This window comes from Manacus candei, unplaced genomic scaffold, assembly GCF_025592945.1.
Source record: "Manacus candei isolate 608988 ecotype Guabito, Panama unplaced genomic scaffold, ASM2559294v1 h1tg000034l, whole genome shotgun sequence".
In the NCBI taxonomy this organism is placed as follows: domain Eukaryota; kingdom Metazoa; phylum Chordata; class Aves; order Passeriformes; family Pipridae; genus Manacus; species Manacus candei.
The window spans coordinates 692,015-1,268,730 of NW_026138082.1; the positions used below are offsets into that span (position 1 = coordinate 692,015).

Sequence of the window (576,716 nt, forward strand, 5' to 3'; positions counted from 1 at the left end):
TGGTGGAAAGCACACAAAAGTTGCCAGTTACATGAAAAAATGTGCAGATAGCAAAAGATGCAATCACCTCTCTTTATTTATGCACATATTCCATCCTGCCAGTCTCTAACACACTCATTTTAGGATTAATTTAAAGAACTGTAAGATCTGAACTTTTTTTCCTAAAGAAAGAGGGAGAAATAAGTACTTGGCAATGATTCCACCTAAATTCAGAAAGCTGTAGCACTATGTAGGCTTAGCCCCAATTCTACCAAATACAGTCCCTCTAAAATGACTGGAACAGAATATGATGTTACAAAAATAAAGAAATTACATTTCTTTAGAACACTTGAATGTGTGTTAATTAAGTATATTTCCACTCTTCTCAAATAATGGGTTTAGTTCAAATACCATTTATTGATTTTACATTACAGGACGGTCATTAGCAAACACTAACTGAGTCAAGTTTAGCAGGAAGTTCTGATGGTAAGAGCTTTTCTCCAGGAATTATTTATACACTAACAGGAAAACTACATCTTTCTTCTCTGGCATCTTAAGTCTCCTAATGCAAACAGAAGAAGTTTCAGTTGTTGTATGTTGTATATATCTTTCTGTCAAAATAAAAAAACGGGGTCTGTGAATTGAAATGGTAGTACAATGAAAATGCTACCGTATTTCTAAATCGATTTCTGCTCTCAAGTATACTAATTTAAATGCAGAGTTATACTCCTCAGTGTGATGGAATTATTCTAGCTTTTCTAACACTGTATGTAAGCTGGGGACAGGGAGGTGAGGTCAATGAGCTAAAGTGGGGATCTGGCTGCGGGGGTCAGGGTCAGTTGCAAACAGGCTGCTGGAGGGGCAGCCACAGCCAAGACCAACCTCATCCCATGAGATATGCCTTCATTTCACATTCTGCTGCAGGGCCTGGCCAGAGCTGCAGCTCCACTGCATTGCTGCCCTGCATGTCCCTGGCCATGGGCTGCTGGTCCAGAACACCCAGCCCTGCCCGCTGCCCTGGCTGGGGGCAGCAGGATGGGACCTTTGTCAGCAAAGATGACCACTGCCTGTCTTGTTAGCATGCTCAGATCCTGGCTTCCGTTGCCAATCTCTCAAAACAAATGTGGATAGAGACGTAATTGGAAATAGATCTTCAAAATAAGTCAAGATGTTCAGAAGAAAAAAAAAAGAGAAAAACATAAGACAGGAGACAGAAAAGAAAATAACATAAATATTAGAAAGTGTGAAGATGTAAGAGTCTGATAAACATACTGAAGGAAAGCTATATATAGACAGAGAGGACGACCTCTAATTATCAGATTCCTTCCTAAAGCCACCACAGATGGAACACCCAGCATCTTAATCTCCCTCCCATACCTGACTGAAACATCAGAGAAATGTTACAACAGTGTTGTTTTTAACAAATGAAGCATATTTGAAAGCACATGGGGGTGTTTTTGATCTAGAGGACTTTCAGAAAAAGAATTAAACTAGATTATTGCTATCTTAAACAAATATAAGACACAGACAGAGTTTTATATTTTATTTATCTTAACATACCAAGAACAGCTCACATCACCATGGACGAAAAAGGAAGAGACTAAAATCCTTGGGAAACTGATATCGATGGAAAACAGCTAAAAGAACAGGCTGAGTCAAATTTTGACCATGAGGGAGAATCACACTGTGAAATAACAAACATGGGAATCCAGAATCAAGAAGGTACCAAAGCACAAGGAAAAGGCAGGCTGGAATACAAACCCCATGACTATCAATATTGTGGAGGATTGTATGGCTGGCCGTGAGGAAAAATATGTAGAAAAAAAGGTTAAAGGGGAAAATTAAAAACCTTGTGTAACTGATTATAACCGAAAAATCTTTAGGTAAAAATAGTAAGATGTAAACTAAAATATAAATGAAGTGGAAAAGGATAGATATATTTATATATGTACAGCTAAAAGCAGGGAACAGAAAAAGAAAGGAGGGTTAAGTATGTGTATAATATGGGAGAGATATGAAATTTTCCTTTCAGCATTCCTTCCCACCTTGTAACCAATGTGTGACAAATTCAGTAATGTGCCAGAAGTTTTCTGAAGTAGCCATTAACAACCCTCCCAGATGGAGATCATTATTCAGTGGAATAATGAGGAATAATCATGAAGAAATAATGAGGAATAATCCCATCGGGAAGGGATAACATCCTATTCCATCAACAAGTTACAGCGCACTTCCACATTCAGGGAGCAAGAGGAAAGAGTAAAAAGTATGAGAACAATGAGAACTGCTTAAGAATCCAGGGAGAGGAGAGATGAGTAAATAAAGGTAGTGAAGGAAGTTAAGACTGTTTTCAGACTAGCTGGGACTTCAGTAATGAAAATGTTAGGGCTTCAAAAGAAAGATACTGAAGGACTACAAAGGTAACCCAAATAATTAGGAAAAGTAATTTGAATATAGCCTTATAACACTTCAAGGAAGTTCTTATCAATATTAAAATCATTTTATGAATAATTGTGTGTTAGTGTCAAAAAGTACAAACAAAAGTTAAATTATCTTACCACTCCTGACTCTAAAAAATGATAGAGAATATATTTATAAAAGAGGATGTAGATATTCTCATGAATAATCTGTAAATAAATATAACAACAAGACCAGATGGATTTATAGTTAAATGTTGTAAGGCTCTAAAAGGAATTTTAATTTTTATAAGAGACTTATTTGATATTATCATGCAAGGAAAAGACATCCTTTCCTTTTGGAAGAAACAAGGATAGTTTTAAAATCTAAAGAGAAGTGGTATTTGACCAGCTGCTCATGCTTTTGAGGTGCTGAGGTAAATAGGAAAAGTTACTCTGCCTTCAATACATCCTGTAAAGGAATTCCTCTCTGGAAACTACCAAATGCATGTAGCTCTACTGGAGTGAGGGTAGGTGGCCCCCACCCTCTGAGATGCAGAGATGAAATCTCATATAGAAATCTGCCAAAATCATAAAGGAGTAAAGGTTGTCCCTTTCCAGCATCTTTTACTTTGACTGCTTTAACCAAAAAACATTTCCTTTAGAGGCTTTCATTTGACTGCTTACTCTTTTCAATCAATTGATGTATTTGGATGAAAGAGAAAAGGGGTCAATTTTTTAACTATGGGCAACTTTTACAAGGACCATGATAGATACATACAAATGACATGTTTAAAGGAGAGACTGGGGAAATCTGATGCAATAGCAAATTATATAGAAAAGATATTATTCATTCTGCACTGAGGAAATTTACAGAGAGTAGATGTCTTCAGCCAGGATCCCATAAACATGTCAGTGGTAACACAACACACTAGGGAGGCTGCTGACGAAGAAATTATTATTTTCCCTTTCAGGATGTGCCTGCACAGAGGTGCAGGAGGGACCAGAATGACCATATTTTGATGAGTAACCACACTGTTTTAGATCCACCGTTTACTTGATGAACACTCCTTGCAAAGGTGCTCTCCTTGTACAGAAGGAAAATAACAACACCCCCATCGTTGTTACTGTCTGCTCCATGGCTCTGTGCGGAAAGGATTTTTTTCATCCACGATGGAAAATTTCATAGCCTAAGTGTAGGATGCCCTTTTGATGGAGAAACAATCCCAGCAGGACTCATAGAACTGGTAAATTCTTTGAAATACGGATGCCATTTTGAAGAAGATAAAAACAGCTGCAGGTGAAACCTGACCATATGATGAAACTGATGTTTTTCAAAATTGAAAAATGCAAGGTTGGAAAGAGGTTGTAAACTGTAACACAGAACATACATGCAGAAATTTACAAAAGTAGCGGTACAAACATCTGTAAAGTGGCTATACTTGCACTAAAATGTTGCTTCTGTACAAAGAAAATATGGATGCTTTTAGAAAAGCAGAATAGGGACTTCTTTCATTTTTAAGTGTTAGAGCCATTCTCAAAATCTTCTGTCTGGAATAAAGTACCTTACCTCCAAAGGTATCTTCTTTTTTGAAAAAAAATCAGGCAGTAACAATAAACCAGTTTTAAAGTCTGAGACAGCAGATTTTCTTAAATATCTCTCATTCATTTCTAGCCTTAATCTACTTGTCTTTACACTAAAGAATCAGGATAGAACAAGTTCCCAGAACTTCTGATGAGCTGCAAGTAAAGGAGTATATTGACAGAGATTGTAAAACCTGCTCCACAACATTATGTACACGGAAGAATTTAGAAAGGTAATGACAAATAACCTCAGGGCCATTCTTCTAAACTTGGAGAACCAGATGCAAGATGGAAAGTGGACCTGAATACATACTTGACAAGGTTGAAAGTTTTTGCAGGTTTTTTAATTAAAAAAGTAATAATCTGAGCATATAACTTACTTTAGTGCAAATAATATAGTACATGAGATCTACTAACTGTAATGAGGATATTAAAAACAGGTAGACCCTAGAGATGGCACACCCACATCACCTGATGAAAACTACCTGTTTATGAGCTACATTTATTTTTAGAAATGAGTCTCTAGTAACAACTAGTTTTCAGAAACCAATTGTAAGTTCATAGCTTATAAAAGATATTGAAACCAGTTTTAACTGCTACTTCCCTTAAATGAATAAAAAATTATTTTTTTTAGTAGCAATGAACATACATATTTTTGGTCACATATCAAATTGTAAAAGTATTTCTTTTCTAAAAACAATGTTTTATTGATCTATAATTTAGCTCTGATTCTAGGAGTTATGGGCAGCAAAATAACCTTGTACTCCCTTCCCCCTGGGTCATTAGACTTGGCCTTCCGATGATGATGATGATGATTTTCTCTGACTGTAATCTCTTAAAAGGATGACTGCTTTGATATCAATACATGTCATCAAACAGTTTTTCAATGAAAATAAAATACAGTAAAATTAGGCACCATGTGGAGAGTAGCTTAACTCTTAGCTATTCAGAACTCCGAATTCTAAGAAGCTATATTAAAAAGGTACCATACCTAAAAATCTAAAAACAAAGTTCCTCTTCTTGTTCTGTTTAAAACATAAACCAAGGCAGTTGAATCAAGTGTTTCACGTACCGAAGGCTGAAACTACTCTATCAAAACTGCATCACTAATGTCATATTTTAGTGGGTGTTTTGCCATAAAACTTCTTCTTTGTGTATCTAATATGAGCTCTGGGAAATGCTGTGATACAAATCTTTCCAAACAAAACCAAAAACAACTAAATTCAGAATATGGTTTCATTGTTTAGGGTAGTTGCACTGGAAAGTGCAAATACAGAGAAGTTACTTACAAACGTGCAGGAATACTATTTTCCTCAGTTCATCTTATAGCAAACAGCACGTTCTCCAGCCAAACAAAATGAATTGTCATTGAGAAGCCACTGAAAAGATTTCATATTTTTATCTCAGTAGATGCTAAGTCTGGCCTGATGGGCACCAGTAAAGTTCTGAAGAGCAGATTCCTCCCTGGCCTGGAGGTTTTCAAGGGGCTGATTGAAGCGGGGAAGGGAGGTCCCACAGCCAAACACAGAAACATTGTACTGGGACTCTCTGAGGCAAAGATGCTTTGTCCACAGATCTTGGGAGTTAGAAATTAATTTGCTACACGTCATGTAATTTTTATTATTTCTGCTCAGTCTTTGAACTAGCACAAAGCAAGCAGGTAAGTTTATGGTACAGGAGTTGGAAATGTGACCCAACAATCTGATTTCCAAAATATTTTCCTTAACAGCTTCAGTGATGCTATACTCTATGCTATACAGGGAAGAGCCTGGCAGATTCCCTGAATCACTGTAAGAAGTAAAGGCACTTGGAACCCAAGCACCTGCTGATAAGTGATTAAAAAACCTCTTCTGAATAACTAATGGAATTGCAATATGCAATTTAGCTGTGGAGGAAAGTTTACAATCATTTTACTTGCAGAAATACTGATGTGACAACAACTCCAAGTAAGTGACCTACAATGCTAAATTGGCCTATATAGGTTTATAAAATCGTAATAATTGGATATAATATAAAAAAGTTATTTCTGTAGTGTAGGCTATTTTGAGAAATTTTAACTGAATATATGATCAGTCTGTGTGGTTTCATCATTAGTATAACTTCGGGTTGCAAAGCTTGATAATGGTACATTTCTGGGAAGATCCTTTTGTTATTTTAACTATAGGCTAACATATAGGTGATTTTCAGAACTTTGGTTGGCAGCAAAAGCATATACTGTGTATTTCAAAAACAAGGAAGATGAATGTCTGCCTTAAGTTCCAAACGTAACTACTTTATGAGGCAGAAAGGATGAGGTGCTTAAGGGAAGTAGAGCAGTCAGCAACAGCAATCTGGAACGAGAAAAATTGGAAGAGTTGTGAAGGAAAGTGAAGTGGAAAAAGGGAAGAAACATAAACTAAAAATGAGAGGATGTGTCTAAGTATGAAGTAGTGGACTGTCAACTCATCAGGATTTAAATCAGATCAGGTACTCAAAAGGGTCAAGCAGGAGACCATGGTGTTCATTAGATTCTCTCCAGAAGCCACAGTTCAGAGGGAACTTTGTTACTGTACCACAGCAAAAGCATAGATCTACCTGAGTGACCTGACTGCTGCCTTCCAGTACCTGAATGGAGCCTACAAGAAAGATGGAGGGAGTCTATTTACAAGGGCATGTAGTGACAGTACAAGGGGGAATGGTTTCAAACTGAAAGAGGACAGGTTTAGATTAGATATAAAGAAGAAATATTTTACTGTAAGGGTGGTGAGGCACCGGAACAGACTGCCCAGAAAAACTGTGGATGCCCCATCCCTGGAAGTGTTCAAGGGCAGGCTGGATGGGGCTTTGAGCAATCTGGTCTAGTGGAAGGTGTCCCTGCCCATGGCAGGGGGGGGGGAACTAGTTGATCTTTCAGGTCCCTTTCAAACCAAACCTTCTAGGATTCTACACAGAGAAACAAAGAGAAACTGTGAAAACATGGCCAAGAGAGACACATAGAGCAAGAGGTCTGGCTGTGGAGATAAGTGAGCTCTTGTCTATTCTTCCTTGCAAGGCTGATGTACAGAGTTATTATCCAGGCCACTTCTTGTGTGTTGCTGCATAAGGTACCAATGGTGGAAGGAGGAAGCATACAGAAGAAGGCAACCACTTATAGGTGGGCCTATGTGTCAAAATAAGCAATTCTTCACCAGCTACCAGCAGAACCTGCACTGGTGATGATCCCATGTGCCCTGAGCCCATGGAAGTGATTCTTCCCCTATACTGGTGATGTACTTGAAACCTTGAGTCCTGGGCCCCTCAATTCAAGAAGGCCACTGAGGTGCTGGAGTGAATCTAGAAAAGGGCAACGAAGCTGGTGAAGGGTCTGGAGCACAAGTCTGAGGGACTTGGCTGAGGGATTTGGGGTTGTTTAGCCTGGAGGAGGCTCAGGGGTGACCTTATCACTCTCTACAACTACCTGAAAGGAAGTTGTAGCCAGGTGGGGCTCGGGCTCTTCTCCCAGACAACTAGTGACAGGATGAGAGGACATAGTCTCAAGCTGTCCCAGGGGAGGTTTACGTTGTACATCAGGAGGAATTTCTTCACTGAAAGCGTGATTAAACATTGGAATGGGCTGCCCAGGGAGGTGGTGGAGTCACTGTCCCTGAAGATATTTAAGTAAAGCCTATACATGGCACTTAATGCTGTGGTCTACTTGACAGAGTGGTGTTTGGTCACGGGTTGGACTCGATGATTTTTCCAACCTTATTGATTCTGTGATTCTGTGAAGCCGTCTGGCACCGCCTCAGCCTCTCACACGGCCCACTGAGCCGCGCCGGACAGGGAGGGCCACGACGGCGGGGCAGCCGAGCATCCCCGGATGTACCGGGCAGCTGCCTCGCGGGCCCGTGCAGTCCTGGCCGAGCCAGGGTGCGAGACGCCGCCGCACCGGGGAACGCGGGGTTTCCCCGCCGCGGAGGCCGAGCGCGGACCCACCGCCCTCCGCCGCACCACAGGGGGCGCTGCCGCGCACGGCCAGGCCGCGGGGCGGGGCCGCCACCCCCATCGCCCCCCGCACGGCGGGCAGCGCCGATGCCGTCGGCGGCGCGGGGCGGGGCGGGGGCGGGAGCAGCGCCGTTGGCCCCTCTGCGCGCTCGCCCCGCCCCCGGGCCCGGCGCTTCCGCCGCCGCCGCCGGCGCGGAGGGGGCGGGGTGCCCGCGGCGCTGGGCGCTCCCCGCGCCGCCCTGTGCGCAGGCGCGGGGGAGGGCGCGCAGGCGCGCGGTCGCGTGGGCGGGTGGCGGGTGGCGGGGGAAGGTGCGAGCGAGCCGCCCGCGCGCGGCCGCCGGCGGCGCGTGTGTCCCGTGTGTCCCCCCTGCTCCCCGCCCCGCAGCCCCCCCGCCGGCGCCGCCGCCGCCCCGGGTGCGGATGGTCCGCGGCGCTGAAAGATGGAGGGGCTGACGCTGAGCGAGGCGGAGCAGCGTTACTACTGCGAGCTCTTCTCCTACTGCGACACCGAGAGCACCAAGAAGGTGGCGTCCAACGGGCGCGTCCTGGAGCTCTTCCGCGCCGCGCAGCTGCCCAACGACGTGGTCATGCAGGTACGGCCGCCGCCTCGGGGCCCCGGGGGGCGGCGGGCCCGGGCACCGCCCCGCCGTGCCGAGGCGGCCCCGGCGTGGCCCGCGCCCCCTGCCCGCCCCGCAGCCCTCGGGCCGGGGTCGTCTCGCCGGTGGAGGCGGGCCGGGGCGGGACCCGGCGGGGAACTCAGGAATCACAGAATCGTTGGAGTTGGAAGGGACCTCTGGGGATCATCCAGTCAAACCCCGCTGGCAAGGCAGGTCACCTAGAGCAGGTGACACAGGAACGCGTCCAGGTGGGTTTTGAATGTCTCCAAAGAGGAGATTCCATGACCACCCTGGGCAGCCTCTTCCAGTGCTCTGCCACCCTCAACGTAAGGAAGTTCTTCCTGGTATTGAGGTGGAACTTCTTGTGTTTTAGTTTCTGGCCACTGCTCCCTGTCCTGTCACTGGGCACCTTTGAAGAGTCTGGCACCGTCCTCGTGGCACCTGCCTCTGAGATATTTATGTGCATCGATTAGATCCCCTGTTAGGTTTCTCTTCTCTAGACTGAACGGGCCCGGCTCCCTCAGTCTCTCCTCATATGAGAGATGCTCCAGACCCCTGTCATCTTCGTGGCACTCCACTGGACCCTCTCCAGCAGCTCCTTGTCGTTCTTGTACTGAGGAGCCCAGATCTGGACACAGTAGAGCTCCCTGCACAGAGTAGGGAGCTGTTGTCTGGCCTGGAGCCGGCCACCTGAGTCCCTCCGGTGGTGAGGGAGGGGCAGGGGGTGCAGCAAGTGCTGCACTGAGCAGCCTGTGGTGGCTCCCCCTCTCCTTGTACCTGCGGGGGCTGGGAAGGGGCTGGTGGCTGCTGGCAGCGTCCGACAGCTGGCAGGAAACTGTCTTGTTTGTTCCATGCCGGCAGAGGCCATTCAAAAAATGGGACTCCCGAAGCATTTTAGGGAGATGGGTGAGATTCATCCCACAATCTGCTGGTGAAGAGCAACACAGAAGGAAATTTGGGTTTGTGTCACTGGGAGCTGCTGATGCTGATCCACTTCACCTAAGCCATGCAGTGTTTTGTGGACATCACTTGCTGGCAGGAATTAACTTACCTGTAGTCATCAAAGCATTTCTAAAAACGAAAAATTCAGTGTTAAAACTGATGCGGGCCCATACTTGTAGTCTGTGTGTGCGTGGTTTTAGCACTTACTTCCTTGGCCAGGTTGCATCCAAAAGGTGTAGCAGTATTGCAGAGCTATCGGCACGGGAAAGGGAAAGTCTGCTTTGGCGTGTGTAATTATTTGAGGAACATATTCCCAGTGAACCATTCTTATGAACGGCTACTTGTAATAATTTGCTGCTTCTGCAGTTCCCTCTGTCACTGTTCAGTACTTTAAAGTTCATGTATAGTCTTTTGAGCTGCTGTGGGTAAAGCCATATTTACAAAGCCGTGCCGCCTTTTATGTGGTTTCATCCTCAGCCTAGTGAGATAAGCAGCCTTTTTAACAAAAGTATTAAACTTACTGTTGCTGGAAGCAGAGTGCAGAAACTTCAACATTCTGTAATTTAGTACCAGGAGAACACTTACAGATTAGGGTTACTGTTGATGTGTTTTGGGCCTCCCAAGGGCAACTTGGTTTGCTGAAACGAGTTTGAGACACAATGAAGTGGAAGAGGGCTGAATAAGAAGTGGTTCTTACTGGTAAAACTAGTAATCTCTTATTTTATGACTTGCTAGACTGGACTTAAGAGAGTCTGCATGCTCAGTATTATGAGTGAGGTTTCTCAGGGGCCACCCACTGTTGCTTTTGAGTGTGGCCAACCAGTTTCAGAAAAATCATCCTAGGAAAGTGAATGTTTAAATGTTTGCTGTATTTAAAATTTCTTTTACATAAAACTTGTCTGGATCAGTGTATAAATGAAGTCAGCTAGTGCTGGAGGTTGTTTTATGCAGGAATTTAGTGCAAGAACTTGGAAAGACTTGGAATTTTGAATATAAGTGGATACAGATTATATCCTTATCTTTTGCAGAGGAGGTCAGATTTTTCTGCAAAGTAGATTGCATCTGGAGAAGAGAGACTACTCGGGCGTCATTCTGTGGGTCCTAAATAAATTAACTCAAGAAGCAGACCTGGCTTATCACTGTAGTAATCTCAAGGAAAACTTTGCAGTTAAAATGGCAAACAAGATATTAGATTACCTGAGGAATGAGACTGTAAATAATGAAAAGAAAGTCAAAATGCCCTTAGCAGTTCGACCTGTTACGAATGTCTTGTGCAGTCACTGTTGGTCACCTGTAAACTACCATATATTTTAAAAAGAATTTAGTTGTCTAGTCATTTTATGTTCCTCTTAAAACATGGCTCTACCTCGGGTTAACACAGGCGTAAATACGTTGGATTGGGGTTCTTCGAAGGAAAGTCGCATTTGATGTTTTCAAAGCTGAGACTTTGTAACTTAAACCTCCAGCTAATATAGCTTAAGAAATAAAGAAACCCTGTGAAGGAGATGGAATTTTCTTTTGACGACATGGTGGCTGTGTTCTTACCTGTTCATTTGAAGCACCTGATGCTTGTGGGGAAAGGAACTTGATTCAGTTACCCAATACTTATATAATCCTGGAATGCAAGTGCAGTACTAGTCACATGAATGCTAAGTACCTTTGTAGGTGTGCAAAACAAAGTATGAAATTGTTGCTCTTCAAACTCAAGGGGACCAAGTAGTCATGAAGAACTACCTCAAAGTTTTTCCTTTTCAGCTGTACAGGTTTGTACTGCACAGTTCAGAACTGATTCTTTTGGAAATGAAAATGTGCAATGGTTGCATTTTTAGACTCATAACTTGTTTCGCTTGAAAATCTGTTGTCTAAAGTCTGGATATACGTGCAACCTTTGTTGCAAAGAGTTATGTCTATGTGACAGATCTGTCTTGCAGAAGGAAAAGTTATTATGTGTGGCTCATTGTTCCTAATCATTTTCATTTCTGCCTCTAAGGGACACTGTCAGCTGCCTATTAAATAGGAATAAATGAACATGTAGAAAACTGAAACAATTATGGTTGTTGTACGCAAAACTACAACATCCTGGAAAACAAAAGCTATATGTCTACTTAATACACATACACAAAAGGACAGCCTTATTCCCAGAACAAAAATACCACACCAGCGTGAGAACACCAGCCCCTCTTAACCCGTATTTCTTTCTGTTTATGCACATCCCTGAAATGAGCATTAAGGTAGAAGACTTGCATAAAATAGTGAATAAAAGTACGTGTGTTGGGATAACAAGTCCAACTACTTCTCCATAGTTATATGAGTCTTCAGGTTGCTCTCAAGGGTGTGGTTTCACACTGCAGCTGACCCAATCTGTTGGTGAGTTTCCACTGAAGGAGGTGGTTCAGTCTTCCCCCAGCCATGTGTTCCTGCTTCTCCTTGCAAAGACATTAGTGCCTGTCCAGTGCTGTCGTATGCTGGCGTCAGGGGCTAGGCAGGCAGAAAATTAATCACAACTCTTTGTTGATAATAACTCTTTATCAGGTAGCAGTGGAGTTGAATGAATGACAGTGCTGGTACAAGAAAGGAGACATGAAAACTGCTGACAGAGGGGGAAGTGGAGAACTTTCCTTTTTCTAGAGCAATTGGGTATTTCAGTTGTGACCTAGCATGGGTTTCGTGGTAGCTTAAACTACTGGAAGCTGGAGCAGCCTCATGCTGGCTCTGACTTCCTTTCAACAGACAGTGAGCTGGTTCCGGGAGTATATTCAGCCAAAAGTTAGAAGGTTTTGTCAAAGTTGTTTTTCACTTGCCTCAGCTCATGGCTCAGTTGCATGTGCATTGGTGTTTGTATTAGCGTGTAGTATGACACAACATAAGTTATGCTGAGGAGCTGTCATCTGCTCTGTTTATGTATTTCAGAAGCTTTCTTTTGGTAAAGCTCCTGTACACTGATAAAACTTTATCAAAGTTCCTGGTCCTGTACACTGAATGTTAGCTGGGATTCATTATGTGCCATCCTAGGGTATATCTTCTAGGTTAGCTTCGTACAAAAGGAATGTAGTTGCCCATTCTGGAGTGGCTGCACAGAGGAGTGAGTGTGATCAGGAAATTGGCTTGAAAGGCATGTTCCACATCTGACCTAAAATGCTTATGTAGGTGTGCTAATAAAATCAGTTCTTGGTGTCTCTGGACCAGTGGTGAAATTGCTTGTAAAAGCTACAGTCAGCCAAAAAAGGAGTTGTGAAGTTCATTACTTGTGCATGGTGTGAATATGATAGCTGTTCCATTTGTTAGATTTGTAGAATTCTTATTTAGGTGAGTTAATCACAAAATGTTTTATGAACTTGTACCCTTGATTATGAATCATAGAAACTTCGCAAGACAAAGCATATCAGTTGTGCACGATACTCATCTGAAATGAATGAGTTAAGTCATCTTGCTTTAAAATACAATATTACTAGAAAACAACAAATATGTGAGAATTAGCATGTATTTTCTCTAAAATTAATGAATTGTCATCTTCAGTGCTGGGATTGTAAAGTTACCTGACTTCTAATTTACTGTTAGAAAGTCTTTGAGATGACAGATGACTTGTACAATTGTGACCAGTTTCTTCAATTACAGCATGCTTGCATTAGTTCAGTAAAAACCCAGTGTAAAGCCTATTATTGGCTCGTTAGCCAATTTCAAGCTGTTTGTTTGTTTTTATGGAGTCTTTACAGGCAGATTAGTTTTGATTGTTCTTGTATCATTGATGGAAAAAAATTACCGTCTCTTGTTGACTACCTCAGCTCTCTGTCAGAGTTTCCTGCCTCATCAAAAGTTGTAAGAAAATACATACCCATGACGGAGCTGCTGTGGAGAGAAGTCCAGACTCTGAGCACAGAACCATAAGCTTAGTTTTTGCGCTGTGCAGGAAAATAGCTTAGGTGTGGGCATATGCTGCCTTGTGTTGTTGTTGGGATGGTAGTTTTTGGCAAGCATAGGGAACAGAACATGCAGTGGTAGTTTTCTCAGATGCCAGAGCTCATCTGCTGACAGGCAGCACAATTATAAATGGAATTATAATCCACAGGCAGGACATGGCAAAATGAAACTGCAGGTTCTTGATTTAAAAAATTGGCTTCTGTGTTGGAAAACGGATGTAGAGAGAAAGGGATCTAGGGAAATAAAAGCTTGTTCACGATGATTTTATTGTTTCAGTGAATTTTCCTACAGAAAGACTACAGTAGAGTCTACCAAATGCCAGCTTTAAATGGAAGCTGGACCAGGGCATGCTTAGGATTACCTGTGTGGTAGAGACATGCAGAAGACAAACTCATTCTGGTTAATTTGCAGAATTTGTTATTCTTTCAGAACTGATGAGGTAAGAAGTTAGCATTCTTTATGCATAGCAAATTCCATGCCTTCCTTTCAGTGATATGGATTTGGAGTATATTTAAAAGTAGGAGTACTTTCAGGTCTTTAAAAAAATGTGTGCTGTGTGAAAAGCTTTCCTCTCCTCATACTGACCTTTAACTAGTCTTCAACAAGCCCAAATTTAAAAAGAAAAAAAAAATCACTTAATTGAATCCAACCCATGCATTTTGGGGTTTTTATTATTATTTTAAAACTTAAATCTTTTCTATGTGATATTTTAAAAGAAAATTGGTTCAGATTTATTCTGAGACAATATTCGCAACAGGTCGTTATGAAGGTGTTCTTCCAGTGTAGAAACCTCTAAGTTATAGCAATTTTCTTACTAATCTGTCATATATTTTGTTAGCCTGAACACCATAAAGTTGATGAGTCTGTAACCTTTTGTGATTATAATCTTCCATAATTTATATATAATATATATATATAAAGGATGTTTGTACATGCATTATGCTGTATCCCAGTCCTCATTTAGGAAATGAGAGTTGTTAGAAATCTGTTGTAAATAGAAACAGTGCCTTGATCTGCAAGGCACCAAGAATATTCGATTTGTGAATTACCTATTTTTTCTCTTCAAATGTCACCATAATAAAGTATTTTGTTTTTAACAGAGTAGTAGGTTAGCTTTGTTTCCGTTTATTGGTGAGATATATAAGCGGTCTGCTTTCTTTTGGTGGCAGAAATGGCTTTTAGTCTGCTATGTATGCTGCGAATTGTGCTTTGAGTTTCTGCAGAATTCTGGTAAAGAAATGTTTACTTTAGTGATGTTGCTTTCACAGAGACTATAGTGGACTGCAAATTAATTTCTTTTTACATTTAATTAGTTTGAGTAGTCTCATATCTCAGCAGCATTTAGAGAACAGTTATTGTTTTGTAAATAAAAGGCAGAAAGTTAATGGCAAAACTTTAGGAGTATAGATTGTCTATTAGACTTATATTTGTTTTCAGTGGATTTCTTGGTGTAATTGTTTTTGCGCCTTTGAAATTGACTGGCTTTCATACTGTATACAGTGACATACATAGTAAATAATTCCTTCATAATTCTGTATGCCAGCACAGCACTCAGATAATGTCAAATATCGACTCAACTTTGTTTGAAAACAGTTTATTTTTTTCTTTTTAAATGTGCTGTCAGATGGCAGCAGGAATGATTATTATCCTTTCTGACATGTCTAGATAGAATTCTAAAATCAAATATCAGGGCCTTTGGCAAATGCAGCTGTCTTAGAATCAAGTTAGCTCTGCAAAATTATTGATGGCAAACCTGGTCTTTTTCCCATAAAGATGATTCTTTTGTATTAGAAGTTTTAAGTACTTTACTGACTGTGAAAAATGGCAAACATGCCTTCATCTTAGTCTAATCTTCAATAAATGTTCTGCAGGTACTGTGAAATTATGGGACTTTGCTGGCAGTCTTTATGACTTTTCAATTGTACTTGCTAGCTTTCAGAAATATTAGTCCTTGCAGACAAGTTTCAGACCTATCAGGTCATAAATATTTGCTGTTTAGGTTAGTCTTTCTTGTGGAATTCCTAGACTTTAAACTGGAGTTCTGCTCTTTGCTTAAATGAGTTTGAGGTCAGAAGTGAATGTGGGAGAAATATATTGACTATCAGATTTTTGTCAGTGGAGTTCCAATAATGATTAAGGTAAGAATATATTCCTCACTTTCTATCCTTTAGTATTTCTGTAGACCATAAGCATATTCTTAAGGCAACACTGTCATTCTTTCTAAACTAATGTACTGAGTTGGCAATCGTGTTCATGACTTGCTTGTTTATCCACCTGGGACTAGTGTCTGAAGAGTAAAACTATCCCTACACTTGTTATACAAAAAGTACACTATAACTTAGGCATGTCTGTCTGTGTATAGGGACTGTGTTTTGATAGGTTAAAGGACTTGGAAAAGATGACAATCTGACCTGAATTTCTGGAATGGTTGACTTCTGACATCTAAAATGCTTCTTAAGTATGGTAGTAGAGCAATGAGTAGGCTCAGTTTTGACGATATTGAAAGATATTTCAACTTCAGTAATCCCAGAAAAGGATGACCAAGACTGAACTGTGTAAAATTTAGCATTTGGTGCTAACTATACTCTTGCTGCAGACTAGTAGTCGGGAATTTTGTAGAAAAGCCTGTTATCACTACAATAGTGTGTGCGTGATTTGCTTTTTTCTGAGTTGAAGCTTCTTAAATCATTTAAGACCTAGTTTTAACAGCTGAGTCTCAAGTGTAGCTCTACAAACATGCAGCACGCTGTTTTTAGAACTTTAACAGAGTTTGTTTAAACTTTGATAGATGCATTGTTAAGGCTTGTTGGCCGCAGTGGGAGAAGGAGAGCAGTGCAAAGCTAAGTAACTAATTAACACTGCTCATATTGATGCTCAGAGGAAAAAAAGATTGAGATGGAAAGCAGCTTAAAGTAATGGGCACAGTAGCTTCAGGTAAACTTAGATGGATGTGCTCAGGAATGACTGGAACGGTCCTATTTGATCAGGCCGCAGCACAACCACTAATTCTGGGATGAGAGAATGTGTTAATCTTCATCTTACATTAGCAAAAAGCCAGAAGCTTGTGTTCATTCTTTGAGGTTTTCCTGTGTTACATTTGTTCTGGTACAGTATTGAAAGGTAATGTGTGGAGAAAATGTTAAAACTGAAAAAGAAAGAAAATAATTATTAGCAGGGAATATCAATCACTGGAATGCTTCAATTATAAAGAAGGTCTGAAAAGAATCAAAATGTCGATATAAATGCTGCTCTCTTCAGTACTTAGCATTAGGAAAAATAGGAAAAATATTCAACCTAATGCTGCATGGCAGGAGCATCCGCAGTTGGAATATCTGTAAAATATCTCTCCAGTGCCTGCTAAAGCTAGATGCTTTCTCACTACTTATATGCAAATAGTTCTGTCCATTTGCTTACGTTTTAGGAAATTACATTTTGAAGATCAACAAAGCTTCAAAAGTTGTTTACTTAAAAAAACTGCAACCATGAGCTCAAGCAAGCAATACATAAAGGACAAACTTGGTTAGTTTTCATAAGTATTCAGCTGGATTTTTAATTATTGCAAAAATAAGATGAAGTGCCTCAGAAGATTACAAATGAAGAGTATCATTCCGCGTGTGCCAACTGGGGCTTGTTTGCCATTTCTACCTCAGAGTTTGTTGTCAGAAACATAAACTGCAACCATAAAAACATATACTAGACATCTGATGTTGACCAGTGAGAGATGTGTACTATACAAATTAATTGCAGTTTGTTCACAAAAACTTGTACTTTTTCTGTTATAAATAAAGGTTGTGAGGAAATAACTTCTGAAGCTCTGCTGAGGTGTTTGTTGGTTGTACAGTAGACAGATTCAGTTTAATAAAAGAGCAAATAACTAACACAGTAACTTTTTGTTGGCTGACTGAGTGAAGGAATCATACTGTGTGACCAGATAGATGAGCAACAGGTAGTGCTCAGGAATGGGGAACTGTGCAGCTGAGAGCAGAGGAGGGAGGAGCTATTTAGATTAAGCAGTATTGAAGAATTACATGGTGGGAGAAGACAGGCATGTGAAATATCTCATTTTAACTTCTCTTTATGCATCAAAAATTAGAAATGGTTCTTATAGGTCCTCAGAATGTATCTTACTGCTTCAGCTTTTTTTTTTTATTTCCAGTTCTTCTGGCTGCTTTATTACCATTTCTGCTCGTAAAGTGCTTTTCTCATGAACACCTACTCTGCCAGAAAAACAGCAGTAGAGAGAATCTTAATATAAGCAAAGAGCAATTGCCTTGAGGTCTTCTAGGTGTGGCTTGTTACTTGGGAGGATAGTAGTTGTTTTCTAAGCGAGTGTTCATCTGGCTGTCTGGATTTTCCTTTGTTGGTGCTATTGAACATACCAGAAAGGCACACAATTCTTCATTCTGCCCTCTTTTATTTGGCGATAATTTAAGTTACAGTCAAGTAGGACGGTCTATGGCTAGATATTTGGAAAAGTGATCCCTCTAAGTCAGTATCTTGAACTCTTTTGTAGTTGCATGTAGGGGTGCATCTGCTTATCTTTGTGAATTGATTGATTGATTGATTGATTGATGGTGTTCGCCATGTACTACCAAATCAAGAAGGGAACTGCTGACCTCTGGAGAGCCATGGAGCTCTGCATGAGAGACTCTGCAGGTAAGACTCATGTGTAGAGCTTGTAACAGCTTTTGCAGGAGCTGTTAGCAAGATCACAAACTTTGGTTGCAAATGGAAAAATCAAAACTACTGCATTGAGGCATGAAAGCCTCTTTCATAAATGAGGCTAATCCACCATGAACTTTTATGCTACCAGGAACAACAAGAGGTGTCACAGACCACTTTTGCAACAGGTTGAGGTCAGGAATGACCTAAAATATAACTGGTTCAAAAAGGACCACAGTAGTGAAAGTTCTGTGAGGTTTTTTGTGTGTGTGTGGTGTTCAGCATATTCACTTGTTAAGAATTTATCTGCTTCTGTCATGAATCGGGGTTTTAAATTTCCAGTGCGTTTTGCTGCTTTTCTATTACACTATTATCAGAGTGTAAGCATGACTCCAAATCTGCCAGCCCTTAGTCTGGGAGTGGACATGCTTGTAAAACAGAGGCAGAATAATTTGAGGCTTAAAATACTGGATCATTTTTTTAAAAATTAATTTTTATTTCTGATGTGATTAATTTTGAAATTTCATTTAATTGAAACAGAAGTGTGTTTGAACCTGAAATGACTGTGGAACGGGGAGTTTAGTTCGAAGTATCTACAGAGAATTAATTGTCCAAGCTGATGAGTAGCTTGTTCTCCCTGATGGTATTTTAGCAGTCTGCTTCCACTGTGGATATGTGCAGTGTGAAAATCAAGGGCGGAGAAGTATTAGGAGAAGCTCAGACAGACAGTAAGAGACTCTAAATAGTTCATTGTCAGAGAGCGTGTGTCGTCTTGGAAGTCCTCCAATACTATTTGGTTTATTTCTTCCAAGGACTGTGTTCTGAAGCCAGGTTTGTGGCATTGACTGAGATCCATCTTCATGGAACAATAAGTAAGACTTAAAAGGAAGACGTTACTATTTGTTATGCAACAAAATACAGCAATGTCCTAAATATACTCTGTGCCTTGGAATTCTTAGTATCAGCTAATTAACTCTATTTACTATTATGCTTTGAAAGTACCTAATAAGATAAATGATATATTAGAGGTAATTTTATACTTGCTGTTCAGTGCATGAATATTTCCTGCTTCACACTTACTGAATACCAAATATAGCATTATTTGTTATCATTCACAGATGCATTTTGCAAATGATCTTTGAATAGGTGTAAGACTATTTAAATGTTTGTCATGTGCTGAAACATAGAATTCAGAGCAATACTTGAACTGTTTCTTTTAGTGGCATGTTTTTGTTCTATCTACAATTGTGGTTTTTTTTCTTGTGCTCCACCATGTGCCAAGGTTTGTGGAGCGATGCAGAGAACTGGGTCAGAGACTTGACTTGGTTTAAAAATAACTCATCAAAAGAAGGATCTTTGTCAGTTCTCTGTCTTGTTCCTGCTGCGCAGTGCTGTCAACAACTGTTGCATCTGAGAAGCTGTCAAGTGAGGTTTTTTGAAGAGAAGTTAAAAAAGCTGACTAATATTCACAAACTAATCAATATTGCTTTATCCAGTTGACAATAGGTGAGAGACTGAGGTTAAAAAACTGTGCCAGGCTGTGGTCTGCAAGTAGTGAGGCAGGTTGATATAAGTGAAGTGAAAGGAATTGATCTAACAGTGGTTGCAGAATAACAAGATTAGGAGGTAAGGAATTGTGAGGAAAGAAATGTATTTAATCTGGGAAAAAAATGAGTGAAGGAGTTTTTCATAGTACTTTGGTGTGTAGTGATGGTCAGGGTTTTTTTTCTCTGCTTGTCCTAGTTAGGACAGCTGAGATCAGTTCATCATGGTGGGTGTAACCCAAAACTGTATTCTATAGCCTTCCATGTCATTTCCCAGAAACTAGACTATTGTTGTCAATAGACTATTCGCACCCTCTACCCATAGAGCCTGACTCCTCAGGCTATAAACTAGGTGTTAAGAGGCCTGTGAGATAGAAGGATGTTTCTGTCCTCACACCCTTTGTGAACTCCCCGCCCTGAGGGGAGTACCAAGCATTCCTGCCTGAACTGGAGGATATATAATCTTGGAGTTTTGGAACATTTTTTCAACCCACTCGTGGGATCCAGAGGACGGCTGCATCTCATCGCTCTCAACCAGACTTAGACCACCACTGGACTGCGATCACCAGTTCTGGCCAGACTGCAGCAGCTCTCCCACCAGCAGGTTCTTCCCCTCTCCCTTTACTTTGGACTCAAACAGGGCCCAAGGAACACCACTTTGTTCAGGCCCCAGGGTACTGGGTTATACATTTGGGTTTTTGTGGGTTGAGACCAATTGTTTGTTTGTATTATTGTACTTACTGTATTATTTTAATAAATTGTTATTCTGACTTATAATCTCTCCTTTGAGTTGGGTTCATTCCCCCTGCTGGTTAACTTTTAAACCAGCACATTTTGGCGCCCAAACGTCGGGCAGAGAGAGAGAAGTCAGAATCACAATTTCATTTGAAGCATTTGTCTATTTGAATATAGAAACTCCCTGATCACCATGTTGTTTGATGCACTCACATGGATGTTGTATTTGAGCCTGTTCATATTTCCACAGATGGCGTATTATTTGCCTGTTTTGATGCTCTCTTTAAGACCAGGGAGAGGGATCCAAATTGTTTTATTAATATATTATGTTTATGTCATTCTAACATCAGAAGCAATGAGTTTCATTGTAAATGTGTATTCAGTCCTGTTTGCCTGTCCTGGTTTGGGTTGCTACCTCTGGGGCCTCATTAAAAATCGTACCCAGCTTTTTGGGGGAACAGGGGTGGATGGTTTCCAGCCTCCCACCTCCTTCTTCCCCTTCAGACCTGCTAAAACAGTTTTTGAAAATATTGAGTTCCCTTTTGATGTTAAGGACAGCATAATGTTATTGTTAGTGTTGCTCTGTCTGCTCTGTACTGTGTACACCATGTTTAGGGTCAGAAAAGTGCCTTTTAGGGAGGTTGGTTGGACACCTGCCCTGGGAGCAGATAATGCTGAATGGCACGGGAAGTGGGAGGCCATCAGCCAGTATTTGGAAAAGTTTTCTCCTCCAATGACCTGGAAATTCACCCCTGAACAACTGCAGGATCCTGTTAGCATGATAAGACTGGTGAAGGAAAAATGCTCTGGCAGCTCCAGAGATGGCCAGCTCACAGCAACCTGCTGGGCCCTGGCCACTGCCTACCGGGCACTGCTTGACATGATACAGCACTGTCAGGGCGAGGAGAGAAGGACCAAATCCGCAGACACCACGTCCACCCAAACCACAGCTGAGTCAGAGGGAGAAAGAAATGAACCAACCAGCACCGTGTCCACACAAACCATCGAGGAGCCAGAAGAACAAGCAAAACCAATAGCAGTCGCCCCTGTCCAGAAAAGGAAATCAAAGACTAAATCAGTTCGCATAGCAAATGATGACGAAGAGGCGGGACCTTCACATCCACCGGAGGAGACAGAGCCAGAAATAATCACTCGGTCCCTATCCCTGGGTGAGCTACGTGAGCTCCGGAGAGAGTTCACACGACAGGCGAACGAGTCCATTCTGACCTGGCTGCTCCGAATCTGGGATGCCGCAGCTAACGATACGATCCTAGATGGGAGTGAAGCCAGACAGCTGGGATCCCTGTCTCGAGATGTAGTCATTGATCAGGGGATTGGAAGGAGGCAGGAAACTCTCAGCCTCTGGCGGCGACTGTTGTCCAGTGTGAGGGAGAGATACCTTTGCAAGGAGGACCTCCACGTACAGCAAGGACAGTGGAACACGATGGAACAAGGTATCCGGTGCTTAAGGGAGTTAGCTGTACTGGAGATAATCTTTTCAGAGGATGAAAGATTCCCTAAGAGTCCAGATGGCGTACAGTGCACCTCCCAAATGTGGTTAAAGTTTGCACGACTCGGGCCAGAAATGTATTCCCGCTACTTAGCAACGCTGCAATGGAGGGAGGGAGAGGACAAGGTGGGAGCATTGGTTAGCAAACTCAGGATTTATGAAGACACTGTCACCGCCCCATTACGAGCCCACGTCTCATCTGTGGAAACCAAACTGGCTGAACACGTCCGAAACCTGGAAGAGAAAATTGAAGAGGGACACCAGAAGCTAAGAGAAGAGATTAAGGAAGGGATTTTCCATATCTCGCCAGGACGAACAAGAGTCTCTGCTATCAGGAGCCAGCGTCCCCCAGCTAAGGAGAGAAGGTACACTCCACGTGGCGATCTATGGTTTTACCTCCGTGAGCATGGAGAAGATATGAGGAAGTGGGATGGGAAACCCACCTCTTCCTTAGCAGCCCGGGTACGTGAACTGAAAAGAGGAACAAATACCATAAAGAACTCTTCAAGGGTAAACGTTGCTCCAGTCTCTCGTGGGCAAGACTCCAGACGGTACAGGAATGATGATACGTCTGATCCTCTTGAAGGGACCTCCAGGTCATACCCACAAGAAGAGCACAATGAGTACCATGACCAGGACTAGGGGTGCCCTGCCTCTAGCCAGGTAGAGGAGAGGGACAATCGAGTCTATTGGACTGTGTGGATTCGGTGGCCTGGCACATCAGAGCCACAAAGATATAAGGCTTTAGTGGACACTGGCGCACAATGTACATTAATGCCATCAAGATACGTAGGGGCAGAATCCATCTCCATTTCTGGGGTGACAGGGGGATCCCAACAGCTGACTGTACTGGAAGCTGAAGTGAGCCTGACTGGGAAGGAATGGCACAGACACCCCATCGTGACTGGTCCAGAGGCCCCGTGTATCCTTGGCATAGATTACCTGAGGAGTGGGTATTTCAAAGACCCAAAAGGACTTCGTTGGGCTTTTGGCATAGCTGCTGTGGAGACGGAGGAAATTAGACAGTTGAACACCTTGCCTGGTCTCTCAGAGGACCCCTCTGCTGTGGGACTGCTGAAGGTTGAAGAACAATTGGTACCGATAGCCACAGCAACAGTGCACCGTCGGCAATACCGCACCGACCGAGACTCTGTGACCCCTATACATAAGATGATCCGCGAACTGGAGACCCAGGAGGTGGTCAGCAAGACTCGCTCACCCTTTAATAGCCCTATATGGCCAGTGCGTAAGTCCAGCGGAGAGTGGAGGCTGACGGTGGATTACCGTGGACTCAATGAAGTCACACCACCCCTGAGTGCTGCTGTGCCGGACATGCTGGAGCTCCAGTATGAGCTGGAGTCCAAGGAAGCCAAGTGGTATGCCACCATTGACATAGCCAATGCCTTTTTCTCCATTCCTTTGGCAGCGGAGTGCAGACCACAATTTGCTTTCACTTGGAGAGGTGTGCAGTACACCTGGAATCGACTGCCTCAGGGGTGGAAACACAGTCCCAGCATTTGCCATGGACTGATCCAGACTGCACTGGAAAAGGGTGAGGCTCCAGAGCACCTACAGTACATTGATGACATCATTGTATGGGGGAACACAGCGGGCGAAGTCTTCGAGAAAGGAGAGAAGATAATCCAGATTCTCCTAAGAGCCGGTTTTGCCATTAAACGGAGTAAGGTCAAGGGACCTGCTCAGGAAATTCAGTTCCTAGGAGTGAAGTGGCAAGATGGACGCCGCCTAATTCCAATGGAGGTGATTAACAAAATAGCAGCCATGTCCCCACCAACCAGCAAGAAGGAAACACAGGCTTTCCTAGGCGCTGTGGGCTTTTGGAGGATGCATATCCCCGAGTATAGTCAGATTGTAAGCCCTCTCTACCTTGTGACACGGAAGAAAAATGATTTCCAGTGGGGCCCCGAACAACAACAAGCCTTTGAACAAATTAAACAGGAGATTGCCCATGCAGTAGCCCTTGGGCCAGTAAGGACAGGACAGGACGTGAAGAACGTGCTCTACACCGCAGCCGGGGAGAATGGCCCTTCTTGGAGCCTCTGGCAGAAAGTGCCTGGGGAGACCCGAGGACGACCGCTGGGATTCTGGAGTCGGGGATACAAAGGATCTGAAGCCAGCTATACACCAACTGAGAAAGAGATCCTGGCTGCCTATGAAGGAGTTCGAGCTGCCTCAGAAGTAATCGGCACCGAAGCGCAGCTCCTCCTGGCACCCCGACTACCAGTGCTGGGCTGGATGTTCAAGGGAAGAGTTCCTTCCACACATCATGCCACCGATGCCACATGGAGTAAGTGGATGGCTCTGATCACGCAGCGAACCCGGATAGGGAATCCTAATCGCCCTGGGATTCTGGAAATTATCACCAATTGGCCCGAAGGTGAGAGTTTCGGACTATCCTCTGAAGAAGAGGAGGAGAAGGTGACACGTGCTGAGGAGGCCCCACCATATGACAAGCTACCAGCAGATGAAAGGCGATATGTGCTCTTCACGGATGGCTCCTGCCGCATTGTAGGGACAAACCGAAAATGGAAGGCAGCTGTATGGAGTCCCACACGGCGAGTTGCAGAAGCGACCGAAGGACAAGGTGGGTCAAGTCAGTTTGCAGAGCTTAAAGCCGTTCAGTTGGCTTTGGATATAGCTGAACGAGAGAAGTGGCCAAGACTCTATCTCTACACTGACTCATGGATGGTGGCCAATGCTCTGTGGGGATGGCTGGAGCGATGGAAAAAGGCTAACTGGCAGCGCCAAGGGAAACCCATCTGGGCGGCGGAGATGTGGCGGGACATCGCTGGCCGGGTAGAGAAGCTGAGTGTGAAGGTCCGTCACGTAGACGCTCATGTAGGCAAGAAACGGGCTAATGAGGAGCATCATAACAACGAGCAGGCGGACCGAGCTGCCAGGATTAAAGTCTCTCAGGTAGATCTGGATTGGCAGCACAAAGGAGAATTATTTCTGGCTCGATGGGCCCATGACGCCTCCGGTCACCAGGGGAGAGATGCAACATACAGATGGGCTCGTGACCGAGGGGTGGACTTAACCAAGGACATTGTCTCACAGGTCATCCATGACTGTGAGACATGTGCTGCCATCAAGCAGGCCAAGCGGGTGAAGCCTCTATGGTATGGTGGACGGTGGTCAAAGTACAGGTATGGGGAAGCCTGGCAAGTTGACTACATCACACTCCCCAAAACCCGCCAAGGCAAGCACTACGTACTGACCATGGTAGAAGGAAGCACTGGATGGTTGGAGACATACCCCGTGCCTCATGCCACTGCCCGGAATACCATCCTGGGCCTTGAAAAACAAGTCCTGTGGCGACACGGCACCCCGGAGAGAATTGAGTCTGATAATGGGACCCATTTCAAGAATGGCCTTGTAGACACCTGGGCCAAAGAGCACGGCATTGAGTGGGTGTATCATATCCCCTACCATGCACCAGCTGCTGGAAAAGTTGAGCGGTGCAACGGACTGCTGAAAACCACTCTGAAGGCACTGTGTGGGGAGACTCTCAAACACTGGGAGCTGCATTTAGCAAAGGCCACCTGGTTGGTCAACACCCGAGGTTCCATCAATCGAGCTGGCCCTGCCCAATCAGAACTTTTGCATACTGTAGATGGAGATAAAGTCCCCATGGTACATATGAGAGGAATGTTAGGGAAGACTGTTTGGATTAGTCCCACCTCAAGCAAAGGCAAACCCATCCGAGGGATTGTTTTTGCTCAGGGACCTGGTTCCACGTGGTGGGTAATGCAAAAAGATGGGGAGACACGTTGTGTACCACAAGGGGACCTAATTTTGAGTGAGAATGGTCTGTAATGTTTCATTGTATATATATAGATAGATAGATAGATAGATAGATAGATAGATGTATATAGTTTTAAAGGGATATAGTTTTTAAAGAGGGTTAATTTGGGCATGACATGGATGGCATAGAATAAGGGGTGGATAATGTCCTAGTTAGGACAGCTGAGATCAGTTCATCATGGTGGGTGTAACCCAAAACTGTATTCTATAGCCTTCCATGTCATTTCCCAGAAACTAGACTATTGTTGTCAATAGACTATTCGCACCCTCTACCCATAGAGCCTGACTCCTCAGGCTATAAACTAGGTGTTAAGAGGCCTGTGAGATAGAAGGATGTTTCTGTCCTCACACCCTTTGTGAACTCCCCGCCCTGAGGGGAGTACCAAGCATTCCTGCCTGAACTGGAGGATATATAATCTTGGAGTTTTGGAACATTTTTTCAACCCACTCGTGGGATCCAGAGGACGGCTGCATCTCATCGCTCTCAACCAGACTTAGACCACCACTGGACTGCGATCACCAGTTCTGGCCAGACTGCAGCAGCTCTCCCACCAGCAGGTTCTTCCCCTCTCCCTTTACTTTGGACTCAAACAGGGCCCAAGGAACACCACTTTGTTCAGGCCCCAGGGTACTGGGTTATACATTTGGGTTTTTGTGGGTTGAGACCAATTGTTTGTTTGTATTATTGTACTTACTGTATTATTTTAATAAATTGTTATTCTGACTTATAATCTCTCCTTTGAGTTGGGTTCATTCCCCCTGCTGGTTAACTTTTAAACCAGCACACTGCTACAACAGCAATGATTAGGAAACATTTTTTCAACTTGTTATACATCCCTGAATTACATTCCACTGTAGATATATTGTTAATTTTTGTTGTAGCCAAGGTGAGTGGATTACATGACTTCAGAAGGGTGCCTGTGTAGGACAGTGCATTCTAGTACCCAATTTGAGGTTGTATTCCACTAAACTTTTAAATTGGAATCATTCTGTCATACCAGTTTAATGGTTAAGTTTGCCAAGAGCTTTAGAATTCTCATCAATGAATTGCTGCATATGACATACAGAAATAATGTCGATATGATAATTTTTTAAATTTTAAACTGTGAATTAACATCAATCCGTGATCAGTTACATTTATATTAACTAACAAAACTGAAGCAGGTTATTCTATTTAATTTTTTATCTTTCTCTGAAGTAAAAAGTAATTTTTAATCTTTATCTGAAGTAAAAAATTAGCTTTTTTTAATTAGCACGGTTTTTTAACTTAAAGGTTATTGTTAATGTGTACAGTAAAACTCAAAATCGTATTCTAGATATTGAAGCACAGGTATATTCATAAATCTGGTTTAATTCAAGTGTGTATCAATGTAGAAAGCTGTTTTGTATTTCTGGTGCATGGTTTACATGATATTGTTCAAGGTGATTGTTTCATTTAAGCATAAAAGAAGCTTTCTTACTGTAAAGGTGATCAAACACTGGAAGAGGTTGCCTGGAGAGGTTGTAGAGTCTCCCTACTTGGATATACTTAAAATCCTAACTCAGTACAATCCAAAGCAACCTGCTGTAGCTGAGCCTCCTCTGAGCAGGGAGAGTGGAACAAATGATGTCCAGAGGGCCTTTCCAAGCTCAGCTATGCTGTGATTCTATGTAGGAATTCTTCATGTTTATTAACATTAAAAAAAGAAGTCTTACACCAACAATACAAACATGAAAATCGTTAATGTCCTTTTCAGATGAGATGATACAAAAGGTCCTCTTCTGAGTTTGTTCACTCCCCCCTCTCATCAGCACACACCATGTGTGTTGTAGTTTCCTGCCCACAGAAGTTGTCTCCACGTCTTGCCTCTTACCACCCTCTGGTATGGAACAGTAGGTATTTCAGTAACTCTCTCCAAGCAGATGAAATATTTTTATCTTTACTGTGTAGGTGCATACACGTTGCTAAATTTATTGTTTTGCCATTGAAGTCATCCCTGTTTAAGTACTGTTGTACTTTTGCGTGAATAATGTTTACAGATAATGGGCTTGATTTGCCTTATAGAAGAACCTGAGGGCAGGGAGGCTGTGATATTCTGGAAGACTCTCCCAGGGAGGCTTTCTGAGTTCTGGAAAGTGCATTTCTCGCATTTGATAGAGATGTGATTTGTTCCACTTCACCTGGAATTTGTAAAGGTTCTCAAGTCTCAAGTTTTTTCAGTTCACAAACCTTTCCAAGTTCAAGGGCCTCTTGTTGGAAACCTGTTAGAGTTGTAGAAGGTACATACTTGAAACGGTGCCTTTGACATTATATACTACTTCTTATACATGTCTGATTTGCTCTGGCCTCCAATCGGGAGGCCTGGAGACACACTATCTTTAACGCTGCTGATGCTTTTGAGAACACGCACAGGATCACTCTCGAGGAGAAAAGACAACGCAGAAAGAATCATGCCTTGCAGAATATACCATCTAAGGAGTCTTTCTGCTGTGCCTTTTGCAACCGGACATGTCTATCTCGTATTGGCCTTTTTAGCCACCAACGCACTTATAACAAACGTGGGTAGAGCCCTTCCCAAATCTTCATTCACAAAACCTAGCCATGAACACGTCTGATTTGCACCAAGTCATCATATTGCTGATGCTGCTGTTACTTCTTTGCAGTATGATGACCGAGTGTGCAATTTCATAATTTCCAGCTACTGCACTGAGGGGGTTTTTTTTGGTGTGTTTTTAGTTTTGTGAGTTTGGTGTTTTGTGGTTCATTGGGTTTGTTTGGTTGGTTGGGTTTTGTTTATTTTTTTGTATCAACGTCTTCCAACAGTTCTGGAGCTTCACAGAGTTGTTGGCCTTGTTAATTGAAGTTGTGTGACCTCAAGATCTTCATATCTAAGGAGATTAAAACAGTTGTGAAGCATTTTGTCTTGAAAATGGCTCTGCAGCCCTTGAAGAGTTAAAGAGAGTTGCTTATCCTCTCTCTTCCTAAGAAGGTGAAAGCCCTAAACCTAAATCTCGGAGAAGCAATCCCTTGATTATTTTTTAGTATTATTCTCCCCTTCAGAATAGCTTATTACCTGTGGAATGTTTAAATCCTCCTTCAAGGAGATTATAGGTATGCTGTTTTGAGTATGTTCAAGCATACAGTCAGCAGAGGAATCTCCACAAGATGTTTGCATTTAATGATTTTACTCAACCTTCAGTCATGTTTCTGATTGGGATATGTCCTGTATTTGAAATATAGCTATGGTTGGATTTGACACCTACTTGTTCAGCAGCAGCAGAACATTCTTTCTTTGTTGATTTTTTGTTGCTGGGGTTGGTTTTTTTTGGTCTGTTAGTTTGTTTTGTAGTGGGTTTTTGTTTTCTAATCCTTAGCTTTTTCCTTTTCTTGATGCTTATATCTGGTGTATTTTCTGTATTTATATCTATTTACTTTTAATTGATGCTTGCTTTTCCTTTCTAATACTTATCTGTCGTGGTAGCTTAATTATTAATTTGGGGTTTAGCTGAAGTTTTTTTTCAATCTGTTGGTACTCACTAGTTGCAAACAAGGTAATTTGTAGCTCAGTAGTGGCTTTGAAATTGAACAAAGCCATTACTGCCTAATGATTCCATAGGCTCAAAATGCCTGCATCATTGCTTCTTTTCATAAGACATTAGAGTCTGGTTAATTCGTTTGTTGATGCTAGGCCACCGAATCCACAGGCTTTTTCTGTTTTGGTTGTAGTCAAGTATGTGGATGTTCCCTCATTCTTCCAGCATACAGTGCTTTAAAAAAATGGGTTGCTTTTACTGTTGCGCTGGTTTCGATTGCCAGCTGTCTCTTGAATTTCCACTGCTTTAGCTCTGCTGGTTACTTAAACTTAGTGTAATTATTTTTGGCATTAGGTTGAGTACAGGCAATTTATTTTAGATGTTGATGCCTCAGAAGTTTTATTTGATTTGTCATCTGTCAATTTACACTGTCACTTCTTTCCTGGTGGCACTTTTTGTAGTCCAACCAACCTGTTGAAACTACTGTATTGTATTCAACTATATTGAATTATTTTCTTTCATTTATTGGTTTTTAGAGAATGTCCTGTTATCCCCTTATGTCTCACCAGACATCACACTGCAGAAATACTACAACGGGAAAATACAAATATGTAGGAGCTGTAGGACAATGTGTGAGTTGTGATGCAGACATAGCCAAGTGATTTAATGCAGCTTGTTTCCGTCCAGCAGGATTTGAGTTGTATGTATAGCCCTAGGCATGCTGATCCTCTTGGGACTTCTTTGAAACTAAGTGTTTGTCAACATCCCACACCTTGCTGTGACAAGTTTTACAGCAGCTTATTTTCATGAAGTCCTAGAATCCTGGTACATGGCAAGGAGATACCCACCCAACCACCTTTTTGTTGAGCCACATCTAGTTCAGCTGTAGTTGATAAACCCAGCTGATTCATTGTATGGAGTTATTGAAGTGGTGCTGAAGCACAAAGGCTAACTGCTTGTGGATCACGTCGTTCAGTTGTTGCTGTGTGAAAATGTAGTTCACTTTTTCAGTTGGAACTTGCCTAACTCCTAGTAGTCAGGAAATGAGCAGATGTGACAAGAGACCAGGTTTGCCAAAAAGAGAACATGACTGAGCTCCAGTGGGAAGCGTGAGGACAGAAATTAATGCCCATGGATTTAGATTCTTTGTGCCTTCTTTGCATTGATATTCACAGGCAAAGTCTCATAGACTTTTGTGCCTGGGGATGAAATTGAAGGAAGAGAGAAACTAATAATACTATGAAGAGATGATAGATCGATCTCTAGAGAAATACCACCTTCACGGGATTAGATGGGATCCTTCTGAGCGTGTTGAGAGACCTAGCTAATGTCGTTGCAAGCCATTTTTCTCTGAATAGCTGTGGAGATCGGAGGTGGGTCTCAATGACTGGAGTAAGGCATGTTGCAGTCGTCTTTGAAATGGGAAGGAAGGTTAATTTGGGGAACTGCGGGCTGGTCAGCTGCAGTTTGGTCGCTGAGGAATTGTGGAGCAAGTCTGCTTGGAAGCCTTTTCTAGGCATATGAAGGTGATAACAGTAGGATTACTAAGGGTACTTGTGAACCAGATTATCTGGTGTGATGGAAAGACTACAACTGGTTGAGGAGAGAGAAGTGGTGGTGCCACCTAGACTGACTTCAATTAGTATTCCACTGTGGTGTTCCAAGAGCATCCTCATGTCTCATTTGGAAAATATTGCAGTCTAGGTAAGACTACCAAGTATATAAAAAGGCAGTTTGGGTCATTTAACTCTGAGAGTCTGATTTGGGATGTGTCATTCTTAGTATCTTATTAGTGACCTGGCACAAACAGGGATGCACCTTGAGTAAGATTGCAGATCTTAAGTGTGAAGAGGGGTGCAAGTCAATATGTTTGTATACCTGGCATGCTACTCTGAAATGTACGAAATCACTTCTGTAAAGCAGTTGTGTTTAAAGTTTCTTTCTACTAGTAACTCTGTTTCATTTCAGATTACGGAGCTCTGTGGTGCAACAAGACTTGGCTATTTTGGAAGAAGTCAGTTTTACATAGCTTTGAAACTTGTTGCTGTGGCCCAATCTGGTCTCCCTGTGAGAATGGAAAGCTTAAATACAGGTAAATCATAGGATCGGGTATGGGGATTGAGTTGCTAAGTGGAATTGGCTCACAGATTGTTATACAGTAACCCTGTAAATTGGTGTGGTATGTCTTTTCATACATGTCGCTAACTTAAAAAATGTAGAGGGACTACGAGAGAGTGTTTTCTTACCGTGCAGTAAATACGAGGTGAAATATCTTACTAATTGAATAAGTATTGCATTCATCATGAAGTGGATGAACTACTTGTACCTATTGTGCAGGTACAAGTTAACTCTATAGGTGACTGATGTGAAAACTTGTGTGCTGTATCCTCTAATTGAAGTACTAATAAGAGCAATGTAAACTGGAATGAAAAGAATGCAGCATTTGCAGGCTTTTGTAGTTGCTGGGTTTACGAAGCCTTGATTGTGACAAACAAAAGGTTATCTTTTCTGAAGTTACATTTCTTGTCACTTGGTTTGACAGTTTTTTCCCTTCTTAAGTGCAAATATGAAGATTGGTTTAAGATTTTTTTCTAGTGAAAAACCTGACCTGTGAAAGATCTTTGAAGTCTGTTATCAGCTGAATCACCTGTTATCCTACTTTTCGAAGGTCAGCTCTGGTGTGGGTGGGTGATGAAATAGGAACATGAGAAAGACTTAGTCTAGGAAGATGATTCAGAACAGCAGGAAGAGCTTTGATATGAGGCTCTATTGTAGCCTTCTGAATGAGGTAAGTGAATCTGTGTCCTTGTTGCTCTGTAAGATGAAAAGAGACTTAGGAAGTTGAAGTAGTGAGTTTTAAGTCACTGTAGCCCTTGCAGTGTAGTACACAACTCACAGGTTAAAAATATCTTTGGAGCACAGCTTTGCGTTAAGACAATTTCCTTAGTAGATTTTATGTCTGCAGAATACATGATATGATATGATTTTTATATGCTAGTAGTTAAAAGAAATCTTATGAGATTTTTGCATCTAAAGGTTATAGATTAAACAGAGTAGTTAAGGAGACTATATTAAAAACAATCTGGTATAACTGAAGTATTTGACAAAACTATAAAAAAGAAAGAAATCACTGCATATACGTTTACAGCTGTGTTTATTCTAGGCTCATACAGGCTGTATATACTGCTTTCATGAATTTTTGTAGCTTTTTGGAAAAGCACGTTGTTTTAGTCAACATTTTGGTAGTATTCAAGTTCCTTTCTGCTCATAAGTCACCGTATGTTTATAAACCATTTCCCTAGTTTTCCTTGTGAGTGTTCCCAAATATAAAGCTTTAGCAAGTTGTAGCAGAATGCCCTAGAATCAGAAAGTTGGAAAAAGAACCTTTGACTCTTAATATCTGATAGAAGTGGAACTTGATAAAACAATTGTGGGATTTCTCATCAAATGCCTGTTGAAGAAGTCAAAGACAAATCTGTATGTAGCTTTTTTCAGGGTTTTTATAAGCTTGGTTTTATTTTAATGCAAGATACCTTAACCAGAAGGAGCTTTTCTATTAAAAAAAAAAAAGAAAAATCACAAGAAATATGAGGGAAAGAATTGACGTAAAGATACAGGGTTAATTCAAAAATATAAAATGTGTTGCTGTAAAATGAGCAGCCATTGGAACTGTTATAATGACATACATTTCCTTGATTCATGACAATACTAGAAATACTTGTAATGATTTCTGGATTTCTAGGAACAATTTTATGTAAGTGGTTCCAAACCTACTAAAATACACCAAGTACAGTAGACAGAACATTTATTTTTACACTAACTGTTTTTAGCTATGGTCTGTTGCCTTGGTTGCAGTGGTTCCAGTCCTATCAATGAATTTCCTGCTTCTAGAATGATTCAAGTGTCTTTGTAACAGCTAAAATGCAGCAGGCTGAAGAATCATAAAATGATTCTGAACTTGGGTTACCTTCCTTTGAAAACTGGCTGCTCACCACAGTCCATTTCCAAGATGTCTTGAAGAGAAACTGTTAGAGCCATCTGAAACTAAACTGTATACTCTTTCTCTCTTCAAAGTAAAATATTTTAAATTAGTTAAAGCTTATATTTACAGACACCTACTTTTTAGCTCTCTATTTTATGCATGTTTCATTGATTTTCCTCATTTTATTCATTCTTTTATCTTGGAATTTTTATTTCCCCTTCTCTTCGTGTCTTTTTTGCTCTTTGGTGTGTGTCTCTTCAGTGGACGGGAAGCTTGCTTTATCTGAGTTGCTGAATGGAAACTCAGTCAAATTTTTAATCCTAAGTCCAACATAAGTGTGGTCCAATTAATTCTTAAATGCGTGCTTTTTTGATTACTCAGATATGCAGTAGTATAAGAATAGTTATTATACTACAAACCTCTAAAGCTGTTGTTCCTTTGCTGTCCCAGAAAATTTTCCTTCCTAGGAAGCTAAAAATTGAGACATGAGTGAGCAATGTCTATTTCAAAGTAATATTTATTTTCTAAGTATGGAATTCTGGTTTTGGTGGAAGAAAATGTTAGAAACGATGTGGGCATAAAAAGTATTGAGAACTTTTTAATTTATTCATTATCAAGAGTTAGTTCCATTCATAACAGCTATCACATATATAATTGAGGGATTTCTGAAGAGTAACAAATGCAGTAGTGTTGAAATGAGGTTTTTCTGCTGTTAGGAGGAAAAGTCAGAGTAGATTAGCATATAGGAACTTAGTACAGCTAAACAAACTTATATTTATCTAGTCATGTTTTTAAAGAAGACAATAGAGTATTTTGTGTTTCTTCTGAGTCCTCTTTTTTTTGTGAAATTGTGCTAGAGAACTCACACCAAAGTCTCGTTTTGGAACGGCTTATTGCATAGACTTCTCCTATGTCAGTTGGATCATTTAGTATATGTATTATTCCTTGTTTTGAGAACATAAAATTTTCACTTGTACACAATGACTTTTTCACTTTTTGGCTGGCTGTGATTCACTGTTTAGTTACATGTTTTGTAGGTGCTAGAAATAGTAGATAAATTTTGAAAATTACACTTCAGTAATGAAATGTTGGCAACACTAAATAAAAATGAACTAAATCCAGATTTTCTAATTGCTACTGCATTTAATGCACAGTTGTGCAAAACTGTTGCGGAGCTATGTGAAGTCATCTTTGTATACCAAAGCCAGAACTTGGGTAACAGGGTCATGAAGTATAATGCACAATAAGTATTTGAATTTTTCCAACTGCCAGGTGTTGGCTTGACTAGAGCAGTCTCCGTGTGTAAGGAGTTGGTTCACATGTGAAACTTTACCTTCAAGATAGAACTGCATTTTTATTTTTAAGCATCATACTTATATATAGTAAATGGCCTGCTGTATTTTTTTTAACAGTAAAGGACCTCCCTCTTCCCAGATTTGTTGCGTCAAAGAATGAACAAGAATCAAGACACACAGCCTTGTATTCTTCAGATGCTGATAACTCAGCTTCATATTCAGGTGTGATTCCTCCTCCTCCACCTGGCAGAATACAAGTCAAAAAAGGCTCTGTGAGCCATGATGCAGTTCAGCAGCGTACATCAACTGATCAACAGGTAAATTATCTTAAAAGATTAAATGGGACTCTTAATCAGTGCTTTGCTGTGTTCATGTCAATTTGATAGGGATTTTAAGCTTTGTTGCTTTCAATATATAGTTTCTTTTAAAAAAAAAGTACTGCTATATATTATATATGAAGACTATATATGCCTCTGAAATACTTGCATGTAGGAGACATTTTTACTGAAGGCTTATAATCTGTGTTTAAAATATTGAGGGTAATGGACATAGAATGTAGACAGAAAAGAAAATCAGTGTGTTAAGCTATGATGGCAAATATCAAGTTGTAATCATTATGATACTAGTAGTTCATTTATTAAGTAGTTCCTGTCAGTTTCCTGGTCATTGGAACAGTGGTACTGAGTCCCATGGAAGACTAAATTCTAGTCCTTCAACATTCTCCAATACATATAAATCTGAAATACTTTATTTAGAATTATTTTTTTTAAATTTTCACAGTTGCTTTTCTCTGCCTTACATTTTATTGTCGAGCTGTTTAATTGTTAAGTAGAGACAACGAGAACCAGAAATAACAGAAGTTTTCTACTGTGTTTTAATAATAAGAAAACTGATTTCTTTTCATTCACTGGTTCTTTCATCCTCAACTGCAAGATGTCTGAATAAATGAAAACTGTAAGGGCTTACAACTCTGTGCAACCTCATACATAATTCCTTGGGTTTACAGTCTTTATGCTCTTTTTCCATGGGGAAACACCTTCTGATTGTCTTTTCTACAAGCAAGAAGAGTACAAATGCTAAATTTTGCTGTGTGCGTTGAATGACCTGTTTTCTTCCCTGTGGTATGCTTTTTTCTGGGTTTGTTTTGTAATGAACTGAGGATTGCAAATGTCCCTTAGTCTCTCTGTGAATCAAGGAATCACTTATAAACATTTATTAGTCTCTATGGAAATAACCCAGACTGATCCAATATAAAGAAAAAGTAAATTATTAAAGGAAATCCATAAATTTCCAAATTTATCCATAAATTTCCAAATTTATCCATAAATTTTCCAAATCAGTATTTGGCTGTCACTTCCTTTCTTCCAAAGGGGAGATGACTATAATGAAAGAGAGCTGGCAGTAGGTTTGAAGATACCTTTTTGTTGTCTAATTCTGGGAGGTATGTTTGAGAGAGCTCTGAAGCACTTCATGAAGAAATCAGGAATCACAGATTTCTGTTATGTGATGGTGGGGATGAAATTGGTTTGGTTGAAATTGTGTTTTGTATGCTTCCATCATGATGTTGAGTTTATTTAGTGAACAGCTGTAATTTGATACAGGAATCCGTAGTGTGTAATTTTAAAATAACAACAACAAAAATCTGATATTTGAGATCTTCAAGTTCAGGATAAAAGAGCCACGTATTTACAAAGATGTATGAGCATCCAAATTTCATTTCTCTGTCTTGGCTGGTAGAAGCAATTTGGTATCTCTTTCACACAAGTCTGTGTGGGATCGTAGGAATAAAGAAACTGTGTGTATAAGTCCTTTGAGAGATCTGGCCCAGAAAACAGAACTTGGAACAAATGTAACAGACAACACAGCATTGAGTAGAGCAGTTTTAAGTTGTATTTATGGTCTAGAACATCAGGAAAGTATTGTCTGATTTTACACTGTGTTTTAAAACTACATGTTCTGTGGCTGATGCTACATGTCTGACTGTACAATGAACTCATTCAATCAGCCTTATTGTCCCAATTATACTTATTGATTTAGACACCATGTTAGAAACAAGCTGAGAAAGGAGCTTGAGCCCAGGTTTCTCATTTAACCATGTAAATGCTCTAATATGGTTATTTTCCAAAAGATAGGCACAACTTTATCCATGTTTTTATGGAAATTGATGATTCAGTTGTCTTCACCTGGAGATAGCACTCAGATTTATAAAACGTAGGAAGAGTTTCAGATTCTGAATTCTCTTGCCACCTTTTTTAGCAGTGAGGATGAAAAGAGCTGAAGTCTGAGAAGTAAATAACAAGGTATCATTTTCCTAGGGTTACCACCTAAGGAGTCTGCCACCTAAGGAGTCTTTCTGCTGTGCCTTTTGCAACTGGACTTGTCTATCTCGTATTGGCCTTTTTAGCCACCAGTGTGCTTGTAGCAAATGTGGGTAGAGCTTCTCCCAAATCTTCGTTTCTGAAGCCTAGCCATGATCATGATTTTCCTAGGGATAACTGTGCTTTCTGGGGGAATATGCCAGTTTAGCTTGAATATTTCACTTTTGGAGCTTATCATGTAGCTGTTAGATACTTTGTTAGGGAGTTTGGGGTTTTGTTTTTTCTTAAACTGTTTACCGGCTTTGATAATATGCCTGACACTTCAAAATACATTGATTTCTTAAAATACTGTGGCTGAAATATTATTTGTATGAAATTGTAAGGTATCTTGACCTTCATCTTTAAAAACAAGGTTCATTTATGTCTAGCTTCCTATATTAGTGAGATTTGTCATACGTAGTATATCATCTCATAATTGTAAATAGTTTATGTAGAAGAATTTTGCTTAGTATATTGTGTACTGAAATATCCCAGCTAAAACTATTTCTTAATGCATTATTTTGGCAGTTCCCTTCAATGAACTTCACTTGGAGGCAGGGCATCAGGAAATGGTAGTCAGGTTGTTTTTCAAAGAGTTGCTATAAATTAGGTCATCACAAATACCTTTTTCTATCTCTAAGCATTTTTGTGGTAGTGGTTTCAGTTTATAACGGATAAGTATTATGCAAATATAACACTGGCCAGAAGTTTATATCTTTTCAATATTGTTAGTGTTATCAGAAGATGACTGAAGTCACACCCAGGTGTCATGGAAGCTGCAGAACTGATTCTAGGAGTCAAGCTGAATAATGAAAGATACTTTCCCTCACTGGATGGCATGTTGACTGCACATCCTAGTGAAGATAAACAGTGAATGTAAATTTTTTTTTTTTCTTCTGGCAGAATTTCTTCTTCCTAAAAAATAAAGACTGAGTAGATTTGAGCACTTCTGGTGACAATCTATAAAAGTACTTTTGGTGATGTGAATGTGTTACCACAGTGTGTATACATATCTCTATACCTTAATAGTAGCAGCTATGCTACTAAAAATGTTAAAGTACTGCAGATTTTCTTAGAAGGAGCAGCAGTGTTGAGATTAGGAAGAATTTTCTGTCGTCTTAAAGTAGCTTACAAGTGACTGAATATTCTCAATATTGGGGATGTTTTATGTTTTGTTGTTAAAGCTAAAAAGCAAATACTTTTTCCAGTGTCATTAAGTATGATCCAGATGTTGATCAGGTACTGTTTTAGGATACTTTTACCTGTTTTCCAGGAAAGGGGAGTATCTAGCTTCTATAGATACTGATACTTCAACACTGAAAAGCATGTATCTGGCAAATGCTCATAGGCTGAACCTTGCTATGTCCAGGTGAAAATAAAAGGTAAAGCTGAAGGTACTCATCTACCTATGTGTGCATTAAGCATATTACTGGCACTCCAGGTCATATTGATTTATTGCCATATCAGTGCAGCCTTAGGAGGAGACAGCTCAAATTTGGCACCTGTAGCAGTCAGAATTTGATCATTTCAACATTTTTAGCTATATGAAAAGTAGTGTGACTTTTTTTTAAGGTTTTTCCAGTAGTCCATTTCTGTTCACTTCTGTGTCGTAGATTGAACAGGTAATACCAGATAAAATATATCTGGTATTAAATAAATTGTTTAGGAGCACAGAACTGGAAAAGACCTCATATGTAATTTAGTCTAACCCTCCATTATTATGATAAACTGTATTGGATAATGAGTTTTTAAAAAAATCAGTGTTCTCTCTTGAAATCACAACCTTTTATCCACACTGGCCATGTTGGAGAAAACTATTCCAGAGCCTTAGTGGGAATATAGTGGAATATTCGTGGGAATATTGTGGGAATTCCCAATTAACTTAGCTCTACCTGTTCTTTTAACAGCTTTGTCATTAGTACTTGCTGCAGAATTCCACCAGTATTTGCTAGAAAACTATTGCATTCCACTTCAGCTTTGTTTCACTTGACAAGACAAAACAATCCATTGTCTCAGTTTCATCTCATAGTTACCAGTAATCCTCATAATCCTTCTCTGCCTGTGATCCAGTTTGAATTTTTACTTATTGAAAATATTTTACTACACTTGAATTTCTTGTTCCAAATGATATTTCACCAGTATTAATACTATTTTGTAGTGTTCTTCCCTACTTCTTGATATATCTTACCTCATATACCTTGGCATCTGTGAATAAAACAAATATGTCATACTTTACATATTGTAGGGGTATGATAGTTGACCTATGCATCCAGTCTTCTCCTTATGCCCTTTGGTATTAATTTTCATAATGCAAGAAACTGTTTTACATTTTAAAATTTGGTAGCTTATTGTTACTTACGTCCTGAAAGGGATCCATCCATCTGCCACCTTACATTTGCTGTCAGAATGCATCAGCATGCTATTTAGTGTGCATAATCAGTTACCTAAAGTATCAAAAATTAGTTTGTTGCCTGAATCAGTCATTCAGGAGCATTATGAGAAACATCTCTTCAGTCTCATAGTTCCTGTTCTAATACAGTCCAGTGTTGTTCCTTCTGTAGCCTCCTGTTCTTTTACACCTTAGATTCTTGTATTAATCTCCATATTGTTGTAACTATCTTGTATGACACCCCACTGAGGTATGCTGAGCTTCAGGTTAAATGTAGTGCAATTCCTTTTTCTAGAAAGTCACAAAAATATCAGCCAATTTAAGTAACATTTTTCATACTGTGATCCCTTTTTCATTTGTCTCTGTTGTAATTATTATTTTCCTCAAAAATCTAATCTAAATCCTTTCAAACTGCTGAGGTCAGACCACCAAGTTTGTAACTGGCTGAACCACACACCCTCTCTTGAAAGAATGTGTAGTGCTGCATGTAGAGTTCTTGCTGAACCTTGGGCTGTTTTGTTCTTCAGAATGAATGCTAGTTGATTACAGAACATGGGTTCTGTGATGCAATTACCATCACTAGCATAAATCTATCTTCATAAAGGATATGTTCCCTAACTCTTATGCAGGCTGTGTCGTATCAGGACCTGGATCACAATACCCTTAGAGCTCCCCTTTGGATACCATGTCTGACTTCAGTGTCTCTGGAATTCTCCTTAGGAACATTTCTATCTGGCCTGAGATGTGAGATCCAGGAAAAGGTTTATAATCTCATTTGACTCATGTATGCTTGTAACGGCCTTGTGAGGTTGACATCCCTCCGGACAGTATAGTCCCTTTAGCACATTATTGTGTTGCCTCATGCCAGTTTGTTTGACTTATCTTCACTGAGGTTCTTCTTTTAGAACCATAATTAACATGCTATTTTAGTAAATGCTTGTCAGTTCAAAAATATCCAAGTTCCAAGTACTTCATAGTGTCTTGGTTTTTTAATTCCAGTTTGACAAAAATAATGCTTTTATACAATATTTCTAAATGTGATTTTTTTTCCCCTAAATTAAGATGTGGTACTTGATTTTTACCTGGTAGCTGTAACTTTATTTTTTGATTAGTTATTGACAAGGATATTCTCACTAGTTTGATTTAACGTGAAAATGTTAACCATTTATGTCAACATGCTTTTATATAGATATTTTCTGGAATAAAGAAAACCAAATGTTGGACAGAGGCTTACTAGGTAGTCACAGTTGTCAGCTTCATTGGGGAAAGGTTACTTGATGAGCACTGTGTGTCAAGTTATAATGTTCACATGCAGTTACTAGAAGTAGTGAGTAGTTTCCTTTAGGTAGACTGTCATGCTTTTGTTTGCCTCATGTTTTCTTCTGTGTCTTTCTGGACCATCCATTTTGTAAGAGTACTGGAGTAAACGAATAATATCTGTATCCAAGCATAGCTTTTCCTAGGTTTACTCCATGATGTTTTGTCTAAAAAATTCAAACATCCTTCAAATCTTGTTTGATAAAAGATGGCTCATGAAAACCAGTGGAAGAGGGAGCTTTTTATTGATTTAAGCGATGCATTGTCTGGGTTTTCCTAGCACCTCTTGCACAGTGCTAAGCACAGTAACCATTCAACCTTGATTCTAGCTTCCAGCCTGCAAGTGGCACCTTAGATACCCTGACTCCTTCCCCTCTTGCCCCCATGTTCCTTTAAGTGTAAAAATGTACTGCCATCTAAAATAAATTTCTTGTCAAGCAAATGCAACGAAGAGTAATCTTCAGGCAAATTTCAGAAAGGCATGTAGCTGCAACAAAAAAAAATTCTTGAACTGGTGGAGGTACTGTGGAAGAACAGTGATTTAGACTATGCAGTCAGCTGATCCCTGAATTAAAAGTTGAACTGAATTAGTGCTACTCCCAGCCACTTTGTAATTGTCTTTGCCAGTACATATGGGCATCATTGAAATACTTTGAATGGAAAGTTTGAAATCTTGTGGCCTAGAAACTTATTTAAGGAAATCTGACTCAATGGTCATAACTTACAGAAAATACCTTAGTTGCAGAATTAACCAGGCTGGCCATGTTTCCCAGGAAGTATGAAAATCAGAGGGCAACAAAAGGTAAAAGTTTACATCAACACATTAGAAAGTAACCAATCATTGTGGCCCTAAAACTCTTTTGTTAGGATGCGTATGGTTTTAGAATGTACCTTGCTTGGAGAAAAGCTTGTTTATGGAACTTTGTTGCTGACTTTTAGACTCTTGCAGATGTAATTTTATTTAAAAAGCATAATGGTCTTAGGATATTCGGCAGAGTTAAGCTAGTTCACTTTGGGGCATCGTGTGGAAGCCTGTGATCAGTCTGTCTGTTGGTACTTGATAATATGTTAACAGTTGTTAACATAGAGTAGCAAACTTTTTGTCTGCTGCTGAAACAGTATTGAGATTTTTAGCTTTGTTTTTACTTCTCAGGATATTCAGAGTTCAAGTTTGGCTTTCTTGTTGTTTTCACTAGCACAGTTTAGCTCAAACTGGGAGAACTGGCAAACAAGAATTTCAAAAGATCTAGGTATAAGGAAGAAATTACTTTCTACTATATAAATACTTTACTTTGTACAATATAAATCATTTTTCTTTTGTATTTTATTTGAAATGGAATAATTTGGTAATCTGAGTGTCTCATGAGAACTGATTCCAGGTAGAAACTGCACGTGTGATTCCCTGTTTTCCTACCTGTTCAGGAAGAATATAGTACAATATGGGATTAAAGAGAAGCATGATCCTTAATATCAGGGCAAAATTACCTTGTAATTTGTAGAGCAGAGAAGTATATCCTAGATAGCATCATTGGTTTAAAAAAATTACATCAATGTTTTTGCATATTAAAAAAACAAGTGGCCTGTCTGGTGATTTTATTTTTTTCCCCGATGCTTAATTCTGGTTTATTTTTTAAATGAGAGTAACTGATTGTGAATTGCTTGATGAACATTAGGTACGATAATACATTGTACAGTAAGTAATTTTTTTCTTTTGAGACCTGGTTTTAGATGTAACTTTTATCACAAGTGAAAGTGAGTCTTATAATCTAATTTACTTTGTAGCTAAGTGATTTAACTTGGCACTGCTGTTGTCTTAAGAATGCCAAGTTAGAAATACGTTAGATGACACTGTTTGAAGTGAACATGTCCAGTCCCAGTCATACTGTACCTGACTTCTCCTGTTCTCTCATTTTAATGAGTACTAAAATTTTCACTCTCTGAAATGAGAGTTTAACTGAAGTGATGATTGTTTCTAGAAATAATGGTTTTAGATAGGCTTTTATGTATTTAGTGATTTAGAAAAAACTTAAAAGATTCCTTTGTTTTTTTAGGAGTCCACATCTCCAGTTGTTTCACCACAGCAATCCCCACCGACCTCTCCACATACATGGAGGAAGCACAACCGCCATCCCAGTGGAGGGAATAATGAACGACCTCTTGCTGGACCTGGGCCTTTTTGGGCTCCATTTAGTGAAGTACAACCAGGTATAAACATCTTCTGTTATGCTTCAGCTGTAACCCAAAATTATGGAATTCTTAATATAATAAATGAGTGTAGGGCAGTTTATCATTGTATTTTCCAATCCTGAAAACTTTCTTGCAGATTCAAGTGTTCGTGTTGATGGCAGCACTGTGGAATCTGGGATCATGAATATGGCAGATCCATTTCTTACTGTCACATGGGAAATGTGAAGTGTTTGGAGGGAGGGAAATAGAGTATGCAAGTTTTCCAGTAGAAAGTTTTTGATACAAGACTGATAATCCTGTTGAAATTGTGTAGGAACTATCGTTACACTTGAAAACACAGGGAACTCAAAGGAAGGCAGCAGATGATGTATTGTTTGTTCGAATTATGTTTCTGGTAGATTAATTTGCTTAATAAATTTGGGAACAGTGGAGCAATTGTAGTTCAGGTTCTAATGCTAAATGATATCTTGGATTTTGTAGGCCGTGGTTTGAGACTGAACTGTGGTTGCTTGACTTATTTCAGTTATGATATTCCAAAATTGGTCTGATGACTTTCAGTTTAACTGTCATTCTGTAGTTGCAAGCATCCGTGGAGGACCAGGGATTCTGTTCTTAGAAACAGATAAGAAAATAAAACTTTCAAAATTAAATGGGTTGTATGCACAGATTTGTACCAGTGTCCTGAATGTTGTTTGCTAGTAAGTGCCAGTCAATTTAGAATTAAAAAAAAATATATTATTAGTGTGGGCTTTGCATATATAATCACTTCTAAGGGTTCAGTCCAAGCATTGTTATTTTTCAGCACTCAATTTCTCAACTTTTTTTCTTCCATAGTTTAGTTAATTTGTGTTTCTTGGAAGCTGAAATACAAATATGTCTAGTGGCTGATTTCTAATTTGCAAAGTTTTTTAACTTACAGTCAAGGACTGCAGGACAGTATACAAACTCTTCCTAGCGTTGAAGAGTTCAGTACTGACCTCTTAAAACTAAAGCTGTAATACCATGTTAATGTTTTGGTTTGGCAGTGCTTTTCATGTGATGTTTAATAGATAAGTTTTTCACTGGTAGTCTGAAAATATTTCTGAACTAGCTCAGTATTTCCTCATTTTATATTCCATACTGAAACAGATTCATAGTGTGTTTAAAGTAATTTGAAGATACTGTTATAGAAGGATCATCTGTTCTGCCAATGCTAAGGATAAGGCAAATTTTCACATATTAGTTTAGCAAAAATTGTCATCCTAATTTATTGTGGGCGATTCTTTTGCACTGCAGATGATTAATTTTTATTTTGAATTTCAGCTGTTGTAGGCAGTTCATAATTTTTTTACTTCTCTTGAGGGAAGAGGACATTTTAAAGACAGTGTTTGTAGAAAAATCATGTTCTGATGACATTTAGATAGAACCAGATAGACTGTTGGTTACTTTTCTTACAGTCAGTGCTGCAAGCTCATCTTGATTCCAATGCAGGATGCTTTTGAGAAATCAGATAAATTGCAGGTGTGTGGTATCATTACGCCTTTTCACTTGTGATCCAAGAAAAATAAGAACCCAGGTCTCTCTGATTGTATTTCACTGTATTCTCAAACACTGTTTCATATAACGGGGTTGTCAACTGAAATAATGTGAAAATGTTTCTTTTTATCATAGTAAAGCTAAATTAAAAAGAAAAAATCATTTGATGAAATTCTCCTGCAAATATTACTTTTTACTCAATGTAATGCAAGATTAAATGTGTTCTGTACAGTTATGACTATTGTATGTAGGAGAAGAGCATAGATAAACCGATTCTAAGCATTTTTCTTATTACTTTTTATATATGGAATGAATGAGTTATTGCATATTGCCAGATATTAAATAGAAATATTATACAGATTATTATGTTACTTCATTTAATGTATTTCAAGAGAAAGCATTTAATTGTGCAAGAAGAGTAGATTAATCAGTTTCATGACTGTTTAGATTTAAGGAGTTCATAATTTCTTTTAGGAATCGAAGAGTAGAATGGGATTCTACTAGACTTATTCTAAATGGTTCCTTTTTTCTCTTATCAGAGTTCCTTAAATTTTTTATCTGCAACTGCAGTTTACGATATTTTTGATAGTTTTGTACATAGAGCAGTGGATGGCCAAATCTTTCTGTAGATGCTTCATTGTTATTTTAATATTAAGTCATTGAACATTGACAGTACTTCAGATGTAGATTATAGCAAGGCACTGGTTAAATCTCAGTTGTTGTGTTCCAGATAATTAATACTTAGCAGATGTCAGCATTCTATATGGATATCTTTTATTATTCTCAGCCTGTTTTTAAGCAACTGAGTTAAATTAATCTAGAAATTATGTAGAAAAAAAATTATCTGTGCCAAAAAGGATGATTCTTAAAAAGAATTTCCAAGGCTTTGTTCCTTGAATGGCAAGCTAAAACCTAAAAAAAAAGTTCCATAATAATGATAATGAAGTTGAATGCTAATATCATATTCCACTTTTAAATAGTATTTGTCCATACAAGTGTTGCTTATTTCAATTAAATGAAAATGTGAAGTGTTAATTAACTGATTCAAAACCAATTAAATGGGTAAAATCCTATTTCTATTTTTTGCATGTTGCTGTAAGTTCATTCGTTAGTTCTGTCTTTTTAGTGCAGATTGAAGCTGACCTAATGCAAAAATCTACAGGAGTGAGTTGTCAGGAGGCAAACTTTGTCACCTTGGTGTAATTTGGTTTTTCTTTTTTTTCATCATTCTAGGGTATATCCATATCCACAGTTCTTTCTTAGTTTCCAAGGTTGTCTTTTTGAAAAGGAAATGTTTCTTCTACTTTCAGGCTCATCTACTTCTAGTGATCCCATATGGTCTGGCCATTCACCACCACCCCATCAAGAAAATTGGGTCAGTTTTGCAGATACCCCACCAACCAGTGCTCTTTTAGCCATGCATCCTGCTTCTGTCCAGGTGTGACACTTTATTGGTATTTGATTTGCTTCATTCAGATTGATGTTGCAATCCTTTTTTTTTTCCTTATTTTTCTTCATAATTGTCATTGCAGATGTTTACTGTCTATCTGTGCTATAGTCTATTCAGTGCTATTTGCCCAACAGATACTTGTTTCATTGAGCTGACTTCATTTGGTATGGTTAAGTAAAAGCTACTAATTTTTAAAATGTCAACAATTATGACTTTAAAACATTTGTATTTAGCTTTTCATACATATGTGCCATACTTTTTTTCTGCTTACATACCTGCAGTCATTCCATATGTATCGGTGTGCAAAAATACCCTGTCATTATCCTGTAGATGCAATCTGCCAGTGGTTTCCTGCAGTTTTTAAACTACTGCGAGATTTAACTATGCTTTATTTTTTGAAGGCAAGAAGTTGAGGATTTGTAGAAGCATTTTAGGTAGATAATACTGAGGAAAAATATTTCATTTCAGGACCAGACAACAGTACGAACTGTAGCATCAGCTACAACAACAAATGAAATTCGTAGGCAATCAAGTAGTTATGATGACCCCTGGAAAATAACTGATGAACAAAGGCAGTATTATGTTAATCAGTTTAAAACCATTCAACCTGATCTAAATGGATTTATACCAGGTAAGTTACTCTTTAAAAATATAATTGTGAGTGCATTGGTTCTATTATAAAGATTTTGTTTTGTACTTAGGTTTGCATACTGTTTTGAAGGAAGTTCTGCGTTTTGTTGATAACGTTCTAGTGTAATTCAAGAAAGACTAGAAACTAATTTGCCTCTTCCCTTTGTTTAACCCTAGTAATTAGTGCCATTTTCCCCAAAACCTTTGCTAAATAACACATCATCTTTACAACAAGTCTAAGTCTTTGAATGATTTAACTTGCCTTAAATAGTAAAAATGGTTGTTGCCATTTTTCAGGATCTGCAGCTAAAGAATTTTTCACTAAGTCAAAACTACCTATTCCTGAACTTTCTCATATTTGGTAAGTGTGATAATTAGTTAAAATAATTATTCATAATAGTTATTTAGAAAGATGACAGCTCTCTGGTAGACACCTAATAATCTACATGCTATAAAGTGTTATTAAGTACAATTTCACTAGTACCCTAGTATGTTCAGTCCTACTCATATTTATGCCAGTATTACTTTAGTGGGCTTTAATTGGTGTAGGGTGACACTATTTACAAGGCACTTTGAGTAAATTTGAAACTCTTCAGAGTTAGAAGTAATTTATTTGAGGTTGTGTTGTTAAAAATTCATTTAATTTTAGATAATTCCTTATCTATATTGATTTATTTATTTCTAAGTAAGTTTAAATTAAATGTACACATGCAAATGTTTTTAAATGTACTTTGTGGAACGTGATGACAAATTTAGCTTTGACTTGGTGCAAGCCTTCTATTTCATTGTATTCTGGAATTTGTACTGCATCATTGCATGCTATCATTAAATGGCTTACACTGGCAGATGTTATCTTCCTTTCAGTGTAATGATTTCTATTTCAAGTATTTTTCCATTTAAAATAAAATACATTGCCTCAGCACTGTAATTTGGGTAGTATACTTTGCCAAAAATGCTTTGGGGCCAATAATACTGTGTAGTAGTGTCTTAAATGAGTTTAAAATCTGGAGAGATAAAAGTGGTTTTAAATGATCTGTATGCTGTTATTAATAAAAGCTCATCATCTTTGAAGAGTAAAGAATGTAGCACTAATATGGATGTTTAATAGGGTAAAGTGAACTATAAACTGTATTCTTTGATCTTCTAAACAGCAAACCAGAGATATGTTTTTTGAAAACAAAATAACCTTAAGAAATTTTATTTATACCAAGTTTTTCTTCTCAGGGAACTGTCAGATTTTGATAAAGATGGTGCACTGACATTGGATGAATTCTGTGCTGCATTTCACCTGGTAGTTGCTAGGAAGAATGGGTATGATTTGCCGGAAAAATTACCGGAAAGTTTAATGCCCAAGCTGATTGATTTGGAAGACTCAACAGGTAAGATATGGTTCAACACAAATTTCACTATTTTTAAATTATGCTATAATTTTTATAGTGTATCAACAGATATTTGTATGAGGATAAAGCATTAGTCAGTGTGAAGTAAAGCAGTGTGAATTTTTAGAAGTCTTACTAAATGCTCAGAGCTAATTTGAGCATGTATGTATTTCTGTACAGGGAAGTTATTTAGGAACAGTACACATTCATTATTACATTCAGAAATACTGACTGGCCTTTAAAGGTTAAGGAAAATAAAGTTGTCACAGTATGGTTTTTATTCATGACCAGCTATTGTATTCCAAATTCCCAGTCCAGGTATACTTCAGATTTGCTTTCAAATGAATATGCTTTTTGTTCATCTTCATTTGTGAAAATATGGCATGACTATTGAAGGTACTTAGCAAATATTCCCAGATTCAATGCTAGAGGTAGGACAGTAGTTGAAAAGTACAGGATCAGTAGCACAGTCTTTTTTTTTTTTTTTTAATTCAACTCCTGACTTGACAGCAGGTTTATCCTACCTTGTGTTGGCACCTTGTCTTTCTGTGCAGTCCTTTACCTTTGGGTGCTCCCAGATAAACCATTGAATATGTGAGTTCTGGTTGTTAATATGTACCAAAACATCAGTCCCATAACTGAAAAACAAACTACTGTTACATGTTAAAGTGGTGTTTAAAAACAGGATGTTTGTGGCCATCTTTTTCTATTTTAAAATAGATAAAGGAAACTGAATATTTTAAAAATACTTTAGATTACTTCTTAACAAGCAGTCTTTGCTTGGAAAGTCAGGTAATATTGTGGGTGCACGGTTACTAGAATTTACTAGAATTTAATTTCTTTTTACTAAATATTCCAAAGGGAGTCTCTTCATACTGTGTAGGTTGTCAAAGATTAATCTCACAATTAGTGATGATTTCTTAAACTGGATACTGTGGCTCTTATTATGTATGCTTTAATAATGAAGCCAATTTTTATCAGAGTAGATTGGCTTTTCAAAGAGCTGGCACTGAAAGGTTTTCAGTATGAGTAAGAATTTTGCTATGATGAAGACATTCATAAGAAATATCTACAGTTAATTGGGTGAATACCTAGCAAATGTCTAAAACCTCCCTGTTCTGTCTATTTGTGTGTTAAGGTGAAGGCCAAGCAAAAATCTTGATAGGAAATGAAGTAACAGTTGTTTGTATAAACCGTTTTTCTTGGGGGGGGAAACAAGCCACAAAACAATTATATTTGTACCTCATCTTCTATTGCCTTTATTGGTAGTAGATTTCAACTGAAGTTGTCTGGAAACTTTATACATGAGGCATTCAAACAAAAAGTGTATGTTTATTGTTCTTATTTTACAGGCAATTTTGCTAATATAATTCTTCTCACTTATTTTCATGAGGTACAAAGTGGTCTTTATATTTGAGGAAAAACTACTTTTGAAAGTTTTTCCCTCTGGTATTAAAAGGAAGTTACCCTGTTCTATTGAATGTTAAAAGGTTACCTTGCTATATAAACTGTGCTTAAAAAAAAAGTCTGTTTGATACTTGATTCTGTGGTTATTGTAGCTACAATGAAAAGTGATAGTTTTTGCAAACTTGTGGGATTTTATCCAATTAACTAGATTTTTTAAATCATTTTGTTTTTTAGTTGGGCCCACAGTGTTGGAAATACTAATCTTATATAGCTTATACATGATTTATCAACAGAACTTCTGTGTTGAATAAAATACTTCAGAAGAAGTTACTGATGTGGCTGTGATTTTACTCGTAGTTACAACAGTTCAAATCTCCAGTATACATTTACTATCTTAAAAGGTACTGATAGGTCTATGTGTAGACTAATACACAGGCTAAATTGTGTGAGTTCTTATGGACTGTAAATCAGCCTAGAAAGATCAACCAGTTAAGTTTTGGTAATAATTTTTTAATTTGGGTTCCCATAGAAGTTTTATTTCAATAAAGGTTACTTCCAACAGTCATCTTAGAAATAGAAACTATGAAGTGTGGCACCAGAGTGTCTTTCTGAGTGCACTTTTTTCCTGGGTTAAAACTTTCTCAAAGAAAGAAATTGTTAATGATCTTCTGCTGATGTGGCTCAGTGTGAATAATGTACAGTCAAACTGTTTAAGAAGATGAATTGCTTGAATACCTTGTAAACCAATGCGTAAGATGGGAAACTTCAAAGTGTTAACAGTACTGTTATTGATTCCATTCTTTTCGTTGGAAACTTTCCCACTGATCTTCCACACTTCTGCTTTGCACTTGAAACTTGCTGTCTCTTTCCATTTTGACTTTTGAACTAGTGGTCAGCAGAAAGAAGAGTAAAAAAGAGCTCCCTGCATCCTGTGTCTGTCTTTAGATAGAGGGAAGGAAGAACTCTCCTGGTCTGCTCTGGCAGCCTGTCCTTCGTCAGCCCCTGTGAATCCAGTCTGACCCATTGCAGGTGTTCTGAACCCGTTTAAGATACAGCCTTGTCTTACATCTGGTTTCATGACCAGGGATATGTACTTCTCTTACATGACACAGATCTGTTGGATAGTCAGCCATTTTTCTGGTATAGCAGTATATCTCTATAGAATTTTAATTCCTTCAAACTCAATTTTCTCAGTTAGTAAAAGCTAGCAACCCTTTACAAAACTTGAAAAGCAAGTTTTGATTTTCTGTTAATTTGGTTTTTGTTTGAGTTGCTGACACAGTGCCATTTCATTGTAGGAAAGATCTGCCATGCTTTGTGTCTTACACAATGTGATTACTTTAATGCCTGAAGTTTTCCATAGAATGTCTTATGCACGTTTCATGTAGGTGTTCGCAATATTCCTTGAATTACATGTAACTGTGTAGTCTATCCACTACAGTTTTCAGCCTTATGTTTTTGACTTTGTGTTTAACACTGGAAGTTAGTTATCCACCATTGAAATGAGAATTTTGGGTTTTTCCCACTTACAAAAAAATTTCTATTCCTGTTGCACTTCATATGAACTGATACGCAGTATGTATTCACCAGACAGTGCCACTGGCATATTTTGAACTTAGTGTATTATTTTGTGTACAGTGACTGCAGCACATCAGCTTGGCTACTTGGTGACGTCATGACACCTTGATTTAACCTACTTTTTATTGCTAGATGCTTTCTGGCTGAAGTAAGCTGTATTAGATGCTGTTCCTGCCTGAAATAATTTATGATGCCGTTTTCCCTAAAGGACAGTAGTACAAGATGCTAAGTGCTGGGTACAGTTTTGGAAACATCGAATCTCAACCTGATGTCTGGCTATTTACAGGAAGTTTACATGACCTTTGAAATTTTGATGAGTTATTGGGTTTTGTGTGTGGCTTTTTTCATGTTAGTACCTCACTTGCCCTTGACCTCAAGATAGCACAATTAATTTCTTTTTGTAGTTCATTGTTTTGGCTGTGCCTCTTGCTGTCCCTAGTGTCACTTTGGAGACAATAATGGGTTGTTAGTTTTCAAAGATGCAATTGGTCACTGTTGACTATTCAAGTGTTTTCAGTTCAATTTGACACTGGATTTGTTATTAGTTTCTTCTGAACGAAGATCAGCAGGCAGAATATTGAACTGTCGTAGCAGAAGAGCAGGCTGCAGAGTTTAACTCTTCAGGAACCTAAAACCAGCCTGTTTTACAAATTTCCATCTGTTTTTGCATTTCACATCCTCTTGTGGCAGTCTTCTTCAATCACACACCCATCAAGCAGTCCTTTTAAATGGTAATTTAATTTAACCATCTTTTCTGTTGTATAGAATTTTGTCTTGCTCAGAGTTTTTAATTCTGTGGACTACTGATATCATGTTAATATGTCTAGGTATCTATCAGTCACTCTTTCAGCTGTTCCTGTTATTTACATTGTACAGTTGTAATTGGAACTTCCAGGTTTTTTGAGGCTTTCAGTGCCTTGCTTTAGCTTTCATTGTGGTATCTAGCAGAATAGGAGACATCATAAGCAAGATTTTACTGTGTTAGGCAGAATGCTTAATCTACTGTTCATATATTTACTTTGTCCAATTCTTTTATGGTTTGAACAGAACAAAAATAAGTGTACTGCATCATGAAAACTGGTACAGCTCTGAATGAGTATTTCTGCAAGGAACTGTACTTGCTGAAAATTCGGAGAAAACTAAAGAATACTGGTGGATATTTGCAATGTGTCAGCTGCTAGACTTGTTCAGTTTGCAAAATGTAGTGAACAGAAATGCCATTGTTTTAGTAAGGAGGCTTGAAACTAATGTTCTTTGGGGAATAATCTAAGGGAATGGTTTTCTTAATCTATTTTCATATTTTTATTTTGTGTTTGCATTGATATACTGGTTTTGATTTGACATTTCATATAAGGAAGTATTTTATTCTGGAAGTTGAATTTCTCAGTGCAGGATTTGATGTAGTAAACGTTAGTGCGAAGTTATTCTCTCACATTGTAAGAAAAAATGCGTTTAATTCTATATGTAATCACAATCTAAAAAATCTAGATAAGGCCTAAGTACAGGGAGAGAGTATGATACAGAGTACTCTGCAAAGTCTAATTTTCAGAAAAATCCTTAAAATAAGAGTAGGATGTGATAAACAGTGTATTTGACTTAATTGACTTAATGAGCAGCGGTTAAGTATATGTCTGCTGTTAAGTATTTACTTGCAAAAGAAAACAAAGGGTACTTTGCACTTGCCATGAGATGTGAGAAACTCTTCTAAAAATAAACTGAATGCGGTTTATGATTTTGGTTTATAGTGATTCCTGTCTTTTCAGAAGTTGGGGAACAGACTGGTGAGGTAGGTTACTCCAGCTCTCCAGCCGAAGCACCTCCAAGCAAGTCTCCATCAATGCCATCCCTAAACCAGACCTGGCCAGAATTGAATCAGAGCAGCGAGGTTAGTGCTTTTATTTAAGAATTATTTCATTGTCAGTCAATAACTAAATTGTGTTTGCATCCATAATTTCTCATAAGTGGATTGTTCATCACAAACTGTGAAAAAGTTAGCAGGACAATGGACACAGGAAGGTTCTGCACGTGTAAAATTGTAAAAAAGGTAATGTTTTCCTTCTGATTTTTCTCTCTCATTGTGAGATGAGCTACTATTTAAAATGTTGTCATTAATGGTAATTAAGCTTTATAATAATCACAAAATTATTTCATAGTATTTATTGGAAAAATTGAATTAATTCCTGATTTTTTCATTTAGGGCATGTTGGGGGTTTTTTTTTGTTACCTCTGAAGAACTTTTATAGCAAACATTTTTGCAAAACTACAGAATTCATTTCTGACAGATCTGGACATTAAGAGTTATTTCTGGAATTGATTTTAGCCTGAAATATGCAATATCTCACCAGTAACACAGAAGAGTCATAGCCCTGGGTTTGTTTCAAAAGCGAAGACTCAAAGTTCAATCTGAAATCAGCTATTGGCCAGATTTATTTAAATCGTAAATTTTTACCTCTGCTTTATCATCCTTAACCATACATATTTGTTATATAAGCAGTCTTATGTAGTAGAGCTGTATTTTGTCCGAATTTCAAACTGAAGTTGGCAAACAGTATTTTTTCTTTCCTCCACAAAATGTCCATTGTTTAAAAGGCCTGTAAGGGATTGATTCCTAGGTTTTTCTTATTGCTCTGTTTTAACAGTTTTTTGCCTCTGACTTAGAATAAACCAATGTTTTATTTTAAGAGCTACTTCAGAGTCTCAAACGAGTTTCTGATGGGAGCCATATATAAAGATAGTATAGGCTTGTTTTTCATTATTAAGGGAAAAAAAGGAAAAAATAACAAAATTATATTTGGAAAACTATTTTTTATTATTTGAGACTTAAGAATTGAAAATTTGTTTCAGCATCTAAGACATTTCTGTTGGTAGCCAAGTATTACCTTCTTCTCTCACAGAAAGAGCTTTTTGTGGCTTTTTTTACTTTCTTCATTAGACTTCAAGTGAATAAAACACTGGTAATAAAAGATTTAAACAAACCAAAGGAAAGTCAGCATGGAGCAGAAAATAAGCAAATTTTTAGGATTGAAGTTAGGAGTAGAGGAAAGTTTCTTTCTTTCTTTCTTTCTTGAGAGGGAAGGACTTTATACAGTCTGCTCTTCTTCTTAAGCACAAATGCCAGGTTGGAAATTATTTAGTGGTTCTTCGTTGTTCTGTTTGACAGAGTTAACTCTTAGACTGCTGGTAGGAAGCTATGTTTTAGGAAGGAGGTGGAGCAGATATTCAGTTGTTGCTAAAAACCTGTAAATGTCTGCATCTGTATTATAATTTACGTAGATACATTCCCTTGTGTTGTCAATAAATATTTAATAACCTAATCATTTGGTAAGCTGCATCATAATTTAACAGATTTCTTCAGTGTCTAATGCAACTTGAACCAACTGAATAGAGTAATTGCACTAGTGGAAAAGAATGAATTACAATTTTGTCAGGCAAAATCTTGTCTTATATAGATAACGTGGTATTTTCTTTCTGAAAATCTACTAAAATTTAAGAGGTTTGGAAAAGTTCTCACACTAGCTATACTACTGGATACTAACTATACTAAAATAAGAGTTGAACATTTACTAAATATTAAGAGTTTTTTGTTCTAACACAAAGGAATTTCTGATTTTTCAGCTGTGTTGCTGTGCATGCTTCTTGCTCCTCAGCATTTTGTTTTCAGCATGAGTCAGATCAAAGTCTTCAAGGTTTTAATTCCATGGAAAAAATTCTGGTATTACTGTAGGCACCAATCAAATTATTTCTTCTTTGAACCTCTTATAATTGTCATCAACAAATCAATTGGTTGTAAAAGCTCTGCATCTTTGGATCATCTGCCATTCCAGGCAGTTTCATCCTGTTAGTTTCAAAACTGTTGGTTACTCTGTTCTTTGTAGCTCATAGTTGATTTATAGACTCCAGTTGCCAGGCTCAGTTACTGTAAGCTCCCAAGTATAGACCAAGGCATTGATCTCTAACTTCAGAATACGGAGCACCATGAAAATCTACCTAACTTCAGGTACTACGTGTTTCACGTTTTCATCTTTTCACTCATCACTTCTTTCTCACTTCAGACATCTTTTCCATCCAAGTCTCAAGGCTGAACACTTGGTTCTGGAAGCTTAAAAAATTGAAAAGCCTATTAATTTTTTGTTGAAAGCTGTCTCGGTCATATGGTCATATTAGCTTTAACACAGATAGGGAGATTTGCTTTTAATTTCACAATTGTTACACCTTGTTTTGAATGTCTTGGTGTACTCTTAGTACTTGGTTCAGGTTGCTGTGAATTTTAGTTTCTAGTAATTAACCTTTTGAAAGTCTTTTTAAAACATTTTTGCAATTCTAGAAGACAAGTATTTTAGGTTTAGCTAGTATGAGTTTTATCCTGTCAGTACTCTTAAATTTTGCACAGAGTTTGAGATGCAGTCCAGTAGATCCTTAATATATTTAGCTTTCTGTTAACCAGGGAATTAGCAATAGCCAGCCTCTGGTAGTATGTCAGGGTGGAGCACAACAGCACTTTTCTTACAGTGGTCAGGAGGTGTCGATGTTCATTTGTCTGTGTCCAGCTTGGGAGCCTGTGGACAAGTAATAAATGTACCTGCAATTTGGCTTCAGAGCAGTAGAGCATCATCTGTAACAAATTATATTTTATCATTTATCTCAGCTATAACATAGAAGCTGTATACCCTATGGAAGTTTTGAAACATTAAGAAACAATATTTACGTGATCAAATGGTGTGTTTGCCAGTCTCACTAGTAACTTTGAAGCCACTGGCCAAATTAAATTTAAAATGGTAGTGGTAGCCCTAAAACAAATATTAATACATTTGATGAAAATGAGCAGCTATGTAAATGTAAGAGGCCAAATCAGGGGAAAGGCTGGCAGAACTTGGCCATTAACTTTCTGAGTTAGTAAAAACTGGCTCACTCAATTGGTTTGTATAGCTCCAGACTACATGCAATGCTGCCTTTTCATGAAAGGGATGGAGTGACACAGAGATGAACTGTTTAATATAGGGAGTATTAAACAGGGACAGAGCAGTTGGGAAGCCTTACTAAAAAGGTTTTCTTAGATTCTATCCATGAAAGAGGATAGTTTTTTGTGTTAAAAACAAATACAAACAAACTAAAACCTCAAACCAACAACAAATAATCACAACAACAAAAAATGACCAGAAAAAATACTCACCTCTGTGAAAATCCCATATGCATAGAATTCCATAATGTTTGCTAATTTAAAGTTTGAAATGACGAGATAAGGCTCTGTCTCTATGAGAAGTGTCACCACATGTGACAGCGATTACAAATTTAGTTAGTCTTTCTGAATTTCATTTCATCTGATTGAAAACAGTTATTCAGGGATTTCTTTATGAAGTTATTTCTGAAGTACCTCTTTTAGACTCGGTTCACATACAGGCCATACACTGAATATAGTTTGGAGCACATATAGAGGAGCACATGAGATTAGGTTGACTAACACCGTATAGTTTGTCCTCTATCTTCTGGAATCATTTGCATTGATTTGCCTATAGAGATGGTACAAGAATATTGATTTGTTTTCAGAACTATACTGACATAATTTTTGCCAAATTTTCTGAGCACTAAAAATTTTGTATTTGTAATTTCTGAATCTTGTAGTGTTTAAAACTTGCTTAATATTTACTTGTTATTTTACCAAAATATAACAAGTTTAGCATTCCTGTTGTGATTTGAAATTTGGTTTCCGGATCACAGACTAATTTTTTGTACTTCTGTACTTTGCTGAACCGCTTGTGGCTGTAACTTGACTCAGTTTGCATGAGGACTCTTGACAGCCATGCCTATATCTTATAAAATTGTTCAGAGATTGACTTATTTGCTTTTACCAATCAACAATATGTTTGAATTTAATTCTTTGCCTTATCAGTGATTTAGACTTGTAAAAATGCTCTATTACAGCGTAGAATCACTTCTCAGGGGTTGCACTGGCAAGCTGAACTGGTGTAATTGGAGTACTCTGCTCAATGTTCCTATGTGTGGATTTTGTAAGAAAATCAGCATTTACTAAATATGTTTAAAACTTGGCAGCTATAACGCTGAGGAACCTTTCTGTGGATTTTATGGCTACAAATCCACACCATATGTGTCCCTGATTTTTATCTTTACAGTATTTGAATGGCTTAACCAGCTTTTTTACTTGGATGATTTTCATTGGCAAACATGAACTCTGAAGGTACTTCTGGACTAACTGTGCACCTGTATCTTCATTACAAAATGTGAATTTAAAGATTAATATTGACAGATAACAAGCTTGCTTCCACGACAATATCAGGCTGAAATAGAAATACTTAATATGTATTTGTGCGCTTTCCAAGTACTTTTCCAAGTACTGTCCAGTGCAAATATAGTACTTTCCAGTACAACCTCTGAACTACTATGCTAAATCTCCTCAGTGATCTTTTACTCCCATCTTCCTTATCATGCTGACTTCTCTCCTCTGTCTGTTCAGCAGTGGGAGACATTTAGCGAACGCTCTTCAAGCTCACAAACTCTGACCCAATTTGATTCTAACATTGCACCAGCTGATCCTGTAAGTCAATCACTTAGCTTGCTTGTTTGAAATTAATTTTATTAACACTGAATTTCCATTCATTGTATTTATCTGTTATGCATGATTCCATGGACTGCTTTTTGGGGAATGGTGGCAGGTTTCTTAACTTTTTTGCTTATTTTAGGAATATAAATTTTCTTGTACTGCTCATGTTTAATCTCTGATTGCAAAGAATGCTTTTTTTCCTGTTGATTTTGACCTAATACAACGCTGCTGTCAAAACCTATCGTACCTGAAGTATTAAAGCATAATGTGTTTTTGAAAAGTTTTGTAAGTCGATGCAAGGGCTACTCCCAGTGATAAACCAATCCTGGTTTAGATTTTGTCTTCGGTGGTTTTGTTTTTTTCAAGTTGCAGAGCCTGATTTGCACGAACTCTTAGGAGCTGACAGTATTAACTTCACTGAAAAAAAAAAAACTGGTGGACTTTAATGGGTGTGGTATTTCATATTCCAAATGTTTGCAACAAGTTACTTATTAACAAGGCTTTTAGTATTTCTACAGCTAAACCTGTGGTGTTCTAATGCTTTACTCAGTGAGGAGTGCTGTGAAGGATTATGTAGTTAAATATCTTGCCAAGTTTAGGAGCCAGAAATACAGTACAGTGTTTCAAGTTCTGCTGGTTTTAAGCTTCACAGCATGTGACATTAAAGCAGTTTTGAGATGCTGGGTTTTAGCTGCTGCTTTCATCCTGTTTTTCTTACAGACTTAATTACCACTGGGTGTCCATTTTAATTTAATTAATTACAGGTTTGGTGTCCATTTGATTCTGTAACAAAATATAATAGGTGTACATAATACACATTTAACTGCTTTTAGTATTAAACATGTAAGTTCTGAAAAGATATATGTAAGTATACATGTATTTTAAATATGTCACAGCTCTGATCTCAGAGTTAACACTGATATTTATGCAGAAATAGCATTTCTAGATGCTAGAAGCTAGAATTCAAACTGCACTGTTCCCCATGCTCAGAATTACTCTTGGTATACATTCAAAACAAATGAAAATGTCCTACTTAAAGTGAAAACCAGCCCTTATTCATCTGAGATAGTTCTAGTTTTAAATGTACTGTATTTTTATGTTTTAATAAAGTAAACATGATGTAAATCAGTTCGTAGTTGTTTCTTACTATGTATAATTGCTTGACAGTAAAGAGCTATCATTGTCGTGTTTCCACAATAAGTTAGTAATTTATTTTTACACATAATTAACAAGTGAGAGAAATTTGAAGTTTGATTTTTTTCTCATGTGTTAATAATCAAAAAAGTAGAACAGTGATACTATATGGAAAACTTATATAGCCGTGTATGTATACATGTACACTCTTATATAGCCCTGTGTGTATATAAACAGAAATTCACTAGAAATATAAAAATTATACTGGGCAATCACTTTCTTGAGTCATTTTCTTGAAATGCTTATAGTTTAGAAAAAAATAGTGAGCATCTTTGATACTTGCTAAGGTAAAAAAGGCTTTGGGGAAAGAGTCTTTGTTTTCCATATTTAAAATAAGAACAAATGACAAATTTTCAGTAGCATTGTGCAGACTTCTTGTTTTAGCAGTCTCAACAGTGATGCGTAGGACTGATTTATTGAGCAACTCCTGCTTTTCCAGGGGAGAGAAAATCAGCTTTCTCAAGCAGTTGTTAGTAACTGTGTAAAGTGTAAATTCATAGAGCAGTTCTTTTCTCTTTTTGTTGAAAAAGTAGCTGCTTTGGTGGTAAAAGATAAGTGGAAAGAGTAAAACAGTGCATTCATCCCTTAGTATGGGAGCATAATTGGCCTTTTGTAAGTGAAAGTTGGTACCATGTTAAATTGTTTTATGTAAAATTAGATTAATGATGTGAATTAATGCATTATTTAAAAATCCATTTAACTATTCCAGACATGATTTTTTGACTAGCTGCACATTAGATTACAGCAGAGGTATGAAGTAGCTCCAACAACAGTGATCTTTTCATGATAATCCCATTATGGGGATGATGGGAAGCAGTATATTTTAAACTGTTAACTATTCCTAAAAGCCTTGTGCAACAGGCTTGAGCTGTGACTAGAAAGTGGTTTTAAAAGTTTATATTTGCAACCAGAGTACTGAAAGTTGTTGAAACAGTTTCAGAAATTAGTAGTGTAAATGTATTATGCCTGGTGAAGTTGATCTGCTTGAGTAGTCAGAACAGATGACATTTCTGATATAAAGGTAGTGTTTAATTTTCTTGTTATTTCTAGGATAGAATGTAATCTCGGGGCAGTTTTGTTCTGTCACTGTCCCACCCATTCTTATATTCTAAGTAAAAAAACTCAGACAGCTATGTCCATATTTTTAGGTTGCTTCTTTAGGAGCAAGCATAAAAGTTGTGAGATTTATTTTTTTTTTAAGCTATCTGAACTCAATCTCCAAACCAAATTGAAAGGGCTGTCTATAAAGTACTTTCAGTGGAGCCCCTTGTCTGAACTACAAAGAGAATGCTTAAGTGTAAGGTCAATGCCTATCTAGAGGTGTATTCTGTAGTGTTTACTATACTGAAACTAAGAATTCGCTATTTTGAGGACTCCAGAAACTATCTTAAGTTAGTAAAAAGTAACTATTTCATAGAGCATTGCTCATACTATGTAAAGAGGCCATAACTTTGAGGCATCATAAGTAAAGCTGAGGAGTCAGCTTTTGAACTGTAATTGGGTTTTTTTTTGAAGATGTGTTCAGGATAACAGATGTCTGATATACCAGAATTCAGGTCCTATTTACAGCACAGTTATCTATAGAAACATTCTAGTACCCTTTTAAAGTAGCTAAGTTACTTCTTATAAATCATGAGAAAGACTACAGCTTTTAGAGCTTTGGTTTTATGGGTATATTCAATTCCCTGGAACTGTGTAAATAAACTAAGTTTATGACATTTTGTTTAGAACAATTTAAAACTAGATTAACATAACTTAACTCTGATGTCCTCCACAGGACACTGCAATCGTGCACCCAGTTCCCATAAGAATGACTCCAAGCAAAATCCACATGCAGGAAATGGAGCTTAAAAGAACTGGAAGTGGTAAGATATTTTCTCCTGCTAATAAGAGAAGTTTTATACAATTAGAGTTGGCTTTACTTCCTTGAACATACTGACTTTTTTTCTGGAGTTGTAGATACTATAATTAATGAAGTGCTCTGAGTTAAGAATTGAAATGCTGTTCAGATAAGTGTAGAGTTTGGTTTGGCCATTTGCTACAGTGAAGATTTCACCATCTACAGGATATTATTGCTTGGAGAGTGGTTCAGGAGCATCGTGATATCGATTCGATTCAGGCCTCCAGGCCAATGCTCAGGTTTCCTTATTGAATACTGAAGGAGACAGTGAAGATGGAGATCATAGCCTGCATTGATAAAGCTTGTTCTACTGTGCTCAGAAATACTGAGTTTATTATTTTGAAACCTGACAGCATTTAGGAGTATTGGCAGGCATTTTTTTTAATACTCTAGTCAATAATAAGCAAAGTGGTTTGATAAATTTTCTTGAGGAATAGTGGAGTCTTCATTGACAGTTGTGTGCCCATATTTCCTAAAGTCAAGGAACTCATGCTGAGCTCTTATGCATGAAGGCTGCATGTGCAGTATCTTCAGCATATGAGAACAAACAAGTATGGAAAACACATTTACTAAAAATTTCCTTGACCTTGTAAATAGGTGAAGATTCACAGCTCTTAATGCTGAGAAACAGAAATAACACTGTTACAATGTAAAACTTCAGAGTTAAAATACATCAATTTGGTCTTGAGTGCAGCACTTTGATAAGGGCAGAAAACTAATATAAAGCTTTGGCATCAGAAGTAAGGGCTAGTTTGACTTCATTTATTTATTTAGATTTGTTTTTCCATCTAGATCATGCTAACCCTACTAGCCCACTACTTGTGAAACCATCAGATCTCCCAGAAGAAAATAAAATGAGTTCATCTGTAAAATTTACATCTGGAAATACAGTTAGTAAGTATCAAAGTGCTTTCTGGTCTCATTTCTTACACATCACAAAACATAGACCTTCAGTGAATGAAAAGTTGCTCTAAAATTAGATAAACTTATCCTAAGAATAGGAGCATTTCTGATATGAAGTATATATTAGAAAGAGTAATTAAGAAAGTTTTACTGATGTCACTGCACTTGTTTTCCTACCATTTGTGTTCAAGAATGTTCATTTTTGTCAGCTCTTTTCCATCTTCCTGTTTTCTCTCTTAATCTTAAGAGGATAAATTTAATGTATAGAAAGTGGGATTGACTAAGTACCATTTGATTCTACTTCCTCAGAACCACGTAACAACATGTTTTCTAAAGAGTGAAAATGTGTTGACCACAAAATTTTCAGGCAATTCTTATATGGTTTAGCTACTAAGAAAATGCAATAGAATTCTAGAGTTTGTTTTAGGTACAGCTTTACAGCTGTTTATTTGCTTCTAATAGCCTTTTTAATTTTCAGTATTTCCTGTTTCCAAAACATGTTGCATTATTTTGATTTGATTAGTCCACTTGTCTAGTATTGAGGGAGGCCTATGTAGCTTGAATGAATCTCTGGAGACTTTCTGAGACTTTTTTTGTTTTCTTCAAGCCGGGAACTTTTCTTCAGTGAAAATCAAGTTTGAAGAACTCATTACTTTAAGTCCTTTGCATTACTAAGATCAGAAGTATTTTGGTTGGTGTGCTGGTTTCAGCTGGGGCAGAGTTAATGTCCCTCACAGTGGCTGGTGCAGGGCTGTGTTTTGGATTTGTGCTGAACATAGTGTTGATAATCTAGAGATGTTTTTGTTATTGCTGAGCAGTGCTCAGACAGAGCCAAGGCCTTTTCTGCTTTTCGTACTGCCACGCTGGCAAGGAAATCAGGAGTGCATGGGATACAGGAGGAATTTAGAAAGTACCTTTTTGCAATGTGTTTTGCTTTCCTCATAAAAACTGTTTGTGGCACTGTTCATTCTGACCAATGTCTTGCCCATGTCTTTAGTTGTACTTTTCAAGCAGAGTTTTTTTGCTAGGTAGTTTTCTGATGCAAAAAAAAAGAATGAGCCAACATGGTCTTTTAATAGGGAACTACTGCTATATGCAGAAGCTAAGTTCAGAGCCTTTCTCTACTCCCTTTTCCTTATCCAAGCATGGCTTAATCTTTGATAAAGGGGGACTGTAGTTATACCAAGTATTCTTCCCTAGAGGAAGAACGAAGTGAAATAAAACAAACCACATTGCAGTATAACATATAGCCACCCTGTAGTTTTAAGGAAAAAAAAATACAAAAAAAGTGACAGGTAAGAATGTGCCTTGCTGATCATGAGTGTCATCTCTGCAGGATTTTCATCTATGGGGCCTGGTTAATGTGTCTTAACACTTTTGAAAACTTTGGTGTCCTAGGAGGTTAAAGTAATCCTTTGAGACTAGATAATTGAGAAAAATCTTAATGTTTTTGAGTAGAATTTTCCTCTTCACTTATAACAAAACAACTGAGTCTCATTGCTCCAGTGACTTTCCACCTTAAATTTTGCTTTACCTGGCACTTTAGAATAATCCCTTGTGGTAAATTATCCTGAGATCTTATTTTCTGTCTACATTTATTCCATACAAATCTTGTGATTTTCATGAGACTCCTCATTTCCTGGGGAAAAAATCCTCAAGCTTTGCAGAGGTTCTAAGGGTAAGGGTATACTTGCAGAAACTATCTATGTGATGCTATAATAGCACCTTTCATTTTTGTAGGTTGCCTTAACAAAAAGCTGAAAGTTTTTAAAAAGATTTAGTCCAAAACAAAGCTGACCACTTACCTTGAAGGTACAGAAGTTACAGTCGTAGCAAAACCACTGAGTTTATCTGGGTATTGTACCTATCTTTTCCTTTTCCTGATTTCCAAGGTTGATGATAATCCTTCAGCACTTCTAAAATCAGGCATATCCTACTCTTTGCTTTTTTTCCTTGAATGTCCCTTACTCTTGTTCACCAGATTGTTGAAGTGATGGAATGTCAAGTGTTAAAAAATTATTGTTTTTGAAAACTTATGTTTTGTATTTAAATACAATATTATTGTCATTTTTTATTCTTCAGCACATTCCAGTAGTAATGAACACCTGATAGTATTGAGTGGAGTTGGCTTGTATTGGATCCTTCAGTTTTTCAGACTCAAGGATTTTGAATCCTGACCAGATACCTGACAGGGAAGCAATAGAAGGACATAAACTTTACAATGCAAATTGGATATTTGAAATTATTTGTTACTTCTATCTCTCAGGGCATGCTAATTATGCAAAGCAAATATTAAACTATACTTTCTTTTCCCAGCAGATGGTTACAGCAGTTCGGACTCCTATACTTCAGATCCAGAGCAAATTGGAAACGCTGTAACACGGCAACGGTCAGTAGAGTAGCAGCTGAAAAAAAGGAAGTGAAAGATGTTTAAAGAAGCCTGTTCCAGGCTTCTGGTTATTTGACAACTAGCTTGTAAAATTATGGCAAAATAGATTCCTAACTTTAACACTGGAGACAGTCTGTTTTCTAATGCATTAACAATGTATGTTGCTTCTGTTAATGTAAAGTGAAAATTTAAAAAAAAAAAGTTGTCTAAAAAAGAGATTGGCCAATCAAATGAAGCTCCACATTCAGTCAGAAATTTTAAAGACTTTCTCCTTAGACACATGGGGATGTAAGCACAGGAGATCATGCTATTGCTTGAAACCAATTTTTTGTATTTTTAAAAATATCTGTTAGACATTATTGGAGAAGAACCTTGTGACACTGTAGCATAAAAAAAAGAATAAAACACAAATTAGGAATGCCATGGAAGTAACTCAATCTCTTTTAATAATGGACTTATAAAATAAAGGGCAGTCATAGGTCCAGCATAATTTAAGGGATTGGAGGAAGCTATGAAAGCACATAACCAACAACTGCATCATTTGACATAAGAGAATGTGCTGTACTAGCTGGTGCTAATTGTTCCCATTAAATCTGCCTGAATAGGATTAAAAACCAGCTACGCCATTAACCATCTTACAATCAGTTTCAGAGGTAAGTTTCAAAACAAAAATAATTAGGGTGATGACTTCAATAGCCAGGAAAGATTTGCAATTGCCACTCAGTACAGCAGCTTGAAAAACTGTTTCTTCCATTGTTACCTAATGGCAAAGTTGATTCTGTCCTTCTTCTGTGTGTTTTTGCACTATCAGTGTGATGGTTTCAACATGTTCTTTTCATCTCTCATTTCGGATTGGGTCATCTTGCTGAACTTTTGTAAATGAGTGAAGCTTTCTGATGAGTTGCTATGTTATGGCACAGGTAGCTTCTGTCTAGACCTGGCAGTTCTGGCAGTATCCACCCAGGAAATTTTTTATCTCACTTACTCTTTTACTTCTTTCCACTGGTACCTCATCTACCAATTGCAACTTTTTATAGAGATTACATTGTCCTTAGTCCAACAAGGCTATGTCAGATAATGATACTTCAGGAATGTCCTTAAACCACTTTCTCCCATTTTTAATTCTACTTGTGCCTTTTATACTAGACTAGCTAGAGGTATGACCCAAGGAATGAGTGTAATTAGATTAGAATTTCATCAGCTGGAGAGTTACACAGTGTTACAGAAGCGTCTTCATAGAGTATGTTAAGAAAATAAACTTTTCTATTATGATAATTCAGTTTTCTGTCTGGACTTACACATTTGGGAATTCCGGGTTTTGTGTGAAACTTGGGTACCTTTACCTCTCCTAGTTTTATATCTTAGGTTAAAGAAGAATGTTGCAGAAATCAGTCATAGAAAATATTTTATCACTTAAGAGTTGAATAAAAGATTAGCTGTATTCATCTCAGTGTTTCAGTAAATCTGTCCTGCTCGAACTGGACTAGTTAGGAAGTTTCTGCAAACTGTTTTTAAGTGGAAGCTGTACAAAAATTCGGTATACAAGAAATCCCACTTAATTGGCACTTAGTGCTGTACTTCATCCTTCTATCCTTTCTGCATGTGTTCTCTATGAACTTACAGCAGGTATCCACTAGATGGTGATCCTATCTAAGAACGAGTTAAAATTTCTGAAGATTCTGCCAAGTATATAGATTTGGAAAAATTTAGGCAGAGGATTCAATTGCTATCTCTTACACTGAGATGCTCCTTGAGCTTGATATACATGGAGGCAGGTCCAACAGAAACTTAATATTCTTCTTTATGATGTTGAACTTACCCCATTTAAAACCTAAACAGGATGTTGACTGCATCTTAAAAATTATAGTGACTACCATCTGGATGGAATTACCATATTTAGCATTCTCTGTTCCTGAACTATCATTGTTTGGGATGTGTGTCTAGCTGTTGGTTTCCCAAAGATAAATTCCTTGTGGTAATATAAGAATAATCTGGATAAGGGAGATTTAAGTAAATGGAAATATAAAAACAGTGGTTAAATTGAAGCAGAAGTTTAAAACTGATTTGATAATCTTCAAAACAATGGCAATCAGGTTTCTTTAGCTCTGTCAAACTTCATTTTTTAATTGCATGCTTTGAAGAACTTTTGGATTTTAGTACTGTTGTAGCTGTCTAAAATCACTACAGAAGCTTATGTGTTTTGCAGATCACATTCAGGAACCTCTCCAGATAACACTGCGCCGCCTCCACCCCCTCCAAGGCCTCATGCTTCTCATTCTCGATCATCATCTTTAGATATGAATAGATCCTTTTCAGTTACCCCAGGTAGATATTCTGTGTTCTTAGTGTATATTATTTTTCAGTACATACATTCCTGAAGCAGACAGTTTTTTTTCCTCTGAAGAAAGATTTAGGGTGTGGTTTTTAAAACACCTCTTATGCATAAAAAAAGCTGAAAATGTCGTCACTCTTACTGTTCATATTAAAACTTATATGGCATTTTGCTTAAACTGCTAATTTAGAATTAATTCTGAATTCTGGCATTGTAGTCCTTTGGATGAATGTGGGAAGCAAGTCAGGAAGTAATATTTTGGTTGTGCAGCAAATGCAACAAATTGCATCTGCCAATAAATTTTCAAGGAGAGTTCTTTTGGTATCAGGTGTATTTGAGATGGGTGTTAAGTATTTGACTTCAGAGGAAATGATTAAATGTCACTTCTGCTTAAGGGGCTTTATTGGACTTCTGATTTGTCAGTACATTTCAATTCAGGATCACAAAGTATGAGAAAATGTTAAGAGCCTATAATGAGGGTAGAAAAAAAAAGTACTAAGATACTAAGACTAGAAAAGTATGACCATGTCTGGGCTTTGAGCTGAAACAAAGGACATGATCCATGTTCAGATTATTCCAGTTTAAAAGGAGGTGACACTACAATTATGAGCCGCAGTGTGACAGGTCAATATGTAGGCAAAATGCAGCATTTCTTCATGTTGACAATTAAGAAAATTTGAGAGCACTCTAATGTGCAGAGTAACAATCTTAGCCAAATGTGATGCCTCTTTTACAGGACAGCAACAGGCTGGAGTTGTTGCCTATCCCCCTGCAGTGCCTCCAAGACCACAGCCTTCACAGGTGATGTCACTTTTTAGAAATCATATTCTAACTCGGTGCATTATTTTTATCTAACTGAATTTTAATTTACCTGTGAAATGAGTATCATTGCTTGATATATTTTTGAAACCACCAGGATGTGAATGATGCCAAAACCTAGACTATAGCTGAATGTTAGCCTTTCCTGACTAAAAAATGCTTCTGGTAGAACCACAGATAAGGATTAAAGTTAATATTGAGGAGGAATGAGTGGCTCTAGAGCTCTGAATTGTAGGAAAGAGCTCATTTCACATTTCTTGTCCTATCCCTGTATAGCACATAGGCCATAACAGAGACTGCAAGAGCAGCCTTTCAAAAATTTGCAAAGTAAGGGTTTGTCTTCCATTTGTCTGGCACAGCGTACAGTTTTATGTAACATGCCTGCTCCCAAGAGGAGCGATCCCACTTCTTCCTTTGTCATAGACTTGGTGATCTTTGCAGTCTTAGTCTGAGTGATTTCAGTTAGTGATTTGGTAGAAAACAAATCCTGAAAAAGTTGTTTTTTCTTTTATCTCACCCACATAAATCCTTCAACTGCTATGCAGATCTGACACGGGACAGTTAAAATTACTTTTCAGGTTTTCTTTCACCAGCAGCTACTTGTTAGAATCTGAGTTACCAACTGAAGTCAGTCAGTGATTCAGAAATTATATGCAAGGATTCAAAATTTACCTGCAAAGGAGGAGGGTACAATGACAGACATATTCCATACAGTATGATCACATAAGCATGTTTCCCTATGGAACTAAACTCAAAATCTGTATCAAGCCCACCTAGCTAACCTGGCTCTGTCACAGCAGAAACATCTACTGTTCAGTGAGTCTAGCTAGTGCTACATTGCATCCATCTTTGGTCTTATTCCCTAGATAGTAACATATCTGAACTTCCTTTTCTCTTAAATATTTCCATGTGTATTTCTTGGATGAGATGCACTTTGTCCTACTGACAAGGCATAAATTTTTGTCCACTGAAAAGGAAAATAATCTTTAATGCTCTCTCTATATATTTTTGTTATTTTATTGCAGGGTGCAGGTCCTCATGTGCATCGCCCAGTAGATGCTGAAGGCCTAATAGCTCATACCAGTACCTCACCTCAACAAATACCAGAACAGCCAAATTTTGCAGACTTCAGCCAGTTTGAGGCATTTGCTGTTTCAGGCGTAAACAAAGAAGAAGAAGATGAAATTGAAACACACTCAGAAGTCTTGCAGGTGAGCAGAAATGAAGACCTTGTCAATTGTTTAATACTACTAACAGTTAGGAAACTTTGTTAAAACCTACTTCTGCTGTTTTCTGTCAGTGGTTTGCTGTTTGTTAGGGTTTTTTGTTTTGTGTTTTGATGGTGCCCCAATCCATTGCTAGAAAGCAATTACATTGCACACTGCTGCACTTACTTGGTAATTGCCAAACACCTAGGAAAAAGAATTCTTTTTATCTCAGTTCTTGATTGTAATTAAGAAGATTTTGTACTTATTAGCATATATATGTGCACAAACAATTGTGTTGGTTCATTTAAGACTTAGCACAGGCAAAACCTTTCTTCTGCTCATTCTTGCCAGCATTCAAAATGATCTACTACATGTATTAATAGAGGAGATGACTGTCAAAGTGTTGTAAACATTGCTAAAATTTCATTAATTTGCATTTGTTCAAAGCCACTGGACAAACAGCTAAACTGAATAGAGCTCTGGCATCCTTTTATAGTAGTAGATGGTTAGAGATGTTTACAAAACCTTATTTCCTACTACAAACATAGGACTTAAAAGTTTGAAAGCCTCAGGATTTATTCCTATTAATGTCATAATAGCCAACTGCTATTACAGGAATTACTTCATGTTTTCCTTTCATAATTTGTAGCTTTCATCCAGATTGTAAGTAAGTTCTTTGGGGCACTTCTGCATCCTCAGTTGCAGAAGTACTTGTGTTGCTTTAAAGTTCTTCCAACCATCAGCAGCATGTTCTTGCTTCCCTTGTTCAGGAAGGTCAATGACATAGAACCATTTGAGCACTCTCCATGTACCTCATTGCAAAACCAGCTATGTTAGCTTAAGCTGCCACTGAAAACTGCTTAATTTAAGCTTGCCGATTGTTTTGCATTGAGGTGGATGGGGAACAGTCACATTGTGTTCCATTGGAGGGATTAACCTTTGGCAGTAACAAATAGAATAATGGTGGTACTGTAATAGCAGAAACAGCTGTAGCAGCTTGTCATCAGGCCACAGCCTCTTTTGTACTGTACAGGGCCTCATAACATTGGACTTGTACTTCTAAAGAAGAGTTGAACTGGAATTTTTGGGTGTTAACTGTATTCATGTATCGGGAAACACAGCATACTTGTATTTATTCCAGTTGTTGAAAACGAAATATTTGTTAAGAAGTAGGTTTTTTTAGGCAACATTCTAAATACAGTTTATATCCCTTTAGGTTGAGAAGCCCTCTGATTCTGCAGGTTCTCTTAGAGTTGCCAAAGCAGATGGAAGAGTTGAAGACAAAGCACCAGCTAATGTCCCCACTAGTGTGGTATGCAAAGTACACATTTAAGGAGAGTGCAGTTGTCTGATGTATGTGAAATTATACGTCTGTTTTGATTTGCAACAGCAACTTTATATGCTTCCACTTGAACCCAGTTTTCTTAGGTCCGATACATGCTTGAAATAGGCACGTAAGTGTTCAAATTTTTGAAACAGATCAAAACGTGTAGTACAGAACTTGATTAACAGTAGCTTTTTTCTGGTTGCAGACACATAATTACTGGGGGGAAAGTGTGCTCTGAGTTGTGTATTTGCAGTACTCTGTTGTACCATGGTGTTCCTGCTTGCGCAGTTCTTTGTCAGTGTGTAGCAACTTACTGCCCTTTCACCAGGGGGTAGAATTTAGTACTTTTTTTCAGACCGTGTTGAGAATGTAGCTAATGTCCATCAGAAAATATCTGATGGGAAATATAGTTTGAGAGAATTAATAGGCTGTGTTTTCCTCTCCAGGGTAAAGGCACTACCCCACTTGCTCCACCACCGAAGCCTATTCGTAGAAGATTAAAATCAGAAGATGAGCTAAGACCTGAAGCTGAGGAACATACACAGAAAACAGGTGTCATAGCTGCTGTTCTTGCTTCACAGCCATCTATTCCTAGGTAACCCAAGAAGTGTATAAATACATCTGTTACTGGAAAGTTTACATTTAAACAGCATACACGCTTTCTGTTCCAGGAATTGCAAACAATTTCTGTGTGTTTAATTTAGATTAATTGAACAATTTTAAAAGTTCTTGGTTTTTAAAGAAGATCACAAAGCCTCTTCTAGTGGGAGACCATTTAGAGATCTTGAGTTTTGGAGTGGGAACTCTAACTTCTGCAAGTATGTCATAGTTAAGTGGTGAAAGTATTAATATGGAATGTTTAATTCTAAATGGTTGCTATGAACACTCCAAAATGTGCAGTCTCTATGTCTTAGCATGAAAGTAGTCTATTACATTAGTCACTTTGAGGTAAATGAATGTGGTACAGTGTGTTGGGACTTCAAAAAGTCGATTATGACAAGTTTTTAAAATGTGCTGCTTGTTCTTTGATTGAAACCAACTGTGTGTGCATATATGAAACACATATATCTGTGTTTCCATGCAAACAAACATGAGTAATCAAGCGAGGCAGAAGATGGAAAATTTAACAATGTAACAAGTAAAAAAACTTTGAAAAGGTGATTCCGCTCACTTAAAGAAGGGCGACAATAAATGAGATATTTAGCTAAGTGGCAAAATGACTTACTAAAATACTTCTAATATATTCTCAGATCAGTGGGGAAAGACAAGAAGGCAATTCAGGCATCAATCAGACGTAACAAAGAAACCAACACTGTTTTGGCCAGATTGAATAGTGAACTACAGCAGCAGCTAAAGGTAATTCCTTAATCTTTGTCTGCTTAAGAGAAGAGCCTCAGAGAGCAAGATGTTAGTGACGCACAGTAACAGGCATCTCTACGAACCACTGATATACAGGATAGATGATATTGACATGAAATATTTAGCTCTTTTTGTAGGTCATCAAATATACCTAATGGTGACAAGCTTTGTGAAATTACAAAGGATGCTTTTCCTACTACAAAGCACATTTTTCAATGCATTGATTTGCTTTCAGCTCCGCTAAAATTTTGCCTCAAATTCTTAATACTAAACTATGTCTTGTGGTCATCACATACTTTAAAAGCAGTACTGAGACGAGCACCTGAAGTGGTTTGTGTTCTTTTCAAGGAAAAAGCAAACCTTAAACTCTTAAAAAAATTATAAATATTTTTAAACAAATGTAGTAATCTGAAATACAAAACTTTCAGCTCAGTAATTAGTACAATAATAATAATCTGTTTATCTAGGTCAGCTGTCATTATTTTGGAGCTATCTGTAGGTACCATCCTTATGTCCTTCTCTTGCCATCTTTCCTACCTTAAGATATCTAATTTTAACTATCAAGGTAATTTAAAAAAATCTTAAATGTAAAAATGTTAACCTGTCTAGAATGGAAGTTAGGCCATTTTAAAAACTCACCAAGCCTGAATTTCAGTTGTTACTGCTTATGAGAGTCAAGGGGTATAAATTTCACATAAGAGGAAAAACTCGGGGGAAAAAAAATTGTGAGTTTCCAATCCACTGAATCAGATGAGAGCTTACCCCCTTAATATTTTAGACTTCATTTGAAAATGTTATAGCTGGGTTTGCATCTGATTACAGCTGTATGGGTTTGGGTGATTTGAAAGAAATTTAAAAGTTCTAAATGGCATCACCTTGGAGCAAAGTATCGATTTTCAATGATAAGTAATTACTAGACAGCCAATCTATTCAGATTGTGGGAGGAGTTACCAGATTCTAGAAAATGCATTAATTCTCAAAACTGAAGCTGATATTTACCAGTTTTAATCTTTCGAAGAAATTTCTAATACTCCATTCTCCGTGGACAGTCAGTAGAAAATCTTTCTTTTGTAGGATGTTCTTGAAGAGAGAATCTCCCTGGAAGTTCAACTGGAACAACTTCGACCCTTCTCTCACCTCTAAGCCTACTGCCGTTAACTGTGAATTTACTAATTTTGAAAGGGGTATTGGTTTCAAGGCCTATTTAAATATCCATGCATCTAGCTCAGTGCGCTCTGTTCTACATTAAATGTTGTGGTTCTGTTTTGTCAGTTTGTCCACTTTTGTATTTAAGTATTTTAATTTCAGTACAGAGAGAAAAAAAAAACTTTTTCCTTGAATGTGACACTGCCTCTCACATCATTTTCTGTGGGCATCTGTGATCTTTGTTGGACTTGAGTTTGCAGAGTTTGTCGCCAAAATTTCCAACTGGAATTTTTTAGTGGTTTCTTTTTTCCTGTTGAAACATCTTTGCCAGAAGAGGGTTGCTAATCAGTTGTCTTTAAGCACATAAACTCTTCTTTCACTATGGCATTTATTTTATTGTGCCAGGAAAGAGACAAACTAGTGATCTGTCATCAGCCAGTGTTACTTCCCAAGCTACCTTTCGCAATTGGAAAGTTGTTTGCAATTCTAGAAAGCCTGCCTCTTTGCAATTCACCAACTTATTCAGGTTGGGAGAGTTCTTGCAGGCTGTTTGCCATATCAACTGGATTGGATTTTGTGATTTTCATTGCATACATTATAGAGTATGTAACCACAGATTGCCAGGTGTTCACGTTTCATCCATTCATGATCCTGATCCAGCCGCATGCATATAAACATTTATGGCACAACTGGTAGTCTGCCAAACAGATCCTTTTAAGTTCTCCCTTTTGTGAAGAGTTGGGTGCAGATCCCAAACATTAATTACACATTACCTAAGCACCACCTGTAATTGCATGTCTCACATGTTACCTTTTAATAACAGATCACATCCACGAGTCTTCACTATAACAAATTATATTGTCAAGTAATGTGTCAATACCTCTATAAACTTCTAATTCCCAGAAAAAAAATAAAAAACAAAAAATGAACAGTTTGCTTCTTAGGAATTCTGGGTACATTCTGTCATCTTGTTTCCAGGCCTTATTTCTCTGCCATATAGACAGGCTTCACTATTAACAGAGTTCCTTGAGTGTATCCTGCTATTCAGGTTGATGTACTGTATTGGGATTTGTTGTATATTGTACGATACACACCTTTTGATCTCATATGTAAATTTGCATTAATTGCTGACTAACAGCAGATATTCTATTTAATGGCTTCTTCTGGCTGTGGGATCATAGATGTTTAACTGCATGGATGTATCTCTGCAGAATCAGAACTAGCAATTGTGTGATTTTTACACCAATAAAACAGCACAATATTTTAATTTTGTTGATTCATCTTTACCTGGGAATTGAAACTCATTCAAATAAGGGGGAGGGTTTTATTACAGGCCTTCAGGGGATTTTTTTGTAATTTTGTGTCATGTACAAGAAGTGGTTGATCATAATCCCTTGACCATTTTCTTCCCTGTCAGAAGTGATCAAATTATCTTGGTAATCTGTGGCTATACACCTTTTGTATCCTCCTATAAGCAAATTTAATACACATGTAATTTTAAAAAAGTAAATGCTAATACTGACTTGGGTCAAAGAAATTTATAGTTCTTTAATCTTCATTTCTGGTTTGATTTCCTTGAGAGTACCTTTAAAAATTAAAGATAAATGATCTCCTGTTGGCAGTCCTTAACTTCACTGTCTCACTTCTGTGCTTAAATGAAATTCTCTTAACATCTACTTCCCTTCCAAAAGGATTGTTCAAGTCAGATTTTTCTACTGGTTAAGGCTGTTACACTGAAAAACAAATATTTCTCTTTTTCTCTTCCACAGAAAAGTGGATACACACACTCTCTGTGTATTCATCATACACAGACTGGATAATTGTGAATTTTTACCACTATAACTACTCCAACATTTTTTCAAATGTCATGGAAGTGTTGCAGATGGCTTAGGTATATAATTCAAAGCAAAATTCCCTGGAATGAAAGAATGTCATGGTTGCATGAAAGTTGGTACTTTCTATTTGCACATAAAGGCATTAAGAAATTATAGCTAAATGAACACGAGGGTTCATATCAATTACCTATAAAGCTGTCTTCAAAAAACTATATAAATAGGGAAATAAAAAAAAAAAACAAGAAAACAAGTGAAAAACCCCCTAAAACTAAACTAAAAAACTTTAAAGTTGATGGACCGATCACTTCTATTTCAACTGACAAGGAGCAGGAACAGAGTGGGAAAAAGTTTTCCCCTTTTTTAAGAAGTGGGAAAAGTGAGTCACTGCAGTTAAAGAATGTTGATCTTTTGAACCAACTATATCTTGACCATAGTTTATTTTAAAGTTTAAAATACATTTTTAAAATAGCACTATTTTCATATTAATATTTAAGTATTAAGCGTATGTTAATAGCAACAGGATTCTTAAATCAGAATTTAACATTTTAAACTTAAATGTAAAAAGCCTTTTACATTCAAATGTTACATGTACATATGAATTTCTCTAACATCCATATCTTTCTAGTAGAATGACAGATTAGTGTCTCAAGTGAAGAATTTAGGCAATCTGAGCATTTTTGTGTCTTGCCAACAAGTCTATTTTTAAGAATTTTGGTTGATTACTTTTAATACATCATTCTGTACATTTTAAACTAGTTTTTCATGATCAGAAGAGCTTCTAACTGAAAAACAACTTATGTCTTAAGGACATCACTGCCAATGATGTTCAGAAGTTACCTCACTTAGTAATGTAACCCAGTTTTAATCCCTTATAAAATTATCTTCCTGTCTTCTCTATTTGTTTGACCTTGATCCAGCTACTTGATGCATTCTTTTTTATGAACTTAGATTGTAAGCTCTTCGGGGCAAGGAATTATGTACAGCACAAGAGAGGTGCTCTCTCTCTTGCAACTATAAATGTAGACTACTAAATAGTGTGGAGTGTGATTCATGTACCCAGCTGGGATGGATGGACAGCAGCATGCATTTCTGAAACATCTGCAAAATGTTTTTCTTTGGACTTTGTGATTGGAGGAGTCTCTTTTCTCATTCAATTTGCGTTTCCTTTGTTTCTCTTAATAATGTGCCTCTTTGTTCCATCTGCTCTGGAGTTGCTTTTTTCTCCATTCGTTGCCTCTCTTTGGACTGCAGAGAATATTTCCAAAATGCAAAGGTAAAAAGCTGAAAAGCCACTTTGTTTTGAGCAGTATTTTAAGTCTATCCAATGTAAGCTAGTATCTACATTTTTTTTTGTACTTCACATGCACCTCATTTTACTTGCAATTGTATAGTGTATGAACTAGAAGAACTCATATTACTGAATATGTCTTATGTGGGATAAACAGAGTTGAGGTTATAAAAACTTAAAACTAAAGAAAATAAATTTGCAGCTTTGTTTCTTGTGTGATGTCTCTGTCCCTTATGGATGGGGTGTGCTGTGTTTCCACTCTGTGTTTAGGGTGGAGTTGTGAATTACTCTTCTGGTTTCAGCTATGTAAACAGTTTGTCTCCCAGTGTCACTTGATGGGTGACCTAGACTTAATCACTTTTTCCTAAACGGTAAAAAATAATAAATCACTGTCTCCTGATTCCTGACTCGTTCTAGTCTTAGTTTCTAGTAGAATGTAGTTTCATGAAATCATAATATGATGCAAAATCATGTTACTTCCAAGTGCGTAATAACAATGCCATTCTTACTCTGTGTCGAAGATCGAAAAATGACTTGTGTATTTTAAACATATTTGCATGCTTATGTTACTTAAATACTTTACAAATCAGGCTGTGTGCAGTTGAGTTCATTTATACCTCCCAGAGTTCCATTTTTGGAGACATAAAATTTAATTTCATAAGCAGAAGTGCAGCTTGCCTTACCAAGGATATCGATGTGTAATCATTTATAATGCAGCTCTCTAGAAGAAAACACATGAAAACCAAGGACTTTATTACCTAGTAACAAAAAAAAAAATAATGTTATGTTCTCTTAATAGTCTTTGAAAACAATGAAATAGGGGTTATATAGGAAAAATGGTGATAATGTCTATATACTAGTAACCAAATGAGACTATACAGGATCGTCGAAATAATTAGTGCACAAGCAAAATATAAACTTCACAGGAGTATTTGAATTAGTTGCTTGTGTTTTGGAGTTGAATGTAATTTCCTTTCAGTAATATTACTTTAAATTGGCAAAATGGCCTTAAAGGTACAATTTCTGCTTTAAAGGTAGATTGTAAATTATTTTTACCTAAAGTGTATACTTATTGTACCTGGTTGTACATTATTAGTGTGTTCCAAAGAGATTTTACAGTACTTTTTTCCAGCTTACTGGTATATAGGTATTAAATATCTTGCATTTAACTTATTGTCCAAAACAGCTTTCGTTTAGTTATGGTAATAAAAAATTCAGAATTGTGACTCTATGACATACAAAGTTTGTGATCCTACAGCTTAGATCCAAAGTTTTAAGAAGGCTGTCAGTACTATTTATCACACTTTAACAGCATACTTGAGCACAGAAAGCTAGATGAATTCTCTTTCATCTCTGGTAGAATATGTTTTTGACACTTTCACTCTTAAAGATATAAAGAATGCATCTAATCTGAACGCAGCTGAAATTAGTCATTTGAGGCCTAGGAAATTAACAAAGCATCATAAACAGTAACAGCAATTTCAACTGACGTTCAGTGGTACATTGATGAAAAGCCAGATTTTGGCAATACTGTTGAACCATCTGTGACTGGAGTAGTTGTTTCCCAGTCTCAGAGGAGCTGACAGAGGTTGGAGGTACATCCTACTCCACAGTGGATGTGAACTCTTGGTACATCCCATCCCATAAAGCAGCAGTGGTGGCTTTTGCTTTCTGTCATCTAACTTCAGCAGTCTGACTGTATTTCTGTCTTCGGCTCAAGAAACACTGCATTTGAACTGACAGAGTGGCCTGTGGAGTGGAACATGTTAATTGTAAGAAACTGCACTTTGAATCAGGAATGTCTTCTGCAAGGACCCTGTGGTCTTAGTATTCATTCAAAAGGCAAGTAAGAATGATTAGCATCTGAAAGAACAGTTGCATATTGAGCAGATAAATTGATTACTTATTGAAAATCAGTTATTTTCATGATATTTAGTTGGGGGAGCAGGGAGTGGAGCAAGCATTACAACAGTTGCTGTGAAGACTTGCCTAAGGGTTTCTGAAGGTCTAGCATACATGACTGGCTATGTCAGACATAGCAAAAAAGGTAGGTACAGGAGGTAGCTTCAGCAATATATGATTTGTCTGCAGAAGGCAAAGGAAAGATTTTGGGAACCCGTCTGGTATCTTAGAAGTGGGTTTAATTAAACTGCTGTGAAATTCAGTAAGTGCTGTTGTGCCTTAATTTGCTTATCTTGAACTAATGCAAGGCTCGAGTTTAGTCTAAGTATGGAAATACAGTGTGTAGTTCAAGAAAAAGATGAAAGGAGTTTATAGGAAGTTGTCATTCAATGCATACTATCAGAAAATGGAGAAGTGACATGCCACAAACTTGAACTTGTTTTTTCTGTTATGTATCCTGCCTTTGGAAGAAGAGTGCGATCATAGAAGAGTCAAGAGGTCCCTTTGCTGTAGAAGGGTACCTAAAAGGAACATATTCCATAGTTTGCTCTGCACATTGTTTTTGGGGATAAAGTAGTATTGAAGCAAGAAAATTCCTGTGGAGAAGCAGAATTAATTCATGTAATTTTTTCAAAATTAGAAGGCTAGTAGTTTTAATGGATTCTGTGGTCTCACCAAGTTGCTTCTATAGGTGGATTCACTAACCAAGAAACGTGCTAAAGTTGATAATGTCTTAAAACACGTTCACGAAACTGGTACTTTTGACATGAAAAGTTCTATCCTTTTTTCCTGTAGCCTTTTTGCAACATTGCAGTTGAAGTTTTCTGAACTTTCGAAGTTTTAAAACTTCCTTTTTGCAAGTATCTGTTCACATAGAACAGTAGAAAAAAAATTTTTTTTCACTTGTGAAGAATTTTACCTATTAAGTGGGGTTGCATTTCAACTGTCAGGTCAAGACTGTCCTGATCTGAAATAAATTGAAGTGAGTACTGTCTAAAACAGAAAGTAGATGTGATGTTGATTCCAAGCTAGGATTTTAGATTTAAAATTTTTATGAAGATGGCATTAGGATGTATTATTTTACCTATTACTTTGTATTTCTCTCCTCACACTTTAAACCAACAGTAAGGATAAGAGGAGAGCGTTGGCAAATAGAGTGAATGCTGGATCCAAAGGAAGCTTGCAACTGCGTGTAGTGGTGTCAGTAAGATGCAGTGGTGTTGTCCAGCTCATGTTGGGCAAATACTATGTGTTTATTTTTAAGTCTGAATACCTATTTAGCTGGTCTGTTTAAACTAAGGAAGAATAGGGTTGAAATTTGCAGTTTTTATGCTTCATCCATGTGTTTGGATGATGAAGCTGGTAACTTCAAAATGAACTTACTGGATGAGGCTTTTGCTAAATTATGTGTATTTCTGTGTACTTCTCACTTGGGCATATAAATTTCCCAGTAGATGGGAAATTGTGCATGTATGTAGCCTTCTTTCCAAACAAGTCTGTATTTTAAGTGCGTTCCTGAAACCTGGAAGTACAGCCTGGTGCAAACTCATAGTAGTTGCCATGAAGTTGCATAAATAGTCTTGATACAAAATTCATTCTTGTTTCATGTGGATTTACAATTTACTTGTAGTTGTCTTGGAAATTTCAGTCCCAACATGGGATCTTGTGGAAGCAAACCTTCATTCATACTAACTCTTCTATCAAACAAGCTGTGAGAAATTCCCGTTTGTGTCCAGCATGATAAATGTGGATTTGTCGATCTCAACTTTACCCTGCAAACTACTGAGCCTGCAGAATAAAGCATGTTGCTGAAGAAGTTTGTCTGTGTTTGAAGGGGTAGACTGAACTTAGTAATTTGTTTATGGTCTGGGCTGACTTTGCTCTTGACATGTTTTTGTCAGAATATCTAAAATCTGCCTAGGTTTCAAATGAGAACAAAGGAAACTGTTATCCTGTAAAATATAAGCCAAGTTAGTTGGGCTTTTAAAACTTTTTAAAACTAATTTTACTACTAAATTAATTTCCAGCCTATTCTTTCTGAACTACTGTTTAGTATGTTTGTAGTATTAAGGCTTATTACTCCTTTTCATTTTTAAGAGGTAACCCAGTGCAAGGTTTTGTTGTTAAGATCCTCAGGATCTCTGAATTCAAGACCTTATAAATGTACAGCTTTTATCTCAGACCTTGTTGGCTTTGGTAGCCTATTCAGCCCTGTACTACTGCTCTGAAAGTACTAAGGTACTTATAACTTTTAGCCTATTGAAAGTAAGAAAAGGGCATTTTCTCAGTTAGGGTGCTTATTCTTTCCTGTAAAAACAATGAAAGTTGAAGTAGGTCTGCCATGGTTACATATTGAACCAGCTGAATTGCCAGCTTAAAACTAAAAGAAATACTTACTTTTTTCTTGTAGTTTCTGTGACGTTTATTTTACAGTAAATTAGATTGAAAATCCTGACAGAAATGAAACAATATTTATTTGTTGCAGTCATAGCCTGAATGGTTTTAACCTGGAAGGCTGGATTTTTATTCTAACGCACATCCATTCTCTTTCACACGTGCATTGCAATTTTTAGGGTTCCATATAAATGTTTCTTCTATTGGCACATGCTTAACTGTTAGACTGTGTTTGTTCAAGTATTTTGTAATTTTCAGTCTTTTCAGCATTTTGGCCTTTGGCTTGATGCTGCAATATATCACATTGATCAGTGTGGCCAGATTATTTGCAAACTACTCTTTTATTCGCTCTGGTCACAGCCTTCCAGTTTGTGAAGAAACCTTAGTTTGTTCTTGGTTATTTCATGTTCTGTTTTTTGTTGTTTCAATACAATTAAAGAGCTGTAAATTGGAGGTCTCATACTGATCTTGCTATTTCTAAATAGGAGGGGGGAAATTGTGGTCTATTACAATGGTTAACTTTTAAAGATTTAAAATTTTGATCTAGAGTCAACCCTTAAAAATATATAGATTTTTTTTTTTTAGCTTAAGATAGAGGGATTTACAGCTCTTGAGGAAGGGTGCCACAAGTCTCTTTGTAAAGCTTTATTTCAGCAAAGTTCAGTGCTAATATGGAAATCTGCCCTGCCTGGCCTAATTGCAGAATCGGTCCTTCCTGAGAGGTACACCCCTTAATTCCTGTGACGTACTTCCCTGGTGTTTCCCTGTTGGCTTCTGTTACCAGAAGGCTCCCTGGGTAGCCTCTGTAAGACTGGAAGTGTGCTCCAGTGTGGCCAGCACAGTTCAGAGTAAGGGGCAGAGAGCCCTGACTACCACCCCATCCCTCTAAACTTTGCATCTCTCATCTCCCAGCTTACCAGGGACAAGCCTAGTAGTGTGTCCCTCCCCCATCACATCTAGTTTAAAGCTCTGCCAATAAGCCCCACTAGTTCCTGAGCAAAGACTCTCCTCCCTCACTGAGAAAGGTCAGTCCTATCTGATGCCAGCATGCTGCGTAGGCCATTCCATTGCAAAAAAATCCAAATTTTGGCTTTGACTCCAGCCATGAAGCCATGTATTAAGAGATGCGATGCTTTCCTAAATCCATGACTGTAAATTTAAATCAGATCTGCTGCAGCAGATTCATGAGCTTCCAAGAACAGTTTTTTCAGGACAATCTAGAACTTTGAAAGACACTGCTTTGCCTTAGAAACCAAGTCTCCTGATGCTTTTCCTGATATTAAAGACAGAATATAGAGTGCATCTGCTGCCAGTGCTTCTTTGGAGAAGACAACATCAGAAGGCAAAGATGTGCCAGGTACTTAATTAGGATGAAGAGAGAAGTTGAGCTCCTCAATCAAGGTGTTTTTGCACCAAAAAACAAATCGCATTGAGCCCAGATACTTGCATTTCTGTTGCTGTTTCTTGTGTGCAGTATACTCTGTTATCCTTACCAATCGCTGCATTCCAAGACTTACTTTATATTTTGTGTTGAATTTATCTTTAAACATCCAGAGCGTTAACTTTTAAGATGAGTGATACAATCAGTTTCTCTGGTGCTGTATTAAAAAAGGTATATCTTTTGTTTCTTCAAAGTTGAAAGGGTGATGTTTGGAGCAGTACTTTTTTCCTGCAAGCTTTTTAACCATTTTAAAGAAATTATAAGATGTGGTATAGGAGTAAGTAGCATGTTCTCAAGAGCAAAGAAGCAAACATGCAACTAATTAAAATATGCCAGCTGATCTGCAGCCCGTTTGCATTCACTGTAACAATTGGTGGTCTCTCATAAGTCCTGAGAGCCAGCTGAGGCTTGAACTGTGTTTAGATTGTTCTGCTTTCTTGATACAGGTCTAATAAAAATATCTTCTCTCATTTCCAGTGCAGTGGTTACATGGGGCCTGCTCTGATGTCTTTCCACTATCAGATGTTTTATGCTGCATGCTGGTTGGTAATTCTGGGCAGTCAGTCGAGGATTTGGTATGTGCTTATTCCTGTTAACTGTTCTGGGGTTTATAGTGAGAGAAGAGGGCTGTGCAAAAATCCATGTTTTGTGATGACAGTAGTGAGATGCTGAAGGCATAGATCACTAACAGTGAATGTAATTGTACCTTAAAAGGAATGAATTTCTAGTATTGCTGGCTAAAACACATTCTGTGTTAGCAGTCCCCAGCAGTGCGTGAACTCAGAACTAAGTGTTTGCACTTGGACAGAACTGATTCATGTTTGTGACAGGTGGCATGAAGTGCCAGATTCAATCACATGGGGAGTGATGAAATGCAGGTGTATTCAGAAGAAACAACTCTGACATGTTGTAAGCCTGCTTGCATCTTCCTGTGCTGTGGTATAGCCTTGGCCAAATTCAGCTGCCATCAGCAATTTCAAGAAATGAGCTCTGTGCCCAGCTTCCCTATGATAGATAATTTCCTTTATAGGAAAAAAGTACTCTCAGAGCACCTGTGACACCTGCAGTAGTTGCTATCTACAGAAATTATCCACATGAAAACAGGAGGTTTGGTTTCTCATAAGAAGCTTGAGATTCTATGTGCACAAAGCATTCCTGCATCTGCTCCTGTCCCAGGGCAAGAGTTGTGTTTTGTTGCCTTTTATGGGAAATGTGACATTTCCTTAAATTTTTTTTATGTGTAAGATTAGAGCATAATTTGTGCAAAAATCGTGAACCTGTATTTGAGGAAATAAAAGACATACTCAATTTTCTATCTGCTTTGGGATAGAGAGGAGTGTGGCAGCATTTTTAAATTTCTACAATGAAGAGAACTAAAAGTAAAAATACATAGTGTTTCAAGAGTTAAAGCATATGAAAAATGTTAAGTATCCTACACTGATGCTGCAGAATTCCTGTATACATTCGGTTAATTAAGGGGTAATACTTTGAATTGCAAGGTAACAGTGGTGAACTGGGATCAGTGGGGATTCTGAATAGGCATTAACAATCAATAGCCAATATAAAATACAATGTTGTAGCTCTGAAGTCTCAATATGTTGTGTGTAGTTTAACATGCCACTGAACTCCATAGTAAATACTTCCAATTTCTTATTGATTGAACTAAATTTACAGGTCATGATGCAGACTTAAGGAGGCTTTTATTTGTTAACTCTTTTATTTGGTAACTTAATATCAAGACATAACTCAGCATGGGTATGTTAGTGTTTGTGTGCATCTACTACTTTAAAACACAGAGGGGAAAAAATACCAGTCCTTTCCTATTTATGTTGAAACTTATTTTAAGAGTTCAGTATATTTTCTAAATAAAAGACATCTGCCTTAATAATTTCTCTTGCTGTTTTTGAAAAATGAGGCAGTTAATTTAATACCACTGACTCTCACCTCCTCCAAATCCTTTTCTCCTAGGTACTTTTCTGTTAGTTTTTCTTCCTGATTTTTATTTTCTCTTTTAGTTCATTGAGGTTCCACAGATGTCTCTTGGAGCGAGGTAACCTAGACCAGGGATGCAGCAAAGAGCATCTTCTTTCAAACACCATACCCATTTATCAGTGTGAGTTTAAACCAAAACACTGACCTAAACTCACACTGATAAATATATTAAACATTTAATGTTAATACACTTTTATCTCCATAACCGGTTCTTCAGGAAACAAGATAACAGAAAAGGCACTTATTTTCTGCAGCTTCTTACACACTTTTGTAATTACAAGACTGTCCATGAATATATTACAGTGGATTTTTTTTCTTTTCCTGCAGGAGCCTAGGAATGAGATTAGTTCATTACCAGATAAGAGTTCAGTCTCAAAGATCTTGGTGCAGAATTTTCTTGTATGAATCCAAAAGTTAGCAAGCTTACACCATTAATGGATTGCATAGAAGCCACAAATTTGTATCCAGGAGGAGGTAAGGGAATAATAATTTCTTAATTATTTGCAATTAATGCATTCTTTGTCTTGTGATTGCCTGTGGCCTTAAGGTGATCAAAGAAAAAGGGGTTAATTCTTGTATAATCTAAACAGCTGCTTGAGAAAGCTATTTGGTTTTGTCTGTATTTCAGATTATACTTATGTGCTCTGTACTTGCATAAACTGTTACAGAAACAAGAGATCAAGACATCCAACATGTTTATAAGTGATTTGAAATGTGTTTGAAGTTATAAGGCCAAGCAGAGTTAGATGACAGAGCCCAAAAATGGAAAAGAATTGCCTCTATTGTAGAATACTTAAACTCTGAGGTTAAAAGAGTGGTTTGGGACCACTGTGTGTTACAATGCTGCAATACACTGCACTCACTGGCACTAAGCTGCTAGTGAGCACATAGCTCTGCTCCTGCATCCAAGTGAGCTCCAAGTACGTCATTTTGTTTGTATAAATGCAGCTCTGCCAGTGACTTTTGCCACCATCACTGGCCTTACACTTTTGCACACCTTTAGTGATGCCTGAGGCTAAAAAATGGTGCTTTTTTGCTTGATGTTCAGAAGTCTGCCCAGAAACAAAGCCATAGTGCTGACAATGAGAAGATACTGTACAGAAAAGGATAATTGCTCAATTATTGGTTAAAGACAGGGGAAAAAAAAACCCAAAACAACAAACATCAATCTTTGCTCTACTTTGTGAGAAGCTTGTTGTGTTCTAGTTCTCTTAAGCTGACTTTGGATTTCACAGCACAGGTACATACCCAGCTGCAGGTGAGGACTCCGAGGTACTTTTACCAGCAAAACTCCTAAAGAATCTCAACAGTGATAAATTGTGTAAAGAACAAGAACATCCTTAGGGGACAACAAGTGGGATCCCTGCTGGTTCGTTAATCACTGAGATTTGCCTGATAGGTAAGGCAGGGAATAACAATGTTTAAGGCTGAATCTGTAGCCAGAGAACCCTGTGGTTTTTAAATGATCCTTCTGTCCCCAGCTGCATGATGCAGGCTTGGCACTACACGTGATTCAGATCAGAGCCAGAGATAACAGAATCCAAAACTACATCTTGTGGCTGAAGAAGCATCTTCTCCAAAGATGCTGAACAAAAGGCATTTTTTGTTCCCTGACCACATGTCTACATCGGGCTGATGAAAGCTCTGTGCTAAAGTAGAAGGATAAAGATTTCATCCCTTGTTTAGTAAGCATATACGATATAGAATCTGAATGTATTACCTAAAAACTGAATATAAAGTAAATCTAGAACCAAAGGCATAGTTTGATGGACCGGGATAGAAATTTTGGATCTAAAACAAGCCTGATTTTACACTACTAAAGAATTTTTTTCTCTGACTGTGAGCAGAAAGATGATACCAATTAATACCAGACTATTTACAACATAGAAATAACTACAATATTGCATATACTGGATTTATTGAACAATAACTGTTTACCCAATTTTGGAATTTCACAGTACTTAAATTATGTGGACTGCTAGCATGCATGCTAGTTCTTAATTTAGTGACATCTTACAATTATTCACAGTAATGGAAAAAAGTAAACTCTGCAAACATTTGGACAATGCCAGAACTCATCTTCTTAACACAGCTGAACCGACAGCAGCTTCTCTAAATGAAACATCATATATTTAAAATTTTTCACTTTATTAACAATAAATTAATCTGTGGCATCACTGATCAACAAAACACTAAAGATATAGTGTGCAGATTGTCTATGTAATGATCAGTAAGGCAACATTACCACTACCTTCTTAAAAACTAGAGAAATGTCAGTGAACTTGTATACATTTATCATTTTCAACCATGTGAACACTAAGAAGAAATGTACTTCCCCGTTTCCCCAATTTTTCTGTTAAGTAAGGCAATAATAAAAAGCACAGCATGACAATAATTTACAACTCTAGGTACTGAGCCCTGACATAATGCAGTGCTCAGAGGAATGTGCAAAATAAACACCTGAATTTGCACTTCGATTCTTCATTGTGTAAAAGAAAACAAACCAACACAAAGTCACAACTGTTCCTGATTCCATTGTCAGGAAAAACGAATGAAAAGCTTCTGTGAGAACCCAAATTGACAAAGCTGTTCTCTCAGCCCGTGGTACCATTTGGAATATCTTGAGCATCTGCTAAATGTAGTTTTTGGCTGAAGCAAACCATTAAGGAATAACACTTTCAAAGGTATAAACAAGATAACAGTGCTGTATGAAACTGTGCTTACTCTGGGGTATACACCAGTCCCAACAAATTCCATTCCAGTAAGTTCTATGCTAGTTCTCAACCAGTAGACTAATATTCCTCACTGAGACTTGAACATTGCAATACTCTCAGAATTAGTGTGCAGATCAAGGGGGACGGCAAATTATTTTTATTGCTATTATGTGATACTATCACATTCCACTTGTGCTCTTTATGAGGTCTGCCTTAAACAGCCTATGCAGGAAATGTTGATACCAGTGCAAGACCTTAAGCCCCAAACCCGAGTCTCAGCTTACTCAATGCGTGTAACAAAGTGTGTAACAATGGAAATAACGAGACTGTGGAATAAACTGAATGCAACGCCCCTCAACTGTCACCTTCGATTATCAACAGCACAGTGTTAAAGACAAGCTAAGACATTCAGTTTTATCTTCTTCTGTGTGGGCTAAGAGCACACATTTGTTCAGTTACCAAAGCTCTGCTGAAGTATCTGACCCTAGAAATAAAAAATTAGGTCAGTTTACTATCCACAGTCAGATCAGTGATAAACAACCACACATATTTCTAAAAAAACTAAAAGATAATAGGATTCATTTCTCAATGGGACAGACACTTCTGAATACTATGGGAGTATTACTGTGGATGTCTGAAAGTCTCAGCAAGGTGCATGTCAAAAGACCGTGGTGCTGATGGGCTTTGCCAGCAATGGTGAACACATTGTCTGAAGAGGTACACGGTAGCTCAGTGATTCACCACATGAAAAAAACAACCTGTAATTACAAGTGTTAAGATCCAGTCAATTATGTACTGGAAGAACCCAAGATCTATGCTGTATTACAGCATGAATTTAAAAGAAAAGGCGTCATTGAAGTGACTTGACTCCAATAAAGACACCAGTTACTGGGGAAACACACCCTAATTTGATTACAGTTAACGATAACTATAATGCAAAATAGACATTTTAGGAAAAGGATACATAGATGAATTCAGTTCTTCTAGCTGCAATATAAATGTAGAAAGTATCAGAAGTGGCACTTCTGTTAGTCAAATAAATGCAACAATTATGCTGGTATGATGAAATAAATATATTAAAACAATGAAGGAAATAACTTATAGTTTGGGCTGAAATGCATGATTTATTAGCAAAGCAAACCTACACTGAATTATGTACAAGGAGCGAAGTTCCAAATTTAAGTTGAAATCTGCTGATCTGAGGAAATTTAAAGAAATTTTTAGTAGTTTTGTTTTTTATGTAAATACACTGGAGAACAGAGAGACTGAAAGTGTAGGATATACAGATGCATATTCCCTGTCATGTGTCATCTTCCCCAGATGTAGGAGGGTAGACCACATGGAAAATGGTCGCAGTCCCCTGGTACCTGGGCTGTCTCTGAACAGGCCTACATGCTCAGGCAGCTTGCAGCTTGCCTGCTCCACTCACCAAAACAAAGCAGCCTGTAACAAATGCAAACAAGGTCCTGTGTTTCCTCAAAACCAAGATGAGGGCAGGGCTTTCATACTGGTTCATTACAGAACTACGTTCTCCTCAACTGTAAATCACTGCCCACCCAGTAGCAGTGCTTTCCTGAGCCGAATGCTGGGGGCAAAGTTCCACGTTTTCTGCCTGCCCAGTACTTACATCTGACAGCAGCCTATCCAGGTTGGAATCACTGGCTAGTTTTCTTTTATCTTCAGGCAGTTCTTCCATCTCCCCATAGAGCTCCAGGTTGAGGCGAGCAAGTTTCTCCTGCATACTCCGTACGTGCTCCATCTGCTCTATGGAACATTCATTTCCTAAAAGGAAGAGCAACAACTTTACATAAAGAAACCCAAGAGAGCAAATGAAGGTGTGAAGATGCAGCTTTTTATGTCAGAGGAGTTTAAACATCAAATTTACAAGTAAATGTCCTTTCTCAATGATTTCTCACTGTTTCACTACTGAAGTTTCTGTCATCCTGTTTGATGTTATGTTGTGCTGAACTTAACTACTAAATGTCCTCAGAGCTTTTCTATATTCCTGAATTTTAGTCTGATTTAGAAAAGCCCTGGTTTTTAGCTTTAAATATGATCACAACAGAACTTCTAATTTTGATTAATCTAGGGGTTTCTTTCTTCTAACTGGTGCTTTATATAACACAGACTTCTCAGGTTTCCTTGTAAAATCAGTGCGGAATTAACACAACACACTGACCTAACACTAAACTTGCAAAAGCACATGTGCATCTTTCTACTTAGTGCAAGGGAAAAAAGAAGCAAAAACGTGTGATGGTTTTTCTGAAACCTCCATCAACTGTGAGGCAGTAAGAATAGTAAGAAGCTAAGACAGCAGAATAAGCTGGATAAAATGCAGCTTGCACTGGATTTCATGGAAGTTGTTACCAATAGTCAAAAGTGTTAATATGCAGCAAAACTGGGTGCTAAATACAGTTACTTCTTCCTACACTGTCATAAATAAGTGGCTTTAAACTTGGTATCTTAAATTAAAATAAGCCAAGGTGCTTCCATGCTAGAAGGAACAATGAAATGGCATATGAATAATCTCAAAACAAGAACAACCTTAAAATAGGACTGTAATTTAAAAATGCACTAAGATGTATTAATTATGTTAAACGTAATTTCACATGGCAGTCTAGTGACAAACAAGCCATGCAGTTCAAGTCTGTCCATGCAGTGCACTTGTTAGCAAATGTTACTATTGTACAGCTATAAAACCCAACTATTGTACACACACAATTCATGCACTTACCAAATGCTTGAAGTTTGCCAGAGTGGAAGTCATTCAAGAGACTCAGAAGTCCCCTTTCCATTTCCTGGACATCTGATACATCTGTGAGAAAAGAATGCTGGATTGGTGCTGCCTGGGCCCCTTTTGCTTCACCTCCTGGAGGTTTGGCTTTCTCTTTTATTACACTGGAAAAAAAAATAAACTGAATATTACTTCCTGCTTTCACTTTCAGTGTGAATCTGCAGTGTAAGAAAAGTGTACATCTGGGCTTTGAAAATGAAATGGGAAATACATAATACATAATCAGTCTTTTTAAGATAAAAACTGCATTACCACCAGCTTGTCTTAAAAATAAATGACATCACTCTCCTAACAGTTTGATACTGCAAAATGAAAGATTCCAACAATCTGCTTTCCTACTAATAGTAGGAAGCATCAGTGGACCACATGTATATGATGGCCATCTTAATAATCTAAAGTGGACCATCATTACCCAGCAATGACACATGGGGCAATATCACGGAATTGTTAAGGTTGGAAAAGACCTCTAAAATCAGAAACCAACCATAAACCCAGCACTGCCATGCTGACTTATAAACCATGTCCCCAGGAGCCACATCGACATGTTTTTTGAACATTTCCATGGATGTTGATTCCACCAGTTACCCGGGCAGCCATTATCTACACAAAATCACTCAAAAAGCTTTGGCACACTCTAAGCCTGAGAGAAACCCCTCAAAAATCATATACTTCTGTTGTCGCAAACACCTACAGACTGCAACAAACATCAGATGAGCTAAAAATTCTCTACAGCCTTTCTTGCAAGAAAACATCACAATTCCTGGATCTCAAACACTTTAGACATAACATTTATTCAGAGCACCATGTGCCCATATATGCTGAAACAATCAGCAGTCCAACAATGGTATCTGGTTCAACTCAACAGCAGCACATCTCAATTCAAGTTTAACTTTAGCTAGTTGTGCTTCAATTTCAGACTTAAAAGTTTGCGTGACAGAAAGGTTGTCTGTTTTTTCCACTTGCTTCTGCTCTTTAAAAAAATGTATTGCTCCTGGAAAAGTTACTTCATTAGATTCTTGTAGATTAAATGAAAATTAATTAAATACTTCTCCTCCACTATCACAACAGCAGTTCATCCTCACATTGTTATGTCAATCACCACTCCTGCTGGGAAAGTTAAAGAAATTGTCTGTATTAGCACTGCTTGATAAGTTTAACAATTGCACAAAAATGTCCAGAAATTAAAGCAGAAAGGACATTTTTTTCTCTAGATAATCTTGTGGACTGCAAGAAAATAATTTCTAGTACATGCCAGAATAATGTTGAGACTGTATAGCCAGCTGAAGAAACCACCAACTTATGGCACACTAGTATTTACTAATATTTGCCTCAAAATATTGACACATTTTTGTCCTTCATTTCCTGCCATACTTGTCAGTTCCAACCTTGCAGTCATGTACTGTATTTGCTCCTCACAACTGTACATCTGGGGCTCTGCTATCTGGTGCCCAGATTTGACCACCCAGCTCTGTCTTTCACGTCCTCTGCTTCAGCTGAATTGTTACCAGTATGACTCTACAGCATCGTGTTACATTTTATAAAGCTTACAAGAAGAATAGCGAGCACCTTCCTTTTCTGTAAAATAACCATTATATTGCATTCAACACAGATCACTTTGGTAAAAAAAGATATGTCATCAAAAATGTTCACAAGACTGTTACAGACAGTCTAAACGTCCTTTAGCCTGTCTGAGCACTGACAAGTCTCTGGCTTTCACTTTCTCTGAGCTTGCAAGATGCGCCCCGAGCTTACCGTTTCAACTTTGGTTTCTGCACAGCAGGCTGTGGGGCAGGGTTGGAAAAGGCTGTACTCTTACTGACTGGCACTGAGCTTTTCTTGGAGTTAGCAACCTGAGCAGGGTGACTGGTAGACGATTTGGGGCTCCTCCTCTTGATCTTCCTTTCTTCCATTTCTTCCAGTTTACTGCATGTAGACTAATATCTTGTCCTTCACAGGAAAGAGAAGAAAGTAAGAAAGATCCATTAAAACTGGCATTTACAATAAAAGCAAGGGGGAGAGCAGCTCATGGAAATACAGCCCTCAAAGATAAGCAGTCACTTGTTCCTGAGAACACGAGAATCCAGTTTTCAGAAGCTGCCCAGGCCTGCAGTAATTAAGATCTTCTGCACCAGCTCCAGCTGACAGGTACCTCCACATGATCTCAAGCTTTGTGTCCCGTGGACTACTGCTGCCGTGGCTGCCAAGCCCACGCCAATCGAAACACCGAGTGACAAAGAGCCTCCCCCACAGGGAGCGGCAGTGCCCCGGCCAAACTGCCGGTGCGGGGCTGTCGCTGTTACACAGTTGCTATTGCCGGTGCCGGGCTACCGATGGGCGCTGCCCAGCCCTGCGTGTGCCGTGGGAGGTGCTGTTATCGGGCGCTACATCGCCACCTCCTCGCCGGGGAGGCGCCTGTGACACCCATTCCCCCGCAGCGCCGGCTGTAGGAACAGCCGTGACCCCCGGGCGCCACCGTGGACCCACCGCCACCTCCCGGGGAGACGACACCCCTGCCCGCTGGGGTTTTATTACCTCATTTTATTACCGCGGGGCCTCGGGACGCCGGCCGTGGCGCCGGGAACAGGAGGAAGAGGACAGACACCCCCACGGCCACGCCCCCGCCGCCGCTGCCCGGAGGCCCCGCCCCCCAGCCGGCCCCGCCCCTACCTGAAGGAAGGCCCCGCCCCCAGAGGCGCGGGCGAACCCCCACGGAAGCGGAGCCCGGCCGGGCCCAGCGCGCGGGTCACGTGACTGCTGGTCGAGGTGCATTGTGGGGCCCCGCCCCCGGCGGGCGGGGCACGGCAACTACAGCTCCCAGAACCCCCCGCGGCGCCTCACGGCCCTCACAGACCTGGGTGTCTCCCGAAATGTCCGATTTAAAACACAAGGGGAAAACCCCCGCACTGCCACCTTCTGGTCCTTTTCCCAGCTGACACCGTGCTCTCCTGCCTTTGTTTGCGCGATCTCCTACCTGTAGTTACCGGCCACGACCCGCTCGGTACTGAAAAGGTGTCAGCTGCTTTTGCTTTTCAAGACCATTAATTACCCTGAACACTGAGTGCCTCAGACGAGTGTCTTACACTGTACGGAAAAACACAGAATGACACAATTGTTGGTGTTGGAAGGTACCTCTGGAGATCATCCAGTCCAACCCCCCTGCCAAGGCAGGGTCGCCTAGAGCTGGTGACACAGGAACACGTCCAGGTGGGTTTTGAATGTCTCCAGAGAGGGAGAATTTCACGACCTCCCTGGGCAGCTTGTTCCAGTGCTCTGCCACCCTCAATATAAGGAAGTTCTTCCCCATGTTTAGGTGGAACTTCGTGCATTTGACTTTACGGAGCCCTAATCGGGGAGTTGACTCATTCGTAGCCTTCCTTACCTGTGTTTCATAGCACAAGTTTAAAGCCAATTGAACTGTGCTTATATAGGCAGCAACAGAGCCCTCCAGCAAATTATTCTCAGACAGTGTGAGGCGTCTGAATCTTCAGATGGGGTCAGCAATAGGAATTCTCTCTGAGAGGACATGCTGGAAGAGCTCAGTCCTTAAATGGAGCTATATGGGCTAGAACTTGCCACCGCCTGCTGCAAGAGAGGAGCCCTGAAGAAAAGATACAAGGGCTCCCTGAAACAACATCTCAGCCTTGGCCATATTGATCAACATAACTGGTCTACTCTGGCCTCCAATCGGGAGGCCTGGAGACACACCATCTATAACGCTGCTGCTTCCTTTAAGAACGCACGCAGGATCACTCTCGAGGAGAAAAGACAACGCAGAAAGATTCGTGTCCTGCAGAACATACCATCTAAGGAGTCTTTCTGCTGTGCCTTTTGCGATCGGACAAGTCTATCTCGTATTGGTCTCATTAGCCACCAGCATGCTTGTAACAAATGTGGATAGAGCCTTTCCCAAATCTTCGTTTGTGAAGCCTAGCCATGATATGATGGGCTAGAAATGCCACCGGTGGAACAGCAAGTTCAAGATGATGAGAGGACACGGTCTTTAGCTGCACCAGGGGAGGTTTAGGTTGGTCATTAGGAAGAATTTCTTCACCGAAAGCATGATTAGATATTGGAAGGGGCTGCCCAGGGAGGTGATGGAGTCACTGACCCTGGATGTGGCCCTCAGTGCCATGGTCTGGTTGCCAAGGAGGTGTGTTGAGTCACAGGTTGGACTCGATGATCTCAGAGGTCTTTCCCAACCTAATTGATTCTGTGACTCCGTAGCTCCGGGAGGTGAAAGCTGAGAGCGGTCGGCAGAGGGACCGTCCCCCCGCGGCACTGGGGGCCGTGCCGGTGTCCCCGCAGTGCCCCTGGCGGGGTGCGGGGAGGGACGGGCACCTCGGCAGTGCCGGTCCCCGCCCGCAGGGGGCAGCGCACCCCGCGCTCCGGAGCTCGCCGCGGCCGCTCCTTTCCCGGCTCCCGAGCTTTCCTTGTGGAAGCACCCGAGGTAAGGCACAGGTCTGATGGACCTGCCTTCATCCCCGCGACAGATGTGCCCAGGACGGCTATCGATCTTAGTTAAACGGGGGCCCTGCTGCCACGTGTAGTTGGATGCAGCTCTCTGTGTCATTTCCGACCTGGATTCCAGTCCTGAGTCGTTGGCTTGCAGGAACTTAATTTTCAAGGCAGGCAACATTATTAGCAGGGCGTGCCTACCTAGCCTTAGTGATTAACGAGTTCAGCCCCACCAAGTCTATTTCCTGGTGCTGTCGCTATTGCATTTCTGGTCATCACTTGTCTCCTCAGTGCTCCTTATCATTGATGGCTTTGTGGACTTGAATGCTCGGCACATGTTTCCTAGCTGTGGCTGGTAGCCTAAGCTGGTTTTCCCCATGTGACAGCAGTTTGCTGCCTAGAGAGATGAATGTATCAAGTATCTCTACAACTTGTCTACTTGAATTTCTTCCACCTACAACGAGATCTTAGTTTTCACTTGAGAAGTGTATTGTTCATAACTGTATGTTTTCTGATGAAGACTCTTAGACATTATTCACACACCAGCTGCAAAGGGGGCGTAATCTGCATTACCCACAGTGAAAACATCAACCAAAACTTTACTGGTGTTTGCAAGCATATGTCTCAATATGAAGCTCTCTCATGGCTTAACAGATATGCAGCTAGGATGCATGCCTATCTCTGTCTAGACCTTAGATGATACCAAGAGAATGATTCTCCAGTTGTACCCTGATCCTGAACCTTCTCATGGATCTTGAATTAGACCTAAGGGGCTATTAGATGGCAGTGCCTCATCAAGACTTGCATAGCATGTTGCAGCTGTGAGACTCAATGGCCACTTTGAGTCCAAGAATGGGAGCTGTCAAAGGGAGATTGCATTTGAAATGACTCTCAGGTGAAGGACAGGGACTGCATGTTCACTGAAGGTCACTCTGCAGTGAAAGTAATTCTATGCAACAGGACACAGTTTGGGTCTGAGGAGCTGGATCAGTTCCAATGCATTAAGATCAGTGTTGTTGAAAGATATCTGTGATAGACCAGTGGTATACTGACAGATCAGCTGTGGGAATAAACAGCCTAAGGGTGTCTGCATGTAAGTAACTGAGAAGAAAGAAATTAATCTCTAATCTATAACGCTGGAGATGCATTAAACAATAAGGTGGTGGTACAAGACTTAAGGGCAGGTAGAAAAGCCAAAACAGTTGATTCTTTACTACAAATGGCTTCTGATATCTGGTTTGGCATGCGTTACAGGGAAACAAGAGCCAGCAAAATTCACACAGACTGTAAGCCAGACACAAATTCCCAGCCACAGGCCTGCCCAAGAAGAATCCTCATTTACACGCATACATATATGTGTATACATATATATATGGAAGACTGCAAAAAGAGGAAAAAGCAAGACTTGCAGACAGAATCGTGTAGATATTTGGGAGATTTGTATGAGATAAATAGTGTTTCTGCAGAGTAACTTTGGAAATGTTTGTGTTCATTCAGCTCCATTTCTCACATGCTATATGAGCAAACAAATGTACCCACCTTGACATTGATATATAGAAGTGGGGTTTTTTTTTCCCCCTGTGATTAAAGGTGTTCTGTGCATGCAGAATAAAGCAAAGAGGTTTGACAGTTTGGATGGAAGGTGACTGGGTGTCCTTTGTTTCTAGCAAAGTGTTTGAAATACATCTGATGGTCTGCTTTTAAATTAAGGGGAAATCTTTCCATCACTAAGCAATTTTAAAATAAAATTACTTTTATATTCAGAAAGCAGTTGGATTCCACAGTTAACCCTGCTTCAGTCTAGTCTCTCACACCATTTCATTATTTTTATCATAATAACCTTTCTCACGGGACTCAAATAACCCATTAATAGACTTGAGAAAAGGCTGGGATAATATGATACTACTCTTGTGTTCCTGTTCAATAGTAGACAATGATGAATTTCATATGAGGTTTTAAAATAAATCAAAATAAATGTTAGGTGGATTCTTCATCCTTGTGCAGCCTGTTGAATTATTTTCGCAGGTACTCATCGGGTTACTCACTGTAAATGTAATGATGTTTACAATCACTCTAAGATCGGCAACATGGTGTTTACAGAATTCCATGAAAGTCAGCAAAACTCTGAACCAAAATGAAAAATAAATTCTAAAACCAAGACCAGATCAGAAGAGATATGACACATGCACAGCTGGGGAGGTATTAGTGCAGAGTATGTTTTCTGATGTATATTATGGAAATAATGTGTGGAAAGGATTGTTGGATTTTATTTAACCTAAAATTTTAACACCTGTTCCTGGCAGGCACCTGCTCTTTTCCCCTTTTAAATATTGAACAGTTTATGATTAATTTAGTACAAGATAGAACATGCAGCTCATAGCACAAAGAACCACGGAGCATCTTTTGTTTTCTGTAGCTTGTTTTTTAAACTGTTCAGTAATTTATCACAAGAGGAGAAAGACCTTGCAGGAAAAAACAAAACAAAACAGAAAACCAAACAGTCTTAAGATCACAATTGAAATAAAATACTTGCTCAATTGTTTTAATAATTTGGCTAAGGGCCTACAAAAATGGTTTTATTTTCTTTGCCAGTGTTTACACTTAATGTCAGTAGGAGGAACTACTAATCACATTCTCTCTATGAAGTGCCACTGAACAGTATTACTAGTACAGAGTAACACAGGCATGCTAGGGAAGGTCCAGTAAATAAAGTTTAACTTTAAATTTCAGCTTCACCTGTAGTGTGTACAGCACACACCTCTGAAAGTCATGGCCAAGAATCTCAATGGTGTGAAACTCTGTACAAATTCAGGGAGCAAATAAATGCAATTCCTACCACACAGACCATGCAACAAATGAATACAAGACAGAAGAGGAAAAAGAAAAAGGAAGCAATTAGATAGCCCGTGCTACATGATCCACCATCATTTTTGTCAAAGGTTCTACTGGCATCATGGGCAAGGATGAACTCATAGCTTACAGGAAAGAATTTGTAGGTGAACTTTTTTGATGGATAATTTGGCTTAAAAGAAAAGCAGGCAAACTTACAATTTTCTTGTTAAGCCACACAATATAAAACTACCTCAAATATGCTTTTTTTTGTTTGTTTTGTAATGGTAAACTCCATATGCAAAATTACAGGTCTTATTTGGAAACTTTAATTCAACTCAAGAAGATCCAGTAATTTTTCTGAGACGATCTGTGAAGATCATGCCTGCAAAGAACTGTGAAGGCAGGCAGCTAGGCTCCCTTTACTGAATGTGCTAAGAGCATGAAATATATCTCTTATATTTACAGTTACAGAAATAAAGTTATATTCTAGAAATATAACTTAGATTGTTATCATAGCAATAAAGTAGGCCTGTGAGTTATTTGCAGTCTGCAATTTTTCCTGGTCATATTTGTAGTTGGCCTCAAGTAATTTCTTTGTGTTGCTTGGGAAATTGAATTCCCTTCCCCCTCTGTAGCTTGGTGGCTGAGTACAAATACAACTGCTTCGATGTTTTAAGAGCATCGAGTGACTGTTTTTTTCCAGGCTAGAAGACATATTGCTGAGAAGTTCCACTGACTAAATGTCTGTTCTCTCAAACAGACATTGGAAAGCATGTTTGTAATTTCATACTCTGTTTTGTTAGATATATACAAATGCGGAACTAAAACCAAACAAAAATCCATTCCCTAAAGAGAATAAGTGTACACAATCTGTACAGAAAACTGTTTCCAAGCAATACAGACACTAAATGGTATTCTTAAGTTTTCTTTTTAATATCATTTTACTCCAATAACTCTAATTAGCAAAGGCAAAAATAAATACCTGAAGCATTTTTCTTTGCATTGGAAATATGAAAGAGAAACAGCAGCAAGAGGTCTCATCTCCAAAAAGGATACCTGTGACAGTGGGCACTGTATTGCTGTGGAATAAAGACAGCCTCCAGAGAAAATTGTTTAAGGTTTAAATACATGATGGAATACAGTGGGCATGCAAGCAGCACTGTTTCACTGAAGGCAATTGTATATAGACTAATAGTTAATTATAGTACAGTAGATATTAATGAGAAGGATTCTATTTGAAGCTTTCTTTAAATTAATTATAATAGAATCATGGGTTTAAATAAGGCTTCCTTTTAAAGGTATATTAAAAAACCCCCAACTATATGGAAAGAATTGTAAAAAGTTATAGACTTCAGTGGAAAACAACTGACTGTATGCATTACATGTTTTGGTTGTGGATCACTAGGATTGTGTTAGTAGTCAAAACTGCAGTTGTAACTATCATTAAATGCAAAGCACAGAAAAACTGACCCAGCAAAGAGCCAAAGCAGCATCACTGACACTGGTTTTTTGGGTTTGTTTGGCTTTTATTTCTTTTTTCTGTGTATGTACAACCAGGGACTAAATTTGCAAACTTTTGGGAGGAGATAAAAATGGAGACTCCTGGAAGGAGGCTCAAATACAGTCAACTTTTTTTTTTTCTCTTCTAGAGAAGCTATTCCTGAAAGGAAATAGGCTGAAATTCTTTATACTTTCTTTCACCCCATTTTTAAGCAAAACTAAACAGAACTTTTTTAGCTGGATTTCACTGTATTTAAAAGTTGATTCCTATGCTATTAAACAAGGAATTAATATGTTTTTTCTTGAACTAACTGAAAAATGATTTTGTGAGAAATGCTTAAAATTGGGCATGTTCATAGTCCTCTAAGGAACTTGTACTCTGCCAAGTCTGAAAACACTTGGAACAGAAAAAAGGTCTATCTTGCATACAGTGCTACATTTTTTGTACTGATTTATGAACAAGACACCAATGCTTAGCTTGTACAGTTTGTCTGATTCATGCAGTGAAATAAACACAGCTGCATTTATTACAGCGATTGTATAATCACATATTTGGTACCCACAAACTTCTGGGAATATTCAGAGAGCAGTATGTGCTAAAAATCCTAATTTCCTTTACTTTCTCTAATATCAGTCTCATTTTATATTTAATATAAGGTTTTTGTTTATGTAAGTTAGACATTTTAGTAGTAATGATTCTGCAACAACAGCAATTCAGATAATTTGCACCAGCTGTAAAGAGTGAAATTGTCATTGCACAGGTCATAGAAAATACAAAGATGCCAGTTTTCACAGGTATTGCTTTGAGCTTCCTAATTTGGAGCTGTATAGATCCACAGCTGTTACTCCATATAGTGTAGACTTTACTACTCAATGTAATTTCTAGATAGCCATAATACTGTCAGCCTTTCAAATCATTATTTTGGAATTTGAAAATATTTTCCCATACTTTTTTTATTAGCAATATGCCAGGTTTTGAGACTGACTGTGTATATAAACAAAACCACTGAGCTTTGCAGCATCAACACACTGGATCTCATCGCAACCAAGGTAGATGAAATTATGCAAAGGAAAATAAACAAGGTAGCCAGAGACCTTTAATGATCTACCACAGTTGCAAATTCTCCCCGGATGAATATTTTTAAAAGTCACCTTAAAGCCAAAAGCATTTTTTTCTGGCATCCTATAAATATCCAGAACATGGATAGTATATTATATATATTTAGAAAATATTTTGTCATTTTTTTTAATCTGAAAATGGAGGGGTGAGTTTAGGCAGTGGTGGAATATGTTGCAGATTGCTGCACACACACCCACTATAATTTCACTAGTGACTGGTTCAGCCATGGTAGAGATTCCAGTGACAAGCCATGCTCACTGACAAGGAAGAGAATGGGGAAATCTCTGCTGGTTGATAGATGGTTTATCATGCCCTGCGTTTTTTCAGTGACCAAACCCTGTGTTTTATTTATGAGGCAGGAGCTGCTGCAATGTGTCAAAACTCATTTGTGACTGACTGGCATACCATCTGTATTCATCAACTGAAACGTAACACAGTGGCATCTTTTTAAAAAAGTGTTATATATATAAATATATATAGTTTAAACAAGAATTTTGCTGTAGCTGTAGTGACTGGTGGTGGGAAGATAATACCTAAGGAGAAATTCAATTCTGCTTTAGTGACCAGCATAGTCTGTGTGTTTGGGATGCAATTAAGAGGCTTCTGTCTATTTGATGTATTGTTTGCTCTGAGTCCCAAGGCATTCATTTGAGAAGATAATCAGCCTTGTTAAAAGAATACAATTTCAAGTCTTGTTTGATGAAGTTATTTTTCAAACTGTTTTAGGGCTTTTGTTATGATATTTAGTTAATTAATCAAAATGTAAACTGTGTAATTGCTTCAAAGGAGACTGCAATATAACACAATTAGAGAAGACATAAATGTGTCTTAGATAAATAAAAAAATTATAAATAATTTACACAAAATTTCAACATGATCTGTTGTCATTAAAGCTAGGGACAGCAACAAAAGACTTGGGTCAGTACTTATGAAATCTCCATATGTTTAGTCTGATTTTCAGCCGGTAATTCCTGCAGCCTTTACTTTTCCAGATGAAAGTTTTCTTGTACAAATTAAGGCCGCCCATACTCCTGTCCTACAATAATTTGCTGTATGCATACCCGTATGCATACTCAGTAATAATGAACAGTTATATGTGACTTAGGTTGGATTTAGATATAAGGAGGAATTTTTTCACCATAAGGGTGCTGAGGCACTGGAACAAGTTGCCCAGAGAAGCTGTGGATGCCCCATCCCTGGAGGTGGTGAAGGTTGGAGTGCACGGGGCTTTGAGCAACCTGGTCTAGCGGAAAGTGTTTATGTTCACAGCAATAGGGGTGGACTAGATGGTCTTTAAACGTCCCTTTTTGACCAAACCATTCTATGGTTCTGTGATTCCATGATATTTTGCTGGCTGAAGTCCTTGTGAAGCAGAAACCTAAACACTTTATCAATTAAAAAATCGAATATATCAAAAGTTTTTCTGCCACGGAGGAAGTGGAAGTGCAGAATGTACTTTGTTAAAAGACACAGAAATGCTTCAACCAAATGAAGAAAATTAGTATGGCAACTCCAGGAATATTATTATTGATCCATTGATATAATATTTCAGTAACTTGGTTTCTCTTTGGGGAGATGCAGCTTGGGGTTGTTTCCATTTTCCAAGAACTGGAGTCCTAAAGGCATATTGGACTCCATCTCTGAGCCCAAGACCTCCATAATGATTGGCAGTCTTCTTTTTGCACTTTACTCAATTAAACACAAGGACCCAAAACCTCTGATGATAACTTTGAGCTCTTAGGGGGCTGTTATGCTATCGTTGTATTTCACAGGCTCTATAATCTCTTTCATGTTTTTATATTGAGCCTAGATTTCCCCGCCCTGTTCTGCTTCCCTGGGAATGATCCAACATACTGCTGTGCCTTGAAGTGCAGAGAGTACATTTTCCTGCCATTTTTTTACAGCACATCAGCTGCCTCTTCATGCAGCAGAGCTGTGGCAGTTCTACATTGATGATTTCAGATGCTTGCAGAACAAGCTACAGACCATGCATTTGTGAGCAGGAATGGAAGGAAGGAAGCAGGGGTGGGAGAGCTCCTCTTTTAGAGGCAAAGAGCTGTTACACCTGATTGGTGTGTTGTTGAATCATATCCTTAGGCCATCACAACTACCATTTCCTCCATGGTGTCATTCCTGCTGCAGTTAGCTTTGATTGTCCCATTGCACCACTGCTAGCGTGGCTTTTATCCAAAGACAACTATGCATAGATAGAAAAAACGAGAAAGAGTTTGAGAGATTTTAAGCTGGTAGAACACAGTGTGCTGATGCTAGCACTTGTGTAGATACGCAGAGCTCTGCAGCTCGGAAAAGCTCAGGGGCCAGCTAGCAGAACAACCCAAGGTCTAAACCACAAGCTGGACAGACTTGAAGAATAAGTTTCAGCTTAATGTTAGGATGGAGGACAGAGAGCAGGGTCAGAGAAATCACTGGGACTGGTGCAACAAACCACTAACATTTAAGACAGAGCTTAAGAAAACACTAAACTTGTTTACTATGAAAGTGTGGATACATCTGCTAAGTTCTTTGAATAATAGGGATGAAGGTGTTGGAGTTACACTGCTGCCTTTGTTTAATGGTGATGATAATGTGGTGAAGAAAATCAGCAAAAATATTACAGAACAAAATAGAAAAAGGAGCTCAGCTCCAGGCTTCAAGAAGGTGCCTGACCCAGGGATATGTCAGACAAGGAGAGCTTAGGGTTGACAAAAGTTTCAAATAATTAATGTCCAGGGAAATAGGATCCTGTAAGTAACCTGTGTCAGAGAGAAGCCTGTCATCATCAGAGAAGTTCCACTATTAGTTTTAAAAGAATATCCATAAGATTCCATTTCTGGACAAGGAAGGATTCTTTTGGGCCGTGCTAGGTATGGATTCCACTACACAAAAATACCAGTTCCTGGTATCAGTAAGCTGGAAGAAAAGTGAGGATTGAAAGTTCTGCTGCATAGTCAGGCAAAGGTGATCTGTGGCCTAATATAGTATCATAGTAATTTAAGGAAACCTAGCAAAACAGCTATAATTTTTTTAATGGTAACTAATTTTATCATTTGGTAATATTTCTATAATGTACAAAAAGTATGCAGTCATGAGGTACAGAAATAGGCAAAATTCTGGTACCATTGAACTTTCTCAGGAGTTATATCTACTCCCATTTTCTGCCTACCTGTTCTGGTTTAAAGGTAAACCGGCAGGAGAAATGAACCCAACTCCAAAGAGATTATAAATCAGAGTTACAATTTAATAAAAATAATACCATAAATACAGTTATATGGACAAACAATTGGTTTAATCCACAAAACCCAGATGTATAACTCAGCTCCCTGGGGCATGAACAGAGTGGTGTTCATTTGCCCCTGCCCCATGCCTAGCCTGTGGTCCCCCTGAGTCCAGAGTAAAAGGAGAGGGAAAACCTGTTGGTGAGAGTGCTGTCACAGTCTGGTCGAGGGTGGTGATCGCATTTCTGGGAAATGGCATGGAGGGTGTAGAATACACAGTTTGGGTTACACCCACACAGTAATGAACTGGTCCCAGCTGTTCTAACTAGGACACTACCTTATGCAGGTTTCTTTGAGAAAGGTTTTCTATTGAAGACAGAAATGAAATGCATGATGATTAGAAGAGCCCAGTGGCCCAACCAAACTGGGAGCATTCACATACTTTTGGTTAACCAAGAAAGAATAAAATGTCAGAAAACATACTTTTCTTGCAGAATTGCCTCTATTTTAAGCTTACACCAAACTTCTACAGCTCAACAGCCAAAGTAAGTCAAGAATACATAAGCTGACTACGTGCCCAGGACACTGAGCTTGCTTTCTCAATTACAAACCAGAGTTCAATAGAGCTGCTATGAGTGTGACCAAGAAATGTCCTCCTCCATCCCTTCAAGTTGTACTGTTATTATTTCTGTGTATACACTTGGTTGGGTTTTCCTAGCCTACACAGGCAAATAGCAAGCTTGAATCTGTGGGCTAAAATACAATGGATGAGCTTGATGCCTCCAGCTGAGGAAGAGCTGTCTGATGTTTCATGGTTGGCCATGTGGCTCTTGTACTACTGCTTGCTATTTGCTTCTGAGAGCCCAAAGGGATTGTAGAAGCAAGCCGAGGGAATAGCAGTGTTCATTCTGCAGTAGGTGATGAGTAAGTCCCACAAGACTTGTCTTCTGTTTCTTGAAATAGAACATGAAAGTTATTAGGTCTTTCATTTGGTAATTTACCTTGAGGCTTTAAATGCTGAAGGATGAAAGCTACAATTCAGACATAATGAACTTTCCAGTCAACTTGGACTTTCATTAAAAATTAAATCAATATTGACTTGCAATATTTAGTAAAGTCTCTGCTGTCCTTTTGTCTACCTTTCTCCTTTTCATCTCAGTTTTCTAGGCCCTGTTCCTCTTCTGAGAGGATCTCCCACTCCTGACTGAGGGTATTTGGAGGTGTGAGACCCAGAATGCTGTGTCAAAGGTCTGCCAGGCTTAGCTGCACAAGTGGAAGTGACTGCTGCACAGTGAGCTCACAGACCTCCTTCTCCAGTGGAGGCAGCTAAATGGGAAGAAGCCCCTCACTCCCACACCACGATTGACAAAAATGGTGTTGTGTGAATGTGCAGGGCTGTGAGCTGCAGGGATGGCTCACTTGAGGGCAGTGGCTTGCTGGAGAGCGGGGAGCAGCACTGGGGCTGTCACCCACTCTGGGCAGTGGTGCCCACCTTGCCTCAGAGTCCCCCTGGGCCTGTGGGAGTATTAAAAAGAATCAGGAGCATCCTTGCAGTCTGCCAGAAAAGGAAACATTTTCCAGCCATAACCACTCAGCTACCTGAGGGGGATGGGTGTCCCTAAGAAAGTCTGTATTTCTGCTGACCTTAGAAATTTTAAATGCTTCCTTTCCAACATGATGAATACTTTAAATCTCCAACTGTGTAAGTATTTAAGCTTCATTTCCTTTCCTATGTCCCTTCTTTTAGCACGGGAAGAAACAAGTTTGAGACCACTCTTTACTGGTTTCAGTCAATCGATATTTACATTTTAACACCTGTTTTTTTCTTAGTGTTCCATACAGTAACAGCCTATCCCAGAAAAACAGACCACATAAACTAATGAGGAAAAAAGTATTGTTCTGGAATAAGCATACAGACTTTGAATGTTTCAGGAGCATCTATGCATTTAAAATTCAGATTTATTTCTTAACTTGGTTTAACTGGCAGTCCTAAAAAGACCTTATTTTTTATGATACATTATTCCCACCAGAAATATTCAAGCTGTCACAGTAGTTTATTTTACAGTTTGCAAACATAAACCGGTGAAATAGGTAAAGTAGGTTTCACTAGCAGTGAAATTCCATACACAGTAGCTGAGGCTCTTTACTGAACTTAGGTGCTGTCTAAAGCTTTGATTTCTTGTTATTATTCTCTCTGTGCTCAAATCTGTTTTAAGTATTTTTTCCCACTTACAGATAAGAAAATGCAAAAATATTTGCAATATCAGGATTTGATCTGAATTTTCAGAAAAGATTTTAAACTGGCACATGTACCTTTTTGAAAATATCTATTGCTAAACTTAAAAATTAGTAATTTCCAATCAAACAAACATGCTCACAGTCTTATAATATCTGCCCTGGCAGATGTGTTGCTGTGGGTTCTTTTCAGCTGACACCTGAACTGAGCTCTTTGCTCATTTTTTTCCTACTGTGTTTGATATTGAAGTCCATCTCATACTTGGTTTCCCCATGGTACTCCTATAGTTTAAACAAAACATACAAAGAATCACTCCTCTCCATTCAATCACGCCAGTGAACAGGAATCATTTTTTATCAAAGGACTACCCCAAACAAGCATGTCTAAGAACTAATGAAGGCATTGTGTCCCAAAATAAAACCAGAAGAGTCCGATATGAAAGAATGCTGCTTTCCATCCTCTGTTAATCAATCCTGACAGCTTCCCCATTGCAAGACTATTGCTTTGGATTCCTTATATGTTTAAACCCCTGATTAAACACCATTTCGCCTGTTTGCACCATGTTCTTCTCATCAGTTTCTACAAATATTGCACATGTGCACTCGGTGGTACTGTCTGTAACAGAAAACCAGTAGTAACATTCCAAGTTGCAAAGTTATCATTTGGTAACCTGTTTGGACAGAGGTGTGAAGAAAAGTGGGTTTGTTCTTTATTTTTTTAACACTAGATGGCATTGCTTCCTCCTCCTCCTCCCCCGCCCCCCCCCCCAACCCCGCCAAGAAATACAAACTTTCCTTGATTAATGTAAGAGAGGAATTAATGACTTGCAATTTTTGCTGTGACTATCACCCCAAAACACATTTCCCATAGATCTGAACTCTCATACATGTCACCAAGCCTTTGGTTTGTATTCCACTGCCTGCAACCTTGTCCACAAACTCCTCCATGCACCAAAGAGTTCCTCAAACGCTACCGCTGGAATAGTTTTTTTTCATGTTTCCCTTAAGTAACCAAGGCTAAAAGTATGGATGATAAATACTGTGATAAAGAATATTTTGTTACATAAATTGTGTCCCCAAGATGCTAATGGAATGGCACAGTGGATATGTCCCTGGTCTTTCCTTCTCCAGCCGATTCTCTTTCTTTCATCACATAGTTTCATCAGCTGCAGCAGGAGCCGGAGCAGGTTATGAGGCAGGAAGGGACGATACAACCACTTTTCCCCAGGGCCCTTTCCCACAAGAAGAGAGGGATTGGGTTCCTCTCTTTATCATATAGCAGGAGCCAGAGCCAGTAGGGCATTGTCCAATTAAAATTAAATAGCAGCTGTTGACAGTTGCTAGTAGGCTAAATTGGTTCTGTAGGGAATAGCTCATTAGAGCCGTCATCTCCATGAAGAGCTGATTGTGTCCTACGTGGGAAAAGTGCAGGGGCTTCTAAGGCTGGAACCTGCCTTCGGTCCACACCAGCGTTACGTGCAACGTTCGGTGCAACTCGATGTCATGTTCTGCCTGAGCCGGACTTTGCTTTTCCTACCTTAATGTCAATCTTACTAAAAATTAACCACAAACAATTCGCCGTTCCCAGACAGGCTGATCTTCTTTCCCTGTCTTGGAGCAGCACCTCCGGCCTAACCCGCGGCAGGGCAAGGGGCTGGGGTGAGACCTGCCCCCTCTCCTGCTTGGCCCCTTTCGCCGAGCAGGGGAGGCTGGAGAGGCTGGCTTCGCCCTGGGGAGTCCCGCTGGCCCCAGCGCCGCGCCGCGGGGCCGCACCAGGAGGAGCTACCTTAGCTGTTGGTTGGCCGGGAAGGGTGAGACTCCAGTTTGGGAAGCCACAGGTAGGCGGCAGCCTCTTTTGCTTTTCCCAGGTTCGTGGAGGTTCCCCTCCCTCCTCTCCCTCCTCCTCTTTTTCCTGCTCTCGCTTTCCGGGTTGGGAGTTTGGTGCGTTCAGAAAAGTGCCTGCAACAGCGCGGGGTTCCCCAGGTGGGGCTGGTCCGGGCTCTTTCTCTCTCCTCCTTCTCTGTCTGGCTTTCTTCCTTAGTGGCCACATCCAGGGCGCTTCAGTCCCCCTCCCACGCTTCCTCCTCTTTCTCCCGCCCCATCCCCACTTCGGGGAGAGAAAGCCGGGCTTTTTCCTGTCTCCCGGCCGCCTCGGGCTCTCCCCGGGCCCGCCGTGCGGCAGTGCTGCGCCCCACTCCTCTCCCCCTCCTCTCCTCTCCTCTCCTCTCCCCTCCCATCCCCTCCCTCCTCCCGGGGCCGCTCCCGCCTCCGGGGGCCGCTCCCGCACATGAGCGCCGCGCGGGGCTTCCCCTCCGCCGAGGCGGCGGCGGCGGCAGCTCCCCCCCGGCCCCGAAGCGTGTAGCCCGGCCGCCCACCCGCTCCGATTCATTTGTTGTTGTTCTGCTGTTCTCCCTCCTTCCCTCCCTCTCATCTCTCTGAACTTTTGTCACCGCGGCCGCTGCGCGGATGAAGACTTTTCGTGCCGGGGACGCCTAGCTTCTCCCGCTGCCGTGCCCGGCGCTGCACCCCCTGCCCCGGCCGCGATGCCGTTCCCGCTGCGGACCCTGGAGCCGCTGAAGCTGTGCAGGTTGGAGGAGGCCGGCGGGGATGGCGCGGAGCGGGGCGGCCCGGCGCCGGGAGACCCCGCCGGGGCGGCGGAGGGGGGCGGCGGGCGCCGCCGCGGCGCGGTGCCGCTCTTCGGGACGCTGGAGCAGGTCAGCTCGTACGCGCTGGTGTCGCTGCTGATGCAGCTCTCCGACCTCTCTCGCTGTGCTGGCGACATCTTCGGCGGGATCCTCAGCGAGGCGGACTCCCTCTGCCACCGCAACGCCCGGCTCCAGCGCCGCCTCGGCGCCCTGGAGGAGCTGCTCGCCCGCCTCGACCACCGCAAAGTCAAGATCCGTGAGTACCACCCTTCCCTGGAGCTGCGAGCTCGGCCGGGACGGTGGCGGGTCGGCTCGCGGAGCGGGAGGACCGGCCGGAGGGCGCCCGCCCGGTGGCGGAGCGGTTGGTGCGGTAGGCTGGGGTTTAGTTAGTTATTTATTTAAAAAAGAAGTGAAAGAGGGGAAACTTGAGCGTCCCCGTCTCGCTTTTTCCGTGCTCAGGTGGCGGCGGCCGCTCCCGGTCCCACCGCGGCTCCTCCCGGGTCCCCCGGGCTGCAGCGCGGCGCTGCTCATCCCCCGCCCGGTGACCTGGCCCTGGGCTCCGTCCCGGCGGCTCTGGCGCTGGATGTCGCCCGCCCTGGCGGGAGGGGCGGTGTCAGCGTGCGGAGCCGGTGACTGCGGGTGTTTTCCCAGCGCTTCTGCCTGGCGGAACCCTGACTCGCTCGGGAGAACGTGTTCGCAGGGCGGGCTGGCCGGAGGAGGGGGGCCGCCAGCACTGCCAGCGCCGGGAGGTGATAGCGTGCTGATCCCGGGGGAGTTTGTTTGTGTGTTTATGCCCGGTTTGTGCTAAACTTGGGATCAGCGGAGCTTCTGACAGGTCAGCCCACATGCCTGATTAATTCTTTTGTGTGTGCATGGGAAGACCTCAGTAAATAGAAACTTGGATGTACTTTGCAGCTGATTTTGCGTCTCTCGGTTCTCCCAGGCTTCTGTTCTTTGTGTAGCACTGATCCCAAACTTGTATTTTCAACTTCATAGAAAGTACAAGCAGCAAAATCTAGGTTCAGCCTCAGACTCCTAAGTAGTGGCAGCATAGGGAGGTGGATTTAAAGCTTCTTTTATAGCCTGCAAAGTGCCCTCAGAAGTGATTAATTGTACACCTACCCAGAGTTATTGGAAGAGTGTTTGTTTTTTTCTGAGCTTGACCCAACTTTGGAGAAAGTAAGAATCGTATGTGGTACATAGGGTTTTGTTTTGCATGGCCAAGCTCCCAACAGGCAATGTGAAAGATGGCTTACAACATCAGCTTAGCTTTCTCAATGTGCTGGAAACATTCAGGAGCCCAAGGAACTGTGTTGCAACTTTTGTGGCAGCTGTATAAGGTGTAAGCCCCAGTCTACATAGGGTTGCTGCTCAGAGACCACCAATAGTTTTCTTTTGAATGGAAGTAGAAAGCTTACTTTGCGTATGAGCAAAACTGATAAGGAATGCCTTTCACTGATAAGATTCAAAGTGTATAAACCCTGTGTGGGTTTCATTGTGGAATTACTCCTTATGTATACGGTTTCTTCAAAGGAAGACACCTTCATCATCCTTACCAAATCTTATGGTTTGGCTCAAGTTTTGTGTGAGGCTAAAGTTTTGTGATAACCAGTTTTACTTTTTTGGTGCTTTGTAATTGTGTGACAAATTTAAGAAGCATTTCTTCCTCAACAAGACAGGTATTCCCTTTTCTGCCAATATAGTTATGTTCGTTTGGCATGGCATGGTGCAGTCAGACTTGAAATGAGAACATGTTATTACTAGGCATACCTGCAGTACGGTGATATATCATGTTAATGTCCTGATAGAAAGTGGTATTTATTTATCTCGATATAAATAGGGTACTAATGATTACCATACACATATGCAATGCATTTAAAGGGAAGGGTGAAATAAGGCTAGTGCTGCACTGTGCAAACCTTGAAATTCTACATGTATCAGACTCTTAGTTATTGTATCCTCTCTTAGTCATCATTTTGCACAAATTATGTATTTGCTACTTTTTGTTGTTGTTGTTACAACTCAGTTCTTTGGGCTAAGCCTGTTATTGCTTTTAATTTGATGATCTTTGTTCTTGTCATTGTAATGCCCAAAACTGGACACGGTTCTTCTGTTTGGCTTTCTCTGTTTGATTTTAAATTCTTTGCTAAGTGGCACCTCTGCTGTCAATTCAGTTTTACTTCTTGAAAGCTGCATTGCTGCTCCTAATATTTACTTTTCAAAGGGCTTATCTGTTGAAGTCGAAGATAAATAATGATTATTTCTTCCTAATATATTTTTTAGAGTTTTTTTGTTTTGGTTTGGTTTTTTGACTTTTTTGTTTGTTTGTGAAGGAAGGTTATTTTATTTGCCTATCAGTTGCCAGGAACTGATGTGTAATCTAAGCATTTTGACCTGAAGTTGCACATAAAGCCATGACAATTCTCTTCTTATGTGCTTTCTAGATATTGTAATCTGGCCAAGGAGATCAGGTAGGATGATCAGTTGTAGTTAGAATCATGAATATCTCTACAATGCAAGCTGCCAAGGCTTGTCTGCAAGTTTAACACTGTTTCTGATGTTAAAGAGAAATATATGCAAAACAAAGAGAATGGTTTAATAATGCTGTCTTTTTTTGGGAGCAATGACAAAGGGCATTTTTCCTTCCCATTTTTGAAGATACGGAAGCCTCATGGAGAAAGATGTTTGCTGGTGCAGGACTATAAGAACAATGAGGATTGTCAACAAATTTAATTACTTTCCCATTTACTAGATTCTTACTAATCATAAACCTTGTGGGGCAGATATTGTAAACTACTGTGCCTCTTGTGGTGCACATGTACATACACAGGTGCAGCATGACAGATGATTTAAGTATTTTGCTGTGGCTTTCAGGAGGAGGGGATGGGACATTGTACACCTGCTTTTCAAATCGAGGGTATTTTCTACTTGAATAAATGGCTTTTGTTCTCTTTGTGGGGCCCTGACAATACTTTCCTCTTGGAACTGAGGGTCCCAGAGTGATTTCTGTGATCCCAGCATGATGTTGTATGGGAAGGACCAGAAAAGAACTAGCAAACTTCAAATCTGGGTCACAACCACTTCTTGAGAAGTAGCTGCAGACTGGCAGCTGGTAGAAGATATGCTATGTACGTCCATGGTGCTTGGGAAAAGTACATACTTTGAAATTTTGGGGCTTTCTTATTTTTGTACTATCATAATTTTGTTTCAAAGTAAAGTTTCCATGCAGTACCCTTCAGATAACAGGGGTCCATTAGTATTTGTTCATCTCCAAGCATGGACAGGGGTGTGAGGGAGGGAAAGCAGGCACAACAAAGCTCTTTGTCTTCGGTTAGTCATTCTCTGCATTTGTTCACTGTGTTTGCTTGTCTGTCTGTACAGTGTGTCCTTGCGTGTGTGTAGGATCCATATGCTCCTAGATATAGATATTAGAGTATTAATAGGTAAATGTGTCTCAAATTATTTCTACTGATTCTTTTCTGTTATGTACTCCTTGGTATCCTGAAGTGAATGCATTAGTTCAAGGACATCCATTCATTGCTCCACACAGGAGGAACTTTGTGATGTGGCAAACTGGTTAAGGATGTGCTGTACTGCAGTAGGTGCTACACCTTTGCAACCCTTACTAGGGGTTAATGTCCCCATCTGTCAAGAGTGGCTGTAATTCTGCCATGCCATTCAACTGGGAGGCCTGCTTTCTGAGGATTTTGTATTGGCATGCCACATGTACTCCGAGAGTTTTAATTTCACATCCACTTCAGGATATTGAAGGTAGCTTTCAGATGTCTGCAGTCTTGGTGATGGTTGATTTTTTTGGGAGATCACCACTGACTCTGCTCTCTCTGGTTTAGCTATCTTAAACTTTTTGTCTAGGGTGGTAGAGAAGCTTTTCTTTATGCCTCCCAGCTGAGAAACTTGTGCTTGACTCTATTTCAATACAAGTATATTTTTAAGGTGAATTAGTAAAATGCTTTCCTGATATGTATTTATTTGAACTTTGCATGATGAACAGGATGTTGTGCCATAAGAAGGGACATCAAAATATGATGAGACATGTCCCCGTGGGCTGATGAGTGGTTTATAACTCCTGGTGGTGGGAGGCACTAATGGCTCAAGATGGTTTATAAAATTCAAGTGTAGTATACAGTATACCTTAGTTCAGCTGAGTTCAGCTCAGTGTCTAGAGAATTAATTAGATTTAATACTTTTTTCATCAGGTTTTCATTAAGCTTATGTGTGTTGCTATTTTGCATGATGTTTTGTCATATATTTCCAGCATCCAGCTGCTGTAATATGTTTTGCACCACGGGACTTGCCTAACAGCTTTTCATTTTCCAGCAGTGTGCATCAGTAGCTGTGACCTAGCATTAGGTGATGCAGTTTTTCATCACTTTCAGTCCTTAAACGTCAGGGTGCGTGAGGACAAGCACCTCTTTGAAGTGATCAGAGCTCATCAAAAGGCATATGATGGCAGCAGAGAAGTCTTGCATGAATAACAAGGCCAGCTCTTCTGAGGAAGGATGTTTTTTTCCGTTAATATTTGTCTTCTACCATCTGCCAATATTTATACAAAAATTAATACTACTGTTCTTTTCTGTGGATCCTAATGATTCGACAGTCTGAAATGCTGTCCCTTCCATCTTCTATGCTATTTATTTTAAAGTCTTTCTGAAGAGATGTTTTGAGAGAGGTGTTGGGAGGTTAACCTAATGACAACTTCTGGTTCAGTTTCTCCAGTAGTAGGATGGGGTTTGGCCAGTTGTACCTCCTGTTCTAACAAGAAGAAACAGATTCTGTGGGAGGGAGGAAATGATACCTCCTAATTAGTGTTGTTGTTTAAAATCCTTCAGTGTTTGGTTTTAAAGGCACAGTATAATCATTTGATTTTGATGCAGAATGTGTATACATATGTATGGGTTTGTTTTTGGTTTTTTTTCTCCAAGTTTAAGCACATTAATGCAAGAGAGCTTGGGGGGGTGGGGACTATGGCTTTCAATTTGTCTGCATGATGGAAGGCCAATCCAGTTTACACTTCATCTCCTGCTATTTTGTTTAGTAAGTATTTTCCACTCTTTGTGTGCAAGGCAGTACTGGGGCACATTTCCTGCTTTAGCCGAACAGGAAGCTTTATTCAGCTTATTCCTAGGGAAACCCCTCCTCCATCCCTAGCCACCAAAAGTGAGCATTATTCGAGACAGTATCAGCAGTAAGCAGGAGATGAAGGAGCTGGCTGACTTTGTATAGTTTCTGGTGTAAGGTCAGAGAATACAAGATGTTCATCATCCTGCAACAACAAGGACAAACCTTCTTTAGAAAAAGGTTTAGAAAAAAAAAAAAGCCAGACAACACCTCCCCTTCCCCCCAAAAGAAAACCAACCACATCACAACAAAAAACCCCAAACCAACCACCAAAACCATGGTGTGTGGTTGAGAAAGCTTTGGTAAGAAAAGACAGGCTCTCAGGTGAATAATTCTGTTCTAGCAATATTTGGGAGCTACAGTTCATCTGTGATACTCTGCAGATGCTTGAGATGACTCCACTGTGGTACTTCTCTCTGTTGCCATGTAATACAAAGATTCAACAGCAAAGATTTAACAGCCATGTTAAACAGTTAATTCCTAAGTTCTCCTTGGGAAAAAAAAAAAAAAGAAGGAATTTTCTCTTTTACCCTGTTGTAATTATTGAGTTTGCTGCTCAGAAGCAATATAACTCTTGTTTTATTTAGCTAGTGCAAGACTAATTATCTGTGGAAATTCAACCTGATCCAAAGGAGATTTTGTTTGAAATAAGCAGGAAGAAAGTCTGAGTTAGAAAAAGATTTCCCATGGGGATGGTGGGCCAAGTCGTTGTCCTGCTGAGTGGCAAAGCTCCAGCTGAATTCAGTTTGATGAGGGTTTGGCTTGCTGTTTTGAAAACAGTTGACACTCTTTGGCTGAAATGTAGAGCTGCTTTGTACATTGCTCAGAACCTATTATACACCACCTATGAACGTTTATTTCCGTAGATCTTATGATTGGCTTGATCATTCAGGAAAACAGTGTTTAGGAGAGGTAGTTAATGAATTAAACATACTTGTATTTAGTTGTTTTCAATTAGGGTCTATTTTGAAGGTTGCTAGATATTTTAGGATGCACTAAAATGTCCTCAGAAGTTTCTTTTCCTATTAGTATTGGCACAGTCTCAGCTTGGTTGAGTGTGAGCTAGTAACCTTGGTCTCGTGGGCTTCTCTCCTAAAGCTGCTAATACGAATCTCCTGCAGAAGAGGCATTTTTTTTTTTGGATGAACCTATTAACAAACAAAAACAACACAGTGGAAAGCCACTGAAATTCCTCAAAACCTCTGTCCTGGAATTTAAACCAGCTCTAATCAGTGGAAAGTCAGATGAGGCTTTCAAGGGGGATGGGGAGCAGATTATCCCACGTGTTGTTAATGATTCCTGCATCTTCCATTGAAGTGTTTGGTGTTGGCTGCCATCAGCCACAGGATACTGTGCTTAATGTTGCCCAGTCCAGATTCACTATGGTAGTTCCTGGCCCTTTTCCATGTTTCTGGGTGAAGGAGTGGCAATTCCCCTTTCCTCGTGTTTCTTTTTTTCCCCTTCATGCTCAAATAAATGATACAATAAATGAAGGCATGTGCTTTTGTTCCTGTTATCAGGAGCGCTAGTGCAGCACAAACAGAAAGGGAGATTGAGAAGTAGAAGGAATTAAAAAATGCACATTGAAAGCTTGGCAATTATGCAAAGCCCCAGTTTCTTTTGTAGTCCTAAACTAGCTATCAGCAGGCGAGATCAAAGCTGTCCACCCTAACAGTTAACAAGATCAATTAAAGATGCTAATTAAATGTTGTTCTTGGCTGTAGGTTGGATAGGAAACCTGCTGGTTGGATGGCAGTCTCCAGAAAGCCTGGATGACACGCCACTTAAGAGACTAGAAAAAATATCTTGCTACCTGTGGGTTTAGCACAGATTAATGTGGGTGGACTTTGCAAGTTGTTTGTGCTTATATCCTACCATGTTTTAGTTGGGCAGGGCTGCTTCTGGCTTTAGGCTGTTGTGGTTTTTTTTCTCTTCGTCATTTGTGAATTATGGTGGTTAAGTTAGGATTTATTTATTTATTTATTGGCCTCTTGTCCTTTAATCAGCATTGTGCATATGAGATTTTATTGCCCTTTAAGAACTAGGAGTAGTTAGAATATAAATGTTTAGGTCCTACTGAATGTGATTGAGCTTAGGGTGCTATGCAATCTGGAGGCAGGGTAGTTACTCCTTCAGAGAGAGGCAGCACCAAGTAATTGCCTTGTCATAACTCCTCTTGGTAATTTCCTTGTTGAAGCCACTGGACTACACAGTTTTTAGGTTAAGACCCGATTATTTTTTTAATTTCTTTCTTCTTGTTTTCTCTTCCTCATTTTCTTTAGACTTTCCACCCTACATGTTCTCTGAGCTGCCTCTCCATCTTCAGCCCCATCTGTTCTGAGGTCTGACAGTTTTAGCGTCTTCTCTGCACCTCAACACCCATGTTGTGCCTGATAAAACTGGCCTTGAGCATCTCCCTTTCCTCAAATACAACACTCTGCAGGCCTGATAGTTGGTTGGGTTAGTGGGGAAGAAGGTGAAGAGATGGATGGCAGAGACCAGGGAAGGGTGAAATTTGATGGAGCTTTTGGCTTTCTCATGATATCCCCTCTCACCCCTCTGTTTCATACCCCTTGGTGTTAGCCCCTGTGAAAGGCCTTCCTGGCTGGCATTGTGGCACAGTGGATAGCACTATAATTAGTTTTAATCCTGTTCGAGTATGTCCCTTTCTTTATTTTTATTGCTTCCTTTCCAAACATGTCTATTGCTCTGCTATAGGAGTATAAATCAAGAGCAAAACCATTTACACCATTACAATGGTGGAAGTGAGAGCATCAAGGTATTACTTGACATAAAAAAAACCCTCAAAAGAATTAACTTTAATATGTATCTGTGGCTGAGTTCTTATAACTTTTGAATTTATAGAGCATTCTAATGTTTCGGTAGATTTAATTTCCCTAATCTACAGGCGATCAGCAGTTCTGTTTTAATTTGAAATCTTGATAAGAAGTATATCTGTTAAGTTGATTGGTTGGACATTCCTTTTACTGTAATCAGGCTGTAGCCTAGCTAAGCAAATTTTGAATATTCTAAGGTTGTAATTTTTTAATTAACTTAGCTCCTACTTTTCAGAGATTAGGACTATAACAGATGCCTCCTGAAGTATATTGGAACTATGGATGCTATCTGAAGAACTGAGTCACTTTTTTTTTCTACTAGCAATAAATGTTAATCTTAATCATAATGGAAAAACGATAGAGATTTTGAGCATATTGAGTAATAGTGACAATGGTGGAAGTTTTAAAATTTTTTAAGTTTTTTTCTTTTTTTCTGGTTGAATGGCCAAATGGAAAATGAAAACAAGAGGTTTCTACACTATGCTTTATATGGTAATGGGTTGTACTTGAATGCTCTTCTTTCTCCTTGTTCCTCCCAATCTTTTTTCCTTTTAGTATCGAAATGCTGTCTACAGATGAGCTCTCATTAGCTTTTAAGGGATGGGGTAAATATTGCTGCTCACTGGCTTACATACATACTTCTGTGTCTGGTTGTTACACTGGTAAGGTTTGTCAAAATCTTGGATTGGAGTAAGAAAGCAAGCCCAGTCTTTCTCCTTGCAAATGGATATCTGTCTTTTTTTTTCTACTTTAGCAAGTTTTGGCTTTTGGCAACAGATAGAGTTGGCTTACAGGAAGATCAGCAGGACTCGAGATGAGTGCTCTGTGCATTATCTCTAGTGGCACCTTTTGTTCCTGTTGTATGGGAGGGAAGAGCTCCAAAGCAAGTGGTGTTGGCTTTCCCTTCCTATTCAGTATCTTGTTGATGGTGAGAACTGAATCTACTTGTGAGGCTTGAGAAACCAAGTGATGTTTAGCTAATGCAGTACCTTTAAATTGTAAAAAAAAAATCTCAAAATGTTGTTAGCCTTAGAGGTTGTTGTTATGTCCTTAGAGCTGCTTAAAACAATTTGAATTAGAAAAAAAGAACCCTTCTACCAGAAAATGGAAACAAGCTCTTACAAAACTTTTTGTTAACTGTGGTATTTGATTTTAAATTTAGAAACAAAGCTAGATTGATTACACAGCAAGATCCACTGCCCATTATTCTGGACATGAGGCAAATAAAATCCTTTCTATTCAAATTTTGATTTTTTTTTTTCCTCCCTCCAGTATATGTAATAGACACTGAAAAAATATTTCTTTGCAGAAGTCCAAGAATCCAAGAATTTCTGGAGATAGTCACTCTATAGGATTGAAGATACATGTCAATGTGTATATGAACAATAATGCAGTTAAGTATATGGTTATAGTCTCCTTTATACTATTTTGATTTGTAACATTGGAAACACAGAAACTATTATGTGAACTTTAATATTTTAAATATGAGAAAGAAATAGGTTTTTTCTGCATTTGTCATGAGGAAGAAAGAGAATGAAAATACAGTAATGTTCATAATATGTCTTGGTGTGTTAGTTTAGACGCAGTTTTCTAAAACTTGTTTGTTGAGCTGTTTTCTTGCTCTGTTAAAATAAAGACAGGTAGTTACTATGTGATTCCTCCTGCTAGCTTTATTTTAACAGCTTGCGTATGTGATAGAAGATTGAGTATTTTGAGGTATAAGGATACTTATCATAAAAAGTCATTCTGCATGGCTGAATGCATGCTGTAGGCAATGGGTATGGGAGGAAATGGGTGATAATGGGGTTAGAACTGAAGGGTTTTGTACCAGTTGTGTTCGGGACCTTGATGGAAAACAAGATATGGGAAACTGGTATAGCAACTGATCTCCACAGGGCCAACACCCTTCTCTGTATCTCTGGCTGCTGCCCTCGCAGTGGAGAGCGTGTGCAGTCCTGTTGGGCAGGCTGGGACAGCCTGAGCTCTGCAGGGAGCAGTCCCATGGAGAGGGGGGGCCCTGACCCCGTTGGGCTGCAGCTGGGCTCAGCCCCAGTTGTGCAACATGTGCCGAAGTGGCTCTGCCTCAGCGCTTCCCGAAATCCTGGGAAGCATCACGTAGCGTTTATCTCATCGTGGGGAGGCAAGCATGATCGTGACAGGGGTGGTTTCAGTGTAAATAATTATTGCAGTTGATTTTGAAATTACAGTTGCAGTTATATAATAATTATGAAATAAATGGAATTGTAATCTATAATCATGATCTTTACCTTCAGGAAAGATAGGAAAGCTGGAGAAAACAAGGTGAGTGTGAGCAGTTGTCTTGCCCTGCCTTGTCTTGGTGGTCAGCGGTAAGACAGGGCTGCCCTTCAACAAATCTCTGGCATGGAGAGGAGGGAGCTGTGCTCACTTATCCTGAATGAAGGTTAAACTACAGTGTTGGCCTGCTTGTGATAGCAAATTTCCTTAAAACATTAGAAAGCACTTACACAGCACAGCCACAGTATAGATTTAACTGTGAGTTATAAGACTCTTTGCCCCGAGACAGTCTAGTCTTAACACATACAAATGAACCCAGGAGATGGTAATTTAGTTGTGTGGTTTAAAAATGTCTGTTTTGAAGAACCAGAAGTTTCACAACAGTTATGGGCTTTCTTGAGGTCTAGAGGAAAAGCAGATAATTAGAAATCCATGGAGTGTTTGCCTGAGGTGAAGAATAGCACAAAAACATAGAGCTCCTGGTGCTTTTTAGTTTGTCATGTTACAAAAGTCTCTGTCTGTATCTGTTACAGAGACATCGTGTCTACTTGATGGTTATGAAGACCGAAACCATCTGCAATGCTTATTATCTTGCCTGCTCCCACTCATTGCTGAGTTTGGCTTGAATTCTGTAATTTGTGATGTGCCCCGTGAAGAGCGTGGTATGTAGCACAGGAGGGAGTGCTCTTTGAGGCGTGTTGTTTTGACCCCATTGCTCTAACTGAGCATGTTTTCCCCTCCCACCCCTTTTCCCAGCACACAAAATACAGTAGCTTTTTCCTTACAAACCATTTTGTTACTGTTAGTAACCTTGCTGGCAAATTGTGAAACTTGCTACAGTCTGGAAATAGCTTGTAAAAAGTTGGATGAAGAGTGGGTAATTTAGCGTTGTACATAGAGATAATGTGCTGCAGGTTAAGTGATTTAAATGCATTGTGTAGTGTGACTGGTAGAAAAATGAATTAGGTCATGATAGACAAAAGCTTGTCTTCATTTGAGCTCCTGTCAGCTTGGCATGTTTGTGCTCTGTTGGCTTTATCACTAGTTATATCTATGCACATATGGTATTTCTAAATTAGATTATTATTAGTGGCTGATAAAAATAAAATATGAATAAACTTAATCCTGCCAACAAATGAAAGCATGGGTGTGTTTCTACTAGAAGTTTGAGCTAATCAGGGAGAATCCCAGGATATCTCAGCTTTTAACAGAAATAGCCAATACAGAAAAGGACTGATCGACAAAAGGCAGATACCACCAAATAGCAAGCTCGGATATGAACTCTGTAGGTGAACACTGAAGTGAGCAGAGTCTTTCTCATCACTCAGCCTGAAAATTCTGCATGATCATGGTTAGCAGTAGAGCACAACCTCCATTTACAGGGTGCTATAAGAGATACTTGAACTGTGTGATGTGTGCTGCAGTACCTTTTTTTGATTTCTCCCCCCACCCTGATGGTTGTTGTTGAAGCTGAGACAGTGAGTTTGAATGGAATGAAACGTTCAAGAAAAAGTTTGAGCAGCTACCAAAGGTCATGTATTGAGAACTTTGCAACTAAAAGGGTAAACCTTATAGTGTTCCCATGGGCCCATTTCTTGAGCTTGTCCAGGTCCCCCTGGATGGCATCCCGTCCCTCAGGTGTGTCACTGCACCACTCAGCTTGGTGTCATCTGCAAACATGCTGAGGGTGCACTCAATCTCATCATCTATGTCATTGATGAAGACATTAAACAGAACTGGTCCAATACAGACTCCTGAGGAACACCATTTGGTGTCCTTCTGGACTGAGCTATTGATCACTACTCTCTGGCTGTGACCACTTAATCCAACCCCCTACTCAGAATAGGCTGAGTGTGAGCCAGGTGCTGAGGGTTGTGTGCGGCTGGGTTTTGACTATCTCCAAGGATGGAGCATCCACAGCCCTCATTAGTAAAAATGGTTTTCCGTGTGTTTAAATTGAGTTTCTTGTATTCCAGTTTGTGCTCATTGCCTCTTGTCAAAGCATTATAACCATGAACACTATTACACTCTTTTTACTGGAAGGCTGTCCAAGAGGAATGCTAATTGGACCAAAGATGGACCACCTGATCAAGAATGCTGGGGTATTCTGTGGCCTTAGGTAAATGTCTTAGCACATTTATCTGAAAAAGGATGGGTAAGGGAAGGTGTTAGTTAATTAAGTAATAAAGCTGGCAGCCAAAAATAATATTATAAAAATTACAATTAATATTTTATAGTATTTATTTTTATTTATAATTATTTATTTGAGGACTTCTGAACTTGCGGTGCTTCTTTGGAAGCGCTTTAATACTGTCAATAAAAATACCTATTGCTTCTGTTGAAAGGCAAGGTAATAAACTTAATCTCAGGAAGATGGAAACTATCTCCAGTGGAGATAGTGGAAACCACTTCCAGTGCCTCACCTTATGGATACTGTTGGCAATGTCTCTTAGGGAGTGAAAAGCATTCACTGTTTGCAGGAGGAGTCCTGAACAACCCTTCCGCATGCTCAAGAATTTCAGCAGCGGCTTCTTTTTGAAATTCTGACAAAGGTCCTTGGCTAAGTTTTTGGAAACTGTCTAGGATCTAGGTTACATATCCACAGTACCCTATTTTTTGCTTGTTGATGGCAGCTTTATTAAGCAGGATAGAAAACATACCATATAGTTCTGTTCTTCATCTTGCTTGAGGCAAGTAAGCAAACTCCAATGAGAATTACAGGAAATACCTTTTTGATCATCCACCCCAGCAGTTGATCAAATAAAGCAGTTCCTCAGTAGCCTGAGTTGCTGCTAATTAAACACATTTTCCTATCCTGCCCCTAAGTAAGCAATCTTTTAGGCTGCCTTAATTGCCAGGACTGTGCAAGCGTGACAGTGCTTTAAATGAAACTTGTGATTTAAGGGCTAAATAAAAGCTACTGGAGAGAAATAATTTTGTTTTAAAATGTTATACTGCAGGATTATCTGGTATTTTACATAACCCATAACTTACACACATGGATGGCAAACTATCATTATACATTCATTTCTTTTTCAATGCAAGTTCATAAACTCTTGCTAAAGTGTCCAAATTCACATAGAAGAAGCCAAACTGGCATTCAATAAAGCTATATTTAAAGCTCTTGGCAGGACTTTTCCCATATGAAAGATGTTATATATAGGCTCTTGGAATAAAACTCTAAGAAGTTTTGGGATGACAATTCTAACTACTGCCAGATCATCTAAAATTAAGAGATTTTTAAATACTAGGTCACAGTTTTGTGTCAGAGTTCTCTTATCTTACACTGTCTTCCTATTGTACATGTAAATTGATTTTTGTTACAGCACCTCTGGGAAATACCCACTGGATAAACTTGTAACCTCAGGTATTTGGCACCTCTGTTGCTTTTTGCTGTGGAATCTTGCAAAAATGGGGTTCACTGAAAAGTCTAGCCTTAAGTATTTGAGTGTCGTGAATGATTTTTTCCTCCCCTATTGTGTTTCTAAGGAGAATAGTTGTAATCTGTGGAATACATCCTGTTTTCTCGGCTGCAGTGAAACCCTTGATTTTTTTTTTTTCTGTAATACCTTCTATTTTTCTTCTTTGTTAAGGCTGCCCACATCTGACCCAGGACTTCTGAAAGACAAAGACTAATAGAGATGTGTTCCTTTGTTTTTTACCAGAGAGGAAAAGGTTGGAGTTTTTTAAACCAGTTAGTTTTCCCTGTGGTGCTTTCAATCAAACCTTGTGTGTCTGTGTGTATCTCTCTCTCTCTCTCTCTCTTTCTCTCTCTCTCAAAGAAAAAAAAAACAACAACCCAAAACTAAAAAACCCAACAACAACAACAAAAAAGCCAGACAGAAAAGCCCCTATCAGATGAAAACAATTGACTGACTATGCCCAAACTGTAAGAAACCCCAAAACTAAAAAGCAAACCTTAACAACAAATAAAAACAAACAGAAAAGTCTCCACCAGGTGAAAACAACTGATTGATACTGCCCAAACTGTAAGAAAGCCAAAAAAGTAAAGACCTTTTCTCCTAAATGTGCATATTTTGATTTTGGTTTTCTAATCTGTATCATTAGTAGATTAATCCACAGTAACTTTTAATTTGATTATATTCCTTGATGCACATTTTTATATAAATAGATTGTGTAGCTAAAATTTCTTTTTGCCTGTTTGTTGTTTACATTTAAGGTCAAAAAAAACATGTAGGGGTGAAAGTCTGGGTTGACTTATGATTTGCATTTTCCAGCATCAGTTTTGACCTTGAGTTGCTAAGTATGAACATGGAACAAAAGAGCTTTATAGAAGTGGTTGATGGATGGTTTGTAATATTGAAGCTTCCCTCCCCCATGTTCACATCCTCAGAGCTCAGTCTGTCGTTACACTGAAGCACTGGCTTCATAGGGAACAGTCTGCTGCTTCAGGAGTTAAAAATACTGAGGCTGGCACTTTGGGAATTTGGGAGACTTTATGATAGTGAAGATGTAGGAGATAGAGAAAAGTGAAAACTGTGTACGTAAGTTTTGGTGAGTTTTTCTGTCTTTTAATTGTTTTGGGGGGAGGATATCCCGCAGTGTTTCCTAATGAGGTAATTGTTTTAAATCAACATTTTGCCTATCTATTGCATAGGTAATGCTATTGTATTCCTTTTGTCTTCTCTCTGCAAACAGCTTGCTTTGTGTGGATTGTGGTGTGTTTTTTTTAAATTACTTTTTCATAAAAAGTGCTTTTGATCCTATCGTCTCCAGCTTTCCCCCCATTCAGTAGCTCTAGCTATTACAGGTTCATGTTTTGTCAAATTTGCTGAGATTCTTCTCACTGAAATGCTATAAAAAGAACGAGGCAGTTTTTTTGGGAGGAGAAGGAACTAGCAGCAGTGGAAGTAGCAATCTGAGTAGTGGTGTATCCAGGAATGCTCTGCAAGCCATATTTTGGAACACTGAAATTTGAAAGCAGAGTTTCTCTGAACTAAAGATTGCCCTTGAGTTTTTCATCAAGCTTTGTTAATGTCCAGTACTGAGTGTGGTGTAAGAGCAGGACTGCTGTAGAGTGGTAGTGTGGTGGGTGGTGTTGAGCTGGCACTGTGCCTCCCAGCTGAGCTTCTGCCAGCGGTCTGGGGTGTCCTAAGATCAGCAACTGGGGAAACCTGAGTGCCTGTGCTGTCATATCATAGAACCGTTTATGCTGGAAGGGACCTTAAAGCACATCTAGATGCCTCCTTTTTGTGTAATTAATTACCCTGTTTTGCTGTGGATGGAAAAGGTAAATTGATTACAAGAACAGATGGCACAAATGGAAAGGCATGGACTGAAAAGAAACAAAATTAGCACAAGGCAGGCATCAGTCCCATTGAACTAAAAAAATTCTGTCCTCTGCAGTCATCTTGCAATCAAGTTAGATTCTCATGTATGTTGTCGTACTGTTGCCGGTGGAGGGGTTGGTTTATTTGCGAAAGAAAAATAAACAGATGAAGTGGAGGGGAGTGTCACTTGTTTTGCTAGAGGGAATTTTAGGGAAAAAACAAAATGAATGTGAAAAATCAACAAAAGTTAAAATGCTGTGGATTAAATCCAATGAGTACTATAGATGCTGAGAGTGCTTATGGTTACCAGCATCCCTATGACAACAGTCTGTACTGTAAGCTGGCAAGATCTCCTTTAGTATGGTTTAAGACTTGTTTGAAGGTCTTTGCAGGTCTTGTAGAGACAGATCTTGATTTTGGAAACAGGAAGTACTGAAGTGGGTACAGAAAAATGGGCTGATGCACAAAAAACTGAGAAAGCTCTGTATGAAAATACCACTGCCACCACCATAAAAAAAAATTTAAAAAATCCTTAAGTGGAAGAACAACATCCCTTCTTTGAAGGCTGATGTTTCAAAGTGAGCCACAGTGTAGATGTGGCCATAGCTGTAGCTAAAAGACGTTCTCACTCAGAAGTGTCAGAAGGGCTTTGAGGATGGCAGAATTCCCATTGTACAGTTAAACAAAGAGAACTCAGAAAGGTCAACTGCCACATCCAAGCAAGCTATTATCAGAGCCTGCATCTCAATCCTGCTGAAACAGGAGATCCCAATGGATTAAGATGCCCTCCAGTTCATAGGTTGTACAAGCTTGGTCTAGCTGGAATTGGTTTGCCTTCTGTTGAACTGTACTTTGATCAGTTTGGCTTTGATGAATAGGACATCAGTGGCCAAATTTATCCACCAGATCTGAGGAGGCAAGGAGTAGGAATGTGGTATTTTGCAGACTTGGTCTGATTGTGATGATTAAGACGACTTTAATGATAAAGGAAAAGAATTACATTGTTTCATGTAACATTCTGTAGACATTTAAATACAAGGTACTGCTTTTTACCCCAGCATTATATGAAATTAGTTTTTTATTATCGTTTTGGTGCTCTAGGAAATCTACCACAAAAACACCTTCCCTAATGATCCGTATATTTCAGTGATCCAAAAGTGTCTTGGATTTCCTGTTCATCTGCTTGACTGTGTGCATGCCCAGAGACACATTCCACAACACTGTGGTTCATGCTTGCTCCTTCAAATCCAGCTTACCCTCTTGCTAGTCTGCTGGTTAGTGCCTGGGCTGAAATCTTTCCTTCTGCCTTAACAGTCCTGAAAAGCCTTCCTCAAAAATCCCTGCTTTGATTAATTCTAGCAACCCGTTGCAAACAAATTGAAGAATGCTTTTACCAGATAAATTGGTAAAGGATGGTAATGTACATACCAAAATTACTGTGAGAGGATTTCTGTGGAAAGAGTCAAATGATTTTTTTTTACTTAGGTTCAGTAAATTTCATTGAAGATGTGTATGTGATATCTCTTGTGATTAATTGCTCTCAAATATTTATCCCAGCTGAGTTATGTAATATGACTCTCTGAAGGATTCTGAGTAAAAAGTCTGTGAATGGTAAATGTAAATGTCTGCCGTGGCTTTTGAAATTTTAGATGTGAAGGGTGTTAATGGGAAAAATATTTTACATAGCTCCTAAGATAGGGTCTAGAATTTTTTAAGGCCTTGTGTTTAACTCCCAGTAATTTAAAATTTTGAGGCTTTGCTATAAGTTGTTCCTTATGCTTCTGCAGAACAAAAGTTGAGTGTCTTCAAAGAAATTAGACTAAGGCTGCAAAGTGAAAAACACCAAATGGAAAGGTATGTACCTAATTCCAGCTGCTGCCTGTGAAAATCTGCTATAATACACTTCAGATGGTATGATGGGGTGCTATTTCTGAGTACCTCAATAAGGATATTTTTTTTGGCAGCAGGATGATTAAGACTTTTTCTCAGTTACATGGAGTCCTAAGTTATTCAGAGTGCTTTCTGCTGGCAACCCAGAAATGGGAAATGGACAAACACTGAGCTGAACACGTAGAAGTTTTCAGTATATATAGAAAATTAAATTTCAGGGTTCACGATACCTGTACTAATACCTGAAGATCATGAGTTTTCCTTTACTTCTTTTGAAAATGGTGTTTGCCAGGGTGTAGCCTTTCTGAGGTGGTTGGAGGCAGGATGGCAACACGTCTTGTGCTGGAGTGCTGAGATCAGCATTGTCTTGGGAGTCTTGTGCTTGCTGCATGCAGAGAATGGGGAAAACCAGGAGTTTCTCTACTTGAATGTAAAGGAAGCATAGTAAAACAGCTGTTGTGGTGAAGGAAAGCATACTTGAACACATGAAAGTGTGAGATCTCCAATCCAGATAGGCAGACAGCCTGTGCTTATCTTGCCTCTGTTCACACTCACTGCCTCAAAACCAGCTTTTGATGATGAGGCTGCTGATGTGCCCACGATTTTACCTACGATGTGCACTACCACAGTCCTGTTCCCTTATGCTGGGCTTTGTCTATCGCTCGTCAGTCAACTTCTTGAGTGGTATCATGCCAGCTGTGTTTTCAGCCCTGTGTACATGGCAGTGGTGGCTTTCATTTCTTGATTGCCTGTGCCCAGCTGCGGCAGGAGGCATTTGGCCCATCCATGCTGTGTCGGTGCTAGCTCACAGCAGACCCCCACTCTCTCTAAGAAGTGGCAGTCCAAACTTGTTCAGAAGGCTACTGTTGGGACCACTCTCACTTCAGTTGCAGACTGGTTTCTTCTTGGATGCTGGGAAGATCTTGGTGTTAGTGCAAATATAAATAAAATCAGACCTAATCTGTTTGTGCTTAGCTGACTAGTGTGACCAGTGTTAAGCACAGCTGATTGATTTGCTGGTATTGTTTCCTTACAGGGCCATAGCACAGACCTTGAGATACTGGGATGCTATAGTAATGGGGCTTGAATAGTTATTAAAAACAAAAAGAAGAGTATTTTTGCTAATATAAGAATGTAGTACAGCATTTTTGTGTGTTTCATCCTGTTTCTTTAGGGATGGTCACATCTGCAGTCCATCATGCAGGGCAGCACTGCTCTTTCTGTTGCTGGGGAGGTCCTCAGTTGGTCCATGTCAGAACCTCGTGAGTAGATATGCAGGAGAGTACCAAGAAGCAAGGAGGAAAGCACCATTGGCAATGAAGTAGCAGTAGTTCCACCAGCCTCTACACTTAAATCAGGATCTTGAAACAGTTTTGGATTTCAGGGGAGCAAATGCTATACAGAATTAGTTCCTAAAGCTCTGAAAATCACGTGAGATTTTTAATGTTGAGGAAAAAGACATTAGTCTACATTTGCATTAATTTTAAAAGTCATTGACTTTGCACTCTTCTGTTTTGGTATGCATATAACAACAACAACAAGAAAAAACAGCACTGACCCAAAGTAGGTGCTCCCATGACTTCACAGAAGGATGGACACAGTCACTGGCTGGCATGGAGGCAGCATGGGGCATGCAGTGGGGCATCCTGCATCTCCTGATGAGCAAATGGGGAGAATGATTTGGGCAAGTGTGGCCAAATGGTGCCAGTTAACAGGAGTTAGAGCAGTCCCTGATTTCAGTGGTACTCAAAATAACATCAAACAGGAGCCAGCTCTGGTACTTCTTTGGCTACCCCTCCATCGCTTTATAACCACTCAGTGCTGGCAGTGCCTCTTTCTACCTCTTCAATGCCAGTGGCAACATTTTGAAAAAGTATCTGATTCCAAAATAAATGTGCACATGCAGATTTGCTGAGAATTAGAACAGTGTGAAATGAAAACAGATTTAGTTATTTTGCTGTAAGTTGGTATGTAGTTCAGCTCTCCATAACCACTCCTAAAGGATATAATAAATACTGAAGAGTTTAAATATAAGGCTTGATATTTTCTTTAGTAAATGGTTTTGAGTATGGCGTCCCGAACTATTTTTAACTCTGGAGAGCAGTTAACAGTATGAGTGTGTTTTTCAGGATTTTTCTTCAGCTTATCGGCTCATAGTCCATTGTTTAGAGGAAAAAAAAATTCCTGTTTATATATTTTTTAATTAAATACCATTACATACTCATTTATTGTTTTAATATCAGATGTATAGTGGTGATATTTTTAGGATTTCTTTTTTTTAGTTTTTTTTTTCTTTTTTAGAGCTGTCCTCACAGTCCTTAAAATAAAGCATGCTGTACTGTCTCCCAACCCCTGCCTCCCCCAAAAGAAAATATATTTCTTTCTCAAATGTAATTCAGAAATTACAGGTTGAGTTTTATTAACCCCCTTCCCATGCTCCCTGTAAGCAGGTGTGGCCTGATCTCCTATATGGAGTCATTCACATTATTGCCAGCTGAAATCTGTTCTGGGTATATAATTCCCTAAAGTAATGCTTTTTTATTTCTGAAACACTGAATGTCTCATCACTGTGTGTTTATGGCAATAGTGATATTTTCAACCATAACAGTGTTACTCTAATTCACACTTGTGGAATGACTTTTCATTTGTAATCTTTGAGGCATTTGCCTTACTCCTGCAATAATTAAAGTTCAACTGAATAATTATGAGGACTAGCCAAGCTCATCTTTATTTTATATATTATTTGCTTGTTTTTATGGTTGCAGTTTATGTATTTGACAACCAAACCCTGAAGAAGAAATGACAAACAAGCTCAAACTGACGTATTTCTAAGCTTAGCTAAGCAGCAATGAAAACTCTTGACAGCTATCTAGTAGTGGGAGTAGCAACTAAACCAGGTTAGAGTTATTTGAAGGCATTCATTGCATTCATTCATATGTGGTACTTCCTCCATATTCGTCAAGTAGTTCCATTCTTTCGTTTACATTTGGAAGATCATCAGAGCTTCAGAAGTTATTTACTCACAAGCTTTATTTGCCATAGAAAAAGTACAAGTTTTTATGAATAAACTGCAATGAATTTGTGTCACATACATCTCTCACCGCTCAACATCAGATATCTGGTACCAATTTTTTTCTTCAGCTTTAGTAAATGTAGTGAATATTCTTCAACTTTTGGCAAAGCTAATAAAGCAAGTATTTGCAATTCTTAAATTCTGGAGATGACATCTAAAAAACCTGAGTGGTCTGGGTTTGTTTTATCTCAGCACCTCCAAATCCCACTCAATATGTACTGCTTCGTACTATTTTACAGTGTGGAATGGAGGCAGAGGTTGGCTTGCTCAGCCCCGTCCCTCACTCATGGGATGAGGAGTGTACAGCTCATCTGATTGTAACTGGAAACAACTGCTGAACTTTCATCTGTTAATTACCCATTCATTGAGGACAGCACTGCTGTAGCATCTGTTAGACATTACATCTTTTTTGGAAAGAAGCTAGTAAGAAAAAATATAGGAGGGACAAAAACAATGAAGTATCAGTTTAGAGCACAGAATTGATAACAAATGTTCTATTTCTGGTTTCTTTGCTGCCATGGAAGCCTTGTACCTTTGTGCAAATAATCTAAGTGTCTTTCATCACCTGTTAAATTAAGTCTGTTCCTGCTGGATGCAGGTACTTTGATTATTTTTAGTTTATGCATGTATCCATAGAAAGCTTTGAAAATTCTTGAATTTGCTTTTTCTTTCCTCTGCCTGTGATGTCACATTTTTTTATTGTTTGGTTTTTTCTACAGCCATGGTTGTTATCAAGCTTTTCTCTTTATGGCTTTTCACTTTACTTTCTGATGCCCAGGAGCACAGGGAACCTGGAGAGGCTACACTGCTGCAGCAGCTGGAACCCTCATTGCAAGGCTGTGGGAGATAGTGCCAGCTGCTCTCAGACACAAGGCTGAGAGTTGTCACTATCCCAGTGTCAGCAGTGTCTCTTGAGCTGCCTGCAAGGATCTAACAAGTTTGTAAGATTGAGTTGGGATTTTTACAATGGTAACAAAGAGAATTTTGGGACACATTGGGATGTGGACTGGAAGAGAGATTTATATTCAAATTCTTACTGTTTTGGCCTAAAGTATAAAGGATATGGTTGCTGCTTGTTCCCAAACAGAATGCTTATTTCACACCATAATTCATGAACAGGTCTTCCCTGTCTGATAGGATGTGACAGAACCATGTGCAGTGTGTGTGCTTAGCTGTTGAAACAGTCCTCTGCATAAAGCTACAGTGCACTTCAGTCTGTGCTGATTTTTGCTTCGTACTGGCTTCTGTGTCTTTTCAGTAAGTTTTATCTGTTGGAATATCTACACTGTTCCCCAACATAACCTGCCCAGCCACACCTAAAACACCAGAAGAGCTTGGTATGGGGGCTGTGTGTGGGGGTAGCAGGAACAGGGCACCAATGAAATGTTCCAGGCCTCTTCCAAATGCATTATGACCCCAAGAGAATATAGGAGAATGGTAATGTCCCTTTTGATGGTGGCAATGAGCTGGTGGATGGGCTCAGCCTACCACACTGAGTGATGTGTGATCTTTGTAACTTCAAGTTGCTGCCACCCATTGTCCTCTCCTCTTGCTTTTGCACCAGGCTCCGTGGGCTGGATCCAGTGAAGGTGCAGTGCTAGTTCAGCCTACTGACCCAAGGGCAAACTTTCTGGCAGAAGGGGCAGCACGTGGTTTTACTATATTAGCAGTAACGTCCATTCATGCTAGAGATAGGATAATGCAGTCACTGTAACGGTGCCTTAACAGCTTCTCCTTTCTCACTGGTGTGCTAGATCAGCACCAAAGTGAACATAGAAGTAAGCCAATTTGAGGTAACTGTGAAAGAGTAAAAGAACCTGGTAGGAGCTTTTTATCTGACATTTGCTTACTATAAAACCCTACAAGAGTTACTATGCTCTTGGGAGGTTGCTGGCCCTGGCAGTCTGGACTTGCTGTCCAATAACTTAGCTTGCAGGGTAACCCTGAGTGCCTAAACTTAGTTGATACCTCTCTCCTTGGTTTGTTAATTTGGGGTTCTTTTTACTTCTTTAAGGGCAATGATGGGTACTTCTCATTTAGTAATCTCTTCAGACAGAAGGCATAGTGCCAGAGCTTCAGTCGCTGGGCTGGGATGAAATAGCAGCCCTTTCTATCTGTCCTGCTGAAGTCAAGGTCATGGGACCAGAAAAGAAGAAATTGGAAAGGAAACCCTGTAGGCTTTGTAGTCTGGAGTTAGGGCAGTTGGCTGGTTTGGATTGAAGTGGGGTTTGGTCTGCAGTCTGGGAGTTTTTCTCTGCTTTAGTCCAGCATTTTGTTTTTTTTTTCCCTATGTCTTTTATTAATAACAATACAACTATTATTAATTAAAAATTCTGTGTATCCAAATCTGTGTTCTTCATTCCATGTCATTCATAAATCTACTTCCTTTACCTAGATGACTAGGTATTTTTGGCGTGTCAAAATGGAAAGCTTTGCTTCCCATTTTTCTCATGAGTATACCTCCTCACTCTCTCACCATCTCTTGTCTTTGTCTGTAGTGACTGGAATTTTCACTTAGCTGAAATTCCTGTTTCTCTCACACACCTTGACTATTCATTAGTTTCCTCTATTGAAATTGATGCCAGACCTGTGTTGCTTGATCTACTGCTGCAATTAAATGCAAATTAAACCAGTTTTGCTCAGTGTTAGTCTGCATTACAACTCACTAATTAAAAATGCCTAATGTCTTGAAAAACCTGAGTCACTGAACTTCCCAGCCTGGTACAACAGTCTGTGACTTAGGATGCAGTGGCAGAAAGCAACTGGTTTGGAGTTCAGAGCGCAGCAGATGCCTCTCAGATGCTAAATAAGTAAAAGACAGGATATTACCCCTTCCTGTTTGGAGCTGCTTTAGTAGGAATTGGAAAAGTTTTTTTATATGATTATTCACAAATGGTGGGTTTAATTCAACCAGAAACTAGTGCTAGTGGCCAAACAGGCAGGTCTGTGCTTGTCATGTTTTTGATTTGTTCTGTTTTGCAGGAAATTCAGGGTTTTTATTCTGCCCCCATAATCCTGCTTTCCTGGGAGCCAGGGTGGGAGGACTGTTCCTTCTCCATGTTCAACCCTGCCTGCCTCATTCAGTGGTGTCTCCTTTTGCATTAAAATCAAGTTTCCTCTTCCTGTTTGATTTCTCCCCTCCCCCTTCTCCCTTGCACATTTCTACCCTGTTTTCATTTGTTCTGTACATTTGCCTTTAGTATTGATGCTTCTCAAAAAGCTCTCCTGTTAGGGCACATTAGTGTTATAACAAGCATGCCCTTTAATATTATCTCTCTTCTGTGTAAGGTGCACATGGGACCTGATTTTGAAATTCCCCTTGGGGTGGGGAGATTGTTATTGCTCAGCACACTTTCCCTTGACCGTAGGCATGGCTACATATACAGTTTAGCTGGGAACACTGTATAGGATAAGTAGTAGACACATGCTGGTAGGAGTGGGCATATTGGTGAGTAGCTATTTACTGCCCAGTGTACAATTACAGCTAAATTGCTTTTCATTAGAGTCTTTCTTTAGACTGGTTCTACTTCTATGCATGTGTTCATTTCTCAGGCTAGTCTTAAACAACTTAAGAAGCTGGTACCGCTCCACAGGCTGTATATCTGGGATGTTTTGGGTTGTTATAATTTTTTGGAACTTTGTCTCCTTACGAGAAGACCACCTGTCTCAAAGTCATCCCCAAAACACAATCAAAACACTGAAGTTTATATTTCATTTTCAGTTTCGCTGATAAAAAACTGTTTATTCAAAGGAAATGTTTAAAACTAATGGTGGTTCTTTTCCTTGTCACTGATGCCTGGCCATTCCTAGCATTGATCCTGAGTGCTCAGGTTGTAGTTTCTCAGCAATGTAGTTGAGTCAGGATTTCTTGGATTTTAGCATGGCATGGACTTCTTTTTTGATACCAGCTTCATCAATTACACTAAATCTTTTCGCATCTATTAAGCAAGTGTGAATTTAATTTGTCTGTCTAGTCTATCATTATAGTCCCAATGCCAGTGAACAAACTGATCAAATACTGCCTCTGCAAAAGCTGAGCTGATGGGCTTGCTAGCGTTATAGTTGTTTGACTATAGGCACTATTAGTGATCTGTATTGGATGTGAACCAGTGCTCCAATACTCACACATACTGTGCCCCTTGGCTTCTCTGAAATGCATTTGTTGGTCGCTTGTGAGCACTACATGGAAGGGAAGGCTGTTAGGGTTTTCACAGTGATGGTAATATTTAGTCTCAATATGTAAGTAGAGTTTTATGTATGTGAATGCAGAACAAAAAAACACAGAGAGCTCTGGTTTTTGGGACTCAGGTTTTTCTTTTAAGCTTCCCTCTGTTGCTGCAGTTTTTATCCCTCTCTGTAGCCTTTTCTGAATACAACAGAAATAAAAATGATGGACATCGTGTAAGCAGCAGAGCTACATGCCATTGAAAGCCATTTTATGCTTGCATATACAACATTGTCTAGTTGGTTGAGCACTGGAGTAGACTTGAAAGGCTTGGACTCCTAATTCTAGTTCTACCATTAATCACTGACAAAACCAGGGATGAACTCTTCCCACGTCCTTATATTTACTAGGAAGTCTAATTCAAGTGAGCTAATAGGAAGCAGTGAACAATCCAGTGAAGAGTGCATTTCTTCAGTTCTTCCTGTTGAAATCAAGGCCTCTCTCCAGTTCCTGTTTTAGTCTTGTTACCATTAATAACGACTCCTAAGCTGCTGCTGTGATTTGCATTCCTCTGCTATGGCTGAAGGTGAAGTTGGGAGGAGGAGGAGGTTGATGCATCCTCTCTGCTGGGACAGTTTCCTGCCCTGCACTTCCCTTTGCATGTCCAAGAGCAAGAATTAAATCACGGCAAGCAGGGCAGTGAGGGAGGATGGGGGCAGCCTTTTATTCAGCTTGCTAAATTCACCTGAACTTGGCACTTCAGCTGCTTCTCTTGCTGTTAGGTACTTCATCATGCCCCGAATCAGAGTTTTAAGTGTGGTACTGCAGAAGAAATAGTAAAGCTAAAACCCATGTCTTAATCACGTGTAGGCAGTACAGGAGACTGTGATCTTAAACCATGCAGGCAGGGAGGCTTGGCAGGGGGGTGTGATGGAGCAGAGGGAAGTTTGGAGGGAAGAAGGCACCAAGAGATACCGTTCAACGAAAGACAGCAGGCAAGCACTGGGGCGAGTGCAGGAAGGGTACTAGAGGGAAATGATAAAAGAAGGGGTCATATTCAAGTAGCAAGCATAAGAGAAGGAAGAGGAGAGTATTCTTGTTTGTTTGTTTATTTTTAAACAACCAAGTGGAAAAGCTGTCATGAGATGGCCTTTGTGGAGAGAAACAAACCAAAGCTTGGAGCATGGTTAAGACTGTGCAGGTGTATCAGCTACTGGCTTGCAAGCATGGGAAGTGGTGCCTGTATTCCTCTGTACAAAACCTGATACTTACAGCAAATACTGCAGAGATTTCTGGTTTAGGCTTGGAGTGAGGCATTTCAGAAAAAGCAGATGTTCTGCTGTATGAGGCTATGTTTCTCCTGCTATCAGAGTACTTTTCTGCTGCCCTTCTTGTTTCTTGTCATGCCTGAGGTTGTTTAAAATCTTGCAGAAGAAAGCAAAACCAACGTATAATCCATTCGTTATGAAATGTTTGATTCCTGACCCGTCTGAAGGACTTTTTAACTTCCAAAGATTGAAATATAATAATTATTATTTTAGCATGCCCAACATTGCTCACTGCCCTTTCCCAGTAGTGGTTGCTGTGTGTTTTGGGAGGAATAGCCATGCATTTTTTTTAAGATTTGCATGTTCATACTGAAATTTAGGTTCCATCTCTTCCACAAGATAATGAATAGGATTAGGGGAAAAAAATAATAAAAAGAAAAGGCAATCCCTGCCTTCTCCAGCACAGTGTCTGTGGAAGTATCCTCTGGCTTGTTTTTGCTGGTGGGTTTGCTTTTCTCCACTAACTTCATAAAATCACAGTAGGTCATCCCAGGGTTGGTCAAATATAGAAATTGTACTTAACTGAGTCGGCTTAAAAGCTAACAGAAATAGAACTCAGCCACAAATAATATAATGCTGCAGGAGTAATAATACACTATATCGTGGGTCTTTTTCTTTTATGCTCTTCCCCATGTACATTCCTGGTAGTTTGGTTTTGGGCATCAACCCTGTATAGCTCCAGATGAAGCATGTTCAGAAAGAGAACGATGGTTTTTACCATGAGGTTTTGACAGGGCATGCTTAAAAGATCACAAGGGTTCCTCTTCTCTCAGGTCCAAAGCTCTGGCTGGGCAAAACTGATTTGAATTCAATTCTTATCAAGGAAATCCAGAAGGAGTCAATTTTAATTTCTAGAATTCAGTTTCATTAACTACAATCAATGGAAACTTTTCCAATAAAAAGGAAGCTCATGACTGGATAGTTTTGCAATCACTGGACTAATATCAGATGTATTAAAAAAATTAAGCAAACTCATGGATAAAGATCTAACAATTAACATTAGGCACTGTCATAATGTCTCCAAGTATCTCGAGTATGCGATCATGTGAACACTGTGTGGCATGGAGGAGCATGTCTGACCATAGTGTTATTAAGGGCAGGAGATTCGGCTTTGGATAATATAGAAAGTGAATGGCTGAGTAAAACAGAGAATCCAATGCAGTGAGTCCTGTTGCTGTGTTTTATTTGTGGGTCTACCGACTTTTTATCATGGATCTGTAGTCTTGGTGTCTATTGTAAAAGGAGCTTTGCATAATGTAAGCTTCCTTTTGAAATGGGCTTGAAATACTTCTTCAGAGTGCTGTTCTCTGTCTTGGGGGATGGACTTGTGAAGAATTACAAGCAGTGGTTGAGGAGCTGCAGAATCTGGTCTCTGAGTCTTTCCTCCTATATGGAAAATAATGTTTCTGTATAGTTACTGTGTGAGCAGAGAGTAGTGGAGCAGATCTGTTGTGTCTACAGCATTGGGGGCCGGTTGACAGCTGAGAAGCTGCTGGCTGAGAGCGAGGGCTTCCCTGGTCACTGTCAAGTTGTCTCTATTTATTTACTTAATTTACTTTTTGCTTGCAGCCTGACAGTCATGAATTTTGGTAATTCACAGTGAGGAAATTTGACTGCCAAAGAAATTGGGTTCTGTGCATGATGGGATTTGAACCCTCTGTATGACATCACATTTAACAAGAGTTTGCTCATTGCAAATATGCTCGTGTATTCATTCTGTTGGGAGCAGAAAGTGAACTTGCAACTCTGCCAGGGAGGGGAGAAGGAGGGAGAGGCAGAACTCCAGGAAATGGTAAGTTCTTGCTCGAATGTAGATGCTGTTTTCTGCTGTGAACTTTTGTACCTGTAGTACTCTTGGATGCGGCTTTACCAGTGGGAGCAATCAGCTGCTGGTCAAGAAGCATGTTCATGAAAGCCAGGAGGAGATTTCTGGGGGAAAAAGCTACAAAGGCAAGGGAAACAAATGCACATTAGAAACAGATTAGGCTCTTGAATCTTAGCAAGCTGAAAAATAACAGGATAACTTAAACTTCAGAAAGCCTTCTGGAGATGAGCCAGAACTTTTCACAAACTGGAATGACCTTAGCCTTTCTTAAATTGCTGCTCTGTGTGAGACCACAGTTACAACAGGGATTAAAAATAAGCAGAGTTCATATTCCTACCTGCAAATCAGCTGATAATGGACACTTTCCATGCTTGATGGGAAAACAGTCCAAGAGTAGTATTGAGAAGACCTCAGAACAAATCAAGCATGTATGGGACAAAGAATCAGAATAATAATCTCAAATTCAGAATTGTGGTAGTAAGCAGCATGGGCATGGCATGTGGAGTGTTTGGGGGTTTTTTCAAGTTCTGTTGAAGCTTTAATTCGTAGCATGATTGTTTGTGAAATGTCAGCATTATCAATGATTGACACTACAAATCAGTCAGATTTATAACATGAATTCGAAAATGTTGAACAAAGTGTGTCCACAAAGTAGCTGTATTTTTTTAAAAAGTGTCTCTAAATTCATCCCCTTGGTGAAATTCTGTATCTCTTTCATTTGGCATTTCAGGTTTACCGACTGAAAATCTCTGTGGCTTGACTGGTTACAAATGTTTTCATGCAAGCACATTAGCTTTTAAGTTGGTACATAAGCTGCTTTTTTTTAAAGAAAGTAAATAAGTTTATAAAATAGCGTTTTAGAAACAAAAAAAGTCTTCTTTTTCATATAGACAGATCTGATTCATCAGAGAGCATCAAGATAATTGTCACGATTTTCATTTTAAAAGGAAACCAAGAAATCTTGGCACAAGTGTAAAACTTTCTGTTGCTATACTGGCCTGTTGCCTGGAGCTAAATATTTGCCTCATGAATTTTCCTTTCCCTATCAGGAACAGGAAGCAATGTTACAGATGAAATGCATTAAGGTTTGTGAGTGATGCCTGGTATTCAAAAATAGAAAGATACTTACATGTTACATGATTATCAACAAGAGAAAATTATTTTTATTCTGGCTGAAATTTGGATGATCACTTAGTTTTTGTGATCAGAGTACTTCCTAATGTGGGGATTTGTATCTGCTTGCTGCAATTCTCCTTCTGACAAACACACATATTAGACTCAGGTTTGGTTACACAATTTCAAATGCTGTTAATATGACTAGACACATTTCCCTTTATTTTTCTCTTCATTTTTCTTTTCTTTTAATGAGCTGAGCCACCAGCAAATTGGGCTCTTGCCGTTGCTTCTCAGACTTCTGTGTTTCACGCACTCGTGGTAACTCTTTGTCTTCCCTTTGGTCCCTGAAGAGGAGCAGCTGTGGCTGGCAGCAAGTGGCTGCATTTTTTCTCCTGTGTCGCTCCCACTGGCCTTGTCTGTGACAGGCTGTTACCTGGAATAAGAAGAGAGAGAAATCAATCCCGTTGAGAGACCAGGAAACCACAGTGGCCACGGAAATATGGAAAAGGCATTTTGAGGTGTTGTTCCTTTCAGGGGCTTCTGGAAATGCTCCTGCTTGTTGGGAAGGCCTCACTCTGCGGTGGCCCAGCATCCCCAGGGGTGTACCCTGCTGGCTTCCCAGCCTGGGTGCCACAGGCGTGGTCTCAGATACATTGTATATTTTGTCAGACACAATAATTATGGCAATTGGCTCACCTTTTCCTACTACCTGGGATGAGGCAGAGAGTAAGCAACTGATTCCTGCCCTTCATAAGGCAATTCAAAGCCACCCCAATACATTTATATAGCTGATAATATGGTGAATGGCTCTCTAAGGCTACAATATCAAGGTTTTTCTCCAACCTGAGGCTTTTTGAGACAATAAAGGTGATAGTGCTAACTTCAGTTGTCACTAGAGACTGATGAAGGGCTTTTTGTTGTAACTATGTATCCTACAAAATCTACTCTGTGTGTGAAAGATGTTAGTGATATTTAACAAAATAAGCCATTCAACTTGTATCTTTATTGAATCTGCCAGGGCCTCACTTTTTGCTTTATTTTTCTGCTTTTTAAGTAACAGTAGCCATCTTTACAGTATTAAAGGATAAAATTTAAATGGTGAAATAAATTAGCCAGAATATGGAGCTTCAATTCTTTTGCCACTGTTTGATTCTGTGTCACTGAAATTAGGCAAGTTGGGTTTTCCCCCATCTTTTTCCAGGGACATCATGTTATCTGATGTTTAATCATTTCCCTTTCATTACATACTGTAAAGTAAGATTTCTGATCTCCAGGAAAGACTTACATATTTTATTTGCTTTATAGGTAATTCTCAAGAGTTTTCCTTTCATTTTGCCTATTTTATGCAACTATGAAAGGCCTTCCTTCTTAGCTAAGCATACCTGGTATTAACTGTTCACTGCGTATATTGTTACTACACATTTATAGTTTGTGAGTTAAGCTAGTTTGAATGAGAGTTTGGCACACAATGGAGTTTTTCCATCTATTCTGGAAAAGCTTTGCATGGTAATAAGCCCTGCAGTCAGCTGAAGTACTCTTGTTTCCTAATGGAATCTGCTTTCTTTGGACTCTTGAGGAATTGCATGAGAGCACTGTGGTAGCCGTGGTTTGTATTTACCTGTGCATTATCACATACCCTTGTAGGAATTGGCCAGAAGAGTTCTAAGAAACCTCTGCACTGTCTTTGATGTTAACATTTTTCATTTTATAGCCTTCCAAAAATTTTAGGCACTAATGAAAATTCCAGTCCTTCAAGAGACCTATCCACTGGCCTTGCAATATATTTATTCCACTGGGCAGACATTTTTCTTTGTAAAATGTATCAAGATATGTACTTCCAGTTCCTGATGCATATTAGAAACAATTTCTTACTTTGAGGGTTTTCTATTTAACTTCTTGAGTTTTGAATTACATAAAAGCATTGAAGTATAAAATAAATTTTTGTCACTCAACTATAGTGTTTATGTGTTAAAAATTTTATATGTGTTGTGTCACTGATCTGCATAAATCTTTAGTGTGTAAGAACTGCTCTTCATTCAGATGACTGAGAGAAAATACACAAAGAGAAATTAGCACCAAACTGATACAGCTCAACCCCAAGAAATACCTGTGTCCCTCGCCAGAATTGGAGTGACTTGCATCAGAGGCTTCAAATGGAGAGCTGGAAGAGATGGGGAGGAGAAGGCAGGGCATTTAGGCAAGAGAAAGAAGATGAATAACTAAAAACACACCGAAGGAAAGATCAGGAAGTTTGGGGCTCACCCTGAATGGAGCTCAAGGTGTGTGGCATTGGGATTGTGCCCTGCGTCACTGGCTTTGAGCAACCAGCAAAGGAAGCGTCCCCTTTCTAATCCCTCATGCACACAGGGACACTGGGGGTTGCTATGAAAACTGTCAAGCTCTCATTGCAAATTCTCTCTGGCTACAGCAAATTATCACACATAGAGATTTTGACTGGCTGTTCTAATGCAAATGGACAACATTGATTCTTCTGTCACAAAAGAGTGATATTGAGCAAACCATCTGCATGGGTATTTTTCCTGGTACACACACTGGAAATATAGCTGTCTCAGTCTACTATGCTTTTATTTATACTTGATTTAAAGCTACTTTTTTTTATTTGTGCCTTTTAAATTGTGAAAACTTTGTCTCCTGTTTTGTTTCTAAAGATATTTATTAATGAGGAGCTGATGTAATTTGTTTTGGAGGCCGGGCTGTCTTATACAGAGTCGTATGAATTGAGATACAATCTCTGATAAACGTGGACAAAATGAATGGTTCTTTACCAGTGGCCAGAATTATATTTATTGTTTGCAAGTTGTTTTAACTTGTAATGATCCCTTGACAAACTAGCGGAATGGCCTGTTGTGATTTGCAGCTGCCTGTGTCACAGAATGCGCTTACTAGTGCTTTCCACCCGCTATTCAGCTTGCTGTTGCCTGCTTGTTTTCTGTTTTAAAAAGTATTTTCATTGTCAAACCACATCCAAACTATTCAGTTGAAGCAGCCCATTTGCTAGCGCTCCGAGACGCTTCGCTTTGTCCCTGCTGACACCTGATGATGGATGCAGAATATTCTGAACCAAATGGTAAATATGAGTCTTCTACTTACGTTGCTATTTTCAGATATATTGATTTTATTCAGGTCTAGCACATTTTATGACTGATTCTATGTGGATGAGGTCACGGTACTGTCCAGAGCTCTGTATACAAGCAAAAATCCCATGGATGTAAATATATAGAAAACAAACAAACTACGTAGGAAAAGAAAATCTTGTTTGTAGAACATTGCTGTGATAAAAAAGGAAGATTTTTTTTTGTCTCCAATTGTTTCTGAAATCATAAAAATCCTACAGAAATATGTAGGATCATAAGAATATTTGGTAGTAAGTAGGGGTCTTCTGTAAAAAGTAAGTAGGTGTCTTCTGTAAAATTTTAGAGGCACCACAAAGCTAAATAGCATGAACTGAGAAGGAGCTATCAAAAAGAAAGGCGTTTGGAATAGGAAAAAAATGTAGAAAAGCCTGAAATTTTGGGTACACAGTAAGTGCTGAGTTCTGGGACAAGATTGCATAAAAATCTGCAGACACAGATGAAATAGATATATGAAAGTCTGTGCACTGCATCTTTAATTCCTCGCACTTTTAATTTATTAAAGGTTTTTCTGCTTGGTTAGTGTCATATCAAATACTGAAAACTGAGATAGATAAGAGTGTTCCAAAGAAACTTGTCTGATTTTTTTCTAGAATCTTTGTTTGTATTTTAGGAATTAATGCAGTATCTGCAGGGCACAATTCTGCAGATATATACAATCTATGTTTTCTTTCACCACCTAAAGTGAACTGCTCATGTGATCAATCAAATGCATAAGCCTTTGCTGGATTAAATTTTAAATGATATAAAAATAAGTTCTCCAAAATATTTTTATGCATTTAAATGTCTTTAAGGTATATGTGTAGCTGGTGTTTTGATGTTTTATCTCAGCTATGTGTATCTGCATAATTTCTGTAGTGGAAAACCCCCACTTGTTTCTTTCTTTTTGTTTCTCTGTCTTATATATGCTCACTCTTTTTATTTTTTAACTCAGCAAACTCAAAGATACTTTTAAAAATTACACACTTCTGAAAATCTAGAGGAACTCCAATGATGTCATACTTTATAAAAAGGAGAAAAAAAAAAGAGTTTTCATTTTGATGTTGGAGAGCTTTTCTTCCTCTTCCTACCATGCAAGTGTTTATATTTTACGTTTTTAAGGAAATTAATTTTGAATGGTTTCTGATTAGTGGCTTGGCCTTGCTTCATTGTCTTGCTGATTTTCATATGGTTCTCTTAAAATATCAGCAAGGCAGACATAGCAATGAGGGAGAGCCAGCAGCCCTGGATGTTTCTGGCCACCTTAATGTGCAGAAAGCCCTTGCGGTAAAAGGTGGAACTGGGAAGCCAGGTCCTGAGGTGGGTGTCCCAGGCAGAGAGCGAGGGATGATGAGATGAGGAGGGAGGCAGTGGTCAGAGCAGCACAGGGAGGGGTTGCTGGAGAGAGGACAATAAGAATTCAATGGTTTTTTTCTCCCAAATGAGGGAAATTTAAGATCTGATTTATAGCATCACATAGTGGGCTAGAACACAAAGGGAATGTAACTGGGAGCAAAGATGCAAAATATCAGAAAAATGAGATGCTGAGGAGAAATGATGTGTTATGGCTTTGGATGCAGCCAGCAGTGCAGCCACTGGCTACAGGGGTTGCAGTTCACTGAGGAGTGAGCTTGACAGCTGTGCCAGCTCTGCACCCCAGCAGTCCTGTGCTGCGATAAATAGAGAACTGGAGTGGTGTGGTGATACCCAGGTGAGATGTTCTGTGCTGCCTGAGTCATTGCTGACTGAGGTGAGACTGTTCAGCACTGAGACCTGACCTTTAAATCGTTGCTCTCTTGTACTGAGAGGTGCGTGGTTTTCCTGCAGAATGTCCCCAATCCAGGTTATTCCCTACCAACACTGGAACCTCCCTGTTTGAGGGACTGAGATTTCTTATTGCTGCAGTTACAGCATTCATTGCTTTCATTTGTTCAGCTTGAAATAGGTTACACAGAAGTGTTCTGTAAATGGCTGGAGATGTATAAAGGACTGGAGGAGAAAGCACAAATAAAACATCATTTCCACAGCACATTTAATTTTTTGTTTGTTTACATGTGGAAGACCTAACTAAATTGAAACAACTTCAGTTATTAGAAGACGAGTTTCTTCATGGCTATACAGTCAGTAGCTCTAAATTTATTCTCCTACTGCTGCCAGGTGAATTTAAACTTGTTTAAGCAGGTGAAATTGGACTGCCTCTTTGTCACAACGAAACATGTGTTTCCTAGGAAACTGCAAATCAGAGGGTGGCGGTTTGCAGGTATTCCCTTCCATTTTTGCTTGTTATGCCTTGGCACTGCTGGATGGTAAGCGTTCTTGGAATGCAGCACGTGTCTGCCACAGCAGCACACTGCTTAACCCCATATTGGTTTTATTCGTCCTCTTAGGTTTTATAAAAACTGGTATTTTTGTTATTATCTAGTAAAGAATTGTACATGCTATGTCTCATGTTGTACCTTTGCTAAAACTGTTTTCTTTTACTGTCAGTTTTTTTATCTTGCCAGAATAAAGGAGGCTTCGGAAAACCACAGTGAAGAGTTGTTTAGTGTAAGGGAAGGCTTTAGTCATAACTTGCTTTCATTTATGACCTGCGATATATGAATCCACTCTATTTTTCTTTGCCATATTTTAAGTTGTAGGCATTGCTGTAGTTGCAGCCTTGTCCCTAATGTTAATGGTATGAAGAGCAGGATTGCAGCTCTTGGTGCTCTTGGCTGCCCAGTAGCTGCCATGGTCACTGGTGGCAGCCTTTTTGCCTTCTCTCTCTCTGGGTCAGCCTCTGCACCCGGGCTTGAGCCGGGCACGTGAACATGCACTTGGTCATAAGCAGCAGTCCCTGGGGTGGGGATGTGTCTGCAGGCACTGAGGAGGTAACCAGCGCAGAAATGAAACTTACTCTTCATTTTCACATTAGTCCTCCACCTAAGTTTTTTTTCCTGACAAAGTGACTGTACCAGTTTTTAGCTGGCAGAAATTTGTCAGCCTGGCACTTTGATCCTGAACTCAGAAATAAATTGTTATTGAATTGTGATGCTGGTCTTTCCATTTGTTGAAGCTTGCAGTAGCTGCTCAAGAGGAATACAATGCCCTGCTAACTCCACTGTGTCAATGTTGGCTTCGTCATGACACCAGAAACATCTTTTGTTCACTGCTAGTTTATAAAGCTTTTCCTGATTGTTTTTAAATTGGTGTTACCCATTGAGAGAAGTTCTAGGTGGTTATTTTTTTTGGAAGAGCATGAATGCACAAATGTGCCTCTACTCACTGTGTGTCAGCTTAAGTCTGAAAAACTCTGAGGAAGAGAACACCATTATTTGATTTTAATAAATTTGAGAGTAAACCTATTTCCCTCCCATTTTATTATGCCTTTTTTTTTTTTTTTTGCTAAAGACCAGGAATTTGTATATTACCCAGAGGTGCTGAATTTCCAGGCAATAGATGCTAGAGAAACCGGTCACTGAAAATTACATGTAAAAATGCTGCTCCTATGGTTGGAGAGATCAAGTAAACTGCAGTCACATTGTTTATGTATTTGTTGATAGACTTCTTAATTAAATAGTTTCATTATTTTTCTATGTTTTTATCTCTTCCCTGAAAAAAAAAAATGTAGGCAAAGGGAAAGCATTGTAAAATAAAGATAGTACAAAGTTAAATTGAACTACAGAGTTTTAATGGGAGGTTTTATCAATTATGTTCTTTCCATCTGTTTGTGTTTGGGATAGGACAGACCAAAGCCGAAATTTAAGACTTCCATGATCGTTTCAGGTTCTGCTAATTTGCTTATTGATAATTCAAAAGCAGTACCCCTTGAGGGCCTTGTGCCTTCTTGTGTTCCTGACCCTCTCTATGATTTATGTGAAACAATCACGCTTACCTGTGGACCAGAAATGAGTGAAGTTTTCTTTTCTGTTAGCTGGCAAATTACTTCTGTTGTTTTACTTCTTCAAAGGATTTAAAGACTTGTCGGAGGCCTAAATGAAATTGACTTTTTGGTTGTCTGAACTCTTGATTTTGTTACTGTTGCAGTGTCACCATTTTGCCAACTCTTGATTTTCCAGACTAGACAGGATCCGCATTTCTAATACAAAAATTCAGACTTTTTACACATCCAAATGGAACAAAAGTAGACAAGTTTCTTCAGAGCTATTAACCTGGCGTCTTCTCATGAATACTAAATAATTTACTCAAGACTACCAATGACATCAATTGTAGCGATTTTCCTTGAAATGTGAAATGCTGCAGTATCCACAAATTTTCAGGATTATTAATGACTCCAGTAATTTCTGAGAATTAAATTTTTGTAGCTTTAATATAAATTTTGCCTTTGTAGAGTAGATATTAGCCAAATAGAAAATATTTGCACAAGATACAAAGGCTGTTCGGGACACAGGGTCATGAGGTTAGTGAGTGAAGCATGAAGAGTAATGAAACAGGGTATTTTATTACAACATTAAAATTATTTTATGAATTACATTTGCTGGGATTTTTTTCTAATACTTCATCATATGAAAAAAAATTCAAGCTTGCTAATACATTGTCAGTATTTTCTTTTCCACTGTCTTCAACGAAATTGAAGCCCAACTCCATAATGATTTTCTTTCCCAACCTATCCTCTTTATTCCTAGTCTGTGAGAGTATAATTTGAGAAACACACCTATCCCCTGGGCAAGAACCAACAAAGTAGGACTTGTTCTACTAGATGAGCTCTTTGACCAAAATAAAATGCTCCCAAATTAGAGCTGGGGTTGGGTTGAAGAAAACAATAAATTGAAGATTGAGAGCTTGCTGATATTCACATTTCCCCATACCAAACTTAGTACTTGTCAGTTGTGTCATCATCTGTCTTGCCATCATTTATCAAAATAAATGCCAGTGTAATAAATGCCAGTTTGGTGTAAATCTTGATAAAAAAATCTTGATTATAAGTAACAATGAACATAGGAAAATTGTGGTGATGTTTTTGGTAAATGCTAAATTTTGATGTGAAATTTGCGGTAAGAGTTCTGCTAGGGCACAACTAGGATGGACAACCTTTCATGCTCGTAGTCTGTATTAAACGGCTTGGCTTGGAAAGAACAATAGAAGTTGGTTGAAGGGTAACAAATGATTTGGAACTTGGTTTTGTCCATACAGTCTTGTTTATAAGTGCCTGTTACATTTAATTGTCATGTTCACAGCTCTTGTCCAGTTAGAGGTTTCCTTCATATTTCTTTTAATCTTGGGTGATTTTCACTGTATGTGGTTAAAGCTAAAATCAAACATTAATGTTAATCCATAGCATTGTTTGAATGTTACACAAACAGATATTATTTGAGTAGATTCAAAGTGCATATTACTAAATTAGAAGCAATTCTAGCAGGAGGTGTCATGTTTGAAAGCAGTGCAACAGAACATTGGTGCTATAATAGAATATCCTTCAGAATTTAAGGTTACAATTTAAGTATGTTACCCTTCAAGTCTAAAGATGGTCCTTTTGTTAGAGATTTCCTTATGCTGAGTTGTGGATATAGCAACAAGGAGCAGTTGGCCTTAGCTTGTGCAGCTGGAACCTGTTTTGATGAGTGTGTTCATACACGTTCAGTCTTGGGTCTGTTGGACTGATTTCCTAGTGCGGTTGGCTGACTCTTGTGAGGGGAAACGATATGGAAACTGAAAACAGTGTTTCAGGGAGAGGCTACAAGTGGCAAACAATTCCACTTGCTCCCATGTTGCAATCTAGACATTTTAACTGGGCATATACCAAGGTAAACAGACTCTGGTTTCTGGGAGGAAAACTACATGTGGAAATGGACAATCTTTGTCTTGGGATAGGATGTGTGGGTGGAGATAGGAGTAACTTTACTTGTCTGACTTTTACTAACTGCTACAAATCTGTCAGAAACGTGATGTGAGTTTTGGTGTCTGAGGAAGGAACTACCAGAGAGTTTAGGGAGTTCCTGCCTTGAGCTCTCAGCTGTAGGTTAATGCCTTGACAGCAAGATTTTCCAAAGCTTATCTATTAAGTGCTGCTTTATCATGAAACTTATTTAAAAAATGTATCCTCAATCTACTTTGAGGTTTCACTATATTAGAGATGTAAATAGAGCAGAATATTTTTATGTTCATTTTATAAATTCAGGAATAGTTTACTTCTCTGTCACTTGCTCCAATTTTTACATAAATTCTTAACCAGAATTTATTATACTAAATGGCATGACAGTAAAAAATTCAAACCAGATATCATTGTGACTCTTGGAAATTTGTCCTCTCCAAAGGTATCTGTCTTCCTTAAAAGCATTAAATCTGTCCATATTTGCTATTTTCCTACTTCACAATTAACATGTGCCTAAACTTTTGCATTTCTGACTGCTTTCCTACATTGTGTAGGTGTTTAATGTATTTGCACACTTGCATTTCATAGAATTGTAGAATGGCTAGGGCTGGGAGGGACCTTAAAGGCACCATCTAGTTCCAAACTCCTGGCCATGGGCTGGGACACCTTGTACTAGACCAGGTTGCTCAGAGCCTCATCCAACCTGGCCTTGAACAATTTCAGGGATGGGGTGTCAACAACTTCTCTGGGCAACATGTTCCAGTGCCTCACCACCCTCACAGTAAAGAGTTTCTTCCTAATACCCAATCTAAACCTACCCCTTTCAGTTTAAACCCATTTTCTCTTGTCCTGTCACTACACTGACTGATAAAAAAAATCCCTCTGCTTCTGTTAAGATGAACACCCAGACAGTTTTTGGTAATTGTTTTAGAAAGAGTGAACTTTGGCTGGATAGCATTTTCCGGTTCACTGTCTACTGTGCTTTTGCCTTATATTCCCTTTTGTCTGTGCTATTTCCCTGCAGACCCTGCTGTTCAGCCGTCGGGCCAGGAGAGAGAGTTGCAGCCAACCATAGCTCCTTGCAAAACCATGCCCTTGCCACCACTGCTCTTCAGCAGTAGGCACATCAGTGTTTCCAAATATTTACTACTATCCTGTTCTTCCAGCCTTTGCTGCCTTCTGATACTCAAGTAGTTTGTCCCACTTTTGTCGGTATTGTGTATTAACTTTACTTGTCAGTGAAGCGATTGCTTCGCTGTCATCCTTGCCAGTTCTAATGTTTAGTCATTGAATGCCTTTCCCTTTTCTTTCGTGTTATATAGCATGCACGAGCTTTTGCTGAGTGATATATGCAGAATTATTCATCATTTTAATATATAAAGGCTTAATACATACCTGAGTCTAATGAGTCAGGAAATAGTTGTTTAAGTTGCAGCATTTTATTTATATCTTGTAACTCAAAATAAACAATGCAAGTCCATAGGCTCCATTCCAATTAACCATACTTATAATAGTACTGTGAAGCTGCATGTCTTCTCTATTTCCATTCCTTCTTTCCATCAACCCCACCATTTTATTTATCCTCATTTGTTTTATTTTCTCTCAAGGCTTTAAGTGACTTTGAGAAAATATTTTTTATTGTTTGTTTATACAGCTTGGGTTGGAGTCTCCTAGTGGGAGTTTTCCATGGGAGTGACACAGGTGAAAGACAGCAATTCTGGCACCAACATTAAAGTAAAGAGGTAGGGCCAGTTTTAGGATGAGCATAAGCTCCAAATTATGATCTGGATGCAAAATTGGAGTAGCCTGTTTCTCTGTTCTGCTCGAGTCTGTAGTTTCATACCAAGCTTTTACAGAGCAAAACCTCCATGAATGCTCAGTTATACCTGCACATCTCCTGGAATTTCATCTAGTAATCTCTATACCAGGCTCAATAACACATGTCTGAGCTGATCATCTCTCAAAGAAATATGTTTGAAAACTAAAAATTAATAAAAGATAAAAATATTTTTCATCAAAAAAGAGAAATGTTTTGTAAGTACACTTCAGTCTGTTCTACTTCTCTAAGAGTTTGTACTCTGCAATATATGTGAGAAATACAAACTTAAATTATTTTCAAAAGAGAAAAATAACTACAAAATATTTGAACTTGAGTAACATTTTTCTGTAGTAAGTTGGGTTGTCCTGGCATTACTTGTACAATGCCATGTCTATGGAAATGTCAAATTTGCAATTTATTTGCATCATTTCAAGATGCAATGCTAGAAGCACTTAGAGAGGCCACATACTCAGCAAAAACTTAGTGCAGAAAGAAACTCAAATGTTATCAGCTCTGAAGCTGGACATAGTGGCTTTATCCATGTGTGTCTGCCATACAGCTCTTGATCAAGCCTGTGGAGTTTGCATCCTCACTACGAGGAATTTTCTAGCACTAACACTTTTTACCAAATAGGCAGGGCTTCCAGTAAAGGTGGCACTGCATCAGCCCATGTTGTCTAAGATACAGGAAAAAATCATCTTTCTGTTACATTCCTTTTGTTCTTCAAGTGCTATAACCAGTTAATTTTGCTAGATTTACATCAAATGCATCTTTCTACAAAAGCACAGTAACTGTTCTGAACATGGTATGTGCTGTACACTTTGAGAAGTTTTCATGAGCAACAGTAGTTTCTTGTGGCCTCTGCAGTGCATTTTTGTGCTGGTGTAATTCCAGGGAGCCAAAGGTTCTCTCTCTGTTGTCAGAGCTGAAGAAAATGCAGTATTAAAAACTTATAATCTTCTTTTGGGGGCTTTTAATGAAATATTAATAGAGAAGAAAATAACTGCTAAATAGAAGTAAATGTTAATTTATTAACATGGGGAATGTAGCAGGGAGAATCGATAAAATACATTTTGTGTGAGTTTTACTACGTACACCAGTTTCCACATAAATAAACATCATTGGGATGTATTTCCAAATCTTGAGGAATTTTTTTGATCTGCATGCCACAGTATAGTGCCAGAGACCTGAAGAGCTATAGATCAAGCTTCATGAGCTCCAAGCGAACTGAAAGCTTCTGTGTGTTAGTATTAACTTTGGTTAAGATATTTATTGGAGTTGCTGTTTGGTTAAACTTTCAGGTCTGTATATATTAATTTTCCAAATTAGTAACTTATAAAAGTAAGTGGAATATGGATTACATAGGTGCATTTGGGAATCTCTGCTAATAAAAGGTATAAAATACCTTTTCTTGTCTACGTAATTGTGAGGCTTACCAGGACAGGGGGCACAAAACAAGGCCTGCTACCTTTTTTAAACTGTTTTTTTCAGCGTACGTGAGTTTTCTACATGGTTATTTTATTCTCCAAAATTTATCTGTGCAAGAATTAGTCAAACCAGTGACTCTTGCTACTTTCCTCTGCTGCATTGTTGCACACGTGATATTTACTGCACGTGAGGCTTCTTTTACATTCTGCAGAACCCTGCCACATTTTTCTGTTCTCTTTCAAAGCAGGAGTTCACATCTAAATGTTTTCTCACTCTGGTGATGGAAAAGGTCTGTTAGAGTATGCTGTAATAACTCTGCAGAAGGGTTAAAACCCAGGGGAACAGGAAGCAAGCATTTGAAAAGATCGAAAGGTATTTGTATTTTAATAGAAGTGATGAGTACTTTACTTTTCCTTGGGCATGAATGCTGTTTGCCTTACAAATGAGAATTCAGTTTCTCAAATCGAAGATAATTTAAACAGTTGTGAATGTATGAATGAAACAAAACTTAGAGATTGTGAAAGTAACGCAAGTAAATTAACAATTTTTTCTTTTTAAAAGTTGAAGTAAATTGGGTTCAGGGGATTTGAAAGTGATATGGAATAAAAAAACCTAGGCATTTAAGTGCCCTCACAACCCTGCTTATAACACAAGTGTTTCAGCAACTACATTTTTTCCTTGAATTCAAAGCTTCGTTTGAATGTCAATGTTCCATACACTGGAACACAAGAGGTTTTGGTTTTGCAAGTAAAGCTCTTCTATGTGTGTTTTCTTGCATGTGGCTGTTCAGGAGCACAGGTGACAAGCCTTGGGCGGTTACCTCTCTTGGGATGCCATGTCACAGTTTGTCCTTTTGTGACCTAAAATTGGGCTTGCAGCCTGGGTGTGCCAGACACAGGCAGTTCCTTCAGTGGGTAGCTCATATCTTACACTCTGTAGGGGACTCCCTTCTGCAGTCTAGTGACAGCAGACATCATCAGTGACAGAGAGTCAGCATCTTTGGAACATGGTGTTATTTATTAATCTCCTGAAAATGCCTGTTGCATACACAATATGATACTGCATGAGATGTAGCTTTTTCTCCAAAAAGGCTTATGTGGATAGGGTTTACTTGCTCATTTTTAAATTCCTCTGAGCCTAGATAAATCTGTCTCTGGCAGAGAGAACTGGCTTTAACTGTGTTTTTTACAAGATGAATTCATATCCCTTGTTTCAACCCCTGTGCACACCGGTTGTTCCAGCGCAGCCGTACAGCTCTCATGTGACCCAGAGCGGGGACTGGTTCTGGTTTAAAAATGCAAAAAACCCCAGCATGTTTTGTGGTTTTTGTTTTGCTCAGTGAAACCAGATCTCATTCTCAGCGTGGCTGTGTAAACAGACATGCTGGCATCGCTGTAGAGTGTGGGGCAGCAGCATTTCAGTCAGGCACTACCATGGAGGCTCTGGTGGATGAAATTATGTCATGAGCTTACAGCATGTTTGTGTGGGGGTCAGCTTGTCCTCTTGTCACTGGCACAGTCATGCTGATTATTGTTTTTTTGCCTCTGCTTCATTCAGACCTCTTCCCTTTCCTTGAGGTATGAAATAGCCTTTGATTCATTTGTAAGCTTTGGGAAAATTAGCACATTCAAATATGGATGGATTTATGCAGGCAGTCTCTCCAATTAATGGTGTTGGCACTCAGTTCCTTTTGAAGTTGTGTCTTTGAGACATTTACCTGCTTGCTGATTTTCCTTTTTTTTTTTTTTTTTTTTTCTGCTTGGAAGCTTGGCAACCCCTTTATAGCTGACTTTCTTCTTCACCAGAGAAGCAGAGGTACAAGTTGAAGAACACATCTGACAACGCTGATCAAAAATAAGCATTTTTCTACTTCTTTGCAACCCCTACCTCACCTCAAGTTAGTCTTTAAAATTTCCAGTACAGTAGTTGGCCAAAATAGTTAAATTTAAATACTTTGGAAGACACCTCCATCCTCCCTGTTCTTGACTTCAGTTTTTTCTGTGGACTGATTATACTGGTTTGTTATCTCAGTTTGCTGCTGGGGTTGGTTGCAGATACATCTCTGATGTGAGATGGTGGCAGAAGCTGCCACTGTTATTACTGGGTTTTGAATATGTTGTAGTCTGGTATTTTCCTGCTTCTAGAACTCTTTGAAGAGCCTGAGAACCAGTTGTGTGTGCTTTTTGAAGTTCTTCCTCTTGAGTGAGGCAGGAATCCCAACTAGCTGTCCCTGCTGATACATGAACCCAAGAGCTTTTCCTTAGGACTGCATCCTGAAAAATGGATGCAGTGATATAATGGATACCCTGCTTTTTATCCTTTTCCTTCATTTCTTCTGTTATTCCGAGCTCGCTGAGGAGTAGCACTTCAGTGTATGCCTAAAACCACGTAGAGGTATCTGCAGCATTGCTAGGACTGGCAGGTAAAAAAAATTGCAGGTTTCTGCATGTGTTGGGGAGGCCTTAGCTGTAAGAACTGGTATCAGTCTGATTCTTACTGCATTCAGGTTTCGATGTTTGAAACAGCTCAGTTGTATAAAATCGTACATAGTAATTTGAACAAAGCAAGAGAAGAGGAAAGGAAATGACCAAAGGGCCTTGAGCAGGCTCTTATTAAGACTGTAACCAAAATACATGTAGAATTTAGAATTAAAGACCAAGTTTGCTTTTACACTTCTCATCTCAATATTACAGTTTCAAAGGAAAGGGATTAGTCTGACTTCTCAGTTAACAGAGGAAAGAGGTGAGAGGTGGAAAAATGTCTAATTCACCAGTTAGTATGCATCCAAAATTGTCATGTTAGGCTTTGGCTCATTTTGTATATGCATGATTGCAATTTCCCCTTTGCTTAATGCATGGAGATCAAACATTTCAGGAGACCTGGCAAAAAGGATGGGTCAGGTCACATGGGAAGCATGCTCTGTGTGGGAAGCCGCTGTTGCCCCTTGCCTGCACTGTGGCCGATGCCTGCACTGGTTCATCTTCATCCTTCTTCTGGGTGGTGGGCTGTGGGACAAGCTTCGGTATGGGAGGACCATGTGTGGACATGGCCTGCTGGCTGCTCTGTGTTGATGAAATGGCTTTCAAGGCATTTAAAAAACAAGTATGTGTTTGTGATAGATCAAATGGGTATCATTGATGTAGATGGTTTGAATGTTTTAGTGGAGAGATATGAGCTGTAATTTTTCAGTGGAGGATTGTGCTGTGCTCTACTCTCACCCCCATCTCTTCCACCCTTCATGATTTCTTTTTGTTATTTTTCAAAAACACAGGTATTTGATCCTCTGGATGTTTTGAGACTGTGCTAGTGCTGCGATACATCAGGAACACAACTGCTGTGGATATTCACTTTATCCAGGCCATCATTCAACTGTCGCAACAAATTATACATAGCTTGTTATGCACACAACACAGACTTGTCCCTATAAATCACCAGCCCTCAAGTGCAGTCGAGTTCAAGTCCACACCTGAGTCTGCGCAGCTCAAGGAAGTCTGGTTTTGTCTGACAGGCAGCAGAGACATTGCATGTTGACTAACCAGATGACAAATCTTATGCCTGTTGTAACTGAGATTGTATTAATTGTACTTATGGTAGCTCTCTGCTGAATGGACTCAGCCTGCCACAAAGCAGGGTGATGTTGGTAGCTGGGCTCTGGTTAGATCCCATCCTTTCAGTGAGAGGGGAAAGCATTCCTGGCTAGGGAGAGAGCTCATGGCACAAAGCTGTGCACAGGGCTGATGGGAGCTCAGGTGATTGTAATTCAGGTGGAAGTATGGAAAAATGAAAGAAGGAGGAATGTAAACTGTGTGAAATGTGAGTGTACTGGCTCAATCATAATACTGTAAATCAAAATATAAATATTTAAAATCTTTTACTCAACCTCATTGTGTAACCACATCCATGTGCAGTCAGAACATGAATGCAACTTCATATAAATAGAGCACATGAAAGTTATGTAGAAAAGAATCCACATTTAGTCAGTTTGGTACAGTTTCTGGGTGATGTGTCACTGTCTTCCACTGCATTACCAATAGCATTGCTTTTCAGTATGCTCTGCATAGGACGGTTTTGCAGTGTTCAGTGGTTCCAAATGTGAACATCCTGTAACAGAGGCACCTCTCAGCCACTTAGTTGTCTGGCCAGATTGAATTAAGATGCTTTGAGCAGGGACTATGATCAGTAGTACTCTACAGGTAATGCAGAGTGTAGTTTGAAGAGTGAAGCAGAGAGCCCAACTTAAAACCAAGAGACAGCTCTTGGAGTGAAACTGCTGTCTAGGTTGATATTGCTGGCATTGAATATTCAGTGTTTTGAAGAAGAGATACCGGACGAATGGGTGTGTTCTGTGTGCATTATGGTATGCCAAGCTGATACGCAGAACTGGTTTACTACATGATGTTTGTCTCGTGATGGGAGGTGGAACTTGAAAACAACAGTAATTTAGTCCTGAATTTCTTCACTGGTTACTTTTCCTTTATTGCCTTTCTGCATTTTATTATAGCTGCAGACATGTACGTTCCTCTAATAGAACAGAGGACAGTGACATATATATAACTGAAGTCCCTATGCAATTACCGGTGTAATAAAAACAAGTGATTCAGTAACTTTTTATGAAAGCTGTAAATAATGAAATTAAAGATCTGCTGAAGGTGATCATTTTCCATGAGAAGATCTCATGATCTTGTGTACGTGTGTGGAAACTGCGAAGCTCTCAAGTCCTGCTTCTGGCCCTGGCAGTGACTGCTGTGGCGGTGAGCAAGTTAAATCACTTCTCCCCCGGCTTCCATGTTAAGTAGTTTCCTCTATTAACTGGCCGAATAGTTTGTTTCCTCTGGAGCACTTCATCAGGGAGCTGCCAAACCTGACGCACAGTGGATCCTGTCTTATTCTTTGACTAGTCTCATTGGGTGTGCTTGTTATGCCGTAATTAGACTTTGTTATGAGTAAGCAGCATCAGGCTAGAAACCTAATATCCTTCTGAGATGAGTGCTGCTTAAATAATAACTAACCTTCTACTTTGTCTATCCAGTCTAGTTTAAGTCCAGTAAGCTTTCAAAATGAAACACTATATTGTATGACTCTAATAATGTCCTGTAAATAGCTGCTGTTTCATACTTCATTTAGAGCTGCCTTATACTTGATGAAAATACATACGCTGACATGACCTTTCCTTACTAATGTACACTTTTTAATTCAAATATCTCTCTTTTGCTGATGAGCTCTTCCTATTCTGTCTTGGCCTCAGCATTAATTCTCATCTTGCATATTACTGTTCCTTTCAAAGCAATTATTGGTTACATGCACTGCTGTACTTGCTGTACAAACATTTTCATATGGGATATAATATAAAGTAAAATAGAGCTGGATATTTCAAACTTTGTATTAGCTAGACCTGCTTAGGGAATCCTGTTTTGCTGCTTCTTCAATTCTGTCTTCCTTTTGCTTCCCATGTTTTATCTATGGAAGCTGCTGAGTATGAATACCCTTTGCTAACCTTGTGTCTTTTCCTAGTATTTGCAAAAATTTGATAGGGTTAGGAGGTGGGTGATGGTGTTCAGTAAGACTTGGGAGTGAGAGAACATGATCCTGTTTGTAGAAATGCAGTCTGAATTATTTTAGATGAGTAAGTCAGCTATAGAAATTCCAGTTGTCAACATAGGTCCCTTGAGCTCTCTGTGCTACGTAGAGGCATGGTGATGTGGTGATAGAGCACAGGTAAATCTGCCTATATCACCATAAAGTTGTATAATTATGGTGGTTTCAAATGCATTGGCTGCCCTTCCCCTTCCACCTCCTGTCATTTCACCTGACACACTGCCTTGTACCATGGGCTGGTTGTGCCATTGCAGCTCTGTGAGCTGTGCAGCTCTGCTGTGAGCCAGAGTGTACACCGTCACAGAAAAGGAAAAAAGGAAAAAGATCAGGCTTTTTTCATCAGTGTCACATCCTTGCTGGGTATAACTAGGGGGGAAAGACATGGCAGGGATGAAGTGGTGAGGAACAGCAATTGTTCAAATAGAAGTACTGCTCTTGCTTTGAGTGTTAAGGAGATGGTGTCAGAGCACACCAGCAAGTTAAAAGTCATTGACTTACTGCCTGCTTAGATGTTACTGTGCATTGCTTCAGATGATTCCACTGTTTGTGTATGCTTCAAACAAAGTGAATGTGGTTAATTTAATGTCTATTCGTGCTGTGGTTGGGACTTATCTAGACAATGTAAGGTCAGCGACCAGCTCTCTGCTAACAGAGAGCTAACAGCTCTCTGGTAACTTTTGAAGATGCACAAGACAGAAAACATTTTCATTTCCATGCACAATCCTTGATGAGCCACCATGCCGTCTCCTCCTGGGATGGGCTCTTCCTGACCCAGGATTGGGTTTCTTTAGGAATGAAAACGGGAAGAAGTGTGTGAGGGCAGGTCTTGGTGCAATAGTTACCAAGAGGAGACAAAGCATAAGGAGGGTAGGGGCTTCCCCTGAGGCGTTCAGGCTGTGCTCATGTATCAGGCCCATCACTGCTCTTCTGCTCTGGGGGAGGCTTGCAGTACACCCCAGGAGGCACCGCAAGAAGGGAAGGGCAGGGGAGGTGTATTCTGTGTGGATTTCGACTTTCCCCTTAAGCTCTTTCTAAACAGAACAAGAGGAACAAAACCTTTCCCCCCAAATGTTTCTTCATAAAAGGTGTAAGAACAACCACAAACCCTTTAGTGTTATGCAGATAATTCAGAGGGCACCTCAAACACAACCTTCAGTTGTTTGAAGTTAGTTTTTGTTGAAGTTGTATGTGTGCCTCTAAAATTCCAAGATGCTTAGATATTTGCTTAACAAAAAAGCTTGTTTTCTTTGAGCTAAACTAAATACCCAAGATTTGAAAAGACTTCTTAGGCGAAAGAGCTACCTTCTCATCTAATTATTGAGGCTTTCTGTTTTCTCAGGAGTCTCATTCTCTTAGAATACATATTGCATTTTCAGAGCACATTTCCTCGCTTAGAATTTCACTTGTTGGGATTAGCTATTGTACTACTGTCACCTACCCCACAGGGTTGCTCCTGCTTGGCTGCACAGGGGAGAAAAGGGAGAAATTACTGCAGCTTGCAAAGATGCTTTGCCCTAACTATGATGCTTACATTGTGAAGCAATGATCCACCTCAGTGCTGACCATGGGACAGCATGCATTTGCTTTCTACTCCTGGAATTCCAGGATGAGAAATTACCTGTATTCAGATGTAAATAAAATTTCTAATTCAGCTACTCCAGGTCTAAGTTTTTCGAATTTGTTTCTGGGGTTTTTTTGCTCTTGCAAGTCTTTATGTTTTTTTAAGGAAGGAGGTGTTATTCTTTACAAGAGGAAAGGATTGAAGTTTCTTTTTATTAGGTTAAGTAAAACTAGGACATTGGTGCATGTACAGGCTACTTTTGGGCCAGTCAGAATGGCACCCACTACATGGCCTTGATTACGCAGCTAAGGGAAGAGAAGCACTCTGGTTTTTAATTTCCACAATTTAAGCACAGTAAAATGCTGTCAAATAATGTCTATCAAGATCTTGTAAGTTTGTTGAGACCCTTTTCTTCTGCTTTTCTTCCTTGCTAAGCTGCTCAGTATTCCAGCATCCTCAAAACTTCTGCATGCTGTGAAGTAACGAAGCAGAACATTAAATCTTTTAAATCCTATGAGTGCCAGCAATCTACTGAGCATTTCACAGCACTGTTGTCAGTGAAGAATGCTTGTGTGTATTCTCTACATTGTAATCCCCTGAGTGTGAAATTAGATCTGCTACCAGTTTCTTTTTCTCTTCTTTAATTCTTTTTCATATCAAATATAATATGTACTTTAATTGCCCTATCTGTTTCTGGTTATATAAAGCAAGACATTCCCCTTTTGATAAGTAGATTTCCAACTTTTTTTTTTTTTAGTAGCACAGCTTAATAGTACAATTTAGATGGAATGGATGATTGTGTGAAGAATTACAGACTTTTTTTTCCCTTTGTTTTTACATGTGGCTTCCTTTTGACTATTTACCAATGTCAGTCCTATACATCTCCTTTTTTGTTTTTAAAATCTGTTTTAATAGCATATGGTCTTTTTGTGATCAAAGTTGGGCTTATTGAGCACTTTCAAAACAATCCTTTGCTAAACATAAAGACAATATTGTATTAACTTCAAGTTTCAGAAGCATAGCACTGACAGTCTTAAATAGTTCTTATCCCTTACTGTGTTATTTTTATCACAAGTGTTAACTCAAAAGTCTTTTTCTTTTTTCCCCTCAGTTTAAAAAAGTCAGTAAACTTTTCTATATCTATATCTTCAGCTGTGAAATGAGACCAATGCTTACCTGGCACATCACTGAGTAAATGTGAAACTGGTTAGGGTTTGAGATTTAGAAAGGGGCTGGGAGAGCACTGAAAATGTGTGAATTACTGTTGTTTAGTAGCTGGTACAGATGTACAGTTATCTGCATGGATGAAAAATATATAGACGACTGTAAAGACACAAATGAGATTGAATTGGATTAGTTTGAATAAAGGAATCCAGTGGTACAGATGGTTTAAACACCGAAATGGCTCTGTGATCACCAGGATGATGAAATCCTTACTGGGATATTGGAAGCCCCTGCATAGTGAAGAATGGAGAAAGTTCAGGTTCCTTTATGGAAAACTGAGCTACTTAGGAGATGTTCCTCCAAGGAAGCAGCAGGTAATGAATTCTTTTTGTAAATGTGTTTCAAGTTAACAAATCTCTTGTGACTTTATCTGTAGAGAGAGTGGATGGGCAGGGCCATTTCTGGATGCAGGCACTTGTTGGGGAAGTAACTAATTTTGTGTCTGTGTAAAATAGATTTCTAGTCCCTGCATATTGCAGGTAGATTTAGATAGGGGGGTATATTTTTGGCATTTAGATGACTAAAGAGAAGAACGAACTTGCTTTCATGCTTGTAAAAGAACAAGTTGTCCTTGCTGTTCAGAGTAATGTTGCTTTTTCATCTGAAAATGAAGTTTGTTTAAAAGACATTGTCAAAGCATATACAATGCACAAGGTCTGGTGCTGTGGAGAAACACACGTATTTTTTTACTTTAAATGAATAAATTTATTTGCCAATTTATCTTCAATAAGGATTATAATGCAGTGAAGCTGTGAAAGACTTTGTTGTAATGAAACCCAGAATGACAGGATTCATTACACTACTTAAGACACTCAGGTAAGACTACAGAAAACTTAAATTTCCTTATACTGATAAGCTTACAGGAGCTGCAGACCAAGACTTGCACAGAATGATGGTTCTTTTTTTTAAAAAGCTGATTTGCAAAAATATTTTCATGCCTTTTAAAATAATAATTAAAAGCTTTGAATATTCTCAGATATCCTTGTTTAAGAAAAATCTAAGCTTCTGTTATTCTTGAAGTCTTCTGTAATTCTGTTCTGTGATTATGGGTAAGTCAGAAGCAGCATTTGTTGAAGTTATATGCTTTGCCTGCCCATGGCCTTGCATGATTTTAGTGAAAAGTATGAACACTTGAAATGTTGGAATTTCCTTTAAGCATCAGCATTCTGGGCTTTCGCTTCCATTCTCTTTAATCAGGGTGAATATGTCTAAACAACTATGCTGACATGGCAGTTATCATCCACATGGCAGTCATCATCCAGATATTTACATTATGCTGCAAAATAGAGGAAAGATCGTGAAAAAAATTCCATTGTTTGATATTTATATGAAATATAGGTGTGTATGGTGTGAGGATGCTGTTGCAGCCCTTGTATCCTGGAGAATCCTATGATATAATAATTGTGGCATTTTTCTTCTGTGTTAAACATGTTGCTGTTAGCTATGCTTTTTTGGCTTCCAGAGGTGTTTAATGAAGCCTTCTCTTTAAAATCCCATGAAAGATATAGCAAGATGAGAGTTGAGCAAACCTGCCTGTTTATCACTTTCCTTGCAGGGAGAGTCGTAGCTGTTGTGCTGACCTCTTCCTCACTGCTGGGTGTGGCTCACAGTGGTTGATTTGCCTGTGACCTTTCCTGGGAACGCTGTTGTACTCGTGTTGGTTTAGTACAGTTCTTGCTCACACTTATTAAAGGCAGGACTTTTGATGCTGCTGGCTTGATTCTGTATTTGAGTGCTCTTGGTTTGGTCATAGTTAAAGCATAGTGAAGTCATGCACATTTGCTTACTTTCTGCCCAAAAGGCTTGGTGAGAACTTCTGTATGCCTTTGTGTTAGGCATATCTCATACTCAGGATATATCTTTTGTTTTAAAATTGAGCAAGAAAATGTGGCGGAACCCATCATTCATGATCTTTAGGATATATTTGCTTCAGTGTGGGACACTATCTATGTAGAGCAAAATTCATAATTCCAAAAAGAAACAGGTCAGCCAGGTGCAAGACACTCTGTATGTCTGCTGTGCTTTGTTATCTAAACAATTTCATGTTAAGAACTTGATCTAAAAGACTTTGAAAAGCTTATCTTCCTCCATTTTGATGTATTCAATGATTTTTCCAGTGGATAAAGCAATAAACTTGTTGATTGGACAAATCTTCCAAATCTTTTTACAATACTATTTTAATTGGAAAATAAAGGAAAAGCTGTTATAACCAGGGGCAAGAGCAGATATGAAAGAATTTAGAATTCTCAGAGGGACTCCATCGCTTGCTGGAGTGGCCTTTGGTATGCGCTTTGGCAACACATTTAAATAATTCATATAAAAAAATTCAATATAAGTAGTAATGATTCAGTGCTTTTTCAGTAATGTTCTTTTGAAAAACAAGAGCTTTTAAAAACCTGGTAAGTTTCGAGACCAGGTTTTGAAGGCTTTAAAATGAAAATTGTTCTTAGGTAGATGTAGTTGCATATCTAGTAATATTGAGAACTCAGGAGTGCCTTCCAGTGATCACAACTGCTTTATAAACACTTAGTCTAGTCTTGCTTCTGCTAAAATTAATGAGAGTTTTGCCACAGGCTTCAGTGGAAGCAGGCTACATCTCTTTAATTATTTGAGCTTTGCTTCACTGAAGTTTGGTAGTAATTGTAAAGTTAAAGCACAGGCACAGAGTCAGAGAAACAGACATGAAATCCTGGTCCCATGGAAATGGCAGACTTCCATTGTGGGTTTCCTCACAGAGCTTTTTAATAACCTATTCATCTGAGATAACTGCTGTTGTGTAGTTTTCTCTGTTTGTAAAGTGGAGAAAATAATACCACAAATCACAAGGTGGTCGTGGGGCTTCGTGTATTAATAATCTCTAATGGAGTGTTGATTGTTTTGGTTGAAGCGTGATGTGGGTGTGTAGACAGATTATTTAGTCTCTTGTAAATAATAAAGTTGTCTCTTCCTTACATACTAATTCACTAGTGGAAATGCAGCAGAAACAAATCTCCTTTATTAAACAAAGGCATATTTATGCAGGTACCAATTAATTCTTTAAAGGTATCTGTAGCTGGATGGCTATTTCAGACAAGGGCGTCTCCTCCTTGATGATCCTGATGGTGGTTTTCTTTGTGTTTTTTTCCACCTACTGCAGGAAATTAAAGAATTGTGGCCCTGCCTACATAGCGTGTGCACCTAGTAGTATATGCTGTGTTTCTTTGTGGAAAATACCACATTGTCATACGCAAACTATGCTGACTGTGTTGCATCAGATCTCTCCTGTCAGAGAAGATGAACAGAGATGCAGAGGCATAGCACTGGTTGTCCCACCAGTGGTGCACTGTTGGGAATTCGAGGCTCAGAGGCACATGTATAACCTGCTCCTTGCACAGTGCCTGGGCCAGGAGCTCTGCTGAGCTTAAAGAACAGTCATGGGCATTTGAGTGAGCCTGCAGAGGCTGGGCTTCAGTCAGGCTTCCTTCAACCTGTGGTGAGATGCCACCCCACCCTGTGTCTCACCACAGCCTTTCTCTGTGGCTTTGAAGATGGCAGTTTGAGGGAAGTCCTGATTGATTTTTGCTGTGGAGATCTGGGATTTAGTATGCAAGCTTTCAGATCCATAGGAATCATCAGCCAATCCTTGCATCCCTTTGATGACTTGCTGTGGCATTGTGGAGCAGTGCTGTGGTGAGACCAACATATTCTGCAATCCTGAAAGACACAAGAAGTGTTTTCAATGTTGTTTACTTAGCTTTAATGTACAGTCTATGAGCAAAGGCAAAATTAAATTAGACGTATGAGTGATGTAAAGATTTGTGGCGATGCTGAGTTATATCTAAAAGAAGACAGTAGGAATTGCAGCAAAATAATCATAGAATCATAGAATCATAGAATCATAGAATCGATTGGGTTGGAAAAGACCTCTGAGATCATCGAGTCCAACCCTTGGTCCAAATCCAGTCCATTTACTAGATCATGGCACTCAGTGCCACGTCCAATCTGCGTTTAAAAATCTCCAGGGATGGTGAATCCACCACCTCTCTGGGCAGCCCATTCCAATGCCTGATTTAATGTAAGTTGTAGGTTGGCAGCAGCCTAAGAAAACCCATCTGTGAACTGAATAGTGTCTCCTCCACCACTGTGGTCTCACTCTCCCTTCTCTGCTGACCCATTTCAGTAAGCAGACAGAAACAAAACCCATGGGATGACACAACAGAAAAAAAAAAGATTATTTTCTGTTGGGTAATGGGCTCAGGAGTGGAGGGCTGGGATGCTGGCAGACAGCAATTAGATCGGCTTAAGCTGTATGAAACTGGGGCCTCGGGGCTTCCTCCTGCTTCAGTTTTTAGCTCTAACTAGCTGATCTCTGCTCCAGCTGGGGTGAGGCTTGTGGAAGGAGCTGACTGGGCTGGGGCTGGGGAGGGGGTCAGTGCCAGTGCAGCTCCGGCGAGTGCAGCAGCTGGAGCTACATCTCTTCAGTTGGTCAGTCGTATTCTTCTGTTGATGGGCTTCATCGGAAAGTGAAAAACATTTGGGGCCTGTTGAGCAGGGGCCCTGAGCAAAACCTTGACACCAACGCCCGTTGTTGTGCTCTCCTTGCGCTGGTGTGCGTGAATTTGTGATCGCACAGAGAACCAGGCAGCGGTAGAGAGGATGAAAACTTGCCCACAAAAGGTTTGATCTGATTTATTTGGCTTTGCGGGGTTATTTTTCAGCCGGATCAGCTTCTCGGGCCGGTTGTCTCCCGGCGCAGCAGCGACCTGTGCCCGGCGCGGTGAGAGATGCGGGCAGGGGCAGCTGGGGCGGCGGCTGCTGAGGCAGTGCTGCCGCCAGACGTCGGATCGCAGCTTCGGTGCGTCCCGCGCTGCGCTAATACTCTGTTTAATTTGTCTTGGCTTCCCTAGAGAAAGTAATTTGTTATGAAAACCTAAGTGTAATAACGTTGCTTGACTAATCCCTCCCTCATTAACCATATGATGTGCCGTAAGGAACTGCGCGGTTCCATTTTTCCCCAAGAATGCTGGATTTCAGTAACCTGTGAGGCTATGCTAATGCTGCTTCTCTGTTATGTAGCCTGCACTGAAGCATTTGCTGAAATTGTAAAGAAATGTTCATGTCCAGTTAAATTTTCACCTTTGAATTTTAATAAGAATACTTAAAACATTTTAAGGTGTTTTGAAGATATCTTTATGGAACAAATCTTTATTATTTGTGCCACCATGTTTCACACAATGTAAGTTGCTTTAGAAAAGTGAACATCTCCCATTATTTTTCAAGCAAATGCTTTCATTTAGTTGTGGATAAATGGTTGATATATTATTTTTTAAAAAACATAGATGAAGCAGAAAAGAGGGAAGAAATACATAAACATGTAGAGTTGCTCTGTAGTTGCTTACTACAAATGCATGTATGCCTTAGACATCAGTAAGTGAAATGCCCTCCTTTTACTAGGTACTTGTTGTTATCTGTTCACTTTGATGCAGATGAGTCAAATTAGAGTTCAGTGGTAACTATATTCATTGGAAAAATTGAGCTATATTGGTCTTAATATTTCCCTTTATAATTAAGGGAAATACATGATCTTATTTGTGGTACTGGTTGCCTGCCCATACATCTAGTAATCATAATTGTCACACAGAATTAAAACAGAAGCACATTTTTTTTCTGATGCTACATGAATTTCATTGGAGCTTGGTAACAATTGCAATGAACATTCACTTTTGAAGAAGATTAAGTAAACAAACAAAAAATGAAAGGGTTGGTTAGCAGGCTGACAACTTGCTAGAGTTTCTGCTGACTTCTCTGAGCTTCCACTGTGATTGCCTTCCTTTGAAAACAGGACAAACGGGTTCAAATTTATCTGATTGTGGTGTCTAAATTGACCACTTTTCACTGTCACAGTACATGAATTTTGATTAAAGAGATGCTTTGAGCAAAGGTGGTGACAGATTTATGCTGTGCAAAGCTATACCTGGTGACCTGAGTGTCTAGGCCTGGCATTATTCTATATTTGGAAAGGAACAATTGAATATAGCAGAAGCAACTGAGGCTTTTTATTACAACTGTGCAGCTAAAGGCCACATTTTGTTTTATGATGGATGAAAGCTTTATACTTTTTTGTTTTGCTGTGTATAAAAGTTAGGTCAGAGTCCAAGTGCACAGATTCTAACCTAAGTATGTGTCATTTTGAGGGCACAGTATGTTTTAAGTCAAGCGTAAATAACAACAGAGAATGCTGCTGAGTAAACTTAATTCACTGAATGCTTGGAAGAACCACTTAACAAAGAGAATAAAAAAAAAAGGCAAAGACTTTCAACTCCTAGCTTAAAAGCAATACTAGTGAAGTGAACCTTTACCTGGAAGACTTCAAAATTCAGATGTATAATAAAGTTAAGTGTGTCAGTGTCCTCACACTGCCTCACTCCAGATGGAGGGGATTTATAAATTGAAATATAACTAAGAACATTTTTTTAAAATGGGATTTAATATTTTATGTGTTCTAGGAGCAGCATCTCTTTTTGGATGACCTTTTTGTTAGCTTTGTATTTAGGACTTTACGTATTGGGTAGACTAGTCTACAATATATAAAACAAATGGAAAGTGTATATTTTTGTGTATTTGTATAAATACATATAAGCAGATATCTGATGGGAGTAATTTCCTGAAGAGAGAAGATGCTAACTGAATGCACTCCATTCTTGCACATTGATTTTTTTTTCTGTGTGCTTGTATGTGTTTTATAGAATAGCAAAAGCCTTAATGAAGTCATATGGCTATTGATAGCTTTCATATAACTTTAAAGTGTTAAAGAACTTATTATCAATTATAGGAACGGTGAGCTGCCAATAGTATTTTCTTTCTTAAGAAAGAAAACAGTTAAAAGCAGTTTAAGAAGCAGTTAAAACAGTTTCATTTATATTAGTAAAAATGTGCAGTTGTGAGTTCCTTAACTGCTGCCAGTAACTATTCCACTTAATATTTTTGTTTGGAGTAAATATGAGTTTTGGGGTTTACTTTGGGGTCTCAGAATGAAATATTTCTCCTCTCAGTTCTTCTGCCAGGAGATTTTCAGGTACTAGATTGTAGATTTTAGCTGGCTTAGGTCACCTTACATGCAAAGGCTATTTTAAAACAGGAAATTGCTACATTTGGGAATTTTTAAAATTTGTATTCCTTTCAGGACTAGTACAACACTCATGGGAGTTCTGATGGATATGTGGGTTACATGCTGCATGCACGGGTAAAGAAAATTATTGTGCAATTTGTCCAGGTACTGTATGCATTTGCTACCTTGGTAACACTGATATCAGTGCAGGTAGGGGTGAGAAGAGATGACAGAGATGGAAGGAAGGCAGTACAGCTGCAGTGACTCAGTCAGGGAATGTGACTTTGCCTGTGCTGCCCAGAGCTCTGCCCTGGCTGGAGGGGCAGCCAAGTTGGCCATCGTGTGGGGAGGTTGGCCTCTGCGACACTAGGAGACGCACTTGCTTCCCACCAAGAGTCCACAAGCAGATCCTGTGTTTCTACTACAGTCTGTCCAAATTTAAAAATTCTGGAGTTTCTCAAGCCCATTATTTGGTAAGAGGACAGACTATTTTCTACATGCAGTGTGTAAGGCCAATATTACACAGTCCAAGAGTATTACAAGAAAGTGTTGGTATGTGTAAAAAAACCCTAAAACATATGATTGAGTTTATATGAATGCCTTTATGTGAAAAGTTGTTTTTAAAAATGAGTTCATATTGCATCAAATCCAGGTTTAAATAACAAAGTCCAAGATTCTCCAGTTACTGATGAGTTTTGTACATGGTGCTATTGTAATTTTTGGAAGAGAAGCAGGAGTGACTTCATTTGAATGGGGTATGGCTTTTTTCCACTGTCTCCTGGAACTGGTCTGAGAGAGAAACACATGTTCTCCGTATCCTTCCCCAAAACTATTGAGAGTCTGCATTTACAAGGCTCTCATTAAAATGTGCTAGTCTTTCTCAAATAAGTAAAAATGAGAAATGAATTGCCAAGTTTATAAAACTGTATGATCTGCTCAACACTTTCTTTCTCTTTAGCACAGTAAATTAAAAAAAAAAACGCCGTCTGGTTGACAGTTTCTAGGAATATTCCAGGCCATAGTACCAGAAATCTGTTCATATTATTTACATTAACTTCTCCCAAAAGGGGAGAAATATGCAGCACAGTGCTGTGCTAACATAGCCATGCTTTCTACTACTTCTGCAGGTCACAGCAGTAATTCTTCTTCTTAAGCTCCCTGTAGAAAATTTGTTGATACCATGAGTGATCGTCTTCAGGAGAAGTAATAAATGAGAGGGAACAGCGGTGGGAGGATAGAGGAAATGGTAAGGGGATGCTGGTTTCAAGAAACAACTGGCAGGTGGTAAAATGAAGACTTGTTTGGAAGAATTTTTGAACCAGTGGCAGGGAGGCTGGTGCAAGTGAAGTTTCTGAGGGGTGGCAGGTTGAAGCATGAAGGTTGATGGACAGAGCGCAGTTGGCTTAGAGAAGTTGATAACATGTTTGGCCTCTGATGTTTTTTCTCAAGCATGTTGTTCCCTCCTTGCTGTATCAAGTGGGCTCGAGGCACATCAGCCTCAGGGGCAGTAGGTGTCTGAGAATTTCAGCTTTGGTTGCAATGGCTCTCTGTTGGAGAGCAGATTTTATCTCCACAAGAAACTTGGTTTTTAGTATTGTGTTCCTTTGCATGGACTCACATGCTTTTTCTGGAGGCCAGCCATGTTCAGGGAGCAGGCTGCTGGCTGCACTGGTGCATGAGGAGGAAGAGATTCTGACAGAATCTCTTATCACTTCAGGTCCATTTCTAGGCAAGGGCCTGTTGGCAGCTGCGGCAGGGAAATGAAACTGCAGCATCTTCCTGACAAGGACCGCTTGCATGTGTCTTGCCCTGTAAATGTGTCTCTTGGTTTCTGAGGGCAGAGACAGGGCCATACTGCTGAGAATTTAGCAAACGGAATATAATAAAAACCAGGCTGAAATGACATCATTCTTTTCTGTTTCATAAGCACGCGCTGCATGTGTGGACAGTGCACAGATGTTTCGCTTTGATAACTTGCTGTGTAAGTTTATGGCCTTGTAATGTCCATAATTAAAGAACCTGGTTTTACTTCAAACTGCATTAAATTCCTAGAAGCATGTATCAAACTTTAAATTTTTAGGATGTTTTAATCAAAATTTGACTACTTTAGTGGTTAGTACTTTAAGTATTTTATTACTATTCCTCCTCAATTTTTCAGTTGCTAATTGTTTCCAGACACTTTTCACTATGATGACCTCTGCTGATGTTTTAATTTTCTTTATTTAATTTTTTTCTTTCTTTCTATTTTCCTTTTTTTCAAGTGCAATGTGTAGGGACGTGTTTTGATTTCATCTTCTTGAGCAGTAAACTTTGAACACATGATGTTTCTTGCCATCAGGTTTTTCCTGCCACTGGTGTCTGATACCACCAAAAAAAAAAAAAAAAAGGAAGAAATCTGGAGAGTCTACTCTATTGTGTCTAAGAGCAGGATTGACATACGCTGCCTGAAACTGCTGATTGCTAGAGAACAGCTTTGCTAGATGAACATAACACATTCCATAGATTTCTCCTTTTATGGTCTCAGTTACATATATTTATTTTTTATTTTTAGTTTCAGTGTAGTTTAGTGAATGTATTTTGCTTTTAAATAGACATTCAACATGTGTGTCTGCTTTAACAAAGGGCCAGCAAGCCATATATCAGATCAAAACATCATTTTTCAGTTTGACTATATAATCCTACTAAATGGAGTATATTTTTCCTTGTATGTCTTTTCTCTTGTTTGCCAAAGTTCCTGTTCATTAATATTATCCCCAAGTTTCCTGAGAACCTCCTAATCAAATGACCAGGACCCTATTTTGGTCTTTTGTGCTGATGATTCAGAAGTGCCATAAATCGAGAAGAGGAACTTAAGCAGTAACATAAATATAGTGGAGATCGTAGCAGTTCTGCTTCAGATGTGGATTGATGCTAGCACATAGCTTGTGTTTCTTTACACATTAGTGTTTCAGAGCAGTAAAAGGGATTAATAAAATGGAAGAAATTTTTCATTTTATATCACATAATGGCTGTCCTGAGTTCTCAAAAAAAACCCAACAACAACAACAACAAAAAACCCCCAACAAACAAAAAAACCCTCCAACCCAAACCAGCAAAACCAACAAAAAAATCCCCTAACAAAACCAACCCACATCCAAATGCCCCATACGAGTAAAATCTTTGAAGGCAATGAAGCTTTAGGTCAGATGCCTTTTGTGGGTGAGGGAAATATTTCCCTCTTCCATCCCCAAATTATGGCATCTTTCCTGTTGGCAGGGGATCATCTTCATCCTTGTGATGGAAACGTCAGCTCTTGTTCTGCTGATTATCTTCTTTTTTCTTTCAAATCCCTATTAGTAAGCTCCTATGTTGTCCAGCACACTCATCATTGTCTTCCTATGCATGGCAGAAGCATGTGATGTTTTTTGTAAATGTTCTAGACTATTATTTAGTCCTAGTTCTAAAGCATTATTTGGTTTCAAGGTATTATGGTTCGTTTCGAGTAACTGGCTCTTCTGCATTACTTACCTCTTGCCAGCTGTCTGTTCATTTAATCATATCAGAAAAGTAATCTGGGTTACACCTCTTTTTTTCAAGGTAAATCTATCAATTCATGGCTTAGTTTATTAAATTTCAGTTAAAAATATTTTTACTATGATTTATCTAGTCAGTCATTAGTGCTTCTTAAAATACTGACTAATTTTCTCTAAGAAAGGACAAAAGAAAAGATCAGTCTATAGCAGATATAGGTCACTTGAGTAAATTCGTAGGCATGTTTCATCTTTAAATACAAAGTATGAAATGTTGATTTGGTCTCTTGCCTTTTCTGAGAATAAAGCAGCTTCTTCTGGAAGTCGATCTGTGAACTCAGTAGTAAGCTGTCTCTTAGAAGAAAATATGGGAATATAAACAAGAACTTTTTCAATAGGAACTTGTAGTTTACTCTTTCACATCATACAATATAAAAATAATTGGTAAGCTCATTTATTGGTGAACTGCCTTCAGTAGGTGTCAGTGATTCAATTCTCAGTCTCGTGTTTTTGTCCTAAATTCACCGCTGATGCAGGAAAAATGAAACAGGAGAGGCGTAAAATAGATGAAATATAAATCTTGTGACAGTAATTGATAGCTAGGTGGAGGCATCCATCCTGAGCTGCCAGCTCCCCTTTATACACACCCAGCTTTGTGCAATTGAGAAAGAGACTTATTTTACACAGAGGTAATTAAGAAGGGAAGGGAGGTGGACTTGCTAGTGGCGATCCCACTCTGGTCATCTCAGATGTTGCTTACTTTGTGCTTAAAAAATGAACTATGAAGTTGCTCTTTTCACAATGAAAGCTTTTAAAAGTTTGGGGGTTTTTTTTAAGTTTGAATAAAATCCAAGTGTAGTCGATGATAGTTGTTAAGAGTTGGGATCAGATTTTCAGTAAACTCTTAAAATAGGCATTGTAGGATAAGAATTTTAAGTTTAATAATTACTTTTTGAGTAAAATAATTTTAGTCACTTGTGCTTACATACAGCTGTGTGTTCTTTGGGAATGAGGGTGTGTTATTGGTTTGTACTGGCTAAAGCCTTTACATATAGAAAGCTTTCTTACTTTTCATAGACCTACTGCTTCAGTTCTTGCTTCTCTTCTAACCCTTGGGATCTTGCAGTATTTTTGTTAGTATTCTTGTTTTAGCTACTTGGAGGTGAGCAATTACTTAGCAAACTGCTGTCACTACTAAGGGTGTGCATCCAATTATCCAATATTGAAAAGCCTGTATTTTTCTTGCTTCCACCCTCATGGGGCATTAGCTTGACAGGGTGACATTAAAATTATTGTATGTAAGCATTCAGCACCCTCCCCAGAAAAGCATTCCTTATCGTGCTCTAGCTGCATTCCTCCAGTCTAACTCTTTCCATTACAGAGAATTTGGCTAAGATCTTTCCACGTGTAAAAGTGTGCTTAACCGAAGCACTCAGGATCTCGAGCTTACTCCAAAGAATAATAAAATATGAAAACAAAAAGGATTTTCGATAGCTCTTGGAGTTTGGACTTTTATGACGTTTAGGTTGTGTGAATGTCTGCATCCCTCAAGTTAAGTTTAGAAATTTGCACTTTTCTTTGAAGATAAAAGATGAGACTCTTGCCCAGATATGTGACTCCCAAGAACTGGGATGTGGGAAAAGTGGTACAAATATGATTCACCCTGAATTTTGCAGAAATCGGCAGTGCTTTGCAAGGTGTGAGGGAATGGGTGCACATGCATGGTGTTTCCACCCACGCCTTGTATGCAGAGTGGCAGTGTGACTGCTCTGTGCTGTCTTGCCTTCCTTGACTTAGTTTTCCTCTTGCACTGTCCTGGGAAGCTGTGTATGGAGAGGGAGTGTATTGGAGAAAATGTTTCGTGAGGTTAAAGATATTTTCCCATGTGTCAGTGTGTGGCTCTGACTAACAGTGTCCATGACTGAAGAAGAAAGCAGTCATTACAGAGAAGCTGTGGGATGAGAAGAGAAGGTAGAAAGGAGGCCAACCTCCCTGCAAGGAGACGGCAGACCCAGTTTTACAGGCAGAACCTGTAGGACAACTGCAGATGAACCTCTGCTGAAGACATGCAAAGGCAACAGCCCTCTCTAAGCTTAAAACTAGGTGGTAGTGCCTAAAGGATGAGTGTCTACCCAGTGGACCTGCTGCTGAAGGCAGGGAGGGTATCTCAGGATGCATCTCAAGCTGTTTTTCTGAGAAGGGGTGTGTGCATGTTACATGTTTTGGTTGAGGGGTGAGCTTCTGTCTGCACTTCAGCTGCAAGGCAGTGACATCTCCTTTCTATCAGGGCTGGAATGCCAGGGATTCCTGTCCTATCCTCCACTCACATGAATGACTTGTCATTGTGTTTTTTCCTCTCTGTGCTTGCTGCTCTAGCACAGAAATGTGTTTTTTGCCCTTGTACTGGCTTTCTACAGTATGGTCTGAAGCTGAGTTTCCATTAAAAAAAAAAAAAAAAAAAAAACAAAAAAAAACAAACTGTTGTAAGCCAAGCCAGCAGCAGGCAACAGCATTGTCAAGGAGGCCTAGAGTTAAAAATTTGTACGGGAAACAAGTTTCCTTGGAATTAACGTGGAAATACATTTCCACTTAATTTCAACAGGCTAACAAATTGTAATGTCTATAGTTGGCTGACAATGTAGAAATAACCCATAAACCAAAAGAAAAGTTTACTTCGGAAGACAGCTCTCAAATTATTTACCTTGGCTTCATCCTCTCCTGAGCTGGGGAGAACATAACTGTTTCCCTCTCTTGATCCCTGCCTTGGCTGATTGCTGAGATGCTTCTGGATACAATTCTTAGAACTTCCAACATAGCGAAACTGATTGCCAAACCCAAAAAAAAGAAAGTCTGCATCCAGTGATGACCTTCCTGTGATCCTGGATGTCATATTCTTTTTCTGCTGTCTCAATGAATTTTCCACACATTTTTATGAAGTGTGTTGAGTCTATTTTGGTGTTATAATTCACATGAATGTTCTGAGTGCTCTCTTTGCCCAGCCCTGACCTCACCCTGCTATGGAGATTTTTTTATGTTTTCCCATGTTGAAAACTGCCAAAGACTTCAGGCATCATTTTCCCACACACAGTGAAAATAAAACACTTATAAAAAAGCACCCAAAAAGCACCCCTACAAACAGATTTTTCCCCAAAAGAAGAGTTCTGTTTGGAAATCCAAGTTGGTTGGTTGTTTTGTTTTACTTTGAAGTACAAGTTGAATAGAGATCCAGAAAAGCAGTCTGCTTGGACCTTCTTCTCCTTATCAAACCCCTGAATTGTCCACCAGAGAACTGGACATTTTGCAGAAACCCTGGGCAGTTGTAGCCTTGGGGGTACAGCTGCTTAACCTGCCGCACCCTGATTTGGAAGAAATTCCCATTCCTTCAATGCTTGTGTCCACTCCTTCTCCTTCAGGTTACAGTCTCCTCGGCTGTGCTGACACAGCTGGTTTGGGGCCATAAGTTGGCTCGCTGCAGTGATTTAGATGAAATCCTAGCATTTCTGGAAGGCTGGGGTTGCAATATCACTCTGTCCAGGGCAGCGCCCAAAGCAGCTGTGCTTGCACAGGATGAGCCCTGCTGCAGTGCACCCAGAGGGCAGGGAACAACAGGAGCTTTCTTTTCTGGCTTTACTTGACAGTTAAAGAAAAGGGACTTTGTATTGCCCTCACCTGAGAGTAGATCCCATTGACTACCTGGGAGGGTCAGCTGCAAGCACTGGTAGATGTCATAAGGGTTTTCTGAGATGCGAGCAGTGAACCTCTAGAGCAGCCCAGAATTTTGGAGCCATAAAGGAACTGCACATTGTCTGTTTGGTTTCTATGTAAGTGTCTAAAAAGTGGCACACTTTTTTTCCTTTAATTTTCTTTTTTAAAGGCAAGCCATACAGGATACTAACTTGGCAATCAAAATGTCTTTTAAGATGGCCCATTCATTGCTGAAGGATGCTGGCAGGTACCATATATTTTGGCCAATATGCAATATTATTTATTTATTTTACCCCAAGTGATCTTAGAGCTGTCAGTCTGTTGGTCAATCTGTCAATTTTGCTGGTCCTAAACTAAACAGAATAACTCAGGATCCTGTAACCAGAGCAGCCCTTCATAAATGAAGGTCAATTGGGTGCAGTGCTGTAACAACAGCCTGTAGGAACAGCCTTAGACCAAGGCATCTTTTGTTAAGCAGAGGAATATTAACTACACTGGAAGTTCCTGAAAGTGGGTGGTTTCTACTGCCAAGCTCAGTAACGCTTTGTCATAATGAAAAAACAATACTGTCTGCAAGTAGGGTTTGAAAGCGTCTCCTCACATCTGTTTGTCTAAGCTTGGGAAAAGGTGCCATTGGATGAGAGTCGCAAATCCTGCTGTGACTGTGTTTGTACTTGAAGGAAGAGCTTTAAATGCCAGTGAAAGCCCAGGCAGGCATCTTTTATGAAGCTAGTTTTAATTTATTTTTAGACTTGATTAATAGTTACTGCAATATTTGCCTTGCACATTTTTTAAAGAAATGCTTAAAAAAACTCGTTTAATATGTGATCCCTTCTGTGTAATTGTGCTGTCATACAATGTCTTTGGTGAGAATGAACTAGCACAATTTTACCCAGAATTGTTTGGAAGACACCAGCGTGGAAAGCAGAGATGACTCACAGTGCCTTGGAGGAAGAAGAGCTAGCAGTTAACCACAGAACATGGTATTCTCTCTGTGCCAAAGATGGTTGAGAAAGCCAGCATATTTTCCACTTTGTTATTTCAGGGGAAAAAAAATACTGCAGAGAAATATTGGCTCTTGAAGCAATCTTGATAATCTTGTCAACTTGATGAGTTTAGAACAGGTAGCATGGGAGGCATGTGAATCAAAAGAAGGTGGTAGTTCCCATCTAGAAACTATTGTTATTTTTACTTGATGAATAAATACATATAGAATATTCTCCTTATTTTTAGTGGACTCCTCTGAGTAAATGAACTTGGTTGCATAACAAGAATGTGATATGTGATAAAGCATATGATCAGATGATAAGTATTTCTGCATAAATTTATTTTCTGTGTCTGTATTCTTATTTCTTTAGTAGTATCTACATGGCATCTGTTTCTACTGCAGGCAGTTTGCCAGATGCCTGTAAATAAGGAATATCTATTGCAAGTGAAATAATAAGTATCTCTTCTCGGTTGTTTTCTTTTTGCATTTAGCGCAGTAGTGTTCTTGTTGGTGAAGGTGGCTCAACTTTACAGACAGAATTAGGTGAAAAACACAGCAGTTAAGTCTTTGTTTTGACTTTCTTACAATAAAAATCTATCTTTTAAATTGTATGTTGACTATATTCTTTTGGGGATGTGTTTCATTTAAATTAGCTTGACATTTCTTTTTATATCTAGTGGCCCTTACTTTCTCTTACACAGAAAATACAGTAAGAAAGGAGTTAGCTTCCATTTTGAGTCCTACTTCTTTTCCTTACCCACTACCTTCTGAAAGATGCAAAGACGTATTATTGCTATTGTGGCTCACTGACCAGGGCCTGTTCTCGTGTAGATCTGCTGCTCCATTTCTTTGTATGTAAAGGTGCAAGCTTGGGGATCAAACTTGAGCCATGTTCTTTGTTTCTGCCAAGGAGAAGGTGAAAGGCCTCATGAAATACTGGATTTCGCATGTGGGCTGCCGCTTGTGCCAATTACTGTACTTTATTTAGTAAAAAGAAGAAAAAACAATGGCATAGGTAGGAGCAATATTTTGGCATTGGCCACAGGAGAAGTCATACTGAAGGATGCATCAGGATTGTTACTTGGTTTCCAAGCATCTGATAAGGAAGGCACTGAAGAACCTCTGTGACAAGGAGTTTGGAGTTGCTTTCAGGTTTGCAGGGTATTGCAAGCCTATTGTCTTGTGGACAGAAAAAAGCCCTAGGTAAAGACTAAGCCTGTGGTTTAGTCCACTGGTTAACAGTGAAATGTCTAGATGAGTTGATTTAACAATGACTATCAAGGTGTGAATCTTATTTGCCCTGATGAAACCACCTGAAACAGTGATTGGTAGTTGGCATTGGCTGTGAGAAGGTCTGCTTTCTAAACTGTTTCCTGCTAGGTGAAGTTGATTTGGGGTGTTAGTATTGTGGGAGACATCCACTGGGCTCTCAACAGATTAGTATCTGATGAACAAACATTTTTTTACACCTGTAATTTCAATAATAAGTGATTTCTCTTTCACTTTCTACTCCTCCCATCCTATATTTCAGTGAGTGGTATGCCATAAGGTGAGCTTTCTTTAGATATGTAAACAAGATGATGTGGTGCAAATTACAGAAGATTGCAAAACCTTGATTTAGTTTTCTCTCTGCTGTGAGCAAAGAGGAGAGATTTAAGAATTGACATTCGGGGTTTTTACTTCGACTAAGCAACTGTTCTGTTGAGGCTGATTATTTCACATGCCAGTGGTTGAGAGGCAGCATCAGATTATTCCTGCTGCTAGCATGAATGTCCTTATTTATCCTATCTTCTCTTCTACTGAGGATAATTTGGGCTTTAGTTTTTCCTCCTGTCCTCACCTCGTTTTGGCAGCTGATGAATAGGAACACTTTCTGTGTCTCAAATGTTTTACATAAGGTCTGCTGGGGGGACCACAGGCTCTACGGGAGTGATCCTGCATGATATTCTTTTGTATTATCGGGTCTTTTCCCACCTAGAAACTGCTATTGGTAGGGGAAAATATTAAAGTGTTTCAGGGTTGCAGAAAAAGAAACAAGAAAAATTCAAGGTTGATTCCAGGCCTTTATATGGCAGAAGGGGAAATTGCAGGGGGGGAGAAAATGTTTTTTGTTGGTCACAGTTGGTGCTCCTGCTGAATACGTGCTGAATACATATGGAGTGAGCACATGTGCAGGCACTCCATACAGAGAGAACACATACTTAGGCCATATGTTCATTATTTTATAAGTTTTGTTTTCTCTTGCATTTTCATCCAGCTTTTAACGGGGCTATTTTAATTGGGATTAAATATAACTGTGTAGGACAGTAACTAAGGTACAAATTCAGTGTTTTTCCTTCTCACCCTCTGTATGTCAGCAACATTCCTTGTGCTCATTCTCCACCAAGAAATTAGTTTCTTTTAACCTAGAGCCTGTTGTGAGGAAGAGAGGAGATTGCAGCATTCCTCCAGGCGTGGTGGGGCTGGGTTTCATTTACAAATTTTGTCCAGAGTTGCAACACACTCCTCTGTACTTAGCATGTGCCAGGCTAAGCTAGCATGCAAATTTAAAAATAAACTGAAAAAGCTCTACTGCAGTCCTATACCTGTGCACAGAATGCTGTCTTCTGAAGTTCACTATTTATGCATGGTTTACAGAAACGGCACATATTAATTTCGTTCTTAGAAGAGACTTACATACAATGTCAATAATTTTGCTGGTTTGGCTGTGAAGTAATTTTGAAATGTGTTTTAAAGATACAGGACTCAAGATAAAAAGATGTGCACATACACCATTTGTATCTATACGAAGAAATAGTTTCCTGTGGTTTGTGTGTCAAACAGTAAGACCTGGTTATAACACTCATATGAACAGTGTTTTCAGTGTTTGAATGGTTAGGTGTGCCCAAGTGTCTCACAGGGTTCTAAAGTTCCTTTTTAGCATTTTATTGTTGCAAATACCTAGTAAGATTTATTAATTTGCATATTTTGTATGTCAAAGAGTATGTAAATAAAAACAGAAAAAAAGAAAACAAAACAAACACCTTTTATATTCATGGACCTAGTAAATAAAATGAAGAATAAAGATTTCTGAGATTGCTGATGATTCTTCTCTGCTGCTGCTTTAGCTACTGTCTCCTTTCTTGTTCTTTGTGGTTCTGTTATCTACAAAAACATTTAGATTAGTGTGTTAATTAGTTTACATTAACCAGCAGAGGGCTTCCACCTCAAAGCAAACAGCCTTATCCCTTCTTCAGTTTCCTGGGTATCCTCTTAATCGGAGAAGTGGGAAATAGACATTTATTTGGTTGTCTTAGGGTACTTTCCTGCTGGCAGAATGATCCTCAATTACATCTTAATAGATTCTTTAATACAGTTTGGTTTTAGCTGACTTCCAGTTACTTTTAATACAGCTGTCAGCATTTCCACAGTAAACTTGGATGATCCAGTAGAAGTTTCTCGTGCTTCACCAAAATCTAATTTCTTAAAATTATTTTTAAGTTTCTAAATGTAACAGATATGTTGCAAAGTTTCTGTGCATATTCAGGTATTAAAAGTGTTTTGAGCCCCTTCTTAGTATGGAGAGAGCATATGCATCTCTCCAGGTTTTCTCCCAGACTCTCTAAGTGACTTCTTGTGTTGATCAGATCTGTTGTTGATTATTTCTTCTGCTGGTACAGTGAACAGATGAGGGAAAAAACCTTACCATCTTTTCTTCAGGCAGAAAACTTCTCTGTGCTCAAAAATTCCATACTTAGTTAATCTTCCCAGCCTATCAGCACTTGGGATGTCTTGGCTAACAGCTGTGAGCCAAGTACTTCCCTGGCCAAGCCTCAGCTTTGGAGGGGAGGTGACCCTATGGTTAGGAGATTTTAAAAAAGAGACTTTGTGTTACGAAAGCAAGAGCACCCCAACTCAGGAGAACTTGTGTAGGAATCCTGGCCGGTGACTACAGTCAGTGGGAGCTTTTAGCAGAGCTGTCTTAATTAGTGAGTTGTCACACCCCAATCAAACCCTACTAAAATAGTTAATTACATTTCAAGCAGAGATACTAACAGCTTCCTATAAGCGACCTGCTGAAAGCTAAATCACAACGGTGTGTCACCGTGACTGTGTCTCAGCTGCCACCCCAGGCTGTCCCCGGCCCCCCTCGGGCGATGGGAACCAGCCGGCTGGATCCCTGCTGCCACCTGCCGGCACGCGCTGCCCGCCTCCCGCACCGGCAGCTCCGCGCTGACATTCCTGCGGCTCCTGTCGTGGCGGTGCTGGTCAGGAGGGCTGCCTGGGAAATATTCAGGGATTTCCGTACGGCCCGAAGTCACCTGAGCCCTGTCACTTGTTACGTTAGATTGTACGACGGCATCAGACCTTACGTCAACACCTGCGTGCTGGGTGAGCAGAAGTTATTTTACCAGTGTATATATAAGCTGCTTCACTTGGAAAATAGTTATTGGCTGCCATGAGGAAAAACTCATCTGTGTGTAGGCAAGGCTGAAACTTAATGGAGTTCAAGCCCTTTCCTCCTGTACTCCTCAGAATATCATAGAATCATTTAAATTGGGAAGGACCTCAAAGATCATGGAGTCCCACCATTAAACAACCACTGTCAAGTTCACCACTAAACCATGTCCCCAAGTGTCACATCTTCAGGTCCTTTAAATACCTTCAGGATATCCATCATACTCCTACCCAGCAGAACTCAGTACTTGAAACTGCTCCTACCATCAGTGATTGCTCAACTCCTTGTATACTTGGAAGGAAATTTCCTCTGAAATTTGGGGTTTACATCAGTTTTGGAATTATGCTGATGAAGAAAATCAAAAGCTTGTGACTGTATTTGTACCCAGTTGAAGCAGGTAAGTGTCTTATGCACAGTTAACTTACCTGCTTTTTTGGCATCAAAGTATTTCAGAGAAAACCACTATTTTTATCTAGGCAGTTCTGATGGTTCTGCCCCTCTTGCAAATACCTTTTTTGCTAACAACCAAATTGTACAGGCACCTTGTTTGTGTTCCTTGTTTGATTCCTCTCTCATAGTAAGAGTGGTCATTATCCCTATGTGCAGCTGGTGTTGAGGGGAGAACCAGGTCCAGGTTTGCCTGGCACTTTGTGGAAACTGCCACTCTGGTTTTACAGAATTTCCTTACCAAAGTAAATGCAGCTATTAAATCAGAGAAAACATTGCCTTCCCTGATGCAGTGAATCCTTCCGGGATACAGAAGTTGAAAGAAGGGAGGGAGGCTGTGGTGCAAGGTACATCATATAGACCTGTCCAAAAACTGGTTTATCCTCTGCAGGATAAAAGATTGTCTGCAGTCTGATTCCCCCCACCCTTTTTTTTTTTTTCTTATGGACTTAATAAAGTTGGAAATGTGGATGGGATGCTTGAAGAAGTCCTATGGTGTACAACTCCCTCCTCTTTTAGGTGCTCATTTATGGTATGGTGTATTTTTGGAAAAAATAAGTTGGAGAAAAAAAACGAAAGGGTAAAACAGGTAGCAAAACAGAAATGTAATTTTCCTTTGTAATTAGGGCACTCAAGGGCTCTGTAAGGGTTGTGATAGAAACAGTTAATAGGCATTGCTTTTGTGTGAGACAGGGCCTACTTAAGTAGGTCGTAAGGCTGGTAGCCAGGAGACCTACTTTCTTTTCTTAGCTTTGCTGCTTATCCTTTCTGTGATCTTGGGCAAGTAACTTCATTTTTGATCCTTTTCTTTACTATTTTTTCCCCTCACAGGTCCATTCACACCGAGAGAGAGTTTCTCACTTATGTACTCTACACAAAAAGGGACACAGCCTTGACTGGAGGTTTGAGGCTCTGTTGTGATACCACAAAGTGGCTGCTTTGCTGTAAATAATTATGCAGGAATATGGATTCCTTTGTGGATTTCCTATGTGAGCATTTCATAGGGTACTTGTAAAACAACGGGCATGCTGTAGATAAAAACCTCCAATGGAAGACAGGTTGACAAGGTTTCAAAACTGACTGCAATTCCCATACATTTCTGCCTTGAAGATGATGAGCAGGGTTAGGGAGGTGACCATATGTAGCAGATGTGGTGGTGTTGGGGCAGTTTGTGGGATGGAGGCTTTCTTGGGGCTACTGGAGCTGTGTAGCAAAGGGTTGAGTCTGCAGGCATGGTGTTTTCAGTGAGCTTTTGACAATGCTTAATCCAAATGACTTTATGACTGGCTGGTGATGAGTTGTTACCACCTGAAGGAAAATACCCAGGAAGCCTGAGAGAGAGGTGTCCTCTCAGGTGTTGGAGCAGTTGCTGTCCCAGGAAGCTGTAATTATGAATCATCCATGTTACTGTCTCATTGAGTCATGAGAAATGATAGACTAGGAAATGCAGGAATCAAATTAACATGTGAATTCTGCCAAAAACCACAGCCCAACCAAAACCAGAGCACGTCTGCGGAGTTTTGGTGTTGGTTTTTGTCTTTTTGCTTTGTTGATTTTTTTACACTAAACCGAAACCTTTTCTGTGAAACTTTTTGTTGTTGTTGTTTTTGCTGGCCTTAGGGGAATGCAGTGGCTGTGAGCCATGTACGTGTGTTTGTTTAACAACTTTTAGAGAATTCTTTGACAATCAGGCTGTGATAGATGGTAAAAATCCTGATGGCATGTGAGGCTATGCATATTTGCTCTTGTTCACCTCTAAAAATAAGGAAAAAAAGGGAAGGCAGGAGGAACCAGTTTAGCTTTCTACTTCAAACCCTTTGTTTCTTATGCTGTGATTCCCTTATGGGTTTTTCACTGAGATGGGTTTGTATTAAGTGAAACAAAAATAATGCCTTAATCTTTACATATATAACCTCGAAAATATGAAGTCTACGTACCTGTATGATGTCTTCATAAGGGAGAAAATAGTCAGGTTGGAAAATTGGCTACGCTTATTAGAGGTGTACCTTTTTTTCTCTTAAATGGCTCTGTAGAGTGTTTTACATGATTAAATTTAATCCTCTAAAGTGTGTCAGATGCTAAAGTTTCCAACTCTGTGGCCTTGCACTTGGCTACTGATTAAGGCGTGGATTAACCTGCAGCAGTTGCTCAATATGTATTGTTTTTCAAATGGCAATTGCTGTTTTCTCTTGATCTTGGGTAATTTACTTTTGATGCACATGTACAACGATGTATACTGATATGAAGCTTATTGTCACCGACAAATAAAAAGTGTTATGTGGTAATGACAGTGTTGTGATCTATCATGATGAATCTTTTCTTGCAATCCAATGATACCAAACTCTGAGCAAAGCATTGCACTACTCTGTGTTCACAGTAACAGTGGAAATGTTATGGTCAATCACCCGCAGCAGTGTTTTCACCCTTGCATCACCAAGTTGTAACTTCGCACCATAATATAAAGGCAGAGGTTCAGATAGGTCAGGATAATTCCTAAAATTAAATTGCTCCCTAGACTCAGGGCAGCTCTCTGGGATTTACCCTGGCATTCTGAAAGGGTTTCCTTCTTGCTGCTTCCTCTAATCTTCTGATTCTAAGTAGTACAGTGAGATGACTGTGATCCTGCAGTTCCTACCAGGGTTTTTATACATCTGGCTCTGTATAATTTAGCCAGTAATAGCTGTGGGAGTTTACAGTTCTCTATACTTTTCATTTGGCAGTTCCAAATGTTTTCTCAAAAGAAATAAGTTGACTTGAAGCACGGTCTTTGATTATTTGATTTTTACATTAAATCCTGCCTATTTATACATGAACCGCCCCAAAATGGATATTCTAGTGTTTGAGTCTCTAGGGGTATGTCACTCCCCATTCTCTAAGTCTTCTTTTAAGCAAAAGGCCTAAAGAATAAAAACAAAACAAACACCCCAGCCCTACACAGGTCTCTTGTCTCATCAGGGATGGGCAGTGGTGTCTGTTAACAAAGACAAAAAACTCCAGACTAGAAGGACTTCACAACACAGCGAGAAAAGCAAATGTTAGCAGTGCGTGCTCCCATTTGTGCACCCCTGCAGTCCCCTCCACAACCCCACTACATCACCACTGACTTTGGGAAATGGTGGAAGACCCAGTATGTACATATGCATTACCTCGTCGGGCGAGGTCAATTTAAATGCAGCCTATTAAATTATTTACAGAAGACAGTTGGCCAACCCATTGTGCTGTGTTAGTGGGAGCCAAAGGTCACTTTGGTGTGCCTGGTTGATTCATAGGGTAATCTGATACAGTACTTAGCTTTTTGCCTCCCAGTCAGTGGGTTAAACCTTATCCTCTTATTATGAGTCAGAGAACCATAAGTTTCAGCAAAAGCCAGAGCCTTTGTTTTTAATGGTTTTGAAGAGGCTGTGCAGCAGAATCCAGAGGGCTGCAATAGCATCTGCCAGGGGGTTGAGGTGGGTTCTGCCACAGTGTAAATCTGACTGACAGCTTGGGAGCTGGAACACTGTACCCTTGTTTTCTTAAGCTGCTTGTCCTTTTGCTAACATAATCTGCAGCAGTTCGGATGTTAAGACATTAATGTTTATTCTTCAGATAGGTGGCGTGTTTTTGTGTTTTGGATTTGTTTTTTTTTTCCTCTGGGTTCTTCACCACCAGCATCTGCTTGAGGATTCACTGAGCTGATTTTACTGGATGTCTCACACATTCAAGTCTATTATTTTGCTGCAGATAGAAACCTGTGGGCCGTTTTGTTAACTTACATCTTGGTGACAAGTTCTGCCAAAAACCATGGGTATTGGGGTGTCTTGGTATAGCCAATTTCCATCTGCTTTTGAATGCTCCTCTTGCCTCTCCCCCATGCCTGCTTATTCCCTCCTAGGAGCAGCGTTGGTTCTGGCATGCAGGGCAAGCACTGCAGCTTTCAGCAGTGCCTGACTTTTTAAAAACTTCACGCTGTGGAGTGCTTTTCCCAGCACGTAACACAGGGAAAAACGTAACACAGCTGGGAGTGAAACCTATTTTATGAGCTGCAGTGACCCTAGGGGGAGTCTGGTCACTAAATATCTGCTCATGCACAGGTTTGTTTATGTCCATGCACTTGCATTTAGTTTGTTTTTGAATGTGCCAGATACAGGGGCACTAATGTTTTCAGCACACTGTTCAGAGTGCTTGTGGTGTGGACAAGCTCCAGATTTTATTTTCCCTCTCTCCAAGTCCACAGAGGTGCACAAGTGCTTTCCTATTTCTGCATGCAGAGTTCAGAAGTTTGCACTGCCACTGAGCTGGATGAGGAAAGGAGGAGTTTTGCTTCGGTGGTTGTGCTTTTAGAAGAGCGAGCCTATCATGTTTCACTCTAATCCTAAGCGATAGCCACGCAGTCGGTTTTATTGTTAAGAGAGCCTTCCTGGAGCTCCTTCACCCAGCTTTTCACTAAGGCAGAGCAGGGCAGCCAGAATGAAGAGGCAGAAGTGTGGTTGGTCTATTGTCCCTCATGAGCTGTGCCATGCCAGGGAGTGATCTCTGCCTGCTCTTCCCTCCTCGTGGGCTGTTTTTGATGAGCCAGAAGAGAGGACTGAATTGCATGCAAGCTCCTGGGGAGCGATGCCAGGGCGAAGAGTGGAGCTACAGTTTTTGTTCTTGAGTGGAGAATGGGGAAAACGCATGCCTTAGTGCTATATTCTGCTCAGCCGTTACATGCTTCTCTGAGCTGCTGCAAGGTGCCACTTTCTGCTGCTTTTCTCCCCTTTGTTTTCTTTGGCAGCTCCCTAAGTGCTGTATCAAAACAGCTTCAGGGGAGCTGCGCTGGCACAGTGACCTACCTCCATACTGGTGCTGGTTTAAATGCAACAAGAAGAAACCTGGACTGAAGCTGGATTGAATTTGTTTAGCCTCCAACGAAAACCACTAAGAAAGGGGACAGGAACAATTTCAGAAAAGTCTGTTTGTAACCATCGCCAGTAGCTGATTTGAAAGAAAATGAAAAAGGAGTGTGTTTCGAGATCTTTCAAACTCAAACAAAACCCAGGCTCCCTCTCACGTGCTGTCAGCTGGATAAATTTCTCCTCCTTGTCAAGGCAGACAAAGAGATTGTTTCGCAGCGATGGTGAACTCTCCTCCATGTGCCTGCAGCAGGTAGATGAGGATGACGAGAACTGGATCTACAGGAGCCAGCAGAGAAAAGGTGACTCACTTTCTCTTTAACCTTTGCAATTGCTGCCGAAGTGTCAGCCCCTGCTCCATGCTTCTCTGTCCAGCTGCTCGAGTCCCACTGGAAGCTAGGAGCTGCAGGTGGGGTAGTAGGAGGAGTGCCTTCCTCGGCAGCACAAAAGCCGAGGAGCAGCATTGCCTTGCCCGTTTTTTTGGGGGGTGGGGTGGGTTTAAAACTGTGAAAGCTTATAGTAATCAATGGGGAAAGCCTTTAATTTCCCATCTGGCCAACATAAAGGTACTGCTTGTGTGGAGCATAGGTATTTTGTTTATGTTTCTTGTAGCCAATAGTCACCAGCAACAGAGCCTTTGGGCCGGTGCTGCAAGAATCTCTCCTCAAATTGTGGAACCAAAAGCCATTTAAGACTCTACTTCTAATAGACTGGGTGGCTTTTTGGATGACTGCCTCATGGTCCTGCTGGAAAATTTTAAGTGTATTTTCTTTTATGAGGGCAGATTGAGAAGTGGTCCCAGATGCAAAATAAAAGAGAAGATGAGATAGTGATGGGAATTGCTCCACAGAGAGAAGGAGGGATATCTAGGATATGAGATAGCTCTGAATGAACCCTTGAATACTCAAACCTGGAGTATATTTTATATTAGATTTTGAAAAAGTACTTTTATTTTTTGTGTTTTCTTTTCAAATGGAGTTTGTCAGGTATTTGTTCAAACATACCTCATATTTACCACAAATCAAAATAAATTTCAGAAGTTTGCTCTTCTGAGATGGTGAGCTACAGTTAGCAGTAGCTGGCTGGCAGGCAGTGGGTTGTGTGTGTGTGGTTAAAAATACTGAATAACGCCAGTGATTTGGTTGTAATTTCTCTAGTGCTTCCAGAGAACTAGTTTGTTAGTAGAAAGTGTAAGGCTGACTCAATTTTGCTGTAAGATCACTTTTGTAAGAGCAGACAGGCTCTCCAATGGCATTTGAACTTCAAAGGGCCTTTTATTTCTTTTCATTTCTGGGAGCAGTTAGTAGCTGTTTGACCAGAATTTCACTTCTGAGTCAGAATAGACTGTGGCTTTAGTAAATGGTTTGTATGCAGGAACACTAACACAGGATGTATATGCTTGGGCTTTGCTCCCAGCATACTAGGAGACAATTTTAATCTGTGCTTTGAAGGTTGTTTTTTAACCTCTTTCGCTGCTGAAAAACTTCTAAAAAGGGAGTTTGCATTTGCAACCAGTGTCTAATTTTTACTTCTGATTTTTGGTATCTTGATATTGTAGAGCAATGTCAGATACTCTTCTAACACCTGTGGGATCTTGCATGCTGTGGATCAGAAGAACCACCCAGCTCTGCTGGTGGATGCTACATAACTTCCATAAGGTTTCTTGTGCTGCCTTCCTTAGCCCGTGTTTAAGCCACGGGGCAGAGATGGGAAAGGCAGCTTTACTGATGGATTAATGGTGTATTAATTTTTCTGAGTGATTTACATAAAGAGCCCATTGTACAGGCTTGAGGGGGAGGGAAAAATTCCTCCTGTAATTGGTCAGCAAGCTATGAAAGCCTCCCTGCCTGCCTGTAGAGGAGATGACAATATGTAATTTTTGAAGGGAAGGTGAAGGGAGGTATAGATTATGCAGGGCTTATTTCCTCTTTGCAGGGCACAGTTTGACTCGGCCTGTAAAATCTGCCTGGATCATAAATCTGTACATTTCTGTCTGATCAGGATCCTTTGCCAAACTGGCAGGGATTGCCAGGGCTGAAGGGAGCACGGAGTTTCATATACTCAGGCAGGAGAAACTTGTTACGACTGCAAGTATTTTACCCTGGGCTGCGAGTCAGGCTTGCACCGTGTTGGAGCAGTTTGAGTATCTGTACCTGGCAGAGTTGTCATCTTGGGTTTGTGTTCAAAGGCAAAACGTGTGTGAAAAATGGCTTCTTGTGTTCTTGAATTAATTTGCTCCACTGGACTGTTGCATTACTGCTTGCCAACCTTTGTAAAACTAAGGGCTCAAAACTGTATTGTCTTTGGTGCTTGAATTAACCACTTCACTTAAATTAACACAAACTAGAAAGAAATGAGAGGCACAGTAGACTGAAAGGATGGCTAGTTTTATATAGAAAACCAAACTGTCTATTTTAAGCGAGATGAAATTTTAGTAGTTTTTCAGCTATCAGAATAGGTTTTCCTCAGATTCTTCCTCAGGTAAATTGTTAAAAAGGTAAGTGTGACAAATCACTGGCTGTCCTTCAACCCTCTCCTTTGCCTGTGTGTGTAAAGGCAGGAGTGTTAACAGAAGCTGGAAATGAAGGAATTGTTGTTGTTCTTTCTGAGCTGTTTCTCTTCCTGTCTTTTTAAACCTCTTATTCTTTTGCCACTTCATTGCTCTTCCAGGCTCATATTCCATTCCCACGAGGCTGCTCGGTGACAGGCACAAGGCAGCATGTGTTGCGTGGTATTTCACCAGCAAAGTGGCTAATCTGCCTTGGCTGCAAACGGGAGCTTGCACACAGTAGCAAGCAGAGAGATTGGTTGGATTTGTCAGTTTAAAATGAGCAAGAAAAACTGAAGTAAACAGTAACTACGAACCTGGGGCACACCCTGATGTCCTGCGTGTGTGGAAGTCAGAGGCTGCTGCTGCGTTATTCATTTTTAAAATGTACACAGTAGCGCAAAGTGTTTTAGGAACTGGTAGCACCAATCATACTTCACATTTTATAAAGCTGTTAGTAAAAGAGATGGTGAAAGTTGACAGTAAAATAAAGGTTTGTTGTTTGAAACATTTCTTGCTCAGCCCTCTTCCTCCTCAGTCAGTTGAAGGCCCTTTGAAATGAGGGCAAACTGTAAGTCATGTTTCTCCTCTTTAATCAGAATTTTTAGTCCAGATTTGTAACTTTTTTGAGTAAGAGGTATTTTAAGACTGAAGCTCAGAGCAATTTTTTCCTTTAAAAAACACATTATTGAAAAAAGGCTGAGAGAGGTATTCTTTGAAACCGAAGCAAAGGCTCTTGTGTGTGTAGTAAAGGGTTTCTGAGGTGTGGAAGACTGTGACTGTCGTTCGTGTGCACCTGTGCAGCTTACCACGAGTATGACATAGCAAGTTAACTTTGAATAAAGATAACACATGAGTTAGTTCATGGCACAGGTCTCATGATATTTACTTTGATTTTGCAGAAAAGGAAATGAGTCACATTGCAGCATCAGAACTTCTTACTAAGTTTTGCTGACTTTTTTTTTTTCCTTTCATCTTTGCTATTGGTTTTGGGTGTTGGAAAAGGAGAGCTTGTGCCCACAGCTCTAGGCAGTGTTGCCTGTGTTGCCTTCATGGCTGGTGTTGGTGATCTCTCCGTTGTGCTGCTAGGGATGCAGAGAAAGATGTTTCTCTGGAACAGTTAAATACACCTGAGCTGGTGACCTTATTTCTCCTGTTATTTCCCTCCAACAGTGATCTTCTGGCCAGGTATGGGGGAAGCACAACTAGCAGTCAGGTCTGGCCACAAGTGGCAATGCATCAGAAGTGTTACCCAACAGGGAGGTTATCCCTCCTTTCCCCTCAGCTCCTGTCCCTGCTTATTGCTCTGATTTTTTACCCACTCCCTCCATTTCACTTGGTTGCTTTCCAACCTTTCTGCAGCATGAGGAAGTTAAAAGCTTTGTCTGCATTTTACTGCAGGCTATACTAACCTGGAAAATTTATCTGGAGTCATTAGTCAGAGAAACCTTGTTTCTCGGGTAACTGCTGTGTTTTAATGACCGATCCAACCCTGTTCAGAAGGTGGGAGCCACTGGCTTTCTGCTGTCTGCTGGGCAAGTCTCAGTCCTTAATATCGAAGTGTGTGGAATGCTCATTTTTTTCCTTGCCAAACCAGTCTAAATGTGAAACTTTGTTTTAATACTAAAAGTCCTTTAAATTCATAAGTAACTATTTGTGGGCTCTGCCTTCGTGTCCTTGTGGTGTGTCTGATGGAGTTAACCCTGACGTCCGGATCACAACTCTGACCAAAAACTGTCAGTTAATTTCCTAACCACCCACAGCTTATCATAGTCTGAGAACGTCACACTTACCAAGGAGTTACATTTCCATAAAATGAACAATAACTGAACTTCTGTCACAGTAGCAGTATTGGCAATCCCTTATTATGCCAGTAAAAGATGATGTTCTTTTGCTATGCCCATACTACCTGTGGTTGGTTTGAACATGTACCCCATAAGTCTAATACTATCAGATGGGTTTTTCTTCACATTCCAGAGACAGATTTGGGACTCAAGACCTTTGTTTTTTTGTAATTCTGAGGTGTTTGTATTTTCAGCGCTTCCTGTAGAAACTCAGGATAGGGATGGGTAACTCTGATGTTATCTAACTGCAGTGTCAGAGCATCATCTCAGTCTTTAGTCTAAATAATTTTTAAATTCTGTTTTTTTAAGTCCTGAATACAGTTTACGAGGAAGTTTCAGGAACAGAGCAGTAATGTCTTTTTCAGTAATGAGAGGTAAGAGTACCAAGAACTACTAAGTCCTCATAAGGAAGATTACTGAATCCAGACTTCTTGTTGCTATTCTAATGTAAAATCATTTCATAGGGCTTTTTTTTCTGTATTTTTTTGCACAAGATCTTGTGTTCATGGGGGGAAAAGTCATGTCAGTTACTACACAGATAGAGGCCCATAAACCCAAAGGGAGCTGTTAGCATTTGTAGAAGCTATAACATGATGGATTGTAGTGCTGGGGCATGTGTGTCTGTGAAAAGGATTCTTGAAGCTTTGGGCAAGTCCATAAATAATAATTTATGAAAACCTCAAAAACCATTTGTGTAAGAGACTGGAATAACTCCAAAACACATATGCTTTATATACCTTTTTGTGAAAGACTTTTTAAAATAATGTTTATTTATAGACACGCAGTTTTGTATATGTAAACACACATATAGAAATCTAAATGTTTAAAAGGAAAAAGTAATGAGAGATTTGATCCAAAGACCAATTTTCTGTCTTGTCATACCTTTTCCTTTTGCATGTTGCAGGTTCTGTGTGCAAAGATAAAATTGGATATAGTTCTATGCATTTGTAATGATTTGTCTATATGGTCAAGTTTACATTGTAATATTTGTTGTTGGAACTGTGGGATGGTGTGCTTTTATGGAAGCACAGCTGGAAGCAGAGATACTACTTACATTGCTGAGGTGTGCACTTAGCATGTTTGTATCGTGGCATAGCAGAGAGTTTTGTAAAACTTTCATGATGTACACTGGCAACCAAAAGTTTTCACGCTGGTGTAAAACAGCTGGGAACAGTCAAAAGTCATGCATTTAACTACAACTTGAAGTAGCAACTGTTGCATGTTTGTGCATAAATGCAAATTTAATAAAAACTTTGCTGCCTTTCCCATGTCTTCTGGTAATGCCAAGTGGTAAATATTGCCATAGACGGGAATCTGAAAGTGGGTTTGCTAAGCAAAAATTTGTAAGAAACATCTGTAAAAATTTGTAAGAAACAAGTTTAAGTAAGAAATTTGCTTAAACCTACATCTCTACTTTTGCTTTATCAAAAAAAACATGGATCCAGCCATATTTCTTCTATAAAATCCTTTCCAGATGCCAGTCCTTTGCTATTTTGAAAGTGCAAAAATCTTTTATAAAAAAAAAAAAGCAAATTCTTTGTTATCTGATCAAAATGCTCCAGGTAAAAATAGAAATAAGAAAAAAAATTGCTGTGGCCTTATACATTTGCTGCAGTCCTTCCTTCTTTCTCGGCTGCTATCCCCGTGTGTGTTTTTCCTCTCCAAGAAGTAGTGGCTGGTGAACTGCAGTCTGGGCTAAGGACATTTCCTGGTAGATTTTTTTTACGAAGAGTTGTGACTGGTTTCAGTGTCTACTCCAAGAGCCATAACCTCTTACTAATGTAAGTTTACTGTGTGGAAGAGTCTTAATCCCTCAGGGGACCGTGACATATTTTATGTTAGGATGAAGGAGCTGAAAGGAAGAACGGGCTCTATGGTGTTGCTGCGGGGAATCTGTGTATTAGAGCTGCTGTCTGGGAAGTGAGCTTTTGTTAGTCAAAGGGGAAGCTCACTGCTGGTGTGTGAGAGCTCCCGGGGCAGATGCCGGTTCCTCCTGGGCAGCTCTGCGTTGCTGTGAAGTGAGACCCTGACTGGTTTTACCTTCGGTAGTGCACCTTGAATTTCATGTGCTGAGTAGCTCCAGTCAGTTTTCTTGGCTGGTCACTGTAAAAGACCATAGTCTTGGGAAATGCAAAAAAATTGATAGCACCTGACTTACCTATGTGTTTCCAAAGTTACAAGGACATTGCAACCCAATTTGTCTTGCAGTTTAGCTTTACGTGCTGTTTGGATTAGCATGGTAATTCATGCAGTGCTCTGTGTAGCATTAGTATGTCCTTTGCTTGCTTCTTTGCATTCATGAAGAATTGCACAGGGTGCTGTGGTTTTCCTTCTGAGAGTGTATTGTTATGAACTTTATGAATGGTTTCCAGTTTTATTTCATGATGCATAAACTTCTATATACTTCTATACACTTTATATACTCTCTTTTGTTCCCAAGATACCCTCCAATGTCCAGCTAATCCTTAAGCTGAAAAACTTGGGGCACATGTTTCCCCTGGAGTAGGGGTCAAAATTGATGTCTCCTGACCTTCTCATTTTATTCTTAGCTAACTGTATTTTATAAAGCAGACTGGATCTTTTCCAGAGATTGTATGTAGTGTTTGAGCTGAAGCAACATGCTGTATGTGCTTTCCTATGCACTGCTCATCAAATAATGGAATACATGAAAATTTCTGTCTCTGTGCACTCATTAGCCAATGGGTTCATGAACTGTTCTCTCAAAGCGAGGGGACCTTTGTCTCCAGCATGGTCATAGCTCACCATTCTGGCAGGTCATTGCAAATATGACAGCTACTTGTTTTTCCTCCAGTCTGCTACAAATGAAAGAAAGTTAAAGGTTAAGAATGTGGTTAAATGACTAAAGTTGATGAATTTTGAAGGAGTGTATTTAGCTCCTATTACAATATTTCGAACAATTAAAAAGAGTAGATTTGACTGTTTGAGATTTAAACTGTGAAATACATTTTGGCTTGTCTTTTAGCTGCAGAATCTCAATAAAAAATAAGGAAATTAAACTCTGTGTTCTCCATTCACCAGTTTGTTTGGTTTTGCTGACATTACCTATTAACCCAATTCATCTACCAGCCTCTCTTTCCCATTTGTAAGTAGAAACCTCTGAGTTGTCTTTTTCTTTTTTTTTTTTTTTCCTGGGGAATTGGAGTGTAAACTCTGTTATAACCTTATTGTGTAGCTTGTTGTTCTAAAGCCTGAGCTGAAGCAGTCTGTTAAAAAATAAGCTTTAGGTGCTTATGATATCTATGCAAGGTGTATTTTCAGTGTGTGAGCCTGTATGTTAGACACTTAAGAGCGTGGCATATTTTCCATCCCAAAGAAAGGTAATTGATATGTGCATCCTCTGCTCCTTTCAGAGCTTCCCTTACATATGGCATGGTGGCTTCTGCTTGGCACTTTGTCTCCCTGAAGCCATGGATTCCCTGGACATTGAGTAGTGTTCCAAAGGCAATTATGAGCTGTGAATTAGGTGCATTGCAGCTGTTCCATACCCATTCACTCAAAACAAAGAGATTTGAGAATTGCATAGAAGGCTTTCTGTAAAGTTGCTCAGAAGTTGTCAAATCAAACACCTCAGCAGAGGGATTTACAGGGCTGCATTTTGCATGAGAGTAGCACACGGGGTTGTTAAATAGAAGTTATTCCTGGTCACACTTTCTCCAAGGTAACACAGGTCCGTAATGAAGGTGCGTCTGTGTATATTGGAGGGGAGAGCGGAGGCCTCTGCCCACCCCTCTTCCCAATTTTTACATTAACTCTGGGCTGTGCCTATGAACTGTAGTACAAGAAGCCATGGTTGATAGTTGGCAGGTCAGGTTTGATAGAAATGGCTCACTGAAGGAGGCAGGACTTGGCCTCCTCACTACTTTGGAGTGGTACCTGCCCTCTGGGCACCATGTGCCTGGATGCACACAGCATGTCCCCATCAGTCAGGTCCCATCAGATGTGCTCCTGTCATCTGCTGCCTCTCTTTCCTTTTGCTTGCTTGCATGTGTGAGATTTTTTTTTTTATTTCCCTGTGGCTTTGTTTTATTTTGCACATGCAGGCGTTTGCTCCCTAATGCAGCAGAGATGCTCACAGTTCATACATTGGGCTTAATACACTGAATCACAATCTTGTAGGCACCTTGCTAGTGACTACATTAATTAAAGAGGGACTTCTGGAACAAACAGGCTCTTAATTTTGGTTCTGTCATTCATGTCTAATTTCAGTGCCTGAATTAAGTATAGTAACTAATGAATAGTGGAGGCTGTTGCCTTTTAGAAACTGAAATTTGTTTGTACTTGCTTGTAATTTCCATGGAGTATTTTGTGTCTTTTTCTCTCTTGTAGTCCAGACTGCCAAAGAGCTGATGAGTAAAGGGTGACTGATTACAGCATACTGTACACTTACATGGGAACTTTCACCCAGGAGTTATTAATTTTATTAACGTTGAGTAATGCATATAATACCATATACAATGAATATAGCATTTTCATTTCAGAATGAAATGAGGTATTGTGACATCCAATGGCAGAATCAGGTATTAAATTCTATGTTTGACTCGTAGCCAGTTTGACATGGTTTTGCAAAGGGAGAAGATGTCCTGTGCTCAGCAGCACAACTCCCTTCCACCGGGGTGCCGGCTGGCTATGACAGTGGAGCTCTCAACACCAAGGGGGCTGCAGCGCTTCCACAGTCTCTGTCAGATTGTGATTCAGATGGGATTGTCAGGAAGGCAGCAAATCTATTAAATTAATCAGGTCAAATGAGGAATAACCTGTTTTGTTCTGTCTGCTCTGTGCTGACAATTCTCACACGTGTGCCGGAGTCTCAGTGAAGAAGCAGTTGTGTTTCTACCCCAGGGTTGATGGCAGAAAACATCTCAGGGCTGTCTTAGGTTTGTAGCAAGGAAAGAATCAGAACAGGTGGGAATTCAGAAATAGTTCTCATTGCAACACACATGTGAAACTGCAATAATGTACAAATGGCTCTGTCACCCTGCCCTGGTTAATGATGAGAATACTGGCTCGGTTTGCTGCCCAAGGACAGCACATGCTCAAGTGCCAATTCTTGTAATTCTTTTTCAAGGACTTGGGTGTATTTTGGCCCATAGATTTAAATCAGAACTGCTTAAAGTGCTGCAGGTTTTATCTCATTATTTCAGTGAACTATTTCTGGTCTGTTAGCTAAGCATTTTGATGGTGTGAATGGCTCCCCAGCTAGTACTGTTGGTGTGCCTACACACTTGTACTCCTTAGGTCAGAAGAGAAACTGATTTTTCTGTTTATTGCTTTGTGTTGGTCTGGGGTGTGTTTCAGCCTTGGGGAGTTTTTCTGGTAAAAGACCATTGCTCTGTATTTGGTTACAATGTGCCATAATTGTGCGTATTTTGGGAAACAACCTGTTCATTTCTCCTCCTCTTTGTGGGATGGTGCAGCTGTCTTGGATGCCAGGATGATAGTGGGGTAAGTCATGTGTCTTTTGTGCCGCTCCATCGTTTTGGTATTCCTGGTTACCCAAAGGTGGCTTCAGAGCATTCCACTCAGAGTGACTTCTTGTTAGCGGGTTAGTGAAATACTGACAACATCAATCTGAGGGAACAAGCCCTTGCCAGCCTGTGGCAATTTTCTGGAGCAATGCACAGGTGACTGGGCAAATGAAAGTGCCCATGAGGGGTATTTTTGCTTTGTTTTAATAATAAACATTATCAATAAAGCTCTGTTACATCTATTATTCAAAGCTAATTTGTCACACCACCCTTGCAAAACAGTAATCCTTCTTTTATTTAGGAGCAGGTCTTTTAGCAATAGATTGAAATTAGTGGGTTGCCTTTTGTTTTCCCAGGCTTTTTCTTCAGAATTTCTGCTCTAGCCTCACTTTAAATTTGCTACTGTCAGTCACTGTTTTCATATAATTAGTTTTCTTCTGGTCATGTGGGAAGCCTCTGGTCCTACCCGCACAACAAGGAATGCACTCTTTGTTCAAATTCTGTGGCAAAGAAATTCCTGAATGAATTTGGAGAAGTTGGTTACAGATTCCTTTCTTGACCTACAGCAGCTCTTAAAAAGTTTTTTACCCTTTCTGTGCCCTTTGTCTGAAGAGTAAGGCAAACAAAAGATAAGGCAAATTAATTCATTACTTCATTGTGTTTGTTTTCTTCCTCACTTAAGGCAGAAGACAGCCCATCCCTAAAACCATTTATTTTATTAATGTTAAGGCCAAGCATTTTGTGTCTGCACCTGCAGACACTGCTGGGTTTATTACAGAAGAAATTTTGGTTTGTAATAATCAGAAACCATAGCACAATTTCACTAATGCTGTGTGTAGTATCTCATTGAAAACTCCACCAATATAGCTATAACTACAGTAGGAATAAAAATAAAGTTGTTTCATTGAAAATCATCTTTTTATCAAAAAAACAGACACAGAGACAAAGGATTTAATTTTGGCTCCTGAATTTACATAGGACTAAAGTGGAACTGTGTCCCTCCTTCAACTGAGAGGTCATTGCTTTAGATTTAAGTCTCTAGGAAAACAATTTCAGAGGTGTTATTGGAAGAAAGTTGTTTTGTAAATCAGTTCTAGTTATGGGCATACATTTTTTACCAAAATGTTTATATTGGTTCTGTTCATCCCTGTTGCTTAGAAGTACTAAAAATTCATTTTTTTCTTCTATATTTGAATATTTGGAAAATTCTGTTTCTCATGCCAGTCTTGAAAGGTGCAACAAGGCCCTGTAGCTGCAAATCTAGGAGTGTGAGAGTAGCTCTATACTAGTTGTTCCACTGATAATTTCAGAAGATCCAATCCGTACAAGTCACCTGCCTGCATTACTTTTTGCAGGACGGGATACATCTTTTTACCACTTACTATGGTGAATACTTATTAATTTTAGTTATTTGAATTAATTATGGTGTTACTTTAATTACTCACAGTGGATTCTGCTTTAAAGGACATACTTTCTGCCTGATCATTTGAGTAAGTTACTTATTTCATTATGTTTGCTATGACTTGCCCCAAATGAGTTTCTTAATCTTAAATAATTTTTAAAATATTCCTTTCTTTCCTTATTCATGAGGAAACTCCATCCTCAGTCCTCAAGTAGAATGGGTAATATAATATGTGCTATCAACTGCAAGAGATAACAGCAAAATATTTTTCTCTTGCTTTGGAGTTACAAGAATATTTGGTTTTACTTACCCAAAAATGGTTAAGATCTTTTTCACCGGTGCTCTGTTTCCAAGTCAATGCTGCCCCTTTAAAGATACACTGGGGCTGACCTGACCTCTCTTTATCTCCCCTGTCTTATCACCAGTGGGACCATGGGGCCTGAAAGGCTCTGGGTCTGGCTTTCCTTTTTACCTAGTGCTTGAGCTGCCTGCAGACTAAATGGTGTTGGGTTGTGTCAATCCTCAAATTGAAAATTTTATTTTTACTCCAGCTGTTTTCTTTGGATAGTTTTTCAGGGTGGGTTGTGGGGTCCTTTTGTTGTTGTTTGTGTTTTATGCACAGTTGAAAAGGGAAGCATGTCAGAATGATTCAGGCTTTAGAAAAACCATAGTTGGCACCCATCCAGGGTATCAGAAACGGATTGCTTTGGTTCTAAAAGGAAATAGGGCTTAAATAGATGTCCAAACAGCCCTGCTAGCTGGCAGTCTAATTGGGATGCACTTTGCTGTGCAGCAACACATGAGGCAGGACAGAAGGAGCCTAAACCCTTGTCATTTTTCTCTGAGTTGGGCAGGTCTGATCTGCATTTTCTTCCATGCTCATTTTGATGGTGCAGTCTTTAGTATCCAAAAACTAGTGCAAGTATGTACATATTTTTATTGGACTTAGTTCCCTCCATCCTGTTGCATTTTCATATTAGGGCAGCTAAGAGAATCAGCACTAGTGATGTATGTTTCAACAAGGGGAAAATTACACTGAAGTGTTTCTTCTAGTGTGTCTCAGAGAGCTGATAGACATTTCAGTGAGTTGAGAGTAAGGGTAAGAATGAATTTTGTGGTTTGGTGTTTCAAATTTCCTGACCTCATGCGGTTAAAACATTTCTATTTAACAGATCATGACCAGTTCCTATTAAACATGGATATACATGCACAGTTCTCCATGTCAGTCACTGTCTCCTCTATGGAGACAGTCTATTTAGCATCCATTCAGTAGGAGCAGTGCCTCCCTGAGAGGTGGCAATAGCAGATGGCCTTATGGCAGCCAGGAGAGGTGCTTCTCCTTTCATGGAATAGATGTGGTGGGATATGTTCATTCACATTTGTAGCTGTCTCTTCGTATGAAAGCAACATGTAATGCTTTACAAAGTCAGTATACTGCTGAAAGATATTTCCATGTTATTTCCACAGAGTTCATCCAGGTGCAATGGGGAAATCTGGTTCCCTAATGTCACAGGCTGCAAAATGAGATGCAGGCAGTAGGAGAACCAGTTCCCTGATGGGGCTCAGAGCAGTGACCAGGTGTGACGTCCTGCAAGTGTTGCAGCTGCCAGAGAGGGGCCAGGCACTTGTTCAGTTGCTGCAAATGGCCAGGCAAAAGAAGAACTGGGGCTTAAAGCCCTGCCTTGGAAAGGTCCACTACCTTTGAGGCACTCAGTGGGGATACCAGGCCTCCTTAGTTTTGTCTTTGGAGCACTCATAGAGTCCTGACAGACTAAAAAAGGTAAAGCAGATGCTAGACTGCTTTATGACTGTCTGCGGTTTAACCATTCTGCTCCCTTCCCAAATCTGTGAATTTTTATATCACTTATTTATTAATTTTTTTAAGCAATCCCTCTTTCCCAATGAACATGAGGAAAGTGGGGATCCCTTTCAGGCTTCTTTGCTCTCCTCCTGGTGAGAGTGGGAGGGAGAACTGGTGAACAGGACAGAGTGTATCCCCTGAGGAAAATACACTTCTTCAAGGGCCCAAACCTTCCCAGAGGAGTGTGTGCCACTGGTGTTACAGCCCAGAGCAAATCAGACTTTTCAGCAATTTAATACCATGTTGTCTCTAATCTGTGTCTAATTTCTCAGACAATATTACTGTTGCATAACTGGCTTCCTCTTCCTTGTTTTATTGTCAGTTTTTCCCACTGCCTACGTGCAGAATGTACTGCTGGTTTTGTTTCTGGGTAGGGTTTTTGTTTGTTTGTTTGTTTGGGTTTTGTGTGGGTTTTTCGGTCGTTTCTGTTTGTCTGTTTTGTTTTGTTGTTTTGGTTTTTTTTCTACTTGCGTTTGTGATTCCCCTAGAATCAGTTGTGTCCTTTCTTAGTCCCCAGTGGAGTGTTGGCAGCTGCTCTCAGTCCCCGGTGATTATCACTGATGTGCTTCTTACTTCCTCTTCTAGGTAATTAATGAGTAGATTTAACAAGATTGGACCTTAAAATCCCTCTGGTATCCAAGTAACCTTCCTCCAGCTACAATATGTTTTTGTTTATTTTGCCTCCATAAACTGTTTATTTCTAGAGCCCTCTAAAGAGTTACGGTAGGAAAGAGTACATGCATCCCTGGAACACCAGAAAATGGAATTAAGGGGAAAGGCCCCTTTGCTTCTCAGAGCATAAGGAAATCTTGACATTAGTCTGTGCCCTTTCTTGCAGGATTTGACAGAGAAAAGGTGGGTTAACCTATATAAAAGCTCTCATTGGATTTCGAGCTGCTCCGATGTAATGTCTCCACTTTTCTGCCACTTAGTGAACTCTAAAACGAAGTAACTTTTCTTACATGATGACAGATACTTGAAATGTGATACTTTAATATCAAAGCCCAGCTAGTGGTACTCAGCATCTCATTAATACTGCTTCGTCTGAACTGCTGTTTTTAAGGCATCTAAACTAGTTTTTTTTTTCTGAAGCTCCACCCAAAGATAATGTGTTAGCATGTGTTCTTTATTTTCATTTGGCTTTACATGGAGGATTTTAGGATTTGTGCTTTTGGAGACAGTTGCAATTCTTGTTTGTTCAGCAAGATGGGTTCCCCTGACCCTTACCTTGTTCCCTGGTTCTTTGCTGTACAAGGCCAAACGCTATAAAAGTTAGTTAACATAACAGAGTTGAATTTAGACCCAAATACTATGGCTGAGCTCAGTGCTGGTGTTAGCTCTTTGTGACCCTTATAAAATAAAATGCTTACAAGGTTGTGTGCTTCTATTCCTGAAGGTCTCCTCTGCAGAAACAGGGCATATGTAAGAAATCTTTTTAAGTCACAACATCTCTCATGCTGAGCAGAGAAATCATAGAATGGTTTGGGTTGGATGGGACCTTACAGACCATGTAGTTCCAACCCCTCTGCTATGGGTAGGAACACCTTCCACTAGACCAGGTTGCTCAAAGCCCCATCCAACCTGGCCTTGAACACTTCCAGGGATGGGACATCCACCAGCAGCCTTAAGGCACACAGATAGGCATATACAGTATTCAAAAAATAAGCATTTTCTCTAGCTTGACTGTTCAGATACACTTATGAGATCTATATTTATAGATGAAATAGGAATCTGCACAAAACACTTTCTTAAGAGAGACCAGACATACATTCTAGGGGGAGAAAAACCTCAAAAAATCACAGAGCAGTTCAGTAATTTGTAAGGAACAGGTGAGTGGGACTGCAGTGATTTATTTCCCTAACGCTGACCCACAGATAGTCGTAAACTGAAGGCACAGCGGTGACAAATGCTGACAGATGAGCTGTATTGATCCTCCCCAGAACTGCCGGCCCGTCCTGTGAGTGGCCCCTCGTCCACACGCGTTTCCCGGCAGGCTGGGCGGTGCGGGGATGCTCGGGGGGTGCCCGGAGGGGGCGGGCCGGGTGGTGTGGGGGTGCCCGGGGGGTGTCCGGAGAGGAGGGGGCGGTGCGGGAGCCGCCGGCGGGAGGCCCGGCTCCGCCTCGCCGCTGCCCGCGCCGGCCGCAGGATGTTCTGCCTGAAAGGTGAGGGTGCTGCGCGGGAGGGGAGCGGGTGCCGTCGTTCCCAGCGGGACCTTTCGGTCTGGCGGAGAGCGCAGAGATTCGTGGTTCCTTTTGTCCCAGCGATGCGCATCGCCGCCCGGCGTGATCCTGCGGGAAGGTGCCGGACCAACCCGGCAGACAAAAGGCCGGGCGGGCGCGGAGCGGGCAGCGGGGCCGCGTCCGCAGGGGCTGCGCACACGGGGGTGGGTGGAGGGGCAGCGCTGCTTCCCAGGAACTTCTGCAGCGGCTTCCTGTGTGGAGCATCTCTGCTGGTGACGCCGCACCACGGGCGTATTTGCCTTTATTTGGTGTTTTTTTTTTTCCCCTGTATGGGTGAGATGTCATGGAGCGCCCGGAGAAGGGCAGAGAGTTGGTCGTGCTGCCTTATGCAGATGCTTGGTAGAAACACAGCTGCTCTGCCGGGTGATGCTTCCTCTCGCTTGGAGATGCTGCAACAAGAGTTTTTACGCCCCATGAGATGTTCTTATTTTATCTTTTTAATTAAACCTCTTAAGAACGTGGTTCTGAAAGTAAAAGATTAGGAAAAGCTTACTGATTTTGTTTAGCACCCATATTTCTCTTTTTTATTAAAAATTGATATTACTGCTACTTTTCTTACTCAAGTAAGATGAAAGCTGACACCAGAGAGCTGTTGTAAGGAAGGGTGTAGGAGTTGTAAAAAAACATGATTTCTTTGGGAAAGAGTAGCAGTTAATTACTTCAGTGCTTATCAATGCTTGCTCAGAGTGTTTTTCTCTCTTAAGTTAGCTAGGGACATGGTTTAGTGGTGGACTTGGCAGTGCAGGGTTAACAGTTGGACTTGATGATCTTAGAGGTGTTTTCCAACCTAAATGATTCTATGATTCTATAAAACGTTGACAACTTTTATTCTACTGCTGACTTCTATTTATGCAAAGTTCCCACTGAGGATCTTGGTAGAGTTGCCAACGATAAATTAAAAAAGATATTAAAGTTATTTTCCTGTAAATTTCAAAGAACTGATTCAGTGTTTCTAGAGAAAATCTTAATGAATTGCACAACACAATTTCCTGTGCAGTGGTTTATCTTAGTTGTTCCTGCGTACAAAAACCCTGCACTGTTTAAAGTTTTTAACTCCACAAGAGGTTTTCAATTCACAATTCATCAGATCACTGGAATTACAAAACAATAAAATATGAAACTTTTGTTGAAGCATTAACTTAGCGATACAGGACAGAAGTTGATGTTTAAGTCAAGAGTATAAATAGGTAAAAGGTCTTCAAGTCAGTTGAGTAACAGCTAAAAAGACTGAGACTTCTGTAATCTAGATTGCCTGACTGAAAATGAGCCAAGGAGTGAAGTTTTCAGAGGTTGTCCTATGTGCAGCAAATGAGCTTGTACAGAAGCAAAATATTTTTGTTGCATAATAAAATGGAATTATGATAGTGGGGGTTTTTTAAGTCTTAAATGTATAGGAAAAGAGTTCTCAAAATGTTTAGGTTTTATTTGTGAGTAGGTTGTTAGTTACAAGATACAAAAGTCCATCTAAGAGTTCATCTTAAAAGCAGTGAAGGTACTGGATAGTTGTGGTGCGTAGCAGTGTATTTTGATGTGTGCTAATTCCTTCCTGTTTGCATGCACTCTATGTCACCATGCTTTGCTCTGTTTTGTTAGTTTGGAGTAGACTTCTCCCTACCTTGAGTAGCAGGAGTTACTGTGTATTATGTTATTATGCATTGAAAATCATGATCCTGAAATAATTGGCTGGAGTGTTACCATTGATAACCTCAACATGCAAAGGAGAGATGATGTTACGCACCAGTCCTTTTACTGGCTTGATGGTAGCCTGCATAGAAGGAGGATTTACTTGTCTCTTAAACAGTGGGGCACATCTGCCGTTCAGGTGCTGGTTTGTTTGGGCTCTGAGGGCGCAGGGAGAAGCAGTGGCATTGTTCAGGCCAGCTGCCAGCAGTGTTTTCTCAGTCTGATCTCTCAAGCAGTCTTATTGGTCTGATAAATGAATCCCAGGTCTGAGTCGGTGTACTCACTGGGTGTGGATGTGCTGAGTGTGCATGAAATGGGTGATGAAATCCCCACTCTAATGAGCTCTAGGGGCCTGCTGCCTCTAATTTTTAATTTTTTTCCAGGGGAAAATAGGTGATCAGACTCAGGTGTCTCTGCCTGTGCATGGAGGGTGACCCAGAGTCTCCTTCTCACAGGCTGACCCAAGTTCTCCCGTGCTGGCCGGAGTGCCAGCCCTCCCTCGCACCGCACTCACTGCTTCAGTGCAGCCTTCCTGCTGAGCCCCATCATGGAAAACATGGCTTGTATTGGTGTTTGATCAAAACTAGGTGTCTGCAGCAGAGGCAATACTGCGTGCTAATTATTGATCTTTTGGACATAGATAAAGTACAAATGAAATATTTAAATAAATTTTCCTGTGAAAGAATTAATTTCTAGAAATGTCATCAGCCAGTTCATTGGTATATGCTGAAAAAAATGAGCTCACGTTTCTGTAGTATTTGCCTGGAGTTTGTTTCCTTCATAGCTTTCATACAATGAGAATAGTGCCAAGAAGTGCTGTAAAGCAGGCATGTGTCCTTACTGCTTGCCTGCACTTGGGAAGTATTTTCCGTCCTTGCTTGTCTTACAGCTGTGAATTTCAGAGGGCAGTCTTTTATACTAATAATAGCAAGAAGTTATGATAGAAGCTATCAGTGAAAAATCCCAGGCATGTGCTGCTTGCTCTCTGAAGAGGAGTTCCATGCTAGAAATACAGATTTTTTATTTATTTATTTATTTGTAAAAGATCACAGGAATGCTCACCAGTTATCTCATCTGTTCTGTGCATGTAAGAACATTCCTTGGATTCCTTTCTTGGCAATTTTCTCATAAAATATCCAGTGTTTGAAATCAGAAACAGATTTTCTCTGTCTTTAAACAAATGTATTTTCCAAGTTGCACTAGACAAGAAAAAAATGTGTACAGGTCGCTTTATTTTTTCTTTTTTCTGTTTGAAGTTTTACTTTTTTTTGTGTGTAGCAGCAGGCCAAAATGAGGATGGGGACTTCAAATAATCTAAATTAAGGAATCTGTCAAAGTGAAGATTCCTGGCAGAATTAAATAAGTTTAGTTTAAGCCTGGGATTGATCTTCTGGCTTTTCTTCCTTTGTCTTAATTTCATTTTTTTTTTTTATTTCTGTCAGGGTTATGTGTAATTTGGAATGGGACCCATTCTTTTTGTAGTTGCTTTTTATATCATATGCATTATTTTTTTAGGGTGAGTAACTTTGAGGACATTTCTTATCAGCAATTCTTCAAAGTACAAAGGCAGTTTGAATAAACACAGAATTGGTACAAACTGAGTTTTAAGTACCAAGCATATGACTTTAAGTTAAAAAAAAATCTACTTCTGAAAGAAGAGCTCTGCTGTTTTTCTTCATTTCTCATGTGTATTATGGAGTGACTCCTTTTGCTCTTCTTTTTCCAGTCTTGGTTTTTTGCGATTGATCTTCCTATTCTCACTCTAGTGGTTGGTTGGTTGGTTCATCTTGAGACTGCTGATTACTCTATCTGCTGAATTAAGTGTTCACAGTTACACCTGTGTGAATCCGTGGCATGCCAGGAGAGCCACAGAGAGCTCTGCCAAACACATTGTATTCATATGCTGTGGAAAAAAATCCGGTTTTCCTTTATTGCTAAAGAGATGTTACTGTTTAAGACTGTGTAGAGTCTGAAGGTTTTGTTCATTTAATGACAACTTTATTATATCACACAGAAGGAAGGAGGGGTACAGAGGTGGGGAAGGATGCATCCGTGGCTGAGCGTGGTTGACAGCATCTGGTACAGGACCAGCCTCTTTTGTCAGGCAGCAGTGAATGGGAATGGCCTCTAAGTATGGAGTGAAATTGAACATATCAAAAGGAAGATTATAGGTCTGGATAATAACATTCCTGCTGAAGTTAGTCAATGCTCATAAATACTTAAAAGTAAAAATGTATATTCAATACCATTCAAGTACTTCACCTAGCGCTACAGTCCTATTGTGTGATGTACTTCACACCAAGTAAAACACTGTTTATGCTTGGATTAATTTACAATCTAAATGCATTGGAAGAAGGCAGAATATACAAAAACCAAGTGAATTTCCAAAGGTAGTGGAGTGCCTGGGTGGCATGGTGCCTACCTGGCTTGTTCTTGACTCTGTTTGTAGCAGCGTGGGCAAATAGAAACCCCAGGGAGTACTCGTGCCATGCTGACCCATTGGAGGAGAGTGGCATACCCCAGCTCTTTTTTCTGTGATTCAGAGGATGCCCATAAATACATTCGATTGTGTGTGTTGTTTCACTCCTTGGAGCTGTTTTATTTGACTGTCTCTGAGGACACCACCAAACAGCACAGGCACAGAACCTGGTGGAATGAATGCCTATTGTTTGCGCTGGTTTTGCTTTGCTTTTTTTGGTCATAGAACAGGGTGTGGATGCCTATTTTTTCCGTTGAATTTTTAAGAAGGCCAACGGCAATGGGTGAAGCAGGGTGAACATATTCAGGCATTAGATAAAAATCTCTTCTGGCAGGTACACCAGCCTTTCCCAGGGCACATGGGTTTTTACCCTAAAGTGGTATGGCGACAAGGCAACTTAGATTCAGCTGCAAAATCACTTAGTTTTGAAGCTCTCCTTCAGTTGGTCTTTAGCTGATGATTGGAAATGTGGAGGTCACATGTGTAGACTGCTGTATGTGCCTAGCTTTCAGTACTTGAATTCAGCTTGTGCTTTTCAAACACAGCACAATATAAATACACACAGACAAAAATGCTTGATGCTTGTAGTGCGTTAGTTGACTCAGATGGTGTTCAGTCTTTAAGGCTATGGAAATTGACTCCTTTGTTGTCACAACTGTATAATTGAGGCACAACTTTTCTTTAGATTCTGTTTTTACTTCACATGTGCATTTAAGGCACACTCTGCCTTCCTGCTCCGCATCTGGGTCTTTACTGCAGACTGCAAGAGGAGCTGTTTGCACAGTTCACACAGTGCTGAAACCTGAGGAGGGCCTGTTGGTAAACGATTCATAGGTAGAGAGATCATCTGCTGTCTTCCTTGACCTGCTAATGTTTGCTTTTAAACAATATCTGTTAACCCCCACATTGTCTGGAGGGCTGCGAGTACAGTGCAGTTGGTGATCGCTGTGCAAAGCAGTAGTAGTGGGCAGTGAATTTCTGTCAAATTTCAGCAAGAAGCCAGCATTTAATTTTAAGCATGCAGGCTAGAGACCATTAAAACAGATGTCAAAGTAGCATGCACAGCTGATTGGATTCATAAGCACTGAAGGAATTTCATGTTGAAGTGGTCTCTGAGACACATACACATACTCGAAACCTATAAATATCTTCAAGCATTTTTCAGTGGTTTAAGCATACTAATGATTTCACGTTGTATAAGTATTGTGTTACTAGATTTGTGTTCTCTATGCTTGTCATTTTTCTACATTGGCTTTCTCCCCCTGCCCCACTCCCTCCCAACAGCATTTGTTCAGAAGGCTGCTGTTCCTTCCCAGGAAATGCCATAAGCCTTTGTCAAATGGGAGACCCATGCCCTGTGAAAGCACTTTGCATGGTATTAAGAAATGGAAATTTTGTTAATTCTTTTATTCAGAGTCCGGTCACAGCTGTGATCTTGCCTGTGGTTAATGGCTGTCAAAACAGTCTATTAATTACCTCAGGCATCTTTTCCTAATACTATCCCAGTCCTCTAGAGCATCCCACTTTTTTCTATCTATATTTTACAAAAATTCAGAAAGTGTTTTTGGTATTTGAAGCTCTTGTGTAACTTATCTGGACTTTGAGACTTCAGAATATTTTAAACTTAATTGCTGGTCATATGCAGAGGGATTACAAAAGTATAGCTTATTTAGTCTAGCTGGTAGCTTGTGAGGTAAATACCGCAAGGAGGGAGGAAACCTGTTGAAGTCCAGAGAGAGTATTGGCACAAGATAAATGGTTATGAATGTGTTCTGAATTAATTGAAGTCAGACATTAAAAGGTTCCAAACCATCTGAGGAGGGAAGTTGTGAAACAGACATCCAAACAGGATAATGTGGACAAAGAATGTTTTTTAGATGGTTCTTGATAAGGTTGTGGAGTGTTTAAGTCAGAATTTCTAGAACTGCTAAGGGAAGTTTGTGACAGAGGGCTATATGGAAGCTTGGGGACAGGATTGCATTTGTACTTTGCGTATGCTGTAGTCATCCCATGTTTATGTGCTTCTCTTGGTCCTCCTCCAGGAAGAAATATCCCTTTAAATATGTAATTCAGCTTCTGAAGTTTCTCTTTATTCTGTTCTGCTTCACTGGAGGCTGGCTACAAGGAAAGGCTGGATGAGGAGCCGGGTGTGCCCCAGGTCTTCATGCCATTAAACCATTTAGCAGGTGTGCCCTGCTTACCCCATTCTTTCCTTTAGACTCGGTAACAGGTGCTGCTGGGGTGGAAGTTTCCCCAAAAGCTCAGCCTGGTCAGGATTGCTGGACTTTTCCTGTTCTTTTCTAGTGGCAGGTGTGCTGCACTCTCCTTAGAAGTTTTCTCTTACAGATTTCCTGCTTTCACAGGGTCCCCAGACTTCGCTGACACCTTTTAGTTTTCTCTTGCTCTTTTCCTGTGACACACTCTTTTTAGGCATGTAGTGAGATACTGCTGTGTTTCACTGTAGGCTGCTTGTTACAAGGTCTTTCTTGGCCCATGAATCCTTCTAATTCAGAGGCATGTTGGAAATTTGCTCTTTACAGCATAGCATCCTGGCCTCTTTCTGTTTCTGACTTCTAATCCATCTCCATTTTAATTTAAACCCATCAATAGTACTGAAACAGAAAGACAAAAAAGGAATTTTAGCCATTTCCTGTAGTGAATACAAGAAGTAACACTTCTGGTGCTCAAGCAAAGGTATCTTCAGCATCAGCAGATCCTGCTCTTTAGGAGAGGAATGTGTTTTCTGTCTGCATCTCTGCCCAAGGTCTTGGATTGTTCTGTGTGTTTTTTAGCCTTAAGAGAATTGCTGCATCTTTAACATGCTTATGTGGGATAAAGAAGAATGACACTAAAGTAATGAGGAAAAGCCAGCTTTTTCCTCCCTTCGGTATTAAGGCCGATAAGTTGAAGACTGTTTCCTGAAGGTTTAATTTGCAGAGAGCCTTGTGAGAGAGAAAAGCTTTCCACCATCTGAATGCGCAAATGGACCCTTCTTCAGTCATTCAGGTTTGCTTTTTGTTGCCCCAGTTTCGTTCTCAGATGAATTCAAGATCACAAGGAGGTTTTTGTAATTTCTGGCAACCGGGAGCCATTATTTGTGCAGCACTCTGTGGATAGGTGCCCTTCCTCATGCAAGCCCTTCTGGAAAACAGCAGATCATGGGAACGCTGAGTCCTTCCTGAGGAAGAAGGATGCAAGGTTTGGTGTTAAGCTTCTCTCCTTACAGGCAGAGTGCTGGAGTAAATGTGGCTGTCAAATTAGGAGAACAGAAGAAAATGCAAAGCTATTTTTCCTGCCTAATGGATATGTGGAAGATAGTTTTTGATTCTTTTCAAAGCCTTATTTTTCTCAGTCTTCAGTGTGTCCATGTGTATCATTATGAGTCAGTGCATGCTCAGGAGCAGCGTGGCTGGCAATGGCAGTGCTCCGACCCAGGGGATTGCTGTGCTGAGAGATGTCCCAGTCTGTTGGGTCACACAGCTTGTAGCTCCAATCTAGAGATCTTTAAGGGTTTCCCATGTTGTTCTCCTGTGCAGAGGTTGCTTCTCATCTTGAAGGATTGTTTGCAAATCAGTTTAAAATAATTTTACTTTCAGGCTAAAATTTTGAAACCTGTTGTTGAATTAGCAAGCTAATTTGTGTGGCTTTACTCTCATTTGTCTTCTAAAAAGTCTTAAAAAGTCTAGTGCAAAATAAATATAAAGGCTGAGTGATTTTTTTTAAGAATCAAAATGTTTATAATGATCTGTTCAACTTCAAATTTATCTTGATTCAGTAGCCTTGGTATCATCTGTAAACTTGCTGAGGGTGCCCTTGATCCCCTCATCCAGATCATCAAAAAGGATCTTAAACACGACTGGCCTGTGGGGAACACCGCTAGTGACTGCCCACCAGCTGGATGTAATTCCATTTACCACAACTCTCTGGGCCTAGCCATCCAGCCAGGTTTCTACCCAGCAAACAGTGCACCCAGCCAAGTCATGGGCTGCCAATTTTTCCAGGAGAATACTGTGGGAAACTTTCAAAGACTTTACTAAAGTTCAAGTAGACAACATCCTCATCTTACACAGAGCTTAAAAGTTCTTTATGGGGTACTTACACTCTGACCATGTAAAACCAAAACATTTTTAGAAGTACTCACTAAAAATAGTGAATTTTCTCAATACAGATTTGAATTCTTTTTATCATTTTTGTTATTTTAATCTTGAAAGCCTTCCTGACTCTCCATGATGCACCTGACCAAAGCAGGCCTTCTTGGGAATGAACGTGTGTGTCCAGGAGGTGGCACTGTGTTTTTGACAGCAGTGATGGTGTACATGAACACAAGGAAGCCTCAGCAGAGCATTTCCTCCAGAAAGAGGAGGGATAGGAGGCTGCAGCCTTCTCACTGAAGGCTGCTTTCTGACTGTGGCTTTTGTCAAGTAGTGTAAGTTGCTTTGGTTTTTTGTATCGAAAATCCCACTGGGTGTGGACTCTTCAAGTGAGCTGGGTGTGTGGCAGAGAGGTCGCTGCTGCTCTGTATCAGGAAGGTGCTTCCCTCTTAGGGCTTTCAAATCATTAAAAAAGAATTGTGAGAGATAATAGGAGTGGGGAGATGACTTCTTTCTCTTCCTGTTACCATGGTAATGAGTTTAATGAGCAGACCTGAACTGGGTAATCCTACCCAACTCTGTCTGAATTGCTGTTTAATGTGAACTGTAAAATAAGCTGGTAGAGAATGTGACTCCTTTGCTCACAGAATGTGTGGGTGTACAAGTATTAGCAACACTGCCATCCATTGTGGCCCCAGACTGGAAACTGCTTCTCCCCTGGCTTCTGGCAGCATCATCCTTTGCTCTGTGTTTTTAGAAGGATCAGCAGATGTGTGAGATCCAACCACTAGAGTAAGGCAGAAAGAATAGCTTCTGTGTCACCCACCAGCAGTACTATCCAATTGCTTCTGTCTTGCTAAAGGCTCTGTCCTCTGCCTCAAATGTGTGTCACCCCCTTCCCGAAGGTGGTCTGGTTCACAGAATTCACTGACTGAAATACTTTGTCTGTCTTTCTGTATGTAAGCAAAGCTAAACTAGAAAGGCACAGAAAGGCTTTTCTGAGTTACCTGCTGCTTATACAGCTGGCTTTATTCGCTTTCTCATTTAAATATTCCAAAGCAGTGATCAAACATGACATTCCTTGTTGCTCTTAAGAAGGCTTTCTAATTGAAAGTAAAGATGAATAATTAGAACACAGAAGTGTATTTTAAAGTGTTACGGGACTGCCAGTAATGCAACACAAAGTGTGTTTTTCTTGTTTAGCATCTTACATATGTGCTGTATTTCAAAATACCTATTGAATTAAAATAATTACAGAGGGCTATTACATAACAGCAAAGGAAAAATTAAATTAAGATATGAAAGAGAGGATAATGGGTATGATCAGAGTTGGTGCAGCAGGGAAGTACAGGCACATAAATTTGTGACGATCTTTCTTTGGTTTGGTTATATTGTTGTTGGTTTTTGTTGTGTTTTATGGGTGCCTGCTGTATCCAATGGTTTGCAGATTCGGTGTCCCTGCAGAGGGATAAGGTTGCCTAAGGGTGACATCTTGAATGTAGGACTGGCTATGTAGGTACCAGGAATTAAGTTAGCCAAATGCCCCAGCATTCAGGGATTTGCCTCCAGTCTGTTAGGTACACAGTTGTCAGTGACACTTGCTGTAGCTTTTTACAAAGCATATTTGCTTGTTAGGACTGCTCTTAGCTGTCATGCCAGTTAAGCTCTTTAAGCCACATAGGCCTTATTACTTACATCCTTTAAAAAAAAAAGGTTAAAAGCTCAGAGATGCTATGTGACCACAAGTATATAATAAAAATGCATCCATGAAAGTAGTAGGGGATAGAGCTAATGCTTGAGAATGTGATTATGGCCAAATGGAGAGAGCTTTTTGGAACGTCATGAAGCTTTGTGTGCATCCTGGCAATGGTGCCTGCCAGCCTCACCACCTCAGGTCACTTTTATCTCCCTTGCAACCTGATGTCTGTTGGTATTTTACAAGCTCCTCAAATGCTGGGCTTGCTTTAAACGCTGTAAAGCTGATATCTCCTGATCGCTTCCTGTTCAAGAGATTCATATTGAGTTAAAAGCAAATTACAATACTGTAAGGATTTTTTTACTCTTTGTTTTGAAATTCTTTAGCTTTTGTCTGCTGCATGTGTGTTTAAGGAACATGAGTTAAGACTCCATGCGCACTAAATTAACTCACAGGAAAAAGGAAAGGTACATGCACAGTCCAGGAGACCAGGACATCCCATGTTCAATCTGGCCACTGACAGCCTACCAAAGGATGCTGAGGTGCTCCACTGTGAGGGACATGTCCTCATTCTTTCTGTGTCACAAGGTGTCTGCCTGTAAAAGGAGGATACTTTTCTGTGAGAATATTATTTTAAAGCTTAGTTAATGCTATATAGTCCAATGAAATATGTTTAATATATAAATATTTTTCCTCTTTTGTTTTAAAAATAACTATTTAAGTACAATTTAAAATGTCCAGCTGCTCATCCAAAAAGCCCAGAACACATCAAGCCATCACAGCTAAAAATAGAATCACTGTCTAATTAGGGCAAAGTTTATCCCCATGGATTTCTATGAGCTCTCTTTAATTTCCAGTTTGGCTGCTGGGCTTGCATCAGGAATTACTTCATTTTATGATTTTGTTGTGCAAGGTGTCCATAAAAGTACTGTTATTTCACTACACGGTGCATATTATCTTATATCCAGAGGATCTACAAATTGTACATAAAGACTGATGATATAATTTCTTATGTAGCCTATTTATAAACATTATCTTAATGCCATAGTAGGGCTGACATGACCATCCTTTGTGATTCCAAATCCCCTGAGTTCCCATTAGATGTATCCTATATGTTTTTTAAACTCCTTTGTGTTATAAGTCATCAGTATCATTGCCATTCTCAGAGCTCAGGAGCATATATGCTTGTCTAATAAAAGGGCTAATGTTTTCTTCACTTGGTTTTTCTTTATAGTTTTGTTTATTGTAATTCCCGAGTTAGTAACAGTTTTGGGAGTCTGTTAAACTTTTAATGATCTTTTTTCTTTAGACCAAATGTTGTTTCCAGTATAATGTAATCATTTTTCCCCCTAATTACTCAAGCTCTCTCTAACAGAGCCTGAGTATAAAGAGTTGGTTTAGCAAAAATGAAATATGCTGATAAAAATGAATATGCACATTTAACAGTCTGCTCAGAGCAGTCATACTTGGCATTACTAATAGTTCAGGTTTTAAAGGCTTGAAAAAGAATAATAAAGGAAATAAAATGTTATTTTGGGAAAAATAGCTCAAGGCTGAGAAAAATGAACAGCTTTGCTTTTGTGTATTTGGAAAAATAAAGCAGCGCTATAGCTGCAGTAGAATAAGTGAAGTTTAATCAGAAGGCTTGTGATAAAATTTTGACTTTATCAAATTAAAAGAGGTTCTTGCTCCATATAGACATAGCATAAAATAAGTTTTCTTTTTAGAGGATTTTTGGGGGGAGATCAGGAGAGGAAGAGGCAGTGTGTACACAGTGTCTTTCTCACATGAGAATGGTACATCTTCCCAACTCTTTATTTGCACTTGCTAATAGCTGAGACCATAACTGTCAGCAAATCTTTTATCGTTTATGTTACCAAGGTCTTACAGGCTTCAGGGAAGAACAGATTTATTCTTCAAGTAAAAAACTTGCAGTGACATTAATGCCTACCATATGGTAAATATACTTGTTAAACTGGATTTCAGCCATGATCCCATTATTGTTCATCAGCCTTACTTCGTGAGCATGCATTGGAAACATGGCTAAATGAGTATGTCTGTAGTCTAGAGAAGTATATGGTAAATGTCATGGGGACTTCAGGGCAATACGTTATCCTGTGTCATCTTGATAAGTGTTTGGGAGCATGGGAGTCTGCTGAGCATTGAATTTTGTCGGTGTCCCGTGCGTTCTCGCTCCTGTGTTTGCACTGCATGTTACCTGATAATACTGGCTTGGTGTCTAGATTGACACCTAACTTTTATCTCGAGTAACATGATTACGATGGAAAGACTGCGTGCGAACATCAGCCAGTATCCTTTCGAAATGTAATTTGATAATATGATTTTGAGTTGTTAAAATAAAAAAAAAAACCAACACCATAACTGAAGTCTACCCGTACTTTTATCTAAAAGATACTGTTCCTATCTGCAGGAGAAATACATGCAGGCCCTAGTGCACACTTTTATCAATAGCCTGTTGATGCTCAGAAATTTTGTGCATCACATCTATGACAATGACTCTTCCAAGACCCTGATAATCACAGGGAGTTGAAAGGGTGAGACAGCAGGCACAGTGGCTAGACAAATGGGTTGCAGGGGGGGTACTGTCCCATTAGGGAAGTGTTAATGGGGCCTCATTCTGAACTGGTTCACTAACAGCCTCTTGGGGTTTCATTCAGCCCAGGAGGACTGTCTAGACACTCATTTATTCTGGCAGATGCAAGAATATCAGTGTGGTTGATGAGTGAGTTGAGCTCTGCTAATGTTAATCACAGTTGTCTTTCTCATTGTCTGATGAGTAAATATACTTGGCTTTGTAAATTTGTATTTGCCTCAAAAGCCTGTTTGGCAGCGTTCAGTGTATGCTGGTGAGTTTCTGCTATATATCCGGACAAGCCAGCGGTACCAACAACTGTTGCCCATGCTGTTGGCACGTTTTCTCCTTTCCATTCATATTTTTGCAGATACTTTAAATTGTTGTCAAACAACTTAAAATTGTGGGCAGGGCTTGTTTCATCCCTGTTTACTGAAAGTACCTGACACGGTTCATTATAAGACCTGTTTTCATCTATTTGCAAGTTTGCTGAGATTCAACCATGCAAGATGTGTATGAAACACTTCATAATGAAAATTACTTGCTCAAATTGCTATGCAAAGTATCAGGATGTTAAAAAAAACCACCAAAAAACAACAAACTAGCCACTTTTTTGCAAACTTTCAACACTTTGCCAGCATTATTGAGTCAGTGTTGTACACAGTTTATGGTGGATAGTGCTCTGTGTTTTGTGTGTTTAAAGGCTGATGCCACGCTGGTGCAGTGCCTGTGGGCAGCTGATGTGTACACCCTGCTCCCAGGCTGCAGCTGCCAGTGCAGGTGGCAGCAGCACCAAGTCAAGCAGGAGATGCGTCTGTGTGTCGGGAGGAAGAGGAGATGTGCATCTGATCTGATCTTTGTTGTTGTTGTTAAGCAGTGATTTCTTTTTCTGTCCAAAAGTTTATTGTAGCTATCATCCAAACAGCACATAAAGCCTTTTCTAATATGTGTGAACACTTACATGATGCTGTTGTGCTCCTATATAGAGAGCAAACGCTTTTAGGAAGGGTATGGGCTGCAACCAAAGTATTTATAAACAACAGTTAAGGAAGCAGGCTAAGAATTGTTCTTTGTTATACTTTACTCAGGGTTTCGATATCTTCCCATTTTTAAAAACAAATATTTTCCTATGTAATCTTTAAAACAACATAAAGCTGCTGAAATCAGCAGTTTATGCAAGGTGCCCTTTTTATCTGACATTTTCCTTGCTGTCTCAGTCTGACTGTGCTGTTGCAGCCAATTCAAAAGCCCAGGAAGGGCATGTTTCCTGGATCCCGGAGAAAATAGTACAGGGGATGGGCGATTAGGGTTGACACTGTTACCAGCATGGAAACTTGCTTAGTAGTGCAGGATTTGGGAGAGGTGCCATGGACTAGTGACTTGAGGATGAGGCTAAAGAACTGAGAATACCTCAACTCTAATCCTGGCTTTTCCACTCTGTGGGCAGGTTACTAAATCCCTTTGAGACTATGTCTTCATCTTTAAATAGGAATAATAGCTACCCTCTAGAGGCATTGTGAGGATTTATGCGTTTATGCAGTACTGAGTGCAAGCTGATAACTGCTGATGCTTTGTATTCGGAAGCAATCTAGTTGTAGTGTAAGCTGGAAGATAGCGTCTTCTTTTGTTGACAGTCATTATCATTCTGACTTCGAACGGGAGTTTCCTTAATAAAATCCAAGTACTGAAATCGTGACACTTTGCTCTTTTTTTCTTTAGTCTGCATGTTTTTTTCCTGCTTTTGCATTCTAGAAGGGGAATGTTCTTGATCTTGGCAGGTTCCTGCCCAGTTATGGTTCTGTAGCTGCCAGTGTTACAACAATTATAGTAACTTAGCTTTAAATAAGCTTCTTGGATATGGCCATCTGTGTGTGGCCGTAGTACCTGTTGTTAAGAGAGTGGTGAATAATCAGGGATAAGGCTTAAGAGAAGCCACAGACTGGAGAGGAAGCAGAAAGGGAGTAGTCCGAGGTCTGTGGCAGGTGACTGCGTTTCCCAGCTCTCTGCAGCCCGTGTTTTCCTGCTTATGGCTGTGAGCTGGGGGCTGGCGGGAGGGCAGGGACAGGGCAGCCAGCAGCTGCAGTGAGCTGCTTAACTAGGTGCTTGATTTTTTTGTTTGTGTTTTTTTTTTTTGTTCTCTTTTAAGGACTGACGGAAACCAATTCCAAATAGTTTCCAGGATATCCAAATAGCTTAGCTTGCCTAAGTGCAGAGGAGGAGAAAATCTCTTCCTCCAGCCTTTTGAATGCATTCGTTCAAGGGTTATAAGCAGGCCACTCCCTTCTGCTCTGAACTAGCCATTGGGGACAGCAGGGACATCCTTGAGAGCAGCATCTCACAATGATCGCCTATGTGCACTGCCTGCCCGCCGACCCCATGGTCGGGTGCCTCCGCAGGAGCAAGTGGCAGCCCAGCTGCAACGATGAGGAGGAGGAGGAACTTATCCCACTGTATTCCAGCAAAATGGGGAACACTCACACCAAGCTGCCTGGCCGTCTCAAGAAAAAGTTACTGAGCAAAGATGACAGCTCCTTCTGGCCAAGTAAGATAGTTCTTATTCCTTAGCTATTTTGGTCATTTTGTATTCTGTTGTCATTATTGAGGAAATAAATAAGTAAACCAAACATAAACAAGGAAAATACTTGTATTTCTCTTTTGGAGGATGAAGGCATTGGGAACAGTTTTCTTATGAAAGTAATGTACTGCACTTCAGGGCAGTGTATGCAAGTACTGTATCCGATGGGGCTGCTAAATTGATACAGGATGACACTGTCTTTGTGCATGTGGTATGCTATGTTTGAGAGCTCCTTTTCAGCAAAATGATTGTTTTAGATGAGTGGAGCTGTTGATGTAGCACTCTAATTGAAAGCCATAGGAGCAATCAGTGGATGAAAAGGCCAGGAGTAATAAGAAAAAGGTCTAACAGAACTCAAAAGGTACTTAATGCAGTTGATGAGTACTTGGTTAAAAAAAAGCCAGTATGCTTTTGAATAACCTTTGGTCTAAGGTTATTTTCCCTCTGAATGTGAGAAGAAAGAATTCATGAATTATGATGGCTCTCTCCTTTTTTAATCTGAAGAGTTTCAAGTTTCACTGGCGAATACAGATGGGAAATAGGCAGAGAAGAGAACAGACAATGGCAATGTTCAGCTGTTTTGTTTTTAACCTTATTGCTTGTCTTCCCTTTTTTCCTGACCACCTAAGCAAAGGCACCCAGCTGTTTGTGGAATGGTTGCTCAGAAAAGTGTATTTAAGGGTGATGGGGGAGAAATTTCACAAGACAAAGAAAGCTTTTCCTGGAAAAGCCAGCTGGCTGGCTGTCTTGTGCCAGGTCGTTTTAAAAAAGAAAGAAAAAAAAGTACATATTTACATGTATTGATTTTTCTTTTCCTCATTAGTCTCACACTGATCATCTGACAATGGCTGGTTATTACCAGGAATTGAAAAATCCCCATCTTGCCACAGATTCTTACACTCATTAGTGAAACCACCTGTATTTTTTTTCCTGCATTACCATATTCTCCATTCAGTGCTAAGCAAGCTTCGTTTAGTGTCCCCTCCTGTGGGAGGAGTGTGATTTACTACATAGTTGTTTCAGGCCTTTTTCAAGAGGAAGTAATTTTTTATAATACATGGAAAGAAAATCCCTATCATCTGCTGAATTTTTTTATTTAAAAGTATAAAGTCGATTCTGGTTCATTCAGAGGGGAAAATGAAGATGCTTCTTTTATGCAAAATTACATAGTCTCTGTACTGTCAGACCTGGGGAAGCCCTGAAGAGGTTAGGAACTAGGGAGCAGCTCCAGGGCTGCTCTTAGGTAGGAGGACATGGCCCCTCTTGCCCCAGAGAGCCTGGGGCATGGGGATGTGATTTTGTCTCTCTTACTGGGTGACAGGTAAGTTCGTTCCTACAAAGTTGTGACACTGACTTTCAGAGCTAGTTCCTGTAGTGCCCTCAGAGGTGTTGCTCAGAGCATTGTGAGCAGCCTCTCCATTTGCACTTGCTTTTCTGGAGTGTGGAAATGGGACTGAGGAGGATAGGTAAGGTCTCAGAAATCTCTGCTCCCTCACTGCAGCCTACCTTCTTTTTCACTTTGTGGTGTCTATAGGGAAAGCATCTCCTCTCTAAAATGCACCTGAATTGAAATTACAAAACTTTTCAGGAGATGAGTAGATGCAGATGAATGGAGAACAGAGCAGTACTTTAGAGAATATTGATGCTACTAAGTATTAGAGAGACAGATTACATATATGCTGATGATCTTACTTCTTTGCATTTAAAAAGCTTTGAAATTGAAACACAGGGATTTTTTTCGTTGGTTATTTCTGTGTTTAAATAGCTGAGTCACTTCAAGGCACTGTCCAGTTTTTTTCTTGGATGAGAACTTATTGACATCTGCATGGAAATTATGGAATTGGGTCCGAAACTTTCTGCATTTCTGATTGCTATGCGGCAGTTCCTATATATGCAGTGTGAATGTCTCTTCTCCTTATCCAGGTGCATTCATTTTTAGTGCAATTTCTGGTCTATAGCGATAAATTTTCATATTTCAGACCAAGTTTATTGCTGTATCCTTTATCTTGAGTTTCACTGATATCTGGTATGACCCTACGCATTTTATTTGTTCTATTTGAATTACAAACCGTTGGAGTTTCAATGAAAGTTTTCCAGTGAAACAGTGAATAACAGAAATCAGTCAGCCTGCTTTCTGCCCTGACTTTTCCCAAGAGAAGCTCTAGTGCTTCAGTGCTGGTGTCCCACCACAGTGCAAGTGTATACATGTGGGACACTAGCTCTGCCTCACTGGCTCCCTTCTTACTAATTCCCTGTCCACAGAAACAAGAGAATGACAATGTAATTAAGCCATCTGTTGGTGGGACAGGTACTATTTCTCTTTGAGATAGGGAAGCTGTGTTGCTTTAAACTCTGTTAATGTTTATTTTAAGGAACAAAAGTGTTTAAGAGTGGAAGTGCTTTCTGGGACCAGGTCAAGAGATAACTGCAGAGCACAGCAGGGGATTATTGGCTGGGTTTTATCTTTGTTGATAAAGGCCTCCCTTCGGGTCCTTTTCCAGCATCATGAGAACTGCACTTGGAGAGGTTTCACAATGCTGATATACTCTATAGAAAACGGTCCTGGTAGTGTAGGGTTGTTTGAAAACATAATACAGTCAAATTATTTGAACTTCCTCATGGACTGGGGGGAGAACCTCACTAAGGGGATCTCAGTAGTCTGCAGCAGTAGTCCCTGGTGCTCCTGCTACCAAAAATCAATAATCAAAATAGTTGTGGTGTGATGTAGCAGCTGTAATAATCAGGTGATCATGTTAGGGTTTGAGGATTTTTAAGCTGTAAAGTCTGTTCTGATAAAACTCTTAAATCAGTGATATTGTGAAGTGAAGGTTCTGCATTACCAGCTCAGCCTCTTTCCAGCATTTGTGATGTTATTCTTCTGCTGTTCTTTGCTACCATACTGAGTGCAAATAGGCAATGTAGGATTGAAATCAGCCAGAATGCGGGAGTGCAGGAAGACAACAGCCTGTCTTCCTGCCAGAAGAACAGTATGATATTGTAGGTTCGTTCTGAATTACAGACAAACTCCAGTAGTGCTGACTGTTTGGTAGCTGGTTTTCCTACAGCAAAGTCTTTTCTGTAGCAAAGTTAAGCTAGGTTGGGAAGAACTGTCAAGGGCTTGGTTTGGTTTGATTTAAATGCCTGCTGAATGGGAAGCTGAGGCTCTTAGCAGTGACTGCTGCAGTGGGAGGCTGTCACCTCCTCCTGGTCAGAGCACTGCCTGCCTCTTACAGTTCCTCTTGCCGCTTCATATTTTGTCAAATTTGCAAAGTTTGAAGATGCGGTATGCTCTTGCTGGTTTTTTGTGATGATAAAGTTTTGGTAAGGATTTTGGAGGTTTTTTCTTTCTTTTACAGATGCGTGAGTGAGCCAATGGCAGCATCAGATTACTTTTAACGTTCGTTAAACAGTAGCTTCAGTTACTGGGATTTTTTCTCTGTGTTTTGTTGCTTGCTAGCTCAATGAAAGAATGCTTTCTTCTTCATTCATTACTCTTTCTAAGGACAACAACTCTGTCTTATCTGTAAGCTGAGACCTTTCTGTGTGATATGTGTTTTGTGAAAAACATACAAATTTTGAAATAATAATAACTAGATCTATTTATAAATTTATAGGATGTCGTGAACCAAGTTGGGTATTTTATTATCCACTGTTTGCTATGGCTTTTTTCCAGGTTTCTGTTCTGATAGCTATGAGATTTAAATTTCCCAATTAAAGGATGTTATATTAAAAAAAGCCAGAATCCTTGCAACTTGGGAGGATTCATTCTTTGCCTTCTCATTTAGCAGTGTGAAACAAAGGCTGAATTGCTTTCCATCTCTGCAAATTCTGGTCCATGCAGAGCACTGAGCAAGCCTTTGTGGCCTCTTGTGCCCTAAGTGACACAAGGACTCTGTGTGGTGAATGGCTGGGACTGCTACTTACAGAGCCTTATGCAAGCGATTGGCCACCCTTATTCCCGGTTTTATCTGCTGCATCCAACTTGTACCATAACAGCTGACATATCGGATTGCATCAGATAAAGCCAGGAACTGGTTTGTTTTGAAAAGAAAAAGTAAATTGGATATAATTTTTATTGCATGCCTAAAAAATGGGGGCATTTTTTTCCCCCTTTATGTGTACTTAATGGAGTCTTTTTGGAAGTTTTGTTCATTTGGTTAAAACAAGCCACTGAAATCTTGCAAAGTAAGGAAGTTCTCTATTTGTACAAAATTCAGGTCTTGGATAAATAACTCTTCTGTTGTGTGTTTCTGTATGTGTCTTGCATTTTTGACTGATTTTGCTGAGCATTCCCTGCATGTGCCATGGAAAACAAGCCTCCCTGCCTGTCCCTTTATTGACAGGCCATAGAGGCCCACCATTTGGTCTCCTGTGCTGTTGCCATACAGCTCATAAGCCCTTTCAGATGCAAAAGTGATGCAGATGAAGGGAGGGGTGAAGAAGAACTTGGAATATACTGGGTAAAAAGAGGTTAACGTTGTAAAACACTGAAGTGAGTCAGAAACATGAGTATGAAGGCCTCGCTGTTTCCAGTTTGCTAGCCTGACTCCTCACTGCTAGGTGTGAACTTGGGCTCACTGTTGCAAGGAGGTGCTGGTGGTGGATGTTTCATGCATTTCTCTCTGCCTTTGAGCAGAGGAGAAGCCAGGGGCACAAGGAAGAGGTGGTGAGGTTTTGATATGGAACTCATTAACATCACTTAAGTGCGAAAAAATAGAGGGCTGAAAAAATAGAGGGCTCAGAGACATTTTTTGTATAGTGTTTTTTGCAATTGGGACAAGGGAGTATCTGCTGTAATTAAGGAGGTGGAGCAACATAAGTGCAATCCCGATATGAAATAAGTAAGGTTGGAAGGCCTGTGGCTGAGGATAGTGGTTAATGGTAGACTGAATAGGTTCTTCAGTGCTTAATTTGATTAAACTTCTGGGGTTTAGGGATGGTGGATACAGTATGTTTACAGATTTTACTGGGAGTTGCTTTATCTAGTGCAGTGAAGCCAAGAAGTGGTTTTTGAGTGCTGTAGGAAAATTGGACTCATACCAGGTTAAAACTAAAACATGGTGAGGAGAATGTGAAACTTCACAGAAGAGGCACAAATGTTTTAAGGGAGGTCTTTATCAGCCTGGCTAATGGAGTCATACTAGCAATCAGAAACAGATTATGCAGCATTATCAAAATCCATTTTGCAATGCTGTGTTTCTTACTGCGTCCCACCCTCCCCCAGGCCAGCACTTTGAGATGAAGTGATAAAAGGTAACCAGGTTTTATAGCTGCAGTGTATTCTCTTGTGCTGGACGAGTAGAGAAGCAAATTTTCTAATTAACAAGGCAGATATTCGTGTCATCCCTTCTGGAGCCCATTTTCCAGGACCCTGCAGATTGGTGACTTCCACTTGTCTCCTGAATAGGGTTGTGTGCCTGTGCATGCTGGGTTGTGGTGATAGAGGGCTTCTGTGATGCTTGGCACATTTGCAGTGCTCCTACAGCTGAAATCCTCCTGGTTACTTGTCTTTCCTTCTTAACTGCTACTAAATGTGAAAATTTTCAAAGGCTTCCTCGACGCTACCTTATTTTTCCTGTGCCAACTGCTCCTCACAGTGTCCCTTTCCTTGTTTTTTCCCTCACGCTAGTGGAAAGCCAGCTTCAGTAATGACCCCTTGGAAAGGTGTGATGTCATGTTGCCTTGCAAATACTTTGATTTATCAAGTATTATGTTGGATGCTTTGTCTATGGCATATGCTGCTCCAATTTGAATGTAGATAACCTTCACTGCTGCTTCTGCAGAGCCTGTGGTAGGTGGTAATGCGATGAATAAAACAGTATCTTGATATTTATGTGGTGGGTTTGATAACCTTTATGTGCTCAGACGGAACATTACGGGCTGTGCAGTGTACCAACTGGTGATGGGGATGTGGACTTCTGCTGGGGGACCCCGCAGAGGCAAAGGGATCTGGATGGCAGCTGCTGTGGAGAGGTCTGATGGAAACATCGCTTGCCACCCACTCCAGCACCTCTGCCCACTCAGACATCTGGATTGTCTAGATTTGCTGGTGCTTGGAGCTGGTGCTGTGATCGTTGGCCCTCTGCTCTGCCATGGTGTAGGTTTTTTGCTCCAACTCTCAGCTTCCAAAGAGCTCAGGACTGTCTCTGAAACCACTTTTCTTCCATATAGCTCTTGCTTAGGCCAAACTAAGGCCTTTTAAAGGAAATGGCATTAAAAGTCTGATAGATTACTACAGATCTTTAGCCCTTTATTGTTTCCCTACCCTAATCTGATGAAAAGTCATTGACAAATGCACATGTTGCTTGATCCTCAGGATTTTCAAACCTTTGCTTGGATGTAATTGTAGATCAGCTCTGCTTTTGTCACCCATCCAGAGCCACTTGTTCCATACTGTGGGCTGTGGTATTTAAAATAAAAGGTGCTCCTTCTCTGATATACATCACTTCTCTCCTTACCTCTCGGTTGGCTTGAACAAACATCTTGGAGGTAAAGCAAACTTGCACTTCGCTAGCATTGCAGCTGGCAGCATATAAATCTGGGTAATTCATACTTTGTAGTGTTAGTAAAAAAAAGACACATTTAAAATAATCCTAAATGCCAATAGGCTTAGTGACATTTAAGCATGAGCGATGTTGTCAGTCCATCCACAAACAAAAGCGGTACATCTTAATTTGTCTAATTACACTCTAACATGCAGGCCAGCTGCTGCTGTGAACAAAAGCAGTTGATCGCACCATTTTATTAATTGCATATTAATTGTCACATTCATGTTAACCATATGGGAGACAGTGGAGTGGAGTGAAGGCTACTTAGTGGTGGAAAAGAGAAAATGAACTGGCAGAGTGGTGTCTTCAGAGAACAAATCTCAGAATGATAGGGTGCCTGGAGCTTGTCGATGCGATTCAGTTTTTAGAACTAATCTGTACTTTTTTTTCCTCATCTAAATTACTGTATTTAAAAGTGCAAGGGATTTGAGTAGAAACCATTGTGCTTTGCATGGTGACTGCATATTTGTGAAAGTGCTGCTGTGCAAGTTGGTACTGAATTTGTTTAGTAATTTGCACAAGGCAGCCCTGCTGGCACGTGGCATCTGCCTTTGTCTGCCTGCTGTGCCGATGGGCGCACCAGTGCTGGCTGGAATCATTTCTCACAGGAGCAAGGCTAGAAGAGCCAAAAGGCATACAAAACTTGCTGATTTTTATATTTTATGCATTTTTGCTCCAAGTCTGTAGTCTTTTTAGATAATGGTGGTAAGTCTTGAACAGAACTGGATTTCTTAGAGTGAAAAATAAAAACCTTGACACAGGGGGGTTAACTGGTGTAAAATACCTACAGCAAAAAGTAAACAGTGCTGGTCTGGCTGCTGCATTTATCTGGTGTCAGATTATCTAGTAGGATTTTTAATTATGCTCTTCCTGAAAGTGAGACTTTGGGAATATGCTCTTAACCTCTTTTTTTCTTTTATTTTTGTGCTGTGTGGATGCAGCAGCCACTCTCAGCAAATGCACAGCAGTTCTGTCGGGTAGCAGGTGTAGGCTGAAGTAGACAAGGAGTGCCTTCTCTCCAGTCACCCCCAGACTGACATTATCACGGTCTGTAGAGCATCTCCTTCAGTGAGGCTGTGGGGTGACCATCTCCTGCCTCTCAGCAGCCACTGTCCCACAGGCAGGTACCCGCAGTAGGGACAAATTATATGATACGTGCAAAGGAAGCTTACTGGAACAAGACCTAAAAAAAGCCCCCCAGTGTCTGCCTTGGGTTTATTCACTTTCCCTTCCCCTTCAGTTCTCTTTAGGAAGAAAGATCAAAGACCTGTGTTGAGATTTTTAAACCAAAGAGGCAACAGGTTCATTAAGAGGAAGACCCAAGGGCAGCTCTTTGCTTTCTTAGAAAGGAAGCAGTGAGTTAATAGCAGATCAAATAGAAATACACCTAGTTATGTGAAAAGAGGGGCAGGAGTGGACCTGGAATCTGCAGTATTTTAGAGAACTTGGTCTTGTTGGCTGATAAAATCTTCCTGCTTGACTTTTCTAAAATGAGCATTTCAATGCTAAAGGCTTAGTCCCATCTCGTTGCCAACAGGTGGCATTTTGCTTGCATTTCCTACATATCTTGGAAGAGCTGGGATTGAGAGAGGTTAGCTAGTTAAAAAAAGTAAATAGTGAGAGTCAGAGCCTTTGTTTTAATTAACATATTGTTTCAAAAAACATCCCTAAAAAGCATTTTTCAAACTGTATTGGAAAGCACAAAAGGAGACACGAGATTTGCACAGTTAAGAAATTGCTAATAAGCATCTGACAGATAGATTGGATCTGATCTATTCTAAGCATACACAGTGCAAAACAGTCAATAATGGTGACATTCTTATGCCTAAGCAGAAATTGGGGCAGAGGGTTTTTTTTCTTGTGTTTTCTTTTTTTAATCAGAAAAATGCTTTAAGTGGCTCATCACAATTACGTCTCAATTGGTGCTGTAGTACACTGCAGCGTGGGATGTGGATTATGGGGATGATGCATGATTGGAAAGGCACAGCTTGAATTTTGGATTGCAAGCAGTGCCTGCCACTACAGCAGTTACAGAAACAGCGCCTGACTTGTAAGCTGACCAGTTTTGACTTGGAGTCATTGAAAGAGAATAAATGCAAACCCCCACGACACCACCTCTCCAGTCACAGCAGAAGGGTACTTAATCAGCCTCCCCATGTCTTCTGTGCTCAGGCAGGCAGTCTGTGGCCTGACTAGTACTAATTTGAAGGCTGAATTCCCCAAAGCACTGCTTGTGGCTGTTAGGCTGCAGGTCCTGGCTTTTGTTTGGAAATTGTATCTCAATGTACTAGCAACCAACTAGGTTAGTGGTGAGGGCTGATTCCCACCAGCTGAGCATGAACTGGTGTTGGTGAAGACTAGGCTTCTGGAGAAGAGATAAAACTTGTATATGCTGTGGTTGAAAGGCAAAATATCTGACTATGATGCCTTTTCTGTGGGAATGCTCAGCTAGCTGCCCTGTGAGGTGTCAGTGGTGATGTGCTGCTCATCCCAAAGGTCTCATCCCGTCTGTCTGATTTCTGATTTGAGCTATGATGACTTTTCCTCCTCTGGTTCAGTGCTGTCCTTTGTTTGTCCGTTGTCCTTTAGGTGTTTTGACAAGGAGTTTAAGAACAGTAAAGTTTTAAACAGAAGGGCTGCAGAGCACATTTGTCTTTGCTTAAGGCATCGATAGAAGTTTATAAAACCATTTCTATGCAGTTTCGTTATGTGTTCCAGGGAGGGCTAATTAAACTTGTAACTGGGTAGCATCGCCAAAGCAGGTTTGGCACCTCTCCTAACTGAATGATCCCTCGTGGTTGTTCTCAGCCTCAGTTTTTAACTGACCTGTCCATCCTGTTTTGTCAGATACTTGCCACAAACATGATGCTATGACTAGGCCAGGAGCAGTGGGCTGCTCTTTGGTGGGTGTGAGCAGGTCCCTAAGCAGATGCTGGTAGCAATGTTAGGGTACATAATTTATACCATCAGAGAAAAAGACACTTTTATGTCCAGTAGCTGAAGGTGAGCACAATTTTTTCCCCTGAGTGTGACTCTAGCCTTTTCCTGATAGGTTTATAATTAATTTAAAGAGGAGCAGGATGCTAATTGCCCTGACATAAAAAGAAGTATTTTTGAAGCCTTATATGAATACAGTGGTTTAATTTATTCATTCCTGGAGCAGGGTGTGTGCTCTGTACAGAATAGCAGATATTGTGGGATGTGTCAGATACTTTACAGCCTACTTAATGGCTGTAGTTTCAACTATGTTCTTCATACTAGCCATGGCTGAAAAACAAGGATGTGAATTGAGTTTTGGCATGCATCAGCTTAGACAATTCCTTGCATGATGGCAAAGCAGGAATCCTGTTAAGCAGTGCTTGTGTCTAACTTAAGTGAACTGGGATTGAAGTTAACTACTGTCATCTTAACAGCTACTGGAAAGTTTCAGGAATGAAATTTATTCAGCATATTGTCTGGGTTGGAAAACCCATGTTATTTCTGCATAGAAATTTATTTTTAGGGTCCTCTTGGTTGTCTCTGTATTTATTTGTGTGGTGTCTCCAGTCTCCAATCAAGTGTTGGAAATCTCTCAAGTTGCAGTGTATCTCCCATTAGCGGGATGATACATTCAGAAGCTCTTCCAAAAATAAATTGGTAGTTTTAGTGTAAGCGGTGCTGATCTGAATTGTGGATGTGTGCTTGCATTTCAGTTGTCTTCAAGTGAGAGTTCACCACTGGAAGCAAGTTAGTTGGAAGACATGATGCCAAGTTACACAGCCTGTGATCCGTTCAGAGCTGAAGTGGAGGTGATGGTGCCATAGCTGCACACTTTCAGAGGTTTTCAGATACAAATAGTGAAAGTACTCTAAGAAACAAGTTTAAAACTAGCATCAGCTGTCTTCAGTTTTATATTTACACTTCTTCACCTTTTCCAAGTTCAACTCTTCCAAAAAGATGCAAACTTTTCTGACGTTTATCTTTTATGCTTAGTGGGGAAACCAAGGATACCAAAAGAGACATTTTTGCAACTAAAAATGGTATCTTTCATTTCAAACAGTGTATGTCAAACCCCTTGTTGCATTGCAACTTTCCTGTTTGGTTGGTTTTCTGAAAGTCTCCAGACACAGAAGAAAATAACTAGTTTTTTTTAAATAGGAAAATGTGTAGGTGTCTGCAGTGCAGATCCTGTAGAAAAAGATAGGGATCTACTCCTTCCCTGTCTGGCAGGAAATGGAGGCAGAAATGGCAGACTGAAAGCGGGAGGGGAGAGAATCTCCATTTTTTAGTCTTTTGTGGGTTAGATTTTGATGAAGAAGATGGTGATGCCTGTTGTTTGCTTAATGCCCCCACATACTTCATTATTGAAACTGTTGCCACAATGCACAATAGATGGTGTGCTCACTAGTGCTTTCTGAAGATATTTGGTGTCAAGGCACATTTTTCATGGTAGCATCATTTAAATTGTTAGATGCATTTCACCCAAAACCCCACAACTATTCAGTTGTTAATGTTGACTGACCATGGCATATTGTGAGGTTTGGGCTGCTAGATCCTGTATGATTAGTAACAAGGATATTTGCGTCTCTGAAACTTTTAATCAAACCAATGGTAATAAAATTTTAGGTTGGTATTCACATTATGAATTTTGGAAGTTCAACCAATTAGCTGTGTGAAGGCTGTCCTTTCATCTGGCTTTATTGAGGACTTCTAATAAGATGCTGAACACACAAATATAATCTTAAAAACTGTTTTCCCAATCTGTTGGTATTTGATCATGTCTGAGATCCACACACCCATGGCCAGCCAAAGACATTCTTTGGAGATGCTGTGGTACAGACATTGGTGCAGTTGTTTCCCTATGGGTTGTTGAGTCCTGCAGCAACATAATTATTAGATGACTGTTATGTGAACTTGATACTTTCTTTATTTTGGAGACTATTGTATTTGAGGGCGGATTGTGTCATTCTTGATTGGAGCACATCCACATTTTCAGATTTTGTCAGAAATCTAGGGCTTTAGGGGCAATACCAAATGTCACTACTGTCCCTTTATTATTTGTTAACCTTCACTTTTACTTATCTTCTTAGCATTGTGTCATGCAGATAACATTTTTCAGGTAAAGTTTTTGAAAGTTTCTAGCTAAGGAATAAAACTTTTTTTTTTTTGAGTTGCTGTGGGAGACAGTGAGTGGATACATGGTGCTTGATTGTGGCATGAGCAGTTGTGTAATTGTATGCAAGTTGGTATTTTCCAAGGTGTGCGGATTTAAAAGTAAATCAGTGGGAGAAATGAACCCAACTCAAGGGAGATTATAAGTCAGAGTTACTATTTACTAAAAAGATTACAATAAATACAGTGAAACAGAGAAAACTGGTTTTAACCCCCAAGGACAGATGTATAACCCAGCACCCTGGGACAAGAACAGAATGGGGTTTGTTAGCCCCTGTGCTGAGCACCATGTGGCCCCACTGGGTGCAGAGAAAAAGGAAAGGAAACCTGTTGGTCCAGATGATGGTCACAGTCCTGTTGAAGTAACGATCGCAGTCTTGTCCAGTGGCAGTTGCAGTCCTGTTGAAGTTCTGATCCTCCTCTGCATCTGACAAGTGGTACCCAAAGTCCCCAAACCCGAAGTTTATATATACTCATGTTCAGGTGGGAATGCCCAGTACCTCCCCCAGGGCAGGGAGTTTCACAACGGGTGATTTAACTCTGTGAGTCATGGGATATTTTTGGAATCTTTGATGGTCTGGGTGTTGCAGCTGCCTATTCTGCCCATCCATTGTGACCCATTAGCAGAGATGACCCTTTAGGCTAGGTGTGAATGTGGAATGCCTCCCCAGAGGGGAGTTATCACAGTTGAGTCATTGGTGTGAAGACAAAGACACACTCCTCTGCCTCGCAGGGTTTCTTTAACATCCAGCTTGTAGCCTGAGGTGTCAGGTGTGCCCTGGGCACCTGCTGCAAACAACCCATTTATTAACAGTCCATCAGAAATGACATAGAGGGTGTAGAATACACGGCTTTGGTTATACCCATATAGTGATAAACTGGTCCCAGGCCCTGTAAGTAGGACACAAGGAGCTTAACTTTTCTTCGTTTATAGGTTGTAAAAGTTCTTAGGAAAGTATAGGATGTACTGGTCTAATTTTATCACAGTATGTTTCCAAGCTCAAATGAGACTCACCGAGAGTTTATTGAGAGTCAGCAGAAAGAAGAAAAAAAAAAGATCTGCCAGTCACTGTTATCAGGATAATCTGTATATAAATAAAAGTATGCCAAAGAGCAATGTTGGGCGGGGAGGCTGAGATAGGCTACAAAAATTCTTTCTGTGACCTTTAAATAAATGAAATGAGCAGGCAGCATGTCCTCTTCAGACGCCTGTAAGGAGAATGCAGACTGAGATTAGTTGAAGATGTCTCTTGGATATTAGTGTGGATGCACAAGTGCACAGCTGGCAAAGATGAAATTACAGGGAGACGATCTGGGACAGAAGTTCAGAAATGGAATTTTTGTAGTCTGATTTTTGTTAGTTTTGCTCCTTATCCTACAGGTTGATTCTAATAAGAAGACTTGCAAACTTGTCTGCCTAGTATTCTTTCCATCACTAATTCAGAAGAGAAGGATTTTATGCTGGACTTCCTGAGGGCAGATTTTGGCCTATTCAGAAGACTAGTTCAGAGTGTACCCTGGGAAACAACCCTTGAAAACAAAGGGGTCCAGGAGGGATGGACATACTTTAAGAAGGAAGTCTTGAAAGCACAGGAGCAGGCTGTCCCAGTGTACCGAAAGGCGAGCCGGTGGGGAAGATGACCAGTCTGGCTGAACAGGGAGATTTTGAAGGAAATTAGGGTAAAGAAGAGAGCCTACCGATTATGGAAAAAAGGGCTGGCTACTCAGGCAGAGAGGGACCTGGGAGTGTGGATTGACAAGGAAGCTGAACATGAGCCAGCAGTGTGCCCAGGTGGCCAAGAAGGCCAATGGCATCCTGGCCTGCATCAGGAACAGTGTGGCCAGAAGGACCAGAGAAGTGATTCTTCCCCTGTACTCAGCGCTGCTGAGGCCACACCTGGAGTACTGTGTCCAGTTCTGGGCCCCTCAGTTCAGGAAGGATATTGAGGTGCTGGAGCAGGTCCAGAGAAGAGCAACAAGGCTGGTGAAGGGACTTGAACACAAGTCCTGTGAGGAGAGGCTGAGGGAGCTGGGGTTGTTTAGCCTGGAGAAGAGGAGGCTCAGGAGAGACCTCATCCCTCTCTACAACTCCCTGAAAGGAGGTTGTAGCCAGGTGGGAGTTGGTCTCTTCTCCCAGGCAGCTATTAAGTAAGACAAGAGGGCATGGTCTTAAGGTGTGCCAGGGGAGGTTTGGGTTAGATCTTAGGAAGTTCTTTACAGAGAGGGTAATCAGGCATTAGAATGGGCTGCCCAGGGAGGTGGTGGATTCTCCATCCCTGGAGGTTTTTAAGATGAGACTGGATGTGGCACTTAGTGCCATGGTCTAGTAACCACTGCGGTAGTGGATCAGGGGTAGGACTTGATGATCTTGGAGGTCCCTTCCAACCCAGCTGATTCTATGATTCTCTATGGTGCATTATTAGGGCAAATAAAAGTCAAGATTTTGTAGACTAATTTACTTACCCCAGCCATTTTTTATCAGCTCTTCAGGACAAGCATAGCATGGGAGCATTCAGGTGGATTCTGAATTTAAATTGAGAATATTTCCTAGTAACATTTTAAGAAGGTACTCCTAGTGAGAGAGAACAGTACTCTTCTGGGAGCTGAAGTTGCCTTAGCTGGAGTTCAGGAATGGCCAAAGGAAAGAGGATTGTGCACTGCAATTTAAAACAAAATTGCACATTCACTAAATGTTTTCTGTTCTCTTGCCTGCCATTACAGTGTGTGAGGAGATGCTCTAACCAAATGAAACAGCTGCTTTGTCTGCTGGCAGCCCTGCCCAAATGCTGCCTTTTCTCTCTGCTGATGTGTTTGCATGATAGAGGATCCTGTGGAAAGATGTTTTCAATTGTCAAAGGAATGAATTAGCTTTATTGTGCTGTGACCTAAATAGGATCATCAGATCAATCAGTCTGCTGCTTTTCTGTCCTCTCTGGCTTAGGTCGTGTTGCTTCTCCTTCTCATCTTGCTCCCTCTTCCCCCTGCCCTCGCCAGGCAGCCCCTTTCCCAGAGCCTGCAGCAATACTCCTTTATGAGCTTGGATAAAGGAGGGCACAGCCGGGTACCCTCTTTTCAAGCAATACCTGCCCCCACAGGGACAGGCTCAGTTCTGGGTCCCCTGCCCCTTTACTGCAGATTGGGTCCTTCTTGGTGTTTTGTTCTGGTGGCTTTAGGATAAAATACTTTTTCCTTTGTTCCCTCTCCCCTGTGCATTCTCCTCCTCTTCCTCCTGATCCCAGGTTTAATGAATTGTAATATCTCAATAGCTGGGGAAGTATCGTGCTTCACCAAGGCTGAGGTTGCCTTGAAAGAGGCCATTGTGAGCGAGGGGAGCTGGAGACGGGAGGGCAGCTGAATGCAGTGCTGCCTGGAATGGCCTTTGTGGAGGAAGCACTTTTGTTCTCCTGAAAGATGCCGGGACAGGACCAGCTGGCACGAGGTCTAAGGGAGGGAGAAACCCATTCTGACCATAAATTATTGACTCCTGTGCTGTGCGAGAGTGTCTTGGATTCCATTTAGGCATCAGCAAGTGTTTGGCAGCATGGGTGAACGTGGCCAGAACAGGCACAAAGCTTGGGCACTAATTTTGAAAACACTTGAGGCATTTTGGCCTTCTTGATGTTTCGTCATGGAAGTCTCACCTGGAAGTAAAAGTGCAGCTTTCAAAGCTGGGTGGTATTGGTCTGAGCCAAGAAGGAGCCTTGTGACCTGCAGGGAAGGGTTTATTACCCTCCTCAGGTTCAGGCTTACCCTGCAGATGCCTGGGTGCCTCTGTGCAGCCTGGGGAGGGGGTGCGTGGGAGTCACTTCCATAGCCTCACCCCTCCAGACACCACAGCTGCTCAGAGTGGGCGGGTGGGGATGGCAGGGGAGCAATCCTGAGCATGTCCTACACAGACCCATCCCTGCAGACATGCTGGAAACAACTGCCCTCTAACAGCTTCTTCCCCACGCATCCCCAGCAAGCTGCTGTAGTGCGGTACAATGGAAACTCATTTCGAGCGACTAAACGATGTGTTTGTAAAAAGCAAAGGCATTGATTTAATTGTTTTTGAGTACCTCTGCTTGCCAGCATTTCCACTTTCCCTTTTGAGCATTGAATAGAGTCCCACTGGAAGAGCTCTCGCGATGCAGTTCCCAGCTCAGTTGAATGGTTCTACTTAGTCTTTTCTCTTAAAATGTCATGAATGCTACACAGTTGTTTAATGTGAATATTTCAGTTGTCCAAATAAAGTTGCTAAGACCTGCAACTTGACGTTTAGGTTTTGAGGTGACAGTATATTTTAGTAGTTTGATGCATCATTCCTTTAATGAACTTGATACATGTGTATCCACTCCTTCATGAAAATAAAGTGGTAACATTTGTCTTCATTTGTGGGATGGAACAGGAATGGGTTGTTTTAACTATTCTAAAATACTTTAACTTTTTTAAACTTAAATACTTCCTAAATGCTGTATTGCATATATGTATGGGCTGGTGATTAGGAAGAGAACATTAGCTGATTGTCACTGATTCCATAGTGTCCCTGTGGACAGCTGACACTGGGGCTGCTGCTTGGCAGCTGCTCTGGCTGTAGTTATGAACAACTCAAGTACTTCACTTTTCAACATTTACTTTTTTATAAAGCCTCAGCTTCTTCAGTGGATCTTGTGCACTGGTGCAAGGTTCAGGGCACTGATTTGTGAATGGGGGCTACACAGGAGAGTCCCCTCTTCCCCCTCCCACCTGCCAGGGGCTAGCTGGAAATATTTCTCTGGAAGGCAAATATTTCCAGATTGTTTCACAGGTGCTGATTTTTTATGTTACTGTGAGTGGGGAGTGGTTGCTGTCCCAGATGGCTGGCTGGGAGCAGGTCAGCTGGAAAGCCCCTCTAAAGAGGGGATAGAGCAGGAAGAGGAGTGAAGGAATGGCTACAGCGTTTCAGGCATGCCATGTGCAAGCAGCCGCTCTTGTTCACTTCTCTCTGGATCTATGTGGCCTCTACTAGAAAATTAGAATCAATTAACCCACTCAAGGATTTAAAAAGTATTTTAATATGAACTAAAAAAAAGGGGTTTGCTAATGAATTCATTGCACAGTCATGATTTTGAGGATACCGTTTGGCACTGCATCTTGTGCCTCTCATTTTCTTTGTTTCAGTCCCTGACTTGTTAGAAAGGAGTTTCTCCTGAGCCAGACTTTGTGACCAATCCCATCTGGTATGAAGTCAAAATCAGCATTTGCTGAACATGACCATATTTTCTGTATTCCTTGTGATATTCCTGATTCCTTTGTATTTCTGTGATCCTTGTGTGGTGGCAAGTGAGTGTGATCCCTGCTTGTAAGGATGTGGTAACCGAGGTGGTAGTTTAATATTAACTTGTCCAAGGTGGAGTAGCAAATGTGTCACAGAGCAAGGTCTCCCCAGTCTGCTACTTGTGTCTGAGTCATTTGCTTTTAAAGAAGGATATCAGTGTGTACACACCTAGTGTTGATGTTGGGTTTATGCAGCTTTAACAAACTTCTAAATTTTTCCTATCAAGTTAATTGTAGGTGGGTTAGTTGTTGTTATTTGGTGAAGATTTTTGTGGGTTTGTCTGCTGGATTGGCAACCTTGGAGGCTAAAGTTCTTTATCTATGTAGTGACTGCAGTATAAATTTTCTCAAAGTGCCCCATCTTTTCCTTCTCTCAACGTAGAGAGGCAAAAGTGCAGAGGAGCACAGTCATTTCATGTTTACAGTTCTCAGAGAACTGCCATTAGATGCCAATTGCAGCGACAGTTGCCTGTTACCGGAAAAACATTTTAAAAAAGCAGGATTGAGACAACTTGATGAATTTTATGGAAGTCAGTTGGTTTGTCTCAAGTGGGGAAGATGTTTTGGTTGTTGTTGAACTAGTGCAGATTCTCAGAGATGCAGATACAAGTAGCCAGATGGGGTTTTTTGGGGGGGTAGCCCCTCATGATAGCCATTTTTGATGTTTGACCTCTTTAACAGCATGACCTGAGGGAAGGTGGAAGCAAAGTCGAGGGTGGGGGATGGGACGGCGAGGAGGGGTGGGTGGTGAAAGGCAGACATCAACTTAGGTATTGTTTGTTACTGGGTTTGAGTGTCTGCCTCCATACTGGGGATCAGGAGTAGAGGTCAGTGATCAAGTGCTTGTTCTTTGGAGGGAGAAATGCTCCAGGATAGGTTGAGGATGAGATAACAAAACCACTGCACTTGGCACACATTGTAGCCCGAGGTGAAATGGGTAAGGGTTCCCTGAGCCGTCCAAAGTACCCAGGATTGTGTTGATTCACAAGGGCTTGACTATGAAAAGGGAACAAATCTTGCTTCCCAGGGCTTGCAAGACTCTTTGAGATTCCATAAAGACCTTGTGAAGAGTCTTATCTTGCTTTTAGTAGCCCAGTCTCCCTCATTTTCTAGCTTGAAACTGTCTCCTTCCCCTGTGCAAGTGCTCCACTTCTTACATGCTAAGGAAGAGGCACGTGTAGGAAAAGGCACTTCCTGCATCCTAAAACACATTGACACCACCCTAGAAAAGGAGTTACCACCTTCTTGGTTTCCTCTTGGATGGTAGTGTTGCTGGCGTTAGAAAAGGAGTCACTCTGCACTCACTTTCAGAGTGTGTCCAGCAAGCATGCATTTAAAGCTGTTTTAATGATGTTTGGGTAATGGCAAATTTATAACAGGAGCATTATTGTGTATTTGATTCAAAACCAACACTAAATAGTTATCTTGATATCTGAGTTTGATGCCAGAGTAATTTTTTTATGTAAGGTGCTTGATGGAAATCAATGCAAAAAAGCAGAGGTGCTTTCCCTGCCATTGCTTCCATGGCACTGTGGTCTCCTGTCCCTTTGGCAGAGGTGAGCCACTCAAAATGTGTCTTGGATGAGCAACTGCTGGAGAGACCTGGTGCTAATGGCAGTTTCGATGTCAAACCCATGTTGTAATTGTAAAATCTCTGGATTTGGAAAATACTGATAAAATGTTGATAATAGTGTGTTCAGACAATGATGGACAGACTTCATTTGCAGTCTGTTCTGCACACTGCTGAGTCTCAACTGTTTGGTGAAACTTAGAAGTTCCTGTGGAGCACCTGCTTTTCACATGCTGTGCTCCAGAGGCCAGATCCTGCTGCAGCTTTGGGGTCAGCCTGAGCCCCCCACTGCTGGCATTTTTCTTTTCCTGAGGAAAAAAATCCTTCTCATTGTTAACCCGAGGGGGTTTCCTAAGCTTGCTTTGTGAGGGAAGGCTTGCTTCTTGAGCCTGAACATTGTTCGAAGGGCATGCCCTGCTGAGCACATTCATTTGGTGCTTAGAATTTTCCCTTTAACTTCTGCAAAATTGCAGTTCATTCCTAGGAAGCATGGCTGTAGGCCTCTGTACAGATACATTTTTTAAGACATGAGGATATAATGTGCATCTCAAAAAGCTGGGCTATTTCATCTCCCTGCACAAATTTCGTTTGATGAATAACAGATCCTCTATTAGCCAGAAATAACTCGATTTTGTTTTCCATGTATTTGGTCTGAGATGACGCTAATAAGAATAAATTAGGAGGTAACTGAATGAAATTCAATATGTAAAATTAGCGGGCTGATGTCCCAGGCAATGACAGTGACTGTGGGGGGAGCAGTGGGCTGCAAAGGGAGGCAATGCAGAACCGACACTCTGTGTTGCAGCCAGCTAAGGCGCGCTCTTGATCCTTAATAAAGTGGGAGCGAGGGGGTGAAAATAAAAAAGGGGGAGGCGGGAGGGGGAGGGAGAAGGAGTTAGATTGGGAGCGGTGGGAAAGCAGGGCGTCCTGATTTGCACGAAAATACGACACACTCATTTGCAACTGGAAGGAGGCCGGGGCTGCCCGGCCCCCCCGCCGCCGGCGGGCACCGGGGAGGTGCGGCGGGAGGAGGGCGGCGGCTAGGAAGGTACCGGCGTCTCCTGCTGCTCCTGCGGCAGAGCCGGCTGGAGCGATGGGAAGCAGTGCAAGCACCTGCCAGCTCGGGACTTTCTGTAGTAGCCGAACTTGGAGAGCGGAGGGAAGAAGGAGAGCAAGAGCAGAGTAACTGCGTGCACGGCAAGAAAGCCCGATATTTGGTCCTGCGCAAACGTGAATAACAACTGGAGTTTTTTTTTTCTTTCTCCTGTTTTGCTTGTTAAAACTGGCTGTTTTCAGCACGCAAGGTTACATGTGAGGACAAGAATTCAGGTTAAAGAATTGTAAATTATTTCGTCCATCAGAAAGGTCTAGACAGATTTAAAGTGATTTCAGGAAAGAAAGGCGGAGGGGAGAAGCCTGGAGAAATTTGGTGTTTGAACAGGATCAATCTGGGAGTCACCTCTCTGCAGCTCCTTTCTACGGGACTTCAAGTCCAGGATCGCAATTCCACACCTTGAAAATGGTGGTTTTCATCAACATAAAGCTTAAATCTCTCATGAAACTTTTCAAGAGAAAGAGTAAGTAGCTGCATGTGCTCCCTATCTTTTCGGGAGGCAGCCCAGTTCTGCAGGAAAGTGTGGTTCCCTTCGGCTTCGCTCCTGCTTCCTGCAACCTCTTTTAAGTTTCTCTCTTCTTCGTTGATCATTGTGGAGCGTGTGGAGGCAGCCTTGTGAGGGGCTTTAGGACCTCTGCGTTAGGACACTGTTGCTTTGGAAATGCTTTGTCACGGTGATATTGAAGGAGCCAAAGTTCTCAGCGTGAATTGAGGAAATCGGTGACAAGACAGGGTGTGCCGGTGTCGCGTCAGTCGTGCCCAGGTGTTGGGCTGTGTGTCCTCATGGTTTGTCAGACATCTGTCTCTGCTTGTGCAGATGCCCGTGAGGTATCTACATAAAGCTTGTTCTGAGAAGAAGTTTGTTTTTTAAAGATGTTCTAGTTTCAGAGTGGCTTTCAAAGTCACGATTCTTTATTTAAGTCATGAAGGACAGACAAATCACGCTAGAGGGATTAGTTGGCAAATGTGCACAGCACTTCCGTTGAGTAGTTTTGATGACCGATGTTGCTCTCATGAGCAGTAAACCCTAATTTTGGTGTGGCGGGACTGCAGCCAGACGGTGGGCTTGGCGGCTGATGTTTCCCTCCTATTCCTCCTCCAGCCTTACTCTCCTCCCCACCCACCTGCTCAGTCAGGGCATGGTGAGGGTGCCTTTCAGTGACCTGTCACTTTTTCTGTTAGGTCGGGGTGATTGATGCTGTAACCAGGTAGGTGGTGACTTGTCCGGTTGTCGTGATTTAGGTTTGACCTCTGGTTAGCAAGAACAGGAAAAGTGGGCACAGACTGAATGAGCATCTGCCTTGTTGCAGCCAGTATGTCTATGAGAGGGGATGGGATACAGCACCAAGACTCAGAGATGAGGACGCTGAAAGTCTTTAAAAAACTTTTTCGAGGTCTGAAACTAATCTAAAAAATGTGAGGAGAGGTAGATAAGGACCTTCCCACTATCCCAAGTCCTTTTAGGAAAAAGCAGGCGTTGAGCATTAGGCTGTAGATAGGTTTTGAAGTGAGACGCATAGCTTATTTTCTTCAAAAAATGCCAGTTATTTCCATCTGAAATGATCCCAGCAGATGCACAGTGATGTTAAGGAAAGAGTAATTTTTCAGATGTCAGGAGGCTGTTGCCTCTGTTTTGCTTCCCAGTTTTACATATGTCTTCTGCTACCACAGGGGCATCAGACAAACTTCACAAAGTGATGCTACAGGCAGCGCAGCAGCGAAGAAAGTGAAGGGAAGATGCAGAGCTGACAGAGAGGCCCGGGATAGCAGGGCTGCGGCAGCAGGGCAGGTGCTTGGGAGGTAGCACAGCTGTAGCAGCTTTTTCTGCTTTGGAGAGCTAAAAAGCAAGGATGTGTGCAGCATACTGGCTGAAGGCCAGAGGATGCCTGGGGGATCATAAAATATGACCCCCAACTGCCCTTTTTCTGTTTACAGCAGGGTGGAGGGATAAGGCTATTCAACTCTAGAAGTTTTTATTGATGATAAACTTGAAACAAAAGGCAGTGGCAGTCTCTCAGGAAGCATAAATGATAAACAAATCTCTGCAATATGTGCTTTGGCTGATTCATTGCTAGACTGTCTGTAGGGAACTTTGAGCTTGAACAAGGTCTGTATTTTATTTTCGTGCGTGTATTGGCTGCGAAGAGGTGGCCAGAGACATCCCTCTTCAGTGCCGTTGTGCTCTGAGCAGTATTTGTCCATGGAGTTGCTTTTGTTCAAATCTGCTTTCCGCTCATGACAAAGGAAGGTAGCTAATCTATTTGCTTCACTGGAATCTTCTTGCCTGGTTTGAGCAAGCATGAGGTCAGACAAGGTTGTTTCCCAATACAAATGAACCCGTTGTAATCTCTCATGACGACTGTCACATTCCCAGGGTCACCTTTGAACAAGAGTAAGCTATTTTGCACTTCACAGAGCAAGCCATGATCAGGGGATGGGAAAACTGATGTCCTTAGTGAAGACTGAGAGGTAGAGGGAGGAAAACAGAGTTGCAAGTTCAGAGTAAATAAAATAGCAAGTGTACACATGGGAAGAGGGAAAACTGTTTCCTGCAGAACATCATTTTAGAGTAGAAATTAGAGGAAGTTTGTTTTATAACTGTTAGGGAAGTGAGGTTCTAGAGAGCGTTTTGGTGGGTCTGCAGTGGCAAACATCATTTTTAGATGATGTGCGGCGAACTTACATGTGGGGTTTCATAATAGAGCTATCTGCAGTAACATTTAATTTTCTTATTATTGTGTCTCTCTGCAGCTGTTTCCAACCTAGATGAAGAGAGTAGATGGTCTGTGCACTATACTGCTCCATGGCACCAGCAGGAAAATGTCTTCCTACCCTCCTCAAGACCACCTTGTGTGGAGGACCTGCACAGACAAGCCAAGCTGAACCTCAAGTCAGTACTGAGAGGTAAGATGCTGCTACTCACACGGACATGTCCTAAAAGGACAGTAGTTTTTGCCACAGTCTTTGCAAACATATCCAAACTGCAGGCTTTGGAAGAAGTTTATTTGTTTTTCTGCCTGCAGCATATCTGGAACATTAGCAGGATTTACCGACTCAAATGTAGGGAATAGGGTAAAAATGCTTTCACTGTGAAGGGGCAAGTAAATGTATTACCTGGAAGAGCATCTAGAATGGAAAAGGGGAAAAGCTTGCTTCTTTTGGCCATCTCCATGTTTCCAAAGTGGTACCTTCCATTTCACTACGTCCTGAATTAGTCCATTTATGAAGAACCATATCTGGGGTGTTTCATTTGGAGATTTCTTCTGTTGTTCTAAAGTGTCATTCCCAGGGCTGTGGCTACTTGTGAGAAGTTGGAAAAGGCACAGAGAGCAGAAAAGGGAAATGGGAAACAAGGCGCTTGCAAGGACTCCTCCAGTGGTAAAAGTGGTTTCTTGCAGAAGGGTGCAGCATATTTTTAAAGACCAGTTTTTACCCTTGGTACCTTCATTGGGGATGTACCTATACAATCTGTTATAGGAGCCATTGTGTTGTGTTAGTGCAGCCATGAGGACGGAGGCAGGCAGCCAGCGGGGAGGCCTGCAGATCGACTGTCCCTGGGGCAGACAATAAGTTTAAAATAACAGCAGAATGTCCGTGTTCTGGGAAAGGTTAACCTAGATGTTTCTTTACAGATTGCAGAGTTAACCTGATTTTTAAAAGAATATTGTATTTTTTATTTGTTTATCCTGACATTTCTGCTTTTTAGACATGAAGAAAGCTTCATTTTGTATGTCTGAATAGAGAAATGTTCAACCGCCATATTTTATTTCTCTTGCCATTTCCCCAGTTAATTGATTTTCACTGTCTCTTACTGGGTGCTTTTCATTATCATTTGATAGGGGAGTCTTGACAGCCAGTGTTATTGGCTCATGCATGGCTCAGCAGATAGCCTGTGTGCCCTCTATACTTATTATTGGATTAATACATTTGTGCAGCTCCTTAGCCTTGGAACATATACTGTTCACTTGCAGGCACACTTACCAGTTCCTTACAAAATCAAAATATTTGCCTACTTGAGATTAAAAGAATACTGGTTGTGGTTAGCATTTTGTGAACTTTAATCAGTCATACTAATATTTTTTCCACTCTCTGTTTTGGACTGTTAAAAAAAAAAAACCAACCCTGCGCAGGCTAAAATTATGCACTGATTTTCTTGAGTTTTATCAGAAATGTATCTACTGCAGATTCATGTTCTATTTAAATACATTTATGTCTGATATATTTGTGTGAAACCAAGTAATATATGTTGCTTTCTCCAGCGTACACAGCTGAAGTTACTTCACTCTGCTGAGATTTTCTCTAGAGCTGCTGCTCATTATAAAAAAGAAGCTATTCAGTATTACTAAAACTTACTAGTTAGCCATTTGTGTTAATAAAACTGCCTTGTGTACATGATGTAGGATTCCTGGGTAGTGAAGTGAATTTCAGCTTTGCACTTTCAGGGTAGTAACTGAGAGAAGCAACTGTGATGATGTCTTTATCAGACCTCATACTGCTGACTTAGTGAATGCAACTGATTTATTTATTTGTTTAACCTCAAGCTCTTTCCTTGAGCCACATTTTTTTCATAAGTGCAGTTTTAAAACAACAACTTTCTGTGGCCTGTAGCTGTCCTAAAAAGCTACAGCATGAATTCAACACTGTTTGCAGTAATTTCATTCTTGCCTATAGGCTCTCTGAGTAGGAAGAGAGGCAGTGCCTAAAGTTTTATCAGTTTTACCCTGCTGCTGCTTCAGCCAGCACTGTGAAATCAGGAAGGTACTGGTGCTTCTGATGGTATTTGGAGAATTGGGTTAAAAGTTCTGTATCCAGAATAGAGTTTCATTCACTGTAAAAGTACTGTTGAAATTGTGACAACTGCTGAAGTGCTACCTGTTGCTTTAGAAAAGACAGAGTTTTCCAAAACCTTTTGATGGGTAGGACATAAATTCAGTGTTATGTGTTTATAGCGTAGAAGAGCTTGAAGTAAACTAGTGTCAGGAGAAGCACCATTGGGCTAGCATAGAAACTTTGGTTCTGCATTTCTTGGCCTCATGATGAAGCTTGCATTTTGGCATCTCCTCGGTGTTTCATATTCTTCAGTTGAGGTGAACCATAGGGCAGTAGGTGGTGGTGGGGAGTGAATAACATTGGATTAAAGATGCACTGTACTCTGTGCAGAAAGAGTGGGATGAACCCCCTTTGTCTCTGGAAAGCGTTTGCACAAACTGGAAGGGAGTAGAACTAAAGGAAAATTAATCTTTTCTTTATAGTAAGTAGGAGATGGAGTAGTGGACATGCACAGCAGTGAAGAAATACTTGGTTTAAGAATAAAAGGTTAGGGTTAGAAATATTGAAATGTATGGTATCCAGCCGGTCTTGAGAGAAATATAAGTACACAGCATGCTTTTTCAGGAAGTAATGTTTTGTTTGGAGGAGGAAAAGATTATTTCATTAATTTTTGTGCAGTTTATTATTTTACTTTGTATATTACATATTGAGGATAAGCATATTATCTGCTTATCACAGTGTGCAAGTGGATGCAGCATATGACAGTAGATGTTGTAGGAGGAGATATTTTAGCTTTTTGTAACTGTGAACTAGCCTTTTACCCTTTGAAATCAAAGGGAAATACTGTGCTTTTCCTTTATGAAGCTACTTTCAAGTAGAGGTGGTGAGATCTTGCACTCATATGTGTTCATAACTGAGGTAAAGCTGTCTATCCTTCTTTAGGCATGCAGATGCTCAGATGCCCTCTGAAGTTTTAAAAAGCAGTATTGTCCAGTAACTGAATTAAAAAATGAAGCACCTGGAAGATGAAAAGTTTGTGATGCACAGTATATCTGTTCTTGAGAACTGAAGTTGCTTTATGTAACCTATATTAAAATTTAAAGTTGTCATTGACTGAAATCAGTGCCTTGATATATCTAACCCAGGCTGTGTTACTTCATTTGAAATTAAAGGTCTCAGTGGCTTAATCTGATGGTTAGGGAAGAAGAACATTTTCAGCTGCACCTCATAGTCATAGTACCATTGCAATATGATTTAAACGTTTATAAAATTATGCAGTTCTTGGGTTGCAGTGATAGATACAGTATTTTTCCTTACTGTTTTGTTTGCATTGGATATAGCAGACTCTCCCTTCCTTTGGGGAAGGAGCCAGGCCCTTGGGGTGCCTGATGAAGCAGATGGGGTGACACGTGCCATCCAAGGTGCATGTTTTCTTACCCTCAGGGCCAAGCTGCTCAAACTGACCTTTCCTGAAAGCCTGTCTTATGTGGCCTCTTCCTAATGTTTTCATGTTCATCTTATTGAAGGTGTTTCTCCACTTACAGATGTTCAAATAGAAACAAAATTATACAGACCATTGAGGAATCTTGTGTGACTTTGCTTCATGCCACTGTTTCCTCCTAGGACATCATGAAAACAGGAGGTGAAGACAACAGATGGAAAGGAAGAGCTTAGGCTCTGCATGGGGCCAGGATCATCAAATCAGTGCTCTTCCCTTGGACTGTATACTCTGTTCCAAGGCTGAAGGACTGCTTGACTTGTTTAGTCTCACGTTGTTCACATCTACGGAGTGGCTGGACCAGCTCCGAGAGTCTGGTGTGGACAATAGCAGAGCTGTGAATTTAATCTTGTTCAGAGTGGCATTGTTTCTTGAGGCAGGCTGTTACCTGTGCTGAAGAGACAATTGCCACATACTGCAATGTTTCCTGTGGTGTTCTTGGTCCATGAGGCCAAGAGGCTTAGTGAGTGTTCAACCAGCTCCCATCCCTGACACAGTGCATTGACAGATCTGGCCGGTTGCATGGTTGTATTTGAAGAACCACTGTCTGAGGAAGTCCCTGAAGTACAGTGATCTTCAGGTGGGAGTGCAGATACAACAGCTGTAGACTACAGCAGCAACACAAATATTTGGTAATAAAAGTAAATTGAGACTAATCCTCATTTTCTGAACTGTATTATATTCTTAAATTGACAGTCAATAAGGCATGAAGCATGAAATTGGGAGGAGAGACAGCAGTGTGGTAGTGCTGCTTTGCTTTACTGCTTGGAGTGTAATCGTAAGTGTGCCTGTTTACCTCCTGGGCAGGCTTGCAACATTAGCAGTTAATTACAGGTATAGGTCCAATATCCTAAGAGGAAAGCCTGAAGTAATCTGGAATGCGTTAGCCTCAGATAATCTTGCAAACTATGATGAAGTGAAGGAACGGCAAAAAAATTCATACTATGTACCTGAACTATCTTTGTTTCTACATTTTTTGAACTATTCTATATTCTCCCTCAGATGTGGATATAAGTCAGTTGCAGTGATGGGAGCCAGAGCAGGACATATAGACTTGAATTTCCAAGGGTCAGTTGTCTTCCAGTTCCTGCAATTAGCAATGTAGAGCACTTTTGCTTTAAAAAAAAAGGGTGTGGAGGGGAGTACAGGCTTCGCTGTTGTGTATTGTCGCTTGTTCATGAGCTGGGAGGCAGCATAAAGGGCAGGAATGAAATTGCTGTATTAAAGGGCAAACACAGTGAGACTGAAATGATACCAAGCTGTTAGGAGATAGCCAACTCCTGCAGGGTGTTGTGGACATACTCTCTGCACTGTTCAAGTTGGAGATGAGGGGAGATGTCTTGGCACACACTGCTGGTCACTGCCCAGGCTTTCTGTCCTTTCCAGCAGATAGATAACAAGGTGTCAGATACGTACGCAGGAAGGTGTAGCTGTAAATGGTGGGAACACTCTATATGTTGACTTTCATACCCCTTTTCAGACTATAACTGCTGAAACTTCCTGCACAACTGCCTGTACTTTTTCCTTCCCCCCACCCCCCAGGGTAATTGTGTTGATTCAAGCTGCATACGTAATATAGGGCTCATTGTTCCACTGTCTGTGATGATTCATTTATTATCTCATCTTCAGAAGAGCTGGATTTGGCTGACTCTAGCTTCTGTTTAGCTTTGTTGGCCAAATTCAAGGAATGTATTTAAGCAGCAGTGATTGAAACACTTGATTTGTTTTCCAGAAGACATCTGGTTAGCATTGTCAAATAAAACCGGATTTAAGTAGTTAGTCGTAAAGCCTCTATTATGTCTTGCTGCAAGACCCTCCAGACAGGTATGTGTCTAGCCTTTGTTTTCTTGGTGCATCTGCCAGATCACTGTTCAGATGAGCAATATTAGGGTCAGCCCTACTAGTCAATAATCCTACTGAGAAGATTATGGACTTAAAATAATCTTATGTTTCATTAAAGAGCTGCAAAATAGGGGAAACCACTTCATATTAACAGTAGATCTGGTTCAGGTTCAGAGAGATGTCAGGATGTGAAATCCCTACCAACTGGAAACCTTAATGAAGTAAAAGGCCATTAAAGGCTAGGAGTAAACCATATGTTCCTGAAAGGACTTGGAACTGTAAAATCAAAAAATAGAAATTAACTTATTTCCCATTATTTTAATTTCAATTGTCGAGTTACTACCAGAGCTTCTGCCCATGTATCCTGCGTTTTTTTACTGTTACTGAATTAATTCACGGTACATCTGTTTATAGTTTTGGCCAAGTTCCATATTCCAACTGTCCTTTCTAATAAGGAATTCCAAAAAGCAAGTATTCAAATGAAATGAAACAAAATTTGTCCAGGAGTCTACACTGCACATGTTTGAAAGCTGGTCTTGTGCTGCAAAACTGAGCTACTTGTAAGCATTTAGGCTCCCTATTTTTAGGTTTAGTTTATATAGTGCAGCACTAAGTGCTAAAAATATAAAGGGTAGTTATATGTAGGTTAATTGCATGGTACACATAAGTGAAAGCAATTCCAGTGAAAGGGTTTAAAGAAGATAAAAATTTGTTTCAATATGATAACAGTGATACTGTTGGGTTTTTTTAAACTAGATGAATGTGTGTTCTTAGGAAGATATACCTGAAAGATTATTGAAGCTCTCCCCATGTCAGATCGACGCCTTTAGTAGAGAGAAAAAATTGGAACTCTTACTATCTGCATTGTTGTTTCAGTGCTAGGTAAAGCAACTTCCATCATAAGGAATATCAGACTTTCATTTGATTTCCTTTTTACTTTTCTTCCTCCTTGCTCTGTTAGATTAGGATGTTGTATGTGCTTAGCTGCAGCATTTTAGGTAGCTTTACACTTAACATAAAGTGTCCTAGGAGAAAAAAACAATGAAAAATTCTGTCATATTTTTGTATTAGGTGTGTTCAATTGTCTTAAGAAACAACTATTTTAATGCAAGCATCAAACATGCAAAAGGAAGCAAATGCACTGTTAAACTTAAGACATCTTGTCACCACTAAATGCAGTCATATAACACACTTGCAGAAATTCAAATTGAGACAAACGGTGATAATTATTTTGAACACTCCCTAGTGACAGCTTGTTAACAAATACAATTTATCATGGCTGTGGCATTTTAGTGCCATTAGAAAGGTTTTCTGTATTGCTAAATCATGCAGATTACCTGGAGACTTAAAGGTTGAGATTAAATGTATTTGTTTTTTAAAAGCTCCAAGAAAAGAGTGTCTGCATTTACTTAACCCCGTTAAAGGTATTTTCACGTGGCAGAGTTCCTTTTAGTTTGAATTCTTCTTAAACACTTGCATCTGATTTAGACATTGAAAATAAATCTGACTGTACTTGCTTCCCCCTACTGTTGCACTTTCATGCCCTATCCTTGTGCTGCTACAAGGATTGGACTTGATGATCTCGGAGGTCCCTTCCAACCCAGCTGATTCTATGATTCTATAATTCTATGATCTATACAGCTGAACCCTGAAGCAGCTTGGAGAATTAGTCTGAAAGAGTGGGCTTACCAGCCTGAGTGAGCCTCCAGTTACCACATCAGGACATGCTTCCCAATGAGAGGGTCAACATCTGTGTGTTGGAGGGGATAGACCTACATAAATACATTTGTTCACTTTCAGTAGTAAGACTTCTTAGAAGTACCCGTTCAACATACTTCTCCATCACAGAGTCCAGCAGCCCTCTGTTAGGGTTACCTTCATCCCTGTTGGAGCCCAAGACATCTTTTTTTCTAGGAAACTGTGGACAGTATCTGTCATTAAAGCTACCTGTGTGGCTGAACTTGGCTACTTATTCAAGAGAGGGAACATACATAGCAGTCTTTTTAAAAGTCTGATAGACCTTTCTTGTTACTCATCAAATAAGAAGGCCTTGAAGTAAACAATGAAGTTTTCCTGGTGAGTTGAAAACTTGCCACCTCATATGGCACTTGTTTGTGGGAGAATGCATTGGGTACCAGTGTTTGCTGTCTCTTGGCTTGTCTTAGGCTTTTCCGTATGTACTGATAAAAGATCTAGAAATACCAATGTAAAAGTGCATTCTGGGCTAAGAGAAGGGAATAATAAGGAAGGTAGCTGGATTGGCAGAGGCTGGTACCAACCAAAGCACCTAGATAAAGCTGTTGAGCAGAAGTTTTTCCAGCTGGGCAGCAACAGTACTACTCTTGAAAATCCTGACCTGTTTAACTAGGAGTCTGAACAAAATGGTGCACTGGATATATCACAGCTGAAGTTCATGAACTTGCTTTGCAGTCAGCATTGGTTACAGTTGAGATGTTACACAGGGGCATCATTGCTGTGGCATTACAACATATTTCAAAGCTTCGATATAGAAAAACTCTCTGTGATAGTCAAGTTCTGCAGATGATACGGGGATTTGTACATTTAAAGGAAATGGAATTTGATCCAAGCTGAGTGAATTTTTGGGAGGAATGTAAAGTGGTAGAGGCAAGCTGTCTGCTGCATATTTAGGTCCAGGGACAAAAATAGTTGCTGCATTGGAATTAAATTGAGTTGCTTTTTTTCCGAGTCATATTTAGCATGAGATAGTTGGGAGAAACAAGTTTGCCTTTGTACAGCTGTGCTTTTATATAGTCTGTTTCATCCACACACAGAGAGCTGTGCTTTCTTAACCCCAGTTTACAAATGAGGGACCCATAAAGAGGCACAGAGTGAAAGATAGTAATTATAGTTAGATTTACTAACCAAAGAGGCCTTTGAACTAGGGTGTCTGTTTTAATTATGGTCCCAGGCATAATGATTCTTAACAAGCTCTTTATCTTGAAAAGTTCCCTCCCTGAAATTTCCTGGTTAACGGCGTAGTCCAGAGTTACCCTGATTTTATCCACATCTTACCACAGTGCTGTGAGCAGGCCGAGAGATAGCTGTGCTCTTCGAAGAGGTCCTAGTTTGGTGTTCAGAGTGTCTTAGTACACACCATCAGACCATATGAATGATCCCCAGAAAAGCATAACTCTTTCTATTACATTTCAGGTGACAAACTTTTTACGTAATGCTTGGAGCACACTATTAGGAAGCTGGAGATTTAACCTGTGCTTTACCTCATCTATAAACAATTTAAATTCGTATCTAAATGAAAAATATGTTAACTTGCAAAACATTAAGCCACTGTTGAATGAAGATCACCTTAGAAGTAAAGATGTTGACATCCCTCTTACGTTCTCCTGCCCCTCATGAGAAAGATCTATGGCATTGGACCCAGTGCTGGTCATTACTGGTGTGGCGAGGATGAGAATTAAGGCATCTCAAATTCTTCTTTAGTTGGCTTTATTCTGAGATGCCTCTCTATATAGTCATATGCTGCAGGCAGAGTGTACATGCCTGCTTGGACTCTGAATTTAGGAGGCGCATACATGAAATTTAGATCGTGTCATGTCTGTCTGTAAGATGTGAGTTCTTAACTGGACCTAACTCAAAGTGATTTGCTTGGAGGAAGTAATGCCGAGTCAGAAATCCAGGTCTTCTGACACCCACGGCTGTCTGTCACAAGCCCATGAGGTCTTAGTTGTCTCAACTCAACTGGAAAAACAAATTCAAAATATGTATCAAGTAAGTTAAAATGATATGCGGTTATTTACTGGTGGTGAAAACAATTTCTTTTAAAACCAAAAGCAGTGATATAGTACATACTTTGATTATTAAAGTGCAGTGTAACCTATAAAGTAAGAGGTCATTTTAAAAAGTTTACTTTTATAAGACAGATGTGTATTATATTACAATCTGTCTGGTTTTAGGTGAAATTTTGAAAAGCTACTTGTAAGATGGTGTTTGTAATTGTGACTTAGGGGGGAACATGTTGATGGGTATTTATAGAAGAAGGAGCTGGCTACATGTTTGAAAAATGAAAAAGATTTCTGACCTCGGGGATTAGAGCAGTTTTCGAGTGATATGTGCAATGAATGGATAAATGTGTTTTAATATACTAATCAGTAGATTTATTTCTGTAGTTGACAGTTTAGTTGACTTCTGCAGTTAGTAGCCTCTCTCTAGTACAAAAAAAAAGGGGGAGGGGGAAGGAAGAAAAAATAAAAAAGAGAAAGAAATATACAAGTTACAACATGAAAGGCTCTGCCAAGAAGTCACCGTGACTTCAGCTGACATAATTTTTCAAGCATGCAGATGCAGCTGTCAGCTCATCGCTTATCCCTTCTTGCTGACAAGGAGACAGCAAGAGGTGGTGTAAAAATAAGTGAAGTGTGTACTGGTCTTTCCCCTATCTACATCTGTACCCAGGAGTTTCTCTTCTAGCAGTTTTGGGCAGCTCTGCCAGGCAGGCAGCATATCTGCTCCACTGGAAAGCAGCTCCTGGTCTGATTTGCATCTTCTCTTTGGGTTTTAACAATTAGTCTTGAGTTCTAGGTACTGGTTTTGGATACAGGGAAAATTCAGATGTTTCCAGGGCATTATTTTCTTGGTTTTCGTTGATTGACCCATCCAATGGGATGGGTAGTTACGCCAAGCAAGTTCGAGCTATTTAGATGCCTAAATAACTTTGATGCCAAGTTTCTAAGTTTGTACCAGTGAATATCATGGTAGTTTAATTCTTTAACCACTGCCTTTACTGGTTACTAATAAATACTTAGAAATGTGGGTTTGTTATTTTGTATTGAACTCGTTAAACGTGCTTGTGAGAGCTTAAGGCCTCATCCTGAACAGTCATGTGAGCAGTGTTTGCTTGCACGAGTAATCTCATTAGGGCTAATTTAGTGAGTGATGGCTGCACTTTCAGGCCTGAGGTGTGGAGGACTGGTCCGGGGTGGTTGGAGAAGGCTGTGGCTCTGTGCTGCTGCTGGGGCTGCAACTTAGGAGAGGTCACAGATTCTGATGGGGTCTGGCCCTGAAAACCAGCACCTGGAGCCTTTCTCCCTGCAACCAAGTCAATTTGGGACACCATGATCCTGGCAAAATAGTAGTTTTATGAAGAAGCTTGTGAAAAATGATACCTAATCTTGCACAGTTCATTTACAATTAAAAAAAATATGGAAAATTTCTGAAAATTACTGAATCCATCTCCCTCTGTCCAGTTAGGCTTCTGGTAGGATGATGCATTTTACTTTATATAAACTTCAAAATACTGCAACCAGTTTTACTGCTAGAAGCTCAGCAGGTACAAAATGTTACCAAAGTTGGTTAAAGGAGAGGAAAAGAGCCAATGCATCCGGTCCTCTCCCAGCAAACCCAGCCTTCCATCTGTCCCGGCATAGTACGGCGTGTAGGTCTGACAAGGTAAATGTTAATCCTGCTTTACCATGGTAATACCATGTCAGACGAATTACTGAGGTATCAGTGCTGTGCCTTCTGTTCATTCCTGTAATTTATGGCTCAAATGACCATGCAAGAATATGGTTTCAAGTTGTTGGAAACGCAGTAAATTGCCTCTGTGTGTGAGACTTGCTACTGTGCATTACTGGCTCAGGGGCAGATTTAATCACATGCAAGTTGTATGTATGAAATAGAGAGGAGATCTGGGCTGAGAGATGTCAGATGTATTTTCATACACTTGGCCTGACTGTCACAAAGTCCATAAGCTTTTACATGGTTGAGTTATTCACAACAGCCCTGAATTCAGTGCCTGTGGCTCAAAACTCTGGTGGAGAATTGCACCTGGTTCAGTTGAGCCCTTGCTCTCAGTGTAGTGCTGCTGGTATCTGCCTGTTCTCCAGCATATTTAGTAGGAGGGAAGAGAGCAGAGATAGGTGATGTACAGCACACATCCCCAGCATACTTATCTCTGATGCCAAGATTTAACAAAAGCTGCAGTACTGCAATCCTGAGCAAACACATGAGTGGTTGGGTATATGGCAGACTTGGACATGATGGTATTGGGCACTGACAGCTTTAACACATTTTCTTTGGTTTTGCATCTCATGAACCCTGTTTTAATAACTGTGGAAATGATGAGGGAGCCTTTAAAAGGTTTGTGACTGCATTTCCCACACACTTTCTTCATGCTTAATGGAAACTGCCCTGTGAACATCAAAATTCAACTTTAGGCAACATTTCCTATTCTGGGAAGGGTTTAACTTGTACCACATAAGTGGGAATAAATTAGATTATAATGTAATACAATATAACTATAGTAATTTTTAAGCAACTCTTGTAATACAGAGGAGGCTTTGAAATTTAATGTACCACTAGAATAGAAGAACAAGAACTAGTCTGTGGTGTTAGCTAGCCAGAAAAGCACTTGCAGAGAAGCAGATGATAGGCAGCATCCCTTCACACTCAGCCCCAGAAACAGTTGGGGGATGAAGGGGAGCTGTGGCACTACCCAGCATACCCACCAGTTGAAATTGCTGAGACAGAGACACTTTCTGATCTTCCTGGGAAAATAATCAGTGTTTGTGTGAATAAAACTGGTTCGTCTGGGGCATAATCGTATTACTGCACATTTCAGATCAGACTCATGCGAAATTATGACTTTGAGTTTGACTGCAGCATATACTGCAGATTTGATCTGGCAGGAGCAGGTATTTGTGTCCTGCTCAATGCAGTTGCCTGAGGTTTGCCCTGGCAGTTCTTTGACAGAAATATGGAAAGGCTGTGCATAGTTCTGTATGTTGGATAATGTGGGAAATGGCAGCCCTGCTGCTGAGTGCAATCAAGACTGCGTATATCCCTGATTCAGATGGCACGAATGTAATGTCACATGCTTAAAACTGGAGATTTTTAATAACTGCAACTGAATGGATCCTTCTTACCTAGTCATCTTCAGTACAGATGTATCTGAAATAATGTGCGTATGAACTTTTTCGCTTAGTGTATAGTGCTCTTCTCTGTTTGGGATTATCAGAATAGGACAATTTACTGCTCCTCTGGGAAGAAGGGAACATATCTGGAGTCTTTCCTAGAGTAAGTATTTCTAGCTTCTTCAATGGTATTTTTTTACAAAAATAAAAACCTTTTATCTGAAAATATGAATCTGTTTGCTTTGAGAAGACCATGTACACCTTTAATAATAGTAATGAGATGGAGCAGGGGAGCCTCCAGCTAGAACAGTTTTTAAACAGCAGTTGCCACTCAGCTAGTTTGGCAGCAGCAGTAGCTTCAGTTAGATGTAATGTTTGACCTTGTGTTGTGCTTGTGGACTGTTGCAATGTGAAGTAAAAGATACCTACCCAAAGCCTCTGATGAGGTTTGTTGGCCTTGGGTGCTATCCACAGTGTGTGTTTCCTGCTGTGCTGCAAAATGTACAGTGACAGTACATAAATAGAAAAGCTGTTCTTGGGGACAAATAATCTTTTTGTTGGTGTAGTTCTCCTACCGGTTTGTAGCTGTAGCAATGTTGCTGCAATAGTTTCTGATGTTATTTTGTGGTGTGGACAAATGGAGGTTGTAAGCTTGATAGGCTTCCAGGTTGTTGTTGTCAGTCTTCTTGAACCTGTGGTGGACTTGAGACTTTCAGTGTTGATTTCTTTAAGTTTTTGGAGCTCTTCTAGGCTTCATGAAGTGCACTATTTGTCATCTTCACCTCCTTGGTTAGGAGAATAAATAAGGTCAAACAATTAGTGTCAGAACACACATCTGTTATGCTCCAGAAGAGCCTGTCACCTCCAGAAGGGTCTTGTGACAACTGTGACTCCATGAGAAGTCTTCAGTGGAGCAGGCTTCTAGGAGGACCTATGGACCTGTGGAGAGAGGAGCAGGTTTCCTGGTAGGTGTGGTGACCCTATGGGGAACCCATGCTGGAGCAGGCTGTTCCTATATAACTGAACCCTGTGGAAAGGGACCCCTGCTGGAGCAGTTCTTAAAGAACTGTAGCCTCTGGGAAGGACTCACATTGGATAGTTCTTGGAGGATTGTCTCCTGTGGGAGGGACCTCATGCTGGTCCTCCCTGGGGAGGAAGCAGCAGCAGTAATATGTGATAAACTGACCATAACCCCCATACCCCATCTGCCTGTATTGCTGAGCAGGGAGGAGGTAGAGAACCGGAAATAAAGTTAAGCCTGGGAAGGAGGGAGAGGTGGGTGGAACGTGTTTTTTAGGATTTGCTTTACTTCTCATTATCCTTCTCTGATTTTGATTGGTAATAAATTCAGTTACTTCCCCTAAGTCAAGTCTGTTTTGCCTGTGATTGTAACTGGTGAGTGATCTTTCCCTGTCCTTATCTCAACTCATGAGCCTTTCATTATATTTTCTCTTGCCTGTCCAGCTCTCTCCAGAGGAAGAGAGTGATAGAGCAGCTTTGGTGGGCACCTGGCATTTAGCCCAGGTCAAACCACCATGGGTTTTGGGGCATGCCATGATGCCTGATATGAGAAAGTCACAGGAGTGGCCAGCCGGGACTTTAAGCCTTAGCCCAAATATGAGAGGAAAAAGTAACCGCATCCTTACACACCCCTTAGGTTGTATTCATGTTTGTTTGTGGTGATTAATGACTGATCTGAAGTTGCAGCGTCTAAGTTGACAATTTAGCATGTTAACCCATGCTATAAGTTGATACAAGTCTTTGGGCTGTCTTATTCTGCCACAGCCCACATATCCCTGTTAATTTGTAGCTCAAACCAGCAAGCAACCCATCAGAGTGCTCGCATCTGTGAGTGTTATGTGCTGGATCTGGCTGCACCTAGTACCAGATTTGGAAGGGTGGTGGGGGAATTTGTTTTACTGTGGTTGCTGACAGTCATTTTTCACCCCCCCCCCCCGAAGTACAGCAGCAGTTTGTCAGATGCGCAGTTGTCAGCATGCTCGCACATGTGGAAAAGGTAAAAACAGGGTTACTAACCCTCTGTTCCTGAGATGTAGCAATTGATTTGGATCTCAAAACCCACCACCACCACCCTTGGTCCTTGAACTGAGAGAGAAGCGACAGGTTCACACCATACTGCCCTTTTTGACCCCTGATACACAGGCAAGGATGTATGTCTGACGCTGATGGAAATGGCCAGTTGTCAAATGGTCAGCTTGCCTTCTCAGTGTGCCTGGGCAATACAGGGGAGTCCACACTGATTAAATCCTTGTAGAGCTGTGGTTGCCGTAGGTCAGTTAACCCATCAGCATGGAGTCCTCCAGACCTCAGTCTCAGAAGCATCTGAACAAAAAAGAGGACGTGTACACTGGAGTTGCAGCTTATAACTCGACTTAACCATTTGCCAGGCAAAAGCCTCTCTAAAACCTTGACCACCATAAAAGCATTGCATGTTTTCCATTTTAAGGCATATTCAAAAGATCAAGATAAGCAGACAGATGATATAATCACAGAAAGTCTTTCTCCAGCAAGAGATGTTAAAAGCGCTTTGTGTTGTGATAATGCCTGTGTATTGTGCAGAAATTTCCGTTCCTTAGACAGAAATATACCAAATATTTAATTTTGTTCTTGCATTCCTCATCTTTCAACAGATTTTAGTATCTGTCTTTAGAAATGTAAAGCTAACAGTTTGACTGGTCTGATGAATTTGGTTGCCTCATCTTGAACATTTAATTTTTCCTTCTGCTCTGGCGTCTGTTATTCTTTAGCACAATCACACTGAATATCAATTAGGAGGCAGGAAGATGATTGTGGAAAACTTGGTGAGGGAGATGAGATGCTGACTGGGATTTTGGCTATTGTGAATGGGGATGCATGTTTGCTCTGAATTCTTTCTGAACTTTGGAAACTCTTTGTATTAAACTATATGTGCTGTGCAGCAACATGAGATTTTGAGATCCCTGTAATTTGCGTTCCTCTCTTCAAAGTCACAGTAAGTGGTCGCTTCCACGAACAGGAAGGCAAGTGGTCAGTGCCAAAGTTATTTAGCAGATGGTGCTTGAGTAGCAAGCAACATCATTTGAAGTGTAAGGCATATAAGAGATGTCTACCGGCCTGGCAAATGAGACCCCTGGTGTTACTCACATGCTTCCATCTCCCATCCTGCAAGATGCTGCCATCTGTCAAGACACTGAGCCAGGCCTCACTTAAATAAATAAATCTATTTCCCCTTTTTTTCCAGAGCACTTGCCGTTGCCTGGGTTAATACGCTACATGTGGGCTTACGTGTATAATACATGTGAGGGAGGCGGAAATATAGATACAAATATGAAAAATGCACCTTTGGGTTCTGTTACTTGGGTCAGACAATGCTAAAGCATGGTAAACATCTTCAGAAAAGTATTCAATATTTAAGTGGCTTTGTACACCAGGCATAAACAGTAATGACTCTCTTTCTTTTTGGCAGAGTGTGACAAGCTGCGGCGGGATGGCTACCGGAGCTCACAGTATTACTCTCAGGGCCCCACCTTCTCCTCGTCCTCCAGTGCAATCTGTGGAAGTTACCAGGATGATTATGAAGAAATTGAACAAAAGGTAACGGGGGGGGGGGGGCAAAGTCCTGGAAAAAATACTTGCCTGGTACAGTTTAATTGCCTGCCATAATACTTTTCAAATAAGGCAGGATTTTTAGAAGATCGTGAAGATGTTTATTCCTTTGAATTACAGTGATATTAGGTCACCTGACTTCCAGGGTCTCTTAAAAATCCCAGTTATTCCCATGCATTGATACAAAGTTCCCAGTCGCAGGTTCAGGATGTGAAAGCAGGAAGGAGTTTGGTGATGTTCTGGAGGGAAGACCCTAGCAACGGTAGTTGTTAAGTGTTTACATTCAAGTAGCAGGAAGAACTGTTCACCAACCATCACCATAACCAAATGGTAACTTGGATAGGTGCACACTTTGAATTGCTAATACAGGCAATTATACACTTAGATAGAGCCTTTGTCCTAGTGCATCACAACTTTTGCTAAAGGCATCCAGAAAGATTGCCCACTAAGTTGGGTCAGCTTTCTTTCAGTTTACTTCATGATTTTCGGTTTATATTCCCACATCTCAACTCCTAGAGTGCTTAGCTTAGAATCTAGAAAGAAATGAAACAAATAAAGAGAAGGGACAGTTAAGCACAAGTCCTAAGGAAGTTGTGAAGACATATTGCTATATACATCAATTTATACACATTTCAGTTACAGAACTAGTTGAGTAAGTTGAGTTAGTGTTCTAAAGAAGAGAAATTCTACTCCCCTGTCCTTACTTTACCCTCTTGTGCCTGTGGGCTCTGAAGGAGACTTTGGTGTTGTGGTATAGGACATTACTGCTTGGTGGAGAGCAAGATGCACTGGAACCTGGCTGTCCAAAACTGAAATGCTGGAGCTCCTGGGATTTTTCAAGATAGATATTCTAGAATAGTTTGCCAGAAACTACTGTTGCTTAGAGAATGGGAGGATATCCGTGGTTGTAACACAGTCTAATTTTTTTGAGTTGTTACTAAACCATGTGTGCCTCTGTAGTATGGACCAAATAACTCTCTCAGCAAAATGTGCAGACCCTGAAAACGCACTTTAAAGGGTAAAGTTTTTTCAGTTCTGTCCTCTATGGCTTTTAATCACATAATAAAAGGTGTTGTGGAATATGTACAGTCTCTCATTCAGGTGATGATTGCATTTATCTGGGTATTGGCAGGAAATGTTAGAGCATCTTGTTTAGCTGTTCGTGGTATGTACTGGCAGTGAACCGAGAATGTAAAGCACGTTCATACTGTGGAATGCATTATAATGATAATTTGCTGAAATCAGTAGAATTTCCACTGGGGAAAGTATTAACACATTGTTTGTTGCTATTAATGTACTGCACATATATGCATGTATATATGTCATTGACTGGTTTTGGCCAGTGCTGTGCAGCAGACAACCATCTGCACATGTAAAACTAATGCAACATTTAAAAAATATAAATACACTTTTCTTTGACAATTTGAATGAAAGCATATAAACATGCATGAGGACTCTTGGAGACTAAAAGCTGTCTTCCTTTTCATGGTTAAGCGTTTTTTTGAGTGTTAATGTGTTACTAACAATTTCTGTGCATTCTGGAAAAAAACAATCCAACTAGTATGCTTCAAGGGTAGGATAGCGCTTCCATTTCAATTTGAAATAGGTTCCTTTAAATATTTTTAGTTGAAAGGATGATTCAGAGCTGTGGAGAAAGATAGCTGCCAAACTGACTGTCTTGACTGTTACTGATTATCTCAGAACCTTAACCCTGCCACTCTTACTTGCAACTCAGAAAGATATTAATTCCTTGTAAACTGTAGCATGATTCTCCATTCATGTTGTATAACTCAGTGTTTTGTGGAGTCCTTTGACCAGTATCTTTGTTTAATTGGCTTTTTTTTTCTTGTTTTTGTAACAGAAAAAGGTCTACTCTTTTTTTAAACGAACGTTTACCACAACAGATTTCTGAACTTGAATTATTATCCTCCTGGTAAAGTGCCAGTAATTCTAATAAGTCTTATACCTTGCTCGAGTCATATTTCAGCTGTCAGGAGAGTTCTTCAGTCACAGTGTGGAACTGGGGTCATCAAAAATCCTGTGATTCAAAATGTGAACTCCTCACCACTAGATGAAAGCTTTGTAGCTTTATTGTCTATTCAAAGCCGAAAAGCCAACATTTAAATTCTGTGCATGCAGCACTTAATAGTTGAAATTTGAGAACAGCAGAATAATGATGGGTTGATGAATAGCTATTTACTGTTAGGAAACTTACTTCTTAGTTGATATAATTGCCAACTTGTAGAAAAAACAATGTGTTACTGCATGGTGGCTTCAGAAAGGAAACCATCTTTCCCTACTTTTTTTAATCTGTTTCTAAAAAAAACCCCATAGCCAGATATTCTGCTTGTCTGTCTACACCAGAGACAATATGAAGCCATGGCTAGGTGATATGAGAGGAGACCTCAATCCATAAGCATTCTCAGGTTTTGTGGAGGTGGATGTCTGTCAGCAGAGGGTAATAGTCATGCCACAAAGCACATTGGTTCAGTGTGAGTCTTAGAAAATGTCTAAGGTAAGCAGAACATTTGCTTTTCTAAGGGAAAACCAATAGGGAGAAGCAGGTCCTACTCAAAAATGAGCAAACAGAATTAGAGAACACAGAAAGTTGGAGTATCTGAATGGTAATTGATATAACATTAAGTTCTTGAAACTACCCTTTTAATGTTGATTCTAGATTAATGGAGCACAGGCCAAGTTTCACTGTAGTACTGATTCTAATTGAGTTTGTTGGTGATAAAATTGGTTTACCTGGATTTTACATCTGAGTGCTGTGACCAGTCTCCTCCTTTCTCATCTCTTACATACCACTGTTGGTTACACAGCTTGGGAGCTATTCCTGTCCTTCAGTACTGCTCTGTTTTAACAGTGTAAAAGATATATTGAAATGTCGCTTTCAAACTCTAGTTCTCCTTATGTTCTGAAATGTATACATTGTGTATGTTAACAGTATTTATCTTTTGTGTGTTTTTTTTCTTATTCTTTTATCTTTCCCTTTTTACCACTCATTCTCTTTATTTCTTTTTGTCTCACTCAACAGTCTAGTCTGTTAGACTGCATCTCTCAGTCTTGCATTAGCGCCTGCTGTAACTTGGTTCCCTGGAACAACAAGGTACCTTGCCCATGAGTGGGACCATCCAGCTGCCATATCTGCAGCTTGATGTTTCTTGTAGTGTTTAGTATATATGCAGTCTTACTCTGCTCTTAGCCTTCAGTCATTACCTGCTTCTTTTTTCTGCTTAAAAAAAAGGCAATTAAAAAAGTCAGCTGCTCAACAGAAGAGTGCCATGCCAGGTTTGTTTCCTTTATTTTTGTCTCTACTCCCTTTTGTCTGCAGAACAGTATCCTGTATTTACTTGCTTTGCTGAATTTTTTATTCCCTTTTTGTCTATTAACATTTGCCTCCTTTGAAACTGTGTTTTATTTAATTGGCTGTGTCATTGGTTTTTAATTAGCCAAGGAAAAACTCTACTAGTTTGGAGGAATGTATTTTTCTTAGTTGACGAATGTGAGCTAAAGAGTACCTGCTCCCAGGAATGCAGTATATTGTCTTTATTCTATCCATGAAAATGTTTGTGTGCCAAAAACTCAGGGTATTTTTTCCTAGGTCCTGTCATTTGGCTTACGAACTTTGCCTTGATACAGTCTGTTACACTTTGGGTGAAAAAAATATTTATTTTGCTTATTCATGGGGGAACAAAGTATATTTTTGCCACTCTGCTCAGCTAATCTGTTATAAAACTCTGCAATATCTGCAAGAGACTGTTTAGTATATTAAGTGAAAACAACTACTTCAGTGCTAACTGCATTAGACTTGAGGAGGTCTAATCCAAAACTTTGCTTGGTGTGAAGAGGAGCTAAAGCAGTTGGGTGCTTCAGTTTTGGAGGTGGGAATGCCCAGGAGCCCTGAGGCTTGGGTCTAGCAGAGCTGAAGATACCTCTGGGTGGTGGTGATGGTGTCCTCAGCTGTCCTCCCTGTCCCTCTGCTGCAGTTGCATGGCGTTGCTCTTGTAAGCAACACATGTATTTTATACCATTTGCAAGGGTTTTCTTTTAAATGCTACTCAGTTTACTGAGTTGGGACAGCAGCTTGTAATGCATGAAATGCCAAAGCTTAAGGAAATGAGTACAGAAAATCTTTGAACAAAGAAAAGGGGGTAATTCTTCACTCATCACATGCTCACACTGTGCAGCTGCTGCAGGAATTGTGGATGCTGAAAGTTTACATGGATTTAGAAAGCAAGTGGGTACATTCTTGGAGGGGGAGGGGGAGGACCTGTATATCATTGATTAGTCATTATTTTAAGGCAGATACTAGATAGGCTTTTAGAGCTCCAAACAGTACAGCTGTTCTTACAGTTTTTATCCTGTTGCAACAGAGTAGAGGAAGAAGAAAGGAACATTTCTGCGGTTACGGTGATAACTTGCTTGATAGTCAGTGATTTCTGCTGACAAAAGAATTCCTTCCTTACTGAGACAGTGATGGTTATGAAATGAAGGATTTAGTAGGATAGTGAAGTTGGCTAGTACAACTGAAGATCTGTGTGTAGAAGTACTAGAATGGAATATTCTATGAAAACTGGGGGAACCAGGCTGGTGACCTTGGGCTAGAGGACACAAAATAGAGCAAGACATGACTAATTCATGTTAAGTGTAAATTCATGTAAATATATAACCATAACATGTATAACACTGTGTTCCGTAACACAGTGTGAAATCCCATGTTTTGAATTAGGCACGTGAAGTGCCATTCTCAGTTGACCAGGTCTGGGTCTTGGGTTTCTTTTCCCTGTTATTGTTTGTCCTGATCCCTTTGCATTGAGAAAATGGCACATGAAGCCATCAAACCTAGTAAAACAGTGGAGCAGAAATAGGATGTTGGCAAACATAATAGACAGCTGAAATGGTATGGCTGCTCTCTCCAACACTGATTTTTTTTTCTCTATTTTGTTTTTATGAGAAATTATGATTTTATAAACAGTTGTAGTAGACAGGAGGGTAAATGATATGACTAAAAGTTTGAAGTCCCTTTGCTGAAAAGTAGAATTTGTATGGACTGAATTTTCCTCTTGGAGGTCCCTTCTTTTTTCAAAGAGTATAGTATAAGCCCTTGGAATATAAAAAATATTTAGAATAAACAGATTATTTAGGCAGAGATACATAACATAAACTCATTTGTCATCTGGGACCTCTCAAATAGCATGAATGTGCTGAGATAGTGAAACTCTTTTGTTGTATCTTGGCAGCTGAGTTGTCTGGGGGACAGTATATCAACAAGGCGTTGGAGAGGCTCTGGCTTATTGAGCCATATAGCTTGTCTATAGGATATTTATAGGCCATTTTTCTCCTGGATTCTAATTTTAACTCCCATTTGAAAGTTCATGCTTTTTCCCCTCTAATGCATATTCGTGGACAATCCTAAACATCCACTGGTCAGATTATGTGACCAATACATCTGTTCTAGAACAAGCAGCAGTCACAAGCATTGAGGCCATGTTACTGGGAACGCAGCTGCAATGGGCAGGGCACGTCTCCAGGATGAAGGATCACTGCCTCCCTAAGATCTTGCTTTATGGTGAACTTGCCACCGGCTGCCACAAGAGAGGAGCCCCGAAGAAAAGATACAAGGACTCCCTGAAACAACATCTCAGCCTTGCCCATATTGATCAACATAAGTGGTCTACTGTGGCCTCAAATCGGGAGGCCTGGAGACACACCATCTATAACGCAGCTGTCTCCTTTGAGAACACACGCAGGATCACTCTCAAGGAGAAAAGACAAGGCAGAAAGAATCGTGTCTTGCAGAATATACCACCTAAGGAGTCTTTCTGCTGTGCCTTTTGCAATCGGACATGTCTATCTCATATTGGCCTCATAAACCACCAGCGTGCTTGTAACAAACATGGGTAGAACCTTCCTAAATCTTCGTTTGCGAAACCTAGCCATGATGATGATGATGATGGCATATTTGTGGAAACACTGCAGGGTCCAAGAATGCTGCTTACACCCCCCACCTTTCTTTTTTACCATGTCCATGAAAAAGAATGAATTTCAACAAATTTTCCTGCAGAGATGAGTGTAACAACACCTGTAGCACAGAAATTTGGCCATTTAAGTCAAACAGGAAGTTACCGTGACTCAGAGATGCTTTAAAAATGGGACAGGTACTTTCTGTTCTATTATGAACATAGAATTTATGATCAGCTTTGCTAAGCAGATACATATTCTCAAGGTACTGCCTAATTCTACTTCTGGTGTAACAGACCTTACTTGAGGAGACATTCCTGTGACACAGCAGTAGTTCATCTTCCAGCAAACTTCTGGGCTGTAAATCTGGAAATGTTTGCCAAAAATATGTGAAACCCTGGGATTTTCCCTGTAGATTTTCATCCTAATTATAGAGGTAAATAATTTCTGTCTGAAGAAAGCTGAAAGATGAGCTGCTGCTTTCTTCTGTGTACGGTAAAGCTGTGTATGCCTTTGTCATGCCTATACTACTATCACTTGAGAGTATTTTGGAAGAAGGGACGTAAGCAGAGACAGTCATGTTTCTTCAGGATCCATGGAAAACCTACCTGTAATTCAAACATGAACACTTATTCCTACACCTAAAAACACCTCCAACCCTTTTACTGAATTATTTTGTAAAAGCGCACATCTCTGTCCTATGGCAGAAGGTCATTCTCGCTGACACACTGCTTTGAACTCAACTACACAATTGGCAGAAGGTCATTCTCACACACTGGTTTGAACTCAGCTACGCAATTGGGTTTTCAGTTCCTTCTCATTGGTTATTTGCTCACTGGTTGGTTTCATTTCTGTCTGTCTTATACCATCTATCTCCAGTTTTCTCAGCTTTTAATTCTGCAAAATTTGTGATTGATGTTACATGTTTCTTTGGATAGTTAGTATTCCCTTGTAGTAGGTGCTTCACTTCTTCAGTTTTTCTATCTTTTCATATACCGTAACAAGAAAAGGGTCTTCTATTTGTCTTGGGTAATTTCCTTGAAAAGGAAGGGTGGCTTTATAACCGGTGTCTCTGCCACTTGACATACTGGAGTAACCCCTTGTGACTGCTGTATGTTAGCTGAGACCTGGCACTGCACTACAATTTGAAGGCGACAGATACTGATGCTGACGGTATCAACCAAGCAGAGTATTTGAAGGTCACTGGAGCTCATTCTGACCGCAGACAAACTGCAAAACCAGGCTGGAGGTGTCTCCCTTGGTGCTCCAGTTCAGGTGGAAAAAAGCTCATTGCAGAACAAGGAAAGCAGTATTTCTTTACCTCAACCCCTGATTACTCTGCTGTGGCACTGGGCTGGCATCCCTTTGCCACATTCCTTACAAACCCTTTTGCATGCTTTTTTTCTCTCTCTCTCTCAGTTTTTAAACCTGTCTGTGGGAAAACATGACCTGGAGGCAGCTTTCTCTTTTGCAATGGTGTTTCTATCCCAAATTGCTTAAGTTAATAAAGGTCTTTATGAGTTTGAGTGATTTGAGGTGGGAAAGCCCTTGTGTTTGTGTGTCAGTACATCCATGTGCGCCTACACCGTGTACTTGTATAAACAGTCTATGTATGCACACTCATAAGAAGATAAACATTCACATCCTATTGTAAAGAAATGGGTTTTAGAGCCTTTTAGAAACAGTGGAGGCCTGAAAAAATACTGATGTCCTTTAAGAGGGTTGCATTGATAAAATTGCTGGGTCTTCCACAGGGCTGAACCCTTACCTACACAGCAGCATCTATCCCATCCACAGCCTCTTTGATAAAGAAATTCAAGGCTGCTAGAAATGGATTATTTCTTTGAAGAAAAGCTCCCATATTTTGAAGTGTGGTTCCAAAAGACAGGATGACATTAGTAATAATTTCATTGCCTACAATGTTTTTTTTTAGTATTGCCTGAAGAGCTTTTACTTCTCCATTCTTTTACTTTTTGCCTGCAAGTTGCTATTATTTTTATTTTCCATTAAGTGAAATGTTCAACCCTGTCCTAAAGGATGTAGAGTCAAAGCATAATAGAATAAATAAATGGTTATTTATTTATAAACACTGGGAATTCCTCGTAGTAACAGGAAGAAAATTAAAATCAGAAATGATAAACAGCGTTTGTGGCAAAGTGTTTGGGCATGTCTTTTGTATAGCACTCAGCTTCTAGAGAAAACAGATCGCTTAGACTGAACACCCACAACAATTAAAAAAAAAAATCCATCTGTTATAAATAGCTGTAATCTTTCTTTCCTTGCCTGTGTACAGCAGTGAGAGAGGGAGAAGAAGTGGTCTGGTACTGACAATCCTATTTCAAGTAGTATTTGGCTCTCCAAAAAGAGAGAGGAATAAAGAAAAGAGGGTGGAAGGACTGTAATTCTGGTCTGGTGGTAGGGAGGGAGGTCCCAAAGCAAACACCTCTGAAGCAGAGGAGTCAGCAGAGATCTCTGCTAGTGCTGCAGCTGCTGTGCAACTCCTCTTCCATGTTTTTCTTCTCTTTTGTTTTGCCTGGAGGCAGAAGGAGACTGAGGTTGGTTTTCCTCCAGGTCTTCCTTCCTCTCCTGCTTCTGAAATTCCCTGGAGTGCCTAGCTGGCAGGAGTGGGGAGGAGAGAAGGCTGCTTCTCTCGGATTTGCTTGGCATTTAGGACCACTTGCGAGAAGCCCCAGCAATGTCTTCTGTGTGCCCTGAATCTGCCTGCCCTCAGTGTTTGTCATGGACTAGTACTGTCCTGTCAGTAAAAAGCTGTGTTATGGCTTTCTCTGCCATTACTGGCACGCAGGCAAGGACCTTGTAATGAAAACAGATTTTCTCCCCAAAAGGAAATGGCTTTTTTGGCTTTTAACTTTGGCGGAGGGATTTGCACAAGCTGTCGCAACCACTCTTCGTGGTGCAGAAAGTTTTTTGTTTCGTTGGTTGGGTTTCTTTTGAAGTAAAACACATCACAAAATAGAAATCTACCACTTTGAGAAGGACCGACTTTTAAAATGACCACTCTGTGGCTACTGGTACTGTTGACTGCTTCACCTCTGAAAAACAGGTAACCCCTTGAACTGTGGTGAGTTTCTCCAAGACCAAAGTTATTCTTGCTACCTCGCTGATCAAAGGCTGATGGTTTTGTGGACTGTGTTGATTGGCTCTTTTACTGAGCTCTACTATAAAGTCTGTCTTTTTGTGAGAGGCTTCTTTTGTATCCTTACAGCCTAGTGCAGCTGGAGCAAAGCAGTGCTCAAATCTCGTCTTCCTAATAGGGCACGGGGAGGTGAAAGATGAAAGGAAGGCAAACCTGGGTGCAGGGAGAGAGGGGTTCATCACTCCAAGAATTAGTCAATGTGTAAGGTAATATACTGTGCTTTGCTATGCTCGAGATCACTCTTTTCTCTCTCATTGGTATGTATTCCTTAAACTGGTCAGATGTCTGGAATAAATACAGTCTAGGTATTTTGTTGTGTGTTACTTTTTTACATGTTTTTAAAATTGCTCTTTATGTAGGTCGAAGTGTGATATTTGAAAGGGTGTGTTTTGCTCCACAAGTAATTGTGCCGACTGCAGCAGCAACACCTTAGCAATACCATAGTTCTACTTTTCTTTAGCAGTGATAAACTTACGTTGTTCCATGTATTTCTGTTTGTAGTGTCCTGTCTCTCCCCCTGAAGAGGAAAAGCTTATTACCATCAAAAGGCCTAAAAGTCCAGCTTCAAATGAGTTATCAGATATCAACACCCAAACCAACTGGACTAAGTCACTCCCACTGCCAACTCCAGAAGAGAAAATGCGACAACAAGCACAGGCCGTTCAAACAGATGTGGTTCCTATTAATGTGACTGGTAGGCTTTTAATTTCAGTAATTGCATTACACTGATGAGGGAGGGAAGGAATAAAAGGGGATCCATACAGTTGGCTAGTATTTTGACACTCGTATATTTGATGCGTGAATTTTAAATTACTTACTACACCTTTCTGTGAAAACAGTGTTCTGCGTTAAATAGTGTCTCTGAACTTCATTAGAAAATGTCAAAATCCCTTAAAATTATCATTAATGGAGATAGTCTACACTATGTGGGCTTGAAACGGCATTAGACATTCATGAAATACAAGAAGAGGACTGATAAATAGCACTATTTTGCTGTGGAATGCACTGAGGATATGTAATGGAAAATCATGTTTTATCCGATGCTAATGATATTTCAGGATTTTCTTCTAGGAATTTTGTATAAGGAAAGTTTTCAGGGACTTCTGTATTCCAAAGACTAAATGTTACAAAAATCAAGAAAAAACCTCTTGGATCTTATTTTTATCTGCAACAAGAGGTTTAGTGATCAAGGAGAGTAAGGTTAGAACAGCAAAAGTTAATGAGGCTACACCTTTGAGCAAGAGTCTCGGTAAGACACTCCACTTACATAACCATAGTCCACATTTTCTTGTTATGAACTATGTATTCATTTTGAAAATGCTCTTTGGTTTTACAGTTGCTGAACTCTCACTCTGTTGAAGTTAAATTACGTTAAAGCCTAATGCTGAAGAGATACTTTGTTGTGTGTAAAATGGACTTTCTGTGAAAGATAGAATTATCACTTCAATTTAATAACCCCTCTTTTTCTGCACAGCATCAAGATTGTCTATTATTAGTTAATTCAAATAACTGACCGCTTGCCTGCCAAAACCAGGATGATACTCAACATCCAATTTATTTCAAATGCCATATGGCGCGTTCTGACTCCACGCTTACTCTGACAATCAATAACTTGCAATGTTTGACTTTCTTTTGAAAGTAAATTAGGTTCTCTTTCCCTGTCTTTTTCACCTGTACTTTTATAAACTAGTATTTTAAATAGTATTCTTCAATAGTATTTAAATATTTTAATAGTACAGGAGCAGGACTTCCGTAACAAACATTAGCAAGCTTGGAGAAATCAACTAGAAGTGTTTACTTAAATAGCAGAAAATATTAGAAATAAACATCAGGAAGACAATAGAAAATTATGAACACCCCATGTCTGGAAATTTAATAGAAGGAAAATAAATGCAGTGCTGAAATGTTACTGGGCCAGTTGGCATTGTATAGGGAATTTAGGATACTGGTGCAGAAGGCCGAGTTAGGGGAACAATGGATAATCTGACATAATCAATAAGCTTGAGTAGGGTTTAGATATTGTGACAGCAGGAACAGGGTATATTTAGAGAAACAGTAATCTGCTGTCTGATTTAATGACCCTGTGTACCGCAAAATATAGGGGGGAAGTAAACAGATGGAAAGAAGAATGAGGTAAAAGGATCAAATAGCTGATAGATTTAATTCAGCATCATTGGGAATGTTACCTACCGTGTTTGGATAAATTACGCTTGTGACTTCAACCAGCATAATTCAGCTGGCGTAGCAAACCTTGTGTCCCCTGAATTGTTCAGCTAGCACTCAAAAAACTCAGCGGTTCCCAACTTTCCTGATTGGAATGGTGCACGTGCATATTATGCCTCACCTTTCTGGAGTGTGTGGTTGAGCATTTATTCCCTTATAAGCATGGTAATCGGAACAGATAGAAGAGGAGGGCAGTAAAGGAAGACTGCTGTTGCAGCATGTGGACTGGTCTCCAGGATCCACCATTCCTTTTCCCTTGAAATAATTATATTGCTACTGTGAAACAAGGCAAACAACATGAACCACACACAACATACAGAAAAAGCTGCTGTCCTTGTTCCTCTTTAAAAAGTCACAATCTGCTCCCCTCCTCTGCTCTCCCACACACTGAGTAATTTTATTTTGTGAAGTTTCTTATGTTACTGCATGAGGCAGAAAAAAAACTGACGAAAACTTCTGTGCTGTTTTTTCAATGTGCCGTGGAACAAACCATTGAGGATATTTGTTTTGATTTGGCTTTTTCCTTCACATACTCTTTTTCTTGCTCTCCCAGAGGAGAGTTCAGAAAACTTCCAATTTATTACTTGTGGCATGAAATAAAAGGTTAACCTCTGAAGCAATTGCCAGCAATAACCCGCTGGCAATTGATAACGTTTTCAGCAGTGCATTAGTAATGATTCTCCTACAATGGCCTCTCACGTGGCTGTGCAATAAATGCTACATCAGTTCAGTTTTTGGGCTCTTTGGTGAACAGATTGCAACTAATATAGTAGTCGTAAAAATCTGTTGGATAGCCTGAAGGTGCAGGGGCATTGCATTAGGCTGACAAGTTGCTGGCTAGACATCCAGATTTGGAAGTAGTTTCAGTCTTTGGGAGTGCCTGGGCTGAACTTTATTCTGGCCTGGAAGGGGTTGGACTGAATTTTCAGCGGTGGCCAGTCTTTGCTTTTACATATCTTGTGGCTTAAAAGATGTATAATGGTGTCTGTTCTTGTGGGTTTTCCAGAACTAACTTTCTTTACACATGGAGGAGTCTGATAATGGTGGAGGTGCTCAGTGCCAGGCTGGATCCTGCAAAACATTTAAGCATTTGCTTGAATCCAGCTTAACTGACTTCAGTGAGATTTAAGCGCACTTAAATGTTTTCAGTGAATCCAAGGAAAACAGTGTACTGCTTGAGGGACAACTGAGTAAAGAGGATAAGGAACACCTAGTCAGTTTGTGACAAACCTGTAACAGAAGGAGAAAAGTATTCTTATATCTGTAAAACATATTTAACGTTAACATTGATATTTTCCAAAACAAAATGAAGAAGGAAAAAAAGACTGAGACATTCTGATTTTGCTTATTGGATTTCATTGAAGCTTCTACTTTGAAATTCTACAAATTTGTGTAGTGCCCTTTGTGTATCAAAATCCGTTGAAGACAGATTGGTTGGGTTAGCTCTTAGGTAACTCATTGGAAGAAGTTACTGTGGATCAGCAACATTTCCCTATGGCCATCTGGTTTGTGCTGTCTGAGGCTTCATATAAAAGACTCGCTCCTTGTTTGCACCCTCTAATTATCACTTATATCACCATCTCAGGCATAATTGTTGGCCTTTGAATGGATAAAGATATGTTCAGAGATGCAAAACTTTCTCCTTCAAATTCTTTAGATTTGTTATAGTGTGCCATGCAGAATAAGCTAATGTCCTGACCCTGGCCACAGATGGGTCCTAACATCCTCGTAGTCCCCAGTGGATAGTCTGTCTCAATATTTCAGGGCTTCTACGAAGCCAGTGGGATCAATGATTCTAAATTTTATAGATCCCATATAGCTTCCTTCTCTGTTCATCTACCCTGACTTCAATCAATCCAAAAGTCAGATGAAACTGGCACTTCCTTGTAGCTGCAAGGATCTGCTTAGCACAACTGCAGCTCATGGTCAAGGCTATGGTCGAACAGAGTCAGTCTTTGTATTAACAACATAGTGAATGAAATCACTACATTTTTTCCTTGCCTTTTCTCCAGTCCACATGCTATACTTTAATATGTGACGGTATCTTTAACTGTTATAGAGGTAATGAGATTTTCTATGCTATGTTCATGACACACATCATACAGATGTGCAGTCAACCAGGGTTAATATTTATGACATATTTGTTACTGTGCATTAATCACTTTTTAGAGGTAAATAATTTGGTCATCGATTTTCAAAAGGAGTGTACAAAGGTAAAAAGCATATACACGTTTTTTTCTACCTTTCACTTTTAAAAGGGTCATCTAAAGGATATTTAACAGTACTTTCCTTTAAAAAGGAAAGTGACCTGTGGGGGGTCATTGTTAGATTTTTAGAAGTGACAGAGAATTAATTAACTCAGAGTCTGTAGGGAAGGTTTATCTTACTACTAGTAAAATGGCCAAATTATAAACCTCTAAACAGAAGTGAATTCCTAAAGAAAAGCTGCTTAATGATAGTGGTGCTTCTGGGTCCCATTACGATACAGCACATGGTCATTGTAAGGCTTTGTCTGGCAGCATGCACTTAGACACATTTTTTCAGCTCTTGGCATTGTTTATTTTTATAATCGTCTGTAAAGTTTCAATTTTAAGCAGCTTTCACTCTGAAATATTTATGAGTCCACAAGATCAGTTTGATCTCTGCATGATCCATAGTACTTATTTGTATTCATGTTAAAAGATCACCACCAGAAATGTGGTACACTTGACAGGTTCAGAGCAACTTGAAATGAAAAAGAAGGGTCTCATGTGATTTAATGATGGAGCTGTGCAAAGACCTAATAGCTGTTGCCAATAGCAATGTCTGTTCCTGCCATAAACCATTGTGATCTTTCATTTTCATGAGCAGATTTACTTTTTCTGCAGCTCATTACTCCAAAATAAAATAACAAAACCTTCCAAAAACCTCTAAAGGGCCAAATTAAAGCAAAGAGTCTGTTTGCTTGTGGAATTAGAGCTGATCTCACCAAATTTGAACCGGGCTCAGGAAGTCAAAATTCCTTTTAAAACATGTAGTGCTGTGTAGTGGATATTTGTGCCTAAAGCCTTACTGTGACAATGTGCCGTATCTTCTTTCAGTGTAAACCTTCATTGTAGGACCAAGCTAACATCATTTATTAATGCCTTTTTTTCCATTTCTACAACGAAACTAGTGGAAGAAAGTGCATGTCAGTGTGCTTGGAAGTAATGTTGCTTTGCTTGTTCTACCATGTATTAGGGGAGAATTTCGACCGCCAGGCCAGCATTCGGCGGTCTCTAATTTACACAGACACGGTGGTAAGACGGCCGAAGAAAGTCAAAAGGAGAAAGACTATTACAGGAATCCCTGACAACATACAAAAGGAGCTAGGTATGGCTCATCAGAACTGTATTCCATCCACTGTTCATTGTCACTGCTTATCATTACTCGACTAATAACATTACCAGTGCTCATGAAACCAATACAGTCTGATAGCCTATTACAGTTCCAAATACGCCTGTACTTCCTTGCCACCTCTTGCATTGGGAAATTGAGACCTTTTATCTGTTGACTTCCATCTGTTAAAGAGAATAGGGTGTTTGGAAAATGAGGTACTGGTACAATGAAAATCTGCAGGGATGTAAGATTTCTGGACTTCAGTGCTTTCCTTGAGATTTGGTCCTCTTCTCCAAGATGTTCACTGAAGCAAAACTGAAGTAAGCAGGCATTTTGGCTTGTGAATAATTACTTAGAATGAATTACTTATTAATTAATTACTTTATGAGAATAATTACTTAGAATTACTTCCTGAATCTGCCGAAAGTTGCATCAAGAGGGAAAGACTTATTTTTCAGTTCAGTTTTGATCAGTTTTAATTGGCGACTCCTTAAGTATCAATGTTATTTGATTGGAAACAATTTACACGGGCTTATTAGCTATTGCATATATTCCAAAGGAAAAATACCTACTCAGTCACATTTACGCTACCTCAGACAGTTCTCTTTCACACACAGTAGCAGACATAAATTCAAAGCTGATGAAGCAGTCTGAATTTTGGCAGAACTTTCAGACACTTTTTGCGGAACTCTTTGATTTAAATCTGGTCATTTTTGCTTATTCTTTAAAAAGTTAATTTAGTTATTCAGTTTTTCCCAGGTGATAACTTCACAGATCAAATTATGCTCCCCTCTTTTTTTTTTTGGTAGAGGAAGAATGTCTTTTAAAATAGTGTAGCAGAACATAATTTTTGGTGCTATATGTGTGAAATTGTCTCATATATTGATGGTTTCTGTAAGTTTTACTACCTTGCATTTTGCATCCATTTCTTTTTTAATTATGGTTTCAATTCTTTGTTCTTTGTCTAGATTTTTCAAAAGGAGAGGCAAAAATATGTAACTTGTCTGGATGGGTTTGAAATGAGCTAGAGGGCCAGGCATAGAGAAAACCAAGAAACAAACAGTTACTTGAAGAGCAGTTTGTGAGTGGAACTGTGCTCCTTTGGCATCTGTAATGAAAGAGTGCCCTGCCATGGGAATCCTCTGCCTCAAGAAAACATTTACAAAACTGAGAGATTATATTTGTGACCACTTCAGACAGATGTTTGATGCTTGAAAACATCAACTGTAGTTTTACTTGGTGGAGTAAACTGAGATTGCAGTTGCCATCTATCCTAAAAAGAATTCTTCAGTTAATATCTTAAAAGAATTTCGTAGCATTTGCCAATCTGTTCACTAAGAGTGACAAGTTTTATGTCTTGATTTTGGTCTTTCATCTCTGTGCTGAGCACGTTTCATGCTGCGCTGCTTGAAGATTTTCCTCGCCTTCTGTTTTAAGTTGTGGAAATCTCAGGGCTGGCAATATCATGCTGCAGGAGCTCTCTGGATGGTTCCCCAGCCCACAACCTGCAGGCACATAGGGCTTCAGCCACGTGCCCTATGGCAGAAGTTGTCTGAGGAACTTCATGTTGCTTCTGTGGTGGTTGTAGGTCTTCCAGACAGCAAAATGTATGCCAGGAGGACTCTGTCATGCAGTATCCATCCTGATAGCATGTTGGTTTCTACCACTAGAAACAAAGTGCGCTTGAAAAGAGTGATAGTGTTGTCTTCATCTGATACAGGAGGAAACCAGGCATGCTGCAGTGAAGTGACTTAACCAGAGTCACCCACCAGGCCACTGGCAAGGCTGGGAATAAATTAGGTCTCTCTCATCCCTGTTCAGTGTTCTTTCTGCCATTTCTCCCCTGTCACTGCAGAAATATTTCTGTAGTAGTCCATTCCCTATTTCTCTTACACTGTCCCAAAACAAACAACGAGTTGTTTTAAAACATTCCACAGTTCATTTGATCGGAACAAGGATCTGGACTAAACTCCAAATCAAGCAATTGCATTATGCCTATTGACATTCTCCCTGTGGTTTCAGCTGAATAAATCTCTTTGTTTCTCCCCTAAAGCATTGCTGTGAATGGTTATAATATTTACACAAAGATTAAAACCCCTTGGTACACCAAAGTTGCTGCGTGCAGGCTAAATAACCAACACATACAGCACATTCTTGTTACCTCTTGTTTATCCTTCAGAAGGAAGCAGAAACTTGAGAGAACCTCAAAGCTTCAACTAGGCTTGAACTATTTTTATTTCTTGTGAGAGAGCCTTGAAGAACTTCTGCCAGGCCAAGCTGCTGGGGTTCTCCCCTGGCTGCTTTGGCTCCTTCGGAACAGAAAAGACCAAACAGAAGAGAGAGCCTGCATGACTGCTGACCTGAGGTCAGTGGACGTGGTACCCTAGTAGAATTCAGCCAGACATACTGAAAGGAGACAGTAACTGCACTCATGTGCTGAAAGTATCTTTAAACATTTCTACTTTTTAGTGTTGTAATACAGTTGTGTTTTCACAGGTGTCTTCCAGCGATGAACCAATCTGTCTGTATAGGCTGGAAACTTCTGCATACAAAATTCTGCATAAATAAAATGCAATGTGATAGATGGGATTCTGAGACAGAGTAAGAACGTGAGATGTCTACTAGTTTAGAGATGGCAGTTATTTTCTGAAGTTGTTTTTTAACAGCAGGACCCTCTCAGTACTATTTAGCAGGATGACGCCAAAGTAAGAGGAGAAGGCAAAGCATTCTTCTTTCTGCCAAACACAACAATGAAAAAAATTAGTTTTGCATACTTTTGAATTACCTTCATTGTCTTACAGAACATAAATATTGTATACATATTTAATAGGAGTCAGTGTTGGATCAAAACTGCAAAAAGGGCAGGAAACTTTGAGATTATGTTATACTTCAAGTTTCTGTGCTCTCAGTTTCTCTGCTCTGTATTGCCATTATCCATCGCCTCTAGCTGTCTTTGGATGGTACCTTATATGCAAACCTGTATTATCCCCTCAGGCAAGAAGATGATTCCCAAACAGAAGCTTGGTAGAGATGAGCACCTCTCTGGGAAAAGCTGTTGCAGGCCTTGCTCATTCTTGGCTCTTGGTTATCATCAGCTCCCTTCACACGTTTCAACTCTCTGGGTGAAACAAAGGCAGCAAAGTGCCTTCACATTTCCGTGAGCCCTTCTCTGTGTCAGTGCTCTAGGGTTTGGCTCAGACTAACTTTCTTTTTGTGAAGGTACCAAGTTACCTGACTGTGTTTCTCCAGAGCTCCTCACCAGTGCAGTCCCAGACTCCATCCCTGTCTTGCAGGAGGAGCAGGTCCCAGACTTGAGTATCAGTTCCACCACAATTCAACTTCCAAATAAACATACCTCACCAAAGTGGGGGAGAGGAAAACATCTTCAACTTTTCCACCTTTTGATTTATTCTTCTTCTGACAGTCATTTTGCTTCTCTTTAATCAAACAGAAAGTTTCTGTCCTCTTGGGTTTGAAAAATGTCTTCTAATTTTATGTTTCGTGTGTACTTTCTTTGAATTATTTAAATACTTTTTTCTATCTTAAGATGTAATTCATAGTTTTTTTGGCTCTGTGATTTTTTCCCTGATCTACTTTTTTTTTTTCTTACTAACCTAAGGGTTCAAAGGGTCAGAATAATGACCTTATACAGTTTTCTTCAGCTTATTTCCCTACCTCACGTTTTCAGTGGCTCACAAGGAGTTGTTACCTATAGAATCTGGTGTCAGTCTTCAGGATGGGTATGACTGACACCTTAACTGTCAGTCCTTCATTTGCTTTCTTGCAACGCAGGTCAGACCCTGGTGGTACCAGTAGGTGTCTCAGGTATCATTTGGGACTGTTGAAGCTTCTCCTTTGATGTGACTGAGAGGAAGCAATTCCATCTCAGCAACATGGGGGCGAGTAAGTCCTCCTGATTTTTGGTAACTCACCTGTTCTGCTGAAGACTTCTCTGAATTGATACTCCTTTCCAATTAGTCCCTCCAGGACTAGCAGTCACTCAAGTTATAGGTCCCACAGGTAAGAAGAGTCTCAGATATCCAGCGGTCCTGCAGAAATACCGCACATATACCCAGTTGTTCCAGACAAGTAATTCTGCACCTGCTTCAATTTGCAGCTTTAGCAGTCTTTGGAGATAATATCTCTCTTTCAGAGTTACAATGCCTTTTGACTAATACTGGTTTTACAACTGTAGTTTTTCAACATTGTATGTTCCCAGCACTATTGATCCATAGATCAGGGTGTTAGAAAGTATGCATGGGGGATGAAAGACAGAGATGCCAGGAACAAACTTTACTAGAGGCTGTTCATTTAAATGAATAGAATCAAGAAAACTTAAGTTGCCTATATTTTCATCAAAATTCTCCCTTTCAGAGTGGCAGTGATATATGCAAGCATTCAAGATATTTTTTAGCTGGCAGTACTAGAAAGTATCACAGAATTCTCTGCAATATTTTTCTCCCCTCGGAGATTACAGATGCTTCATGGAGCACAGTAAAATTTCCTTAAAATTGTCATGAGCCAAATGTACTTGTCTTATTTCTTGTTGGGTGTCTTAAAAATCATTTGATATGTAAGTACTAGGGTAAAACAGATTAAGAATCTCTGGGGGTTTTTTTGTAACACTGCAAGTTGTGGTGCCTGCACAGTGACTTGGTCAGGTTACTAGGTTTAGAGGAGGATTGCTAGGTGGGGCGCGGGGAGGCAATGAGAGCAACAATTCTAAAGAATGTGCCTGTGGCATAAGAGCCAAGTGCTTATATTAGAAATGATTAGTCAGAAGGGAAGAGAGATTACTTTTATACGCTAGTTGAAACAAGCATGTACTTCATGATATCTACACGTACTGTTTATCCTCTCAAACCTTCGGTTTTCTATTCTCATGTCAGTGCAGAGGACCTTTTGTCTGATTCTCTGCAGCAAGCTGCTGGTGCCACCAGGTCAGCTAGAGTCACAGGGAGTCTTCTGGTAGCTAGTACCTGGCCCTAGGGATTACATACAGACACTTTCTTTTTTCTGTTAAATTTGCAGTCAGTCTCAATCCCTGTCATCTCTAATGAGCAATACCAGTTAACTACCAGAGTCAGGGAGAACTGGTGTAACCTGTATATGCCTATCTTTGACCAAGAACTTGGAACTAAAGTAAGCAGTTGAACCTCCTCTCTGTGCTTCCATGCAAAACTTGTTCCATATGTTGCATGTTTCACTTGTGCCAGATAATGAGTGTTCTTCACTTGCTGCTGGAGTCCACACTGTTGTGTTAGGGAAGAGCATTTGCCCTAGGAGATATTTTCAACATAGTAGGGTAATAGAAAGGAGTGTAGATACAGGTCCCCTGTGGCGGACATAGCAGGGCTGGTGGACGCAGGATAATATAAAATGCAGACATGATAACAATTACTTTGAACCACATTTATCACATACCAATTTGCAGCCACTTCTGACTTCATAATGTTCAGCATCTGTAACCTGATGTCCAGTTCTGCAGTATTTTTTTACTGCTGTCTGCTCAGACATCACCCCTGCAACTAGATGGACTTTTTTCTTTAAAAGCTCTGATTCAGTGCAAGAATTTTGGTGTTGTAGAAATCTGTTTTCTTACTGCTATTTATTTAAGCAGATATTTTCTGAGAAACATAGCATTATGAGTGTAATCAGTCAATTAAAGGTTTGAGCTGCCCTTAGAATTGGATTATTTGCTTTCTAGCTGCAGTAGCAACAAAGGTGGTTTGATTTTAAGGGTTTTTGAAAATCCTTGCTTTTCAATATTACTCTGGAAGCAAGTTAGGGTTCTACCTTGCATTTGTAAATTGCAAATACAATACTCCTTGCTACCCTCTTCTGAATTCCACTAAAATCATAAAACCGTCAACATTTTAAGAGTATACCTGAGTCTTTAATGTTCATTTGGTTGGTTTTTGAACCATTTTCCCCTGCAGATTTCCATTGTCCCTCTTCAGGAAATGGAAGAGTAAAAAGAGCAATTGTGTTATAAAGGGCAAGTAAATCCTCACAGCTTTGCATGAGGTTGTGCATAAAGTCAAAACCAGAGCTGAAACAACTTAAGAATATGCTGCATTTCTACCAAAAATATTTAAAACCTCAAAGTCGTCTTCTTGTAATAACAGCCATGAAAAATCCCTTCCCTGACCATATCCCATAAAATGATTGAAGGATATAGCCCTGTATTTTATACTGAGGCTGGGCTGTCTGAATGTTGTATTTATTTGGGCTCCGAATAATTCTAACTATAAGAGATCTTTCACTGGTGCAAATACTTGCCCTGACAGGCTTCCCTGCAGTATTGAGGTTGTAAACATTTACTGGTGTTGAATCAATTTATGCAGTTCCCCAGAGCATATTAGGCTGGACCCTAAATGACATAAATTCTGGTAACACAGGGTTAGCACTGGTTCTCAGCAGCATTCTGAGGTGTGTTGTTCATGCTGCCCTCTTCTTAGTGTGCTCCTCCAGCACTGCTCCAGCTGGGACCAGCCACCAGTCTCCAGGCTCTGTTGGGGCATGTGTGCCAAGGGATGGGGCAGGAGCTACTCCCCAAGACATTGCCATCATTGCATCTTTTATTTAGTGACATAGATACAACACCATTAAGTTTGTATTTCAGCTTTCGCTGTGCATTTGCCATGAGTAGTATGTCCCAATAAGTGCATTCTAACACTCCTGGTTTTGAAAGGAGGAAAAGGGCAGGTTGGCAAGTCCAGCATCATTCCACTTTGCCATTTACCTTCCCTAGCAGTAATATTTTAAACAAGCATAAATCACCCATCTGCGTTACACTACTTGTGAAACAGAGTGCGTTTCACTTCCTCTATGAATACAGACATACCACATACTGAAGTGAGGTGCTCTCAGCCACAGGTCAGTATGTAGCAGTGTTAGATACTCGTTGTAGTGCTGACAGCTCTGTTTTCCACCAGCCCCATCCTTCTGTCTTGTCTGCGTGTGCGTATTTGTGTGCATGTGTGTATTTCACAGTGACAGAAGAAGAAAAATATCCCATCTCTTTGGTTATTTATATATCTTGGTATGCAGATTTTTTAACTGGATACTTTTAATTGGCTCACAGTGATGTCATGGTTCCAGAAACATTCATAATGTCTACTTTGACTTTTTTCTCTCTCTCAACCAAAGATGTACACTGATTCTGTAGAAAAAAAATAACCTGGAAATTAAAATTATTTTTCTTACTGTACAGTTCTTAATAACTGTGTACAGAATATGCAAATCCCTCTCTTGGTCGGCTGCAGTCATCCATCTGTTCTGACAGTGTCTCGTATTAGATTATCCAAGACATTTGCCAGCATCTATCTTTCTAGCAAACCTCTACCAAAAGCAGAAAGAGGCTGCATTTTCATGAGAACAAGAGAGTCTACACAAAGCAAACTAACTAGGCTTCAAGCTGCTAAAAGACTACTTATGTGCCTGGAGAAAAGAAGTAAACAATCCTTTTTGTGTGGTGTGCTGCTTTAACTGTAGCGTTTTCAGAGACCTCTTTTTCTTATCCTAAATGCCTCTTTTGCCTGCCAAGAATAAGGATAATTAAATGTCCTTTAAGTGGTGTTTAAAGCTGCATGATAAGAATACCTATCCTCCAGATGCAGTTCCCTGTAGTAAATAGGAAAGGAGAACAGTCCTATCAGGCATGCCACTTCATTACTCCTGAGACTAGCTAAGGCGGAGACTTGAAATAACCAATTTTCCCCCGCAGTGACATATGCAGCATCCTTACCAGCATCTCCAGCAGCACGCCTGCCTCTCTATTGCTATTTATACAGCAACGCAACTGAATTCAAAAGCAGCAGCCTTACACGGACTAATTTTAAAGCAGTGCTCTGGTTTGTGATTTTAAAAGGCTGCTACCAATAAAATTGTAAATTTAACAGAACCCTGGAGTCCTTTCTACCGACCCAGCGATTATTATATTTTGAACTAAAACTGGTTTTCCATTGTCCTCAAAGTTGTCAATATATGGTTATTCATTCTTTTAGAAAAAGCACACTTATTTTTGTTTCCTGATGGTGTTGAGGATGAGATGACCATCAGTACCAGCTTTTCCCCACTTCTTAGAGTTTTTCCTGTAAGATAACTAGAGAGTATTTGTAAGGAGAACTGTTATTTAATGATTTTCTTTGCAGTGTTGTATAATGTTTATATATAAGTATTGTTGTAGTGTATGTATTATTTGTGGTAAAACAATGCATGTTTCCATGTTAGCCTTCTTTCAGACAAACTGCAGGACTTGGAGAGCTGTCAGTGTTCCCTGAAATTTTTTTTTCTGAAGTGTAAGGCTTGTAAAAAGCAGATCTTTTTATTCATACTAGTCTCCAGATTTCCTTCCCCTTTTCTTTATTGCATGAGGCATTAGCATGGGAACACCCTTCACGTTTCTCAGGCTTTTGTCTGTTCCTGCTGCATTGCCTACTGGAAGTCAAACAGTGCTACTTGGTTTCTGACATAACTGATTACTATGGAAATTATTACCATGTCATAAACAGAGGATTTCATGGGTCGAATGTGTGGCAGGAGCACAGACGATTCTGTAAGCAAGAGAGGTTCCTGGTAATAATGAAAAAGGGAAGAGAAATGCAGAAAACAGACAATGCTTGTGCAAAATCCATTGTTGCAGATTTTTCTTCAGAAGGCATAGCCTGCGGGAACGTGGGGATCAAGCAGTTTGCTGGGGAGTTTTGATTTTAAATGAGTGAGAAGATAAATGTGAGTTTGTGCTTCAAGAAATAATTATTTTATTTTGACTCCAGCAGTTGGCGCTGGCCAAAGTGATTTCCGAGGGCATTCGATGTATGTCCCAGATCACTGTTCCACACTAGGGAGACTAGACAGCTATCGCTCTGCTATGCAGCGCTCGGAAACCAAGGACACCAGCTGCCAGACGGAGGAAGTTAAAGTTGTGCCCCCTTCAATGAGAAGAATAAGAGCACAGAAAGGACAAGGCATTGCAGCCCAGATGTCTCAGTTCTCCAGCTCATCTGGAAACATGTCAGTGATGAGTGATTCTGCTGCAGTTATATTTGCTTCTCGCCCAAATAGCGACATAGGTTTTCACAGCTTGCCTCGAGTTGGTGCAAGAGTATCTCTGCAGTCCCTAGACCAGACACAGAGCATCTCTAGGCAGACGGAAGACATTGCTGGCACTTTAACTCACCAGATAAGTAAATTGCAAGTGGATGATAGCGTTGTGCATCTGAGGAATAATCCCACGATGGGGACACTGTCGAGGCCAAAGTCTCAAGAGGTGAGAAGCTGTGATAGTGAGAAGTCTGCAAGCCCAGCATGTGTGGTCTCTCCTCATGCCACCTACTCAACGAGCATCATACCCAATGCAACACTGTCATCCTCCTCAGAAGTTATCATTATTCATGCTGCCCAGAGTGTTGGTTCATTGGACAGTAAAATAAACAGCTCCACTGCCTACCCAAATCCAAGAGACAATCCTGTTACCAGCAGTGCAATAAGTGGGAAAGAAGACCACCACTCTTCAAGTGGTAACTGGAGTGAGAGTAGCTCCACACGTCACTCACAGACTTCAGATACCATCCCATCTAATACTGTCATGATGCTTTCTCTTGGTGACTCTGCTGTCTCTCTTAGCACTCCTGGGAATGCAGAGGCTGGGTCTCAGACCACAAGCTACAACTGCAGGAACAATGTTGCTTTACCAAACCCTTCCCAGGACAGCGATGGTAGGAGTGAATCTAGCTATTCCGGGGAGCGAGCACAGGCAACAGTAGACAGCACAGAACATTGGTTGTACAAGTCTTCAGAAAACAGTGAGACTCCTTCACACAAGGTGGTTTGTACCACACCAGGCTGTGCCACTCCTGGCAGCAGCAGCCTGGAGAGGACATCAGTCAGGGATGATTCTACTTCTGTGTATTCTGTTGACCATGATGGTTATTACAGTTCCATGCATATGGACTCTGGGCTGAAGTCAGACATGCCATGCAATAATACTAATGGTTTTGGGAATCCCAGAGACAGTGTGATAAATGTCTTCGAAGGAAAGGAGAAGAAACAGCAGGTTGACCAGTCAGGCCAAGGTGACAAATCTCTTGCAAGAAACATCTCTCTGAAAAAGGCCAAGAAACCGCCTTTGCCACCGTCCAGAACAGACTCGCTCAGAAGGATGCCTAAGAAAAAAGTCCAATCCAGTGGACAGGTACTTGATGAAACTCTCATTGCCACCCTCCAGCATTCTCTGCAGTTAAATCTCAAGTGCAAAAATGGCAGCTCCCCTTCCCAGAGCCCCTCCAGTGATTATGAGGATCCCTGGGTGTTGCGCTCCCGCAGCCAAAGCTCGGTCAGTGCAAGCAGCAGCATGATGTCCACCACTGCTCCAAACCTTTACTCCATCTGCACAGTCACTCCCTCACAGAGTGAAACAAGTAGCATCAAGTCAGAGTACGCTGACCAGTGGGGCTATTACAGCGACTATGCCGCAGTGGCAGACGACCAGGTGAAATCCCCAGTGACCCATTCTGTCAGTACATCGTCTGCTCTCAGCGATTACAGCATCAGCCACTTCAGTGATGGCTCAAGGGCTTCTGTGCCACAAGTGCCCAGTGGGCTGGCGAAACCAAAGAGCACTTCTCCGGAGAAATCCCACCGAGTCACGTCGCCATCGAGTGGGTACTCCAGCCAGTCCAATACACCCACTGCGCTTACTCCAGTGCCTGTACTTTTAAAACCTGCATCATCAGGAAATGGGAAATCCAAGCTGAAGCCTAAAGTGCCTGAGAGGAAATCCTCTCTTCTGTCTTCAGTTTCCATGTCTTCATCCTCCACTTCTCTTTCTTCAAATACATCTACCGAAGGGAGCGTGAGTGTGAAGAAATTGGACCCCGCCCTGAGCCCTCCTCCAGATTCTGGTGCACCTCCTCTGCCACCTCCTCTTTCAACACCTCCACATTGCCCCGAACTTTCTCCTCCCCCTCCTCCTCCTCCAGCAGAAGTCATGGATTTGTCACCATTGCCAGCCTCTCCCACATTCCCCCCTCCTCCACCAGAAGCTAATGTAAATTCTTCCTTTGCTCAGACTGTCCCATGGTTACAGCAAGAAGCTTCCATCAGTTCATTCTCTTCCCCTGTTCCTCCTCCTCCTACTTGCCCCTTAGCTGTCCCACCACCAGCACCACCTCTTGATCCCAAGTTAACAAAAGGTGCAACAATATACCCACAGTATTCTTTTAAGAAACGCAACCAGGAAGATTCTTGCTACAGTCCAGTGAAACAGGCACTCAACAAGCAAGACTCATCGAGACCTGTGATGCCATTAGTAACTACCAAAGCATTGCAAATGGTGCAGTTGAGGTCTGTGAAAAAAGTGACAGAAGGTGAACCATCACCTGAATCTGCTTCTGAAGCCATGTCTGAGGAGAAGGGTACTGTAAATTCATCGTCACAGTCTTCCCTAAAGCCATCTCTCTCACTGAGACTCAGTAGCAGCTTAGGCAACGAGGAAATGAAAACTCAAGGCACTTCATTTAAAAATGCAGTTCAAACGCTGTCTCGGGGTTCTCCTCTCATTCTCTCTGATAACACACCTGCGCTTGACAGTGATCAAAAGCCTGTGAGTGCAGTAGGTCTAAAAAAGTCTTCTGAAGCCTATGCACTGGGGACAGCTACTGATGACACACCTGAGTCTTCAGTGCAGAGTGAAGACCTCCCTTCTGGCATGTCACTTCAGGGGTCACCAGCATCTCCTGACAAGGTTCAGGTCATATTGCCAAGCAAGAAACCACCTCCTATTTCTAAGAAACCTAAACTGTTCCTTGTTGTACCACCTCCACAGTTAGATCTTACAGTGGAGAAAGCAGCTGAAGTGAGTGATACTGTCAGAAGCACATCAAGTCCGACTAAGAGAGACACTGTGCTTGCACACTGCGAGGAGGCGAGAAATTGTCTTACAGATGGACTCGGTTCTAGCGAGATGGACTCTGGCAGCCTGGTTCCTGAGGGAGGAGCTGCTGGATTCACCTTCTCTGAGGCAGGGGGAGCGAATGCCTTTGTGGTACAGCCTGCTGCATCACCAGTTCAAGAAGAGCCCAGGCAGGAGGAGCAGTCTGCTTTTGATGAAGGAAGCAGTTCAGGCAGCAGCCAAGACAGCGGCAGTAATGCTGACGGGCACCTATCTCAAGAGAACGAAAGTGGTGAGTCTCTTTTCTCTGACTCTTCTTCATATACAACAGTAGCTGTTTTAAAGCAGCTGGGGAGTGAGCATGGCAATCCTAGCATTGAGGTGGGATTCTGTAGAGGAAAGAACCTCTTGTGGTTGTTATAACTAAAGGACTAAAGAAAGTTGCAGGGATCTGATTAATATTTTATGAGATTTCTTATAATTACTTTCTGACTTCTCATTGCAGACATGGAAAGAAAATGATGCTTTATCTGACTGTGCTGGTATTAAAGCATGCTATGAAAACATAGTTAGCTTTGTAAATTTTGCTTTTGCATTTCAGTGGAAACCATACAAATTTTCTTGTATTTCTTCTGCCTGTGTATGTGTGACCAAACACAAGCATTTCATGCACTGCAGTTTCCTAAGCAAATGTTGATCTGAAATCACAGTTATGACAATGGTGCACTCAGTCTCTCAGATGCTTTGCCTTAGAGGCAGCAAGGTCTGGTTTCAGGATTATATGCCTGTTGGATTCACATGATGGACTGACAATTTTGTTCATTCTCTCTGTATAGTGGAGGTGTTTGAATCAGATACAGCAAATAGTTCATTTCTGCCAAGCTGTAGTTATGGGGAAGAGACGGATGGAGTGGCAACGCCAGCAAGACCAAGGACTACTGAAGATCTTTTTGCAGCCATTCACAGGTACTGCAGAAATTGCCCTTCCCACGCTGTCAGGGTCCGGTAGGTCTCTCAAAAATTAGTTTAACATTTACTAAAACACCCAATTGCAACAGTCATTGCTTTATGAAAAAGCACATATTTATCAGCTTTCTACTAAGGCTATATATGAAAAAGATAAGGAAAAGAACTTGCCTTTTATTGTTTTACAAATATACGTAATCCATTCTGAACTAGAAATGACCAGATTAAATCAATGTAGATTATATTATAAATATCTTGCCCCTTAAAATACCAAGTTATGTCTAGTAGTTATTGTACTGTTCTCAATCTGCCATATTAACTCTACTGTTGCTTTTTCTGTGTATCTTTTTGTTTTCATTCTTGTTCTTCTCCATCTTTTTACTCTCTTCGCTGCTTATATGGTGCAGTTTGGGACAGAGGCTCAACGCTAATGCTTCATGGCAAGCGTGGCTGAAACTGGCAAGTAACACAACATGTCAGTCATATGGCAAAACATATGGCAAACGCTGGATTATAGTTTGCCATAATCCAGCCTGAGGTCGGGTGTTTTGTGTCAAACTGGTTCATGAATGAAATGTGCAATACTGGCTCTGTTATTAATGACATTATTCATTTCCCTTGAAAACAAAATCACCCTGAACGGCAGCTAGATTTCTGTGCTGTTCACATTAGGTTCTCAAAAAGAAAAAGTAGAAAACCTCAAGCAAATAAAAGCTTTAAACCACAAAAGGAAACGTGTGCACCATTTAAACAGCACACACAGACCTTGCCTGTAGACTAGATTGGGTGTAGTTGTAGCACCATCTTGCGGCTTTGTCTTATACTGCAAACTGCAGAGGGGGTGCAGTTACTGACAATGAATGTGCTCAGCAGCTCCGTGTGGGTTTATCCAGGTGTTTAGTCAGTTTGCACATCTGTGCCCGAGTTTTGCATCAGGAATGAGGAACAGGCAGAGCAGCTGGGAGCCTGTAGCACTTTGGATGCAAATGCTATTTTTTTTCATATTTGAAACTACTCCCTTTCAGATTTTACAGAAATTGCATATATATGATACTGACTTTTTATAATTTACTCCCTTAATTTTTATAATTTACTCCCTTAGGACTTGGCCTGTAGGAGATGTTCTAAAAATGGTCTGTTGCATTCATGTTGCATGGCACTCAGTAGAACTGCAACAAATCTGGTTTTAGAATGAAATATTCTGACCAGGAGCCTTTCTCCATTATGTATGCAGATAGAGAGTGGATCTCTGTGTCTGTGCACACACATGTAATTTGTGAGTTTATGGGGAAATGGACAGTGGAACTGGATGTGACATAATTAAAACTGTCACATTTTTTATTAAGACCTTGCTTTTGCTGGCTTTAGACTTGAACCACTATCTTCCTTGGTTGTTAATAAAAAAGGTTTTGGTTTTCCCTTCACTATTTCTAAAAGGTATTATTTCAGTGATTGGCACTCTCGAATATATATGCTTTGGAGTAAGACAAGAAATTTACTGGTATGTGTGTTAAGGACAGAAAGAACAACTTAAGTTCTAAGTCACAGTTTTGTTTAAATATATACCCTACCTGTGTCTGAAAAGCCACCAAAACCAAATCTGGTTCTTAAAATTAAGTTTCTTCCATAATTCATACATACTGAGAAAAGCTGATTACATGCTGACAGCAAACTGACTGCTCTGCACTGCATTCACAGTCTTACTGGATTAATCCAAGCTAGGATAACAAAGTCTTCCCCTGCAGATCTTTGCAATTGAATTTTTTTTATTTTTTTTATTTTTTTTTTTAATTTAATTTGGGGTTTGGCACAGTACAACCCCAACATTGCAGTGTTTAAAGATACATATAGGCAGCCAAAACCCTAATGAAGGAAAATCTTTTCCCTTTAACAAATGCATGCACATGCTCACATACAGACTTGCAGAGCATCCAAGCACCAAAATAATTTGCTGCCTACAATATTAATACACAGTTAAATCTAGACAAGGTTTGTATGTTTGCTGCTGTTGAAGTCATCATTTTATCTCTGTGCTGTCTTCTGGTGTCCATTCATCCTCAGGCTGAATGGATATTGGTATTACATTCTTCTTCCAGAAAGACAGGTGGAGGCAGCAGGAGCTGCTGAAAATAACAGGTGATACAGTTGTCTGTGGGGGTATCATAAGTAATCTGTGCATAAACTTCACCACCACTTAAGAGAGACAGGATCACTCCAAAGTCTTGGCAGATCTATGGCAATGTCTGTTGCTACCACCTACTCAGACAATGTATCCTTCTACTTTGTTTTCAGGGTTTTTTTTTAAATATTAATACAATACATAAAAACATTTGAATTTGCCTTGGCAAAATCTCAAGGCTTTTAAGAAAGTAAAGCTAAAGATCACATTAAGTAGAAACCTGTTTTACAAGGGGAATGGTCTGTATTGAGCACATGCTTGATAAAAATTATTATGGAATTACAGCATGATAATCTTGTATTTGTAACAAGTCTGCTGACTTGTTTTAAACTTCTTCCAAAATGCCATATTTAAAAATAGGCTTTATATGATCTTTTTGAATTAATTCTTGCTTTGTCAGCAAAGAAGCAAAGCGGCTTTGCCACAGATACCAGGCATGTACATTTCTTTAAGTTTTCTAATAATGTGAAAATGGAGCAATAGAAGTGCAGTTTCCACTTATTCCCAGTTCCATGATTGTTTCTTAATTTTGCTTTTGTTATCCCTGCACTTTACATTTAAATTGAAAAACACTTCACCCTTTCATTTGGAAAGAGAACTTTCTTGTCAGGAAGTTGGTCTCTCCTTCATTTAGTTGAAGAGTTGCAATGACAGAGCACCAACATAACTGTGAATTTTGTCCATGCATCTTAAGAGAAACTGGAAAACTCTTTTCATTATTTATTTACTATTTCGGTTAGGGAGGGAATTTTTTTTTTTAATCATTTAATCCAGAATGGTTACATGTGGCTCCCTTTTCTCCATCTGAACTTCAGCAGCAGTGTATTTCAGTGTCCTTTTCTAAAGGAAAGTGCACCTGTTCTCCACAGAGTGTCAAATGAAATAGTAAAACAAAACAAAACAACCCAGTGTAGTCTAGATGACATATTTTGAATCAAGTCCCTAAACTAACAGAGAAAGGGCGTTGAGTCTAAATCTTTATAGGATATTAGTCTTAGCAGTTTAATACTGACTCTCGAAAATCTGATATACAAAATTTGCTAAAGTGTTTTGTACATCAGTATTGCCAGTTTTAGTAGTTTCATTGTTCCAGATTTGCAGGAAAAGAGGAATAAACTTAGCTTATACCTCCAGTACCTGCATTAATGCCTGTACAGTTCTGGTGGTGTTCTTATTCATGCTTCAGATTTAGATTACTTCTCCGTTTTCCCCTCTCTCTGCTTTAGCTTAATTCATTGTCATTCGTCTAAACTGAGTTTAATTAGGGGAGGCAAAATGTTTAATTTTGGTCCTTTTTTTTTTGTTGTGTTTTAAACTCAGATCCAAAAGGAAAGTCCTTGGCCGTAAAGATTCTGAAGATGACCGTACCCGCAACCATTCTCCGTCGCCCCCCGTAACTCCCACTGGTGCTTCCCCAAATTTAGCTACCCTCAAACAAGCTGGATCTATTCAGAGAAGTGTTCGCAAGAGCAGCACCAGCAATGACAACTTCAAAGCCCTGCTGCTGAAGAAAGGGAGCCGCTGTGACACCAGTTCCCGGATGTCTGCGGCAGAGATGTTGAAGAATACGGACCCGCGGTTCCACCGGACAAAGACAGATGGCCCTGCTGACCTTTCTGACAGCCCTGCCAGCTGCTCACCCAGCAAGAGCAAACGGGCCCAGGAAGAGTGGGCCAAGAGTGAGGGCCTGATGCCAAGGAGTATGTCTTTCTCTGGCACTAGGTATGGCCGGTCAAGAACACCCCCGTCTGCTGCCAGCAGCAAGTACAACGTCCGCAACCGCATTCAGAGCAGCCCCATGACTGTCATTAGTGAAGGAGATGGGGAAGTGGTGGAACAGTCAGAGGGCAGGGTCCGGAGAACTTTGGAAGAGCAGCAAGAGAGGCAGCTTGATATGTTTAACAGTGATGAAATGGACATGAATGATTTTGCATATGTTGAGGAGGCAGGTTGCAAGGAGACCTTGGATCCAGCCCATCTAGACTTAATGACTCAACCAGGTACTTCAAGGAAGTATCTAAGCCCTTCAGCTGAAGAAAGTTAAAAGGCAGTGTGACAGAAGGCTTTGGCTATTAGTCTAGAAAATCACAGAGGACTAGATTCCCGAAGAAAGCCCAGACCAGGACAAGTTTACTTTGCTGAGCATTTATTCCATGAACTGCATGTGTATGTTTAAATGCTAAAGCGATGGTGGTTCTGCATGGTTGGGTTGGGTTGGGGAGCACTTGCTTTGAATGAGTGGTCTGTAGCTTAAAGAAAGTTAACAGTTGAATTTTTTGTGTAAACCCTTAGAAGTCCTCTTGTGGGGTGGGAGGGAAGTTTTCTCAGAGTCTATAGGGGTGTGATGTTTTTCTTTTTCTTGAGACTGCAGTTGTGCAAGAAAAATTTAGGAATAAGCCTGAAATGGGAAGGCTCCTGTGGTACAAGCTGGATATTTGGTTCAAAAACCTTGTAGTGGTGCAGCATAGTGCATATGTTAAGCAGAGAGAGGCACGGTGAGGCCCATTCAACTATGAGAAGGTAGTAGGGTTGGTGCTGGGGTTGCATGGCTTATTTCTGGGTTGTGGCCCAGTGTTCGATGAAGCGTGTCCTGCTTGAGCAATTAGCTCACCAGGTTTTGAATTGGTCCAGGGTACTGTACTTTTTATTCTTTTTCCTGAGGGAAAATGAAATACATAGTTAACATGGAAAAGGGAGCTGAGTTTTATAGCACACTACTAGCTGCTGTGCAGCCACACACATATGCTTGGTGAAACACTCATTTCCAAGTGAATTGCTTTCTTGACTGGAGTATTCCCTTAGAGAACTGGAACAACTGGATGTCTGCAGAGGATGCAAGCAGACAACAGGAAAGTGGGAGAGGAATGAAGCAGTGTACTACCAGAATTTGGAAGGGTTACTATTGTGGTTTAGGAATGATATTCCCCAATTTAGTCTTCCCACTGAAACACTCTAAACCGTGTGCCACTCACTCCCTCCCTCCTCCCCTTCCCCACTGCAGAGGGCTGGAGAGGAGAATTGAAGGCACAAAAGGCTAGGATCACGGGTTGAGATAAGGACAATTGACTGAAAACAGCAATGAGATAAGAAAACAGTAACAACAACAATACTAATGACAGAGTGTAGGAGAAGCCCAGTAATACATGAACCTCAGCCACACTACCCGGACTCAGAGCCCCCCATTCCCTGCCCCTGGTAATGATGTGAGGTGGTATAGGATAACTGCCCCTCCTGGCTACTGCGGAATTTAACCCTGTCCTGGCCGGAACCAGGACGGTTAGATTTCTGAATTAGAAAGCAAAGTTTGACTTTTAGAACTTGCACTACAAAGCTGTAGGTGGAGCCCGTCTTTCAAAACTGAAACTTGGGAGTTGTGTTTTGCCAGAAGTCTTGTCTTCCATTTGTCAAAACAGGAAGACTATTACTTTTCATCACTTGAAATACAGATACTTGCTAACTTTTGGTTACCAAAGAATAAGTTACAATTACTTTAGTTTTTGATTTGCCTGCAGTATTTCTCTTCTTTTTTAACCTTAATAATTTAGTGAGGTTCATTTTTATTGTATATTTTACAGATAATAAAAACATTTAACGGTTTCCCAGTTGTAAAGAAAATTAATTAAAACTGAAATATTGGCTGGAGTTTTTGGTTCTTAGTAGGAGTGAAGCTTTTAATTTTTAAGAAGAATTTTACATCATTTGATGGCATGCGCAGTTTTTGTATTGTTTGTAAATATTGAAAGTTGTTAAAATATCTTTTGATCTCCGTACCATAGAATTTATACATTTTTAGATTGCTTTTAAGAAGAAAAAACACTCTTTGTAGATTATTTATTTTAGAGAAATATGCTTGTAATCTCTTTCTTCAACCCTTTACTTGTTAGCAATGTAAATTTCAGGGGCCTTCGTTTAACTCTTCCCTTCATAAGAGGGGAATAGTGCTGAAAATGCTGTGACTTTGCTTCAATAAAGCAAAAGCCTGCCAGTTGCCATATTGTCTTTTGAATTGATTAAAATCTCCTTCAAAAGATGTGTCCCACAGTGTATGGCAACCCACTGAATGCCATAATCCATGCATCCAGCTACTAATCTCCCATTTTTCATTGCAAAATTTACTAATTCACTTTAGAGACAATTAAAGTGTACTTACATATACATTCCATTTTGGCATCTCAATTCTGAGACTAAAAAAATTGAAATAGTACTAAACTTTTTCCAGTGTCATGTGTGAATGTTTCTACTATTTCTTTCCTACTTGCAACCTGTCCCAGAAAACTAAAATTCTTGGAGAACTAGATTATAAGCAGAGTAAGCAAGAACTAAAATGAAGTGGAGAGGGTGAATTCAACTGCACTCAGTGGAACAAGGGTGGGATTAACTGGTGCACAGTAAAATTTCTGCCATTTTTATGTGCTAACTATATTTAAAGAACCATTGGATTTTTTAAATTAAATTAAAACCTGATTGGATAAAGTAGATTGTTTCAGATATTATTAACACAGATCTGAACTACATTCTGTTGCAAAGAGTGCAAAACATTCTGCCACTGCTAAACATCTCAAGAGTCTTGATTTTGTGTGCCTCCCAGAGATGACCACATGAAACATGAAAGGGCAATATCCTTTTCACAGCAGGTACTGTTCCTTTCAAAGCTATGCATAAATACTAGCTAGTCCTTACACCACCATCCTGACAGGAAAATACTCAGGCTTTGTTTTATTGTTTACAATAAAATAAAAATGGCTGCACTGGAGAAAATTACAGCAGCGTTGTGCATAAAATACCTGTAGGAGAGAGCTTAGCTAGCTAATTCCGTGGTTCCCTTATGTTTGCCAGATGATACTGCCAGTCACTTTTATAGGCTATATGGGGAACTCTTTGGAAAGTCCCAGCTTAAATGTACATCTTGTCAATGCAGGTAGGTGAGATTAAACTTCAGTGTAGCATGGGCTGAATTTCTTCTCTGGGCACAGGGGGTAGCCTTTATGCTCATCTAAAACCCTCATCTGGTGTAAGGTGATTTGGGTTGAAGCTCAGGTTTTGGCTAGTATACAGAAAGCAGTGTTCATGTAGCCTTACTGATATTGCTACTGACTACATTTTGCACAATATAAGATGGAGTGAGATACATTAAATGTGCTGAATTATGTTTAATGGTGCTTATAATACTTCGGTAACTGACGTAACTTTCTTGGGGAGGCATCACTGTGTCATCTCCCCACTGCATCATCCTCTGTAGCAGCACACAGAACTGGTTAGTAGCTCAGTTTTCTCAGCAGTACAGTCCTTGGACCAAGTTTTCACTGCAAAACCTTAAGAGCATGACAGCTTTAGGCTATGTTTTATGTACTTGCAACAGCTTTAGTGTGTATGTATTTGTAGTAAGAAAAACATACTTAAATTTTTGTCACATTTGCAGCTTCAAAGTTACTTTCTTCTATAATAAGGATCCTCCATAGGGAGGTGTTGCAGTTGTGGCTATATTGGTCAACAGGTGTAGATTAAGTTTTGTAAACCTCAGCTAAAGATATCTAGAGCAGTGGGAGAGGAGCACGCATACACAAACTTGGCTGTGCTAAAGAGAAAAAGCAGACTTGTCATCCTGATGCTTAATGTATCATGCTGTTATAGGGGTTGTTCAGAGTTTACAGTTGGTTTACAGTTTGCCTCTAAAACAAGAATCATTATTGAAGCTAGATGTGAGATTAATATCTGATTTAGCTCTTACTGAATGTGGTTTTCAATTTCAGTCTTTTTCTAAATTTTGCCCTGTATGAACTCATTCCATGCTTCACCTGTTTATGTTCAAAGTTCGTTCTTACTGCTGTCAGATGTAGGCAGCCCCAATCCCCCTGAGAATTAGAGCCCTCCAGTTATTACATTAATATATTCATAAGGCTCTGGGGCATTTGCAAGTCTTCACTACTGTTTGTATGTTGAAGAGGAGAATTTATTACCTTAATCGAAAGGATGGAGGTTATGCAAGGAGCAATAGCTTGGTGAGAGGAGGTTTGGAAGGCTACTGGTAATCAATGAAAAGAATTGGAAAAGAAGTGGATTTGATGAAGACGGGATTTTGAGGAAACAGGACTAGATGCTGGTTCATGCATAAGGCTTGGCCTGAAAGAAGGTACAGAATAATGGCAGAAAAGGTGAAGCAGGGAAATTACTGAGAAGTGCAGTGAATGCACAGAGTAAGGTACGGGGCGGGCAGGCAGATTCTTGAAGATAAAGAAGTTTCAGCAAGTACGGAAGAGAGAAAAAGGCGAAGGAACAATGGAATAGTCACAGAAAGAAGAAAGAAAAATTTTAGCCCATGTGTTTCCTCCTAATTCAAAGGGTATAGAAGGCCAAAGTCAGTCAAATATGGGGAAAAACCCAACCCAACATTTTAGAAGAGGAAAACAACCAAATTGGGTGAGCTTAGTGAAACAATAATAGGCTGAAGTGAGGAATGCTCTAGGATACCACAGGCAACATTGAGTGGGTGGCTATGGGCTTGAGCACAACTCTTGGAAAGGTTCTGTACAGAAACACCATGCCTGAAATCTGGAAAGAGTAAGGGGGATTAGGAAGATTAAAGCTCAGATTCATCCTGCCTAATTTCTACCAACTGCTCTGCGTCCAGTGATTTCAGTGGACTGGCTACAGGTCTTCAGACACCTGTGTTTGGATAACTTGCTAAACTTTCAGTAATTTCCTGAAGCAAAGAGGCCACTCATGCATGCAGCACAGGGATGGGTGTGTTCGTACTACTGCAAGCAAATAGATCTTGAAAGGTGTCGTTTGGATACCACAAAGTTCTGGAAAAAACATTTATAGCAGCAGTCTCTGTTCCAACAAAGTTGTTGCTACAGTACACTTAAGTGATTCAAGATGATGCATTGTTTGGTTCCATAAGAGAGAATTAAAAGGGTGAACTTCAATGGTAAAACAACATAATACAAAAATTACAGTGGCAATGAGGAATCGTTTTATCTGTTCAAAATAACTTCAGTACTCACAAAAGAGAACACAACAGCTGTATAATGTCATTGGTATTTTTCTGAGTTCCCCACTTAAAGTTTATTTTCTAAGTAACTTTCAGAAGAGATTTCTTACATGTTTAAAACTAAAAGTCTTGATAATTTTCTTTGTTCTGAAAAGGTGTTATCAACTTTAAATCAGAGTGCAGCATTAAAATCTTGCAGCTATTCAGTGTTGGATCCTGACTGTGGCTATACTGCTGTGAATTAATAAACACTCAACAGAGTAAAATACAAAGGTGTTTGATAAAGTTGTGCTATGCCATATGTCATCCTGAAAAACTGGGTAAAAGCCTTGATAGTGCTTCCCCAGCAGAATGTGGGTACATTTTATGTTGCAAATTTAGCTCTTTGCAGTTGGGTTCTTTCACGTAATGCGAAACCAACCTTTTAAGGGCCAATCAATTCTCCCAGCAATGCTAATGGAAAATGTCATTGATTTTCAGTAGCAAATTGTTTGTTAATAGTGAATCCAAATGTATGTGTATATGCATGGGGGGAGGTGTATACAGAAGAGAGAAAGTTCAACACAATGTACATGAGTTGCCCTTGTCTGTAGTATACTGCTCTATTCGTGCACCATCCTTCAGTATAAAACCAGAAATTTTAGCTACTGAAGGGGAAAAAAAAAAGTGAAAATCTGTCAGGACATGTAGATAGCAGAAGTATCTACATATTCAGTACCTCTTGAAAACAAACAGTAAAAGTTTAAGTTCTGTGTTTAGATGGTAAAAACTGATTTGGGGGACACATGTAAATTACAAAGAAACATAGATAAAATCTGTCAACAAACAAGAAATACAAGAAACAAAATATTCTGTTTGCCATCTGAAGAGGAATGTTGTTCTTCTACACCTTCTTTAAAAGTCAGTCAAATATCTGTTTGGTTTAATTTTTCCAAGTGGAATTACTAGGTATGTTTTTAACACTCTTTTCACACTGGGTTGTAGAAAATGGACACAGAAATTCCTGCCTTCAGAAGGGTTTCTAGGTCAGTTTAAAACAGGTGAAAGAGCATTACAATGACAAGAACATTCAGTGCCCAGTGCAGTGTCACCAGTTGAGAAGCTGCTGTAGTGGAGTCTGAAAGATGGTCCCATCCTTTTTGCCTTAATTGGGATGTTGTATTTGTGCTGCCTGGAAAATGATGATTATTGCAAATTACTGTGCCAGCTGGGAGCTGCAGTGTAGTCAAAAGGATTAAAAAAGCAAAGCCAGATATATATAGTCAGTACAGCAGTCACAGACTAAGGAGTGATAATGATTTTAATGTATTTACTTATAGAGTTCTAATACAAAGCAAATGAACATTTCAGAACGGAGATCTTAAGACAATGAAAACATGTATATGGGGGGCATTTGGCTGTGAGCAGAGGTCATACAGCTGCACAAAAATCGAAGTTTGGGTCTAGGGTAGCTTGTATCCATTTGCAAGCTATGGATACACAGTACCAAGCCACTGGTGATGCCAAATGAGACTGGCATATTCTCATACACAACACACTTGATTGATTAGGGCAAAACTTTGTTATCCAGGATCAACCAAACTTAAATTCCACAGAAAGATCTCTGTGATGTGATATAGAGGGGAAAAAAGTGTACCTTGATGTAATATTCAAGAGGTAGCACTTTATTTATTCCAACACGGAACAATAAAACTGATTTTCTCCATTTACTGATGCAGCATTTTGCAAAATTTGTCACAATTTAAGATTGTGGCTTGTGGGCACATGAAAATCAGTTGATAGGTTATTTCTGAGTTTAAAAATCTACCAACAGTACTTTGTTTCTAAACTGTTCTGCACAATCCAAGACAAGCAAGTTGTGTAACATAAAAGCTTTTTCTGAAGTGCAGCTTTGAAGTCCAGGACTGACTATGCAACAAATTAGTCATCTAATTCATGGGATGAGTTTCTTGCATGATGTGACAACCTCATCTATACCCATGTTGGATTTGGGGAACAAAGTATCTCAAAAATTACTTTCTGTGCCACAAACTTGCTCTCTCAAATGGTCACCAGTATCTGGGAAATTGTAGTCACCTCTTAGAACTGAAATTCCACATTAGAGGTTATGTAAAATGCTGAGAAAAGAGGGAAGAAAGTGTCTTGACAATAAACTGAAATATCTTTCTCAAAAGTCATTCTGATTGTTACTCATTCATTGGACGTTTCCTTCTTTGGATAAGCCAGATCTCATGTCATCTGTTAATTCTCTAGACTGCCTTAGCAGTATTCTTTTAACAGGTATTTCCTTATCCTGCTTGAGGCTTGCTAGCATAAAGAGTCTTTCTTTGCAATACTGGTATGTCTTTTGAAAGGCCTGCTGAGAATAATAAATATGAAAGGAATCTAAGCTGGATTGTCCATTATGCCCTAGTCTGTAGACCATGAATTTCCCAAAGTTCATCTGGTTGAGAAAATGCCATCAGGGACAGCAACTCCTGCTTCTGTGCCAGTCCACATGCATACCTGACAGCATAAGGGTCTCCAGCCTTGGTGGTTCTTACAGACAGATGAAATCTTTTAGTTTGCTAGACTGTGGATTCAGAGGAGCATTTCCTGCAGATAACCTCACCTTTTCTAATGTGATCTGCCAACCCTTTGACATGCCTCTTGGCACGTCTGCTTTCCTTAATCCCAGCCCCATATGCCACCTGTCGATCCTCCAACAGAACTCCAGAAACTGACCCTGACCTCCAAGCTCTCACTCACTGTCCCATTTCACACCCAGCTCCCACAGACTAGAAGCTCAGCTCTGTGTCCTCAGCCACCCCACCTCATTCTCGCACCCATGAAAGGACTGCAGACAGCTACCAATAGCGGTGGCACCGCTCCGGCAGTAACAGCCCGGATGGGCACTCGCAGTGTGCGCTTAAACGCTCTGTGGGATCTGTCTCTGCCCTCAGCACCCAAAATCAAGTTGTGGTTTGTGCCCACAGTGTGGGAATCTCTCCATAGTCTGTTTTGGTTTCCTAAAGGCTTGTGAAGAGAGGTGGTCTGAGGAAAGAAGAGAACGAGTACTGAACATCTTTTCAATGAACAAACTGGTAAGATAAATGGCTGCACATCTTGATTTGCATTTCTTAAGAACTTGATGTCCCAGGAGATGCTACCTGAAAATATAGAATTCCATCAAATAGGGCCTAATTTTGAACACTGAAAATAAATCTTAAGTTTTTCCTGATAGTCTTCAATTGCGCTTTTTAGCAGTCTGTAACTCTGAGAAGATACTGGAATGTGAATTTCCGTTTGTTTCCTTCACATTTGTAAAGTATTGAAGTTTTTTCCTCTCCTCCTGCACTCCTGTTGGCACAATGGGTTTTTTTGTGATATATGAACGAGCAATGTGGGATAATAGCGGAAGATTGGCAAGGAGGATTATAAACACACTCAAGTGACTTGCAGCTGGGGTGTAGAAAAACACATATATCATACTAATTGTTGTTTAGCCTTGTGTGTTTGACAAGTAGAACATCTGTGTTTAGATAACAAAGCCTTGTGAAAGACTCAGAGGCACCCTATCAGACATACTTGAGATTCCTGCTCTGCTTGGGGAAAGATCAAAGCACAGTGGGAAAATATGCCTGTGCAAATCCCTGATAAACAGGCAAAGACAGCAGGTTCAGTGATCCTCTAGGATGGACCAAGCTCCATGGTGCCTGTGTCCCTGCCTGTGTGCCTCTGCCTGGGTGCTGCTTTGGGAATCCTCCAGTTGGTGAGGTAACGGAAATAAATTTAGTCTTTGCATTTCATCCGTGGTTTTGTGGTTGTTCATGTGTCCCACCTGTGCTGACTCACAGAACTAAGTAGGGAAAATGTGTGATTATAGAAAGTAATATGTAATCTGATGAGATGTAATCTACATAAATTGTGGCCTTGGTAAAGAAAAAAAAAAGAAACATGTAAAGGATCTTGCATTAGAATTACCACAGTGAGTGCCTACGGTAAGAGGGTGATGATTTTTGCTATATTACAGGCTAATTCAGACCAGGTTTTGTCTCCAGACATTGCATGATTTAGTTGATGAAAATGAAAACTGAGTTCCCTAATGCAGGAAAGTAGGTACTAGTTTACCAACTTCATTGTTCTTGAGATTTTTTTTGGATTATAGGGACACAAACCATTTGGCAGCACCACAGAAATTAATCCACACGTGGAAAACCCACTCGTTTCTGCTCTTTCTTTAGCAAAGATACCCAATTACAACAGATTAATTTCATCATCTTGATGTTTGAGTGGCATTAAGAGAAGACTGCAAAGGTTGGAGTGGATGTGCACCAGGCTCACTGGCTACTCAGGTGAGTAAAAACAGCTCAGTGGCACATTAGAAACTCAAGGAGTTCAGCTAAAGAACATGGAGTTCAAGAAAGCATCTGTCTCAGTGACCTGTTCAGAGGCTGCATTTGCTTCTTTAATTCTGCAAATAAATCTAATATAACTTCATTGTTCTGCCATAGTTCTGTGGGCAACAAAGTACAAACACCGAGTTTTCTGTACCTTACTGACTTGTTGAATCCTCTGCTGCATTGCACAGTGCTCAATGCAATAACATGCTCACTATATTAAGCCTTTCTTCTATGTGGATTTTCTCAGTGTCTTACAAGAGATGAATAGTACAGACTTCACTGAGGTCGCTATTATAATCACTTTCCTTGAAACTTGAGTTTCCACAAAACTGAAAGACACTTTGTATTTTTGAAACTATGTATTTTCATGCAGATTTTACAGAGGCCCTAACAGTCTGGAAAAGCCAGTAAGAGACTCTGAGACTCCGTGCAACATAATCATATTACATTGGACTAGTTTTCTGAGGAAACCTTGCTACCAAGCACATCCTTTTTCCTCAGCTACATAGTAGGCTTCTGGCACTGTGACCAAAGGAGTATGTCTGAAGGATCACTGCTGGTCCTGAATGCTGTTTGTTTTGTAGCAAGCCTGTTAGGAATGGGGGCAGCTCTCTGTGGGCCAAGCACTTTATAGACCTGACAAAACGAATGTTCCTGTCCCTAGATGGTCTTTATTTGTCTCAGTTGTTTTCTCCTCACTGAGGACTGAAAAGAGTTAATTTTACTCACAAATGGGCACAATAAAATTCCACAGCTGCCTGTGGGATTGGGAAAGCTAGGCCAGGTGGTAGCAGTCAAGTCATCTTTAAGGAAGTCAAGAGCAGCACTCATTGAAACAAGCCAGACTAACCAAGACAATTAAATTTTAGCTGCATAATGGTTACTTAAGGGTTCCTTTAAGTCCTGAGAACCCTTTGATTGTACTGCAAAAAACAGGCTGCAGGCAAAACCCTATTATGAGTTAGTTTGGGAGGGAGCTTTGAGAAGCACATTGAAAGAGGTGGTTGCATCTGAAGACATCTGGAATGCTGAACCTTGCTTTCCCATGGTTTATCAGGCACTGTTTGTTACAGGTATTTTTAAATACTTTTAAGTGTGTTGAGTTACATTACAAGATTTATTGCTGCTTTATTGACTGTGACCCAGAACAGAAGTAATTCCTTCTGTTGGAAGGATTCTTGCCTTCATAATATTGTCTCAGGGAAAAGTTTGTTTTTCAGGAAGCTGTATCAAAGCTAAAGAAAGGCTTTGTACAGTATGGAAAACAGCTATTTAAATTCTCTCAAAAAGGTTGTAATCGAGTAGTTTCAATGTAGGTCAAATGTTGAAATTGCCTTAAACAGTATAAAAATTGTGCTATCATTTTTTGTTCTTTGGTACAAATTGCACTTAATCTGAAGTTATAACTTTTCAAGTGGTGCAAGCAGTGGAACCAGAGGATGCAAAACTTACAGGCCTTCAAGAGGAAGAAACTGGAAAGTAGAAAGAGCTGTGTTACACATATCTTCTGGTGAACAAGGTGTGACTTGAAAGCCTTCACTTTTCATTCTTGTCCTTAAGCTAACTCCTGTAAGGAGTACTACTACCTGTTAGCTCCTGTGCCCTTGATTGAACCAGCAGCTAAATCAATGGTCTGCTTACTGTCAGATGTATGGAGGTTGTGAATTAAAACTGGACAGCAATAGGTGTCATCTCTGCCAATTACCATTCTCTGCAAGACAGACTCCTCTATGAATCTGCTTCTGAGTTGCTGCAGTTTTGTATTTAGCCAGAATAAGACTGCTGAGTCACCTTCTAATATAGATAAAACCTACATTTGTAAGAGTTATTTGACTACTAGAGCACATACAGTTCATGCTAGTGGAGTTTGTACTGGTAAAAGTAATTATATGTCTGTATTTGGAGGCTTTGCTGGCATAGGGGCACAAGCAAAATCCTTATAAGCATAGATTAAGCCAAATGTTGTATTTTGGGGGCAGTTCTTTCTTGGCCACTGTGATATTATTGAACTATCATAAAGATATTCTGACTCAATGTCAGAGTTTGCTTTTTTTTTTTTATGTAAAGTTTTTCCATTTCAGTGAGGGATCTAAATTTCTAGACAAGGTATTTGTTACACACAAGCATCTCTCTGAAGAGAAATTTATACATTGAAGTGCTTATTCTGTCTTTCCTAGGCCAAGGCCAAGAAGTGACTGTCCTGTTTTGAAAAACGTATTTTGTCACTTGCAAGTACAAACCAGTGAATCATGAATTAGTTTTTAGCTCATCAAAGATTAGGTACCAGATGCTTGATCTATGCACAAGCATGAATCATTTTTATCCAAGATGTTAGTTTCTGAGCTCCTACTGTGGTTGCGAAGAGGTGTCTCATCTTTCCTTCCTTCAGGTAAAGTGAGAGAGACAGGATATTCTACTAATTTGAAAGTACTGTATTATTACTGGATGTGAAAGTACTGTATTATTACTGGAGATGCGTGCTGAATGCTTTCAGTTGATATTTAATAGAACTGTTTTGTATGAATTACCTGTGTTGCTTTCCTTTAAATGTCTTTTGAGCAAATAACTGGCATGTGTACAAGATGTATCTGCGTCTTGGTCTACAGAGCAGTGGATTGATGTCAGTAAGAGAGACTGGCAGCTCTCACAAAGAGGAGATGCACAGAGATTGCTCTCTGAGCTTCTGAAACCTCCTTAATGAGAGGGTCCATATTGTTCCATAGTTTCCTACTAAGTATAAACAAGGGGTTCTATAAATAATCTCATCATGGTTCTCAATATTCTTATAATAGAAAACTGAAATATAGTTGCCCTTCACATTAGGTGAGTTAAAAACCTATAAGACTTTATATGTGTAGTAGCAGATATGAGATTTTAAAAAAAAAGAAAAAGAACTTTGTGGTTATAAATTACAATGCCAGTGTTACAGTGATTTCTGGATGCATATGAAATCTCCTAGTATCAAATTTTCAAAGAAACAGCCATCTGATTTCATACAAAATTTGGAAATTATGAACAAAATTTAATTTGATATAGCTTTAGCTATACCAAGAAAGGACTTAGAGAAGACATCCAGTCTGTTCCTTGCTCCAGTTAGGAACCTTCATCACTCTGGACATAAGTTTGTCTAACTTCTTAATGTGACCAGAGATGGTGTTGCCAGTGCTTTGCTGCACTTTCAGACTGCACTTCACTTTTAGAAATTTCTTTTCTGACTTAAACTTGTTTCACTTTAAGATCACTAGTACCAGTTCAGATTGGTGCAAGCATGAGGGGTGCTTATTTTGCTTTGTTTGCAATTACCTTTTATGTAATCGAAAATTTAATGTCTCTCCTCAGTCTAAAACCTTCACCTTTGAGATTACTGGAGCTAAGAAAATTAAAGATCTTCCCCTTGCACTTATGGTTGCTGTATGACCAGGCACGAGTTCCTTTCAGGTCATGAGCTCTCCTCTTGGATGCAAAAGGTGCTTACCCTAAGGACATGACAGCTGCTCCACAAGCAGTAGCACTAACACCAGTAACACTGTGGTTACTGAGATGTGTGTCACCACAGGCTAATATGATCAGAGGTAGCTTCTGGGCAATGGAGATTTAATTTCAATATGTTTGCAGGAGAAACATTCTCTTTTTGTTTTAGTGGACCTTCTCTTTGTGGTGGGGGCTTAAGAGCAGAGGTGCTGGTTAGGTTGAAACCCACTAGGGACAATTAACATGCAAGACTAGACAAATTTGTTTTGGAATGAGGTAAGGGATACAAATTCCAGATGGAATAAAAAGCAGTCTACTAGAAAGAGGAATTTAAGTCATGGCAGTGTTTCTGTTAATTTGAAATTGAGCAAGTGTCTGTTTTTAATTGTCTATAGTAATGCAAACAATCAGAAACTATTTATCTAAAGTAGGATTCAAGAGTTATCCAGTAAATACTGTGTGAAACACAATCACTCTCTATATGTTTCCAGAGAATAGCAATTCTCAGCTATTTTAGAAGTATATAAGTCTTGGTCACAAGAAAGCAATCAAAAAGTTTTTTTTAATTGTAAGTAAGGTAACTAGAGAGCCGTTTAGAATGATGAGCCCAGGGGCTGAGTATCAGGCTCTACCCAGGTTAAGGATAAACAAGAATCTGTGCTGAATAACAGTGCAGCTCATTTCAGAACGCAGTAGATCTTTTAAGGCAAAATATACTCCACTGGATATGACAATAGCTTAGTTTTCAAGTGTATCTGTACAACTTTGCTGAAGACAGTGGAATATACAGACACCAGAGGCAGAAGTGATTTATCTTTGAACCTCAAAGCTTTGCACCTTTCCAATTAGTTATGTTGTTTGGGGCCCGTATATTTGTCCAGCTTTCCTTGTAGCTGGCAACAACTGTGTGTACCAAATATTAAGAAGGTAAAGAAAATGCAAGGAGACAGTAGAATATAGTACTTTCAAATGCACCAGCAAATAGAGGAACTGTTCCCAGATGTGGTCTGAAAAGAAAAATGGTTGAATTTGATTTTTTCCAAAACATCTGCTGCTGCAGTTTGATAAGCAAAATGGAACATTAGAAAAGGAATTATCTCAAATTGTAATTCAAGAAAACAATCCCATTTCTGAATTATAAGAGGCAGATATTTTTTCTTGTTATAAGAGAAATGTATGAGTGGCAACATCAGTTTTGACCTGGACTATTTGGTTACTGTGATTGTGTCACTGTTGACATAACATGAGCTTTAAGTACCTTGCAGCTTGAAAGCGGCCTTTCTTCTGCTGCACAGCAATGATTTTTTCTTCCATTATTGTATTGTTGGTTTTGTTGGGTTTTTTAAGGAATGTGGTAAGTTCATAAAGCAGGACTGGCTGATACTGACACCTCCTGACAGTTGCTGAGATCATAGAGTGCGGGTCAGGGCAGCCTTTGGATTTGTTAGTTACACCAAGACTGCACACAGCTGTTACAATAGTTTCTTGTTTGCAGGTGTCAGCTATTCCATGACATTACTTTTGTCTGTGGCTTGCCAACATAACTTTGAGGCTGTCAGGATCTGTAGTAGCCACCTTCTGTAACAAGAGCATCTATCAACATGGTGAAAATGCTATCCTCTAAGAAAAATTAAAGATAGTCTAAAAGTATGCATGTGCAAACCCTCTGAGCCACTGCCATCAACACACTAGAATTGGCTTTACTTTGCCTTAGTGATGAAGGGGAAGAGATCATAATGCTGTTTTGAAATACAGACCAGATTTTTTTGGTGCATTTGAATTTATTAAGTTTTCTCCAGCTTCTTTACACACTGCACCAAACAAGTCACACGGTTTATTATTTCAGACTTGTAAATTGGAAAAGAAGTCAAGCGAGTAGTCTGGAACACTGGGACCTTGCAGACCTTGGCAGGAAGCTTGCAGCAATAGTGTGAATGTGCTCTTGTATGGAGTCTTCCACACCCAGAACAATCAGATCTTCTCTGATTGTTCTCATTGTTCAACTGTGAGAAAAGACAGCCTGTATCCACAGTGCACATTAGAACCTTTGCAGACAGTTGCTGGAAATTTTGTATATATTATATATTTATTTGCTTTCCTGAGAGTTGTGATCATTCCAGAGCACTGCAGAATGATGTAACGTTAACACACACAGATGGAGTGACTAAGCTTGTCAAAGACTCGATTAAAAATAAACACATAGAAAAAAACTCCAAACTGAAATAGGCATGTGCTAAAAGCCCTTTTTGTGACAAGTGAATCTATAACGTTATTGAAATTTCTTTGTAGGTGATGGATGGCAGAGGAACAGCTTCTCAACTTTCCTTAAGTTTAATCCTTTCATGACATGTTTGTTAACTGGAATACCCATGCTGCCAGTCTGGGTCAGATTTGGTGCTATGCCATGTGTACACTTGCCACAAATGGAAGGTAGAGAGTCCTAGGATGAGGTGAAGAGACTCATTCCCTGTTACTTCAAGTTTCTTCCTGCATAAATTCATTGGTTTGGTGCCTCATTTGGAATCTTTTCACAGATTTTAAAGGCCATAGCAGTTCTACCCTTGTGCCTTGAGGGGGTTGCATGCTTCAGCTAAGGTGCTTCCATAGAAAGTTTATTTGGCGCTGCTGGTCTGCAGTGTGCTCTCTTCATAAGGAGGCACTGGGTCTGGAGAGAGCTCAGTGTGAGCCTCTTCCATGGAAGTCTTCATGGTGGCCTCCTCATACGATGGAGGTAAACACACAGAGAGGAATGTGGCATCAGGGACCAGTGTGGAGTAGTGGAAACTCTGTTCACTGTTCCAGGGCAGTGCAGAAAGGAAATTGGACACATCATGTTCAGGCAGGGCCTCAGGAAGGTCGATGCTGAAGATCTGCCCCTGCTGAGTGGGGCGCTGGCAACGGCGGTACAGGAAGAGCAGCAGGAATGCCAGGAAGAGCATCATGGTGGCAGGCAGTATGATGCACAGAAATGGTTCTATGTCGTCTTTGGTTGAACTTGTCTGTTGTCTGCTCTGTAATCAAAGCAAATAGGTAGTGTGTTGGATTCCTGGAGACCTCTTAATGAGAAAGCAAAAATGTTTTCTGTCCATCTCCCCCCTTATGCTCTAGCAGTCGCTTTTCCAGATTTCTTTCTGTCTGCATTAATGTCAATCAAATGATATGTTTTGCAGACTCCTGAATTGCCAAACTCTATTTGCTGGCTCATTAAAGCAAATCACAACTGGAGACAAAAGAAACAGAAAAGTTGGAAAGACTATTGCATTTCTAGGAAACCCTGTATCCAAATGGGGAAAAAACCCAACAACCTGGAAGTGTATGTAATTTTGTTTGACACTTACATTTTATTGCTCTTGGATTATAGAGGGACCAGTCCACTTTGTGGGAGATTAGTCAAGCTTTTAAAATTTGTGAGAACAGTGGATTGCAGATGATCCAGGGGAAGCACCATCTAGTGTTGTTTCTTTGTATTTGAAAAACTGTTTAAAGAACAAATGTTATGACAACTAGTCCATTCAAACAGGGCCCATTGCCTACAATACCTATTCTTTGGGTTGTTCTAATCTTACAGGCCAGACCCTGACATGGTGTGTTAGTACAGCCTGGACTGGGGCTCTTTCTTGAGCTTTTTCTGCCGGCTTTCCAAGAATCATTTTTCCCTGATTGAAACTGTGGAAAAAGAACTTCTTGTGTAAGAGTAATAACAGTTGTGACTGTTAGCTGTCAACTTTTATTTTCTGACGTGTAGCACAAAAGGCCTCTGTCTCACAGCTTTTAAATTGTTCTGTAATGATAACTGGAGTCATTAGCTACTAAAAAAAATCCCAACAAACAAAACCAACAAAGCCATTTGTGCTCTTCTGTTGTATTAGCTTTAGTTTTAAAATTTAATGTAGCTTTTTTTCAGTATGGCTCTATCTTGCTCTAGCTTCTAATAAGTGGATCTCATTCAGAGTCCAGTCTAGAGAAGTAAGAAAACCCAAACCCTATAATGCTATTTATTATCAACTCATTCCCTTAGTAAGTTCCTGAAGAATGCTCTCAGATGGCTTTTTCATGTTTGTATGGTGAGACTCAACAGGTCAATAGATCAGATGTCATTTATTTTGAATGAAGGTACCTATTCAAGCTAGGAGAAATTGAGTGGTTCTTTCCTCAAAGCATTTGGAAGCAGGGATGCAAAATGGCTTTTTGCAGCAATGGCTTTGTGAAAAGGGCCAGTAACCCCAGTGCTCCCTTCTTAGTCTACAAAAACTTTCTACTTTCTGTGCTTATTCTTCCAAGAATTATAGTAATTCTTCCAGCTACAAAATCACACTGTAACCCTCCATTCAACTGATTATCTACCAGGTATCTGTAACCTTTCTGTTTGTTGTCCTATTATGAAATTCTGCCTAAGAAAAACAAAGTAAATAGGTTTTGACTTCTAAAACATAGCATAGGGGAGATTTCTGCCTCTTTTTTTCCCCTAAGGTATTGTGGGTCTGAAGCCAAATCCATTAAAGTAATTTAAAAATATATTGAAACTTTTGTGGGTAAGCTATTTAAGCTTTTTTTTTCCCCAGCTGTCTTTTTCCCCAAAAATGCATACTAAAGAACTCTTTTATATTTACTGATCATTTTTTATTAAAGAGCTTCTGGCAGTACAAGCTGTTGTCTTACCTGACTATTAAATGGGCTACAGGAAAAAGCAGAGTTGGAAGAAACTGTTCCCGCTGTTCTTCTAATCCAGTCATTAAATAATCTTTTAAAAATGAGGGGATTTTTTTTTTTAAGTTCATTAATGCTTTTTTAGTGGGTCTTACGAGGGGCATAAAACACTTCTGGGAAAATGAAAAGAAGCATTCAGTATTGTATTTGTGCACTGCTTATTCGGAGACTCACCCATGCTGATGTGTTACCAATACTCTTACAGTAAATATTTCGAAGAGCTGAGCTTATATTGGACAGCATTATTCACAATCAGTGAAGAGCATATTTTTGAGATCCAAGTCTAAGTTTGGGGTTAAATTTGTAGGAAGCAGGCTTTCAGCCAGGTTAAGTGCTGTTCGTAGTATCTATGAGTTGTACAGTAATCTGGTGGTTTGTGAGGACAGAGATTTGAGAGAGGGACATTGCCAGCTTTTTCTACATGAGATTAGTAAAAGGTATATAAAACCCTGATTATCCTTTAAACTTGGTGCAGCTTCCCTATAAATTTCACTGAAAGGATATTCGTTTGTTAAAGTGGTCAAGGACGGTGTATCCTTCATGTGCTGGTGGAAGCACAGACTACTGTTATGGTTGCCTGATACATCCTGTTATAAGACATAGCCTCTTACCAACACTGTATTTCAGAGAGTCCACTGTATGGCAGGGAGACACGGGAAGGATTGGTGGGTTGGATGTGGATTTGAAGCACAGGATGAGAATTGATGTTTCTGAAGTGAGGAGCTGTGAACTCATCAGGGATGGACAGAGTGGAGAAGAGTACAGATCAGAATTGTGCAGCAGTGTGGAAGGAGAGCCTTGGCTTGTGAGAACAAGATATAAAACTGTGGGGAGGAAAGCCAAAAGGGAACCAAGACTGAGGGCAGTAAGACTGAATAGGACTGAGAGTAGAAATCTGAGGAACAACACTCTCACTGCAGCAGTCCCATTCTTTTCAAATAAGAAGGGAAAAGGAAAGGGCTAGTGAAAAACTATGAGGCAGGAGAAGGAAGGAAAAGGTTAAGCTTGATAGAAGAAATTAACAAATAGTCTTGGGTCTCAGGGAAATACATTACTCCAAAGCCTAAACTGGAAGCCAGTGGTCTTGGGCCTTGTATACCCATCAAGGGAAATGTGTAAAATATATTATTGTTGGAGGGGAAAGTTTGCATCTAATGGTAAAAAAATGGAAGAAGTGAAACTATTTGTAGTATAAACTAGCTCAGATGACCACAGTCTGTGAAGTAGGTACAAAAGGACAGCTTGGGATGTCAGCGGGTTACTGGCCTAAAAGCCCTCCAAGAGTAACCTATAGCATTGTTTCTAAAGTTGCAAAATCAAGCTCTCAAGGTTGAATAAATGCCAGCATTTTGGAAATCTATAATTCCTTAATTTGTTCTGCAATGCATATAATTTTTAATTACATTATTGTGTACAAAGTGCCTACTCAGGTTTGTGATAGATTGCTTAGGGAAGAAGACCACAATACCTCAGGGTACTGTGTTGCAGGATGTGTAGGGTATGTAGTGACTGAGTCAGAAGAGTGGGGGAATTGAGAGGACTGCCTGCTAGTGTGGGATAGTGAATGCTGTCCTGGGGAGCTGTATGCCTGCCTCTGTTACTGAATGGTCTAGGGGAGGGGCAAGACAGTTCAGCAGAGGTGTTTGTTGTGGGTTATTTGTTGGTTATACCTCACTTAAAGTGCCTGGGTTGAGATCCCTGGGTCTGGTCTGCAGAAATTCTGCATCTGTATTGCTGCATCTGAAGGTGAAAGAGCAATACCCTGAACCTGCAAGTGCTTTGTTGCACTGAGGGATCTGGGCAAAAATTACATAGGTTATTATGAAACAGTTCATATCCTCTTGTACTCCCTGAAATGGTCAGGTGGTTGGACTAGATTTTCATTGCAGGTCCCTTCCAACTGAATTACTCCTGTTTTATCCTAATCTATTCAAAATAACTACTGAATAGATAGCAACCAGGCACTTGTGTAATGTATGCAAAAGGAGACATAATAAATTTGGTTTTTTGAAGAAGATGCAGTAAATAAGACCCTGAGCTGTATGCTGAGAAGGAGGGGGGGGGAAGTAGCACACTGAATGGCTATAATGAAGCTAATACCATGTCCTGTATAGTTGTGAAAGGACATTAAGTGTGTTTTAGTGCAATCTGCAAAATAGTAGCATGTGAGGCAGGTAGGATTAAGTATTGGGCAATATGTTTTTTTTCTGTATGCTGACAGATGACAGCAAGGACCAGTTTTCCTCAGTCTGTGTTTCAAAGGGTTCACAGTTTTTTAAACACAGCTAGTGTTAAGCCTTTCCTATCTGGGTTAAATAATTTGTAGGCTACGTAGTGTATTATTCAAATTGAAATAGTTTTAAATAAATTAATGCTGCCCTACAGATGCAGAGAACCTGAACAGGGAGTTATATATCCATTTTGATACTGTCTCCTGCCAAGCATTTTACATGGACTGCTTTTAGTTTGAGATGTAGTTCAAAAAGCTGATGAGCTTCTTGTAGGTAAATCCATATATATTATCAAATGTATTGCGATACAATTGATCAGTATTAGTCCCTGTTTTTCTGTCATGGTTTTGTACCCATTTCAGCAATGACTGACTAAGGGGCTAGTGAAGAAAGTTGCGCAGATCTTGACATAAAGGCTTGGAAAATCTTATGGGCATTAAAAAAAAATTACATCAAAAATAAAAATAATTTTAATACAATGAGTCAAAGGTCACTTAATAAAAAATAAATAATTACTTAGAAATTCCAAACTATTACTAAAGTTGTAAACTGAAATAAAACTAGCCTCTAAAACTAGAAAAGTATATTCCTGTTATCTGTATAGATAACAGGAATAGCTGCCAGAACTGGAAAATAAAATGATCTAAAATTCAATCTGAATCTTCATTAGTTGAAGTGAAAGTAAACCAACTGCAGAACATATATGAAGTAAAATCCTTTACTGTTTAACCCCTGAAAGTTTCCAAACTAGGCATATGAAGTGACTGAGGGCATTATTAGGCAGTGTTTTCCTAACTGGTTTGGTTGGATGCTGCTTCACTGGACATCAGTGTGCTCTGCTTGTGTCATCACAAGCAGCAATTGTCAGGTTTGTAATTGACAAAAATAAGGATCTGACTTCCACCATGAAATAAGTTACAGACACATAAATATAGGGAAAATATCCTTTATAAAATAGAGAAAGGCAGAAAAGGGCTTCGGAGTAAAAGCGATCATGTTTCTAAAAAGTTATGTTTTCCCAGAACTGATTCTTAGAATAGTTTGGTCATTGTAGGCTCATGTTTATTCTCTTCCTTTCATTATATATTTGTAGGAATTGAAGCAGAGAGTCAGTTTTCCCAAACACTGAGCACAGACTAAAGTAGTAAAGCCTTTCATTAGTAATCTGTCTGCCTATGTTTTTTTAACATGCTGAGCATGTACAGTTGCCAGCTTACAGATTACGTGACCCATATCAGCTAAGATGAGCTTTTACTCGTGCCTGTTGATAAAGGAATAAAATGCAGAGTGGAGCTGAGTTGTGTGGTATATCCATGATGAGTAATGGAATGGGTTTGGAGCTGAACCGTGTGTCTAGACAAAAGAGGGATACTACCTGGCTTGGGAGAGAATGACCTAATAAGGCCAAACATGAGTTTAAAGAAAGCTTTGGTGTAAGGATAGAAAAGTAAAAGTTTATTTGCTTACTGAAATTCCCACTGAAGTGATTGATGCTAAGATTTATTATATTGTTAATGATTTGCTAGAGTACTTAGAACTCTAATAAAATTACTTTTATTTAAATAGCCCATATTTATACTTATATCTTTTCAAGTTGAATCATGAAACCAATACTTCTGAAATGTTTAAGTGGATTTGGAACAAAGTCTGAAGTCATTAGGCTGTGGTCCTCCCATAGGTGCTTTTCCAAGCTCTATCCTGCTTTTTAAAGCTGACTCATTATTGCTTATAAACAGTAGAAACATAAATCTGACAAATAGAAAAACATTTTGATGTGTTTTTGTATACATTAATAACGACACATAATTTAAAAGTGAGCCTAGATTTACACTGAATTTTCAAATACTTGTTGAAATGTGACTCTGGTGATGCTCTTTGTTTCCCAGTGTCAGATAAAAGCAGTCTTGAGGTGTGAAGACATTGCCATTGCTACTCTAACTCTGGCAATCTTACTGATGAGATAGATTTTGTTAAAATTGCAGAGTTATTAAGGACTACTTTTTCTCCTGTTTTGACACCCATTTATCCCCTTTTATTTTGCAACAGTATACTTCATATCTCAGCTAACTAGTCTGGCCAGTTCATTTGCTAATGCTACTTGACTCGGACATTTACTGGGGATGTACATGCACCTTAAATTATTATTTTTGATCAGAGAAACCCTCTCACTGTATGCCAGACAAAGCCAGAAAGACACGCTGTGTTTTCATCTCTGGGGGCTACTTCCCTCCCCCCACTCGCCTGCATGTGATCCTCTCTCACAGAAGTAATCAGCGCACAGCTTAGGGAACAAGAGTTCATTGCTGCCTGCTACCGACTCGCAACATCTGCAGAAAGGCTTCACAGGACCAGATCCAAAGCATAAACATGCATTTAAGAGAAAGGAAATCAAGGAATAGCAAAATGCATTATGCTTAAAAGAAGTAATTAAACTTCCTTACCTGCCACTCCAAGAGAATTTTTCCATCTAACATTTTTCTTTTCCCACAAATGTGTTTAAAACAACTTAACAGCAATAAATAAATGCTCTGACTCGGTGTAATTGAGCAGTACTGCTTTGACACATCCCAGTTCCCAGCTTTTTACTCTGCACTATACATGAGGCATTATAGGGACATACACACATGCTAAGTCAAAGGACATGTCACAGAGATGAGCAGGAGGGTACAGACCTGAAGCTCTGTTTCCAGAAGTTGCCCACCAGGTTCACTGTTTAGCCAGTCATAGTTTCCCCTGTCAGCGTGTCCAAATTTTTTCAAGCTGCTGCCCAAGAGCCACCTCATGCTTTCATTAGCCTGGTCTTCTGTCTTCGTGCCTCCACCTTGCTCCACTGCTTGCAACTGCGTCCCCGCCTCCCAGCCTCGACCCAGCCGGGCTGCTCTCAGCTAATGATCCCTCTTAAATGATATCCCCTTTATAGTGGAAAAGACAAAAAGAAGTTACACACCCCCTCGTCGTCAGGAAGCCAAGCAAATAGATCTCAGAGCCTCTCTCCACTTCCAGCTCAATCTCTCTGGATTTGCTTCGGTGGCCTACATTACCAGCAAAGCTGGCATCAGGTATCTGGGAGCTGGGACTGATAGCGCTCTGATTGGAGCACTCCCTGCATTAGGATTATTAAAAGGGGAATTTGCATGTGAATCTGAGCCCACATGGTCATGACTCTGTGTGGATAAATAATGCTCTATATTTAGTTGTCTAATAAACACTTTTTCCAAAAAAATAAAATAAATAAAACCTGTGCTTCTATGCTGAGAGAGAAAGGGTAACTGAGGTTCCCCCCTCAGTTGCACAGCACAAGGAGGAACCACAATCCAGACAGATTTTTCCTCCCTGTTGCTGAAATATACTGTAAAGAGTGAGAGTGGTTTCTGAGTAGAGAGGCAAGGACACAGGGCTAAATGCTGTACTGAATTATTTAGGAGTGTTAGGATATAGATGGTAATGACAAATCCAGAGAGAGAGCTCTTCCAGGAAAGCTTTGGTCATTGTTACAGTGTATGATTTCTTTCGGTAATAATGAGTTTTCAGTTCAGTTAAATCAGGACTCGTTTACAGCTTTCTAGGATACTAGTTGTTAAATGGCAATTGTTTCCAGTGAGGAGTCTTTGAACTCTTTATGCAGAAAAAAGCAACACAAACTCATTTCACTGATGTATGGTAACTTCTGAGGGGACGAGTATTTAACCTGAGTTGCAAGTTAAATCAGGGTTTAACTCTTACTGAAAAGTTGGAGGTGTCTTTTTCTGCCTTGTATGGACAGAGATAGAGAGGCTGTTAGTAACATCCTTTTCAACTATGGTGCATTTTACATGGTTTCTCAAAGCTAACCTGTTGGAGCAAAAGTTGTGTTCGGGACTGATGGTACAAATTTGGGGTTAGAATCTTCACCTCTTATTTCTTGCTTGAACTCTTTTTCATCAACTTTTCCTTTAGCTCATGGCTCCCAGAAAATTGTAGGCCTATTTGGTAGCAGCAGGCTCTATTCCTCCCGCTCCAGCAATGGCAATCTGTAGGCCAGTGCTTGCCGTTTCTGACGAGAGGACTGTGGAAGAAGCAGTTCCAAGGCTGGCTGTGATCCCTGTGTCTGCAGTGTGCAGGAGGGATTTACCCTGCATGTGAACCATGGCTGTGGGAGAGAGAGGTGATTGGTTGATAAATCTATCCAGTTTTGTTACCGATGTTGCCAGCTGAGCGGTGGATAGGGAGCAACAACGTTGGATGAAGGGGTGGTCTTGGTACTGAAGCAACTGCGTTGTTTGTTGGAAACCGACTCCCACTCTTGCTTGTGCTGAGAAGGTCTTGTGTAAAGCTAAAAAGCTCACCTCAGAAAAGCCTTGTGAGAAGACTCCTCCTTTCCGCAGTGCCTCACTTCTCATCTTGGAGAGCACTTTCAGAGCTGATGAATGTTTTCAGCTGCAACCAGGTCCAGGGGAGTTACGCTGTGAGCTACAATGTCCACTGAGAAGCCGGGTCCTAAATGTGGTTTAACAAGTCACACCAAGGTAGTGAAATACTTCTGACTTGATGTCTCAACACCTTGTATGGAAGCAAGAATGATGACCATCTTTCCCAAACTGGTGTTAAGAAAACAAATTCCTTAAGGAGTCTTGTGAGTGTGTAGCTTAAATCTATAATCTTAGGTGCAAGCAGGAAAAATTCATATACTATCTTAATTAGGGTCTTAATGCAGCCCCTAAGATTATTAATGCTATTTTTAGAAGCTCGCTATAAATTTGCTTTGGGACTGTGCATGAATAATGAGGAGAAGCAAAAAATTACATCTTCTTAAAGTGTAAACACCCTGCTTGGCATCCTTGGATTCTAGTTAGATGGATTTTAGCAAAAAAGAAAAATAATAAGATGTGCACTTCTAAGACTCACTGACCTGATTTACAAAGTGCTACTTTGGATTCTTGACCTCTCGAAAATGTTTAAGAAAGATTTAATTTTGTAGACCTGAGACCAAATGGGAATTTGGGGAAATGCAGTGGCCTTTGTCACGCAGGTAATTAGAATATAAAATAATGATTGTCTCTCTGGCTTTCTGTATCATCAGTGGACCCAGCAGCAAGATTACTGAGAGTAATGGGATTCTGTGTTTTTACTGCCAGTGGTCAGATGCCCATTTGACACACTACCTTTGTAGAGCAGATTTACTCTTGTGTAGAACTGAAACAGTACCACCTGAGACTGGGTTTGTGATGGCAAATTTCTTGCAGATTTCTGCCAACCCTGTGGGGCACACATGACACTTGCTTTTCCTTCTCACAAGGCACTCATAAATACCATTTCAGCTGGGGCATGCTGTAATGTGAAAGCTGTGGGGAGGAGGTTCATCCTTGATTCCAAGCCTCATGACCAGATGTCAGGCTTGTCACTTGGAAGCGTGGGTCAGGTTGACCTTTGGAAATCATCAGATCTTGACATGTACAAAATGTCCTCCCCTCTCTTGGCACTGGTTTTGTTCTTTGAAATAGTTTAATTTAGCAGTTGCACTGTCAAATAATCTGGAGAAAATAGCCGACATGGAATAGTACTACCTAATTGGTTAAAGTTTGGTAAAGGTTTGTGAAACAATGACAATGTTTTTTAACTGAGGCAGTGTTCCTAGTATCACTTCCAATGTCCTAGCAGGGGAGCAGGGGGAGACTTTCTGAGGAAGCCACTGCAGAAAATAGGCACCTCCACTGTTCTCAGTTTGAAGCTCAAAGTGTTTGTCCTAAATAATTCATCACTCTGATTTGCTGAGATGTTCAAGGCTAGCAGTGCAAGTCTAGGCTGTATTGCCACTAATATTGATAGGGAATAGAATATCCACAGTGCCCTAGATACCTTTCCTTTGCTGCTTTCCACAGGTACTGGTGAAACTTCCCTCCTTGAATGACTGCAGTGCTGTGAGAGAGGGTAGGAGGGCTAACTGAATAATGCAAAACTAGAATTTCAGTGGGTGAGGTGTTACCACTGTAAACTGTCTAGTGTTGTCAGGTGTAGATTCATTGGATGAAATGGAGGAAGATGACGACTTTTGCCTAAAACCAGGTGGTAGGTGTGTCTATGTCCTTCAGGCAGAAATGGTGTGGGCTTCTGTCCATTACTTTTATTTGGGTAACTAAGCAATTCTCTTTTGTTCTTTTTTTGATAAATTTGTCATGATATTGAAATTTTGGCTTTACTTTTTTTGTTAATTATCAATATATTGGTTTTTTTCAAAAACAAAGCACCTTCTGAAGTGCAATCTCATCTCCCCACCAAACTAAAACCACTGTCTCTTCAAAGGATAGATACAAGTTGGCATAGTCCTTCTGAGAAACAGTGTTCTGGAGATCAGTGTTTGCAGACAAGGTGCACATACTCATGGCCTGTGGAAATCAGAGACAGGAAGACTCCACTACAAAATATGTGCATGCTGATGCTACCTTGGTGTAGGAGCAGCAGTGACCATGGAAGCAGGAGGAGGTACTGCTGAGTTATTGATCCCAAATCCTCATGCTGCAGATGGGTAGCTGAAAGCAAAAACTTTAGAGACAGTGCAAGGGACAGAGCTCAGGTTACTGCAAGAGCAGGGTTGCCTCCTGCAAATATCCCTTGAAGTCCTGTAATTGTAATAACACTTGAAAAGCCATAGCAGAGTGCTGGTGTCTGGGCAGCATCTATCTGATGATACTGTCTGGAGCTATGGGGTTATATTATTTATTTTTTTTTGTAATTTCTGTCAATCTAGGTTTGTTCCCCTTCATTTACAGTTGGTCATCCTTACCCTGAATACTTGTTTTCTCTTATTTAAGAGAAAAATCTGCTACTCTATTTAAGAGTCCATGTCTGGCAGTATGCACTGTATGGAACTTTGTTCCTATTTAGCCAAACAGTAGAAATTCTTTGTTTGTTATGGAGGGTGAGAGAGCTGGTGTTGTGGTTGGGGTTTTGGTGATTTGAGTTTTTTTCAGCTCATGTTGCCTTGTGCTACTACTTAGCCATCTTATTTGTACTTTGTAAACCTGTCAGGATGCTGGGACAGCGAATAACCTGCTGTGTAAGAGCACTGTCCAAAAGAGAGCAGTTATCTTTCAACTCAGACAGCACCTGGTGGAGAGGGTCAGGTACTCAGTGGGATCAGCTGCTCCCCCTGAACTGTGTTGCAGGGGCTGAAATGCCTGATGTGAGGGCTTCCCCAGCATTGGGAGCCCAGTGTGTCCTGCAGCTGCTGCCTGGCTAACAGAGCCTGTCCCGCCAATGCTGGCAGCTGAAATCCACAATGTCTCTTTGGGCCTGGGTGTGCAATGATCTCTGTCAGCGTGCCTCTGAAGGACATTTTCTCTCTAGGAGACCATAGTGAGGACAAAGGCCAGAAAACATAAATATTTTTAAAGTGGAAGGGGACTAACCTTGAAAAGCATGACACATTTTTCATCACTGTCCTAAACCCTGTGTGTGCTTGTGTATTATTAAAGTGTTAGGGAATTGATCTCAGCGTTAGTTTGTGTTTTGGGGAAATGGAAGTTGGTTTGTGGGTGGATTGTGGGTTTTCTTTTGAGGGAAGTAGGAATTAAATGCTTGGATATGCTTTTTACTTTCAGGCTGAGATATGCTCATTTTATTTATTTGATCTTCCTGATGCTGTGAGACTCTCTCTTCTTTATGCAAATGTTTTGGGGTGTGAAAGTTGTGCTTCCATCCCCGGCACTGACCCTGTGCTATCAGAGTCAGTCAAAATTTTGTCATTGACAAAGGGGCAGATGTTAAGTTCTATATTTTGTCTTACCTGCTATAGCTAAATGGGCTGTGGGCTGGTTTCCCACTGTGTTATATTACTTCTGTTCAATGTAAACAAAATCAAATGAAAGGCTTTTTTTCCCCCCTGTTTTAGTAAAGCTTAACTAAAAATGTGTTTATCTGGCATAAGGAATACACTGTGAAGATGGCCATGGCAGCTCAATTACCCTGGTATCTGATTTGCAGTTGCTTGAACATATACGCAGGCTAATGGTGTGAGGTTCAACAAGGCCAAGTGCTGGGTCCTGCATTTTGGCCACAAAGCTGCAGACAGTACTATAAGCTGGGGACAGAGTGGCTGGAGAGCATCCAGGCAGAAAGGGACCTCGGGGTTCTGATTGACAGGAAGCTGAACATGAGCCAGCAGTGTGCCCAGGTGGCCAAGAAGGCCAATGGCATCCTGGCCTGCATCAGGAACAGTGTGGCCAACAGGTCCAGGGAAGTGATTCTTCTCCTGTACTCAGCGCTGGTGAGGCCACACCTGGAGTACTGGGTCCAGTTGTGGACCCCTCAGATTAGGAAGGATATTGAGGTGCTGGAGCAGGCCCAAAAAAGGGCAATGAGAGTGATGAAGGGACTCGAGCACAAGTCCAGTGCTGAGGGAGCTGAGGGAGCTGGGGTTGTTCAGCCTGGAGAACAGGAGGCTCAGAGGAGATCTCATCACTCTCTACAACTACCTGAAAGAAGGCTGTAACCAGGTGGGGATTGATCTCTTCTCCCAGGTAACCAGTAGTAGGACAAGAGGGAACAGTCTTAAATTGCACTATGGTAGGTTTAGGTCAGACTTTAGGAAGAAGTTCTGTTCAGAGAGAGTGATTGGGCATTGGAATGGGCTGTCCAGGGAGGTGGCAGTCACCCACCATCCCTGGAGGTATTTAAGAAGAGACTAGATGTGGCACTTCGGGCCATGGTCTGGTAGATGAGGTGGTGTTCAGTCAAAGGTTGGACTCAATGATCTTAGATCTCTTTTCCAACCTGGGTGATTCTGTGATTCTGTAATTTATCCCAGCACTGTGGCCTCCTGCTGTGGAGCCCATGGCATGGCTGTTTGAGTGCTCTGACTTCAGTCTTGAAGAAAAAACATTCTTGACTGATTCTGCTTCTCTGTGAGGGATCATTGCTTTCAGGCTGTAACCTGCAAATAATTGTCCTCTGCTCCTCCAATATATATAAAAGATTGTTTTTTCAACATGTGCTGACTCAAGGCTGTTATTTTCCTCATATATATATATATATATATATATATATATATGCACAAGGAATAGGAACAAGAAAGAACCATTCAAAAATTATCAATAATACTTCCGCCATTTTGCCATAACATTTGCAGATATGTTGCTGAATTTAATTTACTTCTGGGTAACCACTGTTCTGCTTGGGAATCCTGAACTTGAACTGGAAAGTGGGCATGATCTACAGGTAGTAAGCAAGAGGAAGCAAAGGTTAGCTAGACACAAGCTAGATGGGTGACCTCTCTTTTGTTCATTCTCAGAGTTGTAAGCTCTTGTCTTCCACAGCTATTTAATTTAACCTGAGTTTCATAGGAGTCTAGTGGAGTCTCCTTTCCCAAAATGCAGTTATAAACAGTTTGCAGACAACTTGTCTGAGATAACAATGGAATCATAGAATCATTTAAGTTGGAAAAGATGTTTAAGATCATCAAGTCCAACCACAAACCTAACACTGCCGATGTTACTAAAGACTGGAATTGCACATACATTTAAGCATTTCCAGCATTTCTGAAGAGCCAGCTGACCACATTATGCTTTTGGCTGCATTTGCTTTTAGAATTGTTACCATAAGCTTAGTGAGAGATTAAATATTTTGCTATTTCATAAGGATGATATTCCAAAAAGAAAGAAAATTATTAGAAATGCTTCAGGTAACGGAAGTAAAGAAATAGAAAGGTACCAAGTGGGGATAAATGTCCAATGCTGCTGGCACACCCAGTGGGGGCAAAAGCTTCGTGGCAGCAGGTAGCCAGAAGCTGGGGAGGGAGAGAGAGAGAGGAGAGGAGCTGTGAAAGGGTGTGTGCCTGTGAAGAAAAGGCAGATGTTGCTATAAGGAAGAGAGCTTATCCCATAGTGTGTGAAAGTGTATAAAAATAAATAAAGTCCCTGTAAGTAAAAAAATGGTAATTCCTTAGATATGACTGAGAAAACTATCACTAAGATTTCCTATAGAAAATACTCATTTGGTAGCAATGTAATACATATCCTCTTTTACGTTTTTTTTTAAATAAAGTTAATCCCATTCTAATAACAGGAATGCAACATAATTTAAGTTAAACCACTAAAAATTAGGCTGAACTATTTCTTTCTTTACAATAATAATAATAATAATAATAATAATAATAATAATAATAATAATAAAATATTCTATATCTGTGATATTTTTACTCCATAATCGCCTACTAGAGGTGTAAAATCTGCCTGCATCTAAATACCAACTATGAACACCATTATAAACTGCAATATTTGTAGTATCTGAAATGATGGCTGTATCTTTCCTTTTACAAGGCTTCAGGAAGCAGAGCAGATGTGTGTGTTACCCTGACCTTAAAGCATGGCACATAGGTTTTTTTGTATTTTCTGTCCACACTTAGTTTCTTTTACTGTTTTTTTCCGGTAATGTTTGCCAATATAGGGAAGTAACCTTTAAGGAGAAATGTGAATGTGTGGTTAACCTTCAGCTGAGATTTTAAAAGTAAACTTTTAAGATTTATCTTATTGTTCAGTGTATTCGATGTTGCTCACCCTGGCTGTTGACCTTGTGTAATGCTGGGCAGGCTTTAGATAAGGACCTCACAAACTATCTGCAGTCTTGTGTTCAATTCTTTGTTCAAAGTGATACAATTTTCTGCTAGAATATTGTGAATCCCCGAATCAAATCTTGAGACCATATCTAAATACAGCAGTCTCTGTGTCAGTGCTTGTTTCTAACAGTAGATTTTATACAAAAGCATGATCGTACCTTTATAGCCTGATTTGGTTAATATCATCTGCTGGCAAAATCTATCCACTCTAGATTCCAAAGGAGTTACTCTTTCTGGCATTGTTGGTTAGAACCAGTGTGGTTAAAAGAGCACTGTTGGAGAAGTAATAGCTCTTCTAGCTTCTAAAACTAGCTTACTTCTTCACCAGAGTGGAAAAAATGCATATTGACTTATTAGTCCTTTGTCATCACTTTAAAGCCAGGTACAGCCCCAGAGAAGAACTGTAGGTGTTAACATAATCTCTCACATGTTATTGTCACTGATTGCAGACTTAGAGAAGCCCAGGTATCTTTCCTGTCATTGACAATTAATCTGTAATTCTTCATTTGCCATTGCTAAAATGCTTGAAACGTTTGAAAACCTGAGGAAACGCAGCTTTTGAAATACATTCCTTCCCTGAAACAATCTTAGCAATAACAGAAAGAATGAGTGAATTGAAAGCTATCTGTATAAACTAAAACAACTGATGCAGGACATAGGCTCGTAGCAGGCTGCAGTTGCCCATATACGTGTGATGAGAAGCAGTGTGACAAACTGGACCAAAGACACAGTAGTGGGGGAAACATTCAGTCTCTGTAAAAGGAGGGTTTAAAGGTTAGGGAAGCACTGCAGTTCCTCAAGTGGCCTCTTGGAGAGACAAGGGAGAAACCATAAGGAGAAAGCTGTAGTATGCTGGAAGTTAAGTAGCAGAGGTTACCCAGATCTCACGGACTAGCCTGTAGCACAGATGAGGCAGGTTGTTTGCTCCTCCTTAACCCCAGCCCCTGGTTAGGTGCCCTCCCTGAAGCTGCAGGCTGTATCCATATGAGAACTGGGGCTATAAATCAGGATACATTTGTTCAGTGTTTTACACAGTAGTCAGTGAAAGACCAAGGAACACCTTTTGGCCCTTCAGGACAAGGGAGAAAATTATTCCTGTCCATGGACTTCTGAATCTATATGAAAATCCCTGAATTGATGTGTGTATTATTTAACAGAGCATCAGCTGAGAGGCTTTAAGCAATTTTGTACTGTTTTGCTTGAAATAGCACACATTTTGTGTACTGTTCCATTTCAGAGGTCACATCCTGAAGCTGAATCTCCTGATTTGAATCTAAAGATTTTTACTTCAAACTCATGGAGAAGATGCACAACCTCCTGCAACCTGTAAGATAAAGTTTGCTAAAGAAATGAAATACATTAAGAAAATCTTGTATATGAAAGAGGCCTCAAATCTGCAGATGTGGCAAGATCTTTATTTTCTCAAGTATACTGGTTAATAGTTCAACTTGTCAGCAAAACGGCAGTCAAACCTAGATTTGAGAGTCTGACCTTTCTTGTACAGAGGCAGGTCAGCTAGCCTTAAATGCATGAGGCTTTATTAGCAGAGGTGGTGACAGGGGTACCTGAAGGGACAGAGAAAAGGGAAAACTTCTCCCCACCAGTGAGGTGAGAAATAAGGGACACCCAGGCAGGTGTCCTCCTCCTTGGGGTGTCCTCTTGGTGCAGCAGGTGGCATGTAACACTGCTGAGCGTGACCCACTGGGAGCTGCTCAAATGACCCATTGGTTGTTTTTGCTTATGATGCTGTTAGCATCAATCATGTCACACTTGATGTGGTGCCTGAGCTGCATGCTGATTGTTTGCTGTGCCTTGCTCATGTCTGTTATTGGGTACTGTCTGTTGGATAAATAAAACGCCATTACCCTCATAGGTGCAGAAGTTGCCTGCTAAAAACTGTGAGGGAAAGGCTGAAAAGCTCTTAAAATGGAGCTATAGACTGGAAACTAAGATGTCAGGAGGCAGACAGGAAAAAAAGGATGAGTTAAAGATGAAAGGCAGACATTTCTGATGTAAAAATAATTCAGAATTGACCAGTGTAAGGCCATAAGGACAAGAACACTTGAGACAACAGGGTAAAGGCACTGCCACATTTTCCCTCACACTAGAGATGAGAGCTTAAGGAGATGCAAGTGGAAAGCATGCTACAAGATTGGAAGTAAAAGGGTCTTGGTGTTAGAAAAGATAAGGCACCATGCAACACCCTCCATAGAAAACTATGGATGCAAAGGCTTTAAATGTGGCTTCTTAAAATGAGAGGCTTAGCTTGGCAGCTGGGAGTGGCATTGCAAACAGATCATGAAAGAAATATGTTGTCTAAGGGATGTGTGAATGCTTGGAGGGGAATAATTGCACATTAGGAATACCTGGACAGTGGAGCTGCAAAGAACCACTACTCAGTGTGAGCCCTTTATAATTAACAGGCTAGATTTTCAGCTAGCACATGCAAACTGCTGCCCAAGAATGATGTGCTGATGTCAAGGTGTATAGAGTTATGTGATAGTGTCTTCTGTGAAAAGCTGATATTGAGGTGAGGGCTTGTACAAGAAGGGCCAAAACTGTAGCAAAACATAAAGAAGACTCTACTCTGGCATTTGGGCTGGTTGAATCGATGATCTGAACAGTTCTTCCAAGTGTGCAGACCGTCACATCCTAAATTCAGGAGATTTTATTGTCATTTGAGAGAATATTGAGAAAATACCCACTGCATTGAGAAAAGACTGAGTATTGAGAAAAGACCTGCTTCTGGATAGGTGGGAAGAGAGTGCCCCATGGTGCGTTCCAATTCAGGCTGCATGGGCTGTATTGATGCTGCTGTGCAAAATCTTGCTCCTGTGTGAAGCTCCAGTGTTGCTCACAGTTGGACAGTGGCGAAAGCCTAGGGCCAGTCTGATTAAATGGGGATTTTCTTTTTAAAGAACAAGTAGTTTTTGCTTGGGGCAGTGGAATACGAAGAGACTCAGCTGTGAGCAGAACATCTGAGGCATGTCTGTTATTGGATACTGTCTGTTGGACAAATAAAGAGTTATTTGATTCTGCTACAAGGTAGGGATCCTCCCATCCTGGCATATCCTCACACTCTCAATGTCAAGTGACTTGGTGTGTTACAGCAAGAGGAACTAGGGAGCTGCTGTGGGTCAATGTGGCCTGTATGGGTGAGCAGTTATAATGTGCCCAGGTTGAAGGGGCTGCACTAGACCTGACTTGATCTTTGTGGTTTAGGGATTTTTAAACTTTATTTTGCTCCAAACATTACTTTCTGCCATATGCAGGATGAAGCCTTCTTGAAAGGGATGAATGTCCAGCCAGCCTGGCTTGGTTTGAGTGTCTAAAAGAGACACTCTAAGTGATGTGGTTTGGCTCTTGTGCCCTGCCCCAGGCTCTTCTTTCTCATCCTGTTTTTCTTTAGCAGTCACTGCATATCTATGCAGATCTGTGCCATTGTCTAGAACAACATGGCTTACTCTATACACCCTCCCTTCCAACAGACACTTAATTGTGGTCATACTTCTTGTCCTAGTCTCAGCACAGCTCTGCCTAAAAAATTTTCAAACTTATAAAAAAAAAATTTTCAAACTAGATTTAAATCTTCCTTTGTTTTGTTTTGTTTCATGGTTGACTTTGCAAACTAACAGTGTTTATTCTCTTGGGCTTGGGGCTGGTCACATGAGCCTGCATTGAGATATTCAATTATTTAGTGTCCATTTAAAAGAAAACGTAATGTATGCAAGAGAGATATAAGATCTGCTCTGGTGCCCATCTTAGCAGCTGGGATTTTTTTTATCAGGGCCCTTGCATTTGTGGTGCCACCATAACAATTCTACCCAGAAATCGATTCCTGTGTTTTCTAAAGGGAAGATGAAATTATTTTTACAAGTGAGCATTATGAACCAAGAGCCTTGCCACCTTCCCCTCCTTAGATTAGTTACTGCAATACATTTTCAAAGCCATTTTTCACTTTCTCATTATGTTTGACATTATTGTTTCCCAAGCTTGAAGATTTGCCTGTTTCTGACCTCCTGGACAAAATTACTTACAGGGATAGATTTCAATATAGCATCTTAACCAGTTTTGTTTTGATCTCTTTCTCTCCCTGTAATCTCTGGCACAAAGGAGAAACTGATTAGAAGTACAAAGCAGTCTGCCAGGATGTAATGTAACCTTAAAAAGCAGTAAATAATTTATAAATGCTACACAGTAAAGTATTCTAAATTAATCTTCACTAATTTTGTCTGACTGTGGTAGGGAATGAAGATGATGAGAGATATCCTCAGAAGTGGTCACACTAACCACAATGAACAGAAATATTTCAGGTTGGGCATATTTCCTGAGAACTGGCAAATCAGAAGTATTGCTTCTACTTTATGGATACAGATTTCCCAGTAATTACAGTGTAGATAAAGATAAAAATCTCTTGCAAAAAGAAAACAGAACAAAAGACTAAACCAGATTTACTACAATGGATTTCTACTAGGAGTCAGAAATTTGCACATGCAGCCTCACTAATTTGTTGGGTTTGGGTTTTTTCTTTTTTTTTCTTCATGATAAGAGTAAGACCTAGCTGACCTGTGCTTACAACTAAATTGTTTTGATTTATTTGGGATTCTCTGGGTTTTGAAATCTGGATACTGACTGCATTGTTCTAGGACACTGTGTAAAGCATTTGGAAACAGTTCAATTTGTGTTTGTTTACGGTGATATTAGACGTTAAGAGGTTTATCCTGATGCTAGCTTCTTTGCCAAAAGCTCCAAAATCAGAGATCACCCTGCATTTCACATAGCTCAGCAGACAGAACCCAGGCCTTGTTCTACTTCTTATTTTGAATTCTGCCACAGGTTTGCTCAGTGAACCAATTTAATAGTGAAATTTAACAGTGTGCCTGTTTAGTCCCTTTCTTTTTTTATTTTCTTTTTTTGTTTGTTTGTTTTTTAAATATTTCTTGACAGCTGGTTTCTTTGACAAATGTTTTTAACACTTCGTTCCTCGATAATAGAAGAAGACCTAGCTTCTTCTAGATAAGTACAAATCAAGGTCACCCCTTCTATCACATATGGACCTCTTGCACCAGAGGCAGCAGAAGCCATGCTAGTCTGACCCCAGCATTAAGTGGGAAGGCAGCTGGAAATTTGTACATGTAAGGAGTGAGTGGAATAGTGGAGCAGTACTCTCTGTATTTACCCTGTTGCTGTTTCACATTACTGAGTGGTGTTTAAGAAGAAATGAAAATCTTTCTAATGGGATCTAAATGAGAAGTGTGGAGTAGCAGAAGGTGGTTTCCTGGAATGAAATTAGATCTGACAGTTAGGATTTAACACACTCTTGTTTTGCCAGAAGTGTGTAAGATTATTAAAGCATCACAACCTCATTTATTTGCTTTGTAATCTGCTCTTAACCTTCATGCTGATGAGGCTGTTACGTAACAGATATCGAAGGCCAGACCTTGTGTTGTTTCAGTGTATGGGAGCCCATGCCCAGAGAACCAGTGAGGCCAGGTGAGAATGCTGGCTGCATTTTCACTCTTATATGGCAAGCTTGCCTTTGGGCTGTGGAGAGCATCCCTGAGCCCACAATGGTGTACCCTAAAGGTTATTGTATGATGCTATGTACTGTCACTGGAACACTCCTGCTTTCAGGAAGCCCTATGGCAATTCTTTTGACAGGGGTACTGGCCAACCCATTCTCCTTCAGTACGTTTTGGTTGCATACCAAAGCATGTGTGGCTGCTGTGAAGGTGTTCACTGTTTTCATTAAGTATTTTCATTAAACAAAAGGTTTTTTGTCATCAGGAGCAATCACTGATTCAACTTTAATCGAAAGAGGGATTTAGGTGATGGGGAGAGCCCTTGCTGAGCTTTTTAGCAAGATGAAACATTACAGTAGCCATGCTGTTTGCATGCACCTGTAGGCTGGGAACACGAGTTGAGTGCTAGCTAAACTGACTGTGGTCAGGGAATGCCTAGCTTAAAAGTGCAACAAAAGTTTGGCTCTGCGTGAGAGCTCCAATGAACCCATCTCTAACGAAATCAAAGCCAAAAGTATTTTCCTCATTTTAATGGAGGGAGAAATGTTTCACCTGTTTAGATGCTTCAAAATTCTGCATGGTATCTACTTGGACCTTTAGCTGCCTCAGCAGCTTTATCCTTCTCCACCCTTACAAGCCCAGACTCTAGCTAGGAGTGCTGCAGGACTCATTTGTTACAGTGTTTAGATCTCACCTGCCATCAAAAAAACCCAGCAGTTCATAGTGACTAAATTCTGCAGGTCATCCATAAAAACAGCAGTCCCTGCTGGTACATACCACATATTTCAGGCCCTTTCTCAGTTCTGTTCCTTTGCTTCATCAGGATGTAAAACAATTTTTGTTAGACAAAACCAAAGCATAATTTATTTTGCATTGGAGTCTTTATTCTACAACACAAACAACATAAATAGTTTATACTTTTTGTTTTAAAATATTTCCATTTCAGAATTCAGTCAGAATAAAATATACACAAAATACAATTTGCAAGCCAGCTGACAGTGACTGCCTGACCACTGGACACCCAAGGACCATACAAAGCTAGCGGCACAACAGGACGCAGCGGACATAGGAAGGTGTTTTTCTAAAGAAGAGCAGAAAGGTAGAGGGAGGAAACATGGATGAGACCAAGGAATTGCAGCTAGGTATCAAATTAGCAGAAGGTAAACCCCATGTAAGCACTTGCTTGACAAGGTGATTTATAGTCTCTCTTAAAAAATATTATTGGCTCCTCCTGAATATACAGCTAGAGATTAAGTCCTGGGAATCATGTTTTGTGGTAAAATGCTTCCTGTGGCAGCCATCATCATGGAAATAAAATTTTATTTTTTTAATTTTCAAACTGGAAAGGCTTAGATCTTTGGTGAAATGGAGTGTTCACTCCCTTTGGCTTGCCTTCATTTCTGGTTGAAGGGCCCATAGAAGTATGTTTGCAGTCTCACAAATAACGACCAAAAGTGGGGAGAGAAAAGAGGCAGAGAACAGAAAGTAGAAGGAACTGAAAGAAGGTGCTTGCTACTGTCATTGTGTACTTTTCAATCTCTTGCTCCCATCTGCGCCAGCAAACAACACGCAGTACAGGGCTCTGTCACCACCATGCTCTGCCATTCCTGGCTGTTTCCCCTTTGGTATCGAATCCTGCCTTCCCCTGCAGAGTAGGTGGCTCAGAAGCCACAGCCTGCTTATGGAGGTGATATTTGTCCCTTGCTTTCACTGTGCCTCTCAGCTAGCTCAGTTCTCTCACTGCGGCTTGCTTCTTGTGAAAGCATGGCACTTCAGTGCAGCCCAGATGAACCAAATGCATGGACAGGAAACAGGGCCTTGGTGCTCCACGGTATGTAGATGAAATTTATGGAAGTACATAAACTACCTTTTGAAAAGTGGGATGTTGGGGTAAAAGGATTGAAATAGATCCTGTTGCCATGTTTCTTAACCAAAAATGCTTTCCATAAACCCTGATTCAATGCGGCAGTGGAGACTATGCAAACCTCAACCTGTGATTTTGCCAGAAACTGGAATTTGAGGGATCTGGTTCCACAGGCAAGCTCAGTATTGCATTAATCCAGGATCATACAGTGCAGCTCCACTAATAACCACAGAATTAGGGCATTTCTTCTTCCCTCTGGTTTTAGTTTTCAGCTGGGAGACCTCTGACCACTAAGTGAAAAGACTGGTGCATACTTAGGCCATGTGTGTTTTCATTTTTTATTTTTAAATATCCAGCACTGCATGTTTGGCCAAATCTGTCTGTTTAGTATATTAGTGTTACATATTAAGTATATGTTCTGAGGGGGATTAGTGGAAACAACAGAAAGAGGATATATGACTTCTTCCTTGCAGCTGTACAACTTCCTGGAGTCCCAGGTGTGTTGCTGGTGAGGGCCACTAAGAGACCCTTTAGTCATATCCCTATAGAAGCTCCACTCAAAATAGGGAGTTTCAGTGAAGAGGGATCACTAGCTGCCAGATGCTGTTATCTATATTGCATAAAATCCAACATTTGTGCTTCTGTGCTATGGTAACTTGGTCCTTCTATACTTACAAAATGCAGTTAGGGGGTTTTTTTGTCATGTACACAGGTCTTTTCATAAATGACTGTAACTGGAGTAATGAGTAAGTAGCCTGCTTAAACATGATCTTAGTACAAAAGCGGGAAAAAAAAAGAGCAATTCCCTTTTTTTGTGAATGAAAAACAATTTATCACTGAGAAATGGCATGTCTAGAATGGATTGCTAAAGGTGACAATAGCCAAACCACATGCTCAGTTTCTCAATTGGCTTCTACACAGATGAGGAGGTAGGTAAAAAATAAAACACTTCAGCTTGTTTGGGTCAGCCTCCTACTGGATCTGTGCAAAAGCAAAGGTTCCAATTTTGCAGCACCAGGATGCATGGGACTATGTGCTGGTTCCTGTGGATTCTTCAAGTAGGAGCTGTATAGGGGACAGCAGCAGAATGGGTGATGCGAGGAACTGTACAGGACTTACCCTTTCCTGAGAATTTGCAAACCCGTATGTAGAGACTAAAGGATTCAAGGACCGAGTCCTAAGTAGTGAAGATGTCTAGGTACTTAACTGCCATTGATTTCAACAGCTTTGGCACTTTGTACCTTTCTTCACAGGTTAGGCCCACATTCAAAGTGCAGGCAGCACATGGAGCTGGACCTCTCTACTTGCTAGTTTGTTTGCTGCTTGGTTTCACGCCAGTGCTGTGCCAAGCTCTGAAGTGTCAATACCAACATTGAAATGCTGCTGTATCAAGTACAGATGATGATTACACACAGTAACGTAAGGTACTTAGAGGTGGGGGTTATATCTTTGGCAAGCGAGAATTTGTCAGTGAATTTAGGTTAATGTTTAGGTTTTAAAAAAACTTGAAGCTCAACCTGAAAGGTAAAGCACCTTACAAGTCACAGGTGTAAACTGTGCTTGGCCTTGGCATGAGCCAGCCATAGTGCAGAGGACTATGAATTTTTTATCTGTGATAAGGCAAAAAACTGTGTTGCCTATGCTTGGAGTTGTACAAGGAAAGTTTTGCCTAAATCTTTTCCTAGCAATTCTTTCTAGATGCTAAATTAAGTCAGTTATTCTCACATGAGTGTTTATCCCCAGGAAAATATTAAATCTGTATCTTAACATCTTAAGGACATAAGAGCATGTTAACCAAAAGATAGTGGTGGTAATTCTATGGCTGATGAATGTTTAGAAAATGTACCAGAGTAACTGCGTTAACCAGTGCTGGTGTGATATAAGCACTTGGACAGCATGATAAACATATTACTAATGTGGATTAGCTCTCTGTAAATCTGCTGAATGCTCAGAATATGACAGTGACTGGAGCTACAGGTATCTGTAGATACATGCATCAATCATCTCATATGTCTGCACGTGTTCACAGTACGGAATAAAGTGCAAACACATGCAATGGCCTGAGATCATGTAAGCTGGGGTCAAACCTTGCTTCTGGTATGTAAGAGAAGGATCACTTTCTTGATGAGTGCTCTGCTTTTGTCCACTTTAAATATTTGCACAGTGATGAGCTGTTTCATGTGCTTAAAGGTAGTTGATGATGGACAACAGCAACTTTCTCTGTTAGTGGTTGCCTACAAGATTTGAAAACGAGTGTCCTTGCCTCTGCTTGCTGCAGTGACCCTGAGGAGGGCAGTGTGAATTAGGCAAAGGCAGCAGAGGTGCAGCTCTGGTACCTGAGAAGGATGTCAAGCCAGCAGAGTAAAGCTGCCAAGATGCTGCTGTTAGCTCATGCATTAGGTTATAGAGCTATAAGTGAGGATTTGAATGGGTTATATGTGTGAGAAAGACTTACGCATGTACAAGGGCTACTTTGTGCTACTGATTGAGGTGCTTTCCCACTCACAAGTGGAAAGCAGAAAAGCTGCTGTAGCATGGACACGTAGCTGGACACGACTGGGATGTTCGGGAATCCCCTCCTGAAGCTTATGACAGGCTGATGCCAGTCACCTTTTCCTGGGACTGTCCTGGCAGACTCCTCCTTTGGGCTAAAAGCTTGAGGTTGAAAGGTATCACGCTGGCAGCCATGAGGCATGAAACAAATTGCACAGATCTATGAAACAGTGACTTCACGCGTTTATTGTTCTACTTCTTTGGGGCTTGCTGATGTCTATGGCTAAACTAGCAAAAAAATTGCTGAGAATCCAATGAACTAACTCAATTTTTTTATTTGTTTATAATTTGAAGGTGCATCAGAAGGCTTCTGCATCTCAGATTAATGGTTACTGAAGTGGCCCTGGGCTGCTCTCCTCACCTGCTTATCATTTAACACATAAAGAAAAGGAAGACCAGCACATGCTGAATTTTGCTATGTAAAGCTTGCTGCTTCAAACCCCACACCCCTCCTTTTAAATCACGTTTCTGGAATTACTCAAAGTTACTCATGACCTCCTATGGAGGGGTGTTAATAAGAAGAGGCACTGAGGGTGACAATGGGCACTTGGTGCACAATTTGAAGGACAATGTTTAAAACAGGGCAACAGCAGTATAGCAAATCTACTCCTCATTTTCCAGTATGGTAGTTCTAGTGTAAATAGTTGAAATTAAATTATATTTTAGGTCAAGATGGTGGCTAATCAGATAATACTAGGTTATACTGTTCATGACTTGAGAGAGGTGGTAGTGGTATTGTCACTCCTAGAGCTTTTTTTCTGTTTTGCAGACGGATTTTGTATTGCAACCAGAACACATAACCATAGTGTTTCCTAGATACTAGGGTCTCTTCTGTAGTCCTGGGTGATTTCACCAGTACTGCTGCCAATTTTAGTACCCCAACATAATCTAGGGATTTTCATTAGTTTTAGATCAGTACCACAAGGATCTGCATCCATTCATATAATTTATAATGAAAACCTGGGTTTCTTTAAATAATCAAAACCTGTTTTGCATATGGTTTATTATTCTGATATCTGTTGTTGCCTAACTAATGTACTGCTTTAAAACCAGTTCTATATAGATGCCCAGTAAAAACTTGCACAAAAATATAACCACTCTTTTACTCTACCTAAAGATGTATAAGAAGGACATGGCAACAGAACTCAAACTGTGCTACAACTCTCCCAGATACCAAAGGCTAATCTAACCTGTCCCCGAGGAAGTATTTAAACTGTTGGGAGAAAACTGACAATTGAAAAAATTGTTGGTCATTTATAAATTCAGTTTAGGTGGTAGGAAAGAGTTGTTTTTATGGAACTTTTATGTCCTTTAAACAGTTTAGCAAAGAGAAGTTTCGAAAGAAAGGGAAACAACATGACTGACACTACAGAAATTTATGGGACAAATATTCCCTACACAAGTCTAACAGGTGACAAATGGAAAGTAGGCAACAGAGGAAAAGGCAGGAGGATAGTGGCAGACTCTTTGTAAACACAGCAGCTTGGGTGATGGCTGTTCAGTGAAGCCTCTTGGCTCCCTCGGGTTTTCTAGGTTTAAGATGCTAAAAGCAGTTAGCTGTGCAAAATCCAGGCCTGATATAAAGAGATGACATTTTTAGAATGCTTTGGAGCGGGGACTGAAGCTGTATATTTAGTTGGTATGCACATTTTAAAAGTCTTGGGAGAACAGCATTAAGGGGTCACCAAAGATTAAAAATCAACTTATTTTCAACAAGTCATTTCAACTCTGATCAACAAATTATGTGGCATGGGAGTTCCAGATGGAATGTCCCAGGGGCCGTGACATAACTTGTGCAGCAAGGTAACCCTTTGCTGTGTCTAGTGCGAAGAGCATCACATATGCATTTGACAACACAAGTCAATCCTTCCCCTTCTCCTCCCTCTTCCTAATAACAGCAAATTGCAGTAGTCCCTATAGGAGTGCTGCACAGAGGGGGATGAACCTCCACGAGGAGCAGCAGGTAAGAAATGGGAGAGAAACAGGAAAGACTTTCAGACTATTTTCCATCTTGCTTCAGCTCAATGTGAAATGATAGGCTACATTTAACAAAGGTGATAAGGGTGTTCCTGGTTACAGCAGCTCTATATAAGCAAACAAATTTCCAGTAGAATCATAGCCACAGTGTTGCTTAAACTGGAACACTTTATCCCTACTCTGCTTAGTTGAATGCTGCATACCGGCACATGCTGGTATTTACTCTGTGTTGTGTCTTCCCCACAGCCTCACAGGAAACACAAAACAAACTTCCCTTTTGCTCTTAGGGGGAATTTGACCTGTGAAAAAGTGGTCAGCTGTAGGCATAGCTGAAGAGGCAACCAGGGTAGCACTCGAGAGAGGGCAGCTCAACAGTGCCATTTCTCTTCAAGCAATACTCCACAAGAGCAATGAAAGGATCAATAGTCTGTGCTTGGTTCACCAGTTTTAGACGTGGAATACTTTAGCTACTCCAAATGTGACCAGACTTCAAAGGCTCTTCTTGGAGCAAAATCAATTTCCACTTTCTTTAGTAAGTGATGTATATGGTTACTATAATAGTCTTTAGTTGCCTATCCTCTCTCATGCTAATTTTTGAAGGGAAAATGTTATCCTAAAAAGTGTCATGTTTTTGCTTGTCATACAGCTACATCTTTTTCCTGACTTGCATTTATTTATTTATTTAAGTTACATAGGCTTACTGACCTGGTTTGACATCCACATGACAGTTGCATTCACAGCTAATTGCAAGTGTGGAAGTTCTGCTGCAGTTTCTTGTGGCTCCCACTGTCGCAAATTTGAATTAAAATGAAGGGTACTGAAATCTATCACCCCTTCAGGTACCAGCCTGACTTACTGGCAGTTTCTGGGTTCTGGAGCCATGCCAGACACTTGGACAGACTCATGTTTTGCCTCCTTTGCTAGTGTGAGCGAGGAACACGCAATCTCAAGTGGATGACATAAATCAACAAGCTCATTGTTTCTTAATTTACGACCAACAAATAGGCAACTAATGAACCCCAAATACTTCTTTGCTGTATACCTTGAATGCCTCTTGCCCTTTGCAACAGAGCACTGCTTGGTTTAAATGATGATATCGTAAACTCGGCCCACTCTTCCCAGCCATTCCCGTACTGCCTGGCGGACACGGATATCTGTCACATGGCAAGTCAGCTGGCTGATACAGGGGAACACTGCTGGCTGCAGGGCTGTGAAAGTTTGGTCTGGCAGGGCCTGAATCTGGTTGAGAACTGTCAGCACCATGTTGGTCCATGCCTATAAATAAGTTGGACAGAAAGAAAAGACTCTTTAGAAGACCTTTCTAAACAGATGAGCCCATTGGCTGAGGCACAAAATAAGATATCTAGTGGCTACAGCCTCATGAAGAGGACTGAGTAATGCCAGCATATTCATTTAATGTTCACTGTGTTTTCCTAATTCACATTCAGTACTGTAAGTAATTGTTTGACTTTGTATTGCAGGTATCATGCTCAGCCTTCATCACCTTTTTTTTTGTCCCACAGTGAACAAAGTTTGTCAAGTTTGATGCTTTCACTGATTTGTTCACTTGGACATGCAAGCAGCAAGTTTCTGTTTAGCAACAGAGCCCACTATTTTGGCTCTGGAATTAACAAAAAAACCTCAAGTACAAAAACATTGTGACAAGGAGCATGCTGTTTTCAAAAGCTTTAAGTGGGCTAGAGCCCTCAACAGTAAGCAATGAGTTTGCTGTAGGTTACTAGTTCTTAAGATTAAGTGCAGCTTTGACCCAAGTCACAGAAACACTCTTGAAAGCTGAACTAGTATATATATGCCTGATAACACTTCCCTAAAGACCAACTTTCTTTTAATAGGACAGAATCAGGTTTTTATCAGTACCAGTTGCTGCAAGATTCAGTGCTCATCATGAGGACTTCTTTATACAAAAAGGCATTTAAGGAAAAGATTATAATAAAATCAATTAAAAAATATGTATAAGTATATTTTTATTTATTGCTATTATTATTAGCATTCCACAAGAATGTCCTACCTGTATCTGGGCCTCAGCATCCCTAACAGAGATATTCAAGGAGCTGACTGTAGATCCTGAGCGTGGTCTCTTCTCTTGTCTCAGGATCTCTGGACCAGCACTGAATGAATGCCTCATTTGACCTTGATCTATAAGATGTTGTGGCCGCTGGAGTATGGGTGAATCTGGCCCTCTTGAACCCAGGAGCTCCCCTTTCTTTTCCACTTTGATCTCTTTGGTGAAGGATGTCATGGTCTGTTGCTGCTTTCTCTTCTTGTATTCTGTCATGAGCTTGGAGATGGTTTTGTCAGTGGCTATAGTGTAGATCTTGTTGCCAGCACTCTCCCACCATTCTTTTTTCTTAGTTTGCTCTTTTTTCTCTGGTTTAGGACTTAAGGGTGGGGGGAGCAGCAACATTTCTCCACTTCCTCCTCGAGGCGTCAGGCTGTCTCCCAGTTGGTCCCTGATTTGACTGCGGTCATCTTCTGATGGTGTGTCCTTTCCAGATAGCCCTCCAGTCGATGGGGTGGAGGTTTCTGAGTAAAAAGATGGTAAAATGAAGAAGGAGTCACCTTTGAATACTGGAGGCTCCTCTACATTATTCTCCAGGTCCAGATGCATCTGGATATAGTTGTTGCACAGTTCCATGCAGAGCTTATGAAGCCGCTTGATTAGCCACCCCCAGTCCGCATTGCTGACGGGTTGCACGCTCAGAGATGGTATTCGAGCCCTCCACTGCCTCTTCTCCTTCCCTCGGGGGGGACTGACCTGGGCAGTCTCTTCAAAAATGTCTTCGTCTTCTGAAGAACACTGCTGTGATGAGTCTGTGCTTCTCTCATCATCCTCAAAGAGGATCTTTTTCACTTGCTCTGCAGTGATGTTCTCCTGGTTTGTCAGGATTGCACAGACCAAGGCATGGAAGTAGATGTTGAAGCTCATTGCCGACTGTCGATACAAGTTGGCAGCTCCACTTATGCCAGATACTTTTTTCAGCAAACACTTCAAACCAGGTCTGGTGTCAAACTCTCTGGCTGTTCTGTAGGAGTCCAGCAGTAAGTCAAAGATGACAGCCAGGTTTTGCATGGAGATGTACCTGAGAAAACCAGCCAACTTGTTTTCTGGTACTTGTATTGTCATTTTCTCCTCCAAGTTAGAAGGGCCTTTCACGAATTCTTCCAGTAGGATGTCATATAAATTCTGGAGCAGTACTTGGTGGGACAGCAAGCTCACCACTATCGTCCTGAAAGGAATACTTGGTAAACCAAGCACAGGAAGGAAAAAAATCACAGAATATTAAAGCGGTGCATTGTGCTTTCACTAGGAGTACAGAACTACTTTATATTGTAGAATCTAAAACAAAAAGTGCAAATGAAAGGCCAAATTTTCACAGCCTTGTTACAAAAGAAGTGGAGAAAGATAAAGCGGTCTAGAATGGTCTTTCAGCTACTCTTTCAAATATTTTCCTAAAAGGGAGGACTCTTGGATTGGTTTAAGCAAAAATTGTCCACAGCAAGCACGCTAATGGCACTTGTGTAGAGATGGTATTAAAACAAAACTCTATTATGATTTTTGTCCTTTTCTCCAGTGTCTGACACTGAGGGATTAAATATTCTGGGTTTTAATTTTCTGGCAGCTGCAAGTATGCTCAATATTTCAGCCTGCTATAACTGAAGGACTCGTCAACACAAAAGTTACCCTTCCCCCAACATGTCAGACAACCTTAACCTTGCCATGATAAATTGAAGCCAAAACTAGTTTACTATTTGGTTTCCATTTCCACTAATGCCAAGATTATTTCTTAAAATAAACCTCAAAGAGCCAACCAACCAATAAATAAACATGTACAGAAACAGCAGCAGTGCAGTGCAGCGTGCAAACAAGCTGAAGTCTGGCTGAAGGCACATGTTTGCTCTTAAGACCAACTTGAACACTGAGAAGCTAGCATGGAAATAGCTACTCCCAACTCTGTTTCTCACATATAATATTCTTAGCTGTACTCCTTTTAGAGAGATGCTGGGAGTTGTTCTAGCCCTCACTGATACATGATTTGCACAGAGGACCCAGGAATGGCAAATTCCTCCAACAAAAGTTTTCAGGTCATTCACCAGTAAATAATACTGAGAGGCTTACAGGCAAGTAAGGCTTGGAAGAAAGGGTGGACACGACTGTTGTTTGGTATCTCATGGATTTAAAATTATAAAGTATGGAACCTATCTTAAGGCCTTTAAATAAAAGTCTTTGCATAAGACTGCAGCGGCTATGTTTTAAATGGAGCAGATGCATATAGCAATACTTGTTTTGATGTATGATGGGCTGTGTTTTAATTTGCATGGCTATCGAGTGAGGAAGAGATTTTTCAGTTTGCTTGCAATATTGAAGTTTTAGGTCTAAGTTAAAGCAAATCTTCATGTAACATGAGAAGTTCAGTCGTAGACCTTTAATATTTTTTGTTGCAAAAATTATTCCCCTTTCCTTAAACAACTTTCAAAAGTGTTTGGGAACACCAAAATAAGAAGTCTAATTTTATTTTTTTGTTTGTTTTTTGAGAAATCATATCAAAACTCGGTTTTGAGAATGAAACATTGAAAAAAAAAGTTCAGACTGTTCTTCTCAGTTTGTTACTCATGTCAGTTCGCTTACTATGACACAGCTGTCAGTGCTGATATGTGAGTAAAATTTATCTCACAGTGCTAAAATCTTGATGATTAACACATATATTGGTGCTCTTTATGGGGAAGTAGTTTTCTGCTGTAAAAATCATTAGAGGCTCTGACTCAGAAAAGCTCTTAAGAGCACGTATAAAGTTAATGAGAGCTTGCAGTGATTTCAAGCAACTAATCCTGTTTCAAAAGCATGGTCAGGAATGAAGGAGATCTGCTTTCCTTGTAATAGCCAAAAAAGCGATTTACAAGGACAGTGTAAAGTACTGCTCAATCCCGAAACAAACTAGTACAGCAATATAGGTGAAAACACAGTGTCAAAGCTGGTTAAGGATAGTATTTTCTTATTCTCCAAAGTTTCAAAATGAAATATATGATTATTTTTTAGGAAGAAGAAAAGCTCCCTTACCCCAGCTTCCTGTGAAACGATGCAGCATTAAGGAAACAAAAGCAAAAGGGAGAAGAGAAACCCTGCTAAGGTTAAAGTAAAACTTTTGAAAGGCCACAGTTACTAGCATGCATGACTGGCATATTACTGCACTGCTGTAGCAAATAATAAGAAAAACAGTGGCACAGTCAACTTTTGAGCTATGTTTTGGTGAAAAAATTAGTATTGCTGGGGTAACGCTTACTGGCATATATACTTTTTGCAGTTGTTTAGACAAAGCGCAGTGTGAGAGCATTCAGAGTTTGTATTAATTGCAAGCTTTATACATTTATTTATCTAAAGATAAGCAAGACCCACACTACCTTTACAAACAGAACCTCTTAGATTGCATGGCCTTGTGTGCTGTGAGAGGTGAGTATTCCAGTCTTTCGCTTTGCTTTCATTATAACAAGATGAACAATCTGCTAACCTTTGAATAAAGCAGATATTTTCCCACCACAAAGGAAGGGTTTAGACTGTGATCTTAAGCTTTCTTTGTCTCTGAACAGGGCTCTGTGCTCTGAAGGCAAGGAGACAGGGCACGTGCTCTCAGGGGAAACTTCTATACAGCTGTGTAAGAACAGAGACATCTTCCAGTTCAGCCAAAGAAGAACCATCACATTCTGCCTCCTTGTTGCAAGCAATAGTTTAGATTTGAATGAAACTGCCTGAAGTGGTACAGAAGTAGGTTTGGTATTTTGTAAAAGACAATTTCATGCCATGTATTTTATACCTCGCAATACAAACACAAACCCTGAATGCAGAATTCTGATTCTTGGCTCTACTGATGTTACAGCAGTTGTTTAAAGAACCGAGTGCAAGCAAAAAGAAACATTCTTTGACAGGATCAGATTGTCATGCAAATGCATGAATTTCTGAGGCAGTAACATAATGGAAGGACTTCCACAAAAATAAAGTGCCAAGCAAAATCAATATTCCCTAGCTCAATATGTTGACAGTTTTTCACAGTTTTGGATGTGGTCTCTTCAATTTATACTGTTCCAGCCTATCCATTAACTTTTTTCACCTTCTTAATTGAGTAATACTGAATTTAAAAGACCATTAGTGAAGCAGACATTGCATTTGCAAGGTATCATTACAAACATAACAGTGTCACAAAACCTAATTTGATCAGAGTATTCATTTCTTTTTATGAGCTCTAGGGAGAGGTATAGTTTGCCAGGCTCAGTTCATATCTCTGTGTGGAAATATTTTTATCTTACTTTTAATGACATAGTATTTTCCTGAGAAGATACTTTACCTTCTCTGGCTATGCCCATTTGGTTTCTTATCTGGTGGCAGGTCAATGATGAGCACACATGACTGGGCATGTTCAAACCCTTCCTTGTTGCTAGGAGTCTTTGGGGAGCACTGAGTCTCCAGCATGAAGACCTAGAAAACAACAAGTTACATAAAACAGTCAGTTTAGCACTTGCACTGGGTTCTTGGGGGCACTTGAAAATAGGATTCCCTTCATTGCAAAAATCTGTCATATTGAATTATTTTACAGTGATAGAGAGAATGCAAGGTATCCCCCAAGGCAGACCTTCCCTGGAGCATGCTGGTTTGGTAAAACAGCCTCAGAGCAATGGGCTACCTCCAGACATCCGTAGAGCACAGGGCAAAGGACAGACATATTTCCTTTGAACTTGTATAAGGCATAGTACCAAAAGCCAAAACAAGCTTTCTGCTGCCTGCACACTACTAAAGAAAATATCAAGTATAGTGGAGACAAGGACCTATTTGCATAGTTAGCCCTGTTGCACCTAGAAAGGCTGGTTGTCAGAAGGATTATTTTCAGCCATTAAGATACAGAAATCTAATATGCAATTCTGTGGGGGTGTGTCGTGGTTTAACCATAGCCAGCAACTGACACACAGTCACTGCTTACCACACCCCACACCCATCCCTCTCAAGGATGGGGAGGAGAATCAGGGAAAAGAAAAGGTAAAACCCATGGGTTGAAATAAAAATGGTTTAATAATTTAAATAAAATATAGTAATAACAACAACCGCCACCACCACAAAAATAGAGGCAACAAAAAAAAAAAAAAAGAAATGAACTTGCGCAGTACAGTTGCTCATCACCCACTGACCAATGCTCAGTCTGTTCCTGAGCAGTGATCAGCCCCTTCCTGCCAACTCCCCCCATTTACATGCTAAGCATGACAATCTATGGTATGGAATATCCCTTAGGTTGGTTTCCATCAGATGTCCCCCTGAGCTTCTTGTGCATCTCCTCATTGGCAGAGCATGGGAATCTGAAGAGTCCTTGACTTAGAGTAACCACTGCTTAGCAACAAGTAAAACATCAGTGTGTTATCAACATTATTCTCACACTAAATTCAAACCACAGCACTCTACCAGCTACTAGGAAGAAAATTAACTCCATCCCAGCCAACACCAGGACAGTGGGAAACAGGGAGACAACTCTCAGTTGCTGTAGCTTTGTTTTGTAGCTTCATAGTTGCAGTAAATTCCCTCTGAGAAGGACTCGGGGAGTGCCACTGATAGTGTCTACAAGAAAAGTATAAATGCCACATTCCCTGCTTTCTTGAGTTCTGCATCTTTAAAACTTAATTTAAAACATTTTTTTCTATTCGAAAAATGTCTGCCACTGCCACATTATTTGTGATCACCAATCCTGGTCTGTGTGTTTCAGATTTTCAAGCAGCATCAGGGTATGATTTTTTAAGTCAGAAATTGATACCAAACATCTGTTAGCTGTTTTAATCTAGGTGCTTTCCCATGCTGAAGCTGTCATGCAGTATTTACAGTTTTATGGTTCCCCACAGGTCATTAAGTTCAGTCTTCTGTATTTCAAAGAACTTGTTTCATATAACTACTTTCATAAAATGAATAACCTACACTGTAGTCAAAAGGACCCTAAGAAAGTTGTCTCAAAGTCTGCTTTGCTAATGAGGAGTTAGTTGTGAGTTTTAAATAATTTTTTAAATATCACCATTATCCTCTAATTCCCAGCAACTCTTTTTCTTCTCTGCAACCTATATCTAGGTATTTATAGAGAAAAAAAATCTGCATTTCTCTATAAAGTCTGCTTTGATAGGTTAAACAAATCTTGTTTTCCTAGTTTCATATCCCCATCTCTGTTTTAGCACATTTTTTGTCCTTTGAATTTATCGTTCTTTAACAGAGTAAACAGAAATGTATATGACATTCTAGATGGGGATTCACGGTAACGTTCTGTTCCTCTATCAGAAAGGTTTCCACTGATGTACCCTAATGCTGCTAATTACACAATAATCTCATTGTCAGTTTTCCTCAGGTATTCATGCATCTTTCCCCACTCTAGGCATTCCTAATCCCTATTTACAGGGGGACAGTTTTTAGGTTTTATTTTCCTGGTTTTTATTATTTTTTCTGAATACTGCTGTTAAATAAATAAATGTTAGTCTGGTGATGAGGAAGTCTTTGCCTGTAGGGTTTGTGAGGAAGGTGGTGGCAAAAATTTACTTTCACAAAGTAAACCTCCAACTTTCAAAGGTTCTCTGACTTGCCCTGAAACATCCATCAGTACCTGTTGTGCCATGGCTCTGATTCTCCAGTATTCCGCTTCAGCACTTGGCGAGAGGGAGGGGGCTGCCACCTTCACTTCACAGGCATCTCCACTAAAGCTTTCAGAACCACTGTGGAAATAGCCCAACAGGTTCTATAGAGAGACACAACATCAGACTTTCACTGTGTGTTAAAGAAATCAGTGGCTGTAGCGATGTCCAGCCCGTTTGTGTGAAATACAAGATTCAGAGTGACCTGTCCCATTACCATCAGCTGGTCACCTGCTATTTAGCAATTTAATACATCCAATGTAAAGGCACTACAGCTTCTTATGTACTCTGGCCTGCGATGACTTAACAGGATGTTTTGTTTACAAGACAGCCAGTGAGCCGAAAACTAATCTATATGGAGCATGCAGCTGCAGGGGTAAGTAAGCAACATCGTCTTCTCTCTAGTTTTAGTCAATCCAGAGGAAGAAATGGATCAAAAGGGAAGTTTTCACCTACTGAACTCTTCTGATTTCATGCTGGCAAGGCAATTTAAAATAAATCTGTTAGCTACTAGTGTTGTCTGTTCTGTGTTTAGAAAAACTGGTTTCAATCTCCATTGTTGGTGCAACATGCTTCACTGTGAATTGACAAATTAAAAAAAGCTATGACACATCTTTAAGCTTCTTTTCCTGGCTCTATACACAAAAACTTGTCTGAAGAATTAAAAAATACTTGTCAAAAATTAGTGAGTCTGTAGTGTGATTACGTTTTGACTGTTGGCAAAAAGGCAGTTTTACCTTTACTGGCTCCAAAGTGGCAGAGAAGGCATCCTGCAAGGCACAACAGGCAAGCCTCCACATCTCTTCCGTAAAAACAGGCCCTGCTGTCACTAACACATACCTGCAAGAACACAGAAAAATGTTACCATGTTCAAGAAGGAACTAGACAATTCTTACTTGTAAAGGGAGAAGGTTGAAAATCCCCATCTCTGGAAGAGTTCAAGGCAGGTTGGATGGGGTTTTGAGCAACCTGGTCTAGTGGAAAGTGCCCCTGCCAATGGCAGGGGTCTTGAAACTAGATGATCTTTAAGGTCTCTTCCAACCCAAACCATTCTACGATTCTATGAAAACAGAACAGGCTCATTTAGTAATCCAATCTCCTCAGTTGTTACCCTGACCTATTTTCGTAATTACACTGTAGTTTTGACTTTTTTTCTCCTTTGCTTTTTGTCTTTAAGTATTCATCTTGCCACAAGAACCACACATTGTGTAAGTACATAAATGCAGTGCTTATTTTGATTATGACTGTAATAACCTGAAGACTGTGAAAGATATTAATTACCTCTAAAGATGTGTGAATTCCAATGGAAAAACCCTTGAGTATTTTTGTTAAGGATCAATTATCGACTAACTAGATATAAAGTAATGTCCAAGAGCTTTTTATGGGAATCATACATACAGTAATGCCTAAAATCACAGGTTCTGAAGCACACTGAAAACAGCAAGAACAGGCTAGTAAGTCTAAAATTCATTATTCATATAACAAGAAGTTAGATATACTGTGGACATCTTTTGAGATGTTGACCAACTTAATCAGTCCACAAGTTCTTCAAAGACAAAGACATCTTTTTTTGAATATGCTAAGAGTGAACAGATGGGGTTACCTGATACAAGAGCAGCCAACTCTGGAAATAATTTCTGTTGGTTCTGCCACACAGGCTACCAGCAACTTGAAAAGATCTTTCAGCATAGTATTGATCATATTTTCATAACCAATATCTATAAGGAAAAGACACAGGTTGTTTTTAACATCATTGCCTTTTCATTATAATTAGAGATACACAGTCTTGCTACACTTAAATGCTATTCAGAGAATTTGCAAAAACAAATTCTTTTTATGCAGCTCTTGAAACATGCGTTGCATCAAGTTGAAATAAGACAATTCCTTTTGATGTTAACAATATAAAATGTCTGGACTTCTGTGATACAGGAGAAATTCTCTTAGATCCTGTTTCTGATGTTCTAGTTCTTCATGATCAAAGTATTTGTATCTTCTTTTGGAAAGTATACTAAAGACTATAATGATTTAATTTTGAAGATAGCTGTGCTCTGAGCAGGAAGCTTCCATAAACTTCCATAAGTCCCTTACAATTTTTTTCCCTGTAATTTCCCATAATCCTATAAAGAATGAAAAATAAAAAATCCTAAACAGAAAATTTTAACCCTCCTCCTTCTCTTATTTTATGCTTGAGCAACCAAAAAAGCAAAGAAACCATCTCCACAAGTAGCTATCAGTAACATGTCACTGATGACAGATGTGACAGTACAATGACATACCTGAGTGTATGAAATTTTGAATGTGCTCCACTACAAGTTCACAGGAAAGGCCAATGGCATGCTTGAAATTAGCAGATGCTACATCCCAGTAAGAATGATCACCATGGCTGCGATGGAGCCAAAGAGACATCGTAGGAAGAAGAAGATGTACAACCGCATAAATGCCAAATCCTGGTCCTTAAAATAAACATAATGATGGTTGTATATTTTTGCTTACAAAGCCTCCATGCTCAGTAAATTTGCTAAGTTGTTCCAAGCTGAGACCTGAGGTAATGCTAAAGAAAGGAAGTTCTGAAACTTTTTTGTGGAATGAGAGCAGTAAGAGTTTTGGATCTAGTTGAGAGGTACTACATGAACATTTAGCCAACAGTCTCTCCCAGAAGGTCTGCAGGATTATGTAATTTTCTCTTTCCATTTCCTAGACACCAAGCAAACATTTTGTGTAGCTAGGACATCAATAGAGTACCGCACCTCTCTATTTGTGCAATGAATTTAAGAATATGCTCAATATATTCTTACAAGATGACTTTTGTCAACAGAACAATGCAGTAACTGGAACAACAAATCCACTCTAAAAAAATCCCTTTCTATGAGAGAATGTCTCTATGTAGCTTTAGCATGAGTAGCACACTTTACAGAAGAGGTTTAGGATTCTAAAAGGTTTGGGTCAGGACTCCACTAGCTCACGTTTTGTCAAGCCCTTTCATTACCAGGTGTCTTGGCAACGTCCCTCAGCAGTTCAAAGAGCAGATCCAAAGTAGGAGGCTGGTGTTGACGGGGACAGTTGGATACGGCAGTTGTTAATTCTTCTAGCAGAATAATCCAGACATTGATAAGGCCTACAAGTAAAGAAAGGAAGATTAAAAACCATGAGTGAGATACTGCATTGACTACAGGTGAAACTTGCCCTCAAAGTGATGGAAACAAATTAATTAAGTTAAAGATTGTGGGTTCTTGCGTGTTCACTGTTGCTGTGTAATGGCTGTAGGTAATAGCCATTTTTGAAATTATAGTCTCCTTTTCCCACTCTTTTTTTAAGTTTGTGTTTTGTGCCATCCTTCCTCCTCCACATACACCTTATTCTGGTCTTAGTTTACTTCTCCCTATAATCCAGTCTCTTTAACCTTGTGTAAAATGTCTCATAAAAAGTATGTAAGTAAAACCATATCTCATTATCATTGCAAATGCTGCCCAGAGGAGATTGTACTCATTTAGGTTATGCTTTTAAGTAAGGCTCCTGAGGTGACTAGCCATAATTTAACTGTCTCTATTTGGTACCCAAAACTGAACAGTAAAATGTCTCATAAGGTATCATCAGGCTGCCTCACATTATCTTTAGATCTTGAGAGATCACAGAGTTGGACAATTGCCAGAACAGCAATTAGGATACAGGTGAGTTGGTAAACGTATTCCCTAAAAGATTATGGGATACAACTAATTTTCAATACAATTTTGAAGATGGCTAGGAACTGCTGCCCTTTAATTTTTCACAGACCACTTAAGTCCTTGCTAGTTCCCCATCATATCACGAACGACTAGAAGGATCTTGCGTATTACACTCCTGCCAATGTATGCTGTTATTCTTAAGTCAAGAAGGCTATGAGTTTATTAGGCTACAAGGGATTTTACCTTGGCTCACTAATAAGCCCACGTTGTCTGCCACCAGTAGCTATGCTGATGTAGTCTGTGTCTGCATGACACTTGCTGGTATCAAATACACTATGAAAATACACTGCAAATATGGCAAAGTAGGCTAAGACATTTTGCCCCATCCTGGTAGTGACTTTGAACACTAAAGCACTGCCTCCTGTCTTTGTAAAGTCAGTTTGCCTAGCAATGTTCTAACACCATTACCATCTAAATAACAAATTGGGTGACAGTTTTAGTGCTTAACTGTGACAAAAATCAAATCAGAAGGTTTCTTTGCTGTGGGATGGCCTTTCTATTCACAGGAAGACACCGACAGACAGAACCACTCCAGAACAGTAGGCAAAGCGTGTTCACCTGAGGTGGGGAGACCCTAGGCCGAGTCCCAAATCTGACTCAAAGCAGAGGCTTCAATGACTTGGGTCTCCCACATCCCAGTTAAATATTCTGAAATTCCTAGAGCGGAAAAAAGCAAACCAAAGCCAAACCCAAACAGAGAAAGAAAAAAGTAAAAGGCTGTTTTGTGAAAAAATAGGACTTGTGATTTTCTGTTTTCAGAGAGCACCTTTTCTCTCCTTTATCGAGGGTAGCAGTGGAACAGGACAATCCATGTGATGGAAGAGTCTAGATAAAAGTAGGTACCAAGGGCCAGTCTGGTGAGGCGCATGAATGACATGCACTGGAGTTAGCCTGCTTTCTGACAGGTTGGAGGTGATTCTACACAGAAACAGTCTCTTTGGAACAGCTCAATAGTTCAGATATTCAAAAGTGACTGTATTGCTGTGAAAGCCTCCTGAGTTCAGAAGCCGTAAGGCTGCATTCCTCTACCACTTGGCTCTGCACAGATCTATTTCATCAAACACCTGATTAATCCACAACCTATATAAACCACACAAATAATCAGGAGACAAACGTTGCTTGTTTTTTCTGGAGGTCATGGAGCTTAATATGGACTTCAGAAATTCACTGTTTATTTCAACAGACCACAGGACATAAGTGTGAAAACATTTAAACCATTATTCCTTATATTTCTAGACTGTAACTAAATACTGACATTTTTTTTCTGTTAAGGCAGGTCTGCCAATACCAACCTTAAAAGGTTTTCACTCCTTTACTTCAGCTGTGATCTAGAAAGTTTTTTTTGTGTTAGGTCTCAGAAATATACACTGGTTATATTATCAATATCAGGATAATAAAAATAATTATTTGTTAAAATATTGTTGTCTTGCCCTAGCAGATGGGTTTTATTTTTCTTATATACAAACTATATCTTTACATAAAGAAGGTGATGTGATCTGAACTTCCAAGCTCTGCGTGTGCACATGTGTATGTGTAGACAACAGGGAGACAAAGGGTTGAAGTTTTTGCTTTCAGCAGTTAGCAAAATTTACAGCAACATGTGGAAGAAGTAATTGATTAATTCTGCACTTACTGCTTTCAATACACTCACCAGTGTCGTCATCAAAGTCAGAAAGGATGCATTCAATACCATCCTCACTGCTGGCTGACTGTTCCTGCGCTCTTCGGGGCAAGTTAACCAGCCGACCACTGAGGAAGATGGGTTTCAAGGGCATTTTATAGATTTTGGCTAACAACTTGGGGAGGGTAGTGGAGAGGAGACAGAGAAAAAAAGAGAAGATAAGTATATATAGGAAAGTTTGTAAAAGCTATCACATACAACACAAGTATGTAAAATAAAATAAAAGCTACGAAAACACAATTAGAGTCCAGAAGTCTTCTGTTCATTGTCAAGTAAAGGGTTGAGGGTGAAAGAGAGGGAAAGCAGCAATTTAAATAACACGTTTCTGAGAAGGAAGTGTGCTCTCTTCTCACTTGTAAAGGGCAAATGTTACGACTCACTGATTGCACCTATGACCTATGAAGCTCCATTAGCTGTACACAAAATATGTTTAAGCTCTGAAGGACTAAGTAAATACTGATAAAAGGACCTGTACAGGTTTACTTCAGAGCTTCATTGCCTGGGTTGTCCATCACAAAACAAATACAAACTGCTGAATTGTGCTATAGTTGGGACTCTACCAGCATTTTATCAGGTCTTTCTAAAGTAAATAATGTATTTGCAATATATAAACAAGATTTTTTTTCAGTAATTCCTGTTCTTCTTCTACTGGCAAGTTAAAAAATATAAATGGCTGCTTCTTTCGAAGAGGAGAAAATATTTTCTTCTCACTGTAGGCTGAGGTTTGTAAGGATGAGGAATAGTCATGTGGTGCAAACAGTGTATAGACAGAACATACATTAGACATACGCATAGATATTCACTAATTTTTCAGTGAACAAGATAGCAAATTGAATTTGATGTCTGCTGTTTATTATCCTGAAGTGCCTTATTCTTCCCTTCTCAGTCTGTGTAGTGAACCCACCCATTATATCTGAATTTAGATATAAGTCCTTTTAGCAATGGTAATATCCATTTTTGTGCCTTTGTATTGTACCTAGAAAAAACATGTCTGGGGTCCAACAAAAAGACCTGCAGGTACTACAGAAATACAAACAACTTTATAAAGTCAGATAAAAATTGTCCAGGTAACCCAGGATAATAATATGTGCTGTGTGCAAGGAGATTAGAGGAAACACCCTAGCATTCCAATTGTTACGGATTTGCCCCAAGCTTCAGATAAGTTTAGATGGTACAGATAAAATGCTTCTGTGTTTCAGAGGGTGTAACCTGTTGCTCTTAAGATCTGAGAATTCTCAAGTTGTTGTTTGGGTTTTTGGGGGGATTTTGGTTTTGTTTAGTTTGGGGGTTTTTGTTTGTGTTTTTTTTTTTGTTTCATTTTTGGTCTTTCATTCCCAACACTGTTACTGTTTAAGTAAGAATGAATTTAGTTTTAAATATGTAACTATTAGGTTTTGATTGTTCACATTTTCCCACATGCTTCCTGGGTGTGTTTTTATATCATCAGTTTTCTCACCACTAATTGGCCTACAAGGTATAATATTCCCTCAGATATAGCCACTGTCCATTTGGCAGTGCAGGATATTACCATCAGAGTCATCACAGACTTTGTTGGGTTCATGCAAACCATCTCACGACTGATGCAAAGCCTGCAGGTTAGAACTGTTTCCTAGGCGAGGTTAATGCCTGCATAAGATTGTTCGTCATACCTGAGAACATCTCCTGAGGTAATCAAGCGCAGGAAGGCACAAGTCTGTAGATGCAGATCCTGATCCTGGCATACAGTCACCCACCTCCTTACAATCTACTTCCCCTGGGGACAGGAAAGGCAGCATTGGGAAGGACAGAAGAATATAAATAAACATAGAATTCTTTTTCCTTTTTCATTAGTTATGCCTTAATGTCTGAATAGAAGCCAGAAAACATCCTTTTTTTGATCATCTTAGATAACAACCACGTGATCCCCACACAAACAATACAGTAATACTGGTCACAGTTTGTCCACAAACTTGTATATGAATAAATGTTTTAATAACCATATGCCTATTTAATAACTCTTTAGTGAAGCCCTTGGGAGTTCTAATAATCATACATTATATTATCTGACTATATTGACTCCACTCCACTTTCTTCCATGAGTGTTGTAATTACTTGCTCATATTATATTCTTATTAGTTGCTCAATTACTATACTCATTTTTTTCTATTCATTTGCAGCCCAGTGCCCTGGAAAACTTTTATACCACAAGTTCTTCCTTTTAGTTTATTTACTGCTTAAATACACCATTTTATATTTTGTGCTACTATATTTCCTTCTGCTATCTAAGTCAGGTGTCAACGTCTCACAGTTTCAACTGTATGATATATATCCTCAGACTGCAGTGCCTCAATATTGCTAGTATTACCAACTCTATGACATCATCAGACTCTTTCTTTCAGGTCAGATTCATTAAGTGAATTCCATAAGCAGAGCAGTTCCAAGGCATCCTGCTGCAGAGCTCCTCTCTGGACAACTCCATCCATTTCGCCATTTTTCCTGTCTGCACAGTCTGTTTTCCTCCCCTGTCAGCCAGTGTTCTCCCCACCTTAGAATACTTGCCTTATAACTATTTTTATGTTTTAGCCAAATACTTTCAATTCAGTGCCAAATTTGAAACTTTACTAAATGCCTATACATGTAAACATTCTGTTGTCTTGAACTATTCCTCTCAGAAAAACCACAAGATAAATATGAAATGCTTTTAAGTCTTACTTTATTCTCCTTTCACTATATTTATTTGCTTTTTCTATGCCCTTAACGATTCCCTCCATAATGTATTTTAAAGTTTTGTCCACTATTGAGATCAGCCAAGTCAGCCAGTGAAGTTTGAATCCTTTACTTTTACATTAAAATGCACATGGTATGGTATTTTCCTTGCTGAAGTATCCCATAGTCCTACTACCTTTAATAGAAAAAAAAAAATTCTTGCTTTTGACATGTGACCACAAAGGGAATGAATCCAAAAAATCCGGTATCATGAACTGCCCAGAGACTTTGATCTTTTGAGCAGTAAAGGTATTTATTAGCAGCACTGGGAGCAAGCCAACTATTGCTGGAAAAACTTGCTCAACCGCTTCACACAAAATCAGCAGTTTTTATACAATTTTCGTACATGATTAAATGCATATTCAAGTAATTACAACATCTATCTATGCATATTAATAACAGGCGGAGTATCGGTGGAGCTCAGGCGGGGCTTGAGGTGGTGCTTCCCTTGGCCCTCAACCTTGGGGGTGGTTCTGTCCTTCCTCCCATGGGTCTGGGGGCTTAAACTCATCTTCCTCAGCCTGACCTCTCTTCTTTCCCATTGTTCTCGACCCACTCACTGAAGCTTGGAAAAAGCTTTGGCTCCCGGCCTGTTTCTTCTATTCAAATGTCTACCTTATCCTACTGCATCTTAATTTATTACCTCTAGGCTTATTACATGTTCTTTTACCATTCTCTTAAATTTTGGTCCAGTAAGTAGAACAGAACAAGCACAGATCATTTTGGATGTTAGTAACTTGTTAGCAGGCCCAAATTTCTTAGTTAACTCTTTTGGGCCTGGTCTCCTGTTTCAGGGTCAAAATTATCTCATGTAACTAAGAAACCTAAAGAAATATAAGACAGGCTTTTGAACTCTCCAGAAGTCACATGAGTTCCCTCTATTAGTGTTGAACATGCAAGTTTATTTCTCTTTTGTAGTAATTATGGTTTGTCATCACAAGCTGAATTCTGCCCCCATTGAAATCGATGGTGAAATAGCTTAATAAGACAAGAGTAACGTTAAAGACTAGATTTGCTGCAGTTAGGTGCTTCATTTAAATCAAAGGGAGTTATTTACAGACATAAAAACCTCTGCGAATCAATATACATATAGAAACCAAAAGCCCCATTTTACCACTCATCAAAAATTCTGTAATTTACATAACCAAAATACTCCATCATTGTCACAGTTCAATGAATAGTGTTGAATTCTAATGATCAGGGTGAGTGTGGGGGCAGAACCACCCAGCATTCCCTTTGTTCTGAATTTTGGCAAAGCACCACAATTATTCTGTAGGGTCACCTTGACATGATGTTCTGGTCTCTGCTGTCCTCAGTAACACAATACAAAACACAGGGACAGTGGAGTTAGTTGCAGTGCTCGGGACCTCACAGAAGGTTTGGCAGGTTTTCAGCAGTGCATATACCAAACTACTGCTGCTGAGGTGGGCAAGGGTAGAAAGGAGACGTGCCTTTCACCTCCGAACATACCCTATTCCGTAAAACATACTCTATTCTGTTGCAGACACTCCCTGGTGTCTCTGCACAATGCCAGGCCATTTCTGCAATATTCTAGGTTTTGAGTTTAGTTGTTATTTTATTATTTAAATGAATGTAAGCAAGTTCTGCTGCAAATTAAGATCAGACAAAGCAGACACTTAATTGTGAGATGCATCTTTGCCGCTATAAAAACTTGAAGAACTGAGAGTATTAAAAATGTTTACCAAATAATCCCTTGGTTTTGATTTTATTTTTTTTAAGCATTGTGGACTCACATTCTTCATTGTCTCTCTCTTTTCTACCATACTATGTATTACACAACTGAATTATCCTCTTCTGCAGGATCAAATTTGACATATCATGACTTAATAGGAAAGGAAAATATTTACCCAGTCCTTTGACAAACTTCATAAGGCACATAATATAACTGGTGGCAGCATTGGCAAAGACCTGGATGCTGTCTGTGTTTAGAAATGCTTCAAAGACATCAAACACTGGAGCCTGGCGTTTTCCTGTGGAAATAACGAGATGAGAACTCTTCCCCAATCCCCATAAAAATGATTTTCCAACCATTTTTCAACAAATAAATTGAATCTGTAGAATCTTTTCTATTCTGAGCAGAGACAGAAATGATCTTAAAAGTAAAACCTTCTGTTGCTCCTGAGGCAACTCATGTAGCCTTTCATAGGAAGTGATACAGATTCCCTCCTTCACCTAGTCTATGACAAATACAAGCATATGCCTGTCCAAATGGTAAGAGCAGGTCTGAGCTCTTGAACTCAGCTCAGTAGCTAATACTTCTGTTTGGTGCAGGTTTATGTTTAGTTTCTAGTTTAGTTTTTGATAACTGCCAAGGTGACATCAATCACGCAGAAAACTATTCAGACTATACAGTAACAAAATAGTCTTGTTTTTCCCAAGTAGATGATCAGTCTTCAAAAGCTGTGTACACCTGCATCCAGCCACTTATGGAACAGTCAGTGCAGTAAGTCCTTACCCATAGAGTATTCTCCTACAAGGTACTCTTTAACCTCTGACTTGTTGCTGCTGTGCACTGTTTCCAGGGCACTGAACAGGGGTCTCCATCCCGACTGGATCTGGGTAGAACACATTTCCACCAACTCTCCTATAGAGGTGACCACCTGTAGACAGTGTAGGAGGGGTTAAAAGAACAAAACCAAAAAATAGAACTGATATATAGATGAATCTTCAGAAGGAATGCCAATGCCTTCAAACAGATTCCTAGATTTCACTATGGCAGTCTAGATTAACTTATTATTTAAATTTCTTTAGATAATAGAAAAGCTTTATTTAATTGCTTTAAAGCCAGGTGTACTGTCTCTGTGCTCTACCACAATGCTGGCTTAGGTAGGCAGAGCACTCTTAATTCCTTGAAGATGATTAAGGGACAGAATTTGAAGGGAATTTGGAAAACACTCAGGTGGACCAAGTGCACTCTGGAAACCATTCTTCTTACAGGCATGGTAGGCCAGATACAGACACCCCAATCAGAACTGACTTGCCTGGTCCTGAACATCCTCATCACACAGCTCTAGCTGCATGATGCGCTCAAAGGGGCGGAAAAGTGCCTCATTAAAGTGGAAGTGAGAAGGCTCATTCCAGTCCATCAGCACTTCAGTGAGGATGTCGTGGATGAAGGAGACAGCCTTTCGAGACACATGCCTCTCCTTATGACAGGCAGCCTGCAGGGAAAGGAGAAGAATTAGAGTATGTGCAAGAGAAAACATTTGGTTTTAGTGAGACATTTTTAAGGGTGGTAAGCACTTCATGTTGCTGAACCCCAAAAGTGGCTTCACCACTGATGTTACTAGGGACCCCACTACAATGAAAATGAGAGAGTACTGCCATGGAAACAGATCACTGAGACTCTGAGCTGCTGAGAGTTCCACAGATGCATAAAGGTTTATTAACAATTCAAAAAGTACAGAGTTAAAAATAAATAAATTAAATACTAAAACCCACAGAACAAAGCTCATGTGAAACATTGTCCTTTGTTTCTACTGTGTGACCATTTTTCCCTTCAAAAAGTTAGTTTCTGCAAATATTCACCATACCTATCTAGGCATGAACAAGTGCCACTTATTTGGCTATTTATGGAACTTAGAGTTTCTTGACACTTTTGGAAGAACTGTTGAAAAATTAAAGAGCAGTGAATCTGAATATAAAGTTACCATTTTGAGCAACTATGCAAGTTATCCTTTCTGTGATGTTACTTTTTACTGATAATGTCCTCATCTTCGCTGCAGTCAACCCAAAAGTCTGACCACTCCTGCATCTAAAAACATGGGTGGCACTTGAATTTAAAGTGGTGTGGGATCTTAAAAGACCTTAAAGTGTTCAAAACATGCAAAGTATTTAAAGAGATCTCAGGCTGTTATACAAAGGCAAGTAGGATACTGGTTTTCAAGATAAAGGGTTGTAAAGTAAACAACAAAAGCATTCTTTGTTATTTCTACTTCACTTAGAGGCATTCCATTGAGACTTCCTGATGTCTGATCTCTACTGTAAGACAGTCCACATATTTTCTCAAGTCAATGAAAGAAAGTGCTATGGCAATTTACTGAACAACTCATCTTAAGACTTCAGATAAGCATGCTCCCAACAGACCTGGGCAAATGACACCACATACCTCACCAACAGAAAGAAAGGAAGTACAGCACATTTATTCATACCAATGATACAAATCAAAAAGCTCTGAGAAGTCAAGACATCAGCATTTCATCAGAAAGGACTGAAAATTTGACTGAGGAAATGTCATTTGTTATGACTGAAATCCATTTTGTGGCTGCTGCTGGCATGCCACTGAGCAGTGTTCACAAGGAAGCAGAAGGAAAGGGAAAAATGTCATAATTCTTCCAGCTGGCTTTATGTAGGAAAAGAAACCTGCATCCTTTTATGGGAAGACTTGCAAGGCTGCAGATCTTGACTGGGAAAATAGGTAGATGGAGGAGTTACTTACAGCCTCTTGGTGTGGTTTCAGTTTTTTCACCAGACACATTTTGCATCATATTGCAAAAATCCAACACCCTGTCCCTGGTCCTGCCCATTTCAGTTACTTAAAAGCACATTCCTTTGTGGCAGTATTGCAGTATATGACACAGTTTATACAATACCTAGCAGATTTCACAATGTTGAGAGTTGTTATACATTTGAAGAGCTATCAAGACTTCTGCATCTTTTTCAGCTTTGCCATCTCTTGAACACATGCACATTTTTGTCCCCCATTCCTACCTCTACAAGGTGAGGTGCCACCAGGCTCCAGCAGCGCATGAGGTGGAGCAATGGGCGAGATTTACTCCTTACAATTCTGAGCATGGCATCACCAAGTCGGAACAAGTGAAGTGCACTCCTCCTGTCCTGGGTAGATTTTACTTCACCTACAGAAAAGTATAAGAAAATAAATGGAAGCTAAGCATCAGCTACTTCTCCATCTCTAAACGTCTAAATTGGAATTGAAATCAGGTTGAAAATTATTTATTAAGTCAGGGGGAGGTTTAAGGGGGGATGAGAAAAAGGAAAAAAAACCAAAAAAACCTCCAATGTAAAACACAGCCTATATCTGTGTAAGTAAAAGAACATGAGATGGATCCAAGTTTTAAGAACAACTTAAAGTATTAAACATACTTTATTTGGACTTAAGTGATCACTCCCTTTTTTTTTGCAAACGACAAAGTCTTGGAGAAATACTGCAGGAAAGTCAAGCAAGTAGTTAAATAATTGATAATAAGACCCAAAATGGTAGTTAAAAAAGCCTTTGGTGACATCTACAGGAAAGAATATAAACTGCAAATTATTTAGTTTGAGTATTTAATTTTGTATTTCTTATAAAGCAAAGGATACAAAGAACAGAATGTGAGAAAAAGCTTTTTTGTTCCCCAATCACTAATATTTGTTATTTGCTGTTGAAAGGGATTCATCTTCCATTGCTCTTACAACATTTGGAGAGATATTTCATCCCCTCATTAAAAATATACTGTTGCTTTTATCTCTAATGAAAGATATAATGAGGGGGCATACCTTAAAACAAAAAATTTTTTTAACATAAAATATAGCACTTAATTGCTCTATCCTAATTTCAATTTTATTATTACTAACTACTGTGGATTGACTACTACATACATGACAAGAGGATAGTTATTTATTAAAACTAGTTATGAATGTTGAGGTCTGAAGACAAAGCAAGAGCAAAAAACCAATCAACTTGAAGTGTCATATTGCAAATGACAAATAGCACTTCAGGGAAAGGGGAAACCGATTAAACTGGAGACATATATCGGATAAAATCCATGTTTGCTACAGGACAGAACAAAACCTGTATGACTAATGTAGCTTCTACAGGCACAGTATAAATTTTAGTGAAAGATCTTCCTTTGTGCTCAATCCTTCTGATCTATTTGAGACAGTGATGGAAACAAACATTTACAGGCTTTATACTGTAAGATACATGCCCCATCCACTCTGTTGGGGAAGAGCAAGCAGGGCAAATCCCACTGCTTTATTTAACATTCTTCATTTGTGTGCTTTGTTTGCTATTACCCATTTTCTGAACACTTCTGAAGTTACCCCACTGTCAAAGATCTAACCTAAATCCACTCTCTTAGGTCCACATTCACCCAAGTTTTATACTGGACTAGGCTCCAAAGTGAAGTTGTGATTAAGTATCTGCAGATAATTAACACCCCCAAGAATGAAATTAATGTCCTCTGAAGTGTTTCAAAGCAGGTGTGGATGTGATCCCTGCCCCAAAAAAGTGCTCAGCCTTTTCTAAAGAATTTGAATTGTTCCTACAGAAAGATCTTATTAGACTAAATTCTGTGTTTTATTTATATCTTGAAATTTCAATTGGAAAAATCAGAACTGTAAGAATACAAAGTAGTCTTGTAAGCAGTACAGTTGTATATGAAACAGTTTGTAAGGGATCTTCAGGTGACTTACCTGGCATTGCTAGTGAGTAATCAACTGTATCTGTGACTGAATGGAAAAGCTGGGCCTGAGAAGCCTTCTTGAGCTGGTAAAGGAAGCCTGCCAATGCCGTCAAGTTTAACTTGTCAGCAGCATCTTCAAAGAGCCTATAAGTAAAGAACAGAATCTAACTGAAAAATTCATGAGATGCAGAATTAAATGTGTATGTAAGAGGAAAACTCTTATCTGTTATGCCTGCTATGTGTTGCCTTTGGTGACACATTGGGTTATTGAGGCTTTTTCATTTATACAGTGCTACAGAAAGACTTTGATCCAGAAGCTTTATTAATTGGAGGGTTGCTATGGGACCAACCAGAATCTTTTGAGATTCAACTATGGTACTGCAACAAAAAGTCACTTTTTCAAAGCAGTTCATGAACCACTTATAAAAAGCCTAAACAGTTAAAACATGCCCAGTCCTCACAACACAGATCATCATAGCTTCACTGACTTTAGAGTTACACCAGCTTGCTCCATCTGAAGTCACAGAGCCCTACATGAAAAACTAATGAAAGTCTTAGACCTAAAGTTACTGTACCTGAATGGTTATTTTGGAATACTGTGCTGATTTTGGCTGGGGTAGAGTTAATTTTCTCACCATGCCTAGTATGGGGCTATGTTTTCATTAAACGATAACAAATATAAGCCAGAGTCCTTATTTTCAGCTGCAGTGAGCCCATAAGATTTACCCGTTAAAATCTGCACACTTAAAGAGTAAACATGTTTACACAGGAGGTGGGTTCCACAGAGACTACAGTGAAATTTCACATGGTGCAGCCAGAAATTGACAAAAATATGATCTTCTGACATTGCTTTTCATGAAAAATATTCTATAGTCCCAGGAAACTGGGGATTGAGTCCTAATAAATGTTCACACTGGAGTAAAAGTGTGGAAATCAAACCTGCCTCATTAAGATTACAGTACTGCTATTCTCTAATCCTCAGAACCAAGTTGTATTGTGAACTTCCTAAATAAAAGATACTTTCTGTGCCCACGGTCAAACTTCTATAAGCAGTTTACGCATTACTTTTGGCTCTGAATTTACAAATAATGGCTTTCTATGGGCAGAGATCAAGATGTAAAATGTCAGCTGAAGAAAAAAGATAACTACAAGCCTGCAAACCCAGCAAATTTTCAACTCTAGCCTGGGTTGCTTAAAAAATAGCAGAAATAACGTAAAAGTCTGAGACACATATTAGTCAGCAGACCATGATGAAGGGACACTTAACCTAGCCACTTGGTGGCCCTTCCTCCTCTGGACACACTGGGGACATCTGACAAACAGTCCTGACAGAAGCAGCTGCTTTCTGACACAGTCTTGTCACTCAGTCCCTTCCTGTCAGGACAAGACACCCACTTATTTTGTTTGCTTTACTGAATACAACAGATTAATTTACATGCAAGAAATAGATCCATCGCTCTCAGGATGCATTTGATTTATGTGGCATATTCACTGTTGTGCACAGACATACTCAGCTCAGTAATTGCAGGGCAGGTACCACAGAGATGAAAAAAACAGGTCTTTTAGAAACTGCTGGTTGTGACAAACATGAGAAATTCAGCTGAAGCAAGTGGCTGCAATGAACAAAGATTAGACCCACTGCAGCACGAAAAGGGCTATTTTGGTACTGTTTTGGGAACAAGGATCCTGGTTCCTGACAGCACTGCTTTTACCTGTCAGCTTGCGTGGAGAGTGTGAGAACAGCCTTGGCAGCACTGGTCCCACACAGCAGACTGCCTCCACGGAATTCGAAAGCTCTGCCCTTACTGTTGTCCTTGATGAGATCCTGGATAGAAACGGGCTGAATGACAGGATGGCTGCTGAGGGTGGACTCCTGCTCGGGGGTGAGTGCCTGAGGAGAGTCACCAGGCTCAGAGGCTGGGTGTAGCCCTCCAGGTGCCTGCTGTGACTGGGTGATGGTAAGGGAGGGTTGGGAAGCACCATCACTGAAGTGAGTGTGCTCCAGAGTGCTGATGTACTCGCACACCCTGAGAACAAACAGGAGAAGCAAAAGATGAATAAACACCCCAAAGCACCAACTCCTCCCCCCACTAATCACAGGCTCACTGAAGAAACGCTTGGGTCTGTACTCCAGAGTACTCTTGGCTACCACACAGCCTCGTAAGTGGAAGAAGCCAACTGACATGGAAACCTGCTGCCAATTCACAGGCACTGATTTCTACATTTGAACCAGATACAATGCACAGGACATTTTCCTCAAACCATAAACAGACAATCTCTAACTCTCAGACCACACACAGATAACCTTTCTTCTTACGTCCTTTGACCTCCCATGTGCCTAGATAGCAAACAGTTTGGTGGAGGTGTCTTAAAAGCCCATTTAGGTTCCTGGGTCTGGTACAGTTTTCTGATAGTTTTGAAGTTTCTAAGTATTGATTTTTGTCTCTGAATAGCGGTGGAAAACTGCACCATCTTATCTTTTAGAGGTGCTGGCAGTTAATTCAAACACTGTTTATACAGAACATCCACAGAGTCTGTAAAGCCCTTTTTCTCAGTCCGTTACTTTCAGGCAACATAGTATAAATTCTGGTTATTTTGTGAAAGCTGGTAAGTACCTGAACACATGAGGCCAACAGTCTTGATTGTGGCTTCCCATCTCCAGACCCACATTAAGGACTGCATCCATACACAAAACATGAGCAGTGTGCAAGCAGACTCCCTGCATTTTTCCCATCTGCTCCAGTTTCTGCTCCACTTTCTGTTTCACTACAGCACAGGGGGGAAAAAAATTAATTTCTCCAGTTTTTAAACAAACACTGGTGTGTATATAGAGTGATGGCAAAGTATTACAAACTGAAAGCTATAAAAACCATGGATTTAGACAAAAAACAAACCAGAGAAACTAATTTCTTCCTAATAAATTTAAGGTAGTTTTAAAATTAAAATCCCTTTTGACTGATCCTATATTCAAGAAAAAAAAACCAACAATGCTAGATTGACACATGCCACCCCCAAATTCACATCTTGTTGCCCACAGAACAGTTGCAGATAGCCAGTGATATTACGTATTTCTCTTCAGAGACAGCTGGCTGGCTATTTACTTATTTTTAACAAAATCTTCTTTGCTATGGAAAAAAAAGCATTTGGGGATTTTATACCCATTCCCATACAAAAATTTCACCAAAGAGTTTTTGTTAATGGATACTCTTTTCAAAGCAAAACTAATCTTGATCTGAACTACAAGCATTTGGACCCATTTTTTTTCCTGAGAATCCTTGAAAAGCTTAGTTTTCATGCTGCATCAGAAAGGATCAAATTTTGAAGCTTTGCAAGCTTACACAGAACAGATCTGTTGGCCTCTGGCCACTGCTGCTGCCTCCTCTTTGCTTCAGCATGGCCTGGCCAAGGCACTGCAGCCATATCTTGCAGAGCGATCAAAAGCTTGTTTTAGCTCAGGCTTTTTCAGTTTTGTTTTCTCTACTGAAACACCAAATTTAAGTGCCAAGCAGGGTCATTCATGCAACACTGTGTTTTCTTACGGGCTTCTTGCCATTATAAATCAAGTGTAATCAGACAAACTTTATGTACTTCTCCAAACAGTCATTGGAGACAACAATTGACTTTACTGACTTCCACTGAGTTTGAGGTGGTGGTATAGAGATGGAGAACTTTTTAGATGTTATAAAGATCTATTTTTTATTCTATTTTCATTTAACATGATTCAGAAACAGTTTTAAATATCTGACAATCTGATGAAAGATGTATACATCCAAGGTGTATACACAGGACAGGGAGAAGGGGACAAACTCAGCTTATATTACCACCCAACACATAAAAAACCCCAAATAATTTGGTCTTTTGATGCCCTCTAGTTGTACTACTATCACAAGGCTTAAAAAGCACACATTAAAAAATGTTGTTGACTTATCTGTTGTTCCACTGATTTCAGCTGCATTTTAAATATAATTAGTGGGGTATAATGTTAAGAACCTAGGACAGCAGAACATGTACTGAAGATATACGTCCCATATGCCTACAAGTGAGTGGTGCTCAGTAGAAGAATGACAGAGGGGAATGCCACTATGTGTGGTAAAGTGCTTTCCAGTTGCACTTTTGCAGGCAATATTAGTTAGGTAATTTAATCACATAGTTACCTTGAGCTATAGTATCACTGGGTTCTTGGATTTCTTTTTCCTCTTTCTCTTCTTGGACACAGGAGGCAGCAGCCATTTGGGCAAGAGCAGATGCACAATTAGCAGCAACTCCTGTAAAGCAACAACACAATTACTGTTTGACTAACATTTCCTCTCCGGTCCCATGCAAACTCAACAAGAGACAGTGTTAAGGAAAGTTGGGTGGCTATATCTATGCTGTAGGGCAGATGCACTCTACGTGGATTGCCACAATCCATGTTCCTATCCAAAACTGGAACTGCATGCTGCATTTTTCTCTCCCAAAATCCTTCTAGGAAAGTTACCATCCTATTTTATGAGTCTATCAGGGCATCCCACATGCAACAGTACCTAGAGCACAGCTCAGTCGGGCTGCCCTCCTCAATCCATCCAGGCTCATGCAGATGGAGTCCTTCTCCTTTTGGTTCTGCTCCTTGGCTCCTTCTGCTCCCAAGATGAAAGCCAGCCCCTTGGAGCTGCCTGCCATGCGGCCGGTCAGTGGGGTGGACAAAGTGTCAATCAAGTTCTTCCAACAGCCGATTAAAAGGTATCGAGCAAAAGCAACTCCTGGAGTGGGAAAAACATTACTACTACTACTGGAAAATGTAGTAGTAGTAACTACTACAACTGCACATAACAGCAGCTTTATCATCAGTGGTAAAAAACCAAGTCACATTTGTCTTTTGCACACTGAACGAGTAGTTCATATACAATGTACTGATATACTTTCCTCAGCCCTTAAATTGTTATTCTGCACAATTTATCCAAATATATTTTCGGTATATAACAACCCACTGATGGTAGAGACACTTGCACTTATAGTACAGTCTTAATACCTGCAACAACAGAATCATCTGTCTTCCGGTTTTGGGAAAGAGGAGATTGAGCTGAAGCAGATGCCATCAATTGGCCACCAATTGCACTGCTTCCCAAGCCATCGATGTCTGCCAGAACATTAAAAAACATCAGATTACTATTTGACACACAGGTGGTACAAGGAAAGTATCTCCTACTGGCTCTTTGTTCAAGTAAGTGCTATCACTCCTGTCTTCTCAGGCTTTTTAATGACTCTTTCTGGCAGCTTACTGAAGCCTTGGTATAAACATGAGCTGTGGCATCTTATGCTTTGCCCATAATAACCAGTATTTTGTTGAAGAGGGGAAATATCCCACTCTCAAAAGCTGGCCCTCACCACCCTGCTCCCCAAGTTACACAATGAACGGAACTCCCAGTAAAGATATAATGATATTTCTTACAGTTGAGAATTTACTACACACTTAAATCTATGTATTTCTTAGTATAAAATTTTAAATCTTGCTAAATCCTGTATCTAGATGTTCCCAGACCTCAGTCTGAGTCCTCAAGATGCACTGGAATCCTATGTCTTAAAAGTAAGTTTTAGGAGACCTGTGTAGGTTTAATTTTGACAACAGAAATACAACCCTTTCTCCAACACAATAAAAGATCAGCTTTTCACAGAGAGTTTAATGTTAGGGACACCAGGCTGATTTCTAGCAGTCCTTTTTCCACACGCTTCATGGCTATTGTTTTTCCAAAGTGTTTCTTTCAGCTTTTTAGCTCAGTAGCTAAAATAACACTGAGCTCAGTACAATCAGCAAAAAACTTTCAGAGCAGTGCCCTTTGATTACCAGTTAATGGCTCAGTTGAAGTCAGGGTTCTCCCTGCATATACTGGTTTAATTACATACACATTAAAGCCCACAGTGGATTTTATATCAATAAAATATCATAGCCATCCTGCTGTCTTTCAACTGATACAATTTGATTTTTTTCCTTCAAATGAAGCTAAGGATTGTTTTTAAGCATTTGTTAGAGGTGATCCAGGTTTTCAGTTTCTCTGTAGTGCCATTTGGCATATCGCTGGCATAGAACAAATCTGAACCAAGGGGAGTCCAATCTGTGGAAGGTTTTCAGGATCAGATGCCACTATTTATATTTGTACTGCACCACAGGCACACTGAAATGGCTTTGCTATGACATCAAGAAAACAGCAGCCTTATTGCTTATCATTAAGTCTACCAGAACTGAAGCTGACAGAAATAAGAGATGTTTTGATTCAATGAACAAAACTACTCCCCCTGTCTCACACAGACAGGTTTGATTTTTTTAAACCCACACTTCAAAAGCATTCTGATGATCCAAACCAAACATTTAAGTACTTGCCACAGCTAAGTCTGGTTCCTTCTCTACTGACAGTTTCCTGAAACACCACATTTTGTATGTAATGCAATGAAGCAGTGTGTCATTGCAGCTTGTTCTAGACGTGTTTTGAAGTTAGCCTGGCCACTATAATATAGTACTGACCAGTCAGCATGCTGATAAGTGGAAGACTGTGCTCCTCAGGGCTTCCCCAGTATCCAGCTTCCCCCAGCATGTTCCTTTCTAGCACCTGGTGGTACAGTTCTTCAATCCAGGCCTGGGAAAATACCATCAACACTCCACTGGACTGGACCTGCTTCATGAACTCCTTCTGCAGAGAACCATAAAAGCCAGATGTAAGACAACAGTAAGCCCCACAACATGAGCCTCAGTTGCCAAACTTACTCTGAGTAAGGAACTGCAGGAGTAGAAATGAAGTTATGCAAAGATAAGAATTAACTGAGGATTGAAATAATATAATTGTTAAGGTTGGAAAATATCTTTAATATCATCAAGTCAAACAGCAGTGAACAGCACCATCGCCATGTTCACCACTAAACCATATCCTCAAGTGCCATACACAAACACTTTTTGAACACTTTCAGGGATGGTGAATTTACCACTTCCCTGGGCAGTCTGTTCCAGTGTTTTGAAACCCTTTTCATGCAAAAATTTTCCTAGTATCTAGTCTAACCCTCCTCTGCCACAACTTGAGGCCATTTCCTCTCATCCTGTTACTTGTTACCTGGGAGAAGAAACTGATCCCCACCCCACTACAACCTCCTTTCAGGTAGTTGTAGAGAACGATAAGGTCCCCCTGAGCCTCCTTTTCCCCAGACTAAACAACTCCAGCTCCCTCAGCCACTCCTCATACAAATTACTCTCTGGACCCTTCACCAGACATGCACCAGCACCCCAACGTCTTTCCTGAAGTGTGAGGCCCAAAACTGAACACAACACTTGAGGTGCAGCCTCACCAGTGCCGAGTACAGGGGGACAATCACTTCCCTGGTCCTGCTGGCCCCACTGTTTCTGATACAGGTCAGGATGCCATTGGCCTTCTTGGCCACCTGGGCACACTGCTGGCTCATGATCAGCCAGCTGTGAACCAGCACCCCCAGGTCCTTTTCTGCCAGGGAGTTTTCCAGCCACTCTTCCCCAAGCCTGTAGTGCTGCACAGGGTTGTTTGTGACCCAAGGGCAGCATCTGGCACTTTGCTTTATTGAACCTCACACAATTGGCCTTGGCTTATTGATCCAGCCTGTCCAGATCCTCCTGTATGTGTCTCTACAGTAGAGAATGACACGAACAAGGAGCTCTCCCTTTTCCTATTGCAGTTAATGCAAACCAGAATGACAGTTCTTGCACAGTGACAATAGGACATGCTGATCTCTCACTATTTTCACAAGGTAGGAGTAGGATCTCAAATTCAACAAAAAGAGGTTGTGGTACCTAACTCTGCCTGTCCAGCAATTGGGCCCTTCTGCATGAGCAGTTATCACAGATGAACTGGTGTCCAATTATACATCAGAATGATCTCCAAAAATACTTTGGTCGCACTCAGGCCTACTGTGCACAGTGATGCCCCTAAAGAATGTTCTGAGCCACGGATTTGCACTTGCAGCAGCTGCAGAACATACCAGAACTAAGGATGATGTTAAACTCCATTTGTTTTTGAGATGATCTAGATTATAAATTCTCTTACACTGGAAGCTCAGCAATAATGATACATTTTGACATAATTTTTCTTTGTTGTTCCATATAATCACAATTTCTTTTTCTTTTTAAGAAAACTCTGAAACAACTTCTCTTGGGCAACTTAGTTGAAAAACAGATTCATGTTTAAGAACTCTTGCAGGCTTCAAAACACTTTTAAAAAGCCCAAGAAGCTGAGGAATTTGAGGTGCCACAAAAATAATAATTTCACATTATTAAAATCTAGTTATTTTCCACTTTAACTTCTCATGTCTTGAACTACGGAAATACAAATCAAGTATTAAGCAACAAATTTGTCATCAGGCTCAAAAATAGTTGCAAGATGAAGGTATGTTTATGCCCATTATCAAGAGACAATACTTGCTATATCACATGATGCCAAGGAAAACAGTTTATCCATCAAAATGACTGCAACTTTAATGACAATCAGTAAGCAGCATTCATTCCTCCACATTACAGAGAAGCTGTGTAATTCAAATGCATGACATTTATCATGCAAGATTCATAAGCAGTTTGGAGAACGCTTCATTTGCAATTACTATTTCTCCACTCAGCGAGCAGCCTGAAGGCTTTACGTGTGGGCTGGCTTATGTGAAGGGAAGCAAAATAAATCTTCATTTTTTTTTAAACAGATTTCCCATATTCCCCAACTCACCAGCAACACAGGGGCTTGAGCAGGTTTCTTCCTGTAGTAATCTGAGTTGGCCAATTTTAGGTTAAGCAGCAGAGTGTAATGTGATACCACGTAGAGACTGTCTGCATTCATCAGAGTCTGGAAGTTGAAATTTAGGTTTCCCTCAAATCCTGGTGAGTGCATCATACCTAACAAAAACACCATGTGAGCTCTCACATTTTACATAGATTTTTCCTGGAAAAAAATATCAGAAACTATTCCTAGCATTTTGGCAGCAATAGATTGCTAGAATAGTTAATGAGTCATCAGTAAAAATTACTAAATGTACTAGAACAGGGAACAGAAAAATAAGTGGTTCATCTAGAATGCAGTGCTACAAGACAAACTGAACACTCCAGTCACAGTCCAGCAAAGCAACATGCTAAATTTGAAATACTCAAGGAGCAGCACCATTCATTGGGATGACTGCCAGGTACAAAGCAAAGGGCAGGATACATCTGCAATGCCAACTGGAAAGGTGAGGTGTGAAGGGGCAGACACAAGGCCTATGTATTTAACTGAGAATATTTTACCAAATGGTGCTAATGAGGTTAATAGCCCTTTTAACCCCCCAGTAAATCTGTTCTGGCTAAATCAGTTGTTGGATGGGGACTGGAGTGCTCAGCACCTTGCAATCAGGCTGTAATCATCATTCTCTCCATGGCCTAGAGGTATGTGGACAGATACCTGGGGCCAAGCTGGCTGGAACTTGTTACAACTCCAAGCCCTACTTGGTTCATACAAGACCTACTTTGTAAATGGCTGAGCACTTTCAGTTCTGTCAGACCAAGAAGACACCTATGAGCACTCAGTAGTCCTGAAAACACTACTGGTATGAAACGACAGCCTACAACCCTTCTTCCCATGGATGGCACATACATTTTCCTCTGAGTTAGCTGACCTACTGGTAGAAAAACATAAATCAAGTATGAGCAACACCTAATTGAATCTCCATGATCTATAGTTTGAGCCATGAAAAAACAAGAAATATTAGATCCCTCCACATGACTCACAGTATTTCATGGTTTTCACATCAACTGTAAAATCCATTCATATAATGTCAATTAGTGAAGATCAAGGAGTAAGCTTTATCCTAGAGGAACATTTGAAATGAAACAAAAAACAGCTTCCAAGGTTAGTTACATGATGAAGCAAAGCTGTGTCATTTGTTAACTGCTGCAGTGGTTTACCGTGAATATACTCCTCCCACCATAAAGCTCACATCTCTTCTTAGACAAAATACAACAAACCATTAACATTAAAAAAAAAAATCCACACACAGAAAAGAAGCAAATGTTTTTCTTGCCTCGTGAGGGTTTGAAAGCTCTGTGCTGCTGCCTTCTCGGACTTTCCACTGTCGTCACTTTGGGGGCGTGGATAAGGTGAGTAACTGTTTGAGGGTGGATTTAGAAAGAGAGTAACTGTTCCAGGGTGGGTCTAAAAGATGAATAACTGTTCAAGGGAGCAACCTTTGTGGAAGAGGAGTGATAGGGCTGGCTACAAACCATACCCACACAGGCTGGCATGTGCTTGGGGTAGATTTCTCATGGTGAACATTAACAGAGACTCTTTAACCAAAACTGCAACCACGTGCTTGAAAGTAGCCTGTGAGTAGCTCTAGTGATTTCATCGCTGAAGGCAAAGATGAATCTTAATACTTTGTTGGATGGAAGATCATGATATTGATGTGGCTATCTTAACTCTCATTGATTTGATGTCTTATCTTTAAGACTAGAATCTGCTAGAGTAATAAAAACGTCAAGGCAGAGAGGCAGAGAGGCATGTAAAAGAAAAAAAAAAAACACAAAAAAGCCCACTCTACTTTGCATTAAAATATTTTAAAAATTGTGCAACAATACAAGACTACAATTAAAAAGGAAGGTGTAGAACTGCACAGAAAAGTGGATACTACATATTAGTAGCACCAAAAAGTGCTTAGGAAAAATTTGATCCCCAGTTTCCTCTAAAATATGGGGAAATAAACTGCATTTAAGAGATTCTGAGATCTCAAAAGCAGAAGATCAGCTGATGTTACCAACAGAAACCTTGCCTCTAAAAACTATGGAATAAAACTGAAAAGAGGTGCTAACTTATTCCTAAGGTGTTAATTTAGGAGTTAACTAGCTTACTTGCAAATCTTTATTTCACTATAACTCTGTTTAGCTGACTTCACTTTTTCAATGCCTATAGTCCCATGGCAGTGCCTCAAATTCCCACCTTCTTTCATTGCTTTTCAATCCTATGAAAACATACTAATATTGCAGTGCTATCTAAGAACCTAGTTTAGGAAAGACTACTAAATCATATTTTTCCACAAAAGTGTAAGAGAAATTGGGAAATTAAATAAAGCAGTTAAATAAGGTCTCCCAGAAACACAAAAATATTGCTTCTGTTCTGACTGGTCTCAGAACTGCACCTGCTTCTTTTCTCAACTTGAATTTTAAGAAATATTCAAATTTCCTAATGTATTCTTCAAGAATTACACATGAATAGATGTTGTATATACAATGAATAGGATCAGTCCCTCTAACTTCATCACCTAAAATTTGTGCCTTGAATTGCTGGTGCTAACAAAGGGCTCCTGAAATAAGGACCTCAACGTTGCTTATAGAGGCAGATCAGATAGGTGTCTTGGAAGCTCTCCAAGGGGTGTTCCTACCCCCTGACATTTGTTTCAACTTTAGTAAGTCTCTCTCTCTCTCTAACAGGTCTACAAACTCATGGTTCGCTCACATACACAGGAACACAAGTTCTCACCTCAGGAGGACTTATGGACATTCGCTTAAGATCTGATGTACAAGTTAAAGGACTGTTTCAGCTGGATTGAGTCTCGTTCCAGGTATCCAACTGAAACAGGAACCACACAGATCTTACGAGAGCACAAAAGTACAACTCTGCGTCAGCCACATCTCCATGAAAACCCCAGGATACCTCTTCTAGGATGTCTTAATACAGTAACTTGCTGCTCTACTTTTCCATGATTCCTTAATGAGCGGCATCTTCTAAGAGTACTTCACCAAATCCGTGTGGAAACATGGTGTACATCTTTAAAGTACAGATTTAGTCATGCGTGGCTTTCTTAAGGAAAGTGAAAGGAAGTCTCTCTCTCAACAGTCTAAGTCCAAGACTAGGTATCTTTTTAACAGATATGTACAAACCACAAATTATGCTGTAACGCAATAATTGATTTATATTCTTCCATCTTTCTCACTGTATTAGTCATAATGGCACTAATGCCAGCAAAAAACCCTATGTTTAGCCTTAAAAATCTGGAAGTCTCCTAGGTCCACATCTTCCAATGCTTTAAAACACTCTAAAAAGACTTAACAGACAAAAAAAAGAAACAGCATACTCATTCATGCATGAGGGAACGGGTGCACAAAAGTTTGAGCTAGAGGTCTAGTAGCACTGGTCTTTCAGTATAAACTCAAGATCACTCTTTTTCAGGTAAAAGAAATCCTCATGACAGAAAGGGCACTCTTGATTGCCTCAATTAGGAAAGTAACATTATTGCCTCCTTTAGGGTATTTCCTTTCTATAATATAAAATGGCTAATGTTTCTTAAGAATACCATCTGTCATCTTCCCGAATTAGAGCTTAATTGGGCAGCATTTAAGCAGGATATCAGGAATATCAGTTTATTTGCCCAGCTTCATATCTAAATTTTTGCTGTATGGTGATGGGAGGCAGCCCTTCTGACTCTGTATGAGTTTAATGTGAGGGAGCACAAATGAATGAAGCAATGATTAGGAAAGGAGCAATAGGAATGGCAATTGCGGTAAAGTAAGTTAAAGAAACAGAGAAATATATTTTAGCAAACATTTCCACTTTGGCCACTGTCAGGAGAACAAAATGCTTCTAAATATATATATTTACACACACTTTAAATATACTATCAACAGGACAAACTAGCCTTTACATGACTTTTTTCTGTTTGTTTGACAAGTCAAGATCCCAAAGGTTCTAACCATGAAAGAACTGAAGGTATTTAAACTCTTAAAAGGCAAGATCTTAATTTTTCACTTTATCTGGGCTTTGAGCTTTGCATTTCCTGTTGTATTAGACAACAACATTAAGAAAAACAGAAGAGTGAAGAATAGTGCCTCTCCTCTTTTCCTATCCTTTCAAGAGCTTACTGCTGTTATCACCTTTTTCGTGAGGCTGGCGTTATTAACAGTAATGCAGTGATGTACTGAGGTACTTAAATCTCATTCAAAACAGGTGATGGTATTCCCCACATCCCTTTCATGCTAAAAGGCAACCCCAACCTCTTTAACAACAGCATGTGCAAATCTTCTCAACAGATCTTTACAGACATGGGAAGAGGTATTTTACTACAGAAAATTTCATTTCCTTATCAAGGATGTAATCCAGAGCCTGTTAAGAGTCAATGGATTGACCTCACTTTGAATCAGTGACTGCATATTCAATTTGCTTTGCCCTAAATGAAGTGTGTTGCTGTGAAGGAATATATTCTGTAAAGCCCAAACCTCCTTATTCTGGATATTCTCTGAAGATGAAATCCTACAGGAGACTCTGTGTACAGTGCTGTCAGAGTGTGCATGCTGGTTAGACAGTAAGTATTTGCTTGCAAACCTGAGCAGAACGTTGAAGAGAAGCTCTGCAGTGCTTCATCCACTTCTTCTACGCTGGGAAGAGCTATAAGCCGAGGAAGGAGAGCTTCAAGTGACTGGATAAAGAGCCGTGCGCTGTGTTGGTCTGCTTCTTGGCTTTTCAGCAATTTCAGAGAGAGAGCAGCAGTACGTAAGGACCTGTGACCTGGACAATCCCGTGGTGTCTGCTCCTCATCAGCCAGGGAGCAATTGTCAGAGCCTATGTCTGAGACATCAGACCTGCCTGAATCCTTTTCTGCTGCCATGGAATACTGATCACATGAATCAAACTCAGTCCTAGAAAGGTCCTGGTCATCTACACTGAAGTTACTTTCACTGTATCTGGATCCATAGGACCGGGTCTTGCAATCAACTGATAAGAAATTAGTTATATCTGGATAGACTATGGTGTGGCTTCTTTGAACAACATCTGGCTGGTCAATGGTTTCTGACTCTGGTTCTCTGTAATGAATCTCTTTGCTTTCATGTCCAGCTGGAGATGCCAGTGAGTTTTTTTGACTTTCTGGATTATCCTCTGGAGTCGTCTGTCCCATATCCCCTTCCAAAGTAGTCTGACCAGTGTCTGTGGTAACGCTAATGCTAATATCAGGACTCTTCTCATTTCCTGATTCCCAGGCAGGATTTTCTGAGGACAGGATGCGCCTCTGCCACCTGAAGTCAGCATCATTGATTTCCATGGAGTCCCTGCTCGTTTCAGTCCCATCCTTCAATTCTTCTAAGCGCTGGAGCAGCAGCTGGATCTGCTCTTCACTAAGACCCCTCCCTTGGCTCAGCTCATCTAATGCTCCAAGCAGGGCAAAGACGCAGGACACAGAAGCATAACATGCTTCAATACCACCTTTGATGCACGCTTCCGTCATCCCGTCCATGATACTGCAATCAATACAGAGTTCATTTAAGTGATGCAACACCTATAAGGAGCACATCTCTGTCATTCAACACCATCCCTCCATAACCAGGAAAAAAACGAAGTGAACTTATCCTATAGGACTACTCCCAAGAAAGACAATCAGTATTAGAACAAATTATTAAGTATCTCATGCAAACATGATCATTCTATAAAGGGAGTGCCAAAGTGCCAACTAGGGAAACAGTTACTGTGCATTTATACCAGCATGCACAGCATGTTCTCCCTTAGAGACAAGCACTTAAACTGTAAAAAAAATCTCAGCACCCAAATGAACTAAATTTAAAGTGATCTGTGTCCTGAAAATTGTTTTGTCTACAAGATATGATCTTTACAAGAGCTGACTACCCTTCTTGCTCAATCTGACAATGTTTAAATTTTCTATGATCCCCTTTGACTTCATCTTGGAAATGTACCTCTAAATAAACACACGGTTATTTCATTGCAAGTTTAGGGACCCATAGCCAAAAATTTCCAACTGTAAAACAACATATTTGGGTATTTTTAAAAACTCCACAATGTAGTTATCTATGCCTTTACAAATAGGCTCAGAGTGATGACAAACCAGTAAGAGCTTTTACCCCTTTTCCATTTTCACAGCTTATTTAACCAGGGAGATACCCTGGCTCATATTGGGTATGCTCCTGAAGGTACAACTGCTTAAGTGTCCTGCGTGCACAGGCTTAAGAGAGAAGAGGCTACGGGAGGAAACAAAGCATACAGCTTGAGAAGATCCAGATGGGACTTCCTTTTAGAAATAGACCTCTTCTTGGATTCTGATTCAGAAGAGCAGGGCCCTGCCAAATCACAAAGCTGACGAGGACTGCCAAGTATCTGAAAGAAAAGGAAACAGAAGTAAGTAGAGGATTATCTAAGCATTATTTAAATACAATAAGTAAGTCATAATTCTATCAAGCATTAAACCCGAGGCAGCAGTGCTGTTAACTTCTCACAGCAAAGGAAAGCAGCACACTGATGTTCTATTTATTAAAGCTACCATTCCTGTTTTTAAAAACAGAAAAGCAAACAGAGAAGAGCAGAATATTCAGCAAAAATCACATACAGAATGCTCTTCAGTGCTTTATATTTTTGACTGAATATGTTTCAATTGATATTGCACACAAGAGAATTTTTATGCCTAAATAAACATTTTGCACTATAGCTTATACCAAAAAGAACCTTTCTCTTCAGTCACCTAGTTAGAAAATTATAGAGCCATGCAAAGATAAGCATTCCTTCAGACTCAACCTGCTGGGTAGCACCTTGTTAATGCCCACCATGAAATACAATGAGAAGGCATTACAAACGAGCACGTATTAATAAGCCCAAAGAGGCAACAGATACATCCTGCAGGAAGCAACATTAGACTAAGCTTTTCCTAAAACTTCAGTTATCATCTTGCTACTATTTAAAACTAGAGAAAGACAAATGAAAGGATGACTGCTAGTTCAGACAACGGAGTGGGTGGCTGTGTGGTGTTAAGAGAGATCTTCAGAGACAGAACAGCCTAGGTATGCAGAAGCTAGAAGAAAAACTCTCTACAAGATACCACTGTTCCTACAAATTATGTAAGTTGCCTTGCGTTACACAACATGAGAAGAAAGCTCCCATGTGGAATGGAAGAGTCCATGATTTCAGCTGGTGCTCAAACAAGTCTCACTGTGCTCCAGTTCTAGTGCTCTCAGAGGCACCGGGCAAGAGGCCAGAAAGGACTGGTCTTGAAATGGCTGCTTAAGCCATTAGCAGCTTCCCTGTGGCTATTCAAAAAATGCTCAAAGAAATTGTAGTTCAAAAAAATGGCAAGTAATCAAAGCATATATCCACCTTAATGCCTGGAAACTACATTGTGAGGATGAATGTTTCCTTCTAGCAAGAGCAGAGAGTGGGGAAAGATGCCAAAGAAGCTGCGAACTGGTTCATTATGCTCTATCTCACCAAAAAGAGCAGTCATGATGCAGCGATAGGATCTGCTCCATGCAGTACCACAGCATGGAGTTGCCACAGTAACTTGCATTATGGAGAAAAATAGAGCTATTATGGCTTCATAAAACTAAAGATATTTGTCAGAGTGGTGTTGATGTAACAGCTCTGCTCAGAAAGGATGATTTCAACATCCCTAGGTGGGAAGGTTTGAAATGGATTGGTATACACATTTCAGCAACATTTACTGTTAAATAAACATTTTGCTTTACCTGCCTGGACTTGCACACATGATTATCCTACCTCTTTCATAATTTTGATGGCTTCTACTCGATGTTGAGGTGGTGGGTAAAGCAAAATCCGGTGATATAGAGACTGTAGCACAGGCTTCATGGATTCCACTGACCCCATCAGTCGAACCAGTTCTGCTGCAATATAATATATGGTCCGTGCAACGGGCCCACTAAGGGCAGGTGCTGTGGAGGAACAACCTGAACCTCGGCCATGATCAGAGATCCCTGAGGAAGGTGAATCAGCCTCAAGACAGATGCTGCTGTGGGCAGAGGTGATAGTTTTGTCATGGATTGGATTTCCCAAGATTACTACTAGGGCTGGACACAGTTGCTTCCTGAGAAAGAGAACAGCAGCAGATGGTAAACAGAAAAAAATAATCTCACAAGAACAGATTGAAAATAGCCCATGGTTAAATGAGATAACACGCTCTTGTTTTAATGATCAATCAACAGCAGTGTTTAGATAGAACAACAAATTATGCCAGGTTTTTTTCATCTCCCAAGCATCAGCACGATAGTACATATGGAAATACCTTTGGGTGCTTTAGAAACATGATGGCAAGGTAGAAATTCCAGGTTTCTACTGCTAAGCATCTCTTCTTCAGTCCAACTCAGGAGCTTTAAAAAACCTGACCAAACAAGTACTAATCTATGTTAACTAGAAGACCTAATGTTCCACCACTGAACTGCACATGCATGTATTTTAGTAAGCACCCTTAGCTGTGAGACTCTGTTTAGCTGGCTTTTGAAAACATAATTAAAGCTGTCCACAATAACTCAAAGTGTGCACAATAACTACTCATATGCCACTATACACTAAATAATCAACTGTCTTTCTGCATGAGCACTCATGTTAAGTGTTTCAACACCAGCAGATCACTCTTCTTTGGCAGAGCCAAAGCCAACTCAGCACTTTCCTCCATTAGCTGTTATTTCAGCTTTGCACTCATGCACTTGACATTTTCCTTTAGTCTGTAAGACCTTAATTTATGAAGCCAAGTGCTGCATTAGAATGAGTCCCAAACTTGGTTTTCACCTATATCTCAGAGGTTCAAGCTAGCGCCTAGAGCAAGCACCCAATGACAGGTAACGATTTGTAAATATATCCTCACAGGTAAGTACGTTTTATTTTCTCAAGATTTTTATGCAGTCCAGAATTTTTGTTGCTTCTCTTAACATGATTGCTGAAGCAGCTTGGCTTCTTGAAGTCACAGAAAGAAAAACAGCTTTAATCAGAATCAGATAATGACTTTAAGTCTGCTTATTTATTTCTCCAACCAGGAACATTTCAAATCACATCAATTCACACTTATTGTTTAAAGAAATGTGCCTGTCTCAAAGTAGGTGTAATCACAGGTTGTAACACCAATATATTCCCCAAACATCTTAGTCCTATCAAAGTGTATCTGTATTGAACTATAGAGAACACTGTCAGAAGAACAGAGGTAAATCTTCTCTGTCCGCTCCCTTCTTTATCTTCTGTTGAGAACTGACTATAAAGCACCAGTCAGAGAGAAAGCTGTGTATGTGCATTTAGGCAACAGCTCATTTAAGAATAACAACAGCTACCAGTTGGGATCACAACTTCACCAGATTTGTAATGTTTAGTGTGTACTTATAATACTATGTATGTTTGCAGTTTAAACTGTTTCATGTCTTCCTAGTGCTTTGGGTTTTTTTCCTCCCACTTAAGCAGGTCGCTGGAAGGATGCATATTCCTTGGCAGCAATGCAGATTAAGAAGTCCCTGAAGAAGCCCTGGTGGGTTGCCCTGAAGGTACACAGTTAGAAACACCTGCAGATTTGCAGCATGAACTGGATCATCAAAATGATGCAGACTTAAAATAAAACAGGAAGTGTTTTCTTTTAACCAAGATCATTTCAGTGAGCTTGCTTATACGATGACCCCACAGTCAGTCACATAAGCATAAACAAAGGGTTGGGTGAAATTCAAAGGCAGAAACTTCTGAAGCGGATTTTTCATGAAAAAGAGAGTTCTGCTCTTACATTAGAGCTCTAAGAGGCCTCAGCACAGGGTCCCTGTGCAACACTGCCAAGTGTTATCAACCTGAAGACCTCCCAGTCCAGCAGTCACTGATGTTCCTGGGACAGCAAGGGAAGTTACGGATGCCATTACATATTCCATCCTTAGAATTGGGCCCAGGTCAAACACTTCAATTTCAAAAATTACACAGTAAAAGTACAAGAAACACATTTGCCATTAACAGTCACATATATCTTTCCTTAATACAATCACCTGACAAAGTCACGAGACGGGCATGGACTGCAAGGAACTGCATATTAGCTACATTCTTGCTTTATTACTATGACTCAATTATCCACAGGCTATAAAAACTCCACTATTTCAAATAAAAAGAAGGAAAAGGATTATTTAAGGTGCTCTGAGGTGATGGTATCAAACAATTTAGAGGTAGATATGAGCACTAAAGACATCAAGCCTTTCTGGTGAAGTGTATAAAAAAGAGAATTTCTTGATTAAAGGGGTAGCATCATGAAGATTCTTTAGCCTCAGCCCTTACACAATGCAGGTCATAAGCATTTCTGGTCACCAGCCCATCACTTGACATTAATTTTGCTTATCTTCCTGTATTACTGCATCAGACCAGTAAGAATCTCTACAGGACACTCCTATGACAAGCAGAATACCTTTGTGTTTAACGCCACACAAAAATCCAAACTAGTGCAGAAAGCATAATAGATTTTCTGTTCTGGATAAATACACTGGACTTCATTACAGGAATTCACTACCAGGATTTAATGTGCTCGCTAAGCAGGAGGTCCTACCCAATCTTATATGAAGCACAGAAAGAACTGACAGTAGGTTAACATCAAGCTCTGCTCACATCTGGAGGCTTATTCCAGGTTTGTTTGCATGGCTGGGGGAGAAGGTCCTTTTATATTTACAAACTTAGCATTTGCATTAATCTTCAGATGTACTCACCATATTAGATCAGTGAATCCTTTGTGCTGGTGCATGTTGGGAGAGAAGCTGTTTAACATGGAAAGGATGCACTCCAAGTAAAGAAGCTGAAGTTGCCGATTGTCGCTGGCAAAAAGATCCCATTCACATCATATTAAAACAAAGATTATTTAATTTTCTAAAATAACTAAGTTCACTTGAAAATTATACCATACTTTACAGTATTTGATTTATTTTGCTTCTTTCTATCCATTTATAAGGGTGTGATCACCATCATCCCATTTATTTTGTACTGACCACATGCAGTGATCTGCTACTTTAAAAAAAAATCTCAGTGAAAAAAAGAGGAAGAATAAAACAGAAGTAACTACTCAAATTCAATCTAAACTTGAGAAGGTAGGAAGCCTTAAACAGAGGAAAAGGAGACAACAGACGATTTTGAACTTGGATAGTGTCTTCAGATAATCTGAAGCACATTTAGGCTGCTCTCTTCTGGTTATTTTTTCCTCTTTTCTTGGTGACAGCCACAATTGTCAGAAGTCAATGTCTACAGGCAGAAAGTTGCATGATAACATAGCTACCTTTCAGGGCTGTGCCAGTTACTCTGTCAGAACCAAAAATATAAAGGAAACTTCATGAGAAAGAATACTAAAGAACCTGTGGATGCCTGGAACTGATACACTTCTTACAATGTGCCTTAATGCAGATCATCATCATCATCTTGCAGTTGACACTCACATGGTCATGCATAGGGCATCCCCGCACTCCTGATTTTATTTTCACATATGTTGATACTGATTAAATAATGCTAAGTAAGGCACTCTTCCCTTTCAAATCTTGTTGTAATTAGAGACACCTGTGGGAGAAAAGTCTATAGAAAATTTGCACACAGATGTCTGTGCTGTTTCTGGCTCTGTAAGTTCCTGAAAATTGTAGAGCATATAACACTCTATTACTGCCCATAACAACCCCATTTTAAAGTTATGCTCATGCATTTCCAAGTAAGTAGAGTGTATGATATTCCTAAATTTAAGGAATTCTTTGATAATGCAAATTACTTCAATTGGATAAATGGTGCCTTTCTAAGAAGTACATATTAATTCGTTCTGAATATAGTTTCTGTTAGGTCTTTCCATGGCTCTTGTTATTCTTTCTATGGCAGTTGCTTCCAGCCAGAAAACTTCTCCTTTGATAAGTATTTCACTGCTGTATGGAAGTTCCTTACAGGTTAGACTTACTGGAAGCTTTTTAAAGCTGAACAGTGCACAAAGAAGGCAAATTAACTCCTTATTTCAAGCAAGGATTAAATGAATGCATCATGAGCAATATTTCCTCTAGTAAACACTTTGTTTAACCCCAGCTTTGCTCCCTAATTCCAGAACTACAACAGTACAATCACATGTATCAATGAAACTCTCAAACTCCAGGTAATAAATTGAAATTATAAACTGAAATAACTCACTTTATGACAGCCTGGAGCTTCTCACAGAGCACAGTGAGGACAGATACAACATCATCACAAAGAGACTCCACTGAAGTACCTCCAAAAAGGATAAAGATCAGAGGCATTACATATGAGCTACTGGATTATAACCTCAATTCACTGCATGGACTTTCGGATCTGGTCAGAGCTTCTAAACAAGAAGCAAGGCTACCAAAATTGACAGAGAAGATGCAGTAGGAAAAGGCCTAAATTAGAAAGTGGTCTCCACAAAATGCAAAAGCAGCAGTATTAAATCCAGAGAGAGCATTGATTGCTTACATGCATTTACAGAAGATTAGCTGAAATCCAATTCAGATAATAGAATAAGTATACAATTAAATAATAAAAAAGGCTCCAGTATTTCTACATGGCAGCCAATTGCTGTATCTCTCCCTGCAGTTTGTCTCTCCTATACAGCTTCTGGTGTCTGACCAGGTTCTGATCTTAAAAGAAGATGCTTGTGCTCTTCAAAGATTTTAGCCTCCATTCACACAAGTTCTGCAGAAATCCTGTGAGAAGGTCAAAAGCAGGGATTATTTTTATCTATCAGAGAACATGTTGAAAGTTAAGCCAGAATGGGAGTAAAAAACATTTTCCTGTAAAATAATTATTTGGCAAGTGTAAGCACACCTTCAATAGTGATGTACTTTCAAAAGCAGCCATTATAAAAACAGTATCTTTGGCCTGAAATATAGTAACACAATCATTTACAGGTTCCACATCCTACTCCATGAATCTCTTTCAATTTAGGAAGTAAAGCCACTTACTAAAACTTTCTCCAGAACACTGAAACTCCTTAATTACAGAAGTTAGCATCTTGAAACAATAATTTATTACAATGTTGAATGCAATGCTGTTACCATGGTCCAAATGAAGACAGAGCTGAATATACTAGGAGCTAACAGGGCTGTCTCAGTTCTTACCACATCAAGAACATCAAGCTACGGAGAAGGTAAAAAAACTGAAGGTGCAATTCCCATGACATCAAACTGCACTGCGTTGATGAAAGGAAAGTTAAGAATAAAAAAGCTGGAGTGTAAGGAGTCACTAAAAAAGTGTTACAAGTACCTTGACTCTTGAATTTTTGCAGGGTGTCACGGTTTTCAATTGTCTGTTAAGGAAAGACAAAGGTGGTGTAATTGGTGCAAGGAGCAGAAAAATACCATAGAAGCAATACTTTGACAGCAGAGCTTTCTCAACAAATTCGTGTCCTCTGTCTGTTCTGGGCTTTTTGTTTGTTAGGGTTTTTTTAAGTGAAGCTTTTGTAAAATGTTTTTTAAAATTCCTTAAGATCTGTTTTAACAGTCATTTAGATTAAAGAAACTCACATCTCACTGAGCTGAACCAGAATTTCTAACTTCTTAAGGGATTTTCTACACCTAAAACAACTTAGTAATAACTAGGCATGTAAGTCGCATTGAAAATAACTGAGAGGAAATCATAGTTTAGACTTCACAGAGTACTTAGAAACCAAAATCAATTGAGAATTAAAGAGTTTAGAACATTGGCATTGTTATCGTTACAGTACCAACAGAATTAATGGCAGTCAGGAAATGGAAATGACCTCTTACATCATGCGATGTGGTATAGGATTCTTCCCATTAGTGCACAAAGGGGTCAAGCCAAATTCTTCTCTCAAGCATCAATAACAAACTGCCAGGTATTAAATGCAGCTCTCATATGCTTTTACCTAGTCCTCAGCTAAGAAAAGAACTAACAAATTGAAGACCCAAAAACTAACAAAATTTGTAGACCCAAACTGAAGTTTCAAAACAACTGGTTGTATTTGTTTGTTTGAGGTTTTTGGTAAATATTTTGGCTAGTAAAATGAACCTACTTAGCTCAAACAGAAGACAAGTTTACTTAAACTGAGCAATTCTGGTCTGCAGCTGCTCAGTAGGATAAAAGCAATCTAGTCTACTAATCCAAAATAGAAGGGATTGTCTTAACCCAAGACAGATGTAAGGAAAATAATCTGCACAACTACAGTCCTTAAAACTTCCTAATACATAGAAACTGACTTTTACAAAGAGTACTTTTTGGACAACATGATATTAAGGAAAGCAGCACTAACGAATGTAAAAAGTCAATGTAAATCCATGCGTACCCAGAATATTTACAGTTTCACCAAAAATGTGCTGGGATTTCACTCAAAAAGTTCTTATGGATTCTAATAATGCAATAAATAGAATTATTTTTGTTTTGCTAACAACCAAGCAAAGAATTTCGTGAGTTTAAAATTATCTTCTATTAAAAAAGTAGAAGAAAAACCTCAATTACACTTTCCTTAGTTGAGAATTTTTTTTTCTTTATGTAAATATTTGTCATGCAAAAACTTTTAGCAGAAGGATTTCAATGAATCTTAGGAAAAGAAGCAAAGAAAACAAAAGAATGGAAAAGGCCAAGGCAGTCTGATGTCAGAATAAAGCCTCTTTTGTTTAATGGAAGGGGGAAAAAAAAATTAAAAAAAAAATAAAAATCAGTCAACCAGAGCTGACAATGTGAGAGCTGAGTTTCCAATAGGTTGCTCTGAGGCAGGCAGAGTCGAAGCCCAAAAAAAAGCTTTTAAACAGGATTAATTGCAGAAGTATCAAATAAAAGCCATAAGGCACAACAAGCCAGTACAACACACTGCATTCAAAGAAACAAAAAGGTATGCAGCCATGGACATGGAACCATTTGTTGATGCCAGAAGGCTCACCATGTTTTCTTGCTTTTGTCGTAACTGTAAAGTCAAGTCACTCAACATTTGGCTGAGGGTTGCCCGCACAGCGGTGTTAATGCTCCGCTGGTGACAGCTAGATACATATGTCTCAATGCAAACCTGATAAGGAAACAAGATAGCAGTACAAAGATATGAACTGTAACTTACCAGTAACACATTTTAGGAGGTATCCATACCAAGGTCTCTCGCATGCAGATAGTCAGCCTTCCTTACTATTGCTTTATTAGCACATTAGAAGTTTTCAGCAGCATAAAAAACCAAGTAAGTAGTATCTAGAAGCAGCATGCAATTCATCAGTCTCACAGCTGCAAGAATGGTAGGGCAAAACTGGCAAAGTCTCCTGTCAAATACAAGTGATTTTGGCACTTGCCTTGCTCTGTAGATAATTCATTAAATGTGGATTTGATTGTTCATTTCTTGATACTTACTTGTAACCAGCCCCTGCAAGTCTATGTCTGCGATGTAAATATCCTCCAATTTTTCAACTTTTCTTGAATACAAACTATATCTTGAGTGATTCAAGACATCACACATGGAAGCTCTTGCCTTATTTTCCCTTTCTCAACTAAACAGAGAGAGAGAATCCCAGAGGTTTTCAAATGTATGTGTGTTGCTCGTTATCTCATGCAAGAAACACTATGCAAATGAGAACCTGAGACTGATTATCTTTTTTGACAACACAGTAGAATGGGTTAGTTGTATGCATTTGCAGTATAAAAGGGACCAAACTGACAGAATGTCTCGTTCTTATTGCCCTTTTTTGAGGTTGTAAGATCCCCCCAGATATTAAAAGGATTTTATTTAGTTTAAGGTCAGTGATGAAGATGGTCTTCTAAGTTAAAAGAAGGCCTGGACCAACTCTGCCCATCGTTCAGCTATCACATGAACTCCAATGGACAAAAAAAACCCCTAAAAGCCCATTAACCATGTACAGCCTTTTGCAGAGGCCAAACCATTCCAGTGCTGCTGAGATCATTCTTTCAAGCTGTAAGTTTTCTTCTAGAGTACCTGAATTAATTGATGAAATACCATTCTTAAAGGTAGGCTGACTTTCTGGAAAGAACATGGTTGATATCTCCTTCTTCTCTCCCCTCCCCACGTGCGCTAGTAAGCAACAATACTGTCCACTTGAGCTCCAATCTTACAGAAGGCCTGTGCTCTAAATGGTTGGGCAAGGTACCTTTTGAAAAGTCATTGATGAAGAAGCATCAGTAAAAATGCGAGAGCTCAGGGCTCCAAAGAGGCGTGTAATGGACATTTTGATAATTTCATGCATTCGGGGACTTCCAGCTCTATGGCATGCAAAACACAACTAAGGGCAAAACACAGAAGGGTTAGCTAATGAAACACAACAGAGTCAAACAAAACAAACCTCCAAAAGGTACAGGGGAATAACAGATACACAGATAAAAACAAGAAACAGCATGAACTAAATTTTCTTGCAGGTGTCTGTGCAAGCATGGGAAGGTGCCCAGGGGAAGATTTAGTTTATTTTTAATACTAATAATCTATTTTCAATACTAATAATACTTAAGCCACAAATGATAGTACTCTTCATGTTGGATGCTTTCTTAATTTAAAGCTGATATGGTTCAGAAAGATTTGGAATGCCATTATTTTGTACACGTGAATTGCAAGTGATCAGGCAGTGCAAAATGGCTAGACTGTACCTTTGCTTTTCAGAGATAGTCCTCACAGAGTTCTATCAGTTACAAACGCAGTACCTTTCCAATTCTGCAGTGGCCCCACTTTGCTACAGAGTACTAGTACTACTTTGCTACAGAGGCTAGGAAAAGGGACTAAGGGACTGACTTGGAAAGAAATGTCAGATAGCATGGGCACTGGAACAGAAAGCTCCTTTTGCCACCTTTCCCTTAGAGCAAGTCAGAAGGTTAACCAAATGCTAAACTGAGAAATTATTTTCTGTTTCCTACTGCTTATTCATTGCAGAATTCAGATACAAAGGCATAGTGATTCCAGCTGTTAAAGTCTTTGCCTTACCTAAAACCTGGGCAGGAAGAAGCATGTATGTGCCTGGTAAGATTTGCTATTTAGAATGACCTAGGCATTCACTGAGGCAGTACTTTCTCAAGGAGTGTGGGGAAAATAACTGTACCTCCAAACACTCCAAATAGAAACATGAACATTCTGTATTACAGTTTGTTCCAATTCACTGAAGGAAATGAGTATTGTTTGCTTTGCTGGCACACCTCATCTGCCTGCTGTTGAGCTCTTGTTCACCGTAACAGAAAAGAACCATCACTGTGCTAATTTGTATCAGTACACTAGCTAAGGTTTTTAAGAGCCAGGATAGCCTTTGGGAACGAAAGTGAAGTGCAACTACCAAGAACAGCTGTGTTTAATGTCTGTCTATGAGAGACAACTGCCATTTTCCAGGATGCTTTTTATGAATAACAGCCCTGTTATTATCCAAATTTACACAGAGAACAGAAAATATGATTTCTGATACAGCTTATAGCACACAGAACATGACTGATTGACCGTTTCCCCCCAGTCTTAGGCAGTGTTCTTAAAGATTAAAATCTGAAGGGTTTAGAGTCATCAAATACTTTTCCCAGGAAGTACTTCATTTAAGCTAGAGCTCTTTACCCACAGCAAGGAGATGCACTAAGCTGCATTCATCAACTTTTGCCTTGTATGTTAGAAAGTCCACTGAGAAAAACTGCAGTAGGGGAAGCAATCTGTTTTCTTCAGTTTGGGACATTGATAAAGAGGGTTTAGTAGAACTTAAAGAACTGTGACTTGCTTTAAACACCAATTCAGTTCATCCTTGCTGCAGTATCATAGGCAAACCTTACTGTCTCACCTAGCCAAGAGAAACCAAAGCTGTGCTAATCTGGAACGATTACTACCTTTTTTTCTCCTGTATATGTCATGTACATGAACTGTGGACTTTTAAAGCCCATTTGTTACAAAATAGAAGCTGTTTTCTTCAGTTCCTGGTTATCTCTACAGACCCATTCTCAGCTTCCAGTAGAACAACGCAAGGACAATTATATTCTTAAACTTGGAAAGTACTGTAATATCCAGGTAAATTGAGCTACTTTCACATGGGATTTTTCTTTTTTTACAAAAGTCCCACCCACAATAACAAAAACCTGAGAAGGAACAAGTCTCTATATGTCTACGGACACCTGGAGTATAGGACATATATATAATCTTTAATTTTTTTCATGGGCATTTCCTCTGCCCATACCACGTTAACAATATAATTTTATAATACGTTCTGCACACAACAGTGTGTGCTGCACAGGAGGAGTAAGCGTTCCTGTGCATCTTCTCTAACCTGAACAAACAACACTGTGGCTTGCTACAAAATGCACTAAAAATATCACCCACGTATAAAAGCTTACTTAATATACCTGCAGGTATGTTTTTCTACAACAAAAGATCCTACACAATTTAATTCAGACTAAAATCTAATGGAATAAAGGGAGTGCAGTGACTAATAGCATCATACATCTACAGGCATGCTTAAATCTTTTACTAAGATGTTTTAGGAAAAAGACTAACAAGACACACTGAGGCACTTCTGCTAACATGACACACTATGGCTTATACACCTCTCTTGAGGAAACTTCATTAGTTTTAGGCTTGAAGTAGGTAAGAAATCAGCACAGTGCTGTTTTATAAAGAAGAAAAGCAAAGTAAAGTAAATATGAGTAGTAAATGTGCAACACTGTAATATACAATTATGGGTCCATTTCCGAAAGTGCCTTCCCATGCAAGCCCATCAAACCTGCCCAACTTGCAACTATTTCTTACACTAGAGAATGGTAGTTATGTTTTGGACTGGTCTAATTCCACGTTATGTAAGGAAGTCATGCTGTAGGTAGCAGGGAAAAGTTAAGAGACACAAGCCACGGTATGACAGAGGCACTTACCTCAGCAATCTTCAACACTGAACTCCCATTCAATTCAAATGTAGAGGTATATGTTATACAGAGCAGGACCTTGCAAAAAAAGAGAGAGAGGAAGGAAAAAAGTTGTTTCATTGGTTATTGCCTCCCTTTCCCACTCATGTGCCACAGATCCTTTCAATTTTTAGAGCAGGCATCAGAAGCTTCTTAGCACCATGTATTACTGGGATAGAGGAGATCCAACTGAGATGCTGCATCTGTTGGCCCCAGAGGTAACACCCAATGGATTACTTATTGCTATCTCCTACATATGACCACCAAAGACAACCCAGTGTGAAAGACAATCAACCTTGGCCTTGAGTCAGAATCCGTTCATATTTCAACCACAAGCTTTGCATGATTTATAATCAGGCCTTTAATTTATTTCTATTAGTATAACAAAGGAAGAAGGAAAAATGCCTACAAGTTATTACTTAAGAGTCACAGATAGATACGCATTATGTGAGACAAGCCATTAATCACTGCCTGACATGAGGATTTCCCAGCATAGGATATTTCCAGTAAGTGTATTATAGTCATTTGATAATGAGCATCCAAAAAACAATTCATAAGTCCCAATTAATGAGGGGAGGCTTGTCCTGTCTTGAACTCAGCAAGAGGAATAAGAACTAAAAGTCCCATCTAACACCTTACTTCACAGAGAAGGAGAGTGAGAATGTGATATCATCTACCATGTCTAGTGGGGCAATGTGGTGAGAGCCGTGGTGCGATGCCTTTAGTATCTGGAGATGTCCTCCCCGTCTCCTTTCCTCCTTTTCAATCCCTCCTTCCTCACAGAAGACAGAGAGTCTGAGCTACTGTTCTCTCTCTTTCAAAGCATAAAATTTACCCAGTGCCAGAATTTATGTTTTGCTTGGTCTGAAATAGTATGAGTTTCCTGGGATAATTGTACCAGCAAGCACCAATCACATTAACACTAATGTTTTGGTCCCTACAACTTCTCAGTCCCTAAAAATTACTGTTCTCTGCTTCACAAGGAAATTAGGGCCATCAGATAAGTTAGCATTACTGATTGTTAGCTACAAGCAAAGTACAGAAGAGCCTGTCCATGGATGAGCGTGACATGTTCCTGGAAAAAGACATATATAACCTTCTTTGCATTTTGAGAGTCAGACTGAAAAGTTTCTACACACTGAAATGCACAACACCTTTACAAATATTTTTCTCATCAGAAAAAAACATATTTCACTACAAGATGTCACAGCTTACTCCAAGGTTGTTTGGGGGTTTTTTTGTTTGATTGTTTGCTTCATTTTGTAAATAAAATACCAATCAGGAGCTTGATCCTATTATTATAGAAGATGATTTTACTATAAAAAGTGTTCCCAGAAAACTACTGTGTAATGGCAATTTTACAGCTGCCTGTATGTGTTATCTTGCCTTGACTCTCAGTCTTTCATAAAAATAAGCCAAATAGTGTGGATAAATACTAGAGGTAATGGCAATAAAAAAAGGCATACTACTCTTCAGAAGTACAATAGTCCTGCACTAGAAACTCTTTTTTAGATATTTAGCATTTACCCTTACAGCAAAGCAAACTTTCTGAGCCAAGTTTCTTCTCCATGGTTTTTCTTTTCTTTGAAATGGGCAAAATGGATTTTCTCATCTTAAAAGTGTTACAAAGCCTACCTCATTATTGAAAGGAGAGATATGAGCTACAGAGCACTTGAACTTGCCAGAGAAATAAATCTAATTCTAACTACAAACGATTAAGAATTCTGTGCTTTGTACTTCTTATATGAACTCCACAAATGTCTCTGCAATCCATATCATTTACTGGTACATGGACAGGTACCAGTGAGAAGGAACTGTGATATGTCTTTTCCTGTCAACAGAGCAAATTCTACAGAATAACAGAAAAGTAAACAGTCAATTATAATAACTCTCAATAATTTCATTTGGCTAATAAGTACATAAGTTATAAGGGCTGTTATTTTCATCTGCTGCTCAGTACATACGTGCGAAATTTAAAACTACACAGTCAAACAATTTCGTTTGGCATTAACTGGATTCTAAGCTGCTGGCCAGCTACACAGTCAGCTGTTGGGCCTCACTTTCTCAGCTGTTAATTAACCTGAAATTTTATTGATGTTTCTAATAGCTGTGAGAGCTCAACAGCTGGCTAAAAATATATATGCATTACTTAACGAAAAAACTGTGATTTATACTCTCCAGACACTGCTATGTAAAACACAGGTGTAGAACACAGTTCAGAAACTGAGAGACAGACAACTCTCACCTCCCACTGACAAATCTCTTCTTACCATGCTTAGAGCCGCAGTGGACAGCATGACTAATCTTATCCAGTGGTTTGTCTGTCCTGAATTTCCCTACTTATAAAACCTCATTTGCTTCATGGGATTTTCTGCTCTCTTGTCCCATCTTGGCTTTGTAGAGTGTGCTATTATCTAATGCTTTCCAGAGATCGAAACCTGGAAGTCAATATACTACAACACATAGAAGTACGCCAGTTTAGGCACTCTTTTAAGCCCTTGCTCTTCCAAATCTCTTCTTCCTCTCCTTTTTTTTTTTTTTTTTTTTTATTTAATTCCCCTCCTTTATAGAGCTGAATAACGAAAAGTTTGCACACACACACATATATATATATGCCTAATCCTTTCTGTCACAAATGCCAAAAACCTGCAAGTAACAGGTGAATGACAGAAAGGCCAGATATCAAGTGCAGTGAGGAAGTGATGATCAAAACCTTGCTATGAAACAAAAGGGAAATTCAGCAAAAAGACTACTAAGTTTTGATTGCTACTTTTTGCAAAAAAATAAGATCTGGGAACCTATTAGCTACAGAAAAGGCATATGATCTGATATAATCAAATGACAGAAGCAAAGTTTATCAGCCAGTATATTCTTAGCTTGCCCCACTGCTATGGTCTTCCCTCAAGTCATTTGTAAGTTCCGAAACACGGTCTCTGACCAACACACAAAACTGCTCTCAGCTATGATTCCCATCAGCACTGCTGCAGGGCTCATTTACAGTCTTGGCAATGATCCAGACACTTGCATGTTTTCCCATTTATGTGGAACAAACAGGAAGACAGCAGGCTTCTCTTTTAAATTACAAGATGAAAAACGGGATTAAAACCAAACAAACAAAACCAAACTTAATCATTCAGATCCACTAAGAACACTGAGTCTCCAGATAGTATATCCCATAGGCTGCTTAACTACTCATGACACTAATTCAAACAGTCTGTTTTTAAAAAAAAAAATAAAGAAAAGAAAGATAGGCTTTCTTGGGCAATGACATTTTGGTTTTGACACCACTTGTAGGGAAAGCAAAAACAAAACTACAAAGCAATTCCTAGTAACTACAAAGCAATTCCAGTATAAAACAAAATTGAAAATCAGCTTTTACTGATTGGTGTGGACTCTAAACCACATTTTATTCCTTTTTCTTTTTTTTTAAAGAAGGAATTTATATGACTGTAGAGGTAGTTTCAAAGTCACATAACCCCCAGGATTTTTTACTTGGTTCGCATTATCTTGCAAATGCCTGAATGAGATCATATTTCCATAAATGGCTTATCCATTATGAAAGTATTTATTTTAACTACTTTCAAAGCTCTGACTGTCATGGAACAAGATATACAATTCCTACTCCCTGGAGTCCCAGGGTACCAACTGTAGTATAAAAGCACATGCATGGGTAATTTTCATAAGTAGAAACAAAACCAAAAAATCCTGCTTCTGATGCCACAGTGAAGGTGAATTGGCACAAAATGTACAACATTTGGATAGCAATGTAATTAAACTGACATTACAATATCTATCCATCCTATACCATGTGCTCTAGGATGATCCTGCTTGAGCAGGGAGGTTGGACCAGACAACCCACTGTCATCCCTTCCAACCTGAACCATTCTGTGATTCTGTATGATCCCATATTTTAAGAGAGATTAAGTGTTCAAGGTCAGGTTGGACAGGGCTTTGAGCAACCTAGTCTAGTGGATGGTGTCCCTGCTCATGGCAGGGTCATTGGAACTAGATGAGCTTTCAGGTCTCTTCCAATTTAAACTATTCTATGATTCTATGATCTCTCAAAAAGGGAAAAAGAGGGAATGTTTTTAGATCGTAAGGCTGCTAAGCGTTCCCCAAGTGCTTTGCACATACTTGTAGTATAAAGCAATTGTCGCATTGGAGAGCTTATGGAGGAGGCATGTCAAACAAACACTGTGGTGTACATAAGAAAGCAAGTAGTATCCCCAAGAAAGAGAGAAAAGGTATAAAACTTAACAATTTACAAACAAAACAATTTTGCAGCCACCTCTAATCTCTTCATGGGATTCATAATAGAAGCCTTTCCTGATTTACTTTACTTGCAGGCTTGTAAACTTGGATACAATGTGTCATGGGGTGATTGTGAAATCCTGCCCCGTAGGGAAAAACTCTAAAAGAAGACAAGGCAGGACTATTATCTCATTCAGTAGTTTGACATTTAAAGCAGTCATCTAGTATTTCTGCAAAATAGTTTGGAAGGGAGATGTCCTCCTATTGTCAGAATAACTGGAAACCTGCCCATTTTGCACTCTTTGGCCTTGAAGGAAAACAAGGGCAGGAGAAACAAATGTATTAATGAAGTCATGTACACTCTGTCATCATGTATCCCTGTACAAAACAGCAGATTTTAATTATAAAGAGAGAGTGTGTCTCCTATGAATTAGTAAACCCATAAATGCTGCTCAGCATTATGAATGCATCAGGGCTTCAGACATAAGGACTGTATTTGGTACAGGAGCACCTCACATATCATCAGTAGTGACAAGCTGAATGCTCTGAGAAGACAATGCCCATTTAGTTCACTGGACTAAAACAGAACTTCTGCTGAACACTGTTCATGGTGGTATGAAACCAAGTGAAACTCCTGCTCATGTTGTGCAGTTGTAGAAGGGAAAAATATTATTTAAGGTTTAATCGATACTTCAGAGTATTTTACAATACATGACAGGAGCTTTTATCTTTAGAATTATAGCAACTAAAGGCAGGGTAAATTAAAGAAAAAGGTTGACTAGCAGCACTAGGATGGCATTTCCCCCTTTACAGCCTATTTAGGTATACTACACTACTTTATGAATTAGAATATACAAATCTCAGTAAAACAAAACTGAAAAAGGACAAATACCAAACTGAAAAATACCAACAAAAAGTTTAAAGAGTTCCCTAATAAAAATGAAGTTATTATAATAAAATAATGCATAATGCATATTATAATAATAATAATAAAAATGCATCTGTTATCAAAATTATTCAGAAGTATGTCAACACATGGATGTAAGTAAACACAGAGCTGTCAAGGAAAAAAAGACTGGGTATATCCACTGGGTGGAAAATTCTGACATTTATTCTTGACAACAAGAGAATTTTTGGGGCAGGGGAGAGAGAAGACAACTCCCTTGCACTCAGATACATGGAAGGTTCCACCAAAACTGTATCAGGGAGATGTTCTGTGTGGCACTGTACGTTAGAACAGTGGATTTAAATTTACTGTTTCAAGTCACTAGACTAACTGGCAAGAAGTTAGCCTGAAGACAACCTAAGAAGTGAGGCTGCACAGGCTGTTTGGCCAGCCAGAAGATTTCACCCTATCCCAGACCATATCCCAATCTGATCCAGAAAAGTGATATTAAAAAGCCAGATAAGCTGGTTTCGTGGTTGCAATACCAACCACTATGGCACATGAAGTTTTGGTATCTTTCTCCTCTCTCACAGAAGACACACATGAGGAGCTCTAGGGAAGAGGACTCAAGGAGCTGGCTGGCAGTGTCAGAACAGCTTATTAGAACACAAGTTTTCTCCTCAGCTGCCCCAGGACTAGACAGGATTAACTGCTATGTAGTGTCAGTGGTCCTCATCATGGGAAGCTCATAAGCAGAGAAGGTCTAATCTGGGTGCATCTGTGCACAGCTGTGGCACATCTGGATGTGTATAATACATGCATAATATATGTGTATAATTACACACAAAAGCTACGGCAAGTGACCATTCAATGTCACTGTTGTGTGGACAATTTGGCTGACAGAACTTGGCACTGTCACCACCAGTAACCGTTAATGTCTGGCAGCAGGGAAAAGATTAATAGGCAATATATGAAAGTTAAAAGAGTTTCTATATTTGGGTTTGTGAATATACAATGTCTTTCCAATTAACTTTCTTAATGGTTAACTGGTCTCCAGGTTCTTGGTATGTGTCTCAGATTAAAGGAAGTCTGCAAGAACTTGTACTTCCATTCTGGACAGGTGTGAAATTACACTTTCCAGAGCTAGGGACTTGCTACTTTTTGTGCTGATGCCAATGGTTCTGATTATGCCACACCAGTTCCAATGTGACAGAAGGAGCACCTTCTCTATCTGAAAACACTTTCATAACCTCATAGTACTGAGACAGCTAAAAGTTTTGCATTGGAATTTCTTCAGGCAAGAAACTAAGCCTACTTTTCTATCCTGCAAATCTTTCAAGAGACGTGACCAGCCCTTTGCTTAGATTTTTAAAGCTATATGTCTGCCCAAACCCACAGAGGTTGTTCAGGGATATAAATTCAAGCACAGAAAGGTACTGAGAAAAAGCTGGATCCCGAAGAGAGGTTTGATTTTTGAGACACTGCATTCACTACTGACTGGCTTAGGCAGTTCCTATCCAGTATTGATTTGGCCACATTCAGGCCACTACCACTGTCATTCTTTTCGTAGAATCATAGAATCATAGAATCAACCAGGTTGGAAGGGACCTCTGAGATCATCAAGTCCAACCCTTGATTCACTACCGCCGTGGTTACCAGACCATGACACTAAGTGCCACATCCAGTCTCATCTTAAAAACCTCCAGGGACGGAGAATCCACCGCTTCCTTTTGCATCCCTTTAGAAGAAAGCTCAGCTATTTAACTTAAGACTGGTTTCTGCTACAGTGACAAGGCACCTAAGAACCAAGGGAGTTCTTTAATCACAGAACTAGGTATTTATCATAGTTCTAATTAACTTGGGAAAGGATAAGCTTATCTTGAAGCACACAAGGTAGGTCACTTAAATCCATTGGAATTAACCTGGTTACTTATAACTAAGCACATGAAAAAAATAACTTTTAAAAATAACCAGAAAAAGAGAGAAGCAAACCCCAGAGAATCTGGTTTTGTAGTTGGCCCACATTACATCAACTTAATTTATGAAAAGCCTAAGCACTAAGAACTCGATTTAGCTTTCCTCAGCAGGACTGATCTTAGAAAAGGATCTTATTTGCATGACATTGTACAAGTCTTTACAGAATCCTCTCTTTAACAGAGCTGATGCTAACACATCTCTGAATTATGGACTGGAAAAAAAAATCAGTTATTGCTTATAAAAGCTCATATCAGGCACTACTGTTACAAGAACTAATGCACATTCAGGCGAAACTTTGTTCTATAAATCTTCAGCATTTTAATTTTTTTTTCTCATTAATACAGATTTTAAACCAGTTCAGGACTAAGGCATGCAATTAAAGCTGCATAATGGTTTTTATTTTTTACTTTATTTAAAACATAGTCCATCTCTGCTTAGAACATGACTGGACTGAAATTTATATTGCAAGTAATGTTGAAAAATGTTTGCATTAATGCAGTGCATAAAATATACTGAGGGGATAAAATGGTCTCTTATTCCAAAATTCTATATTAACTAAAATACATAGATTTACAGCAAGTATCAGCAATTGGATTGCTGATTCCCATCCTGATAATAACAGTCTTCCTTCTCCATTTCCATTTAGCAGTTATATTTTTACTGCTGCACCAATGAATTTTTATTTTTAATGGGCAGAGAAATCACTGTCTTTACTCCTATATAAAACTATTATGCCATGCCTCAAAGGGGCTGCACAGGGAACAACATAGTTTACACATACCTTTAAATCCAAGTTGTTTCAGTCCATTTTCCTCCTCCATTTGATTTTACAGTTCAGGACAAAGCAGAACAGTCATACATTATACTCTACTAAGCATAACCAAACTGCATGTGGAAGGATATATTTCATAAATATTAACCTTAAAACAATGAGACCATATATATCTCCAAGAGTTTATTACAGTGATCAGCTCATTTACTAGTATTCAAGAAAAAGCTGCAGAATATAATCATCCACAAAGGCTGGGATTTTGCAGTTGCATTCTGCCAACATTTTGGATCAGTTTGGAACAACTTTTCAAATACATAATATAAGTTATTCTTTGTGACTGAAGGCAAAAGACCAGCTCAACAGCAACAAAGTTCCTGACAAGTTTCCGAAAAAGTTAACCATAAGTTTTGCTTGGTTGCTCAAGCACAATCCAACTTAATTCAATATTTGCATCAGATCAGGACTACCTCCCTGAACCTGTAACAATGTGGATGTGCAGAACCTAAAACAGGTCAACTACAATTGTTAAAAAAACTAAGAACAAAAAACTCCCAAAAACCAATACAAAACTCACCAAAACAAACAAACAAAAAAACCTTTCTACAACTCCTTGTAGATCTTCAATAGTGACCTTTTCAAGTTACTAATTTGACACCATAACTGGGGCCTTATCAATTAGTCACTACAGAAAATAAATTAATAAAAACTAGGATATGACTCAGCACTTTGCATCTTTAAACCATTGTGGTAGCAATCTCGGAAATTGATAATACCCAACCCAAAGACAGTCTGTCCTTACACAAACTAAGTTTAACCACAGAACTCTAATTCAGATTTCAGTTCTGAATATATCTGAAATGAAAATTGAAATCACAAAAAGAGCTGTCTACTATTATTATTGGAGAGTTCCCAAATGCTGTATTAATCGATCAGAGGCAAAGAAAAAAGATTGCCTTGACACAGCAGATTTAACAATGGTTGATTAAACCTCATTCATAGATTAAAAAAAACTTCTGGCTGACTCCTCACTGAAAGCCTGCAGAAGAAAAATCACTAAAATTTTGCCCATCAGCAAGAAGTACACCTAATCCACTAACAAATCCAATTTGGAGTCACTGGGAATAAATTAACCTTTACTAAATGAAATAGCTGTTCATCATGGACAATAGATAAATAACCAGAACTAGAAGAGTCTTCTCTCTCTCAAGCCACTCTGGAAGATTCGAAACAATCCTCAAGTCTATTCAAAACCCACTACAAGTAGAGTAGCTGTGACTCAAATGTGTGAAGTCTTCTCAGAGGTAATAAGAAACAAACACTTGCAAGCTTCACTGACAGAAACATAGTATATATTCATAACATGTCCAGCATATCATAACCCCATTAATTAAAACAGTGAAATAAAGCAAAAATATTTGAAAACCCACCAAATCAGAAAACTGGAGTTTCTTTCACAAAAGGTCATTATTCTCTTTCATGCTTGAAAATTTCAGTCTTGCAAGCTGTAAATTTCTTGGGAAATCTGGGCAAACAGAACTGACATGCATTGAACTACATGACAAAGTTTTATCTGGGACTGAAGAAAACAAGAGGATGCAGTAGAAAGGGAAATTTTAAATGACCAATCATGCCCTTTTTTTTTAAGAACAACCTGTTTACTGTTAGTTTCCATTACATTACAGTGTATCTGGTTTCTCTGGAGAACTTATTTCTGTGTGAGGACTCATCTACTAATTTGCAATTATTTATTAAACTTGTTTTTGTTGTTATTTGAGAATAATGTTCTCACGGATAGAGAGGAATGGCATTATTAAAAAAGTTGTCAGCTTATAAATGAAAGGGACCATAACATTAGTGAGAATAAAGGAAAAAGAAAAAAAGAAGAAAAAAAACCCAAACAAACAGTCCCTATTGTTTTGGTTTCCTTCCATACTATCCACTTCCTTCATATTTGATTTCATCTGCTTCGCTGCCACAGTTACGTTCAAAGCTGAATTCCAGTTTTTCCAGGAGCCTTTCCAGAAGAAAATGCATTTTAGGGTCAGGGTTACTGACGAAAAATTACCAAAAAATCAAAGTGAGAAAAAAAAAAAAATCACAGAATTGTTGAGGCTGGAAGGGACTACAATCCAGAGACTTAGTTATAGATTAGTTTCCTAGTTTCCTTTTTCCACTGCCAATCTGACAATATCTGATAGTGCTTTTGCCAATACTATATGTGTTCCTGCAAGCAAAGGTCTAATAGCATGAAGCAGAAGTACTTCAGCCATTTTAAAAACATCTGAAACTAGAATTTAAAAGCATCAAGCCAGGGGAAAAAAAAAATAAATCAGAATCCCCTGAATCCACAGCCAAACCCAAATGCATGATATTAATCCTCAATCCGGAAACCGTCCCCTTTCTTCTGCAGACTGTCTTATTTGCTTGTTCGTCCAGTGCTTCAGGTCAACAAAATGTCCCACTCATCGACATGAGATATAGCCTTGCATTTCACTCAATTATAACATGGCACCATGTCACACAACGAAATTCTTCCCACTTCTGGGCCAGTCATATTGCATGACTGTGTTCATCTAAGGAAAGTGCTAAATTACTGCCCCCCTGATTTTTTCTATACATCTGTAACTCTATAAATAAAGCAGTGAGTCATTGATAAAACAATGAATTTGATTACTGATCAATATATCTCTTCCTCCATGAATACTGTAATGAAAATATACAAGTATAAATATTTAGATTATTCTGTTTGAAACTGCAGTTAAGCTATTGATGTATTACAAGAAGAACATCAGCAAGGTACTGTATGATTGTGTGATTTTCCCTTCCATTGGTACAATCAGTTGAGCATAGTAAAAACACAAACTGGTAATACATATATTAGAAGGCTCCTCAGTCTGACAGCAAAGTATCATGGCAACAGCAAAGGAGAATACTGAAGCGGTCTTGTGTCAGATACACTGTTTCCTTTGGTCACACCTTCTGGATTTCCTTTTTCACAGTATCTTGTAATATAAATTAAAGCACCTAAATAACCTCAGTTTAGTCCCCAGTCTGGAAATACTAATAAATCTCTGTCATAAAACACATCAGAGGTACAGAGAAAACACATGTGGCATAGAATACACACACCACATAGTCATTGAGGTATTATAAAGAAATATTTGGCTCAGCAGTTAAATAACATGCAAGTCTGAATGCAAAATTTATATACACCAGACAGTTTGCTCTGGTGTGTGGCAAATCAAATCCAGTTAGTACACCTGTGTTTGTTATAGGTGCCTACTTGTGTTGAAGAGAAACCATAGCCTTTCCCTCTTCCCCACTGAAAAGACCACTCCCTTCTTTTGGGCATAAAAGTGCTGTTGACATAAGAATTACACAGTGCTTAGTAATAATAAGAGTGTCCTACAAGAAAAAAAATAAAGATGTCACAGTATCATTTCTACTCTGGAAATCCAAGGGGGGAATTTCCCCACATAACCATTCTATACGAAACCTCTACAAGAAAGGTGCAATCCACAACTGGTATTTTAGAAGAACTAGAGATAACAACAGCAGTCCCTAACCTGGAATTTAGTTTAATATTTGCTTATTACAAAAAGTAAAATTCCACTTTAAATCAAAGTTCATAAAAACGGTAAGAGGTACCTCATCTAACGCAGTGGAGAGAGATATTGCGAGAGGGGAAGGCTTTGAGTTCTTGACAACTGCATTTGGGTAGTATAAATTTTCCCTGGTTGCCCAGGATGCACTCCAGCACAGCCCCCAGCCCTGGCCCTTAAGTCTGAACATTGTTGGCATGCTGGTTTTGTGATCCTCCAAACTGGGAATCTGCTGAGCATGCCATGACACTCATCCTTAAAAATAAAGAGAATTTGGTACCTAGCCATAAATTAGTCAGTGCCCTTCCACTTTTACAACAGTGACCTAAACTGTTTGCTTTTCTCAGTGCCAGAAGAGGTCCAGCTAGCACTCCTCTGCATTTATTTACAACAACCCTTACAATTACTCTATTCCATTGCAGTCTACTGCTGGCCCTTGATAACAGCATTTATCAGGTTCCAAAAGTGTGTCAAGCGAGGCAACTAATCGCACTTACACCTCTCTCCTGTGTTCTCCCTTCCACTGCCAATTCCAACTTGCAGCAATCTGAATGTAAAAACCTTTACAGAATGCTCTCCTCAGGCAATCAAATCCTTTCACACCTCCATCTGTAATACATGTCGGTGACAACAAACCACTAAAATAAATATTCAAAATGTTTGTTTTGGATAGTGTGTGAAGCGTGACTTTCTGGTGTACTCTTACTGGGAATAACAGGAGATATTCTGGATAGGATTAAAAAAAAAACCCAAACACACATATTTAAGTGATTTAGGAGCTTACCAGCAAATTGCAGTGAAGTACTACTGCACATCTACTTTCACATTGATTTTGCATGAATAAAGTCTTCTGTGTAACTTTTGATGGTTGCACTCTTAATACCTGTGAGATCTGTACAACTGTGCAGCAAGGCGCAAAGAACTAGGCCAGTTTCACAGCTGATCCAGTTTCACACAAACTTGCTCACACTCAGGAGTGTCTAATATCTATCTGCACTAGATAAAGGTATATTTAATCTCCTCCAGATGGAATAACACAGTCTGATGTACAATCATACGCTACCTTGAGGACACATTTTAGCAGATCCAGGGATATAAACACATTGCTGAGACCAGCTGCTAGAAAACTCCCTGAAGGCTTTAGCCATTCATCAGGCCTGCATTAGTTACAACATTTTCAAGTGTTGCAATGGCATCTGTAACCTTCAGGTTACAATGTAAAGAGATGTCCGCTGATTTGACTTTCAGGCAAGGCTCAAATCCACTGTCTTTGAGTTTTAATTGTCCTGATTATAATATGTTTTGGTCCTCTGCTTTCTTCAAATATTTAAGTCAATAGAATTTTGCTTTGTTCTCAGGATGTAAAGTTGTAGCCTGATTTTACCATGCATGCATTTCACAGTGCTTTTAGCCAGAAAACATTTGTACATCAAGATTTCGCTCAGTGAAATTATGTTCCCTGTTCTCTTTTGTGCCCAAACAGAAACTGAAAAAAAAAAAAAACCAGGAAAAAAGAAGTATACATAAATACAATGTTTTGGCTTGGGTTTTCTGTGGTTACAAGTTTTGAAGGTTTCTCAGTTCTTTTTTTTGGCTTCTCACATATCAAGACAACTTGAGAAGATAGGTTCACATAACTGTAGCAAAATACAGTGCTCACATTCTTAGTGTAGGGGCAATTTCTGACAGATGTATGCCAGGACTTTCAAATAAACAGTATGCATGCAGATAATGAATCTGCAACACTCAAGAATGTAAAAAAAGCAACTTGCAAAAAATTAATGCATAGCAAGAGACCTGTTGGTTCAGTACTGCTAATTCTTAACTCTTCCTCTTTCCCACTTCAGAGACAAAAGAGCAGGAAAGAGGCATGCTGGGTTAGAAATGTAGATCTGAGTGTCATAGTTAAAACTGTACCCAGAAACCTGCTCCATAAAACAGGTAACAGTCCATTCAAATACTCCCTTTTTTTCTGCTGCTAGGCTCACCCTTCTGCATGTTATGACACTGTGGGCATATTCCACCCAAGCAGTAACCTCTAGTGCTAAAGAGTACAACTAGTACAGAACAGTTTCAGAGTGGATAACATATGTTCATTTGAACAAAAATGTCACATGCAAGAAACAAAGTAGCTAGTCTATGTACTTAGAAGTAAAGAACGGTCAAGGAGTAGATCCAAATATATCACTCAGTTTTAGGTATTATGAACATGCAAAAAGGACCAGCAGGTTCGTTCCAAAATGGTTTTCAACTGATGATCAGCTATAGCAAACAAACCTTGCAGTACAAAGTTTACACTCAAACATCTGAGAACAGTCCATCATCATCTTGCTTCACACAAATACTACAGTAATTGGAAGTCACTTTTTTATTACAGTAATGGCAAGTCATACAACCAACCCAATGACAGAGCAGGGAAATTTGACATCCCCTCCAATCCAAAACAATACCTCCTGGCAGCTGAGCTTCCTAACATGCATACAGGAGAATACTAAAGCATTTCTAGAAATGGAAGTTTTCCCTGAGTTTACAAAACAATTATTTCCCTTATGCACTGGTCCAGTGACATTTTGGTGCTTAAACAAATTGTGCTTCATCATTAGCATTTTACAAAGAGAAAATATAGCTAACTAATTACAAAGCACCTATGCACACACAATACAAAATTACAAGCATGCACAGCCCACCTCATGACCACTAAAGCTCAATAACAAACTAACAAATCTGCAAGTCATTTATCTGTGCACTCCCATGGAACAGATTGACTGTCCTGTTTCAGTTTGCTAAAACTGGAACCATCAGTGTACTGACTCTTAATACAAACTATCTCCTATTTAATCAGGGAAACACAAACGAAGTAGAAATGAAACCAACCAACATCTGCCACCAGGAAGAAGGGAATCAAATACCGTCCTAAAATGAAGATTTCCACGGCAACAGCTAATTTATTTGCTAACCCCAGCATTGATTCATGCGGCCTCTGTTGCAATCACTGATGTGTGTGAAACACTAACCTTCATCACTTCAACTTGCAGGTCTTCATTGAGTGAAGGAGTCACTTTGACGGCATTCAGCATCTGATTAAGCAACTGTTTCTCATCTGAGTCTGTTTCCACGGATACAAACCTCTCATCAGACAGCAGCTTCTGCAGAGAGAAAATGGCAATGTACAGATTGAGACAAAATTGCCTCTGCCCAATTCTTCTGTAAACTACTGCAACTAACTTATTAGTGCTTGGTACTACAGAGGTTAGGTTTTTTACGTAAAAATTTTAAATAGTGCCAATAATATAAAATGCAAAAATACAGCAAAACTGGGAGACATGTGCCATGAAGCAGGGGGGGAGTCGACATCTTTTGAGTCAGCTGCCATTCCAGTATCGTCTTTCCCCATCCTATTTCACCAGTGTCCAGAAGAAAGTGGACATCAGTAACTGATAAATCACTGCAAGTAATGCCCTCAGTAAAACATCTCAGCATTTTGGAAGTGGGGAGAGAGTGGAACCTTAGCAGCTCCCCAAACCTAAAAACAACAAAAAGCCCCACTCAGGTTAGTATTCTGACATCAAAGTAGTGCTATCAGATCCCCTGCCCAGCAGGTGACAGAGTCACCTATTGTCCCAATCATTCCAATAGGGTACAAGGTAAAGCACAGTGAAGATGGCACTTCTGATCACGAACAAGATGTGTTTTGCATCATTCAGAAGTTGATTAATAATGGATACAATCAAGTCCTCAGAAGGAAGGATACTGTGAGCGAGTGACTAACACAAACATACACAGGAGTGTGTTCAGTACAGACTGAATGAACTTCAGACTGAATATTTTAGACTGATCAGATTTGCTTTGCCTTGAAAAAGCCAGTATCTGAGCAACTATCAGCATGGTCAGTGGCACTACTTCCTTGGAGTTCTACTAGAAATCCTTCTTCTATTTAGTGTATAACCACCTTCATGGGTGCCTCAATAGTGGCAGGTATCCTGCAGTAGACATACCCACTCAAGTTTTTTCCCAGTTCCCATGTTCTTAGAAACTCCCATGACAGAGCAAAACTACCTTGTCTTAGATCCCAGGAACACAACCTTGCTGTGTCCCAGTGCAGACTTGGTGCAGCCCACTTTACCCTGTACATTTTGCATGACTTTTGTACTGATGCTCCTTTTCAGCTTCAACTCTGTAGCACATTTCACTGGTTCATTCCTTCTTACTTTCTATGCTTGTACTGGTTTTGGTTGGAATAGTTAATTTTCTTCATAGGATCTCACAGAGTGCTCTTCTGGATATGTGACCAAAACAGCATTGATAACACACTCATGTTTTGCTATTAATGAGCAGAGCTTAGACAGTATCAAGGCCTTCTGTTTCTCAGACTGGTTGCCCAGGAAGTAGGCTGGGGGTGCAGAAGAGTTTGGCAGGGGATACAGCTGGGACAGCTGACCCCAACGTGACCAAAGGATATCCCATACCATATGACACCGTGCTCAGCAACAACAGTTGGAGAAAAAAGGAGGAAGTGGAGAAGACAGGGACATTCAGAGTTATGGCATTTGTCTTATGAAGTAACTATGAGGTTTAGTGGAGCCCTGCCTTCCTGGAGATGGCTGAACACCTGCTGGTTCATGGGAAGAAGTTAATTAATTCCATATAGGCTTTTGGTTGTGCATGCCGCTTTGCTTTCCCTATTAAACTTCATCTTAGCTCACAAGTTCTCTCACTTTTTGCCTTTTGATTCTCTCTCCTATTCCCCTGCAAGGGAGAGAGTGAGTGGCTGGGTCTGGAACTGTCAGACACAGTTAACCCACAACAATGTTTTAAAGAATTTCCCACATATCAGTACATCAAGTGTTTTAGCACTGTACTGCCTCATGAGATTTAACTCAAACTGCAGTGAAAATAAAGGGGGTTTTTATATAAAGGAGAATGTTTAGTTCAGTATGGGAGATACGGAGCTATTGGAGAGAGTCCAGGGAACGGCTGCTAAGATGACAAAGGAACTGGAGCGTCTCTCTTATGAGGAAAGGCTGAGAGTTGGAACTCTTTAGCCTGGAGAAGGCTCAAAGAGGATGTAATCACAATATATAAATATCTGAAGGAGGGTTGCAAAGAAAGATATTCTCAGTGGTATCCAGTGACAGGACAAGAAGCTATGGGCACAAACTGGAACACAGAAGGTTCCCTTCAAACATCAGAAAACAATTTACTAAAGGGGTGATCAAGCACAGGCTGCTCAGTGGGGTTGTGGATTCTCCATCCCTGGAGACATTCAAAAGCCATGTGGACACAAACCTGGGCAACAGATCTAGGTGACCCTATCTGAGCAGCAGAATTGAACCAGATGACTTCCAGAGGTCCCTGCTAACTTCCACTATCCTGTGACCTACCTGGGTAAATTTAGGTTGTACTTAATCTCATTTTTGTCTTTTATCCTATTTTTTTAACGTATCTCCCTATCATCAGATGTGTGGTTTGCTTTTCTGCCCTTCATAAAACTTTACATATCATAAATGCAGATGAAGGACTGTATTGTTGCCTGGATTACCTTTATAGGCTTCTAGATAGGAGGTAACATTCTTATTTAACTGTTACCATACTGAAAATTCGCAGCTTTGCAATTCTAGTTCTTACAGAACTCAAGTGTTACGTGTAGCAATTTAGAAGACTAAAAAGATGAAATTTATCCTCAGTGAGCATTCCCAAGGAAGTTACACTACAACATACAGTGGGTCACTCGTAATTCTTCCACTATTCTTTGCTGAGCATGAGTTTGCAAAGCTCTTCTAGCAGGCATACCCACACCAGTACAACAACAGACATTTTTATTTAAGTCCCACTTTTCACTTTAAAAGCAACCTCCATTCCCTACTTGTCATATAGCTGAAACGCAGGGCACAGGATGTCAGAGTGGGACCAGAGTACTACGCTGCAAGAAGGTGATATATGTCTTCTGGAAAAGCCAATAATTACCAAAACCCTTAAAAAACCACCATTTTCCTTAGCCAGAGCCTTCTAGAACCACTACAACCATTTTGTGCCCCAATACGGGGCACGGTCTAACCAAATATCTGACACCTTATATGCTGGATTAAATGAATTTGAGCGATCCACTTACATCCTTATACTCAATTCCAATCAAAGAAAGCAGCAAGTCTTGACTCAGCTTAGTTTCTTAAGATGCTTAACAGCGGCAGAGACTAGCACAGGGACACGCAAGGAAGAGTACATCTACATTTCAAAGTTAAAATCCAGGAACTCCTACTATCTGCAAACATTTTTAGCTTCAGCCCTTACTTGCATCCTGACTTCTGAACACCATTACAGAAACACGAACATTACTGTTAGATCAACATGAGGATAGACACCTTTTCTGTGCTATTTTTCAAGAGAAAAGCCTAGCTTTCCTTAACACCCGCTGCCTGTCAACACACCCCCACTCTAAAGCCATACCTGCATCCCTGCTAGAGCCTGTTGAGCCAGCTTCATGCTCTTGGATTCCAGAGCCAGTTGAAGAGGAAGAAGACACTTCTCCCTGAGGAAAATTAAAAAAAAAAAATTCAAGTAACATTCTAGCAAGGCTGTATCACTTTCGGTAAGATCACACTTGCATACAGTAATCAAAGATAATTTCACAACTCTGTGAAAAGCTGGCATGTTTCTTCACACACTGTTAAGAATGGTCTTTCAACTGAAATTTCACAAAACACAACTGTTAGCCCTCTGTGTGCACGCATGAATGTGCAAAGCATAGACGGCATTGATTCACAACTCACTAGTGGTCTTTCAACCCAGCGTGTTGAACATTACACTTCAGTCACTTACCTTCTGTTTAATAGTCAAGTTTCCAGAAAAGTGGTTTCATAATCCACCTTCTATTAGCTGAGTTTTAGTCCATGGCCTGCTCTACAGTACAGTGCGCCCTGTTGTGTTAGCTCCCTCCAACTATAAATGGCGTAGACAAAAGCAAATGGACACTAACCAACTTGGTTTACACCTGAATTAGCATGTGCTATAACTATGACTTAGTTATACTTTGATTATAGAATAACAAAATTTTAATATTAAAATAAATTATTAGTTAGGATATTATTTTAGATGTTTTTGACTCTGTGCTCAGATACTAAATTTATTTAATTTATTAATTTAAACACTGCCTGGAACTGTGACTTCTCTCTTTACTCCTTGCTCCTTATCAGAGAAGAGCTGCAGCATCTGATGGACATGTAGTAACCACAAACCCTTTAAGCAAATCCTGCTAGTTGGTAGGAAACTCATTCCTGATCAGAGATGCTCAGCCTATGTCCAACTGCAGTTCCCTGAACATTTGCACTTTATTAGGTTACATATCATAACAGGCACTTATCTGTACATAGAGTCTATTTTTCACATTTGTGTAGACATATTTGCTTATGGTAAACTATTTGTGCCAGAGTCTCAGTACTTGTCTGCATTGAAGTTGTCTTAAGGGAGCATTAAGTTGGATATTAGAAAAGGTTCTTCACCCAGAAGGTGGTTGGGCACTGGAACAGGCTCCCCAGAGAAGCAGTCACAGCACTAAGCCTGACGGAGTCCAAGAAGCATTTGGACAAGACTCTTGGGCACATGGTGTGACTCTTGGGGATGGTCCTGTGTAGAGCCAGGAGCTGGATTTGATGATCCTTGTGGGTCCCTTCCAACTTGGCATATTCTGTGATGGCACCCCAAGGAGCCCTTTTGGAATCACATTAATTTCCTCTCCATGAAGACAACTGTGTGCAAGGTAAGAAGAAAACAATTCCTTGAGACTCTTCTTACCCAACTGGAAATTCTTCCTTCATAACTAGCTAAGGAGAAACCCTGGGGTAGAGCAATAGTGATTACTGGAGTTTCAGAGGCATTGTCAAAGCTACCTAAAGTCATGCACAGTCTGCCCGTAACCTACTAACCTCACTCCAAAACAGTAAGTCTACAACCTGAACCTTCTTTTTAAATACATTTAAATGGAGATTACCAAACACTGGCCATTTCACCTTTGGGGAACCCACCTTGTAACTCATTCAGTGGATCCTGGTTTGCAGCGGGGACTGATTTTCCATTCCAAAAACGAACTCTATTTTCAGTTTGTTCAGTTGTTATTCCTTTGTCTCCATCTTTCCCCAAAAAACTACAAATCACAAGCTACCCCAAGGGGCACAAATCTGCTATTTGCTCTTTGAAACGCAACCTCTTCCTTTAATGATAAATTAAAGACTTGAAAGTCACAAGCACGGCTCAGTTAAGCAATATAGCAAGCTTCTGTACTTGGAAAAGATTCTTGAGAATCTGCAGGTCTTAATTTTTACCTTCTTTGCAGCTTATGGTAACTTGTAAAAGGCCATTTGGCATAATGCTATGGGAATCTTCTAAAAAGAAATATGAATACTAAAAAACTTGAAGCAGACTACATGTATATCTTAAAATAGGTTTCTAACTAAAAGGTAAATATTTGCTCCATGAGATATTCTGAGAAAAAGGCAGGCGCAAAGCCCAATTTTTGCAGAAGCTTCTTTCTTGAATGTTTCTGGAATCAATTTAACTAGAAGGACTCTCGAATCCTGTGAGTTTAGCATCCAAGACAGCTTGAATTACAGAACATCTATGAGATATTTCCCGTAAGAGTGTCATACAATCCAGACCTGCAGAAACTGCCAAAACATCTACTCCAGAGTTCAGATAGCAGTCCTCTAGCCAGTACAGAGCTGGCTACCACCTATGTATCTAATCCCAGCTTTGCTTAGACCTAAGAACATATATAGCCTGCAGGTAAACTGTGATAGCAAGGTGCCACAGCAATACATCTCTAATCCAAAAATCACCTGTAAATGCTAACTTTTACATTATGACTTTGACATATTTCCTCTTTTAAAAAAATGTTCACTATCACCCTGTGGGGGAGAACTCACACTTGAAATTAGTAGATCAACAGATGCCAAAATAAGGCACCTTTGCATTAACCAGTACTCAATCATCCAGACACAGACAGGGGAAAAAATGAAGGAAAAAAATCACAACAGTGTATATACTAACTGCAGGGATGTTAAAAGCAGATGATTATTTAGACCTCCATTTCTTCAGGGCTGAACACCACTTTTCTTTTAGGCTTTCTACAGGTTGATGCAACAGCATATAAACATTTTGGGCATTATTAATACAGAACAAACTTATTCTCACATTAAAGTGGATGGAGACTGGGAGGAGAGGGAAAAAGGAAGGCAAAAGTTACTGGAGTGGATCCAGTTCAGTTTCATTATAATGAAGACAGGTGGGAGCTCCTACGGCTTATGTGTAGCTACCCTGCACATCAGCATGTTGCCTACCATCTGTCATCACATACTGCCATGAGCAGAGAACAATGAGAGCCTTGAAATATGTCCCAAAATGAAGAACAAAAAATGATAAACAGGAGAATGGAAATTAGAACAGATTCAATTAGATGAACTCCTCATCCTTGCTAAAAATGTTTAACTGAAAATCTAATTAAGGTTGCTGTAGACTGTGTTCTCACTGTATTCTTAGGGAAAATGAATTGCCATTGTGCCATTTCCTGTTCTTGTTACACACTCAGACAATTAAACCTTCAGCATTTCCATGCTAGAACTATAAAACACCTGCAGAGATACCTTGGAATGTTTGATTAGCTTGAGTACCTTCCACACTTCAGTTTAACCTGCCATTTAAAAGCATCATCTGATAGCATGAGAATACAGAAGGACGTAGTAGACAATTCTCAGGAGAATGGAAGAGAATGATGTAAATTCAGTCAGTCCCTTCTAAGGTCTACCATTAAAAAACTGGATTGAATAAGGACACACAAGAGAGAATGCAGACCAGAATTTGGTCTCAGAGTGCAATGAAGTAAGGGACTGAGGTTTCCTCTTATACCTTACAGCCATTTTATAATTCCACCCTGTTTTGCGTGATCTCATTGCTTATTGCACCGTCTGCCTTCTGTACTGTTAAGTTACAATTCATTGAGGTTTTGTAATGCTACACATGTAAGACATTCTACATAAGTGGCGTTCTCAGATTAAGCTGGTGCACAACAATATACTTCAAAACACGGTTAAGAATGTTTTCCATTTACATAATGTATAGAAACTAGTTGCACACTGGAACTCTTAAATTGCACGCAAGTGTGGACATACATACACATACAGTTTTAGGTACAAATGCCAACTTAACCCTGAATGAGATGAGTCAAGTACAACACAGAGGGAGGATGAAAATAAGGGAGAACCTTTGACTTACAGAAAGGGAAGTTACCTGCCTAGTGTCAAGTAAAAAGCTCAGAGACAGAACCAAGCACATAATCCAAGATCAGCCTGTGCTTCCTGAGCTACCCACTCCATGACTGTCAACTTTGCAAACAGCAGAATGAATCATGAGAATAAATAAATAATAAATAGCCTTTATATTCAGCACACTAGGTTACAATGACCTTTCTAGTTGACTGAGTTTGCCGTGGCTCATCAACCTACCACTTTCCCTGCAGGTCTGGAACACAGGGTGCTATGACATGTCAGCCAAAACAGACTGTCAAAAAGGTCAGAGAAAGATAGATTACTATTTGTAAGTAGAAAGATCATAAAATTTTTTCCACTCTAATTGTAATGAAGAAAGCCTTTAGTGAGAAGAGAATAATGTTTCATTAATTCATTCTCATGATAAAAACTGTAATGAAAATAGGAAATGGTCCGATCTTAACTCCTTCTTGTTAGTACCCGGAACACAGTCTCACAACCTACCTTCGGCTCCTTGATTTAGGGAAGGGGGTACTATAGATGAGACATTTTTCCCTTCATGCAAATGGTGATAGCCATCCTATTTTTAATCCCATTTCTGAAAATTAAAGATTATAAATAAGACATGTCTCTGCGTTATCTTCCCGCTGAAAAGTACATAGGCAAAGCAAAATTCAGAACTCCAGGGCCTTATCAGCATGCAATTTGCGTACCATAGAGCCATTCGCAACCCAGTCAAAGAACAGATAAGAATTTAATTTGGTGCTGTTGCCATTTTCTGATACACTGTTTGTTAGACGGGATAACAGTCACAGCCAGAGTAACATCTATGATTGAAAAGAGCTTCTCCATCTTGGCTGCTTAAAATGAACAGAGTAGCACAGTGTAATATCATTAGCCTCACTCAAGAAGAGAGTTGGCCCATGATGAAAAATAAATGGTAGAGATGAATTCTCAGAATTCTGGAGGTACCCATAGCTGTTACTCTTAAATAAGCCAAACAGAAGTAACCACTGTCCTTACACAAAAGGGGATGATAATTTACGTAAAACAAATTCCAGTGCTGTATATACGAACACATGTACGTATAAAAGTAGAAACTTCCTGTGCGAGCTTAGAGAACACTGATAAAAGATTCCACTAACAACTTTATGGTTTATAATAGAAATACTTAAAACCTAGAGGAGGAATAGTAAATAAATATATCCTTTTTCAAGCAACAGCTCTTCAAGAAGAAGGGAAATTTTAAGTCCTTGCTCATATTCTAGAGAAATGATTGATTTTATCTACTAGGGAAATATGACAAGAGTACAAAGAGTGTTAAAGTCAAGCTCAAAGAGAGGTTTGGAGTCCACCATGCAAAAATATAGGGCAAGTTCTCCTGCCTCCACAATTCAAGAAGTCAAACTAGACGACAACACACCACTCCAGCACTAAAATTTGTGCCTCTGTGCAAGTACAAGTTTGTCATTAGTACTTATCCTATTGCTCTAATAGGTCTCTAAAAGACAACATCTGTAGACTTCCAGTTAGAAACCTCCTTTTCAAGAAAAAAAAAAAACAAACCAACAACAAATTATCTTTATGATGCTGTACCATTACAAGATGATCATGCACATTAGACAACTTGTTACAGTGCTACATAAGAATGAACAAGCACTCAGTGTTGCAGTTTACAGGTCCTGAAAAAAAACAACAGTTGGGAGACTGTTGTCATACTATGTAGATATAAATGCTTACTTGCTTCATCAGAGCCAAGATTTTACTCCAGTTACTCACAAGCATAGAGACACTTGGGTGCATGTTTCCCAAGTAAGAGATTTGCCTCTCACGTAATCAGGTGAGGTTCCACATTTACTAATAACTAAAATTATAATTTCTAGCTGAAAGCATTTTCATTTTTCTGTCTCACCACTTGCATCTTATTTTTTTTTAATTCTCATTCTTTTCTTCCCTACAGAATGTAAAACTCTTTGCTTTTATCCAGTTACAATGGAAGGCTTCTTTTCATCTGACTTGAGGTTAACTCTTCTTTCCATATCCGATTCTCTCACCTCAGCTGCTGACATCAGCTCTCTCTTGGAGTTCCCTCCAAGTCAGTATTTAATTTTTCCTTCCTCTTTGTTTTATGTATTCACTCTTCCCTCCAATCTATTTGCTTTTCATACCAAGACACAAAGTAATCACTTCATTCAACACTTAAACCAACCTGCCTTTGGAGGGAAGTATATGAGTTGCTTAGCAGACGATGTTTAACGACACAGCAAAAAGGAAGAGAAGAATAATGCCTAATTATTTTAGATACAGTTTCTTAGGTAGAATTTTAATAATTTTTTTCAACCTGGAATATTGAATGGCACTGCAATTTAAAACTGCTTGTTATTAAAGCAGTGAGATAATGGCATTTCTAATCTTTTTTATTTACAGACTTTCCAAGATAAATGGATTTGCCATTACAGAAGAAGCACAGCTCTACTTATGGAAAAGCAAACATGAGCAATTTAATCTTCCAGCCAACCTCATGCAGCCAAGGCCACAAAATTCATACAATTGTAATTAAGTAGCTCAGCACAGTCACTCAGCTGGAGAGCGCTTCTAAGGTCATCTGTTTCTTTGCTATACTGGCTAATAACATCTTGATTTCAAAGCAAACACAAAGTTCCTAGATAGGACCCTGACAGTGTTGTCAAGATGAAAACAAAACAGAACAAAGCAAAAAATATCAGCACAAGGTGTGCCTTTACTTGAGAGGAGAGGAAGAGAGACAACAAAAGATTCTACACAATATTAAATAGACAAGGCCAAAATAACAATCAGATGCTGCCAGCCTCCAAAGCTCCCCTCTCTCTGATACATTATCATCACTCTCCCTAGAACAACCCTTATAGACTTTTGCCCTTTGTGCACAAGCTATCACAGTAACTCTGCTCTTAAGGAATTTCATGACATGTAAACCTTACAAGATCTTAATTATATAGCAATCTGTATCCTTCAGGTGATATTCTTTATTATAATTTGAAGTACAGCATGAAGATGAGGTGAGAAGCAGAGTATCCATCCTTAGTGTACACCTCCTGCCCTTAAGTAGAGGACATGCTGGAGTGGCTCAGCCTACAATTTTGAAAGCTTATCAAACTAGTCCATGAAACTTCTCTTCCCTCTACTTGGTAAGCTTGGAAAGGAAGTTAAGGATTTTTCCCTGAAAATAACAAATAAAGTGTCTTATGAAAATTAAAATTCCAGCAAGAGAAGTTTTACAATGCTGGGACTAGGTAGAACTGAGGGAACAGAAAAGAGACATAGAGATACTAGAGCATAGAGAACTTGCACATTACCTTATTTTCTCCATCACAGTTGGATGGCCTACAGCGAGTTACAGAAGTTTGATGAAGAAATGGGAGAATGAGATACATTTCTGGGCATTACTGGTTACATTTTGAAGATCAATGCTGCAATCTGCAATACCATTCAACTTTCACAGCAGTTTCAGAAACAGCAAGAACTGCCCTTAAAAAAAAACAACCAAACAACAAAACCACAACAACAAAACCAAACCAAAAACCCTCACAACAAACCCACAGGTAAGTGTAGCAGAAATCATGCACCTTTGTCCACGACAACATTAAACCTTGCCTTGCTTGATACATTCATGAGTCAATAACCCTCACTAGCAGGTTTTTAGGGACTTCTATATCTAGAGGCCTTCCAACACTTTTGAAATCTTGTCTTGACAGCAAGAGTTCAGACGTGCACTACAGAAACTACATCCCTTTCCTCTTCAATAGTGCTGTCTTTTCAGTCCCAGAACAGATGCAAAGTTTTGCAAAGATTATGTACCTGACCATCAGAAGGGCCACTTACATATCCCAAATTAAACATGCAGATTGATTCTATATTACACGGTGCCACATTGTCTTTCTAGACACTGATCTCCTCCCCTCACCTACTCCTCAACATTAGAACTGGGAATGCAATATTTTAAATCAAGACCAGTACATATACACCATTCAAAACACCAAATGGGCTACATAAATGCTCCCAAAAGTCTGGATTTAGGCTGTAAACTGCCAACACAAGAGATGAAGTTCAACAATCCACTCTGCAACTAGAACCTCTTCTTGGCCACATGCCTGCCAGGGAACTCATAATCACTTGCTGAATGCCAGAAAACGACCATGTAATGGTTGAGCAGCAGAGTCACCCAACAGTCACACTCAGGAGGAAAGCATAGGAGCACTTAATGCCAGGTGGCTGTGAGAGCAAGAGTTGGAAAGAAAGTGTTTTAAAAAAGCAAAAAAGTAAAATAGAGAGTGATATGCTAAAACCACTCCTCAGAGACAGCCATTCCTCCCCTCACAATCACCGTTTCTGGTCAGGGATCTGCTGTATGTATAGCTTTTCTCTCCCAGCAGAAAAAAACTAATAGAAAATATGAACAAAATTAAGAAATGGGAAAATACAAAAATAATGAAATCATAAACATTTCTTCACAATGGAGAAGCCAAAACACATCCCAAGACTCAAAATTTTTTAAGTGGATGAATTACCTACAAAGCTAAGTGGATTGTAAGTCTCAATAGCATGGGTGGTTTGGTGATAATCACACCACAATTACTGCTTTTATTATTTGTTGAGTACATGTAATGTAAAATGAGTGAGCATGTTGTTTTATTTAAGAGTTTATAAGGTATATATTTCTCAAGAAGTATGTCAAATGCAAAGCTAGAGATGCAAAAATAAGCAGCAGATTAGAACTACCACTTTTATTCCCAGATGCCCATGACCATAAAAAAAAAAAAATGCAAGGAGGATAGATATGTCAGAGTTCACCTAAGTTTAAGACATATGTTTGTTCCTGACAGCTCTTCATCACATTGGCTTACTGAAGTTCCCAAACTGCCCTCAAAAACTAGTGGCAAGACAACTACTACTGGGACACAAACAGAAGAGACAGAACTGGATGTAAGCTGGTTATTACAGAGGACCCTGCTCATCACTGACTTCTGACTTTCCAGCTGTAATCTCCAGAAATACTGATCATTTTTGAAAGGCCAATGTGAAATACAAGAAGGATTCAAGTGAGACTTTCTGGCACAGCACATGATGTAACCTGCATTCCTTCTGAAAAGAAGCTCCCTCAGAAGTCCCAACCAACCTCCTCTTAGCAGCACTAAGTCTGTGCTGGTAACAAGCCACCTAGTTTTACATAGCCTATAAGGCATGACTTAACTTTATAAAGCATTCCAAGAAACTCCGGTAAACCCAAGTTTTTTCAAAGCGGTATGTGACTGGTAAGCGCTGTCCAGCCTCTTATTTTATTCTCTGATATGGTGATAATCCTCCAGTTTAATGATTATTAAACTGCTCTGATCAAAAATTCTTTTTCAAAACTTATTTTCTTGTGTCTGTTCAGTTACCCTTAATAGGTCATATTTCAGCCTCTAAAATCACAGTAGAGGAACTGCTGGGGCTTAGCCAAGAAGAGAGCCTTATTCAGTGTATATTGTTGGCCTTAGGGAAGAATTTGTCGTCTTGAAAATACTGAAGTAAACAGAGCCTAACTTAGTAGCAAACAACTGTTTGCTGGCAGACAACTCTTAAGCTATTTTCTGTGTGATCAATTCACCAATTAAAACACGAGCACATCAATTCCTTTTATCTAATTCATGATTTAAGTCATCCATCCAGCCTCCTTAAGGACTTAATATATATCCAATCTTTACAACTCCTATTCAGAGAAAAATATCATCATATGAGGCAGGTAACAAGAGACTAGTTACCAATAGATTATGTGACTCTCCCTCCTCGAGAATTCACAGAACATCTACAACAAAGCCTTGAACAGACTTCAAGTAATTTCCATCTTGATCCACTTTAATCTTCGTTACTATCCCAGACCTTGCCCAATACTCTGATCATAAGCTAAAAGTCCCCAAAAGTCACACATATTCCTATCTCAAGGTAGAGCTGACAAGACACTGTGGGAAACTCCATTTTTGTTGGAGATTTCTATTTCTTTAGGAAGTGAGACATTTAAATAATGCCCCTCACTAGAATTAATATGCAAGGTCATTAAGTGGGATTTGGATTCATAAGTCCAATTAACATCAAAGGAAGTGGAACAGCAAAATAGTCTCATTTAGTTCCCTAAAGATATACCCAACAGATCTCTATCAAACTAATTAAAGAATGACATTCCAGGCTGAATGTCCAGTCACTGGGACTCCTTTGGGGCAAAAGTACTCCAGGTGCTCCCAAACATAACAGGCATGTGCTATGTAAACTGCTACCAGACAAGTGCTAGAAACGGCTCCCATACAAATGCTGAAGCTAAAGCCCCTTATTAACTGCACACACATCAGAGAACTATAATGTGGTCTGCCTGGTGTTCAGTAACAAAGGTCCAACACAAGAGAGGAGACTATGGATAGGTCAGGAGCAAGCCAGAACACAGAAATAATCTACCTCAACACTATTTGTGGAGACAAGTATGTAGCTGATATAATACACGTTAAAAAACCCTTGAACTCAAATGTGTCATAGTCTGAGGAAATGCAAAAAGATACCTTGTCCTCCCCATTCTCACACTAGGATCACGATCTTACAAGAAAACGTTATGAAGAACCTCTACTCATCTGGAACTGGGGTGTCAAAAACAGCAAATGGTTTTTCTTTTTATAATTAAAAAAAAAAAAGTGAGTATATAGTTTACACACTCTCATTCTTGTGAGCAGTCTTCATTCTTCAGTTCTAGAAGGAAAAGAACAAGGTCACAGCCAATCTGTTAAATGGCAACAACATCACAACTCACTAGTGGAAGTAAGACACTGCTCTGTGGAGAAACAGAATACTGACTAGATCACTTCCTTGATTCACTATTTTTTAACCAAGCCAGTATCTATCTCAACTGGACATGGCAGCTCATAAATCTGTTCTCCATCTCTATGCAGTATGGATGTGCCTTAGATCAAGAACTTCCCAAAATACCCTGTAAAGAAGTGCTGATGTCCTTTCTTTATATCTACTATATTCTAAGGACACACCAAACTTTACTACTAAATAGGCTGGAACATCCTCCCCCCACATACAGTACTCAAAATTCAGCTCATAAATATATTTTTTCCTGAACTTTTTGCCACACTGCCTTTAACACTTGCAGTACGTTGTTGCTATGGATCTCAGATCTGAGTTGTGGATTAGGGTTAATTAATGGAAAGATTCACTCTAGTTCTAGTATTACAGAATATTCCAGAACACATTCCCATGCTCTGTTACTACACTCCAAAATATTATAGCAGAAAGTGTGAAGCACAGATGCAGATTCCAAGCGGATGAGCAGCCAGAGGCTGACCTGCATTACAGCAGGTGATACAACCTGCACCTGATATAAGTCGAAGGCAGGAAAGAGGCATGGTTAGAATGTCTCCATCCTGTATCTTGGCTGTATTTCTGGTCATAGCTGCCACTTTACTTTCAAGGCTATTCTTTTCTAGTGTTAGGAACCAAGCCATTAGAGTGCTGCTCTTTAACTAATACCAAGCAAAGAAGAATTTTTATCTAATTTGCACATCATGCAGGTGAACTCCAGCCCAAGATGTGGCTCAGTGTGCTGATCTGGAGCCCGGCTGTAGCTTATTATCAGAGAGGGAAAACTAAGTTCACCACAGTGTCTGAGGACGTGTGGCAGAGACTTACCAAGGGCCCCACAACAAAAGCTTTTATTTAAATTCTCCCGTGTACCTTCTATTTTGCAAAACATTCAGTAATAATGAGTGCATTGTTACTGACAAGTCTAACGTTAAGAGTTTACTTCACATCGACACCTGTGAAGGCTTTAGCTTTATTTAAAACGATTAGGATTTACAGAGGGGAAAACACCCCAACTAAACAAATACATCATTAAGAACACTGGGGGAAGAAGAGAAAAAGGTAGACATATCGGTAAAGAGGTAGTAGGCAAGTGAAACAGGAAGTAATGTGAATTAGTAGCTAGCTAACTAATTCACAGGGAATGACAATAGCACTTAAAAAGAGAGACCATAAAGATAGAGGCTGATAAAAGGGAAGATGAATAGCCAAGTGTTCTCCAGCCACGGTGACAAGTAAACATAATTCTAAGGGGGCTACTGGGAATTAGTCATCCAGCTGTTTCCAGTCCATGTTGGAGATGCATGCGTCTGGCATTGGTTATGTCAGACCTGTGCTACATCCATCCCTCACTTGATCGAGGCCTTTTGTGGACTAGAACTGATAGGACTTTAGGATGGCAAAAGAACTGCTCTTATATCTTTCCTATTTAGTGACTGCTTGACTGAGAGTAATATTGTGATAAAAGAATGGCACCTCTGTTAGGAGCTCATAATAGACATCAGGGAGGACTACAGGACAGGCCACACATCCAGCAAAACTCCTATATACTCTTTTATAAAAACTCAATCATCTCTGACTAAAGTACTTCTAAATAAAAAGGGGTACCTTTGCATCTGATAGACTTCAATCAATTTCTTCCATGGATTTGTTGAGGTGCTTTTTGCACTCGTGTAATTTTTTAGCATCCATTATGTTCTTTAATAAGGCAAGCCTAAATATTTCACATCTGAATGATTAGGCTGTGTGAAACAACATCCTTCTGTTTTAAACAGTGTGCTTGCTAGTTTCTTTGGATGATTCTCAATGGTTCTGTCAGAAGGGACAATGAATAATTTTGCATATCCACTTACTCCATAACAATCAGAATTTCCAAAATGAGATCTTGTGCACGTCCCCCATTTTATAGGTGTACAAATGGAGGCAGGAAGAAGGAAGAAGGCTTACTCAAGATAATCTAGTAGGCTAACAGAAGAAGTAGGCATAGAAACTGCATTATTTTAGTTCTTAGTCAGTGTCCTAGCTATATAATAACTTTTCAGTTTCCAGAATTTTTATTTTCAGTAAACAAAAACTGACCTAGATTTAAAAGAAAACAAACACACTGAGAAGGCTGGGGAAAACATTATCGTTTATACTGAAAGCTGTAATTTAGAAGGAAAACTCTTCAGACCGTCAGGCAGCCCTCCTTTCTAATCAATGTCACCACTATACATACCCATTTTAACACATTTCATTCATGACCAGAGTCCAAGGGATCATCAGAAAGTTATCCACTACTATCAGCATAGACACATATATCTACAAACTAAAGAAATCACAAAGATTCAGCCCCCTCCCTTGTTTACCTCACTTTTAATTCAATTTTTTGCATCAATTTTACAAATACTGACAGCTCCACAGGATTCAACATTAAATGTTCTTACCTTAGCTGATATGGAGGTATCTTGATAGCAGCATCAGGAGAATCCAAGGTTTCTGTATAATCAAAGGAAACAACAGGGCTTTTAACAGAAACTTCTGAGTTCAACCACAGTAATACATCTGGCTACAATCTCTGAACTAATGATCCTAAAGTTTACACCTACTTCAGCTGACAAAACAAAAATCACTGCTGCTCTAAGTCCACAAAACTTTGCATAAATTTGTCAGGAGCCTGAGTGCCCAATGAAAAGGTATGGAGTACCATCTTTTCCACTTTCATATATCAGCACTTCGGCAGCACAGATACTAAAACTGGAACAGTATATGGGATATTTGCATGGCTTCTGTGCAAGAGTAACACACAATTAATGAAGCAATCCATGGAACATAAAGATGAAAGGCCAGTAATAAGACAGCAACAGGTATGAATTATCACAGACTGCTGTAGCTATGTATGGAAGAAAAATAAAAATTTAAAGTAGTTGAAAGCATCACAGTTACGATGATGTAAGTTAGGAGTCTTGCTGACGAGTGCTCCAGGTTCCTAGCGTCAAAAAACACTTCAAGTCACAAACAATCTTGCAAAATGGGTGGATGCTGAAATGCATCTAAGCTTGTATTCCCTTAAAAAATGAACTCGTTATACTGATCACTTGCATTATACAGCAAGCATAAAAGAGCTCATGGAATCCAGTAAAACAAAACTCTGAGCTTTTAAAATAAATTCCCGAACACAAGCCAGCAGTAAAAACTATGCTGGAGGGTTTTCTTTAACGATGATTTAGGGGAAGGAGGATGATTTAAGGAAAAGACAGCCCCCCCCAAACATACAGGGAAAGTGACAGCTACTGATACCCGTATCTGCCTGGCAAGCGCCACGAAACAGACCCAGGAGGTGGGGAGGGCGAGGGACACGGATATCCTCCGGGACCGGTAGCAGGTGCCACGGCCTCTTCCAGCAGCGCGGAGCTCCCGGGCATTTTGAAGAGCCCGAGGCGCTCCAGTCGCTCCCCACTCGCCGGAGGCTCAGCGGCCGGCGCGGAACAAGTTTGCTGAGGTCTCCCTGCCCCCGCTGTTACAAAACCTCTCCATCACCGGCTCCTGCCCCGCTCCGCTCCCCGCGGCAGCCCGGCCGCGGCGGGGTCAGCCCGCGCCCCCCGCCCCGTACCGATGGCCCAGGTGCAGCTCTCCTTGATGGCCCTGTGCTTGCTCCCCGACGCCTCCTTCTGCAGCTTTCGCAGGATTTCTTCCATCTTGCCTCCCTCGGGATCTTCGCCTAGCCGCGGGGGAAGAGAAGCAGGCTGCGAGCAAGAGGAGGAGAAGGAGGAGGAGGGCGGTGCGGGCGGCAGAGCCGTGCCGGGGCTGCCCCCGCCGCAGCAGTGCCTACGCGGGAGCGGAGCGCGGCATCCCGCTGCCGCCCCGCCGCCGCTGATGAATCACGCCGAGCTCCATGGCGGGGACACGTCAGTTGTTGCCGCTGCGGAGTCCCTCCTCCTCCTCCTCCTCTCCCACCCCGGGCAGGCCCCGGTGGCGCAGCGGGGCTGGGGCCGGGCCTGGCACTGCCCACGGGAGCACAGGGACTCCCTTCTCGGCGGGAGGGCGGAGAACCCTTAGAGCAGGGCCGGCGCCGCCAGAGCCGGGCCCTGCGGCGGCAGCAGCCCCGCGGGAGGCGCACGGCGCGGGCAGGCGGGTCGCCATGGCGACCGGCGGCGGGGGGCGCCGGCAGCCCGGCCTGCCCGCCCCCGGGCAGCGGGAGGGGCCGCCGGGGCCGCCTGCGCCTCGGGCTCCGCGCGTCCAACGGGGCACTCCCGGGGCCGGGCGGAGGTGCTGCTCCTGGTTCCGCCCGGCCACCCTGCTGCTGAGCGCGGCCCGGGACTGCAGGGCAGGATTCCTGCTCCCCAGCCCTGCCAGCCTGGCTCTCCGCTCCCGGCAGCGCTGCCGCAGCGCAATCCCTCCGGCCCGCAGCGTCCTGCGGAGCCGCGGGCGCTGTCGCACCGGGACAGACACGAGGAGCCAGGCCTGCACACCGCCGTGTGTGCCGGCTCCGGTTATCCCCTGAAATGACTAGAGTCAAATAAATGGCCGTGTGCCCTGCGGGATCTACGCCTCTCTCTCCAGCTGGCAAGTGCGGAAGGCCACGACTTGTCACTTGTCTGTGCCTTGAAAAGAACGCACACCCATGTGCCCCCCATCAAGCCATCCCCCAGGCGAGAAAGCAGCCACTCCGCTACCTCAGACCGTCCTCCTCACGCTCAGAATGCTTCCTACCCACCAAACCTCCTGCCTTCTTCAGTGTGCTGTTCTTTTGCCGTATCTCTAGTTTATACGATACTTGCCCTTTTTGTGACTGCATCGGTTAATTGAGTGTTACAATGTCGTTGTCTTCTTGCAGAATCTCTCTAAAAAGATACAAGAGGACAAGCAGACAAGGAAAAAAAAACCCAAACAGATAAGAAAGGCATTCCAGGTATCAGCTGGCAGTATTAGCGGTTATGTCTCCTACTGCTAATTGGAAGAGTACCAATTGTGAATTACCAGGCAGAATATTGGCACCTGGTGAATCAGCCATAGCATTTCCCACAGGATATTGGGCTCTCAAAGGCTGTCCCTTATCCAAATACTTACAAGGGCTCATCCTGTGTTCAGAAGTATAATGAATGCATAATCCACAGTCATCTTTTAAGGCCAGAATGTAAAACTCCTCTCTGAAGAAAATGATTTAGAATGATGCCAGAAAGGTCTAGAGGTGGATAGGGGATGCCTAGTGCTACAACAGTAAGGATTAAAAAAACCAAACAACCCAAACAAAAAACCCCACCCAAATAAAAAAAAACAATCTCTAACAGAAGTACCATTAAGCTTCCAATTTCAGGGCATAAACCAATCTCCAAAAAACCAAAAGTACTTTCCCAAAGTTTCTTATCTCTGCCCATAGTCTGCCACCTTCCTTGGAATGAAAAAATGGTGATAGCTAGTTTGTCAGGGCACTATGATACTATAAGTCAATGCTCAAGCTGAAGTGGTGATGAATTGTTTCCCCACCTATGTCCTTCCTCTTTATTCTGTGTTGTGCTTAGAGCAAATGAGCATGAGGGTCGGTTTCTGTCTTTTCAAGTCTTTGTTTTTATTTTTCCTTGGGGGAAAAACCAAAAAGGACTGTGGTGGTGTTTGAGGTATTTTTAATGTAGAAACAATGTACCAGAGTTCATCTGGACCTCTGAAATGCTAAAAGATAAATATGTATCTACAAGTACTAAATAATTAATTGTTTATTTTCAGGGAACCATTGATGAAACTTAATTAATTTTTAATTTTAGACTATTTTCTAACTATATGCATCATCAGTTCACTGGTTAATTTCTCTATGGTCTCTACAGGAAGGCCTTTGCAGCTGGAATCTTCACCAGAGCTACTGTTTTCATAGATGCTCGATGTCACTGAAGCAAAGTTTGTATTTGTTTGTATTTCACCTGCTGTCCAGTGTCTTCCAGCAAAATGGGTTCTGTGCTGCTAAATACTTTTTCTCTGTAGTTATGTCATCGGATTGAGAGAAACAAAGGGTATGTTTAGGCTCTCTAGAGCTGGTAAGATTATGCAGATGGAAAAGGTAAGCCATGATGACTCTTCCTGAGCATGTCAGAGTACCATGAGTCAGCTTGTTGACACTTTTACTGTGAGGCCCTCCCTTTCGATATGAACAGGACTCCATCAGTCCTTGAGTCTGTTGTCTGTAGTAATCACATAAATACACAGTAACCATGTCCTGCTGGAAGTCAGTCCCTGAATACGTTTTGCTTAGGGAGAAGGTCGTGTTTAATCATGTGCTTTGGACTCCCCTTCAAGGCAAATGGCCTTGAATGTCACAATATCTGGAAGTCCAGGTACAGAGTAGGGATGATGGTGAAGAAACCTCCTGTCTTCTGCCATGAAGAGACAACTAAGCTTTCTATGGTCACTCTTGGAGTTCACAAGTCCTCCTTGCCTTGTCCTGGCTGTTGAAAGCCAGCATCCTTCTACAGTGGTAGAGGCTACCTAGGAGTCAGTTCTGATGGTTCCCTGCACAGCTGAATGTTGGACAAGCTGAAGCCTTGTCCAACTGGAAGTCAAAAGGCTCTTGTGCAGATCTGATATCTGCAGGATGTAGTGGTCATATATCACTAAGATGCAGTGGCAGATATGCAGTGTGCTTTTGTAACTCTCACCTAGCAGTGCTACTGATCTTTTGCATTGTGTGAATGCTAATTATATCCTGGGATACACTCAGAGCTCTGAACACAGCCAAGAAGTGTGTAAGCAAAGCCAAGCTACTCAAAATACCCAGAGTAATAGAGTTATATTAGTACAATTCTTCGTCTAGGCTAGTGAGCAGTATTCGCTTGACTTAGAGATCTCGATGCTACCACGTGTCTGCTCCTTCCAGTAGCCAAGGAAGGCAATCTGGTCCTCGTTTAAATCTCTTCTGATAACATATAAACAGATTGCACACACCTACCCTATCATTCTAGTCTTTGAGGGCCTAAGAATGAACTAAAATATACAGTGGAAAAGTGTGAGACAAAGGCATGTTAGACTGTGAGATAATCACATATATTTCCTATTAGTTATGTATTCCCTCATGTATTCCCTGTGCTTTGGCCATTTCAACAATATGTTCGGTCAAGATCTCGTATGCTGCAGATGCTGGAAGGTGTGCACCGAAGAGATGGGCTGTGTCCCTTGAGAACTTCCTTCAAACTGAATTACAAAATATTAAGAAATTCCCTCTAGTGACAAGAAAAACACCTTATTCCACGGTTCAAAAACATTGCTTATCCAGATTTTTCAAAATTAGTCTTTCCAGAAGCACCCCTATGACTGGACTGACCAGATTTTCAGAAGAAGCTTAGGCTCAGTTTTGCTCAGGAAGTTCTGTACACTTGAATCCCTTTATATAGGAAAAAATTGCTCAAAAAATTTGAAGCGAAGGGGCTGTAGGTGGAAGATGGGCTCATCAGCACCTTTGTGACACCTCATACCAGATGAAGGTACCCTTCTTTCCCTCTCCCAGAAGGCAGCAAGACTCAGACAAGCAAGACCCTTGTCAGGATATGTTTTCAGTTTTGATTGTCTAGACTGTAAGATTGTAGCCTTAGATGCTTAATAGAGTTAATTTTTAGATAGAATACTGTTAAATTAGAATAAGGCCTTGCTTGCTTATACTAACTTACAGACAAGATATGGTTAACTTTATAATGAGGATTCTAGCAGAAGCAGAGGCCTTGGAGTTGTGATAAGGAGCTTTGAGAGGGACCTTGTAGATTGATAAAGGGGGACTTCGAGAGAAGGAGACAAGATGAAACCGGTTTTGAGATGAGTGGCCATTGTCAGCACCACATTCCTTGCAAAGGAAAAGGTCAGAGCCGAGGAAGACTATTACTTCATCCAAAAAAACCCCAAATGAAGACCCCCAAGGGGCGTTCTGAGGTGGAGTTGGAGGTGTGATGTATGTTAATGATTTCCCCTCCCAATTTTCAGGAATTTGCCGACACAGCTAATGCATATGTAACACAACTAATGCATATGTAACATTGTATCACATAAAAAGGGCTGAACAAAGGGAGTAGGTGCGCATGTTTTGGCGAGGCTACTCCCCATGCACCCAGCTCTGTAAATAAACATACCTGCTTCAATAGTCTTTGTGAGTTTTGGGGTTTGTTTCCACAAGTCACTACACAGTGAATTACCAGAGGCTATCTGAGGGCTCAGTGAAATCCTTCCTGAGCTGGTGCTGCTTTCCACATCCTCCACAGCATGACCTTTCTGAGCAAAGACAAAGCACTGCAAAGCACATTGAGCATGGGTGCTGCTGAGTGCAGGGATTACAGAGTTAGAGGGAAAACCCTCTGAAGTGGGAGCTTTGAATAAACCTAGCATATATTCAGAACTGTCTTTTTCACACAGCCTCACATAATTTATTCTGTAAAGAACAGTTGAAGCAAATGCAAAGTCTTGAGATCCAAGTCAGGGTAGAAATACAAGACAAGAGTTTCTGGCCTTGTTGAGATATACATTCTGCAAAGACAGATGAGAAGCAAAAATCCCCATAACTGCCTTCAACCTACCGTAATCTTCTCATCTCCCTGAAGAGTTGCAAAGCCAGTTGATGAAGGTATCAAGAACACAGAACAGCTATTCTGTGTCAGATCAAAGTTCTTTTTACCTGGTAATATATTTCTGACAGAAGTTAGGTGGGCATTCTTAAAGAAAAGATAGAAAAAATATAATGCCCCTTCCTCTGGTAAACTCTCCATGTCTCTATTAATTTGCAGACTAGGTACTTCCTGCGACAGTGGTTTTATCTTCATGTATTCAGTAATATCTGAAAGATTTTTCTTCTGGGATTGTATCTAATTCCTTTTGAATCTTTTTATGCTTTTGACCTGCACAACCATCCTGTGGCAGTAAGTTCCACAGCTGAGTTCCATGTAAACAAAAGAAAATACTTTTTTGTAGATTTTTAGCTTCTTTTTCTTGGGTTTTTGATGCTACCTACCTTATGTGCTGTGAGAAGCATTGCATAAGCATTCCCTATTTTCTCCCTGCAATTCATGACTCTTTATACATTTGAGTGTGTCCTCCCTCAACTGTTTTTATTCTAGTCTATAATGGACTATGCTATTTAATCTTTCTTCCTAAATGACCTTTGGTCATACTGATTGCCCTTCTGTGTACTAATTCCAGTTCTTCTTTACCTTGCAATACAAGAGTTTGTGAAGAAGACTGAGTACATGGGAAAAGGTAGCCTGAAGATTTGAACTGTAAAAGCTCTCTTTCTTCTATCAGATTCTATTGACAAGGCTCCAAGGGGCAAGAAAATTACAAGTAACTGTGGAGTTAAGATTAATATCATTAGAGTTCTAAGTCAGTCAGAAAACTAAACTTCAGAGGACTCTTTGTGTCCCACTTTTCTCCCTGTGATCCAGAGGATTCCTCTAGTCTTGATCTATGGAAAGAAAACAGCAGTCCATTCAAAAGCTGAACACAAAAGTCAGGATTGTACCATCTGGCAATCATACATTTGGAATATGCAAAATGCACAAACTCAAATTCTGCAAAGCTGTCTGAAAAGTGACTGAACCAATAACTCATCATGTAGCTGTATGAAATGTAGGTCATGAAAGTTACAAATGCATTATACATATCTGTGTCCATAATCTGCTTTGAAATCTGCTGTGGCCTTTGACTGAGAAAAAGGTGTCTCATTATGAGGAAATAATGATATCATGTCCTCTACAGCTGTCAGAGGCTTGTGTTACAAAGTCAAGAAAGGTCAGCAAGGTCTAACTAAACACATCTCTACTGGCCAGGAAATAATTTGTGATTTGCATAGCCTGTTTGGCATTAAGCATATAAATACATGGGTTGAAACACTAGAAATACTCCTAGAAAAGCTAAGAACTGTATAAGTTTTCAATCTACTATGCTCTTTTTGAAATAGATAAATAGATTTTCATGCACTATTACAAAATTTAATGTATGACTGCTCTCTGAAAAATCCCTGAATTTGTTAAGCATAGTGCCAAGTAAAGAGTAACACAAAGAGACAAGTTAATTAGAAGTTTAATAGTGTTAATTTGTAGATTCTGTTCTGCCACTGATAGATCAATCTTAAATGAATCCCTTGGTTTCATACTCTTGGCTTTACAATACAATGGTGGTAACATTCAATTCAGAGCCTTCTTTTTATGCATTCATATAAAGACTAAACACAAGGGGAAAAAACCTCCTTTTTATTCTCCATGCTGCCCACAAACTGTCTGACATGTAGTTTGACTCTGTTATTCAATGGTGCTTACTTTGCCAACATTAAAAACCAACTTAGAAGACTTAAAAGATAAAATGTTCTGAATTAAGAGAGCTAGTTAGCTGCAGAACATAGTTTGGTTCCTGTTTAGTAGCCTTTTCCTCACAATAATAAGTGGGAACTTATTTCAAGGCAAGTAAGTCCCAGTCTCCAAAAGCTCTTCCAAAGGGAGTCAGAATCTGCTACTCCCCATTTGCTCTTGTCCTCGCAGACACTATTTTTCATCTCAAAGGTATCACAGAATCACAGAATCAATTAGGTTGGAAAAGACTATCAATTACTTATACATGTCCCTCTGTCATCTGACTTGGCAGGAGTTGGTTCCTGAATTTGACACTTAAATTGCAAATTAGAAGTAAATTTGACCTGTAAGTAGACCTGTGGTATAATCACATGCTTGGTAGCTTTCTTGGAATGTTCTTTGAGAGACCAGTTTGCTATAAACTGACCGATGAACTTGCACATTGAGTGATGTCTTTTTATATTCCACTACTAGTATTAATCAACACTCAATCAATGCTCAGATTGCTATTGGCATATATTTTCTGGATATATAATCAGAGGGAGTATAGCATTCAGCTTCCATCTTGCTAGGAGAAGACAGTAATGGCCTCTAAGTCATGATCCGAAAATCCGGTGCTAAGTGGATATTGAACCACAGAAAAGCTCTTACTACATCAATAGTCACATGAGCCTTGTAGGCCTGAGGGAGACCATCACTACCCAAATGCATGGGTTTTAAGTCTTTTGAAAATTGCTCTTGCATTAAACGGAAAGTCTAGCAGAAAAACTGTTTCCCAACGTGTTTTTTGAAAAGAGATTTCAAAGAATGGCATTGCCGAGTTCTGTGTTTAGATTTCAGTAGCTTCCAGATCAAACATACTCAGTCTATAAATTAAAATCCTCTGGCAAAAAGCTATCTAATAACCAAGGTCCATCTGGTTTCTAGTAGTCAAACTGGACTCCTTCAGTGTACTATAGGGTAAGCAGACAGAAAAAAAAAACAGATTGAAGATTTTGGGAGATTGTTAAAATTACGGTCCTTTAAAGAACAATGACTATTTTTAGGGATGCACTGTGAATATATTTTGTTGGCTTGATGTTAAATATGCCTAGTAGTACTCTTGCTTTCTACTCACTGAAATCAGTGAGGCTTACTACTGTAAGCCTCACTTATTTCAGTGGTACTGATTGGTCCTATGCAACTCTTTTTCCTCATGTTTTATTGACACAATTGCAAGCAGCAGAACTGTGTGATTTCAGGTCTCACTGATATGGAAAGAGAGCAGCTTTTCTACCATAGCCCTTTACTTTTGCAATCTGCTTTCTCACATCTGATCTGTAAGAACTGATAAAAACTAGTTACCTTACTGAACATGTGTAGGCTTATTTTCTGAAAAGTGTACAGACTTGGACAAGTTTTCAACACTGCAGCCAAAAGCATAACTCTGATACATAAGCCACTCTTACATTTTGTTTTAATTCATCATGATAGCAAACAGGGACAGTACATATTTTCAAAGAAAGTTTATCAGATTGTGTTAACATTGGCAAAACATTATCTCCTCTCTTTTGTCTACAAATAGTGAAACTAATCTGGTCAAAATGCAAAGCAACCACCCCTGCTCCCATCCAGATGGAAGATTTCAGCCCTAGTTAGTATTTGGCAAAGTGAGTGAAAACGAGATTGTACTGTGACATTTGCCAGGTCACCTTGATGTAGTCCCACCTGTAATGCCAGCCAATTTCATAAGCAATATATATATTAGAGAGACAATATTGATTTTATGTCGCCGCACATCATTAGCAATGAGAAAATCACTCATTTAATTTAGTGTGCCTTTTCTGATCTTTGTGGAATTTGAAAACATTATCTTATTAAATACCAAGGGTCTAACTTGAATAATTTCTTCATTCTGGAACAAATTAGTCCAATATTGCTCATGCCAAGGGTAAGCTGATCTTTATGGTGCAAAAGAACAGAGCATCACTGATTCATTAATGAATAGCGATGTAGATATCAGAATAAAAGGATTTAGTCATGTTGCTTAAGGATTTATAAATATGAAGTATACGAATATAAATAATTATATATTTTAATTGAACTCTGAAGTTCCATTTGTTTCCATTCAGCCTTGTGCAAAATATTGTCAGCTAATTTACTGTTATTGGCCACAGAATGAAGATACACCTTATGTTACATAAGTTAACATACCTCATATATTGCATGCAGTTGTTGGATACTTCAGTGTATATGCATGCACTTGACCCTCTGAGGAGGGCAGCAGCAATTCCTGTATTCTCTTCCTTCCTTCTTAAAGGCTGCTCCTGTATATTGAGGTTAGCCACTGTAGGTATTTGCAACACTGTGACCTGATACAGGTCCTTCAATGTCAAAGAAGATGGTCCAATAGAGTCAAACCAGCAGAAGAGGTAAGCCTAATTTTTTAAGCTGAAGTACATATATACACTACAATTCAAAGTCTCTTTTTTCATAATCCAAGGAAAAAATCAAATGCCTGGATGTCAATCCAATTTTATTAACTGAAGTAGCTTAAAGAGAAATTCAAAGAATAGATATACACCTTGTAAATCTTTTCATTAAAGATCTTTCGTGATTATGCTCACAATGAATCCATTTCTACAGGAATTTACATTCCACAGATAAATGCAATACATTAGATTATAGTTTAATTTCTTAAGGGAAAACCCTTAAATGTGCATCACAGTGATTTATGATACATTGTATGGATGGTTCATGTGTTTTTACTTTGTGCTTAACAGTGCAGCAAGAAACCATACAACAAGCTGCATGTCAATACGCAGATTTATCACTGAGTGCAAAATATACACTTCCCATGGATGATGCGTCTTTATTGACACATGCATGTGCTGAATCTCATCACTTTTTTCCCCCCTTCTAATAATTTTCCCCATTAATCTATTCATCTCAATGCTTTCTTATGGGGTTTCTCTAGAAAACTAGCTGCATAGATTTCCCAAATTCTCACACGGCCAGAAATCCACAATCTTCACATTTATGTTTGTTTAACTTTTTCTTTGTTGAACATGGCACTGGGAGAATATTTTCAATTCATGCTTCTGTGCTTCTCAGATACCTGACCGCCTTGCTGTGGTGTTTAGCTACCTGCAAAAGCCATTTATTGCCTCATGTATTCCCCCCCGGGGGCATTATCCCTCCAATAATTCACACCCCATTGTACCTTACTGCCTGAGATGCAAACAATATAGAAAAATTACTTAGGACAGTCTTTACATAAAGATCACATAATTCATAGAAGTACAGCTGAACAGTCTGGTGGAGTCAGGTCTGCTTCAAGAAAACTCCACCTCAGCAGGAAATTTACGGTATTATGTGTGAACTGTTTTCCTTGGGATTTGTGTCTCAACCATGAGAAACAACATCTTCAGTGCAAGCTGCATTGTTGGCAGAGCATATATAGGCAGTTAAACCACTTTTATCTCCTTGGTGCTCTTGTGATTTATTCTTTTTGTTTGGTTGATGTGGGGTTTTTTTCATTTACAGTCGCAGGCAGAGCAGATGGCAAAGGCTTAGCTTGTTGTAACTTGTCCATAAAGTAAGCAAAGCTGTCAGTGACCTTTCTCTCCAGCAAGCCTATTTTACTTTGAGAAGGATTTTTCTTCCACTGGAATGAACCTCAAAGAATACAACTTTAGGGAGAAACTAGTAGCTCTATGAACAGCAAAATTTAACAGTTCTGAGGTTCTCTCTTAGCTCAGTTTAGAGCTTCTCCTCTAGGGGTGGAAGATGATACTTTAGGATTCTCTCCTCCACAAGGCAATTTGTTCTGTCAAAACTTGTAGGAATTCCTCATTTTTGCTGTTTCTGCTCTTCTGTCATTAAAAGGTGTTTTGGGGAGGTAGGGAATGGTAGGAAGCTGGCAAAGTCATAGAGAGCCCTGCGTGAGTTCATGCCTTGATAAAGCAAATCACATAATTAAGTGCAGTCTCATTGAGTTCTTCTCATCCAGTTCCAAAAGAAAAAACCCAAACCTTAGATTTTTGCTCCCATTGTATTTGAGCTAATTCCTAAATATCTTCTGAAGCTGTAACTTCAGAAGCTATTTCTGCTGTTATTTCTGCTGCCAGGAACGCCCAGTGTGTGCCAACACATACAACCCTCTATAGATAGACAGTAAAGTCAGGCTTTATCCCAAAACATTATCTGAACAGAAAGCACAGGTAAAACAAACCTTAATATTGCTTATTTCTTAACTAAAGAAGAGATGGCATGGGCTACTTAAAAGATTTGCCAAAGGCCACACACAAAGTCTGAGGAAGAGCTGTGTCTTAGGCAGAGCTGTAAACAGAAAACTTCTCCTGAGCCACAGTTCAGTGCATTCACCACAGTTCATCCTTCCTTTTCAGAGTACTACCATGTAGGAACATATTATTCAAAGCTGCTGACAAGTCCGACTGGCTGTTTTTCTAACAAATGAAGGAGTGGCAGTTGGCAAAGTGTGATAATAGCACTGGGTAGCAAAGATTGGAACTTCCTGTGCCGTGCATTGTATTACACATTTTGTCTTTAAATGTTCCCTTAGAGAAGCACAAGCAAGAATACAAAGGAAGCTGAAATCTGACAATTGCTTATAATTTATAACACTCATTATATTTTTGGGAACAGCCATCTCTTGGCAAAGTAAGTTCTTTTATTTATAGGCAGGGGCTGCTCATGATTTGCATACTAATGCATTCACATCTGCAAAGCCTATAAATTAGTCTCCAGCTCATTACAGCAATGCCATTGTCCCACTTCCCAGTATGTAATCTGATCCCAAATGTTTCAGATGTCCACAAAATAAAACCAGCCTGAGGGAAGAGCTTCACTATTGCAGTATTAGCACACCAAAAAATATCTTCCTTCCCTGCAAAAAAAAGCAAATAACATAAAATGACTGGACGGGAGGAAACTGCTAAGTGTTTAAAAAAGATGAGCCCCAAAGCCTAACACTCAAGAATCTGTTGCCATGTTTTAAGGTGATTATGCCAGTTCAGTTAAAAGAATGAATTTATAGCAGCTTTTTAAAGGGTTCCAAATAAAAATATCTTCATAGAAGATTAAGTCACTTGGCTCCGCATCCTGATTTTATCCTAATGTGTCATAAGTGAGCACTCATTACTGTTTCAATTCTGGTTGTGCCTGGCTATCTGAAACAGACACCATTGTCCTTTTTTTTGGTGAACCTTATAAAGGCAGTCCCTACTTTCAGGTACTCGAGAGTTTACAATTATGTCAAGATTTTGCCCCTTCATTAAGCTGGCAAAATGATGAAATGCAGAGTAGACAAAGCAGGCTCAGAGCAAATATCCCCTCCCATCCAGACATGCAGGTGCCTCCTATGTTAACTCACTTTGTCAAAGGTCACTGGATGGTGGAAGTTTGCTAGTCCCACAAGTTCAGCCTCTGAAATATCTCAGGCTCAACTTTGCTACTGTGGATAGGAGGAAGAGGACTGTCCACCAACCTCAGATAAACACTGGCTCACTGTTCCATCTGTTTGCCTTAAACTGAGCTGATGCACACAAACATACCTACCCTTAAAAAAGAGAAAAGTGAAACCCTTACAACCCCAAACCCTACCTACATGGTTGCAAAGATCTTAAACAAGGTGACAAAGCTGCTGTCAGCAGGCTCTCACCCACTGCCCAGCTTAGTTCTGCATTATCTTACTGTTTGCCTCCTCTGACCTTTTCATCTCTTCCTCCCAACATCTCCACCTACTCTTTCTTGGCTGTAGAGTCCTCAGGAACCTCCCTTCTTTGCTGGCCTGCTGCTATAGGTAAATGACTGCAAATGAGAAGAGGGCCTGAAACGGGAGAGCTTCAACTGAGGCTTCAGAGTGGGAGGGGACAGGGCACAGGTCATTGCACAAGTGTGATGCTGGATTTAGGATCCCAATGTGCCTGTATTCAGGAGGTGCAGCAATACATTACATTCCTTTATTGAATTTTAGTTGATAATAGTAGCTGGTTATTAATTTATTTATCTGTAAGTCTCTTGTTTGTTACAGTGGATGGGAGAGGAGCAGAAAAACAGGGCTCCGTGTGAGTCATAACCCAGAAAAAGCATTGCTGAGAATAAAGCTCACTGCTCTGCAGCATATCCCAATGCACAATGCAGGAGATAAGCATCAGTGTTGATGTTGTCTCTATGTTGTCCTTCTCATATTAGCATGAATGACAAAATTGACTATGATGTATTCCAATGGGACTGCAGGTAGGATAGGTAGGGACTTCACCATTTAATTTTCTTGTCTTTTCCATACTACCACGAGAAAGAGGAAATGCAGCGTAAAGAAAAACAAATACTTGTTTAGAACAAATACAGAAATATAGAAAAAAAGGTGTTGCTTCTAAGTCCAGGGTTTTGACTCCACTTCTGTTCAACTGTACTTTTGACCTTGCAAAGAATTGCACACGGCTATATCCAGCTATGGGGCCCAGGGAAGGTTTATATGTCTCTGCTGTGTATCCCACTACATGAGTGGGCAGTGCCCATGTGTGAGCCACAGCCCAGTCACCCTCTGTCATCCCTGCAACTGGCAGATAGCTGGCAGGTCTTTCTTTTAAATATAGGACAGTCCCAGTGAACTCTGTGGGACTTTCCTAGCTAAGAGCTGGGAACAGAGTGAGGGAACAAGAGGGACTGTTGTTCTCCCTGAAATCTGCAGTTCCAGCACATGTTTAAAGGCAACCTTCCTGCTCATATTGGGAGTGAGGCTGCTCAGTGCTGCATGTGCGATGAGCTTCTCACAGACAGTGCTGGAGTGGCCATTGCTGGATGAGGACCACTGTGTGCATCCAGGCTGCTCTCAGTGCTCCAGGCTGGGGATGGCAGCAAGCACTGACCTGGGTACCACTCCTTCTCACATCTGCCTCATCCAGGAACTGAAGACCATCTGGGGTTGCTGAGATGCCAGCCATACGAGGCCCTGCATGTCCCACAGAGAACGAGTAAGTTCCGGCTATGCCTGGAGCTGCCCTTTTAGGCTGAATCTCTGCACTGGCCCTTCATATCACCTGCCCTTCATCAGACTGTACAAACAGACTCTGAGTAGTTGAAAAGGATTCCAGTCTTTCAGTAGTTTGTCAATACTTTCCATGTTTAATGTGCTTCTTCTTCTCCCAGCAGAATGGAGTACAGGATACGCTCGGTGTTGCTGTTTAGATACTGCACTGAAAAGTACAGTGTCAGTGGCTAGACAGAGCTGATTCCTATCCATTTCTAATTGCATTCATTTTCTAAACATGGCATAATCTCTTTTACAATAATACATGTGGAAAAAAAATCTTGGTAGAATTTTTGTTCGGATTACCTATGGTAAAGCCTCCTTTTCTCTTTCCTCTGCCTATTGTGCTTTTCTTTAAACTTTAAACCTATATTTTGTACCTAGTTTCTTCATGCTTTCCACTACTGAGATCCAAGGAATTGTTTCTTCACAAATGGTAGCAAAAAAAAAAAAACAACAAACATGCAAAAACTAGAAACAAGCGTGCTGTAAAGACAGTTTAAAAACATATATTTTCCTCTGTGTGTATTTAGCAGTTTCTATCTCTGCCATATGTTCTTTTCCTCATCAATTTGCCTTTTAGATTGTTCTTTAACATTTGGCTGTTTTCTTGCTTCTACAACAGAAGGGGGATTGATCTTTCATTTGTTCCACAAATATTCCTTATTGTCCCAGGTTTTATTACCCCATCTGTTATTGTGTGATCAATTGAAGTCTCTTGTGGTCTCACTTTTCCAACTGATCATGCTATACCACAGACTATATTTCAATTTAATTGCTATCTACTGTATGGTGTGTAAACTACAAAGAGAGGAGCAAAGAGATGAGGATATTTTTCCCCTGCCTACCATCTCTCTGTGTAAGCACATATCTTCAGTGCTTAGTTCTTATCGATGACAGTGTTTAAATTAAATCCCTCATCTCCACTATTTTCTACATGAATCCAATCCAGTGTTTCTATCTCAGTGTTTACTACTATAAAGCACAAAAGTATATACAGAATAAGCGCACAAGCACTTGAGGGAAACAGGTAGATACTGTAACACTTCATGAGCTAAAATGCTTCCCTGCAGTAGCCTTGTCAACATCCAAACAGTGTTTCCCTGTTCTCCCTCCTCCTTCTCTCAGCCCTTTCCTACTGCTCTTAATCTTGGTCATGCACGTTTGTGTTAACTCCGTCTGCAGTTTTAAAATTATTTCTTCTCCCATATTTTTAGGCATTTACAATATGATCTTCTGCAAAGTCCTCTTTCATCTTTCTGCACTCAACTCTCTCTCACAGCAAGGTAGGTGTTCAAGAATGACATGCTTCTAAAATTAAGAGGTACAACACTGTTTCTGCAAGGGGAAGCTAACTCTGCAAATGTGATCAAGCTGACGTGAAGAAAGTGAGTCATTTGCAGCAGGACAAATAGATGGAAATTTCTCCTATTTGTCCAGCATGATTGGAGAGAAGACTCAGAATTATAACTATTTATAACTATTGCTTTTCAAAATAATAGAGGAAAGTGGGTCATTGTCAGGGAGAAAAACGGAGGCAGCTCCTGGTGGAACAAAGCTTGGGAGAGATTGCGTCAGAAACAGCACCCCCAATTTGCCCCTGAAAATAATGACTCAAAGTATTGACGTTCATGCATGCTGTGTTAATCCAGTGTCATGTCCAAATGTGTTGCTAATTTAGAGTTGTGATCCCTCATTCGAGCATGTGCTTAAGTACCAGGCTGTCTCTTAGAAATCAGGCCTCAGTGGACTGAGCTATTGGGTGAGTCATTTATAAAAGCTAAACAGGTGCTTTAATGTGCAGCTGTGCAATGAAATGTCTGCTTCAGGATGTGCAGTTGGAGATCAAATTTTTCCCAAAAGCTCCTGATGCCACTGCTGGGAACCAAGACATCTTTTTACAAGAGCTGCCTGTGCTGTGCATCACCAAAAATGGTGATGATCTTCTACAATAATATATTGAGTACTGAGTAAAAAATACTGAGTAAAATATATATAACCCCAGTTATATAACACCAGTTCAATTGCTCTTCTCTGGACATGCTCCACTCCAGCACCTGAATATCCTTCTTGCAGTGAGGGGCCCAGAACTGACCATAGGATTTGAGGGGTGGCCTCGCCAGTGCTGAGTATAGGGGAGCGATCATTTCCCTAGTCCTGCTGGCCACGCTTTTGCCGACTGCAGCCGGAAAGCCATTTTCTCGCTGTGACAGGAGGAGAAACAAGGACAGCTGAAAGGGCCCCGCCGAACCTGGCCAAGCCACTCGGGAGGCTCCGCGGTGCCAGGCGGAGGGTACAGGGACACGATAAGCCCCTCTTCGAGGAGGGGATTCTGGTGGGAGGCCGCCGCTGCCCTCCCCGGATCTCAACCCCCCCACTTCCAAGCTTTCCCGAGGTGACTCCTGCCCTCTGGCGGCGCAGAGACCGCCAGCCCCGGCCCCACCCCGCCGCCCCCGGACACCTGGGGAGCTTGTAAAAAGTGTCATGGGAGTAGAAATTTCAGGTCTCAAGGAGATTTTCAGACTTGACACCCGGACTCAGAAAGGTGTGAAAAACCATTTCCAGCTTTGTATTTGATATTGCACGAATATGATATTTTTACAAGTCACATCTCTTGATTTATCAGATGTGAATACATGTCAGAATAGATACAAGCATGCTCTCTGCAAGAATTAGTAAGTCTTTCCCATTCTTCTGAATAAACAGAAGTTCATCTTAAATGAAAACAAAGTAAAAAACAGTGAAACCCTCCATCTCCTCGTAAATAAGTATTCACTGTACCTTGGGTTTTCTTGTAGGTTCAAAAAGAAGTAATAGCAACTCTAGGAAATAATGTTCGTAAGCTGCACCAAGCCCACATTCCTGCAGGAATAGTTCCAGTGTTAGCCAGGTAATTGCTAGCACTTTTTAACATCACACATGAAGATGGTCAACATTGGAAAAAGACTTATGGACAAACCCCAAATCACTATGGATATCAAGGATGACACAGTTCTTTATTTAATGTTTTCCTTTTTTATAGTTTGGAAATGCAAATGAGAGGATGAGGTAAAGGAGGAAAAGTTACAGCAACCAGTCCATAGACCTTAGTTGTCTGAAGACCCTAGATATTGTGTGGGCATGATCTAAGTGAGCCTGAGGCCCCTAGAGAGTTCTGAGGTAAAATCCCTGCTACCTGGGATTCTGCCATTTCCTTTAATAGAAACAGAATTTCACCCAGTGCAACTCCAGGACAGTAGAGAGTCCATTGCAAAACCTAAGTGTAGAAAACTGTAGTCAGTTAGCCCACGTGCAGCCTTACGACTGTCTGTATGGCAACCATAGGCACTGTGTACACAGAATGAGGACTCTTTACTATCCTTTTATTTCTAAGATTTTAGGTCATCTTAGGCTGATGGAGTCACACAAGGTGTCTCTTGCAGGAATGAGAAAGGGTTAGTCACACCTCTGCAGGCCAAACTGTTGCCCTAGTATTTTCACAAGGCTCTCGAAGCAGGCTCAACAGCACATCAATTGCAGAGAACCAACTTATTTCATCTGTGCCAGCTCCAGATGAGTCTCTAATGTAAACTGAGTTCAACCAAGGGCTACTGACAAAAGCTTGTCAGAAAAATTTCTTTCTTATAAATTCAGATAATGGCAGCTTTTGAGCACGCACGAGGAAATTGAAGTTTGATCTGGAAATACCAATGGAGTGGCTGTTGCAAGTTACACTAAGTACATCCCATCCCTATCCTGTTTTATGGATTGAATGACTACCCTGTTTAGGTGATGCTAATTAGGTATTATGGCTGTGATGCCTGAAGAGAGATTAAGTAGAATTGGGGCACTTGGACACTGAGGAAAGTGAGCATAAGACGCTGCTGAAGGACAACACCCATGAATTACAAAATAATTGGATTCACAACAGGTATTCAGTCTCTGGACATTGGTTTTTTTCCTAAAGGTTTAGCTGAGAGGTAAAAAGGCCAGAAAATATAGTGGGATAAAACCCCAGCCCTGAGGTGACTCCCTGCTGCAAGGCACAGAGATGCCTTTGGCTCTGTGCTACCCACCATGTGCCCCCCTTCTGCCCCTCCTCCCCAAAATGAACTCTTGGCAACCAGCCTGCAAACTCCCACTGGCACATTTCAAAGCCTGTGAGAGCCCATCCATACCCGTCTGGGCTGGAGCTGATCTCTGACCTTCACTCAGGGCTACTTGGTTTTCTCTGATAGCTGGGTGAATGATTGCCAGAAGTGGTAAATTATTTACTCCACATAAAGCACCATCTACCAGAGAGGCGTATCCCTCATTACACTACAGAGAAAAATATTTCTATAGAGCCACAAAGATTATGAAATTATTTTATTATTCACATAATAAAATAAATGAAGGTAAGGGTAGTGATGGTGAAAGAAGCTTATGATTCTTTTTTCCCGTGGTTAAAAAAATTGGGGAAAGTGTCTAGATTTTCATAGCTACAGAACACATAACTGTGTTCATGGCTGAAGATATTGTATGTTTAGCAAAGCAGCTTGATCCAGAATGCCCAGATAGGTTCAGGTGGGTTTGGTGTTTACTATAGCAAACCTCCTGTTTGTTTTGTTATGTATTAGGGCATCTTTTCCTCATGATCATAGCACTACATGTTTTTCATGTGTGTATCATTGCAGTCCCACAGAGCTGACTCCTACCATCTGGTCTCTGTGAAGATGTGGGTTATACAGCCCAGAGGTGAGAAAAACTACATATGTTACTGGAGCTGCCTATTTTGCTGCATGAGGCACTGGGTTATTAGTTTGCTAGATTTCCTCATTACTAAATGCAAGTATCACTGGGACTGAAGGCAGATAACTTCATTGACTGTGTCATAGACCCCCAGTCATACATAATGAAATATTTGGTATATTATCTTTTAACTTCAGCTAGATTTCCTAGTTGTTTAAAAGTCAAGTATTTAAAAAGAAAGGAGAAGATGGCATTTCTCTCTTCCTGGAGTCACTGGGAGAAGCAGAATAGGCCATGCAAGCCACTAATGCCAGAAGTGAGCTTGGACACTCATCTCAGAGCTTGACATTATACTACTGAAACATCTGGGCATTGAGGCACTCCGGGTGCAGGCACAGCCTTGGGAAACCAAGTCATGCAATTACCAAAAATGGGAGCCAGCTCTATGCTCCTGTCTGAACTGGGGGAACTCCCTAACTTTTGACTTTGTAATGAAGAGAGCACTTTCCAGAGTGGTGCATTCCTTCTCTACTTCTCGCAAAATGGATGAAATTTAACCTCACTTCTTCCAACAGCTCACACTTTTTGTGCTAAAGAAAGTACTTTCTGCATCTCCTGCTGAGGTGACTTGAGTGCTGATAGTGAGACTGCTGAAAAATCACTGCTCAGCACTGTGCAAATGAAGTTCTGCTGTAGTGACAAAGAGATGATTATGGTGCCCAGTTCTGCCATTACTTCTCTATGAAAAAACTGTGTGCTGATAACTGAGACTTGCAAGTAGTTCTGGCAAAATTTATATAGAGCTCTATTTTATTACAAATTTGGAATGAAATCTGAAGAATGGGAATGAGCATAAGGATGTTAGGAGGGCTGGTCAAACACCACATAGTTTAAGGTAACCTGTCTGAGATTTTTGCAACTTGTCTACAGTGATATCATACCATTGTTCTGATTTTTAGCATCACAATCTATTCCCTGATATTTGCCAGTAATTAGTACTCAAATGAGGTTGACCATCCTTCCTTGCAGGATACCTCCCCTAAATACCTTTTGAGGAACTGACAAATTTGATTGACAGTTTGATCATATGTGACATAGCTGTGACAAAATCCCAGTTGATGCAGTCCAATAAAGACTCATCCTACATGAAACCCACAGATCTTATTGTAGAGAAGCACTTCTCTCATAACCAAAAATTTGGGTGTTTATTCATGCCATTTGATGGGGAAGCCTTCATTTTGGTCATCTTGCATCTGGGGGTGCATTTCCAGACATGGAATGAGAAAAGGTCAGGGTGCATGGGTCCTGAGTACCACTGCTGGGCTGTGCCCATGAAAGCTGGAGCACAATTGCGATTGAACATTGATTAGATGATCATTAGGAAATGTGCATTTGTTTAATGCTGAGCCTGATGTGAGGCAAGTGATAGTTTCCTTGTTAGTAGTCACATTCCCATCCTCATATGACATCTGCCTTTAACGTGTTTTTTCAACTGCACAGGAACTTACTACAAGCTTTTTGTGCCTGAAGTGGTTACCACCATCGGTATTATCAATGTTGGGTAATGCTGGTCTGTCCATCCAGTGAACAGAGAGGAGGAGGATGAGCTCCAGTCCCTGGGAGGACGGCAGGGTTCGTGGAACCCCGAGAACGGAAAGTTTTTTCGCTGTGGTTGCGCTTTGCGGTGGCGGGGCCACGACGGAGGAGCGGATGCGGGTGCGGGAGGGTGGCAGACAGCAAGAGGATAAGTGCAAGGGTGAGCCCAGGCGGGGCGAGCCAAGGGCCAGGGGTTCTCGGGGCTGATGTGGAGCCAGGGCCGAGCGGGAGTGGGCTCGTCCCGCGTTCCCTCCCCTTCCCTTCGCTCCTCTCCGCCGGCCCCACCGGTGGGGCCCGCCAGCGGCGGCAGGCTTAGTCAGAGGAATGTGGGTGGGACTCCCTCCTCCCCGGCGCCTTAAAACCCCGCTCGGACCGGGGCGCCTGCAGTTTCCCGTCCCAGCGGAGCGTCCCCGCCGCACCCCACCCGCGACGCTCGCTGAGCGCCCCGCCGGCCGCGCAGGATGGTGGTGTGCGGCCTCGCCTGCTGGAGGTGCAGGTGGCTCCTGCCACTGCTGCTGGGCCTGGCCATCATCATGGGCATCATCGCCCTGGCGGGCCGGGGGTGGCTGGAGTCCGAGTCGGAGCCCTACGTGCAGCAAGCGTCGCTGTGGGAGAGCTGCACGCGGGGCGAGGAGGACCTCAACTGGAACTGCGAATCCCTCATGGACTACGGTGAGTGAGAAGCCCTCCGAGGGACCCGGGACAGTGGGTGCCATGGCCATGGACCCTTCCTACCTCTGTTGTGGAGCAGTTGCTTTCCGGGATGAAGTTTCCTTCGCAGAACCAGTACTCGTGCTGATTTGGGGCTTAAACTAGCAAAGAAACACGGGTCTAGACTGCTTCAGAGCGATCTTTTTTATCAGTACAACACTGAGAAACCGGGGTGTTGATATTTTGGGTTTTTCTAAAGTTATTTTACAGCCAAAGTAAGACAGCTGGCTGGTTACAAGTTCGTCAATTTGCTTAGCCTCAACTCTCCGCAGGCTGCAGTCCCAGCAGCCTTACCTGGCACCAGTGAACTCCCCCGCCCTGTGCCTGTGCCGGTGGCCTCCCTGGTCAGACGGGAGGCCACCGGCACCGCTCCCTGACAAACCTTCGCGGGAGGTGTTCTACGCAGAACCACACCTGGACAGTAGTAAAATGGTCTTTCCTCATGGTCTTTCCTCGACTCTTTCGAGGGAGAGAGCACCTGAATTTAACCCTGCCTGGCCAAGACAGTGCAGCTATTAAAATGCCTCCTGACCTGCAGCTTAAAATGGCCTGATGTGGGTTTGCAGGCAGGAAAAAAAAAAAATGCTCTTTCCTTTGTATACCTCTCTGTTGCACTGGGGCCTAAGTCAGGGATAATTGCGCCTCTGTTTTAACTTGCTGAGCTGCTTCTGTATCTGGCATCAACAACGTAATATTCTTATTGCACACTCTCAGTTTCTGGGTCTTTTGAGGGACTTCTTGTTTTATTGCTAGAACACATGGGTCTGATTACATCTGCTTTTCCCTAAACCAAAATATTTCTGGACAAATAAGCAGACCCGCCTTAAGATCCTGGATGAGGGTTCTTTAGGGACTGAGAAGCTGGAAGGGTGTGTTTCAGCTGGGAGAGCCGGGACTGCTTCCCTGCGCAGATCCCTTGCTGCCTGAGCAAGGCAGACTGACTTCCAGAAGCTTTTAATTGCAACACTTGTGCTTGAAAGCTAACTCCAGAATATACTGTAAGAGAAGTGGCTTTGTTTCTTGGCCAGGTGATGACTTCAGGCCTCTCCTAGGTGGAAGAAATCTGGATAGTGAGAAAAATATGTCCATCTCCCCCATTAGACAGAGAAGAAAAGGTGATAGAGTTGCTGAAATTTGCATTGCAAAAGGAAAAAGTGCTAACACAGAACAGCTGCTGAAATCTGTTTTCTCCTGTAGTGACACTGCTTCTCACTTCCCTGAGTACTGATGGGTGTGTGCTTGGCGTCAGCCCTCAGTGTTGTGGGGCAAAAGTAATGTTCTGCTGTTTTTTCTAGTTAACAAGCTGACAGAGAAGAATAGTATCCTGGACTTGGCTTATTTAAGCTCTAGCTTATTTAACCCAAAAGTTACTTAAATCCTTGGCTCATTTATACCAATTTGCCTCTTTTCAAATTTTCATAACATCAGTACCACTGTCTACTAAAACAGTATTTACATCCAGAGACAGGATGTAACACATGAGTTCAGGTTTGATTTATTTTGTTTCCTTTTTTTCCTATGCTAATGCAATTAGTCGCAAAATAGGTGAGGGCATTTACAAAGGAAAAAATGCCTAGCAGGCATTTACAGCACTGCTGAAGGAAAATTAAACTTAACTAATTGAGATGCATAACTTGTGTTTTGCATACAGTAACTGCTAAGCACTAAACATCCTCCACCTCTCTTGATGAAATGGAGACTTCAGAGTGGAACTCCATTAACAGAAAGTTCTATTAGACAACTTCTTAATTGAGCTGTGGCATGTGTACTAAGAAAAGGAAGAGAAAAAGCAGCTGAGTCGCTTATTTTAAATGAGGGGAAAGGGGCGAGAACAGACACATAAAGATTTGCAAATAAGAGTGTCTCATAAACTGCATTGCTTCTTAATACACATTTGTAAATGCCACATGAGAGGGAAGAAGTGAAAGGGAAAAAGAAGAGTAGGATGTCATTTGGTAGGGAGGCAGGGAAGGGATTTTGTTTAGAGTTCTGTACTGGTTTGCGTCTGGGAAGTACTCTGGCTGGCAGCGTCTGTGTATTATCAAAGTGTTGCAGTGCAGAGGTGTTGTACTGCACTAGAATATGACTCAAGATGACTTAATCTAGACCATTGCAGGATTAAACTGTTGGCTTGGTGTTTAAAACATATCAGTAAACCATCAGCTGTGACAAGGATTATTTGCAATATGTTCCTTGGAGAGGGTGATTGTCTCTATAGTGATGAGGCTGTACGTTTAGGAGCAGTATTTGTGGGTGGCTGTATCCTCCTGGTTCTGAATGGCTGATCCCAGCGACTTTGCTTTGAATTAATGCTATAAAAGTGGGTGTGTATGTGTGCAGTAAAGGTAACCCCATTAGGTTAACTCTTTCTTATATTCCTAACTGCCAGTTGGTGTTCGTTAAGTACACAACAGCCAAGGAAGAAAAAGGGAAACACTCATACCAGGTGCAAAAAAAAAAAAAAAAAAACAAAACCAAAAAAACCAAAAACCAACACCAAACCAAAAACAACAAAAGAACACCAAAACAACAAAGGCAAGGAAAAAAAAAAGGTGAAACCTAGAATTGGGAGCCCAGCCTTTGTGAATCATATTTCACTGCAGCTGTGCCACTGTACCTGTGTCCCTAGAGGCATGGACTTTGATACCGCAGATTATTGGTGAAGCTGAGTGCATGTGTCGACTTCACTGAGGGGCCAGGTAAATAAAGGAGGAATGTTAGATGTACACTTATCTTTTCAGTACACCTCTCTTCAGGCATACTTTTGCCTGATTTACGATGCCAGGATGTATTCAAGACAAACTAACAACATTTATAGTGTCATCCAAGTGCAGGCACCTGGAAAATGCTAATGGGAAAGGTGTAGCAGTTGTTGTCCCTACTTACACCGAGAAAACATTTAGTGCAACTCCCTGGTAAAAGAACCCAGTGAACAGGTGAGGCTCGTGACTCTGCCAGTGCGCTTTGCTGGCTCCTGGGCAGGCGTACTTCCACTGCTAACAACCCAGAAACTTTAAAAGTTGGAAACATATAAGATTGTGCCTCTCCTCAGCTCCTGGCAGAGCCAACTGACTTACGCCAAGTTTGTACCAGAGGGCTTGTTTTTAATAATTTGATGTTATAGCATTTGCTTTTCCTGCACTCTGAAAGCCAAAACAGAGTTGTGATTCCCAGTGTTAATTTCCAACCAGCTCTCCTAGCAAACCTCTGATCCTGGGCTCTTCTGTCTTGTGGTGATTATGCACATAGCTTCCCTTCACCAGTCATGCTATCGTGGAAGTTTGTGCATTATCTGAGCAAGAAAATGGACTGACGGTGCTCTTTTGCTTGGAGTCCACTAATCCTTTATTACATTAACAAACGCAGATATTTTTTGACATTCTATGTAATGGGCTCTCAAGGCCAAACAAGAATTGCTACTGCCATTTATATACAAAAAAATATTAAAGCTACAGTGTAAAAACATGCCCCATCTATGCACGTCATGATAAAAACTTCTACCCTAAGATTCCAGTTTTTCATAAGCTAACAAACTAGCTTCTGCTTTTGGAAATAAATAAATGAAGATGAGAAAATCTTGTTAATTCAAATCCTGTAGAAGTTCATCTCCCTGCTAGACTCCTTTCCTAGCCCTTTTATTATTTTCTAAAAGGAAATCTAGATTTAAATCCTTTAGCCTGTAGAGATTCCATCTTCTTCCTGGTGAGGCTGAGGCATGACCAAATGAAATCAGGAAATATACCTAATGCTAAGGCCCTGTTGCTTGCTTGCTTTTAATTTCATCATATTACTGGTGCTCATCATTTACATTAAGTAATCCTGACCACTCCTAGTTATTTGCATGATAACATTTGCAGCTTAGTTCCTTTCCATAGTAATCATTAGTGTAATGTAGTGCTATGTAATAAAACTCTTAATCTTTCCTAATAATAATAGACCTTCAGCTCCTGAACAGTTGTTTTTTTAATGTTCTTTCAACACCACCTAATTGATAAATACTTTTCTGCTGATTAGATGCAAAGAACTTGATTATTCTTTGAGGCCAAGCCAACCTGGGAACACTAGTATCTCCAACTATTTTTCTGTTTTTCTGCTCTCCTGTTCTTCTGCCTTTCATTTTATGCAGCTCCTAATTAGTGTGATGTTATTGGTGGATTTCATAAACAGACATCATATTTATGTCTACAATACTCTCTCTGCCAAATGAATGGAACTGAAAATTTTATATTTTTATGGAAAACTTAAATCCTGGCTAAATATCTTCTGATTACAAAGTACTTCTGAGCACAAACCAGCTAGAAACTGGGGCTGATCTGTCCTTCTCTGAGCGTGAGCAGATCTCTCCAGCTCTTAAGGTAGAAAATGGTGAGAGGGTAAACTTGCACTCTTTCCTCCTGGGAGCTGTAGGGGGAAGATCTTTCAGACAGACAGGAGAACTGGGTACCTGTGGGGACTCAACCAGCTCTCCGAAGTCTTTAGAGGGACAAGGAGCTGGGAAAGCCTGACTTGATATGTATGGGGATGAGGGGAATTCTGCATGCAGAAACAGCAATTTCAGTCCAAGCCCTGCAGCAGCCCCTCTGCTGAAGGCTCTCCATGTTGGTGGGGGTAGCAACAGTTCTTGCGGCTAAGAAACATGCCAGGGCTGCACCCTGTGCTCAGGAAAGATGCAGGGTCCCATCCCAATCTCTTGTCAGTCACTTACTAGAAGACTTACAGTTAATTTTTGAGATTTTTCTTACATTGTGTGTGTATATAAGTCTAGAGCCTTTTTCTGCTCTTTTTCTGATTCTCACAGGGGATCAAACGGCAGGCTGGTTGTTCACTGGCTGACTACTACACTAGTCCAGCCCAGAGCACACGCATCGAGTGCTGTGGCCAGCACATATGTCTCAGTCTTACCAGGTCTTGTCAGTATCAACTTGCTGTTAACTGCTGTTGGAAAAGATAATCCAGAAGGAGAAAGAGAGGAACTTATGGGATCACCAGCACCAAGCTCTGTCACACATGAGCACAAAACTTGCTGAATTTCATAATGATGGTGCCTACTGTTGCCCTGTTTCTGAAGACCTGAAAAAAAGCTGAGCTTGATATTAATCTTCCTGACAAGATATCTCCCGCAGCCATATGTGTTGTCATTTTCAGATTGCCAGAGAGAAGAAAATAAATCATTTTGAGCAGAGCTGGGGCTGACCTGTATCCAAAAGCTTGTTATGCTTGTAAAGTAAGCACAGATGACACAAAAATGGCAGAGAGAGCACTGGGGGCGTTCTGGCTTGTACTCCTCTAGTTGTGTTTTTGTTGCACCAAACCTCAAGGTGTCTAACCTGTGGGTATATTTGAGTTTGCAGCCTAAGTTTTATCAAACAGATGCCAGAGTTGTCTTCCTGTATCTTGTCAGCATATATAATGCATCTGAAAGGGAATGTGCTATGGTAACTAAGTGTTCTACTTGTTGTGCTTTTTTTCTTAATATGGTAAATATTGATAAGTAGCTTTCCAAGATCATTTAGTCTGAATCGGTTTTCCTGGGCCGGCCGTGTGTAATGGTTACATATCTCTTTACATGAGTTATCACTGAAAAAATCCTATTGTGGAGACAATATTCAATGCCTCTGTTGGGTATGTATGAGAATATTTTGTATGAAAAGATTTTATCAGACTGCTGACATAGTTTTAATCTCCAGACACTCATCAGGTGTCCTCCCTCCCTCCCTCTCCCTCCTTCCTTTCCCCTCAGCATTCCCTTAGGCAAAGGGTATGAAACATGCACAGCTAGCTGAAGGAGAAGCAATTTGAAAAGTTTTTGCTGTCTTGAGTAGCTCCAAGAAGGGAGAGGGAAGAGAAAACCCTTTTCCTTATCTTTTCTATGTCAGCTTTATTGTGTTCAGGTGATAGTGGTGGTGGTTGGGAGTTTTGGGCAGAGATTCGGCTGACAGATACCTGCTGTATTTCACTTTTGCTGCTGGAATAGAGGGGAAGGAAACCAGTTCAAACTGATCTAATTAAAATAGTTGTAAAACAATGCTTTGCTTTCAGATGGCAAATCGATGTATGTAGTGGAGGTGTCTGAGATAGTTTTACTGCATTCTCTGTCGCAAATTACTATTTCTCCCTATTTGTGCAACTAATACGGTACATGAGTTAAGGTAGGGGATTATAACTCTTTAGGAAAAATTTATTTTACCTCCTTCTTCTGCTTACTTTTTGCACAGAAAGAATGGAAGCCACAATGAAAGCAAGATATCTCCAGAGTCACTTCAACTGTGTTGGAATGGACAGCTCTAAAGAAAGAGATTTTTTTAAAATGTTTTGACCTAGATCTCACTACCATCTTTATTCCTACATTAGAGGGAGCTCAGGATCTGGCCCTACCTCTGTCTGTGTGAAAGTAGAAACCCACATTATGTAGATGTGGGAATTGAATTGTGATGACAGCTGACTGGAAAACAAAGCACTAGCCAGTATAGTTTAGCCCTTGTGGGCAGGTATCCTGCCTCCAGGGCAGGAACACCTTTGCTTATAGTTGTTTGCACTGGGCTCACCTCAATTACTTGGTTTCTGAAGTGGACAGGGTCTGTGAGGTCCTCTTTGCAAGTCCGTGTTACTTCAAAAGTGGAACTGCTGGCTGTTTTTCTAGGAGGTTTTCCTACCATTGTTGCCTTGGCCCTGGCCTATGGTGTGTGAGTTCTGAGTGCTAGTGCTGCTCTGCTCTTGCTTTATGCCTGAGCCTCTCCAGCATGCAGTAGCTTGATCCTAAGAATCTCCACCAACCTGTTCCATCAGTAATGTTTCATCAAGTAATGATTCAAAGAAGACTCTTCAACTTTTAACTCAGAGTTGGCTGTTTCTCTTCCACCTGCTATGTTTTAGCTGTGAATAGATACTTATCTTCAAGACCTTTCTTTTTGTCATCTTTTCAGCTATTCCAAATTTATTTCTTTTTGGTCTTGCTAATTTTGCTACATGTGCACTATTCTTGTCATAAAAAAAAACCAGGAAGAAATTGTATGCTCACAGCACTGTTATTTCCCAGAAGTTATTGACTGTGGTGGTACCCTCTTGTCTGCTTTCACACTTCCCTGTGCATGCAAGTGGTTTTTTAAACTTGCATATTGAACAGGAGCTGTAACAATAAAGTGCATTGTCAGCAGCTGTGTGCCCTATCTGCTCTGGTGTCTGTGAGTCTTACAGATACAGAGTTTGATGGTGCTATCTCTATTATGTGCTGCACTATATCCCTCTTTTCAGCAAGACAAGTTAGTGGACAGGGAGTTCTGTGCTGCTCCAGCAATGATGATGCCTCTCTGCTCTGCAGCTGTGTGATTTGGAGGCATTCAGTATTGCTTTGAAATAAGAACATGCTTCTTACAGTAAAAGATTTCAATAAAAAAATGATTAAAGAAAACCAAAGAAATGCAATGACCTACAGCAGTGTACTGCTGTGTATAACATCTTTCCTGTTTTCTCTTCAAGGTTGGGGGAGAGCAGCAGCTGCCACATACCTCGTTGGCTTTGTGATTCTGGTCATCTGTTTCGCTCTTGCAGTCATCGCGTTCTCGATCGAGATACTCCGCTTCAACTTTGTGCGAGGAATTGGAGGCTTGCTCTTTGTTGTAGGTAAGGCTGGGCACAAAGACAAGGTTATTTGAGAACAGGCATCAGCAGAAAAACATGCTAGATGGAGCCTCTCTTATGAAATTAGCTGTCTTTGTCTCATTTATGACTCATTTTCATGGGAAACAAGGAAAGGTTGATTTCAGAGAATAATGGTTAGGGAAGTTATCCAGTGGGTTTTGTCAATTTGCACTTTCCCAAAAGCACTGTACAGGGACAGCCAAGACCTTTGACCCGACATGCCACATACTAAGACTTAGGAGCTGAGAGCCCTGGGTGCTTCCCACCTTTCTGATGGGAGGAGGAACAACGGGACTATGGGAGGTAACTGGCTCCGCAGGGTTCACTGTGCCTTGCTGTAGGACAGGGCTGGTCATGGCATGCAGATATGTGCCTTAGCAACCTGGCAATGTCAGCTGTAGCTGCTGCAATCAGATAGGCGTGGGGATCTGCCTTGGCCAGAAGTCACATACCTCTGTAAGAATGCAGATTTGATTGCAGGACTGAAGCTAGTCCTTACATATCTTAAATATGCAGTTATCTCCAGGTACCTTTTCTTAGTGGGAACTGTAATACATTCATTGTAATTTACTCCTGCTGTTCTTTTTCTCTCACTCTAGCTGCATTCCAGATCATTGGCTTGGTCATTTACCCAGTGAAATTCACAGAAGATATTCCACTGACAGGAGATAATATGTTCAGCTGGGCCTATGGCTTTGGTTGGGCCAGCACTGTCGTCGTTATAGGTTGTGCTTTCTTCTTCTGCTGCCTCCCCAACTGGGAAGATGAAGTCCTGGGAAACATCAAGCCTACCTATTACTACTCCTCCCCAGAGAGAGCACCATACTTAAATTGAAAGATTAAGTCCAAGTACAGTCAACTGTCAAAACAACAGAGGAGTACCTATGATGTGCATCCGATGTGATTGTGGGAGACTGAAAAAAAACCCCTTATTTCACCAGACTATTTTTTACTATCCCTGGCAATAAATTAGGAAAAGCACTGGCATCTTTAAGCAAATAACTTTTACCTAAAGTATTCAGTTATGTATTCTCATGTCAATTCTGTTTGGGTGGTTTACTTGCTTCTTCCCCTCCCAACTAATTATTCAAACATTTGCTTATGAATAAAGAGGGTTGTGTTTCAAGTGTAAAAAGAAAGAGGACAGATTTTAAACAACCCATTAGTGGGTCCTGCAAGATTTTTTTTTTTCATCTCTGACAAAATTGCATTAAATGGACCTAGAAAAAAAGCAGCCTTCCAAAGAATGCTTTTCTTCCATCAAAGTCAGTCCCAAGGAAGGAACTTCCCTGAGACTGTCACGGTCACCTGTCACCTAAAAATCTTTTCTTGTTTCTGTTACTGTACTGTTACTGATTAAAAGCTATTTGAATTAAGGGGAAAATTAAATTAAAATTTGTTTTCCACCAATTGATGCTGTTAGACAGAGATCTCCTCTAAAGCATGGAGCTGGTGGGTAACAGTGGCTAATGTAACACTGGTGGGTTTGTGGCCACAGCAGGACTTGTGATGGAGTCACAGATATGTGTTTAATATATATTGTCACAGAGACAATCAATAAAATTTCAGATGTTAAAACTACGTATATTTTTACATGGTATTTTAGGGATGCTGGTCTAGAAAATATCCTTGAGTAGAAACATAAACTGTTCTACTTGTCTACCTTTTTAAAACTGCTGTGTTTTAATTATCAGTGTACTTTGGAGGGAAATCTTAGCATAAGGTATCTGAAAACCTCCAAACGTTTCTAACACTGTAGGCACCTCAGTTTAGTAAACTTGGGGCTATTGCATGAGTCACTAGGGGTAACAGGCAAAAATAGATAAGCAGTTCTGTGAGCAATTTATGTATGCAAACTTCACACAGACATCTGTGTTGGAGTAACCTGGCTGGCTCCTAGTTTGTGTTTCTGCAGTCAGCAATTCCAAATAAGTATTCTGGCAAAGCAGAGCTGTGTCTGTGTTGGTCATGGACCTGCAGCAGCTTACAGCAGATTTAATTATGGTCTATAATCTTTATCAGGGCTTTCTTCATCTGGGGAAGAAGGAAGAAGCTTATTTTGTGAGCTTTTCCTCCAGCTTTGGGAGAAGCAGCTCTAGCAAAGACAGACTGAGGGGGGTACAGGTAGGGTGGAAAGCAAAGGTTGTGTATTACTTTGTTACTTCTTGCTCTCATGAACCCAGTACTTAGGGGAGGGTAAGTGTATGGGTATGTGTATTCATGGACATGTACAAAACAGAACTTAAAAAGCATTAACCAACATACTCTAAAGCTAAAGTAATTTATAACTAATATTTTACAATGCCCAGTATTTCTTGTACTATATGTTTTATAGCTTTCCATTTTGTAACACCTTTTTTAACTTGATAATACTATATATTGAATGTGATCCTGTTTTGGAAAAGTCATGTGACTCCTGAAGGTCCCTCCAAGGCCTGTATTTTATAATTTTACAGAGCATAAATGTCTGCAGACTTAGAATGCGTCCCTTTATTTTTTTTTCGTTTTCTGTATACAGTACTGGCTGTTGGGGAATATTGTGTAGACTTACCTGTATCATAAGTAATGATAGTAATTACTTCTATCAAATTCAAAACACAGCAGAGAATCCCAAGTCTGGAAAATTCTTGTACAGCTAAAGCTGAGAAGGAGGTTAAAAAAAAAGTAAGAGAATGGAGACCTTTCCTAATGAGAGGGAGGATGGTATGGTAATCAGGTTTAGGATAATTTCAGTCTTTTGTATGCTTTCTTATAAGCATCGTTGTAACTTGTCAAAAAAGCACAGATGTAAAATAAACTTGGCTCTGAATGTACTGGGAGTGGTAGAAGCACAACCAGCGTGTTACACAATTAAGATGTTCCAGAGAAAGCTATTGCAAATAGTCATTAATTACTTTGAAGTGATACTAATGTATATGACACTCCTTTCAAATGTGGTGGCTTAATTAAAAATGTTTTAACTTACAGTTGTAGAAACTTGGTGGTGTTTGTGGTTCATGGGTTAATTTCATAAACTCAAACAAGTATTCATTCTTACCATCTCTTAACGTGAATATCGGTATCCATAAAGTGTCAGGTTAATAAAATGAAGTTAATGACCTCGTGTCCAGGAGGTGGTAGCTTCATTTTCCAGTCAAATAAGCTTAGGTATACAATGCAAAACATGTCTGTGCACTTTCTTTGGAAGTGCCAGGCATAGAATGTTCTTTGCTAAGCCAAAACCTCTTAAGTGCATCACAGCTTAAGGGGGAACTCTAAACATTTTAAGTACACAACAGTACAGAAGGAACAGATGTGGGAAGTCTATTCTTTATCAAAACTGTTCCAAGTGCCTTTCCTATACTGATCAAGAACTTTAAATAGTGAGAAAAAGATGGTGTACTGGCCTGCTATTTTCATCAGAAGGCTGCACTTCTCTTGTGATTAGAAACCTTCCCATTTCTAACCTCAGATTATGTGAGGTCCACATTATAGCCCTGTGCTAGTGTCATTCTGTATCCTGAACAATTCTTTTTTCCTCTGCATTTTTACAGAGAGTGAATCTGTCAGTCACTGCTGTCTTACACCAGCTTATGGCTTCTGATTTCTGGAAAGACAGGCTCATTATTTCCCTGGTTTTTTTTTTAATCTGTTCTCTTCCTTAAATGTCTTAATTTTTAAGTACAGTTACTACCCTGGATTCTGGTGCCTTGCATGGATTTCTTTTTGGGTTTTGGTTCCATGCCTCCCCCCTCTTAACTAGTCTTAATTTTAAATACACAAATGGGGAAAATATTTTGTTTCCTTTTAGATTTTCCTAAATGCTCTGAAGATAATTGGAGGGCTTCCATAGTGCCCGTCTTTTGACAGGAAGAAAATTTGTACTCTTGTTTATCTAAAATTCTGTATTAAGCTGCAGCCTAAATCTGTGCTCGTTAAAATCCCCTGAACAGCTCCAGTGAGCTTCAGGCTGCAGTGTCACTCCTTCTAATCCAACCCTGGATAAAAGAGAGTAGTTCAGGAGAATAGGAGCACACTTTGCCCTTGTATCAGGGGGAGTTATGGGCAATCAAAAATGTGCATAACTGAGTGCTAGGGAAGGCTAATTGACCTGAATGGGATGATTAATGCTTAAATCTCATGAATATGGGAAACAGCTGCCACACCCCACTGGGATTTTGTATTTTTAGTTGACGCAACAAGTGACTAATTTTTTAGACAATTCATTGTCAAGGAAGAATCCTAAAAGAGTATTCACCTGACCTTTACATCCTGCATACAAGGACTTTTGGACCTAGAGTATGTACATAAATCAAGAGTGTAGTAACAGATCGTTAGGAGGAGATGGGTTGTTATGGTGATAAGTACTCTAGAAACAAAAACACCCATATGCTAAAAGAAAATATTGCTCACACACACACACACACAAAGAGTTGTTGAGATCATTGAACACTTACGAATTAATGATGAACTAAGCATATATATCTATGGAAACTGAGATGCTTTAGGAGATGCACGACAGCTGAGAGGGCTGGCCTCACAACTCAGCAGTGGAGGTTACTGCCAATGTGGAACAGGCCCCTGAAAAACCAGGTTCTTCTGTGCCAGTAGGTGAAGTTGCACAGATTTTTAAATTAACTTGGGAGGTGATACTCACAACCAGAATAAAGTTTAATCAAATCTGGGGGATGTATTTGTCAAAGATAGGGATGCTAAGTTTCTGAATGTGATTACTGTAACAGTTGTCTATACAGGAGTAGTGAAATCCATGTGGAATAGTTCACAGAACCTGGTATATGCTAATGTTACTGCACAGGTGCAGCAGTTTTATGTGTAGATCCCATTGAACAAGAATGTGTCGATTTTCCTGTGTGTATGCAGTGTATTTATAAAATAGGTCCAATGAATCCATGGTGCAGGTCTGCACTGGCACACTAAGCAGCCTTTAGTCTGGGATTTCCTGGTGTCCAAAGGTGTGGGCAAAGCTGCTCCAGTTACAAAATTTGACATCTAGAAATCCCAGGCAAAAATCCAATGGCCTCAAATTTTGCCTCTAGAAACTTATATTTAAGTTACTTGGGAGCTGTCAAAATAATCCAAAGGGTTTTTTATTATGATTTTTGAATTCATAAATTTAATAAGACTGTATTTATAATAAAGACTTTAGAAGAAAACATGTGGACATGCCTAGAGCTTTAAAACGTTACAGCTATAAGCAAGATAAATAATAATTAAAACTGTTCATTGTGTAATATAATTAATAGAAATAAATAAATATCTAATAAATAGAAATTAATTAAGTTCCTCATGGGTTCATCTTTGCAGGATTGGATAACACTAGAAGAATTGGTATGACTGCTGCTTTTTATTTATTTGTGGGAATGTGGACAACACATACTATTTTTAACAGAGGTTTTTGTTAATACAGAATATTTTGTAAGCAATTTGAAAATAACTTTTTTCTCTGATTTGGAATAGAAAAACAAAACAACTCTCAAAACAAAACTTGGGAAACTCATAATTGCCCTTTTGAATCAAGACAATAGGAGAAGTTGAAAATGTTGCCAAGAGACCACCAGTTTCATTTCAGCCTGTTTGTCAAATCAGTTTCACATCAAACATTTAAAACTGAAGAGGTCATTTCCATATAACATATTGGCTTAAGCAAAATCCTACTTTTGGCTGGAGAATTTCAAAGTGAAAAATCCTGGCCGAAAATCTTAAAAGATATACTTGGCGTTCATGTCATAACTGTAGGTCTCAGAGTGCTTAAAGAAGTAGCTGTTCCCAACTGACCTATAAGGCACAGCAAATAAAAGCCATTCCTTTGACAGAAAATTGTAAGTAGGAAGGCTGTGGCACCTGGGAATTACCTAAGTAAAGCTAATTTTATTCCTCTTCTAAGGCAACTGAGCTATATGCTTTGCAAGGAGTTACTGCTATGATCCACTACAATAGGACAAGTATTAGTCAGCCTACCTATGCCACAGAGAAGTTTTGGAGCTCAAAGTAAGTAGGTTAAGTAAAATTATCTCATATGTAGAAGAGGACTATGTTGTATCGCTGTAACTGCTTACACAGGACTTCATAAAATCCCTGTATGTAATATGCTATGATTCTTTGATTCTATGATTCTTTGTGCTCACCAGAGAGCTTGTGTTCCTGACAACCACACAAGGAAAATTCAGACACCCACAATGGTTACAAATGTCCAGAGGCCCTCTCAGCTCTTAACTGTGTAGTGGATTTACAGGGCCCCGTTTATTTCAGCCATTTGTCTGGAGAAGTTGATGGAATTCATCAAACTTCTACAGAGCATCTGTAAGAAATACCTGGTGATTAAATCTTGTTCCAGTATAGAGCTTATCATGTCCTTTAGCAAAAACTAGCTGACAATTAAATCCATGCTCAGACACACAGAGTCTTTGTACTTTCCTAATCTTGTATTTTCCTTATTTATGTTTTCCTAATACAGTCTTGAATTGCTCACATAAATGACAATCCTGGATGCTGCCCTCTTTGCATCTCATGTGTTAAAATTTAGTGGTTTGCACATGTAGCCTTGGTAAGGAAAGTCCTTTCAAGCCTAAGAGTTTGTCCTGTCGAGGCAAGCCTCCTTTACTGACAAGAGCCAGCCAGTGCTGCACATGGGTCAGGCTTCGGAGATTCCACAGCAAGTTTGTCCTGGATGACTCTTGATAAAAATCTTAACAAAACCCTGTGGGAATTTGCCTCCGAGCTCAGCAGTCAGTGAATAGAGGAAATATCAAACATCTGCAGAACTTTCCTGTGCTGCGTGGGGCAGATAGAGGAAGGCCTTCCCAAACATATAGCAGCAGGACTGAGCACCGACCACTCCCAGGTCATCATCATAAGAGTCATGGAGGAGTCACAATGTCTGGCTACCACGGGAGAGTGCCTCAGAAAGGGCTGGTGTGGGGGAAACTACAAGATCTCAGTTGAGTTCATTTTTTTAGGAGGATGTTCTTATTTTGCAAAGAAGTCAAGTCCTATTCAAAATGCATTTTCAGTATCCTTCTAATTAACATAAAGGAATTGCAGTTTGGATTACCCTCTGAACACTTTTGATGTCTAAAGGTATTTTCTACATGTGCTTACTGTGGATGAAATATTAGTCACATTGAGAATGCTATTGCCTTACTGCCCAGGGGATGCAGGGCAGTGACCACAAGGTATAATTTGGCTGACTGAGTTGCATCACTGTTGTAACAATAACTGCAGTGCAGCCCTTTCTGAAGGAAAACGGCAGATTGGCGTTATTAGAAAGAAGGGCTGATAGTTGTAAATGGATTAATAAAGATAACAGTAATAATTAAGAGATTTATGATAGCTCATGACAAATATGTTTCTCAGTTGCCCAGAGCGACTTGTTAGATGTAAGATAACACACAGGAGAACAGATAATAAAATAAACCTAGCAAAGCTTTTAAAATACAAACTCTGGGAATTTGTTTTTTATAAGCAGTGTGAGCATTAGAGAATGAAAATATACTTGCTGCAAAAGTCATGAACATGCACCACAGCTGCTCATCTTATGATAATCCAGTAATTTATATAGTTTAGCTGACCAGGTCAGAGACTAAAGGTGAGTGAAAATATGCTGCCAATCATTTCTAAGCTGCTTCTTCTACTAAGAAAATCATTTGTGTCTTGGCTGAAAAAGGCATATTTTTATTTTTAGTGCTAATGCCTCTTAGCTCTAATGATTATTTCAAGTAATAAGAATGAAGAGTCATTAGCAATATTTTTAGTTGCAGAAAGTGCACTACAATCTAACAAACAGTTTTAACACTGATAATATATAATTTTCAACAGATGATGCCGGGAGGGACTATCCACAGATACCTGAGAAGGAGAAAAAACATTTGCTTTCATGTAAACACCCAGCTTGTACATTGCAAAAGACAAAGCATGGTGGGGGTACGTCATCACTTCAAATCACTTAAAGTTTCCAACCATTTTCCCCTGTTTGTCATAGAACTATCAGAATTACAAGAGATAGATGCATCATTTCATCACCTTTGAATGATGAACCCTCTCTGCTCTTCCAGATATCACAAAATACCCTTTCACTGAACGTCAAGATTGCTTGTAGTTCTAAATTACTTAGGGATGACAAAAATGGGCAAGACACAGAAACACCCATGATGATTGAACACTACTCACCTTTTTCACAGCTTGACAATGTGCTCCATGGTATCACCTCGCAAATGCTAACATTTGTGACAGTATGCATTCATCCACAGGTGAGCTACAGCAGAAACTGATGACAAATCTTTCAGTCATAAGTGCCTACCTGAAACATGGCTGAGCATTCTAAATGCAGGGAAGACCATTTTAGTCCTCAACAAATATTGGCTCTTGTTTGTTGATGACAAACAAGACATCAGTTTTGTCTTGTGATGACAAGTGCTGACTTCATACTAGATTTCCAGTACAAAATTGCTTTAACTTGATTTGGCTATTTCCTTAGAAAGCTGTAATTTTGCGGAAGATTGAAACTTGGCAAGAGATTGGATATAGACAGCTGAGTGTGGGCTTGTCTACACTCTACTGCCACATTCATGAGTGTTTCTGAAGTCATCTTTAAAAAACCATTTAATATCCAAATCTCTGTTCTCTCAATCTTTTGGATTCTATTGTGCCTATTTCTACCTCAGCTGTGGCAACAGAAAGAACATGTGTAAACAGACTTGGACAGCTTACATCTACCAGCATATTGCACTAAGGGTGAGCGTCAAATGATATGAGTTTTAATGTAAATATGTTTTTAAAATCATGCATAAAAATGATACGTTGCAGTGCTACAGAAGTGGTAAATGGCATTTTAAATATTAGGTTAATGATAACTGAATTTGTGGATAGCACAAATGTGGACTACAATGAAAGTTACATTCTATTCTAAGGAAATGCTTATTCTGTTCCCTAAAGTTTACTTTACAAAAAAATATGTGAGACTGTCCCTTAACTTCAGTTCAGAATAGCAGCTATGTCTTCATGGTTGTCTTTAGCTTCTAGTGACATTAAAATTCAGTAGCCAAAACTGTAAAAGTGTCTCCTGCTGTCACAGAGACCTGATGGATGCCCTTGATGGACCTCTCACAGCCACAGGAATATTGGACTGTGTCTGAGCCACAGGGCAGCTGCTGACAGGATGCTTCAGCTAGAAAGAATAAGAGATAAAGCAGCCACACCACTGCTAATCTACCACCAGGCTAGTAAGATATCTCTGATGAGAGATATCGCACAGTGATATATTAATCTGTTCAAATTGTGTTCATGATGGAGTTACTACTCCTTCACTGTGCTGTAGCTCATTACTGTGAATGTTCCAATTTGGTTCTGTGCAAGCTCCATGCCTCTTTATGTACAGTGTATCAATGCAATGTAAATTACTAATTTCTTTATTTTAGGCCATTATTGATTTATGAATATCAATTTGGAAAAATGCTGTGAATTTGCAGTTCAGTATGGCTGTCACATTGCACCACAATAGCAAATTTCTGTGACTAAATGGAGTCAGTACTTGGATGTAGCCTCATCTGACAAAATTCAACATGGGAGCAAGGGATACTTTGCATCCTCTGGGCTTAACTGTGTTTCACACAAACCAGCTTTGATCTGTAAGGGCTGCAGCTGCTTTCAGATGTAAACGCATCTGGGTCCTACCAAAATGCCAGGTTGTAGCAGCTGTTAGTTCAAAGGGGGAGTGCAGGGAGCACAGCTGTATTGATTCTGAGCTGACAGACAGAACCCTGCAGTAGGCTGGGTGGCCTCCCGGGACACAGAGAGGTGAGGGCTCATCTCTGCATCACTCTCAGCATGTTGCAGACAGGCTCTGACAGGCCCCAGGCAGTGCATGTACAGCCGGAGCCATGCACAGGGAGTGTTTGTAAGGCTCAGTCAAATCAAAACTCATTTTTTTTTCTCCCACTAAGGCTATACCCAGATCATACTGTAGCTATGTGCCAAAGGGGGGAAGGGAGGACAGTCCCATGTTCTTTTTTGTCTCAGCTTTATAGCAGCTGCGGGAATTTTTTTAATTGTAAAAAGTAAGAGATGTTTTATTTTTAAATGGAGTCCAAGAAAGGCAGCTTTCAGCCTCCAGGTGGCAAGTTTCAGAAGCAATCACCCTCTCAGTTCCCTGTTTTGTCTCTGTTTTCACTCGCCATAGAGCAAATCCCTTAGGAGATAGAAAGGTGTATGCACAGCTGTGAGATTCTTCTGCTGGTGGGAATGTCGGGAAGGAAAGTGTTAAATGCTGAGGGTAAACAGCACCCAATTTGTTACCTAGTCAGCAGGGCAGAGAAGATCCCACAGATAAACCCAGCCTCGAAGCTTCTCCCCAGCTCAACTGGTTATTGCTCAGCCGCAGCTCTTACTCATCTGAATCTAGGTGGAGCTCCTTTCTTCCCTCCATTCCTCCCTCCCCTCTGCTGTGTCTCTCCTGACTTTTCTCAATCATCCGTACATGCGGCCGTAGGTACCGGAACTCACTTTCCGGGACCTTTGCAGAAGTACCCACTGCTTTGCGTTGCTGAGTCTGCGGCAGAGACAGCTGTTCCCGTCCCACCAGCCACCCCTGCCCTGAACAATGGTGAAGTACGGCCTCGACTACACGCGGTGCAGATGGATCCTACCCCTGCTCCTAGGCATAGGAGTCATCTTTGGTATCATTGCGCTGGCGGGCAGGGGCTGGCTGGAGTCGCAGACCTTGCCCTACGTGCAGCAAGCGTCGTTATGGCAGAACTGCAGGAGGCTGGGTGGGGAATGGAGCTGCGAGTCCCTCATGGGTTACGGTAAGCGCCTGCAAGGGTGGCGGGGAGCAGCCTCTGAAGCAGCGGGTCACATCTCCAAACTCATCTTCCCTCGGCTCTCCTAACTGTATCACCTAATATCTGGCATTTATATATGAGGTTATGGGCAATAGGAATTGTCACTGAAATACATCAAGGCTTTTGGCTAAACGGGTGAAGAAATAAAATGCCCTCACCCCTGTGAAATAAAAAACTGATGGGTTACATAATACAAAAAAACCCCACACGTGGTAATGTATCAGTGCAGAAAATATTACAGCATTTTCTTCCTCTCTTAGAAGAAGCTGGTAACCTCTTCTCACTAATCACTACTTTTCAAAACTTAACGGCTACTGCTGATCAAATATCCAAACAGCAGGTTGTGTGGGTAAGCCTGGCATTAGTGTGACAAGCAAGTCTGAGTGCCAGCAAGAAATGAGGAGGTAAAAATGTAAGATGGTAGGAAAGTATTCCCAGGGAGTGTCAGGCTGCAGAACGCTGCCCTGAAACTGCTCCGGTAGGTGGGTTGTGTGAAAAAGTCTCCTTGTGATTATGAAAGAAAGCTTTAAAAGATGAAAGGATTTCTTGTTTGTAATAAGTTTTGGTTAAGTATGCTATTAAACATGTTGTTGACCCAGGTGCAATCTTCAGCTTGAGAAGATGTAAACCACTGAGCCTGAAGAAGAGCCCAAGAGAAGGGTCACTCTACATGTGCCCTGTTTCTTTTTTTTCCTTTTTTTTTTCTTTCTGTATATCTGCTATTGGCCATGGTCTGAAATAAGTAATTGTGAATGAAGGGCTGTTAGCCTGAGCCAGGAGGAAAGTTCAAGTGTTCTTAAAATTTATGATAATTCAAATGAAAAGGAAGAACATTTTCTCCAAGGCTAAGAATCTCAGTTTTATTGTTGAAAATGAGTGTAAAAACACTTGCAGAAGCAGTCTCAGGGATCATTTATTACAGCTTTTCAAAATTGTTCCGGAAAGTTTATTGTACATCATCAAACTCTACCTTCTATGCACAAAATTTGGCTGTAATGAGTTAATTGTAGCAGGCCTCTGTGAGTGCTGGGCTCCAGGGCAAGACCAGTGCTATTGAGCATCACACCTAGTCCTGCTCTCAGGGCTCCACAATCAGCTGTGTGGCTGGGCATAAGTCAAGCCAGCAAATTGGCCTCTGGTACATGGCACTAGAGTGCAGGAGAGAGAACATCATGCTTAGCAAAGGGCTTCTCCCTAAACTTCTCCTCCTAGGCTTCCCAAAGAGTCAGCCGTCCTCTTGATCTCCAGGTTAGGCCCTAGAAAATGCCACAAATGCCTGCTTTAACTGGAGAGAAAATACCAAGACATTTCACCTTGCTTCTCTTGATAATATAAGAGAATTTTCACCTTGCTTCCAGGTCCTATATGATTGTTTGGCATTTCACTTCCTTATTCTGCCTCACTCTGATAGCCTTGAATTCTGCATTTGTATGCAGTTTCCCACTGGACAGCATCTACAGACAAACCAGTCCCTCTATGTGGACTATCCTACAGTGTCTGGGGTTGCCATGAATCATATCCACAGTAAGTCCAGCACTTTTAACACAGATATGTTGGACTTGGTACACATATGCAGAATATTATATGGCGGCTACGTTGGACACTAATGATGTTTCTGAAAGCATTAGAAATGCTGTTCACGAGCTACATGACTGCCTTATGCTCTCAATGGGCATGCATCCATCATTTGACCTCTTCACAGTGACTAAATACCCAGGAAACATAAGCAAATCCTGAAAATGCTCCTGGACAAAATTTCTAGGTAGAAGAGAAGAATATGTCTGGGACAATGGAGTCACTTAGCCTGTGGGAGAATATGTAAAGCCTGTATGTAAACAATGGGTGCATAGGCCAGGTGACAGTGGATTACACTGCCAGGCTTCTGCCTCTGCAAGATTATGCCATTAAAATGCAGATCTTGTCCTTCACAGGGGTGAGTTATTCCTAGCCCCTGAGAGGTCTGTAGATTGACTCTTAAAGATGTGATCTCGTGACACTGTCCTGATCTTTCCAGACCTTTCCCTCAGACATCTTTTCTCCAGAGGTGGGTTGTGCTCAGATCCAATCCTGGTCTCTGTTTTTCTTTGCTCAGTGGTGTGGGATTGGGATTTTTCTTCTGTGACTCCTGCTTTTTCTTATGCAGGGTACAGGTGGCTGATGCTGGTCTTGGATTCCGACCAAAAGACAAGGCCATGAGACAGCATCTCACTTGTGACATAAGGTCTTGTATTGAGCCTGAGTCTGCCTGCCTCAGTGTTTAAACATAGGGTTTTAACAATTCTGGGATTCTGTTTGTCCACTGTACTCCAGAAAGGCCTTGGAAAACAAGCAGTCAGCATCATGTGGGATGTTTAACTTTGTGCCAAGCTAAATACAGTGCTGGTTAAACAGAGTGTAATTATCCACCTTCCTGAGTGCAGAGACAAAAGACATGGTGTAAACATAAATGACAGAAGTGTTTTACATCCTTCCTGAGATGAGATCTCTTTCCCCCCTCTATGCCACAGTTTCCATCTTGTTTCTTCTGATCTTTACTTTCAGCTTCCCTGTCTAATCTGCCACTAGCTGGGTAGGTTCTGAAATTCCTGCGGGGATGGTTTCACTGATATATGTGATATGCATGTGTACTCCAGCAGCTGCCAGGAAATATTGTCAACATGATTTGGACAGTGTAGTTATCTTAATCCACTTCAGACATCTTCATCATATCATAATTAGATATAATTGTAACATTCTTGCAAGTTTTTAATTATAATGTGCAAATTCAAATCAAATGCTGCACGTGCAATGTTTATAATTCCCCTTGAATTTCTGCTGTTTGGCTTAAGATATGTTTATACACAGTCAGAAGACAGAAACCCAACATCATTGAGGTTGGTCAGATTGGAAGGGAAGCAGGTTGAATGTTTCATTGGCTGCACCAGTGGAGTTTGGAGTCTCCAGATAGCTGCTTAAACTGGCAGAATTAAAACCTCACAGGGTCACAGGGAAGACTTTTTTTTTTTTTTTGAAAGCCAGTAGAGTAGCTCCACTTGTGCAGTTGTCTGTTGTGAAAGCATCTGTTCGCCCGTGATCTTTTGCAAAGTTTATGAGCTCTGTGAAAAGTGAGAATAGGAAGAGTTTATACAGTTATCTTCTCCAAGAGTTCAGATCATCTGCTTTAACCATATGACACTCATGTAGACTTTATCAGAAGTCTTTTGCTTTTCAAGCGTATTTAGTTCAAATAAATAGAACTTTCTAGGTAAAAATGTCTAGTGCATTGGGACACTTAGAATGCGTTGAGTTTAGGATGAAGAGCTGAGAGATACAAACAGTAGCTCTTCATTGTTCTGTCTTTATGAAGAGAGATGAAGATATTTGGATAGAGAATGAGCATGATATGGAATATATCTGTCTGGGACATGGCTAAGTTCACAAAGAAAATGCAGAGGTTAAACCCCACCATGAAGCTGGTATAGCACTCCTCTGTTTTTCTTGATCTTTGCTATATTGCTTCTCTTGAACAAGGTGTGTCTTGCAGACCTGAGACACTTTTTCAGTATGTAATTTTATTCCACTGTAGGCTTTGAAGATGTTTAAACATGTGTAGGTTTGTCTGGGGGAAAATAACTGATTTTATTAGTCTCAATGTGATGCACAATGGGGTGAAAAACTTGTGATTACACTTGTCCCATCTTATGTTCCACCCAACCCTGCAGCTCTTCCACGTGCAGATGCTGCCATCAAAACAACTGAAAGTTTAAAGCTTTGAAGTTATCAGGTCATTTGCATAGTGCAAACAGAGATCTTGGGGAAAAAAATCAGGAAAAGGCTTTTCCACATCGCAAGTGGAATCCAGTTCCTCAGTTATTTTCACATCATAGTATTCAATTATAGCCTTTTTCTAGGATGTGTGGAGGTTTTAGTGGCTATGGAGATTAGTGGAGGGATGAATGATTTTGCCACGTGGAAAGGACACCTTCCTGCAGCTTGTCTTCCAGGCAAACCACTGGCAACTGTATTCTAGGTAATTCCAGTTTTATTTTGATCTTTGAATATTAGTGCAATACTACAAGATATGAAGGCTAGTATAGTATGATTATAATGAAAAAAATTACTTCAAATATGACAGTGGATGAGTATGGCTGCAAGATAAGTGAAAGAAGGGAATGTTGCAAAGGTAATAATCCTCTTGAGGAAAGAAATATTCTGCATCCCCTTTGATGAGTAGATTTTCTTCCCCTGTTTTGCCTGTATCAGGCTCTTATTTCTGGAGAATCTTTTGCTATGATGAAGCATTCTTTATTATTCTGGAGGAGGAACAAAATGGAAATCACTGAATAAAAGGGTAATGATGCAACAGCAGGTACAATCCTCAGGGAATGATACAACAGCAAGGTTCATGGTGTGGTTGGGATCAGTTTCCAAGCAGCGAAGACCCTCTCTTGGTACTACACCTGCCACTGGACTTGCACTGCTGGCCACACAGCTCTCTCCCTCTGGAAAACTACCTTCTCCGTCAGACCAGTGACTCGTCACACCTGGGGCACAGGGCAGACCAGGCACCAAGTTTCACCACTGCCACGCTACCTACGTAAAACTGTTTTGCCTTTCCCCACGTTCCCATAGCATCTGACAGCCAGCACCTAATTCCAGGTGTGGGGAAACCCAGAGGGACAGAATGGAATACAGCAGGGCTTGGGAGGAGAAGCAAGCAGTCCCAGTGGCTCTTTGGCATCTGAGAGTGTCTGTACATTGGAACAGAAATGAAGCAAGCAAATAACTGTGCTTTTGAAGCAGGGACCAGCTGAAGTCACAGTTCCTTTATTGCAGATTTTCCCCAAAGTCAAGGTTCTGCATTTAACAGCTTTCAGAATCTGGTAATATTCAAGTAGATTTGTGAAAGTGTCCTTGCAGCTGTAAAACAAAGGCTCAGGATGTTTCTGACCAGTCCAAGGAAGCCTGTGGGAGAGCTCAGGATGGACCCCAGCTCTATGCCCTGTAAATGGCGCAGATTACGGGGCAAGCCTTGACTCCTTTGACGCAGGGTGAACTGAAAATGAAAGCCTTTTGCCATTCCTACTGTATTGTAGCATGAAATGGTTATATTTATCTAGAGTGATTGCCTGTAGTTTAATGACAATGTGTGGAGAAGCACACAATTTCCTGTCATCAGTCTCCTAAAAGTCTAGCGTTACCTGGGACTAACCAGTGAGAAATGACATTACAAGATTAGTTACTTAGTAATGTAGAATATTCAATAATTATTCAAAACACAGAACGATAGAAAATACAGTCTCAATTAAACATATAGAGTAATGAAAATATCACAACAGTGTATTTAAGGAACTCTGCTGCAAGAACGAAAGAAAAAATTCTATTTTTCCCCATCTTGTAGGGGACACTTCATTGTTTCTAAAAAGTTATAGGAGAAGGGAATCAAGCCCAGAGAATTTCATTACCATGGCATTTTTCATTTCTTATCTGCAATTGCTAACATGCTTTCCCTTGGAATTTAAGAGCTTGTCCTTTTATAATTTTAGTGGCAGATTCATTTAATCAGAGTATTTTCTAAATAATAGTTACGTTCTTGAGCAATTAATTCTACAAACCTCCCTTTAATAACTACAGTTAGATTGGGTGGAAAAATAGCAGTTATGTAGAGGGTTCTCGTCTCCCCATCAGGAAATATGAACTGCTGGTGTTGAGGACTTTGTGAAGATCCTCAACACTGTTCAGGACCTGAAATGCTTGAGAGAGGATTCCATTCACTCACACACACACAGGAGTCATCTCTGCTGAAAGCACGTGGAAACTTGTGGCCAAGCTCTCAATTCTCTTCACCTCATCTCTTCCTCTGGCTTACTGAGGCAATCTGATACAGCAGAGCTGTAATAACCTCTCCATAGTCTGAACAGTGATAAGGGTGGCAAGATGCACTCACAATTTCACTGTAGGTTTAAACAGTCAGATTGCTTAAGTGGAAAAGTGTTATGTAAGAAAATAAATGAAACTCTCAAAACATTTTTTCACATTTCTATGTCACTTCTCACTGGCAGCTTGTGTTGTTCTGAGCAATTTTAAACACATTGACTCAGTGAGTGTTGTAATGCTATGTTTCTTCTTGGTTAAGTACCATTACAAAATATCTCATTGGTCAAAAATTCCCAGGAACTCAAGGTAGTTTGTGGCATGATGGCAGTAGCCCATGTCCCAGAGGTATCTAGCTTCCTTCTACTAGTACTAAATCGCACTTCAGATCACTTCAGGTGCATCAAATCTGCAATTTAATACACCTAATGTCACCTATTATGTTGACATATGTCAACGTAATGTCACTTATTATGCACACTGTGCCCAAATCAGGCCCCAAATACAGGAAGTCTCTATGCAGTTCATTAAACAATGCCATTAGCACTAAGGAGCAAGTGATGAAAATTTTCAGGAGGCATTGTAAACATTCTTACTGTTTAATTTGTAAGAACAGTAAATAGAATTAATGTATTTTTAAGAGCACAAAGCACCATTTCTGCCTACATGTTGGGGTTTTATTTTGCAAATGGTGAAATTTTGCTTCTAAGAGAAAATCAGGTCCAGATTCACAGCTGCTGTCTGTTAGAGGGAAATTCCCTAGTGCAAAAGGCAACTTTCAGCAAGGTTCCAGAACAAAGTTTGCTCACAGCATAAAAACTTCAGATCAAGAGTGAGAACAATACTTGGTGCATATGGAAATAAGATGTAAATTCAGTGTTCTTTAGTCTCAAATGTCTCTGGGAATATAAAACTTTAAAAGAACTTTTTTGGAAAGGTTCCACTCTGCTGTTTTGATTAGAAGTCCTAGTTCATAGCCTGTGTTATTATGAAAATTGGTTCTAGTTAATTCACATTTGGTATTTCAGCCCATCTTTAACTCAGGGGTAGTTAGGGAGCCGGTACATCTTGCTATTCTCATTACCTGAGCTTATGTAAATGAACTGATTAATCAATGCCTTATCTGTTTCATTTATCTGATCCTACCAACTCCCATATACACATCCAAGTGTAAGTAATCCTGCTTTAATTTAAAATAAATAGGAAAAAACAGAAGGAAAAAATGTTATAGCATTAAAGTGTATGAGACTGAGTATTAATCCTGAGATATTCTCAGTGTATGCAACTGCTTCTCAAGATAATGTGAGATAGGGGTACTCCCTGACTCTCATGAGCAAACCTTTAATTTTGAGGCACTATGTGTGCATTATTTTTAATAGCTAACTTACTCCCTTGGTGCTCACTTTGATGATGGCTCTACACCCTCTGCCACTTCTGCCTTCCTAGCGCTAAGTAAGCATCAGGAAGCAGCTCTCATTAATAGAACACTTGCAGAAGCCAGCTTCTAAGTCAAGTCTGTACATGTCTGAGCTTATTATGAGATGAATTTGAACCACTCCCTGAAGATGTAACTGCTCCTCCCCTCAAATTCAAGTTGGAATAGCTTCTCAGTTTAATTGCTTACCTCAGTAAGAGGGGAGGGTTGCTGATTACATGGAGGCTTTGCCTGTGTTTGTTTGTGAGTGAAGTCAGTAGTGAGGAATTAATAGGTTTTTGCTTTAAAGGAATTAAAGCCCTACAAATCACACTGAACTATCACTTTAGCACTCAGCTGTGGTCAAGACTGCCTTCTGCTAATATGTACTGTGTTTTATTGAGAGATGACATATACATAGAGGTTCTTGTCCTTAATGTTGTCATTTAAAATCATTATTATGGGGTAATTGTCATAAAGTCCTAATCCTTTCTTGTTTATATGGGACCTGTTACTGATCACCAAGAAACTTTTGCAATGACATTATCTTAGCGTGAACCTAAATAGGTCATTCTCTGTTTCCATGGTTGTCTCTTAAATAGTGGCAGGCTAAAAGCTGGTTCCAGGTCCCATAAAAATGGCTTTCATGTTATGAGATAATACTCTGCTATTAAATGAGAAATCCATAATAACTGCCAATGAACTCTAAAGAAGTAATGCCAGGGGAATTAAGAATGGAGTTACCAAAAAGGGAGCCACACAGAAGGACTAAAAATTATGTATTCCACTCCAAAGGTTAAAACTCACACAAAAAAAATTCAAAGGAAATCATCCAGTATTGACTACTGTTGGAAAGATGCACAGAAAGTCAAGTTGCTTCAAAAATGATCAAGATATAATGAAGACAGAAACTCAGAAAATAGTGCACATCCAATCATGCCTTTGATTTTTTTCTCATTTTATTCTGTTCATAAATTATGCATGACTAACATATGATTTTTCCTCATTTGTACAGATTTCCTTTGAAACTATTTTCGGTCAATAGCTTTCAGTCTGCACGTGCAATTTATCCATAAGCTGCTTTTAATAGTTTTGGATTTATCTTGGCTGTATACAAACACATGCACATGGGTATTTCAATGCCAGCTCATGTGATCAGCAAACAGTTGCAGAGATTTCAATGTACATTTATTTTCAGAAAGAGTGCAGAAATTTCCCACAGTTGGCATGTTGTGGAGTTGGGATTTCCAGGAGACAGGATATTGCACTGTTTAGTGTTGCACAGGTAACATGGGGAATCCAGAGTCCTGATGACAGCGGCTTGCACATACACTAGCAGCTTGTAACCCTTCAGCTGACAGAGGTGTGTTAATGAGTTTGATGGACCATCTTAAGATTCAGAAATCACATGTTCTGCTGTAAAGATGGGCACTTTCACATAGAAACTTTCTTGAGGAGTACAAACCAAAGGGAAATGGGTAAACCCTGGTCAAAGCAGTCCCTTTTCAAAGTGAAGCATGTGCTCTGTAGTGTTCACCACACCCTGAAGAAGAATGTCATGTTGAGAAACCCAAGTGAGTTCAGCTCTGTTTCCAAAATAATACTCTTTCCCTTTAATCAAAGAGATGTAAAACAGGTTGAGCTTTGCAAACTCAGCCCAGAAACATTCTCATTACATACAACAGAGAAATGAATTGCCACCATTGCAGATTTTAATTCTTGTAAGAATTGCTTTGCAAGATTGTAGATAGAACTGCAGCATTTGTGTTTCTTTCCCTTGGTAGTATGAAGGATAATAGAGAAAAATATTAGTCTGTTACATTTTCTCCTCCCGATCCCTGTTCCTTTTGAATTAAAGATATCCTTCCTCAAATGGCCGCACAATTCACTGCAGTGTTAAAATGATCAGTCAGCAAGAACCTGTAGGTAATCATTGGTGTCTTCAAGGTGGCAACAAACCTTTGTTTTTCTTCCCAGTGATAGCTGTGTATTTAGCTTCCAGCCAGGAAGAAAATTTGGAGAAAAATGTTCTTATTGATTATACAAGGAACAGTACTCCTGAATTCTCTGGGGTGACTTTCAGAAAATGTGACCAAAAGAGAGACTCGATAGTTTATGTGGTTTGGGGGTGCCAGATCAAGGAAAACAAGGGAATTTTATTGTGAATATTTTCCCATGTTTTGAAACACATACACCAGGAAAACAGGCATTTGCATTTGTCATGAGGGAAGTCGGCTTCCCATGCTATTTTCAAGGTACAACAGCTCTTTTTTGAGGGCACCATTTGGAGCATGAAAGATGGCAGGCTAAGGAAATACTAGGTCTGGTTGTTCGAAGTTTTGGCTCAATTTACTACTGACCAAGGAAGTTTGTTTCCTTATGTGTGAAGCACAAACAGTGTTTACGCTTTTGCAGACTGTAAAAGCAAGTGAGTAAAATCAGGAAGGTGGGAAACTGCAGGCACTCGGTCCTGGATCTCTAATTAAGTCCATCAGGTTCCCCATGGCTGCAGCCAGCTGCAGGATATTCTGAATGTGTTCATATGGTGCAATCCAAGAGGTAGTCATGCTACCTCCAAACTGATTTAGCTTTAATAGCAGAGTAATAAAGCTGCGTTATTATTGAATTCTGTCTCAGTTCATTATCTTGCTCATAAGAAACCATGAGTTCTGTCCTGGCTTGGGCGGGCTCTTTCTGGTCTCTAAATTAGCTCAGGGGTCTTCTCACACTGTAGGGAGTTTTAGAAGGCAGACATTTATTTTCGTTTTCCAGTAGTCACATATTACTGTATTCACTGTGGATAGCCTAGACTTTCACAAATCATTGGTGATTGACATACAAAACACTATTATCAGAAGCACTGTCCTTGCTCTGCTTGAGATAGGCATAAAAACATGGGTTCCTTCTGTCTGTTTGGGTTAGCAAGGTCTTGTTTTAAGACAAAATTGCTCAGAAAATTACCAGTTAGAAGGAGTTTTGAAGAGTGGATGGTGTGTAGCTACCTACAAACCCTACAGAGTGTTCATTGGTGTTCTTTCAGCTGACAGAGGAACTAAAAAAGGGAGAAATAGGACTGGTACCAAAGTGTTACAGTATCCTGCTGGTATTCAAGGACACTTTTGCATAAACACATATTTCTTTTCTAACAAGCACATTTTAACTCTTAAACCGCCAAAACATCACCACCATTTTTGGGGCTGAGAAAACAGATCTCAGAAATTGCTGAATATGTTCAAAGACTCAGCTTGGTAACCTGTAACTCTGTTTCTCTTCTTGATTTGATGACAGTTGGACTGGATCCTTTCAGCTTTCAGCTGCCCTCTCTCCAGAGCCAAGCATACTTTCAGTTGGTGTCGCATCAGTGAGGATTCTTTGGCCTGGAGTACACATTTTTAAGAAAAAGCTTTGCAGTTAGAACAATTTATTTATGCTTTTGCTCAATGTTAAAACAAAAAAAACCCCCAACATTGAAAGATAAGAAAATGTTTGGTCCAAATTAGCCACTTGTTTGTCAGTGGTTTTTGATCAATTTAATTCTACTAATTCTGATATTTTTAAGGAATTTTAAGTTCTAGTTCTATTGGTAAAGACAGTAAGCTACTTCAGTGCTCCTGGCTGGCACAAGGAAAAATAAACATCTTGGATATAGAAACAGTTGCAATTATTCTTGCACAAAGCTTTTGCTACCTTTTACCCTAGAAAGGTAAGGTGTTTACACACTCAGACTTAGTAGTCTTAGACTACTGATAGCTGCTGCTTTTTGTAAAAGACAAATGAAGTCAGTTCCTTAAAATACCCCATAAAGACTCTTCCATGCAATCCTATTGCCTTACTTGGAGCTGCATATTGTTTTTCTTCCAACGTTGAGTTAATTTTTTTCTCTTCTATGGAAGTGACAGTCACAAAATTGGCTGTTAAGTGATTAAGCAATGTCTCCATCTGATGTAAGTATCCTGCAACAAACATGTCTCTTCTTGTCATAGAGCCATTGCCCAGCAGGCTGGGCGTGCGCCCAGTCTGCTTTCATACAGTCACAGCATTTGTAACACTTCTTCAGGAAAAACACCTGGGTGAGCCTGGCAGAGGAGGGAGATGCTGGCATAGGCAAGGTGCCACCACACATGGCTGCAGACACCAACCATGCCTCCCTGAGCCCCCAGCCCAGGTGATGCTCCCACCCCAGAATTCGGTGCTCTTCCATCAGCTCTTGGGAAGCAAGGCTGACCTTTGGCAGACTGGCAGTGGGCGAGACGGAATGCCTAGGACTCCTGGTGCCTCAGAACTTGCTGGGCAGGCAGCTGTTGAGTCTGCTCTAGGAAAGGACACTCCTTTGCCTGGGAGTTTTGTACCTAACCAGAACCAGTTGTGCACCTAAGAAAAACCATCACCTCTACATGTCCTTGTCACTTCACCCTTCTGACAAAAGTTATAGTTCTTGTATGCTGGATGGCAGTGAGGTCACAACTGCTGAGAGACTTCTCTTATGGCCAGGTGTCACTTTTTTGCCTTTAAGAGGGGTAACAGAGTGGCTGGGAGCAGGAGCCTCTTCAACAGGGTATACTGAGCAGTATAATAAATTCCTCTTCCTGAGTGTTTCTTCTAGTACTCTGCCTGAGGTGCTGTCCTCCCACCTGTGCCTCCACATTCAAGCCTACTGTAAACTCCCAGAGAGAAGAGTTTGGGCTAAGATAATGGGCTAGAAAATGAGATGTAAGAACACACTAGCTGTCCCTATTAGTCTTCTCAGGCAGCTGCCTGTTTACAGGAAAAAAATACAGCTGAAAAGCCCTATAAGCAGACAGAAAGTTTTTTGGCTTAAGAAAGAAAATGGACATGACATAAAACTGAAAATACACTGCAATAGCTAGAATGAAGCAGGGATCATAAATCAGGGGGGATGAAAGGGAAATTTGTTTTGATGGACTTATGGGAAGAAAAGGATATCTGGAAAATCCTGATCCATTTTTCTCATCTAATATAGTGGTGGTATGGGGCCTGGGGGAAGAGCGATTTGTCACTCACTGGAAACAGGCCAGTGGCTTTCATGCATACCTGACTCTAGTCATGGGAAAGGCAGGACACTTTGCATTTAATTACTTGCGTGCTTAAAGCAAACAAATTGGCAGGTCACTGGATATCAAAAATCTTAACCTGCACAATTTCAGATGCAACTTTTACTGAACAGTGTGCACTGCATTTAAGTTGAATTGTAATTATCATCAGAGTTGTTTGAGATATGATAATTTTTTGGCATTGCTGCTGTATATATTTGGTTACAAGCCAAAACCTTACAAATGCATAGTGTATAGGTGAGGGGATGAAGTCTGTAGATGCCTAGCAGACTTCAACTGCTTACTCAATTTAAAACATAATTTAAAAAGTGTTATAATGGGTTTTTTACATTTAAAAGAGGAGACACTTTGATCTCTTTGAGTGGTAGTTGCTCCTCAAGACTTAAAATATTAAATAAATATTATTTTTCCAGTTATTATGCCAACATAATATGCTTTGCTTTGACATGTTATAACATAAAGTTATATAATTTGAAAATTAAAGAATTAATATCCTGAACAAGCTTGTCAAAATGAAGTGGTTCTAAATTTGTACCAACATTAGAGGTCAAATTTCTTTACAAAACAGATTCCAAATCCTTAACTCCATTTAAGACACAGAGCTAAACAAAGGCTGAAAGGCAGAAATCTCTGAATTTTGACATTTGTGGGCTACTGCCACACCTGTAAGTTTGCATGTGCTTGTATGAACTTTACATTTTAAAGGAAGAATTAAATTCATTTCAGGGCAGTCTAATTCCCCTTATCCATGCAAAATGAAGCTGATTTTATGGCATCTGCTGAGGTAACATTTGTTATTAAAGGAGGGTGTCCATTCTTACATTTTAAAGCCATTTTTGTCTAGACTCTTCATTGTTCAAGCTAAAGAATAAGCTTGCATGCAAGCCCCATTGGAATCCATGTGAGAGGACAAAGCTGGCATTTTTATGCATTCTGCACTTAATGCATGATTTTTTTTGTGGAACTCAAATGTTCACCTTTAAGAGGAGAGAAAGATCCCATGCTTTCTTTTTTGGGAGCTAACCTTCTTTTCACAGTTTTTAAAATGAACCTTTCATTATGAGCCACAGAAAAACAATCCAAAGGATTTTTTTTATTGTTTTTTGTTCCTTTCTAACGTATCTTCCTTCTGATTTCAGCTTGGGGAAGAGCTGCTGCTGCGACATACCTGGTTGGCTTTTTACTTCTAGTCATCTGTTTTGCTCTGGCCATCATAGCATTTGCCATTGACACACTTCGGTTCAACTTCATACGTGGGATTGGAGGCTTACTTTTTGTGGCTGGTAAGGAGTCAGGCTTAAAGTATGCAGATATATCCATACTAGAACTGATTATTTCCCTCTATACTCAAGTCCCTGCCTGTGTGCACCTGAGCTCTCTGGGAAAACTCAGGTCTGTCACAGCAGTGGATCAATTTTTAGATCCTCCAAAATGTGGGTGATTTTAGCTACAGGTATTATGGAATGGGCTGGATGTTAAACATCTTTTGTTCTCTCCTGTTTCTTCAGCTGTGTTCTCCATCATGGGCCTGGTCATTTATCCAGTAAAGTTCTCATCTGAAATGGAAATGACAGGAATTAATATGTTCAGCTGGGCTTATGGCTTTGGCTGGACCACCGCCATTATGGAAATATGCTTGGGATTCTTCTTCTGCTGCCTTCCTAACTATGAAGATCAGATCTTGGGTAACGTCAAGCCCACATATTTTTACTCTTCCCCATAAGCACCTGGAAAACTGTTTTCATATTCCAGAGATATCTGACAGACTAGCTATGTTTTTCAGAATATTGTCATCAGATGTTAGTAGAAAAGGCTGGAAACTTTTCAAATGTAAAAAAATGGCACTGGCATCTGCAATAAAGTTATTTACTCTATTTTGAACCTTTATATCTGATGTGGGTTGCTTAGATAAACTGTAAATGTTAAAAGATGTAGGTTTTCCTCATTCATTCCCATGAGTGGGGTGCATGTGGATTCCATTGCATCTTCAATACAGTCATATTTTTAATTAAATTTAGAAAAGCCTTTTAAACTGGCAATTAACAGAACAATGTGTTTCACCTTCCTGAAGGAAAGCAACTCACAAAAAAATCCCATTTTATATGTATCATCTTTAATCTAAAGATTTTGCACATTTTTCAAGAAGTAAAATATCTTAATCCACCGATTAAGTGGTAAATTAATCAGCCAGCACTTCATAATTTTGCTTCCATTTTTCATTCATTCACTTAAGCTAAAAGGACAGGTTAAAAGAGGATTAAAGTCACCTACTAAAGCCAGGATCTTCACTTTTACCCATCCATATGGAATGTATTTATTTCTAAATATTAGCAAGAGTAAGCAAGGACCATCAGTAATCCCTTAAAAATCCTGGCATGCCATTGCTGGTGCCACTACAGAGTGGGCAGAGGCAGAGGGGATTTCAAGCCACCCCTGTAAATTACAGACCTGGTTTGATAAAGCTCCTGGTGTGGTTTTCTTCTTGGGCATCTGACACTTTTTTCTGCTGTATCAAAAAACCTATGGCTTTAAAATGCTTTGTAATATGGTCCAGCTTTTTTATCCAGTGTAGAAAGGTTGGGTATGATTCCCCTACAGCTGAGGAGTTGAGCTGGAGCAGTGTGAGTGTAAGTATCAAACAGCTGATAAAACGCCCTTTATTCATTCATTTGCTGTTCTTAAGTAGTTTAAAAGTGGAAAATGCATATTGTCATATGTAACTGTAAAATGCATAAATACGCCTTGCCATCTCATACTAAAAAGCTCTCAAAGAGAAAATCACATCATAAACCACCTTTCAGCATCTTATAATCCACAGTGCCTCAAGCCTAGATATATTGCAAGCAATGAAGTATACTCAAGATTCTGCTGGTTTCTGCCTTGTTAAACCTGACTTTATAACATTCCATTTATTCTTAAAGGTGAAAAAAGAAAAAAGGATAATTTGTTATGTGGAAAAGAAGTCTTATCTAAACACTTAGCTGCGGAGGTTTATTAGCTTGTAACACATCTGCAATTTTTGGAACTATGTATGCTTTATGAAAAGTGCCCTGCCAAGTTTTCTTTACTCCGAAGGATAAGAGGTAGAAAAATTTTTAGTAAAACCTCTTGGTAACTGAAATCAATAAAGGCACAGGGCTTCACCTGGGTTTTTTGGGGCTTTTGTTTGTTCATTTGTTTAAGCAATTAACTCCATTCACTTCCATGGAGTGTTTCTAACTTTGATCAATAAGCATAAGAGATGTATAAGACCAATGGGGAAAATAAATGCAACAAGGAATAGTTAGACAGGGACTTGTAAATACCTTCAGAAGATATTTCTTAGCTGGAAGGAAATCAAAATGGAATAGAGTTGAGAACACAGTTTGTATTAAATAACTTGCAATTCTTTGTGTAATATTATCCATTCAGGAAAAAAAATCATAAATATTTTCATTATGCTTATTACACCTAATAAATGATGGTATCTATGTACTGTTTCAAAAATGAGTCTTAACTTTTGTTCTCTACTGAGATTGGAGAACTGTGGACTCTTCCAAAGCCTCCTATTCTTAAGCACCACATTGGAGCACCTGGGTATGCTGGCTGGATTTTGAGAGGGGAGAATAACTTATACATCTAGCATCACAACAGCTTATGTTATTCTTCAGTCCTATTCTGACTGTCTCCCAAGGCCTTTTGTACAAGCACATGAGAATAGTGCACATGCTCTGTTTGCTTATGGGCTACGTGCTGTCAGGTAACTATATGCATGATTCTGTGCTATAATGTGCTACAGCTCGTTTTGGCATGGATGGTAACACATTTGGTATTCACCACATAGGAAGCCAGAGCAGTCCTGCTCAATGTGTTTGCTCCAACAGATGTGTCAATCCCCCGGGGAAGCAAAAGGAACTTAAGCAACCACCGTTTGTATTTACAATTTCTTTAACATTAGCTGGACACTGACAAAACATCTGGAGGTGGGGAAAGGTGCAAAAAGTAAGGTTTAGGAGTGTGACTCCAACCTTGATGAGAGAGCAGAGCATAATTAAAAAGTTAGCAAAATCTCCAGCGATCATCCCCCTTCCTTCCTCCTTGTCTTTGCTGCTCTCAGCAGCTTTACCACCTCCTCTCTTTCCTTCTCCTCCTTTTGCTCCTCCTCCTCCGCAAGGGTGTCTGAGCAGTGCCAGGGCTGGAGGCAGTGGCTCTGCAGGACACAGCCCCAGTCCTCATTCCCCACTGCCACTTTCCCCTTTCTGGGAGAGAGGAGGAGTGAAGCAACTTTGCTGACCCCAGCACAGCAACAGGGATTCTAGCTTGGCTCCCTGCCCTAGGCCCTTCCTGGGAAAGGCTTTCTCTTAAAAAACAAGGAAAGCAGGTGGGTATCCAACAAGCAGAAGCATCAGAGGCACTAGGGTTCAAGTGCCTGCCTTTAGGGTAGTTTGCTTCCAGTCATGACAGACCAGTTCACCACAGATTCCTAAAAAAACACATCCTAAACCCTGAAGCAGAAAAACAGTGCGAAGAAGTATAGAACTGTTTTACAGATGCCAGTGATGTTTCCAGTGACTGCTGCAACAGGGGTGCATGGTAAAACCAGCATGCAAAATGCAATTGGTGCTGACAGGAAAGGAAGCTGAATCCAGGAGCCAAGGATGTGCCTCAACTTAATAGATTATTAACTAGCTACACTACCAACTGCTAGGTTAACAACTAAACTGTTAGAATAGTCTACAATGTAAGGTCAAGTACAATATTAACTACCAAATTGTTAAATTAATTTGAGCTAAGTCACAATCAGAAAGCTTGGATTTTCAAGCAAATGAGAAATTAGAGTAAGAGAAGACATCCACTTCATTCTGCATCTCCATTTGGCAGCGTTCTTGCTCCAAGCCTTACCTATAGGAGAACAGGGCACTTGAACACTAAGAGCAGCAAAATAAAAGACTTGAAGTTTCATTGTGCCCAATGGCAATGCTAAAGAAAGAGCAGGAAAGAACAGATGTCTGAAGCTTTTGGGGACATTAGGTTTCCTACAACAACAGAAATAAAGACTGCCAAAGGCATTGCTACTGTTCCTATCAAATCACGAATTAGGGAAACATCTTCCAATAAACCAATAAACACGTTATATCTAATTCAACTGTACTACTGAAAAGCAAAGGAAAAATTGTACTGAAAACAAGTGGAGTGTCAAGCAGCCCTACAGTTATATGCTGAAACAAAAGAAATAATGAAAATTTCCTACAGGTGGGTTAATATGTTCAATTTAAGTTCTTGCATTTCGTCAGAGTTTGTATAACATGTGCATCTTGGTCTTTACTTCAATTTTCTCTGCAAACGTCCATATTTCACTTTACATTTCTCAAGCACCTGCTTAATCAATAATTCAAATGCAATCTAGTTTGCAACTGTATTTAAATTGTGCATATTTTGTTGTATGAAGTAATGACAAAAGTGAAGGTTTGACCTCATTTACATCATTTGCAAAACTTTTATTGGTTTTCTTGAGGTTGACATTTCCTCATTGAAGCACAAACCCTTTTTTAATCATGTGTTCATAATCAATAGCGTCTCTATGGGATGCCCAAGTAAGCAACTCTTCTTACTTCTTGAGTAGGACATTGGTATGTATAAGGTAAGAAACAAGCATTACAGCAGACAGCATAATTTCCAGAATAAAGGAAAATTCAATGTATGTAAGATTAGCAGAATCTGAGTCATAAGTGTATCATGCAACATGGTCACAGTAAAAAGATGCATCTTTCCTTCTAACATCTCAGTTGTGCGACAGTTATTACTTCTTATAATTCAATTTATTGGAACATTTCCTTGCACATTTCTATATCCAGTGGATTTCTGTGTGGTCTGAAGATGAGTAGTTTTAAGAAAAGAATGAAATTACTAAGCTTGTGATAATGGGCAAATAGAATTAGCCCATTTTCACACTATCAGAAAGCAGGAATAAAACCATGATTGAACAGCCAAAGAGCTACTTCTGGCTTATATTGGAAATTCAAACCTGAGAATCAAAAGACTGCTATATAGATAATAATGGGGAGAGACAGTCAGGTGGATCTTCCTTTAGGTTTTTCCACACTGTCAAAATACTGCTCATATGCTCACCTGCACATACTGGTTAGTTCCACAGATTTCCTGCATATGAAATGATGCAGCAATCTTTTTCGATTTTGGTTTTCATTTTTCATGATCAGAGTGAAAATGTGGATGCATCATAGGATTTTGCATGTCACTGGTGGGTATGAGAAAAATTTACAGGAAAAACTTGCAAAATGATTTTACTATTTAAGATTAATGTGGTGAGAGCAAATCAAACTGTACTCTCTTGGATAGCTTTCATGATACGTCCTTTTACTTGTGCCACTGTTTGCCCAAGCCATCTGTTCTTCTGTAGAAGCAGTTTTGTGAAAACCTACTCTAATGATTGTATTATACTGAAAAGAAATTATATTAGGTATCCATGGAGAATCCATCATAGAGCACTTTAAATAGCCCTTGATTGTTCAAATGCAGATCAAACAGAGAGGCAGATGTTGCCTGTAGGGTTTTTCCACAGATAAATGTAAACCCAAGAGAAGCAAATTCACTCAACTATTGACTGTAGACCGGGCTTACATGCCCTCCTACCTGCTTCTTAAAAAGTAACTGGTGCCCTAGAGCCTTGCCCTTAGCATAGCAACAAACAAATAAGTAAAAATGCAAACAAGAAAAAGAGTGAAGGGAAAATACTACATGAAGGCAAATACATATACACATACTTAGTATCACCATTTAGTCTATAGTTGACCTCAATGTGAGTGAGGATGGACCAAAGTTGTGTAAATCACAGCTGGGGCTGCACTGTTACTTCCAGTTTTTCATTCTTTTCTCCCATATGGAATTTTTCTCACCGCACTTCTGTAAAGCATTACTGCTTTTTTTGGTAAACTGTCCCAGTTTTACCACACCCCGTCCTGACAAGCCCATTCGTGCTTTCCATGCTCATATCTGAAGTTTATACAAAACATTAATACAACTACGTTTTTATCCCTTAACCTTCCCTCTTTGCTTCTTAAATAAAAGGATTTGAAGTAATAATATCTTGTAGACATTAGGAAAATTAGAAGATTTTCTTAAGCTGTTTTAGAATTAATCCTCAAAAGAAGAAAGAAACAAGAACTGATGTTCAACAGAAAAACCCACTCCAGTGCAAAAATGGCATCCTAAAACCTACTTGCAGTCCTAACAATAAAATGGTTTGGGGTGATTAGCACCCAAATTACTTTTGCATCCCCTCCTTCATGTGAGTGTGTACTCTCTCTTGTCTTGCTGTTTTTCACTAACATTAACAAATCTTCTGGGCACTGGTTTCTGAATCCTCCAGTATGCAGAAGGAGTAGCTGCCCATCATCTCTACCTCCTACCGTGCCCAGGGAAGGGAGTTTTAGGGAGGAAGCCTGAAGGACTCATTTGGCCCTTGTATATGGCTGGTGTCTTCATGGCAGGATGGTTGTCCATTTGAGTGAAAGTTTCCCTTTGTTTTAACCTACAGTCCCAAATAAGTTATTAGCAAGTTGAAACTGCCATTTTATTAATCTGAAATGTTTTTGTGTGGGGGCAGAGGAAGGTTAGAGATCTGGAAACTCACAGCGGTTAGCCCAAGAATTTTGTAAATCAAAAATTCACTGTGTCAAGATTACAACCTTCCTTAAGATACTCCCATGTATGACACAGAGAAGAAGGGAGGGAACAGGTGCACCTATTCATCCTCGTAACTCTTAGGCCTGATACTTTGACACCAAGAAATACTTTTTGGATTAATAACAGGAGGATGAGAACAAACAGCTGAAACTTTACACTTTGCCCTGAGTCACAGCACAAGTGAGGACATCCTGAGTCACCGAGTGCTGGCTATCGGAGAAAATTGATTATTGTCTTGTTCATTATCTTATTCCAGCTCTGCTTTGCCATCCATCTGCCATAGGAGGCTGATTTGAAATATCATCTGAGAGTCAGTTTCTGAGTTCCATCCAACATGTATCACTAGCCAGACAAAAGGAGTACCTCTCCTTCTGGCACTGCCTATGGCAATACCCAGGGGCAGTATTATCGCCTTTGAACTTTAACACAACTTCTTGTTTCAACTGTATTGGGCATCCTTCAAGTCCCTCCTTTCTCTTGCCAAAACTATTATTCTGAGCTGGCTATGCAGCAGCCAGATGAGGAACACTCCTCAGCCTGTCCATGTGAGGGACATGGTGGAGGGGAGCCCTGCTCATCTCTGTGGCAGTGCATGCTTAAAGAGCATTTAGGCCAGCATGAGGAGCATTAAAAAAAAAAAAAAAGTGAAGAACTAGGTTAAAGGAAACTTCTTTGGTTCTCCATCTGCACAGTTAAGACAAATAAGGGCACAAGAACTTTTTGCTAGAAAACTTTCTACAGTGGTGGACTTGAAATGACATGTTCTGCCTTTACCTCCCAAGCTCCAGAGGGCACTTGGGAACTGTGGTGCTTGCAGGAATTTGTCCTCTAAAGGTTCAAAGAAAGTGGGAAGATTTCTTCTCCACATACATTTCCCCTTCCTCCTAGCGATGCAACTCAAGATTGCTCTGAAATCTGCAACAGGATTGTAACTAACACAAAGCAAACAGACAAAAGTAGATCTGAGGAGGAAAGATGGCTTCAGGCATCATAGTGGATTATCATCTCCTACATATAATATTAGTTTACACAGAATATTACACAGACAGTATGCAGTGTATGTTTTGGGAAAGGATGCTTTGTTCTAATGTAGCAAACGTTGTTACAGGTGGGGTGGTGGCTTGGATTAATATTGGAAATGGGTCTTGATATTCATTAACCTTGTGTAATCAAAACAGCTTTAATCTGAGCTGTGTTTATTTGTATCTTACTGTGGACAAAAATTCAGAACTTTAGTATTAAGTTTGCCTAAATGACTGATTCTTTAGGACATTTTGTGGTTTCTTTTTATTTGGTTCACTTTCATGAACATCAACCCAAACCAAAATACTTATTTCAGCTTCCTTTTCCCAGTGTATTTTTTTCCAGATTTTAGAATTATAAAATTTTGAAGTGAAAAATTTAAATTTTCCTCCGAAGTATGCAGGTATGACATTTTAGTTGTTAATTTTTATTTTATAGTGCATGGAAATATTCACAAATGACAAATCCGAGAGTTTAAAGGCAAGCTGGGATCTGATTTGCTTTTCAGTGAGTAATCTATTTGCCTCAGAACTGGCCTCGTTCTGTTGCTATAAATACAGTACCTGCTTTGTTATTAAAAACAGTAGTATGGCTAATGTAGAGCTAACATAAACCAAAGAAAGTCTTTTTTTCAAGCAATACCATCCAAACAGCAAGAGAAACGCTGAGAAAGGCCCGGCTTTGAAGGTTATCAGATGAGAGATCACAGAAGTCTAAGCCAAGTTACAGATGACTGGGCTTGTACGTGGGCTTCTCCTCACTTGTCTGGTTTTGAGAGTCCCTGAAAGTCAAATACAAACATAAAGACTTGTTGACAGCCTGTGAAAAATGTTTTGAAGACAGAGGAATGCCAGATAATACATTGTCTCTGCCTTATGCTCCTGCCACTAGAAATGTCATCTGTGCCCTGCTACAGCTCTACATATGTTTTAGTTTCCTTGTGTTAGGGAGCTCCATTTCATCTGTGTTAATAAAGATGTAGTCCGGCCTAGTGATTAAAAAAAAATGAACTAACATTCAGGGGCCATTCAAAAAGGGAGTGCTTGTGTCTGTCTCAAGGGGTTTATCATCATGCTTCCTTCGTCTCCCATGGTGATGATAAGTAGGGCTACAGTCCACCTCTTGCAAGGAAAAAGATATGAATTAATACCCCTCAAATAGTAATTGCCGTCAGGCTTTGGGACTGAAGAAGTACTGTATACATGCAAATAGCAGGCATCTAGAACATCTACTCACATGAAATTAAGCTCAGCATGATTCAGTTGATCTGGGCAACAGAAAGGCTGTGTTCCAGCTTTAGGGCACCAGTATATTTCTACTGTCACAACAGATTAGGAAATACACTGTGCAGTCCTAAGGAGCTGAATCGGCAGAAAACCCTGGGCTGAGGCGCCGGCGATGAGACATTCAGTATCAGTTCTTGGGCAGAAAATGCCCCTCAGGCTAGGGCTGGGCTGCTCCAACCCTCCTTGGCAAGGAGACAGGAGGCACAGTCATCCAACAGTTGGTGCTGGGGAGCAGCTCCTCTGCAATTGCTTGAGGGCAGCGAGACAGTTGGCAGAGAAGCCACTACAGCATTGAAATTAAATTTACAAGCTGCTTTCCCATGGCAGTGCTGGGACAGAGCATGGTGCTTTATAATTATGTTTTAGGAGCCTCCGCCCTCTTGCCCTAATTTCCAGTTAACCATTGTACCCTTCCCAACAGAGATTGCAAACATCCTGCAAACAGGAGGAGGAGGCCAGGAAGGACCATTCTATTGTAGATCAATAGCAGGAGGCAACCTGGAGAAATTATTTCATGCCAAAACCAGCACTGCCTCGGCTTTGTCACTTAATTAATTTTCTCTTGTAAACTCACTGGTGTATTTAAAGCCAAAAGGAAAAATGGATGGCGAGTGGAATGGAGATGTGGTGGGAACGGAAGGAGAGGGGAAACTGAGATGAGACAGCAAGGCAGCAAGGCAGCAGAAAAACTCTGTAATGCTTCAGTCTCCATGCTATTTCTGTTGTCAGCCAACTGTGACCTGTCTAAAGTGAAATGCTAGGCTAGACATGTCAGCAAGGGATGTTCTTTCACTAGTTTGCTTCCCTAATTGTATCTAGGTATTAGACAGTGTCTCCTCTGTAGAACTCCTGTGTCCATCCCTACCTCATCCTAGATGACCCAGATACCGCACCGAGAAACCAATGTTGTTCAGTAATCTCATGATCTTTTGAAAGGTGGAACATCAAAATGGTACAACTAATAGTATTTTAAAATATTTTTTCACTTCAGTTTTGTGAACAGTTTCATAGCTTTCATAAACTACTGCAGGTTTATATATATTTTTTTCAAGTGTTGGCAACTTCTGATTCAAATTCAGAATGTGTAAGACCTACAGTTTCATCTCCAAAAGTTTGTCAATAGAAATTTCCTGGTGGCTTTAAATGATCACTAAGCTGCTCTGAATGCCAAATGGCACAGAGGAAACTAGGATATTAGACTTGTGATGGAAGCCAGCACCACCTGCTTTACTGAGGAAGAAAGGTGAAGGTAACTGCTAAAAAGCCACTGTTTTACCACATCTGAACAGGTAGTCCTCCCCTCATGGGTCATGTTACTTGGTCAGTAGGTTGCAACCATGAAGGAAACATCACTTACCCAACACACAGATTATCTTCTGACATTCTCTCCTCCTCATTCACTGACAGAAGGAGGAGGGTTTCACAACTCTACAGCGTCCATTCTTTTCATGTGGGTTTAAATTAAGGAAAGACCATAACCTCATAAGGATCATTCAAAGCAACAACTTTGCTCATCATAATGATAATAATTTAATATCTCCAATAGGAGGCTAAAAGGATGTTTTTCTCTTCATCTGTATAATAGTTTCCTTTAAACTTTAACCAGTCTTTGTTCCATCATCTGTGACTAGCAGAATGTATTATTAGTTACAAATATAATTTATATAATTAGAGATTTATAGGCTTATACTGAACCCTTTACCATCCTGTTTCTGTTTCAAGACATTGCAGTTTTCTTGTTTGTTTTTGCAGCTGATAAGAGCCTGTGTGGCTGTTAAAAATGAAAATAAGAAAAAAATTCATATATAAACCTTTCCCACTGGAAAAAAGCAGATTTGGACAAAATAAGACTGTAAAACTTCATTTACAGCCTTAGGCACTTAATTTTGATATTCTTTTTATTCTTGTAGAACAACAAAAGCAGTGCTTAATGAGATGAAATTTTGAATCTCATCAAAACAAAAGGACTTAAGAAAATAACTTTAGTAAATCCTTAGTTTATGTTTCTAAATAACTTTTCCTGTAGATTTTTTAAATCTGTCTCACAACAAGTGGAAATATAAAAATATTAAAACATAAATTGTAGAAAAGAAATTTCTTCATTGACCACTGTCAATAAATTGAATTTTTAGGGATGAGTTTTATGAAAGTTTTGATTCTGGTGAATAACCAGGACACTTACTTTTCATTAAGGAACTTCTGCACAGGCAAAAAGAAATGTGAATAAATGTGGAGAAAAGAAATCTTCTTGAAGTTAGATGTAATGAAATTAGAAGGTAGAAGAAATGTCCATCCTGGAGGGCATTGTGAATGTCCTGTCCATTTGAAGAGTGAGTGCTAAACTTCAAGTTCTGTCACTGGGACTTCAGCCTCTTTGGCTGGGTCAGACGCTGCCTTAAAGCAAAGCCATGTTCAGACTGACACCCCAACACTGGCTGCACTGCTCACCTCGAGCCATCAAGCACCTGGCACATGGGTCTACTTAGATCTATATGAGGAAAAATCTTGAGACAAGCCTGTAGGGGACACACCAGTGGATCCAGAGACTAAGCTGCCTCTGTGTCTGCCTCTTTCTTCAGAATGGGAGGTGTTGCAACAGAACCAGTTTATGACCAACGAGGTTGCTATTGCTGATGTGTTGTAAAGTATTGGCTTCTTCTTCAGTCCAGGGTGGCATCCATGACATTTCCTTTGCTCCCTGTGTAGTACAAGATAGATTACAAGCAAAGGGAAGACTATTAATTGTATAATTAGCAAATGATTTATGTTGAAATGTTACTGATTTAGTAAGAGCTTTTATAGCAGCACAAACAAGGAGCCATACCTCGCGTAAGACAAAGTTTTTGCTCATAGCTCTTCAGGAACTTTAATGTTAAAGCTTTTTCAAGCTACCTTGGCCTAAAAAGTTGACTGAGTGATCAGTAGCTGCACTAATTGGAATTCTTTCAGTCCTCAAGGACGAGGTGGGAGAAAAGGACAAAAGCACATGCTCATGACAAGAGTCTGCATTCCAGTTCAATGCATTATTATTAACCCACATTTTTATCCACTCGTCTGGTTACAATTGAAGTCTTCTGATAGTAGAAACTCAGAACAACTTGTCCTTCCAAAGACAATTTTCCCTAAGTATCCTAGTGAAGAAAACCCTGAAATCACACAGGAGTGATAGAAAGGATAAGGAGCTACTTTTTTCTTTTTTCCTTTTTTTCCCCCAGGAAATGCAGTGACTGTTATTAGTCAGGTCAGTAGGTGAACCACAGAAGGAGTAAGTGGTGTTGAGGAGGCCATACTGAGAGTCTTTTTTAAGAAAAACATGTCACTGAGGAAGCAGCTCAAGAAGAGTTTGAAATGGCAGCTAATCCTGATATGAAATACCAGTATTTCAAGTACTGCAAGGGATTGCTCTTCATATTATTTTTCAATTGCATCTTGTTATCGCTGCAGCTAGTGATCCATGAGGGTGTACTGCAAGAAAAGATTTTAGCAAGCTGCATGTGCAAACTGGACTGTCAATGTTATAATTTGCTTCAGGAAAGTCATCATCTTTCAGCAGTTTGTTGTGGTGAGGGTTTAGGAGTAAAGGGGACCTACAGGGGATTGATGTTAGCTGTTGTTTCTTTTAGTGGGAACCTCAGTTTTGCCTACACATGTGGATACAAGGGATGAACAGAAAAGCATATCCAATAATCCAATGAGTGCAGTAACAGAGTGCTGTAATCCTCCAGTGCCACTTACCTCCTCAGAACATCTGTTTCTATGCAAAATAGGGATGACAACCTCTAATAGAATTGTTAAAAAGACTAATATTTGAGAAGTACACTGAAACTATGGATGTTTTTGAATTTAACTGTTACTGATTTCTAAAGCTAGCAAAGAACCTGAGCCTGTTGTTCCTCAGGATGCCAACACAGACACTCCTCAAATGCAACACCCAAGGCAACACTACCAACACCCTGATCTGAAAAGAAAGGAAGCTGCTGCTTTCCTTCCTCTTAGTACTCTGTGTTCTCACATCCCAATTTGCTACATCAGACGTGGTGGTGATTGAAGCAGGTGAAGCAATACTGCCCTTTGTGTCCTTTCCCATGTTTTAGAGAGAGAGCAATTGTGACAGCACAAAATAACTTCATTAGAAGTATATCAACATACTAAGAATGTTTTCAATATTTCAACTTTTCTGGCTGATTGCGAGCAGCCTGCAAACTGTTTGGGAGTTGTATATGTTCTAGCAGAAACCAGCAACACTTTTTTTTCAGATCTGGTTAAAAGTTCAAGCTTTGTAGGTTAGAGAGGTTGAAGCCTACCCCTCTGTGATCAGCAGCAATAGTGCTGGTACTGCTTTTACTCCAGTGCCCCAAGGACACCAGAATAACCATTATTGTGGCATCAGCAGTGCTGGAATTGTCATTCCCCTCCAAGCTTATGGTACAGCAGTGATTATCTTGGCTGTCTTGGAAGATGCCGTGTTGCAGATGCTGGTTTGTTCTCGTAACTGAGCAACATGTTGCTGTTGCACAGGGGGGGAGGATGAATCATGAGGGTGTTGCTCAGGCTCAGCAGGGTTTGGCTTGGAGAAAGCACAGAACAAGGAAATCTAATAAATCTTGTACAAAGCCAGGAAAACACTAACGTTGTCACTGTCCAGGTCAGGGATTAGCTGGTGCAAACAGCAGTCTATTCACAGGAAAAATGCCCTGGCTTCACAGCCAGAAGTGCCAGGCAGCCTGATAGTGACCAGAAACCAAATTATATTTTGTGTGCGTGTGTGTATGTGTGTGCGTGAAGGTGAATAGAAAGACTAACAGGATACAGGAAACAGCTTTTGGAAGAAGTGTCTTTAATGGATTTTAGGGCTTCTGGCAGAGTTTGAAGCTTTGAAATTTAGTACCAATTTTAGAAACATATGTAGACTTAAGGAATGGATTCTTGTAATCAGTTTTTCTTTTAACTTTTAACAGATTTATGAGAGTTTAATATTCTGTAGTAAGCATTATGCAAATTTTCCTATTCCCTGCTAATAAACCAGGAAATAATGAATTGTGGGCCTGTCTTAATTATACAACTTGGTAAGTCTCATAAATAAACAAGCAATGCAACCCATGAAATGAAGTTTTTGAGTGAATATGTATGTAAATCTATAATTTCACTAATGAGAGGCTGTGCAAAGAGTGATACATTTGGTTTAAGTTGTATGTGAGCTGTGGCAAACCTCTTCATCAGGGAGCCTCCAGGTGGGAATGTAAAAGTAACCAACTGAAAACTTGTCGTTTACACCAGGTAACAACTAGGCTTATCTCAAACCACTAATTTTGTTGTTAATTTTTAAACATAAATCAACCTTGACTGAGTTTGAGCCCAGACATTTAGAAATCCCTGTTCTAAATTGAGCTTGCTTGAACCATAAGGATTTCTGTTCACATCAGAAGCCTTCTCATTTGCTAATATTAGAAACATCAATTTTGCATCATGAAAATGAGATGCGACTTGAACTCTTGCTTTCCCAGAACCTGGCAATGGCTGTGACAGTCTTTCAAAGGTGAAGAGAAGGATCTCCTAACAATTAAATTTCTTATTACTCCCTTTATTAGTTGTCATTGCCTACTGCCACAGGTTAGACCTCACTGATCTGCCTGCAGAGTGACTTGTGTTAGTGCTCCCTACCTTGTTTCAGACACAGTCAGTTGGAATATTTCAAACTTTTTCCCACCAAGTCTTTAATTTCCTCTGATTTATAGTAATTAGCTTTGCTGATTAACAGTGATATGAATTAGAAAATGCTTTTGCAATTGTGATGTTAACAGAAAGAAAGCTGTGAAAGAAAAAAGTAGCCGAGAATCACTTTTTCTGCAGTTACTGGATCCAGAAGAGAACCTATGTCTTTGCAATATAGTGAGCTTCTCTGAAAGCTTCTCTAGCTGGGCCCAACCATGTTTTCATCAAGGTCTTTAGTAAGCCCTTCTTTAGGAGTATGTGGATGTGAGTATTCTTTTCCAAACTACTCTTAATTCTTCATCTGCTTTCTTCAAAATCCCACAGATCTCCTTTAGAAACACTCCTATAAAGTAACAATATAAGGCAATTCTCTGTAGCCCACATGTGCAGCTCATTCTTCATTAATGCTTTCTCTGGTTTCAAAGGAAAAATCCATTGCACCCCAGGGAAAAATAAAGATACAACAGCACATAAATGATCAAGATATTTTCAAGTGGACATGTAAGATATCTACAAGAGCTCAGGATCTTCTGGCTTTATCAGTACACATAATGGACAACCCAAACTAACTAAGCAAAACCAAGACCATTTGTCTATATTAATATTCTAAGTCATATGTTGAGTACCACAGATCTGTATTTGGTTTGGGGATTCATTTTTGGGATATTACTCTAGGAAAAATTCTCATTTGAAGCAGAGAACCAAAATTAAAATTGTTTTCTACAAGTCCCAAAAATACAAATGGAATTAATTGATCGGCGCCATCAGGAAGAAGGACTTGACTGAGCCAAAGCAATCTTTCTCCTTATTTAAATCCAGAGTTGGAAAGGACTACTAAATCAGCGTTGGGGAAGATCTCATTATTGCTTCTTATGCTGTAGCTGTTGGTAAATGAAGGGAGGATTGTGTCTTCTACCACAACTGTCAGTTGTGTGTATTTCATGTGAAATAAGTGTGAGAAAACACACAAAAAAATGGAAACTTAAGGACACACCTTTGACATGGATCTGAGATAAAAATTTAGACATTTGCAGTGCAGCCTCCTTTGACAGTCAATATAGCCAGCAGAGTTTGAGGAAAATCATCTGCTCTTGCTCTCCTCCTCTGAGGAGGTGAGCCCAGCCTGAGCAACTCTGGAGTAGACATCCAAGAGAGGTCAACCAATCTATATGTTTATCTAATTTTCGTGTATTTAGTGATCTCATATTTCAAGGCTGTAAGGGACTTGCCACTACAGTCTTGCCTCCTACATGACACAACCAAAAATATTTTTTAATGAGTAAAATGTCAGTAGTGCCAAACTCAACCTTTATAGTTTACCTGTCAGAACAGTGAGATCACTTTTTCAACTTTTTAAATCCTTACTCTTCTGAAGAATTAATAGGAGAAAAAAACCCCAAAGCCCAAGCAAACCCTCTTTGCTTGTTCTAATCCCTGGATCATTTTAAAGTGGGAAGAAAATGGTGCTCAGACTTCACAACTTTTTTTCCATACTGCTAAGTTGTAGTTAGCTTGAGACTGAGCTCTCATACAGATCCTGGCCTTATGACCCAACACTTTGCTGATACCTCTTGACCCAGAGAAGCCTCCACAGGCCAAGGCTCTCCTCTCCTGAAACAAGCTGGTGGTGACCCTCTGAGGACCAGGGACTGCCAGGAAGGAGGGATGACTCTCCACTTGTTCTGCAGGGAATGGGCTCAGTCATTAGCCTCCAGCAGACTTCAGGCACAGAAGGCCTGTAAAACAAAGCAAGAACTCAAAAGATTTGGTTTCAGTGGCTTCACTGGGAAAACTTGTCCTGTGTTACCTGAAGTCATAAGCCATAAGACTAGAATGAATATTTTCTCTAAGAGATCTATAGGTTCAACTCAGGGGGGTGAAGCCTTCCCGCTTGGATCTCTAGGCTTGTATCCCTGAGAGCTGGTGACATAGCTAGGTTCCAGCAGAGCCATCTCTACACTGCTCCCCAGCAGCTGGGCCAAGGAAACTTACTTCAACCACGCTGCCAGGAAGTACAGCAGTGCTAACTCCTGTGGGTTAGCATGTAAATGTTTCTGTATTTTTGGCCCCTGAAGCTTCTTGTAAGCCTCTTCCCAGTGAAAGGGAATTGTAAAATCCCTTCCGACTACATTTTATGGTTGACAGCTCAATGGTTCATTAAAATCTCCCTCTCCAGAGATGAAGTGCTCCTGCCTTCTGCAGTCACAGCTCCATAATGTAACTGAAGTTAAACCTGCAGCCACAGTCACAGCACAGGAGCCCTCGACTTTTGTTCTTTGCTTTATGCCCCGTTGAGTTTAACCAGTCATATGGATGGAGTTTTCCATTCACCTCACAAAAAAAACCCAAATCAAACACCCCCTCAGTCCCCCCTGCCCTGTGTATTACAATAAGTAGGGGACAGTGCACAGAAGAGAAAGAATTAACTGCAGCATTCATAAAGGCTACTTAATGGCACGAGTATCACCTGATATCAGTAAAAACAATCTTCAGGTGCAAAGTTGTTATTAAACAGGCTTATAAGAAAACCTTCTGCACCTATATTACAGTACCAGCAGACCTATTCCACTTTTTGGAGATTTTTGTTTTATGGCACAAAATAGTCAAAAGATAGTGTTTAAGAGCACTTTTTCCAGGAAGACTGTCACCAGTTCAGCTGCAGTTTATCATGCCCTGGAGTTCTTTGAAGTTTATCCTAAACAATTCCAAGTAAGTAATAATTAGTTGTGGATGGGTGTGGGTCTTAATCAGAAGGCATAAAGGATTCATATTTATTAATCCTATTGTATGAGGCAAGTTTAGCTTCCAGGTAGAAAAATGTTAGGACTTTCAATGGCTCTCTTAAAAATATCTCACAAGAATCTCAAAGATCTTATCCTTTTGAAACTGCTCTGGAAGAGGCAGTCTGCTTTCTAGATTGAATACAACAGCCAGAATAGTAGCTTCTAAAGTAAATGTTGAAGTATCAATGATCTGCTTTGGGCATTTTGCTCAGGTTTTTTTACATCTTGATTTGCTTTTTCAAACCATGAGAGCAGCTTTAGCCTTTCTGTATCTGTGGCAAGGAGGGAGGACTTCACTCTTGTAACAGTATTTTGCAAGTAAAAAGTTAGTTATTATGTAGGACAAATAATAATTTGTTATGTAAGGCTGCAACAACTTTAAAATTGATTGGTGAGTCATCTTATGTAAAACTCTGTTGAGGACCACAACTTGGTTTTTGATGTGGTGGCTGGTTGATTTCTGAAGTTATATTTTTCTCAGCTGTTTGACTTGGAAAGCTAACCTTAGCTTTCTTTATTATTAGTGGCTACATTGACCTGTTTTTATTTCATCTCTAGAGAGTTATTTTTTGTAATAAGGAGGCTGTAATCCCTGACAGGGATTATCTGGCAAACTATAAGCATCTGCTCTCAGTTTGTTTTCTCAGCAGACAGGGCTGATTAAATAAACCTTGTGACTATAAAGGTGTGCTGGTTATTGGAAGGAAGAGCTGTAAACATTAGTGCAGATGGTCTAATGAGTTTGAAGTTTGAGAATAAATTTGGCAAACAGTTCAGTTTCGTTGTTCTATAACACAGAATTGATTCCTTGTATGTAAACAAAATAATTTCTTCCCCTATATAGGAAGGAATAGAGAAAATATTGTAGTTACAGCGTTGGCTTCTCTGCCTCCCATGGTAGCAGATGGTTTTTGCTATCCATGCCCAAGTTGCAGATCCCATGAACTGAGGGTTTTTTGAATGTGAACATGGTAAGCGAGAAGGTTGGAAGTCCCCAGAGGCCTAAAACCTGAAAACAGAGCAACTGTGAGTAATATGTCTAAATTTGGTCCCATGCTGTCCACACTCAAGCACATAGCAAAACCTCATGTGATTCAGCCAAGAAGCAGACCACACATACAGAGCTGTGATACATCAACCGTTTAGACAGAGAAATGTTAAAAAAATCTCCTCATCCATATACTCTCTGAGACATTTTCCAGGCTAGGATTCTGCTCAAAAGTGCTAGACCCTCTGACTGAAATCAAAGCTCAATTGCTCAATTCTGGTTTCAAGTTGTTGACAGTGAATCATTTAATGTCCTGGCCAAGAGATGTCATCATGTGCCACTTGGCGGGCATGTGTCTGCATTGTTTACAAGGTTCACACGTTTTCAACAGATGAGAGCATTGTATCCCTCTTTTATGTCATAGTACAATGACACTGTTGACACATTTATAGCTATTAAGCTCTTGGGGGTAGGTGAAGCCATTCAACAGTCCGCTTTTATTCAGCAAATTAGAGAAGGGAAGATGCAATTTTCAAACTTGCTGATGCAGAACATGCTGCATGTGCGTGGATGTGGAGTGTGACCTATAAGGGTACAAACACACAAATAGTGATGTGGTCAGACTGGTGCTGCTAATGAACAGGATGGCATTAGGTGCTGGCAGGGCATCATGCTCAAATAGGAGTGCTGTCTGCACTAATTTTCAGAGGAAGAAAAGTGGTTAAGGTAGTTCAGTGAAATAACAGTGAAATACGGTGAAATAACAAAAGTAAAAATCATAGAATCATAGAGTGGTTTGGCTTGGAAGGGCCCTTAAAGATCATCTGCACCCTCAAGGAGTTTGCAGGTAAGCTGAGCAGTGCATTTAACACAACAGAAGGAAAGGATGCCATCGAAGGGCACCTGGACAAGCTTGAGAAGTGGGCTCATGCAAACCTCATGAAGTCCAACAAGTCCAAGGTGCTGCACCTGGGGCATTCCCCATTTAGACATGAGCCAACAGTGCTCACTCATAGCCCAGAAAGCCAACTGCATCCTGGGCTACATCGAAAGAAGTGTGACCAGCAGGTCAAGGGAGGTGATTCTGCTCCTCTACTCTGCTCTTGTGAGACCCTGCCTGGAGTACTGTGTCCAGGTCTGGAGTTCTTAGCATAAAAAGGACATGGACCTGTTGGGGCAGGTCCAGGGGAAGGCCATGAAGGTGATCAGAGGGCTGGAGCAGAGGAAAAGCTGAGAGAGCTGGAGTCGTTCAGCCTGGAGAAAGGGCTCTGGGGAGAACTCATTGTGGCCTTCCAGTATTTAAAGGAAGCTTACAGAAAAGAGAGAGAGCAACTATTTACATGGGCATGTAGTGATAGGACAAGGAGGGGGGATGGTTTTAAACACTGCATCTCTCTGCCAGGTGGCATTCACACTCCCTTTCGAGGCATGGACACCAAGGAAGAAAAAAAGATAAGTAAAACAACAAAGCAAGAGATGGAAGGGATCACTGTCCTGATCTCAGAGATTAGCATGGCGTACTCAAGGGAAGAGCTTGGGAAAACCTGCCTTTTCTCAAAGTGCTGGTTAGACATTTAAGAACTGGTGTATAGTCGTGATTATGTGCCTGTGTTCGTGCTCATGGACAGAGGTGGCTATAATCCAGCTCCCTGGTTTTCTCCCTTCTCTGCCACATGAGCATCTTGATCACTGTGCTGCAGAACTGTGCTATCTCTGCAGATTGGTGGGATGTGAAGTCACGAGACTCCATGTGAGAGAAGGGGCTATAGCCATGTATTATGGGAGACAGCTGAACCTCAGGCCCCCTAGGCCTTGTGACTACTCTACCTGTTGGAATCTGTCAGAACACAAGGCACTTGTTGTATTTAGAAACCTTCAGGAACAGAGAGCAGCTAAACAGGGGTTTGCTGATCCGAACATGTGCACTTCATTCTGACAATGCACCATTCATCACCTATGTCTTTTCAAGATCTCCATTCTTCTGTCCAATATTAAAGAGTGAGAGGAGAATATTTATGAGTAAACTGCAGGCATAAGCATACTGAAAGATTGTGAAATTATAGACGTCAGAATAACGAACAAAATCATTTGACATGTCATGCTCTCTGAATTAGGGATAAAGTAGTTACCTAAGTGATTCCTTTCCCACCAATGCAAGAACAACATTAATCATGTCTAACCATATAAATTTAGCTTGTATAGATACATTCTGCCTCCTCTCCAGTTACTGAAAAGCTTAACTATATTATAGCCCCATTTTGATTATCTGCTGCTTGGGGAATCAGCTTCAGGCCTCCTGAAGGCACAAAAGAAGCATGAACAAACACTGTCAGGCACTGTCAGGCACTGTCTTTATTCTGAAAGCACTTTAAGAACCACTTTGGAGATCTCCATCTCTATTGGATGCATCCTTTCTCCTGGAGCAGGTGTCTTCTCCAGCTGCTGCCTCTGCCCCAGACAGCTCTGTGCTAATCCTGGGGTGAGGAGATGGTACCATTTCTGACAAGTCCACAACAAAAGCCATTGACTTGGGAAGAAGAGTCCCTGCTTGTGTGCTTGCAGGAGGGGCAGTAAGCTGTTAGAGACCCATGTTTATGACAGTAGACATAGGTTTTGGTAGGCAGTGTGGCATTAAAGGAGTTAATAATAATCAAGGCAGAGATTAATATCTAATCGTAGCAACTGCAGGCAGTTTAATTTGCTTCTCTTGGCCTAGTGACAGAGTGAAACTGCCAGTTGAAGCTGTGTGAAGCCTGCTCCACCCAAATCGGAGTGGTTTCAGCCAGAAAGCACCTTTCAATCTGCCCATCCTGCCTTCCCACATGCACAGAAAGCAGAAATCATGTGCAGGTCTCCAGCTCCTCATTTCCAACTCCTAAGCTTCTCTGCACTGAGAGAATTACCCATGATTTTACCCTTGGTGGAAGTTGACATCTCCTCAAATTTGTTAGGCATGTTCACATGCTGAAGAAAAGGTAAAGTGGCTCAATGACTGGAGATTAGTCTCTGCCTCCTTTTGTTGGAGCCATACTCACAGCACACTGCCTCGCCCCATACAGGAAGGAGAACAGGATCAAAGGGATTAATACAAAGAGTTGCAACTCTGCACTGAAATACTGTTTCCTCATCTCACTTTTCTGTCAGCTATACGCCAGGGCCCTAACTCTGGAGTTAGACTAGACTCAGGAAAGGAACAAGGTGGCCTGGATTTGGCACTGGGGATTAATTTTGTACCTGCACATGTCTTTGGAAAAAACTTAGAGAAATGTATTTGCTATAGCAGCTTTCTTTCAAAGGGAATTCAGTATCACCCCTTTGTACAAGAATATTTTTTGTTACTTTTCCACACTGCCTAGGTTGTAATAAAGGAGCTGATCTACAGCACACCACAGCAGTGGTAGAAGTAGAAAGGTACCTGTATGTTGCATTAGCAGCAACAACAGTGGTTGAACCCACAGGGGAAATTCCAGTAGACTGGATGAAGCCACCCAGAGTGGAATTTGGCAAAAAAACTATATTATTTCCTTTGCCTTAAAATGGTGACCCTAAGGGCTTACGTGATAATATGTAACTTTATCCCTAATACATCAGTCATTCACCAAATTAATTTGAATTACTTTTCCCCATGCAAGGCTTTGTCTACTTTAGGACAGTGTCCTTGCCAGACTTAATTCTAATGATTCTGTTTGTTAGAGAAATAATTACTTCAGGCTCCCAGCTTAGAGTCCTCGACATTATTTCTCATATAAAAGCTCAAAGAATATTTATGAGCAAATTGCAGGTATAAATATACTGAAAGGTTGTGAACTTATGTGATACTGGCAAGCCCATCACAGTGAGGCACTCAGGTGGTGAGCTGCTCTTTGAAGGTGTCACAGACTGCAGCAAATGCCACTTTCACCTTTTGCTGAAATAGTTACTGAATTCTGACTGACACCATGGGGAGATTTGCCATGCAAAATGACATGCTTTTTTGGTGTGAGATCATAGAAACATAGAATGGTGTGGGTTGGAAGGGATCTGAATGATCATCTAGTTCCAACCCCCCCGTCATAGGTAGGGACACCTTCCACCACACCAGGTTGCTCAGAGCCCCATCCAACCAGGCCTTGAACACTTTCAGGGATGGAGCATCCACAACTTCTCTAGACAACCTGTGCCAGTGCCTCATAACCCTCACAGTAAAGAATTTCTTCCTTATATCTAATCTAAACCTACCCTCTTTCAGTTTGAAGCCATTCCCCCTTGTCCTGTCACTACAGGCCCTTGTAAAAAGTCTCTCTCCAGCTCTCTTGTAGGTCCCCTTTAGGTACTGCAAAGCTGCTACAAGGTCTCTCCAGAGCCTTCTTTTTCTTCTCCAGGCTGAACAACCCTAACTCTCTCACCCTGTCATCATAGGAAAGGGGCTTCAGCCCTCTGATTGTCTTTGCGGCCCTTGTCTGAACTCACTCCAACAGGTCCATGCCCTTCTTATGTTGGGGATCCCAGAGCTGGATGCAGTACTCCAGGTGGGGTCTCATGAGAGCAGAGTAAAGGGGCAGAATCACCTCCCTCGACCTGCTGGCCATGCTGCTTTTGCTGTGGTTGGCTTTCTGGGCTGCAAGTGCATGTTGCCAGGTCACACAAGCTTTTCATCCTCCCACACCCCCGCGTCCTCCTCAGGGCTGCTCTCAATTCATTCTTCCCCCATCATGAACTTGTGCTTGGGATTGCCCTGAGCCATGTGCGGGACCTTGCACTTGGCGTTGTTGAACGTCAAGCCTGTAAGGTACCTCTGGAATTATGTTGTTTCATGCCTGCTTCTTTTTAGGTGATAAAGACACGGTGCTTCTTTTAAAAGAGCGAGATCCCAGGGACTAAAAAAATTAGGAGTGACTGCACAGAAAAATTAGAAAATCACAGTGTCATTAAAGTTGGAAAAAACCTCTAAGATCATCGAGTACAACCATTAACCCAGCACTGACAAGTCCGCCACTCAACCATGTCTCTAAGCACCACATCTACCCATATTTTGAACACTTCCAGAGACACCGACTGCAGCACTTCCCTGTGTAGCCAGTTCCAATGCTTGACTACCCTTTCAATGAAGAAATTTTTCCTAAATGCCTGAGCCAACCAGGTGTCTTTGAGACTAAACCATGCCATAATGTAGAGATGGCAAATTTTGTCCTGTCCCAAGACCAACAAGAGTCTGACTGTTTCCTTTAGCCAGTGTCATGACAGTCAGCAAACCTTTACTTTCAGACACAAGAGAGCTGCAGTGCAGAAAGGAGGGCTGGCCTGGGAAGGGCTTGTGAGAAAATGCTGCAGTGGCCCCGGGAAAGAAGCAGAGGAGAAGGAGAAGGAGAGGGGGAGAGCGAGAGGGAAGAAGGGAGGGGAAGAGGAGAGGGAGGGAGAGTGTCTGCGTATCTCTAGCCACGAGGACGAAGCAGCACTTTACCACAGGCACTCCCTGCAGAGTGGAACTGCTTCCCGGAGTGCTGCTGCACGCCCGCCGGGATTCCCCGCCTCTTCCCACCGGGACTGTCTCCCAATCCCGCGCGCCCCCTGGCGGCGCCCGGCGGCACAGGAGCCGCGGGGGTGGAGCGGAACCGGCACCGGCGCCGCGCCCGGCGCTCCCCGAGACCCGCAGGGCGGGGCAGGGATGGGCAGGGATGGGCAGGGATGGACAGGGCGGGGCAGGGGTGGGCAGGGCCGGGCCTCGCCGGGCGGGCGAGTCTGAGATGCAAGGGAAAGGCAGAACAAAGGCCGACGGATACCTTTCCGCTTTGGGCAATCGGCCTTTGAGAACTCGTCCCGGGCTGGGGCTTTCCCACGGCCGTAGGGGAGCGGGCAGAGTTTTTCGCTTCTCTGTGAGGTGTTAAACGGCACGAGGGGACCGGCCGGGAGGCTCCTGGTGCAGAGCCGACCGGCAGGGCCTGAGGCCGGGGGGAAGGAGCTCCCTCGCCTGCGGCACGATGGGCGTGGGCGGAGCCGCCCTCCTTCTAGCATCCACGGGGCTCCTGAGCGACTGCCGGCAAGCCCAGCTTCACCTTCCTCATCTGCCTAAAAGAAGGAATTAGCAGCAGCCAGGCAACACCTTAGGTTGCCTTCTTGCCTCACGCAGCTTGGAAACTGCCTTTTCTGATTGCCACATACCACTCATATGAAACCTGGAACAGGCTCCCAGAAACACCTTGGATTTAAATCTAGGTCTTCCCCAGATGGGGACAGACAGATGGATTGGTGACCTCTGCCTAAGATGAGGAAGATGTCATAGGCTTGCTGCATGGGAAGAGTTCCACTTGATTGAAGAAAACCCAGCAAGCCCACTGCAGCTGAACCTTGTCCTCAGAGGAGCGGTGGGCTATGACCCCTCCTGCAGCTTTGTGGCATATCTTTTTTTGGGTGCTGAGCACACATACACACACACACACATCTGTGCGGTCAGCTCCCAGCCAGCCCTATAATACTCCAAAGCTCAGTGACACCAAATAGCACAAAAATAAAAGAATGTTCATCAGGAAGGCCCTGAACCCTTCCTTCTTACTGGAAATCCTGATGCAAAGATCATGCAGTATCAATATTACATCCTTAGTAGAATGGTAGGATGTTCTCAGTTCAGTATGATTTGTAACTATCTCTTCACTGGTTTGCTTTTTCTTAGTCATCTATTTTGCCTAAAAGTTTTGTAAGCAGATTATGCACAACTTTATGAGTATACAGTGATAACCTAGTGACTAAAATACACAGAAGATTGCTGGGGCTAATGTGCTACTGGACTGTATTTTGGGATGCAGACTTGTGACGTGTCCCTGTTGGCCTGGCAACTCTCGGTGCCAAGGGGATGTAGCAGCCTCCATTAGACCTTGGAACAGGCTGATTTTTGGTCTTATTGAGCCATTTTGACTCTCTACTTTATTTCTTAGGGGTTTATACTGCTTCAAATTGCCACTTGTCACTTGAGTCCTCTTGTTAGGAGTTAATCTTGCCTGAACACCTTTACTCCTGTCTTTGCTTTTACTTCTCTTATGTGGTACAACTTTAGCTTCAGTATCCCCCACAGCTTATTTACCCCACAGCTCCTCACTAAAGTTGCACCAAAGTCATGCAATCTTGCCTTCCAAACCTGGGCCTTGGCTTGCAGGCAGCTGAATCCCTGGGCTGTGAGGTTATGGGGGGCAGAAACATGCCTGGCCTGTGAGTGTGTGAGCTCAAACGGGGAGCTCAGGAGGACCAGCCCACTGCAGTAATAATATTCACACTCAGTCACAGTCAAAGCAAAGCCTAACAGTGAAATAAAGTGCTGATGTGATTCCAGTTCTCCTATGTTAATAACGTGTGCCTCCTCACACTTTCTCTGCTCCACTTGCCTTCATAATGTGGCTGTCACCTGCTAAAGAAGGATTTGACTCATTTGAATGTATTTTGTATTAAAATGCTGGTTTGTTTCTGTAGACAGATTGCCACACAAAGTAGAGCAAAATCCATTAGTATGAGAATACAAACATAGGTGCTAAAGGTTATACTGTTTAATTTTATTATTGACACTTTATTGGCTGTAATGCATGTTCCTGGTTAAAGCAAACAGCATTAAGAGACACAGCTGGGAGTCTTGCCTCCTTTCACCCATAGCTACAACTATATGGGGCCCCTAAATAGCTCATACAGCACATAGGTAAGCGTCTAACTGGGGGACCTATGGATAGGCCTAAGTGATCAAAACCTCCTTTTCTTTTCTTTTGCTGCAATAAACCTGTTTCCCATGTTTCCATCCTCTGCGTGATGCATGGATGAATGTTTCCTGAGTGCAGGGGAGAGTGATTGGTGTGTGTGGTTGGTACCTGTCCCACATCAGGGACCAGCTGACATCCTCTTGAAAGGGGAAGTGATAAGTTGTAGAAAAATAGTTGAATTTTATTACCTTGTGATAGTAATTTAACAGGAATTAGAAGCTTCTACTCAGACCTACCAGCAAGCTTTTCTAGTATTCAGCTGGTGATATGAATTAGATTACTGTTAGACATTTCTGCAGTTTCTACTACAATTTCTTTTTATTATTTCATTATTTGACTATTATCTACATTGTAAGTATTCCCACACAGCCTGTTTAGGATGTGTGAAGCAAGTGATATGAAATAAAACTGTTACATACTTGTGTTCTTTTTTATTTCTGTTTTCATGCATTTCTTTAAGACTCCTGAATCAGCATTCCTCTGAAATGGTAATGGAAATGCTAAAATAGCCTGGGATTTTTTTCAGAAAATAAGTAACAAAATATTTTATTTAGGAAACGTCCTGGTTATGTGTAAAAGGAAAGGATAAAAAGTACACCAAGATGTTAAGTGTTTGTTTAAGGTATGGGATTTTTATAGATATGTAATCACATAAACACTGAATTAATGCAAGGAGCAATAGAACTGTTGCCATTTCTGTCAGGTATTACCCCATCTAATAGCGCTGAGTGCTCAGTGCTCAGACCTTACTATGGCTCCTTTTTAGAAAACCTACAAGTAACAAGAAGTTGAGATGGCCAAGTAGCCAAGAGGGCCAAGACCTCAAGGGTAATTCTACGTGATGTACAAGGAGGAAGGAAATTTTCTTACTTGTGCACCCTTGTTCTCTTGGTCTCTTGTCAGCAGTTCTCTTTTGAAAACTAAACAAAAATTAACCACTAGATGGCTGTATTCAGTAACAAAAGGCTGCGCATACCTCATTTTTCTGCTATAATCTGTATTATAGATGCAGTATTATTTTTATAAGTTCAATTAGCCTTTTTATGGTCAAATTTATGTGGACAGGCCAAAGAGGTAGGACAACCCACCCTGATAAGATTATTGGCTATGTTAGCAATCTTGGTTATTCTGTGTATTAGTGGTTGGGCTACTACCCCAGACAAGGAGGAATGTAGGGTGCAGTGCCATGCAGAGTTTTGTCATAGCTCTTCACAAAACCAGCTTGAGCAAGACAGCTTGGTCAGCATGGATCCTGAACATGTAGGTCCTGAGCTGTCCTCTAGCACTAGACAGAGCCTAATTCTAACAGAGGCCAAGGATGATATTTCCTGTCAGGACCTTGGGGAGACACCCCTGACTCAGTCCGAGATGCCGCTAGAAGTCCCAGATATGGAGCACTGGTCAGTCGATGGCTGTGCCAGCCATACTTCTGGGTGGCAGAGGAAGGGTAAGGCAAAAGTAGGACACCTCTGCTGCTTCCCACAAAGGAGAAGTCCTTGGATGCCAAAAGAAAGCTATGGTGGTTAATCTTGGCTAACAGCCAAATGCCCACCCAGCTGCTCACTCCCTCCTCCCTGCCCTCCTTCTGCTGTAGGACACAGGGAGAAAAGAGGATGAGAAAGATCATAGGCCAGGATAAAGACAGAAACATTGCTTGCCAATTGCTGTTATGGGCAACACAGGCTCCTTGGGGGAAATCGGTGTAATTTATTGCCAATTAAAATAGATTTGGGAAAAGAAGAATATTAAAGCAACACTCTTCCTCCCCACTTTTCCAGGTTCAACCCAATTCCTTCAATCCAGACTCTTCTACCCGCTCCAAGTGGTACAGGGTGGCATGGGCGGATATGGTGAGTATATAGTGATTTCTCTCTGCCAATCCTTCCTCCTCACACTTTCTCTGCTCCACTGTGAATTGCCCATGAACTGCAGTTGCTGTTAGGAAAAATCTGCTTTGATATGGGCTTTCTACAATCTGAAGTCCTTCAGGAATATTCATCTGCTCCAGTGTGGGTCCCTCATGGGCTGCTGGCCAGCCGCGTGGGCTCCCACATGGAGCATCTCTTCCTCCTTTCTCTGACCTTGATGTTCCCTCTGCTGCTTCTCCCTCATTTTTACCTCCTCCTCAGTCTCTCCTCCCACTAGAAATCACGGAAAAGAAATACCTAGTGTGTCTACTTGGCTTTGAGCGTTCTTTCAATTATTAATTTTGAAGGGCCTGCCCTTGGGTGCACTGGAAAGGGCTTCTGGCATTTCTACTGCCATAGGAACAGCCTGGGCACATCTGGACTTTCTTCAATGCCTCTGAGTGGGTGTGCAGAAATGCTAATCTGCCAACCCTAGGCTCTTATGAAAGCTTGGCAAAGTCATGGCACACAGAGCCGGAGCTCCAAGCGTCATGCCAACAGGAGCTAGCTGTGGAGCTTGTAGGAAGCATGGTCCAGGCCAATGGGAAGGTTCCCTGCAGCCGCTGGTTGACCATTACTTGCTGGTGATGGTCCTGAGTTGATGGGGTGTTCATCCATCATTGCCAACAGAGCAAGGGAGCTGTTGGACATGGCATCTGTTAGAGAGGCCCCATTGATTAGCTGATAGCTAAGAGGTGCCTTTTTTGTCTCTCATAGGATCCCCTGTCTGTATGCTTTAGCAGACAGTGACCAAGAATACTTTTTAATCATGGCTCTACAGTGCTAAAGCTAGACTTGTGTCCCGAATCCTAAGTCAAAGATGGTTGTCCATGTTTTTCTATTGCACTTCTGTGGACATAAGTAAACAAAAAAATTTTTTCTATTTTATCTCAGTAATCCCATGTTGATCAGTGTCAGCTTTACCAATCTGCCATGTATCAAGGGGTGACTGGCTTGCATCTTTTGCTATCTCTAGTCCTAGATTCACAGCCCTAGTCATAAAACATCAGGCCAGACTCATGTACAGAAGCTCTGTAGATCTGGCTGTTTCTTTGCTCTGCATTCCTCAGTTTTGTATGCTACAATGACAGAAAAGGCAGCTGTGGGTAAGGCCACTTGTCTGAGCAGCCTTGAAGACCCACGGGATACATCTGATAAAGACATTATGGAGTTCATTAGTGTGATGGAGGGGTCTTGTCAAAGCTGCCAAAGCAATTTGTTCACTGGGTATTATTTGAGACCAGACCTCAAGTGGACACTGAGGCAAAGAAGGGAAAGGCCTGCAATGTGGATGTAGTTGGTGCATCCATACTAGCTCCTGTGAAATCTGGGAATGCAGTATTATTTCACTGGCTATGTCTGCATTGCTGTTGGAACACTTCTTCCCCAAAATTGACCATGGCTTGTCTCACCTCATGCCAAATCAAGGTTAAAATAGCTTAGGAGTGCTTCCAAAAACTTCTCAAGAGCATACTAATGACTCACGCTTAGAGATTCGCAGCAAGCTTTTGTTCTTGGAGAAATGAAACAAAATAATTCTGTCAACAGCAAAATTGTTGCTGTGGTCAGTTAGGCTTACAGTGGAAGTCAGTAGCAAGAGATCTCTGGCCACTGCAACCTGGAAAGTAAAACTTTAATCCAGTTATGTTGTCCGTACTTAGTAAGAACATAAAATATCTGCAACAAAACTTGAAATGATGCAATGATTTCAGTCAATCAGGCAGGTAGAAAGTTAAGACTGATGAAAAGGAAATTGTGTGCCTACTGTATAGGTGAGCTGCCTACAGGTGAGTTATTTCAATAGTTCCCAGTGGCTTGGCAGTATGTCCACACTGCTTTGAGCCAATCACAAGCACAACAAGGGGCACAGCACCCCAGGGCAGAGGAGGTGACTGTCAGGTGGTGACTGTCAGGTGGTGACTGTCAGGTGGTGACTGCCAGGTCATGCCTCCCAGAGCAGGTCATAAATTACAACAGTCCCGTTCAACTCTAATGCACTCCAGGCATAATAGTAACACAGTGTCCCTGGACAACAGAGTGAGGATAAAACCTCCAGTATGCTACTTGACTGCAGCAAAGTGCTGCCATCTACCATCCTCTGAAACTTTTCTCATCTGCCATTTCATTTGTCAAGAACTAACAGAAAATACTTTCCTCTCTTTTAAGTGCTTCTCCGGCTCCTCATATCTACTCTGTGTGTGTGTGTGAAAGCAGAGGTGCCAATGTCTTAGCCAATGAGGATTTCTATGCCCTGTAACATCCATTTTTACTCTTTTACATAAGTGCAGTCATCTTCTTTGAGGGAAATAAATGCTAATTTTGCATTTTCAGAGGTGACGTATGCATGGATATACATACTTAGCTTTAGTCTGCCATATTTGAAAACATTGATCCATTCCATAAAGGAAGTATAACACTCATAGAGAAAGAAACATTGTGTATTAAACATTGGTTTGTTTCTATTACCATTTAGAAATCAAATTCTTTTAAAAAGCATTTCCGGCCAGGCAACTAAATTACCTGCTTTAAGGATTTTTTTTTCCTTGTAAACCAGCTTTTTAATTTCTACATAGATTAGAAAAAGAAGAGTAATTATTATTATGTTTTTAATAGAAAGACTTTAACAGGTTTTTGCACATTTAAAATGTGAAATTTTTGGGTTCATCTTAAGAGAGGAGCCAAAGTTAAAGGCAGTTCTGCCTGAGCTGAAGCAATGCTGTGTCCCAATTGCCAAGCATTATAATGAGTGCCCAGTGATAGGAAAGCTTTGCTTCTGTATCTGTGTCTGATAAAATCTTTTAAATAGATTCCTATTTCTTTACATAAAACAGTGAAATGTAAGCACTCAATAAAGCCCTGGGTTAACCACTGGGGTTTTCTGGAAGAATACTGTGGCACCAAAAATTTTTCTGCCCAGCAAGGCTGACTTCCTGGTTACTGTCACTCGTGGGGATTCTGATATGCACTGCTGCAGTTAAGAAGAAAGAGTGATGGAGAATGGCAGACAGGTCAGGCAGTAGCTACTGAAATAACCTACCCACAAGGAGGGATTGGTGTATCTTGTTGACTGTGCTGGTTCAAAGGTAAACTGGCAGGGGAAATGAACCCAACTCAAAAGAGAGTTTATAAGTCAGAATAACAATTTAATAAAATAATACAATAAGTGCAATTATACAGACAAACAATTGATTTTAACCCACAAAACCCAAATGTATAACCCAGCACCCTGGGGCATGAACAGAGTGGTGTTTGTTGGGCTCCCTGAGTCCAAAGGAAAAGGAGAGGGGAAAACCTGCTGGTGAGAATGCTGTTGCAGTCTGGTCAAGAGTGGTGATTGCAGTCTGGTCGAGAGTGATGGTTGCAGTCTGGTTGAAAAGTGATGGTTGCAGTCCAGTCGAGAGTGGTCGTCTGCAGTCTGGTTGAGAGCAGTGGTCTGCAGTCTTCCTCTGGATCCCACGAGTGGTTAAAAAAGTTCCAAGACTCCAAGATTATATATTCTCCAGTTCAGGCAGGAATGCCCAGTACTTCCCTCAGGGCGGGGGGGGGGAGGGGTTCCCCAATGGGCGAGAGGACAAAAACACCCTCCTATCTCACAGCCTCTTAGCACCTAGTTTGTAGCCTGAGGAGTCAGGCTGCTCTGGGCAGAGGGTGTAAATGGTCTATTGATAACAGTTTCTGGGAAATGGCATGGAAGGCTATAGAATACACAGTTTTGGGTTACACCCATCCAGTGATGAACTGGTCCCAGCTATTCTAACTAGGACATTGACTATGACAATCATCTTGCAAATTCTCAGCTGAAAAGGATAATGTTCTTTCTACACTTTTCCCCTGTTCCAGCAGTGAGATTTGAATTTAGATTATTAGCCACAATATTAAAAATAAAACTACTGTGGTCAGCTGAAAGTGTCTGAGATGAGATTTATATGAGGCTGAAGTGGTTTAATCAATATTTTACCTTCATCTTAGTCTTTTAGTAAAAGGAAGGCTCTTTCTCCAGGGTATATCATGTGAAAGTGGTAACTACCAATTAACAAAATTTAATTAAAATTGTGCAAAACCCTTTTAAACATTTTTTTATTAGTCATGCCAATAGAAATTAGTATAAATTTGAAAGTATGCAAATAAAGAGTTACACAAGCATACTCTAGAGACTTTTCTTATACTGAGTGATGATTTATTTATTAACTTTTTCTCCATTTCTCTCAATTGCTGGTAATTCTTCTGAGTTCTGTTTGTTGTTTCTAATAACAGGACCAGGACTCACGTAAATTTGGAGAAAACACATGGTTTCAGCCTTCTAAAATGGGGAAATGATGGATTTCTTAGCAGATCTTAAAGCTAATCTTGCATTCCTGTTTAGTCAGTCCTTGATGAAACTGCCCATTGTGATGCCAAATAGAAAGTGAGTTGTGATTACGAGCCTCTCTTTAGAGCTTGTCAGCTATGAGCCTTGCTCTGTCTGTCACCTTTGCTTACAGAAACATTGTACCTTCAAGAGATGATGCTGCACCAGCACTGAGATAGGATTAGGTATGTATATATAATATACATTTATACAGAATATCTCAAACACCTGATCTAGTGTATGAAAATGTTATGCAGAGCAGTGTTACTAGGAATGCTATTAAAAAAAACAACCCAAAAATTGAAGCATTGAAAGCATTTAAGGGATGGCAATGGAAGGCTTCAAACTGCAAGTAAAGCCATGCCAATTCTGTATGGTTTTCTCTGAGACGGTGAAGATGACACCTTCCTCAGAAAAGGATGTCAAGTTGTAAAAAATGCAGGTAGAGAAGTAGTGTGTGGCAGTGGGATTTTCTAGGATTTTTATGGAAGAACTGAGGTGTCTTGACAGGCAGCATCTTGCCTGGCTTGTGAGTACGGTAGCAGTATTAATAGCTGTTTGGGTAACTTTCAGTCTCAACACTGAAATTTGCATGAACTTTAAGAAGAAAAGAGGTTCCTCTCTGATCTTCTCCTTTTGCAATTCTAATCAATGAATGAGAATGCTTGGGTAAACATGCCTTCCTCTGCTGTGCTGGTAACCCAGCCCTCAGAGTGATGGGTTTGAATCTGAGAACCTCCAAGTGACATCTCTGACTGGGAAAACTGTCACTGACTGACTGCCTCCTTCAAGCTGACTACAATGCAGTCCCATAAATAAAGTGCTCAGGCAAGTATGGGTTGTTTATATGATTCATATAAAGTGCAGCTTTTCTGCTTTTAGAAAGAAACACGAGTCAAATCTCTGACAAAGCTCTGAAGAGTAAGCTGTAGTCCACATTGCTATATCTTGCTCCTTGCTGTGATATTTGAATATTTTGTGGAACTCTATAATGCATGACTGCTACTGAAGCCTGTGGTGTTTTCCTCTGCCTTCAACAGTCACTGGAAAGACGGAGAAAATTATTGAAGAGGGAGGAAACATTTACAAATAGTGGCTATGTTACTTCTTAAGCCAAAAAAGAAAAAAAAAAAAGGGCAAAAATAAAAGCATAGTTAAACGGCAGGAAGTGGTTCTTCAGAGAATAATTCTCCCAAGCTCTTGTGCCATTTTTAGCCTTGATCCCATAAGTAGAGCACAGCAACTCTCGAAGGACACGTGTGGGCTGCTGGCTCCATGGGGCATGTGCAAGCACACTGCCTGTCGGTCTAAGTGAAGAGGGAGAGAGAGCACCTGAATGCCTCTGGGAAGATGATGCCTCAGAAGACGTAGGTATACATGTCTGTAGAGGATTACAGATGACTAGATTGTTTCTCTTGGGAGTCTAGAAATTTTTTTTCATTGCCCATTGAGGTAGTATTGTCCCATGCTTTTTTTACAAGGAAAACCTCATCTTGTGCCAGCGAGGCTGCAGTGTGGTGGTTCTGGCTAGCAAGAGGCAAGGTGAAATTGCACACTCAAATCATATTCTCTGAAACACAGACAGTCTGACACTGCAGCCAGACAGTGCAAGGGCCAGCCCTGCCTTACCCAGCTCAGGTGGAGCCCCTTCTCTCTGTCCCATGTGGGGGCAGGGGATGGATGCAGCTCACCTGGGGCCAACTGTTCCTGGGACCTTCCCAGAAGATGAGTACATCTTCAGCCTTTTCCACTGAAAAGAACTTCAGGGAAAAAGTGCAAATAGCTCAGCACAAAGCAAAAGCCTGGGTGTGCTCCCAAGCACAGGGTGAATAAAAGATACTCCCAACTGGGTAGGCTGCTAATCACTTGGTGGAAATATTTCTTAATTATGCAGCAGACAGCCTCAAATAACCTCCTAGAACAAAAGCAAACACTTCTCCACTCTTGATGCCACACCTTAAGGAGGGAGAGAAGCACTGAGAGGTAGCAGAGATGGGCAACCACCGTGAAGTGCTGTGGGGTCCCCAGAGCGGCTGGGGTAGGCTGGCATTAATTGTATGCTGGAAAGCCAGGCATTTGAAGCAGACTGGGATGGTGCATGGTCACGGAGCAACGTGCATGTTTGCAGAGGGGAAGGTGAAATGCAGCAGGCAGGCAGGAGGAGGCTGTGACAAGCAAGGGGGAGGCAAAAAATGGCTAGTAGAGGAACTGGGAAGAAGAATCTGCCCACAAGGAAACTCTTTTTAGCTGTCAGTGTGACAGCACTCTCACTGCACGACAGCAGCTGTGCTGACCACAGGCACTGCCCTGATGCCTGGGCTGGCAGTCTGGTCACACCCAGCCCTGTCCTGACATGGGCAGGCAGCACCCAGCCTCTGCCACTGGAAAGCATGGACATGGAGACATGGGGACACCTGAGCAGATGGGAGACCAAAACATGCAGCAAAGCTGTGGAGATCCCCCAGCCCCTGGAAGATGGTGGAGCTGTGGGAACTGAAGGCATCATTTGCGGACATGAGATGAGTGTGCAGGATGTGCTGCTCCAGCTAAAGGCCTGCTTCCCATCTAACATCTTCTGGCCACAATTAATTTTGAAATGTATGAAAGTACCTGTGACGTTTTGAAAAAATATGACAATATTTTCCTGTTGCTTGGAGAGATGTAGCTGGAGATAAGAGCTATGTTTAAAACAACTCATCATGAACTGAAATAAAGAATAACTGAGACTTATGTATGAACGTTTCCACCTAAGGTATATAGACATTTGTGAAAAACACCTAGCTAAAGTGTCTGAGGAACTAGAACTACTTTCACATGGGAAAGGAAGAGATTGCATGAATCATTATATACTTCCAACTTTTTTTTTTTTCCAACGGATTTTACAGTAGTGAGGTTTTAGAGAGGAGAGATATCATCTAAAAGTTGGTCAAAATTGTTTCTAAAACACACATATGTATAAATCCTAGACTTTGAACAAAAAAAAATTGTGTAACTGAAGTCAGAATAAACCACTTAGTTTAGCAAAATAACTTCACAGTCTACCAAACCCTGTATTGTGATGACAAACCACATGAAATCTGTGCAGATAAGCTGTTACTATGGCTAGTTTCCCCTGTGTCTCACTGACAAGAGGTGGGGTGGAGTATGTGTACTTAATACCCAGGGGAAAAGTAGTGAACATCTGTTGAAATAATCCCTCATTACACTCAAGTGGGTATTGATCAAATGAATTTGAATATGCTTTTGTACTAATATTCCTCTGGAGAGGATTCAAGCAGAAGTAGTAGAGAAGCTGTGGTGTGGTCTGGTGGTACAGCACCCTGCCCACCGCTTCATGCCTGGAGGGGCAGAGGAGATGGGACAAGGGGAGGCCCTTGGCTGAGATGAGTCCATGCACTGCACTGCCGGTGAGCATAGAGGCAGACTTGTCCAGTCTGCGTGAGTATTTAAAGGTGAATTTTTTTTATTAAGATTTTCACATGGTCTTTGATTAAGCTAGAAATAGGAGGGCAAAAATGATTTGAAGGTTGGGAAAAAATCACTTGCAAGAGAAGTTTCTGAGTGTGGTGTGACTTATCTTTTCCTGTTTCTCATTGTTATTCAGTGAAAAGATGGGTTTTTAATTGTAGTTATTATCTTTATGTGATAGACTTAGTTCTGGTGACAAGATAAATAATGTTGTAAGCAAGACTTCCTTTTCCTGTCACTGAGTTCTTTTGGTTAAGTAACTTAAGTTTATTATGGAACAAAGCAAGGTACAGTGCAAATATACCCTGTCCTTTTATCCAGCCTTTCAGTAATATTCACAGAATCACAGAATCTCAGAACATGCTGAGTTGGAAGAGATGGACAAGAATCATTGAGTCCAACTCTAAACCCTACACAGGACCATCCCCCAGAGTCACATCATGTGCCTGAGAGTATCATCCAAATGCTTCTTGAACTCTGTCAGGCTTGGTGCTATGATCAAGCTTGTTGCTGGGAGCCTGTTCCAGTCCCCAGCTACCCTCTAGGTGAAGAACCTTTTTCTAATATCCAACCTAAACTTCCCCTGACACAACTTCAGGCCATTCTTTCGGGTCCTGTCACTGGTCACCACACAGAAGAGAGCAGTGCCTGCCCCTCCTCTTCCCCTCATGAGGAAGTTGTATGCTGCAATAAGGTCTCCCCTCAGTCTTCTCCAGGCTGAACAGACCAAGGGACTTCAGCCGCTCCTCATACAGCTTCCCCTCAAGGCCCTTCATTACCCTCTTTTGGACACTCTCTAATAGCTGAGTATCTTATATCGTGGTGCCCAAAACTGCACACAATGTTCAAGGTAAGGCTGCACCAGTGCAGAGCAGAGCAGGACAATCACTTCCTTTGACCAGTTGGTGATGCTTTGCCTGATGCTTCCCAGGACACAGTTGACCCTCCTGACTGCCAGGGCACTGCTGACTCACATTTAACTTGCCATCTACCAGGACTCCCAGGTTCCTTTCCATGGTACTGCTTTCCAACGTCTCATTCCCCAGTCTGTATGTATATCCAGGGTTGTCCCATCCCAAGTGCATAATTTTCCCTTGTTAAAAGTCATATGGTTAGTGATTGCCCAGTCGAGGTCTCTCTGCAGGGTCTCCCTGCCTTTGAGGGAATCAACAGCTCCTCCCAGTTTTGCATCATCTGCAAACTTGCTTAGTATTCCTTCTAGTCCTGCGACCAAGTTGTTTATGAAGATGATGAAGAGCACAGGGCCTGAAATGGAGCCCCGTGGAACCCCACTAGTGACAGGTTCCCAGTCTAATGTCATCCCATTCACTATTACCCTCTGTGCTTGACCCTCAGCCAATTGCTCACCCACCACATGATCTGTTTATCCAGCTGTGTGCTGGACATTTTGTCCAGAAGGATCCTGTGAGAGACAGTATTGAAAGCTTTACTGAAATCCAAAAATATTACATCAACTGGCTTCCCTTGATCAGCTAGGTGGATAAACAGGACTTTTCTCTCATGAAGCTGTGTTGGCTGTGACCAATGACTGTGTTGTCTTTCAGGTGTTTTTCAGTACTTCCTGGAATAGTCTTCTCCATAACTTTACCAGGCACTGAAAGTGAGACTGACAGGCCTGTAGTTTCCAGGGTCCTCCTTCTTGCCCCTCTTGAAAACTGAGACAGTGTTTACCAGTTTCCAGTCAGTGACCTCTCCAGATTTCCAAGACTGCTTAAAAATCATTGAGAGGTTTTGTGATGACATCAGCTAGTTCTTTGAGGATTCTGGGAAGAATCCCATCAGGCCCCATAGATTTGTAGGTATCCAGCTAGAGCAGAAGATCCTGCACAGTTTCAGGGTCCACTGGGAGTTGATCATTCTCCCAGTCATAGTCCTCCAGCTCAGGGCACTGAGACCCCCTTGATCCCTCATCTGTGTTTGAAGACAAAGGCAAAGAAAGTGTTAAACACCTGTGCCTTGTCTCTGTCTCTGTTTGTGAGGTGACCATCCTCATCCTGTACCAGGCCAATGATATTTCTATACTGCCTATTGCTATTAATGTATTTTAAAAAACTCTTTTTATTGTCCCCCACATTTCTGGCCTGCTTCAACTCCAGTTGAGCTTTGGCTACAGCAGCAAGCAGCATCTCTGAATTCCTCCCATGTCACTTGACCTTGTTTCTACTGGGCATACACCTTTCCTTTTTTTGCCTTATTTCCAAGAGAAGATTACTGTTCAGCCAATATGGCCTTCTGCCTCACCTGCTTGACTTCTGACGTTTGGGAATTGCCTGCTGCTGTGCCCTTAGGAGATGATGTTTGAAAGGTGATCAGCATTGATGGACCCCACCACCTGCAAAAGCATTTTCCCAGGGGAACTTGCTTACTAATTCCCTGAGGAGCCTGAAGTCTGCTCTCCTCATGTCCAGAGTTGAGGTTTTGCTGGCACTTTTCCTCCTATCAACAGAGATTTTAAACTCGATCACTTTGTGGCACTGTGGCCAAGACAGCCGCCAATCTCCACTTTGCTCATGAGATCTTTGTTGACAAGCAGCAGAACAAGGAGAGCATCTTTCTGAGTCGTCTCCCTTAGGACTTGTTCCATAAAGTTGTCATCCAGGCTTTTGAGGAATCTTTTCACCCAGGTTGTACCAGATGTGCGATGCTCCCAGTTAATTGCTGGCAAGTTAAAGTGCCCCATAAGGACAAGGGCAGTTGACTTGAAAATATCTCTTAGTTTCTCAAAGAATAAGTTGTTGGCATCATTGTCCTGGCCGGGAAGTCTATAGTAGACTCCTATGATGACATCTGCATTATTTGTCTGCCCCTTGATTCTTATCCAGAGGCTCTCAACTGTGGCATTGCCAACTATGAGCTCTATATGTTCTAACCCTCCTGATACATAGAGCGCCGCCTTATCACCTCTTCCGCCCTGCCTATCCCTCCTAACCATGTCTATCCTTGTAACCATCCAACAGGACACTCCAGTCACAGGTCTCATCCCACCAGGTTTCACTTATGCCAATGATGTCAAATCTCTGAGACTGAGCCAAAGCTTTGAGCTCCTCTTCTTTGTTTCTTGTGCTGGACACTGGTGTACAAACATTTCGGGTGTGGTACATTGTAGCCAATACCTCCTGAAGCATATTGAGAAGTCCCATTAGTGCTCCTTTCCTCAAGTTTTGGCACGCTATACCATCACTTATCACTGGCAAGCTTGGTTCTGTTCCCTTCCCCCTTCCAAGCTAGTTTGTGGTATTGTGCCAGGCAAGGACTGCTGATGGGACACACGACATCTGAACACAGCCTGAATCTGTGCTGAGCTGGCTTACAAAGAAGCTTGGGAGACACAGCAATCTGCCCCAGGAGTCAGCAAGCACAGACATGTGCTGGTGTGGTTATGCTGACTTCTAGTCACCATGGAACACTCCATAGCACAGAGGCTGATGTTTGTTGGTCTACTGTAAATTAGACATTTTTCATTTCTTTTAGTCAGAAAAGTAAAAATATCTTGTTTCTTTATAAACTTTCCTCCCCCGAATAGAAGCTAATCCAAGAGCTATTTAATTCTCACTTACATGGAACTTTTTATTCCGATAGCAAATATATTCCTATGTTCTTTGGCTTGTGTGCTTGTGTAAAATCTTAGCACAAATTTATGAATTACATTTTTTAAAAATTATTGCTATTCTCTTGAAAATTTTCAGTGACCTGATGGAGAAAACCAATATCACACTGTTTCCTCTTATTTATTATTGTGTTAGCAGTTTTGCCTAGCCCTGCAATTGCATAGATTTAAATAATACAGCAATTGTGTAGAATTAAAAATAAAGAACATCACATTTTCCAGACTGAGGGACAAAAAGGACCTTTCCTCAGCTGTGCTGGAGCAGCTCAGTAGCCAGAGTATAGCAGCAGAGCTGAGTGGATGGTGTAGACATGTAGGAGTAGGAACTTTTTGCATTGCCACATAATGCCAAAACTTGATGGTCAAACTCTAACACAGCATCCTGTGTGTCATTCATTTGTTCTTTTGACATCTGACTTGTTTACAGCAAGAACACATCTCTCCCACACACAGGGACTGAAACTCGTTGAAGTCTATCATCAGATGCTGGAATATAGGGTGGTTTACAGGTTTGAGCAGAGAGTAGGTAAAAAATGTTCCTAGCATGAAACTTTTTCAAGGGTTTGACTTTGCTTATTTTTCTTGCAGATTAGACGGGTACACAGGGGCTACTAAAGGTCAATGACACTGGAGAGCCTTTATACTGCAGGTTATCTCCCTAAGTCAATTTTTGTCTGAAGTAAAAATTTTTTACAGTTCAGAACTGAAGGTTGATGGACTGTGTAAAGTGGTTAGACCTTTTCAAAAGAATTCTACTTTATAAAAACAGAACATGAACATTGATACAAGGATGACTTTAGGAACATTTTGTTTATCTTCCAAAGTCTGAGTTGCACTCACATGGAGGGAAAATCAGAAGCTAACAAAATTAAAGGCAATAAAGATTTTTTAATCATCTAAGTAATCTCAGTGGTAATAACTATGTCCTCTGGAGATAATAAAATTCTAAGCATAGAGGGAGAAAATGTTCAGCAAACATCTTGGTTTTGCATCTAACATTTCCCTTAAATAATAATGTAAAGGAAATCATTGTTCTTATGAGATACAAGTAAGTAACATCACTTCTTCCTGAATGCAATGTACACCCACAAATCCTACAACAGTTGCTTGAAGAAGAAGGAAAATAACCGGTGTAATTCTATGTTAATTATTAGAAAACAAAGTTTCTTTAATAAACCTGATTCAATGCTTTGCTGATGTCAATTACTAGCCTGGTTGACAAAAGCAACTACATAGACTACTGTGAAGTATTTTTTTGGTATTGTAGAATGTTTGGACAGAAGAATCTAGCAACTCTTGTTGGCAAAAAACCCATGCCCATTAAAGTGAGAACTGACGCCCAGGCGTATTTACTAATACATTGCCAATAAGAAATCTTGAGCACATGACTTCCTTTGTTATTTTCTGCAGAGATCAGTGCCAGATTTGATCTCATTCTACATTTTCATCTGTAGCCAGGAAGAAAATATTAAGTCACTGCTGATAAAAACCAAACATGACAAGAAACTGGAAAAACTAAATATGGAGGAGGGAGAGGAGTCAGACAGAGCAAAACACCAAAACAAATACACTTTAATACAGGCAAATATGAAGTGTGATGTTGCATCCTGAGAGCAACAAACAGAATAAGGGGAATGGTGAGCAAATAGCTCACTATGGGTTCACAATTTACAGACTTAAAAGGAATGATGCAGTTCAGGGGTGTCTAAACAAACTAGCAGAAAAGGTGTTTCTTGCTCCTGTATTTTTCATTGCTGAGATTTTTTTTCACATACTTAGAATTTAGTAATTTTATAACTTTTTACTGGTTCTTCTCAGGTCTCACTGAGATCACAATTTATCTTTATTATGAATGTTTTTCCACTACAAATAGTATGTTAACCCCTTGATTATGTCAACAAGACAATACATAAATAGATAAAAGCCAGCTAAATGAACTTCTCACTTCACTTCCTTGTTCATGCCACAGTAGTTTATTCTCATCTCCCTTGATAACCTTGAAAACCTTAAAGTAAACAAGTGGGTCATCTATTTGCCCCAATTTATAACATTAATCATTGTGTAAGCTGGATACAAATTCCCTGGTACATATCAAGTGTATTATTATTCGAAGAAGATGAACACACCATGCAGCAGCCAGTGGTGTACAGGAAATTGTGACTTAGTACTTTTTCTTGTTTTTTAAAAAAAAATTCAGATCTTTTGCTTTGTCAGAAAAAGAAACTGATGATGGAGCCAGGTAGATCTTTGATGCAATTCCATTGACTACAAAGGAAAACCCTATTTTCTTGAATGTAGTATTAATGCAAGTGGAGGATACATTGTTTTTGGCAACAACATCAAGTGTCTTGCCATCAACACTTATTCCAAACAGCCCTACCCTGATATATCTCAATTTGTTCTAATTTTCTACACTGAGAACATGTTGAGCCTGAACTGGGAATTTTTTGAGGATTCCAACACATTTCTAGAACACTGTTAAAATAACCAAGAAAATGGTAATGAAGCAATGATAGTGAATGGTAATTCATTAGTATTTCGTTGTTGTTCAGTGCAGAGACATACATCTGGTTCTAAAGGCTCCCTTTGGTCAAGTTTCATTTTGATTCCTCTATATCCCATGGGGTACCTGAAAGGAAACAAGACAAAATGACTTCAGAAAAATGAAAAGGGAGTCTAAGAGTGAGACTCAGTTGATCCCAAGGTTATCTTGATAATGCCAAGTGAGTACATCCTCAATGCAGATAGAAATAATTATTGTTATTTACCCTAATTTAATCTCATAACTACTGAGGAGAGCTAGGTGAGTGCTATTTCTCCAATTTTATACAGAACAAACATATAAGTGGAAGAAGTGAGAGGTTAATTATCCAGATATGAAAAGCATTTAAATGCCTAACACCCATTGATTTCAGGAATTACTAGTGACCATAAGTTTTGTGTGTCTCTGTGGTTTGCCCAGTATCAAACTGATTAGTCAGGAAGCTATGCAGAGACAGGCAATCTGCATATTGCCCTGATTTTCTAACTTTCTCCAAGAGGAATCATCACCTTAGAAATAGGTTGTGGCATTCATCTCATCAAACATGTCACCTTTGCAGTGTAAACATCTACATCTGGACTAGTTATCTGGACACTGCTTTTAGTCAAGGAAGGGAAAGAGAACACAAATGAATTCCAACTTCTGTGTCAGCCCCGCAAAAGCGGAATACCAAAATGCAATCTACACCAGATGTGGTCATCCACTTACCCTTGCTATCCTGAGATTCACTGGAAAAAAATACAAAACATATCCAGGGGATTTCCAATCCTTGATGTTATCTTTAGAGTGTTCTAAGTCAGCTTCAGAATAAAGAACTCATTTGTATTTTTTCTTGTGTCTACTTGCCTCTGCTTCATCCGGCTCAAAACAAGAAAGTTCATAGATTAAACATTTTCTGGCTACACATGCCTAGAAAATTACCATTTCCTCCTTTTAATGACCTCTGTGATGTCCTGTGATTATTTTCCATTTATTATAGGCTTTTCTGGATTAATTTTATCTGCTGATGATATTTTCATAATTTCAGAATTAAAATAAAGATTTAGTCAATCTTTTATGCATTATCAAATATTTTGAAATAGTTTATGGCTTTTTGACTGGGGAAAAATAAGTTACAAAAAATGTGATCTAGCTAGACTTTCCCTGAAACTGAAAATATTTAATTACACCCTGAAACATAACAGAAAGAGCATGTTGATAAAAGGTTAGGCACAAACACAGCTCTGGCAGCTGTAATGTAGATGTTATTATTACAGGCTGAGACTTCACTGCAGACAAGAAGAAAAGAGGTAAAACTTATCCAATAACTGCTGTTTGCTGCTGGACTTTGTCGACAGTTTAATTTGAAGTTGTTTACAAATAGGAAGTGCTATTAACTCAGAATACTGTGAAATTTGGAAGGCTGTCCCTTTGAAAAGCATGGCCCGACTTCTGTATTTCTACAGATAAATCCATCTGTGAGACAAAGAAGGTAAGCATAAAGGAGGAGCCTTAGGGGCTAGAAATTTTCAGCAAGCTGTGTTTGTGACCCTCACCTTCTCCAAAGCCTTGGGGAGCAGAGGAACATGACTGTCATGGGAGCTGGCTCACTGGTGGGAGCAAACCAAGATGCACCTAGACCCAGCATGATGGTGGGAAAAAAAGGAAGCAGAAACCTCATTGCACTGCAAAATGAAATCACAGGTACCTTGGAAAGTAGGCTAAAGCTGGAAATGCTGTGTCATCTACTTGGCACATGCAGATGTGGAAAATAACCACAAAGTTCTGCACATTAAAGATTGTATTGTTCCTGATCCCAGTTGATGGTAGTTTTCTCTTCTGGGAGGGAAGAGTCAGCCTGGATCAGAGGACAGACACATGGCAGTGAGGTAACAACATCGTGGCTGCAGTCAGCTTACAATGTGAAGACATATCAACAAACCAAATCCTCAGAAAAAAATTGTACCACTCTGAGGAGGACTTAGTGCACCATGGAGCCCAGAGTGGAAAGCTGGTGCAGCTCCAGTGCAGGGGAGATGAGCAAAGATAAAGGTCTGACGCAACACCAAGCTGGCTGAACTGAAAGTTCTTAAATTAAATCATGAAACTCAGGTGATAAGAAATTCTGCCTTAACAGGTCCTCTCTGCTGAGTGTACAAAAGAAAAAGCGAGAGGAAGAAAATTCTGGTTATGAATATGTTAAATTTGACATTCACATAGACTTAAGTTTGGCTGGGCCTATGGGGCCTGAGCTACATGCCTGGTGTGAGTAATGCATTTTGAACTTTAATGGTGCATGCTTCTGATATGACTCAAATGCACAGGACTGCCAGAAAGCATTGGAGACTTTCCTGCCTCCAAGCAGCTGACCTGGCACCAACCTTCAAAGAGAATTCTGGCAGGGCTCATCATTTATTGTTCTATCACAACCACCCAAACTTCTATTTTTTTTAAAAAGTCTGTGAAAATGATAACTTTTTTTCTTTTAGACAAGTGTAGTGTGGTCTAAACATGTACATGACTATGAAAAAGCCATGCAACATCATCCCTTTCTGTTAGGTTGTTCCTTAATAATATATAAATGACAAATAATGTGACTTCTTCCCATCAGTAAAAATGAGCTTTATCCTCATTGCAGGTAATAAGTTACAGGATAAATAAGCTATAATCTATCATGCTTAAATATCAGTTTGGCTACTTTTCTTGCTTTTTAAGTAGTTGTACATTAGGGACCACAGCAAAGGCTAAGACACCTAAATAGTAGCTAACAACCGAGATGTATCTATTTGAATACAGAGACTTAACAACCAGGTCTCCTCAGATAGGCATGCCTTTGTGGCATGAGGATACCAAGAGCAGCAATTTAAGGTGCATCTTTTCACTCCAGAAGGTATAAAAGGAAATAAGAGACTATTTTTACATGATAGTTGGCCCAATCCCCATTTTAGTTATCCTACAGAATACCTGGAGGGAAGTTGCAGAGCAAATCGAATTATTAAAGCTTTACATGCATATAAATATTACTGGAGTTCGCAGCAAGACCTTTAGCCAGCGTCACCGTAGTCCTCACTCTTCTGCCACCAGTGTCAGGCAACAGGAAATGAAATGAGTCCCATGACAAACAATGTTAGCAAGTGGGATTTCTGACCAGATAATCTCATGCTGCACTGTACTTCATGCAGTGACCAAATTCTATCCCACGAGGCTTAGCAGCATATCGGACAGAAGTCAGTAAGAAAAGCATTAGTTTCAAAACACAAAGCAACACAGTTGTTTTCCTCACAGCAGATCCCCAGCTCACTGGCTTTACTTTACATTGTAAATAAGAAGGGGATTTTGACCCCTTCTTGTGACATGACACCCAACAGTGGCTCTTTTAAAAAAAAACAGTACTGCCTGGGAACTGGACTAACTTACGATGTGCATTTGTATGAGCTCATAGGAATCCCTTGACATCAAGCCGCAGAGGACAAAACCTAAGATCCTCCTTTCCCAGTAATTTACCAGGGGAAATCTGCATTCCTACCCAATACCATGTATGGGTATTAGAGCTTAACCCTCAAAAAAAAGGTGGAAAAACAGACAAACCAATAACGAAAATAAATATTGCTGTCAGAGGTCAGAGGTGGTGAGAGAGAGGAGAGGTTGCATACATAATACTCACTTTAGTGAAGCTGGAGGAGGGGGCGGTCTGGATAGCATGCTGTAGGCTGTCTTTCAATATTAGACACAGGGATTTTTTTGAAAATTAAGATTACTACAAAAAGAAGTCATCACAAAACTCCCAAGCAAAATTACCTGCTCTTATTTTAGATTTCTGTTTGACAGAGAGTACATTGGAGTTTTTGGTTATTTTAGTATAGATACATGTATGTCTACATACAGGCTTTTTTCAATAGACATTTATCTTGACAAATGGAGATGCTGGGGCTGACCAGGTTTCCTACAGCGGCTGTTTGGAGTAAAAAAACTGCAAGAGCCCTTGGCAAGTGTGCTGGTCTGCCTGGGCTGGACAGCCATGGTTCTGATCATCAGCAGCAGTGGGCAGCTGCTGGAACCTGGGCAGACTCATTGAGTTGCCTTGACCACAGGCTGAAAAGTGATAATATTTGTACAGGTGCAGGACTGGGCTGTGAGGTACATCTGAATGGGTCCTACTACACTGAACAGATAGATGAATAACCTGTCTGAGAGCTAGTGGCAGTCTTCTCCAAAATAACCATGGATAGTCAAGGAAAGGGGAGTTAATGTAGCAGCTCAATTAAAGCACTTGCCTTTCTTACTAATCAGCTAGGACAGCCCTTTTCTAAACCAGGTAAGGGTTGATGCTATCAAGTATTTATCACTGATGTGGGAGAAATATCACCACAGGAATGACTGAACGAGTTTAGTTTAGGCCACTGAATCTGCTCCTATTAGTGACAGGTTTGCTGCACTTTATGTCAAATGTGGGCACCTGAGAAATGGAGCACTCTGATGTACTTCTAACTCCAGATTTTAAGGGGCCTTGGCAGTTTAATATAACCTGAAATTATAACTGTTCAATGTTGTGGTTTTCTATTTCAGTGGTGTACATATTACACTATAATCTCCCACTCAAATATGCAGGATAAAATTATGCAACTGCTGCTCCCCTGTGGCTCTCACCTGAACAAACCATGCATAATATCACCATGACGAACTCATGTGCACAAAATTATGCTCAGCATGAATTTTTTTGAGATTTATACCCAAAATACGTATTCAACATCCAGACACTAGTAAAATCTTCACAAATCCCCTCAAATATTGCCTTCAGCCCCAAAAGTCTTTCATCCCCTCTGTCAGTAAAATCTCCAGGTACTGAGGATGTCTATGGTGAGTCTATGTCCCAGTTCCCACACTGCAGAGGTGATCAGAGACCTTCCTGCTGCCAAAGTCTCAGCAGGATGCTCAAATAAAGCATCACTGTGGGCATATGAACTACCAGATCTTGGTCCTATCAGATATTCTTGCCTACTAATTGCCTCCTAAACACAGTTAGGGATGAGCAGGATAAGATTATAATTACTTCTCAGTAGGGTGACTACCTCCTTGATGTAGCTGCTTAAAAGTCCCTGCAGTGCCTGTTCCGAAGGGGAGCTTAGAGTCGAATATTCTAGTCACAGATGGGAAAGACACCTTGATATATCCCAAGAATTTTGGTCTCATGATCTCTACTTTTGTGTGTGTATCCTAATCACTGAACCACCTTTTCTCCTATGCCTATCACTGTTAGTGTAAAAGCCATAGCTGCCAGATAAGTGTGGGTTAACTGACTTTAGACATTTCTGAAGAATGGGGAGGTATAGATTACGACCGTCTGTAGCAAGTGCAGGGACATCAAGATGAAAGACAGCTGGCAAAATGGCTATCACTTGTGATTTAATCAAGCACATAAAAAGTAGATATGAAGCCACTCCTACATTTATACTAACTCAGTCAAAGGCTTTTCATTTCCATTTATTGCATTCTTACTTGCTGCAGGCCATCAGTGGTTCAGCTGGAATCTGTACACCAAGTTGTGTGGCAGGCAACTTGTGAAAGTTTCACCAAATCAGAGATCCTTTCTTCAAAAACCACTTCTTGACAACTACTTTGGAGAAGGATGGTTTGCCTGTGCTTCTGCCTGCAGCAAAGAAGCACCACTGCAGGCTGCAGGTTCCCTCTATCTCCAGGTAACTCTTCTCTTCCACTCTGCTGGGTGAGGGGGAGTACTGTGCAGGGTGGGGATGGAGACTGAACAAGTGCAGAAGGAAAGGATGGGGAGATGGCTCACATGCCATCAATATGCTGCCTTTCCCTTCTGTGTACATGTGTATATCACAGCCTGCACCTGAGATGGTAACAGCAGGGACTCTCCATTCTTGCTTTACCAGCAAACTGCTGACCAAACTGACTCTTGCCTAGGGCTCCTGGGGTACACACCTACATCAGTAATTCAATGCCAAGTGTTTTCATCTAACATGGTACGTGCTGTTTTGTGATCCCAGACCTATTATGCGGCCTAGTACTTCAGAACACGCCAAAGATTTGCTAAGCAGAGCACTGAAGTATCAAAAGATAAATATACATTCTCTCTGTACTTCTGAAAATGTAGTGCATGCTTTCTCCTTTTCTATATCATAAGTTATCTATGAATTGAGTGGTTAGATTCCTGAGAAATCCAGAAATTTAGATAATATTCAGATCATCTTATATTCATCTAAAAGTATCCCTTCCCCAAATAAAATGAATATGTAAGCACAGCCTGCATGGTAATCCCTTCCTGCACTATATTATAAGGAATTCCAGTGCAATACAAGTAGTAATTTAGCCAATTGTTTCATGTTGGGATTCCTTAGCCTGGAGAAAAGGAGGTTCAGGGGAGACCTTATCATGCTCTACAACTACCTTGAAGGAGGTTGTAGCTGGGCGGAGGTCAGTCTCTTCTGCCAGGTAACAAGCAACAGGACAAGAGGGAATGGCCACAAATTGCAGCAGGGGAGGCTTAGACTGGATAATAGGAAAAAATTCTTCATTGAAATGGTTTTCAGGCATTGGAACAGGCTGCCCAGGGAAGTGGATGAGTCACCGTCTCTGGAAGTGTTCAAAAATGTGTGGATGTGGCACCTAGGGACATGGTTTAGTGGTGAACATGGCAGTGTTAGGTTAACGGCTGGACTCAATGATCTTGGAGATCTTTTCCAACCTTAACAATTCTGTATTAGTTTTGCCTTTCTGCCCAAAAAAGAATGAATCTCTAGCTATCAAAGATTTGGGTCTTAGCAAAGTGACTTCCAGAAGTGGTCACAAAAATGGAGAACTCCAAATAAAAGTTCTCTCTTGAAGAACAGGAAGGTAAAAAATATAAGAACTTGAAGAGTTGTCTGGGTAGGGAGCAGAAAGCATCAAGAGGGTCAAAATACCCTAAGGACATTAGGGAAATACCAGAGCACTTAAAAAAAAAGGCCCCACTAGCTTTAATGTTCCCACACAAGTAAATCACAAGAGGCAGGCTGGGAACTCATTTACATGGGAGCTTCAGAATGAGACCAGTCTCATGTGACTTGAGGTTTATGAGTAATGGGCCTAGAAAACAGCATAGAAAAATCAGTGGGATCTGGGACATTTGATCTGAAATCCTTTCTCTCTGCAGAAGTTGCAGTTAACAGCAACTCGAGTAAATCAGCCTCCTGATACTCGGGGTGTCATGATGGAAGTTCTTTTTTTCAGTTATCAGAAGCATCCAGAGACTGGATGCCATGAGCTGCTTCCATCTCCTGCTGCCTGGCTGCAGACATCCCTCCCAGTTTTTGCTTGCTCTTTCCCCACCAAGGTGTCTGCCTGATGCTGAGAGGTTCAATGAATCGCGTGGGCATGTGAGTTGCATGAGCTGTAAAGAAGGCGGAAGCGGGGCACTGGTCAACAGACAGATTTCGTAAAAGAGGAATATGCTGCAGAGATGGAGTTGGTAGGTCCAGCAGGCTTTGCTCTGGGGATGGTGGGCTGACTTCTAGGTTGTATGCTCTGAAAGGAGAGGTATGTGAGTGCAGAGGGAGCTGGGCTATGGATTAAAGAGTTAATCAGGATAGACAGCAACTGGCCTGGAGAGATCAGCCTCTTAGGAGGGGTCCTCAACTGCATAGGGACCTTTGCAGCCCTGACTAAGTTTTTTCTTTCAGGTCATGAGCAACACCCAAAAGCCATGATAGTGTACAATACTGGCTGTCTAGGTAGAGTCTGAAAACACCTGAGGTGTAAAGTGCAGAAATCCCCTGGCAGTAGGGCTCAGTTAGGTTGAGCTTGGGATGAGAAGAAAACACCGCTTTCATGTACTTTTTCAAGAAGCAGTTGGCAACTTGCTCTTCAGTAGCTACCCTGATGCCAAGGCTTCCCTGACGGCCCTGGTGGAGGGGAAGTGATAGGGCTGTGTGCCTAGGGGCTGCACACACAGCTGGGCAGAGGGGGGATCATGTGCTGCCATCACCACCTTCCAGGGTGGCATTTAAGCACCATTGGTTGGGAATCCCTGGCATAACTGATGCATGAACAAAGAAAGCCAAGTCAGTGCAGCTTAGGTTTCCTTGCAGCCTGCTCCTGTACCATCCATACTCTCCCCTACCCGTACTTCCAGGGACCGAAAATTCTCTGCACCCACAGGAGTGCCCAGGAGTGCACCTCCTTATGCCCAGGTCCCTCAACAGTACCAAGAGCTCTTCCTGAGAGAACACTGACTTACAGCAAGTTATCATCTCTTCAAAGCACTTGGCTACATCATCTGAACCAGGGAGCACTCAGTAACATGCTGAATGGTAGTACTGAACAGAAATGCTTCCTTCAGGGGGTCGGTGTCCCATCCTCAACTGTGCTCTCTCTCATCAATATAAAAATAACAAATCCAATCCTTAAATAATTTATTTCTTTATATCAGAGAATGTTTTTCAATTATACATTTAAGTTTGTAACCTTCAACACAAGAGTAAATATATATATAAAAAAATCCTAGTTGTGCAAATTTCAAATTGCATTGTTTCAAATAATATAAATATTGTAATAAAACATACGTTCACATTAAGGTTCACAAAATATATAAAATTTAACAGAAACAAGTAATGAATTACTTAATTTTTTTCTTTTTAAAAACTGTTTAATAACTAGAAAAAGATTCTAAACTTGAGAAGCAAGTTAGAAGAGGTATCACCTCCAAAATCATAGCAGCAAAATAGATGCTGAAAACTTACAAGGTGTGAAAGTAGAAGAGAGAAGCAGTTACCAGACACAGTAAAGGTGAGGTTGCTAGAGAAAGTATTGCAGATTGAGAAGTGGACGCACAAACTCCAGGAGTAAAATCTCAACCCTAAAGAACTTTGTTACTGAGCTCCAAGCTGTTTGCATGACAGAACCACATTAGGGATGACAGAAAGTGTGACAGAAACAGGGAGGGAGGGTATGAACAGCACACACATACTCCTAAAGTTGAAATGCAAGAGAGAGAAGAGTCACCCTTGTTTCAGAACTAAAGCTGAAGACAAAGGGCTTTGGGGGTTTTTTTGTCCATTTGAGGTAATTCCTTCCATATGAGTGGGCAATGGCAGGATGCATTTTTCCCATCACATGCATTTCTTCTGTAATCACCTGTATTTCCACCTGTCTTGGGATTTGGGAAGGGATCTAAATGCTGGTTTGGTTAAGCATGTTGAAGGAGCAAATCAATGCTGGTCTTGTTTCAGGCTGCAGTTTGCTGAGGGCTCTGCAAACAGAAATACTCGCTGTGAACTCCCTAAATACCTGTGGGAGCTCCTGCCTTGGCAAGCTCTGTAAGAACACCAGCAAAGATATGGACAAAGTTTCTTCAGACATCAACTGGAAGATGCATCAGTCTGTCCTGGGGAATCCTGTCCAGGAAGGACTTGCCTTTGACTGATGTATGCAAACATAAGGAGCTCTTGCATCTCCGACAGCAGACACAGCTCCTCACTTGGGAGAAGGGGAGGTATTGAGAAAGAGGCAGAACTGGGAAGTTCTTTGGATTCAAAATGCTTCACACTTCCTCTTGGGAAGTCTAAGAGTTAAATATGGCATTGTAGGAACTTAGTCATGAATGAGAGCTCTGTGTAGAAGACAACATGACCTTCTCAGCAGTCCTTGTATGCAGTGTTTAGAGGAAGTAGACATTTATTCCCATTCTTGGGAATAAACATGAACCAAGCAGACAGCTTATATTTCCCCCCACTCTCCCAATTCCCAGGACTGTTACGTGTTTTGGACATAGCACCATTTCAGTGAAGGAAGTAGCTGGTATTGCTTTCTTGTTCCTTACCAGCTCCTCCCCTAGCCATAAATCTGTTTGAACTGGTAGCATTCATTGCAGTAGCCGTTGCACTTAGCATTGCCATAGTGATCACAGGCAGGGGCTCGGCAGCGCTGCTTTGGGGGCTCCTGTGCTGCCGGGTCCCTGGTACTTCCCGATGGTGGGAGCTGACTAAGTCGCCGGCACTCCGGGCACAAGTCATCACTTCTGCAGGCCAGGTTGTTTCTACACGAAGCCACAGCACATTGTCTCTTCTGGCTACTCAGTGCTGCTCGCTGCACATCTCTGTGCTGCCCTGTTCTCTTGAAAAATATTAAAATACATTGTCAGTTGCTGTACTGGCAGTACAAATGGCTTTTCATTTACTTTCAACTCTACTCATGGTTTGTATAGGTAACCACTTGGGTGTTGTTTGCAAGCACATGCTGCTTCTGCAAAGTGTAATACCAAGAGCCAAGTTCAGTTTTACCAAAGAAAATCACAAATTCTGTCACTTCTTAGGAACAAATGGGTTTTTGTTTTTGATAACTCTCAATTCCAAAAGGACCAAAACAAACCAAATTGAAAAAACCTCTCTGGAACAAAGACAATCTGTAATAAGCTCAACCAAAAAGGCAACTTGAAGTGAGCCTAAACTCCTTGATGAAGTTGTATACCTCTAAGGGTAAGAATGAAAATCCATCCCCAATCAGCAAAACAAACCAACTGTTGGTCCAATTGCTTCCACTGAAATGGGATTTGCTCAGCTAGCAAAATCCCAGATGAGGTAAAACTGAGCACAGCCAAGACAACCCTAAACTGAGAATGACTTTTCAGGAGTGCTGCTCAGTTGCAGCAGAAAAAAAATCATGAGATGCTATACACTTGTCTTTCCATGATACTTAGGATGCAGTCATTTGAGGATTTTCTAGTATGCATCCTGAGTTGTTCGCACAAGAGAAAAATATGCAGCTCTAAACAAGAGGAAGATTTTGAGAAGTTCACACTTACTTCTGGCTGTCTCACCAGCTGTTCTTCTGTCCTTCTGGCCTCCTGAAATCGCTGGTTCTGGGCTATAATAAAGCAGTTCTGGCAGTACCCCTCGAGCATCGTGCTGCCCAGGGTGCCACAGTCCCTCCGCTGGCAGGACACAGTGTTACGGAAGCCAGCAGTGGAGGTCCCCGTCTGACCCCCTGCCGAAGACTTCCTCTGAGATCTCCTCTGGTGGCGTAGCAAAGCGCTATCTGTAATGCAAAGTACAGACAGGAGGAGTTTGAATGTGCCCAATCGATCTGGTGACCCAAAGCAACTATAAAAATCTCCGCAGTCTAAAAATAAAAACAAATTAAAAAAATCTACTAGCCTCAAACATGGGTTTTTGATAATCGTTAGACCTACCAATTGGTATACCTTCCTTCATGTTACCTAAATAAGGGAGCTAACACAGCCAGATTTTCATATCAGTTGTTGAGACAGATGATTTGGGAAAAACTTGCCCTAAGTGGGAAATCTAGATCCCTTTAATTTCACCTTTGATTTCAGCATGTCATCTGTGACCTGCCCTGACACTTCCCTTTTGGCTTCTCCCATTTCAGTCACATTGGATAGTTAAGTACAGTGGTACAGACCTTAATGGGAAAAAGTGCATTATACTTATTAGTCTCATGAAGAAATCTTATATGTTCCACAATCAGAAGGAAAAAAAATTTCATTGTGAGCAACGCTGGAAAATAAGCTATTGCAAGCCAGCACAGAAGTTCCCTATTCTGAAAGCATGTGGAAAGCTCAGTGTTGTGAAAGATGTCCCTGCCAATTGCAGAGCGGTTGAATTAGATGATCTTTAAAGGTCCCTTACAACCCAACCTATTCTATGTTTCTATGTTTACATTGGCACACTTATCAGCAATGAAATAGCCTGAAGAGATAAGGAATTCTCTCTTACGTGTGCATTTCACCTTCTATACCTAAGGGCGCTTTACCAGTGTAACAGGGCACTAGCATGAAAGATGAAGATTTCATGCTGTGATTTATTCACAGACTATTACCTTTTTGATGGTCAGCCTTTAAACATACATGTGCATGCACACACATGATATTACTAAGAAAGATTGCAAGGTATATTATAGCATTATTATATTATACACTTCTAAGTTACTCCAAAATAGAAGCACATTATCCACAGTCAACTTCTACTTGCTCTGCTTATCAAAGCAACTACAGTGATTACTCCAGAGCATTAAACTGTTACATGCAGAACAGATAGAGATCTTCAAATTCTTTGCAAGCTTTTTAAACTCCTTGCTAACGTAACTGGTTTTGAGTACCATCAATACAACAGCATTTCCCTCACTGACCCCTACAACTTGTCTAGCTGTGAAGAAAATTCATACTAAATCATGATTGCAGTGGATGGTGGGGAGTTATCAAAACCCACCCACTCTTGAGTTAGTTCTGCTTCCATTTAAGCTGAAAGAAAGTTTTAGAAGAGATTTCACAGATTTGCCACACTGTTGCCAGGCACCCCTTTATGCATGTACTGGTTTTGGCTGGGGTAGTTAATTTTCTTCACAGTGGTTCGTATGGGGCTGTGTTTTGGATTTGTGCTGAACATAGTGTTGATAATATAGAGATGTGTTTGTAATTGCTGAGCAGTGCTCACATAAAGCCAAGGCCTTTTCTGCTTTTCATACTGCCATGCTGGCAAGCAAGTAGGGGGTGCACGGAAGGTTGGGAGGAGACATAGCCTGAACACCTGGTGGCCCATGGAAAACATGGAATTAATTCTTTGTTATGCTTTGCTTTGTGTGTGTGGCTTTTGCTTTCCCTATTAAACTGTCTTTATCTCAACCCACCAGTTCTCCAGCTTCTACCCTTTCGATTCTCTCCCCAATCCTGCCAGTGAGGGAGTGAGTGAGCAGTTGCGTGGGGCTTGGTTGCTAGCTGGGATTAAACCACTACCATGGGATAACAATGGCCAGAAAAGCACCTTCTCCTCACACTGCTGCTCCTGCTCCACACTGCTTTCCCCTGCCCTTTTAGCACCCAGTCCACTAAGAGCTTCACAGTTCAAGGAGGCTGATCTGCAGCCAAAGTGTGCCAAAGCTCACTCCATGTCCACTTACCATGGTTTTCTCTGTACTCAAAGAAACACAGTGTACAAAAGCCCTCATTTTGTGATGTCCCAAAAAACTTGCAACCAGCTTTCCTACAGAGGTTACCTCCTCTGTTCTCCCCAGGAGGCAGCACTGGTGGCGGGGGCTCCTCACCACGGCTGTTGGGAGCCTGATGGCAGGAGTACTGGTGAAGGATCTGCGAGATCTGGGATGGGTCAGACGTTGATCTCTGGTGGCAGGTGGGCAGGAAAGCGGGGCTGCCATTTGAGGATTGCTCTGTAGACCTTTTGAAGCAAGTGCTGCATATGCCATTGAAGGTCCTGTTGGCCTTTTGACGGCACATTTTGCATGTGGCATAGTCCAAATGTCTCTGGTCATCCAAGTTGTTGCAAGGACCAAGTTGCCTGGAGTTGTAGCAGCGTTCGCACAGCCCATTGTGTTGCACATTCTGCGTAAAGGGACAGTCTGGTGTCCTGCACTTCATGGCCGTGGTTTCGCTGTATAGGAAAAGGCTCGGAGCCGTCGGAGGTGCAGAGCGAGGCTCTGTTACAGGCCCTTCAGACGGCCATCCTCCAGGTTCACAAATATCCCTGCGGGAGGAGCCCGACCCAGCTGCCTTCATTTTCTCAGGTGCTGCTTTGAAGGTCTGCTTTCTTCCTTTGTTTGCTTGGGACCTCTGCTCAAAACATTCATGGCAGTAGGGCTGGGTGTTCACAGACATGTAAAAAGGGCAATTCAGCGTTTCACATTTCATCTGTAAGAGGGAGAGCTGGGAAAGGGACAACTCCTGTTTGTTCCTGGAACAGGCCTCTCTTCTAGCAGGTTCCGCATTCTCCTGCCACTTCTTGTACTCATGCTGTACCAGTTGAAAGTAATCTTCCACGAGGTTTATTTCTTTGGGTAGGTTGCCTTCATCTAACCTGACAGCCAAAAAAAGGAATCAGTGGTTGAAAAGAGCAATTGGTGGGGGTGAAGGCAAATACAAGCAATGTGGGAAGGAAATGCAGATTTAATGCACATTCATTTTACTCAGATAGAAGATCTGGGCTGTTACACTGTTGCTGTAAATGGAAATAGTTTTGAAAGCAAGTGTTCAGTGATGGAGACTTTCACATTTAAAGAAATGTTTGGACACAATCCTAAGCAGAAGTATTCGTAAAAGGATTTTCTAGGTGAGAGTTTTCTAAGAGCTACTTGCACAAAGAGTATGGGTAATCTCTTACAAGTGAAAAGTCCCCCAAATCCGGAGTATCTCTGAGGACCAGCTCAGCTGAGCAGAGGTTAGCGTAGAAAACCCCTTTCTTCACCAGCTCACACTAAGAACAAGCCTTTCCTGCAGTGGGGTCAGCATTTCATGACACAGTTTATCATGAAATCTGCTTCTGGTTCTGCCCTACTGGATCTGTATCTACCAGCGGAATTATTCAAACAAACTATGGGGCTTCAGTGTGGTGTATGCAATGCTAGCATTCATCAAAGCAACCCAACTTTGCCTCTAACTACAGGGAAAACCCCACACTGGAGATTCACCATGCCACAGTTGGGAGGAGGAGGAGCTAAGGTCACTAGTAATACTCCAGAACACATCTGTGCAGTGGGACTAGGGAAGCTTTTGTGCTACTCTATGTGTGCATATATCCTTTGGGTGGAAGAGCTTCAATTTTCAAGGTTCCTAGAACAGAACCAGCCAACAGTATTAAGATACCTTCCTGTGTGGTAATGAAAGCAAAGACAGAGGATATAGGGAGTCACTTCCCTCCAACACTCATGAGGGGACGGGTTGGACCCTGCTGTCAGTGTCCACTAAATATGAGAAGCTGATGGGTCCTGCCAGCTGCTCCCTGCATGGTTCTGATGCTCAACCATCAGGGGGATGAGCACAGATGCCAGTTCCTCCACTGGCCACTGCTTCCTGCTTACTGCCACAAAGAGCAGCCCAGGGTGGGGAGGCATCTGTGCTAAGAACATAGTGCTGAGTACTTTCCCTAGGGCAGCCAAAATTACACCAATTGCCCATTATGCAATGTGCCCTTACATAAAGCACAAGAGCTTGGCCTAACTAGTTCCTGTGTTTAACTATGTGTAATCAAGAAGTCATTGAAACTAATCAAATGGATTTTTTTCTTCAAAAATACTAGTTTCAGTCTGCTAAATCTGAACACATTTTTGCCTTTAAATTTGAGACTGGTCTCAGCTCATATAACTTTAAAACATATCAACAGTAATGCCAATGTTTCATATTTCAGGAAGTAAACATGTGGGCTACTGTGACCAAAACAACACACTGGGCTGCCTAGTTTCTCCCACCTCTGTAAACAAGATAACTTTGAGGAAACAGGAATGACACTCACTTTGCAGCATTAATTAGATGAGTTGTACCATGATCCCAGCCTTGCACTGGAATTTCTATCACTATCAAGTAGACTTTTAGCAGCTGCTCTTTCTCCCTCTCTTCTGCATCTGTCAGAAAGTGCACACTTAAATCCTCAAATCTGCCTTGTTCATTGGTGACCAGAGGCACAGCCCGGATTTCTGTGGGGAAACAAGATGGATTAAGATACATATATAGATATAGATATCTATTACCAGTTAGGAGTAACCACAAGATGCAACATAGAGACAAGACGCACAACGGAGATGACACCACTGCTGACAAATTTTTGAGAGAGAGGAGAAGAGCTGGCCAGAGCAATTAGTTTCTATACAGTATCGCTGGGGGAAGTCACAAACTCAGCCCCATCCCAAGGTAGTTTTAATGTCGCCATAGCAATTTTCTTCTCCACGTGAGCAATATTGTAGATCTTAGTTTGTTATACCTTCCATGGGATGATGCTGTAACCTGAACCAAGAGAACTGCTATCCACTCAGAAGAGATGCTTTAAAAAAGGCAAAGCACACATTTAATTATCCCTGCCAGGCAGTGGTACAGTGCTGTGACATTGCATCCTTTGAAGTTTCTTCTCTTATGATGTGGTGTGGAAAGAAGGCCAGAACACAATGAAGCAGAGGCCACCCTTTGACTAATTCCAGCCTGCAAGCAGATGAATTGTACTCTACTTTCAACCAGAAGTTTGTAGGTAACCTTTAGTTTCTATTCAGATTTACAGACAAAGCTGTTCCTGCTCACATTTTAAGAATATATTTCAAAGGAATCTTTTACATTTAGCTTTAAAAAATCAAATCTAAACTAGATCACATTTTAAATGTTTTATCAGCACATTGAAGAAGGGATATAAATACCAAAACAAGGTACCTGGCCCGCTGTCCTTCAGAGTCACCAGTGGTGTAAAATGCATGTTGTCATAGCCCAGCACAATTGGGTATCTGTAGCATTCTTCAGGTGGCCAAAGGAGAGGCAAGTAAACACCACCAACGTTCAGAGGAGCAAAACTGGAGCCTGACTCTAAACTTCTCACCACTTTATCTGCATCAGGAAGAAAACATGAATAAACACAAATAAATATGTGCTACAGGCAAGAGAAAAGATATTCTGGGTGTTTTAGAAAAATTCCTGAAAACTTCCTGTTCTGAAATGCATCTACCTGAAAACAATTATTTAGTAAGATTACTAACACAGCACAGAGTAACATGGTGAGATGACTGGAGAGGCAACTCACCTGCAAGAACAATGACTGGCCTTCTGAGGATGTTAGCAAGGATGAAGATATGGATTTCTTCCAGTGCATTATATGGAAGCCTGTTTTGAGCCCCAGATATTTCTGGGGAGGTCATTTCAATGAGGTATTCCCACTCCTCCTCCCAGTTCTGAGGAAAGAAACAGCCATCAGCAATGGTTCGAAGACATGGAGGTCGGGAACCAGCTGCAGCACGACAATGCTCAAATAATCACATTTTCCCATTTCCTCCAAAGGAAGACTATTTCTGCTCTCCACTAATGGCAGAATCCATGAAGTCAAAAAGCAAACAAAATCAGCAAGGCAATGCTGGCGAGCACTCAGAAAACAGCACCATTCCCTCAGGCTGCCTTACCCGGGTGTCATAGTGGAGTCCTGTTTCTACAAACTCCTGGGATTTAATAGCCTCCCGCTGCCAGCGGAGCTTGAAGTCCCGTGTGTCAATCTCCCTGAGAGCGCTAAACAATGTTTTTCTCAAGACAAGGTCGATATCTTCAATACCCCACATGTACTGTGATGCAGCATGCATGAGGCAATTTCCATCACCTGCAAAAAAAGAGTCCATTAGCCTTAAATGTCTACTTAAATAAAACCCCACAAGTGCATGAGATGTAGAATCACACTGCACATATGCATATTCCCTGTGCACTTCCCTCTAAGCCTCAGACAGAAGGGTTTTAACAAGGAGACCACAGTTGTGATCTCTATTCAGAAACAGAAAGGAAAAAAGTCCCCTCTCTATTGGTGTTGTCCCTGCAGCAGTCAATGTTAAGCTGTCATTGAGCAGTGCCCCTTACCTACCTTACTTAACTTTGACTGATATCATGAACTAAATTTTGGGGTCAACTACAAATGTCAAACAGTTGAAATAGCTTTTAAACACAACAAAGTCATCTTAAAATTACAAAAAATATGTAAATCTCCCTCATCAGTGTTTATACAAATATACACCCAATGGCACAGGGTTGAGATAATAGAAACCACTAAGAAAATATAGTAACACTAAGCCTCACATCCCCTGATGAGCACTGCTTGACATTTGGCTGTGATTGATGGAGGAATTGTAATAAAAAAGAGAAAGAAAGAAAAGAGCAGGTGATTATGTAAAGTAATCGTAGGAACACCTCTTGCCTTCCTCTCAGAAATTATAGTATGCTGGGATGTTACACATATTATTTAGAGGGCTGTTATTTTAAAACACAAAATTAAAACTAAATAAATGAAAAAGAATTATTTGATTTTCATTTATACAATCTCCTTGCATTGGAATAAAGTCCTCTTTAAAGTAGGAAGGAAAGTGATGTTCTGCAATTTCAGAAGGGAAGAAACTGAGAATCAGAGGAGGTAACTAACTTAATTAAAAGGTGATACAAGATATGCCTATGGCTGGGTTTCAAATTCTATCTCTAGCCATCTTCAAAAGGGAAAGTCTCCCCTGAAAGGGAGACATCAAGAATCATTACTGTCATATCCTCAGACTCAAAACTAGGTCTGATGTCTACTACAGTGGTAAACAGATTCACCCAATGCTAAGCAATCACAGTAATCTTCTTGGAATAGAGGACATCAACCCCAGTAAAGCTACTAGATTTTTCCCGAGTGGGGAAAAAAACCCCCACACTCAAAGAACTCCCACAAAAGAATTAAACCCAGTTTGCCACAGACAATATGAGTTCAATTACACCATTTGCAAACACTTTTGTTACTTTTTCCGTGAAACTCAGAGAAAAACCTAAAACAGACCCCAGATCCTGAAAGAGATATAATTTGAAATCTACTCAATAATTCATAAATTGTTATGGGATTGGTGCATATCAGGTTCCTGCACCTGCAGTTGCTTTCTGGTTTTTGAATGCTTTCTTGCAAAGCTTACTTCAATCTGCAGGCTGCCTACTTGAGCTCAAAAATCGGGGAACAATGTATAAGACAGAAAAGTTGACTGGGTTTCCTTCTGACCAAAAAAGATGACATATTAATCCCATTAAAATTTTCCCTTTGCAAAATCTAGAGCAAAGATAAGATTAATTTTTTTCTCTCTCTGAGACCTTGCTTTCAGTTCTTTATTGAGAAGCACTGCCCAAAATTCCTTACACAGCACTTGGAATTCCCCAACACCGTTTGACTAACAATTGAGCAACAGTTGTACTTTTTGTTCTGCTGCGTGCAGCGAAGCCTCCCTCGGACTTTCCCAGGGGGTGTGGCTGGGTAAGCTGGAATGAATGCCAATTCATTATACAAGTGAAATCACTACAGCCAATAGATGCTGGAATTTTTAAATTAAAAAAAAAAAAAAAGAAAGAAAAAAACCCAAACAGTTTCGATTTTTATACCTCCTACTGGTCTCCTTCTATTCTCACTTCAGATGCCTGCAAAGAAATGTGTGGTGATTCAAAAGGGCTTTTTTAATTAAAAAACCCCACCACTCCACAGACTCACAAACATATTAGGTAAAATATAGATCAAAAGATCCTGTAGGAGATACTTTCTCTGTTTTCAACAACTACAACCTTCAGCAGAAAAAAACCCAGAATTTTCTGAAGAAAGCCTACTGTTGATTGAAAAAAATAATATATTCCTCCCACATCTATGGGTTAAGCAGCTAAATGCTTAAAAAAGTACTCTTCATGCCACATCAGAGAAAAAAAATGTTATTTTCTGGGATAATACAGGTCTTCTCCAAGCTTCTGCCCTTCTTTCAGAGATCCTCCCCTTCAGTCCAATCTACCTTCCTTCTCATGTAAAGGTCCTTCAATGCGACTACTTTGCATAAACCACAGGTTCCCAATGCCATTCCTTCCACTCGTGCAATTAATGACCCTGAAACTCTGAACTGAAGCCAAGTTTATAGTCTGCGCAGGGTACGGGGAGACCACAAATCAAGTCCTTCCTTTGCCTTCCCTCAACCTGCCCTAGTACTTCAGCATCTTGTATACTGGTACTCCTGCTCATGGGTGAGATCCAAGTCCACACTGTCCCATGTGTAACACTGGCCGACTGTCATAAGACAAAGAAAGAGGTCAGTGTTACTGAATATAATGTTGTTAGCAACAAGGGTCTGTCCAGGCAGTGTTAACCCCTGCAGGATTTGTATTGACAGAAGATGAGGGATTCTAAAACCGTTACTCTTTGCCCTGGGCAAAAGTTGCGCATATTGTCCATTTTCCTAGTAAATCTCTTAGAGTGTACCTCCTGAGGTGAAGTTTTGAAGATGCAACACTTGGAGTGATGTTACTGTCCCAGTACCTGTAAAGCGCTGCCTGCAACTCCAGTCCTTCCAGAAGTTCAGGATTCCATGACCTCTGTGCACAACCTTAATTACAGTCATGAGAATCTTACACCAGTGCAGAGGCCACCAGAAGGTCAGTGGCTCTACAGCAGTTACAGAGGTGTACATCAGGATCAGGCTCTTCTAGGTCGGACAGTGACATTTACTAAGTGGGTCTATTTTTATGGCTTCTGTACAACACAACTATGTACAATTGGACTGAAAAATATGGTAGAATATGGGATGGGAACAATATGGACTAGGAAGATAAGGGCAATGTATATGTAAGCTGATATGAAAAGAAGCATTCACAGAACACAGCAGGGACTTCAACGAGGCTGCAGGTCCACCCCATCCAGTGTTTCTATAACTGCTGCAATCTGTTCCTTGAGCAAAAAATATGTATTTTCCATCTTCTTGAAGTCCTCACTGTCTCAGTCTATCCTTCCTGGTTTAGGGCAACCTGTGCTGTAAGGAATCCTGAGTCCAAGTTTGCAGCTGAGTGACCATAAGTCATAGCATTACCAAATCTTTCCTCCACTGAATGTGAAATGCCCAGTGACTCTTACAGTCATGTGCCAAAATTCCTGCTCAAGATGGTGGACAAATGTAACCTGTTCAGGAAATCTTTGCACTCCTCCTTGTACCTTTTCACTTATATCACTTGATGCAATACACACACAGCAACCCAAAAGCCAAGTCCTAAAATCAGCACTGACTGTTGAAAGAAAAGGGCACTGCAAACTTTGTCTTGCACAAGGATGGCTGTCAGTCACACACATGAGAGGTACCAGTGAGCCTTGAGGGAAGGTGAGAGCTGGCAAACCCCAACAGGTAGCTGAGGATGAGGGAGCTGGGCAGGTGCAGGGTACTGACCTCAGGGACAGCAGTGTCAGGTTCCCAGAGGCTCCCTGTTCAGAACACTCCTGCTGGCACTGTTGTTAAAGCTGGATCAGCAAGCGAACCTTGCCTGACAGTTAGAAGAGCAGGGCTTATGGAGGGATATTAGCTTTTGCTATATATACATAGGAATGCAACTCTGTCACTCAAAGCATCTGAAGTCTCCTCTTGCCTGGCATTAAAGGACATTCAGCACTTCCGACAGGGCAGCCAACACATACCAGTCAGATTCATGGAAAGGCAATGGGTTACAAGTCAAGTTTCTCCACCTTACTTAACTCTGAAGTGCCATAGGTTACTGACATTGTGAAAATATCTGTGAGATTTCCATGCTATTCACAACACTGTGGTATGGGCAGGGGTCTGCTACAGCCTCAGGACCGTACATCATGTGGAAAGAATTTCAGTTTACAAAACTAAGATTAAACGGCCCCACATTTTTAAAATTGTGTGCTTTTGTTTCCGTAATGTGGACACAGATGCTATTAATAAAGATGCTACATTCATCTTACCCATTTTACTGTGATTGCAAAGACCTGCTCCTAACTTACCATTAGTCTTCAGAGGAACAAGTCTCCGAACTTCCATGCACCAGTTGAGCTTCCTCTGGCGCTCCAGTGAAGTTTGGGTAGCCTGGTCAGTCAGGGACTTCTGAAGCGTTTCCCGAAACTGAGGACAAAATTGGCACATTCTGAACATTTCTATGGTGTATTTGTGCATAGTCCTGAAGTGGTGAATTATTCCAGTGGGAGGTTTGACTAGATCCTCAGGTGTCCTCTCTCTGATCTTCATAGCCTTCAGCATATTGCTCTGATACAAAGCTTGAGGAAGGATGTGTTGGCCAGCCATGTTTCTAGAAGACATCTGAAATGAAAAAGGATCCTTTTATTGGCATGTTAGTGTATAACAGTGCTATTACTTCTGCAAAGACTGAGATGGCACTTTCAGAGGCTGCAGTTTTGCCTAAAACAAGAACAGGGTGGATGCAGTCCAACTGAGCCTTTTATGGTTTTTAAAACTCATATTCACTAACTTTTCTGCATTACTCCGATATAGACACTGACCAGCTTATCCCACTCAGTTACTGCCATAATTTACTGAGATATTAAAGACAATTCATTCATAACTAAGGAAATTGCATCATCACAAAAAAAAGCATTTAAATCAAAGTAGGGATAAAAGAAGGCAAGATCAAGGGAAAGGAAAATTATCCTGGAAACTTGACTAATTGATAATTGCACAGTGTAATCCCATACAAACTTGCTGAGCTTTCAGCATGTTTCAAGCTCTTGTTTTGATAACACGCCAAAAAAGCAGATAATGACCATTTCAGATTTTGTAAGCCCATACATTCTGAGAAGTGATGGTCAGTAGAGTACAGAAAAAGTCCAAAGAATTGCAAGCTGTGCTAGTTATCTGTCCCATACTTACAGTGGCCAAATACGGTAAATGAGGAATTTGTCACAGAGCAAGCACTCAAGGGCAGAGTTATGTTACTTTTCTTGAGGCTGTTTATATTTTGTGAGTGGTAGAGCTACTGCACTGAGGTGCTTGTGCTGTGTGTGGGGGTGCAGACTGTAGTGCCACTATTACTCAGTGATAAGTCAACACAGCTGAAAAAGCATTTCCACTTGGCTCAAAAACCCCAATATTTTTTCCACAGTAGGACATGAAAATTTTATTGCCCTGCATCCCTTTCTTCAGTATCTCTGGCCTCATGGGCTACAGCAGGAAGAACATAGAAAAAAGACCCCATAACCCTGAAACTGTCTACACTCTCTGAAATACTTATTCAGAGGACACTAACTTTGTAGCTAGCTAGAACCAAATGTAAGAACCACATCCCCCAAAACTCCCGTCCACTACAGTAACAACAACAACAACAATAACCTGTTTTTATATGGAGAGATTCTCCATGCTGTCCACGTACATTATTGCTCTGTTTAAAAACAAAGCCAAATTTGTATCAAGACAAATAAAAGTATGCATGGCTAACATGTTTAGAGTACAGCTAGTCACATTAGGAGAACCCACCACTGTGATTATGAACCTAGAGAAAAATATCAAGCCATAAATTTATATTAACATCTAGACATCAATAAAAGGAGACAAGAAGCAACTAAAAGTTGTTTATGTAACTATTAGGAAATTTTCTCATGGAGGTAGGAGTCTGGAGGGCTAGAGAGAGGAAGAAGGGCATCAATCTGATGGACTGACTGGGAAGGCACTCCCGGGTCTTTGGAGGCAGAAGGTCCCTCTTGCACAGAAGAACTTTAGCACATCCTTCTCCACATGTAAACAGTTGCTCTCTCCTCTTCTCCCAGACACATCCATTGGCAACATCTACCTCCAACCACCCAGTCAAAGCACTGGAAAAGACCCTTCCTGGGTAAGAGGGGACCTCGAACACCTGGTGCCAAGAGCTGACCTCTATAACCTCTCTGAAAACCAGCTGATGGAGAGATACAGTGGACGTCCTGTCAAGCCCTAAACAGAGGCAGGTGAAAACAGGTGATGCTACCAAGTCCTCTCTACTTCAGGGCAATGTCATTCACATAGCGTTTCCTCTGCATCTGTAAGAGCACTCGGGACAGGGCTCAGCACTGTCACATCTTGCTACATGAGGAAAAGCTTTCCTTTAGGTAGAAAAGATGGCTTATTCTTATAATTCCCCAACCAGCATACAGCCTTAAAATGGAAACAACACATTTTCTCATCCACTCCCCTCACCAATATAGTTTTACACATGCTATTTATGTAATTCTGTATATAAATGTATGGATGATTCTAAAAAAGAAAATATAAACAATCCCTTATTAATCAGTATAATAAACACAGCTATACTTCGCCCGAGATGACCAAATTGCTTACTTCTGTAAGTAGAGACATCCAGTCAATGGGATTTTTTTACACAAATAAAGACCAATCACATGATTAAGCACTACCGGCATGGACCCTTGAAAGGGTTATTTCCAGCCTTAAGTAACAAAAAGTACTGAATTTACAGAAGCATTCACTGAAACTACATTATTCGATACCATGTTTTACAGGCATATTTTCCCCTCCCCACGTGGAAATTACTGTCTATGCTATTTACAGTCATTAACTGTCAATCAAGGCAAAAGCCAAGCAACCCCTATGTTCCAAATCAATGTGATGAAAAAACAGAACTCAGAAGCCATCTAAGCTAGAGATTTAAGAGTCAGAAAACTGAGCTACAGTTATATTAGTTTATAGTGTACTGTACCGTGTGCTATGCTACTTGAAACTTTTGACAAGTAATGACTATGAACGCCCAGAAAAAAACAGCTGTAAATAATGATTAGAAACAGCATCCTTTCTGAACACGTAAGACCGAGGATGCTGGGCTCGGGAAAGCTGAATACTGTTCTGAGATCTGACAGTGGTTTCATAAAGTTATTTTTATTTTCTGCCCTCCATCTGAAACAGGCAATAATAAAACTCCGTAAAGTGCTAAGACTCATAAAATAAACATGCTTAACACCTCCTCAGCGTCCATGGATTTCTCTGCTTAAGTCTTTGCTCGGTACAAAACAAAGCATAGTATTACTCTTCACCAGATAAAGAGATAAGGACCGAGGCTGTTTTATATCCCACAGGACTGGTTACACACAGTAAGCGTTCCGCGTTCTTAGTACCCTGACCTACTGCTCTGCTGGAAGCTGGGTATGCAAGGTGGAAAGGACGTAACATCGCCCGCCAGCTCGCCAGGGGAAGGAGCCCCAAGCTCCAGGACGGATTTCCCAGCTCGCGGCTGTGCCACCAGCGGCTCTCTCGCCCTACGAGGCCCCGCGGGGTCCGGGTGCCGCCGGGCCCGGGCCGAGCCGGTCAGCAGAGGGCACAGCGGCACCGCCCGGGCGGGGGCTCCGATGCTAACCGGGAACCGGCACACAGCCCCCCGGCTGCCAGCCGGGATACGGCCAAAGCCCGCCGCCAGAGCCGCCCGGTCACCCGCGGCGTCCTCCTGAAAACGGGACGGGGGCGATGGAGCCGGGTCGGGGGCGACGGAGCCGGGTCGGGGCTCCGTCGTGCCCGGCCCGCCTCCCCTCCCGCGCCCAGAGCGGCGCTCACCTCTCCGCGGCGGGCTCCTCCTCCGGCCGATCCTGCCGGCGACTCCTGCTCAGCAGTGGGTCTGGGGCGGTGGTGGGACGCAGCCAGGCTCGGGATCCATCAACCCCCACCGCGCAGGGGCTCCTTCCTTTCCTTCCCTTCTCTCCGCCCTCTCCCCGCCGGAGCTGCTGCTGCTGCTGCTGCTGCTGTCGCCACCGCTGCTGCGGAATGAAGGGCTGAGCCCAGCCTCTTGGTTTTTTTTTTTTCCCTTTCTGTTTAAGGGCCCGGGCGCAAAAAAAAAAAAAAAGGGAGAGAGAAAACACACAACACAAAAACCCCACCGGGGATTTCCACCGGCAGCAGGGCAGGGACTTTCCGGCGTGTGACAACCGCCGCCGCCGCCCCGCTCGCCGCCGCCAGGGGGCGCCGCCGCTGGGCAGCCCCGCCGCCTCTCCGCCCGCCGTGACGCACCCGCGGGCTTTCAGGGAGCCGGGATGTCATGTTTTCCTTCCTTATTCCTTTCCTTCCGGGCGACGGGGGGGGGGGGGGGGGGGGTTTGCCTGTCCCGCCCTGTCCCGCCCTGTCCCGCCCTGTCCCGCAGGCTTCGCTCCGCTGCCGGGCCGGGCCGGGCCGGTGCCAAGTCGCTGGGTCCGGAACACCTCTGTGTCCTTGCGCAGGGCAGCGCCCGGCTGTGCCCCGCACCCTCTGAACGCCAGCATGAGAGGCGCCCGCTTCCCCGGGAGCCCTTCCCTCGTCCTCATCCACGCGGCCACGCGTGACGAGGGCCTGCTGGCCTCCTGCCCTTGCACACAGATCCCAGAGTGTAGGTGCCCAGGTGCAGGTACTCACACCCCTGCCGTCAGCATCCCAGCAGCACTGGAAGGGAGCCCATCCCATGGAATCTTTTCTCTCCCAGACTGTTTTCAAACCCAAGCAAGTATTTATTTTTTCGATTTAGCTTGCACCTGCTTCACAGTTTTGGCTTTGTATTATACGAAACCATACGTGACTTCATTTATTTAATTGGAGGTTAGGCTGATACATAATTCCATATACTGGCATTTTTGGCAGGAGATATTAATAAGGTTTAATCAAGCCCTGCTCAAGGTAAGGTCATCACAGGCAAGAGGCAGAACCTTGGGCTAAAGCTATGCAGTCAGGGAGAGCTTAGTGCCTGAATATGTTTAGAAACTCTTGACTGCATCTTGCAGTTTATAGGAATAATTACATTTAATTATTGTAAGCAATTAATTCACACCTTTAAACAATATCCTAATATCTATGCAATGAAAAACTCCCTGAATAAAACTTTAATACTTCAGACCTGTTAATATGATTTATGGATGGGATTTGTTCTGGAAATAGGGACAGTGCCTTGCTCAACAGCCTTACAACCTGAAGGCACCCAGAAATGAAATACAGTGCAACAAAGCTTCTGTAGTATTAGAAGACTTCAGTCTCACAGATGCTGAGCTCCTGGCTGTTCCCAAGCATCCACCACTCCCACTGCCTGGATGAGAAGCTAGGGTTGCTCCACGCCTTGAAATCAGGTCTTAGATATTGACTCCTTCAGAGAACAGGTGGGTTTTGGAAAAGTTCAGCCTGGATATCCCTCACCTCACCTCCAGTAGCAGCAGCTGTCTCAGCTCATGTGCTTGTGTCACACAACTGGTTATGTGGCAACATAATTTTTTTCCCAGGGTTTACAGGCCTGTGCTGGCTCTCCATAGCTGACCGTCCTTCTTCTCTGCCTTTGTTCAAAAAGAAATGAGGATGTGGCTGGAAAAAGAATAATCCCTTCCAATTTCTCCCCTCCTCCTCCATGGAGAGATTTCTTTTAAAGATTTTTATGGGTGTGTTGTGGTTTTTTGTATTATTTTTTCCCTTGCTTTCTTTTTTCCCTCTAGCCTCTCTGCTGCCTTGGAAAGTAGTAGTTGGGCTGGAAGACTCTACATTTAATGATTGATGGCTTGAGGGGTGGCTAAAATCCAGGGGATTGGATGCCTGAGGGAACCAGGCCTGAGTGATTGCTTGCATAACTAGAGCAGCATCTGTGGTGTGATTTACCCAGTATATGTTTCTGTCAGTATCTTGCCATTCCCTGCTTGCGTTTTTCTCTGTCCCCTCATGTGGGCAGAGGTACCAGATTACTGAAGTGATCTGATTAGAGAAAAAAAATTGTTTTTATCCAAAAGATTTCTCTCATATGATATGAAGCCCAGCCCCTCACACAGTTTTACAGAGGGCATTTGAAGTGATGGAGGGTTTCACTGTGGAGTGGGAGTGAAATAGGGAAAAAAGAGCTGACTTGTGCTCTGCTTTGAGTATGAAACTGCACCAAATAGATTAACAAGTGGTCCTAGCCCCTCCTAGTTTTCCCTTAGGAGAAGAAGGAAAGGAAAATAAGTGTGAATAAGAAGACTGATGAATATGCAGGTATTAGCTATGAGCCCATGAAGGAGATGGGCTCCCAGGAAAACCTGAAAAGGCAACAGCTTATTTTTGTTTTCTAAATGGTAAGCACATCTGAATATTCATAATTACTGTTTACACCTTGATAAACTGAAAGTTGATTGTACATTGCTACAGCTGATGTTTATCAAACAGGTCTGAGCAAGATGGCAGGAATTCATTTGATCTGAGTTTGCACAGCACAAAGTGAAGTTCTGTCTTGTCAACCATAACTCTTAGGCAATATGGGAATACATTAAAACATCAACAGCATCAATAATTATAGAATGCTCTTTTCTGAATTAATCCTATTTTTTGTAATTACACCCCATAGTTTATCTCATAATTTATGATATAATGCTTATATTTGATGGAATATAAATATATATACGTATGTAAAAAGTCAAGGAAAATTTTCATCTTTGAAGTATGTGTAGATGCACACACACACACATAACTATATATATACACACACACATATTTTTATGTATATATACATATCTATATCTCTTGAAGGAAGGGAGAATTTCTTGCCATTGAAGACAGGATAAGAAATACTTTGAATTGCAGCTACCTACATTCTGGTTAAGCGTAAGAGTGAAAAAGCCCACTCTTCTAAGTGGTGAAGTTTATATAACCGTGGAAGACACTGTCTAGGGAAACTGCAGAATATCCATTTTCTGAGAAAATTTAAATAATCAGTTTCAGTTTCATGCACATCAATCAATAACAATTCTTTGTTGTGCTTAGGAAGAAGAAGAAATCTCTCAAGGCCCCATTCAGCTCCTTATCTCTAAATTATTTTAATTACTTTGTTTCTTTTTACTGTTCAGGAAGGAGTAGCTCGTGCTTACTAAATTAAACCAAGACCTCAGAGTGTTCAGAACACTATCACCAAGTGTTTCAGAGGTTGCATTAGGAAAGACTCATAGTTAAGACAATACTTGTATAATATTCTATCATAGGATGATGACTATGGGAATATTTATGGCTGGTAACATTCAGACTTTAATAGCTCAATCATGTGCCAGGTCTTCTAATAACAGATAATTCTGTAAGAGGTGTGATTCATCTAGAAGGCAGGAAAAGGATCCTAAAAGGGAAATCCCTTCTATTGCAATAGCAGTGCTTGAGGTCATGCTTTGAGTTCAGCACTTCTGTCTTCCAGGAGCCTTTCCGTTGCTTCTTTTCCTGGTGGAGAAATGATAAAAGGTTGTCAGTGTAGAGGAGAAAGAGAGAGGAAAATCCCTTAAACTTCTATCAGACAGAAAGATGGTGCTCACTACTGAATCAAGTAATGACAGTAAAAACAACAACAACAAAAAAATACCCAAACTCATCTCTGCCACTTAGATAGCAAGAACTGAACTCGTTTTGTGATTTTTTTTTCCATTATACTCATCTGAATACAGTAAGAGAAACTACAGATTGCCAAGGAGACTTTTACCAGGGTATTGTGCAAGTGACAGTACTGGAAGTAGGAATTCTTATTTATGCCCCTGGGCCAAGGCTTCTTCTGCTTTTGGTCTGCTTTTTCTTTTTTCTTCTTTTTAATATGTGTGATACAAATGTCAGAAGTAAAGGGCTGGAATTGCAGTGGGTTCAAAGAGGCTGAAGGCTCAAATCTTACCTTAGCCCCTTTTGTTAAGCTGAAGGTTAAACTGTAAGGGTAGTGTTCTCCCATTAAAGCTGGTGAAACACTGCAATAAATGACCTATGGAGGCAAACACTGGACATTTTTAAGAACAGATTTATTAGCTAGAAGAGGATAAGTATGGCATTAACCATACTGAAAGTTTGCCTTAATCATACTTACTTGGTGATCTGGAGATAAGTTTCATCACTGTTTTATGCTTGTCCCTGAAATGTGTGAAAAAGTCAAAGCAGCAATGATAAAATCTTTCTGACTTGATTTTTATCTGTCGTACATTCCTCTGATATCTGTACATACTGCAATAAGCCTCAGGACCCCTAAGAACTACAGACATAGTTATGTATAGCTACGTTTGATATGCAGCACAGCCCAGCATTACTGACCCTCTGCAATACACAATACAGAGAATTCCAGCAAGGCCCCAGCAAGAAGTAAGAGGGAAACCAACATTATTTCTGCTTAGGAGAGCAAAGCGATTTCTGTGGGTTTTGAAGCAGTCTCAGACAGGGCTTGTACCTAAATTGAAGAAAATAAGAACAGCAGTAGTATGCCAAATCAAAGGCCCATGGAGCTCAGTACCCTGTTTCTCACAGAGGTTGAGAAGGTGCTCAGGAAAGAGTGTAGAAACAAGGTGAATTTTTCCTGATACTTTTCCAACCTGCATTTTGTCACAGTTTTCTTGTGGGATCTGGGGCTTTGGCTTAGCATTCTGGTACCTCAGTTTCTCAGTTGTACAGTAAGTGTGAGGATGTTTCTTGCCTCACACTTTTTCATTATCTTGCTTGTTTAATTCTAACTACAGCTCTTTAGAATAATCTTCCTCTGTTTTGTATTTGCTGTACCTTAACACCTAGGCACGTGGTTATTTACCGTGCAGTGTGGTCCCTGCTTCCAGAAAACTGCCATCCAAGTGTATCAGACTTCACTTAATGTGAACTCCAGCTGTCGGAATGGTCTTTGCTTTAGGTTGAGGGTTGTAAGCATAAAGGATTGCATAAATAACACCATGGAGGGATGGATTCTGCACAGGGAGGGTCTTCTCTTTCCAAAACTGCTTGCCTTAATGCACAGAGCAAATGGCTGGGTTTAGGTAGTGCAAGCCTACTCATTTTAACTTTTAACTTCATCTTGGGACAACTGCTGTTCTGCCAGAATGTCCATTGCACACCACAGCAGGGGACTTTAAAGAAAAGTCTGGGTTTAGAGCTGTTTGTTTTCAGCCAGCAGTTCAGCATCTGTGAGTCAGCAACTGGTAACAAATAAATAGCTGAAGACAATGCCTCATTGGAAATTAAGCAGGGACTACCATTGTTTTCCTTTCTGTATTCCCATCTGATGAGATTGCATAAGCAGCTATTCTAACTTTAGGTATGAAGTAAGCATTTAGCACAAAGCTATACCCTCTGGGAGTGAATGGGAAGGGTCAAGGAATGCAGCTAGCAAATACTTGCTCACATAATTAAAGCCCTTACTCCTCTCTCCTCTGTTCCTCGAAAAATTTCAACATTTAATGCAGTCAGTCAAACTTTCTTAGATAGAACAACGTGCTGTTCAGCAGACTTTCCAGTTATAGCATTCTGTGTTCCTTTCCCAGTTAACTCTGGTCTCACTGGGAGTTCTTACTTGCTCCCAAAATAAATGCAGTTTGTATAATCTGAATGGCAAAAAATTCACTGCAACCCATTCTTATTTCTTTTAGATATATCCAGTAATGTATTTTGTTACATATGTTTTCATTTATTAAGCCAACCTTACACTCTTTAAAATCAGTAAATCTATTTTAAATTGTGTTTCATTTCCACGTGCTTGGTGAATATGTGAATAAATATATGACTGGATCGTTCCTTGCCAAAATGGAGAACTGCTGACCCTGTTTTCTCTCAAGATGGAAATACCTCTTCTCAGCAGCTCTTAGCAATGGAATTATGTGAGGAGTGCTAAATCAATTACCATGTGGAGGTAATCTTTAGTCACAAATCATAGAGCATGAAGCTAGTCAATCTTTTCTTTATGTAATTTTTTGTAATTTCCCCCAATTCATTGAAATGTGGAGAAGTAACCAAGAAATATCAGTTTCTGTAGTATTTGGTGAATGCTTCTGACCAGCTTTTATATTCACAATTGTCTAGTCTGCCAGACAATAGCACAGTCTGTTGAGCTTCTTGGGCAGTTTCTGTGTCAGCCCCATAACTGCTGCCAGATGTCAACATCATGTTCAGGAACAAACTGCTTTGATTTTGTTGAAGAGAACAGAATTGTATAAGGGGTCTGGTACCCACAGTGTTTACTGTAAATTCTATTTTAGAGTAACTGGTGTAGGTATGAGATTTAATCTCAGTTGGCACTCAGCCAAACTGTTTAACTGGGATTTTACCTCAAAAGTGCTAAGCATTTAATAGGTTTCAGTATCTCGTGTGTTAGGAGGTTAACTACATTTTGGGTCCATTAGAAGCTCACAGCCCTTTTCAGTGACAATGAGGAAGTTAATTCATTCTTGGACTTTCAAAAGCAGAGGAAAGGCATTTCCTTTGTGTAGAGCAAATTCTGTGCATGGGGAATAACATGAGAGGCTTTATGAGTGGCCAGAAATTCAAGCTAGCTTTCCAAGAGGAGCAAAAATCTATTTGTCCTGTATCAGCAGTGCCAGAATTTCCCCAAGAAAAATTCCTCCAAAGAAGGATGTTTGTTTACACATGAGAATTTACCAGCATATGCTGAACTAAACAAGAGTCCCTAGATTTTTTCCTAAAAACTAACAGTCATCTCCTACTAGGGAAATGATGAGTTTGCTTTATAAACATGAGTTTAGTCAATGTCCACAAAGTGACTCTGATTATGTCTTTTAACTCAACAAGTACATTGTTTTTTTCTGATTTCAGAGAAAAGAGACTCCCCATTTCTGCAGTGACAGCACTCGTTAGTAAGACTAACATAATCATTTATTCCTAACTGTACAGAGAGAGTTTTGTAAGATTTCTGCCACTTACATGGGGGAATGTATTTTCATGTCATATGCCCCCACTTTTGTAATTTTTGCTGCTGCACAAGCAAAAATTGTAGCTGCTTGCTACAAATTACAGTTTACTAATTCAGGTGGAGAGAAGTAAAAGTAGTCCCAGATAGATTGGGAAATCGTAAAGAAAAAAGTAGTATATCACGTGTAGAAGATACTATAGAAATGTATTCGTCTCTGGTGTACGTAAAGCACCCCAAGTAATTGTTTCCATCCACGTGATCCTAGAGTATTAAAACTAAGGACCACATAAATGAATGCAAAACCATTTTTTTTTTCAAATGGGAGAGCTGCTGAAGTTCTAGTCAGCTCATCCTCATCATCAAAACATATTTACCTTTCAAGTCCCTTCGATACAGGATAATAAATGTTGAAAAAAACCCAAACCAAACCCTATGCAGATGCTTTTGCATGATATCTGAAGATAGATTGAAGGAAATATCCCACTGTAGACAAGATAAAGACTGAAAGTCCATTACCAGAAATTTAAGTGCAGTATGTATAGCTTTATCCTAGCTAGGTCACATGTGGCTTGTAAAGCAGTAGTCAAACAAGATAAGAAGTCCAGTGCACAGCTGATCCTGATCTTCTTAGCCTCTTCTTTCTGCTGTTTCACCGTATTTTCCCTTTTATGGTTATAGACATGCGGCAGAAACACAAGGAGTCCATAGTCAGTAACTATTCCATGGAATTTGTTACTGCAGTAAAGGCCTGCTCTGGCTTGACGTGTTTTGATGAGGTCATTTATATCTGCCAGTACAAGGGTTTTTCCCTTGTAACTTCAGCAGGTTTATGGCATCTTCTGATTTCATGGACTAAATGAAGTAGTTTAGGTGTGTAGTTTAGTAGTTTAGTTGAGGAGCAGCCATGATAGTCTCCCAAAGAAACATCTGCATTTCAAGGGTGGTTCCAGTTTACAAGAAGAAGAGAGAATGACTATCAAAGAGTGCCCTGAGTCACATTGTCTGCTGAGAAACACACAACAGTATAGGCTGGATATGTGTGTGAATAATAATTATTCTGTCATTAATGTAATATGTATGCTCCAGTAAGGATATACACCTACGTACATATGTGTGCACAAATGGTAGAGAAGTGGAACAGAGAAGACTAAATCTCAAGGTGCTAGAGACAGCAGAATGCAAACAACAGGAATGAAGACTGTGGCATGGTATCTACAGAATAGAGAGTGGGGGGTTCTCACAGCTTCCCCATGAACTTCTACTCTTTGACATTCTCAGTAATAGCTTTTCAGCTCTTCTTCATGAGTCCTTTGAAACTTTGTGCCTTTCTGTTCTTATGAAAACAGTGTCAGGATACTGCACAGTGAGCCTGCGGATTGTTCGTGTGGGTGAACCCATCCCTGCTGCTCCAATCTGCCTACATTGAACTCTCCTGACTCTTGGGGCAGCCATGGCAGTGTAAGCTCAAGTCTGTCTGCCCTAACAACACCCTTCCTGGTCATCTGAGCAGGAAAGTATCTCTTTTAGTGTACCCAGTGTGTCTAACAGCGTTGTGATCAGCTATAACCATGGCTCAGAATCTGTGTCCTGAGAGGGGGTTAATCTGATTTGCTTCAGTGTGATGGAAAATGAAATCGAGCAATAAGCTTCAGGCTTTTCTAGTCATCCTTCAAGATCATCAGTCCTAGGACAGTATGTCAGCATCTGAGTGGCTCACTAGGTACACTCTGACATGGTCACTCCCATCATGCCCCTGTAAGTACACTCAGCCTTGATATGTCTGTTTTACAAAAGTTCTCCATCCGAAACAGCAGTCATTTGTTATTCCAGGTCACAGACAGGACCTTACTCTAAGTATGCATCATTCCAGGGGTTCCTGTGCTCCTGTGACTGTTTCTTCTAGCTGCAGGTACATTACATTGGCTGTGGGAGCAGGTATCTATGTATGTGATCTATCTGTGTTCTCTTTCTACAGTACACTGAATCCCTAGAGGTGCAGGGAGGAAGTAATTTCTGCACCATCTGCCTTTCTGATAGATACTTGTGGAGATTGCAAAAGGAAGGTCTGTTCTGCCCCCCTGGGCTGCTTGGCATTTGTTGCTTTAATTGAACATTAGTGAAACCAGGGTTATCTCCAACCTCATGTTCTGCAGAGAAATTAGTTCCTTTACAGATAGGACAGACGGCACCAGAATGGGTGTAGTTTACAATAGGCCAAATTAGAGCTTTGCTGTTATCTCAAAGTTCAAAGTGGGAGTCTTCAAACTCCGGAGAAACTTCCTGGTACCAGAGCTATCCTGGGCAGAGTGCATGAGTCCTTCTGATGAAGTCCTGCACAGTTCTGCCATAGCTCTGAAGTAGTTCACCTACTTCCACTGAACTGTGCATAAAACCCCACAATGCTGTTGTAGTGCATAGCTAATTTAACATCCGAATTGCTCATCAAAGGTAAATCCCCTAGCTGAACATTCACCACTGCATGAGCATTTTTGCAGATTAGAGGCACCTACACACGCTTACCCACTTCTTGCCTTAGTCCAGTAGTCAGTGTGTCTACTCAGTGCTAAGCCATCACTGTTATTATTAAGAGCAAGTTGATATGTCTCTCAATAATGAAATTTGATTGTGTGTTTTTGTCTTATATCTTAGTTATAAGCAGAATCAGGCAAAACCAGTTTACTGAAGTGTTCAGCATTGCTGGTGTTAAAACCTAATTTCCTGTTTTTTCCATGGTTGTCAAACCACATCTTTTTTTGAATGAAGTATCTGATATTGGTCTCCACTATTAATGTGGTGACAGGGGGGAGAAAGAGGGAAAGCCTGACTTAAAATGCTCCTTCTTTTCTAGGGACAAGATTAAGGAAAAAAAACAAACATAATTTTGTCTATGTAAAAAAATCCACTAACTTTTTATTTAAATTGATCTGAAACCCAGTCTTAGGAGCAGAAACCTGATCTATGGCAGTAAAAAGACATGCATCAGGGATATGCTATTTGCCACTCAAAGAAACGTCAGTCTAAACCTATTATTAGTCAACTGCTATTTGCACTTGCGGGCAGAGACTTTTAAAAGTCAAACTACTGGTAGGCCTGTAATGAGTTACCATGTGCAAATTCCTCTTAGCTTCTCATGGTGGCTATGCCATTGTGCTTGCATTGGTCCTGGCTGGAGCTGTGTCTCTGGACCATGGCTTGCAGAGCTTAACCATGCCTTGGCTTGGCTATGCTGCTTTCAGTGAATAGCATATTTGCCTGCCATCCAAGAAATACGCTCTGCTTGACCCAAAACCATCAAGATTCAGATCAAATACTTGCACCTGTCTTCAGGGTGAAGACAAGTGGAAGTGTCAATTCCTTTTGTTGCCTAGTAGCTCAGGAGAGGGCTCATATACAGAATGTGGATGTATATGACTCAGTTTAGTGTCTGCCTCTACGTGGAAAGCCAGGTGAAGACAGAGGCAAACCTAGCTTCCCTTTACCCTCCTTGGTGAAGTAAGGAAACCTTGCAGATTTGCTGAAGCACAGAGTATGCAGAAGGAATCTTTCAGTCCCTCTTGCTCAAAGTGTGGCACTTAAATATTTTTTTTCTGGGTAGGAGGGAAAGCACCAAGGAGATAGGTTTCATCATATAGTAATGATGAGAAATCTTACTGAGGTTATTCCAATTAATATTTAAACATTTCTAAATAGAGTAGGGCAGACTCAAGATGCATGGTTAGGAGCACTGTACCCTGGACTGTACCATCTGGTGATATTTAGGTGTGGAAGAAGAACCTGGGTAGTCCTCACATACCAAAAACCAAAGGCTTCTTAGTTAAAAGGCAGGAAGCTATGGCACTGCCTCCTGCTTCTTCATTTTGTACCATTTGTTTTTTATGTTTTCAGTGCTGTAAGTGGAAATGAAAGGTTTTCTAATCAGTAAAAATGCAAGTGAGTATAATTTTTCAGGTTAATAAAAGGAACAGAAAAATCTGCATTTTCCCACAGATCAAACCACTTCTTTTATTGATTTTTTTGATTCTTACACTAAACCAAACCAGCTTTATCCAGAGATGGACTAAGTTGCCATCTTGTAACTGTGTGCTCCCCATAGTGGGTGAAGTGTATTCCATCCTCTCACAGATCCAGTATTGCCCACCAGGTGCCACTGTGCAGGGTGATCCAGAGAAGGTTTTTTGCAGCTGAGACCTGTAGGGCAAGGCTGGGCCTCCTACAATTCCAGCTACCCACTAGCCCAAATCAAGGTGGGAGGCAATAATTATATAGTTATTTTGTAAATGAAACAACAAAACTTCTCCCTATCTCATACTTTTAGTGCACTTTGTCTTACTGGCAATCATTGTAGAGGATGGGAATATCTGTAACTTGGGAAGAGCCTGGTGTTACTTGAGTGGCAGCTGAGACTTGGCAGATTCCTGGCAACTAAGGTTGAAGAAGACTCAGCTTCAGAACTGGGGAGACTGTGGATGCAGAATAGATTCTGTGGGATATGGGAAACTGGGAGTTGAGAGGCTGCCTAAGGAAAGCGATTCAGTCAATCAATTAATTCATCAATGATACTACAGTAGAAACAAATTGGGAGTGGGGAAATCAGTGATGGAAAAAGCACCAGCTCTTACTAGGAGCTAAAATACAGGATGAGAAAAGGAAACAACTGGAGAAAAAAGATCAAGTAAAGGAAGAACTGAGTGGGACAGGGATAGGAGGAGCATAGGGAAAAGACTCAGAAAACAGAGAGCAGGGAAGGTGAAGACTATCGGCAAAATGTCCAATATTATGAATTTTGAAGAGATGAAGACTTAGCCAGAAGGCATAGAAGAGGACAGGAACTTAGTAAACCAAAGAGATGAGAGCTTTGTTGCAAAGCTTGTGAAACAGAGACTGAAAGATGAAGACAAAAATATTAGAGGGATAGGAAGAAAAAAGTGCAACCTGAACAGAGAGGAGTGAAGTATGAAAATGGGAAAGTGTGAGGCAGTGGGCAGAGACATGCGTGCCCCACTGCATAGTCTGTGCTTGAGCATGGATTGGTGTTCAAACTCATCGAATTTTGCTATTTCTACACCAGGGATTGATTGTCCATTACCATTGTCCCACACTTCTTATCACTCTCCCTGAGATTAACACTAAAGTCACAAAGTGTGATACAGGAGAATTCCTGTCTCCTTCACAGTACACATCTGGGGGAGTCAGGAATGTGAGGCAGGGTGAAGAGGATGCCCCCTGTGTGTCCAGGACCTTCACCTTGCTCATTGTGTTGTTCTGAAGGAAGGGATTGCACTAAGAGCAAGCACAGCATGTGGTGAAAGCAAGCATGGTGGCCTGGGAAACTGTGCTTTATTCTCCTCTTTGCCGCAAAATTTCTGTGCGGTGCTGGGCAAATTTTTGAAACCTACCTTTTCAGAGATGATGACCAACTGGCTGCTCCTTGTATTACGCATGTGTGGGTGGAGATTTCGAGTCTGACGTGAAGGAGTGCTGAAGTTCTCAGAGCAAAAGCTGAGGTAGTGTGTACTGTGCTTCGGGGACAGAAAGTAGAATATTCAGTAAACTGAGAAATCAGGTCCTAGGGAGTACAGAGAAATAATGGAAACTTTTGACCTTAGTCACTTTGTGCTTCAGTTCCCTATGTGTAAAATGTGGATTGTACTACCCCCTCATGCTGCAGGGCTTACGAACAAAGATTAGCTAACATTCAAAGATACTCAGGTGCTTTAGCGATGAGGCAAGAGCAAGACTCTCTGAGTAATTTTATTTTCAGAGCCATTTTTGAGGAGTAGGGTGTGAGGCTAGGCATCGAGCAAAGGGGATGACACAAAAGCCCAAAGAGCTGCTCACCGAATGACTAGCTGTGCAACCTGTGCATGCAAAGAGATGGCAGTGGGGTGGAAAAAGTTACTGTGAGATCATGAAAGGACTCTTTCCTAAGGTAACTTAAATTCTGGGGTTTCCTACCTTGAGTGTTTGATTTGTAAATGTCTGAGGAACATTTTTTTGGGCAATGTAATCATGTGTTAGCAAGCTGTTTGGTGAAATAGACATTTCTCTCTACCTGTAATGCAAGATGAATGAGGCTTTCCTTGTCGTAGAGTAGAATCCTGTATTGGTGAATAGATTTTATATTAATTCAGCAATCTTAATTACTGTGATGACATTCATAGTAGTGGGTTTGTAGAAAAGGAGGCAAGTATCATGACCATATTACAGATCTGTCAAGATTTGAAATGCGCACTGGAGAATTGGAAACAAACCCTGGATTCCTGCATCTGGAGAATTGGAAACAAACCCTGGATTCCTGCATCTCATGCTTTCCCCTAAATATCAAACCAGGCATTCATTTTTGTTCCAGGCACATTGGGTTAGAAACACTGCATAAATAAACAGGCCTGCAGTTTACCTTGGAGTCTGATGGTTGTCTCCCTGTTTAGCATAACTAAGGTCAGGTCTGGGATGAATAATTATTTAGGAACAAAAAGGATGTTAGAGGCAAAATCCAGGCCTGATACTGAAGGAAAAGTAAATGAATTTAGATTTTACAAAAAATCTGTGGGGTCTGGTTGAGTCTGATTTGATGGAATCAAAAGGGCTTCCAGTATCAACAGCTCAAAGCCAGGACAAGGATGAGGGGTCTGGCTTCGAAATTAAAGGCAGTTTCATAGAACTGACATTCACCTGTACATTAATGAGGAAAGGGGTACTCCTTTTGCACTGAGAGTATGTGGAATCCCCTCTGATAACTGATAATGAAACTGTAACTGATAGTTTTTAAGTCACACTTTTGGTGGTTTGTTTTTTAAAAATTTCTGTGAGTCACAGGAATCTGTGAGGCCAGTTGGGAGCAAGGGGAGAAAAAAAAGAAACCCTCTACAATGTAGGTCAATAATTATCAAAAAGTCAGTGGAGAAAACATAAAAGCCCCAAACCCTAGGTCCTTACCCTAGTCACTATTTTGGGTACAGAAATATTTAATTTCTGAGCAAAAAAGAACCCAGACCTTTGTTTTCTTCTCCCCCATGAAAATAAGATCAGAGTGAAATTTATTCCAAATGTTGTTACAGTCTACATTCAGAACGAGTCCAACACCACGTAGGACATTTATTAATATTTAGTAACATTTTCCTGTTGTCTGTTCTCACTAGTGGCTTCTCTTGGTCTGAGACATGAGTTTTCTCTTTTACATACTTTGTATTCATAGCAGGAAGGGCAATGTCTTTTCTCCCTTTTTTTTTTTTTCTGAACTTTTTGTAGTATTTAACAATGTGGCTTAAAACTAAGGCCACAACCTACTTTAATTTCATTGTGGAAGTAATAAATAAAGGACAACATGAAAGTATCTACATCCTTTCCAAGGCAAACACAAGAAAGTAGTCATTAAACAAAGGGATTGTACTGTTTCTTTCCTTCTGTTCTGCTGCAGCTCTACCTACAGCTGAAATTGTGAGCCTGACATCAGCTACTGGAAAATGTTTAATATTGGCTATTCTGTGAGTAGCAAATGCTGCAGGCTTTGACCTGTCATTTTTCTTCACTCCAATCACAGCATGTATCTCCTTTAGACAACTGATTCTCTGCTGTGTTTGCTGTTGTGGCATATTAGGATTTGCCCACAACAAGCACTGTCAATCAGGACTGCTACCCATGGCATGGAGGAGGCAATGACTGTGAGCAACTCCTTAGAGGTATGTTGAGATCTGGAAGGGAACACAGAAATAGTAAGTTCAAGGAGGTATTAAATTCTAAGATTAATCTCAAGCTATTAAGAACCCTATTAATGAGGTTTTATCACAGATGTGCTGTTAGGGAGCTTGTAACTTATCTGGTTGAACTTCTGGAAGATGATCTTTCTGGCATACATTCTCCAGCAATTTTTCTTTTAAAGGATTCAACAGCAGGACTGCTGATTTTAATTATTTATGGTGTTGTTTCTAACACAGTCCATTTGAACATCTGGATTATTACCTGGAAGAGCATATCTATTTTTATAGTGGCCTAATACATGCAAACACACGAACTTAAGCCCTAAACTGTTTTTTAAAGAACGGTGTAAAAAATGGAGAAGCTGTGCAGTGTAGGTAGAGTTCATATCTTATCTGAGCAGCTGATATAGTTGGAAAAATAGAGGAAAAACTGAATGCATTAGCCCTTCTTTCACTTTAAAATGGAAGATTCAGTTTTCAAAAGTGGCAAGGCATATTTATAGGTTGAAGAAAATGTCTTTCTCTGAAAGATTTAAAGAGCAGCCCTTCTTTTGGGCTGAAAGAAGATCAGTTTAAAAGGCATCTTCTAAAAGAGACAAGGCTAGGTGCTAATGGTAGAAAAAGGCAAACAAACCCCAGCAGCTGGAAGTCAAAGCTAGACAAGTTCAAATGAGAAGTTAGCTGCTCATAGCTAAATTATAATTAATCATTATGGGAACAAATACAAGATGAAGCCAAGATCTCTTGAATGTCAAATCAAAACAGGAGAGCTCCCTGGATGAAAAGCATCACTCAGACACTGCTGAATGCAGCTAATTATGCTCAGTGCAGGGGTGACCAGGAGACATGTAACACTGTGATTGGCAAATGATTGGATTGCCCCTTTTGGCCTGTGACTCTCTGAGGCTGTTGTTGATGACTTTGTTGAAGAACACATAAACCTTCCACTATTGAGATAAATGGGTCATAGACCCAACCCCACACATCTTCTTTGATGAAAACGGGTTGGAAGATATTGTCAGAAATAGCTAAATGACTTGGAAGTCCAGGTCCCACCTTCAGAAGTGTCCTTTGTCTCATCTGTGCTGAAAAGTCCAGATTATTGTTAGTATGAACTGGCAATGTGTCCTTGCAGCAAAGGCGTCAGGAGATGTCATCCCAGGAGATGTCTATCAGATCCTGGACTGCATCAGGAGGAGTGGAACCAGCAGTGGAGGAGGTGATCCTTCCCATCAGCTCAGCACTGCAGACACACCTGGAATGCTGGGTCCAGTTCTGGGCTCTCCAGTACGGGTGGACTTGCTGGGACGAGACCAGTTGAAGGCCACAAAGATGATGAAGGGACTGGAGCATCTGTCATATGAGGAGAGGCCGTGTGAGCTGGGACTGCTTAGCCTGGAGAAGAGAAGGCTCAGTGGGATCTCATCAGTGTGTACCAATACCCATATGAGAGGAGAAGGGCTCAGTGGTGCCCAGTGACAGGATGAGAGGCAACGGGCACAAACTGAAATACAGGAAACTCCACTTAAACATAAGAAAATAATTTTTTACTGTGAGAGTGATCAAACACTGGAAGTTATTGCCGAGAGAGGCTATAGAGTTTTCACTCTGAGAAATTCCAAACTCAACTAGACACAGTGCTGAGCACCCTGCTCAAGCTGACCTTCTTCTGAACTGAGTGACCTCTACCAGATGATCACCAGAGGTGCCTTCCCCCCTCAGTGACTCTGTGACTCTGTGAAGCTGGTAAAGAGGGAAATTCAGACAATATATTACAGCCTGACAGGTTTCTTTGTCTGGATGAACCTTGGTTTATGATAATCACACACAAGTATCACTCTCCATACTGGTCTTGCTGGATGCAGGTGCTGGCAAATAACTACATTGTCTCATACTAAAATACTATTGGTATTCGTTGGGCAGTGTGTGTTAATAAATGAATAAACACAAATATATTTATATGTACAAAATATTGTTTCATACCAATGCAACTTTCTTCAATTCAACAGCTGGTAATTAAAAAAAAGTATTTTCTACTATCAGAATCTTTGCCAGCACAACTATGTTGGCAGAAAATCACCTCTCTTATCAGGATGTTTGTACTGATTAAAATAGAGAAATGTATACTAAAGACCCGGGTATCTAGAGAAGACATGTTTACACATGTGAAGGTGTTCTATGCTTCTGTGCTGTAGGAAAAGACAAACATTATACAGATAGAAGTTATGTCCTTCTTAATAAACTATATCTGAAGCAAGAATTGTACAATTCCAGTAAAAAGCGCACCCCTAATTTAACAAAGTTACTTGCCAAAAATTCTGAGGTTGCCTGAGAAGTGAAGTGACTCTTTTTTCCCTTTTTTTTTTTTAATTTGGACACTGACTCTAGTGAGAGGGCTGTTGAAATGTGGATGTTTCAAACACATCCTGCAGTTGGATTATCTGAGTTGAAACAGACCTGTGTGTGCAGACATCAAATAGGAAGTCTCTTTACCAACATATGCAGTCTCTTAAAACACATGTAGAATGAAACATCATCTTGTTAACCCACTCAAAAAAGGAAAAGGCATAGCTCTTCCCTGTAGGGACTGTATCCACAGAGCACTTATGGACTATAAAGGTGTGCTCACTTTCAAGAAAATGAAAAATGGCCAAATTGGGTGATAAACATCCTTGTACAGTTATGTTTAACTGAATGAGGCATATACAAAAATAGTAGTAGTCTCCTTTGGAACCTATATAGAAGATTCGGTTTAAATATAATGTAACTAGTAATTATTTTTAAATGGCTACCTTTGCCACTCAGATCTTCAAAGATAATTGTTTACTTTGGGGTGTTTTATTTTTTATGTTCTGGACATCCAAAAGAAACTCGAGGAAGGGCACTCATGCAGCGTTGTAGAAGAATCTGGTTGCTTTAAGTACGACTCAGAAAGACACCACCAAACAAAGGCAAATGAGGTGAATAGTGGGCTTTGAATGGTTTGCCTCTCAAAGGAATGGACTTCCAGATGGACATTGGCAAGCATTAGTCCTGGATTGTTGAAGCACGATCTCTATGGGTTTCAAACACAAGTGTTTAATACTGCTGCCAGCCATTGTCATTTCCCTGCCTTGGGAAATGGATAGTTTTACCTTGTGAGAGTTGCCTCTGGCCAGTCGTATGGCAAGGCTGCCATGGCTGGAGGGGGAACATGCATGATCCTCCTGTTACTGTTTTATCAGTGGAGGAGAGTTTGCTGCTGCTACATGCTGCTGTTACATGCTTGGAAAGTTGCACTGTAACTCAGATTGGTGATGCTGCATCAAGGTAATATGTGCTAGATTGCAAAGCTGCTGTCATAGTGGCTTTAAGCAACAGAGCTTTTCTCCTAGCAGGTGAACGTTTACAGAATTAAAAGAGTTAAGTGCGAGATGCTGACCTAGGAAAGAAGGTTAAACCACTTTCATCCTTTCCTGTTGTGTCCCTTTGTTTCCACAGTATTTCTGACTTCCTCTGCGAATAACAAACCTACTGCTGCAGACCTTCAATCTCTCTTAACTTTGTACATTCCTTTAGTACCTGTCAGTGGCCACAACAGACCAATTGTTGCTTAGGGACAGCTGTTGACATCCAACCCATTTTCTTCACCTTAGTTACATGATCAGTGTCACCCCAAAAGGGATTTATCTGATTCACTTGCTGGCATAGTCGCTTCAAGAGATGACAGATTGAATTAAGTGATATGTTGCGATTCTGTCTTCTGCTACGTGTTCCATAGAAAGGCCCATCCTTGCTGCTCTTGTCTGAAGTAAAACTGTGTGCTGAAGATACATACATGTGGGAATGAAAAGCCTCTGTAGGGAATGAAAAGGCCACTATATTCTTAGAAATGGATGGCCTTTGGAACTGGTGAGTATAGTGGTCAGTCCTCTCAGCCTACTTTGTGTACTAGATGTGGGAGGATCTGCTCACACTTGTGAATGTTTTTATATGTATAGGCTACTTTAGTATTGCTCGACTGCTTTCTTCTAAGCAATAGCTTCTTTCTTTCTCTCTCTCTTTTTTTTTTCTTGAAGGGGAATGCCAGACTTGACTAACAAAGTGAAGAGCACACTAAATGTTTCCTTAACAGGAAGCCACTAGCTCTCCACTGAGCAAGTGGGGAGGAAAAGCCTTTAAAACTGTTCAGACTTTCTTATGCAAATTTCAGTTACACAGAAGTTTTGGGAGAACTTATTCAATTGTAAATTGAACAGTGTCTCAGTGATTATAAATGCATGGTACACAAAACTCTGTGCAGCATCACAAAGAAATCTAAAGGTGAGGGGGCTTTCAGGTCTCCCAGGGTGTCATCCCACTGTTTCCATCTGATCTGTTGTTTGTTTTTTTATCTGAGGATAATATTTTTCTAAGGAAAGTATTAGAAGGGCTTTGAAGCAAAAATAGAGCATTGAAAGGCAAAGTAATTGAAAGGCAAAGTAATGCAATCCCCCTAGAGTAACCCAGCAGTTTCTCAAATGAAGGCATTTACTACAGCTGAGGCCAGATAGCTTTTGAGTGGCAGACAATTTTTGTCTCCAGACTCTTCTGCCTTGGACTTGGGATCTGTATGCATACTTTCTTTGTGACCTTGGTGGGGCTAATCACATCACACATAGATAAGCAGATGTGCAGTGACTGAGGCCTTAGTCAGCGGCAAGATACCATCAGTGGGTAAAGCAGAAAGAGTGATAAGTGTGAGATAGGCCATTGTTAAGGAGTTGTCTTCTCTCATCAGTCCTCCTGATAAAAAGGAGCCTTATGGATGTGAAACAGTTCTGGTGAATTAAAGAGCCACTGCAGTTGTCGTAATGGCCTTCCTAGAAAAACAAGTGTTGGTACCAAGCTCTCTCTTCCCTAGACCTCTGCCAGTCTCTTGCAGAGAGGCACAGAAAATTGTTGTGTTGGTTTCCATTGGACTTTGTGGAACAGTCTGCAGAGGGGCAGAGGCCTTGGTGTGTGTTTGATGTTGCCTTATAACTGCACTGTCTGGCACATTGCTCCCAGAGCATTTTGTGCCTGGCCTGATGGCTGTCAGAGAGAAACTAATGTTTCCAAAGCCAAGTTTAACAGGCATTATGCTTTGGTTCTATGTTTATATAGGCCAGCATCTAAGTGATCCTAAGGAACAGATACCATAGATAAGTTTCAGGACAGCAGAGGCATGTCTCCTCCCTTCACCTTCCACCCCCTTACTGTCAGGAAAGCAGGCAGTATCTTGTACAACTAGAGGATGCCTTTTACATTTGGGTGAGCAACCTGTGGCTGAGGTATCTGCCTGTTCGAAGCATGTACAAAGCCAGGAGGTGTTCCTTCATGAGCTAATGCTTCAGGGCAAGAAACGCAGTCTGTCATTTTTGCTCCAGGACCAGTTTCCTCAGCTTCACTGACCAAAGGCGCAGTTTAATCATAGTGACATGGCCATACATCTTCATGAGGAGTATCTGCCTACACACTGGCTCTTGATGTGCTGGGTTATATACTTGCTTCTGCTACGGTATCTTTCTGACTCAGTTTCCTCATCCATCGAGTGTGAATAAGGATGGTACTCTCCTTTGTGAATTCTGTTGAGTGATGTGGATGAAAGCAGTGCACAAGGGTATGGAATTGTGAGAGGGCAGAACTCAGTGCTGGCCTGCTGCAGCTTACAGTGTGTTACTGTGCTATGGGTACATACTGACAGCTGTAATCCTTGTCAGATGAGGAGAGGGATGGTCTCTTTACTCACTTAGCTCATGCTCTTGACGAAGCAACCACTTTTATCCATGTGGCTGACATCTGAGAGAAAATACCATTCTGTAAGAAACTGAAAGTGTTTTTTGGTACCTAGGAGAATTTTATTCCCTAACAGATAAGCACAGCACTTTTTACTGAGAAGTAACTCTGGCCAAATAAACTGTCTCTAGCTGTCCGTTAGCTAGGTCATCTCACAGCTACACATGCCACACATCAGGAGATAAAGTGCTTTGGGTCCTGCTGAAGAGTGGGAGATGGTTAAGGAAAGTTCTGGGTGCCTACAGATGGCACCCACATGGCAGCAGTGGAAGCAATTACTCAGGAGGCAGCTGTATTTTTTTTTTTTGACTCATTGCTGATCATTTACCTCTGCCTGTTAGACAAACAGTGTTGCTGCATAGTTGCTATCTTTTTGATGATATTTAAAACTGAAGTTTTGACAGTTTTTAGTACCAGCAGAGGCTACAGCACTTTTTACAGTAGCAGGTTGAAATGAGTTTTTTATGGGTCATGATAGACAAAGTAAGCAGCCTGGCATTCAGATGTGACCTGTCCTATCCCTGCCCTGAGCCTGGACCTCGCAGACATCAGCTGACTCTGAGAGGTGCCACTATTACTTGTTCAAATGCACCTACAATGATAAGGCTTTCACACTTGCTGTTGGAAATCTGGTCCAGCATCTCCTTAGTTTTACTAACTGGGAGTGTGTCCTCATGTTTACCTTACAGCTCCCTAACTTGTGCACTCTGCAATTGGAGCCAAGCAGTATAAACATTATTTGGTACCAAACAATTCCACTTTGTAGGAAGTAAGTGAATGATTCTTTTTCCCATTAAAGAAATATGGAGAAGTTAGGTATTCGTAGTGCAAATACCTAGTTTCATGCTTTGCTTTCCATTTTTATAATGAAAGCCAACTAAGAGAACCCACCATTGCAGGCTGGATGTCTCAGGTGCCCCTGTGCCCCTGACCCACAGTTAGGACCAGTGACAGCATCAAGCCCTAAACCCCATGTCACTGGCACATGCTGTCACTGCTGCTGGTACCAGTCCTGGGAGGGGCCAGTTCAGTCAGCAGGGCTGCAAGACGTGGCACCACTTTTGCTTTGGCATTTCACATGTCTTCAGCAAAGCTGGAGGCCATCGTGATGGAGGTGGGTTAGAGCACGTGCGGGCAACTGAGTCACTCTGTGGGTGGTGGGAGGGCAACAGTCACATTTGGTCACCTTGTTCTCACCTACCCATCCCCGAGCATTCTCTCACCATGTCCTGGGTGACGAGCACTGCAGAAATCAGGCATATTTCTCATTTTGATTGCGTGAGGAACAAGTTCCTAACAGAAGTCAGTGGTTTCACCTGGGCTGGGCAGTGGCATTCAGCATGCCCCACGACACATCAGATGGGTGATCATGATGGGATGCTGATGCCAGGTGGGGTTTGGGACACAGCCAAGGCAGCACAGTGAGATGAGGAATGGCATGAGGCAAACCAGGAAGCCACATTCCTGCCATGGTGATGCCAGTAAAACTTTTTAGGACTTCCCATAGAAACCAACACAAACAAGGTTAATCTTTCTTTTGAAAGCCTTCAAAGAACTTCAGATCAAGTCCTATACTCCCTCCTGTCCTATAGACTTGTCCTTTACTTCACTTTTACCAACCAGAAAGTTAAGCAAAGGGCTGGATCCTGAATAAATCAAAACAGCTCAGTGGAAGTCAGTAGCACAGCTATGTTATTTTAGTACCAGTGTGTGGAACAGACCCCAAATTGAAAATTAATTTATTACCTGCCTGGATATAAGCTCATGGTGCAGGTCCTCACTTTCCTGTACTGTCCCATCCTGCTAAAGATGTCACCAGGCTGGTTTGTCTTGTTTCATCATGAATAGTTTTTGGTGTTGTGGGTCATAATCAGCAGCCACTGCCTGCATAGATATTCCCTTTTTAATTTTCTTTTTCAAGGGTGGTCACCTTGAAGGTGGTCTTACCCAGTAAAATTCTGTCCTCAAGTATCAACTTCAAATATATGCATATATCATAAATCCACTTGTATATTGATTCATTCTTGTGCCTCTGCTTAACTTATCAAGAATTTTCCATTAGCCAAACTGTTTTAATTGCGTAATGGCAGAAAAAAACAAAAGAAAACCAGTTGCATCATTTATATTGCACAATTACCAATATTCCTTGATGTATTTATTTCTTGTGTATCAAGTATGTGGCAATTTCACAAGAACTGACTGCCACTTCACTGAAAGTGACTTTTAGCTATATGACCAGGGAAAAACACTATTATTTTTCATTTCCCAACAACAACCAATTTAATTATTGTAATAGCTGAAATGGAGATATTTTCTACCAGGATCTCCTGATGACTTTTTTACCATAAGTGGATCAATTCCGCTAAGAAATGTCATCAGTCCTGTTGCAAAAGTGTCTGGTTCCAGCTGGACACATAATGACTAATTTTTAATGAAAGTTTTTTGCAAGTCTGCTCATTTTTACTCTGCACTGACTTTCTACATTTTCTACTGTTTTGACAAAAGCTCCCCAATTTCTGAGGTGCGGCTGTTTTCTGCTCATCTCTGCTTCTAGCAGTCACCTAAAAGCATTCTACCTTTAAGGGCATGTAGTCCTGCTGATAGAGATGTCAGCTCTAAAGGAAAAAAGTGATTTTTCTCTTTTTTTTGGTCAACCCATTTTTCACCTGGCAAACATAGGTGTGATTTAGGTGATTGCCAGCTACACCAGAGGGCTTATTCAGCCCACTGCCGCTGGAGCCAGAGGCTGATCTCATGAACATTGTTTTTACATGCGTGTGACCCTGCTGACGTTCTTTGGCTTCCTGTTCAGTGAGACTGCACTTCGCATCCTCGGTTTTAGGCACAACCTGGACTTTCTTAGACTTGTTTTGTTTCATCAGCCCTTCCCTGCTTGTGAATAATGTTTGGTTGTGATCACAGCACGGGGTGGCTGCAGGGAGGGAGGGTCCCCTCTGCTGCAACCCTTTCAGTGGCAGCAGTGTGGGTGAGGTAGGTGTGTGTGGGAAGGACAGGGAGCAGGTTTCAGTTTCTGGTAACATGCAAGACATGCAGTGGGTGGTTATTCACGCCCTCAACACTCTTAAACCTTCAGATTACGAGTGGGTTGAATCCTATCAGGTCATAGGCATGTTATAAAAATAAACACAGACCTGTGAGGTGGATAGATTACTGGTGAGGGGGCAGTAGCATGGCTAAATCAGATCATTCCTCTTTCTGGTAAATACTGAGAGCAAAATCAACTGTTCCCACTGCCACACTCCAAGGCTTTGCCTCCCCTTTTGCTGGCATTGGTGCTGTATCATGTCTCTTGGACGGCCACACCAAGGAGGGGTCCTGCCCATGCTGAACTTTCTGAGTGCATTTGAAGGTGCTGAGCACTGTTTTCTGGTGCCAGACTAGAATAATAACAGTGTGCTAGTGAGGAACTTCTCTTAGAATTACTGAGTCCAGAATTAAGTGTCATGCCTGTCCATTATTTTATTTTTGAGCTACTAGGGAGGGCAGTAGATGGAGGAGAGAGATTGTCCTCCTCCACTCAGGGCTCATCAGACCACATCTAGAATACCATGTCCAGTTTCATACTCTCTCCCTTAAATACAAGAAAGCTGGAGTGTGTTCAGCAGTGGCTCACAAGAAGTTAAAGGCTGGAGCACTTGCCCTGTAGGGAGAGGCTGAGGGTTTGGGTCTACTTCAGAGGCAGAGAGGTCTTTGGAAAGACTTAAGCGCAACCCCCCTGACCTACAGAAAGGTCAGCAAGAAGAGGTTTCCAGAATCTTCACAGCACTACACATTGGGAGGACAAGAGACAAAGGACTGAAGTTGAAACAAGAGTCTCAGGCTGGATACAAGAATTTACTTCTGAGGACAGTCAAGCACTGGACCAGGTTGTGCAGTCTCTGTTCTTAGAACTTTTCAGGGCTGGTCAGACAGAGAGAGCCCTGAGCGACCTGGTCTGTGCTTACAGCTGTGTCTGCTTTGAGCAGGAGGCTGGAGTAGAGACTTTACAGCATCACGTCCAGCCTGATACCCTGTGATCCTATGTCTAGGTATCCCACACTTGGAGGATCATGAAAAGTTTCAGAACTGGGTGAAGGGTTGAAAGGTAAAAAGTATGCATTTTGACTGCTCTCTCCACCTTTGACCAACTGATTTAGCTCCAGTCCAGCAGCAATGATACTTCCTCTGATTTCTCTAACCAAGATCAAACAGTGGGCTTGTATAAGTGTTGGTTTGGCAGCTCATATTTTAAGACGAGCTCAGAGGGCATGGGTGCTGGGCAGAGGGGATGATGTGCTCACTGCCTGAGGAGGTTCTAATGCTAAAGCAGGGTTTAATCAAATGGGAATGTCTGAGCCTCTTGGGATGCCTTGTAGGCTCAGAGGTAGGAACAGAAATTCAGCTTTGCCCAGAAAGTTATACCCGGTGGTATACCCCCGGTAAGTAAACTGTCGATACATATAGATACAAAGCACATAGCATTGACCAGTTTTGACAGTTTTAATCTCTGCAGAATACAAAATCAATATAAAATAATTGCAGTTATTTGCAGTATTTCACTTTCTAACCTAAAATCAGTTGTGTGCAAACTCATCACTGAGACTAAGGCACCCCTGCGGCCTGTGGGGCAGTCACTGTGCTTAATGGTGCCACTGTATCATACTTCTTCCTTCCTTTCAGATCAGAAACTCAGTGTGGGTCTGTCTCCTTACTGTAGATCCCAGTGCTAAGCAGCCAGCAGCAGCCAAGAAAAGTCACCGTGTTTGTGTGTTGGTGGGGTTTTTTAATGAATACAGGAATTACCACAACTGAATGAATAATTCATTCATAAAAATGATGCTTGAAAAAGAAAAGTGCTTCTCTGTTATTCTTGGAAATTGTTAACCCAGTTGCTTTTTTTGCCTTTGCTGTGGTGGAACCTGACAGTGGCTGTCACTGACAGCTAGCAAGTTTGTGCTCAGTGAAAGTTTGTGAGTGGCAGGGAGGAAAGATGCAGGTCTTCTGGGGATGAGCCCTGTTCCACAGTCACTGGTGGCTTTTGTGGGTGTTCTCAGAAAGTCCTGCTGGGAGGCCGAGGTGACTCACTGGCAGCTGACTGAACGCAGGCAGGAGGCCAACAGCCCCAGCACAACTGGAAAGTACAGAGCCATCCAAGTGTGTGCCAGAAAAAGGAGAAGATGACATGCAGCGATGTGTCTGTCTGCCTGTCTTGTCTGCCCATCAGAAAGCTAGAAAAAACATGACTCTGTATTCCTTGTAGGATTTATGGGAGCTTGATGCTGTGAAGTCACCTTTATTCTTGCAAGAGGGACTGTCACATGGTCACATAGAAATGGGAGGAGCTATTCCAGGCTTTCTTCAGGTTTCTTGGTATACCAAACTCCACACATGGTATTAAATCCTTTCATGGGTACAGTGTGCTTTAACATCCCTCAGGACCATGGTCAAATTTACTCTATCAAACCTACCCAATCCCTTATGAAGCTCCTCTTGCTGCTTTCTGGGAAGCAAGTGATGGATACCCAAAGGGATAATGCACATGGTCATAAAGGGGTAGGGGTCTAAATACAGTCCAAGTCTCATCTCCTTCACTGGGGGCTCTGAAGAGCACATTAGGATAACTGGTTCTGCATGTTCACCCTGGAGTTCATGAAGCCTTTTTCCTACAGAGCGGTGCCTTCAGCTTTTGTTACACTCAATCTCTGACTGGATATCCTCCTGTGATGGGCTTCTTTATAAGGTGTCCCTTCTCTGTGGACTTGCTGGTACTCAAGGAAGGTTACCCTCCTGATAGAGCATTCCTTCACCCCCTGAGCTGCTCACCCAGGCAAACAGCCTCTTCTCACAGATCTGGCAGAATTTAATTTTGTCAAAACTCTTGTCTGCAAGTCATGGTTGGCATTGGCCAGCAGGCTCAGGGCTGCCTGACAGAGTGTCTCTGAGTGAGGGGGCAGGCAGGAAGTGCAGGAGAGACAGGCAGAAAAACAAACACACACTGACTCCTGGTACTTTTAAAAAAAACTGAGGTGAATGGCTGCTGAGAGTCACCCCAGGTAAGATCTTGTTGCTGCCCCCAGAACCCTGCCTAGATATAGCTGCAGTTAGCAGTCCACCAGCAGCACATGCTGGTGGCTTACACTAACAGGCCTTACCATAGCCCTGCCTGGACATCCCAGGGCCAAGTCTGACACTGGTTCCCCTCACCAGGCCTGATCATGACGTTCACCCACATGACACATCCTGTCCCTATTCCTGGGGAGTTTCCCAATGCTGAATCCTTGCCAGTTCCTTCCTGGCCCTGGATGCTCAAGGCTCATTAGCCAGGAATGAGGAGTCCCTGGTGCTTGTCCCTGGCTGCAGCCGAGCCTTGGTATTACAGTGTGCACCACCTCCCAGCCCCAGCTCCCACTGACACCGAAGTTATTCATCAAAGGCAGGAAAAAAGCCTTCCTCTGGGGAAATGCTGGGTGTGGCTTCAGCATGATACAATGCAGAGCAAACAGTGATTCAATTTTGATTCAAAGCCCCTGGTGAAGGGGAAGGACAACTTGGCTTTACCTCTTTTTCCCTTGAAAGGGCAATTTTCCACCAGTATCACATCCTGGGAGGGATGAGAACACTCCTCCTCCTTCCCCAAGGTCAAAAGTGGGGGGGGTTTTGCAAGGGAAGTCCATTGAAATGCCCACAAAATCCACAAGTACCTTTCAGCTCCTGTACCATGACTCAGATTGCATGGAAAATGCTGCAAGGTGCTTTCTGGGGATCAGAATGCAGGTATTTCTGCTTTCAGTGAGCAAGCTGAAGAGACTTGCTGGAGCACCACAGCTGGTCCTGCTGGTAGACATCTCGAGAGCCCCACAAGTGATGCTCAGGGATAAGCCTATGAGAACAAAGTTTACATAATCGAAGTTCAGGCTGGGTTTGTTGAATCACCACTTAAGTTGCTGTCCTAATATGGGCAGGACACAAAACGCTAGAGTTTAAAGAGGGAACTGACACTAGTGTTTAGGGATGAAAATAATGAAGCGTTCCTTTTTTCAGTAACAGTGACTGATCTCCAACTGCAAAGAGGGAGTTTTTCAGAGTGCAGGCACATGCTTTCTGTGGTTTGTGCCACCTGACAACCATTCAAGCTACAAACCCTGTCAAGTAAGTCTTTTCTGTGATGAATACAAGAGAAGATTGAAAAGCAACCCTCTAAAAACAACTGACCTCTGCAAACCTTTAGTACTTTGTAAAATCAAAGGCTGATAACACCAATGTGGAGCAACACAGCTTGCACTAGGCTCTGTGCAGCCTCCACTGCTGAGCTCCTGGTTTCCAAAGGCGAGGGTGGAGAGGAGGTGAGTTGTATGGTAGAATTGCCAATTTTAGGAGCTCTGTAAGCACAAAAAAGTCAAATTTAGAAAAGACACATTGTTTATTTTGCACAGGGTGCAAAGTGGAGGTTTCCACAAATCAAACACACGATGGGGTAACGATATACGTATTTTATAAGGTAAGATTTGCATAAACCCACCTATCTAATACATATTCTCTGCCTACCTAATGCATATTTATTTGTGAGGTATAATCTTACAGCAGTGCTTGGACATCAATTACATTTACAAAAGTTGAGAAAATTCAGCCTAGGGACAGATAAATCAGCTTGAAGACAAAAGTAGGAGCAGCACCCCATAAGGATCAAGTGAAACCAATTAGTTTGCATATGTTTGGAGTACTGAAGCTTCTTTCTTTTTCTATATGTGTTTTATTTATTTTCTAGCATCCCTTTATCTGAAAAAAGGTATGACAATCAATAATTCTTTTAACCCAACCCAAAAAATGAAGGGGACTCAGTAGCAGACATGTCTATGACACTGAACTCAGCATTGTTCAGAAAAAGACCGTAGTGCCAGATCCTGGGGAAATACAGGAGCCTGACCCTGCTGCCTACTGGAACTAACCTTTTAGGGCACCTCTACTCTCACCGCAGGGACAGCAGCAAGCAGTGCCACAGCCCCCCAGTGCTTGGCTACAGACATGCATGTGGCACGGTGCTACATCATGGGGCATCTCCAGGACAGCTTGGGATCCTTTTGTTAGCCTGGCTTTGTGCCACGGATGATAAGCTTGTCTTGGCAGAGCGGATTAGTTTAGGCTCAGACCCATCCCAGGAGCACCAGCTATACCGTACCAGCACCCAGAGCAAGTCTGCTGCGAGTCATAGAATAAAGTAGAATCATTTAGTTTGGAAGGGACCTCTAAGATCATTGAGTCCAACCATTAACCCCAGCACTCCAAAGTCCACCACTAAACCATGTCTCTAAGTGCCACATGTACATGTCTTTTAAATACCTCCAGGGATGATGACTCTACCACTTCCCTGGACAACCACTTGACAACCCTTTCCATAAAAAAGTTTTTCCTAATAGCTAATTTAAACCTTGCTTGGCACAACTTGAGGCCATTTCCTCTTAGGGGAATGATCACTGCCCTGGTCCTGCTGGCCATACTATGGTGTTGTCTGCAAACAGCCTGAGGGTGCCCTTGATTCCCTCATCCATACAATTAATAAAGATATTAAACAGGGCTGGCCCCAACACTGAGCCCTGGGGGACACCAGCTGCCAGCTGAATGTACCTCCATTCGTCACAACTCTCTGGGCCTGGCCATCCAGACAGTTTTTTACCCAGCAAACTGCACCCAGTCAAGCCATGGGCTGCCAGCTTCTCCAGGATGATGCTGTGGAAATGGTGTTGAAGGCTTTACTAAAGTCCAGGCAGACAACATTCACAGCCTTTTCCTCATCCACTAAGCTCCTTGTAGTAGGAGATCAGGTTGGTCAAGCAGGACCTGCCTTCATGAACCCCTGCTGGCTGGGCCTGATCTCCTGGTTGTCCTCCATGTGCTGCATGATGGCTCTCAAGATGATCTGCTCCATGACCTTCCCTGAGGTCAGACTGATAGGCCTGTAGTTCCCTGGATCCTCCTTCTGGCCCTTCTTGTAGACGGGTGTTGCACTTGCTAACTTCCAGTCACCTAAGACCTCTCCAGTTAGCCAGGACTTCTGGTAATGATGGAAAGGGCTCGGTGGGCACTTCTGGCAGCTCCCTCAGTACCTTTGGGTGGATGCCATCTGTCCCAATAGACTTATGCATGCCTAGGCACTGTGGCAGGTCACTGACCCTTTCCCCTTGGATTATGGGGCTTCATTTCACTCCCTGTCCCTGTCTTCCAGCTCAGTGGGCTGGGTACCCAGGGTGGTCTAGATGTTGAAGACTGAGATAAAGAAGGTGTTATGTACCTCAGCCTCTTCCTTGTCCTTTGTCACTATGGTTCCCCCTGCATCCAATAGAGAATGGAGATTCTCCTTTGCTCTCCTGTTGGTGCTAATGTATTTACAGAAACATTTTTTATTGTCTTTTATGTCAGCAGCCACACTAAGTTTTAGCTGGGCTTTGGCCCTCCCTGGATAACCTTATAAAATCCTTATAATCCTCCTGAGTTGCCTGCCCCTTCTTCCATAGATCATAAAATCTTTCTCCCTATATTCCAGCCAAAGCTCTCTTTTCAGCCAGCCTGATCTTGCCCACTGTCTCACCTTTTGACACATGGGAATGGCCCGCATCTGCACCTTCAAGATTTCCTTCTTGAAGAATGTCCAGCCTTCCTGGACTCCCTTACCAGGAGTCTGCCTCGCAAGGGACCAGAATCCTAGTCTGCCCTGCAGCAGTCCAAGGTAGCAGTACTGCTGACCCTGCTCCTTACTTCTCCAAGAATTGAAAAGTCTATCATTTTGTGATTGCTGCACCCAAGATGCCTCCAACCATCACATCACCTACAAGTCCTTCTCTGTTTGTACACAACAGGTACAGCGGGGCACCTTCCAGCTCTGCACTGTGCTGCCTGCAGTTCCCTTGCCAGCCTGAGCCGTGGGTGAAGCCAGGCCAGACTTCACTGCAGTAAACATTTAAAACACTAAAATGTCTTCTTGTCCCAGCAGAATTTTTAACTGATGGGGCAGTGTATCAAGGTTTATACTTCTAAGAGTATTTGTCACCCCCTATTTCCTATGTTAAAGGGACAAAGATTGCAAAATGCAGCTTTTGGTTTCCCTATAATATGTTTTCTTATGGCAGAATAAATGAAAATCATATAGGTGCCTGAAGAATAAGAAAAGAAAATAGTTTTGGAGTTCTTCATAATTCAAAAAGTCAGAAAGAAGCCCTGGTATAAGTTATAGTCAACATGTAAGATTGGGTTAAAAAAAATTACATTCAGACACTGCATTAAAAAGTATGCAACAAATTAAAAGGAAACTGTTAAAACTGTCTGATACAGGATGTGGACTGGAGTTCTTCATCTTTGTTGAATCCATGGATTGAAAGGGCATAACAGTTTGTTAATCCAAAACAAAACCCTAAGTGGTGAGTGAGGAAACCAAAGGCACAAACAGAGGAAACTCCCTCGCACTGATTCCATAGTTCCCCTTCAAGTAGTGCCTGAACTGCAGGAGGCAGTTTAAATAATGTCCTGTATTATTGCACTTCCATCCATTGCATTGTTTCCTTCTGTGTCAGTTGTAAGCATGTGTAAACCAATAACCTAAAATGTTCTTTCTTGCTCTGTTGCAAAGGTAGTAGTACAGTGCTATCAAATAAGCTACTGTGAGCTGTATATAGTTTCTTCTTAAGAAGAAAAGAGATATGAAAATTACTGTGGGCGCATTAGCTATGGAGAAGTCTTGGGGGAAGCTCAATGTTTTGCTAAAGCAAGTACATCCAGTTTGTAGTTAATATATTCAGAGTTTGTAAAAGATCCAAACAAACATAAAGTAGGAAAGGTGGAAAAAAAGTTCTCCTGCTGAGCTGCGAGTGTGCTTTAGTGCTGGAGCAGGGAAACTACCTGGAGGCAGGAGGACAGTAAAGTCCTCCTGTCAGGTCTGGTTTATTGCCGTGAGACTGGAGGACTGTTACCAAAATGGTGATTCGCAGCCGCATGTCAGTGTGATACTGTGTGGCAATATGTCACCCTGAAGGAAACCTAGCAAAGTTCCTGGTTCCCACTCCTCCAGGGAAGCTATGTTGTTGCCTTGACGTTCAGTAAAGAAAACCTTTTCATCCCTTTAATTTAATTCTGTTGTGTTCAGGAGAGCTGCACTACAAATGACATTGCTTTGACTGGTTTCATTTAGTAGAGTAGGAAAGTGTTCAAAATGTAGTTCACAAAAAAGGCCTGTCATATACCAGGAACCATCAAAACTTAAAAAATTATCTTGAGTGGGGCTGTTTGCAGACACCTGAGTTTCTGTGATCAATTCACCCACTGCTAGGAATAGAGATAGTGTTATTTTCATGGCAAAGCTTTTGGACAAAACCAGCTACATGACATATGACATTACTGTCACTATAATTGCTGTTAGCAGTACGGAGGCTTCCTGTTCAATGGAATGATTGTAAGCCAAACTGGTACAGGCCATGTCTAAACCTAGTAGAAGGAAAATGAGCAAGGAGTCCCTGTAAAGGGGAAGTCTCTAACAGCTGAGCCTTTGTGATGCTTGGCATAACAATGAAGATTCCAGCACTGGCACCTCTCTGTACTGCTTCTGCTTCTCCAGCAGATTTGTCCTCACTCAGCAAAACTGGTGGATCTGCATCCTGCTTATGCCTTAGGTGTCCTGGTTCATAGTTGAAATTCTAGGGAACCTAGAGAGTAGCCATTTCTTATAATAAGATACCAAAAGTGTAGAGAACAGAGTTTTGTGTTAAGATTTTGATGCATGGGCAAATATTCCGTTCCATCCACTCCATCATAGGAATGGAAACCTCTGGCTCTGGTTCTTGGTGGACCAGAAGGGTAAGTAGCATCTTCGTCTGTCCTGTCTGGATTTCCCAGAGCTTGTCAGACTTAAAAGGGATTACAAAGAGGACTTTAGTTTAATTGGCACAACTTCCCTGTATAGATGTGGCCAGAATTTCTCATAGTGTTGACCTAAAAAGGAAGCAGGAAAAAAAAAGCCTAGAGTTCCCCCAGTCTTCACAAAGCCCTGGACTCTGCATTATCTTTTTTTTCCTGAAGAGCTGGAAAATATACCTGTTCTAAAAAGGATGAACTACTTGTGGATTTCAGACTACATTTTCCCATCTCTGAGTTCATACAGGTACAGTTTCTGAGAGTTCAGTCCCTTCTTTCACAAGGCATAAAGGAAAGGTGAAAAATTCAGATTTTATTTCAGCATTCTCACCATCAAGCCAGATCAAATCCTCATAATGAATCTGGTCTGTGCTGAGATTTTCAGGATGCTCACAGATGCCAGAAAGGGTGCCATGACACAGTAATGAAGGGACCACTATTCCAAGTGTCTATGTAATTACTTTATTTATAACAGAGCACTGTTCTGGAAAGACTATTGTGGAAAGACACACTGGTCACTGTCACTGTGCATTCCCAGTCAAGCTCCCAAAGACACACCTGGTGGATGAAAAGCTAATGTTCCGCTTCCAGGAGCAGGGAAGGTAATTCAGGCCAGTTGGAGCATGAACAGAGCATCCTCACCGATGGGTGCTGTGGCATGGGGGGTTCAGGGAGAGTGGAGTGATGACAGCTGGGTGAGAGGAAAGGGAGGATGATGGAGGGCACATGGTGCACAGCCCGAGCAGTGGCAGAGAGCTCTGAGACCTCAGAAGGGATCTGGAAGGATCTGGAAGGAGGAGAATGCAGGAAAGAGGAAACAGAAATGCAAACAGAGAACAGAGCAAGCAGAGATATTTTCACTGTACATGGAACAAGAGCTGCATGAAGAGGAAGATGAGCATTTTTTGGCTGCTTATGCAACAGAGCTGGCAATAGCCACTACACCCATCAGTCTTGGTAACCAACACGGAATAAGTGAGGGGAGTAACCAAAATATTTATATCTATTCCAAACCAACTGAACTGGTCAACCTTATGGTTCAGAGGAAATTGTGATGGGGTAATCCATCTTTCCATGGAATTGCAGTTACAACACTGGCTCTGATCACCTTACCTTCTGTGTGTCTCTCAAAAAGTGTCCAGGGAAGTTTTATTACCTTCAATTAACTGTGCTCCCCCAAATGGAAAGATTCCAAGATCATCATGAAAAAGGTCAAAATGTTTCCAATTAAATATTTCCTTGGTGACAAATGGTGTTTTAATCTGTCCTTACATTTGGGAATATGTGATTTCCAGGAAAAAGTCCATTTCTACATGGAAAGCATCAAAGTAAAATTTGAAATATCAAGTGAATTTAATTTACTTTCTGTTTATGAAAAAATTCTTCAAAACTATGAGGAATCAAGGGACAAGGTATATTCAGGGTTTAGAAATAGAAGTAGAGATGCTCATATTCTAGATCAGGGTAGCTTAGGGGGTTGTGAGGAACAATACACTGCAAGAACAATCCAAGCAAAACTGTAATGTACATTGATTTGTGCACATTGGTCTTCAGTGACTTTCCCAGACTTTGCTGACTTCATTCTGGGAGGGCACCACCAGGTCATGTTTCATTTTCTTTTTCCTATTGCAGCTTTCAAATCCTCCTCAGCTTCAACAAAGCTAGAGAGCAAGTAAAAAGAAAAGACCAGGAAAAAAAATAAAGAGCAGTTTAACACTGACCCTAGGGAAAAGTGAAAAGTTAAAGTTTAGCAAACTTGAGTAGTTCACCACCACAGAATTTCCTCAGCTGGAGACAGTATAAAAAACTGGAGAAATCAAAACAGTAAAGTTCATGTTGAAGGAATCCTGCAGGAGAATTCTTCTCACATTCTCACTGGCAGAAAGAGAGGGAAAATGAGTGCTACTATTACCAACTGAAAATGGAGTTTCAAATGCTTGAAAAGCATCTGTGTAGGCTCACACATGCTCTCACATACACAAAACACAGTCCTCTGCTATCTGCTAGACCACGTACCAACCTGCCTTCTCAGATAGATTTCAAGTTCATCACTGCTTTTAAGGCACATTACTTGCTGAGGCATACTAGTAGGACGGTAAAATAGTTATTAATTTTTCTGTTTATTTACAGAATTTCTTAGAGAAAGCATAGAAAGTAGAAATGAGTCCATATCAGCACAAGAAACACTCAAGCTTTTTGAACATTTAAATATCTGACTGAAGATTACAGGTGAGAGGATTTATATTAAAATGTCCTTGTTAGGGTAGCATGAAATCCTCAGGGGACTGGTTGTCTAAAACAGAGGAGTCAGAGCTAGGAATTTATAGTTGTTTTCAAGGACAATATTTTTAAAGGAGAAAACAGCCTTATCATGAAAAGTAGCAAATACGCATTTTCCTTCTCTGCTGCCTGGCAGACTATCTCAGCAAAAACAATTTTTGTTTTGGGTCTTTTTTGTTGCCTTTAACTTCTTTCATTTTCCACTTCCTTCCTTTTTGCTTCCTGACCTTGGCTGGAAAATTTTTGTGACTGGCTGTTAACCTGAATTTTGCTTGGGATGGGACCTACTTCTCCAGAATAACTATTGGGTGCATTGAAAGATTAATTCCCCTTTCTGAGTAAGAAAGTCTCAAGTCTAAACTTCTGTAACTAAAGGCTGTGTAACTGGAATTGATTCTCAAAATAGAAAGAGAAAAACTGTGAAACAGAAATCACTTACAGTGGGAATCTTTATTTTTAGACCTTTCAGTAAAGTCCAACCCTAGGGTGGTGATGATATTTAGGATTTTACCCATATTTTTCATTCTTGTGCAGTAGTTTAAACTAAGAGTCATCATAGGAGGTGTTACTGTCATACACGTCTCACTCTAAACTATATGGCCACCTCTCCTGTCCTTGTTTGCCTGGAAGTTCCCAGCTTGCGAGATTATGGCATAAATGCAGAAAACAAACAGAAGTCAGTAGGAAACAATTGAATCAGCTGTCTAAAGTGCTGTGTGTCACATAGCAGGAATGCCAGTGTCTTCAGCACGCAGTCCCTTCTTTAGCCACCAGTGCGCTTGTAACAAACGTGGGTAGAGCCCTCCCCAAATCTTCGTTCTGTGGTGAGAGCATGGCTTTTTATCATTTCATACTGTCCTTTTAAGACAAGAACTGGTGCCTACTGCTGCAGTGATAGCATTACCAGAGCTCCCCCTTGGATTAGTGTACTTTTTTGATTACCCTGGCTTGCCAGCTCCCTGGTAAGAGTGTCTGCCAGCAGGACTGGCCACAGAAGGCTAACATCCCCTGAGAAATGCACAGAACCCGCAACAACTTCTGTGTGCTTCAGATCCACACAAGAGTAAACCTCTGCACTTTTGCAGCACCACACACTGATATTGCCCAAAATTCACATTGGGAGCGTGCAGCTGTCTTCCGTTCTGATCCTGTTTCCCTCCTGTCCTTCAGATGGAGTTGCTGAGGGAAGTCGGTTGGAGGCAATCACATCAAGGACATCGAGCCTGCTCCCATGCGGACATTTTATTTAATCAGAAAAAAACAGGGCTTCAAGAAGTGCACTTTGTCAGTTTAACCCCACACCCAGAAGTGGGAAATATGTTGTACTTTAGTCAGAAACAGGGTCAGAGATGTTTCTTTCACTGATTGTGAAAGAGGGAGTGTTGCAGTCACCACTTGTATTTCCTGATAACAGCAATACTGGTATGAGTTGTCAGATACCTCTCACTGGGAAAGGAGCTGCTGTCACATTTATCCCACTGCCTCCCAAGGAGTGGTCAGAGCAGGAGCAGGACACTCATCTTGTGCTTCCTCCTAGGTCAGTATGCCCCAGTGAGCTCTGGGTTGCATTCACAGGCATCCCTCTGCTGTAGGCAGTCACAGGCAATTTGCCAGGCACCAGCAAACCACTGAGCCTCTGTCACCCAGAAGTGTTTCTATGAGAGCACCCACTGTCCTGTGGAGCTCCAAGTTGCAGATGAGATCCACATATCTTAAGGAGACAGCTACATCATGTTCTCTCTGAGGATTAAGCACATTGATGCCATATTACTCAAGTGCATGTGGTGCTTGTGGGATGTGGGGGACCAGCTGTGGAAGTGTGATATGATACTGCTGGACAGAGTCACTTTGCCTCCACCATCAGCACCAATCCTGAGGCTCTAAGCTCTGGAGGAAGACTGTGGAGATGAGACAGAACCAGGAATCAGTGCAGGGAGTGCAGAGAGCACCTCGTGCTTTTGACTGGGCTTTTTTTGGATGAATATCCCAAAGCCTGGGACCCTTGGCTTCCTTCTCACCCTTCCCTTTAGGCTTACCCTGTGCACTTCTGCCCTTTCTCTCCTTCCAAATCCTTTCCACCCATTCCCACTTAATTCTTGTGATTGCCTTTCCATCTCACTGACCTTTCTGTTGTGGATATGTCACCTCTCCCTCTGCCCTGCATCCATCTGGTCTAGCAGGGCTCTGCCACATTTGCAGAAGGGCAGCAAACCTCTTGCTTCTGCACAATGGCTCTGAATTTGGTGGTGCATCTTAGCAGTGAGTCTCTGAATTAACTGAGGGCTGTGAAGCAACTGCTGTGAACAAATGCAGTTTTTGGTTTTGATTCAGTTTCTGAGACAGGCATTTATTAACAAAAACATAAACACACGTGCTTACACAGACTTTCTCCCCAAAAAAGTATTCTTTTTTACTAATCACAGCAGTGACAGTGGAGTAGTATGTGCAAAGTATGGAGTAAGCATATCTCCTCTGAAAATGTTCAAATGAGCTTGAAGAACTAGACTGTGATCTTCTGGTTGATCTTCTGGATAAACAGAGGCTTTTGAGTATAGAGAAAGGGGGAAAAAAGCCAAGAAATGAAAGCTTTGTTTTTAAGGGCCTGTGAAAGCTCTAATCAAGCACAATTTTTGTGTATGACCAAAGATCATGCTCCAGCTTCTTAGTTTAACTCTAGGGAGACAATGAATTCACTTGGAGATTAAAGACCTTAACATCAAGGAGAAAAATCTTGCAATCTTAATGACAAAATTTATAAAGGTCTTCTGTTAACTGAGACGAACTGCTGCCTAACCAGGCAGAAAAATTTGGATGTATGACAGAGCAAGAACTGAGTTTACAATGTCAAATTACTACAGACCGGAACTTGCTGAGGTGATGCTGGGCTGACCTTTCTCTCTGTAAAAAGAATAATTTCTGTGAGTCATCCTAGATAATTCCTCAGATGCTCTTCTGGCCCTACAGCAGGAGTTCTCACCTTCTTTCTGATGAGAATTCTCCCTGTGCAATAGCAGAGACTGCTGTGGTTTCATAGAAAGAAAATCCATATATCCCTCCCAGATAGGCAACGTCAGGGTTGTGGTTTATGGTCTTCAGGGGTCCTGGGGTTCACCCATAGCTCATACCTTCCTCTGGGTTGATTGCTCTATTGTGTTTACCTACCCTCACACATACAAACATACACTGGGGATAAGAGCTGTAGTCCCTTCCTCTTAGACAAATGGGGTGCGTGTCTAGAAAAGGGCCCATGGAAGCTGTGGCTGAGGTCTCCCTGATGTAAGTTTGTTCTCTGGGTGCAGGATCTGGCCTATGCCTCAACACAGGGTGATGTCTTTGTATCAGAGAAGCCAGGCTACAGTACAGAAGTCTCCTGGGCCCCGGGGTGCTCCTACAAGAACAAAGCTGTACGAAATCTCTCTCTCCACATGAGTGACTTACACCATAGATTCATCAAATGGTTTGGGTTGGAAGGGACTTTAAAGATCAACTAGTTCCAACTCCCCTGCTGTGGTCAGGGACACATTCAACTAGACCAGGTTGCTCAGAGACCCGTCCAACCTGACCTTGAACACTTCCAGGGATGGGGCATCCGCAACTTCCCTGGGCAACCTGTTCCAGGGCCCCACCACCCACACAGTAAAGAATTTTTTCCTAATACCTAATCTAAACTTCCTCTCATTCAATTTGAACCCATTCCCCCTTGTCACTACATGCCCTTGTAAATAGACTCTCTCTATCTTTCGTGTTGGCTCCCTTCAGATACTGGAAGGCTGCAATTAGGTCACCCTGAAGCCTTTTGTTTTCCAGGCTGAACAATCTTGAGTCTCTCAGCCTTTCCTCATAAGAGAGGTACTCCATCGCTCTAATCAACATCAGTTCTGCCACACTGAAGCAGTCAAACAAATGCCAGCTGGGAATGACATTTCACTGGGCCAGAGTGAGGGCTCCTCTCTAATTATAATCATTGGTGTGGCATTGGTAATTTTTACTGCTCCATTTATATAGCATGGCACATGAGGAGGGTATAGAAAAAGAGATGGATATAGAAAGAAGCAAAGAGATCAGGAGAATAAGGTTGGCGTATGTTATTCTTTTTTTTTTCTTTCTTTTTTTAATCAATACCTTCTCTTGAATCTCCTGTGTATATGCAAATACCTCTTGTTCTTCATGAAGAGTTTGTGCCCACTCAGAGAGGAGCTCTGTGCTGCACTTTAAGATAATCTCCATTAAATATTGTTTTAAAAATAGAGTATCTACTTTAAAAGAAAGCCGTATAAAACCATATTTTCATTGCTACCTCTTCCCTTTTCCATGTGATAAGCACTGAAAAAGGGAAGGTGTGCCCCCGACAATGTTCATTGGCACAAGTGTTGCTTTACCTTCCAGGAAGTCATCTTGAAAGAGAAAGTTCTCCCTCTTAATGGAGGGTAGCACTGTGGTTATTTAATTACAGAAAACAAATGGCTGTGAAAGCAAACAAAGTAAAAATAAAAAGGACCTTTCATTAGTTGCTAAGTTATGCCAGTAATTGCAAGTTGATGTTCCTACAGGTAATAAACATATAATGAGCAGTTATAATTGGAAGGGAGCAGTGTTGTATCTAGTGTTGTCATGAAATATTGACACTTTTGCTCTCTGTGTCTCCTAAAGAGCAGTGAAAGGCTTTGGGGACATCATGGACTGTGATGCTCTGCCAAACCTCCTTTTCCCAATGCATGAGTGATTGCTGTCCCAGCCAGCCAGTGCCAGTTGCTGTGCTTCTACTGCTCTGGGCTGGAGCACGGTGACTGCATCGAGGTCACAGAGTTCGTGTCCTAGCCCTCTGTGCTCCATGTAGTACAACTAGAGCTTTAGGACGTGATTGATATTTCTTGTGTTTTCTCTCAGTTCAAAGTGTCCGAAGCAATGTGTGGCAGCCGACTGCAAAGGTACTTTTATAGCATCAGGCTTAAGGATTCCAGGCTGCCACATACCACACGTGTGAGGTGAAGTCATGGGGAAGCTGGTGCCTAGAGATGCCTGCGGGGGACAAGCAGGACAATGTGGAATAAAGGAAGACAAACCTGTTGCAGATTTCCCATACCACATCCTCAGGCCGTCCTGGGGTGAACTGTTTTCCCTATTGCATCTGAGTTTGGTTAACACTTGAACTCAATAATCTTAGTGTTCTTTTCCAACCTTAATGACTCTATGATTCAAAGGGAACCAGCTGCCCTATCTCAAAAGGACTTGGAAATGAACTGGTGCTTCTCCAGGGTGGATCAGCAGGGGCCTGGGAGTCACGGCAGGACTAAGTTAATTTGCATGCTAGATGAGAATATGACAGCACAGCCAGAACAGCATCCTGAACCATAGAACCACAGAGTTATTAAGGTTGGAAAAGACCTCTAAGATCATTGAGTCCTACCGTTAGCCTAACATTGACATGTTCACCATTTTGTCATATGTGCCAGTGATCTTGTTATCAGAAGACAAGATCTTTCTGGAAATGGCACCATGGCCCCAATTCTCATTGACTTGTGTGTGTAAGAGAGACTGTCATTTTACTGTGGCCCAGAAGCAATTTTATGCTTCTCCAAGTGCAGCATAACTGCATGGGATGCCATTGAAAGGGGATATCTCACTCTTCCCTGCCCTTGGCTGACCTTCCTGCTGCTTTCCCAGGGTCTGTTAGTGATCAGGTGGCCAGACGCTGAGCTGGAGCCACCTACAGAACTACCAGAAAGAGAATACGACTCCTAGAGATTGCCAGGATGGCAAGAGGCAAGCTATCCCTTTGAAGAGCAACCCCCAACCTCAGACGCAGGAGTAAATGAGCCAGCAGGGTTGTCCTGGGACCCAGTTGCATGCCCAGTCCTGCTCCCTCCCACGTTGCTCCTGGAATTTCCCCTCCTCTCAGTATGTGGTAGGTGTCTTGTAGCCGTCAGGCACAGGGAATTGTCAAGATGCAGTGGGGGGGTTCGGGAAGTTTGGCCATTTTTGGCCTACCTCCCAGGGACAAGCAGGAAAACTGGGATGACTCAACTAAAACTGCAAACTCAGTCCACAGAAATGAAAGCAACTTAGCTCTACCCCACTCCTTCAGAAGGCATCAAACGTGCTTTTACTTGTCAAAATGGAGTTCACACCTTTAGCAGAGTCTTCTTAACTTTCTTGAGAGTCAGATTAACCCTGTTTAGATAAACCTGCAGTGACTTCCAGAAGGAAGGCAAGAAGCCTGGTTAGTGTCAGTGTAAATATGGCCAACAGGCACCTCATCTATGTGGGTAACAATCTTCAGCTAATAAGCCTTGCCTTGGGCTACTGGCTGAGAGGGAAATTTTCGTAATATGCCCTTTGACAAAGTAACATGAACAAAGACAGACTGACAAATTCAAGTGAGAAAGCACTGAATGGCAGTCACTTGCCTGCAGAGGTGCTTTCAGATGCTAGTAGATACTCAGAAATAAGTGTAAGAAATGCAGCCTAAGGGTCCCAGCCTTAGTAAGGACAAACAGACATACTTGTGTTTCCTTTTTTCTGGAGTGAGTCAGGAATAACACTATCCATCAGGATTCACCATGCAATAATCTTGTCACTAAAAACAGTGTCCTACCTGGACTGTAACAGAAAAAAAAAAGGAAAAAATAAAATGTAGTTTAAAGAATTTGATTTGAGAGTTGGCCATGGACTGACATCTCTGGCTCCAGCTGTGTCTGTGTACTGACTGCTGCTACTCTTTAGAGCTTTAATCTAATATCACAAGAGGAACTCATCTAAACTGTAAACTGGAGAAAAACATATTCACTTAAGGATTTATTCTTTGTGTATACTTTTACATTTTATTCCTGCTAGAAAAACAATACCTTTCTAACAGCAGATGGAAAACACCCCAGGAAAACACCAATGGCAGCTTCCTCTCTGTCGATCAGCACAGTGGCAGGGTAGAGATGACATGACTGATGCCTGTCCCAACAGCAGTCCAGCCATGATCGTGTCATCCACTTTCATCATACAACAGTGATTGCTCTGGTCATAGCTTTCATCTGCCCTGGACAGGATAGTTCCCTATGCTCTTTAATCCCTCTTTATAACCTACAAACAGTTTTGGTAACCTCTTTGTTTGCTGTTCAACTTCCCAAGGAGGCAAGTGAATGGACTTTTGTCATTGGAAACCCAGCAGGAACCAAGGAAGCAACCTCTGAAGGCCGCAATGAAGAGTTGGAGGGCAGAGATGCTGAGATGAAGAAAACATATGAAGTGTGTGGGGACAGTGGATGTCTTTGAAATGCAGAAGGCCTGGCCCTACAGCAAGTGTAAGCAAGGAGGCAGCCAGTTGCAATGCAATTCCACCTGATTTCCTTTTAAATGTGTGGGATTTTCTCCTGGTATTCTTGCAAAGTGTCTTGTCCAAATATGCAAACCCCTCCTTTTGTCTGTGTCATCTCTGCATTGTTTTCTGGAAGATGCTTTTTGGTTCTTTACTTGATATGCTGAAAAAAAGTCACTCTACTTCCTCCGTAATAGTGTGAGTGTGACTTTTTATAAAAGCTCTGTAGGGACCATATCTGTAAGCTGCTTAGCAGGCTCCAGAGCCACAGACAGTACCTGCTTTCTGTAGGACTCCATTACCTTCAAGAATGATGCTAGGCTACTTGAAATTAGTACTATATAACCTTGTGAGACCATTCTTATAAGCTCCCTTTACTTAAAATGATGGGCTTGCAGGGAACTCCTGTATTAACCATGCTTATAGCTGTACTGCTGTCCCAAAGCAGGCTGTCCAGAAAAGTGCAGTATTTTTACTGCCTCTTTACATTCATACATAAAATAAGGGAACATAGGACACAGCACTGATCTTGAGAGTTCCCTTAGGTGAACAGGTCTGCAGAGGATTTTAATAACTGTCCATGTGCTTTATGCTGAAATTCAGCAGGTAGTGTATCCAGCACTGGCTGCCATCTCGGGTCTTCCCCTGTGCCTCAGCTTGTGGCCCCAGTACCCCGTGCTCTGCAACAACAGGAAGGGATTTGGTCTCCTCTGAGGTTCAGCCCAGACTTGAGCAATTACTTCTGGCCTCTAAGAAGCCTCTCAAAGCAGCCATTCCACAGCTGCTTACATAGAAAACCTATACTTCCCTGCAAAAACGCTCTACAAGGCACTGCCCCAAGGAGTAGCAGAGAGGACTTCAGGTTTCCAAACCTGGACTCACACGGGTGATTGGGAGTGCTCAGCAGTACCAAAGTACTCAGATGTACACACTGGCCAGTGACAGAACATTTTGGCATGCTGTGCACCTGATTTGGTACAAAAAAATACCCAAACAAACAAAAAATCCCAACCAGAACCATAGGTAGAAATGCCTGAGGCAAAAAAAAAATCTGTGGACTCATTTATATGAGTTTTACATAACCTTTCCAGAAAAATCCTGTCAGTTAGAAGTATGGACAGTTTTTGCTTACAGGATTATGCCACTAAAAGCACTAGCATAGATTCAGTTACACCAGTATGAGTTGCTTTTTACTCAGATTTGCTTTCCATAATGCAGTAAGCAGTTGATCCTCCTCAATACTAGAATACTATAAGATACAGTTTCTCTTGTGGAGTCTTTTAGTATCTTAGGCTATTAGAAGACATGGTAGCAAAAGCTGCCTATTTTATAGACAGAAAGCCAAGGCGCTCTCTGTCTAAGTTACTGTGAGAGCCTCCTATATGGGTAAACTGGCACATTCACATCAACACTGTGGTGCAGATGAGTTTATTCAAGTATTCATACACTTGAATGGGAAAACACAGAGAGAGCCTTCTGATGAAGAAGGCTTCCACTTTACCCATGTTGATAGAGACTGAAAAGAGGAGGGAAGACTGAGAGACAAATGTCAGAGAAAGTTGGAGTTCTCAGGTCAGGAAGGCAAGGGTTTCATGACCGCTGCAGTCTGTGGGGAAAGAGGTGGACAGATGAAGACACCTGTCAATGAGTATTTGATTGTGAGGTTTAGCTAGGAGAGAGATGGTCAGAAACTCAGCAGAGTGCTGTTTGGAGGTTCTAGACTGGACATAATGTAGAACCCTTTTGCCAGTGAGATTAAAGGGAAAGAAACCTGGAGTTCTTCCCTGGAAAAGCAGTAGAAGTCGAGGCTGTTGTTCTATAAGGGAGAGACACATTCATAATATGAAGGAAAGAACTGGAGGAAAGTGAGGGTGAAGCTAGTTAGTGTTCTGACCCAATCTCACAGCTTGTGGCCACTGAAAGAGGAAGGTCCCACTCCAGCACCCACCGCCTCCTTTATCCTCTTGGCCACATGCTGCCTCTTCTTCTCCTACCCCACTGGCTTTCAATTCACTACTATAAATTCAGCCAAATAAAAACCTGCAGGAAAAAAATCCAAACTAAAAGCTTCAGAAGGACATTTTCTGCAGAGTTAGTGAGTTGAATGGTCCCAAAGAAATATCCAGTGGTCTAGCATTCCTGGGGCTCAGTGAGGGGATGGCTGGGAGTGATGGGACAATAGAAGGGTCCCCTCCCACAACTCTGAGAGGCAAGGTTGGCTCCATTTCCCTGTGTAATGCCAACCTGAGAAGCTGCAGAAGAGGTAAGAAAGGAGATGAAGAGATAGGTCGGGGTCCTGGGGGAAAATGACTAATCAGGAGGGGAAAGGAATTCAGAAAAGAACTTTCTGACAACAAAAAGACTGTCTCTGTGCTGGTGAGAGGCAGGAGTAAGAATAAATTAAGTTAGAGATGCAGAAATGTTTCAATAAGAATAAGGAAGAACAAGCAAATGAATTTGTAAGGCTGCAGGAAGTCAGGCTGGTCATAGAGTCAGTGGAAGTGGTCCTCAGCCCCAGAGGACCACTCTCATGAGGGCCAGAAGTGAAGAACAGACCAGGAGTTGAGCTGAGCAAGGAGGGACTTTGCCATGGGAAAAGGTAGGGGCAGGTCACAGATGGAACTAGTAACTCCAAGAATCAGGGAGAGATAACTGAGAGCATCTAAGTTAATATCTGTGTTGATGGACTCAGTTAGGCAAAGGCCACTTAGCAGGTAATGTGGATTAGTTAGCAGTGCTGAGTGAAGGTAAGAGAGAGGACTCAACAATGCTGAAGGAAGCACAGTGCCTCAAGAAACCCAGGTGCCCTAAATGACATATGTAGCATGTGGGAGGACAGGACTGTGCTGAAAGATTGCATGACAGTGTGAGAACAAAGAAGTAAACAGCAAAGCAATTACAGTGGCTGACAGCAAAATATTGATGTTATGAGAAGGGCAGAGATTCAAGACAGAGGGAAGGACATTTGGGAAAAGGGGAGAGGAGATGGCAGAAGGAGAAGGGAGGATACAGCATAGAAGCTAAAATGGGAAGGAGTGACAGACAAAAATTCACTTAATGGTTATGTGAAGGGGCTACAGCACCATAATTAATACTGATTTAGCCTTTGGCATATGAGATGTGACACACATTGCACATAATCCCAGTGTGATCCTCTGACCCTGATTCCCAGGCTTTTATCCCTACCTCTTCCACCCATCTTGCTGCCTAGTTTTTGTGCCTGCTCCATCTGCATTTAGGTAGTCATTCTCCACATTGCCTGGGCTTAGGAGGAGCTAGGCTCCCCAGAAGTGTTAGCACCATTATTCTCAGCTTTGGTGTTTGAATCTGGTAGTGCTCTCCATCAGCCTTTAGTGGGCATCCTTCTGAAGTCCTGGTTCTAAACATGCTCAGTGCAAACTGTTCTTGGGGAAGATCCAGTAAGCTTTTCCCTGAGGATGTGCAAACTGAAATTTCTCCTAAAGCTTCTATATTTTGACCAAATTTGGGCAGGTTGTTCCAAGAACAATAAAACTCCTTTCTCTGACTGAAAGCCATCTCCCTGCTAAATGCAAAGCCCTGCTCCAGCATGTCGGGGCACTGCAGGTTTGCCAAAATTAGATGTCTGCCAAAATTCTGGGCTAAACAGTGTTCATTACCCAATCTCACACTTGCAAAAGGTTTTGACTGCATTCTCCTCCATGCTTCATTCCAACCTCATCCCAAAGCAGATACTTGGGCATGAACAAATTGGGGCTAAAAGCTGAAAGTCTTATGAGCAGTGTTAGGTAGTATAGATCTTCCTAAACTGCCTCATGGCTTCACTCTGCTTCTGCATGCAGGAAGTCTCTCCTCTCTCTCAGCAGAGCTCTCACATACTGCATCTCTTTCCTTCCAAAATCTGCACCCCAGAGTGCATACACTTTTCTGGTTTCTACACCCAGGAACAGACCCTGCTCCCCCTAAGGCAGTGGCTGACTGTGCAATTTGGCAGGCACGCTGGCATAGGTGTGCAAGTTCCCTTCTGAGGACACACAGAGCTCATGTATGTTCCTGGAATCAGCTCTCTTGGGTTAGGTCTGTGAGCTGGTGGGGCAGTAATGGCTTTTGCTCCTGTCTCTTACCTTGTACCCACACAATGTCAGAGAACAGTTCACCCCCGAGGCTGGTGATGACAGCATGAAGGCATCTGGCCATACTTGTGTGCCACTAGTGGGGTATGAGTAGATGGCATACAATGAAGGGAAAGACAGCCCACAGACCTGTGGTCTGCAATAAAGAAATACAGATTAAAGGTGAAGGAAAGCAAGGGAGTTTTCTATTCCCCTTCTCCACCGGGGGTAGACACTATGCGTGGTGGTGCAGGGAGGGGTATTGATGTTATCCAGTCAGAGTAGGCAGCCTGAACTGAGACTGCTTAGTGGGAGAAAATGGGACTTGCGGCTTAGCACAGCTTCCCCTCTGACTATGGGGGGGGACGACGACACTCAGCTCTCACCTTAGGGCTGCTGTGTCATTTAGGTGCCTGAAAGTCAGTGATATCAGCGATCCTCCATCTTGTTTGTAGCATAAAGGGGGAGCGGGTGCACGTGTGGCTGAGGATGAAATAAACATCAAATAAACACCTTTATTTATGAGCTGCAGAGGCCAAGGTGCCCCAGGCCCAGGGTTTGTCTGTGCTAGGGCCACCTGCTGCAGGACACCCCTGACACTTGGCCAGGCCTCGGGAGTGTTCGACTAGGGCAGCACCTTTGGTGCTGAGTGGGACCCTTGTCTTGTAGAAGAGCATTAAATTTGCAGCAAGGAGGAGTCTGAAGCACCCATGGAAATCCTAACATTTGGTTGTTTCCCTCTGCTGCTCAGTGGTGCAAAGGCCATTCATGGCTGTTGCCCAAAACAGCAATACCCAAAGCACAGCCCTGTTCATCTTCCCGGCTCTGGGGTGAGGAGGAAGGAAAGGGGAGGGAGGAATATATCATGCCTCGCTGGGGGCCAGAGGAGCCGGGCTTGTGTAGCAAGGAGAGAACAGGGCACACAGGAAATGGAAAAGGGGATTTGAAGGGTCAGGGAGAGAAGTCCCTATGGGCCCCTGGAAAAGGCAAGGGAGAATGGAGAGCTGATGTGGGGTAATGAGGAGGAGAGGAACTCCAAGAAGCCTCAGAAGAACACGATGTGTCTGGGAAGCCAGCTGTGGGGAGGAGGACCCCAGCTCCTTCCTGAGTGAGCAATGGATTTGCCGGCAGAAGTAGCCAGGATGTGGTCACATCCAGTGGACATCCCAGGACCCTTTCTTGTCCTGGGGTGTTGGAAGGCAGAATGGTCTGTTTTTCAGGGGTCAGGCTTATTTATAGACATCTTTCTTTCAGGCAAGGAGCTGGGTGGTAAAGGGTGATGATAAGTGACTTGTGGCTGTTGCTGCATAGACACCTCACTTTGCTTTTCCAGATACAGGAGGCATCAAAACAAGCTGGAAATCCCACATGGGGTTTTTTTGCCTCCTTGTCTGCAACCTCAGTGCCCGCGGGCCTGCCACCATAGGACGTGAAGAAGGGGGAGGTGAAAATGAAGAGGTAATTTCCTCCAGTGCTGGGTGCCATTCCAGCTGTGCTGACTTCCCTTTCTGGTGGTGGTAGAGAACTGTGACTTATTTCTTCTGTCAAGAACACGCTGTTCCTCTTCCTGCTTCACCTGCCATTTGATTGCCACGGGGTAGTACTTTAAACATTTGTGGAACAAAAGGGATAACTTAAAGTAAGTGTAAAGAAATGCTTTCTTTCTGCCTAACAAGTGAAGATAGCTAGCTGGAGTAATTTCTTTGCACCTCCCAGATATGTGAATCATGGTTATTCATCCCAGAAAATGACTTTGATCTTTCTGCATGTTCTTATCTTTTAAATAACTGATAAATCTCTTGCATGGACCTCACGCTGATATAAATTTCCTTCCTTCAGCTCCTGAAATCATGATTCTAAATATCTAAAAATATCACTTGCCTGTTGAAACGTTTGCTTCAGTTGCCTATGTTTTAGGAAAGGAAATGCTTTTTTGAGTGCATGCGGAAGGAGCCTTGCTTAGGGACAGGCTCCAGTCTTGGCAGTAACTCTATATTCCCAGGGCCAGGATATATCTGAGATCTGGTAATAAAATTATATTGTTAGGTGCCAAAGAACAAGCCTGCTCTGCTGCCCATAAAATCAGGATATTTTTAAGAAGAGCAAGGACATATTTCGTAACAATGAAGACCTTCTTTTCAAAACTATATTAAGCCACTTTAAAAATAGAAAATTTGTGTCAAGGCCCAATATGACTTGCCACATGCTTCCTGCTGTGTTCCCCCTTCATGCCTGCTTCTTTTGTTAATGTTTTTCTTTGTCAGCAAAGAACTCTTAAGACTACATTTAAAAAAAAGGAAAAAAGAAGGAAAAAAAAAAAGGAACACTTCCCTGGCAGCATTATTTCCAGTGCCTCGTGCATTGCAGCCACCTGGTGCTCCCCATCCAGGTAGACAGTGGCACCAGCAACCAAGAAGCATCGTGGCCACTCTGTGCCGATGAGGATTTCTCTGGACCACTTCATACCTCACCTATGCCACCATTTAACTCCTACATCATCAGCAGTGCAGGTACAGCTTGCCCAGTAGCCAGCTGTCCCAGGGAAGCAGCAATGCCTTTGGCACAGGCTGGGAGATTTCCTAGTGACTGCTCTGCCTAGTCTGGGTGTGGGTACCCACGCTGGGCAGCCTTTCTGGAGTATCTTTTGAAGATCTACCAGTGCTGGTGGGCTGTACTGCCTCTTGCCCCCCAGACCAGGGCATCAGCTACCACCCTGCTGTCCTGGACATCCCTATGAGCCCTTAGTGGGGGCAGGAGAAGTAGAGGGGCTGTTACTGCCAGGTGGTCCCAGGTGGGTAATGGCACTTTGGTGGGGCTCGGGTCATCTCCAGTTTTCCACCAGGGATGGTGGATGCTTTACTGATATGTGGCCCCATTTGGTCAAAGGGCTCCATTTGTGAGACCATCATCTGCTCACCCATTGCCCCCAAACTGCCTGAGTGCTCCCCATGGACTGGTTGTCCAGTGATGGGGACTCCCAACCATCTGGTTGGAGTGGCTGTGGAGTGCTGTGAACGTGACGTGTCTTGGAAGGGCTGCTGGTGGAGAGACGAATGAACTGCAAGGAACTGGAAAAAGGAGAAGTTGGCACAGGGGGAGAGGTGAGAGCAGAAACAGTCAAGAGGCCTGCGGGAAACACTTGGAGAAGGAAAGAAAATGAAAAACCAGAAGAGATGAATAACATAGAAATGATTTAAAGACACAGAGCCTTGGTGAGATTCAGAGTAAAGAAATTAAAATAACTTCTCAAGGAAAATTTTAGCACTAGACAATGTAGTTTTTGGGCAGCTCTCCTGTTACCCTCCTGTGGATGGAGGCACCCCAACTGGAAAGGACTCCCTCTGTAAGCCCCATCCCTGCTGTTACCCCCAGCATGTCATCCCATCCCTCATGAGTAGTGCCAGTATTCACATATTCTTGACTGTGCCTGACAGCATTGGTAAAGATTATTAGACACGGCTCTTTCCACAGCTGCCTTTGTGAAAAAGGCTGTGGTGGACACCTTGCTTTTGCGTCTGTTAAAACTGATGCACAAGAGATGAAACAGCTTGTTCAAGGTTATCTGGGAAGGCAGTGCCAGAACCAAGACCTGAGCCCAGAGGTTGAGAATCCCCTTGACTGTCCATGGGGTCATAAAAGAACCATAGTTACTGCTTGCAACTTCTTTAATATCTCCAGAGTGCATACAAATGTATATTTCGAGGTGCTCATATCTGCAGTGCCAGAAGCTTTATTTAAAACATCTGCTCCAACATTTCCACTTTGAGCCAAACAAAACATTCCTCTGCTTTGTCAGTGCATTGTCGGCCAGACTTCTGAGCAGATACCTTACCAATATCCATCAAATCTTAAGCTGACCTCTTCTGAGTAACATTCTTCAGTGACAGCTGCTGCTTCTTCCCAAACTAGCATCCTCCCCTGAGGCAAAAAAAACCCCAAACACTTTAATCATCATTATTATCATTATTATAGTCATTATTATTATTATTGTTTAGTTGGAGTATGTCATGAGGACTTCCCCTTCAGCAACCTCAAGAAGCCTGCTGGCACCTGGTGGGGGATCTGAAGACTATTTACATTCCAGAGGAATTTGCTGGGAAAGTCCAGGACTCTCAGGGCTTTGAACATATCTGAGGAGAGACGCCTGATTGCTGTAACCTGTAACCTGAGACTGGGCTCTTTGCTCAAGTGTCTGAAGCCCTGGTCCAGTTACAAACCAGCTCTCTGCAAGTTTGACTAACTTGGTCTATACCAATAACAAAAATAAAGCAAATGTGCTGGCCAAGCGTGTCTAGCTGAGTTTGCGAGGCTACATAGCCTGTGGCGAGAAACCTCAGGTTTACCGTTTGTTTGCCACACACTCAACATGGCTGTGATTATTTTACTGCCTGTAGCTGAGATGCTCCATAGTCACAAATATCAAAGGGAAGGAAAATGTTTTATGGTTCTCCCCCATGATCCCGTTAACAGAATGTGTTACCAAAGCAAAACTATTTTCTTACAGATATGGCTCTCATAATGAAGCAGGACAGACTCAAAGGTGATTTCAGACCTGGAGGATGCAAAGGCAGCTTCATGAGCTCTCTCACCTGTGCTAGCATCACAGCTGACCTTCTGACTGCATGTAACGTAGAGAAAATATCTTATTTTTAAAAATTAAAAAATAG

The 576,716-nt window shown here is 40.6% G+C and overlaps 8 protein-coding genes and 1 long non-coding RNA gene across 36 annotated transcripts; 4 read left to right on the forward strand and 5 right to left on the reverse strand.

Annotated features, from left to right (window-relative positions):
* The first annotated feature begins 8,194 nt into the window (after positions 1 to 8,194).
* Positions 8,195 to 75,141, forward strand: REPS1 (RALBP1 associated Eps domain containing 1). Of its 10 annotated transcripts, none has more exons than XM_051792466.1 (20): positions 8,195 to 8,512; positions 31,154 to 31,277; positions 34,580 to 34,779; positions 42,577 to 42,730; positions 45,538 to 45,665; positions 46,146 to 46,308; positions 46,605 to 46,668; positions 47,532 to 47,686; positions 52,435 to 52,556; positions 57,141 to 57,221; positions 60,199 to 60,286; positions 61,114 to 61,215; positions 63,541 to 63,613; positions 65,820 to 65,938; positions 66,682 to 66,746; positions 67,790 to 67,975; positions 69,189 to 69,284; positions 69,746 to 69,851; positions 70,550 to 70,655; positions 71,733 to 75,141. In XM_051792466.1, the coding sequence occupies exons 1-19, from the start codon at positions 8,360 to 8,362 to the stop codon at positions 70,627 to 70,629; spliced, it is 2,259 nt and encodes a 752-aa protein (XP_051648426.1). In that variant the 5' UTR covers positions 8,195 to 8,359; the 3' UTR covers positions 70,630 to 70,655; positions 71,733 to 75,141. The 10 variants fall into 10 exon arrangements, with proteins under 10 accessions (XP_051648426.1, XP_051648419.1, XP_051648422.1 ...); XM_051792459.1 differs by having other exon boundaries at positions 52,438 to 52,556; positions 69,746 to 69,894; XM_051792462.1 differs by having other exon boundaries at positions 45,538 to 45,602; positions 69,746 to 69,894.
* Positions 75,142 to 75,605: 464 nt separating this feature from the next.
* On the reverse strand, positions 75,606 to 90,952 carry CCDC28A (coiled-coil domain containing 28A). Of its 7 annotated transcripts, XM_051792474.1 has the most exons (6): positions 90,697 to 90,816; positions 89,917 to 90,111; positions 88,105 to 88,268; positions 86,998 to 87,152; positions 86,335 to 86,357; positions 84,771 to 85,305 (listed from the first exon to the last, which is right to left on the reverse strand). In XM_051792474.1, the coding sequence occupies exons 2-6, from the start codon at positions 90,072 to 90,074 to the stop codon at positions 85,251 to 85,253; spliced, it is 555 nt and encodes a 184-aa protein (XP_051648434.1). In that variant the 5' UTR covers positions 90,075 to 90,111; positions 90,697 to 90,816; the 3' UTR covers positions 84,771 to 85,250. The 7 variants fall into 7 exon arrangements, with proteins under 7 accessions (XP_051648436.1, XP_051648434.1, XP_051648435.1 ...); XM_051792476.1 differs by lacking the exons at positions 84,771 to 85,305; positions 86,335 to 86,357 and adding an exon at positions 75,606 to 75,648; XM_051792475.1 differs by lacking the exons at positions 84,771 to 85,305; positions 86,335 to 86,357 and adding an exon at positions 85,319 to 86,128.
* A 14,865-nt stretch (positions 90,953 to 105,817) lies between these two features.
* On the forward strand, positions 105,818 to 288,440 carry NHSL1 (NHS like 1). 7 transcript variants are annotated; one of them, XM_051792484.1, is made up of 8 exons: positions 105,818 to 106,422; positions 233,632 to 233,784; positions 249,344 to 249,471; positions 259,109 to 259,301; positions 264,050 to 264,181; positions 272,968 to 276,375; positions 276,920 to 277,049; positions 280,549 to 288,440. In XM_051792484.1, exons 1-8 carry the CDS (start codon positions 106,065 to 106,067, stop codon positions 281,270 to 281,272), a joined length of 5,226 nt encoding a protein of 1,741 aa, XP_051648444.1. In that variant the 5' UTR covers positions 105,818 to 106,064; the 3' UTR covers positions 281,273 to 288,440. The 7 variants fall into 7 exon arrangements, with proteins under 7 accessions (XP_051648444.1, XP_051648446.1, XP_051648447.1 ...); XM_051792485.1 differs by having other exon boundaries at positions 105,819 to 106,422; positions 272,971 to 276,375; XM_051792488.1 differs by lacking the exon at positions 105,818 to 106,422 and adding an exon at positions 179,090 to 181,006.
* Positions 288,441 to 292,472: 4,032 nt separating this feature from the next.
* Positions 292,473 to 317,840, reverse strand: SMIM28 (small integral membrane protein 28). 2 transcript variants are annotated; one of them, XM_051792635.1, is made up of 3 exons: positions 317,815 to 317,840; positions 303,683 to 303,922; positions 292,473 to 297,083 (listed from the first exon to the last, which is right to left on the reverse strand). In XM_051792635.1, exons 2-3 carry the CDS (start codon positions 303,791 to 303,793, stop codon positions 296,685 to 296,687), a joined length of 510 nt encoding a protein of 169 aa, XP_051648595.1. In that variant the 5' UTR covers positions 303,794 to 303,922; positions 317,815 to 317,840; the 3' UTR covers positions 292,473 to 296,684. The 2 variants fall into 2 exon arrangements, with proteins under 2 accessions (XP_051648595.1, XP_051648594.1); XM_051792634.1 differs by lacking the exon at positions 317,815 to 317,840 and having other exon boundaries at positions 303,683 to 304,514.
* A 142-nt stretch (positions 317,841 to 317,982) lies between these two features.
* On the reverse strand, positions 317,983 to 406,836 carry ARFGEF3 (ARFGEF family member 3). 6 transcript variants are annotated; one of them, XM_051792477.1, is made up of 35 exons: positions 406,506 to 406,836; positions 405,340 to 405,391; positions 392,238 to 392,319; positions 388,808 to 388,939; positions 374,276 to 374,344; positions 371,551 to 371,682; positions 370,347 to 370,469; positions 368,714 to 368,756; positions 367,625 to 367,703; positions 366,184 to 366,288; positions 363,233 to 363,557; positions 361,731 to 361,843; positions 360,065 to 360,975; positions 355,451 to 355,617; positions 353,245 to 353,410; positions 351,757 to 351,864; positions 351,272 to 351,487; positions 350,903 to 351,013; positions 349,364 to 349,514; positions 348,461 to 348,775; positions 346,759 to 346,892; positions 345,055 to 345,200; positions 343,326 to 343,505; positions 342,800 to 342,944; positions 342,192 to 342,314; positions 339,228 to 339,331; positions 337,549 to 337,693; positions 335,162 to 335,290; positions 334,452 to 334,628; positions 333,779 to 333,893; positions 332,913 to 333,015; positions 332,148 to 332,279; positions 329,871 to 330,001; positions 325,544 to 326,774; positions 317,983 to 324,789 (listed from the first exon to the last, which is right to left on the reverse strand). In XM_051792477.1, the coding sequence occupies exons 1-35, from the start codon at positions 406,588 to 406,590 to the stop codon at positions 324,598 to 324,600; spliced, it is 6,672 nt and encodes a 2,223-aa protein (XP_051648437.1). In that variant the 5' UTR covers positions 406,591 to 406,836; the 3' UTR covers positions 317,983 to 324,597. The 6 variants fall into 6 exon arrangements, with proteins under 6 accessions (XP_051648437.1, XP_051648439.1, XP_051648438.1 ...); XM_051792479.1 differs by lacking the exon at positions 371,551 to 371,682; XM_051792478.1 differs by lacking the exon at positions 370,347 to 370,469.
* A 19,938-nt stretch (positions 406,837 to 426,774) lies between these two features.
* PERP (p53 apoptosis effector related to PMP22) lies at positions 426,775 to 437,362 on the forward strand. Its single transcript, XM_051792627.1, has 3 exons — positions 426,775 to 427,213; positions 434,729 to 434,872; positions 435,490 to 437,362. Exons 1-3 carry the CDS (start codon positions 427,003 to 427,005, stop codon positions 435,723 to 435,725), a joined length of 591 nt encoding a protein of 196 aa, XP_051648587.1. The 5' UTR covers positions 426,775 to 427,002; the 3' UTR covers positions 435,726 to 437,362.
* Positions 437,363 to 445,257: 7,895 nt separating this feature from the next.
* Positions 445,258 to 461,498, forward strand: LOC127473214 (p53 apoptosis effector related to PMP-22-like). Its single transcript, XM_051792628.1, has 3 exons — positions 445,258 to 445,689; positions 459,204 to 459,347; positions 459,573 to 461,498. Exons 1-3 carry the CDS (start codon positions 445,485 to 445,487, stop codon positions 459,785 to 459,787), a joined length of 564 nt encoding a protein of 187 aa, XP_051648588.1. The 5' UTR covers positions 445,258 to 445,484; the 3' UTR covers positions 459,788 to 461,498.
* An 18,384-nt stretch (positions 461,499 to 479,882) lies between these two features.
* On the reverse strand, positions 479,883 to 481,474 carry LOC127473225 (uncharacterized). The gene is made up of 3 exons (XR_007905320.1): positions 481,441 to 481,474; positions 480,443 to 480,580; positions 479,883 to 480,114 (listed from the first exon to the last, which is right to left on the reverse strand). It is a non-coding gene; the product is annotated as an uncharacterized LOC127473225 (long non-coding RNA).
* A 28,062-nt stretch (positions 481,475 to 509,536) lies between these two features.
* TNFAIP3 (TNF alpha induced protein 3) lies at positions 509,537 to 526,290 on the reverse strand. The gene is made up of 9 exons (XM_051792551.1): positions 525,922 to 526,290; positions 522,381 to 522,693; positions 518,020 to 518,210; positions 517,647 to 517,794; positions 517,283 to 517,453; positions 516,381 to 516,561; positions 514,039 to 514,949; positions 511,928 to 512,160; positions 509,537 to 511,239 (listed from the first exon to the last, which is right to left on the reverse strand). The coding sequence occupies exons 2-9, from the start codon at positions 522,691 to 522,693 to the stop codon at positions 510,958 to 510,960; spliced, it is 2,430 nt and encodes an 809-aa protein (XP_051648511.1). The 5' UTR covers positions 525,922 to 526,290; the 3' UTR covers positions 509,537 to 510,957.
* Between the last annotated feature and the right edge of the window lie 50,426 nt (positions 526,291 to 576,716).

Excerpts from the sequence above, each read along its gene's own strand:
- REPS1 (XM_051792457.1), top strand. The coding sequence starts at position 8,360 with ATGGAGGGGCTGACGCTGAGCGAGGCGGAGCAGCGTTACTACTGCGAG. Across the intron at positions 34,780-42,576 it reads GTACATCAACTGATCAACAG|GAGTCCACATCTCCAGTTGT; the intron begins GTAAATTATCTT and ends TTGTTTTTTTAG. Across the intron at positions 46,669-47,531 it reads CCTGAACTTTCTCATATTTG|GGAACTGTCAGATTTTGATA; the intron begins GTAAGTGTGATA and ends TTTTCTTCTCAG.
- CCDC28A (XM_051792472.1), bottom strand. The coding sequence starts at position 90,074 with ATGGAAGAAAGGAAGATCAAGAGGAGGAGCCCCAAATCGTCTACCAGT. Across the intron at positions 88,269-89,916 it reads CAGAAACCAAAGTTGAAACG|TGTAATAAAAGAGAAAGCCA; the intron begins GTAAGCTCGGGG and ends TTTTTTTTCCAG. Across the intron at positions 87,153-88,104 it reads TGGCAAACTTCAAGCATTTG|GAAATGAATGTTCCATAGAG; the intron begins GTAAGTGCATGA and ends TCTTCCTTTTAG.
- NHSL1 (XM_051792484.1), top strand. The coding sequence starts at position 106,065 with ATGCCGTTCCCGCTGCGGACCCTGGAGCCGCTGAAGCTGTGCAGGTTG. Across the intron at positions 233,785-249,343 it reads CCTCAAGTCAGTACTGAGAG|AGTGTGACAAGCTGCGGCGG; the intron begins GTAAGATGCTGC and ends TCTTTTTGGCAG. Across the intron at positions 264,182-272,967 it reads CAACATACAAAAGGAGCTAG|CAGTTGGCGCTGGCCAAAGT; the intron begins GTATGGCTCATC and ends TTTTGACTCCAG.
- SMIM28 (XM_051792635.1), bottom strand. The coding sequence starts at position 303,793 with ATGAGGTGGCTCTTGGGCAGCAGCTTGAAAAAATTTGGACACGCTGAC. Across the intron at positions 297,084-303,682 it reads TTCTGGAAACAGAGCTTCAG|AGCAGACAACAGACAAGTTC; the intron begins GTCTGTACCCTC and ends CTTTGATTACAG.
- ARFGEF3 (XM_051792477.1), bottom strand. The coding sequence starts at position 406,590 with ATGGAAGAAATCCTGCGAAAGCTGCAGAAGGAGGCGTCGGGGAGCAAG. Across the intron at positions 392,320-405,339 it reads ATACCTCCATATCAGCTAAG|GGAGAAGTGTCTTCTTCCTC; the intron begins GTAAGAACATTT and ends AATTTTCCTCAG. Across the intron at positions 337,694-339,227 it reads ACCTCAGGAGATGTTCTCAG|TTGTTAGCCAAAATCTATAA; the intron begins GTATGACGAACA and ends ACCCTCCCCAAG.
- PERP (XM_051792627.1), top strand. The coding sequence starts at position 427,003 with ATGGTGGTGTGCGGCCTCGCCTGCTGGAGGTGCAGGTGGCTCCTGCCA. Across the intron at positions 427,214-434,728 it reads CGAATCCCTCATGGACTACG|GTTGGGGGAGAGCAGCAGCT; the intron begins GTGAGTGAGAAG and ends TTTCTCTTCAAG. Across the intron at positions 434,873-435,489 it reads AGGCTTGCTCTTTGTTGTAG|CTGCATTCCAGATCATTGGC; the intron begins GTAAGGCTGGGC and ends CTCTCACTCTAG.
- LOC127473214 (XM_051792628.1), top strand. The coding sequence starts at position 445,485 with ATGGTGAAGTACGGCCTCGACTACACGCGGTGCAGATGGATCCTACCC. Across the intron at positions 445,690-459,203 it reads CGAGTCCCTCATGGGTTACG|CTTGGGGAAGAGCTGCTGCT; the intron begins GTAAGCGCCTGC and ends TTCTGATTTCAG. Across the intron at positions 459,348-459,572 it reads AGGCTTACTTTTTGTGGCTG|CTGTGTTCTCCATCATGGGC; the intron begins GTAAGGAGTCAG and ends CTGTTTCTTCAG.
- TNFAIP3 (XM_051792551.1), bottom strand. The coding sequence starts at position 522,693 with ATGTCTTCTAGAAACATGGCTGGCCAACACATCCTTCCTCAAGCTTTG. Across the intron at positions 517,454-517,646 it reads GCCAGTCATTGTTCTTGCAG|ATAAAGTGGTGAGAAGTTTA; the intron begins GTGAGTTGCCTC and ends TTCCTGATGCAG. Across the intron at positions 512,161-514,038 it reads TGAGTACAGAGAAAACCATG|ATAGCGCTTTGCTACGCCAC; the intron begins GTAAGTGGACAT and ends TTTGCATTACAG.